Source organism: Lepidochelys olivacea, assembly GCF_965140295.1.
Source record: "Lepidochelys olivacea isolate rLepOli2 genome assembly, chromosome: 1".
Taxonomy (NCBI): domain Eukaryota; kingdom Metazoa; phylum Chordata; order Testudines; family Cheloniidae; genus Lepidochelys; species Lepidochelys olivacea.
The window spans coordinates 131,738,846-132,315,561 of NC_140411.1; the positions used below are offsets into that span (position 1 = coordinate 131,738,846).

At 42.1% G+C, this 576,716-nt stretch overlaps 2 protein-coding genes across 6 annotated transcripts; one reads left to right on the top strand and one right to left on the bottom strand.

The window, feature by feature from the left end:
• Nucleotides 1-79,029: 79,029 nt before the first annotated feature.
• On the bottom strand, nucleotides 79,030-228,565 carry PUDP (pseudouridine 5'-phosphatase). Its single transcript, XM_084648974.1, has 4 exons — nucleotides 228,387-228,565; nucleotides 188,353-188,571; nucleotides 146,308-146,537; nucleotides 79,030-80,643 (listed from the first exon to the last, which is right to left on the bottom strand). The coding sequence occupies exons 1-4, from the start codon at nucleotides 228,466-228,468 to the stop codon at nucleotides 80,467-80,469; spliced, it is 708 nt and encodes a 235-aa protein (XP_084505100.1). The 5' UTR covers nucleotides 228,469-228,565; the 3' UTR covers nucleotides 79,030-80,466.
• Nucleotides 227,945-406,145, top strand: STS (steroid sulfatase). Of its 5 annotated transcripts, none has more exons than XM_084648910.1 (11): nucleotides 227,946-228,417; nucleotides 248,105-248,202; nucleotides 269,203-269,355; nucleotides 271,157-271,278; nucleotides 274,192-274,314; nucleotides 279,927-280,350; nucleotides 292,870-293,006; nucleotides 333,563-333,700; nucleotides 348,197-348,356; nucleotides 355,793-355,914; nucleotides 403,538-406,145. In XM_084648910.1, the coding sequence occupies exons 3-11, from the start codon at nucleotides 269,210-269,212 to the stop codon at nucleotides 403,915-403,917; spliced, it is 1,752 nt and encodes a 583-aa protein (XP_084505036.1). In that variant the 5' UTR covers nucleotides 227,946-228,417; nucleotides 248,105-248,202; nucleotides 269,203-269,209; the 3' UTR covers nucleotides 403,918-406,145. The 5 variants fall into 5 exon arrangements, with proteins under 5 accessions (XP_084505038.1, XP_084505036.1, XP_084505034.1 ...); XM_084648909.1 differs by lacking the exon at nucleotides 227,946-228,417 and adding an exon at nucleotides 228,754-228,891; XM_084648912.1 differs by lacking the exons at nucleotides 248,105-248,202; nucleotides 403,538-406,145 and adding an exon at nucleotides 356,463-357,602 and having other exon boundaries at nucleotides 227,945-228,417.
• The last annotated feature ends 170,571 nt before the right edge of the window (nucleotides 406,146-576,716 follow it).

Genomic DNA, 576,716 nt, shown 5'->3' on the forward strand with positions numbered 1-576,716 from the left:
GAATACAATCCTGTCCTGATAGTGCCTATCACCTCCAGAGAAAGGGAAGTGCCTAGAAAATGTAAAAGGAAACTTAGTTTGATAGCATCCTGTCTGGCAAGAACTCACTTATCAATACTGGGATGTGAAATCCTCACTTCTGTATTGTTTTGTCATTATAGTTCCCACTTTGCTATTGTTTGTCTGTATAATCTCTGTCTGGTTCTGTGATTGTTCCTGTCTGCTGTATAATTAATTTTGCTGGGTGTAAACTAATGAAGGTGGTGGGATATAATTGGTTACATAATCATGTTACAATATGTTAGGATTGGTTAGTTAAATTTCAGGAAAATGATTGGTTAAGGTATAGCTAAGCCGAACTCAAATTTCACTATATAGTCTGCAGTCAATCAGGAAGTGAGGGGGTGGGTGTGTGGGTGGGAGAGATGGGAACAGGGAATAGGGGTGGAGAAATTGGAATCATGTTTTGCTAAAGAGGGGAGATGGGAACAGGGAATAGGGGTAAGGAAATTGGAACCATGTTTGGCTAAGGGCAGGAATGGGAACAGGGACACAGGTGTAAGGCTCTGTGGTGTCAGAGCTGGGAAGGAGGATACTAAGGAAGGAAACTGGAATCATGCTTGCTGGAAGTTCACCCCAATAAACATCCAATTGTTTGCACCTTTGGACTTGGTATTGTTGCTCTCTGTTCATGCGAGAAGGACCAGGGAAGTAAGTGGGTGAAGGAATAAGCCCCCTAACAGTGTGCACTGCCCAGGCACCTCTGCTCATGCAGCCCCAGGAGGAGAGGGGGGTAGGGGGCAGGCACAAAGGACAGAGAAACTGGATTTCTAGTAGAAATAGTGACCCAGCCTTAACTATAAGATCGTTGGCAATTGTGTGTATATAAAAGGGGAGGGGGAGAAAGAGAGAGGGCAGGGAGAAAAAGAGAGACAGAGAGAGAAATTACATGTCTTTTCAGAGTACTGTGTCATGGAATATATCTTTTACATGCATCATTGCATGTCTGCCTACATCAGGTTGTATCCTATCATCTGATGCACAAGTGTCAACATACCCTGATGCAGTGAGACACGAGTGTCACATTGTGTGCCAGGCTTAAGGAAACCCTTAGTATTGAAGAAAGTGCCAAGATCAGGATAATAATTGAACTGACTGTGAAACTGTGAGTTGGCCTATCTGAAGACAACCTAAAGTACTTGTATGCATGGCAAGTCAAGATCTTGTAACAGAATTCCAGTGAATTAAAGTATTGTTTCTGGTATAATGGAGGGAATGATCTTCATTGATAGTAAACAATAGTTTATCTTTGTTTTCTGCTCTCCACTTAACTGCCTGAATAAAAATGAAATAAATTACAAAGTACATTTCCTTTGTATTAATCTTAATGTAAATTCTCTCCCAGCTGGGATCACTGAGATGCAAATTCATATTTGTTTTTTGTTTTTAATAAGTAACACTTTGAAAAAGTTTTACATACTAAACAAACCGAAATGGTTTGACAATACAAATATTATTTATGTCCAAATAAACAGCTATGTGCAACAGGACACCATCATAGTGAAATGTTATTCTCCCGCAAAATAAAGTCACTACAATCAGAGAATCACTTGAACAGAAGGAGCCTACCTGTAAAATACCCTCCCTTGTTCACCTGGGGAATGGCAACAAGGCCAGCAGAAGGAGGCACTAGCTGCTATGGAAGGGACTATAAAAATCCCTATTCTGATCTCAGAGGAGAGCAGCAAAAGCAAGATTCACCTGGCTTATCTTCATTATCTATGGGAAGCAAATCCAGCAAGGTTGGGGGCAGGAAATGGTGACAATTTCTCTCCTTTTCCTCTCCTCAGCTTCGCCAGAGAGGAGGAGTGCAAATGTGACGATCCCCTTGGAATGCAGCATTGGGCACCTGTCAGGTAGATGATAACAGCTCCAATCTTAAAAAAGATGAACAAAGCAGAACTAAGTTATACTGCAGTAAAAAATTCACTATCTCCTCCTTTCCCTGCTATATTATTTTTATTAATGTTTTGACATGGTGTGTGTGTGTGTGTGTGTGTACGTGACAAGACATAAAATGACCTGGCAAGACATAATAGTCAAAACATTTCAACTAGCTAATTATAAAATACAATACAATACATTCCATCAATTAAGTCAAAACCAAATCTTTCAACTTTATCAAAATGAAATATTTACTTTAAGAACTATGGCTATGATTTTTGAAATACTTAGTATATAACAATGTAAGACACAGCATTTCCATCTTTTGCTTCTGGTAATTAAACTACAGAACACCTCTAAACAATTATATTGGTGGCAACAGTACTGTACGGCAAAGACAAATCTTTTCACAGATGTGTTCCTTTCTGCAGAATGACAGGTTTCAAAGTAGCAGCTGTGTTAGTCTGTATCCGCAAAAAGAAAAGGAGTACTTGTGGCACCTTAGAGACTAACAAATTTATTAGAGCATAAGCTTTCATGAGCTACAGCTCACTTCATTGGATATGCTCTAATAAATTTGTTAGTCTCTAAGGTGCCACAAGTACTCCTTTTCTTTCTGCAGAATGTAAACTTTCATGTAAAAATGAATCTCTAACCCTGTGGTTGTGGAGATAGCCTTCACTCCCACAATCAATAGATTTCTGTCTTTTTCACTCTGCGGCTAGACAGACTAGAACAATCTAACACCTGGAGAGGTGTGAATTTATTTCACCTGAATAGGGTTTTAACTTCAAAAGTTTATTTTTGACCATTTAAATACTTAGGACTCAAGTTTTAGTCTCTTACAAGCCCTGAGTAGGTGCTGCTCCAAGAGCAGACCAGGACCAAGCCTCTGACTGAGGGTATGTCCACACTGCAATTAAAAACCCACCGTTGGCCTGTGCCAACTGATTCAGACTTGCGGGACTCAGACTAAAGGACGGTTTAATTGCAGTGTAGACAATTGGGCTCAGGCAGGAGCCCCGGTTCTTGGATGTTGCGAGGTTGGAGGGTTCCAGAGCTCAGCCCAACCCTTGCAATTAAACAGCTCCTTAGCACAAGTCAGTGCACATGGGACAGCCATGGGTGTCTAACTGCAGTGTAGACATACCCTCTGTCATACTCGAATTCCGATTGCCCGCATTCCAGAAGGAATAAGCTGTGCCAGCCCTACACACGACAAATATTACTTCCCTCTATGTAGACTCAGCTGTGTTGGCCAGATTATTGATGAACACAAAGCCAAGGCTACAACCACTCTCTGTTCACTTCCCATATCCCTCGGCGGAAAAAAGAGTAGCAGCCCCAGGGAAGCTTTTCTCCACCCACTGCTACCTATGACCTGGATAGCTTATACAGGAGGGAAATGTGCTCCCTACACCATCTTACTCCACTGTGCAGGTGCATTGGGGAAAATACAATCTCCTCCTAAAACACTGATGGCAAGTTTGCAAAGGGGCCTCAGATGGGCCTGCTGTGAACATGCCATGTTGTGTGTGAAATCAAAAGCATGGATAAAGTTTTGTGCACTCTCCCTTGTGACTTCAAATGACACAATTTTTGTACCCAATTTGCAAATGCAAGTAGGTTTGGTGCATGTACATACTATGAATGGTAGTACACCAAAAACAGGCTGAACACGCAAAACCATGTAAGGACAAACAAAGGCAACATTGTCAAAATGTATCCCTTAAATCTAAGAGATTGGAACATCATTATGAAACATTTTATGGTGTTAAAGACTCCCTGACATTTCAAGGAAAATTTTGACAACAGTTCATGGGAAATATTAAGAAATAATCCACATCCCTCTCATGAAATATAACAACAGTCTCAAATGATCCCTCATGGAAAAAAATTGATGAAGATCAACAAACAATGCTGCTTATATTTCACATTTTAAAAAAAAATTGATATAGATTTTCTTGTAAGAGAACTAAGAACAAAGTCACAAATGCATAAATATCAAATATATCTGAGGAGTTTTTTTCAAAAGCCAAGCGTATTCTGCAAGGGTGGCCAACCTGCGGCTCCGGAGCTGCATGAGGCTCTTCAGAAGTTAATATGCGGCTCCTTGCATAGGAACTGACTCTGGGGCTAGAGCTATAGATGCTAACTTTCCAATGTGCCGGGGCGTGCTCACTGTTCAATCCCTGGCTTTGCCACTCCACTCCATCCCTTCCCCCAAGCCTGCCATGCCCTCATTCTCCCCCCCGCAGAGCCTCCTGTGTACCACGTAACAGCTGATCGCGGTGGGTGGGAGGCATGGGGAGGGAGGGAAAAAGGGAGGGGGAGCTGCTGACTGGCGGGGCTGCCAGTGGGTGGGAGGCACTGGGACCTGGGTGGGGGAGCTGACAGGGGGCTTCTGATATATTACTGTGGCTCTTTGGCAATGTACGTTGGTAAATTCTGGCTCCTTCTCAGGCTCACGTTGGCCACCCCTAGTATTATGTGTTCAAGTATTTTCAATGTAAAATCATTTCTGAAAAAAATTTAAACTTCAGTAGCAAGATTTTAAGACAACCATCTGAAGAACATTGCAAAATAAAAAAAAGTCATGGAACTGCTAATAGAACTGAAAGACAAACCAAATAACACCCTCCTGCTGCAAAAAAGCCATGTGTCTCTCTCTGACTGTGATTTGTTCAATATGGTGGAAAATACAATTCCTATAATTAAGGATACTTGAACAGAACCTGTGCCACAATGGGCCGAGCTAAGGCTGGTTAAAATCTTACATGAGAAATGCTTTTCAATGAAAAATAGGTTTTTCTATTAAATAAAGTTTCCACAGAAGGTGTCTGCTTTCATTAAAAATTTCAACTTTTTGCCAAAAAACTGAAAACCCTAAAACATTTTGTTTTTTGATGAACATTCAAAATTAAATATATGAGAAAAAGAGAGAGAGAGAGGAAGAGGGAGGAGAGCTCAGACAAAAGATCTTCTTAGGATGAATTATGACTGAGAAATAATTTTATGCTGCACTTCTAATTTGGTTGACGAGAGAAAGGTTTATTTCAAAATAGTGTTGTGGGTCTTTCCTTCTTACTGAAGATTGATATTCTCTGAATCTGTATGGCCAAATTTTTCAAACTTGGTTACCTAAAATTATGTCAGGTGTATGCTAGAAGGAGTTAGCCTTCATAGCTATAGTGACAAACCCTCCTAGTGTAGAAACAGTTATACTGGCAAAAGATTGCTTTTGTTGGTATAGCTTATACCAGTTCCCACAAACAAAATACACGATACCAGCAAAAGCAATGTATGATGGCACAACGACATCTACCCAGTATAGAAATATCATAAAAAACCCACAACCCTAACCAACATTCTTATACCAACAAGTTGCTAGTTGTAAACCTGGCCTTAGCCATGTAATATCTAATTCGCACTTGGATAAATTATCTGAATTTCAGAGCTGCTCTGCACCACAGCTTCCAATATGGGAGTTATAGATGCTCAGCAATTCTGAAAAATCAAGCTGCAGTTATTTATGTGTCTAAACATGGATTTAGGTGGATTTAGGCGCACAAGTTTGATCATTTGGCCATAGATGCCATTAGATCATTAGCCAGCCAGCTTTCATTTATGAAAAACCTGTACCAGATTTGAAAGAGGTGAAAAACTCTTAATTCTATTGCCAATCCACTCAACCATCCAGTCTCCTTGTGGATGCATGCTTAAGAAACAAGGATCTAGCTATCATGCAAACACAGTTAGTATTAATGAAATACTAAGGCCTCAGCCACACATTCCATGTCATTTTATTCCACATGTAAGCAGAACTTTCTCTTAAATGAAGATTTTTGCAGAACATGTGAGTTTCGAAAGTTTGTGGCCATGTCTACACTTACAGGGGATCAATGCTGCTATGATGGATGCAGTGGGGATCAATTTAGCGGGTCTAGTTAAGACCCACTAAATCGACCTCAGAGCGCTATCCAGACTCCAATACTTCACCAGAACAAGAAGATTAAGGTAAGTCGACAGGAGAGGATAGGACAAGAAGCAGTGGGCTTAAACTGCAGCAAGGCAGCTCAGGTTGGACATTAGGAAAAACTTCCTAACTGTCACGGTGATTAAGCACTGGAATAAATTGCCTAGGGAGGTTGTAGAATCTTCATCCTTGGAGATTTTTAAGAGCAGGTTAGATGAACACCTATTGGGGATGGTCTAGATCAGTGGTTCTCAAAGCCGGTCTGCCGCCTGTTCAGAGAAAGCCCCTGGCGGGACGGACCAGTTTGTTTTCCTGCTGCGTCCGCAGGTTCAGCCAATCATGGCTCCCATAGGCCGTGGCTCCCATTGGCTGCGGGAAGGGCAGCCAGCACAGCCCTTGGCCCACGCCGCTTCCCACAGCCCCTATTTGCCTGGAGCGGTGAACCGTGGCCACTGGGAGCCACAGTCGGCCTAACCTGTGGACGTGGCAGGTAAACAAACTGGTCTGGCCCGCCAGGGGCTTTCCCTGAATAAACGGCAGACCAGCTTTTAGAACCACTGATCTAGATAATACTTAGTTTTGCCATGAGTGGAGGGGACTGGACTAGGAGGCCTCTTGAGGTCCCTTCCAGTCCTACAATTCTATGATTCTATATCCTTAGCCTGGGAATACCAAGACACAGGCTTATTTTAAGTCTGTCATCTCCCTTTAACATTAACAAAGAGAAGAAAACAATAAGGTAATTTTTCTCCTTTTTAAAAATGGGGATAGAGTTCAGTGCCATAAGGACTTTGTTGCCCTGACACAGCAAATTGTCTTTTTTTCCCTACCCATTTACAGAGTATAATCAGGCACACTTTCACTTGCAGCAGTAATTCTTGCAGATCTAATAACTTCCCAATTTACTGGGAGAGCAAAATCTCACTGATTCCTCTTCAATCACCCTTGATGATTCTTGAGGTTCAAAGGTTTTGTTCGGCTCTTTTATTAGAGTGTATTCAGTATCCTCTGATTTCACAATGTCAGGCAGTCCAACCATTCCATGATTTTTAACCTACAATTTATTTTCTACTTCAGGGTTTTAATTTCTTTAATAACCTGTATCAGATTGTGGTACTAAATAGCACACTGAATAACTTTCAATTTAATGTCAGATACTCTAGCTGAGTGCTTCTCAAGATTTTTGCTCCACTGAAGTTATCATTTCATGTAGAACCTGTTCTCCCATTTATCGTCTCTTTGGTTTGAGTCATCCTATCAAGTATTTATTTCCAATGAACAATCATTAAAGAATTTAACTTGGTGCTTAACGATGACTGTGTGTCTTGAGAGAGCTACATGTCCTTAGGTCCTGTCAGATTCAAGAGAGACTGCCACTGTTTCAAAGTCACTGGCTTGTTCTGTCCACATGATTCAGTCCAGAGGAAGGCACTCACACGGACAATTATTTATAAAAGCATGTTTGGGGGAAGAACTCAATGAGAAAGAAATAACAAATTCAAACACCTCAGTTTCCAAGTGTCACACTCAATGATTTTTTTTTTTTTAGTGACTGAAGAAAGATTTAATCCTACGTCATAATAGAGCAGACTCCACTGATGCCTTTTTCTGCCAGTTACAGGTAAGTACCAATGATCTGCTTCTGAACTTGGACCTGGTCCTATTTATGTTTGCTCATTTTAAAAGAGCACAAAATTGATTAATTTACAAGTAGATATCTTTTCGTTGCCAAGATTTAATAGCTGATTATGTATTTATGCAGCATCAACAACTGAGCTCTGATTGATCAGTGCTGTCACTTTTCCCCTTCGTCTTATGTTCTCTCTTTTTAAAATTTATAGTATATATGTCTAGAGTTGTGGCAAACTGTTTTACAATCTGTGATTACCAATGTACATAAAAAAGGTGTTTTGTTTTGTTTTGTTTTTAAAGTGAATTCTCTGTTCAAATTAACTGGGTTATATTGAAAATGGCAGTGGTGTTACCCATAGAATACGTGCAGTAGGATGAAAACCAAGGTTATGAGTGTGAGAGAAAGAGAGTGTACAAGTCTGGTGGGACATAAAACTGAGAGCCTCATACTCAAGTAATATATCCAATTTCAAGTATTTTGTGAAATTTCAAATGTCCCTGGGATTTTTCAAAACGTCTGTTGTTAACTCAGGATTTCAGGTATTTTGGTGTTAGAAAACACCTGCTTAGAGTGCACCATTTTTGCTGACCTGGCTCTCTTGTGGAAACGTCTATTCTTATTGTTCTTATTATTCTTACGTTATTCTTCTATATGCTTTAATTGCAATGCAGCACATCCTCAACAAAGGACTTCCTTTTACAACATTCTCAAATTCAGTATAAACTGGCCAGAGAAACCTGAGGTCCAGAAAGCAGAGTTTTATAGTATGTGCGTGACGCTAAAGGAAAAAACTCAGTGACTGGCAAACCTCTGCCCCATATGGATCCCTCACTGTGGCTGTCTGGATCAGTAGCTGGAAGGGCATAGAAGGGAAGTATGTGATTATAACCTCTTTCAAAGGACAAATGTTTGCTTTAAAAAAGCAGACAAACAAACCCCTATAACTGCAGATCTGTCAAGAAAGAAGGTTCATTGCTCTTTTTATTGTCTGTAAAATGCCAAGAGAGTTTCAAAGAAATAGCAATAAATGTGAAAAAGGACCATTCTGTTCCCTTTACCTTACCACAGTGGCACATTAGCTTGCTGTGTGGTTTGGCATCAATTTTTTTTTAATTATTATTTTTTGTATTTGAGTAGGTCAAGAAAGTCTCTTTGTACTAAAGGAATGCTGACACTTTTAAAAAAATAGACTTTTTAAATGTTCTTCATATAGCAGCTACTCCTGCTGTCAGTAAGACTAAAATTTAATACCAATGGAAAGTGCAGAGAGTCAAATGTATTTCTGCAAAATATCATGGAGCCCATTTAATCAAAGATATGTCAATGCATCAGGTAAAATGAGACATTTCCGATCCTCAGAACCAAAGTACGGAAATCCATTGCAGCTCATTGAATTAAATACCTGATAAAAGAATAAAATTGATGAAGATAACGACATCAGGTCTCATTTTGCTAACCCAGAGTATTCTTAATAGTCTTATTGATGTCAATGAGATTATCCATGGAGGACCTGATTCTGTCACTCTTAAACATATCCTTACTCCCATTAAATAGTACCTTCCTCCATGAATATACTCATTGATTTCAATGTCATCTAGGGATGGAGTATTACACAACAAGAGTAAGGATGGCAGATTTCATCCTAAATGAACAAACACACCTTTTAGAAGAACAAATTAATTCTTTTTTTATAGCACCTTTAGTGCAATCAGGGGTCAGTGGGTCAGGATGATCAAACAAAATCATTTGAAGATAGTGTATTGCTAAATGCCACATACATAAGTAAGAGTTGACAAGGGAGTAAATTTCTGAAATAATGGCCAAAATTTCTAGACCTGACTGCTAGCCCTAAGTGGCTGATTTTCAGAGGTGTGGAGCACTCTGCAACCCCACTTGAAGCTAATGGGGTTAGCAGAGTACTTAGAATCAGGCCACTTCTATTGGCTTTATGATGTAAATATATACTATGTACTCTTTGTACCAGTCGAGTTCTATGAAATAGTCGAGTTCTGTGAATCTCACTCTGTAATGTTTTATCATTATGGAAGATTTATTGCCCTCTAATAATAAACTTACCTTTTATTCATAAGTTCCTTACCACTTTTGCCATGCTGTGTTGGTTAGAAACAATTGTAGAATACTGAGTAGACCTCAGAAGGGTATTTAACTATCATTTTATGATCCTTTTAATTAAGGATGGGGAAGCATCTGCATATCTCCTTTGAAAATGGGAAAGTAAAGATGCAGGCCTTGTCTTCACTACCACAGTAAGTCAACCTACGTTACACTACTCCAGCTACATGAATAATGTCCGATGTTTGTTTATGAGAAGGTCATGCAAGACAGTATAAAAAGTCTTACTAAAGTCAAGATATACCACATCTACCACTTTCCCCCATCCAAAAGATTTGCTACCCTGTCAAAGAAAGCTATTAGGTTGGTTTGACATGATTTGTTCTTGACAAACCCATTACTGATCACCTTATTATCTTATAGGTGTCTGCAAACTGATTATTTGTTCCATTATCTTTCCTGGTACTGCAGTTAAGGAGACTGGCTGTAATTCACTGAGTTGTCCTTATTTTCCCTTTTATAGATTGGCACTATATTTTCCCTTTTCCAGTCCTCTGGAATCTCTCCCATTTTCCATGATTTTCAAAGATAGTCACTAATGGCTCAGATATCTCCTCAGTCAGCCTCTTGAGTATTTTAGGAAGTATTTAGGCGCTGGTGACTTGAAGACATCTAACATATCTAAATAATGTTTAACTTATTCTTTCCCTATTTTAGCCTCTGATCCTACCTCATTTTCACTGGCATTCATTAAATTACAAGTCCAATTGCCGCTAAATATTTTGGTGAAAATTGAAACAAAAAAATCATTTAGCACTTACGCCATTTCCACATTTTCTGTTATTGTTTTCCCCACTCATTGAGTAACAGGCCAACCCAGATCCTTGGTTTTCCTTTTGCTTCTAGTTTATTTATAGAATGTTTTCTTGTTAACCTTTCTGTCTCTAGCTAGTTTAATCTTGTTTTGGGTCTTGGCCTTTCTAATTTTGTCCCTACATACTGTGTTATTTGTTTATATTCATCTATGTAATTTGACCTAGTTTCTATTTTTTCTAGGACTCTATTTTGCATTTCCGATCATTGAAGATCTCCCGGATAAGCCAGGGTGGTCTTCTGTGTTGGAATTTTGTGGTTCCCAATAATAAGCAAATGAGTCAGATGGCATGCAGAATCAAGAGTCTTGATTCAATTCAATTCAATTCAATTTAACAAGACTTTATTCAATGTGCACAAAGGGAGAGTCCCTGATACAAAAATCATCCAGAGTCCCTCCAGCAAGGAGCCCTTCCCAGTGCTATTTTACAGCACATGGCAATTGCATAACAAGTTACATAACACAAACCTCTAACCAATCATATTTAACCTTTCTATATATGGATTTGTTCATCACATGCTTATACTTCTCCACTCCACATGTTGAGCTCCCCCACAACCCTTTGGCCTTTTCTAGAATGTTCTAAGGTGGTGAGCCACAGCATGCTTCTTTATGCATAAGTACCTTTTAAATCACATTTTGTTTAACATGAACACAAGCGTACCCTTCATCTGCTATACTGCCTAGCTTTTCTATGCACTTGGATAGTTTGCTCTTGTGCCCTTAATAATGTCTCTTTGAAAAACTGACAACTCTTTTGAACTGTTTTTCCACTTTGCTTCCCATGGGTTCTTACCTACCACTGTCTGAGTTTGCTAAAGTCTATGTTGTTGAAATCCATCATCTTTATTGTGCTGTATTCCCTCCTACCATTCCTTAGAATCATGAACACTACCATTTCATGATCACTTTCACCGAAGCTGCCTTCCACTTCCAAATTCTCAACCAGTTCCTCCCTATATATCAAAATCAAATCTAGAATAGCCTCTCCTCTAGTAGCTTTCTCCACCTTCTGAAATAAAAAAAATTGTCTCCAATACAGTCCAAGAACTGGTTGGATAATCTGTGCCCTGCTCTGTTATTTTCCCAACAGATGTCTGGGTAGTTGAAGTCCCCCATCACCACCAAGTCCTGTGCTTTGGATGATTTTGTTAGTTGTTTAAAAAAAGTCTCATCCACCTCTTCTTTCTGGTTAGGAGGTCTACAGTAGACCCCTACCATGACATCACCCTTGTTTGTTACCCCTTTTATCCTTACTCAGAAACTTTAAACAAGTCTGCTCCTATTTCCATCTCAACCTCAGTCCAAGTGTATACATTTTTGATATATAGGGCAACAGCTCCTCCCTTTTTTCCTTGCCTGTCCTTCCTGAGCAAGTTGTACCCTTCTATACCAATATTCCAGTCATGTGTATTATCCCACCAAGTCTCTGTGATGTCATGTAATAGTTGTGTTTATTAACTAGCATTTCTAGTTTTTCCTGCTTATTCCCCATACTTCTTGCATTAGTATACAAACATCTAAGATACTGATTTGATTTTCCCCTAGGTTTTCTCTTGTGTCTCCCTTATCCCTTCTATAACAGCTCTTGTCCTTGCTATATATTAGAGAACAAATTCATGCATTTGTACTCTGGAGAAGGTGGTTATTTTTGTGCACCATTGAACCAGTGAGGTTGAGACGGAAGCAGAGGACCTGGATGTTAACTCTCATGGTAGTCAGGAACAAGTGGTTTTAAATGGGAGATTGTTAGACTTTGCTGATACTAGCTGATGTGTGTATCAGCTGTACAAATTGCTGTAACAGTTCTCTCTTTCCTGTGTGCCCTTGACATCCAGGGCCTTTCCCATAGCAGGTTATTCCCACTGCCTGGAGAGGTGGAGTACTGGGTTGGTATAAGTGGGACTCATGGGCTGTGTCTCCTCTACCCTATCTGAGGCTGATACAAAGATTAGCAGGAGGGGAGCCTGGTAGAGCTGATGCAGGGTTGCATTTAATAACTGAGCCACTGGGGTCATTGCAGTGCTCCACAGCATGGTCCTGCTTGCGCCATCCATCTCCCTCACACACACCCATCTTTTTTGGGTGGGGTTGTTCCCCATCTCAATTCCTAGGGCTTCTCCAGATTCCAATGGTGGCAGAGTCACCAGTGCTTCTCCCTAAACCTCCTTCCCACTCTTTCCTATTCTGGGAACTATTTCTCCCTGGACTTACAAACTGCTCCTGATTTCTGAGATGAGAGGGGGAGGTCACAAGTGCTCCTACCACATTCCCTATTCTGCTCTCATTTTGGGTGCACGGGGAGGGGTGGGGTTAAGAGGAGTTACTCCCCTAAGGAATACTAGATGCTTCTCCTCTCCCCACTCCCAGGAGTAGAGGTGGGAGCAGGGAAAAGGCAAACCTACCTCCAGATATCTTAGGGCTGCTGCAGCCTCTGCAAGAATTCTCCACTGCCCCACCTGGCCCCTTACATAGCTCAGTGATATAGGCATCTATCTGGGCAGAGCTTTGACCTGCAATCCAGAATAAAAGGAAAAGGCAATCATTCTGCGCTCCTAAATATATAAAATAAAATAAAAAATGGCCATTTACTCATCCTGACCCTCATTTTTTACAGAATACATATATAGATATATAGATCGATAGATAGATTGATAGATATACATGACTGAAGACAAGTAAAAAAAAATAGACAAAAAGGTAAAAAACTACAAAAGCGCCTAACTGACTTAGAACCCCAAGTCCCTTTTTCAAAAGGGGCCTAAACCTCACTGAAAGCCATTGGGATCTGGGCTTCTAAATCACATAGGAGCTTTTGAAAATGTTACCAAAAGCACTAATGTCATTCAAATAAAGTTTTCTTTCTGGTCCTCAATCCCAGGAGGAAATGTTACATGCTTGGTTGGGTTTTGAAAAAGTGTTTATGTTTTAAGTAAAATTGATATGCTTTGTGCTGTCATGTGGTAAAACAAGGTCAAAGAAGTGAGTTTTGCGTTTGGCCTGGAAGACGATGAGATTTGTTTGTGGTCATTTCAGTTCCCGCAGGAGTGAATTTCACAGTCTTATACCAGCCACCTTGAAAGCTCTATCTCCTGCACACTAGCTTCATCCTTGAGACAGACAGTTCCTGAGGAGCAGGGCTATTAAGGTTCTGGAGGGTTAGATGGTATCTAAAATAATCTATGCCCTATCCTTTCAGAACCTCAATAAGGAATAAAATCTAAAATTTGACTCAATGTCCTACAGTGAGCTAACAGACTGAGCAGAGTATAGGGTTTACTTGCTCTTGGTAACTCATATTGTTGCTTTGTAGCTTTTTTAGGGATAATTCTTTCAAGCCTAAGGTAAATTGAATTACAATAACCTTTTCATGAGGTAATGGACATGTGTATGATTGGGATCAGCTCATTACTAGGAAGAAGGGGATGAAGTCTTCACTTCCTAAATTGTTTCTTATGGAAGCTGCTATTTGTAAGACCAGACCCAGTCTAGAAATCTAGAAAGATGTGTAAGCTGAAGACTAGCTTGAAGATTTGTATATGTATATACTCAGCTGAAGAAGAGAGCAGCATGAGGGCAATCTCCTTGAAGGGTTTTTCTCTGCCTACAAGCATAACCTCTGACTTGCTTGGGTTTAGCTTCAGTTAACTCCTCCTAATCAACCTGCTGATCTCAGCCAGGCAGCAGGACAGCAAGCTGATAGTATAGCTTGTGAACAGTTGCGTATAAGCTTCATATGATTAGCTACTGAGCCCATGAAATGTCACCCTTTCACTTGTATTTAGTAGCTAAATGTAGCAGTCTGATTCAGTATCACACTGCACTTTGTATAGTCATTTACACTAGTTTACAATGGGTGTGAAAGGCTACTGTTCTGATTTGATAGCATCTTACATCCTTTTTGCACTCACTTTGCACTGCGATAAGTGACTACATAAAGTGCAGGGCAGCAGCAAATGGGTCCTAGGCATTTTGTTAAGAGATTTATTTATTTAGGTCTAGATTATATTTTACCTTCCTATAGGTCTGCTAAGTAATATCCAGATCAACAAAAATAAAGTGAAAGAAAAATGAAGTCAATAGTCTCTTTGAGACACATATCCACATCAGAAAGTGCCACACTATCAAATATAGCTGGCAGTCTTTGTGCTAGAATCTGGAATAGCAAAAAGCACAGTACTGACAGTTCGGATTGAGGAGCATTGTGATGAAGTTTTGTATATTGCCTGCATATACAAAACTTCAGCAAATACATCCAGAGCTATTGGTTTTTCACATACATGAGCACTGCATTCATGTTTCTGAACTTAGGGTCAGATTCTAAACCGCTTACTCACAGTAAGGTATGTCTGTAATGAAGCTGGTAGCATGCTTCCAAGAGAGGGTAGACATATGTGATAGCTCTGCTCACACCAAAAATACTGCAGTGTAGCCAGAGGCAGTTGCTTGGGTAAGCAAGGATGTACCCAGGGGATCCGGGCAGGTTTGCACTCAACTAAGGCTAGCTGCTACCTGGGCTACCCCCAGCTACACTGCTATTTTTAGCACATAGCTCAAGCAGAGCTAATGTGTGTCTCTCTAGCTGTGCTGGGACACACACTTCCAACTGCAGTACAGTTATACCCGAGGTTACTCCTTGAGTGATCCAGTTGGCAGTGGGATTACTCATGCACTAAGGTACCATTTGACATGAGAAAAAGTATTAGAATTTAGCCTTTTAACATATACAATTATTTTATTGTTCATATATTTGGAGTGTTTACTAGAATCATGTGAATAATGATTCTTTTTGGTTCATTGTGAGTTCAAAAAATTAGGTTACAGAAATCATTTTGGGTCAAGTTGAATATGAATTTTTTCAAAATTTTTAGCAAATCAAAAAGTACTAAAAATTAATTTTAGATCACCCTTGACCCAAAATGAAATGTTCCATTTCAGTTTTGAGCATTCAATCTTTTTTGAATTGTTTTTCATAATATGAACGAAATTTCAAAACAAAAAGTCATTTGAATTGAAAAAGCAAAAATATTTCACTTAAAATGGTGAAACAAAATGTTTTAGTTTTTCTGTATTTTTGTTTGTCTGAAACAATTTTTGAAAACATCACAAATTCATGAAATAACACAGTGTTGATGAATCTGCATGTGTTCCTGACAAAAACTGTGTCCAAAAGAATTTCACTTAGTCTTTATTTTATTAACAATTCATTTAAAACTATTTAATGGTGCGTGAAATCCTTCCTGCACACATATTTAATGTTAATTTATTTTCTTTTTTTTGTTAGTAAACGATAAATGCATACATGCTTAAAGTAAACTCCATGGTAACACAACTTTCCTATCCACCCTTCCTTATGAGGGTTTGAAGAGATCATAGCTTTAACTTGCTTTAAACTTGCTACTCCTCTAACATGAACTAAATATAAAGGAAAAGAAAAATAAAGCTTCCATAGTTATACACACCTGACCATTTGCCACCGTGTTTTCCATTGCTTATTCACTGAGTTGAATAGGAAACACCAGCAGATTGTAGTGTCTCAAATTATCACAAATGGGTTTGACACAGGTGACTCTGTAATTTAGATACAGCTATAAAAACGTTTACTCAGAAGTAGTTATGGCTTAGAATGCACTTGAAAGTTACATGCAAGCTGACCTGAAACGCTCTCCAAATGTTGCGTTGGGCTATTGCCTGACATTAAAGCACATTTTATCTGCTTTTCCAAAGACAAACTTTTACTTTACTTTTCATATAATTGCTTGGGTGTCATGAACTAAAACAAAAGATACAGCTTGGGTGAAAGCTAATCTAAGAAGACTTCAGAATCTAGTGCTGGAACCTGGTGATGGCTCATTGAAAAACAAATTGAAAAGATGAGATTAAAAAAAAGAGACCCAGTGACCCAACCCTGACCCAAATGCTGAGTGGACTTGGAACACTAGTGAAATCCTCATGGAAGGATGAGGAGGGAACAACAGCCCCCTGAGCAGTCACCTCAGAGCACATTTGCAGCCACCCCAACATCATCCTTGCCACGAGAGAGAAAATCTCTGCTCCACTCACAAACATTGCAACTGGGAGATGATTGGGCAGTGTCTTCCTTGACATATGGAGAGTGGGTTCTCCCCATCTGAGTAACATCAGAGAAAACTGAGGGACTGAGTGTTCCCCTCTTCCCTGGAGCGCAATACAGTAGAGCAGTTCAGGTGGCAACATGAGCCCATCAGTCAGAGGATACAATTTCCCTGGGAAGGTCTATTGGAAAATGAGAACAGAAGAGACTTCCATCTCTCCTTCACCCACAAGCACCTGTTTTTAGTAAACAGAGATCCCCCCAATCTGCATATCACTCTCCCTCCAGCTATCAGGAGGCTTTGTGACAGTTAGTATCAACTCAGGATTGCAGTAGCCCCATAGGCCCTGTGCAGGAGATGCAGAGTAGGATGTATGGAGAACCAGTTATAAGGCACTCCTCAGTGCTGGTAGGGAAGCTCCAAAAGAAAGGCTTAAAAGAAATTTCCACAGCCAACTCCAAACATGAAAAAGAAGCTATTGCAGAGCCAGGAGTCAAACCAGCACAGAATAAACAACTTCTTGGACAAGCTGCGCAAGAACGACAGAGAAAGCCACAGTGAGATGAAGACGGTTGAGAAGAGTCAGGTTCTGTGACCATACACAAAGAGTAAGTCCATGTCAGCTTGACCAATCTTGAAGAACATGGAGCAACAGAAGGGGTGGGCTCTTTATATTTTAATGTGTTGGAAGACCTTCACTTATCCTCGGAATAATTATGTAAATATAGGGGCTTTTTGGAATCATATTCCTGAGGACAGTATTGAGTCTCAGTTGTTAAAACATATGTCCAGATCACTGAGTCATTCTGGGAGCAATTATACTTACTGCCAGTCCCTCTCAGCACTATTACCTGTCAGTGCCACAGCAGTACTGATTCTTGAGCAAAAAGCATTAAACACGTCTGGGAGGCTACTATGTGGATCTGCTGGTAGAGACCACTGAGAAACTGAAAGACACCAACTAAAATACTTAAAATATGACATTCAAAATCTAGGGAAAGATGAATACTGGAAATAGAGGCAGCAGTTGCAACAAGTGAAATTACAGTAAGGGAGATGTAATACAAACATAAAAAGGCAAAAAAAAGGGGGTCAAACATCCTGGTCTTAAAAGCAACAGAGTTAGGGGCTGAATTAAGGGCAGAAATAGCAAAGTAACCACCATCGACAAAACAGAACTTTTTTTATCCAGAAGGAAGGATTTCAGTCTTGAAGCAATGCCTAGTAAGTTATGTTGTTGCCAGAACCTGAGAGAGCCAATGAAAGCAGACAGAATGATCAGAGAATGAGCTGAGGAAGCATGTCACTCTCAGGGGATTGGTGATCTAGGCTTAAGCAAACAATGAGACATTCTAGAGGGAGAAGACAGATGGAGAGAAGGAGATAGAATTCAGCCTTGTGGCAATTACCTGATGAAAGGTCCGAAAGAAATTTCTACAGCCGATTCCAGAAATGAAAAAGAAGAATCAGCAGAGAAGAAATGACTTCTTGGACAAGATGCTCAAGAAGGACAGATAGAGCCACAATGAGATGAAGACGGTTGAGAAGGATCTGTGATCATACGCAAAAACTAAGTCATATCTGGCTGTAAATCTTGAAGACACTTCAATATATTAATAGAGTGCTACACTTGGTTCAGTGACATTGTTCTGTAAGTCAAGTGACGTAATTGCATATGTAAGTGGTACACTTGGTCACACAGTAGGATGATTCATCTGGTTCTTCATAATAGCCCAAAAGGAATACACCTACTTCATTTCAGAAACCTTTACTGTTGTCTTTAGAGACAACTGTTGTCTTATCTGTATGGGATCAGATAAGGAGAATCACTTGACTTCAGTATTTCCACTGAGTACCCCCAAAATATTTTCTACAAAGGTTTCAGTGTTGCTCTAATCAGACCTCAATATGTTTGTCATACAAGAATCATGAAAAGAACATAGTCTGTGGAACTAATCCATACCTCATACCTACAGTGTTTTACTGCAGGAAAGATATAGTACATGCTACGGTTGGGTAGAAGCCAGCTGGATAAGGCAGTAGATGGAAAACAGTGTGGAAAATGGAAAAAATGGAAAGTGAAATTACTGTGTGCTCAAGGGAAGAAACAAGAGAAGTATAGTGAGATCTGAATAACGAAACGTTAGAAAGAGATTCCCACAGTGGAAAGTATTGGCATCTCACAGCACTTTGTTTACTTTCTACCTCAGTGGCCTGAAATAAGGAATGTGCACTCAAGTCATGGCGAAGGAGGTCTAGTCAACGCAATGGAAGAGGGAAACAAAATTCAGAGCTAGTCATAGGCAGATTACATAACTAAGTAGGCATTTTATGGAATTCAGTAAAAAGAAAAGAAGTACTTGTGGCACCCTAGAGACTAACAAATTTATTTGAGCATAAGCTTTCGTGAGTTACAGCTCACTTCATCGGATGCATTCAGTGGAAAATACAGTGGGGAGATTTATATACATAGAGAACATGAAACAATGGGTGTTACCATACACACTGTAACCAGAGTGATCGCTTAAGGTGAGCTATTACCAGCAGGAGAGTGGGGGAGGGAAAAACCTTTTGTAGTGATAATCAAGGTGGGCCATTTCCAGCAGTTGACAAGAACGTCTGAGGAACAGTGGGGGGGGGGGAATATAAACATGGGGAAATAGTTTTACTTTGTGTAATGACCCATCCACTCCCAGCCTCTATTCAAGCCTAAGTTAATTGTATCCAGTTTGCAAATTAATTCCAATTCAGCAGCCTCTCGTTGGAGTCCATTTTTGAAGTTGTTTTGTTGAAGAATTGCCACTTTTAGGTCTGTAAGCAAGTGATCAAAGAGATTGAAGTGTTCTCCGACTGTTTTTTGAATGTTATAGTTCTTGACATCTGATTTGTGTCCATTTATTCTTTTACGTAGAGACTGTCCAGTTTGACCAATGTACATGGCAGAGGGGCATTGCTGGCACATGATGGCATATATCACATTGGTAGATGTGCAGGTGAATGAGCCTCTGATGGTGTGGCTGATGTGATTAGGCCCTATGATGGTGTCCCCTGAATAGATATGTGGACACAGTTGGCAACAGGTTTTGTTGCAAGGATAGGTTCCTGGGTTAGTGGTTCTGTTGTGTGGTGTGTGGTTGCTGGTGAGTATTTGCTTCAGGTTGGGGGGCTGTATGTAAGCAAGGACTGGCCTGTCTCCCAAGATCTGTGAGAGTGATGGGTCATCCTTCAGGATAGATTGTAGATCCTTGATAATGCATTGGAGAGGTTTTAGTTGGGGGCTGAAGGTGATGGCTAGTGGTGTTCTGTTATTTTCTTTGTTGGGCCTGTCCGGTAGTAGGTGACTTCTGGGTACTCTTCTGGCTCTGTCAATCTGTTTCTTCACTTCAGCAGGTGGGTATTGTAGTTGTAAGAATGCTTTATAGAGATCTTGTAGGTGTTTGTCTCTGTCTGAGGGGTTGGAGCAAATGCAGTTGTATCGTAGAGCTTGGCTGTAGACAATGGATCGTGTGGTGTGGTCTGGATGAAAGCTGGAGACATGTAGGTAGGAATAGCGGTCAGTAGGTTTCCGGTATAGGGTGGTGTTTATGTGACCATTGCTTATTAGCACCGTAGTGTCCAGGAAGTGGATCTCTTGTGTGGACTGGTCCAGGCTGAGGTTGATGGTGGGATGGAAACTGTTGAAATCATGGTGGAATTCCTCAAGGGCTTCTTTTCCATGGGTCCAGATGATGAAGATGTCATCAATATAGCGCAAGTAGAGTAGGGGCATTAGGGGACGAGAGCTGAGGAAGTGTTGTTCTAAGTCAGCCATAAAAATGTTGGCATACTGTGGGGCCATGCAGGTACCCATAGCAGTGCCGCTGATTTGGAGGTATACATTGTCCCCAAATGTGAAATAGTTATGTGTGAGGACAAAGTCACAAAGTTCAGCCACCAGGTTAGCCGTGACATTATCGGGGATAGTGTTCTTGACGGCTTGTAGTCCATCTTTGTGTGGAATGTTGGTGTAGAGGGCTTCAACATCCAGAGTGGCCAGGATGGTGTTTTCAGGAAGATCACTGATGGATTGTAGTTTCCTCAGGAAGTCAGTGGTGTCTCGAAGATAGCTGGGATTGCTGGTAGTGTAGGGCCTGAAGAGGGAGTCTACATAGCCAGACTCCTGAGGAGGGAGTCTACATAGCCAGACAAGCCAGCCAATGCCTGAGATGATGGGGCGTCCAGGATTTCCAGGTTTATGGATCTTGGGTAGCAGATAGAATACCCCAGGTTGAGGTTCCAGGGGTGTGTCTGTGCGGATTTGTTCTTGTGCTTTTTCAGGGAGTTTCTTGAGCAAATGCTGTAGTTTCTTTTGGTAACCCTCAATGGGATCAGAGGGTAATGGCTTGTAGAAAGTGGGGTTGGAGAGCTGCCAAGCAGCCTCTTGTTCATATTCCGACCTATTCATGATGATGACAGCACCGCCTTTGTCAGCCTTTTTGACTATGATGTCAGAGTTTTTTCTGAGGCTGTAGCTGGCATTGTGTTCTGCACGGCTGAGGTTATGGGGCAAGTATGCTGCTTTTCCACAATTTCAGCCCGTGCACGTCGGCGGAAGCACTCTATGTAGAAGTCCAGTCTGATGTTTCGACCTTCAGGAAGAGTCTACCCAGAATCCTTCTTTTTGTAGTCTTGGTAGGAAGGTCTCTGTGGGTTAGTATGTTGTTCAGAGGTATGTTGGAAATATTCTTTGAGTCAGAGGCGTCGAAAATAGGATTCTAGGTCACCACAGAACTGTATCATGTTGTGGGGGTGGAGGGGCAGAAGGAGAGGCCCCGAGATAGGACAGATTCTTCTGCTGGGCTAAGAGTATAGTTGGATAGATTAACAATATTGCTGGGTGGGTTAAAGGAACCACTGTTGTGGCCCCTTGTGGCATATAGTAGTTTAGATAGTTTAGTGTCCTTTTTCTTTTGTAGAGAAGCAAAGTGTGTGTTGTAAATGGCTTGTCTAGTTTTTGTAAAGTCCAGCCACGAGGAAGCTTGTGTGGAAGGTTGGTTTTTTATGACAGTATCCAGTTTTGAGAGCTCATTCTTAATCTTTCCCTGTTTGCTGTAGAGAACGTTGATCAGGTGGTTCCGCAGTTTCTCAGTGGAATTCAGTGTTTTTATAATTAGGGACTAAAAACATGCCAAGGGAATAAGTGTACTCTCAGAGGTGATATGCTACATAGAGTATCACAAATCCGGGGAAGAATATGAATACATTTTGTGACTATGAGAAATATACTATTTCCCACACAATATCCAAAAATAACCAGTGATTTTGGATGCCCAATTTGAGATGCCTTATGAGAGCCTGACTTTCACAGGACAAGTGCTCAGTACTTTCTGAAAGCCAGACCACATTAAGGTGTCTCCAGCTGAGCACCCCAAAACCCTTTATCTTCAGCTGGTGTAAACTGACCAAGCTCTTGACTTCAGTGGAACTACATCATTGTATACCAGGTGAGGATTCAGCCCAATCATTTAAAACACATTAAAACACTTATGGACCAACAAAGAAACTGGCTGTTCTCTGTTTCTGAGTCCAAGACTGCTGTCATATACAAATCTGCATTTTTCTATTTACTATTTGTTATGCAGTAGGGCTAATTCACTTCTGTTGCCCATTGAGATCCATAGAATTACACTGGTGTCAAGTGAAATATGAATGACAGCCTGTCATAAACATACAGCTAAGGGTAGCATAAAATCCCTCCTTTACCTGTATGGGGTTAATCACTTCCATTAACCTAGTTGGCACCTGACCAGAAGGACTAATGCAGAAAGAAGATACTTTCAAATATGGGAGGCAGAAGGGGGAAGGTTTTGTTTGTGCTCTTTGTTTTAGTTCTCTCTTGGGACAGAGAGGGGCCAGGGCAGGAAAAAAAAAAATCTCCTAAAACCCTGCCTGAAATAAGCATCTAAAATTACAAAAATTGTAAGTAAAGCCAGGAAAGGCGTTAGATTATCTTTTGTTTTGGTTTGTGAATTTTTCCTATGCTATGAGGAAGGTTTATTCCTGTTTTTTGTAACTTTGAAGTTTTGCCTAGAGGGGAATCCTCTGTGTTTTATATCTTATTACCCTGTAAAATTACCTTCCATCCTGATTTTGAAGAGGTGCTTCTTTTACTTTTTCTTTATAATAAAGTTCTGCTTTTAAGAACCTGATTAGTTTTTAGTGTCCTAAAAACCGAAGGGTCTGGTCTGTGCTCACCTTGTTTACCTATTTGGTTGGTATATTATTCTCAAGCCTCCCCAAGAAAGGGGATGAAAGGGCTTGGAGGGATATTTTGGGGAAAAAGGAACTCCAAGTGGTCCTTTTCCTGAATCTTTGTGTAACTCACTTGGTGGTGGCAGCAGTACCATCCCAGGACAAGGAAGGATTTGTGCCTTGGGGAAGTTTTTAACCTTAGCTGGTAGAAATAAGCTAAGGGGGTCTTTCCTGCAGGTCCCCACATCTGTACCCCAGAGTTCAGAGTGGGGAGGGAACCCTGACACAGCCTTTCTATATTCTTGATATTTTCATTTTATCACTTAATATGACCAAAATATAAGCAGTAAATGAAAGGTCCCAGCCACAAGGGAAAAAAGGAATCCAAACAATGATAGAGTTAACACTTCAGGAAAGGGGACAGCAAGGTGTACTTCACACTTCTATAGTGCGTTGCATCACGTTCAAAGTGCTGTACAACTGTTCATTAATAAAATGCCTCCTTTCATCCTCCCATACTAATTAGTAGGAAAATGGGAAGATGTTAGCGGTGTTAATGTGCACACATATGGTACATCATAATACCGTTGCCATTTATTAATTGGTGTGACAGGAGAGAGATATTTTTATTGGAAATGATTCAAGGAAAGGGGAAGCAACACTGTTACCTGCTCAATTTAAGGTACCCCATCTATACCCTACTGAGGGCTTAAGGCATGACCCGATCAATTTAGGAACCCCCACCCTTTCCCTTCTGAGGGCTCAAGGAGTAAGGCACCTGTTCTTACCCATGGGGCTCAGGAATAAACCCGGTCAATTTAAGTACCTGCCCTTTCCCTCAAGGCTCAGGGCTCTATGGGTCTGCGGAACCTTTTCCCAGCAAAAGAGCCTTACACAGTTGTGCTCTAAACATATATTTATTAGCAACGCACACAGAATACATATACCAGGCAAATCTTTTATGCTCACCACTCCCAATATACAGACAAATTTCACCTGATGGCCAGTCAGGATTCATTAATTGGGGCTTCCTGGCGAAGCCTGTGCACATCATGGTCGTGCAGAGGGGTCAGAGTTCTAGCAGCTTGATGTTTCACTGCAGTTTGGAAATAGTTCACAAAGAGCATTGTTTTTCATTTATATTATACAGGTAAAACTAGCTCTCTCCTTCAAATTTACTAAACCTATCACATTATCCCACATTCCTAAATAACAAAAAATTTAACCAATTACACACTGGCACCTATGCGTCCTCCTTCTTGCCCAAGTTTTTTACATTTTATCTTTCATGCCCAAATTGTAACTTAATTGGGACCTTCTCTGTTTGTCCAGATGGTCAGCATAAAACGCTGGTCAGAGCTTATCCTACCATTTGATGAGTCTCTTTCTGTATCCTCTCTAATTTTCCCAGTGTCTTTACAACCTTGGTGGTTATAACTCTCGTTAGGGACATTCCTGAGGTGGGGGTGCTCTGTCAGCAGCAGAACATTCCTTTTTTTCAATTTTAGTGGTGAACTCCCTGAGTTTCGCCCAAGGCTGGTTTAATATGGGGGCGGGGTGAGATGGACGTTGATCAGGTCTCAGGTCTCAGGCCTACAACATGAGAGGGGAAAATGGTACCAAGAGACTGCAGGGTAAGGAGAGAGAGATATGAAAGGGAAAGATGATAAATAAAACTGAAGGACATAGCTATTTGGGGATAGGTACCTATTACTATTTTAGCAAAAAGGGGAGTAGAATGGAAATAACCTCCTTTCTGCCCATCCACAAAGTGATGATGAAGAATTTCTGCTGGCTGAATCAAGAGTAATACCATCTATAAGTCACATCCATTATAGCCCAGTCTGGGCATGTGTCTATATTACCTATAGTAGCCTCACAAAGCCTACATACTAAAGGTGCCATACTAAACAAAACATGAGGAGTGTGACTCCTGCACAAACTCCTGGATTCTTCCCTTCTCTCCTGCAACACCTAGCAGCGGAACTACATCAGTAAAGCCCCTCAAAGAAAAGAACACACCTGTTGTATGAAACATAACAGTTCTGGGTTAACTAAACCTCTGACTGCTTCGTGGCCTCTTGAGAGCACTGTGTCTCAGGCCTCTAATGGTCATGTCTGTCTGGGCAGGAATCGACATTCCTCTCCCTCCAGACCAAAGTTTTAGGGTTGCAGTTCCCTTTGTAATTCACTCTGTTTATCTCAGTAGCCCTGACTTTAGCCCAGCATCTGCAGTTCTGCTGTCTCCCAGGGGCATTGATAGAGTTTCACAAAACACAGTACGTTTATTTGGGACAAAAGCATTACAGAGAAAACATATCAAAACAGTGTACATACATGCTAAACTTAGAAGGTGTTACCCATAATCCACATGGGATCCTGGTAGGTCTGCACTCAAGTTTGCAGTGTTGTAGCTGTGCTGGTCCCAGGATATTAGTGACGCAAGCTGAGTGAGGAAATGTCTTTTATTGGACCAACTTCTGTTGGTGCAAGAGCCAAGCTTTCAAGCTACAAAAGGTTTTCTTCAGGTGAAAGCTTGTATCTTTCACCAACAGAAGTTAAGATATTACCTCACCGACCTTGTACACAGGTTTGTCAGTTATTGCTTCTAGAGGGTATCACTTCCTGAGTCAGCTCAGGTTGGCTCATTATACAGTTTGGGGACTTTGTTGCTGGACCTCTTGAATCCAGTCAAAACCAGTATATGCAATTCCTCCCAGGGGATGGTACTTCTACAGACATGTTCAACTGTCTAGAGATTTCCATTAATTACTCCTTAGTGATTCCAGATTTCCGCAGAAAACCCACCAAGCGAGTCAGGAACACAAAGATGCGCATACTGTTCTCTGATGTAATAGTCTTTGAAGTTTCCATGCTTCCAAGATTTCACATCTGTTACAATGTTTATTACTTGTTTTATGAATTAGTTATTATTTACATAGTAGCATAGATGTGCAGGATGATTTACAGAGAGATAAAAGGTGTGATCCCTCAGTTTCTGAAAGCTTTTCAGAATGCTAGAGTAGAAAATGAATTTGTGATCTCAGGGCAGCAGATAGGTTACAGTTAGGGCTGTCAATTAATCACAGTTAAAGAGATTGCATGACAGTACCTGTATAAGGTGAATTGAAAAATATTATTTCTTTTATCTTTTTTACAGTGCAAATATTTGTAATTAAAATAATAATATAAAGTGAGCACTGTATATTTTATATTCTGTGTTGTAATAGAAATCAATATATTTGAAAATGTAGAAAACATCCAAAATATTTAAATAAATGGTATTCTATTATCATTTAACAGTGCAATTAAATATTGTTTTTAATTTTAATATTGAGTGAGGTCCCACTGTTCTGGTTCAAGTTCTGTTCAATAACGATTTAGATAATGGCATAGAGAGTACACTTATAAAGTTTGCAGGCAATACCAAGCTGGGAGGGTTTGCAAGTGCTTTGGAGGATAGGATTAAAATTCAAAATGATCTGGACAAATGGGAGAAATGGTCTGAATGACATTCAAGAAGGACAAATGCAAAGTATTCCACTTAGGAAGGAACAATCAGTTGCACACATACAAAATGGGAAAGACTGCCTAGCAAGGAGTACTGTACAATGGGATCTAGGGGTCATAGTGGATCATAAGCTAAATATGAGTCAACAGTCTAACACTTGCAAAAAAGCAAACATCATTCTGGGATTTATTAGTAGGAGTGTTGTAAGCAGGACACGAGAAGTAATTCTTCCACTCTACTCCGCACTGATTAGGCCTCAACTGGAGTATTGTGTCCAATTCTGGGCACCACATTTCAGGAAAGATGTGGAGAAATTGGAAAAAAGTCCAGCGAAGAGCAACAAAAATGATTAAATGTCTAGAAAACATGACCTATGAGGGAAGATTGAAAAAAATGGGTTTGTTTAGTCAGGAGAAGAGAAGACTGAGAGGGGACATGTCATAAATATAAAGGGAAGGGTAAACCCCTTTGAAATCCCTCCTGGCCAGGGGAAAGCTCCTCTCACCTGTAAAGGGTTAAGAAGCTAAAGGTAACCTCGCTGGCACCTGACCAAAATGATCAATGAGGAGACAAGATACTTTCAAAAGCTGGGAGGAGGGAGAGAAACAAAGGGTCTGTGTGTCTGTGTATATGCTGGTTTCTGCCGGGGATAGACCAGGAATGGAGTCTTAGAACTTTTAGTAAGTAATCTAGCTAGGTATGTGTTAGATTATGATTTCTTTAAATGGCTGAGAAAAGAATTGTGCTGAATAGAATAACTATTTCTGTCTGTGTATCTTTTTTGTAACTTAAGGTTTTGCCTAGAGGGGTTCTCTATGTTTTTGAATCTAATTACCCTGTAAGATATCTACCATCCTGATTTTACAGGGGGGGATTTCTTTATTTCTATTTACTTCTATTTTTATTAAAAGTCTTCTTGTAAGAAAACTGAATGCTTTTTCATTGTTCTCAGATCCAAGGGTTTGGGTCTGTGGTCACCTATGCAAATTGGTGAGGCTTTTTATCCAACATTTCCCAGGAAAGGGGTGGTGCAAGTGTTGGGAGGATTGTTCATTGTTCTTAAGATCCAAGGGTCTGGGTCTGTAGTCACCTAGGCAAATTGGTGAGGCTTTTTACCAAACCTTGTCCAGGAAGTGGGGTGCAAGGTTTTGGGAAGTATTTTGGGGGGAAGGACGCGTCCAAACAGCTCTTCCCCAGTAACCAGTATTAGTTTGGTGGTGGTAGCGGCCAATCCAAGGACAACGGGTGGAATATTTTGTACCTTGGGGAAGTTTTGACCTAAGCTGGTAAAGATAAGCTTAGGAGGTTTTTCATGCAGGTCCCCACATCTGTACCCTAGAGTTCAGAGTGGGGGAGGAACCTTGACAGGACATGATAAGAGTTTTCAAGTACATAAAAGGTTGTTACAAGGTGGAGGGAGAAAAATTATTCTCCTTAACATCTGAGGATAGGACAAGAAACAATGGCCTTAAATTAGGTTGGACATTAGGAAAAACTTCCTAACTGTCAGGGTGGTTAAGCGCTGGAATAAATTGCTCAGGGAGGTTGTGGAATCTCCATCATTAGAGATTTTTAAAAGCAGGTTAGACAAACACCTTTCAGAGATGGTCTAGATCAGGGATCCCCAACTTGGTGCCTGCGGGTGCCATGACGCTCACCGGGGCACTTTTGGGTGCCCACAGGACACCCCGCTGCCGAAATGCCACCGAGAAGCATTGCCGTTTCTCGGCAGCATTTCAGTGGCAACGCTTCTTCCCACTGCCGCTTTTCGGCGGCGGCATTTTGGTGGCGGGGTGTCTGGCGCCCGCCACGGTCTTCTGGGAATAACAATATGCTATTCCCACAAGAAAGGTTGGGGACCACTGGTCTAGATAATACTTAGTCCTGCCATGATAGCAGGGAACTGGACTAGATGACCGATATATGATTCTATGATTTCATGATTAATAGTGATTAATTTCTTTAATCATTTGCTAGCCCTAATTACTATACACATACTCCGCCTCAGAACTGGCACTAAGTAGCAAACTCAACAGAGAGGCCAAGACCTGAACTAGAGTGGGGTTTGAATTACCTGTTAGAGGTAGAGATTGGCAGGTCAATAAGGAGGACATTGTACTTCTGCTGCCTGTGATGTACTGGTTCTCTGGATAAAAAAGGACTTGTTTGTACTGCAAAAAGTATACATTTGCAGTTCTTGCTGTGAATATGCTCTAGAAGATTGTTAGAAGGTTTTGTTAAGGCATTCTATTCTTTAAAAATATTATCATTTATTAATCAGATAGATGAGTACTGATTTCTTTAGTCAGATGCACTCCTGCTGCAAGCAGCTCTAACCCTTTTCTGAGAAATTTTTTGACATTTTACTGAGACCATGTCTACACTTACCAGGAATTGAGGCTGCTGCGATCGATGCAGCGGTGGTCGACGGTGGGTCTAGTGAAGACCTGCTAAATCAAACACAGAGCACTTTCTGGTCGACTCCGGTACTCCAGTGGAACGAGAAGATTAAGGTAAGTCAATGTCTCCTGTCAACACAGTGCGGTGTAGACACTGCAGTAAATCAACCTAAGCTACATCAATTCCAGCTACATTATTCAAGTAGCCGGAGTAGTGTAAATTAGGTCAACTTACCCCAGTAGTATAGACAAGGCCTAAAATGAGGAGAAAGTCAGATGCCAGAACTGAATCAAAATTTCCTAAATCTCTCATGCATTGTAGATCCCAAGCCTCCAAAAAAATAAATATTCCTGCTGGATTGGGCATACTTTTATGGCCAAATTCTGCTTCTAACCTGTGGCTTTGGAGGCGGGGGTGAAGAAGGTAAGAGCTGGCTGGAAAATATTTTCGTTGAAAAGACAACAATGAAATTTTTCAGGCAAAATTTTCAGCTTCATCAAGTTCTCATTTGTTGTTGAAATTTTTAAACTCTTTTGAAATTTTAGAAATATTTTAATTTGGTTTGTGGGGAAAATCCCCATTTCCTCACTTTTTAAAAAAAAAATTATTTGGAAAGGGTGAAAAATGTTTATTTTTTAAGATACAGGATTTTTTCCTACAGTGTCTCACTTTTTAAATTTCCTTCCTCTTTTCCATTGAAATAAAGAGTCTTGTATGAGTATGTGTGCAAAATGAGAAATTCTGAGAAAAAGTTGTTTTGAAAATTTTTGATTACAATGAAAATTATTGTGAAAAATAGTGAAATTTAAAAAAAATCCTTTTTTTCCCAGTAAAACACTGTTACTAAAATGGTAATAACTCTCAAATCACTACCTGAATGGCATTCAGAAACAGTGATTTTAAAATGAAGGATTCTGTGTCCTATAACCAATTGCCAGTGCCATCCAATCTCTCCAAGGTAGTTTTCCTGTTCTTGTGCCAATGACCTCCTTTCCCTATTTTGTCAGTGAGCGGATTAAGCTGCACAACAATATAATGAATTTATAAATTTAATTTTCAGTTTTCCATTACACAAAATTCACACATATTTTGTCTTTGCTAAGTAAATAACAAACAAACAAACCACTGTTCATATTTGTATATTTGCATGTTTGTAGCTTTGCAGGAAGCAAAAACTAATTCCATTCATATCCTGAAGAAAAACTGCAGTACCACAAAGGCAAATTTTCACCAGTTTGAGAATCAAACCCTTCCTTCAAATCTGAAGAATAAAATAACCACCTAAACTGTGTGTTTTCATGATTTCTGCAATTTTCTACCTGTGGATTTGTAAATCATAGAATCATAGAATCATAGAATATTAGGGTTGGAAGGGACCCCAGAAGGTCATCTAGTCCAACCCCCTGCTCAAAGCAGGACCAATTCCCAGTTAAATAATCCCAGCCAGGGCTTTGTCAAGCCTGACCTTAAAAACCTCTAAGGAAGGAGATTCTACCACCTCCCTAGGTAACGCATTCCAGTGTTTCACCACCCTCTTAGTGAAAAAGTTTTTCCTAATATCCAATCTAAACCTCCCCCACTGCAACTTGAATGTAAATGGCAAATTGCATGTGATGACTTATTATTATCGGGATGTCTAGTTTTGAATACAAGCACCATCACTTATTTACAGCTTCTCAGTCACTTCATAAGCAGCTAGCTTAATTCAGAGATGGAAGATAGCAAACAAATAAATTACAAATATTTGTAGGACATAATTTTCTGTTTTGTTAAATGCATCATAATGTAAGTGGTTTCTGCCCTATGTCTTTTCTATGTAATCAGTCTGACAAACTCTCAATCATTTTCTTCTCTGAAAAAGGCATTTAAAATGAATAAATCACAAACTTGGTGAAACGTTAAAACGTCCTTCTAGTTCATCATGTATAAAGGTACAAAGAGAAGAACATACTTCATTGTGCAGTATATTATTGCTTCTTGTTTTGATAAAAAACTGCTTTTATTTAAGGAAAGACTTTGTTTCAAATACTTATGAGGAAAATGAATAAAATAGGCAATGGACACATTTCTCTCTGTGACATTTTAGGAGCCATTTATTTAAAATAAACCTACAATGGGAAAGTTAAAAGGATGTGGAAGCCACTTTTAAAATAAAATTGACAAACACATTTAGGACTTCATGTTACCATCAGATCTGCAATGTAAAGCTGCAAGAGTCGACTTTCTTTACATTTTTAAGGAGCTCTCAGAAATTCCTTTGGTTAACTCAGGGTATGTTGGTTTTCTTTCATCCTGCAGAAAGGGTAACCTCTTAAATGGTGCACATCTTCCTTATCTGATATGAAAACCCCATTCAAAAGGCATAGTTTGATCAAAATTTAGTAGACTTAGCAGAAAAAATTGTGACCAGGTTTCTGGGATGGACCACACTGAGAATACCACACTCATGGCAGACTGCAAGAAACAGGACAGACAATCCCTAAAAACTGGTGGTTTATTCTGTAATTAGATTCACCAAACCAATAACAAAAGAGCTTCTGTAGCACCACACTGGTTAAACAGAAGCCAAACACTACTCCAGCCCTTAGCTCCCATCCAGACAAACAGGTCTAATATAGTGAGAGGTTACTGGAAACCCAATTCACCATATGTGAAGTTTTAGTAATCCCAAAGGATCAGGCATTTACCCCCAGGCCAATATATATCTCAAATCTTTACCAAATATCATGCTGTCAGCCAGTCCTTAGTAAATTAACTAAAGAATTTATTAATAAAAAGGAAAGAAGAGAGTTATTGAATGGTTAAAGAATCATATACATACAAATTATTTTCAGTGATCATAGCTCAGGATCATAGCCGTGATGGAATAGACTGCTGGCTTGCAGAAGTCTGTCCAGTGACTTCCAAAAGATCGGAAGGTCCTCAGTCCATAGTTCAAAAAAAATCCTTTTAGTTGTAAATCCACAGTCCAGAGAATTGGAGAAGGAATGAGGCAAAACAGTGATGTCACAGCTTGTAATTTATAGCTCAGTCCAGGTGGAGGGAAAGTTACTGGTCCAATATGGAGTTCAGGGTCACTTGAGCATGGAAAGTCACTGGTAAAAGATGGAGTCTTAGGTCACATGTCCTCATCTTATGTCCTTGCATGGTTTCCTGAATCACAGGGGCGGGCCATTGGCCCCACACTGTCTGAGTCATCCACAGGAAAGGCCTACTGGGTGGGATGAGTTTCTTCAATGGCCCATTGTGAGCTAAGTGTCCTTAATAGGCCATCAACACATAGCTCTCTAGCCCTGATGTAAATCTACCCAGTCATACAACACATGATTGAGATACAGATACATAGCCAATATTCATAACTTCAGATATAAAAATGATACATGCATATAAACAGGATTATCATACTTAATATATTGTAACTTTTCCACTGACACCTTATATGATACACTTTGTACAAGATTAGTCACAACTGTGCAACAGTGGTAGCAACAATGATATATATGGTAGCTTCAATCAGACAGCATCACACAAATATATAAGATGATCACCTGTAACAGGCAATTAGTCAGAGGATTGCCGGGGCAGATCTTCATTAGGAGCATGACCTTTGAGTCACAAAATCTTCTTGAGTCACATCACAAAGTCATTGAGAAAGCAGTGACCACTGAGGCTGTACATATGCCTTCATACAAATCTAAAGTTTTGGAATAAAGCTGACATATGAAACCATAGCCCCAGCCACCACCCAGGTCTTTCTTACAGTCATTGGTGGTGAATCAGAGACCCACTGCTTCCCTTCTGCATTGTGCATTGCAGCAGTTTCTTGGGTTTTAGACCAAAGTGATAATTTGCATAGGCAACCTCAACTTCTGAGTGTTTCTCATTGTAATCTAAAGTGTGGTTTCCTCCTAAAAAGTGAAGTTGTATAAGGAGCAGTATGGAATTTCCTGTTAACATCTGTCAATCGCTTCCAATTCAAACATGCACAGTTTACAAGAAAAATTTAAAAAAGAATAAAAACCTTCTTTTAGGCAGTCCTGTAAACTCACCATTGAATCTGCAATTCAAGCTGAGTTGTTTCCAGTTCAGGCATCGTCACCCATTGTCTACAGTTCAGGTGCTGAAACCTGTGTAACTGTCCTGAGAGCTCATGATTTGCTCAGATTGAGTACCTAACACTAGAGGTAGCTTACCTAGTCAATGATCCAGATCTTTAGCTTTACCTTCACTGATTTCAAATGAGTTACACTGATTTATATCCACTGAACTGAACATGACTCACTGAGATTAAGTCTTCATAAGAAGCCTTTTCTTCTCTCCATATGTTCTGCTCCCTCTTCAAAAGCCTGGCCCTTCCAAAAACCAGGAAAATCCTCCTTCACCCTAACTCAGACAGACTCATCAGAGCCACCTCTAGTGAAATAAAGCAAGGCTATCATTATCCTTAAAGCCCTGGTCTGCACTCCATTACTCTGTTATTTGTTTTGAGATCTCCTGTCACAGAAGCTAGGGCAGGTGTCAAGGTTCCTTCCCCACTCTGAACTCTAGGGTGGAATTCTTGATCCAGTCCTTCCTGCATTAAAACTGCTCCCACACCATGCTTGGACGCATCTGTGGTTACTAGGAATGGTTTGTCAAAGTCTGGGGCCCTTAGCACAGGGCCAGACATGAGTGTCGCTTTAAGCTGGTTAAAGGCCTTTTGACACTCTTCGGTCCACTGAACGGCATTTGGCTGTTTCTTTTTGGCTAGGTCTGTCAGTGGGGCGGCAATTTGGCTGTATTGCGGTACAAATCACCTGTAATATCCGGCCAAGCATAAGAAGGATTGGACCTGTTTCTTTGACTTTGGGGTAGGCCACTTTTGGATAGCATCCACTTTGGCCTGTAGGGGGTTGATAGTTCCTTGACCCACCTGGTGTCCCAGGTAAATCACTCTGTTTAGGCCTATTTGACACTTCTTAGCCTTAACAGTTAGTCCTGCCTCCCTTATGCGCTCGAAGACTTTTTGTAGATGTTCCAGATGTTCTGCCCAGGAATCCAAAAATATGGCCACATCGTCAAGGTAGGTGACTGCATATTCTCCTAATCCCGCTAGAAGACCATCTACAAGTCTTTGGAAGGTGGTGGGTGCATTCCGCAGCCCAAAAGGGAGTACATTAAATTCATACAGCCCGACATGGGTGGTGAAGGCTGACCTTTCCTTGGCGGATTCATCGAGCGGTACCTGCCAGTACCCCTTGGTTAAGTCCAAGGTAGAGATGAACTGGGCCGGTCCCAGTTTTTCTAATAGTTCATCTGTGCATGGCATTGGATAGTTGTCTGGGCGAGTTACAGCATTTAGCTTATGGTAGTCCACTCAAAAACGTATCTCCCCATCTCGTTTGGGAACTAGAACCACTGGAGATGCCCATGCACTGCCAGAGGGGTGGTTTACCCCCATCTGTAGCATATCCTGGATCTCCCGTTCGATAGCAGTTTTAGCTTGAGGAGACACCCGGTAAGGTTGGATTTTAATTGGGTGAGCATTACCTGTGTCAATGGAGTGGTATGCCCGTTCAGTCAGTCCTGGGGTGGCTGAGAATGTCGGTGCGTAGCTAGTGCACAGCTTCTGGATCTGCTGTCACTGCATACGCCCAAGCAGTCAGTAAAAGGTTCACCTCTTCGACACAACCAACACTTTTCCCTTCAGAGTAGACACCTTCAGACCACTCAGCGTCATCTTCTCCCTGGGCTGTAAACTGACAAACCTTTAATTCTCTGAATAAAAGGGCTTTACAGAATTAATATGGTACACCTTTGGATTTCGGTTGGAGGTGGGGAAGGCTATGAGATAATTAACAGCTCCCAGGTACTCCTGGACCATGAATGGCCCTTCCCACGACGCTTCCATTTTATGGGCCTGGAGTGCCTTTAAGAGCATGACCTGGTCCCCTACTTTGAAGGAAAGCTTTCTGGCATGTTTATCATACCAGGCTTTTTGCTCTTTTTGAGCATCCTTTAGGTTTTCTTTAGCAAGGGCTAAAGAGGTTCGGAGGGTGTTTTGTAGGTTGGTTACAAAGTCCAGAATTTTAGTTCCTGGAGAAGGTGTAAACCCCCCCCCCATTGCTACTTCACCAACTGTAATGGCCCCCTAACCTCGCAGTCATATACAAGTTCAAATGGTGAAAACCCTAAGCTGGGTTGTGGTACAGCTCTGTAGGCAAAGAGCAACTGCTGCAACACTAGGTCCCAATCATTGGAGTGCTCATTTACGAATTTATGTATCATGACCCCCAAAGTTCCATTAAACTTCTCCTCCAGGCCATTTGTTTGATGGTGGTAAGGGGTGGCAACCAAGTGGTTCACCCCATGAGCTTCCCACAGGCTTTTCACGGTCCCTGTCAGGAAATTAGTTTCTGAATCTGTAAGGATGTTGGAGGGCCAACCTACCCTGGCAAAAACGTCTGTTAATGCCTGGCACACACTTTTAGCCCTGGTGTTGCTTAGAGCTACTGCTTCCAGCCATCGGGTGGCAAAATCCACAAAAGTCAGTATGTACTGATTTCCTCTGGGTGTCTTTTTCAGAGAAGGACCCAGAATATCCACAGCTACTCACTGAAAGGGAACCTCAATGATGGGGAGTGGCTGGAGAGGGGCTTTGATCTAGTCTTGGGGTTTTCCCACTCTTTGGCATACTTCACAAGACCGGACATAGGTAGAAACATCCTTGCCCATTCCCTCCCAGTGGAATGACCCCCCCAAACGGTCTTTGGTCCTGTTCACCCCAGCATGGCCACTAGGGTGATCATGGACTCAGCTCAAGAGCTTTACCCGGTACTTAATTGGAACTACCAACTGCCTCTGAGGATGCCAGTCTTCCTGGTGTCCACCAGAAAGAGTTTCCTTGTATAAAAGTATTCTTTCTACAACAAACCTGGATCAATTAGAAGAGCTGAGAGGTGGTAGGTTGCTCTGTGCCACCGTCCAAGCTCTCTGGAGGCCATTCATCTGCTTCCTCTTCGGTCTGGAACTGTTCCATCAGTTCCTCATTGGATTGTGGACCGAGGCTTGGTCCCTCTGGAAGCGATGTAGGGGATGGGGCTGTTTCCATTGACTGTGAACTGCTCTCTGCTGGTGCACTATGTTGGGGTTCAGGCTCCGACTGAGCCTCTTGTGTAGGGTTATTGGCTGCTGCCGGTTCAGATTCGGTGGGGCCTTCTGGTGTTGGGGTTGCAAGTACTGGATTCAGTGCTGACACTGGGTCTGGTGTTGGTTGTTCCACCAGTTCCAGTTCTGGGACTGGCTCTGTCTGGGTCTCTGGGACTGGATCCACTACTGCTGTTACAGACGCTGGCATGGGGTCCAGTTCCATCACCTCTGACCAGGTCCTGGTAGAAGTTTCCGGAACAGAGCTAGGCATGACGGCTTGCTTAGCCTGGCTGCGGGTGACCATTCCCACCCTCTTGGCTAGGTTCACATGATTGGCCAAGGCTTCCCCCAACAGCATGGGGATGGGATAATCATCATAGACTGCAAAAGTCCACGTTCCTGACCAGCCCTTGTACTGGACAGGCAACTTGGCTGTAGGCAAATTGAAAGAGTTGGACTTGAAGGGTTGAATTGTCTCTTGGATCTCTGGGTCAATTAAATTGGGGTCCACTAAGGAAGCATGGATAGCTGACACTTGTGCTCCGGTGTCCCTCCATGCGGTGACCTTCTTCTCACCCACACTCACAGTTTTCCTCCGCTCCGAGGGTATCCAGGAAGTATCTGGGCCTGAGGACCTCTGTTGTGATTCCGGTGCAATGAACTGTACTCAGTTGGGGTTCTTGGGGCAGCTGGCCTTTACATGCCCTGGCTCGTTACATTTAAAACATCGTCCAGCTGACAGGTCACTGGGGCGAGGTAGGTTGCTGGAGAATGGTGTGGCAGGATGATAAGGTGTTTGGAGTATTCTTTGGTGTGTAGCTGGGGCCTTGGGCTGCCTCCGGTAGTAGGGTGTGGTCTGAGGGTGTCCCGTCTGGTATCTGCTCCAACTGCGACCAGGGTTGTTCTTCTCTCCTCCCTCCATCCGTTTTGTTCCAGCTTGCCCCACCTCTCTGGCAGTCTGGGACTGCTCGTATCAATCAGCATAAGAAGCAAGACTTTCTGCTGAGTCCATTTCCTTATCCCATAAACACTGTTTTATTTCCTCCTTGGACATAGTCAGGAATTGCTCCTGAGCTATTAAATCACACATTCCATCAAAGCTAGTGACACCCCTTCCTTGGACCCACTTATCTAACAGATCCTCCATCTGGTTTAGATAAGACACATTCCTTAGTCCAGGCCCTCTCTTAAGGGTTCGAAATTTTACTCTGTACTTTTCAGATGTAATTTGAAATTGCTTTAATACCAAATCCTTGAATTTATTATAGTCAGAAGCCTCATTAATAGGCATCTTATTGAATATGTCCAGAGCTCTTCCAATCAATTTTGCGACCAATGTGGTCATCTTGTGAGCTTCAGGAATTTTATGGAGAGTGCACAGTCTCTCAAAGATGAGAAAATATTCAGCAATATCACTGGATTCATCATACTGTGGACATAGTTGCTCCCATTTGTGGATTGTTGGGGAAGGATTGTTAGGGTTATCCAGTAGATTCCGCTCAGCCCTTACCTTCTCCATCTCCATCTCCAGTGTATGTTTCCTCTCTTTTTCCTTCTCCTCCAGTTCTTTTTCCCTTGCCTCCATAGCTCTCCTGTGGGCAGCCTTTAGGGCTTTTTCTGCCTCTTTCACTGCCTCCATTTCTTTGTCCTTTACCTCCATTTCTTTTTCCCTTGCCTCCATAGCTCTCCTGTGGGCAGCCTCTATGGCTTTTCTGCCTCTTTTGCTTCCTCCAGTCTGGTTAACTCCAATTTGTGTTGTGCCTTGGTTTCTGTCATGTTAGCCTCTCTGTTTTTAACTAACTTTACACCCGAGAATTGGAAATAAAACAATCAAACAAAAAAAACTTGGCTTGTCAAAAAAAAATATATATATATATATAGGTTGTGCTGTAACTGGATACTATGTTCTCTGATAGTGAGTGTCAGCCTACAGAAAAATCCTTAAAAAAAAAACAAAACAAAACTAACACCTTTGTCTCTAGGCAAATAGACAGAAAACCCCTCTAGTTGCTCTTAGCTAAAATATACCTCTTCAGGTGTGTGAAGACTTGTGAATTTCCCTGCAGGAGGTTAACTATCCTGCCTTTATGTAGAGAAAACTCCAGCTTACAAAAGACAATTCCCTTTTGTCTTTGTTCTGGCCCCCAAGCAGAGACAAAAAAAACCCCCTCAAACTGCTTTCAGCTTAAAACCTGCTTTCCAGCAGCCCAAAGGGGGGGGGGTGTCCTTTTTTAAAATCTGTGCTTCTGGTTCAAAAAATCTCAAATTGATCTCAAAATGATTTCAAGTTAATCCCACCGCTCTGCCACCATGTCAAGGTTCCTTCCCCACTCTGAACTCTAGGGTACAGATGTGAGGACCTGCATGAAAAACCCCCTAAGCTTATTTTTACCAGCTTAGGTTAAAACTTCCCCAAGGTACAAACTATTTTACCTTTTATCCCTGGACTTTATTGCTGCCACCACCAAGCGTCTAACAAATATAACTGGGAAAGAGCCCGCTTGGAAACGTCTTTCCCCCAAAAATCCCCCCAAGCCCTACACCCCATTTCCTGGGGAAGGCTTGATAAAAATCCTCACCAATTTGCATAGGTGAACACAGACCCAAACACTTGAATCTTAAGAACAATGAAAAAGCATTCAGGTTCTTAAAAGATGAATTTTAATTAAAGAAAAAATAAAAGAATCACCTCTGTAAAATCAGGATGGTAAATACCTTACAGGGTAATCATAGAATCATAGAATATCAGGGTTGGAAGGGAGCTCAGGAGGTCATCTAGTCCAACCCCCTGCTCAAAGCAGGACCAATCCCCAATTTTTGCCCCAGATCCCAAATGGCCCCCTCAAGGATTGAACTCACAACCCTGGGTTTAGCAGGCCAATGCTCAGATTCAAAACATAGAGAATCCCTCTAGGCAAAACCTTAAGTTACAAAAAGACACAAAAACCGGAATATATATTCCATTCAGCACAACTTATTCTATCAGCCATTTAAACAAAACAGAATCTAACGCATATCTAACTAGATTGCTTATTAACCCTTTACAGGAGTTCTGACCTGCATTCCTGCTCTGGTCCCGGCAAAAGCAACACACAGACAGAGAGAACCCTTTGTATCCCCCCCCCCCACTCCAGCTTTGAAAGTATCTTGTCTCCTCATTGGTCATTTTGGTCAGGTGCCAGCGAGATTATCTTGCATCCGTTTCTGCTGCCCACATCTACACTAAGGATATATATGCTCACAAGTGGAGTTGGTTTCTCTTGTAGCCAAATGATATAATCCCTTTATTTTGCTCAATCTCTATTTGGTTTGTCTGGACAAGTCTGGATTAAACATTACATATGGATTGGAACATGGACCTGGGTCTCTCACAGTTTGGGTGAGTTCCCTAATCACAGGGCCAGGGGATCTTTCTGACTCTCTCTCTGGCACAAATAATATTGAAATATATTATATAAAGTGGAATAGCTTCAACAGGAGAGACCCGCCCTGGACTAGCCCACAGCACGATGGTTAGGGTGCTCACATAGTGGGGTCAGCACCCCTGAGTTCAAATTCCTTCTAGGTTCATTCTACCTCATGCTTCAGAAATATCTCTGAAGTCTGGTAAGCCAAGGTTCTCAATATTCCTTATAATGTTCACTCCTTCCTACTTATGATCACATGAACTACCCCATTCCAGTTTGCATAACATCCCTATGGCAACTACAGAAATTGCTTGTATAGAGAGGTAACATTAGTAAATTATTTAACATTTTTAGCTGCCTTTTAATGTGATTATGCAGCTGGAAATCTCAGAGGAAAGACAGCATTATAAGACTATCCTGTTCAACATCAGCAAATATTGTTTGGATTCACAGTTCAAAAATTGGTGTGTTAAGAGTCCATGTGGAGCTAATTAACATTTTGTGACAGCACTGCTCTCTAGTATTAGGAACCAAACCAAAGGCTTATTTTGCAATATCACTTTCAAAAATGCATTTGAATGAAATATTCCTCAGCCCTACAAGTTGTCACTGCCATTAATGCTCTAAAATGAGGGAATCTTCATGAGGCAATTCTCAAAGGAGAACAAAATGTTACTTAAGTGTAAGTAGAGTTGTGTTAATATATTGTCTCTGCTGATCCATATTTATTCACCAACCTGCCTTAGATTCTCAGAGCTATTAGCTGGTATTTTAAAAGTGCTGTACAGGGACTAAGAGCAGCTAAGATCCCTCAGATAACCTTAATCTAAGCATTCTATTCACTATTTTTGGATGATTTCAAGATATTAGGATCCACATGATGATCTGGAGAAACAATGGACTAGATTCTCAGCTTATGATTTCAATGGAGCTACACTGATTTACACCAGTTCAGAATCTGGCCCATTATATTACTGAAAACTCCAGTTATAAGTACAAAAACATTGTTTCTGAGGTGGATAAATTTATGTTTTTTCATATCTATGTATGATTTATTAATTACTTTTATTTTCATTATTTTAACATATAAGTTAGGTAGATAAAAACTCAAGTGTAAAATCTAGTATTTGAAAACATTTTGTGAATTTGTTTCGCTCCCTAGAGGACTTTGGGTATTTTAAAATAATTAATGATTTATGAGGATACTGTTATGGGCAGCAGGTAAAATAGGCCAGGGAAGGCTCTGTCTTCTCTGGCTGCATCCACTGCAGAGCTGGGACTGCTCTGGCCCCAGGCTGACCTGCATGGCTGAGACTGCTCAGGCCGGGGCTCAGATCAGTCGGCCGGCTGGGGGTGGGGAGAGTGTGTTTGTGCAGCTTGGCGTTCCGGCCAGCCAGGGGTTTCTCCAACCATGAGAGGATGGTGCATGGGGTTTTAGGGCTCCAGACACAGGTGAGGGGCCTCATGTAGAAGGGTCAGGGCCAAAGGGCTGGCCTCCCTGAAGGGCCCTGCCACCCATGGATACGGTATCATATCTGGGACTATTTCTCCACCCCCCCCCACACACACACACATAGAAATGATCCTTGTGGCCACCCTAAGAACTGAAGAACGTTGTAGTCCACCACTTTGGTGTAAACCACGGACGGGAATATTGAGGATCTCCTCCATAGATGGTCACAAAACAATTCTAATAAATAGATTCAAACACAATACTTGCCTTCAATCTTATTTGATTTTTTCAGTGCATATTTAAAATATTCTACGTTAGACAGCTTTTTGTTAATTGCAAGGTATCTTATGCTGTGCAGAACATAAAAGCCAGATCCTTGGTTTTTGTACACAGATACAGTTCCATTGAAGTCAGTTGCACTACAATGGTTCAGAGCAGCTGAGGATCTGGCACAAAAATAGGAGGTGACGAACAGCTGTGATGGGCAGCACTGTTGTCTGCCAGTGTTGAGGATTACATTTTGGTATTGATAGGAAAAATAGTTTAAAAGGCAATTTATGCATATGTGAGATTATTAGGCTTTCAATTACTGCTTCTGCCCCTCCCCTTTGGATCTAATTGAAATCTCAGGTGGGTGTATCCATCCTTTCTTCTTGTTTCCTTCACTGATTTTTTCCCCTAATTTGTTTTCTCTCCTATTCCCTTTTCACCCATTTTGTTTGTTTGCCACAGTATTTTTAGGGTGGGAATGGGTTTTGTTTGCTAGATGTGTCGTCTCCACTCTCTCTCACACAGACACGCTAACACACAAGAAGACACTGAAATGTCATTTATTTCTTCCAAGCAAGAAGCCAGTCTCCTGTTAGCAAGTAATTTGTTTTGTCTAACAGACAGGCCAATTCCCACTCCCATTTTATGGCTTGAGCCAAGACACGGTCCTTGAAGGAGCATATCAATTCCAGCTCCCGCAAGGCCTCTGCTTTTTTGTGCCTGTAGTAAGTTCCTCTGTTGAAGGGCTTCGGTGCCGATCCTCTCAGATGCAGTAGCCCTTTCTTCTAACTCTTTTCATTAGCGGAGGAGTTTGCTGGGCAACTGTAAAGGGTATCCCATTATTACAGCTTCTCTGATGCTCTTCTAGCCATACTATCCTGGCCTCCAAGGCAGCAGCAGAAGACCTATACTTGAATGCCATCATTTTTTCCATTTCTGCAACTTGGCCTTCAAGTTCATATTTACCTGGCTGACCTGCCAATTTATTTCATAGTCAAGGACAGACACCTCTTTGCATCCCCATCACTTCTTAACTGGAGGGGGTTTTCAGGATCCTGCAGCCTATGCCACGTGTAATGGCATGAGCCATCCCCATGCATCTCCTTGAGGCCCAGTATGACACTGCAGGTGTGCCCCACCTTATTTCCACCCTCCCATTTGTATGTATGTGTGGCGAGGGAAGTCTCAGATATAATACTTGAAAATAGCATGTCCCCTTTTCAAATAAGGTTTCAGGACTGGAAGATTTACAGTACACTCTTCATAAAGGCCTCACCTCAGAACCTTGGTTCAAAGATCCCAAACTTAAAGCCCACAAATCAAAGTCTCAAAGTTTGGTTAGACTCGTCTTTTGCAGTCTGAGAGAAAAACTACCATCCACTGCAGCTGGCATAGCTACTACTTACCTCTCTTCCTAATTCTGTTTTAATACTCCAGCCCAAGGCGGGACTGGGCCTCCTTGATTACACCCAGCCTGTAGGCTTGGGTAGTGCACTCCTTACGCATGTATATCACCCACACAATTTGTGTTTGGTGAATGGTATGTAAGTATGTAAGGAAGTACAAATTAGGAACACAAAATTTAAAAATAAATTAATGAGAGACAGAAAGAATTTTTAACATCCGGCTGAGTCAGCAGAGCATTTTTGCTTTATTTCTGGCTTATGGAGATATTTTTTCCATACTGTTTTAAATTGTACATATTGAACTGGAATAACAGGTAGTTTTTTTAGTTGTAATAAATTGTCTAAGCACTCTAAATGATACTTATATGATTTCTGGTGAAAACATAATTCCTGATCTTCTCTGCAACTTACAAAATGCATACGATAACCTTTTTGTTCTATTTGCAACTCCCACATATCACTTGATTTTTCTTGTTAAATGGGATAAGAATCTGTTGAGTGGTAGCAATTACGTTAATTCTTTACATCCTTTGTTAAAGAATGCAACAGACTGGAAAATGCTATTTTCATGTATATCTACACCTTGTTTTGAACTCTGCCAGTGACTTTCCTGAAAAACTTTGGGGCAGAAAGGAAAGTTTACTTTATCTTTCATTTTCCTTTTACAATATTTGGGCTTCAGAATCATAGAACCAAAATATTTTTTTTCCTAAATTGGTGTAATTTACACATTCTTCTGTCTTCTTCAGTTGGTGTGTAACCACACCTTAGGGTATGTCTACACTACGAAATTAGGTCGAATTTATAGAAGTCGGTTTTTTTGAAATCGGTTTTATATATTCGAGTGTGTGTGTCCCCACAGAAAATGCTCTAAGTGCATTAACTCGGCGGAGCGCTTCCACAGTACCGAGGCAAGCGTCGACTTCCGGAGCGTTGCACTGTGGGTAGCTATCCCACAGTTCCCGCAGTCTCCGCTGCCCATTGGAATTCTGGGTTGATATCCCAATGCCTGATGGGGCTAAAACATTGTCGCGGGTGGTTCTGGGTACATATCGTCAGGACCCCGTTCCCACCCTCCCTCCCCCCGTGAAAGCAAGGGCAGACAATCATTTTGCGCCTTTTTTCCTGAGTTACCTGTGCAGATGCCATACCACGGCAAGCATGGAGCCCGCTCAGGTAACCGTCACCCTATGTCTCCTGGGTGCTGGCAGACGCGGTACGGCTTTGCTGCACAGTAGCAGCAACCCATTGCCTTCTGGCAGCAGACGGTGCAATATGACTGGTAGTCGTCCTCGTCGTGTCCGAGGTGCTCCTGGCCACGTCGGCTGGGAGCGCCTGGGCAGACATGGGCGCAGGGACTAAATTTGGAGTGACTTGACCAGGTCATTCTCTTTAGTCCTGCAGTCCTATTGAACCGTCTTATGGTGAGCGGGCAGGCAATACGGACTGCTAGCAGTCGTACTGTACCATCTTCTGCCAGGCAGGCAAGAGATGAGGATTGCTAGCAGTCGTATTGTACCATCTTATGCCAGGCAGGCAAGAGATGAAGATGGCTAGCAGTCGTACTGTACCATCTTCTGCCAAGCAGCCATGAGATGTGGATGGCATGCAGTCCTTCTGCACCGTCTGCTGCCAGCCAAAGATGTAAAGGATAGATGGAGTGGGTCAGAACAAGAAATAGACCAGATTTGTTTTGTACTCATTTTCCTCCTCCCCTGTCTAGATCACACTGCAGTCAGTCACAGAGAAGGCGCAGCGAGGTTAATCTAGCCATGAATCAATCAGAGGCCAGGCTAACCTCCTTGTTCCAATAACAACGATAACTTTGGTGCACCATTTCTTATTGGAACCCTCCGTGCAGTCCTGCCTGAAATACTCCTTGATGTACAGGCACACCCTTTGTTGATTTTAGCTCCCTGAAGCCAACCCTGTAAGCCGTGTCGTCAGTCGCCCCTCCCTCCGTCAGAGCAACGGCAGACAATCGTTCCGCGCCTTTTTTCTGTGCGGACGCCATACCAAGGCAAGCATGGAGGCCGCTGAGCTCATTTTGGCAATTAGGAGCACATCAACCACCACACGCATTATCCAGCAGTATATGCAGCACCAGAACATGGCAACGCGATACCGGGCGAGGAGGCGACGTCAGCGCGGTCCCGTGAGTGATCAGGACATGGACACAGATTTCTCTGAAAGCATGGGCCCTGCCAATGCATGCATCATGGTGCTAATGGGGCAGGTTCATGCTGTGGAATGCCGATTCTGGGCTCGGGAAACAAGCACAGACTGGTGGGACCGCATAGTGTTGCAGGTCTGGGACGATTCCCAGTGGCTGCGAAACTTTCGCATGCGTAAGGGCACTTTCATGGAACTTTGTGACTTGCTTTCCCCTGCCCTGAAGCGCATGAATACCAGGATGAGAGCAGCCCTCACAGTTGAGAAGCGAGTGGCGATAGCCCTGTGGAAGCTTGCAACGCCGGACAGCTACCGGTCAGTTGGGAATCAATTTGGAGTGGGCAAATCTACTGTGGGGGCTGCTGTGATGCAAGTAGCTCACGCAATCAAAGATCTGCTGATATCAAGGGTAGTGACCCTGGGAAATGTGCAGGTCATAGTGGATGGCTTTGCTGCAATGGGATTCCCTAACTGTGGTGGGGCTATAGACGGAACCCATATCCCTATCTTGGCACCAGAGCACCAAGCCGGCGAGTACATAAACCGCAAGGGGTACTTTTCGATAGTGCTGCAAGCTCTGGTGGATCACAAGGGACGTTTCACCAACATCAACGTGGGATGGCCGGGAAAGGTGCATGATGCTCGCATCTTCAGGAACTCTGGTCTGTTTCAAAAGCTGCAAGAAGGGACTTTCTTCCCAGACCAGAAAATAACTGTTGGGGATGTTGAAATGCCTATATGTATCCTTGGGGACCCAGCCTACCCCTTCATGCCCTGGCTCATGAAGCCGTACACAGGCAGCCTGGACAGTGGTCAGGAGCTGTTCAACTACAAGCTGAGCAAGTGCAGAATGGTGGTAGAATGTGCATTTGGACGTTTAAAGGCGCGCTGGCGCAGTTTACTGACTCGCTTAGACCTCAGCGAAACCAATATTCCCACTGTTATTACTGCTTGCTGTGTGCTCCACAATATCTGTGAGAGTAAGGGGGAGACGTTTATGGTGGGGTGGGAGGCTGAGGCAAATCGCCTAGCTGCTGGTTACGCGCAGCCAGACACCAGGGCGGTTAGAAGAGCACAGGAGGGCGCGGTACGCATCAGAGAAGCTTTGAAAACCAGTTTCATGACTGGCCAGGCTACAGTGTGAAAGTTCTGTTTGTTTCTCCTTGATGAAACCCCCCGCCCCTTGGTTCACTCTACTTCCCTGTAAGCTAACCACCCTCCCCTCCTCCTTTTAATCACCGCTTGCAGAGGCAATAAAGTCATTGCTGCTTCACAGTCATGCATTCGTTATTCATTCATCACACAAATAGGGAGATGACTACCAAGGTATCCCAGGAGGGGTGGTGGAGGAGGGAAGGAAAATGCCACACAGCACTTTAGGCACAGCACTTTAAAAGTTTACAACTTTAAAATTTATTGAAAGACAGCCTTCTTTTTTTTGGGCAATCCTCTGTGGTGGAGTGGCTGGTTGGCCGGAGGCCCCCCCACCGCGTTCTTGGGCGTCTGGGTGTGGAGGCTATGGAACTTGGGGAGGAGGGCGGTTGGTTACAGAGGGGCAGCAGTGGCAGTCTGTGCTCCAGCTGCCTTTGCTGCAGCTCAACCATACACTGGAGCATTCTGGTTTGGGCCTGCAGCAGCCTCAGCATTGAATCCTGCCTCCTCTCATCACGCTGCCGCCACATTTGAGCTTCAGCCCTGTCTTCAGCCCGCCACTTACTCTCTTCAGCCCGCCACTTACTCTCTTCAGCCCTCCACCTCTCCTCCCGGTCATTTTGTGCTTTCCTGCACTCTGACATTATTTGCCTCCACGCATTCGTCTGTGCTCTGTCAGTGTGGGAGGACAGCATGAGTTCGGAGAACATTTCATCGCGAGTGCGTTTTTTTTTCTTTCTAAGCTTCACTAGCCTCTGGGAAGGAGAAGATCCTGTGATCATTGAAACACATGCAGCTGGTGGAGAAAAAAAAAGGGACAGCGGTATTTAAAAAGACACATTTTATAAAACAGTCGCTACACTCTTTCAGGGTAAACCTTGCTGTTAACATTACATACATAGCACATGTGCTTTCGTTACAAGGTCGCATTTTGCCTCCTCCCACCGCGTGACTACCCCCTCAACCTTCCCCCCTCCCTGTGGCTAACAGCGGCGAACATTTCTGTTCAGCCACAGGCAAACAGCCCAGCAGGAATGGGCTATACTGAGTGTCCCTGAAGAAAAGCACTCTATTTCAACCAGGTGACCATGAATTATATCTCACTCTCCTGAGGATAACACAGAGAGATAAAGAACGGATTTTGGTTGAATGCCAGCAAACATACACGGCAATGCTTTGTTCTACAGTGATTCCCGAGTATGTGTTACTGGCCTGGAGTGATAAAGTGTCCTACCATGAAGGACGAAATAAGGCTGTCCTCCCCAGAAACCTTTTGCAAAGGCTTTAGGACTACATCTAGGAGAACCGCAAATGCCAGGGCAAAGTAATCCTTTCACATGCTTGCTTTTAAACCATGTATAGTATTTTAAAAGGTACACTCACCGGAGGTCCCTTCTCCGCCTGCCGGGTCCAGGAGGCAGCCTTGGGTGGGTTCGGGGGGTAGTGGCTCCAGGTCCAGGGTGAGAAACAGTTCCTGGCTGTCGGGAAAACCGGTTTCTCCGCTTGCTTGCTGTGAGCTATCTACAACCTCCTCCTCATCATCATCTTCTTCGTCCCCAAAACCTGCTTCCATATTGCCTCCATCTCCATTGAAGGAGTCAAACAACACGGCTGGGGTAGTGGTGGCTGAACCCCCTAAAATGGCATGCAGCTCATCATAGAAGCGGCATGTTTGGGGCTCTGACCCAGAGCGGCTGTTCGCCTCTCTGGTTTTCTGGTAGGCTTGCCTCAGCTCCTTCAGTTTCACGCGGCACTGCTTCGGGTCCCTGTTATGGCCTCTGTCCTTCATGCCCTGGGAGATTTTCACAAAGGTTTTGGCATTTCGAAAACTGGAACGGAGTTCTGATAGCACGGATTCCTCTCCCCAAACAGCGATCAGATCCCGTACCTCCCATTCGGTCCATGCTGGAGCTCTTTTGCGATTCTGGGACTCCATCATGGTCACCTGTGCTGATGACCTCTGCATGGTCACCTGCAGCTTGCCACGCTGGCCAAACAGGAAATGAGATTCAAAAGTTTGCGGTTCTTTTCCTGTCTACCTGGCCAGTGCATCTGAGTTGAGAGTGCTGTCCAGAGCGGTCAGAATGGAGCACTCTGGGATAGCTCCCGGAGGCCAATACCATCGAATTGTGTCCACAGTACCCCAAATTCGAGCTGGGAACGTCGATTTAAGTGCTAATCCACTTGTCAGGGGTGGAGTAAGGAAATCGATTTTAAGAGCCCTTTAAGTCGAAATAAAGGGCTTCACTGTGTGGACGGGTGCAGGTTTAAATCGATTTAACGTTGCTAAATTCGACCTAACGTCCTAGTGTAGACCAGGGCTTAGACTCCCTTAGGTTAATTAGAGCTAGATTCTCAACTGATGTAAATCGATGTAGCTCTATAGTGAAGCTATGATTATTTAAATCAGGTGAGGATCTGACTCTCAAAATCAGACACATACTGACATGTCACTTAAAGCCCCTTTAGAATATCACATTTTAATTTGCCCCACTGAGTCTAATTGAATTTAAGGGAAACTAAACTTGTATAACTTACATGTAAAGGGTCCAGAGAAGAGAGATGTTGAAACAAATGTATCAAGCATATGCATCAGTCCAATGAACAAAAGTCATCTGATTCATATTTTATAAGTGTGCATTGGATGAGGCAGGACTTCTCTGCCTTGAGTCCCCTCATTGCATATTGTTCAAATATTAATTCTAAGATGTGCATTTTGTATGGTGCACATTGAATGGATCAATGCTCCTGAATTTCTTGTCTCATTCACTGTACATTTCATAACGTCCACGGGAGTATTTGCTTCATCTTGCAGAGTAAAATCAGCACAGTTCCTAAGGTACACACAAGAGCATTTTGCTTCTATGGTCCTCTTACACTATGTGTACACAGGGATAAAAAACCCATGGCTGGCTGAAAAATCACCATGTAGATGTTCAGGCTTGGATTGGAGCCTGAGCTCTGGAACCATGTGAGGGTGGAAGATTCTAGAGCTCAGGCTCCATTTGGAGCCCAAACATCTACACAGCAATTTTTAGCCCTGCAGCCCGAGCTCCATGAGCCTGAGTCAGCTGACACGAGCCAGCTGCAGGGCTTTTATCCCTGGTAGACATACCCTGAAAGTGCTTTGGATATGACATTCTGGTGTTGTCCTACCTTCTTTGGTTTTCTAAACCATTACCACCAGCAGCCCCTGAAAAAGCAACAAACACAAGAAAATTTCATTTTTAAAAAATGTTATAGTTGTGCTGTTAAACACTGAAGTCTTGAAATCTCAAAGTGAAAGTTGCAGGCCAGATCCTCAGTTGGTGTATATCAGCATATTGCCACTGGCTTTAATGGAGCTATGCCAATGGATCTAGGTCAGTTTATACCAGCTGAGTATTTGGGCTTTCACTTTTGTCTTCTTCAGTCACTGCTGTCTCATAACATAGGTAGACAACTGATTCCAGAACGGAGTAAATTTACATATAAAATCCAATGAGAAATCCTCATAGTCAGAAACACTTGACTTTGTACTTGGATAGAGGCACACTGTATAGCAGGGGTGTCAGAATGGGGGGGGGGGGCTGGGGTTATGACCCTCGCACTTTTTACCGGCCCATAAGGGCAAGCTACAGAGTGGGAAGGAGAGAGGTTTGAGTGGGAGGGCGGCGGGGTCTTGCGGAGAAGAGGCAGTTTGCGGATGGGGGTTTTGGGGAAGGGGTGGTTAAAGGACAGGGGCTTGGGGAGAAGAGGCAGTGTGAGGGCAGGGCCTCTGCGGTAATGGGTGGTATGAGAGCAAGGAATTGGGAAGCAGGGGTGGTGCAGGGGTGGGGCCGTGGGTGGAGCAGCGTGGCATGGGAGGCAGGGCCAGGGTTCAGGAGCCTATGGCTCCCCCACTTCAAGGGCACTTCTGCCACTCCTGCTGTACAGAAAACCTCTTACAACTGTTCTGAACGTCAGAATGGCCATACTGGATCAGACCAAAGGTCCTTCTAGCCCAGAATCCTGTCTTCCAACAGTGGCCAATTCCAGGTGCGCCAGAGGGAATGAACAGAACAGGCAATCATCAAATGATCCATCCCCTGTTGCTCACTCTCAGCTTCTGGCAAACAGAGGCTAGGGACACCATTCCTGGCTAATAGCCATTAATGGACCTATCCTCCATGAGATTATCTAGTTCTTCTTTGAACCTTGTTATAGTTGTAAGCAGTGTCAGGATGAGCTCCACCCTGACATCTGGTGGTGAGGTGTGGCAAGTTGTGGAAAAGAACTTCAGGGGCTGATCTCATTTGCATAGGCACACCCACCCCACCTAGAATGAGGCCATAGCTGCCCAAATGGTCACTTTGGCTGCTGTGGGATCCCAGTGTCTCTGTTATTGGGGCAGGAAGAATAAATTGTTATTACGCTGATTATGGGAACTGTGCTTGGAACTGTACTTGGCCTTTTGTTATGATGGAGGGACTTACCATCAACTAAGTAGCACTCACTAGGCAAGGGTCATGGGTTTTAAAACTCTGTGAATGGAGAGAGGCTAGGGACAAGTATTAATACTTGGTGGTATGGGCCCCTTGGTGAGGGCCTTACATGCTAATTGCACTTTCTCCTCTCTCCACTGTGGAATATCAGAGCTAATTTTGATTCCATTAGGAGTCTAGTTACAGGCTGCTGAGCTCACTTTGGGCTAATAGTGCACCAGCACTGAGGCTCCCCTACTACAAGCTGAATTTACCAAAGAGCTGAACTGACTAAGAGCTGAAATCACTGAGCGTTGTGTTAAGTAGTGGGGGAGCCTGAAGATATATTGTGGAGCAGTTTGTGGGACGGCTGGAGTGCCTTGTGGACAGGCTGGTGGAGCAGTGCGTAGGACGGCGGGAGCTGCCAGTGGGACGCGGAGCAGTTTGTGGACCGGCTGGTGGAGCAGTTCGTGGGATGGCGGGAGCTGCTTGTGGGCCGTGGAGCTCAGCGAAGGAGTTCGTGGGGTGGCTGGCAGAGCGCAGTGTAGTGGAGCGGAGGCCTATGGAGCTGTGGGGCGGTCAGCTTCAGATCACGTAAGGTGCCTCTTACCCTCGTCCCATCTCCACCCAGGTTGGGAGGTAAAGCTCCACAGATAAACTTTCAAACTCTGGGGCTGCCCTGACCAGGGACAGAGACTTTTGGGTCATTGGACTTTTGGGACTTTGGGTGATTTGGGGTTGCCGGACTCAAGAACCAAAGGGAAAGGGGCATGCCCCAATTTGCTTGGGGTGGGTTTTTTGCTCATGGGTTGTGTTATGAATCCTGTTGGTGGTGTTTCCCTAACATAATGCCACATTGTTTCTCTCTGTTATTAAAAGGCTTTTTGCTACACTCAGACTATGTGCTTGCGATAGGGGAAGTATTGCCTCTTGGAGGCGCCCAGCGGGGGTGGTATATATTTGTCCCAGGTCACTGGGTGGGGGCTCGAGCCGGTTTGCATTGTGTTATTGGAATGGATCCCCTAGATATTGAACCCGGCCCTTGTTGCTGCCAACTCTGACGGGCAGAAGGGTTACATAGTCTTGGCCTTCACAACATCCTCTGGCAAGGAATTACAGAAGTTGACTGTGTGTTGTGGGAAGAAATACTTCCTTGTGTTTGTTTTAAACCTGCTGCCTATTAATTTCATTTAATTTCATTTCAGATCTTGTGTCATGAGAAGGAGTAAATAACACTTCCTTATTTGCGCTCTCCACACCAGTCTTGATTTTATGGACCTCTATCATATCCCCACTTAGTCATCTATTTTTCAGTCTGAAAAGTGCCAGTCTTATTAATCTCTCCTCATACGGCAGCCATTCCATATCTCTAATAATTTTTGTTGCCCTTTTCTGAACCTTTTCCAATTCCAATATATCTTTTTTGAGATGGAGCGACCACATCTGCACATAGTATTCAAGATCTGAGTGTACCATGGAGTTATATAGAGGCGATTTGATATTTTCTGTCTTCTTATCTATCCCTTTCTTAATGATTCCCAACATTCTGTTCACTTTTTTGACTGCCGCTGCACATTGGGTGGATGTTTTCAGAGAACTATCCACAATGACTACAAAATCTCTTTCTTGAGTGGTAACAGCTAATTTAGACCCCATCATTGTATATGTATAGTTGGGATTATGTTTTCCAATGTGAATTACTTTGCATTTATCAACATTGAATTTCATCTGCCATTTTGTTGCTCAATCACCCAGTTTTGTGAGATACCTTTGTAGCTCTTCACAGCCCGCTTGGGTCTTAACTATCTTGAGTAGTTTTGTATCTGCTGTGTGAAATTTCACCACCATAATGGTGAAGATAAAGTAACCTTTATCTTTGCTACACGGTGATGGCATAAGACTTCACAAATGTTGCAGTTGGTCAGACTTAGAATCATAGAATCATAGAATATCAGGGTTGGAAGGGACCCCAGAAGGTCATCTAGTCCAACCCCCTGCTCAAAGCAGGACCAATTCCCAGTTAAATCATCCCAGCCAGGGCTTTGTCAAGCCTGACCTTAAAAACCTCCAAGGAAGGAGATTCTACCACCTCCCTAGGTAACGCATTCCAGTGTTTCACCACCCTCTTAGTGAAAAAGTTTTTCCTAATATCCAATCTAAACCTCCCCCACTGCAACTTGAGACCATTACTCCTCGTTCTGTCATCTGCTACCATTGAGAACAGTCTAGAGCCATCCTCTTTGGAACCCCCTTTCAGGTAGTTGAAAGCAGCTATCAAATCCCCCCTCATTCTTCTCTTCTGCAGGCTAAACAATCCCAGCTCCCTCAGCCTCTCCTCATAACTCATGTGTTCCAGTCCCCTAATCATTTTTGTTGCCCTTCGCTGGACTCTCTCCAATTTATCCACATCCTTCTTGAAGTGTGGGGCCCAAAACTGGACACAGTACTCCAGATGAGGCCTCACCAATGTCGAATAGAGGGGAACGATCACATCCCTCGATCTGCTCGCTATGCCCCTACTTATACATCCCAAAATGCCATTGGCATAGGACGTCCATCATTGGCACTGTAGCCAACTCCCAATCATTTATCTTTCACAGGCTATCCATAAGCATCATGGTGATCTCTGAGGATGAAGCTGGGTGGGGAAGACATTAAGGTTTTGTCTACACTGCACTTTCATCGTTAAATCATTTGTCGCTCAAGGGTGTGAAAAAAACATACCCCTGATCGACAAAAGTTTTAATGACGAAAAGCACCGGCGTGGACAGCACTTCAAATGGCAGGAGATGCTCGCCCATCAACAAAGCTACTGCCCTTCATTGGGGGTGGTTTTATTTTGTCAGTCGGAGAGCTCTCTCCCGATGACAAACAATGGCTACACTGCTTACCTTACAACTGCGTGGCTGCAGCCTCACCATTATAAGGTGCGCAATATATACATAGCCTTAGACTTTGCCTATCACAAAAGTGATACCATTTTAACTATACTGTTAATAGTTATAATAGTTAACTATACTGGAATAGTTAAAGCAGTACAATCTCCTTAGTGTGGGCACAGTTATACCAGCATAGGAGAGCTTATTCCTGTATGAGAAGGAGAATAAGCTATACCAGTATAAGGCACCTTTATAGTGGTATAACCATGTCCAAACTAGGGGTTGTACTAGTATAACTACATTTCAGTTAAAAAAAAGAGTCACACCCCTTATTAATATAGTTATACCAGTTGAAAATCTGTGGGTAGATAAGGACCCTTAGTGAAGGATAAGGGTCTGGATCCTTAGTCAAGGCTAAAAGATTGTCAAGTCCTACCAAACCATAGACCAGGGGTCTCAAACTCAATTTAGCTTCAGGCTAGTGCCAGTCCTCAAATCCTCCCGACGGGCCAATAATGTCACTGAAGATGGTGTTCAGAAAAGAAAACGTTTATATTGTATTTTTTATTTTGAATTTCTTAGAAATAATAAAACTGTCCTACAACTTTCTACAATTCTTTGCCTGTCAGAGAGTTTTTAGTGTTTGCCAGACACCTGGGAATGCTTCAGTTCTGTCAGTTTGTGGATGTTTGGCCTCAGTCACTGAGCAGTTGAAACCTTCAGGATTGCAGCACGGTGCGCATCAGATAGTTGTATTTGGTATTTTGACTTGTTTATATTCATTGTGGAAAAAAGGGACACTGCCTCCATGGCTGACTCTGTCCAACAACTAATGATGCTGCCTCCATGGCTGACAGCCCGTCAACTAGTTATGGTATCTCTGTCCCTCTCCCCCAGCCAATAGGAGCTGGGAGGGGCGGTGCCTGCAGCAGACAGAGCCAGCAGAGTGGCTGCATGCATCTCTCCTCTGCGGGCCACAGTGGGGAGATTCTCAGGCACCAGATGGCCCGTGGGCCATAACCAGAGTTGTCCATTAGCTGAATAGTATACACTCTTAGAGCCACCTGGAAACACATTGGTTCTATGAACCTGTGAAGGTAGATCATCAAAATAGGTCTCTTGCTTCAATGGGAAAGACGCATCCCCAAACTAAAGGAAGCAATGGTCAGTCAGTGACAAGAATGTAACCCCACTTCCAACTCCTGACCTCCAATCACATCTCAGAAACAAAATGCAGCTATATAGAGACAGAAAATGCCTAGGAGAGACAGACACAAAATCCTCTACAGCCAGGAAATCTTTCACTGACATGGAATAATCATCATCAATTGCATGAAATTGGAAGTTAGCAAGAATGGCCTAACTATTTAAAAGGAGATGTATGGCTCCTAAAATGACCGGTGGTGTATTGGATACAGTCCTCACACATGTAGAAAATTCTTTGGAATGCATAAAGCCAAGAAAATTAATTATTATGAGCCATTAAATAGTATGAGCCTTGCACACATTTACATAAAGCCTGATTTTGGCCCTGAACATGAAAACAGAGATAAAAGTAGCAGGATAAGTAAAGACTGAGTATGGTCAAAAAAAAATCCTGATCTATGTTAACAATAAATCATTGCAACTGAAAGCATTTTAAATAAACCTTGGAAAACAGGAACAATTTTTCATAAATACTTGCACAAAAAGAATTGTCTGTTTTTTGGATGAAAAGTTTTCAAATGTGATTCCTCTCCCCCCTCTCCTCCACGCTCTAGTTTTAAAATCACATATACTTTGTACTGGTTATGCTGTGCATTTACTTTTTATTTTCCCCTCAACTTGGACATAATGAAAATAAACGAGTCCATTTCACTTTAGTTTCTAGTCAATTTGATTGTTGAGTTTTTGTGCCTTAGAACAATTCTGCTAACAAACAAACAAATAATACTATAAACCTATTTTTTTTTTGTTTTCTGTCATTAATGGAAGCATATTTATTGGTCTCAGTTTTTGTAAAATACTGATCTTTCCATTTGCAACCAAATTTGACTAAATAGTGTCTTACTTCTGGAAACATTAAAAGACAATATGTAATGGCCAGAGAACTGTGAAGGGCTTGAGAGCTCAAACTAGCATGATTAAGATGGCGTGGTTTTCAAACATAAATCTTCATTGTTTGTTTCTTTCATAAGGCACTTGGGTAATTGCTCAGCAAAAACCATTGTGAAAATTCAGATGGGGATACTAACAAAAATGAATTATTTAAAGCATATAGCATTTACAATAGGTTATATCAATATCAAATTAATCAACACTGAGAATCAACAGGCCTAGAAAAGTGAGAGAGTATGAAGAAATGAAAAAATAATCAACACAAAAATTGAAAATCAATGTTAAAATTAGAAAAGAACAGTCAATATGAAAGTAAGCGAAATATGAATAACAGAGATTTGAAATGCTTTAATGTTAGGAACCAGATGAGCATTGCTTTGTCCATAGGGTAATTAAACTAATTGAACCTTATGTATTTTATTTGACAGAACAACAAGCAATGGTTTCAAGTTGCAGTGGAGGAGGTCTAGGTTGGATATTAGGAAACACTATTTCACTAGGAGGGTGGTGAAAGAATGGGTTACCTGGAATGGAGGTGAAATCTCCAGCCTTAGAGGTTTTTAAGGCTTGGGTTGACAAATCCCTGGCTAGGATGATTTAGTTGGTGTTGGTCCTGCTTTGATCAGGGGGTTGGACTAGATGACTTCCTGAGGTCTCTTCCAACCCTAATCTTCTATGATTCTATAAATATTGATATTTTGGGGCCTTTCTTCATTGTGATTTACTATAAAAAAGTGACACCAGACAGGGTGGAACTATGGGTGTTTAAGAAAGCCCAAAGGAGGCCCTGATAATGCAGTTATACTATTGCACCCATGTCACACCATTATGATGTCAGTGAGGCTCTGTGTAAATCCAGCAATTTGCCCAGGGGGCTCTGATTATGGGATTGGGCTCTACATTTGTGTGATGATTTGGGGGATCTATCTGTACAATGTATGAATCCTGGTTGACATTATAAAGTTATAAGTCATTGCTATGAAAATTGCTGTATCATGAATGCCCCTCTGCATGTGCATTCCCCACGAGCCGGCAGGGTTATGTCAGGTCTCTGCCAGACCAGAGACAACAGCTGGTTGTTAAAGGACTGTCAGTTCCTGAAAGGTCTTACTTGGGGAGAACAAAAGAATAACTTCACAATAGGGAAAACCAGTTGTTTCACCATTCCCTCTGCAGGGGGCTGGTGTTGGGAGAATGGAAAATTCCCAAACAAGACGGAGCCAAATGTGACAAAGCAGGGGGTTGAAAGGGACTCACAGGTGGAAGACTGGGAGAGACACACAGGAAGTCTGGATAGCAGGAAGGAAGGAGAAAGACAGGCCAAGGTCTGAGAAGAAGTGCTGGGAGAGAGAAATCTTCATGTGTTAGAACACAAGCTATACAATGGGTCAGAAGAGCTTAGCACAGGCCCCAAAATTCTGATTCCTGCCCAAAGAATGCTCTGGAGTGGTGAGGAAAATGAAGCAAGGAAATGCCTGTAAGATTTATTATTTTTGCATAGATCTATATATGTCACATGTGATTAAGCAAAGAGCAATAATATGTTAATTTTATGGAAAGTATCTCTGTGTTGTATGCTACACCTACAACATGGCCCCTTGAAGAGGTGGACCTCTGGGTGGAGATCTGGGAAAGAGTTTGTTTAATCTCCAGGCCCTGAGGTGTCAGCACTGGTTCCAGGGACCAGATAGAGGGTGCTAGCTCTTGAACCCCAAGAGTAAGGACCCCAAGACAGAGGCAGTGACTGGACTTTGTTCAGATTCTTGTGACTTAAAGCACCTGGGGATTCAACATCTGAATCTCTTCACAGCAATCAGAGGGAGCCAGACCAGATCTATCACAGTTTGTCCATGGGGAGCATGAGCCTGACTACAAAACCACAGGCAAACGTGTAGAGCTCTAGACTGGCTGGTAACTCAATACTGCCACTGTAGGTATTTACAGATAGTACATGGATAACATGATATAGCAATTCAGAGATATTTTCTATTGATCTAAATTTGCCATTTTGGATATTGAGATAAACCCAAAACAATTTTACGCCAATGGACCCCTATGCCTGTGCAGAGGGCTTGGACTACACTACCACTTACTCTGGTATAACTTATGTTGCTCAGGGGTGTGAAGAAGCCACCCCCGAGTGACATGAGTTGCGCTATGTCGGCAGAAGAGCTGCCTCCTTGTGTGGAGGTGGATTTATTATGCCGAGGGGAGAGCTCTCTCCCGTCGGCATATGCATCTGCACCAGAAACGCCACAGAGGCCCAGCTGCATCGGTGTGCCGCTGTAGCACTTCTAGTTACACACAGGATACATATAGACTAAGACCTCAGCTCTGCATCTGAACCCTGACTAAGGTTCCAGTGGCAATGGCATTGCTGAAGAGCCAGAAAATTAGTGTAGGTGCATAACTTCTGAAAATATGTCCCTTTGTATTTGTGGATTTTGGGACATCCATACATGGAAGCCAAGCTCCCTGCTTCTTCTGTAGAGATGGGGAACCCTATCTCATTTCCTATTAGAAGAATGAGGAAGAACCTGCCTGAGTGAAAATTTGTGTAATCCATAAAAGGGGGAAAGAGTATTCCAAAACATTTGCATGATATATAGACTAAATCTCACACGAGGAAATTAAAAGTGTAAAGAATGCAGCATATTTGAGATTCACAGAGTAAGAAAGAAATGTGATGTTGCAGAAAAAAGGAGAAAGTGGGGTGAACTCTCATAAAGTTTCTTATGTTTCTTATATAGAAATCTGAACTGTTCAAAACTAATGGTATATTACCTGGATTTTGCCGACAAGGTGAACACTATCTAGTTCAAAACAAGCAGTCCAGTCTTCACATTTTAAAACACTATTAAACAAATGCTAGACAAAAGATTTTTCCCTTGCCTGTTGCCTCTGGTATATAAACCAATGGTCATAATGTTTAATCCTCTAAGGCAACTTTCTAAATTGTCTATATAGTCAAGTAAATTTAAAATAAATAAATAAAGGTCTTTACCTGACTCAGAATTTGTTTCTTCCAGTAACAGCTTCTTTTGCTTCAAGGTCATTTACTCTTTTCTCAACTCTGCTCTGTTTTATTAAAGGCAATTAAATCAGCATAAATATTAGTCATGGACAAGTTTTTCACCTCACCGATTGCATGGAAGACTTCTGTTGGTGACCCTTTGATTTCAGTTCAGATTTCTTTTTTCAAAACTGCAAAAATGTTTGGAGCAGCATTTTCCTTGTCATATTGCTGTCACAAGACTGTGAATCTTTGTGAGCAGAGAAATTTCTGGAACTGAAAAATCCTTTTGGCAAATCTTTCAGGAGGCAAACTCTTAAGATATTCCTATTTTCTACTTCTTATTCTCAAAGTGTTTATTTTTATAGCTGAGGTTAATTTCCGTTGCTGAAAATTATGATATTAAAGGAGACTTGTTCAGAGTAGAGGGAAAATACATCTCACACTCATGCAAACCCACTGGCTATCTATCTAGTTGGTTACACTGTCCCATTAGATGGTAGGTAAAATTTCCAACAACTTCTACATGGCTCCTGTGTCTCATTTTCACAGATTCATAAATTTTAAGACCAGAAGGGGTGACTGTGATTGCCAAGTCTGGTCTCCTGTATAACACAGGCCATAAGACTTCCCTTAAACAATTCCTGTTTGAACAAGAGCATATCTTTTAGAAAAACATCCAATCTTGATTTAAACATTTCCAGGGATGGAGAATCCACCAGAACTCTTGGTATGGTGTACCAGTGGTTAATTATCCTCACAGTTTAAAATGTATGCCTTATTTATTTAGTTTCAACTTCTAGCCATTGGATCTTGATGTACCTTTGCCTGCTAGATGGATGAGCCCCCTATTGTCAAATTTCTGTTTCCCATGTAGGTACTTAGAGACTGTGATCAAGTCACCCCTTAACTTTTTCTTTGTTAAACTAAATAGATTGAGCTCCTTGAGCCTATCACTATAAGGCATATTTTCTAATCTTTTAATCATTCTCACGGCTGTTCTCTGAACCCTCTCACATTTATCAACTTTCTTCTTAAATTGTGGACACCAGAACTGGACACAGTATTCCAGTAGCAGTCGTACAAGTGCCAAATACAGAACTAATATAACCTCTCTACTTCTACTTAATATTCCTGATATTCCTGAAAAACACACCTACCAGATCAGACCTCTCAGACAACAAAATGCCCAGTTTGAGGATCCCATCAAAATTTAGGACTGAATCAGCTTTGTGCATGACCACCAGGGTAAACTTAGGTGTCTACATGAATGGGCAACAGCTGTGAAGGGCTTTTGAAAAGGGAGGGATAGCTCAGTGGATTGAGCATTGGCTTGCTAAACCCAGGGGTGTGAGTTCAATCTTTGAGGGGGCCATTTAGAGATCGGGGGGCAAAAATTGGGGACTGGGCCTGCTTTGAGCAGGGGGTTGGACTAGATGACCTCCTGAGGTCCCTTCCAGCCCTGTTATTCTATGAAAATCTATATTTTGGGTTTAAGTGCCTTAATCCCGTTGTGGAACTAGCTCTAAATGATTTAACCAAGACCACCCAGGAAGTATATGGCCAAGCAGGGAGCTGAGTCCAGGTCTCTCGAGTCCCGGGCTAACCCCTAACCACTGGCCCATCCTTCTATTTATTTCTGTATTTCTTTTGCCTTATGTAAATATTTGCCTTTGTGAATGTTACTCTTTAATCTTCTACAATTTGATTCACATGATTCAATAAAGGATTGGCTGCTTACATCCCAGACAAATAAGGTATGTAATAACCAAGGGAGAAATTCATCCATATACCAAAACTCCAGCACAAGGCCCTTCACTTAACCCCTCGGTAGAGCTATATGGTGGGGGCCATGCAAGTTTTCTCTGTGCCAGTCCCACGTAGGCCAGTACAGAGAGTGGCATTGTGAGTGGGAGGGGAGGCTTACTGCAGGATCCCCCACCATGAATATGCCATGGCCCTAACACTCCATGGATGTGTATGGACAGTGGACATTATTCCAGACCATAGCTTGGAGTAGTAGATGCATTTAATGCCTCCTCTGCACCTTGTAATTTGTCTGCATTAATCCCAGTTATTCTGGCTTTATGTGGGTGAAGTGATTTTTCACTCTGAGATGCTAGCTGCCTGCTGTTGCTAAACAGGGCATGTGAACTGGGGACAATTCTGCATACAACATGGCTCTGCATACAACATAGGTTTTGGAAAAGGTGGACAGGGATTTACATGTGTCAGATATTTAGAATCAAATTTCAGTTTGACATCTCTTGATAAATTCTGTTTCCACACGTGTGGGCATCTGACATATTCCAATATTTTTAGAGGTTACATATTTCAATATATTCTTTTATTAGTTTTGTTTTTAAACAAAAGTTTAAGCTTCATCAAATTTACAGGCAAGAATTGAAGAATGAAAAGAGTCAGTGAATTTTGAATGTGGGTGAAACAACTAATCTGACATTTTGCTTTCAAGAGTCAAGAAATAGAGCAATTATAGTTGTAGTAGTCTAGACAGCAATGTCTCACAATAAACTGTCTTGCTAATTGCAGAATGTTTACAGAGAAGGTTATAACAGGCATGAAGTAAGATTGACTGGAATGAACTTGCTCTCTTTACATCCTTTTAAAAATAGATCCCACATTTTCCTCAATATTTCAAATCCTTGGATAAATATTGAGATGCGGGTTTTCAGTTGTAACCTCTTTTTTATGATGGCAAAATTATGCCCCCTGAGGCTCCGTCCTTGCCCCTCCTCTTCTCCCCAAGACCCTGTTCCCGAGGCTTTTTCCCTTTCTTCCAAGGGCCCATTCCTGCTCTTCCCCCGGAGGCCCCACCCCCAGCCAAGCCAGAGTGGGGAGCAAATGCCAAACATGCATTCATGCCCAGGTGGAACTCACTGTATTGGTTTTAAACTTTAAATCCTCAAATGATTTGGGTCTGTTAGAGGGCTTATTCCTTCACCTGCTCACTTCCATGGGTCTTCTCATATGAACAGAGAGCAACAATACCCGAAGTCTAAAGGCGCAAACAATTCGATGTTTATTGGGGTGAACTTCCAGCAAGCAATGATTCCAATTTCCTTCCTTAGTGTCCCCCTTCCCAGCTCTGACACCACAGAACCTTGCCTGTGTCCATGGGCATGCGCAGAGGGTGTGCTGGGTGTGCCCAGGCTCACCCTAATGTCTCAAAAAAAAAGTGGCTTTGCATTTTAATTTAATCACGATACGCTCTTTTAGTTTTAGAATATGGATTGTTGTATCATGCAATAAGCGCCGAACTGCGTAATATAGATGTTGTAGAAATGTATAGAAAGCCCACGTTCGCTCGCAGCATGCGTCCCCACTACTGCGGCGCCACATTACCATTAGTCCTCCCCTCCTGCTCCGACTACTATTCCAGAAAATTCTTTGACCTATATAAGCGGCCGCATCAGACATCTACAGTGCAGTGTCTACAGTGTTTGTAATCTTTGTCGCGTGTACTCTACTGAAATAGCATAACAAGCCCGTGGCTTCACGTTTTAATTCAATCATATGATACCCCTTTTAATTTTAAAATATGGATCGGTTGGTTGTTAAGATAAGAAAAGGAGCAGACAAACTGAATGATTATGAATGTGCTGATAGTAGTGCAAATACCTTGGACTCCTCGGTTAAGAACTTACCTGAAGATAATGCCACAACCACTTCCAGTTCATGCAATAAACTGAGTAATGACCAACAGAAACAGACTTTGTCTCTTAGTTCAGGTCAGTGTAGTTCCTATTCAAAGCCATCAAACATTCCATCTGATGGCCCAGTTTGTGATATTCCAAGAAATTGATTAGAACGCCGATTGATTATCTAGAACTCCTTATCAGCCTAGATTGAGCATGTTTCCTAGAAGTAAAATAGGGAATAAACAAAGAAGTTTTCAGTCTGATTGGTATGAAAAGTATAAGGTGGTTAGAATATAGCCCATCAAAGGACGCAGCATTTTGCTTTTACTGCCGTTTCTTCTCCTCTAATGATGCAGCAAACAAAGGTCACACTGATCCAGCATTTATTGATAAGGGATTCAGAAACTGGCATAGGGCTAATGAACATTTTAAAAACCACCAGCTGTCAAAATCTCATATGTTGAGCTGTTCTTCATGGTCAAATTTTAATGAAGGGAAACCTATTGATGTATTGTTGTATGAGGGCAAGCAGGTTTATCTGTCTAAACAAGAAGAAGAATGGTGCCATAACCAAAGTGTAATGGAGTGACTGATTGACATTGGTCTGTGTTTGGCGAAAGGTGGGACACTGTAGGATTCATACAAGGTTCATGCACTTGGCAACATTCAGGGCATACCCGGAGTGTTGTGTAGGAGCAGTGCACACACAGCTCCTCTCAAGGGCATGAACTTTGGAATCTCGCCCAGATGACATGAACCGTGGGAAGCCTCCCAGGACTGGGCTCAAGGCCCGAGAGCAAGGAATGCGGTAGATAGAAATTGGTAAATGAGAATGTTAAACAAAGCCAGTGTATTCCTTTTATCTGTTGGAGAATGTAATGCGTGGGGGGAGAGAAAGAATAAAGGAAAGGGTGGAAAGCTGACAGGACCAGTCCGTTGGCAGACCAGCCTGTTTGCTTGCTTAAAGCTTTGTGCTGTCTTGTATTTGAACCACAACAGGGAGACCATTCAGGGGTCACAATGAAAAAGCTGACAGTTTTGAGAAAGGTTTATTTCTAAATCTTGTCAATATGCTCCAAAAATATGATCCCATAATGGCAAAGCACGTGCAGCAATCTCCTCGAAATGCTACCTATCAGAGTAATCACATCCAAAATGATTTAATTGTGGCCTTGCACAACGTTGTGCAACAAAAGAATGTGTCTTCACTAAATGGAAAAATGGTCTCAATAATTGCCGACGACATTACTGACTGTGAAAATACTGCACCACAATGGACATCTGTTCATGGTGTCCATAATGAAAAACATAGTCCAGCTGAACATTTTGTGTCTGTTCAGAGACTATTAACAATTGATGCTCAGTCTATTTTTGACCAGTTAAATGACATCCTCGGCATTCTTAAAATTGACTGGACATCAGTGATGTCTGTCAGTTTTGATGGCGCATCTACTGTGTCTGGATGTACAGTGGGAGTTATGAAACGTAAAGAAAGAAACAGTGAAATACTCTACACTGCTATGTGCATTGTCTGAACCTCATCCTAGTAGATGCATTCACTTCAGGTAAACAAAACAGAACTGTCTTTGATTTTTTTGGTGTTGTTCAGACTCTTTATGCCTTCATGGAGGGGAGTCCTGTGTGACATGCAGTAATGGAGAAGATTTCACAAGAAGTAGGATCCCAGCTGAAGACTTTGAAGTCACTATCAAACACAAGATGGGCATGCAGAGCAGAAGCAGTGGCTGCTGTAAAACAAAACTACTCCATCATTTTACAAGCTTTACAAGAGATTATTGAAACAACTCGCCTTGCTGACACTAAAATAAAAGCCAGGGGCCTTATCCCAGAGTGATGTAGTGGTGAGAGTCTGCTATAGACCACCGGACCAGGGGGATGAGGTAGATGAGGCTTTCTTCTGGCAGCTCACAGAAGCTACTAGATCGCATGCCCTGATTCTCATGGGTGACTTTAATTTTCCTGATATCTGCTGGGAGAGCAATACAGCGGTGCATAGACAATCCAGGAAGTTTTTGGAAAGCGTAGGGGACAATTTCCTGGCGCAAGTGCTGGAGGAGCCAACTAGGGGGGGCGCTTTTCTTGACCTGCTGCTCACAAACCGTGTAGAATTAGTGGGGGAAGCAAAAGTGGATGGGAATCTGGGAGGCAGTGACCATGAGTTGGTTGAGTTCAGGATCCTGACGCAGGGAAGAAAGGTAAGCAGCAGGATACGGACCCTGGACTTCAGGAAAGCAGACTTCGACTCCCTCAGGGAACGGATGGCCAGGATCCCCTGGGGGACTAACTTGAAGGGGAAAGGAGTCCAGGAGAGCTGGCTGTATTTCAAGGAATCCCTGTTGAGGTTACAGGGACAAACCATCCCAATGAGTCAAAAGAATAGTAAATATGGCAGGCGACCAGCTTGGCTTAATGGTGAAATCCTAGCGGATCTTAAACATAAAAAAGAAGCTTACAAGAAGTGGAAGATTGGACATATGACCAGGGAAGAGTATAAAAATATTGCTCGGGCATGTAGGAATGATATCAGGAGGGCCAAATCGCGCCTGGAGCTGCAGCTAGCCAGAGATGTCAAGAGTAACAAGAAGGGTTTCTTCAGGTATGTTGGCAACAAGAAGAAAGCCAAGGAATGTGTGGGCCCCTTACTGAATGAGGGAGGCAACCTAGTGACAGAGGATGTGGAAAAAGCTAATGTACTCAATGCTTTTTTTGCCTCTGTTTTCACTAACAAGGTCAGCTCCCAGACTGCTGCGCTGGGCATCACAAAATGGGGAAGAGATGGCCAGCCCTCTGTGGAGATAGACGTGGTTAGGGACTATTTAGAAAAGCTGGACGTGCACAAGTCCATGGGGCCGGACGAGTTGCATCCGAGAGTGCTGAAGGAATTGGCGGCTGTGATTGCAGAGCCATTGGCCATTATCTTTGAAAACTCGTGGCGAACCGGGGAAGTCCCGGATGACTGGAAAAAGGCTAATGTAGTGCCAATCTTTAAAAAAGGGAAGAAGGAGGATCCTGGGAACTACAGGCCAGTCAGCCTCACTTCAGTCCCTGGAAAAATCATGGAGCAGGTCCTCAAAGAATCAATCCTGAAGCACTTGCATGAGAGGAAAGTGATCAGGAACAGCCAGCATGGATTCACCAAGGGAAGGTCATGCCTGACTAATCTAATCGCCTTTTATGATGAGATTACTGGTTCTGTGGATGAAGGGAAAGCAGTGGATGTATTGTTTCTTGACTTTAGCAAAGCTTTTGACACGGTCTCCCACAGTATTCTTGTCAGCAAGTTAAGGAAGTATGGGCTAGATGAATGCACTACAAGGTGGGTAGAAAGCTGGCTAGATTGTCAGGCTCAACGGGTAGTGATCAATGGCTCCATATCTAGTTGGCAGCCGGTATCAAGTGGAGTACCCCAAGGGTCGGTCCTGGGGCCGGTTTTTGTTCAATATCTTCATAAATGATCTGGAGGATGGTGTGGATTGCACTCTCAGCAAATTTGCGGATGATACTAAACTGGGAGGAGTGGTAGATACGCTGGAGGGGAGGGATAGGATACAGAAAGACCTAGACAAATTGGAGGATTGGGCCAAAAGAAATCTGATGAGATTCAACAAGGATAAGTGCAGGGTCCTGCACTTAGGACAGAAGAACCCAATGCACAGCTACAGACTAGGGACCGAATGGCTAGGCAGCAGTTCTGCGGAAAAGGACCTAGGGGTGACAGTGGGCGAGAAGCTGGATATGAGTCAGCAGTGTGCCCTTGTTGCCAAGAAGGCCAATGGCATTTTGGGATGTATAAGTAGGGGCATAGCGAGCAGATCGAGGGACGTGATCGTTCCCCTCTATTCGACATTGGTGAGGTCTCATCTGGAGTACTGTGTCCAGTTTTGGGCCCCACACTACAAGAAGGATGTGGATAAATTGGAGAGAGTCCAGTGAAGGGCAACAAAATTGATTAGGGGTCTAGAACACATGACTTATGAGGAGAGGCTGAGGGAGCTGGGATTGTTTAGCCTGCAGAAGAGAAGAATGAGGGGGGATTTGATAGCTGCTTTCAACTACCTGAAAGGGGGTTCCAAAGAGGATGGCTCTAGACTGTTCTCAATGGTAGCAGATGACAGAATGAGGAGTAATGGTCTCAAGTTGCAGTGGGGGAGGTTTAGATTGGATATTAGGAAAAACTTTTTCACTAAGAGGGTGGTGAAACACTGGAATGCGTTACCTAGGGAGGTGGTAGAATCTCCTTCTTGAGAGGTTTTTAAGGTCAGGCTTGACAAAGCCTTGGCTGGGATGATTTAATTGGGAATTGGTCCTGCTTTGAGCAGGGGGTTGGACTAGATGACCTTCTGGAGTCCCTTCCAACCCTGATATTCTATGATTCTATGATCCATGAACTAAATTCATTCAAGTTCATCTTTGCCCTTCACATGATGCACCCTATTCTCCAGATGGTGGTAAATGTGAGTAAGGCTCTTCAAGCTCCAGGTCTCAACTTATTGCAATGACAGGGGTGAAAAGCTTGTGTAACTCTTTGGCTGCGATGAGAAATGGCCCAGAATATTTTCAATCTATTTTCAATGACAGCGTGAAAATGTGTGTAGAGAATGATATATCGATTCCCCCAGTTAAGAAGAGAAAAATGTCCTCTCGTGTTGATGACGCATTTGAGTCCCAGCATCACTTTGATACAAAAGAGGAGCAGGAGAGAATAACTTCATTTTACCCGCTCCTAGACTCAATGATTACCAGCATTGACCAGCGTTTTGAACAGGAGACTTGTAAAATTGTGACTGCAATGGGAAAACTGCTGAGCTTAGACATTGGCAGGGACGATATGAGAATCATTGCCAACAAATTTAAAGTGTCCTTGGATGAGTTGGAAGCTGAAGTCTGATTGCTTCGGTGTTATGACGGATCTGTTCCTAAAGGTAGCACTACGAACATCACCAGAGTGGCTTGATTGGCTAAAGAAATCCGATTGGTCTTCCATGTTCCAGGCCTTTTACAAATCTATTCAAAGCTTTGCAGCCGTACCTGTTACAAGCTGTTCATGTGAAAGAGCCTTTTTGAAACTAGCACATGTAAAAAACAAACTAAGAAGTACAATGTCCCAACAGCGCTTTGACTCATTCATGATTTTGTACATTGAACAAGAATTTGCTTTGTCAGTTAATTACAATGATGTGATTGAGGAATTTAGGTCCATAACACCTGGTGAGTGACATCTCATTCTCTAGGACAGGAAGATGAAGAAACCTTAATCTGTTTTGGTCAGTTCGGGTTAGCTCATTATCTGGTTAAAAATAAAGATCATGAAAATTGACTGTATCTTTGTATATGCCTGGTTATCACTACAGCAAAAATTTGGTATTTTGTGTCTCATTTTTTAAGTAAAGTTTAGTTGTTAATTAAAAAAAATTAAGTTTAGTTAAGTTTTAGTTTCTTTAGTTTGTTTGATGAATAAAAATAATGTCCTTTATGATTGAGTATTCAATAAATGTTTGCCTTTCAAAATAATTAAAAATAAAATTCCCCAGGTGTACACCCTAATGAAATATAGTGTGCACACCTATACCTGTGTGCTTGTTCCCATTCCCCCCTTTAGCAAAACATGATTCTAATTCCGCCACCCCCATTCCCTGTTCCCATTTCCCCCTTTCTTCCTGATTGACTGCAGACTATATAGTAAAACTTGAGTTCTGCTTAGCTATACCTTAACCAATCATTTTCCTGAAATTTAACTAACCAATCCTAACATATTGTAACATGATTATGTAACCAGTTATATCCCATCACCTTAATTAGTTTACACCCAGAAAAATTAATTATACAGCAGACAGAAACAATCACAGAACCAGACAGAGATTATACAGAGAAACAATAGGGAAATGGGGACCACAGTGATAGAAAAACAAAGAAATGAGAATTTCACATCTCAGCTATTGATACTTGAGTTCTTGCCAGACAGGATGCTATCAAACTAAGTTTCCTTTTACATCTTCTAAGCACTTCCCTTTCTCTGGAGGCGATAGGAATACAATCCTGTCCTGATAATGCCTAACAGCCCAATAGCACCTTATTTCAATGTGACTAGTTTGGAATGTGAGGATGTGTCCGGTCACTTCCCAGCTTATGGCTTCCTCTGCTGCTTAGCCAAAGGTCTTAGCCTAAGCACAGGGCCTCAGACTGTCACACTAAGAGAAGGCCCTTACACCGGCAGACAGTGATTTTGATTCTTTCTTTTATACCTCTCTAACTAGCTAAATGATAAACATATACCTAAATTTTTAAAGTATAGGCCTTTGCAGACAGGACTGAATATCTATATCCTAATGGAGTCCAGATTACCTGAGAGACCAGCTCACCTTTTGGGGCCATTCTAATACATGATCAGCAGAGAAATATGAGCTCATGCTCCCTAAGTACAAAAGAGGGAACATTCCTGTCATTATTCAGAAAGGCCCTTTGACTTGGGACATGCTTAATTGCTACTAAAGTTCAAGTTTGTTAACCAGGCAGGATGCAAACCTCATCTATTTTTTTCTTAAATGTTGAAGATGAAAGAGCAGAGGGGCTACTTATGGGGAAATTTTTGCATCCGGATTTGTTGATAATTGCAAGGGCATTATGCAAGGGATAGAAGCAGATTACTGCGAATTTTAAATGTTGTCAAGGGGAGGGCCACAACTCTGAGATAGGTACTTTTTTGTCTATTGTATATATAAAATTAAATAAAACTGTACAAATAAAGTAGGGCCAACTGTATGGATTTAAATTTTTATATCTCACAAACTACCAAATATTTGAAATCACCAACTCTGACAGGAAAACAATCACAGAATCCTAGAAGATTAGGGTTGGAAGAGACCTAGTCATCTAGTCCAGCCCCTTGCTCAAAGCTGGACCAAGACCAATCTCAAATATCACTAAAAAAGTGTGAAAATAGACCACATAATCTTTTATTTATTTAGATTTATACGCATACACAAGAAAAAGGTGCCTCTCATATGCTCTATGTGGTGTCAACAAAACGAAGTTACCCCATATTTAAAATAACACTCCAACTGTAAAGCCTCTCAGGGGTCCAGAAGAGAAGATGGCATGTAAGTAGGCATAAGAGTCAAAGTATATTGTTTCTTACTTGAATTACATTCTTATTGGCTATTTTTCTCAAGCAGGTAAAAAATATTGATCTGAACTTAGAAATTTAAAGCTTACATTTTAAACCTAACATTTGACTTTTACCTTTACAACAAACACACACACAAAAACCCAAGAAAGGGAAATTACCTGCATATATTTGCTTGTTTAGCATGGAATTTTATGGATTTCAATTACCTATAACTCTTATGAGAGACATTTGTCTTTCATTTTAACTGCCACTGTCATATAAGAAATGTGTGAACTTTTTATTCTTATTACTTCCCTGGAGTCAGGCAGAAAGAGAGCATCCTAATTTTCTCAAGAATCATCACAGCCATTATACATTTTGTATAAAATTCCAAAAACAAATTAGTTAAAATGCATTTAGGGCCAGTGGATGCCCTGAGAGAATGAAATTGTACATTTAGCTACGAAAGAGGTATAACACAAGCAAAGTCAATACGCAGCCCTTCCAATGTGACTCAACTGAAGAGGACGGGACCCCCTCTTGGGATCAGAAGTTTAGTCTTCACTCCTATTCACTTTCATATAACCTGTGCAGGGCTCAGAAACAGTCCGTGAGAGTCCGAAACTGTATTGGCACTTCTCTGATGTGACCATCTTCTTCTCTAGACTCTCAGCTTTCACTAAAAGCAGTAAGTTGTTAGCTGTTTATAATGTGAAGAAAGAAAACCTCAAAAATGTGACTCAAAGGTAACCAACATGGGGTGTTTGTATGAATCCGCAGAATGCCTAGAACAATAGCTCTGAGACATATGAACTGCCTTTCCATCTCAGTAGGGTGTTAACTCAGATGCCCAGTGCTAAGAATCATATTGACATTTACATTAACTATTTAAATCTTCATTTAAGAAAAGAAAGGGAGGATCACGGAGCTGCACAATTTACCATTATACCCTGTATTTTTTTCTCCCAATCAAAAAGGCAAGCCCAAGGAAAAAAACCAAGCTCATGGACATATTCCACTGAAGAGGGAGTGGGGAGCTAAGCAGAGCTTAGAGAGCACATAATTGCATTTTGAATTTCTGCACAGTCTACAGTGAGTGGTCTCTCATTTTGGGATTTCTTATCTGAATTGCATTTATTTGTGGGTGGAGCTGGGAAGAGTACCACTACCCTTTCCCCTCTAATCTCATATCTGAGTCTATGGAGCTTTTAAGGTTCCTTTTTCACCTTCATATTATATTTAAGTACAGAACAAAATGTTGATAAAAGAAAGTCCAGAATAATTTATGTTTTCTCTTTTCAGGATCCCAGGGGACAACTGACCTGGTAAAATCATTAAACTGCTAGAACCTTGCTTACGCTGGGGATTCTAATAGTGTTGTAATTGGTGAAGCTAAATGGATGGTTTGAACAATAGGGTTTGTTTGTTTGTTTGTTTGTTTTTGCTGAAATTCCCAGCCTTGGAAGGTTTTGAAAATAAGGTGGTAGTCAGGTCCCACTCAGCTAAGGGATTTGTAGGTTAGGGGCAGGACTTTGAAATCTGCTCTGAAATAAGTGAGGATGCATTTGCACTTTAATGCACAGGCGACATGTTCATGTCATCATTTGCTGGTATCAGGCATGCCGTTGAGTGCTGCATCAATCCTCTTTTATGAAGTTATGTTCAGTAATGGGTAGAGCAAGACACAGTACTCTAACATGAAGATGAAAAACAGTATTGATCACAACGGCTAGAAGCAAGGAAGAACAAAGTTTCGTGGCCATTTTATTCATCATAAGGCATTCCTCATCATTGCAGCAATGTGTGTCCAGGATCATGATGGGTCCAGCATAAATCTGAGACTCTGGACCACTTTGAGGAACTTCCCTTGATTTTAGTGACTGAGGGCATCAGACCACAGATTATCAGTGTGCTTCACCCTTTTTACTAACATCGTTTTCAATTTTTCCTTGCACAAGTTGAGCCAAAGCTTTTCATCAGTCTGCTCATTTTTTCCAGGTGTCGGGACATATTAGTGATGCTGGAGGTCTGCAAACTGTGGGGAGTGTGTGTGACAAAGTGAAATAATAATTGCGGGGGCTGGTTTCACTCCTTCAGGGAGGAGGAGCGAGAAGGGAGAGTCCTTAAACTTCAACAGGAAGTCCTGCATGTTGCAATCATGTCTACTCAGGAGTGATCCTGAGCTGAAGATCCCCAGTTGAGTAGATGTTTCTACCAAAAAGGTCCAGCTTTTTGGAGTCTTTCACCTTGGGAGTCTCCCCTTGTGACCCCTGCTGGTTTTGTTCATTGGCCACAGCAACCAACAGGGATCATGGGGAGGAAGGATGTATATACAAGAACTCATACCCATGAGCTGAGACACAGTACTTCTTTTTGGTTCTCTTGGCTGTGGGGAGCAGGGAAGTGGGGGTTTGCCACAGGCTTTTATTGAGTCCATGATGGCCTTATTGAGAGGTAACACTACTCTTGATAGGCCCTTTGTGGTCAGGTTGTTGACCAAAGTATGGGAGGACTCCTTTACCAACTCCACTTCTATGCCCAAATTTTGGGCTACTCTTTTCAACAGCTACTGATGCGCCTTAAAGTCATCCTGGGAATGTGATGCGCCCATCCTGAACTTGGCTTCATTGGGGGAGGAGGAGATTGGCACCGGCTGAGGGCATTCCTCCTAATTTTTGCAACGGATGGGTCACACAGTATCGGCCCCTGGTACTCAGCACTCACCTGAGTACCGGAGTTTGGATTGGGGACTGCCTGAAGAGGTGCTGGAGCCCTTTCTTCTGAGGTCATCAAGAAGGTGCACCTCGATCAGGGTCCCTACATTGGAGAAACCCACAAGTTCCAAAACAGCCATTGAATAGACACAAGCCAGTGACCAGGGGCCAAGTACCTGAAGGCATTGCCTGGTTCGGGTCCACCGCCATGCAGGGCCGAGAGGAGGAGTGTCAGGGTCACCTCCTGGCATGTCTTCAGGTCCCATCACTTAAACACAGCTCTCAGTGATTTCAGCTCTCAGTGATTTCAGTTAGTGGGGGAACCTCACTGCTGGTGCAAACTGGGCAGTCCCTTGCATCAGAGACACTGTCCCAAAGCAGGTCTAATGCTTAGATCCAGGTATCAGTGATTTCAGTTCTGCAGTGTATAACAAGACTCTCAATTGCATTTCTTTGTTGCTTCCTGTTCTGAAGCCCAATGACAAGGGAATCCAGGATGTTGACAAAAAACAGGTGCTTCCTTGGCCTCTGCCAAGTTTATCAATAAGCATGTCAATTTTGTGCCAAATGGAGTTATGGATTTAAGAGGTACATACTTGTCCACTGGCACCTGAACTGAGCCCACCAACTCATTTCACATAGGCCACAAGCTTTCATTGACTCCTAACCTAGGCTGAATGTTTACCAGCATACCATAGGTGAAGGACTTTAGTGTCTCAATCCATTCAACAAGGCACCTCCACCCATCCCTGTTCACAAAAAAAAATCTATTAATATTTTGGTAGCACCCACTATGTGTTTGATACTATCCAGGCACATAATAGAGTTCCTGTCAGGAACTTCAAAGTTATAACATTCATAAAACAATTAGGAACCAAAATTATACTTCACAGGATAAAGCAATTTGACAGGGTGAAACAATGTCTATATTAATCTGATTATTAGAATCAATTATTGACCTACTGCAGGGAAAAAAAATCAACAACAGCAACACATTAATCCCCTTACCCGCATTTTGTGTTTTACTTAAAACCCCCCAAGTTATTTGCATAACATATATTTTGGTCTGAAGCAAATGAACGCTAAGGGTTTTGGAATGTTCAGGATACGGTCATCAATAAGAACAACGTTAAGGGCCATAATCAATAAGTTTACAAGGCTGCACTCATAGGCCACAATGAAATCTATTTTGACTTAATCAGGTTTCCTATTTTTTCTGGTAAATATATGGCAATTTTGGACTATAGCCAAGCTCTGTCTACTGAGGACAATTATAAACCACTGCAGAACAACTTGCATGATCCACACAGCTCCCAAGTCAAAGTAGCATATTAGCAAACACATTCTATAAGGTTGACAGATTTCATTTGTTTTCTTTTTTCCACCTTTTATTTCAGCCTATGACCAATTATTTACATTTCCTTTTCTTCTTATTATCCCTTTTTTGGGTTTTTTTTTTTTGGCACTAGAATGAAAACTCCGTAGCCGTGCTTGAAATTCAGATGAACGATTTCATAAGCTTATCACATATACTGTAGATAGATGCTGCAGTCAGATCAAAAATATGAAACATTCCCTCAACATAAAGGTACATTTTGCTGAAGCCCCCTTGGAAAGTCTATGGTTTAAGGACATTGCTCATGTTACCACACAATTCTGAACTCAATGAGCTTAAATACTTTTTGAAAGATGAATGGCTTTTCTGAAGCTCTCTTTTTTTTCCCCATAGGAGCACTCAACATTTACATTCTTCAAGGATTTCAGGTGACCAAGTTAGAATACTAGGGCCCAGTACTGAACACCTAGCATTCAGTTCCTCACAGGATAGGGTTGTCAAGGAGCATGAGCAGTAATTCTAATGCAGAAACAGGAGGTAAACGGGGCAGACACTTGCAGACTCTTACCTTACACATTTTACTAGGTGTGTCAAACAGGCCGTTGTGAAACATCAGGTAGGTGTTTCCTGGCTACAGATAGCATAGAATTGCCTGTGTTAGAAATATGCTGAATGTGAAACTCAGTTCTACTTATCATCCGTTCATTTCCCCTCAAAACTTTAAATACCATATTTAATAGACATAGCTGTATGGATAATAACAGGCAAAAGTTCTTCTCATCATGCAGCCTGAATTACTAGGACTGGGATCCTTGCTCTGGAGAATCAACTCCCAGTTTAATCGACTGAGTACCTCTCCTACACATAGCCCCAGAGGCTCTCCCCTCCTTCTGCCTATGGAGTCAAAGGACTGGAGGTTTAGCATGGTGGTTCTTGCCCAGCCCTTCCTGCAGTCCACTATCCCTGCCCACCCCATGGGCACAATCATTAAAGGAGTGAACCCACCCTGTGCAGCTTCCCTTAATTATGCTCTCTGTTACCTATCAGCTCTGTGTTCTTGGGGAACCAGGGCACAGTACCCAGCCTGTCTGACTCACGAAAGTTCTCTCCACCCCCAGCCTCTGCTTGAACTAAAGCCGGTCAGAAGAAAGACTTACAAAAAGCAACGAAAAGGCAGTGGAAGACACACCTAAATCCCTCCGGACAAGGGTGACAGGATTAAGGAAACTCCCCTAACCTCATTTGCATCAAAGATGGCACAGGGAGGCAGCTCCATTAGCATACAGAATGGAGAACAGAGATTCCAAGGCAAGAACCGCACTGAACTCTGGGATCAGAAAAGCAGGAAAGCACTGCATCATGGGGGATCTCTGCTCCAGATGTGAATGAACGCATTAGCTCAGTAGTTATCAGACCAATTCTAGTAATGAATCCTTTATTGGTATCCAAAATACTGAAGCTGCCTAATTGCATTGTGAGCTCCCTCCAAGGAACACCACCCATAGCCAGGAATGTTCAGTTCCTATGTGTTCTTCCTTGAACCATTGTTCTTTCCCTTCAAAAACTCCTACCTATGCTCAAGTGCTCTGATGCCTGGATCCAAAATCTGCATCAGTACCATTGGGACAACATCTTCTCCTGACTGATCATGCTGGGGGCTCTGCCTGTCTAACCAGCACGCCGGACCCTCAGCTATCACCACCACCTGGGAACCCCGATCAATTCAAGCTTCATGGAGTGGTGAGAACCCATCTCTCTCTCTCTCTAGGCATAGCCTTCTGACCCTGACTTGTGTGATCAGTTATAGTTTTCTAAATCTGACTTTTATAATCAAATTTAAGTTAGATTTAATATTATAACCGTTTTGTTTGTTTGGCTCCCCTTGTATGGTTATTACCTGGCAATAAATAACTTTCATGGTTAAGCTGATTGCTTCTCTCTCTCCCCCTCATGGGTATTTTTTGGTTTTCCCATTCGCTCTGCAGCAATGCTCCTCATACCTAAGTTAAAGATCCCTGCAGTGCCCAAAAATCCTGTGGGGTTTGTTCATCAACTGGGTTACTACCAGAACAATTGTAACGTGAAAGTGGGGATAGGGACATGCTGAACCTGCGGCACAGGAGGGTGGCAGCTTGGAAGTGCTGCTCAACTCAGCCTGCTCAGGCATACTCTATTCTGGTGCGGTGTCCATGGCATATGAGGGTGACAGCTCGGAGGTGCTGTTTGACCAAACCTGCTGAGTCCAAGGGCATATGAGGGTGACAGCTTGGAAGTGCTGCTTGACCTGGCCTACTGAGACAAGGGACATATAAATGGGTCAGCTTGAGAGTGCCGATTGATCTGGTCCTCTCAGACGTGCTCCATTAATGTGTGTGTGTTCGTCTGATTCTAGGGCTGGAAGAACCCAGCCCTGGGGAACCTAGGTCCTGCAGGATAGCTTCATTGAGAAAGAACTTGCAGAAGGGAGAAGGAGAGCTCCATATGAGATCACAAGTGACTCATCAATGTACTGCTTGTACATTGTGTATAGAATTACAGAACCCCCCCAGAAGAGTAACTCTAATAAATGAGCATACCCCAAAGTAATGGAGTATTTGCTACACCTTTGTCAGAGGAGGCAGTATGTGCCTCTTAGCATACACAGACAAAATTCATCACTTAGCAACACATTTTATTATTTTCAGCTCTCCAATTATCATGTCACACAATTACGATAAAAGGAAAAGGAGTACTTGCGGCACCTTAGAGACTAACCAATTTATTTGAGCATGAGCTTTTGTGAGCTACAGCTCACTTCATCGGATGCATACTGTGGAAACTGCAGCAGACTTTATATACACACAGAGAATATGAAACAATTACGATGAAAACCACACCACCTAAGTTAGCCTGAAGATTAAAGACCAATAATACCTATTCAAATGTAACATTCTTAATTTTTTGACTCCCTCACCTGTGTTTCCCCTACCAGTGTTCCCTTTGTGTTCTGGTTTGTACCTTATGCATGCTATTCTCTGTACACCTTGTTTGCTCTCTAAGTTGAGATATTTGTAAAAAAAAAATTTTCAAGATGGCCAGATAATATGGTGATGTTCACTGCATTAAATCAGGCAGAAGTTTCCAAACTGTGTTTTCAAACATATTAAGTGGCAAGACAAAATCAGCAATAAGTCTATTAATAGCCAAACCTAGTAAGTGCCTCCATCAGCCGTTTCAGCAGCTTTATTGGTACTGACATATTAGGATTAGTAGCAGGGAAGACAAACCGATTGCAAAGTGTGTTTACTGAGGAATGCCACTACACAGTTGCTGATCACATGGTTGCCAAATGCTTTGGTGGCATGATAAAATTGCCAATGAAGGACACATACCAATCATCCAGCTAGATATCTTAAGGACCTAGCCAGAGATTGATCTGGGTGACACTTGACCTGGAAAGAGGCTACATCTCTTTGGGATTTGCCTTGATGATTAGTAAGTAGGAAGCGAGGCATCCTTTGTCTAGCTCAGTTTGAAGGATTACAGTTAGGGGAAATTGTCTCATTTGATAGGAGCCTGATATGGCACAAAAGGTGCTAATAAAATTTGCGGGTGACAAAAGTTGGGAGGTATTGCCAATATAAAGGAGGACCAGAATAGCATACGAGAAGATCTGGATGACCTTGAAAAGTGGAGTAATAGAAATGGGATGAAATTTTATAGTGGAAAGTGCAAGGTCATGCACCCAGGGACTAACAAAAAGAATTTTTGCTATAAGCTGGGGACTTATCAGTTGGAAGTGACACAGGAGGAGAAAGACCTGGGTGTACTGGTTGATCACAGGATGACTATGAGCAGTCAATATGATGCGTCCATGGAAAAGGTTAATGCAATCCTAGCTAATGCATCAGGCGAGGTACTTCCAGCCGAGACGGAAGTGTTACCACGATTATACAAGGCTCAATCTGGAATACTGTGTGCAATTCTGGTCTCCCATGTTTAAGAAAGATGAATTCAAACTGGAACAGAGAAGGACTACTAGGGTCAGAAGAATGGAAAAACCTACCTTATGAGGCTGTGGGGAGATACGATTGTTCTCTATAAATACATCAGAGGGATAAATACCAAGGAAGGGGAGGAGTTATTTAAGGTAAGCACCAATGTGGACACAAGAACAAATGGATATAAACTGGCCACCAACAAGTTTAGGCTTGAAATTAGACAAAGGTTTGTAAGCATCAGAGAGTGAAGTTCTGGAACAGCCCTTTCAAAGGGAGCAGTGGGGACAAAAAAGCTAACTGGCTTCAAGACTGAGCTTGATAAGTCTATGGAGGTATGATGAGACTGCCTACAATGGTACGTAGCTGATGTGCGACTGCTAGCAGCAAATATCTCCAATGGCTGCTGATGGGGCACTAGATGGGGAGGACTCAGACTTACTACAGAAAATTCTTTACCAGGTGTCTGGCTAGTGGGTCTTGTCTACATGTTCAGAGTCTAACTGATCACCATATTTAGGGTTGGGAAGGAATTTTCCCCCAGTCAGATTGGCAGAGACCCTGAGGTTTTTTTGCCTTCCTCTGCAGCATGGGGGATGGGTCACTTGCAGGTTTAAACTAGAGTAAATGGTGGATTCTCTGTAACTTGAAGTCTTTAAATCATTATTTGAGGGCTTCAGTAACTCAGCAGAGGTTAGGAGTATATTACAGGAGTGGGTGGGTACGGTTCTGTGGCCTGCGATGTGCAGGAGGTCAGACTAGGTGATCATAATGGTTCCTTCTGGCCTTAAAATCTATGAGTCTATGAGATTAAGGGTAATAAAAGATGGCAGTATTGAATGGGATTTACTGCTGGATTAAGGGGAGTTTTCTATGTTAATTTTCTCAGTAAAAGAGGAAACCGTTAACTATACCAGAATTGAAGGGAACAGAATGTATATTCATTCATAAGAACATTAAAAGGCCGGACTTCGTCAGACCAATGGTTTTTCTAGCCCAGTGTCCTGTCTTATGATGCCAATGCCAGATGCTTCAGAGGGAATGAACAGAACAAGACAATCATGAAGTGATCCATCCCCTGTTGTCCAGTCCGAGCACCTGGCAGTTTGAGGCTTAGGGACACCCAGAGCATGGGGTTGCATCCCTGACCACCTTGGATAATAGAATGGGGTTGCATCCTTGATTGATCCTTCATTATCCCATGGTGGCACTGCCAATGCACTTCTGTTTTGCCATAAATATCTAATATTTATCTAAGTGTGTATGTCTTAAGAAAGTATTTGTAATGCTTTGGTGAGAGGCCCTTTGGAACAACTTTGTAAATGTGACATGTGCCTTGATTTTTTTTTTAAACTCCAAGTTCAATTAAATGTATACAGCACTTTGAAAAAGTTACTAATTACAACTTATTAGAGTTTGTTCTACCAAATAAGTTCCCAGTTGGAATTCAGCAATTATGAACTAAAGGGATCCCCAAAGGCACCTGTTTTACACTTGAAAGCTCAGAATTATTGCTGTATGGTAACACTTTCTGATATGCAACATTAGCCATGAAGGAACTGTGCAATACCATTTCTGTTATCTTGAATGGCAACAGAAGAGGAAGAATTTACATTACTTTAGTTGGATATAAATATTCACTAGAACTGCAACACAAGGTTATACAAAATTATATGCAAAATAGTATTACAGTAAGCAATATTCACCCACCTGCATTTTCAGATCCTTGGATGAAAGGCATTGCAGAAGAAAAACTATTACTATATTGTGCTTGACAATATTTTTCTGATACCATCCAATTAATAATTTACTGATAGTTTGGAATAGGATATTCTTATTTTTTAAAGATATTTAAATAGTGTACTCAGAGATACAGACTGTTTTAAATTTGCTTTAAAAAAACCCATGTAATATTTTTAAGAATTTTAGTGAGTCTTCCAATGTTCATTTTTTGCTTTTTATTAAAAACAAAAAGTGAGCTGCAGAAATGCTAGAAAAAATATTTGATCTTTGAGTTCTTGTTTAAGTTACGTTCTCTTATCTCAACAGTCCACTTATTAAAAAAAAAAAAATGAACAGCACTCTAATCATTCAACCATTTAATTTTTTTTTCACATGCATAATAGAAGGAAACTTCTGATATTATTCACTGAAATAAAATACTGAAGTACCTATTTCTTATCTTCAGCATTTTTTACGTTCACTATCTTCATCAAAGACGTTTTACTGTGATTACGAGAGTAGTTTAAGGCTTCCCACAGCTAAAAGGTTATTTTTTTTTCAAATTTATAATGCAATCATTATCTCCATACAAGAGGTAAGATCCTTTAAACTAGTGTTTCCCAGTCCAGGGGCTGGGGCAAAGTAGTACAGAAAGGTCAAGACACAGAGGAGAACAGCAGTAGGGAAAAAGAATCTTCACAACCCTGGATATGTTCCACCATACAAATTATACTTATTTGTTTGTTTATGGTAGCACTCACAATGTACTTTATACTTTCCACAAAGAAAATACAGTCACTTTCCTGAAGAGCTCACAATCTAAAGACAGACAGAAATGGACCCGGATTAGCAGGAATGAGTATAACATATAGGGTGGCAAAGATGGTGCTTGGTAAAACAAGGTTAAGCTACAAAACAAACAAAAATATTACTTTCGGTATTAAATCAGCAGAATTCTCTGTAGTAAAAATAATGTAAAGAGTCTTCAGAAGGACTTAACTGTGGAGAAGATAGGGGGCCTTGTGCATAAGCTCATGAAGGATAAAGGGGGGCAACATGAAAGAATGGAAAAAACAGAAAGGTTTATGTGAGAAGCTGAAAATGGAAATACAAGGCTGTCATCATTGGGGGAGCAAAATGGATGGGGAAGAGGCTATGTGAAATGAGACGGGGGATAAGTAGGGAGTAGCAGAGTTACAGAGGCTTACACAGCGCTTAGTTGAGCTGCAAGAGCATATGGTCGTAGGAAGCTGACAGTGGGTTCCCCCTCCACCCCATTCCAGAAAGGGGAAGTCACAAAACAAGAGAACAAAAAAGAACACACAAAAACAAAAAATCCAACCAGAAGATAAGAACAGGAAAGACAAAGGGATAGACAAGGAATAGGTAGTGGTAACTGTGCCACACAATGGTATAAGGGGACAACAGCCTATCCATAACAAGGAAAATGTTGAGCACCATTGTTCTAAGCAGTCTGTTATTCCAGCAAACCAGAGCAAAACCCTCCACATGTTTGAAGCAGATGGTCTTTGCAGTTTTGCAAATGCACTGAATGTACATGACATTATGCAGATGACAAGACTAGTATAGCTGAAGAACAGGCAAGAAGAAACATTCCTTCCACTTAGCACTGAAGAAGACAAACCAAGAGTAACCAGGGAAATTTAAAAGTAAATCATGAAAGACTTCATTGTCTTATTTTGGAAAGAAAAATCAAAAATAGATAATTTTTTACTCTACATTTTCATTCCCTACCCCCCAATCTCCAACTAAGAACATGTTGAAATATATTAGTTCTTATTCATATGGTGGTAAACCAAACAGTTCTGGTTCAAAGTCCTCCATAGATTTCAGCACTAGATTTGCTTCCTTTGTAAGATCTTGATTCAAATTTTCATCTGGAATCATAATCACTTGCATCCCAGCTGCCAGTGCTGCTTGAACCCCAAGTGGAGAATCTTCAAACACAAGACACTGAAAAATGAGAAAATAAAGACAAAGGTTAAAATGTTGTAATTACTTGTATTATCACAAGAAAGGATGGCACATTATATATCGGAACACATGCAAAGTCACTTTCTCGAGCTGAGTAAATGAAGTATCTATAGGGCCTGATTGTGCATGACCGAAGTCAGTGAACGTTTTCTAATTGATATCAATGAATGCCGATTGATCCCATAATGCTGAAGAACAGTGGGTCATAATGTAAATGGTTTTCAGTGCAGTTTAGTAATGTATTCTCGTGAACTGGTGGGAAACTTAACATTTTCTACTCCACAAAGCATCTGCTGCAACTGACATGCATATTTTCAATACAATAAATACAGGAGAACCTCAGAGTTAGGAATACCAGAATTATGAACTAACCAGTCAGTCAACCACACATCTTATTTGGAACTGGAAGTACACAATCAGGAAGCAGCAACAAAAAAAACAAATCAATCAAACAAACAAAAGCAAACACAGTACAGTACTGAGTTAAATGTAAACTACTAAAAAAATAAAGGGAAAGCTTTAAAAAACAGTTTTGACAAGGTAAGGAAACTGTTTCTGTGCTTGTTTCATTTAAATTAAGATGGTTAAAAGCAGCCTTTTTCTTCCGCATAGTTAAGTTTCAAAGCTGTATTAAATCAATGTTCATTTGTAAAAACTTTTGAAAGAACAACCATAACATTTTGTTCAGAGTTACAAACATTTTAGAGTTACGAACAACTTCCGTTCCCAAGCTGTTCGTAACTGAGGTTCTACTGTAGCTATATTCTCTCAAACAACACCACACACCACAAAATGTTGGACCAGATCCTCAGCTGAAGAGAGTGGAACTCTGATAAGAAAATCTGTCCCACTGCCTTTAAGCATCATGAAGAAGTCCAATAAATTATGTTCTTGTTAAGAAGTAGTTAAATTCTTTTACTTGGAAAGAAGGGATTGCTGCCTCTTGCAAAACATGTAAGCACAAGTGGGTTGTGAGCACATTCAGCATGCTTAGATGAAGATTTGTGAGAAAAAAAACTGTCAGCACAGCTTGTCTAGATACCTGTGAGCTCTCTTAGGTTCAAGAACTGTTGCAGTTTTTGGCCCATATTATTGCTTATAACAAATTGTAAACAAGTGATATTCAAAATGCATGAGCCACTTCATATCTTTTCAGATGTGTTTTGTACTTAAAATAAGAGTTTTTTCATGGTTTTCAGTTTTTGGATAGCTGGGCTCCATTCAGAATATAGCAAACAAACAAAAAATGAGTGTGTGTCTCAGGAACGTAAATGCTGCGTCTTCTGCTTAACAGATATCTCAATTAGAGACACAATGAAATTAAAAACATTAAATGGGGCCTGATACATAGAGCCACACCACATTAAATAATCTGTATCAATGAATGTCCATATCTGTGGTTTCAAAAGAATTCTGTTAGTTTGTTCTATATTTAAACCTGAAGTCAATGGTAAAACGCTCATGGATTTCAGTGAAGCCAGGATTTCATCATATATTTGTAGCAATAATTTATCTGAATAAGCAGTGTCAGTAAACAATACAGTTAAGAATATTTGAAAGCTTTAGAAATATTAGGAGCAGATAATATATGTGCACATCTTGTGCATCTAGAAAGGTTATTTGCATATATCTGTTTATTGCTCAGCAGAGATGTTCTAAAATTGATATTATAATCTCTATTTTAATGCAGAAAGGGTTTAGAGAGGAGGAGAGGTCACTCAACTGGTGCAGTAGCTGTAGTTCTTCGAGATGTGTCCCCCTATAAGTGCTCCACTTCAAGTACGCATGCAGCTCTTGACCCTTTGATCAGAGATTTTCTGTTAGCAGTGTCTGTCTGGCAAGCATATGCATCCTATGACTCTTCGTGCTGGATAACAAGACTATATAGGATTGCACAGGTGAACCACTCTCAGGTCCTTCTCTACCCAAACATCCCCCAAGAAGCAATCTGAAGCAGAGAGGAAGAAGGGTAGGTAGTGGAGCATCCATAGGACAGACATTTTGAAGAACTGCAGTTATGGCAGAAGGTGAATAGCCACTTCTTCTTTGACTAGTATTCCTATGGGTGCTCTACTTCACGTGACTTTCGAGTAATATCCCCAGATGTAGGATGGAACAGAATTCAAAACTGCAGAACCAAGAGCCGCATCAGACTTTACAGCATGGATCAGGGCATAATGTTTCAAAAAAAGAGTTACCTGTTCCGTAACTGGTGTTCTTTGAGATACGTTGCTCATGTCCACTCCATATTAGGTGTGTGTGCTCCCCATATGCACCGGTGATGGACGTTTTTCCCTCAGTGGTATCCATAGGGGACCAGCTCTGGCACCCCCTGGAGTGGCACGTGCATGCCATGGTATAAGCGGTGCTGCTGGCAACCTTCACCTTCAGTTCCTTCTTGCCAGAAACTCCAGTAGTGGGGAAGGAGGGCGGGTCGTAGAATGGACATGAGCAAACACATCTTGAAGAACACAGTTATTGAAAAGGTAACTGTCTTTTCTTCTTTGACTGCTTGCTCCTGTCTATTCCATATTAGGTGACTCCCAAGCAGTACCAATGGAGGCGGGTAGAAGTTCATGGGCATGTAGATTGCAGCACAGCTCTGCCGAACCCATCATCATCTCTGGCTTGCTGAGTGATTGCGTAATGTTCCGTGAACACGTGAACCGAAGACCACGTCGTGGCTCTGCAAACATCCTGGATGGGAATGTATGCCACGAAGGCTGCCGAGAATGCCTGAGCTCTGGTCGAATGGGCCCTCACGATCGGTAGTGGTGGGACCTGTGTCAACTGGTAACAGGTCCGGATGCAGGAGGTGATCCAGTTGGAAATCCTCTACGAGGACACTGGAAGGCCCATCAACTTATCTGCTGTAGAGATGAAAAGCTGAGTCAACCTGTGGAAGGGCTTGGTATGCTCCAGGTAAAATGCCAGGGCACGTCTGATGTCCAGCACGTGCAGCCTCCTTTCCTCACTAGTGGCATGTGGCTTGGGGCAAAACACTGGGAGGAAGATGTCCTGATTGACATGAAGGAGAACACCACCTTTGGCAGAAAGGTCAGATGGGGTTGCAGTTGAACTTTGTCCTTGCAGAACACAGTGTATGGCGGCTCCGATGTGAGGGCTTTGATTTCTGACACTCGTCTCACTGATGTTATCACCACAAGGAAAACGATTTTCCGTGACAGGTGGGAAAGGGAGCAGGAGCCCATAGGTTCGAAGGGTGGGCCCATGAGCCTAGAGAGAACCAAGTTAAGGTCCCACTGTGGGACAGGAGCCTGAACCAGCGGAAAGAGAGTCTCTCAAGGCCTCTCAGGAATCTGACCGACATGTCATGGAGAACACAGTCTGAGTCTGGAACAGCGGGCAAAATGCGGAAATAGCCATCAGGTGCACCTGGATGGAAGAGAGGACCAGTCCCTGGTTCTTAAGATGGAGCAGGTACTCCAGGATGGATTATAAAGGAGGAGTGCAACAGAGAGAGGACACGCTCAGATGCCCAGTGGGAGAACCTCGTCCACTTGGCCAGGTACGTTGCTCTATTGGATGGGTTCCTGCTTTCCAAGGGGACTTGTTGGACCTCATTAGAGCAGGCCCGTTCCTCTGCGTTCAACCACACAGCATCCACAACGTGAGGTGGAGGAAGGTAAGGTTGGGGTGCAGGAGGCAGCTGTGGCCTTGTGAGAGCAGATCCAGCCGGTCGGGAAAGGGCTGGAGGCGGTCGTTGCCAGGTCCATTAGTGTGGCGAACCAATGCCAGTGAGGCCACACCGTGGCAGTCATGATGAATTTGGCCTTGTCCCTCTTGATCTTTGACAGGACTCTGCTGATGATCAGGTTTGATGGGAACTCATACATCAGAGCCGCCGACTATGAGAGAAGGAAGGCATCAGGGAGAGAATCCTTGCCCAGCCCCTGCAGGGAACAGAACTTACGACATTTCCTGTTCTGTCTGGTGGCGAACAGGTCCACCTGTGGAGTTCCCCACCTCTGGAAGAGCATGTGGGCTACCTCTGGATGGAGCGACCACTCATGGTGAGAGGAAAAGGACGTGCTGAGGCGATTTGCCAGCATATTTCTGACAGCAGGAAGATGACAGGCCTCCAGATGGATTGTGTGCTTGATGCAGAAATCCCACAGACGGAGTGCCTCTTGACAGAGAGCCAATGAATGCGCTCCCCCTTGCCTGTTGATGTAGAACATAGAGGCCGCATTGTCTGTCAACACGCTCATCACTTTGCCTGAGAGATGTGGCAGGAAGAATCTTCAGGCCAGGCGGACTGCTCTGAGCTCTCTGACATTTATGTGCAATGTCAGTTCCTACGGGGACCACATACCTTGGGTCTGCAATGCACCTTGATGTGTGCCCCAGACAAAGTCCGAGGTATCTGACCTCAGTTTGATCGAGGAGCGTGGACTGTTGAATGGGACTCTGTCTAGGACTGCCTTGGAGTCGGTCCACCATTGCAGAGAGGTAAGTATCTCTGGCGGGATGGTGATGACTTTGTCCAGATGATCTCTGGACTGGGAATAGACCATTGACAGCCACTGTTGGAGAGGTTGCATCCTGAGTCTTGCATGGCAGACAACATATGTACAGGCTGCCATGTGTCCGAGCAACTGCAGGCATACCCGGGCCATGGTCAGAGGGAATGTGGAGACCGTTGCAATGAGATCTACCATCATCCGGAACTGGTCTTGAGGCAGGAAAGCTCTTGCTCAGGTAGAGTTGAGCACTATTCCGATGAACTCTATCCTTTGCACCGGAACTAATGTTGACTTCTTGTCATTCACCAATAGGCCCAGGGACCGGCATGTGACCTGTAGTACCGTGACATCCCGTTGGACTTGAGACCTGCAGCGGCCTTTGACCAGCCAGTCATTGAGATACAGGTATATTTGAATATCCTGACACCTGAATAAGCTGCTACCACCTATATGCACTTGGGAAACACCCTTGGTGCTGTCACTAAGCCGAAAGGGAGGACTGCAAACTGGCAGTGGTTTGATCCCACCGTGAAGCCTAGGAAGCATCTGTGTCCTTGGAAGATTGCTATATGAAAGTACGCATCCTTCAAGTCAAGGGCAGCATACCAGTCTCCTGGATCCAGGGAAAGGATGATGGAGGCAAGGGAGACCATGTGGAACTTCTTTAGGTATTTGTTGAGGTCTCGCAGGTCCAGGATGGGGTTTAGACCGCCTTTGGGATTAGAAAGTACTGGGAATAGAACCCTTTGTTCCTGTACTCGCGAGGAATTTCCGCCACCGTTCCCAGCTGCAGCAGGCCCTTCACCTCCTGTGCGAGGAGTCTTTCATGAGAAGGGTCCCTGAAGAGGGACAGGGAAGGGGGGAGGGTAGAAAGAAACTGAAGGGTATAACCCTCCGCCACTGTGTTGAAGACTCAGCGTTCTGACGTTATAGTGGTCCATGTAGGGAGAAATAAAGAAAGGCGGTTGGAAAAGTATAGGGAAGAAGGATCCAGGGTACAGGCTGGTAGGTTGCCCAAAATGCATGCTGCCTGTTGCAGGCGGAGCTTAACTGGGCGGAGGGCTGAGGTTGGTGGCCTTGACGCCGCTTGTAGTCTTAGCGGCTGTTCCTTGGGGTCCAGTTGAACCAGAGGGGTTCCCTCTCCCAGAATGACTGCCTCCGGATGGGGGGGGCGAGACACCATGGCTAATGGTTTGTCCAAGGCCCCTGCCACAGATTTGGGCACTTGCCCAGGCTGGGTAAAACCCCAGAGGTTCCAAGGGTACCAAGCGGCAGGCCACTGGCCCTGGGGCCACAGAGCAGTAGGAGGTACTTCTGATGAGGCGATTACTGATGGTGCCAGGACTTGACCCACTGACAAAGACTCCTGTCCGGTGCTGGAGTCCGAAGTGGGAGGGTGGGGGAAGGGTGGGGTTTGCTCTTGGGCCACCACGAGCAGGTAGATGGGCAGCTTCACTCACTACAGTGCCAAGTACTGTGGCACGACTGGGATATCTCCCATTGTGGTGAATCCCTATCCTGGAGGCTGATAGTGTTCAGCGGATCGGCCACGACGCTCTGGCGATCTACGTCTCCCGCTGCCTGATCAGTACCGAGACCTGGAATGGAGCCGCCCATCTTGGCTCACCTCCTGCCCTCTCCTTGCCCTTGCGGGACATTTTCTTCTATCGCTTGGCAGGTGCTGGGGAGGGCAATTGTTGCCGGTCCGTCGATGGCACTGGGGGTGAGGGCACTTCACACTGATGCTGTGGTGCTGGGAGCAGAGTCAGCCCTTACTTGCTCCGGTTCCAGGGTTACCACCAACTCCATTAGGAGCACTCGGAGACAGATGTCTCAATCCTTCTCCATCTGAGGTTTGAAGGCCTTACAAATTTGACACTTGTTGGTTAGTGAGACTCCCCCAGGCACCTCAGACCAAGTGCTATACGGGTCACTGATGGGCATAGGTTTTCTGAAGGAATTGCAGGGTTTACAGCCTGGGGACTGGGGCATGCTAACTTTATCTAACACTAAGGGTTTTCTAAAACTATTCACAACTTTTTTTTCCCCAGGAAAAGTTTAACTACTTAGCAAGCAAGAAAGCTAGCCTAAGCAGCAGATGTACCAGCACTGTAACTGGCGGCAAGAAGGAACTGAGGGTGGAGGGGGCTGGCAGTGTCTTTTGTACTGCATCATGCACTCGCCACTCCAGGGGGCACTAGAGCTGGTACCCTACGGATTCCACTGAAGGAAATACTTCTGGCACCGGTACATGTGGCGAGCACACACAACTAATACGGAATGCACATGAGCAAGCACTCGAAGAACATCATATGTATTGAAGCCCATGTAGCGGTCTACATATTTCAGATATTGGTACATTCTTCAGTAATGCTGTACAAGTTGCCTGCGATTTGATTCAATGTGCTTTTACCCTTTGTGGGGGATGAATGCCCAGAGTCTCATAACAAGTGATAATATATCCAGAAAAACTATCTCAGCAGTCTCTGATTAGAGATCGAGGACCCCATGGATCTATCTACAAAGGAAATGAAGAACCCAGGTGACTTCCTAAATTGCTTGATTCTATCTAAGTAGAAAGACATTGCCCTTTTAACATCCAAGGTATGTAAGCAGGATTCTTGTAGAGACCTACATAGTTTTGGGAAAAAACATTGCAGATGAATGGACTGATTAAGGTGGAAACTTAGGTAAGAATTTAGGGTGTGGACATAAAAAGTTCTTGTCCTTAAAGAGCACCAAAAAGGGGTGGGGAACATACCATCAAGGCTCCAATCTTCCCAACCTTACAGGTCGACATGATGGCTACTAAAAGACTGTCATCATCAATAAATGAAACAAAGAACAGGTTGTCATCGGTTCAAAACAGAGGTTGCATAAGGAAACAAAGTATCAGGTTGAGGTCCCAGGTAAAGGCAGGGTCTCTACTTTGCACATAGAGATTACCCAAACCCTTAATAAACCTAAATGATACAGAGTGAGCAAATATGGAAAATCCTTCTACCAGAGGATGAAAGGCTGATATTGCAGCCAAATGGACCTTAATCTAACTAACGGATAACCCCGATTTCTTTAGATCCAAGAGGTAATCCAGGATGACTATTAGTGGCAATGAATCAGGCAGGATGCAGTGATAACACCAATGGAAGAATCTCTTCCATTTCTGCAGGTAAGTAGCACACATTGATCTTTCTACTATTTAGTAATACCTGTTGTACTTTCATAATACAGGAGGATTCTAACCCTGTGAAGCATTGAGGAGCTATGCCTTGAGGCAGAGGACTGCTAGGTTGGGATGAAACACGCAACCTGAATCTTGTGACAGGAGATGAGGGATGTTTGGGAGCTTCAATGATGGTTGGACACACAGGTGAAGCAAGAAAGAGTATCAAGCTGGTCTCGGCCAGGATGGCACTATAAGGATAATTCTGTCTCTGTTCTGTCTCATCTTGTTCATCAAATATCAGCAGTGTTAAATGAAACACATAGTACAAACCTTTCTTCCAAGATAAAAGAAAGGCACCTCCCAAAGAGTGGTGGCCCAGACCTTCTCTTGAGCAGAAAAGAGGACTATTACTATTCCTGGAGATGGTGAAGAGATCCACCTCTGGCAGTCCCCATTTTAGGACTATAATGTGGAGAATTTGGGTGTCTAATTTCCATTCATAATCCTTTGAGAAGTATCTGCTGAGGACATTGGCTGTGGTGTTCTGAATACCTGGGAGGTAGACCGCTAACATTTGGATCTGATGAGCTATGCACCAATTCCATACTTTTACAGCTTCAATGCACAGGGAGAGGGTTCTTGCTCCTCCCTTCTTGTTGATGTAGAACATACAGGTTGTGTTGTCCATCATGACCGTAATTAATTTGCCCCGATAAGGGCTAGGAAATGAAAGCAAGCATTCCTGACAGCCCTGAACGCCAACGGACTAATGTGAAGGCTGGACTCTTGAGTTCTCCATCTGCCCTCAGTCATGAGCGGATTGTGGTGAGCTCCCCATCCCATCAGTGATGCATCTGCTGTCAGAGTTACTGATGGGGCTGGGTGACAGAAAGGGATGTCTGCACAGATGTTGAGTTGATTCTTCCACCAGTCTAAGAAGCTCCTCACCTGTAGAGGAACCACCACCTGTCTGTCCAATGTTTATCTAACTAGAGAACAGATCATTCTGAGCCAACCCTGATAGCAGGGGAGATGCACCTTCGTGAGCAATCATGCAAGGCTACAAGCCAGACATGCCAAACTTGTGGGGAGAAAATGCAGAAATTGGGCTTGTTTTTGGCTTAATTGGCTTGTGAGTTGCTTGTTGGCTAGTTTTCGGCTTGTAGCATGTTGCTTGTCTGGCTTGTAGCTTGTTGTTTCTTTTTTTTTTTTTTTTTGATGGCTCCTGGCAAGCTGGGGCAAGGGGAGGAAGAGAGTCAGGGGTGCACAGCAGGCCCACCATAGTCCCAGACTGCACGCCAGGGGCTCTAGTCATATAGAGTGTTGGGGTTCTTAAGGATTGGCTTGTTTTGGCCTTGTTTTGAAATGGGATTAGCTTGAATTTGTGCTTATTTACCACATGAAAGTTGGCAACTGTGGTGCAAGCTGCCATGTGTCCCAAGAGTTGAAGACAGTTTCTTATTGAGGTTTGAGGGCTTCCCTGAATTGCCTATACCAGACCTGGCAAGGTTATGAATCTGTCTGAGGAAAAGTAGGGTCTGGCTCTCAATGAGTCCAAATATGCCCCCATGAACTCTATTCTCTGTACAGGGGTTAATGTGACTTTTTTACATTCAGCTGCAGAACCAACTCCTGGAACAGAGCAAGGGCCATCTGGGTGGAAGACAGCACTTCTTCATAGGAGCGGCCCTTCAGTAGACAGTTGTTGAGGTATGGGAAAATTAGGATTGATTTTTGTGAAAAGTCAGCAGCCACTACTCCCAGAACCTTTGAGAACACACGTGGTGCCAACGAAAAGCCGAAGGGAAGCACTCGGTATCAGACATGGTCATGGCCTATAGTGAAACATAGGTATTTCCTGTCCAATGAGAGTATCATTATATGGAAATAAGCATCTTGTAGATCGAGGGCCAAAACTTCACTTTCTCTAGTGAAGGCATTATAGCTGCCAGTGTCACCATTCTGAACTTCTGAGACTTCATGAACTTGTTTAGAAGTCTTTGATCTAAGATCAGTCTCCACTCTCTGTACCTCTTTGGCATGGAGGAAATACTTCAAGTAAAATCCCTTGCCCTTGTGAGGAGGAGGAACCAACTCTATTGCTTCTAATTAAAGGCGAGCATTCAGGTCTCAAAAGAAGCTTATGAGAGGGATCTCTGAAGAGAGACGTAGGACATATGGAAGGGAAGGAATGATGTAAAATGGATGGTGTAGTCCAATGTTATGACCTCTATGATTCATTTGTCTGTAGTGATCCACCTCGAAGCATGTTGGATGTAGGCTAGTAGGTCTCCAAAGCGGGGAAAGTGGACTAATGAACATCTGTTGTTAAACCTAAGTATGGGGAGATTTGAATCGTCAACCAATCTAACAAAACTGTTGCTTTAAAGATGGCTGGGTGGTAGTGGAGGGTGGTTGGGCGCCCCTCTTTTTCTGAAATCTGTCTGGCATGGTCGGTGGATCTATGGAGCCCAGAAAACAGAGCAGGATGTGTTGTCTGGGCAGACTGTGACCTACTAAACCTTCTCTTAGTTGCAGGTGTATACATGCCCATGGATTGTAAAGTAAGGCCTAGAGGCCTAGAGTCCTTTAGAGTGTGCAAGGACGCATCTGTGGGTTCTGAGAACAGTTTACAATTGTTGAAGGTTCCCCACAGTGTTCTGTATTTCTCTCAGAATCCCTAAGAGATGGAGCCATGATGCCTTGTGTATAGAGATGGATCTGCAAGTTGTGCCTGCAGCATCTAAGGACTCTTGAAGAGCAGTTCTGGCCACCGATTGTCCCTCTGAGATGATGGACTCTATATTCCTGTGGCAGATAGTCAATAAAAGCCATGAACCTTTTGCATTTGTAAATTTATATTTGCCCATGACCTCCTGATAGTTCACAATCCTGAATTGCAGGGTTGCTGACACGTAGGCCTTTCACCCAAAGAGATCCAGCCCCTTCCGGCTCTTATCATATAGGGTAGACTTAGCAAAGTGCTGCCTGCCCCTATCATTTACTGCATTTACCACCAGGCAGTTAGGTGAAGGATGGGAGAACAAAAAGTCATTTGAAGGAGTATTCTTAGTGGGAACATAATACTTTTTATTTGCCTGTTCACACACACGTGGAATAGTGGCAGGTGTCCGCCACAGCATTTTAGCCAGGTCTAGAAGCAGTTCAATGATGGGTAACACCACCCTGGAGGGTGTTGCTGACTGGAAGATATCCAACAGTTTGTGTTGTGAATCCTTGACATGTTTGAGAATAATTGAAGAGTGTCATCTACCCTCTTTATGAGGTCTCGAAACTGCCAAAAATCAGCAGCCATAGATGGTGACGGACGAATAACTGCCTTGTCCAGAGACAAAGGATGAAATAGGTGTTTGAGGGTTGGCCTCTTTATCCACCCTAGAGTCCTGCTTCTCAAACGCTTCCTCCTGTGGAGGGGGGTGGTTGGGGAAGAAAGGGCTGTACAACTCTAGCCTCCCTGTAAGATGGTATTAGTGGTCTGGCAAATTGTTATTGATCGGCAGCACAGGGGTCCCAGTATGGCTATTGTGGGGATTCATAAGGAAGTGGGGTGGCATGCAGGGTTGGTTCCACCACATCTGATAATGTGCCTGATCCTCTCTATGATCTTCAGAGAATGGGTTCATGAAGGGATATACTGGAGAACCTTGAAGAGGGATGGAAACTTCCAGTCAGTCTCTTTCATCCTCCTCCATCTCATCCAAAAGAGAAGCACCCTCAGAAAACAGCAGAGAGTCCTGCAGTACCAGAGGATGGGAATCCAGAGATCAGGGTCTTGGAACCCATGGAGACCTGGGACTCCGGTGCATCTGTTATCGAGAGGTCCTTAGTCCATCCGGACTCCCACGGTATTCAATCAGGGATTGGTAGAGACATAGTAGTCAAGGCCATGGCCACTGAAGCTGCCTGCTGATGGTGTATGTACTGAAGTTGATGCTGGTGTTTGGCATTGTTGCTTGCTGGGTGCTGCTAGCATGGGTACAAACAGCTGGGCTGAATGCATAGGTACTGAGAGTTAGGCTGAACTTGATGATGCCGGTCCCAAGTGTCTATGCTTGCCCTCCTTGCTGGTATAGCATACTGAGGACTTATCAGAGCCATGTCTCTCCTTTGTGCTACGGGCCTTTACAACCCCGCTGGTATCAAAGGAGTTCTCCAACTCAGTGGTACTGAGTCGAGAGGTCATGGCTTCAAAGATGGTAGATCTCACTGGAGACTGGATCTTTTTTGGAGCTGGCTCCTTAAGGTTAGAGTCCATGCTCCTGTTTTTGGAAGACTTCTCTGAAGCTGCCAAAGTCTCCCTTTTCTTAGGGGAAGCCACTCCCAAAGAGCTAGATCTGTCCAGAGACAGATGTACAGGGAGGTCGGACTCAGAAGATGGCCAAAGGGAGCATTCCATCATTAGCAGTCTGAATTTCATCTCTTTTTGCTTGCCTTGGTCTTGAAGGCCAGGCAGAAGCTGAACTTCTGGGAGATGTGGGACTCCCCCATGCAACAGACACACTTAGGCCTGGCCTACATTATAGATTTAGGTTGACATAAGGCAGCCTTTTTCCCGCCAATGCAAGTGGCCTACTACACCGACATAATAATTGTACCTCCACGAGAAGGGTAGAGCTTATGTTAGTGTAGTTAGGGCAAGGTAGTGAGTAATGCAGTGTCTGCATAGACACATCAGCTGTTGGCTGTCATTCTTGTCAAATTGACAAGAAAGCCGGGCTATCACTGGGGCGGATGGGGGGCTCTACTAGAGCATACTGCCCCCGTGCTCCCATCGGGGCTGCCCTCACCCCGCTTGGAGCTCAGCTGCTTTGAAGTCCCAACTGCCTGCTCCCCGTGGGGAGCCTTGCTGTTGCCCAGAAGCTCCCAGATCCGCACCTCGGAGCCCAGGAGCCATCTGGACTCCAGGCATGGGAGGGGAGGTGGCAGTCACACTCTTGGTGGCAGGGAGAAAGGAGCCAGGGGGCATCCAGGGTCCCAGTGGTGGGGAGGCAAGAGCCCAGAGGGGCAGCTGGGCTCTGAGAAGTGGGGAGCCAAGAGCCCTGTGGCAGACAGGCTCCTGGAGGTGGGAAGGCGAGAGCCCAGAGGGGCAGCCGGGCTTCCTATGCCAGGAACAGGGAGCCGAGAGCCGGGGTTGCAGCTAGGCTCGTGTTGGCAGGGACCCGAGAGCCTGGAGGGGCAGCCAGTCTCCCCGTAGGCAGGGAGTGGAAAGCCGACAGCCCAGAGGCAGGCGAGCTCTTGGCAGGGGCTATGTGAGGAGCTGAGAGCCCAGGCTCTCACCCCCCGGCACTGCCCCTCTTAAGTTGGTGGAAGCGCTCCTGGTGAAGATGTGCATCACCGACAGAAGGAGTGTAGTGTGGACTTCAACCACTGCAGTAATTACATAGGTCAACTGAAGTTTCTAGTGTAGACATTCCCTGACTGTGGCCATCGCTCACAGGAATAGCCTTATGGCAGGAGAGGCAACATTTGAAACCTGGTGAGGCAGAAATGCACTGTCAGAAACAAAATTAGTTTCCCTGAGGGGAAAGAGAGGAGATAGATAAATAGTGAGGGGAATGTTTTAACTAATTCTAATGATAAAACTATCTTAATATTATAAAAATATTAGAAAGTCAAGGCATGCTCAAGATGGAAATGCTAGGGCTTCATTTCAGCCTGAGGCAGTTGAGAAAGAACTGAGGGCATTTCGCCTGTCCACCCCTATATAGTCTCAGTATCCAGCATGAGGAGGAACAGGATGCATGCATGGGCCAAACAGACACTGCTAACTGAAAGTCTCCAATCAAGGGCTTGAGAGATGCATGCATACCTGAAGTGGAGCACCCATATGGACACTACTTAAGTAGTATATTGTGGATAGTCTGCAAAATGTTTGTGCTTTTTCCAAAGCCTAACTTATGAGAAAAACAAAAACCACTTCAAGGATGAAGGAATTGGCCACATATACAGGAACTAGCCATGTAAAGATATTATATGTACTGGTTGTCAGAACCAAGCTAGAATCAAGATGTTTTCCTTACAGACTTAAAATCGTTTCCTTGATGACTAAGAATCAAGACATTTTTTCTTGCAAACTTTAAATTATCTCCTTAATGACTTATTATCTACCTGCTAAACTCTTGGAGAAGGGAAGAGTGCAGACTATCAACGTACTGAATACAAACCCACAGTATGCACTACATACAATTCTCGGAGGGGTGGAGGAGGGGAGGTGAATTAAAGTTCTGAATTATACCAGAATATAGACAAATCTGTTTATTTACAATCTACAATGAAGAAGTCTTTCTTTGTTTGTTAAACTTTTCCATATGGTCTAAATGATAATACAGTAAGTTTTGACATTTGAAAAGACTTGCATAGCTATTTGGAAAACAAAACAAACATGCATACATTCTTACACTGCTAGCATTATCTAAGGTTTACAGGTTAGTGTGCAATTTAAGTTCAGGTAAACCTATTTACACACACACACACACACACTTGAAGGAAACAACTGCAGGACTAGTCAAGTAATCATTAATTGTAACATGTATAATAGAACGTATTACTGAAATAAAGTCTCTGGCATCAATAAAATGATTATTTTATATAAAAGGAACCACTAGATAAGATAGGATGGGATTCTAACAAATACTCAGGAATGGCCTAATTCTGCTTCCCATTCAAGTTAGAGAGAATTTTACCACTGATTCCAACAAGGAGCAGAAATAAGCCAATGGCAGAGTGCTTTTGAAAATCTCACCCATAAAATATTAAAACAGGGTCATTTGCTGGTTTTAACTAGAGAAAATGGTGGGTTTTCTGTAACTTGAAGTCTTTAAATCATGATTTGAAGGCGTCAGTAACTCAGCCAGAGGTTATGGGTCTGTTACAGGAGTGGGTGGGTGAGCTTCTGTGACCTATGATGAGCAGGAGGTCAGACTAAATGATCACAATGGTCCCTTTTGGCCTAAAAGCCTGTGGGCTGGTCTACACTACGGAGGTGGGGTGGGGTGGGGGAAATCAATCTAAATTACGCAACTTCAGCTACGTGAATAGCTGAAGTCGATGCACTTAGATCTACTTACTGAGGTGTGTTCACTGCAGTGTGTCGACGGGAGATGCTCTCCCTTTGATTCCCCTTGCACTTCATTGAGGTGGAGTACCAGAGTCGATGCTAGAACGATCAGCGGTTGATTTATCGTGTCTATACTAGACACGATAAATCAACCCCCGCTGGATTGATCGCTGCCCATTGATCCGGCCGGTAGCGTAGACAAGACCTATGAGTCTATTCCTCTGCAGGAAGAGTACCAACTTATTTATGGCAAGGATATTTTGAAAGGATTTGCCCTTTTACAGCATTAGGTAAAATTTTATTATTCCCACGTTATAGATAATATTTCAAAGTCAAAACTATATGTCGTTTAACTAAAATTAAAGTCAATATCAGATTTGTGTTATTTTCCAAGCACATTTAAAATTATACCAAACAGAAAATGATGAAAATCTAAACACCCAGGTAAGAAGAATCCAGAAATTTTGACCTATTTATCTACGGTACTAATATGGCCTGCGCCAGTGTAGTATATGAACACCTCACAATCTTTAATGTATTTGTCCTCAATACTCCTCTGAAGTAGAACGTTCCATTTAACATCATTTTATGGATGGGAAAATGAAGCACAAAGAGGCTAGGTGATTTTTCCAAGGTAACAGAGGGAGTCAGTAGCAGAGCAGGGAACTGAACCCAACTTTCTTAAGTCACAGGCTAGCACTCTAATCACTGGATCATTCTTCCTCTCCAAATCTTTGTGGCTAGGGTACATTTCAACAAAATGAGCTTTTTGCTAAACCTTAAATGGGTGTAAGGTGTACAATGGTTAAAACAATGAAAAAATGTTAAATGTAAGGCAAAAAGTAGTTCAGTACAGTATATTTTTAAAGAGAGGCAACATATATGAATAGTCTTTGAAAGCATTAAGATGTAAGAAGTAGACATGAACTTGCCAGTTTGTACTTTGAATTTTCCGATAACTTTACAATGATTTTTTGTTATTTTTATTAATACATAACCAGAACTGTTGACCGTACATCCTTACTTTTTTCTTATATAAGCCAAAAGAAGGAGGGCATCAGATATAAGGTAAAAAAAGAGAAGAGATTTGAGGCAGTATAAATAGTGGGTCAGAGTAAGTGTACAAAGTAGCCAACATGTTTAAAAGTAGGCACATAACACAGGTACCTAAGGAACTTAAATGTCTAGGGTGAGTTTCAGAAATGTTGAGCAACAGCAGCTACCATAAAATACAATGACATTTCGGGATTCTGAGCACTAGATAGTTTGGTTCCTTCGAAGTTCTGAAAAAATAGAAAGTTCTGTTTCAGGTTCAGTGAAACATTTTGTTCAACCTGAAAAGTCTTGTTTCCCGGTCTTTTACAAGGACTAGATTCACAAAGAAAGAGATGGTGGTTCCTAAATAGCCATCAGGCTGGGGGTGAAAGGGAAAGGGGAGACGAGAGTGTGGTGGGTAGGGTACCCACCTCGCACGTGGGAGATCCAAGTCCTCATTCCAATGAATATTTAATTATTTACATAAAGCAGAAAGGATTTCAACAGCAGAGATTGAGAGGGGACACTCTCTCCGTCCCACATGAGAATAGGCAATAGCCTGGTGTTAGGATTCTCACCCGGGAACAGGAAGACTTGGTTTCAAGTCTCCTGCTCCAGAGCAGTGATTCAAATCTGGTTTCCCACATTCCAGGTGAGAGTGTCCTCACCACCAGGCTGAAGCAGTAAGGGGGGGGGAGGGAGAGGAGGAGTACTCCTCCCCATTTTGTGAATGGTGCCCAAGTCCCCTGTAAATCAAATCTAACTTGAAAAAAAAAAACCTGTAGACAAAACTTTTCAGTGAATTTGTGTGAAATTAATGAATACCTTCAGGTTAACCAAACTACATTTTTCAATGCATAAACTATACACGTAAAAAATTTTACACAGCTCTACTGAGCACTTCTAACATTCAGGTTGCATTTTTCTGTGTATTCTTACAAACAACATCAATAATTCTAGAGCTCATGAAGTGGAGGGATGGACTGCAATGGCAGTGCTAATACAAGAATTCCCACTTAGCTCTGCCAGTGCAGCTCAACTCTCACCTACAATACCTCTGTTTCTTAAAGGCCCTTCATAGTAGTCACTAGCAACTGTCTCAAATTTCCTCCCTGTGTACCCTAGGTAGATTTTTTTTTAATCACACCATCCATTTCCTGGCAACACTGGAGACTGCAACTACTAAAACTAAGCAACTAATGACAATGAGATGGGAACATTAAATTTACTTTCGACCTAACCCATACAGTATTGAAAAAAATGGATTGATTTATTGCACCATTCAGTCCCCTCTCACTGTTTCTTCAGGGAAGTCTAGCCAGGGGTGATGCAGAAGTTAACTTCTCTGACTGCTGTCTCACAAAAAAAGCTCTGTAATATGTCAAAACATTATTTTATTCAATGAGAATTTTCCAAAAACATGGTTAGTTGTATTCTATATGTACATAGAGAGAAAAAAAAAGTATAGAACTGCAAGGTGGAACACAGGGTGTATACAAATAGAGGATTTAAAAAATAGGATTTTTAAAATTTAAATTCAATACAGGTTTGCTGCCAAGTTTTCAAGAAAGTCAATGTCCTGAACTGGTGGAAGTCACTGGCTGAGCAACTGGAAGCAGGGTTTACTGAGTGCTAAAACAGTTTGTGACAGCAATAGCCTCTTTTGCAGGTGTAAAGATAATATTTTCCTCATTTCAGTTTATTCAATAGTTCAGACAATTATTAGTTTATTCAAAGTTAAGAAACCAATTGGGAAATGATAAAACAGAAAAGCTTGCTTTCCTCTTTCAATCTATGAATAAAACTAAAGTGTGAGAGGATGAGGACATGATGACCAGAAACAATCAATACAGTAACTACAGAGAACATTTCTTTTGTTTAATAAATCAGTTAGATTTAAATACATAAGAAAAAAATTATCAAAACATATTTTGTATCCAGCACATTTAAGGTAGTTTAATGAAAAATAAAATAAAATGCTACTTTTGTGCATTTTAATTGAATTTGACTTCATCCAAGTAGTATTTGACATAAATCGCAAATAAAAAATTGTCATCTAATAAAGAAGAAATGCACCATTCATTATTTTCCTAAAATCATAAAAATATATAAAAATCTGAATAAAAGTAAATTAAGCTATATAATTGCTTAAATAAATGTGTATACGTATAGTGAATCTTTCAGGTTACCAAAGGGAACCATCAAATAGGCAATACGGCTATATTCAGGTGCCAATAATAGAATTGTAGGTCTGGAAGAGAGAGGTCTTCTAATACAGGCTCCTCCACTCAAGGCAGGACTACATATTATCTAGACCTGACAGGTGTTTGTCTAACCTGCTCTTAAAAATCTCCAGTGATGGAGATTCCACAACCTCCCTATGCAATTTATTCCTGTGCTTAACTACCCTGATAGTTAGGACATTTTTCCTAATGTCCAACCTAAACCGCCTTTGCTGCGGTTTAAGCCCATTGATTCTTGTCCTATCCTCAGAGGTTAAACAAGAACAATTTTTCTCCCTCCTCCTTGTAAAAACCTTTTATGTACTTGAAAACTGTTATCATATCCCCCTTCAGTCTTCTCTTCTTCAGACTAAACAAACAATTTTTTCAGTTTTCTAAACCTTTAATCATTTTTGTTGCTCTTCTCTGGACTCTCCAATTCGCCCACATCTTTCCTGAAATGTGGCACCCAGAACTGGACACAATACTCCAGTTGAGGCCTAATCAGCACAGAGTAGAGCGGAAGAATTACTTCTCCTGTCTTGCTTACAATACTCCTGCTAATACATCTGTAATGTTGCACTCTATATGTTTATGAAAATATGCTTATAAGTGTAAATGTAACATAACTGGAATATGCTTTATGCTAGATATGCCATACATAACCTTTGCAAAGGTTATAATCTACTGAATATATTCATCCCATATGTATGCATGTATCATTTTCATATCTGAAGTTATGAGCGTTGGCTCTAAGCTTGTAGTTGAAGTGTTTGCTGCAGGAAACACATAAAGAAGTTTTGGCCAACATATTATGAGGGAACTATTCAAGTAATTGGGAGTACTTAACTAACAATGGACTTTGGGACAAGCCAATCCACATCTGAGCGTTCCTGGGAATGTTCAAACATGTAAACAACTTGTAAACAATGGCGTTGGCCTGCAAAAAGCTGAATCATTCATGGACATGTGACTTGCCCAGGTGGCTACAAACTCCATCTTGTTGTTGTGATTTTGCACAGAAGAACAAAGGGGTTTCCGCTCATAAGAGAGAATATAAAAGGCCCAAGAAGCCTCTCCATTTTGTCTTCAGCTGACTCAAGAGATGACCTCTCCACCCCAAAGAGATGGCTGAAAGAAACTGGAACAAAGGACTGTAACTATGGGGAGCGTGAGTGATTGCTGGACCCAGGCCATAACTACAACGTTGGTCTGAAAAGGATTGTACCCGAGATAACATCGAGGGTGAGAAGTTAGTATTTGTAACTAGATCTTTAGTGTATTGTTAGCGTTGCGTGTTTTGTTTTATTTTGCTTGGTAACTTATTTTGTTCTGTCTGTAATTACTTGAAAGCACTGAAATCCTACTCTTTATACTTAATAAAATCACTTTTTTTATTAACCCCAAGTAATTAATACCTGGGGGAGCAAACAGCTGTGCATCTCTATCAGTGTTACAGAAGGCAGACAATTTATGAGTTTACCCTGTATAAGCTTTATACAGAGTAAAACAGATTTATTTGGGGTTTGGGTCCCATGGGGAGCTGGGTGTCTGGGAGCTGCATACAGGAGCACTTCTTAAGCTATTTTCAGTTAAGTCTGCAGCTTTGGGGGCGTGGTTCAGACCCTGGGTCTGTGTTGCAGCAGGCTTACATGTCTTCCTCAACAAGGAAGAATTTTGAAGGCCCAAACTGGCAGAGAAAATGGGCTCACAGGTAGTCTCAGCACATCAGGTGACAGTCCCAACGGGGTCTCTGTGATCGAATCTGACACAACATCCCAGAATTACGTTTGCTCTTTTGCAACATATTTTAATGGTTACTGCAAAGAGGGTTACACTGTCCCTTTAAGAGTAGAGGGAGCCAGAAGATGCTGTTCCAGGGAGTTGGAATGAACAAAGGCCCAAGAAATAGCCTGGTAATGGAAGAGAGGAAGTGGTCCTGGGTAATCAGGAGTTGGATGGGGGAAAATCTCCACAACATTGTTCCAGCTTCAGCAGCCTTGTAGTGTAGGGTGGGTCAGGGATTGCCTCTCTTCTAGCCAACTGGGAGGAGCTCTCTGGAGGAGGGCCATATATGGACTGCCTTATCCCTCAGAACAGGGGAGACACTGGCAAGAGAAGGAAGCCAGAGCCAGAAGATTGAACTCCAGAGAGAGACAGCTCTGAGAAATGAAGAGAAGACTGTGGCAGGGGAAGAGCTGTACGTGGATGGCAGAAGAACTAGAGATAAGTATGCACGTTTGTCCTGCAGTGATGCACTTTATTGGTTGGACTGTTTGTGGGCACTAAACCAGCCCCACATGGAGGCCCTGAAGGAGGCAGCTGTTGCAAAGAAAACTCTGGCCATGAGGGACTGCTCAGCCCTGTTAAAGTTATCAACCACTGAGATTCAACCTTTCTTTAAGAAAATAATCATGTTTTGCATTTGTACTTTTTAGTTAAAACTGATTATTTAAATAAAAGTTTCCTGCTTTCTGATTTAAATAATGATTAAAATTGGAGATTTAAATCACTGTGAGGTAAATCAATTCACTCAGGTCAAACAAAACCCTTTTGTCCCGCTTTCTTTTTAAAATACTAACCCTATGTCCATCAATATGTCGGCAACCATTTAGAATCAGCCAAGGGAAAGTAAAAGATAGTTTCTGTCTCAGAGGTTTGATGAAGCGTGACTTAATTAATGACTTCCAGTGGGCAATGGAAGCACTCTCTAACTTCTTATGCTAGTCTCCTTCATATGTTCACTAAATTTTCTTAATTTGTTTTTCATTGCAGTTTGAGGGCTAATATTTTCAATCTGTTGATCGTTATCATTATGTATAAAGCAACGTCTGGCTAATGTTGTGAGGAATGGAGCAACTGCTGTCAAAACATGGAGCACAGTCCTGCCTGTGTGTTTGGTTGTTAACAGTATACTTGGTTTGTGGCATACATCCATGTCTCTAAGCTCTCCGTGCATTCTGAAAGCAGAAAAAGCACAACTTTGACACACTCTGCCTTTTTAAAGAGTAAGCTTAAATGTAGAACAAAACAAACATTTTTTTAATCCACACTATACATAGAAACATACTTCACTAGTCTGGCTTGCCTTATTGGTTTCCGTGATGTCACTAAGCTTGTTGTATGAGAGAAGCAGATGATTATGGAAGGCAATATGCATAATGGAAAAGCTTAACTAATTCCCTGGAACTAGAGGCAATTAAAACTCTTAATTAGCAAAGAAGCCAGGCAAATGACCCATAATTATGATGGCTTTAATGTTATAGGAAATAAATGCACCAGGTCTTCCTTCTGCCTTACTTGCTACTGACATCTATTGTCAGCAGCATGGCAACATTTTTACTGAATGATGAAAAGTTTACGGAGGTTACATACAGAATGGGATTAACAACTGTGCTGCATAGCGATGGCATAAACAATTCGCTGCCTAGGCCCACCCATGCAGGGGACTGGACTAGAAGACCTCTCGAGGTCTCTTCCAGTCCTATGATTCTATGTGCTAAATGTACAGATATAAAAGTAGCCAAGTTATTCAGTGTTTTGCATGAATATTGCACTGTCAATATCCCTCCAACAAAGAGATGTGATAATACAGCTTTTGGTTGGAAGTTTCTACATTCTTTCCCTCCCCCCACCTCCAACCCCATCTTGTTCTGAATGCAGTGTTCAATACAGCTGCTATGGCATGTCTCAGAGAGGAATATTGTTGACAGTGTTGCCTTAAGACAGTTTTGACTTTGGCAGTAAACCAGATGGCTAGAAGAAAATAAAGAAACAAAACACTACATTTCATTCTTTGACTCCACACATGCAGTTAATAATTTCAACTAGGAAACAACCAACCAGCAACAAAAAACAAACCACGAAACAAGAGGCCCTAATGCACACACATTTTATCTGAGAAAGTGAGGTTAACACCCTAGTAAGGCTTTCAGTTAGGACCCTAAGTTAATACAAACATGAGTAATGTATAGCAGGGGCACTCCAATATCTATACAATAAACACCTGTCCGTTATATTTTTGCACCCACCATAAATGGCTTAAATCTTAACAAGATTAAAAAAGGGATTGGATAGTTATATAGATATCAAGAATATCCAAAAGTTCTTATAATTAATAACACAAATTTTGGTAGGGATATTAAACCTTGTGCTTCAGGGCTTAAGCCAATCTCTATTAGAGATCACATCTGAGGCACAGGCATAAGAATAAAAAAAATCCTTTCACTATAGATATACATGGCCAATTATGACACTGCTATATCAACAATGTGACAATGGGGAAAAATTAAACTTGGGGATTTTGCAATTTACATACATACTTGTCCGCTAATTAAGAAATTTCTCATTCTGATAAATTTTGGAGGAAGAAAGGTGAGGAAGTTCCATCCTTTTTGGAAAAAAAACAAAAACTATAAACTTTAGAACATTTCTTACATGCTATGATACGGATTGTACTTTTTGATCATCATATAAAAAATAGTCAGCCCTGAATCTGCAAAGCACTTGAATGCATGCTTAAATCCACTGAGGCCAATGGGCCTAAAGCACATATTAGAGTGCTTTTTTTGAACTGAGATCTTACTAATGTAGTATCAAATAATTCACTCTTTTTTGAAAAAGCTAGAAGAACAAGAATTGGATATCTGGTGTTTCCTCATTTTTTTCTGTTACCTATTTTATATTATTTGCTGCATTTCCTAGATTTTGTAACAGGCAATAAAGAGACTGAAGAGAAAAGCCTCTAATTTCTGTCTGCATTTGTTGTTACTGCTCTTACCTTTAGCCTACCTCTTGGCCTGCTCAAAGCAGATTCTGACTTGGTTAAATCTTTCTCACTGGAGAAGGCATCCCCTATGGATACTGCCATCATATTAAGGCTTAGATAGAATTACATTAGTATTAACCTCTCTAGTGGGGAAACTAGTGGCAGAATGCCAGCTTCCTTTCCCAGCACACATAAAAATCTATTTCAAAACCTTTGGGGATATATGAGAAAACCATGTCCTCCTTAAAAGAAATGCCAAATGAAGTCATATTCAAGAGGAGAAGGATTAGCAGCTTTTTCCACCAAGAGAAGCTTTTTCTGAGGTAGAGGAGGCCGCTTCTGTGCATCGGACCGCACTGCTTTGGATTGTTATCGAGCAGAACCCATCATCAGCATGGACGCATGTCCTCTGGACTCGTAATTGAAGCGCTAAAGATTCATATGTCCCTTCATGCATCTGGCATGTCAATATCTTGTGATGCCGGCTACAACAGTGCCATGAGAATGCCTGTTCTCACTTTCAGGTGATATTGTGAACAAGAAGTAGGCAACATTATCTCCTGCAAACTTGTTTGTCTGAGTGATTGGCTGAACAAGAAATAGGACTGAGTGAACTTGTAGGCTTTAAGATTTTACATTGTTTTATTTTTTAATGCAAGTTGTTTTTACATAATTCTACATTTGTAAGTTCAACTTTCATGATAAAGAGTACTTGTATTATGTGAACTGAAAAATACTATTTCTTTGTTTTTTACTGTACAAATCTTTATATTTTATGACAAAGTGAGCACTGTACACTTTGTATTCTGTTATAATTGAAATCAATATACTTGAAAATGTAGAAAACATGCAAACATATTTAAATAAATGGTATTCTACTATGGTTTAACAGTGTGATTAATTGTGCGATTAACTGCAATTAAAAATATTAATCGCACAATTAATCACAATTTTTTAAATCACTTGACAGCCCTACATATTATACTCACACTCCAGAGAGTGAACTGACATGGATTTTCCTTGATGGACCAAATTGATGAGATTCAAAAACTTACAAATATCATATGTAAATTCCTAATCCGGAACTGTGGTTAGATACCATCAGAATACCTCTCGCACCTGACACCACCAGCTCTCTGCACACAATTGGAGAGCGATACTTTAGGAGCAGAACACCAGCTCTGGTAAGACTTAGGAAGCCAAGCGCCTTCAAGGGCTTGGAGCTACTCGGGTGTGCTGCACCAGAGCAAGAGTCCCTCTAGTACATTTTAGGATGGCTGCAGGAGGAAGCCCCATTCCTGACACCTTAGGCACTCTAGAGCTAGGGAAGGGATTCTGATTGCTGGAGTTCCTAAGCATCTCTGGAACACATCCCCTGCTCTACTGGAGGTCAGGGACAACAACAACTAGATGTTTCCTCCATTTGAGAAGCTCCAACTTGAGAAGCTGACTTTACAAGGTCCCACAGAAGACCCTTTGCAAACACCTGTGCTAACCTCACATGTCTATTGAAGCCTTTTCCTTAGGGCAGGTCTACACTTAAAATGCTGCATCGGTGCAGCTGCACTGATGCAGTTGCACTGCTGTAGTGCTTTAATAAAGACACTCTATGCCAATGGGAGATCGCCGGTGTAGACAGCTCTATGTTGACTCTTAGGTCGGTGTAACTATGACGGGTGGGGGTTCACACCCCTGAGTGACTTAGTTATACTGAAGTAATTCTGTAGAGTACACCTGCCTATAGTCCTTTACAAGGACCACTGGTCAATCTGTCTCTATAGTGTATAAAAATAGAGACGTCTCTCACCCCTTTCACACCTCACATGGTCTGCAAAACCCTTTTTCTTACCCTAGTTCTCTCTACAATTCACACACAGATTAGTCAGTTCACTGTGAAGGGCTTGCTGCAACAGTTAACTCCAGTTACACCATTTGAGCAAGCCGAGCTGGAGTGAGACCAGAGTGAATGTACTGCAAAACAATACCCGAGTTACACAGAACTAGTGGCTGAACTAGGAGTTGTAACTCGAACTGATGCATCCGAACTGCATTACTAGCTCAGAGTCAGCAACACTTGAACTCCAACTCACCCCCTTCGACAGGCCAGCTAGCTCAGGCTTAAAGCATCTTAAGCTAGAGATTTGTGTGTGTAGATGGGAGTCTGGTTCGAGGAAAAACATAAATTACTTAAGTAAAAGTATGCAGTTAAGATAAGTGCTCAGTTACACTACGTATGTATGTACAATGCATCCTCCTTTATGTGTGCATTTACGGCCTGGTCCAAAGCCTACTATGTCAATGGAGAGACTCCCATTGACTTCTATGGGTTTTGGATTAGACACTTAGGGTATGTCTACATAGCAATTAAATAACCATGGCTAGCCAGGGTCAGATCACTTGGGATTGCAGGGCTTTGACCATGAGCTATAAAAATGCAGTGTTGCTGGAGCCCAAACATCTACACAGCAATTTTTAGCTCTGCATCCCAAGCCCCACAAGCCCAAGTCAGCTGGTATGGGCCAGCTGTGGCCATGCTGTGGGTATTTTTTTCCAGTGTAGATTTACGTTTAGTGAGCTCAGAGAATAAATCAATTGAGCATGCCTGGCACATGAATTTAAAACACTCAATTTTGTCAAATCAAAGACAATTTTCTTCAAAACCTAGTCAAGCACTTCTGATCACTGGAAATCTAATTAAAGGCCATATTTCAATTCTTCATCAGCAGATTTCCAGTTTTTAATAAATATATATATTCTTAAAAAGTGATTCTCTCATTAGGGTGGCAATTGTATATTTTCACTTTCTTCATCTTCAAAAATGGACACACATTTTTGCTCAAACTTATAAACAAAATTCAAATTTAAATAGAGACCAAGGAAGAAAATGTCAGCCTGGAAGATGAAAGTTTCATAAGGTTAAGTGTGGCTGATTAAAGGGGGTGAGAATAAAAACAGTCATGCAGAAAAAAATTATAGTACTATCGATACGGCTGAATGATGAACAGTTGCTACTAATATGACTGTTTACATGGACTGCTGGTATATGGGAATTTTCATGAGTCATTATACACAAAGGCAGACACATGTACCTTACATATAAAATGGTGGGCTGCTATTTAGCACTTACGTAGTGATGGGAAAAATAAATTAGAAAAGGAACAACAACTTCTTTACTAATATGTCACAATGTCTGGTGGGTTACTGTTTAGGTAATTTGCATTTTCTTTTTTCCTACTCTTTGATGTACATAATATCTAGGAACAAGGAATAATGTCTTTAAGTGACCCATTTACCAGTAGAATGATTGAAATACTGAATAAATACATTTTAAACAGCAATAGTATTTGCAAATTTGGTGTCCTACTGTTTTAACCGTCTGCAGGCTTTTTTTTTTTTTTTTTTTTTTTTTTTTTATTAAAATACCACATGGTTTCTCTCTCCTTTTTTGATATTTAATTCAGTTTCTCGGAAGTGTCTGCAAACGTTAATCATAGCTGGTTTTACTATGAGGGCATATGCCAATTCAAATAAACAGGGAATGAGAATCTTACGAAGTATTAAGTAGGCTGTCTGGGGAAATTATATTTCCCCTTGTTCTCTTAGTTCCATTCGGGAAAATGAGTACTAGGCTATCATGTTTCTAACTACTCCCCAAATAAACAACTCAGCAACTTTTTCAGCCACTATTGTCTAGAATTTTAAGGTTCATATTAGACACAATTAGGAGAAGCGTATGAACCTAATTTTTTTTCTTAATTCATATTTATATTAATTTACTATTATGACAGATGGAGCAGCTCAGTACAAGAATAAGATCAGTTGCAGCACAGGTGCAAGGTTAAAGCAAACATCACTTGCAGTAAACAGAAATCAGTAAAACAGGAAGGGAAACTTACATTTGCATATCTTAAATGCCCTTTAGTGAGATGGTAATTAGAACACTCTGCATTCCTAGCTGTTGCATAAATAACATTTTTACTTTGAGGCCAAAATCAGCAGCTATTTTTCATAAAATTATTCAAAAAAGGTTATTTTCAGGAGGTGGAAGGGAGTGGGAGAGTTGGGAAGGGGATATAAAGGAGAAATTTAAAATTTCTTCCTTCTATTCAGGATTCAATCAAGTGAAAGAATGTGCTTCTGTGACTGACAGTTGGACATAGACACTGTGACTCTATGAAGTAATGAGAAGGTCACATTTACATGTGAGGTTACTCTGATCATTCCGGATGGCTGGAGCATTCTTTTTATAGAGGACTGTGTGTTTAGAGGACAACACACTAAGAACTTTGTAAGCCAACTTGTGTCACAGGCCTCAAGAAATTCCCAGGCATTTCTGAAACAGTGTTCGATTATACGAACAGCAGAAATCTAACTCAATCAACAGTTGCTTGGAATAGCAATAGAGAAGTATTGTTCTTTTATGGAGAATACACGGAAAACACTCAAGATGCTCACTGTTGATGATGACCACTGCCACTGGGTACTATATTTTCTGGAATCTGCCATTTACTGAACTCCAAATCTAGCCTGAAGGAGGAATTCTGTGCAGTGAAAAGACTATCAGTGACATCTTCCCTTCCACATGAAATTAATATTAATACGTTTACCCAAACCACTGAGATTTCCTCATAAAAAATCATGCAAAACTCACATTTGTCATTGAATCCAGACTGTGACCCTTGTGCTGGACTAGAGCCCGGATGACTTACATGGTCAACGTAAGATGCAAAAGCAGCAGGCCACAAATAGGAATAAAACAGGGTCAGAGGCAGAGACTGGTGATATCTTAAGGTATGTAGGGAAAACTGATATATAAAAGGTCAGTTCCTTTTTCAGCACTGAATGAAGATAATACCATGAACAGGAGCTTGTGGGCAAGGCCTTCTGCAGAACATTGTCTAACCTGAATCTTGATGAAAATCCCGCAGTACATAAAGTAATCTAGAAGCTCTTATGATTTTAGACATAAGAAAACTTCAGCTCAGTGTGCAGCAGTGGTCAAACAGGTTCAGAACCATTAGGAAAGGGACAAAAAATAAGACAGAAAATGTCATAATGCCCCTATATAAATCCGTGGTACACTATGTGCAGTTCTGGTCACCCCATCTCAAAAAGGATATAATGGAACTGGAAAAGATTCAGAGAAGGGAAACAAAGATGATGAAGGTATGGAATGGCTTCCATACAAGGAGCAAAAAGAAAGATTAGGGTTGTTCATCTTAGAAATAAAGAAAACGAAGGGGGGTATGATAGAGTTATATAAGAACATGAATCGTGTGAAGAAAGTGAATTTAGAAACTTTATTTCCCCATTCACATAACACAAGAAGCAGGGGTCACCCAATGAAATTAATAGGCAGCTGGTTTAATAGAAATACAACAAAGCACTTTTTCCACACAGTGCACAATTAATTTATGGCAGTGGCACCGATTTTCTAATCTGCTGGGGAGTTCTTAAGCCCCATCTCTGCCGCAGGCCCCACCCCCACTCCACCTCTTCCCCAACCGCCCATTCCTGCCTCGTCTCTTCTTGCCCCCATCCTGCCCCCACTTGCCCCTGGCCCCCCTCTTCCTGCCCCTTCCCCTGAGTGCGCCCAGCCCTTGCTCCTCCCCCTCCCCTACAGCGCCTCCTGCACGCCACTGAACAGCTGACTGCAGAGGGTGTGCGGCGCTGGGAGTGAGGGGCAGGCACTGATCAGCGGGGCCGCCAGCTGCCAGGAGACGCTGGGGCGGGGAACAGAGGGGAGCTGGCTGATGGTGGGTGCTAAAAACCCACTAATTTTTTCCCTGTGGGTACTCCAGCCCTGGAGCACCCACAGAGTCAGCGCCTATGACCTGTGGAATTTATTATCGTGGAATGTTCTGATGGCTAAAAGGTATAACTGGGATCAAAAAAGAATTAGATAAGTTCATGGAGGATAGATCCATCAATGGCAATTGGCCAAGATGGTCAGAGATGCAACCCCATGCTTAGGGCAACCCTAAACCTTTGACTGACAGAAGCTGGGAGGGGAACACAGGGATGGATCGTTCTAAATGCCAATTTCTGTAAACTCCCCTGAAGCTCTGGTAATAGCCACTGTTGGAGACAAAATACTGGGATACATGGGCCATTGGTCTGGACCAGTATGTTTTTCCTTATGTTCTAATTAGTACTTTCAAAACTCATCCTCAAAAGAGTGGCTGCAGTTTTAGACACATAAATTTGATAATCAGACATCTATTTCAGAACCTGGTTTATGGCTAGCTTAAAGTCTGGCCCTAAGTGTGATACCCTGGTGAGAGTCCAAATCAGTTTAACTCCAGAAGAGTTCTTCTAACATCGAGTTCAGTAAACTGTTTATTGTAACATAAAAAAAAGATATAAAAAATCAGTCCATATGTCTAGATACCTCTTGAATCAGAGTGTCCCAGAAACACTAAAGAAATTATATGCACATTATTGGCATTGTTAGCTAGTTTACCTGGACTCCATTAAAACAGGTTTAATCCTAACTCTCTTTTAGCCATGTGTTGGAGAATACATGTATTCATTATGGACTGGCTTTCAGAAAGACCTGCTCGTAGCCTCCTTCTGCGTGAGTGCAAACACCATTGTACATAGCTTTTCAAGTATTTACAATTGTACGCACAGGTATTAGAATCAATTACACAAATACGCAGGTGTCAGTGCTTGAAAAAGCACATAACATTGCACACATATAGAAAGAGGCCAAACAGTGAAACACCCTGTAACATTTTATCTTACAACCCTTTGAACAGATGTCCCAGATCTTCTTGCTTTTGCTAGGTGAAGTTAAACTTCCATCTTTCCCTTCCTTTGTGAGGAGAGCCTCAAAGAACCCACATCCTGGGTCTGAAGCTGAACCCTCTCTTGAACAAACCAGATAGTGTCTTCTACAGAATTCTTTTGATTGGGACTTTGTTTCTCTCTGAATCACTTTCAGTCCCAAGTTCCTGAGAAATACATAAATGTATTGGCTTTAGAGGATATAGTACAGAGTTATGTTCTATATTTGAAATCTATAGTTTTATTATTGCAAAGTCTATTTATTGACCTTTTCTGTTTGTCTTTAAAAAGAATTGCTCCCCTGCAGGGGATATTAAATTCTTATTCTGTTTTATAGGGTGCTTTAGTTTTATTTCTTCTTTACATCCAGTTCAAAGACAGTGAGACATTGATGTAAAACTATTTGTGGGTACAAGGTGAAAATCTAACATTGTTTGCTAAGGGACAAATAAACACACAAATGTAAAATTATTATTATTATTTCCCTCAAATAAAGTAATTTATCTGCCTCTTAAAATTAATGGGAGCACACTTATGAAAAAATGCTTTTTTGCATTTGTAAGAATCTTGTAGCTTTAGGGACAGAAATGTGAAGGTAGAAAAGGAATCAGACCAGGGGAAAGCAAAAAATCATGCCTAGAATTAAGGCACAAGTAAAATATGTCACTGACATAATTACTTACAAAACTGGGTATAGCAATAATCTTCCTCCCATAACTCATTATCTTCTCTTGAGTAGAGTTGTCCTGACAGGAATATATGTATTCATAGTGAAATGTACATGACTAAACTGATTTAAATATCTATGGTACTGTCTAGTTGTTGTATAACCTTTGTTAGAGGCTTTAAACATTACCTACCTTTCTGTGCCATATATGTCTCAGGACACAGACCCACTTCTTGATTTGTTCAGGATGGGAAAAAAGTGCAAGGAGCCACTTTCACCTTCAAAAACAGCCTCTCATTGGGTTAGAAAACGGGCATGAGTAAAGTGGGACTTCTATCAATCAGAATATAGTCAGAATATAGAATATATCCACACAATGGGCATTGGCACCAGTCAAAAACTGAATGAGGAAGACAGGTATGTACACATGCTACATTTGAATTCTTCACACTCCAGAGGCAAAACTGCTTTCCTTCATTTTTTCCAGGAAAAAAAAAATGCTTTGGGCTGAGACTCAAAAATGAAGAATTTCAGTAAGAAAAGTTAAAAATTATATGCAACTGAAAGATCTTTTAGAATGGAAATGTCAATGAAATATTAACTATTAGCTCTCTATGCACTTCAGCTATAATAAACATTTCCTAATGATCTTTAAATTACAATAAGTTGTCTAATGGCAGAATGTAGATTTCAATGTAGGACAAAAATTAAAAAAATTAAACAAACTGAAGCAAAAATGACTAATAATAATGGTAAGAAAAATCTTCATGGAAACAAATGTGGAATTCGGATACTATTCCCCTTAACTAAAAATAGAAGGATCCTCAGCTGGAAATTGGTGGCTGCAACTCTTCAAATCACAAGAGAAGCCATTTTCTAACACTAGCACTTTGGAGATTATTTAAAAAAAAATCAAATATCAAGGTTGTTGGGTTTACACCAAGCTGCTGAAACAAACCATGATTGAAAAATTAATATGAGCTGCCTTTATTAAAAACAAACAAACAAACAAACCAACCCCTGTGATGTTGTCAAAGAAATGTCCAGCAAAGGGTTACAGAAATAAAATGTGGAGGATGGTCTGAGAAAGAAAAAAAGTTTAACACTAGGCATATTATGATGCCAAGATGAAGAGCACAAGGAGAAGAGACAGACCCCAAAATGTGGTAATAAGAGAATTAAAATAAAAGCTACAACAACAAACAAATATGTTTCTATAAGGTCTCAGAATTTTAAATAAAAAGAGATTATGGCTAAATCTAGGTCATTTTTCAGAGGTTTTTCTACAATGACATTACAGTTCATTTATATTCAAAATTTCTAATGCCACTGTAATGTTAACTACCAAAAGGGAAAACTGGCTGTAAAAGAACCTATTTGCATCTGTTTAGAAAAAACAAAGGAATATAGAGAAAAGACTTCAACGTAATCAGTTTTATGTGTGATGAGAAAAAACTCCATATTAGAGGTGATTAAGAGACAACAAAATATTCCCTCTAGAATAAAGCATTCCCTATAGATTAATAATAAAATATATTTAATTAACTGGTCCTGTGACTTCAAAAGGGCAAGTCCATAATTCTGAACCTCTCAGACTGCAAGACCATTTTGAGTGTAAAAGGCAGGCAAATCTCTGAACATTTTTAACACTGAAGTTAGGGAGAAAGGCAACATATTTACCCTCCCTACCATTAATACAAAATGGTCTAGTGGATAAAACACAATAACTGACCAAAGAATGTGGGCTCTCTTCCCTGCTCTGCCACACAATTCCTCTATATAGTTGCACTTTACCTCTCTGGACCCCAGTTTCTTTGTCTGTAAACTTGGACTAATAAACATTTACCTCACAAAGATGTTGTGAAGGTCATGTTTATGAAGTACTTTGTTGTCCACAGACAGAACATTCTGTGTAAGTAGTAAGTATTAATACTTACTACATTCAGCACTAAGTAGCAGGGGCCTTCCCTCTCCCCCATATATAAAAGAAGATTCTGTTCTCATACAGATAATGTAAGGGAGTACACAGAACACACATACTGGAACAACAGTGAATGAATGTCATGCAGATCATTCCCTGGCATTGACTCTACAGTAGGAGTTAAGCTGAATTGTACCATAAGGTCAACTGGTTCTTTGTAACACTCATAACAACAAGAGTAAAGAAAGTTAAATATATATTTATTTCTACATTACTATTACTTTCTACCTTAATTGAGATGCAATATCTTGTATATTATATGCTGCTGTGTTTTATCAGCTTTATCTTGAGTACCCTGATGTTAGAACTGGCTGTATACTGTTACTTCAAGCAAAAATTATCAAGTACATTTAGGCAATAAGAAAATCAAGGATGCAAAGAGATTGATATGTATCAGTCATATGAGAAAGAGATTAAGAAGGTTATTTCTCCCAAGTATTTCCTTTCAACTGTGTTCCAAATTTCATTTCTTACATGAATATTAAAATTCATATGCTCTGCTCTGAAAATGAATTTACATTTTAAAAGATACTCATATCTTAATCTTCTATTTTAATGTTTTTGAAAACACAATTTTATCAAAAATTTGGCTAGTAATATCATCTTTTTACACAAGAATTTATAAGTGCATAGGCACTTGCATATACGCATATATTGCTCATTTTCAGCTATTAAGATGCATTTAATTTTCCATTAAACCAATGTTTTAATATGAAAAAACATCACTAAACTACTGTTATGGTATCACAAGTCATCAGTTTTCCTCCTAATATGGGCACATATACAAACAAAATAAAAGGAGAATTTCTGTGAAGGGATGAAGGAGACAGACAGAGTAAATCTCCCCAAGTAAAAGTAGAATACAGACTTGGGACAACAAAATAGGCGAAGACCTTATTAAAGTAGGGACATAAGGCTCAGTTACAGACCTAACTGTGATGTTAATATAGCATATACATAAGCTTTGGAATCACAAGGACTGTGGTAGTAACCACTTTAAATTAATGGCTGTTATAGAACTTCCACTGTAATAAACCTCTTTCAATTACTCAAAACTTTCCCAAACAAATACCTTTGGAGACAGTTGGCCTGTACCTAGCCTTTTTTTAAGTTTGACTTTTAAGAAAGTGGAAATTACTGACCTGTAACTAGAGGTTCTTTGAAATGTGTGGTCCCTGTGATGGGACAAAGCCAGATAGCTATGAAAAAGTAGTGGGAGATAGATATATTAGCTCCAGGCTAAACAAATCCCTGGTACCATGATAAGTGAAATGGCAGCTGCTCCAGGTCAATTAAGAAACCTGGGGCCAATTAAGAACTTTCCAGAAGGCAGGGAGAAGGCTAGGTTGATTGGGACACGTGAAGCCAATCAGGGGCTGGCTGAAACTAGTTAAAAGCCTCCCAGTTAGTCAGGTGGGGGTGTGCATATCAGGAGCTGTGGGAGGAAGCTGTGTTGTTGGAGAGGCTGAATAGTACACACTATATCAAGCACAAGGAATGAGGCTCTGAGGTAAGGGTGAAGTGGAGCTTGAGGAAGTGAGGGCTGCTGTAGGGGAAATAGCCCAGGGAATTGTACATGTTATGTTTCTAAAAGGTCAGCTACCATAGCTGATACTATTAGGGTCCCTGGGCTGGAGCCTGGAGTAGAGGGTGGGTCTGGGCTCCCCCCCCCACCTTTGCCCCCTGATTAATCACTGAGACTAGGAGACAACAGAGACTGTGCAAGGAAGGATAACTTCTCCTCACCTCCCTCACTGGCTTATGATGAAAATGGCTCAATAGACTGTCTCCCTTGTCTCTAGGGAGAAAAGGGTTATGTGGAGGGTCACAGTGAGCCTCTGAGGCTAGCAAAATCCACCAGGAAATGTGGGACCCATGGAGGCAAGGATAGAGTTTTGTCACTATATATATATATAGGAGCAATTCCTCATTTTGAATTCCACTTCTGAATTGCAGCCCCACATTGAGTCCAGAGGGAGAGCAAATACCCTGCACTCTCACATTCCACCCGTTTCCTCCAATCTTAGGATTTCTGAGTTGAGCCCATCATTACATTAGGTGGGGCCACCTTCCTGCCCAAAACCACTATTTTCCAAGGCTCTGAGATTAGGGTTGCCAACTTTCTGATTGCAGAAAATTGAACACCTTGCCCTGCCTATGCTCCACCCCTTCCCTGAGGCCCTCCCCCTGCTCACTCCAGCCCACCTCCCTCTGTTGCTTGCTCTCCCCCACCCTTGCTCACTTTCACCAGGCTGGGGCAGGGGTTTGGGGTGTGGGAGGGGCTGAAGGCTCCGGCTGGGGAGTGTGGGCTCCAGGGATAAGGGGTTTTGGGTGGGAGGGGGCTCCAGGTTGGGGCTGGGGGTTGGGGAGTGGGAAGGGGTGTGGGCTCCAGGTTGGGGCCAGAAATGAAGGATTCAGGGTGTGGGAGGGGGCTCCAGGTTGGGGCAGAGGGTTAGTATGCGGGGAGTGTGTGTGAGGGCTCTGGTTGGGGGTGGGGACTCTGGGGTGGGGCCAGAGATGAGGGGTTTGGAGTGTAGGAGGGGGCTTTGGGCTGGGGCTGAGGGGTTCAGAGTGCGGGAGGACGCTCTGGGCCGTGGTGCTGGCTCTGAGAGGGAGTTTGGGTGTGGGAGGGGGCTCAAGGCTGGGGAAGGGAGGTTGGGGTGTGGGCTCCAGGTGGCACTTACCTCAGGCAGCTTCCAGAAGCGGCTGGCATGTCCCACCAGCTCCTAGGGACAGGGTAGGCCAGGAGGGCTCTGCATGCTGCCCCTGCCTGTGGTGCAGGAATAGCCCAGAGTGCTGTATCTGCAGGTCCCATTGGCTGGGAACACAGCCAATGAGAGCTGCAGAGGTGATGCATGCGGACGGGGGCAGCATGCCGAGAACCTTGGCTGCCCCTGAACCTAGGACCCAGTGGGACATACCAGCTGCTTCCAAGAGCCGCACAGAGCCAGCCACTGCAGCCAACCAGATTTTTAGTGGCTGTGTTGACCGGAGCTGCCAAGGTCCCTTTTCAACTGGGTGTTCCTGTAAAAAAAAACGGATAACCTCAACCCCCAAAGGGATTTTCCCTCTTCCTCAAGCCCCAAATTCGTACTTCATTGGTTAGGCAGAAACTCTCATAACCAGGGAAGTTGACTGGTCTCTGATCCTAACCATTGCTCATTGGGATAAGGCGTTCAAGAGTTCAATCCTTGAGGGGGCCATTTAGGGATCTGGGGCAAAAATTGGGGATTGGTCCTGCTTTGAGCAAGGGGTTGGACTAGATGACCTCCTGAGGTCCCTTCGAACCCTGATATTCTATGATTCTAAGTCAGAGTAGGTGGCGTTTCTCTTAATATAATGCTCACTTCCCTCATGTCTTTTGGTTATGAAATATTTACTTACTGGCAGACAATCTGTCACGTAAGCATTAGTGATAACAATGACCCCACTGACCGGCAGTTTAGAATTTCAATTATATTTATATATAGAGTTCAAAAGTAATTTGCTTTAAGTAGAGATACATTTTTTTTATATTAAAGTTTGATAGCAATAAGACAGTTCAGTAGGTAGAGATTAAAACCCAACATAAAATGGAAAGGAGAGGGAAAAAACAGGACGTCTGCCTTACTATTCCTATTAATACTGAACCAATGTCTCAGCACAGTTGATTCTAAGGGCATACTCTTACGAATGAGATATAAAAGATGTAGAGGGGTAGGCTATGACCTCTAAGATTACCTTTTTTTTTTTTTTTTTTTTTAGTGTTAGGGCCTAATTAAGGTGTGGTAATTCCAATTCAGATTACTATATTATCTTTATTAACTATTCTCATAATTAGTAAGTATTTTGATTGCCCAACAATGCATGAAGTACTTCAAACACGGGCAATGACACTGCCCACTTCTACACACTTGTGTAATAATGCTGATTCATACTGGTTGTCATATTTCCACCCTGGCTACATTTCTGTATTGGATAGTCTGGCATATTACTGATATTTGCATTCTGCTGCACATTTATTTCTTGAAGTCCTTCCATTCTAAAGGCATTCACTGTACCTAGAGATTATACAACTAAAACGAGAAGTGTTTTTGCTTTTGTTTTTGTTCTTCCCAGTCCTTCTGTATATCCTGTTAAAAATCATTTTCTAAGCAATGTGTTATAGAACTGCTGGAATTACTTTGACACAAACTGATGCACCATGTCCCCCACCCACCGGAAAAAAAAGAAAAGGAAAAAAGTCTATTTTTCTGTTCCACTTGAAATGTATGGGAGTTCTCTTTCACACAGATGTGTAAGGAAATGACAAACATCTTTTAGACCAGATAACGTCAAGGTCTGAAACCCTGATAGATTTTAAATTCCCCAGAGTTCACAATGTAATTGTTCCTGGACAGAGTTTATGAAGTTGACAGAAGTTGGCATCTGTGTTCCCTCTAAGGTGTGCGCCCGCATAGCAGGCCATCAACAGACTAGGGACCAAATGGCTAGGCAGCAGTTCTGCAGAAAAGGACCTAGTTACAGAGGAGGAGAAACTGAATGAGTCAACAGTGGGCCCTTGTTGCCAAGAAGGCCAATGGCATTTTGGGATGTATAAGTAGGGGCATTGCCAGCAGATCGAGGGACGTGATCATTCCCCTCTATTCGACATTGGTGAGGCCTCATCTGGAGTACTATGTCCAGTTTTGGGCCCCACACTACAAGAAGGATGTGGAAAAATTGGAAAATGTCCAGCGGAGGGCATCAAAAATGATTAGGGGACTGGAACACGTGACTTATGAGGAGAGGCTGAGGGAACTAGGATTATTTAGTCTGCAAAAGAGAAGAATGAGGGAGGGACTTGATAGCTGCTTTCAACTACCTGAAAGGGGGTTCCAAAGAGGATGGAACTAGTCTGTTCTCAGTGGTAGCAGATGACAGAACGAGGAGTAATGATCTCAAGTTGCAGGGGGGGAGGTTTAGGTTGGATATTAGGAAAAACTTTTTCACTAGGAGGGCGGTGAAACACTGGAATGAGTTACCTAGGGAGGTGATGGAATCTCCTTCCTTAGAAGTTTTTAAGGTCAGGCTTGACAAAGCCCTGACTGGGATGATTTAGTTGGGGATTGGTCCTGCTTTGAGGAGGGGGTTGGACTAGATGATGTCCTGAGGTCCCTTCCAACCCTGATATTCTATGATTCGAAGGGCCGCACACCTAATTACTATAGCCATGCAGGCATGCAAACAAGGGCATAGCCACAGGTGAGCGTAGGGTGAGGTGGGGAATAGGGAGTGGGTGGGGGGGAGGACGGTGATGTGGGAGCTGGGGATGTGCAGATCTACGGAAGGGAGAAAACTCCCCTCAGCCCTGAGGCTGTGGCCTGGAGAGATGCTTCTTCCCGAGCCCCAGTCCCAGGACTGTGGCAGGGATGGGAGAGAGGCCTCTCCCCCGGCCCCAGCTCTGGGGCTGCGGTGGGGAGAGATGCTTCTCCCCGAGCTCCAGAGAGGAAGTGGGAGAGGACGGGAGAGATCCGCTCCGGGGCTGCGTCAGGGAGAGTTAGAGCTTTAAAAAGTTAAGCTTTCTAAGTAACATTCTCTTACTACTTTATTTCTTTTACATGGCTCTTGTTTTTAGTGTATACAATTTTGTCTAAAAGTTTAAAAGTCAAGTGATGCCAAACTTCTAAAGTATTTATCAAATCTTGCTGTTTTAGAGTCTAGTGCAGGGTTTCTCAAACTTCATTGCACCATGACCCCCTTCTGACAACAATAATTAACTACACAACCCCAGGAGTGGGGTCTGAAGCTTGAGCCTACCCGAGCCCTGCTGCCCTGGGTAGGCAGGCCAAAGACCAAGTCCTGCCACTCAGAGTAGTGGGGGGCAAAGCCAAAGTTTGAGAACTTCAGCCCCAGGCCAGGGGCCTGTAACCTGAGTCTCACCACACAGGGTTGAAGCCCTCAGTCTTTGGCTTCATCCCTGGCCCTGGACAGTGGGACTGGGGCTTTGGTCCCAGGCCTCAGGAAGTCTAACACCAGCCCTAGTGACCCCATTAAAATGGGGTCTCGACCCACAGTTTGAGAACTACTGATCTAGTGAATGGTATTGGCCTGTGGGAAGGTGGGAAGAGAGGAGGAAGGTTGCTAAAATATTTTAATGATGAGAAATGGCTGGCACTAGCTGCCGATCTGAATGTTGAAAATATGTAGAACTCAGTAATCAAAATGTAAAAATGTCTTTATTTTTTATGTTGCTGTTATCAGTAAAATTACAAACTGTAAATGAACTATTTTTGTAACTGTCGGTATAAAGCACCCTTTCCCTTCACTTTTAGTCCTAGTATTTGAGGATGTACCATAATTAGTACTTGTGGCACGTTAGAGACTAACTAATTTATTTGAGCATAAGCTTTCATGAGCTACAGCTCACTTCATGCATCCGAGCTCACGAAAACTTATGCTCAAATAAATTTGTTAGTCTCTAGGGTGCTACAAGTACTCCTTTTCTTTTTGCGGATACAGACTAACACGGCTGCTGCTATGAAACCTGTCATAATTAGAATGTATTTTGAGAATCCAGACACCTCAGAGCAGCATTCCTAAAAAAACACATTTTTGCATTTATGCGGGCAGGAGTTAGGGTTCATACAAATACACACCTTAAGCAATGCACCTTGTGCTGATTAGACACTATATGTCTTCTGACTTTTAAAACAAACTTTGTGTTTGTGGATAATCTAAGCACTATACCCAGATGTACAGATCCACTTTTTTTAACCTGTGTAATATGTAATATTTTTAACATTAGCGTTAATAAAATTTTTAATTCTTTCATACCTATGGTAACTTTTAAAAAATATATATTATGTAGGTTTTTTGTTTCTACTGGTGGCACACATCCACACAGTGACTTGATACTGGTGCTGCACATAACAAAATTCATTCTACACATGGATGGAAAAAATATTTTTAACTTTTGCCAAATCAGATAATTTCTGGTTGTGCTTTCCACTAAAAAACCTGTAAACTGTGCAAAAGATCTGCAAATAAAGGCATTTGCAAATAACATGAGCCATTGTCAAGCTACCACAAATACTGAGCCCTTTTGCTGTATTTATAAAAAAAAAAAAATAATAAAAGGGGCTGAGAACTGTTTTGTCTGTCAGGCAGTGCAAGCTTTTAATATCTCTAGCACTGACTTTCAAGTAAGATTTATTTACTTGTCAAACAAAAGTAATTTTACAACATGTACAATTGCAGTTCATTTTAGCATATTTATTGCTCTATAAACAGAAAATCCAGATTTCCCTTAAAACACTGTCTCTTTTCTCCTTGCAACAAAAGGTGTCCCTAATAAGAGAAGACAGGGAGAACAGAATATTCATGAACCTATAAAAGTCTCAATATATAAAAGTATAAAGTTTAAAATTAAACAGAATTATAGGACTGTTCCCATTAAAAAAAAAATCACTGTTGCCTGTGTTTCCTATGCCAACTCATTGGGAGTTGGAACATAAAAGGTTCTAAAATACTTCTTGGATAACAGGATATCCACCTACCTGACTACTACTTGTGCTAGCTAGTTCCATCCCCTAACTGGTAGGCCAATGCTACATTCTCCAAATCTTAAAAAAGCTCCAAAATATTCTAAATAATTGATATACTCTTGGAAGATATTTTATAACAATATGTGTATTGAATTAAAATTCAATATTAAAACTTTGTAAACATGCAAGCATATATGACTACAGAATAACTATTATTATTTACAGAAGCATCCGCTATATGCTAGGCACATTCCAAACACTCAAGAAGGATAGTCACTCTTCAGAAGAGCTCGCAGTGTATAATTATATCATATTACATGAAAACCCAAGAGTAAAAGAACATTCTTTAGAACTCTTTACTGATCATGGGAATCCAGTATAGAACAGATGCCTCTCCACCAACCAAACAAGTAAATAAGACTAATTTGCAATCATATTGCCTAGGGAGGTTGTGGAATCTCCATCACTGGGGATTTTTAAGCTCAGGTTGGACAAACACCTGTCGGGGATGATCTAGATAATACTTTGTCCTGCCTTGAGTGCAGGGGACTGGACTAGATGTCCTCTCGAGGTCCCTTCCAGTTCTATGATTCTATATGGACCCATCTATTGGATATCAAAGGAAAATGATACCAAAAAGCAGATCTGGTGGTCAACCAATCCAAGAGAGGAATTGCCCTTCTCCAACACTCCCCCTTTTCTTGGCCACAAATACAGAAGAAAGCCAACACAGATTTTTGAATTCCTGGAGAATTTTCGTACCATAATCATATTAGAAAAGGAGATGCTATTATCAAAATTAATTTTAGAGCTATAATTCAATGTTTTGGTCCTTCAGAATCTAGAGTGTTCCCTACTTTCTCAAAACAACTGCAAAACAGATATAAATTTCCAGTTATCCAGAAATGTTTCAGGTGTTGAGCAACCTGGCAAACAAGGCTATTTAGACTCTAGAGCAAAAATTAAGTGTTGCAGGCTATCAGGCCTTTCAAAATATCTTGCCAGGAAATTCATTCCGTTTTGGACCAAGTGATTCTTTGTGAAAAGAGAAGTATGTCTTGAGAGCGGCTAAACACAAAGACATCTTGGGCTTTGTCTATTCTATGAGCTTTGTACTCGGCATGGCTGAGCCATGCCTTTGCTGCTACTATCAGTGCTACTGTGGCTATATTGCTATTTACACTCACTGTAGATCAATGAGAACTAGTAGAGTTTGTGTACACGAGCAGGGGAATCACACATCTCACTCAGTGTAGACAACCTTGGAATATATTTTAGCTTTAGCGGATGGGGTAGCTGCTGCAGAGACTTAGCTCTGTAACCTTTGAATTAGCTCCTTTTTTCTGTTCGCTGGTGAAAGAGGCAGAGAAATTTAGAGGCTACAGTTGAAGATGACTGCCAGTGCCTCTTTGAGGACAGATATCTTCTTCATTTACAGCAGACAGATTTAGGGCTTTGCATCAACTCACCTGTTTTTAGTAAAGAAGAGGCAGCTTCAGCAACATCAGGATTTCTCAGGTCTCCCTAACACCTGTCAAATTGGATTGAAGCCTATATATTGTACAGTGACTAAAATAGTTGTACTGGTTGATCTAAAGGCAGATTCTTCTAGAGCTCTTGGCAGAACTGGTGCCTTATATAGTATGTTAGAAACTATACTAAATATAGAAATCAACAGGAAAAAAAAGATGAGGCTCAATTTAGACAGCCTGCTTTTTCACTCTTTTCCATGATGCTATTATTCCAATGTTTGGTTTGATCCTAACACATGTCACAAGCATTATGATGTCTTCATACTGAACAGTAACTGAAATCCTTTTATTAAAATACAACATTCTAAGATGAATTTAGTCATCCTTGGAGTGACACTGAGCCTGAAGCCCTTACTATTAATCACTACACGAAGCCAGATCACACACTCAACTCAGACAGTGAATCTGTGGACTCAGTACACAGATTTTTTTTTAAAGTTATATGCAAGGTGATGGGTTTGAACTGGTTCTTTAAAAATGAAATGGATGTGTCACAGTTCCTCCCCCACTCTGAACTCTAGGGTACAGATGTGGGGACCTGCATGAAAAACCTCCTAAGCTTATCTTTACCAGCTTAGGTCAAAACTTCCCCAAGGTACAAAATATTACACCTTGGACTGGCCGCTACCACCACCAAACTAATACTGGTTACTGGGGAAGAGCTGTTTGGACACATCCTTCCCCCCAAAATACTTCCCAAAACCTTGCACCCCACTTCCTGGACAAGGTTTGGTAAAAAGCCTCACCAATTTGCCTAGGTGACTACAGACCCAGACCCTTGGATCTTAAGAATAATGAACAATCCTCCCAACACTTGCACCCCCCCTTTCCTGGGAAATGTTGGATAAAAAGCCTCACCAATTTGCATAGGTGACCACAGACCCAAACCCTTGGATCTGAGAACAATGAAAAAGCATTCAGTGTTTTACAAGAAGACTTTTAATAAAAAATAGAAGTAAATAGAAATAAAGAAATCCCCCCTGTAAAATCAGGATGGTAGATATCTTACAGGGTAATTAGATTCAAAAACATAGAGAACCCCTCTAGGCAAAACCTTAAGTTACAAAAAAGATACACAGACAGAAGTAGTTATTCTATTCAGCACAATTCTTTTCTCAGCCATTTAAAGAAATCATGATCTAACACATACCTAGCTAGATTACTTACTAAAAGTTCTAAGACTCCATTCCTGGTCTATCCCCGGCCAAGACTACTACAGACAGACCCAGACCCTTTGTTTCTCTCCCTCCTCCCAGCTTTTGAAAGTATCTTGTCTCCTCATTGGTCATTTTGGTCAGGTGCCAGCGAGGTTACCTTTAGCTTCTTAACCCTTTAAAGGTGAGAGGAGCTTTCCCCTGGCCAGGAGGGATTTCAAAGGGGTTTACCCTTCCCTTTATATTTGACCGGATGTATTTCAGAATTTTCTGAGAAACTTTATTTTGGATGTTCAGGACTATTTATGAATAACCAACTTACCCCTACTTAAGGACTACTTAACTTTTTGCAGTACACTCCTCTTTCTCTTTTCACTCCCCACCCCCATCCCTATCCCCTCATACTCCCTACAGGAACTCAGTTTGGAAAAGAAAAACAAAAATAAATTCATTTCTTTTGTGATGGATAGAAAAGCAGTCCCAGATTTTTATTTTAAAAATAAAATGGCAGTCTATGTAGTGAATATTAATCATCCTTAGCTAAGGAACTGTACAAGTTATTGCTAGGTGCTCCAACTGTAGGTGTCACTAATTTTAAAGTAAATTTACAGACAAATTAATTTAAAATAATCCCTGTATTAATAAAACAGCCGCACTAATGCACTCCCATCTGACAATTCAAAATCGAATGTCAACTTTGGAACATACTGGCTGCTTTTTGCTTTTTAGCTGAATGTAAGATGAGATAATGGTCAAAAGAGAAGAGGACAGGAACAAAGTGTCCAAACAACTGAGAATCCCTATTTAATACAAGAGGGAATGGAGAATGACATGAAAGTGCAAACCCCCAACATCAGTGTCTAGATGGGGTGGGATCTGAGTTACCCAGGAAAGAACTTTTTGTAGTATCTGGCTGGTGAATCTTGCCCATATGCTTAGGGTTTAGCTGATTGCCATATTTGGGGTCGAGAAGGAATTTTCCTCCAGGGCAGATTGGAAGAGGCCCCGGAGGTTTTTCGCCTTCCTCTGTAGCATGGGGCACAAGTCACCTGCTGGAGGATTCTCTGTTCCTTGAAGTCTTTAAACCACAATTTGAGGACTTCAATAGCTCAGACATAGGTGAGAGGTTTTTCACAGGAGTGGGTGGGTAAAATTCTGTGGCCTGCATTGTGCAGGAGGTTGGACTAGACTATCATAATGGTCCCTTCTGACCTTAATATCTATGTATCTTTCACAGAGTGTCGCAAAACATCTCTGTACCTCAGAGTGGCACCCTGCAATCCCCATATTCACCACTGTCATATAATTATGTTTTGTACAAAACATGACCTAGGTATCATTTTAAAAGTCTTGATCTGTTGAACATTAATATCCTGTTGGATGGTATTTGCTATTATTATAGGTGAGGTTATGAAGTATGCTGTATGTTACTGAAACATTCTGTGAGGTTGAGAACACCCACAACAGTCTTTCAGGTAAAACAATGGAGTAGCCAGATGTGCTGATGGCCCCTTAAAGGGAATCCACTCTCCCAGTGGCCATCTCTGAAACTTTTCAGAAAGAGCACATAGACAATGGCGAATGCTTAACCAATGAGGGTGGATCCTCACATCAAAAGCTTAGATCTTTCCAGCAAGCTAAAGAAACTATAAAAGAGGGGAACTGACATCACTTTCCCTCTCCCTGTCCCCCTTCCCAACTCAACACCTGGAGGAACATCTGGAAGACAAAGATTTTGAGTGGGGGAGGATGATCCCAGGCTGGAAAAGAGTCCCAGCCTGTGTACTGAGGATCTGTGACCTGTTTGTACCATCTGTCAGGGTAAGACACTGCTTGATTCAAATCCTGTTTAGTTTGTAGAACTCAGACTGCAAATTTATTTTTATTTCTTAGGTAACCAACTGCGATCTCTATGCTCACTACTTTATAATCACTTTAAATTGATCTTTCTGTAGTTAATGAATCTATTTTATAGTTTACCTAAAACAGTGTTTTGATTGAAGCATTTCGGAAATCTCAGCTCAGTTTACAAAGCTGATGTGTGTCTCTCCATACCAAGGGAGGAGCAGTCTGGGTAATGATCTTACACTGGTCAGGCTTCTGGAGTAGCCTCTCTATTGTTGGTTCATGTAAGGCTACAAAAGCATTAATGTAACTCAGTTGAGTGTGTCCCTGCCTGTGGATTTCTGTGTAAGTGCATTACCTGCCCGAGGTTTGTGGCTTGATACACCATGTGACATTATCTGCTTAAAATATGACCATGCAAAATCATGGTTGCTACCACTGTTATATAATTGCAACAAATCTTATATCAAGTGTGACACATAGCCAGAAAGGGTTAAGGAGCTTGCAGGATAAATGGCCCAAAGTCAACCATTAGAGACAAGTTAAAGTATGTGAAAGGTCATTAGGGCCACTCCATGCTAGCTAGGCTAGAACTCTGAAATGCAAATTTGTATTGTTAGAGAACTGGAGGTGATACTAATTGTATGTGTGTACTTATATCTTGTAGGATGTGAGCTATGTAAACAGTTTCTGTCTGTCACGATAGCTGTTGATTCAGAGATGAAAAAAACATTAACAGTTAGATAACTGTAAACATAGTAACATCACTGTATTCATCTCTTTGAAATGTATACCAAATCATCTGCAAATGGTAGGAAAATGGGGAATTGCCTTATGTTAATCTGTGTATCTAATTACCAGCAATGCTTACAAAATAGGTCTATTTCAAAATCCCCATGATTGCCTATTGTTTGCTGAAGACCTCTGACATGTCAAAGAAGGCCTGAATCCGTATAAAGATGCCTTGAGTCCCAATCCTTTTTATCTCAGCTCTGCTTGATGCTTCATGCAGGGGAAGCTTAAGCCCAAAACTGAGATCTCCAGTCCTAATCTGGAATCACCCTGAATATGAACATTGAACAATAACCTATGACTATTCCTGAAAGAACTCTTTGCAACTACAAAGCTCACCATCTCTGCTATGAATTTGATCTCAAGAACTGTACTCAGATCTCTATATATTGATCTTTTAGCCAATACTCTTTTCTTTTTAAATAAATTTTAGTTTAGTTCATAATTGGCTATAAGAGTGCATTTGGGTAAAATCTGGAATATTGATTTACCTGGGAGGTAATGTGTTCGATCCACTGGGATTGGTAGAACTTTCTTATATGATGAATAAGATTTTCAGTAATCCTCATCCTATTTGCCTTGGGTGTCTGTGTGGAGGCCTAAGGCTAGGTTGCTTTATAGGAATGTTGTTGGCTTCTGGGTAACCAGTAAGGTATTATAGAAGCTGTTTTGTGCTGGCTTGGTAAATCTAAGTATTGGAATATCTACCATTTTGGGGATTGTCTGCCCCATTCTTTGCAGTTCACCCTAATTGAGTATCTCCAGTGTGGCTCCCTGGGATACCAGTCACACAGCATCACTGAGTGAGAGGAATATCTAAACAACAAACTAAAAGAAGCAGTTGGAGGTAAAAATGCAGCCTTTAAAAAGTGGAAGTTAAATCTTATTGAGGAAAATAGAAAGGAGCATAAACTCTGGCAAGTCACGTGTAAAAATATAATTAGGAAGGCCAAAAAAGAATTTGAAAAACAGCTAGCCAAAGACTCAAAGAAAGAACACATTTTTTTAAGTAAGCACATCAGAAGCATTTTTTTCCTGTAATTAAAAAATAAAAATAAAATAAAAAAACCTGCCTGAGGCAGAGCATGCATTGAAAATTTCATCCTGAATAGTTAGTTTTGCAAAATTATAAACAACTGAAAAGACCCTGTTAAAGAAATGTTACCTGTAGTTTTAAGATTACTGTTATGTTCCACCAAAAACACATGATGCTGTTTTGTGGAATAAAAGTTTGGAGGCTTGAGTTTGGGATGACCACGTTATTGATTGGAGGGAGCCTGCACGGGAGGAGGAGGAGCAATTAAGCAGCTTATTCCATACTAGTGTTAAGTCTTCAATTTTGCACCATTATGTATTTTGCTGATTTTTTTCTTTTTTTTTGAATTGGTACTGTTCTGACTCTCTAATTCAGTGGTGGGCAAACTTTGGCCCGTGGGACGCATGCGACCCATCAGGGTAATCTGCTGGTGGGCTGTGAGACAGTTTATTTCCATTGACCAACCATAGGCATAGCCTCCCGCAGCTCCCAGTGGCCGCAGTTTGCCGTTCCCGGTGGGAAGCAGCATGGGCCACAGGGACATAGTACTGGTTGTAGAGCCCTCTAGTGTGCTGCGTTCATGCCGCAGTATCAGACGCTGCCAGCCCATGCCCTCTCTGTTCCTTCTTGCCGACAACCCCAACAGAGGGGCAGGAGGGCGGGTAATGGAATGGACATGAGCAACACCTCTTGAACAACAGGTACAAAAAGATAGGAAACCGTTTTTTCTTCGAGTGCTTGCTTATGTCGATTCCATTCTAGATGACTCTCAAGCAGTGTCAATGGAGGTGGGCTCAGAGTTCACCATCATGCAGTTTGCAGCACAGCTCTGCCAAAGCCAGCATCATCTCGCGCCTGCTGGGTCAGTATATAGTGCAACGCGAACGTATGGACGGATGACCAGGTGATAGCCCGACAGGTTTCTTGGATTGGCACCTGTGCCAGGAAGGCCACCGAAGGTGCCTGCACTCTAGTGGAATGAACCATCGCAATCGCTGGCAGGGGAACTTTTGCCAGCTTGTAGCAATGATGGATGCATGCCATGATCCAATAAGAAATTCTCTGGGCTGACACCGGGCAGCCCTTCATCCTGTCCACAACAGCAACAAACAACTGTGACTTATAGAACAGCTGCGTTCTATTGATGTAGAAGGCCAGAGCCTGCTTGACATCCAGCTTATGCAACCTGCGTTCCTCATCTGATGCATGAGGCTTCAGACAGAGGACTGGTAAGTAGATGTCCTGTCATGTGTGGAACTGGGAAACAACCTTGGGCAGAAAAGCTGGATGCAGGTGCAGCTGGACCATGTCCTTGTAGAAGACTGTATAGGGCAGCTCCAATGTGAGCGCCCTGATCTTGGACAACTGCTGTGCCGACGTTATGGTGACCAAGACAGACAAGGAACAGGAGGAGGGAGCAGGAAGCTAGGGGTTCAAACAGAGGGCCCATGAGCTTCGAAGCACCAGATTCAAGTCCCATGGGGGAACTGGATCTCAGATGTGTGGGTCCAGGTGCTCTAGACCTTTCAGGAACCATGCCATCATGGGATGGGTGAAGACAGATCTGCCCTGAAGCAGAGGGTAGAACGCAGAAATGGCAGCCAGGTGCACCTTGGCCGAAGACAGTGAGAAGCCCTGGAGCTTTACATACAGCAAATAGTCCATGATGACCTGCAACGAGGCCTCCTCAGGACAAATGCACTTGTCTGAGGTCCTACATGCAAAGTGTGTCCACTTGTCCACATGGGTATCCCTGGTGAGGGTTTTCTGCTGCCCAGAAGGACCTGATGAACTGCCATGGAGCAATCGCACTCATCCGTGCTTAGCCATGGAGCAGCCACACTGTCGGGTGCAGCAACACCAGGTTTGGGTGCAGCAGACTGACGTATTTCTGGGACAGCAGATCCAGAGAGAGAGGTAACTACAGCGGGTTGGCGACTGAAAGGCTCAGCAGCATGCTGAAGCAGTGCTGGCGAGGCCATGCCAGGGCAATGAGAATGACCCATGCTCTGTCTTGCTTCACCTTTAGCAGAACTCTGTAGATAAGTGGCACTGGCAGAAAGGCATACATCAGTGCTCCCGACTATGAGATCAGGAAGGTGTCTGACAGGGAACCCTGGTCCCTGCCGTATAGGAAGCAGAACACTTGTCACTTCCTGTTCTGCCTGGATGCAAACAGGTCCACCTGGGGAGTCCCCCAGCGTCAGAAGATCAGGGTGACTACCTCCAGATGGAGGAATCACTAATGGCAAGAGGAGAAGGACCTGCTGAGGTGATCTGCCAGGATGTTCCTGGTTCCAGGTAAGTGACCAGCCACCAGGTGGATGGCGTACTGCACACCAAGGTCCCAGAGGCTGAGTGCCTCTTCACACAGGGCTGAGGACCTAGTACCATCCTGCCTGTTGTAATACATTGCGGCTGTGTTGGCTGTAGGACCTGCACCACCTTGCCTTTCAGGTGGAGTAAAAATGCCTGGCAGGCCAGGCACACTGCCTTGAGCTCCCTGACATTGATATGAAGAGCAAGTCGTGCTGCATCCAGCAAACTTGGGTGCTGAGCTTACCCAGTCCCGATCTGACACATCTGAGACCAGGGTGAGCGATGGTGAAGGGGACACAAGGGAACTCTCCGCAGCACTAATTTGGGGTCTAGCCACCAGTTCAAGGACAAGGGGACAGTCTGGCACCGTGACCACTCGGTCTAAGGGGTGCCTGCTGGGAATGTGGACCATTGCTAGCCATGTTTGCAGGGTTGCAGATGAAGCCGGGTGTGCCTGACCACATACGTACATGCTGCCATGTGGCCCATCAGCCATAGTCAAGTCCATGGTGATCAGATGTCTCCTCTCGTGGGCAATGAGATCCACCATGGCTTGAAAGTGTGTGCTTCTGGGAGGAAGGCCCTGGCTCATGTGGAATTGAGAACTGCTCTGATAAACTCTATGCGCTGGACCAGCATTAACATGGACTTTTCTATATTTATTAACAAGCCCAGGCCACTGCAGGTGGAGCATACCAGATCAAGGCTTCTCTGCACCTGTTCCGGAGACCTGCCCTTGATGAGCCAGTCATCTAGGTACAGAAGATCTGGACTCCTCCCCCCCCCCCCGACATCTGAGGTAAGCCACTACCAATGCCACGCATTTCCTGAACACCCTGGGGGCAGAGGACAGGCCAAAGGGTAGCACCATGAACTGAAAGCGGCATCCTGCCACTATAAAACACAGGAACCGTCTGATCCATGGGAATATGGAGACATGGAACTAAGCGTCCTTTAAGTTTGGAGTGGCATACCAGTGCCCTGGATCCAGGGAGGGGATAATGGAGGCCAGGGATACCATGTTGAACTTCAACTTCTTGAGAGACTTGTTGAGGCCACACAGGTCCAGGAGGGATCTGACTCCCCCCTTGGCCTTCGGAATTAGGAAATATCGGGAGTAGAATCCTCTTCCTTCCATGTCCCAAGGAACTGCCTCCACAGCCCCCAACTGCGAGAGCTTGTAGACCTCTCGAACCAGGAGTTGCTTGTGAGAGGGTCCCTGAAGAGGGATGGGGAAGCAGCGGGCGGAAAGGAGGGATATCCACAAACTACAGGGAGTAGCCCTGAGCTACTATGTCCAGGACCCAGTGGTCCGAGGTAACCCATGACCAGACCATGCCCCACAAGCGAAGGGTAGCCTTAGTGTCCTTCAACCCATGTAGCCTGGCATCCATTTGATTGGAGAAGAGCCCAACTCCATCAAAGGGGAGGTCCTGAATAGAGACCTGCATCTCCTGGGAAAGGCCTGCCATTTGGACCCAGGAGCTGAGTTGTATAACCACAGCCGATGCAACCACCCTCGCTGCTGAGTCCCATGCCATTTTCAGGGAGCATCTGGCTGCTGCAGTCCTTTCCTCTACCAGGGTACCAGACTCCTGAGCCTGACCCTGAGGAAGAGAATCCTGGAACTTCTGGAGGCTCTCCCAGAGGTTAAAACTGTATTGGCCCACCAAGGCCTGACGGTTCGCCACCTGAAATTGTAGGCTTACTGTTGAATAAATTTTCCTGCCAACAAATTGAGGTTTTTTGGCTTCTTTATTCTTGGGAGTAGAGACTATGGTGAGCTGCTTGTCCTTTTCATTGCTCACAGACACAAACAGTGAGCCTGGGGGTGGGTAAGTATAAAGGTACTTGAAACCCTTGGCCAGGACAAAGTATTTTTTCAGCCCATTTCAAGGTGGGTGGGATAGAGGATGGGATCTGCCACAGTGACTTGGTGATCTTAAGGACTTTGTCGTGAATGGACAGGGAAACCTGGGTGGGCATGGAGGCCAGGAGGACATTGATCAGGGTGTCCTACTGCTTGGCCACCTCCTGCACTTCCAGACCCAAGTTCTCTGCCACCCGTCTGAGAAGGGCTTGGTGTTCTTTAAAGTCATCTGTGGGGGCTGACCCTGGAAGGCCCTGTGACTGCCTCCTCCAGGGAAGAGGTCGCCAGTGGAGGTGCTGAGGGCTCAGCAGCTGCTGTAGAGGGAGGTTTGAGGATGGGCACTGGGTCTTCAACCTCTGAGTGAGCTTCTGGTACCAGGCCTGGTGGGGCCGTCGATCTCCGCTCCGACGTGGCCACTGATGTGCACTGCAAAGGGGGCACTGTCATCACCAGACCGCCCCATGATCCCCAATACAGCTGTGGACAGCAGGGCAGTTTCCAGTGCCCAATCCCAACATGGGGACCGGGGTGATGGGCTGAACTGGGCCTCCACGCCAGAGGAACCATTAGGGATGCGATTAGGGAGGAGCCATCGATGCCTGGGTCTGCTTGCTGGTCATGGCTACTGGTGAGTGCTAACCAGGCATAAGTGACCTGTAGCTATACCGGGGAGATTGGTAAGACAAAGGGGAGTGGTCCCCCCAGTGCCATCGACCGGGACAGACTTCTAGATGCAGATCAGTGATAGGGTGAATGGCGTCTGTTTATAATACAGGGAGCGTAGACCCCACACTGGGGAATAACTTCTTGAGGTCAGGAGGGAGAGTTTGTGCGACCAGCAGCATGGTTGCAACTTGCCATGGGATTGCTTGTCCGGTGATCTGCGGTGCTCCTCTGCCCTCAAAGGCATCTTAACAGCTGGCCTGTCCTCTCAGGAAGCCTAGTTTGGTCCTGAAGCACTGGAGACATCACAGGAGTAGGTGAAGAACTGTGCTCTCTGTGCCTGGGTTTGGGATGACAACAGTGCAGGCAGGATGGTGGGTCACAAACCACTCACCAGAATCCGTGACCGAACTTTAAGTGGGCTAAGAGCCACAGGCGTGGAGGCACACTCATGCTGCTCTGGAGAAGGCTGGTGGACAAGCCCAGTTCCTCTACCGGATGACCCTTGGACCTTCTTGCTCAGGGCCAGCAAGCGCTTTTTCACCTTCTTCTTTGGCACTGGCAACAGCAAACGGTGCCGAGAGGAGCCAGGTGCCAGCAGCACACTGCACACTGAGGCTAAAGTACTCAGTGCGCCCTGTATAGAGGGTGCAGAAGCCCAGCAAAGAGTGGATTCCATCAGGAGAGCTCTGAGGCAAATATGCCTCTCCTTCTGGGTGTGAGGTCGAAAGTTCTTAGAGATCTGACAACACTCCTTAATGTGTGATTCCCCCAAGCACTTAAGGCAGCTGTCCAGGAGGTCACCCACAGGCATAGGCCTGCCACAGACCAGGAGCTCAGGGCATGCCCTACTTGCGGCAAAGTCCCAGCTTGGACCTTAACTATCAGCTAACTACGCTACTTAACACTAATTACAATTAAAGGCCCAAAGGCAGGAAGTCCAATAGAAGAAAACCACTAGCTCTTGACAAGCAAGAGAGGTGCTCCAACTGACCACCATTGGAGGTAAGAAGGAACTGAGAAGGCATTGGCCAGGAGTGCCTGATATATCACTGCATGAGCACAGCACACTAGAGGTCACTACAGCCAGCCCTACAGGTACTGCTAAGGCAAAAATCTCTGATGGCCATGCACGTGGGTGTGCACACACCCACCATGGAATCGACTTGAGCAAGCACTTGAAGAAACAGCATTTCAGTGACTCTGCCCTGCTTTTCTCGTAACCTCAGTGGTCCTGTACAGTGGTGGTTTGGACCTCCAGCCAGGTCATACTATAGTTCCACCCATTCCAGGGTATCTCTGTCACAAACAGTGTGACAAAATAGTAGTAATCAATGCAATGTCTTCCACCTCTTGAGGGCTCCTCTTCAGCCTCACTCTTCCAGAAAAGCAGCTAGCAGGACTTCCTACTGGAATCCCTCAGTAAACCTCAAAAGCCAGACAAAAATACAAACTAAGCAACTTCTATCAGCTCACAGCTCAAGCTTTTATTCCACCTGAAGTTCTCCCTACACATAGTTTCTGTCAGGCTCTTCCCATGAAAAAGAAACTCCAGACCACCTCTCCCCTAGGTCTCTCCCTCCCAACTACAGTGAACTCCTTCCTTTTAACTCTTCCTTGCACCTAACACACCCCTGAACAAAGTGGGGCTAATTAGAGCTCTCAGGCAGTTCGTGGGGTGTTTACCAGGTACGGATATAAGGCTATGTAATAATGTGTATAAATTGTTTGAAACTATAATTAAAAATAGAACCAAAAAACACCTGGAAGTTCATGATGACCTTGTTTAACAAGCACAGTTTCTGCAAAATATTGTTATGGCTCAAAAATTGGCTAGGAGGAAGAAAACAAAATAAATTAAATAGTCAAATTACATGGTTAATTTTCATCATGGCAAAAGGTTAATGGCAAGGTGCCTCAAAGTTTTGTACTCTCTCCTGTATTTATTAGTGATCCAGAAAGAGAGCAAGTAGTGAAATAGTAAAATTTGCTTATGACTAAAAGTTAGGACCAGAGGGAACTGTGAGAAACTTCACAGGGATCTAAACAAACTAGGTGAATGGGTAATACAATGACAAATTAAATCCAATGGTTGACAAATACAAAGTAATGAACATTGGAGAGAAATAATTAAACTACTTGTACACCTTCCCAGGTTCTATATAAACTGTATCAACTCATGAAAAGGGCCTGGACATCACTGTAGACTGCTCAAGAAAGACCTCTGCTCAATGTACATGTTCAGTCAAAAAAGTAAACAAGATGTTAGGTTGCTAAACGAATGGGATGGTAAATAATATGGAGACTGTTATACCTTTGTATACATGAATTATGCAGCCTCCTCCGAGTACTGTGTCATCCCATCTCATATAGCAGGAATTCTCAAACTGGGGGTTTGGACCCCTCAGGGCAGCGTGAGGTTATTACATGGGAGGGTCGCAAGCTATCAACCTCCACCCCAAACCCCACTTGCCTCCAGCATTTATAATGGTGTTAAATATATTTTAAAATGTTTAGTTTATTAGGGGGGTCACACAGAGGCTTGCTGTGTGAAAGGGGTCACCAGTAAAAAAGTTTGAGACCCACTGTCATGTAGGATATTGCAGAGCTAGCAGGGGTTCAGAGAACAGCTATGAAAATGATCAAGGGCCTGGGAAAAAGTCATATGTACTGAGATTGAAAAGACTGGGATTGTTTACCTTACGAAAATGAATAAGAAGAGACATGATAAACTTACACACAAAATATGTAATTAAAGCTATGGACTCATTGCCACAGGATGTCATTGATGCCCTGAACTTCACAAGGTTCAAAAAGGGACTCAGCATGTATATAGATAAGAATACCCAGAGTTATAATTCATAACACATTTTGTGGAAAATATATTAAGCCTCACACTTGAGGGCTTAATCAATCTCTAACTATCAGAGAGCCGGATGAGATGTGATGGAAAGAGTAGATTACTCCACATCTACCTGCTGTGGGGTTCTTACACCTGCCTCTCACATATATGGTGCAGGTCCCTGTCAGAGTCAAGTAACTAGACTAGATGATCCAGTATGACAATTCCTATATTCTGCATTATTTTGATAGAAAGGGAAAGGTATCTTTGATGGAAGGTAAGGACAGCATCTCTACTATTACTTGGAAGCGTTTCAAATCCACAAACACTTCAGCCTTGCCCAGGCTTAGTTTGAACCATCTGTCTCATGTCTTTGAATAAATACTCACTATTATTGTAACACAGACATTCTGGAATCACACTTTAACAGATAAACCTGTCCTTTTCCCAGCTCTTCTCTGTGCTACTACAAGGTCTTTTATATTTAGAATATTAATCTATCACAATAAAAATATTTTGTTTCCAAACACACTTCTTTATAGGATACATTTTGTAATCTTCTTATAAGTGCACTCATTTCATAATGTAGTAATCAGCGTACTACCATTGCATAAAATCCTTTGCCCTGTTTAGCCAATAAATAATCGGTCAGTGCTAACTGATCATCCTGTACATAGCTTTTCTGAAATGATGGTAAAAACCCACAAAGAATATTAAAAATTCATCCTCACCCCACACAACTGAATAAACTCTTGCACAGGCGCGGGGGAGAGGGGAGCATCATATCTCTGAAAATTATCTGCAGTTTCACATTTCATGAACAGCAACAATGTTTTTAAAAAAAATAAAAAGAGGGCATACAGGGATAAAGTGACACACAGTGGGCCTTCCGAAGATTTCTGCAGGACTTTCTAAATTAATAAATTACAAAGAAGCAACAAAAATATCCTTAACAATTCAGTTGCTTGTTTTAGTCTTTATTCTTTGTTCTAAAACTCTGAAGCAGCATTTTTATGACAGGCACTGGCATGATTGCAAAGGTAATTTCAGCTATACAGAGGATCAGTGCACTAGATCTTTTTGAAAGAGGATTTATTCATTGCTTGCTCTAACCCAGAAGACATTAGAAACATTTTAGTGAAGATTCTTGTTAATTAAAATCCAATTATTCAATGATTACTCTGTTTGGCATCTCCAAAAAAATGCTCAAGGACTTGAGAGAAAAAAAGATAACTCAATGAACAGTTTATCAGAAAAGTAGTATTTCCCCCCTTTCTTTTCTACTTACCATGCATAATTAATATGTGATAATACCCATAATGAGTTCTCTAAAACAATTAGTAACTCATCTCCAGTGACCTGCTAATCTGAATATAATGCTTTTTGAATTTGTAGGTGCACCAGTCTCTTTGCGTTTATGCACCCATATCACGTAGAAGGAAAGAAGGCTGCAGAACATAATTTATTATTTTGCATCAGATTTCATCAAGTCCCTTAGCAACTACTTGATACATTATCAAGACAAATGCAAGGAATTTTTTTTCTAAAATAGCGGTGCCCCAAAGAATAAGAGCCAATTACAATTCTCCTTTCCTACTATAATCAGACATCAAGTGAAAGAAAACCTTGACCAGAGTATTTTGTATGAAATTTGAATGCCTTTTTCCCATCTCCATAAGGCAAATAAATCCATAAACAAACACGCAGTGCAGTGTCTAGAACACTTAAGAGCTAAATTACTTTCAAACCATGCAACACTTCATTTTTCTTCTACCCATGTATAACACAGCTAGTGAGGAGAGGAGGGGAACAAATCCTGGAGAAAAAGTATTAGGATTGAAAGAAACTTTATAAATATCTCTTTTCTTTAGCTGCTTTGTAAATAAAAAAAAAACAACAACAATTCCTTTACAAGGGACAACATTTATACCATGTCCTTAAAAGTCCTACATTCCTAAATGTGGTCCTAAAAGTTGTTTTCTTTTTTCCATCTCTATTTTTGATGGCTTCCCAAACTGTAAAAGAGGATTAAAGATTCACCCCATTAGTCTGGAGTCTGTTGATATTTCTTCACCCCTCCACATTGCTGCAACAAACACAGAAAGTAAGTTTTGCAATCCCAGAAGTCACCTTCCAGCCTGGAAGGCACAAATTAGGGTAAACACACTGAGACAATTTAGAAGCAGAAGGTGGTGCAGGATGCAGCCACTTGCTTATTAAGTAGTACATCACACAGAGAGCACATTACACCAGTCCTCTGTAATCTTCACACACTAATTAGAAGCTTCTGGGTGGTATTCAAGGTGTTGGTTTTAATCTATAAAGCCCTAAATGGTTTGAGACCTGGTTACCTCAGATCACTTCTCTCCATGTGGGATACTGACAACAAATGCAATCAGTAGGGCCAGTCAAGCTAGACTCTCCCCGACTTTTAAAAAAGAGGTCCTATGATGGTGTCACTTGAATAAATATGTGGACAGAGTTGGCATTGGGCTTTGTTGCAAGGATAAGTTCCTGGGTTAGTGTTTTTGTTGTGTGGTGTGTGGGAGCTGGAGAGCATTTGCTTCAGGTTGGGGGGCTGTCTGCAAGCGAGGACTGGTCTGTCTCCAAAGATCTGTCACAACAAAAACCCTAACCCAGGAACCTATCCGTGCAACAACTCTATCCACATATTTATTCAAGTAACACCATCATAGAACCAATCACATTAGCTATGCCATCAGGGGCTTGTTCACCTGCACATCTACCAATGTGATATATGTCATCATGTGACAGCAATACCCCTCTGTCATGTACATTGGCCAAACCGGACAGTCTCTACGCAAAAGAATAAATGGACACAAATCTGACATCAGGAAACATAACATTTAACATTCAAAAACTGGTAGGAGAACACTTCAACCTCTCTGGCCACTCAGTAAAAGATTTAAGGGTGGCAATTTTGCAACAGAAAATCTTCAAAAACAGACTCCAATGAGAAACTGCTGAGCTTGAATTAATATGCAAACTAGGTACCATTAACTTTGGTTTGAGTAGAGACTGGGAGTGGCTGGGTCATTCCACATATTGAATCTATTTCCCTATGTTAAGTATCCTCACACCTTCTTGTCAACTGTCTAAATGGGCTATCTTGATTATCACTACAAAAGTTTTTTTCTCCTGCTGATACTAGCTCATCTTAATTAATTAAAAAGAAAAGGAGTACTTGTGGCACCTTAGAGACTAACCAATTTATTTGAGCATAAGCTTTCGTGAGCTACAGCTCACTTCATCAGATGCGTATCGTGGAAACTGCAGCAGACTTTATATATACACAGAGAATATGAAACAATACCTCCTCCCACCCCACTGTCCTGCTGGTAATAGGACAGTGGGGTGGGAGGAGGTATTGTTTCATATTCTCTGTGTATATATAAAGTCTGCTGCAGTTTCCACGATACGCATCTGATGAAGTGAGCTGTAGCTCACGAAAGCTTATGCTCAAATAAATTGGTTAGTCTCTAAGGTGCCACAAGTACTCCTTTTCTTTTTGCGAATACAGACTAACACGGCTGTTACTCTGAAACCTTAATTAATTAGCCTCTTACAGTTTGTATGGCAACTTCCACCTTCTCTGTATGTATGTATATATATCTTCTTCCTATATGTTCCATTCTATGCATCCAATGAAGTGGGCTGTAGCTCACGAAAGCTTATGCTCAAATAAATTTTAGTCTCTAAGGTGCCACAAGTACTCCTGTTCTTTTTGCGGATACAGGCTAACATGGCTGCTACTCTGAAACCTCTCTTAAGAAAGCATATTTTGCCTGTACATCATAGCATTCACTGGCTTCTAGTTCATTTCTTGTAACAATTTGGATCTTGGCTACCTCCCTCTCTATGTCTTACCAGAGGGTGGAAAGCAGGTTTTATTTATTTAGCGTGTGCATAGTTGTCTACCCAAATGATGGCATCTTCAGTGGCGTGATGCAGTTCTTCAAGGCCACCACTGAACCTAGCCAGCGGGCATTCAGCGACAATGTGCATCATCGTCTGTGTTGTGCCACAGCCAGGGCCGGCTCTAGTTTCTGCCGCCCCAAGCAGTGGAAAAAAAAACGCAGCTGCGGACGGCAAAAGAGAGAAACTGCTGCCGATTTGCTGATGCCTGGAGCCGGCCCTGGCTGCAGCTGCATGAAGGGCACAAAGGGCTGTCACGAGGCCCCAGCGATACTGGTTGGCTGCACAGAGACCTTGCCCAGTCCAGATCCTGTTCAACAGGGACCACTGGCGACGGGGCAGGTCAAACCCAGGTGGGCAGATTGTGAGTTTGGTGACGAGGGACTGGTTGGGGATTATAACAGATATCCATTCCTTTCACCAGAGTGTTTCCGCCCCAACATCCTGGCATGGTGGATAAGACCATAATGGGCGATGTGATGGCAAACGTGCAGCTGGCAGTTTAAAAAGATCACTGTGCAGTGACAGGCTTGGGTTGGCACATACTTTCACCAGTAACCTGCCAGTGGCAACCTCTCGTCTGATATGAGGAGGAGCAATATTTCTCAGAACTGGAAGCCATGGGAGTGAAGTCAGATGCAGGGTGCCAGAGATGATGCATATGGCGGCATATAACTGCGTATCTACCAGTTTGGTGTGTGACGATCGACTCCAAACTCGTGCGCAGTACTCTGCCACCGAATAAATGGTAGGTGACTGGAGACTGGGCATTTTTAGTGCAGTGTCCTTTGTTCTTCTGCAGCTCACTCCACAAAGCTCCAACCTGCTGAGTTTGGAGACATATTGGAAATCACATCTGTTTTATCAACCACTCTGAGAGGATGGTTTTAGTGGGATGTATAGGGGATGGGTAGGTTGTATGGTTTTGATGTGTTAATAGTGTTACCTGATTTTTTAATAGTATTATATTGTCTAACAATGAATTGCAGGTGGCCCTAGAGCATGAGATGAGTAAAAATAACAAGGTTCCATCAGGAATCTTCCCTCAGCCTCATTTTGGGGAAAGCTGACAACTATGAGGAAGGTGCCATTCACACATTGTTCCCACCAATTGAGCTTTTCTAGTTAACACCTACTAGGTCTCCTGAAAGGCTCTCTTACTGATAGGCACCTAGTAGGGTCAGCTCACCATACTAAACTTGGATTTAAACTTTGAGAGTGGTCAGTTTGGATGAGCTATTGCCAGCAGGAAAGTGAGTTTGTGTGTGTATGGAGGTGGGGGAGGTGAGAAGGCCTGGATTTGTGCTGGGGGTGGCCCACCTTGATTATCATGCGCATTGTGGGGAGAGTGGTCACTTTGGATGAGCTATTGCCACCGGGATAGTGAGTTTGTGTGTGGTTTTTGGGAGGGGGTGGGGGGGTGAGAGAACCTGGATTTGTGCAGGAAATGGCCCAACTTGATTGTCATGCACATTGTGTGGAGAGTTGTCACTTTGGATGGGCTATCACCAGCAGGAGAGTGAATTTGTGTGGGGGGGGGTGGAGGGCGAGAAAACCTGGATTTGTGCTGGAAATGGCCCAACTTGATGATCACTTTAGATAAGCTATTACCAGCAGGACAGTGGGGTGGGAGGAGGTATTGTTTCATATTCTCTGTGTGTATATAAAGTCTGCTGCAGTTTCCACGGTATGCAGCCGATGAAGTGAGCTGTAGCTCACGAAAGCTCATGCTCAAATAAATTGGTTAGTCTCTAAGGTGCCACAAGTACTCCTTTTCTTTTTGCGAATACAGACTAACACGGCTGTTACTCTGAAACCATACTAACTTGAGTAACTATTAGCTGAACCATTTTCAATCAGAACAGAGGGTCATCACTCTCTATGCTAGCTTATTGAGAGACCAGTGAAGAAAGAGAATAACTGCTAATGCATTAAGCAGTTCCAAAGTTCTGAGCACTTCTAGTTCCACCTTCAGTGAACCCCAAATTTCCCAAAGTAAGCCTATTCTCAAAACATCTGTGGTCTATAATCATTTGTTTTCCACATTTGTGCAAGCAATTACTGTGATTACGTGCACATAAACGGAAAGAATGTACACGAACAGCAAGTAATTTATTTCTTTAGATTTCTCCAGCATATATCCAAGGCACTAGCTTCATTTTTTTAGGTCAGTTAGACAAATACTATACTATTTACTTAGTGGGATTATCCCATAACAGTAGCAAAGCAAGAGAAATAATAATAATAATAAAAAAACCCACACCAAATAACCAGAACCCAACTCCTTTTCAAATGTCCACAACAAGAGTTGGGGCTCTGCAGTGTGCTTAGAAGAACAACAAATTCATGCTCTGACTGATTGGGAAGGAAAAAAAGTTCCCCAGTCAAGGACCCTGCAGGGAAAACCCTTGAATCAGGAATTTCCTCCCTTTCAAACTGAAGTAACCCCATCTTCAATGCAATTACATCAGTACTGAATGGAAAATGAGGTTGTTCCCCAGATAACCAGGCCACATACAGTCAGGGCTTTGTAAGTCAATGACAGTACCTTGAATTTCACCTGGAAATTTACTGGAAACTAGTGAATATTGTGGAACACTGTTGTACACTCTCCACATAAAATCCACATAGTAAGTAGGCAGCCACATTCTGCACTTGCTTTAGTTTATGGATACTCTCCATACACAACCCCATATAGAACATATTACAGCAGGTCCACACTCAACCAATTGTCCATTTATACATGCAAGTCTCTTTTGTGTGTGTGCAAATGAATGCATGAATGCAACCCACACATACAGATATTTTGAAAATCAGGCTCAATAGCTCTGTTAGCCAGGGTTTATAATTGGAAATGTTTATATCCAGCAGTATGATGATAAAACATTTGATAATAAAATAATAATTAAAAAAATCTACCCACATGAATTTGTATGCCATGTATACAGCATAATGGTTTACATTATGCATTCCTGTTTATAGCCATGCTTCAGCTAAGGCAAAAATCACAACTAACTGAGATCTACTCAAGAAAAAGGAACAGAGGAATTTTGAAAAGAATGTTATTGGCACAGCTTTTTATTCTATGGTGAAAATTTCTGTGTCTTTTTGCATGTACTGTTTTTGTTACTGTTATAATAAATAAAGTGTCTAATTTGTGAATTGGAAACATTCAGGAAAGAGTGAAGCCCATTTATGTACAAACAGAAAAAGTACAGATTAACAGTGATTGAATCTAAAATACATAACTTAAACAGCAGGGGTTCCAACTTGCAGCTACAGTATATAACTTAATGACAGATTATTCATGCCTTTGTAACTCCCTTACCTTATTTAAAGTATGGAAAACAAATTCAAAGGCTCAGTATGTACATTAGGCACAAGAGACAGAAAAACCAAATGACACATACAAATCTTAATGTAACCTGACCAATCTGAAGAACTGCATTGAACATTCATCGGAGTCAGCACAGACTACTATTCATGATTTTGGGTTTTATTAAGCAAAAAACTACTACTAAAAAGGGTGGGGGGGACGCGCAAACCAGAGTAGAATTATTTAAAGTAATTGACTTAAAACAGGCTGAGGCTTTGTATAACATTTGAAAAATATGTTTTGCAATTTTAGATTAAGAACAACAGCATTTATAATTTAGTTCACTATAAAGGTAAATAGCACTACTTGTTAGGGATGTATCGGTTGAAAAAATTAACAGGTTAAACGGTTAAAATGATATGGTTTAACTGGTTAACCATTAACTGAGGTCGCTCGGGCGGGCTGGCGCCAGGGGCTGAGGTCCTGCTGGCCCGGCCAGGACTGGAGTCCTGCCGGGGCTGCAGCCCTGGGGTCCCGATGGCCCGCAGTGGCCGGGGCTGGGGCTGCTCCTGCCTGCCCAGCCTTCTGAGGCCGGGGTCCTGCCTGCCCGCCGTGGCCGGGATCGCTCCAGCCCGACCGCCACGGCTGGGACTGGGGTCCTGCTGGCCCAGCTGAGGCTAGAGTCCCTTTGGCCCGCTGGCCTAGTGTGGCCGGGCGGCTGCCAGGGTAAACAGTTAAGGTCCGGTTAATGGTAAGCCTAATGTTAACTGGTTAATTGTTTAACCTTTTACATCCCTACTACTTGTAGGGTCTTATATTGTTTAAATTTCATAGAACAACTATAGGAAGGAAAGTAGGTAGGTAGGTAGATAGGCAGGCAGGCAGACAGACATAAAGAAAGAAATTATGGCTCTCATCCTGCAAACACTTAAGCAAGCACATAACTATATTCACAAGCATTGTCCTATTGACCTCAGTGAGATTACTCATGTACTTAAAGTATGTGCATAAATTTTTGCATGTGCAAAGTGTTTTCAGCATCAGAAGCTGAAATATTTTTATTAAACACTTTGTCATAAAATGTTTGTCATTTCAAAACATAATTGCTTTAGTGCTAATAATGATGTTATTTAGAGGGAAGGTGGTGTGCTTTATTTTTTTGTCCTTTATTAATGTTAGGTGGTATCCTGAGTGAATGGGTTGCACATTTCAGCAAACTATGGGGTTGACAGAGTATGTTAGCAAGCTGTATTAGGGAACTCCTGAAAGAGGGGAGTTAAGTTTCCACAGAGAACCCTAACTGTGCATTTGGCGGCTTTCAAAAGTTTGAGTTTTGCTCTATGTTTTGCGAGGGAATGACATACCACCAAGCAACCAACTTTAACTCTCAATTAATTAAGTTGCCACTGAATATAATAATAATGTTGGTCAAATCCTGAAGTCTCCAGTCTGTATTGAAGAAAATTTCCCATCCATTTCAACAGTATTTCTGCCTAAGTGGGTGTGAGTGTCTGCCCAGCCAGACACAGTGCAGAACTGGCAACACAGTGAGTACCTCAAGATTTCAACAAAATCTTTTTTTGTTTTTGTTAAAAGTCAACAACCCATGTAAAATTATAACATCAGCTTTAACACAGGAAACACAGAATCTTGAAATCAGGTCCTTTTCTGTGACTATGAAAATCTCATGTGTTTGCTATTAATTTTAGATCTACAAACACAAAAGAAACACTGAATGCATCTGATGAAGTGAGCTGTAGCTCACGAAAGCTTATGCTCAAAGAAATGTGTTAGTCTCTAAGGTGCCACAAGTCCTCCTTTTCTTTTTGTGAATACAGACTAACACGGCTGCTACTCTGAAACACAAAAAAGTCAACTCATCCTTAAAGTGAAATTCAGTATGGCCATGGAAAGAAAATTCTAAACATTCCGAAGCAATGTTAAGAACAATGGAAACTGACTTCCAGAAGCTGGACGGTAAAAGTCAGAAGACATTATGCCAAATCTGCATGTGAAAAAAAATGGTTTACTGAAAATAATTTTTATTTTGAGATCTGTTCTTTTCGAAAAAAAAATGTAAATTGGCCTTCCCTTGCCTCTGCTGCTTCACTAGCCCCTCCTTTAGGTTCACACAATGCTCGCTTTGTGATTATTATGCAATTTTGTTATGTACATTTTGGAAATCATGGATTCCAGGGATTTTTCTTTTTTTTTTTAATGCTCTCAACATTTCGTGATTTTAGTGGATGTCCAGATGTGATGGAAAAATCTGTTGCATCATTTGCACTAAGAACCTTGAGTTCTGTCAAATAAAAACCTGAGGCTGCATGCAAGGCTAAGAAAGAGCAGGAGCCCACAAACAGCACTGTGGTGACATAAAAACAGACCAATGAACTCTTAGGGTATGTATATACTGCGAGGAAACACTCATGGCTGGCTTGTGTCAGCTGACTCAAGCTCTCAGAGTTTGGGCTGTGGCGCTAAAAAATTGCAGTATAGACATTTGGGGTCTGGCACCTGGCAGGAAAGGTGGGTCTCGGAGTCCAAGCTCCAGCTCAAGCCCGAGCACCTACAAGACTATTTTTAGCCCCTTAGTGTGAGCCTGAGTCAGTTGACACAGGCTCTGAGAGTCATTTTCACATTTTGGGTTGCTTTTTTTTTGCCATGTAGATGTACCCTTAGTGACAGATTTCACTACTCCCTTCACTAATAGGTTAAAGAACAGACTATTTCAAAATACCGTGGAGAGTTAAAGTTTGAAACAAAACAAAAACATGGCTATAATTTAGACGATCCTGTGTTCAAATATGTTAACCGTTACCAAAGCAAAAGCCCAGTTCTAGTTGTTTGCAGTGAAATGGGAAAATAGTTTATTTGAGGTGCAACATCTGGAACACAAAAACAATACCTGTGATATCTAACTCTTTTTTATGATGAATTTTTATTATTTCTGAGCTTTTCATGATCCTCTCACAACTTTTATTCCACAGCGGATAAATAAAAACAATGATCAATTATTGTTTCAGAATGGTTAGGGGTCATGACCCCCTTGATCCTACTGTTAAACCTCCACAAAGATTGTTTCTATCACAGAAGCTCATGTTTGCTCTCCCCCACGCCCGCCCCCTGGCCATTACTAGACAACCTCCTAGATATTCTTATTCCCTTTGCCTCAAATAAATTCCTCCAGTACTTCCTTTCTGGTACTTTCATAACTGCACAACACAACTTTTAGCCACATTTATCTTAAAAACAAAACAAAACAAAAAAAACCCCACCACACTGAACATTTCAGTTATTAAAGTAGTCAGAGAATATATTGCACATATATTTTGTATATCAATACACCACATTACAAATTTTAAATCTCTGTTTATCTAATAAATAGTTACCTGGAAAGATTACTTTCACATGATGCCACTTCAAATTCTGAGTTAAGGATAAGCAAAAGCAAAAAAAAGAAAAAAAAGGCACTATGATATACAAACAGTAAAACATTTGTCTTTTTCCTTTCTAATAAAGAACCTTTAAAAATGAAATATCAGGACTATCAGCTCCTCACTTTTTGTTCTAAATGGAGGTTACAGCCTTGTGTGACATCGCTATTGAGATTGTTCAAAGCTTAGACCCACTCCTGCACACACTCAGTCATACAAGTAGTTCTTATGCAGGCAACAACTGTCCAATGTGTACTACTCACACAAGAGCTACTTGCATGAACAAGATATTTGGGGACAGGTTGGGGACTCCTTGTCAGTTGTTTATCAAAGAGAGAGAAATAAGGTCTGGTATTCACATTCTCCCACGTGTATAAAAGAAACATGAGATTGATTTTATTATACACACACACACAGAGACCTTCAGTCATCAGCTTCAGTCATCATAAAAACAAACCATATTACTGTTCCTTTTGCTTCACAGTTCACCTTGAAAGTTCAAGGTCCAAATGTCTTTCCAGTCTATACATTAGCTAACAATAAGTTAAATAAATTGCAATATGAACAATTATGATTTACTAACACAATTCACATATGTGCTAACCAAAGATATGACCAGACTTATTTCAGTTTAGATTCCTCACTATATCTGAATACAATTTAGATTTAAAGTCAGAACTCTGAAATACATAAAAATTGTAAGAGAATTACAGTAAAATAGTATCACAAGTGGATTACACAAAGAAGTTTCAAGCAATATAATAAATTTAGCACAAGGAACACAAAAGTGATCCCAGTGGACTGTAAAGTAAAAAATTAATTCTTACTTCTTTTTATTCTCATGTTTAATTGTAAATTATATTTCTAAATTTGTGTCTCTTTTTCATTTTTGCTCCAGCAAAGTCCCAAACAGGCACATCAAAAGAGTCATTATGGAGCTAATTTGCCAAAAAAAAGTGTCCGAGCTCAGTTGGCATTCTGCTCAATGGAGCACATTCCTAAAATGGTGAAATGACTGTTGAGTACCTAACTCTCTAGGCACTACAATGATGAATCATCATTATTCACTTATTGATCCACTCCTGCCCATGTAAATAAGGGGCTTCAATCTCAGAACTTGTCATATTAAACAACAAATTAAAACAAAATCAAAATGTAGTCTGAATTGTTTATTGCTGACTTTTCAGCTAATTCAATCCCTACCTTTTCTGGAGGAGGAGGAGGGTGAAATCTCTTTGCACAAACTAAAAACACATCAGGCTGTGGCTTGCTGTTCTTCACATCTGGGTCATCTCCCAACACAATATGATGAAATAGATTAAAGAAGTCTTTGTGTTTGCTTGTTTTCATCTGAAATGTCACTCCAGCTGAGCTAGTGGCAATAGCTATAGGTACATTGTGTTGGTGTAGATGGCGGATCAGCTTTTCAACCCCTGAAAGACAAATTAACATGTATTTTAATATTCATGTCCTATTTATGGTACTACAGGCTGTATCATAATGAAGTTGTTTTACTGAATATAATAAGGATTCATTTGTCCTCAGTCATTCTTGAAAGGAATTTTTATTAAGGTTGTCTCCACTGCAACCAGAGGTGTAATTACAGCACATGTAGACATACCTGAGCTATCTTTGATCTAGCTAATTTGAATAACAATAGCAGCAAAGCCACAGCAGTATGGGCAGCACCATGGGCTGAGGAAGATTGCCAGGGACCCTGTGAACTTACTTTTGCGGCTAGCCCTTGCTGTCGAGGCTTTACTGCTATTGTTATTTGAGCTAGCCATGGTTTGTCTGCACACGCTGAAGTCACACCTCACATGGCAAAACAAACTCTAAGCATGAAATATTTTTACTCAACAGAAAAATCAAAGTGTGTTTACCAAGGTAACAGCAGATAATTATTCTTGAATCAAATGCCGATTTTTTCCAAAGCTACCAGACTCAATTCCCCTTGTCTTAGCTACACAAGTTAGAACGGAGGGAGGTATTTCAGCCATCAATGAGCTGGATACAGTTCCTTGATTCTGCATAATTGATTAGCATGAATTAGAGAAGCCTGGAAGGCTGCTCTAACTTATACTGGCAGTGTAAAATCCCTGAAGGACCTCACATCAGTGGAAAATCAGGGTAGCAGAGCTGCAACATATCTTCTATAGTGGGTATAAGCATGAACAAAAGGCCAGAGTAATGGTCTGATATCCTCAAAGAAGAAGAATTACAAGGCAAGTAGTTTCTAGTTTCTTCACTTTTATAGACGGAAGGAAAAGTAACATGACAAAATGTGTTGTTGTGCTGACATCATTAAACCATGTTCCATTTTAACTGTTAGACCTATCGTGATTTACTCAACTAATAAAAGACAGAATAATGTGGTTTGCCAAGTCTTCCCAACCAACAAAGATGCAAAACAAGGCTACAATGCGCTTAACAGATTCAAATTAAGTAATAAAATAATATTTACATTTACATTTACAATATTTATTTACATTTACAATATTTACATTTTCTAAATTGCTGCACAAAATTGATTGATGCAAGTCCTACCTGTTCAAATAGCTAAATCCGAGACTTATTAAGATTTTGATTACAATACTGCAATTTGATACATATTCATATAGCCCCTACTAAATTATCCTAAGAAGCTATACAAATTGTAGGATGTTAGTCACCAAGGTTTAAACGCAGATCAGAGAAAAATTAGATTTCTAGCATAAATGGTTGCAGTTTCATCAGTTTCAATGGAGATTTTTCCCATTCACTCCAGAAGAAAATTTGGCCAACGTAGTATTAAGAGTCAGTCAGCATGGATTCACCAAGGGTAAGTCATGCCTGACTAACCTAACTGCCTTCTATGATGAGATAACTGGCTCTGTGGATGAGGGGAAAGCAGTGGACGTGTTATTCCTTGACTTTAGCAAAGCTTTAGATATGGTCTCCCACAGTATTCTTGCCAGCAAGTAAAAGAAGTATGGGCTGGATGAATCGACTATAAGGTGGATAGAAAGCTGGTTAGATCATTGGGTTTAGAGAGTAGTGATCAATGGCTCCATGTCTAGTTGGCAGCCGGTATCAAGCAGAGTGCCCAAGGGTAGGTCCTGGGGCCAGTTTTGTTCAATATCTTCATTAATGATCTGGAGGATGGCGTGGATGACACGAAACTGGGAGGGGTGGTAGATACGCTGGAAGGTAGGGATAGGATACAGAGGGCCCTAGACAAATTAGAGGATTGGGCCAAAAGAAATCTGATGAGGTTCAACAGAGGTTCAACAAGGTTCAACAGAGTTCTGCACTTAAAAGGACGGAAGAATCCCATGCACCGCTACAGACTAGGGACCGAATGGCTAGGCAGCAGTTCTGCAGAAAAGGACCTAGGGGTTACAGTGGACGAGAAGCTGGATATGAGTCAACAGTGTGCCCTTGTTGCCAAGAAGGCTAATGGCATTATGGGCTGTATAAGTAGGGGCACTGCCAGCAGATCAAGGGACATGATCATTCCCCTCTATTTGGCATTAGTGAAGCCTCATCTGGAGAACTGTGTTCAGTTTTGGGCCCCACACTACCAGAAGGATGTGGAAAAACTGGAAAGACTCCAGCGAAGGGCAACAAAAATGATTAGGGAGCTGGAGCACATGACTTGTGAGGCGACACTGAGGGAACTGGGATTATTTAGTCTGCAGAAGAGAAGAATGAGGGGGGATTTAATAGCTGCTTTCAACTACCTGAAATGGGGTTCCAAAGAGGATGGATCTAGACTGTTCTCAGTGGTAGCAGATGACAGAATGAGGAGTAATGGTCTCAAGTTTCAGTGGGGGAGATTTAGGTTGGACATTAGGAAAAACTTTTTCACTCAGAGTGTGGTGAAGCACTGGAATGGGTTACCTAGGGAAGTGGTGGAATCTCCTTCCTTAGAGGTTTTTAAGCCCTGGCTGGGATGATTTCATTGGGGATTCATTGCTTTGAGCAGGAGGTTGGACTAGCTCACCTCCTGAGGTCCCTTCCAACCCTCAATGATAGTCTATGATTCTATCATTCTAAGAAATGTACTCCAAAATGATAAATGAAACACAGGGGAATTGTTTATACTATGCACTACTGAACAGAGGAGGAAAAAATGAGTTCTCTAGACACACTTTTCTGATGACTCCCAGACTTCGACTCCCTCAGGGAACTGATGGGTAGGATCCCCTGGGGGAATAACATGAGGGGGAAAGGAATCCAGGAGAGCTGGCTGTATTTCAAGGAATCCCTATTGAGGTTACAGGGACAAACCATCCCGATGTGTCGAAAGAATAGTAAATATGGCAGGCGACCACCTTAGCTTAACAGTGAAATCCTTGCGGATCTTAAACATAAAAAAGAAGCTTACAAGAAGTGGAAGATTGGACAAATGACCAGGGAAGAGTATAAAAATATTGCTCGGGCATGTAGGAATGAAATCAGGAGGGCCAAATCACACCTGGAGCTGCAGCTAGCAAGAGATGTTAAGAGTAACAAGAAGGTATGTTGGCAACAAGAAGAAAGTCAAGGAAAGTGTGGGCCCCTTACTGAATGAGGGAGGCAACCTAGTGACAGAGGATGTGGAAAAAGCTAATGTACTCAATGCTTTTTTTGCCTCTGTCTTCACGAACAAGGTCAGCTCCCAGACTGCTGCGCTGGGCAACGCAGCATGGGCAGTAGGTGGCCAGCCCTCTGTGGAGAAAGAGGTGGTTAGGGACTATTTAGAAAAGCTGGACGTGCACAAGTCCATGGGGCCGGATGCGTTGCATCCGAGAGTGCTAAAGGAATTGGCGGCTGTGATTGCAGAGCCATTGGCCATTATCTTTGAAAACTCGTGGCGAACGGGGGAAGTCCCGGACAACTGGAAAAAGGCTAATGTAGTGCCAATCTTTAAAAAAGGGAAGAAGGAGGATCCTGGGAACTACAGACCAGTCAGCCTCACCTCAGTCCCCGGAAAAATCATGGAGCAGGTCCTCAAGGAATCTATCCTGAAGCACTTACATGAGAGGAAAGTGATCAGGAACAGTCAGCATGGATTCACTAAGGGAAGGTCATGCCTGACTAATCTAATTGCCTTCTGTGATGAGATTACTGGTTCTGTGGATGAAGGGAAAGCAGTGGATGTATTGTTTCTTGACTTTAGCAAAGGTTTTGACACGGTCTTCCACAGTATTCTTGTCAGCCAGTTAAAGAAGTATGGGCTGGATGAATGCACTATAAGATGGGTAGAAAGTTGGCTAGATTGTCGGGCTCAACGGGTAGTGGTCAATGGCTCCATGTCTAGTTGGCAGCCGGTATCAAGTGGAGTGCCCCAAGGGTCAGTCCTGGGGCCGGTTTTGTTCAATATCTTCATAAATGATCTGGAGGATGGTGTGGATTGCACCCTCAGCAAATTTGCGGATGATACTAAACGAGGAGGAGTGATAGATACGGTGGCAGGTAGGGATAGGATACAGAGGGACCTAGACAAATTGGAGGATTGGGCCAAAAGAAATCTGATGAGGTTCAACAAGGATAAGTGCAGGGTCCTGCACTTAGTACGGAAGAATCCAATGCACCGCTACAGACTAGGGACCGAATGGCTAGGCAGCAGTTCTGCGGAAAAAGACCTAGGGGTTACAGTGGACGAGAAGCTGGATATGAGTCAACAGTGTGCCCTTGTTGCCAAGAAGGCCAATGGCATTTTGGGATGTATAAGTAGGGGCATAGGCAGCAGATCGAGGGACGTGATCATTCCCCTCTATTTGACATTGGTGAGGCCTCATCTGGAGTACTGTGTCCAGTTTTGGGCCCCACACTACGAGAAGGATGTTTATAAATTGGAGAGAGTCCAGCGAAGGGCAACAAAAATGATTAGGGGTCTGGAACACATGACTTATGAGGAGAGGCTGAGGGAACTGGGATTGTTTAGTCTGCAGAAGAGAAGAATGAGGGGGGATTTGATAGCTGCTTTCAACTACCTGAGAGGTGGTTCCAAAGAGGATGGTTCTAGACTATTCTCAGTGGTAGAAGATGACAGGACAAGGAGTAATGGTCTCAAGTTGCAGTGGGGGAGATTTAGGTTGGACATTAGGAAAAACTTTTTCACTCAGAGTGTGGTGAAGCACTGGAATGCATTACCTAGGGAGGTGGTGGAATCTCCTTCCTTAGAAGTTTTTAAGGTCAGGCTTGACAAAGCCCTGGCTGGGATGATTTAATTGGGGATTGGTCCTGCTTTGAGCAGGGGGTTGGACTAGATGACCTCCTGAGGTCCCTTCCAACCCTGATATTCTATGATTCTATGTCATGTATTCACTGTCACAAAATCTAGACAATTCAGCAAAACCCATTCAGCAATATTATGGGGAATTAACATTAATAGAATGTATGCAAGTGTATATACGGTAAAAGATGTGCTATCCAGCCGTTTGCCAACCAGAAAGCTCTATAAACTGGCATTTCTAATCTTCATAGAAAGTCCAGTTTATTGTCCGGTTGGTGCAGGGCCAGCAGGCTCCCTACCTGGCTCTGCATGGCTCCTTGGAAGCGGAAACACATCCCTGCTGCTCCTAGGCAGAGGAATGGCCACAAAGGGTTTGGAGTGCAGGGGGAGGAGGGGTGCAGGCTCTTGGAGGGAGTTTGGGTGCAGGAGGGGCCTCAGGATGAGTTTTGGGGTGGCAGATACGGGGGGGGGGCGCTCACCTCGGGCAACTCCCCGCAAGCGGTGACCTGTCCCGGTTACTCCTAGGCAGACCTGTGGCAGGCTGCTCTGCACACTGCCCCTGCCCCGAGCACTGCCCCTGCAGCTCCCATTGGCTGCGGTTCTCATCCTCACACCCCCTACCACACCCAAACTCTTTCCCTCTTAGCTAACCAACATTTTTCACTTACTCGCATCCCCCCATTCCTCCAATATGCCAGATAAAAAAAGCTTTTACTGTATGTATATAAACAATACATGGCTAAACGATACATGTATAACGTTTATGTACACACGTGGAAGTGATGTCCATATAATAACTTGCTCAACAATAGAATTAATCATTCAATTCTAATAGACTCATTTGCCCTCTCCCCACTAATCCAACTCTAACAGAACTTATTCTACATTTCAAAACTATTAGCATCTTCAAATAATCACTATTTTTAAAAAGAGAGAGAGACAAAGAAGAAAATAAAATAAACCCATTAGAATCTCCATGTCCAGTCTCTCCTCCCCGCAGAAAACAAACAAACAAAAACGCCTAGAAGTCCAGGATGAACAAGATTCAATCGAAGGCCAATCACAGCTTTTCTGTATATAAAATTGCTATTTTCAATAATTTTTAGATTATGTCTCCATTCGAATTCTGTACAATTGAGCATGTGGTAAGCAAGGTGAAGGGATTATGAAAAAAATATTTCCAATTACAAAAAGTACACTATTAAGGTTCTTATCAACACAGGATCTGAGTACTTTCTAGTAGTTTAATTAAGCGCTGTGACTAACATCGGTCACGTTTGTTTTCCCATCCTCTCCCTAAAGAGAATTCTTGAGGTGGCCCACTGTAAAAGTTCTGTCTCCTGCACAGACAATCTTTATACAAATTGTGGTGGGCCTAGTATATTAGCTCCAATTAGATGAGCCTGATGTTGTCCTTTGAGTAGATTCTCTGAGCTTGGCCAGGAACAGAAAGTTCAACTCTGGGCAGCAGTTGGCTGATGTATACAGGGTGTTTTTTTTTCTGTGTCGGTCAGATTATTGTGTGCTGAAGGAGAAAGGGGTGACTCCTTCTCTGAATGAGGTGTTCACTACATTGGACAGGAGTGGCACCACTTGCTCATGGCTCTCTTTCACAAGCCAGGAACGCCATGGTTTGGATTCACACATCTTGGCTTGAGACTCCTTTCAGATGTCAAACCTCCTGATGAGCAACGTACTGAACTCCAGGAATGCAGAGAGGTTATTGGTTGATGGGTGAAGGCAGGGTGGTTTCAGGTTGTTTGGGAACCCTTCCCAAATGTGTAAAAAAAAATTCTGTGTAATACATAATATAAACAGTATATACAACTGTTTGGTATAAAGTTTTTATTGGCAGGAGTTTGGGATGGCTGCATTAATCCTAACTGGCAAAGCCATGAGAGTGTTAAACAGATAATCTCAAAAGCATGCCAATAAAATGCTTATACCACATTATCATATAGCCTGTATTTGCTAAATATTTCACAGAGGGAAAAATGAATATTTTAGTTTACAACAAAAGTATTGGTACAGTTTTAAATTAATCTTGATCCATAAAGGCAGATTATTTAATACCATGAATTCAACTACACCACATGCTCATAATAAGAAAAATAATATTAAAACACTTGGGGAAAATGCCTAATATAGCTTTACTATGCATAACAATGAGATTTTTAAGGTCCAATATCTTGGGAGCTTCCATGGGTAGAAAAAAGTGCTGTGTATTCAACTGTTCAGCCAGAAACCTTCCCCCTTCTGGTCACTTCTCTCTCCCACTCTTGCCCTCCCATGTCATGTTATGTTTCCTTTCCTTCCTATGTAATGTTTCTTCACTGCAACACTCTACAAGGGGTGAGGAAAAGTGAATTAAAGAGGTAAGTCGGCAGAATGGGAAACCTAAGAGCAAATACCTGGGAAAGATGGAAAGAGAGAGAAAAAAGAAAATGGTTGTGACACAGAGGGGAATGGAGAGAATCCAAAATTTACATTAAACTGACAATCCCATTCCAATCCCCCAAGATGCCTCGCCACCCAACTTTCTTTCTTCCCTATGACTGGAGGGATCTTCATAGGCACTTTCATGTTGAATGATCCCTTGAAAAATCCCTTTTGCTAAACAATCCCTTCTTCCTTGAATTTAGCTATGATACTCTGAGTAAGCTTCCCAGACCTGAAGAAGAGCTCTCTGTAAACTTGAAAGCTTGTCTATTTTACCGACAGAATATAATCCAGTAAAAGCTAATACCTCACCCATCTTGTCTCTCTAACAATCCCAATTCTGTTTCCTAACCTGAGGTAAGTGACAGACACAGAGAGATGCTGAGAGAGAGAGGGAGGGAGTAAAAGATAAACTGAGGGACAGAGTAGGAAAATGGAAGGGATGACAGGCAGAGGAAATTGAAAAGTTAATGGTAGGAAAAATCCTGAAAAATTTTGCAAGAGTGAGTTCCTGGGTGGTGATATTCATGTGATAAGTTGCATTTATAATAAAACTCTGACCATCTATACTTTGTCTACTAATTCTTCTTCACCAGGAATAACCAGGCCCTGAGCAGCTTTAAAACAGACTTTTTTTTTGTTAAAATAAACTTGCCAGCAGTACATTTCCTCCACTTCTCCAAAAAAAGTGGAATATCTTCTCCAAATGTATACTTACCTGAGGCCCATGTTGGTACACACATAGGCCAAATACCCATTTAAATTCAGATATCTTGTGACCTACCTAGGCTAGAAATGGGTCTTCATAGTGTTGGAAAGATACATACAGTCCTTGTATTTTTCTAGCTTCATTCTGCAAATACCAATACACTAAACTAACCTTTCAGTCACTGTGTCTTAAAATTACAAAAAAGAAAGCAAAAAACGTGACAGTTTTGCCATCAACTCCCATTTATTCCCACCTTGGCATTTTAGATAATGGATAATTACAGGGCTGAGGGCATGACAACTCAATTTTGATTGTAGAGGAGCAATGGAAGCTTTTTCTCACTTCAGCTGCTATGTGCATACTCAATCAGGTAGACAATATTTGCTGTTTGTGCCTATATTATTCCCCCACCATACAAACACTCACAACCATTTATGATGCAATATTAAGAGATCTGACATTTTGTTTGTAGCATTTTGTTACAACATGCCATTTACAGCCATCTATAAAAACAACAGTCCTGCCTGCAATACATCCCCTCCTGCCCTCATGCCCCACAAGTAGCCACATGCCCAGAAATTTTGAGGAACTGGAATTCCTCTTACTGTTAGTAAAGTGTCTATATTAGCAAACAGTCAATCAACTAATCCATCCATCTGGAAACTCAGTTAATCTGTAGATGTGCCTCTCCACAGATTTTTTTCTGTGTTCTCCAGAATCCAGCCAGTCAGTTAATAGCTTCATTGTTTTTGAAGACAGCCTTTACTATGCAAATGAATTGACCTTTCTCTTGTTACATTTCTAAACAGAAATAAAAGCATGAACAGAAGTGTAAACTTCCTCCTTTAAAATCAATGAAGAATTAATGTAAAAGCCTAGTTGTGTTCGTTTAAATGCCTACATTAACAAAAAAAAAGTAGCACCCTTCCTCTGAAAAATGTCATATTGTTTTCTCACTGAAATGCAATTATAAATACAAATTAACTTTTGATTCTGAAAACGGATGTGAAGTCCAAGCCACCACTACACTAATGTGAGAAAACAGATATTTAAACTGCTTCTTATGTTATAACCAGAAGTTTTACTTCAAATGAGATTTAATGTAAATAACCTATAGCATTTTACAAGTAGAAGCATTTTTCTTGTAAAGAAATACGTCCAATGACTTTGCAGTTTTTAGGTCTGCCCCTATCCCATATGTCCTACCTATCAAAGGCCTAATTTTCCCCAATTTGTGACCTCTTCAAGTGGCTTATTTTCTTCAATCCCATGGCATCTGTTTCAGCTCAGCAGTCAGAGGCTATGTGTACTCAGTTTTCAATAGAGTCAGTTGGCTAAGGAAAAGCACTGTTGTGGAAAGGTTTCAGAGTAGCAGCATGTTAGTCTGTATCAGTAAAAACAACAAGAAGTCCTTTTGGCACCTTAGAGACTAACTAATAAATTTTAGTCTCTAAGGTGCCATGAGGACTCTTCATTGTATTTGTTGTGGAAAGGTTACCTCTTCAGGGTTCTCTCCCAAATTCCCCTAGGGTAGATGTTATGGTATGATTCCACCCCCCACCTTGCATTTTGACTTTACTAGTTCTAAGGGAGCCTGATACTGCTAGATCAGAGGTTCTCAAACTGTGGTCCGTTGACCACCAGTGGTCCCCAAGCTCCATTCAGGTGGTCCGCGAGTAGTTTCCTCTAAGGTGCGTGCCTGGGCGGCTGCACATGAGATAATGAAGGGCCACCCACCTCATTAGTGGAGCCGTGCAGGTGTGGCTCCACTAATTAGGTGCCTGGACCCTGGAGAAGACGCACATGTAAGGTGAGGTGGTGGCCTTGTGAGGAATAGGGGGTAGGTGCGAGGGGGCAGTGGGGTGAGAAGAGGGGGTGGGGGGAATTTGGGATGTGCAAGGCTGCGGCAGCCAGAGAAACAAGCAACTTTCCCCAACTCCAGAGCTAGTTACTGGGGAGATACGGCTCTCCTTCCCAGCCCCAGCTCAGGGGTTTCTGTGACGGGGTGGAGCAGAGAGGGAGAGACCCCATTCCTTTCCAGCCCTGCTTGGTGGCTGTTGCGGCAGGGGAGACACCCCTCATTCCCAGCCCCAGATCAGGGGTTGCCATGACGGGGGAGAGAGGGAGAGACTCCCTTCCTTTCCCAGCCCAGCTCGGTGGCTGCCACAGTGGGAGAGACCCCCCTCCTTCCCAGCCCCAGCTCGGGGGCTGCTACGGCAGGGGAGAGAGGTCACATCCATCGCATTAGAAAGATAAGACTACTGATATTAAAATGTGAATTGTGTTCTTTTATTTGTAGAACAAAACAAGTTAATTATTATTAAGTTTTTTTTATACAGCACTTTTATCCAAAGTGCCTTACAATATTTAGCTAACAGTACAAACAACGTTTGGAAAGATCATTAAGTGGTCCGCGAAAAAAAAAGTTTGAAAACCACTGTGCTAGATCATAGCTATCTATGTATAGCTACCTTATTTGTATAGGTTACTTTATTTGTTTTTTAATAACTGGTTAGCATACTAGACTCCACACCCAAGAATCCAGGTAGGGTCCAAAAAGAATACATTAGGAAAAAACAGCTACACTTTTTTTTTTAAAAAGTGTGCTGTGTATCCAAGTGCAGCTGTAAATAAGTTTGTGCTCCTGACACTGTAACAGTGGAAAAAATTATGCTAACAGAAATTTTTACCACTCTTATTTTTCCTTCAGGATGTTTTACAAAAGATCCAGATCAACAAAATCCATTTTTATATGAATCAGTTAACACTGGGTGATTATTTACAATGTACTACCATATTCAAGTAACAGTGCAAGTATTACATTGATTCAGCCATAGAATACTTTACTGGGAAGATACAACTTTTTGGTATCTTTCTTGTATTATTATCTTGTAGAAAAAGTTAAAACAAGTGCCAAATGGGAAATTAAATTATATTAAAACTATAAGAAGCCTCCCACCAAACTATGCATAATTGACATTATGTTCCCATTTACGCTGATCTTCAAATCAAACCTGGAAATTTCTTATTAACAAATTACAGTAATGCCAAAAACAAATAAACTAATCAGAAACCCTACTACCACCACCAGATCACATGCTGAAAATTCATGTGAACTCATGATCTTTAATCTCTAATTTAGGGGCTCAGCATCTGCTCTCCTCCCGCTAAATTCTTTCTATTTCCTCCATGTCCTAAGTGACACAGCCAGATGCTTGAAGCACCTTCAGGAGATGGCCTTTGCGTGCATCCAGGTTCATCCGAACCCCAGGTCTGGTCATCCTTCAGAGACTGGCTTATGTATTCATCCTGATGTAACAGCCAGTTAAAAAAATATCGTCAGTAAAACCAGGTTTATTTAACCAAGACGACAGTGAGAGAAATAAATGAAAGTTAAGCAGAACATCTTCCAACAGACCTTTTGCCCATCTTTAGCCAATCCACTCTACACAAATAGGTTTCAGAATTCAGATCTAGGCTATTATATTATTTATTTACCACACAAGTGAGAAAGAAAGCAAAATGTCTGAAAGCAGGTATTACAATTTCATTTGTAATCAACAATTTCAAACATTTCTACAGATGCAGCTGTACTAAACAAAACCTTGTTAGATGGACAGTAAGTGGCTATGAGAGGCAAAGTTAAGCTTGCTTTTAGAACCTTCTATGATGATATTTTACTAATTTACGTTTGTTTAAAAGAGCATGAACTACTACTGTATTTGAATATTTATCAAGCTTCCCATTACTAATCATTTTCACATTTTATTTTAAAATATTTTATTTTGAAAATAAAACTAACATTCCTTGGTATACATACACAGTAGCAATCTTACGTTAAATATTTTGTCCAGTTTTTTATATATTAGTATTCTAAAATACAACCAAATAATCAAGTATTGTAGGTAGAATTTTGGGATGCTTATTATGCTTTCTCCATCTCTTCCTCTTATGGAATGTCCTGCCTTCATTATTTAGCCAGGGATTTAAATTGAATCCCCTTTAGACACAATTTTGAAGTGACAATATTTAATAATTCCAATTTGCATCAGAAGACCAGGGATCAGATCATCATAAGTTAACAGTTAGCAGGCTAAATGAAGGAAATACATTAAGACCATTCAATGCAATCCAGTTGTGCTCCTTCAAATTAACGTCCTCTATTAATCAACCATGGTGGTAGATAAGAGTACCATGTATTTTACTGTGTGGTATGGCACGGCACACAAACCATAATAGCAGGATGCAATATATCACAAAAGAGGAAACATTATCTGAAGGACATGTCCCAATTTACTGTTATTTGTATCTATGAATGTACCATGTTTTCCAAATAACTGGAAAGTTTTATTGTTAATTTTTCTTGCTTCATTTTTCTCCACCCCTTTTTTTAAAATAGAAAATAACATTGTGTGTAATGGTCATGCATTGTTGACCATTGGATAGAAGTTGAAGAGCAAAATAAATAAATAAAAAAATAAAATTGTAAACTGATTTTAGTTAAGTCAGCTGAAATGGACAAGGATCAACTTCAGATGTCAGCATCTTTAAATCTTGATTAATCACAGATGTCAATGAAATTAACAACTCTGAAATAAACAACCAACAAAAAAGACCAAACTGACAGGATGCAGGTATTGGGAGAACAGAGACTTCCTACAAGGATAGCTCAGCATTTTCATTTTGAAAGTTTAGGAAAAATATAAAATAAAACACAAAAAAGCACAGATTAAAGCAGTCTTCCCCCTTTATTCCCCTGATGCTTCTCTTCAGTCTCATTGGGTTCAGCTGAAACCTTGGTGACAATAATTAGTTCAATCAGTTGACGACCTAGGGATAGTTTGTACTGAACAAGATACTGCTACTGTGTCCTCTTTTACTTTCATTGATCACTGATGTCGTACACTGAAGAAGTTCCAGAAAAAAAAGAAAACTGTTATCGCTTGGCTGAAACAGCATGTCCCTCCCTGATTGTTCTAGGGCTCCTATGCCATTATTTTGTATGGGGCCTTTTACATGTAGTCAGTTGTCATGCTTTAAAGCCATGTGATGTCATCTACTCATTCTGCTGTAAAAACTAAGCCAAAAATTCCTGGCTCCATTTAAATCAATGGCAAACTCCCATTGCTTATCCAAAAATTGACAAGGTGGAAAGTAATTTATTCCATATTTTCTCTTTGGTCACTGCTATCTTTGCTAACTGGACACATTCAGAATGTGACACTAAAGACAGTACCAAAATTGCCAGAGATAAGAAAAAAACAATTTCCACTTTTATTTTAATGTAAATTGAAGAAGTGTTTGGAGGAACAAGTGGTTTTGTAACTGCTAAGTACAAATGACCTTCTGAGGAAACAGATATTCTTATCTTCTGATGTTTTTCAAAGGTTTTTTCTTGGGCCTACTCATCCAATTCTCTAATCTTTTCTAAATGTACATCAATCAGATGCTTTCTGAGCAACAATCTGCTAAGAATAATATGAACTTTCCTGCAGTAGAATTCCTTAAAAATTAATGCAAATTCCAGGGACCTTTTTGAAGCTTAAGCTAAGAGACATCGGGGGAAAACTGAGAAGGTACTATTCCCTACATTAAACTTCAAAACTGAGGACAACTACTTTCTAGGTCAGAAGACCCAAATTAAACAAACAGTTGTATTCTTTGGATGGCAAAACACTGTATGAATACCACAGCACACTATAACTCTGCACCACCTGTTCACTCCTTTGATGGGAGCCAACAGGACATTGAAATATGCAATCATATTGCTCTTTGAGCATTTCGCGATTACGAAGAAACCCAGTACTGTAGGTCTGCTGTTGGATCTCCAGTAGAAAAGCTGGATACTTGTTGAGGTCAGTGTTGCAACTGTGATATTTGGGAGTGAACATTTTCTGGAACCAGGAAGGACAATTAGAAGAAAAAAATAATCTCTCAAGGTGGGTTCAATTTTGGGCCTGTCATTCTTGACAAGTAACCCTTTAGGGCATCCAGCTGACAATCCTTTAGGACAGTGAACCCAATTCTGAGATAGTTTCAGGCAATCTGGAACATCTGGTCACACTTACAAGTACATTAACTTCCCTGTACATTTCTAAACAAGTTTTGTTATAGACAGAAAAAATTACAGTGATAAAGAGACTCAAGTTATAATATGGTCTTTCAGGTTTTTTTTTTTTGTTTATTTGTTTGTTTTTTTACTTTGTCAGGACAACAAATACTGTAGCATCTACCCAACTTAACCCCCCTCCACTATCACTTAAAATAACCATTTTAAAATATTACTGCTCTTCAATTTAAAATATAAAGCACCAACTGTAGTCAATTAAAGCAAACCATTCACTAGGGAATTTTCACAGATTAAGCCAGAAATATTTTCAGATTCAGGTGAAAGGTGAAACTGAGCAACTACATGAAGCCTCAGGCTATATGCATGAAAAATGCTGAAGGCTTCTGTCATAAATATAAAGGGAAGGGTAAACCCCTTTGAAATCCCTCCTGGCCAGGGGAAAGCTCCTCTCACCTGTAAAGGTGAGATGTGGAAAATATTGTTAGTCTTTATGTACTTGGTAGTATATTTAGAGATGCATGTGTCTTATTAACTCTGTTTTCCTAGAGCTCCAGGAAGAAATCCCAGCCAGTGTTTCACCCTAGCTGAGATTTGGGGGGCGTGTCATAAATATAAAGGGAAGGGTAAACCCCTTTGAAATCCCTCCTGGCCAGGGGAAAGCTCCTCTCACCTGTAAAGGGTTAAGAAGCTAAAGGTAACCTCGCTGGCACCTGACCAATGAGGAGACAAGATACTTTCAAAAGCTGGGGGGAGGGAGAGAAACAAAGGGTTTGTGTGTCTGTCTGTAGTCGTCTTGGCCGGGGACAGAACAGGAATGGAGTCTTAGAACTTTTAGTAAGTAATCTAGCTAGGTATGTGTTAGATTATGATTTCTTTAAATGGCTGAGAAAAGAATTGTGCTGAATAGAATAACTATTTCTGTCTGTGTATCTTTTTTGTAACTTAAGGTTTTGCCTAGAGGGGTTCTCTATGTTTTTGAATCTAATTACCCTGTAAGATATATACCATCCTGATTTTACAGGGGGGATTTCTTTATTTCTATTTACTTCTATTTTTTATTAAAAGTCTTCTTGTAAAACACTGAATGCTTTTTCATTGTTCTCAGATCCAAGGGTTTGGGTTTGTGGTCACCTATGCAAATTGGTGAGGCTTTTTATCCAACATTTCCCAGGAAAGGGGGGGTGCAAGTGTTGGGAGGATTGTTCATTGATCTTAAGATCCAAGGGTCTGGGTCTGTAGTCACCTAGGCAAATTGGTGAGGCTTTTTACCAAACCTTGTCCAGGAAGTGGGGTGCAAGGTTTTGGGAAGTATTTTGGGGGGAAGGACGCGTCCAAACAGCTCTTCCCCAGTAACCAGTATTAGTTTGGTGGTGGTAGCGGCCATTCCAAGGATAACGGGGGTAATATTTGTTACCTTGGGGAAGTTTTGACCTAAGCTGGTAAAGATAAGCTTAGGAGGTTTTTCATGCAGGTCCCCACATCTGTACCCTAGAGTTCAGAGTGGGGGAGGAACCTTGACATGGTGGCACAGTGGTGGGATTAACCTGAAATCATTTTGAGATCCAGTTGAGATTTTTTGAACTAGAAATACAGATTTTAAAAAGGAATTTTTAGGAAGTCCAGAAGGCAGCTTTGAAACTGAAAGCAGCTTGGTTTCTCTCTGCTTTGTGGCCAAGCAGAGACAAAAGGGGATTATCTTGTGAATTGCAGGTTTTCTTGCCTGGAGGCAGGGTACTTAACTCCTGCAGGGAAATTCACAGTCTTCCAACCCAGAGGTTTTTTTTTTTTTCTTTTCTTCCTAAAAGTAAATAGGGGGTGTGTGCTCTACCCATTTGCCTGGAGACAAAAGTGGCAGGGTTTTTTTTTAGGATTTTGATTTTTTTTTTTTGTTTTACAAGGAGCACAGGTTTGAAAAGAAATTTTTTTTTTCTTTGGGCTGGGTAAGCAGTTTTCCAAGTAGTTGGAGGTTTTTTGCTTTAATTTGGGCCCAGAGCAGAGACAAGGGAATTGTCTTTTTCTGTAGGCTGACAATCACTATCAGAGAATAGGTACTCTATTCCAGCACAGCAAAAGTTTACAGCCAAGTTTTGTTTGTTTATTTCTAAACCTCGGGTGTAAAGTTAGTTAAAAACAGAGAGGTTAGAATGGCCAAATCCTCAGCTCGACTACAGCTGGAATTAGCCAAATTTCAGGCTGAGGAAAAACAAAGGGAACATGAAAGACAGATAGAACTCATGCGGCTGAAGGAGGAGGAGAAGGAAAAAGAGAGGAAGCATGTGGAGGAGATGGAGAGGATAAAGGCCCAGCAGAATATACCAACAAACCCTAGCAATCCTTCTCCAGGTACCACTTCCCATCCCAGAAAGTTCCCCACCTACAAGGCAGGTGATGATACTGAGGCCTTCTTAGAAAACTTCGAAAGGGCCTGCCTTGGGTACAACATCTCTACTGACCAATACATGGTAGAGCTGAGGCCGCAGCTCAGTGGACCCTTAGCTGAGGTGGCAGCTGAAATGCCTAAAGAACACATGAACAAGTATGAACTGTTTAAATCCAAGGCGAGAGTCAGAATGGGGATAACACCCGAGCAGTCTCGTCGGAGGTTCAGAGCCCTAAGGTGGAAACCAGACATGTCATTTACCCGACATGCCTACCACATTGTAAAACATTGGGATGCCTGGATATCAGGAGCAAGTGTTGAATCTCCAGTAAATTTGCCCTTCCTAATGCAAATGGAACAATTCTTAGAGGGTGTTCCTGAGGAAATAGAAAGATACATCCTAGATGGGAAACCCAAAACTGTAATTGAGGCAGGAGAGATTGGAGCCAGATGGGTGGAGGTGGCAGAGAAGAAGAAAACTGGTCGCAGTTGGAGCGGAGACCAGAAGGGACCACCCCAGACCACACCCTATTACCGGGGGCCGCCCAAAGCCCCACCTACCTCCCAAAGAACCCTCCAGACCCCTTATCGTCCCACCACCCCGTTCTCCAGCAACCCTCCTCGCCCCAGTGACCCGTCAGCTGGACGATGTTTTAAGTGTAACGAGCTGGGGCATGTAAAGGCCAACTGCCCCAAGAACCCCAACAGATTACAGTTCATTGCACCGGAATCACACCAGAGGTCCACAGGCCCAGATACCTCCCAGATACCCTTGGAGCGGAGGGAAACTGTGAGTGTGGGTGGGAAGAAGGTCACCGCGTGGAGGGACACCGGAGCACAAGTGTCAGCTATCCATGCTTCCTTAGTGGACCCCAATTTAATCAACCCAGAGATCCAAGTGACGATTCAACCCTTCAAGTCCAACTCTTTCAATTTGCCTACAGCCAAGTTGCCTGTCCAGTACAAGGGCTGGTCAGGAGTGTGGACTTTTGCAGTCTATGATGATTATCCCATCCCCATGCTGTTGGGGGAAGACTTGGCCAATCATGTGAAGCAGGCCAAGAGGGTGGGAATGGTCACCCGCAACCAGGCTAAACAAGCCGTGAGGCCTAGCTCTGTTCCGGAAACTTCTATCAGGACCCAGTCAGAGGTGATGGACCTGGACCCCAGGCCAATGTCTGCAACAGCAGTAGTGGATCCAGTCCCAGAGACCCAGACGGAACCAGTCCCAGAACCGGAACCAGCCGAACAACCAACACCAGACCCCGTGTCAGCACTGAATCCAGTACTTGCAACCTCAACACCAGAGGGCCCCACCGAAACTGAACTGGCAGCAGCCGATAACCCTACACAAGAGGCTCAGCCGGAGCCTGAATCCCAACATAGTGCACCAGCGGAGAGCGGTTCACAGTCAACAGAAACAGCTCCATCCCCTATATCGCTTCCAGAGGGACCAAGCCTAGGTCCACAATCCCATGAGGAACTGATGTCTCCAGCATCAAGGGAACAGTTCCAGACCGAACAGGAAACAGATGAAAGCCTCCAGAGAGCTTGGACGGCGGCACGGAGCAACCCACCGCCTCTCAGCTCTTCTAATCGATCCAGGTTTGTTGTAGAAAGAGGACTTTTATACAAGGAAACTCTTTCTGGGGGACACCAGGAAGACTGGCATCCTCAGAGACAGTTGGTAGTTCCAACTAAATACCGGGCCAAGCTCTTGAGCTTAGCCCATGATCACCCTAGTGGCCATGCTGGGGTGAACAGGACCAAAGACCGTTTGGGGGGGTCATTCCACTGGGAGGGAATGGGCAAGGATGTTTCTACCTATGTCCAGTCTTGTGAGGTGTGCCAAAGAGTGGGAAAACCCCAAGACCAGGTCAAAGCTCCTCTCCAGCCACTCCCCATCATTGAAGTTCCATTTCAGCGAGTAGCTGTGGATATTCTGGGTCCTTTTCCGAAAAAGACACCCAGAGGAAAGCAGTACATACTGACTTTCATGGATTTTGCCACCCGATGGCCGGAAGCAGTAGCTCTAAGCAACACCAGGGCTAAAAGTGTGTGCCAGGCACTAGCAGACATTTTTGCCAGGGTAGGTTGGCCCTCCGACATCCTCACAGATGCAGGGACTAATTTCCTGGCAGGAACTATGAAAAACCTTTGGGAAGCTCATGGGGTAAATCACTTGGTTGCCACTCCTTACCATCATCAAACAAATGGCATGGTGGAGAAGTTTAATGGAACTTTGGGGGCCATGATACGTAAATTCGTAAATGAGCACTCCAATGATTGGGACCTAGTATTGCAGCAGTTGCTCTTTGCCTACAGAGCTGTACCACATCCCAGTTTAGGGTTTTCCCCATTTGAACTTGTATATGGCCGTGAGGTTAAGGGGCCATTGCAGTTGGTGAAGCAGCAATGGGAGGGATTTACACCTTCTCCAGGAACTAACATTCTGGACTTTGTAACCAACCTACAAAACACCCTCCGAACCTCTTTAGCCCTTGCTAGAGAAAACTTACAGGATGCTCAAAAAGAGCAAAAAGCCTGGTATGATAAACATGCCAGAGAGCGTTCCTTCAAAGTAGGAGACCAGGTCATGGTCTTAAAGGCGCTCCAGGCCCATAAAATGGAAGCATCGTGGGAAGGGCCATTCATGGTCCAGGAGCGCCTGGGAGCTGTTAATTATCTCATAGCATTCCCCACCTCCAACCGAAAGCCTAAGGTGTATCATATTAATTCTCTAAAGCCCTTTTATTCCAGAGAATTAAAGGTTTGTCAGTTTACAGCCCAGGGAGGAGACGACGCTGAGTGGCCTGAAGGTGTCTATTACGAAGGGAAATGTGCTGGTGGTGTGGAAGAGGTGAACCTCTCCATGACCCTTGGGCGTATGCAGCGACAGCAGATCCAGGAGCTGTGCACTAGCTACGCGCCAACGTTCTCAGCCACCCCAGGACTGACTGAACGGGCATACCACTCCATTGACACAGGTAATGCTCACCCAATTAGGGTCCAACCTTACCGGGTGTCTCCTCAAGCTAAAACTGCTATAGAACGGGAGATCCAGGATATGTTACAGATGGGTGTAATCCGCCCCTCTGAAAGTGCATGGGCATCTCCAGTGGTTCTAGTTCCCAAACCAGATGGGGAAATACGTTTTTGCGTGGACTACCGTAAGCTAAATGCTGTAACTCGCCCAGACAACTATCCCATGCCACGCACAGATGAACTATTAGAGAAACTGGGAAGGGCCCAGTTCATCTCTACCTTGGACTTAACCAAGGGGTACTGGCAGGTACCGCTAGATGAATCTGCCAAGGAAAGGTCAGCCTTCATCACACATCTCGGGCTGTATGAATTTAATGTACTCCCTTTCGGGCTGCGAAATGCACCCGCCACTTTCCAAAGACTTGTAGATGGTCTCCTAGCGGGATTAGGAGAATATGCAGTTGCCTACCTTGACGATGTGGCCATATTTTCAGATTCCTGGGCAGACCACCTGGAACATCTACAAAAAGTCCTTGAGCGCATAAGGGAGGCAGGACTAACTGTTAAGGCTAAGAAGTGTCAAATAGGCCTAAACAGAGTGACTTACCTTGGACACCAGGTGGGTCAAGGAACTATCAGCCCCCTACAGGCCAAAGTGGATGCTATCCAAAAGTGGCCTGTCCCAAAGTCAAAGAAACAGGTTCAATCCTTCTTAGGCTTGGCCGGTTATTACAGACGATTTGTACCGCACTACAGCCAAATCGCTGCCCCACTGACAGACCTAACCAAAAAGAAACAGCCAAATGCTGTTCAGTGGACCGGAAAGTGTCAGAAGGCCTTTAACAAGCTTAAAGCGACACTCATGTCTGACCCTGTACTAAGGGCCCCAGACTTTGACAAACCGTTCCTAGTAACCACAGATGCATCCGAGCGTGGTGTGGGAGCAGTTTTAATGCAGAAAGGACCTGATCAAGAATTCCACCCTGTAGTGTTTCTCAGCAAAAAACTGTCTGAGAGGGAAAGCAACTGGTCAGTCACTGAAAAAGAATGTTATGCCATTGTCTACGCTCTGGAAAAGCTACGCCCATATGTTTGGGGACGGCGTTTCCACCTGCAAACCGACCATGCTGCACTAAAGTGGCTTCACACCGTCAAAGAAACTAACAGAAAACTTCTTCGGTGGAGTTTAGCTCTCCAAGATTTTGATTTCGACATCCAACACATCTCAGGAGCTTCTAACAAAGTGGCTGATGCACTCTCCCGTGAAAGTTTCCCAGAATCAACTGGTTAAAATCGTCCTTGAGATGTGGAAAATATTGTTAGTCTTTATGTACTTGGTAGTATATTTAGAGATGCATGTGTCTTATTAACTCTGTTTTCCTAGAGCTCCAGGAAGAAATCCCAGCCAGTGTTTCACCCTAGCTGAGATTTGGGGGGCGTGTCATAAATATAAAGGGAAGGGTAAACCCCTTTGAAATCCCTCCTGGCCAGGGGAAAGCTCCTCTCACCTGTAAAGGGTTAAGAAGCTAAAGGTAACCTCGCTGGCACCTGACCAATGAGGAGACAAGATACTTTCAAAAGCTGGGGGGAGGGAGAGAAACAAAGGGTTTGTGTGTCTGTCTGTAGTCGTCTTGGCCGGGGACAGAACAGGAATGGAGTCTTAGAACTTTTAGTAAGTAATCTAGCTAGGTATGTGTTAGATTATGATTTCTTTAAATGGCTGAGAAAAGAATTGTGCTGAATAGAATAACTATTTCTGTCTGTGTATCTTTTTTGTAACTTAAGGTTTTGCCTAGAGGGGTTCTCTATGTTTTTGAATCTAATTACCCTGTAAGATATATACCATCCTGATTTTACAGGGGGGATTTCTTTATTTCTATTTACTTCTATTTTTTATTAAAAGTCTTCTTGTAAAACACTGAATGCTTTTTCATTGTTCTCAGATCCAAGGGTTTGGGTTTGTGGTCACCTATGCAAATTGGTGAGGCTTTTTATCCAACATTTCCCAGGAAAGGGGGGGTGCAAGTGTTGGGAGGATTGTTCATTGATCTTAAGATCCAAGGGTCTGGGTCTGTAGTCACCTAGGCAAATTGGTGAGGCTTTTTACCAAACCTTGTCCAGGAAGTGGGGTGCAAGGTTTTGGGAAGTATTTTGGGGGGAAGGACGCGTCCAAACAGCTCTTCCCCAGTAACCAGTATTAGTTTGGTGGTGGTAGCGGCCATTCCAAGGATAACGGGGGTAATATTTGTTACCTTGGGGAAGTTTTGACCTAAGCTGGTAAAGATAAGCTTAGGAGGTTTTTCATGCAGGTCCCCACATCTGTACCCTAGAGTTCAGAGTGGGGGAGGAACCTTGACAGCTTCACATTACCTTCAACTTGTCTGAATGTTTTATTTTCTGTCCTTGATTTCTTCTTTTTTAAAAAAAGCAAACAAAAAAGCAAACCCTTCTTTAAAACAAACAAAAATAGATAACTTAAAATATATATAATATATACTTTGAGATGTTTATGGAATGTGGAGATGTAATTTAGTAAAGAATATTCTATTTTACACCTTACCTATTAAATCTTTGGTTCTCCTTCCTCCTGCAATGCCTTCTGATTTTTAAAGCAATTGGAATAGTTATACAACAATCACACGACAAAAGAAGACAACTATAGCATGTGCTATTTTTCTCATATTGATGCAGTTGGGCAATATGGTATGACAGCCTGGGATTTACAACTAATAACAGTAGCTATCACAAGAGTTAAGGTAGCTTCAGTTTCCATTATAACTCAGTGTTTATACATGCAAAGTTTCCAAAATATTCAACTTTTGGACTCATATGTTTTTTGCTAAATATATATTGTTTGAAGAGGGCTACACCAAAAATGGCCAAAGTTTAAAAGGTGAACTGTAGCACATGTGTAGTTCTTAATAGAGAGTCTGTACTCTGCTAGCGAGTATGGAGTACCGGAAAGACTTGGAGCTAGCCCCCACCCCTCTGGAGGGGGTGGGTGGAGCTGCGGTCTGCTCCTTAAAGGAGCAGAACATGGCTAGGGAGGGCATTCATTCTTTATATGGCTTTAACAGAACAATACATATGCTAACAAACTTAAACAAAGGCTTTGTTTAAGAGCCTAACTTTCCAGTTTTGTGGGTGAGAGAACTATAAGTAAAGACTATAATGCTAATGGCCTTAAACCAGCTGCCTCAGGAATCTGCCAAGAATTTTGCTGAAAATATGTTCCTCATCTTAGCAACGGAGCTAAGCCTTATCACACAGCTGCCCAGCTTTATTCGAATGAAAGTTCTTCTGACAGCTCAGGCATTGTCACTTTTGTCCAGAACAATTTACAAACTTGGAACCTAATCCTGTAAACCCCAATGATCAATCCCATTGAAGACAGTGGGACTATTTGCATGACTATGGACCATTTTTGTGGACTGGTAAGAATTTCAGGAGTATGTTTCCATAAAGGAAGTGGAATCCCCCATTGAAATGCAATGTTTGGGTACAATACCATAAACCAGTTAGGATACAGTACTACTTAAAATTTGTCTTTTAATAAGTCTTACATATGCTGAAATGTCTCCTCACCAAACTCCCATATTCCATATAAACAGACTGAATACTACATATTTTGGGGGAAAGTGAGTAGTTAAGCATGTTGATGTTTATATATACAAAGAGGGGCGTTGGAGGGGACGGGGAGAGCATGTGGGCCCCAGGCTCAGGCAGGGAAGAGTCACATGGAGGGTCACGTGGGGAGGTCACGTGCCCCCCCTGCCTTGTGTCCTTCCCATGAGTGCAGTACCGGCAAGAAATGATTTCTACTTGCACCACTGGTTGTTCCCATGCTGTGTCCTTCATCCCCCAACCCCTTTCCAGTGACTGTATTGGGCCCTCTTGCTTCTAAGTGTGCCAGCAGCTGAGTGAAGTGGACTAGGCTCCTGATTCCTGAAGTCTCTTCAGCGGTTGTAACCCTAGTCCATTTCACTCTGATCCGAGGACACCCAAAACAAAACAAGCAGCCTATGAACACAGTGGAAGTTCTGGAGGGAAGCAGAGATTGCTGAGAAACAACAACAGAGATCGCAAATACACACTGTACTGTTTAGGATACTTAACCAAGTGTGTATAACCCATATCTTACATGAGTCATATCCAATTGTGCATGAATGGGAAACTTGAAGATTATAACCTCTTTGTGCAAAGGCTGCCTATCTCTATTTCCAAATCATTTGTAACTCCTACACTGAATCTGATGTCAGACCAAACTAAAGCTCTTCAAGATTTCATCACCCTGTTTAATCAAAGAAAAACTAACATTACCATTCAGACCTCTGGCAACTTGATTGGATTTCTAGTTGATTTGATCATAATCCTTTAAGACTATGAAAGCAATTCTTCCATAGAAACCTTTGTAGCTTTTGAGCACAAAAATGCGCCCAAGGAAAATAAAATACTCATTCCACACAAAGAGGGTGAAGCAGACTGTGCCAAAACTCAAATGGTTTTTAAAAATGGTTTTGGTGTAACTTGATGCTCTACAGACCTGAGAATCACAAATCATTATCTGCACATGGCCTCTATCCTCAAGTGAAACTGGTATTGTTACTGTGATGACGGGAAAGTAATAAGGGTAGAGTCATCCACCATTTGCTGTAATTGCTATAGATCCAGTGTTCTGTAGACCTTAGAAATATCTCCTATGTTCAACTGTTTCATTTTTATTATGAAATATTCTTTAGGAGTATAATCAGCAACGTGACATTACTAGATATGAGTCAATAATGCAGAAAAAAAAGTGAGCATCATTCTGGGATGTATTAGCAGGAGTGTTGTAATAGAGGTTACTTACCTGCTACTGGAGGTTCTTCGAGGTATGTGGTCCCAATTTGCATTTCTCATTTGGGATACATTTGCATACTATGCGCTTGAGTCCGGAATATTTTGTAAGCAGAGTCCACTGGCCCGCAGCTGAAGTAAGCCCACATCCCCTCTGGAATGGGAATATAAAGTAGTTTGTAACAAAGGGTAATACAACCTGAGATCCATTTTGAAAGTGTCTGTGTCAATACAATTTGACCTCTCGAGCATTCTGCTTTGTAAACAAGCAGTTTAGGTGTCTTTCTAAGATCCTTTGTTCTTTGCACATAAAAGGCCAAAGCCCTTCGAACATCCAGAGAATGCAGCCATCTCTCTTCATAAGAGGCATGGGGTTGTGGAAAAAAAAACCTAGTAGGTGACTTATCTGAGTTAATATGAAACTCTGAAACTACTTTAGGAATTAATCTAGGGTGGGGTGTAATGAGACTTTTTTTTACAGATGGTAATATACAGTGGGTCTGCCATGAGCATTCCCAGCTTGCTTACTCTTCTGGCTGACATTATGGCTACTAGAAAGGCCAACTTCATGGAAAGACAGGCCATAGAGCATATACCTAGAGACTCAAAGGGGAGTTTAGTGAGTGACGATAAAACAAAACTGAGGTCCCACTGAGATGCAAACTTCACCAATGGTAAAAAGGATTTGACAATCCCATTTAGAAATCTAGTTGTGACATGATGATTGAATATGGTATGAAGAAAAGGAGTACTTGTGGCACCTTAGAGACTAACCAATTTATTTGAGCATGAGCTTTTGTGAGCTACAGCTCACTTCATCGGATGCATACCGTGGAAACTGCAGCAGACTTTATATACACACAGAGATCATGAAACAATACCTCCTCCCACCCCACTCTCCTGCTGGTAATAGCTTATCTAAAGTGATCATCAAGTTGGGCCATTTCCAGCACAAATCCAGGTTTTCTCATTCCCCCACCCCCATACACACATCAACTCACTCTCCTGCTAGTAATAGCTCATCCAAAGTGACCACTCTCCCTACAATGTGCATGGTAATCAAGGTGGGCCATGTCCAGCACAAATCCAGGCTCTCTCACCCCCCCCCCCCCTTTTGCCAGGGACACACACACACAAACTCACTCTCCTGCTGGCAATAGCTCATCCAAACTGACCACTTTGCAAATGAATTCCAATTCAGCAGTTTCTCGCTGGAGTCTGGGTTTGAAGTTTTTTTGTTTTAAGATAGCGACCTTCATGTCTGTAATCGCGTGACCAGAGAGATTGAAGTGTTCTCCGACTGGTTTATGAATGTTGCAATTCTTGACATCTGATTTGTGTCCATTTATTCTTTTACGTAGAGACTGTCCAGTTTGACCAATGTAAATGGCAGAGGGGCATTGCTGGCACATGATGGCATATATCGTTCACCTGCACATCCACCAATGTGATATATGCCATCATGTGCCAGCAATGCCCCTCTGCCATTTACATTGGTCAAACTGGACAGTCTCTACGTAAAAGAATAAATGGACACAAATCAGATGTCAAGAATTGCAACATTCATAAACCAGTCGGAGAACACTTCAATCTCTCTGGTCACGCGATTACAGACATGAAGGTCGCTATCTTAAAACAAAAAAACTTCAAACCCAGACTCCAGCGAGAAACTGCTGAATTGGAATTCATTTGCAAATTGGATACTATTAATTTAGGCTTAAATAGAGACTGGGAGTGGCTAAGTCATTATGCAAGGTAGCCTATTTCCCCTTGTTTCCCCGCCGCCCCCAGACGTTCTGGTTAAACTTGGATTTAAACTTGGAGAGTGGTCAGTTTGGATGAGCTATTGCCAGCAGGAGAGTGAGTTTGTGTGTGTGTGTGTGTGTGTGTGTCCGTCCCCGGGAAAAGGGGGGGGGGTGAGAAAGCCTGAATTTGTGCTGGACATGGCCCACCTTGATTACCATGCACATTGTAGGGAGAGTGGTCACTTTGGATGAGCTATTACCAGCAGGAGAGTGAGTTTGTGTGTGTGTTTTTTGGAGGGGGGTGAGAGAACCTGGATTTGTGCAGGAAATGGCCCAGCTTGATTATCATGCACACTGTGTAGAGAGTTGTCACTTTGGATGGGCTATTACCAGCAGGAGAGTGAGTTTGTGTGTGGGGGGGTGGAGGGTGAGAAAACCTGGATTTGTGCTGGAAATGGCCCAACTTGATGATCACTTTAGATAAGCTATTACCAGCAGGAGAGTGGGGTGGGAGGAGGTATTGTTTCATGATCTCTGTGTGTATATAAAGTCTGCTGCAGTTTCCACGGTATGCATCCGACGAAGAGAGCTGTAGCTCACAAAAGCTCATGCTCAAATAAATTGGTTAGTCTCTAAGGTGCCACAAGTACTCCTTTTCCTTTTGCGAATACAGACTAACACGGCTGTTACTCTGAAACCTGAATATGGTATGGCTATTCACCAGAGGATGGAAAGTTGCTGATTGCTTCTGGGTGCACTCGCAGATAACTGAGCGTAAGACTTAAGCATAAATTGGTACTCTAAGATAGCAGGGATCCCAGCTGATTCTGGAGGCAAATTGAGAAATGCCTCCATTTTGTTGTCTAACAGCTTCTCATAGAGTCTTTTCTGCTTTAGTTAAGGATGGACTACACCCTTTTAGAACACAAGTACTCTGTTTCTGACAGCCATCCAAATGCCACACTCTGAGTTGCAACAGTCCTGGACTTGGGTGCTTGAACCTACCCCATAGCTGTGCTAGAAGGTCTGGCAACATGGGGAAATTCATGGGTGCGTGAACTGAGTGCTTCAGCAGATCTGTGAAGAAGAACTGTCTCAGCCAGCTGGGTACAATCAGGATGATTCAAGCTCTGTCTTGGTGGATCTTCCATAGAACTTGTAGTATCAATGGGATGGGAGGAAAAGCATACCCAAGTCGACTCCTCTGACACACCAGCAGGGCATCTCTCATCAATCTCTTGCTCATAGCTGCTTTGGATATTTACCAAGGAATATTCCTGTTCTCCTGCAAGGTAAAAAGGTTCCCAGCCAGCATTCCCCACTGGGTGACGATATCATTGAAAATTGAATTGTGGATCTCACATTCATGATTTCCAGAAAAATGTCTGCCCCAGGCAGTTCGCTAGGGTGGTGGTTTTCAAACGTTTTTTCTGGAGACACAGTTGAAGAAAATTGTTGGTGCCCGTGATCCAACAGAGCTCGGGATGAGAGGTCGGGGCTGTGGGAGGGAGCTCTGGGCTGAGACTGGGGGTTAGGGTGTGTGAGGGGGTCAGGACTCTCGGCTGGGGGTGCAGGCTCTGGGGTGGGGCTGGGGATGAGGGGTTTGGGGTGCAGGAAGGGGCTCTGGGTTGCGCGGAGGGGGGCTCAGGGCTGGGGCAGAGGATTGGGGCACGGGGTTGGGGCATGGGCTTACCTCAGGCGGCTCCTGGTCAGTGGCGCAGCGGGAATGCTAAGGCAGGCTTCCTGCCGGTCCTGGCACCGTGGACCATGCTGGGCCCTGGCTCCTAGGCGGAGGTGTGCAAACAGCTCCTGACCACGGGCCCTCCCACCCCCCCGCCAGCTCCCGGCTAGTGGGAGTGCAGAGCTGGTGCTCAGGGTGGGGGCAGCGCACAGAGCCCCAGGGCCTCCCCCCGCTTAGGAGCCAGACCTGCTGCTGGCCACTCCTGGGGTGCAGCACAGTGTCAGAACAGGTAGCCTGCCTTAGCCGGGCAGCACCACCAATGGGACTTTGAATGGCCTGGTTGGCGGTGCTGACCAGAGCCTCCATGACCCAGTGTCTTACATTCCACGACCCACAGTTTGAAAACCACTGCACCAGGGAGTTTAGCACTCTTGGTAAATATAATGCTGATAGAGTTACGTAATGGCTGATGCACCAATTCCAGAAGGTGACTGCCTGTATGCATAAATGGAGAGATCTTGCTCCCTCCTGCTTGTTTATACTGAATAGCGTGGCTTATTGTCAGATATTATTTGGACATATCTGGGTCAGATGAGTGGTAGGAAGGCATCACAAGCTTGATAAATCGCTGTGAATTCTAGCAAATTGATATCCATTCTGGACTCCCGTGGGGTCCAGTCGCCCATGTGAGAGCCCCAACCCAAGAGGGAGACATTAGTAAATATTGTTGCCTCGGGAGTTACTGTGATGAAAGACTGTAAATCACTCTCTTCTCACCCATGCTGCCACTACTGAAAAAACCTTCACAGAGACCCTGGGTGCTGTAGCTAGACCGAGGGAAAGAGCTCTGAATTGGTAATGCTCCTGATCAAAGAGAAACCTCCTGTGGGCTGAGCGGATGTGAAAGTTAAATTATACATCTTTCATGTTGACAGACACAAACCACGTGCCCGCCTCTAAAGAGGGAATTATTGAAGCCAGGGATATCATACGGAATTTTAGTTTTTGAATAAACCTGTTCAGCTGTCAGATCGAAAATTGGCCTCCATCCCTCATTCTTTTGGGGGACCAAGAAGTAAGGGGAATAGAACCCCTTCCCTTGATGTAGAGGTGAAACTCTTTTTATGGCTCCCCCGAGGAGAAGAAAGTTCACCTGTTGTCATAGAATCTCCTCATGAGAGTGGTCCCTGAAAAGGAACCCAGAAGGGGGTTTGTGGATAGAAGTTACCAGAAACTATCAGAGAGTTGTCATGAATAAATCTCTAATACTCATTTGTCTGCAGTTAGGGCCTTCCAGTTTTTGGCAAATTGGGTAAGGCAGCCTCCAAATATCAGAGGAAAGGAATGAGGCAGCATCAGTAAAGGGACCCGGGTCTTGACACTCCCTTCAAAAGAAACTCTTTGCTTGGGGTTAGAGTACAGTGTGGTGGGGAATGTTGCAGAGACTGGATTTCTAGATCCATAAACTCACTCTGGGGGTCATGGATCAGCATTCATATCACGCTCCCTGTCAGTACCTGGCCCAGGCTTGGGAAGCAAATGATCCAACCAGTGTACTAAATGATCATAATGGTCCCTTCTGACCTTAGTATCTATGAAACTATGAATCCTGGTCACGTGCCACCTGAGGCACACTGCACACCCACTGTCTCTTGCCTGGTGGCTTCTAAGGACATTGGTAGTAAAACAGCTGAGGAGGTGGTCTTGCCCTATACTCATTTATAGTGTTCTCTCATAGGGGCAGGGGTATAAATGCCGAGTGAGCAAAGTGCTGTCCTCAAGTTTTTAAGGGAGTGGAGAGACTCATCTGTCTTCTCATGGAATAGGTTGATAATATCGAAAGGCAGATCTGGTATGGTACTCTGCACCTCTCTAGGAAAACCTAAGGATTGCAACCCCGAGTGTCTCCTCGTAACAGTGACCGTAGCCATTCCCCTAGATGCATTATCTGCCACATCCACCACAGCTTGGAGGGAAGTTTTGACCACCAATCTGCTCTCATCCACAAAGGCCTTCAAGTGGGTCCTATCCTCCTCAGGGAGCTTGTCCTTAAATTTGAAAAATCTGGTTATAATTAATAAAATAATATTTGGCCAAGAGGACCTGAATAATTTGAGATCCTGAATTGGAGGGAGGTGGAAGAGAAAGCCTTTCTCCCTAGAAGGTCGAGTTGCTTGTGTCTATTATCAGAGGGAGTAGCCTGCGATGTTGTTGCTTGGATCATGCTGTAGCCATCTGCACCACTAAAGAGTTAGGCAGTGGTTGAGAGAACAAAAACTCATACCCGCCCTCCTGTCGCCAAATGGGACAAAGTAGTGCATCTTGGCTCTCTTATGGTGGGAGCACAAGAAGCAGGAGTATGCCAAACCATCCTTACAAGATCCATGATATCCTCATTGATGGAGAGGGCCACTTGATTGGGAGACTGGGACCAGAAAGCTGCAGAATGTCTACTAAATTGTGCTGAGGTTCCTGGTCTTTCTCAAGTTGAATCTCTAGCTTTGCAGGCACCCTGTGCATAAGCTCTTGATATTTTTAAAGTCATCCAACGGAGACGGAGAAGATGGAGTAACCACCTTATCCCCTGAAGATGACAAGATCGCTCCCAGAATAGCTCACCTTCCCCTTCTGAATATTCCAGTGGGGACGATTGTGGGTGTCCACAGGATGGCAAATAGGTCTCCTGTACCAATCCTGGGTGTCTACGGTAGGGTTCCCATGGTCCCCAATATTGCCAACTGGCTGAGGAGGACCACCTGTCTCTTGGCCAATTATATCTGGTCAGAGACTGGAACCCTAATCTTCTGGGGCTCCTGTCTAGTGCCACCTCCATCCAATGCCGCAGCAGCTCCTGTGGGGCCTCAGACTCATCAACTGAGAAAGCTGGATCCCTTACCTCTGGTACCAATGATTGTGCCCCAAGGATGGCAGGTGGGATAGAAGAATGACTCTGCCTTGCTAGGATAGCATCTTCCTCTTGTGTATCCACATCTCAGAACAGACAGTCCCAATAAGAGGGGTGAATGTGCATAGTGAAGAGCAAATATCCCCCAGGGAGACGTAGGAGAATCCATTGGTGGAGCCATCAGAACCGGAGCTTCCTTGGTTACTATGGTGGTTGGCTCCCTCCAGGGCTGTGTCACTACTGGTACACATTGGCTTTAAAAGTGGATGGGAGTACTAGGAGCTGTTTAACCCAAGCCTTCACCATTGGAGCCATACCCTTGTGTGCTTCCCTAGGGACTGAGTGGCTATATTTACTTAGGCCTAAAACCTTAGTCCCCATATGCGCCAACTTTGATGGGGTCAGGGAGTGATCCTCTCTCTTTGGAGCAGTCTTAGATTAAGATGGCTTGTCCTTGTATCTATGAAAGTGCCATTTGCTCTCATGTGAAGCCTTTTTTTAGGCTTAACAGTCTTAGCCTCTGCTTGGTGAGACTGATGTATGGGGCAGGCCAGGAGGGAAGGGGAGGTCCCTCAGACCAGATCTCATTGGAGCTTCATAGTCTTCTCCAGGAGATATTTTCTGAGTGTTAGTTCCCAACCCTCATGAGTTCTGGGGGGAAAAGATGCTGCACTTAATAGAAATATGAGACTCACCTAGGCAGCAGAGGATGTACTGATGTTTGTTGCTCACCGAAAAGGAGCAATGGAAGGAAACAATTTTTTAAGCTGGTGACACAGGGCATAATCCAAGACTACTCAGGGTGACAATGTCCCTGGGTGGGAAAGAAGTGGGAGAAAGAACTATCTAACTATACTTTGTAGAGTATACTACAGAGACTACTAAAACTATCTCTGTATAATACCTTACTGCAATGATGCAGTAAAAAGGGAGCTGATGACATCAAAGATTTCAACTCACATAGAATCATAGAATATCAGGATTGGAAGGGACCTCAGGAGGTCATCTAATCCAACCCCCTGCTCAAAGCAGGACCAATCCCCAATTAAATCATCCCAGCCAGAACTTTGTCAATCCTGACCTTAAAAACTTCTAAGGAAGGAGATTCTACCACCTCCCTAGGTAACGCATTCCAGTGTTTCACCACCCTCCCAGTTTAAAAGTTTTTCCTAATATCCAACCTAAACCTCCCCCACTGCAACTTGAGACCATTACTCCTTGTCCTGTCATCTTCTACCACTGAGAATAGTCTAGAACCATCCTCTTTGGAACCACCTCTCAGCAGCTATCAAATCAGCTATCAAAGCAGCTATCAAATCCCCCCTCATTCTTCTCTTCTGCAGACTAAACAATCCCCGTTCCCTCAGCCTCTCCTCATAAGTCATGTATTCCAGACCCCTAATCATTTTTGTTGCCCTTCGCTGGACTCTCTCCAATTTATTCACATCCTTCTTGTAGTGCGGGGCCCAAAACTGGACACAGTACTCCAGATGAGGCCTCACCAATGTCGAATAGAGGGGAACGATCACGTCACTCGATCTGCTGCCTATGCCCCTACTTATACATCCCAAAATGCCATTGGCCTTCTTGGCAACAAGGGCACACTGTTGACTCATATCCAACTTCTCGTCCACTGTCACCCCTAGGTCTTTCTCCGCAGAACTGCTGCCTAGCCATTCGGTCCCTAGTCTGTAGCGGTGCATTGGATTCTTCCGTACTAAGTGCAGGACCCTGCACTTATCCTTGTTGAACCTCATCAGATTTCTTTTGGCCCAATCCTCCAATTTGTCTAGGTCCCTCTGTATCCTATCCCTACCTGCCACCGTATCTACCACTCCTCCTAGTTTAGTATCATCTGCAAATTTGCTGAGGGTGCAATCCACACCATCCTCCAGATCATTTATGAAGATATTGAACAAAACCGGCCCCAGGACCGACCCTTGGGGCACTCCACTTGATACCGGCTGCCAACTAGACATGGAGCCATTGATCACTACCCGTTGAGCCCGACAATCTAGCCAACTTTCTACCCACCTTATAGTGCATTCATCCAGCCCATACTTCTTTAACTTGCTGACAAGAATACTGTGGGAGACCGTGTCAAAAGCTTTGCTAAAGTCAAGAAACAATACATCCACTGCTTTCCCTTCATCCACAGAACCAGTAATCTCATCACAGAAGGCCTTTAGATTAGTCAGGCATGACCTTCTCTTGGTGAATCCATGCTGACTGTTCCTGATCACTTTCCTCTCGTGTAAGTGCTTCAGGATAGATTCCTTGAGGACCTGCTCCATGATTTTTCCGGGGACTGAGGTGAGGCTGACTGGTCTGTAGTTCCCAGGATCCTCCTTCTTCCCTTTTTTAAAGATTGGCACTACCTTAGCCTTTTTCCAGTTGTCCGGGACTTCCCCCGTTCGCCACAAGTTTTCAAAGATAATGGCCAATGGCTCTGCAATCACAGCCGCCAATTCCTTTAGCACTCTCGGATGCAACGCATCCGGCCCCATGGACTTGTGCACGTCCAGCTTTTCTAAATAGTCCCTAACCACCTCTTTCTCCACAGAGGGCTGGCCACCTACTCCCCATGCTGTGTTGCCCAGTGCAGCAGTCTGGGAGCTGACCTTGTTCATGAAGACAGAGGCAAAAAAAGCATTGAGTACATTAGCTTTTTCCACATCCTCTGTCACTAGGTTGCCTCCCTCATTCAGTAAGGGGCCCACACTTTCTTTGGCTTTCTTCTTGTTGCCAACATACCTTCTTGTTACTCTTAACATCTCTTGCTAGCTGCAGCTCCAGGTGTGATTTGGCCCTCTTGATTTCATTCCTACATGCCTGAGCAATATTTTTACACTCTTCCCTGGTCATCTGTCCAATCTTCCACTTCTTGTAAGCTTCTTTTTTATGTTTAAGATCTGCAAGGATTTCACCGTTAAGCCAAGCTGGTCTCCTGCCATATTTACTATTCGTTCGACACATCGGGATGGTTTGTCCCTGTAACCTCAATAGGGATTCCTTGAAATATATCCAGCTCTCCTAGACTCCTTTCCCCCTCATGTTATTCCCCCAGGGGATCCTACCCATCAGTTCCCTGAGGGAGTTGAAGTTTGCTTTCCTGAAGTCCAGGGTCTGTATTCTGCTACTTACCTTTCCTGAGGGGGTAAGAAGAAACTGGAGAGGCGTGTGCCTGCACCACCTTTTATGGCCTTTTATGGCCACGGGTCGGAGCACAAGGAGAGCTATGGTGTGCATGCAGGCCAAAGGACACTGCTTACAAAAAATTCCTGATTCAGGTGCATAGTGTGCATGCGTATCCCACATGTGGAACACACATAGGGACCATCATACAGAGAAATAATTCTTAAACTCTGCTCAGCACTGATAAGGCCTCAACTTGGAGTACTGTTTCCAGTTCTGGGTACCATACTTCAGAAAAGATGTGGATGAATTGGAGAAAGTCCAGAGGAGAGCAACAAAAATGATTAAAGATCTAGTAAACATGACCTACAAAGAAAGATTGGAAAAAACTGGGTTTAGTCCAGGAAAGAGAAGACTGAGGAGGGATAACAGTCTTTCAGTAGGTAAAAGGTTGTTATAAAGAAGAGGCTGATAAATTGTTCTTCTTAACCACTGAGGACAGGATAAGAAGTAATGGGCTTAAATTGAAGCAAGAGAGATTTACGTTAGACATTAGGAAAAACATTGTAACTGTAAGGGTAGCTAAACTTTATAACAAATTAGCTAGGGAGGATATGGAATCTCCACCACTGAAATATTTTCAGAACAGGTTAGACAAACACCTGTCAGGGATGGTTGTGAGGGATGGTCTAGATACTACTGAATCCTACCTAAATGCAGGGGATGGGCTAAATGACCTATCAAAGTCTCTTCCAGTCCTATATTTCTACGACTATTCCTATTCTCAGATATATATATATATATATATATATAATAGAGCTGGAAATTAATCTATTTCCAAGCCAAGGAAGTAACTAGCTGCTAGTAACTAATGCATCTTTCTCACTTTCCTGCACTTTAAACAATAGCAAAGATTCTTCTCAGAGTGCAGTTGAGTCCATGTTCCAAGTAGGATTCTTCCCCTTTCCAACACCCCTTCAAGAATTACCCCATTCATCCCATAAATTAACTTACATAACTGCAATCACTGCTAATTACACCTGTAACAAGTCAGAAATATAAAAAAGAAAAAGTGTCATTGGTACATCTTGACAGCTCTGTCAAGCTGATATTTCCTAGGCCTAAACCAAGCCTAGATTAGCAGGAGACAATTTGAGGTTTAATAAACTGCTAAAATAACAAGTTCCATCCTGCACAATGTGCCACACTATGTGATAATATGTATGTAAAGGGCAATGCAAGAATGTTCCTTGCACTCACTCACGGGCCCCATGAAGTTAAGTACAATTTATAGTGACAATATGTTCCCTCACACAGAGAATATAAATTATGTAAGAAATAAACTATACCCAACTTTAGGGCTTTGGGATCAGAAGAATGACTTTGTACAGTCAAGGGAGCACTGTTGCAAGTTCATGTTTCTACCAATCTAAAAGCAGGTGGAAAAGGGACCTTGGCAGCATGTTAAATTGGCTATACATTTTGTTTTATTGATGTGAACATTTCCAGAGGTCTAGTTAAGAGATCTAATTTTTTAAATTATATAAATATAACAAGGTTTTAGTTTTTCCTATGGACTCTCCTAATTTTTTTTTAAAGAGATTCTATGGCTGTGTTCACAATTTGATCTCACTATGATTGGTCAATAACGTTTTTGACTGTCCAAGTTGCCAGAGCTCCAAGAGGTAATTCCGGCTTTAATTAAAAAAGTTGGTGAAATCCTGAAAAGTTTTAACTTGACATTGATCCCAAGCAAAAGTAATGGAGCAGCTGATATGGGACTTGATTAATAAAGATTTAAGAAAGGCAATATAATTAATGCCAATCAACATGGTTTTATGGAAAATAGATCTTGTCAGACTAACTTGATATCTTTTTTGATGAGATTACAAGTTTGATTGCTAAAGGCAATTGTGTTAATGTAACCAGACTTAGACTTCTGTAAGACATTTGACTTACTACTACACAACATTTTGATTAAGAAATTATAACGAGACAAAATTAACATGGAATATATTATATGCATTAAAAATTAGCTAACTGACACGTTTCAAAATGTAATTGTAAATTGAGGAGTCATCATTGAAAGGGTGCGTTTTAGTGGGGTTCCAATGAGATCAGTTCTCAGGATTATGCAATTTAATATTTTCACCAATTAGACCTGGAAGAAAACATAAAATCTTCACTGAAAGTTTGGGCAAGTGGTAAATAATGAAGAGGACAGGTTACTGATACAGAGTGATCCAGATTATTTTATAAACTGGGCAAAAGCAAACACAGTTTTCCTACAGCCAAATGTAAAGTCACAGAACTAGAAACAACGAATGTAGGCCAAGCAGGATGGGGGACTATATCCTGGGAAGGAGTGACTCTGAAAAAGATTTGGGAGTCACAGCGTATAATCAGCTGAATGTGAGCTCCCGGTACACTGTTGTGGCCACAGGACTAATGAAATAATTGGATATATAAACAGAGAACTCACGAGTAGAAATAAAGAAGTTATATTACTTCTGTATTTGGCAGTGCTGCAATTACAATTGGAATACTGTGTTCAATTCTGTGTCCACAATTCATAAAAAAGTTGAAAAATTTGAAAGGTTTCACAGAAGAGCCACTATACTGATTACAAGATTGGAAAATATGCCTTAAACTGAAAGATTCAAGAAACTCAGTCTGTTTAGCATAACACGAGGAAAAGAAATTTGATAATAGAAGGCTCTTAAACTAACAAAGATATAAACTATCCAAAGATATAAGTTCCAATGGTTGGAAGTCAAAGCAGGACAAATTCAGACTAGAAATAAGGCAGTTTTTCAAAAACAATAATTAATCATTGCAAGAATTAATCAAGTGTTGTGGTGGATTCTCCATCACTGGAAAAATTTAAATCAAGAATGGATTTAAAAAAAAATGCTTTTGTTCAAATAGGAATTTAATTGACGGTGGTATTGTAGCCTGTTTTACACAGGAGGTTTAGCTAGATGACCACAATGATTCATTCTGTCTTTACAGACTATGAATCTATGAAGTTTTGCTATTTTGGACTACCACTGTGAATAGCCTTATATTGTAGCTACCCATAATTAATGAAGATATGTTCTCGCTGAAACGAGCCACCCAAGCTCATGGAAAAGTTATAGCTTGATGAACATCAAAGAAGTTTAAGGAGTTTTACCATATTTGCATTAATATAGACTTATTGTATATGAACACTTACCAAGCACTTATTACATACAAATAATACATTACCTATTGTATTACAATACTCCTTGATTGGTCATGTTAGTTTTTAAGGTAAGTATGCAAATGAAGAAAGGAGGTGGTAAGGATATAACAATTTTTTGTTGTTGCTGTTGTTTGGAGTTATATAAAAATGAATTATTAAAAAAAGAAAATTTTAGAAAATATTTAGTTTTCAAAGAAGCAATTTTTCAACAAAAATATATTTTGTTAGAAACAATTTGACCGTTTTGCTCACTTGTGGGATCAGAAAAAAAATCACCATAGATTCTACATCTTACAAGGAGTTTCACCCATGAGTTAGTTTTCCTGTGCCTTGCCATGGCATTTCAAGAATGGGTAAAGTAACTTTTCTTCTCTTTCTTCAGATCTGCCATTTTGTTAATAACCCAGTTAGCAGTTCCCAAGGAACTCAGTGCTGCTTGGAGAAGAGAGCAGAACGATGACTGAGATAAAGAAGACTTAAGAAAAATAGAAATGGGAGCACACACACACAAAATCAGTAATTTTTAAAAATAAATATGTCATTTGCTGAAGGGAGTCAAAAAGCTCACAGCTACCTTTGCTGCCTGGTTGGCAGCAAAATGGCAATGGGCTTGTTGACTCCCTTCATGGCAGTAACCGTAATTCAACCCACTTGTGAAGGTCAGCAGAAACTAACCTAAGACAGAATCTGAAAGCAGACCAATGGATTAACATTTTCAACAGCAAACGGGATTTAGGACCTTAAATTCCATGGATTAGATTCCTAAGCATCTAAGTGACTTCTGAAATTTTCATTTGTAGTCTATTAAATATACTTTACTTTTATAATTAGCTTTAAAATATAGCACAGAAGAACTGTCTTACACTTTACTATGTGTCTTGCCTTTCAGCTTCATGCTATTTTTTGTAGATTGTTGTGTTCTTTTCAAGGAATATAGTTTTTCTGAGGTAGACCTCCATGTCCCTGATGGGACAACTGAGAATCTCCTCCGTATTTTACTCCTTCACTTATAATACCATCCTTCAGAGCCTCCTTGTCATGGGGTTGCTACTCAAAGGGGCTGCTCCTAGACACCTCAGAGAGTAGGAAAGAAATTCTAATAATTGAACATATTGTCCCATATGTTTCTGACATACTGAGAAGCTGCCTATTAGCTTGATATTTAAATCTGTGCAGAACATTTTCACAAGTCCACTAGATGAGAACCTTTTCTATCATTTTTTGACAACATGGATCCTCATCCACGTGTTAAATCAGACATTTTCTTTCTGCCTACATAAAAGTTTGACAAGAATGAAAGACAAATTATTTCATTAAATTAGTTCAGCCTTCAGCTCTGACCCCAAATTGTCTAAATGCAAATGAGATTTACAATTTTAAAGAGATGTAAGGGATGTAGAGATATTTCAGATTCCTCTACATTTATTTGGCAAACAGTTCCCTTTTTAAAGAACTCTCTTATTCCACAATCCAGAACACTACTGACCTTCTTATTACTTGTACAAAACAGCTGACAAGCCAGTTTTGGTCATTCTCCAGTTAACAAGACCCAGGAGATCAAAGCTATCATTCCCTTCAAGAAGGAAAACTAAGCCAACACCAATTTGATGAGTCCAAGTAAAAAACAAATAGCCAAAAAATAAAGGAGAAGATAAAAAAATGAATCCTGTTTGGGCTGGTGGGGTAAGAAAGCTTTTCTTTTAAAAAAATATTTATTTGCTTAATTGACTTTTATGTTATTCTATGTTCTCCAACTTTGAAAGTTGCTATGAGAAAACACGGCTACTTACCTTTCGTAACTGTTGTTCTTCAAGATGTGTTGTTCATATCCATTCCAATAGGTGGTGTGCACGCATGCTGCATGCACGATCATCGGAAATTTTTACCCTAGGGGACCCGATGGGTCAGCTGAGGAGCCCCCTGGAGTGGTGCCTTTGTGGTGGTGTATATAGGTCCCTGCTGACCTGCCACCTGCTCAGTTCCTTCTTGACAGAATATTCCCACAGAGGGGAAGCAGAAGGGATTTGGAATGGACATTAGCAACACATCTTGAAGAAAAACAGTTACAAAAGGTAAGTAACCGTCTTTTCTTCTTCGAGTGATTGCTCATGTCCATTCCAATAGGTGACTCCCAAGCAGTTTCGAAAGAGGAGGGGGTCAGAGTTCACCGAGTTGCTGATTGCAGTACTGCCCTGCTGAAGGCCACATTTTCCCTTGCCTGTTGAATCATGGCATAGTGTGAATGAAGGAGTGGATGGAAGACCACGTTGCTGCCATGCATATGTCCTGAATGGGGACCTGTGCGAGGAATGCAGCGGAAGAGGCCTGGGCCCTTGTGGAGTACGCCGTCAACACTGGGGCTGGGATCTTAGCCAGGTCAAAGCGCGTTCTGATGCAGGAAATGATCCATGAAGAGATGTGCTGGGACAAGATGGGAAGCCCTTTCATCCTCTCGGTGATTGCAATAAAAACCTCTGGTGACTTACAAAATGGCTTTGTGCGTTCAATGTAGAAGACTAGGGTATGCCTGACATCCAGGGAATGGAGTGCCCACTCATTGTCGCTGGCATGAGGTTTAGGAAAGAATACCGGTAGAAATATGTCCTGGTTAACATGTAATTACGATACTACCTTGGGTAGGAACGCTGGGTGAGGGCATAGCTGCACCTTGTCCTTGTAAAAGACCACGTAGGGGGTCTCAGAAATTAGTGCTCTGAGCTCGGAGACCCTTCTGGCCGAGGTTATGGCCACCAGAAAGGCCACCTTCCAGGAAAGGTAGGATAAGGGGCAGGTCGCAAGGGGCTTGAAAGGGGACCCATGAGTCCGGAAAGGAACAGGTTAAGATTCCACTGGGGAACGGGCTGCCTTACCTGGGGCTAAAGCCTATCCAAGCCCTTAATAAAGTGGCCCACCATGGGATTGCTTAAGACTGACCTGCCCGCCACACCCGGATGGAAGGCCAAGATGGCCACCAGGTATACCTTAATAGATGGTATGGCAAACCCCTGTTGCTTCAGGTACAAGAGGTAGTCTAGCACAAGGGGAATAGAGGCTTGCTACGGGGAGGTATCTTTCTGTATGGACCAAATGGAGAAACACTTCCATTTTGTCAGGTATGTTGTGTGAGTGGAGGGCTTCCTGCTCCCCAACAGAACTTCCCTAACAGAGTCCGAGCTGGTTCGAGCTGGTTCAAGCTGGTTCAGCCATGGAGTTTCCACGCCATGAGGTGGAGGGACTCCAGGTTGGGGCGTTGTAGTTGGCCGTGATCCTGTGTGATGAGGTCCGGGAACATAGGAAGGGCCACTGGCCTGTCCACTGATAGGTTCAGCAGTCGGGGCCATGCTGGTGCTATGAGGATCACTGAATCCTTGTCCTGTCAGATCTTGAGGAGTACCTGCTCTATGAGGGGGAAGGGTGGGAACGCATATAGCAGGTGACTCGTCCACGGTAGGTGAAAGGTGTCTGCTATGGAGCCTTGGCTGTGGTTCTGAAAGGAGCGGAACAGCTGACTCTTTCTGTTGCTCCCTGTTGCACAGGTCCATGAGAGGATAGCCCCAACTCTGGAAGATCAAAAGGGCAATGTCCGCTCTGAGTGACCACTCGTGAGTGTTGAATGAGCGGCTGAGGTGATCCGCTAGTTCGTTCTGTGCTACCGGCAGATATGAGGCCTGTAGCTGGATGCAGTGTGTGACACAGAAGTCCCACAGTCAGAGAGCTTCCTGGCACAGGGGAGAAGAGTGAGCACCACCTTGTTTGTTTATATAGAACATCACTGTGGTGTTGTCTGTCAGTACTGCGACACATTTGCCCTGAAGATGGGCCTGGAATTGCTCTCAGCTCCCTGACATTGATATGCAGCGATAGTTCTGGTTGTGACCACATGCCTTGAATTCTGATACTGCCCAGGTGCACTTCCCAGCCCGTCTGGGATGCATCTGTGAGCAGCAACAGTGAGGGCTGAGGGCCAGCTGAGTGTTAGTTGAATATACAAATTATATCCAGATTTTCTGTTTCTGGTTTTTTAAACTTGCTCCCCTCTCCAGCTCCACCCCCACCACACTCGTTTTACCCCCAGCCCTTTTAAACTATTAAGAAATTAGATATAAATACAGCCACCCCTCAAAAAAAAAATCTAGACTATTGGTAGTGCACCATAAAGGCTGAAAGGCCAAACATTCAAAATCCAGAAAGTTCCAAAAGTTATATTTGTTATGTTTACGTTAATTAGGCTACTTTGCACATACCTGGAATTTGCTATTCTGCCCTCTCTCATTATATTTTGCCATAAAATACTGCTGTTTGCTCCAGAAACATTAACTTTACATTCTATGTTGGTAACAAACTTAGTTTAGAGTTTTCTTCTTTTGCATGCCTGAACTTGTTACCTAGGGTTTTTTCCCCTCCCCCATTACATACTACAAACTTAAATGAAAGAAAATGTTACTAATGGAACCAAGATTACAAGTTCAAGAACTCAGAATATGCAACATATATACATGGACAGACACACAAGTCTGTCCTTTGTGTAAAGGCATGCATATTGATTATTTTACACAATACACTAGAGTGTATACACATACACACCTTAAAAAAAACTTGTTGAATTACACAGCTACTCTCAAATATTATAAAGCAAAGACTAGATCATGAAACTTATAAACTTTGTGCATATTTATCCTGTCCATGTGTTTTTCTGTTCTTTAAAACATGTATTAAGAGCAGCTGTTCCACAAGTGTATATGAAAAAGCTCTCAGCATCCTCAGTACCTTTCTACCAAGTAAACAGGAAATTTTTAGCAAAACCTGTCAAGGAAAGAGTGAAGAAATCAGGTCTGTGAGAGAAAGTGCTTTGTGAAAGGAGGTTTTAGAACTATACAATAGTCACAGTGTTTAAATAATTTCATATGCAGTTATTTAAATATTGAAGAGAAACACCTGGCATCAACGCAGCATTAGGAAATATTTTTTCCTGCTTCATTTTACTTTCATGCAGTAGCTCCTCTTTGGTCATTGGAAGCTCAAGTACATCTCGAATAATCTGTGCTCCCTCCAATGCTTTTTTACCCATGACTAATGATTTCAAATCCCAGGTATATGCCTTTCCAAAGCGTTCACAGATTTCTTGAAAAACCGTAGTATAAAGATGCTCAGTATCTGCAAAAAAGAGAAAGAAAAGGCATTTGTAATACGCAAGGCTGGAATCAGAACCAAGCTCTTATGTTAACAACACCCAAACTTTGCCTAATTGGAGGGTTACACTGGCAATTTGTTAGGTGCCACAAGAGTATATCCCTAAATGGAACTCACAACAGCTGCCCTTGTATTTAATACAGAAGTGCAGCCAGACTGCCGAGATCCACATAGTACACCAAGTATCAGGTATTCTTACTCTTCAAAGGCAACACTTCCATGTTATAGGAAAGTGCTGTGGGTCACGATAAAGAACTATATTGACCTGCAGTTTCACTGTCTCTATCCTGCCTGGGCTACTACACAGTACATGTAAGAAAAGAAATCTTAATTAAGAGATCATATTTATTCTTCAACTGAGGGCTTATCTACACTATCGCCTAAGTCAATGTAAGTTACATTGCTCAAGGGTGTGAAAAAGCCACCCCCCTGAGTGATCTAAGTTACATCAACTTAAAGCAGTGTCCACACCACTCTATGTCAGCAGGAGATGCTCTCCCGCTGACCTAGCTTCTGCCTTTCGTTGAGGTGGAGTATTATGCTGATAGGAGAGGGTTCTCCCATTGGCATGGCATATCTTCACCAGACGTGCTACAACAGTGCAGCTGTGCGGTAGTGTAGACTATCCCTGAGAAAGAAAAACAGAGAAGGAAATCTGGTACTTGAAGGATGTCATTACATCTTCAATTTAAATTACAACAAATAATTTATTTTAAAAGTTATTTTAATGTCTTTAAACATCAGCTGCAGAGTTCCTTCAAAAGATACCATAGTCATTATCACAGTGCCACTGGCATCACTACATTTATATCTGACTGTGTTTCCACTATAGCCCTGCCCTCCCATCTCTTTCTGTTTCCAGGGGTTAATGGTAAGAGGTCACTTCAGGCAGTATCTTGGTATATAAAAACTCAGCCTTGGGACAAAGCTTTTCTTTTTAAATATGATTAGTTTTAAAAACAAAAACAAATACCCGCCCTCTCCTGCCAAGAACAGAACTTTTCCGAGGTTTAGAAAAGTGAAGGTTGATAACATTAGATCTAGTCAGAGAGAATGTGGCTAGTAATATCTCTATTATATTAGTTCCCACCTCTTAAGCAGAGATTATAAACTGTACCTTTAAAAGTAGAGTCTCTTAAACACTATAGGTTGCTTTCCCAAAATGTTCTCATTTTTCTCCCTCATACATTCCCTTGCCTAGAAACTTTTCACCTTCTTTTAACTTAGTCAAAGGTAATAGTTAAATGAACAATTTCTCAATATGTTTTTCAAACGTTTCAGTACTTTCTATGTGAACAGACTACAGCCAACATCTGGGGAAAAGTTGTAGACATCTTTCAAATGCACTGAAAGAAATTATAGAGAATGTTTCTTCTTTATGGGGCAGTTGGCATGTACTTAACAGAGACTCTTTGACAGTTTTCCACTTTTCTAAGATCTTGATTAAAATAAATAATTTAACATATAAGAGAGAGGCTAGAAAGGTCTTTACACAGTACAATACGCGCTTCAGCGCCAACTCAAGCCTGCCTCACTTTGAGTGTGTGTTTCTCACCTACAGTTTATTTAAAAGTTTCAGGATCTGTAGTTTGAGCTTGAACTTTCAGAACAACAAATCTACCATACTAACATGCTGGAAGATTCTCTCTACATGATTTCTAGATTGGATCCTAATGAAAAAAAGTTCCTATTCAAGGTTACACTTATAAACTTGTTCCTTTTATTTTGGGAAATTATTTTTAAGAAAAATAAAATGTACAAGTTGTGAATGAGAATGTGTTCCACTCACTGTCCTGCTAAGTATCATGGAGAAAAAAAGAATATTTCAGAAACTTTCAATTCTAAGCTTTGCCATCGCGATAGCTTAGCGAACAGACTAAAGAGGTGGTAGCAAATGTGAGCAATACAGTCCCTGCCCTCTGCAGCAGCCTGACACATAACATACTCCTTTGCTGCTCACCTCCACTAGTTTGCTTTTCTTGAGACCAGCAGATGGTTCTAATTTGAGATCAATGAGAAACATATGGGATATTTCCTATCATCTCAGTAGGAAAAAGTGAATACACGGCACAAACAAAGGATTTTTCTGACACTTTGGTTTCAGCATTCTGTGTCAGTAAATAGAAGAGAACCTGAAGTTCAAAGGGGTTCAGTAAAGGTCCATCGTAGTTTAAGGAGTCTAGAAGTCTAGCAGACAGGTCAGGAAGTAACCCTCAGCCTACAAAAATCTGTAACATTTGCTGCAGATGCTGCTTAAGCAATTCAAATGTAGAGGGGGCAAAGAGTTAAGTGCATGACTAATTTAATCTTGGGTAGCCCCCAAGCAGACAGGTTACATATCACAATACTGCTCCAGATCAGCACAAATTCAAGTGAGTTGGCCATGAATGGTGTCCAGATTGATAGCTTGAGAAAGGAGAAAAACTGTTCACTTGGCACTACCAGTTGGTGCTCTCAGCAAGTTGAGGTTAAGATGAATTGACAAGATAATGCTTAAGATGTCACAGCTCTGTTTTTCCTTTGTTTCTGATCTGTTGAGAATTAAAATAAATAAATAAATAAATAAAATTGAGATCAACTAGAAAAAAAAAGAAACCTAAACCTTGATAAAACCTGGGCATTGGACAAATGGCTGCAATGGATTAATTCTAAGAATCCCTAGTTTCTTATATCATGACTTCAGGTAAAATTATGAATTTATGAATTCTTAAAAAACAAAAAGATTTTCCATCTGATATTTTCATGATTTAAGAAGACAGAACCCTTGTGGTCCTCCTGTGCCCATAGCTGCAATTTGGAAGGGTCTTACACAGGTGTGGAAGCTTTACTCCAATGGGCAAACCTGTAGTCCTATAGCACAATTAATAAAGTAACTGAAATAACTCAGACTTAATCTTCAGTCAGAATCTGGGACAACATCTAAATAAAAAATAAATAAAATAAGACTCCCAGTGCCTGTAATTTGTATATTTTTTTTGTTAAAAAAAAACACAACAGAGCCAACCATGAGTGTGTGTGTGTGGTGTCACAAACACACACACGATTAGTTCCCTGTTTTTTTTAAATACAAAAACATGTGTGAACTTCCCCTGGGAACTCTGCAACATCAGCTAGCTATCCAACAGTAACAGTACTCTTAGCTTTGTTATCCATGCTGACATGGGAGTATCTCAAAAAAAGCGCTGAACATACTACAGCCAGGTTAGCTTTTGTTCCATTACAAGCAGGGGCTGGGGCTGGGGCTGGGGGGGGGGGGGGCGAAATGCATAGCCAGCTAAATGGCAAGACAGTATGAGTGTGGAAAGTAATTGTATTTTACCATATGCAAACTATGGAAAGTAAAATATTCTATATAAAACTAAGGTGTGAGTGTCAAAGGCACGAAGGGGAAGCTCAACTCCTCTTGCCTTTCAATGGGAGTTATGTGCCTAGCTCCCCTTTATACCTTTGAAAATCCTCCCTGTGTTAATTGTGTCCTTCTAAACTTCATCCCATCTCATATCTTTTACCTAGATGTAGTCAATATGATGTATTGCCCACCAACTTCATTTCACTGGGGAAGAGTGATTTTATTCCCTAGCCACAAAGTCATTCCATAGTCATTTTTATATAGTGACCCTTCTTGTACAGAAGAAGGAAAGGCTACTCCATAGTTGTTTCTTACATTGTGCAAAAGCCAGCCACAATAAATACAGATAAAGTGACAAGAATTATAGAGGTGTTGGATTGCTCTATTTGTGATCCAGCAGAAAAATATGCTGAAGCATACCTGGAGAGCCTGGAGGTGACTTGTGTCACAGTATACTGTAAAACATGATTGTTTATAATCTGTTGAAATCACCAAAGAGAATCTGAATTAAAAGACCAGATCTAGCCAGGTTAGGGTTGTGTATTGGTTGACATCATTGTAGTATCTAAGCAACTCCTCTTTATTAATTGCCTGTGATCCAGGAAGATACTTGAAAATGGCAAAATGTAACTTATTAATGAATAAAGCCTGGATCTAAGTTTTTTTTGCCTGTTTTATTAATTTATTACAACACATTTTAACTTAATCTACAGTTTATCAAGAAGATAAGGTTAATAGGCATGCCAGCTTCCTTCAGCTATAGATATGGCTATGATTTAGTCATGGGTATTTTTAGTAAGTCATGGACAGGTCACAGGCAATACACAAAAATTCACAGCCCGTGACTAATACTATATATACCCCTGACTAAATCTTAAATGGGTCACCGCTGGGGGGCGCAGGGACCGCTGCGGGTGGGGGGGACGTGTCTGGAGGGGCCGCTGCTAGGGGGGAAACTGGGGGGCTGTGGCTGGGGGTGGTTGCTCCAGGGGCCTGATGTTGGGGGGAAGGCAGCTGCTTGGACGGCCTTGGGGGTCAGTCACACTGGCCCCTGAAGAAGTCACAGAGATTGCGGAAAGTCACGGAATCCGTGGCTTCCATGACCTTCATGACAAACACGGAGCCCTAGCTATAGGTTTTGCTTTATTGTTTGCTTGTATGACCTGGTTCATCTGTACTGTTGTCTTGATTGAATAAACATGTCCATGGCTTGTTCTTTTTCACTGAATCTGGTTTATCACTTGAATTCTAACTAAATTTAATATTTTAACTGTGCACTTTATAAAAAATGGGCCCAAACTGGATCCGAGAATCTAAACTCCACCAGGTTTTAGGTGTTTTGGGGGGAGAGACCAGGAGGGGGGAATGAAGGAAGAGAGATGGCATGCAGAAGGGAGAATTTTGTGTTCAAATCAAAGGTTTCAAGTACCTCTACAATTTTCATAGAAAATATGATCCAAAAGAGGAAAGGGCCTACTTTCTGGCTTCCATCTAGCCAAAGACCTGGTAGTAATGGGGGGACTTTAACCAACCAGACATATGTTGGAAAAGTAAAATGGCAAAACACAAAATTTCCAATAAGTTCTTGGAATGTATCGGGGACAACTTTTTGTTTCAGAAAACAGAGGGGAGTAACCAGGGGCAAGCCATTTTAGATTTGATTCAGACCAACAGGGAGGAATTGGTAGCGAATCTGAAGATGAAAGACAATTTGGGTAAAAGAGATCACAAAATGATAGATTTCATGATTCTAAGGAAAGGAAGGATTGAGAGGACAATGATTTCACATAAGTAGACTTTAACAAACTCAGAGGACTGGTAGGTGAGGTCCCATGGGAAGAAAATCTAAGGGAAAAAAGGTTCAGGAGAGCTGGTAGTTTCTCAGAGAGACTATATTAATTGCAGTCTATCCTGATGCAAAGGAAAGTCAGGAAGTAGGAAGCCAATATGGCTCCATCAGGAACTCTTTAATGACCTGAAAATCAGAAAAGAATCCTACAAAAGGTGGAAATATGAATAAATTTAACTATCAAATCATAAAAATATAACCAAGAAACAGCATCGGTGTCGAGTGTGTTTTCCCCAACACTCAACGTAGAAAGAGATATTACTAGAACTAGATTATTCTTGCAGAGCTTCCTAAAGTTCAGGATGAGAACGCCTTTCTGTCTAAAGGACAACTTTACGTGCTCTAAAACCTGCACATTTATTTAGATTTCTTGAAATTTGCTGTGCCATGTGGGGATGCAAAATAGGATTAGCATTCCAAATTTGGAGTCATTTGAGCAAGGTAAGGTACAAACCTGGCCACAGAGAGAGAAGGGGGCTGGGTTGGGAGACGTCAGTCAGACTGGGTGGGCCAGGGCCATGGCAGGAGCAGAGGGCCCGAGTGGGGAAGACAGAGCTTGGCTCGGTATACAGGTTGGGCTACATAACCTACTCCTGGGGGAATGCTGCGCCACTGCACATGTGCAGAATTTATGTCCCTGGCACATTTCTTTACTTCCCTGCAGAAAATTATTTTCTGATGGGGAAGCAAAGGGAAGCCGCAAGAGCAGTCATGAGATAAGAGGGAAGATCCTCTCATGGATCAGTAACTGGTTTAAAGATAGCAAACAAAGGGTAGGAATAAATTATCAGTTTTCAAAGCAGAGAGAGGTAAGTAATGATGTCCCCCAAGGATCTGTACTAGAACCTATGCTGCTCAAAATATTCATAAATTATCTGTAAAAATGTGTAAACAGTGAGGTGGCAAAGTTTACAGATAACACAAAATTACTCAAGATAGGTAAGTCTAAATCTGACTGCAAAGAGTCACAAAAAGATCTCACAAAATTGGGAGACTGGGAAACAAATTGGCAGATGAAATTCATTGTTCATAAATACAAAGTAATGCACACTGGAAAACATAATCCCAACTATACATACACAGTGATGGGGTCTAAATGAGCTGTTATCACTCAAGAAAGTATCTTGGAGTCATTGTGGATAGTTCTTTGAAAACATCTACTCAATTTGCAGCAGAAGTAAAAAAAGCTAACAGAATGTTAGGAACCATCACGAAATGGATAGATAATACAGAAAATAGCATACCACCACTATATAAATCCATTATATGTGCATACCTTGAACACTGCATGCAGTTCTGGTTTCCCCATCTCAAATACACACACACACACACATGAAAAAGTACTGACAACAGCAACAACAATTAGGGGTATGGAACAGCTTCCATTTGAGGAGAGAATAAAAAGACAGGGACTGTACAACTCAGAAAAGAGACAACTGAGGGATGTTATGATAGAGGGCTATAAAATCATGTGTGAATAAGGAAGTGTTAATTACCCCTTCACATAAAACGAGAACCAGGGGTAACCCAATGAAATGAATAGGCAGCAGGTTTAGAACATACATAAGGAAGTACTTCTCCACAAAATGTACAGTCAACCTGTGGGACTCATTCTCGGGGGACATTGTGAAGGCCAAAAGTATAACTGGGTTCCAAAAAGAATAAGATGCATTCATGGAGGATATGTCCATCAATAGCTATTAGCGAAGATGGTCAGGGACACAATCCCATGCTCTCGGTGTCCTTAAACCTCTGACAGCTGATACTAGACAGGAGAGGATGGATAACTCAATAAATTGCCCTGTTCTGTTTTATCCTCTCTGAAGCATCTGGCACCAGACACTGTCAGAAAACAGGATAGTATTCAAGATGGACTATTGGAAAGCTCCAGACATTGCTAAGGAATAACTTCTCATTTCACTCATAACATTTTCTCTGAAAATTCCCCTACTAGCATCTGTACCAGCCTTTTTGGGGAAAGCTCTTGTTTCTTTATTGGTTGTGCAACTCGACTTGGGATAGAAATGGCAGAAGTGTTAGTGCAGACAGCACCAGTGTTTTCCTGTTACATCTTCAAACCTAAGAACGGTGCTAGAAGACGCAGGAGTTTAAAAAAAAAAAACACACCAGTGAACTGCACAGACAGCAATGAAATTGTGTGAAAACCACTGAACATGCAGCCAAGGACTCTAACAAGGAGCAGCAACCCTAGAAGAGGACAGAGGAGAGTTTAGTTAAGGAAAGTCAAAATGTTGCCCTTCCAAAAAGGATACGTATTCAGCTCCAATACTGAGAAGGTAGGGTTAAGTTAATCACACACACACACCTGGCAGGCTTCCAAATCACCATATTATGGAAGCAACTCACTGAAGCGGCCACAAGTGTTTTGCAGATAGACCACTGTACATACACATTCTCTATTCTTTTCTGTCCTCTCTTTTCCCGTGTGGATTTGTCATGTCTGTCCTAAAAGCAGATGCCACACAGCCCCGAGGCATTCTGGCACTTGAACCTCCTACTTGGTCACCACATGACTGATTATAAATCCATTTAGAGTTGGCCCTAACATGACTGAATACTAATCAACTTATACAATCTATGAACAGAGATCGCTTTTCCCTTGGACTTCTTCCCAAATACTATGAACAATCCAGATGACTTTCTAAAGTAGGCTCTAGGTATTAAACAACAGTGTTTTTCATATACAGATTTTGAAGGCTGGCCTCACGAGATATATCATGTTGATGAAGGAAGAAGACCAAAAGGGTAATTGTCTTGACTGATTTGCAATTCTGACACTATGTTGGGGGTAGAACTTGAACTGAGATTAGGAGATGCATGGGGGACTGGGTAATTCACCGAGACATTTGGGAACTTACACTACCTGGTATGGCTAATCGATTTTTAGTCAGTGCTCCCAGAATAACATAGCTCAGTGGTTTGAGCATTGGCCTGCTAAACACAGGGTTGTGAGTTCAATCCTTGAGGGGGGCATTTAGGGATCTGGGGCAAATATTGGGGATTGGTCCTGCTTTGAGCAGGGGGTTGGACTAGATGACCTCCTGGGGTCCCCTCCAACCTTGATATTCTATGATTCTATAACACCCAACATTTGGATAGCGAGAGGGAGTCAATGGATATTCTGGCCATGAGAACCCCCACAGCTTCAGTGTGTATGCAAACTGAAGCCAGGGGAAGTTGTCACTGTTCATGACAACGTTTGTTGAGAGGGTATGGGACAAGGAACTACCCTGACAGGACACCTACTCTTCCAAGCTAATGATAGCTGTGTGCATATTGAGGCCACCATATTACAAGATATTCATTTTAATCTCACCACTGCTGCAGGCCTGTGGATAGAATTTTTCAATCAGCCCTTAGGTTTCAGATACCCTTTAACTGGACCACCCTAATACCTGATCGATTCCAAAATTTACTTTCACTCCTACCAGAGATTCAGAAAATTTCTGAGTTACAAGGGCAACTTCATATGATTCAAAATATATATCAAGTTGAAAAGTATGCCTTTCGCACCGCTTATAGACATATAAACTTATGTACATAGTATGATGTATTGTGTTTTGTGACTAAAACTGTGCAACAACCCCATTATAGTATTATTGTGGGCATGTTATTGCTTGTACTGTTGTTATTTGGTTTAGGGTTATGTTATTGTTGTTGTAAGGGACGTAATAATAATAATACTCTTTATGTCCATACTAACCATGCATTGTCATTGTATCCAATTAAAACCCCTAAGGTTGAAGCATCTGATGCAGAGTTTGAAATACAAAATTTAATGAAAATGGAAGTTTAAAATTGATAGTTGTGCTGGAAGCACAAAAGGGGTGAGTGTGGAAGTAGATAAAGAGAATTTGGATGCAGGCCTCTATATTGAGCATGAGTCAGACTTACTCTAGCTTTAATAACACAAGATTTGTAGCAGTGGGGATAGTGCGAAGAGAGTGGAAAACAACTGTGAAAGAGGCTGTTGTGACCTTGTATTAGATAAGAATAGAATGCAGACCATAAGAGAAATGGTAAGAAAAATAAGGTATCATGAAGGAATATGTATAAACAATATGCAGTTGTTGCTTATTATTGTCTGTAATAAAGGTATAAATACTTGTTTATCTAATTGTTTATCTTTGAGAGACCTGCGTAGGTGGGGAAACCCTGCGTCCTCGTGCACTCTCTCCCTCTGTGCAATTGCTTGGGGTAATAAACTGTATCTGACTTGCTGCACCCAACCTGAGAGTGAGAACTGTGTTTTTCTCTGACATACCATCAATGCAAAAATGGATACAGATGATGGAATATCATTTTGATATTATGAAAAAGACTGTAAATGCTGGATAGTCCATGTGCTACAGCGATCAGAACAATATAAGAATTTAAAGAGAATAAGAAAGGGCATTCTGTGCAAAGTATGGTCTAATTTCCACAACAGCAAGGGATTTTAAGAAGCAAGTCCATTTCCCTACTGTATCAGTGTTAAGCAGTCATTACCAGCTCTCACAATTTTACAAATCTTGGGATATTTTCAACTTTTTAAATAAAGCTCCTGATGCTGGAATCAAGAGTTTGCATGAAAATTTCAACTTTTAGTAAAAAAAGTTTCTACTGCTCATGGTTGTAGAGAAATGCTTGAAAACATGAAGAAGCGCATCCTAAAGGCTCAAAAACGATAAAAATACATCTATTATTTTAAAACTCTTGTGATTTTTGAACTCCTGGGGTAGGCAATGGTGCCGTCTCCCACTAGGCAACTTGCCTGTACTAGTTATTAGGGCATATAATAAAAACCCGAGATTGTTTTACCAAGAGGGGTCTGTTAAAAAGCCATCTATATAGTTTTCATGCAGATGCAAAGAGGTTGTCCCAGCATGCAAATTAGCAGAATTTCATTCATAAAAATTGACGCTTCTGTTGGTGTCATACCACATTTGTCAGCTATACAGAAATAACAGCAAAATGCACACAGTTTGACAAGGAAAAGCAGACAATCAAAAGTGTAGGGTGTTTTGGAGTACAGAATGTGGTAGAGGCTGTTTGTCCAATTAAAAGATAATACAGACATCAGTGCACCTGACTGAGGACAGGCAGTCCACCAGACATGGCTCTTGGCAGACACCTTGCAACGAGAGCAGCTGATCAAGTTGCCATCTCAGCAATCCAACAAAACAAACAAAAAACAGAGTAAAACCCTCAAGAACTTACCAAACAACTAATAAGAGCTGTCAATACAAGACATTTGTAACTGTAAAGACAGGGTGCAATGTTGGGTCGCCCTCAAAGTTATATAAGTATGATAGAATTATAATTATGTAGTAGTAGAAATAAAGACAGACAAAAGAGGATGTAGGTATTGTAAAAAGGTATGAACATCAGTTCCATGCTGTTGAATTTCACCCTGTAACAAATGAAAGGCCAAAGTGCTAATTATTTCAGGCCGGTACAGGACAAAGAGTCTGTGCTGGAAAGTGATAAGAACTTTGAGGAAACAATGCTGTTCTTTAAAACAACACCCTGATGCGCTTCCCCTGCGCGGGCCCCTTGTCATGCCTATGTAAATCTTGGTATCAAAAGAGGGAAAAAATAGATAGTGGGATAAAACTTGTTAAATGAATCAAGAGTCATAGATTGTGTTGTTAAGTAAAAGAATGAATGATGAGTGCATGGAATTGAATGTCTGAAGCAGGGAAATAGTTGGTTAGTAAATGGTGCCAGCCTAATCCTAAGAATTTCAACCTTGGTATCGATGGGCCAAAGAATATTCAAAGTGGAGATAACGAGATGACCCCCAGAGGGCGAACCAGAATCCACCCAAAACGCATCAAGGAAGAACAAGAAGATAACATCTAGCCATCATGGAGCCATCATGGATGTACCACCTGCTGATTGAGCTGATTGATGGTCATCTCAATTGTAAATTCAACATGATGAAGCAACTTCCATAGACTTGTATTGAACCAGAGACCTATAAAGATTGGACCCCAGAACTGTGTTCTTTGAGTCTGGTTCTACGACCACTCTCCAGGAGCATTGGATGCACATCTGACAAAAACTCGGCTCCACTCTCGTGTCCAGGCCACCTGGCCAGTGACTTGGCACGAGCAACATCTAGGCTGGTAACTATAACAACCTTTTTGCAGAACCTGTGTGTGAATGGATCTATATAGAAATTGCATATAGGAATATTTTGTTTTATTTACAATAAACGTGGCAATTTGCCTTGTTCCTCTTACAAGATGCTGTTGGTATAATTTTTATTAGTGTAACAGCAATACATCCAGAAGCATGGAAAAAACTGTGTAAATGATGGTTCCACAACTCAGCAAGCAGGACACAAGGGAAGCACAGAGGGAGTTTGAGTGTGGGCTTTTTATATCCTTTACTTGAAATGGACATTTAGAACCTTAAACAACTAACCTCCGGTTCTGGGTGAGTTTTTTTTTTTTTCCAAACCAGTTAATCCAATCCTTGACTGTGAAAGGAAACAGAGCACTAATGTAAAAACGTATGACACGAGTAATGTGATGGTTGAGAAGAGAACAGGGTCAACTGTTTAGTGGTTGACTTTTTGAATTGCTTACAGCAGAGTAGCAAGAGAAAAAGGGGGAACAACTGAAAGTGCAAAAATACATGTTCTCAAAAAAAGATTCCCATAGAGTATAACCATTAATGTGACATTATTCAGCCCTGCACCAGGACATGCCACCAACACTAACTGGACATTTCTCTTGTGAGACTAATGCTGCAATTTCCCAATATTGAATAGACAAAGAAAAAAAAAAACAATTGAAGGGTCTCTGTGTATATAATGTCTTCTGCAGTTTCCACGGTATGCATCCGATGAAGTGAGCTGTAGCTCACGAAAGCTCATGCTCAAATAAATTGGTTAGTCTCTAAGGTGCCACAAGTCCTCCTTTTCTTTTTAATTGAAGGGGAGTGGCTAAAGCACCACTTTTCCTGCTATTCGAGAACAGGTAAGGTTTTAGGGCTTGTCTACACTGGCAACGCTAAAGTGCTGCCGCAGCAGCGCCCTAATGTGGCTTGTGTAGTCACACCACAGCGGTGGGAGAGAGCTCCCCCAGAGCGGGAGCTCTAAAAAACCCACCTCCACGAGGGGCGTAGCTCCCAGCATTGGGAGCATGCTCCCAGCGCTACTGCACTGTCTATACTGGCACGTTACAGAGCTGAAACTTGCAGTGCTCAGGGGGGTGTTTTTTCACACCCCGAGGGAGAAAGCTGCAGCGCTGTAAAGTGCCAGAGTAGACAAGCCCTTTGTGGGAAGAGATGTAAATGAACAGTCCCACAAAAGCAGTCAGTTGAGACCCTAAAACTCCATATAGGATGTGTTTTGTATCTTGAATTGTTGGGCTGTTCAGTTTACAGGGTCTGTAACAATGAGCTCACTTTGTAAAACTTATGCTTACCTTTTAATTTAAAAACTGAACCAAAATAATTAACAGCCACTGAATAATGACTCATACTACAGTAATAGTTGTTTTAAAATTAGAAGCTAGTTATACAGGTCTTACAGCAAAGTATTCAATAAATCACCTCACGTGGCTGTTAAACTATAGCTTCTGAAAGCTAAAGGAAAAATAATGAATATGATTGCTGAGAATTAAAATTACTGCTGCTAATTTAATTGAGTGATGATTTGCAAATTAATTTTTTTGATTAGCACTTAGCATAATTCACTAAAATTATTAATTATTCATTGTAATAGGGAACGGGTAAGTAATCTGTTTTAGATTACATTTTTTGCAAATCTAAGTTACTCTAGACTCTTTTTTTCCTCGCAATATTATGTTAACATAAATTTATGCTATCCAAAGATACATGAGTATACTATACATTAATTACTGCAACAAGTCTAGAGAATCACTATTGTTGGCCACACAAAGTTCTGCAGGACTTCTCATTCTTCCTGTGTGGTACACTCTGCTGGGAATTCAAGTTACTGCTAAGAGGCTCACGATGAAAATACCTTTATAGTGTCCAAAATAATAAATGCACAGAACTAATCTCAAGGGACATTGAGATTTGCCTCTTGGGGCTTGCATCATTTGGAGGATTTTTCTGTGGAAGGAACAGCTCAAGCTGACTTTGTTTGTTTTACATGCAAAGAAATATTCTGTGTCCACAGGCCAAAAGAAGTCTGTTGACAAATATGAAGGGCCTCCTAATTTACATTTAAAGACACCCTATTTTCACCTCTATATTTTTTTAAAAGAAGAATATTCCTACTGCAGTCTAGTATGCACATGTCTTAACCCTATCTATAATGTCACACATAGAAGAAAAGGAGTACTTGTGGCACCATAGAGACTAACAAATTTATTTGAGCATAAGCTACGTGAAGTGAGCTGTAACTCACGAAAGAAGTAACCCCCAAATACATAACACCAATCAAACACGCATCATTCTGATGCTGAGTTGTAAGTATGCCACCAATCTGTAAACTCTATACCAAAAGGAAGGAGGAGCTATATTTTGCTTCCTGAAAAAAAGCTCTCTTTGGAAAGTCAAATGAGACAGGTGCCTATTTAGGAAAGCACGCAAGTATCCACGGAAGTCACACAGCTTAACTCCCCAACTAAAACAGGCAGTAAAAGAAACACCTTCTTTGAAAGGGTGGGCAGCGAGAATACTCATAAGCACACCACAACACTCTTCAAAAGAGAGTGCTTAATCAGGAAGCCCCTGCATGCTGAAAGAGACAATGGATTGGATTTTCAAAAGCACTTACGTGATTTAGGAACATAAGTCCCACTAAAAGTCAGTGACTTATGCTCTAAGTCATTTAGGCACTTTTGAAAATCCTGCCTGGAATGCCCATTACATTTTACGTTTTTGGTAATATTTTAAAGGCTACCTGGCATCTAGTAGAAAATGAAAGTCTCTTTTCCTTCACAGCACTGGATAAGTTCCAAACTTAACTGCAGAGTACATCAGATAAACACCACTACAAGGAAGAATTGAGACCTAGAGGCTAACAAAGATAGTCTTTTGTTTCTCTTTCAGAAAAAAAAATGGTTGAACATTTGTTTGCTTAGTAAACATGCTGACAACCCACATTTCTATATGATGTTAATGCTAAGACATATAGCTTCTTGCTTGGGTATGCATTTCATTTGATTCTTCAAGAGATAGACTATTTCATATTGGCTGACTGCCAATGTTCAAAAGGAGAAGTTTCAAAGCTACTACAAGGAGATCCCATGATATTATTTAAATAGACTTATAGCAGGAACACCTGGCCCAAGCCAAAGCACCAGAAGGAAATCAGGCCTTTGGGATTTGTGTGGTGAGGATGATGGAGCAAGAAGAGAGGTGTGTTATATGAACTGTATCAGCCTTCCTTTGAAAAGCAAAAGTCAAACAATAAAATGTCCACACTGCAAAATGACCTTAACACCCTGGGGTCCAATTCTTTCCCCACAGGGTAGTGGTAATTAGGTAATTGCCACCAACTTCAATGGGAGGGAAGGTTTTGTTTTAATGTGTTTTAAACTAAAGAATTAACTAGCCTATAAATATTTCAAGTACCATGTGTGACAAATAGGACAATCTCCTGGATAAACCTTATTGAATTAAAGTATAATGCCTTTGGGGCCCAATGTATTAAAATGCAATTGTTTATTGTTATTGTGGGATTGTACATAACTTCTCTAGGACATGTGACTAATGCTAACCTTTGGAAATGTTAGGAACTTCAAAGGACTTTCTGAAACAATGTGAATGTTTAAAATTAAATGTATTTCCCAGGAAGTCTCGAAGAGAACATAACCCCTCCGATTATGAAAGAACTCAGCCATTTAAAGTTTAGCTCGGGGGAGGGGACCCACTGTATGGCTGATTACCTATTTGCAGTCTATTCAAAGACCCCAAACTGAATAAAGGATTCACTCACAAAATAATGGGGGTTCTTGTTTTGAGCAATGGGTATTATGAATTTGAAATCACAAAAAAAAACCCTGGTTAGGTAGGGTCTGAAGAACTGCTCAACTGTCAGAGCCTATTTTGCAGTTAGGGTGATCTCCAGTAAGTTTATTAGCCTGTGTGCAGGTTGTTTTTAATATGTTTTCTCTGTATTGCTTTTATCTTAAGTATAAAATGTGCTTGCTTAGAAAGAGCTGTGTGGTATATTAACTGTGGTAATTACACTGTTAACTGTCTCTGAAGAGAAGGCAAAAAAAGCCAGTTTCGGCAGTCTGTCTTCTGCTGGGGATATCACAGTACAGCAGAACCCTGTTTATCTGATCTAATTGGGACTGGGGCCAGATTTGATAATCAAAAATCCTGATAGAGAATTGGAAAGTACCACGCTGCAGCGCCATCTAGTGGCCACAGGAGAAATCAGCCCCTTAGACACCTGTGTGTGTTGGTTGTCCAGTTAACACAGAGAGCCAGATAATGGAGGGTCGGATAAACAGTATATTTAGGGAACTGCTCAGTGTGGAAATACCCTGGTCAGAAGGGTGAGAGACATGGGCTTCCAGGAAAGAGAGGCAACAGCTGGGGACCTAGAAGCCTAATGTGGGTTCCCTTGCTGGAGCACAGAGGGAGAATACATATGCATTTCCCCGTTATTGTGGTACCATGTTATACATATCCATTAAGGAACAAATATTACTCCCTGCCCAGGGCCTGAGTAACAGGGGTTATGTGCTTGGGAAGTTCATGGGGGTAGGCGGGAAGGAATTCTTCTTACCCTCAGGTAATAAAGCTGCTCCACACCTGTTCGTCAGCAGCCACTGTACCAATACCCTGTAAGATCTGGTATAGTCACATTTATTCTATAAAAAAATTCCAAGTACACTTCTACCCACGAAGCTCAGCACACAGTGCAAACATCATCTTTATAAAACCATCTCCAGTGCACAAAGGAATCACACTTCTACTTCCAGGATACAGGGAGACAAATGAAACAACTGCAATGAGTTTACATTAAAAAATGCTCCTTTGACTTCTATTAAATACAATCATCCCTGCACTCCATCCAAAACTGGCATACTGGTTGAAAGCCTGCAGAAGTCTGTGAAAATTTCTTTCACAATCTACTATTTTGAAAACTATGTAACCTACCCATAAAGATACAATCCTAGATGAAAACTTATCCAACTTAAACAAGGAATAACTTGTTTCAAATACTGTTCAAATAAAAGGAATATACTTATCAAATAAATAAAAAAAATATTCAAAACCACCCTGATAATAGAAGTCTGAAAATATGAAACAGAATACTGGATTCAATTTTTCCATCTCCCGGATTTTTTTTTTAAAAGGGATAATTGATCTATCCTGTTTCTAGCCTCTATTAGCTGGAAAATCTTCACACCACCATTTTAAACTAAGCCATTGTTTAGAAATACAAACACAGATATGGAAACTGATGCAGAGAGTAATTACATCAGCTGTGCAAAGGACTCATAACAGACAACCACTCTTCATTCGGTTATACTGTGGGAGACAGAGTCTGACCAGGAAGCCCAGCCAGCAGAGGAGAATTGGGGCATAAGGTACCATGGTGGCATTTCAGAGTCCAAGTGTTTTTGTTCAAAACTCAGAATATTTAGGCTTTGGGACAAAATATTTCAGTTTTTCACCAAAGAATCAAAATTTCCATGGAAATTTGACAAAAAAAAGGGGGGGGAGGGGGAGGAAATCTTTTTTTTTCTGTTTTAATTTAATTTTTCCGGCTAGCTGTACTCTTAAATCTTGTGCTCAGACCATGCCTCTCTCCAGCTTTACTTAGGGATGCTCTGGAGTTAAGCCAGAAATTCATTTAGCCCCAAACCTAGAGTTTCTTGTTTAAAATATTGTAAAGAAAACAAAGTTAGAGAAGCCAAAAGACAAACATCTTTCCCACTATCCCCCCCAACAATAAATACAGTAAATTACAAAAGGTTTAGATGGAGAACTCAGTTAGTGAGCCAAGAGCAGATATATGCTGGTGAGCCAAATTCATGTGAAGCAGAATTACAGTGCTGGAAGAATAGTTTGTGACTACTGCTATCAGGGCTATATTTTCAACTATCTCAGAGGAGAGAGACTGTGTCTTGTATCACTAGAGAACTGTTCTGGACATAACTGAAATGTTTTGATTGTGTTTTGAATGTAATGGCTTAGAGTTACAAGAAGCACTGCTGTGTATCCCATTAAATGAAATGAAAAACACTTGTACAAAAACTGAAAGGGTAGAAGAAACTTTATTTTATCATTTCATTCTTCTGTGTGATCAATAGTGTTGAAAATAAAGGAACAGATATTACAAATTGGCTTAAGTGTCATTCCATTATTGTTTGATCATTCCTCCTTCCTATCTCAGTGTTGCAAACAAGGTCAAAATTTATATCTTGAGAGACAAGTGGCTTTGCTCCCCTGTAGTTTAGTTTTAAGAAGCCTGACATTAGAGTTACTTTGGTGTGGAACACTCAGTACCACTGGGAGCTGCGGGTGGCCGGGCAAATGTAAACAAACAGTCTGGCGGCCTGCCAGCGGATTACCCTGACGGGCCACATGTGGCCCGTGGGCCGCAGGTTGCCCACCACTGCCCGAGTCACTGAACATGCAAACAGTACAAGGTAATTCTCAGTTGTGAGGAACTTACAATATAAATAGTAGAGCTAATCAAAATTTCAATGGGGAGAAAAACTTTTTTGAAGCAAACTGTAATGGAAATATTTTGAGGGTTTTTAACCAGCTATTGAGCTGGTGAAAATTCTTTAACTATAGAAAAAAAAATTGAGAAGACTTTTCAAAATTGTCAACCAGCAACTTTTTAATTCCCACAATATTTTTTCTTTTTCAATTTCTAGAGTTTTCTTGAATAGACAAGACAGACAGTAGAGCAGGAATAGAGTTCCATTGGCTTCAATCAAGATTCAGTAGAATAATTCTGCTCAATTTGTCAATCTGGCACACCTAAGTTTTGCAGGAGGGACACAAGCGGGGAAGAGAGATATATCCTTTTTTTGCCCGGGGGAGGGGAGGGAAGGGAGAGGTCTTTTTTTTTTTTAAATGGCAAAACATATTTACTAAAAAAAAAAATGAGAGAGAGCAGTCATGAATAGTAATTATTATTTTATTGTCTACAGTTGACCTGGTGTGCACTATCCAGGGCTGTACTAGGTCAGAATTCAGTCTCCGGGTAAATGCACTAGACCTAAAGTATAAACTAACTTTGAAAAATAACTTCTGTGGCACATGCTGCTCATGTAATTAGCATCTTTCCAGACTCCATGCTGGTACACTCCTTTCCATCATTTAAATCAAGCCTGCAATCATCAAAATAAAGATAGCCATTTTATGTATTAAATATCCTGAGCTGAGGTTATGTAACTTATCTTACAGTTCAGAAAGAGGTCGGAAGGACCAATACTACAACTTTTACTCCACCATTCACCACCATATACTAAAACTGCTAGAGAAAAGTACAAGAGCAGATCAGACATATTTTTCGAGTTGTACATCTAGTCAAACAGGGTCACCTTTGGTACTTACCCTTTGCTTAAGGTAAAGAGAGAAGAATTAAAAGATATGCAAGTTACTAAGGAAAGAGACACTTGCAACCAAAGGATTTTTTGTTCTGTAAAAAAGCATGCTTGGTTTCTACTAGGCCTACATTGGAGGTAGTTGTCCCCTAGGCTATTTCCACTAATTAGACTTCTCAATAGTGACTTTTAAAGAGATGGGAAATTCAAGCACAGAATAGCAAATCTATCATAATATTCCATTAAGAAGCTGTTTTAGTGCTGTGAGTTCTTCCATGTGAATGGCAAACCTAGCTGCTGACACAGTGTACAGGATTAAATTCTATGACACATTGCCCTCACAGAGAAAGTACATCTGACTCTTGTAAAATACTGTTGTGTAAGTCCCCCCCACTGTGATATAAAGGATAATTTTAAACACCAATTTTGTTGCAAGCTCGTAGGAGATTTTTTTTCTTTCTTACAGTAACACAGTTCGTGCTGCTATTGTTAAGGTGTGTGAGCACCCTTATAAGCCCTTATTGTATTTTAAGAGCTTTATAACTCGGCCATAAAAAACAAAATTAAAAGCTACAAGAGAGAGTAAGAGTAAATGCAGTTTCTTCATTTAGAGAAGTGATTCCTTTTGCAAACATCTTACTTCTTACTAAAAAATTTAGCATCTGTCTATCGATAGACACAATCAAACTCTCATTGACTGCAATGGGAATCACTTCTCTAAATGAATCAGAACAGGTCCTAGAGTGTGCCTGGGCAGCAGTTAGATTGTCATTATAAACCAAACTCATCACAGTGTAACTACGGCTATGGCTACACAGGCACTTTACAGCGCCACAACTTTCTCGCTCGTGAAAAAAACACACCCCTGAGCGCAGCAAGTTACAACAATGTAAAGCACCAGTGTAAACAGTGCCCCAGCATTCTAAACTAATCCCCTCATGGAGGTGGAGTACCAGGAGCAGCGCTGTGAAGTTTCAAGTGTAGCCGTGCCCTGCGGTCACTGGAATACAAACTGAAGTTTAATGAATAGACTGTAATAGACTCAAAGGCTTCATTACAGTCACTGTGGGTTAATAATACATTTTTCAAACTTGGATCCCCCATTAAATCTGATATCTGTATTATTTTTTTAAAAAAATTATTTGCCTTACAATGGATTTACTCTCCTGAACCTATGCTCCTGGTGCAAGCTCTGAAAGTTCTGAAGTTGTATGCTGTTGGCTTTAGGCAGGAGGCAGTATGGCCTGCCACTTAAGTTGACAGTTGAACCCTAGTGGTCATGGGGCCTCCACCTGTCCGTTCCTCTACTTCTAGTTGACAGCATAAGAGATCTCAATGTGTGCTACCCTCCTACTCCTATAACACTGTTTCACAACCTACTTATTCCACACCTCATGAACTCTTTGGGGGAGAAAAAACCATCTTTTTTGCCTCAAATATTCTTTGACAAGTGCTTAACTCTTTTACAAAATTTAAGGCAAGGGACAACAATATTTTAAGGATGAAAGTATGACTGACAATGCCAGAAGCAACAGAGAAGTTAAGAAGGAAGAGGATAAAATTCAAGCCATAACCTTTGACCAGGAAAAGGCCATTAGAAACCTTAGTGAGTTTTGGTAGGGCTAGAGCAGGGGTTCTCAAACTGTGGGTCGGGACCCCAAAGTGGGTCATGATTAATGGGGTCATGAAGGCTGGTGTTAGACTTGCTGGGGCCCAGGGTCAAAGCCGAAGCCCGAGCTCCACTGCCTGGGGTTGAAGCCGAAGCCTGTGGGCTTCAGCCCTAGGTGGGGGTGGGTGGGATAAGATTACATGCCCCCCACCCAGGGCAGAAGCCCTTGGGCAGCTTTGCCCCCCCCCCCGGGGACAGCAGGGCTTGAGCAGGCTCAGGCTTCGGTCCCCCCTCCCTGGGTCATATAGTAATTTTTGTTGTCAGAAGGGGGTCACGGTGCAATGAAGTTTGAGAACCACTGGGCTAGAGGAAGGTAAGCAAAGGCACAAAACGTCACTTAAGACTACACCCTTTCCAAGTTAGAAGTTTCAAAACAAACATAAGTTGGAACACACAAGAAGAGCATTTAAAATGGAACTGAGTAGGGGAGGTAGAGAGAAAGGGGGCTAGGTCTGGAAAGAAATAGTAGAAGGAAAGGAATTAGAAAGGGTAATAATTTTTTCCCCTTTAAACTGCCTTGAGATTTATCTGTGAATAAGGCTAAGGCATCAATGAAAAAAAAAAAACTCCTCCCACATGCTATCATAATACATAAGGCAGGAGATACTCTGAAACTCATAATTTTAGTATGGAAATTAGTATTGTTCCTTGAACATGTATCCATTTAAAGATGAGCTACAGAAGTTCACTGGAAATTCAGAAAACAACACAAAAACATAAGGTTTCAAAAGAAAAATAGTGAACAACTGCTTTAATACCCTCTGTCAGGTTAGAAAGGAAAAGAGAGAGAAAAGAGAATGTGCAGCAATCTCATATTCACATGTCATGCAATAAAAGAGTATAGGTAGTGAGGGAAAGGACTTCATTAAAATTTGCTAAAAATGTGCTTTTACTGGACCATGTTCAGAAGCTTTTCTTTTTTCTACTCCCATTACTTGTAACAGTTTCCCCTCTCACTCTCAAAACATAGACTATCAGCTATTCCTTACGTAGTAGTCAGCTGAAAGAAATTCACTCCGGGGTTCCATTTCAGATTTTGGTGCGTTTGTCACCATGATTCCAGAGGCTACTTAGGCACCTAAAAACTCCAGTGTTTTTTTTTTTTTTTTTTTTCAAATAATAATTTAGAAATTAGCTGACAGGAGCACTGTATCTAATTCCTACATAAAGAAACCTAAATAAATACTAGTTCAGCTCTGATACTACTAACATGTTCTGAGATCTTGTGTCAAGTCACTTAAGGGACAGTTAGGTTTACAATTTTAATGTATATTCTTACTTTATTACTAACTCTTGAATACAACAATTAAAATAACTGTAAAAACATCTAGATTACTTTCTATCAATTAGGCTACTTACTTTTTGCAGTTCACCAAGCTCGGACTAGATCATTTAACTTTTGGAAACATTCTACTAGGGCTAGGCCCCATTAGTTTATACTGCACCTACCAGGAGTTCTAGGGGTGTTACCTCACTACAAATAATAGACTAGAAAGTGACCCTAAACAGTACTGAAATTGACATTTTCATGTCACTTTCACAATATTGCCAATCCCAAATGTTCAAAACTCAGGAGTCAGGCTCACCAAAAAAATCATGAGACTATAAACAGTAGATTTGGTGTTCTTTTCATTTGCTTTCTGCTTTTTGACCATTTAGGTTGCACAGGCAGCAAATTTCGAAGCTTCTTCCACAGCCACGAGGGCTAGAAACTTCATTTTTCTTTACGAATGAAGGCTGAAATCATCCCATATTCACTTGACTCCAGGAACTGGGGCTTTAAGGAAAACAATAATTATCATAAGACTCATGACATTTTCTGTTTAAAAGCTAGTTATTTTCCTCGAAGGCTCTTAAACACAACAGTTCTCACATGAGAATATTTAAAACCAAACACCAAGAAAATGTCACATTTTAAAGTTGAGAAAAAATTGTATTTTCTGAGATCTATCAGGGCCACTGCAGGCAGGAAAGGAAAATAAACAGGCACAGGAGCTCTGGGCAGCTCTTACTTTTGTAAAATTTGGAGGGTCAAATCTTCCAGTCCTTAATCAAGTAAAACTTCTACTGCAGTCAGCCCCTCCCCACATACATATTAACATATACTCAATAACTATACACGTCATACTTAAATATTTGAGCCTTAAAGGCTACACATTTTATATGCACTGGCACATGGACTACATTTTCTGCATATTCTGAATAGTGCTTAGCGCACAGATGGTTCCCAGTGAATAATACAAATCATGACAATAATAATCAACTTTATGGACTCTGTGGATGTAATTTCTGTGTTCTGGAATTGGCCTGGATACCACTGAAACCCTAAGAATTTGAGACATAAACACATCTGATATTCAGACAACACTTTTTCATTCCTTCCTGTTCCAGACTTGGAACAAAAAGTTACAAAACAAAATGGTTTTCAGTTAAAATGTAAAATTTTACAACAGCCATTGCTTTACAACCCAGTCTGGGGCAGAACCTGCCACCCCTTGGGGTTAAGTGATCTCCTCTCATCCGCTCTCTTTCTTCATCCTTCCTGATTTCTGTGCTGCTTTTTATGCTGTCAATCATGATATCTTTCCCAATTGCGTGAGACCATTTGCTGGAGTCTCAGGGAACTGGCCTTCTTGGTTTTGCTCCCATCACATTCCTTGTTTTCGCTGCCAGCAAAGAGATAGGCTGGTGCAGTGGGTAGGCAGCTAGCCCTGAGAGACCTGAGTTCTACTTCTCCCATAGACTTCTTGTATGACCTCAGGCCAGTGACTTTGGGAGGGAATTTCAAAGGTTTTCAGACTACCAAAGATGCAGCTAGGCATCTAGTGGGGTTTATAAAGCATGTAATCATCTAGGCGGTTTTAAAAATCTCACTAGGTGGGCAAATACCCTTGAAAATCTGGTCCTATGTTTCTCTGTGCCTCAGTGCCCCATCTGTACAATGGGGATAACAGCATTGCTCTCCCCTACAGAGGGGCTGTGAGGAGACATTGGTTAGACACTGTGAGGCGCTCAGACACTGCGGTGATGGGGCCACATAAGTACCACAGGTAGAGTAGGAACTTCTCTACACCAGTGGTTCTCAACCAGGGGTACGTTTACCCCTGGGCTACACAGAAGTCTTTCAGGGGGTACATCAACTCATCTAGATATTTGCCTAGTTTTACAACAGGCTACATAAACAGCACTAGTGAAGTCAGTACAAACTAAAATTTCATACAATGACTTGTTTATACTGCTCTATATACTATACTCAGAAATGTAAGTACAATATCTATATTCCAATTGATTTATTTTACAATTATATGGTAAAAATGAGAAAGTAACCAATTTTTCAGTAATAGTGTGCTGTGACACTTTTGTATCTTTATAACTGATTTTGTCAGCAAGTAGTTTTTAAGTGAACTTGGGGGTACACAAGACAAATCAGACTCCTGAAAGTGGTACAGCAGCCTGGAAAGGTTAGGAGCCACTGCTCTATACCACTGCTATCCCTTCCCTTGGTTTTGTCTGCTTCATTGCGGCATCTATCCTCCTCATATATCCCTCTTTTCTGAATGTAATCTCAACTGTAGTTCTTCTGAGTCCCCTGTGTTCTGTCTTCAACCCCCTTCCCCCCCACAAGGGATTCCTTTTTACAGGCTCATCTAATGACTTCCAGATCCTCAATTTAATTGCCAACCCTTTGTTATCTTGATCACCCAGCCTCTGTTTATAAACATAGGGACTCCCTACCCCAAGGGCACAAGCTGGGAGCAGTACTTCTCTGCAGAACTCACACTCCACACCCAGGCTGTGCTGCTGCAGTTAAAAGCTCTGCCTGGGGCTAGGATGTGCACCAGGAGCAGACCTCTTGGAAGAAACTCTGGGGAGGGAGGATGACCCCCTCCTTACCCCCGCCCTGCCTAAGTGGAGTCCCTGAATTAACCTCTGTTCCACATTGCACTGGAAGTTAGCTGAGATTTTGATCATATCCAGTAGGCGCAGCTAAAACTTTTTTATTAGTAGGAGAGAACAATTTGAGGAGATGCTATTCTCTCTTTTTCTAAAAAGCAACACTGTTGAGACTGGTAATACTGTACTTAGTGGTTAAAAGAGCAACTTTTTTAGCTACCCCACTGGCTCTGAAGCATCTCAAATTTTATTTTTTCTCCATATATATTTCCAGTGACACTTTCTCAATTTCATCCTTGGAAACAATTGGCGTGGGATGTTAGGGGAAAAAGTCCATTCTAATTTTCACCTTTAAAAACCACAGCCATAATAAACTGCAAAATACATAATACTGTAAGGTCATTGACAAGTTAAATATTCTAACAAATTAAATGTTACAATTTTATAAGAGTCACATAAAAACTAAAAATTATAGGAAAGAAAAAAGTAAATGTACTAGAACAATCGTGGTACTTCCCATTGCTCCTCATTTCCTCACTCGTGGAAAATTAAATAGTTTAAATGAAACAAGGAAAAACAGAATATATGATCTATGACAATAACAATGTAAGTTATACAATGAAACCATGATTAGATATTTTACAAAACCTTAGTGAACCAAAATATTTTAATTTTCCTGAGATATGTTTGTCATAAAATGTTGTTTTTAATTTTTAAAGAGTTTAAATTTAGCATGCTGTGATCTGCTCTTTACTGCTGCCTCTCCCCTGAGCTCCAAGACCTAAAGCAAAGAATGTTCTCTTAGCCACAGGAAAAAAAAAAATATAATGATGTAGAATAGATGATCATGCTCAGCATAAAAAGATCCACTATTTTTCTAATGTTACTATTCCTTGTAACAACGGGCCTTTAGTGGAAAGTCAGTGATGCATCATCTTAGATAGTTGTCTATTTGTGCAGACAGGGGTCTAATCTCTTGCCTGGAGGCATATCCATAATGTCAAATGTACATATTCCACAGCAAAATAATTCCAAAGTCAACTAAATATCATTTTACTTGCCATAATCAAAGATCTTTACCACCACCTCAAACTATTTACATGTAGGAGATCGCTTACACATGATCAGACTGATGCTCCATGCTTAACACCGACTTCCTTCATTTCTATCTATCTGTCTGATACACTGTAGGCATCTTTCCCCCAAACAGACTCTCCCTTTGGCTCCATTCTCTTCCAACTATTACTGAAGTCTTCTCTCCATGAGAAACACTCCTGAATCAGCATTACTACTTCTATACTCAACCCAAACCCTTCAAGAGACTTCTCTTAAAGATCAGTCAGTAATGGAACAAAAGTCAAGCAATGCAAAATGAAAAGAGTTTATCTCAATGTGAGTTAAGTGCTAAATGGATTCACTCTTGTGCAGCAAGTAACAAAAATGGGAAATACAATTTGAAATAGAAAACATCCAGAAAGCATTGCCTAGCAGTAAGGGCAGCTGCAGAGCTGAGTACCTAGGGTAACAGAAGGATCTGTCATTCACAGGTTTTAATCAGTGATCAGACATTTTGAAGAAAAACTAACAGCTGCTATAAAGAATGGCACAATGAAGGATGCAAGGGAGGCAGTCAAGTATGGAACAGGCACAATGTCCTCATTTATAAATGAAGATCATAAAAAAATAACTATATTAAATAAACAATTATTTCAGTTCTTAGGGGAAAATATGGAGGGAGGGCTTAGACAGCAGTTGAAAATCATTGAAACAAACAAAGGAAGCTGAACTCAATCATACATCCAACTTCACAGGAACCTTACCCCAAGAATATAGTAAGTTTAAACAACAGATGGGGGATAAGTAGAATATTAAGGAAGATGAATTTTTACTGGTGCCCATGGAGAAACTTTCAAGAGTTGCAATTAGACCTCTCTCAATGGAAGGCCCTAGAAAGACTTCCTACCAGATCACCTTTTCACAGAGATCTCCTGCCCTAGCAAAAACTGGGGCAGACAAGGGAAGAAGGAAATCAGAGAAATAAATTATATTTAGAAGTTGAACCAAGCTTTCACAAGAGCAGGGTTCACTTAGATGTAACTTTTTGCAAGTCTTAGTACCAAGATACTCTGGTAAGGAGTACTCTGTAAATAGGACCCTATCAAATTCACAGTTAACTTTGGTCAATTTCATGGACACAGGATTTTCAAAATAATAAATTTCATGATTTCAGTTATTTAAATCTGAAATTTCAAGGTGTTGTAATTGTAGGGGTCCTGACCCAAAAGGGAGTTGTGGGTGGAGGGGGGGGGTTGGAATCCTATTGTAGGGGGCTTACAGTATTGCCACCCTTATTTCCGCACTACTGCTGCTGGAGGCGCTACCTTCAGAGCTGGGTGGCCGGAGAGCGGTGGCTGCTGGCCAGGAGCCCAGCTCTGAAAGCAGCACTGCCACAAGCAGTAGCACAGAAGTACGGATGGCATGGTATGGTATTGCCACCCTTACTTCTGTTCTGTTGCCTTCCGAGCTGGGCCCTTGGCCAGGAGCCACCATTCTCTGGCCATCCAGCTCTGAAGGCAGCAGCACAGAAGTCAGAGGGGCATGGTATGGTATCGCCACCCTTACTTCTGCACTGCTGCTGGTGGGGTCCTGTCTTCACAGGTGAGCCTGGCTAGCAGATGCCGTCGTCTGGCCACCCAGCTCTGAAGGCAGTGCAGAAGTAAGGTGGCAATACCGCAACAACCCCCCACCCTACCCACCCTCTTTTGAGTCAGGACCCCCGGTTTGAGAAACGCTGGTCTCCCCCAGGAAATCTGTATAGTATAGTACACAAAAGACCAGATTTCCTGGGGGAGACCGGATTTCATGGTCCGTGACGTGTTTTTCATGGCTGTGAATTTGGTAGGGCCCAATATATAAATATCAGACACTGAAAGAATACTAGAAGCTGTAGAATAGAAGGGAAATGTGTGCAGACTGAGTTAATCTTGATATCCACAAGTATGCTGCCCTCAGTAAATCAGAGGTAGAAAGGAATAAAAGAGAAGCCCAGAGAGGGTCAGCAGTATTACTGCTAACCGTTGTTCAACTATTGAAAGGGAGTCACCTGAAATGAAGATTCCATATTCCAGACTAACAACTCCATAATGAGGAAATTAGATTAAGATCTGTTTCATAAACAAAACAGGATCCTATGTTACTTTCCCAGGTGCCAGGACAAATGATGGCAATAGCAGGATACAGAATCCTAAAGAATGTTGAATAATTCCTAGAGATTTTAGTCCAAATTAAAAACAAACAAAAAAATAAGCTCAAGAGTCTCTTTGGAGATGTGGTAAAAGAAATGAAGACAACAATGATGTAGAAGATGTTAATCTTCTCCTTTCTACTCTATTGGAGATCAATTGATGGATGCATCACAGGCGTAGATAGAAGCAGCACAAAATGTTTGGAGACAACTGATCTTGCTGGAGAAAAAAAAAAGAATTGATGAAGTGGTAGTTGTCTTTGGGTTTTAATAAAATATGTCACACAGTGTTACACAAAATTTCACTAAACAAGAATCCAAATCTGTTTAAAGATGAACATGGACATATGCACTCAAGATTGATTGAAAGACTGTAAACAACGAGTTACAATATATGGGAAAGTATCAAGTTTGGAGAGAGAGTACGTTGCCTAGTGCCTATTTAATGTCTTCAATAATGAACTAAGGGAGAGCATAAACAGCATTTTAATAAATTCACTAAACTGGGAGGAGCTGCAAACACTGGTGGGGCAGAGTAATAATACATAAAGGGACTTAAGTAGCAAACAGCAAATCAGATAGAAATTTGCAATGAGAAAGGGCAGCAAAGGAGACCAGGACAACTTTGGGCTGTATATCAATATATGTGATATTGACAAACTGGAGGAAATTCAAGGAAGATCAACAAAGACAGGGAAAGAGAAACACTTACATGGAAAGAGTAAATAAATTAAATATGTATAGCTTGGCTGAGGAAGAAGTAAATGTGGTAATCTGAGCATGGGAGAAGAAGCACTGACAGAAGGCAACAACCAAGGAAGGAATGGATTTATTTATTACAACAGAAGAGGGCATACCTCCAAGTACAATTAGCTTCTGGTTAAATTTTGCAAGGAAAATGGTTTGGACTACTCAGAAGTATTATTCAGGCCTAATTTGATGGTGTCAAGTTTGCAAACTAATTCCAGTTCTGCAGTTTCTCATTGAAGTCTGTTTTTGAAGTTTTTTTGTTGAGCCTGGTCACTACAAAAAGTAATTTTCCCTCTGTTGATACTCACACCTTCTTGTCAACTGTTGGGAATCGGCCACATCCACCCAGATTGAATTGGCCTCGTTAGCACTGACCCCCCCACTTGGTAAGGCAACTCCCATCTTTTCATGTGCTATTTATTTATACCTGCCTACTGTATTTTTCACTCCATGCATCTGATGAAGTGGGTTATAGCCCACAAAAGCTTATGCCCAAATAAATGTGCTAGTCTCTCAGGTGCCACAAAGACTCCTCGCTGTTTTTGCTGATACAGAATAACACAGCTACCCCTCTGAAATTGTATTTTGTTTTCTATAAGGATTTAACTGTAAGGGAAACCTAAATAACTTAACCGAGGTTAAAAAATCCATTGCTAACAAGCAAGCATCTCCGCTGAGACTGGAAAAGCACCCATGTGAATTAGAAACAAAAGTTCCATTATTCCGGAATAAAAGTTTCCACACAGAGAGTTATATTCGTAAAACTATAGCAGTATAATTATACTGGTAAATTTCCTCCTGTAGACAAGTCCTTAGGTACCTTCAAAACCCCAGCCTGACAGTCTGATTACAGAGCCTTTACCCAAAAATGGGACTACCTGCATGAGTAACTGCTACACAATATAGGGATGGCAGAACTGGGCCCTAGGGATAAAATCCTGGGCCTGCTAAAGTCAGTGACAGAACTTCCATTGACTTCATGGGGCCAGGATTTCACCCAAGTGCTTTATCACAAGCCACTCTGCCGTAAATGACTAGCGTACGAGGGTGTCTCACTGTGATTGTTTCAGTAATTGTAAGCATTTGTAATTGCCTATCCGTTGCCAGTACACACAACAATAAATTCAAATGTTGCTAATCAGTGTATTGCATCATTTTTTATGAAAAGTAAATAGAAAATTAGAGTAGGAGGGGGCGCATTATAATGCAAAATTCCACATTTTTTTCTCTCTTAATGAGATTCTAATCTACCCATGACCTTTTTGCTTACTGCATCTTCTGATTATTTACATCCAAAGCAAAATAATTTGAAAATTATATATACACACACACACCATGTGCAGTTGTAAACACAGACCAACATTTTCAAAGCTCTTTGCCTACAGCGGGGTTCCCAAAATCCATACTTAGACATGAATAAATGAGGCCTGATTTTTTAAAGTGTTGAGCACCCACATATGAAATCAACAGGAGCTGTACGTGTTCAGCAACATTGAACAATGAAAAGTTTTAGAAGATTGCTAGATTGTAGCCTCAGAAGATTAATTCATGAGTCCAAGCCATAATAGAGAACAATTTACAGAGGACTGATTTTTATTTGAACTGGTGCTATATGCTATACTACAGGAGAAACAGGAAAGTCTTTTAATGTCTCATTAACACTATAAAACAAAAGTGGCACACATAAGCGAGTTCCACTACAGAACTCCCATCAAAGTCCTTTTTTACAACAACCTCTCAGGCTATTTGTGCATGAAGTAACAGATACAGAAAAGGTAAACATTAACTCTTTATCTTGTATTAGTTTTGATAAAGCTGGCAAGAAAGCATATATGAAAAATTCACATAAATCGAATAATAATGCCAATTGCATGAATCATTTAATTTCTTCTGTGCTCCGGAAACAACAATAATTCCTTCCTTCCAGCTGTTCCTCCACAGATCTGCAAGTTTACACTGACTCAGCTTGTACAGACAAATCATCTATCACACATTCTCCTTTCTTAAAAAGGGACACAGTCAGGTACAGAAGTTTAGGACAAAAGTGCATGCTTCATTATCTTTAAAAGGGAAAATCCCCCCCCTCCATTCATCCCCCCCAAAATCTACTATTGTATATCAGTATTTTCCTTACGCTTTACTTTACATTAAAATAGATTTTGTTCAGATTTAAGTATAATGCTAAGAAACGTCTTGCCTGGATTGGTTGGTTAAATTGCTTTCTGAGTGAAGGAACGGTGTCATACCCTCAGTTTTTACGAAACATAATCTTCCATTTAAAGTCTTTTAGCCCTCTAAGTCATGGTGATAGGCACTACATAAATCTAAATAGCTACAAATGGCTTGTCTACATAGTTCACTGGTGTGCAACAAAAAGTGTAAATTATAGAATGCAATAGCATGTTGCACACTAACTGGCCCATGTGGACCCTCCTAGATGCACTAAGAGTTCCCTAATGCATGTTGCCATAGTCCTGTTTCAAACAGTATTACACTAAGATGCACTAGGGAACTTTAGGTGCACACCAGCAGGGTCTGTATGGGCCAGTTAGTCAGAGCATACTAGAATTTACACCCCTCCGGTGCACACTAATGTACCATATGGACAAACCCAAAGACTTCCAAATGTAAGTAACTGCAGTAATTAGGCTCATTGCATATTGATACATTAACGAGCAAATTACAGGAGCACAGATTTTATAAAATATGTAAATACATAGATGTAGTTTATAATATATTAGGCCCCAATCCTACAAACACATACTTAAAGTTAAATCCATAAGTAATTCTTTGCAGGGTTGAGTGCTTACGCTGTGGATCTGGAAAAATACCAAACCTTATTAAAAATGTATACAATAAAGTTTCACATTTGGCTCTAGTGTAGTTTTCTCTGTGTGTATGTATGCAAACATGCACACACACATTTCACATTTATAGTAAACGTACCAATAACAGGTCAGATCCTCCCGCAGCGTGTGTGGGTCCACTTGCAGGACATGGCCTTAAAGCATTACGGAACAATATAGCACTTTTAGAAGAAATAATGCAGAGGATTCAGGAAAAAGTGGTGCTGCTTTTGGATAGGGGATTGTGGACAGGATGGGAGGAGAAGCCTGTTTGAGGGGCACCAGGACTGAGGCTGCACAGGGGAAAGTTTGATAAGCATTGAGCTAGTACATGGGAATTTGCTATAACCAGAAGTGAAACTGACTAGATTATTCTCAAGTAAACAAACAATTATGATTTTTAACTTGACAAAATCTCTAGGTAGAAACATATAACAGCTGGTACACAACAGCAAGGACAGGACTAATTTCCACTTCAAACTGAATCAGCAACATGCTGCTAATGAGGGGATCCCTGCTCAATGCCCTTGCCCAGCTCAGTGATTTCATCAGGACTTTGCAGAGGATCTGCTTGTGCACAAGACATTGCAGGATCAAGACCTAACACACTTATTTGAATGCTCTTCCCTAGATAATTTATTTAAAACATTGCTGTTATTATTGTGAATTATTTGGCATTGTTTAAAAATTATTCCTCAGCTCTTGAGCTGGGCTGATAAATAAATCCATGTAAAATTTAATTGACAAATTCCACAATATTCTTGAATAAATTATTTTAGTTGCTTGTGGTTTATCTTCAAATATTAGCTCGATTTACCCATTATTACACTACACAGGCTGCAGAATTCATATCATATTTATTTAAGAAGATCTAATAAGAACAGGATAAGAGTAAAAAGGGCAAAATTAAATCTTCTGTCTAGAGGTGCATAGCTTATTCACTGTGATGGACTTGGAGCTGCCTATATTAATTTATGAATACTAGAAGTTGTAGGTGTTTGACAGATTGCTGTGAGGAGGGTTACTATCTCTTGACCTTGCACATACTGAGTTAATTCAATAAGGATCTCAATACATGCAAACAGCTGGACAATAACCCAGGATTATTGACTTTAATTTTGCTATCCCTGACTTCTGCTGAACTGAACAAGTTAACCAGTCTGAGAAAACCAAACCAAGGAGGAGAACAACACAACTTGCACCTGAATTTTAAGTAATGCACAGAGAAAGAAAGTGAAGGTGAACCCAGACTCTAGAGGCTGGGGTAAGAGGCCTACATCGGATGCTATGCAAGCTAGATAAGCATATAGACCTTCTGCTGGTTTTTAAATCCTTTTTTCTCATGCTATACTTAACAATAGGAGCAAAGCAAAGAATACTTTGGTTTAAGAAGGCTGTTATGGGCCAGTGTATTCATCAAGGGAAGCCCCCAAGGGAAGAACCACAGGTGACAAACTCAGTCAGATCTACTGGGTAAATGCAGTTGAGGCAGGAGGTGGCTTAGCCCCGCATTCTGTTTAAGAGTGGGGGAATCACAGGATTCCATCCCAAACACAAGTAAGGGCATGAGGCCAATACTTGAGGGGGTGCTCATGAAGAAATGGGGTACCAGGCCTAGACCAGTACCCAGTGGAGGGTCCCAGGTTGCATGTAAGGCTGGCAGATGCCCCAGGGGACAAAGGGAATCAGGAACAAGGCCAATGGGAGTGTATGCAGTCACCAGTACAGCAGCCAGACTCCATCCAGACTGCGTTAATCAATTCTGCAGAAACCAGAGAGGAGGATGATCAGCTGAAGTTTGAGGCCGTGTGACTTGCTGATTGGAAACAGGAGAAGTAACACTGGCATGAGGAGACAACGCAAGACCAACCAGACGGAACAAGAGTGTCGGTGACTCTATGGCCTGGAACTGTAAAGGACATGCTACAGATTTGATAAGGAAGTCAGACACCATACCATATCCTCAGGGCCACATGATTCAATTCAAAACTCATCTCAAAAGCATTGAAAAATATACTCATGTCATCCCCATCCCTATAGCGAGGTAACAATTTAGAACAGTGGTGGGCAATATGTGGCTCACGTGCCGCCCACGGCCCGTCAGGGTAATCTGCTGGTGGGCCAAGAGACAGTGTTTACATTGACTGTCTGCAGCACAGCTGCCCGCAGCTCCCAGGGGCCGCGGTTCACCATTCCCTGTGAGCCCAGTTCTCTTCTCACTAATGCCAGTGTAAACCAGGAGAAAATTTTATGAAGTTACACTGGCATTAAGCCAGCATGAGAGGGACTCAAGCCCCATAACTGCAGATGCAATCCTTTTAAACAGGGCTCTCCTGGGTGCAGCCATAATCCTTTCTATATGTACATAACGAAACAAAATAGTATTCTTGGTTAAAGACTGCTGCATTCCTAGAAACTCTTCTCACCCAACCGCATTCAAAACACCTGTTTTGGGTAATGCTGGGCAAGTCACTTAAATGGTTCTAATGATGTCTCCTGAAAGGATTTTCTAACTGTTCTTTGGTCATTAGATGCAGCCAGATGTTGGTTAGGGCTTGTCTACACTGGCACTTTACAGCGCTGCAACTTTCTCGCTCAGAGGTGTGAAAAAAACATCCCCGTGAGCGCTGCAAGTGCTGGTAGCTATTCCCCTCAAGGAAGTGGTTTTTTTAGAGCACTGGGACGGGAGAGTTCTCAACCAGAGCTATGCCGCGACTACACAAACCACAATAAAGTGCTGCCGCAGCGCTTTAACATTGCCAGTAAAGATGTGTCCTTACTTTCCAGGTCATTCTTTTCGTCTGCACATTAAAAGGCCAATTAACATTATTCTATTAATTTACAAAATAACTATTCCATTTTAGCTACTGAGGATAAATACTCCATCATGCCAGATGGTAAGAAGACTAATGCGGGGAAAAAAAAAAAAATCGACACACACCGTCTCCTCTCCTCTAACATAAACTAAGCACTCAATTGTGATAAATCCCAGTTGAATCTTTATGGTTTGGAGCCACTGGATGATAATGAACACTTGACATTGAAAAAGCTATTATCTAGTATTATAAAACTATCACGCTTGTCATTGACTTGAAAGTCAACATATGTAAGTTCAGAAGATATATCATATATACATATATAATATAGATATCCTTCAGGACATGTTATGCTAGCTGTTGTATATTTTATGCTAATTCAGTAGACTTTTTTCTTGCTTCCATATCTTCAATGTCAGTCTCATGTGCAGAAATGTCAGGATCAAACAAAAGAGACACCATGCCCTAAAAATAATAAATGGATCAATGATGTATAGGGGTCTGAAAGCCCTTCTGTTCTTTGGATTTTATTTTAGCCAGATAACCCACACAGTAAGTGACGAACAAACATGTATGTAGTTAGAGATTTAATTCCATTAGATTTTAGCAATGGTAAAAAGTAGGTCTCTATAGGCAAAGACTGAAGGGTCCTAAAAATAACCTAGTATATAAGAGCTGAGCATTTATTATTAAGAATCAAATATTCTCCTTTGCTTTAGGAAAGCATGTGGTGATTCTGTACTATAAAAATACTGTTTAAAAAAAAAAAAAAACCTCTTCAGCAGTACATCAAAAATTAAAATTTATTTATTCCTACTCCCTGGGGATTGTACTACACAGTGAAGTCTGCACCACTTTTAAACTACTTTACTAAATCTTGCTGCATATGTAAAATAAAAAAAGAGGCTTTAAACAAATGTTACTACTGTATATTAGAGCAGTGACTGATCATTTCACTACAATTAATGAACTGTGAGAGTTTCCAATAAAAATGCTATTTATTTTATTCATTTAATTAGCGAGATTCTGAGGTAATGTGCACATGATAAATTGTCTTTAAAAAAAGGGGAAAGGAGGGCATAAGCTAAAATTTCATCCAGTAGCCCAAGGGCAAAGAGAAGACAATCCAAAAGGAAAGAACTGCAGAAGAAGAGAACCAAAACTATTAAAAATGCATTGTGCTGAAGGGGGAAAAAACTGTTTTGCACAGTGATTTGACTAGAGCAACAGAAGGACTCAGACAAATGGGGATGGATTTCCATAGATGGTTAAAGGGAATGGAGAAGTTGCTGCCCATAGCCCAGTACAGATGACATCTCAAGATGGAAATAAAGGACAACTTATCAAACTGAGCTATGTTAAATGAACTTGCGGGAGAGACAGGCACTAACTTGATACATTTCACAACTGTTGCTGCTCCTTGATCAGTTGCAAAGCAAGTTCAATTTTCAATATTGCAGAAATTACAACTCAACTGTTAAAATTTCCTCACTACATCTAGGAGGCCTTAGACCAAGACTTTCAAAATTAGCTGCTTAAAAGTCTGCTAATAGTTTAAGCATCAACATAGGTGCCTAGAATTTTCAAAAATGAGGAGCACTCAGTAGTTCCAATTAAATTTAACGGGAGAGGCTGAGTGCTCAACAATTTTGAAAAATCAAGCCACTTCTTTAGGTGCCTAACAAAGGATATAAAGGTATAATTCAGTGGTTCCCAAACTTGTTCCGCCACTTGTGCAGGGAAAGCCCCTGGCGGGCCGGGCCAGTTTGTTTACCTGCCGTGTCCACAGTTTCGGCCGATCGTGGCTCCCAGTGGCCATGGTTCGCTGCTCCAGGCCAATGGGAGCTGGTGGAAGCGACGCGGACCGAGGGATCCCATATAATTAATTTCCCAGTATATGTACAGCTCACATTCTAGGAAAATCTTAACGCTGCTTCACTGTACGAACCCCATCGGTCTGGGGGATTAAACAAGACACAGAAGACTAATTAATTTCATTTTGTGGTACCTAATGAAGACAGAATCTCAAGTATTATAGGAGTATTATTTTTAACTAGACAGTATGGCCTTTCACAAAAATGTCTTTGGACACTGTCTGTAACTTAAAGCACCAATCTTGAAAACACTTATACAAGAGAAGTACAGTTAAAAAAACAATGAGACTCCCCATCAGTATAAAGTTATTCATGTATATAAGTATTTGCAAGCGCAGGACCTACATACTCTACTCCTGGAGGAATTCTGCACCCCTGCGTACGTGCAGAATTTATGTCCCCTGCAGAAAAATTACTGTCTACAAGGAAGCAAAGGGAAGCCACAAGAGCAGTCAAGAGACCGCCCCAGCAGTATATTTCGGGGGCTGAGGACAGCTAGCAGAGAGGCAAATCACTGTGGGGAGGAGAGACTGGGGAAGACCCGGCTGGTGGCTCCTACCCTGTGCCGGGCTCAGCTACTAGTCCCGGCTGGGCTGGGGAGGATGGGACTTCCTCTTCACAGCAGCCAGGGACAGGTCAGACCCATCCCCAGACTAGCTGCAGGAAGCTCTGCAAACTCTCCCCTCAGCTTCCTGCACCCAAGGAAAGCAGTGGACGTGTTGTTCCTTGACTTTAGCAAAGCTTTTGACTCTGTCTCCCACAGTATACTTGCCAGCAAGTTAAAGAAGTATGGACTGGATGAATGGACTATAAGATGGATAGAAAGCTGGCTAGATTGTCGGGCTCAACGGGTAGTGATCAATGGCTCCATGTCTAGTTGGCAGCCGGTATCAAGTGGAGTGCCCCAAGGGTCAGTCCTGGGGCCGGTTTTGTTCAATATCTTCATAAATGATCTGGAGGATGGTGTGGATTGCACCCTCAGCAAGTTTGCAGATGACACTAAACTGGGAGGAGAGGTAGATACGCTGGAGGGTAGGGATAGGATACAGAGGGACCTAGACAAATTGGAGGATTGGGCCAAAAGAAATCTGATGAGGTTCAACAAGGACAAGTGCAGAGTCCTGCACTTAGGATGGAAGAATCCAATGCACCGCTACAGACTAGGGACTGAATGGCTAGGCAGTAGTTCTGCAGAAAAGGACCTACGGGTTACAGTGGACGAGAAGCTGGATATGAGTCAACAGTGTGACCTTGTTGCCAAGAAGGCCAATAGCATTTTGGGATGTATAAGTAGGGGCATTGCCAGCAGATCGAGGGACTTGATCGTTCCCCTCTATTCGACACTGGTGAGGCCTCCTCTGGAATACTGTGTCCAGTTTTGGGCCCCACACTACAAGAAGGATGTGGAAAAATTGGAAAGAGTCCAGCGGAGAGCAACAAAAATGATTAGGGGACTGGAACACATAACTTACGAGGAGAGGCTGAGGGAACTGGGATTATTTAGTCTGCAAAAGAGAAGAATGAGGGAGGGACTTGATAAGTTCTTTCAACTACCTGAAAGGGGGTTCCAAAGAGGATGGATCTAGACTGTTCTCGGTGGTAGCAGATGACAGAAAAAGGAGTAATGGTCTCAAGTTGCAGTGGGGAAGATTTAGGTTGGATATTAGGAAAAACTTTTTACACTAAGAGGGTGGTGAAACACTGGAATGAGTTACCTAGGGAGGTGGTGGAATCTCCTTCCTTAGAAGTTTTTAAGGTTAGGTTTGACAAAGCCCTGGTTGGGATGATTTAATTGGGGATCGGTCCTGCTTTGAGCAGGGGGTTGGACTAGATGACCTCCTGAGGTCCCTTCCAACCCTGATATTCTATGATTCTATGATCACTCCTCAGCTGCAGGAGGAGCGATTCCTGTACAGGATCCTCCCCCATCCGCCCAACCCTTGTGCATCCAGGTCCCCTCATATCCAGACACTCCCACCAAGCCTCAACCCTCCTCCCTTGCACTCAGAAGCCCCGCAATGAGCCCCAATCCCCTGCACCTGGATCACCCTGATGAGCCAGTCACACCCGGATCCCCACCCAGCTGCATCTGGACCCCCCCCACACACTGAGCCCAAACCCATGTCCCGTTGCTAAGCTCTATCCTCCCCATACCCAGACCCTCCTCCCCCCTCCGCCAGCTGAGCCCCAATCACCTTCACCTGGACCCCCCTGCAGAGTCCCATTACCGTTGCACCCAGAACCCCCCCACAAGCCTCTGTGCATCCAGATCCCACACTAAGCCACCCGCACCCAGATTGACCCACCCAGAGCCCTCTCAACCCACACCTGGATCCCCCCCACTAAGCTCCTCTACACTTGTATCCTGTCTTGCTGAGCCTGCCTGCCCACACCTGGTGCAACTGGCACAGAGGGGCAGGGACTGGGGTGTTTCTGGGGCAGGCCTGGTCCTTGTGGTGTGTCAGGGTGGGTTCAGCCTGACCACTGAGTCTGTGTCTCAGGGGGAGTTCCACAGTGATCTTCCACCTCTGTGCAGCCAATGCCATGCTGGAGCCTCCACATTGATTTAACAAACAAAATGTGCAGAGTTTTAAAATATTGTGTGCAGAATTCCCTCGGGAGTAAATTTTTACTCATGTTGGTAAATTAGACTATTTTACTTAGAGGAGCATCTGGGCTGCTAGACGTTAGTATTTTTAATTTAAATAGAAGTTTTACAAACAACTACAAAGAAAAAATCCTAAAGACCAATAGAAATATTTTCTTAAAAAAAAAAATCTATGAGAACAGTGGGTTTTAGACAAATTAATTTCCCTCTGCAGTGCATTTAGAAGCTGAAAGTGAAATTGAATATAAACAAGTGATACTGACTTCACTGATTGGCACTGTCCCTGATGAGAGAATTGCAAAAACTGAAGAAAATGCCTAAATAGTAACAGGTTAATAAGCCTTTAAATATTCTCTCTTTTCTTATATAATGTATAAGAAATTGTATAATGTATGGTACACAGGTAAATAAACTTGTTTGCACAATATTTTTAAATTGATGTCCCTTTAAATTAAATGGAGACAATAAACATGGAAGGGTAAAAATAAATATTTTCCAGAAGGGAAACAGAACAAATAATTTATATGGTGGACTAAACCGAAAGGACCACTCTTTTCCTCCTTCTCTTCAGGGAAAAGCATACATGCTCAAACCACGCTTTCCCAGAATTCTTCCAGGTGAAAAGTTTGGTTTCCTACACTATGACACGGCAAATACTTATCAGAACCAAAATCCAAACACACAGATTACAGTAATCTACAGTAGTGGTGCAAAATAAAGCTCTCATCCCGCAGGTATTTGTGTATGTGCTGACATACATACACACTACTGTAGAGCTGTAGTTTTGTTCAAGGTAGCACTGTGGAACAGTATGTTTTATTTACTTATTACAGGAAGCAACAAACCCAGGTGAAACAAACCTACACACCAACTTTTCTACTAAGAATGTGTTTCTCCAAACATCTGCCCCAGTCCCGCCTACTGCCCTGAAGCTGTAACTCGTGCCACTGCTTCCACCTCACACCAGAGGCTTGGCTTGCAGGCCGGTAGCTTGTGCGCCAAGGAGGCCGGAGGACTCTCTCAGGCTGGGGCCGGCAAACCCTTTTCATCCCCACAGCAGCAGGCTCGTCTTGCACAGCTACCCCAGCACACCCCGTTTCAGTGAGGAGGGCACAGAGCTGCAGCAGCCCAGGGACCCAGCCCGAGCTTGCCGCCGCAGAGGGAGGGCTAGCAGCGGAGGGCGCCCCGGGGAAGGCGCCCCTCAACCACCACCCCCGGGACAGGGACGCAGGCGGCTGCGCCCGTCCCCTCTCCCGGCGCGGCAGCAGGAAGGGGCCGAACCGCCCTGCCCCGCTCGGCCGCAGCCTGGCGTGAGAGCACCCCGGGCCGGGGCCGGGGCCGGCCGGGAGCAGCGGAGCCGCGGGCTACGCACCCAGCAGGAGGCCGTCCATGTCAAAGATCAGGTGGGTGGCGGGCCGCGGCGGAGCGGGGCGGCAGGAGGAGGCGGCGGCCATGGCGGGGCAGCGGCGGGAGCAGAAGCGGAGGAGGAGCCGGGCGGCGCAAGCGCTGTCAGCCGCCGGCGGAGGGGAAGCGGGAGCCGGCTGCGGCAGCGCCGCTGTTTGGTCGTGGGGGAGGCCGGAGCCGGGCTCCCCCTCAGCCCTCCCGGCCCCGAGGTGCTCTGCGCTGCTGCCCGGCTTCCCCCACAGGCGCCCCAAGGGAGAAGGGAGGGGGTGCTGCACTTTTCTGTCTCATCGAGGGAGAGAAACGTAACCACGTCCCGGGAGTGTCTGGGCCACAGCCGCAAGGGCACGTCTACACTTACCGGGCTACAGCGGTACCGGCGCAGCTGAGCCACTGCAGCTCTGTGGCGAAGAGGCTCTGGGGAGACAGCTCTCCCGTCCGCATAAAAACCCGCCAGCGCGAGCGGCGTAAGCCAGGTAGGCAAGAGAAGCTCTTCCACCGACATGGCGCACGCGCTTATGTCAGTGTAACTTATGTCGCTCAGGATGGGGGAATAGTCACTCCCCTGAGTGACGTAAATTTTATCGAAGTTGGCGGTAGTGCAGGCACAGTCTTATGCGGTGTCGACGCTGCACCTTTGTCAGTAAAACTTTTGTCAGTCAGGGGTGTGAAAAAAACCATCCCCTTAGGGCCAAAAGTTTACCGACAAAAAGTGCCAGTGTGGACAGCGCTTTGTCGGCAGGAGACGCTCTCCCACTGACAAAGCTACCGCGCCTCATTCGGGGTGGTTTTATTTTGTCGGAAGGAGAGCTCTCCCCTATTGACAAAGAGTGGCTACACTGCCTACCTTAGCGGCACACGTGTGCCACTGTAAGCAGTGGCGGATTAGCCACTGGGCCAAGGAGGTGGGGTGGCAAGGTGAAGGAAGCTGGGGGCGGCAAGTTGTATGGGCCCGGGGTGTCCGTGCTCCACCAATATGAGAGCACAGAGGCCCAGCTCCACCAGAGTTCGGGGACAGATCTCTCTTGCGGCCCCACCTACCGCCCCCGCGTGCTTTCCCCGGAGCATCCCTCCTGGCCATGCATGCCGACCACAGGCTATTTAGAAGGACACGGGGGCCCCTGTCATCACCACCAGTGTTACGCTAATAAAATAATACCAATAGGATCTTATGAGAGGGATAAGGCAAAAGAAACATCACATTTATTGTAAATACAACCAAACATTACTATATGCAATTCCTCTATAGATCCATTCACGCACACAGACATTCACACAGGTTCTGCAAAGAGGTTGTTATAGTTACCAGCCTAGATGTTGCTTGTGCCAAGTCACTGGCCAGGTGGCCTGGACACAAGTGGAGCCAAGTCGTTGTCAGATGCGCATCCAATGCTCCCAGAGGGTGGTCACAGAACCAGACTCAAAGAACGCAGTCCCGGGGTCCAATCTTTATAGGTCTCTGGTTCAATACAAATCTATGGAAGTTGCTTCATCATGTTGAATTTATAATTGAGATGACCATCAATCAGCTCAATCAGCAGGTGGTACATTCATGATGGCTCCATGACGGCTGGGTGTTATCTTCTTGTTCTTCCTTGATGCGTTTTGGGTGGATTCCGGTTTGCCCTCCGGGGGTCATCCAATTATCTCCACTCTGCATATTCTTCGGCTCATCGATACCAAGGTTGTAATTCTTAGGATTAGGCTGGCACCATTTACTAACCAATTATTTACCTGCTTCAGACATTCAATTCCATGCACTCATTATTCATTCTTGTACTCAAAAACACAGTCTAATGACTTTTTTGGGTTTAACAAGTTTTATCCCACTGTTTTTCCCTCTTTGGTTACAAAGATTTATATAGGCATGATAAGGGGCCCCCGCGGGGGAGGAAGAGCGTCAGGGTGTTGCTTCAAAGAACAGCATTGTTTTCTCAAAGTTCTTATCACTCTTCAGCACAGACTCTTTGTCCCGTAGGGGCCATTCTTGTCATCTCCTTGCATAGCCTATTAACTCAGTCCTTGTACCACTCTGAGATAATTTGCACTTTGGCCTTGCATTTGTTACAGAGTGAAATTCAAAATAATAGTACAGCATGGAACTGATATTCATAATCTTTTACAATACCTATATAACTCTTATATCTATCTTTATTTCTACTACTACTTGATTATAATTTTACCATACTTATATAACTGCGAGGGTGACCCAACACCGGCAGTGCAATGGGGCTAAAGCGGCTTCCTGCCTGCCCACCCGCTACGCTTCTGCAAGCAGCCGGCACATCCCTGCGGCCCCTGTGGGGGAGGAGTGTCTCCGCGCGCTGCCCCCACTCCGAGCGCGGACTCTGCCAACTGCAGCCAATGGGAGCTGTGGGGGCTCTGCCTGCGGGCAGCAGCGCATGGTGACCCCTCCGCCCCGCCCCCGCCTAGGACCTGCTGCCAGAGGAGGGTGTGGGTCGCTTTCGGTAGCCGCCCGAGGTAAACGTTGCACCCCTCACGCTCTCCTGTACCCCAACTCCCTATCCCAGCCAAGACCCCTCACCCAAACTCCTTCACAGATCCAGCACCCTCTCCTACACTCCAATCTCCTGCCCCAGTCCAGACCAAGCACCCAAATTCCCTCCTACTTTGGTCTGGTGTACACTGTAGATAGGGTTGCCAATTTGCTAATCTCACAAAACCGAACACCTTAGCCTCGCCCTCACCCTACCCCTTTCCTAAAGCCTCACCCCTTCTCCAAGGCCCTACCCCCCACTCACTCCATCCCCGCCCCCCCCCCGTCACTCGCTCTCTCCCACCCTGACTCACTTTCACCGGAGTGGGGCAGCAGGTTGGGGTGTGGGAAAGGGTGAGGGCTCCAGCTGGGGTTTTGTGCTCCAGCTGGGGGTATGGGCTCCGGGGTGGGGCCACAGATGAGGGGTTAAGAGTGCGGGAGAGGTGAGGTCTTCGGTTGAGGGGTATGTGCTCTGGGGTGGGGTAGGGGATGAGGGATTTGGGGTGAAGGAGGGGGCTCCGGACTGGAGCCAAGATGTTCGGAGTGCAGGAGGGGGCTCAGGACCAAGGTAGGTGGTTGGGGTGCGGGAGGGGATGTGGGATTTGGCGGGGGGTGTAGGCTCTGGGATGGGGCTGGGGATGAGGTGTTTCGGGTGCAGGAGGGGGTGTGGGTTCTGGAAGGGAATTTGGGTGTGGGAGGGAGCTCAGGGATGGGATAGGGAGTTGGGGGGCAGGAGGGAGTGTGAAGCTCCATGAGGGAGTTTGGGTACGGGAGGGGGCTAAGGGCTGGGTTGGGGTGCAGGAAGGGATTCGGGGTGTGGGCTCTAGCTGGGCGGCACTTACCTGAGTCGGCTCCCAGAAGTGGCTGGCATGTACAGATGGCTCCTAGGCACAGGGGCCAGGGAGCTCTGCCCCCGCCCGCAGGCACTGCCCCCGTCTCTCATTGGCCACAGTTCCTGGCTGATGGGAGCTGCAAAGCCGGCGCTCAGGGCTGGGGCAGCACGTGGAGCCCCCTGGCCCCGCTGCCTAGGAGCCAGACATGCCGTCCGCTTCTGGGAGCCGTGCAGAGCCATGGAGCCTGCCTTAGCCCCGCTGTGCTGCCGTCTGAACTTTTAGCTACCCGGTCACCACCATGAGAGACGTAGAGTCAAAATCGATGTAGTTTGGTCAACACAGCATTAGTGTAGACACTGAATTGCTTACGTCAACTGTTACAGCTTTCAGGAGCCATCCCACAATGCCCCACACTGACAGTACAATCAATACAAGTGCTGCTGGTGAGGATGCGCACCGCCAACACAAGGAGAAAAGTATAGACATGCACAGGCTATGTAATTACAGTGGCAGCCAGGGCTGTCCCTAGGGGGGTGGGCGCCCAGATTTGCCGTACCCTAGGGACGGCTCTGGCGGCAGTTGTATGCTAACATAAGTTAGGTCAACTTAATTTTGTAGTGTAAACATGGCCCTTGTCTCAGATACCAAGTATGTCACTTTTCCTAATAATTTTGTCAACTGGGAATCGGATTGTGATCTTTAAAAAACAAACACACACACACAATGCATGGACAAAAGAAAAAATGTGAATCTGTTATGTGGCAAATTCCTTTATAATTGACACAGTGCTTAGAATACCAGCATATCAGTTGCTCCAGAAGCTGCTGTAAGAGTGTAGGCAGTTTATCAGGGGTTTCTAGCAAGGATTTGTTTATCAAGTGTGTCTAACAAATACCAGGGTAGTCAGTGATTAAAAGCGTAGTTGTATATATAATTTAATATATTTTCCCTAATATAATATTCTAATTAATTAAGCTTTGTCACCTACATTAGTTGATAATGTGACATCAGTACTCACTGACTGCAAGAAATTACATCACAATGAGCCATGTAACATGAAACACAGTGATTTTCATATGCAAAAAAGGTTTCTGTGCAAATTTTTTTTTAAAAAAAGAGATTCCTTCTAACATTTTGAAAATATAACCAAACTATCTTTACCAAAAAATTTGTCTGTCTCATGGAGAGCTTTTGAATATGTTAAAAATCGGTGAATCTCAGACAGACCCCATTCTATAAATCAATCAATCAGTCGTATTCTAAGGAAGATTCATCTTCTTACAGCTGGATGCTCTGCATTACAAAATTGTATTGTGTTTAAACATGATTGTGATCAAGTTAGCTGACCGAATGATGACTGCAATTTGTCCTGCTCTACATTGGCTGGGTCAACTGTGATCAGTATTATGTCAGCTAATTCTTCACAGTTACATTCCAATACAAGAAAATCCTCCAATATAAATAGACAATCCCCCTTAGCTTTATTCAGTATAATTACATCCACTTAATAGACAAATGAAGGCGGGGGGGGGGGGGAGTCCAAGAAGACACAATAAGGTCATAGTATGGTATCCTCACAAACAACTAAAATAGCTAATTCCAGTTTTATTGGATGCCATTACATAATTTGACTCATAAATATCACAACAATAGTGTTTTCTTGAAACAGGGGAAGAAAAAATAGGAGGGTATGAAGGGAAATGGTATAATTGTCTTTATTATTTTAATGACTTTATTTTTAATTTTAAACTTTTCCATGCGATGTGATGAGTCATGACCCATTTAAATCATTTGTGCAGTTGTGATTTGTGAGAACATGCAGTGGGGTGGAGATACAATGATACGCAGAAGGCTAATAAGGAGCCATGGTCTGCTTGGTGAGAAGGATGGAAATGGGGTATAGGGATACAATCATGCTGTTAGGCCCTCAACCTGCAAAGATTAAGCAAATGCTTAACTTTACATACGGTCAATAGTCTCAATGACTCTCAGTGCATATAGCTAAGCATGTGCATAAATCTTTACAGCAGTGGTTCTCAATCAGGAGTACGTATACCCCATGGGACTACACTGAGGTCTTCCGGTGGTACATCCACTCATTTAGATATTTGCCTAATTTTACAACAGGCTACAGAAAAAGCACTAGCAAAGTTAGTACAGACTAAAATGTCATACAGACAATGACTTGTTTTTACTGCTCTATATACTATACACTGAAATGTAAGTACAATATTTATATTCCAATTGATTTATAATTACATGGTAAAATAAGAAAGTAAGCAATTTTTCAGTAATAGTGTACTGTGACACTTTTGTGTTTTTATGTCTGATTTTGTAAGCAAGTAATTTTTAATTGAGGTTAAACTTGGGGGTACACAAGACAGATCAGACTCCTGAAAGGGGTACAGTAATGTGGAAAGATTGAGAGCCACTGCTTTTTTACAGGATCAGGGCCTTACTTGGTATGGTCACATGTGGAAGGTCAATTATATTGTGTTGGTTTCTAATAAATATAAATTAACACCCTGTGGACAATACTGGAAAAGGATGTTTTTAAAAATACCTCACTCCCCCAAAAAAACAACTTTCTTAGGTTTTGCACAGGCAAAGAGAATTTCATCTATAAGTAACATCTGTTGGAAATGTTCAGGTGCAAGTGAGTGCAATTGAATGCCCAGTTAGGGGCGAGATAGCGAGTATGCAGTTCATGTACAATTATTTTGTGTTGTAATGTTACCTCAGTATCATTTCCTAACTCAGGGCCTGGGCCCTGATTCAGGAAAGAATTTAAGCAAATACATAACTTTAATTCAATGAAACTTAAGAACATGCTTAAGAACTTTTTCTGTGTTGCATTGGACTTAAGTATTGCTTTCAGAAAGAACATATTTGTCTTAAATTATCGTATTCTGAAATGCATGGATGAGACCTGAGACATTTCAGAAACATGATCCCAATAACAGCAGTCTTTACAGAGGTGATAGAAATATGCTGTACCGTATATACCACTCTGAAATTAGTTTTGTTTTTCTTGTTGTCCTGCAGGCAGCTGTGGCAAAGAGGATAAACTGATCTAAATCTATTTTGCTTTTAATTTTAAAAGGAGTCTAAAGACAAAAATAACCCAGTAACTTAGAAGCCTTCACAATGACTTAAATAAAAGCTTATAAACCCATTATTAGTAATAAATTACCTGGAGTGGTTTATAATTAAATGAAATGAACAAATTGAGATTCAAGACAGTTGCAATACTTGAGTCTTCTAAGCCCTAATAAAAGAAACACATCCCAATTGTAAGGGACTGGGACATAGGCAGTGTTGCATAGAAGTCACAGGCTAATGTCCACAAGTCAGCAGTCAGAGAGCAGGGAGTAGAGTAATCACTAGAGTCGGGATCAATAAGCAAGAGTCAGCCTGGGATCAGACTCCAGACATAGTTGTTAGGCTGGAATCAGAAGGCAAGAGTCAGGCTGGGGTCAGAGACTAGAGAGACTGAAAGCAAAGTGAGATCTGGCATCATAACAGGCCAGAAGCCCCTGTGGTGTCCAGACAATTCCCTGGGGCACCCTCCAGGGTTAAATAGTGAGCATGAGCCAATCAGAGGGCTGCACGGTGTTATTATTCTGGATCATTTTGGAAGTACTTCCTGCAGTACTTAATCTCCACAGTGCTTCTTGGATACAGCTCTGCATGGCCCCTAGTGGTGAAGTGGGTATGTCAGCTACTTCCTGTTCTGCAGGCCTGGGTTCTAGTCCCATAGATCTTTCACAGCTGCTACTCTGAAACCTATATGAATAGAGAGTGTTGTAGCAAAAATCTTTCACCTTAAGAACATGAAGCAAGTTAATGTCATTGTTTCTGCCTGTGTTCTTACAATTAAAAGAGAATATGAGCCCCTCAAGGCTGACTGGCAAAGGGCCTTTCATACTGTAGCTCACATCAGGCCTGATACACTTTTTGCCCCACCACGCTGTTTCAGTACCTTGATGAATCAGGTTGTAACATGTATCAAAGGCACAGTTAATTCAGTTAGTTTTCCAAATAACATGCAATATTCCAAGCAGAGGAATGTACAGTAAAAGTTTAATTTACTTTCACAAATAGCAACAATATTTGTAAAACAGGAAACTCACCCAGAAAAAACACATACCCAAGAAGCTACCTTTACTTTAATACTAAGTAACTAGAGGGCAAAGTCTTAACCTCAGTGGTCCCACACAATCAAATATGTGTGCCTGACTTTGATAGCCTGGTAATTCCTGCTGTTACTTGATTCTCAGACATTCCCTCTAGATTTTTCTAAAGTGAACGATATCTCACTGTGATGCTGCAGAATTTAAAGACTCCTAGATTTCCACTTCATCATCCATAGAATCTCACAACCATGCTAAAGGCATAATCCTAATTTCCACTAGCCATGAGTAATGCAGTCATACTAGTCTTATGCCAATAGAACATTCATATCACATCACACCATTGTGTATTCTGTGCCAAATCCTAAAGCACCCCAATGCCTCCTGATCTGTTCTGGCTTGACTGATCTTCAGGTTGTCATGATGGTACAGTAAGGGGTGCAGAGTACAGGAGGTCTTGAGTAGTCCGGAAGTCCTAGATCTACCAAGGTATTTAGGCTCCTAGCTTCCAGTGAAATCAATATATTTGTGTATATGGGCCAAAGTGCTCTGGACATTTCACTGACTGCGGATCCCTGACACTCATTTCTCCCGTGCAGAATCCATAGAGGCCACTACTATCCTGGGGCATCAGAAGCCCCAGCAGAGTCACTTGTGTGTGGTAAAGAAAGAGAAGTATTTAGGAATCAAGGTTCTTACTGTGAACCCTCCAAAAACTTGATAGAAAAGATATTAGGAATTTTAGGTATCGGGAAACATCAGGGGCTCTCTCTCCTTCTCCCTGAGAATGGGGTGTTTGGGGGCCAATCAGATTACCAGTTGAATGCTCTGTGTATATTGTTAAATATATATGGTACCACCAAAAAGAAAAAAAAAAGAAAAGGAGATGCAACATGACCAAGTTAAAATATAATACTTATAATAAATACATTGTTAATCAACCAGCAAATAAGTACATTATAAACCATGCATATCATTGGTGTTCAAGCAGAACTCCCTGTTGAAATCAGTGAGGAGTTGTGCCTAAAAATCAATGGTATTATGGTCTTGTGGACTGTATTTTACTTCAGACAGAATTTGGAATTCTAATTAACTTATTTTATCATTTGGTTGAAATATTTTCCTGATCTGTCAATTTATTTTGTCTGAAGTAATACACTATAGCATTTTTCCTGAATTGCTGTTTGTGTCCTATGCCTAGATCAGAAGTAATTCCAAAATGGTCAGTTAATAGACCTATAGCAGAGAAGACCTGCTCAGCAATAAGTGCACCAGCAATAAATTCCTCCAAAGCTTTAAATCTAAACAAAAAATCATACATATTTTAATGTTTTTTTTCTGCAAAGTAGAATAGCAGTGCACAATAGATAAGTGTTCCTATTTTCTCTTTAACTGGCAAGTAATTGAACCAATAACAATGATGAGATTTTTGTGCTCCTTTCTCACTGACTTGTCCTCTCCTGCAGCTTTTTTTCTCTCCACAGCAATAAAATAAAATAAACCCCCTCTATGGCTGATATAGGGCCTGAATCTGCACCATTTAAGTCAAAGGGAGCTTTTTCATTGATTTCAGGAGGTGCAGGATCAGGTCTATAATGATTAGAAAACACTAATCACTCAATTAAAATTAGCTAAATATGCAGAAGTATAGAGGTCCCCAAATTTACCTACTTTCACCGTAAGAAAATGGAATGTTCCAAAAGGAGCATAAGTTTGTCTGGAAGATTGACAGTAGCCATTCAGGTATCTGAATAAGTAACTAACTAGACGTGGGACTTTTATCTCACCCCTATAAACATAATTCTAAAATTTGGGGAAACTTTGCAGACTGCAACAGTTTTTCGCATCAGTGACTGATATCAGTGGGACTACTCATGGAGTAAGGTGCTGTTCAACATAAAGAAGAGTATCAGAATCTGGCCCGCTAATATCAAGGTGATAAGCTTTCTGCTTCAAAGTTTGATTCAGATCTCACTTGCAGTATTTAAAATGTCGTGTCAAAAGCTACTGTGTGTGTTCTGATGCCACTCATCTAATTAAAAAATTAAACCCATATCTTTATGGGCAACCATTGCCCATATATTTCATAATTGAAATTATAAATTTAAATATTACTCTTAATTTAAAGAGGTCTAGGGATAAATATCTAACCCATGAAGAGCAAGTACTTAATACAAATTGAAAGGGATCCGTGCAGGCTCCAAGTATGAGAAATGAATTCATCATAAATCTGATGATGTAGCTATCTACAAAAGAGGTTACAGAACGATTTGTTATGTAATTATTTCATAAATATTAGACATGTCATTTAGACCAGTTGGTACCACAATCTATAACAGATTAGTGTTGTGTTAACTAAATTTGACAGCCTTACTCCATAATCTACTGTAATAGTTTTAACTGAATTTTTTAGCCTAACAACTGTGCCCTCATCTGAAACAGCAAAACTAGGTTAATGCAATTTCCTAAAAGCTAATAACAAGATTTTCAATATTAATAGTGATATATATTCTAATTAAGTAGAAGGTGCCATCTTAAAATCAGCCACCTCATGCTGGGATCCTGTCTGATCTTGCAAACTGCACAGGATCAAATTGAGTCAGTTCTTGGATGGGAGAACTCTCAGGAAAACCTAGCTGCAGGAAACATTGGATTTGATTCAGTAGGTGGCACTCTTGTCTCTTGAATCTGTAACAGACCAAACTTCTTGCATCATGTTGGAGGACCTCTGCAGTTAGAGCTGGGATTGATTTGCAGTTATTAAAGATCTCATGTTGCTTTATTGTGTAAGAGTAGATGTGTCAATTCTGGTAACCTAGCCAAATTTCAACTAGGCCAAATTAGTATTTTGGTATTTCAACGCAAATATAGATTCAGGTGCGTATCTTAAAACATCATTTTGGCATTTAGATATCAAGGTGTTACTCTTCGGGTTTTTCAGGATACACAGATTGCTGAAGTGTTGAGAAATTCCTTTTTTCAGCTTATCCAGTTATGAAGCCTTATACACTCTTCTCACATAGACCCAGTCAACATTATCCACTTTCATCATTTCCATGTTCTACTCATAACTCACTCTATCTAGGATTTGACACAACCACTACAAAAATATCAAATCTGGTAAGACATATCTCTAAGTTCCTCGTTAACAATATGAGTGTCACCACAGAAAATCACAGATTCCACTGGCTCCAAGTGTGGTTCAAATAGTAATCTAAGTCTTTGTCCTATTATACAAAGTATTCCTGGAGTTACCGAATACTCCAGAAATTATACTTCCACAGTACCCATTGGTGAATATGTTCCACAGAGTGATGCAGCCAAATAGACCCAGCTTCTGACTGTTTGGCAGTGAGAAAAAAAATATTCTTGGTTTTGGAATCCCTATTGCAGAACTTTTTTCTAGAGATATCAGACTAAGGCCATGACAAGCAGTGAACTGATCAAGGTGCAAAACCCACCTTTTTATTGAAGTTTTTCTACAGTATAGAGTCATCTTTTTGTTTCTTCATTTGTTTGTTTTAAATCATAGCCACGCAAAGTCCAGAGGAACAGAATAAGAAAAAACTGTCTTTTTGTTGTTGTTTTGGGATTCTATAATTGTATACAGTATGTCCTGAAAATACCCCTTAGATTTCAGCATGATAGAAGGTTTTAAAGGTGCAGAAATATAGAAAGTTAAACTAAAAGAAGTCTCTCTCCATATTTAACTTTTTTAATGGTGTGTACCCTTTGCACCCCTATTCAAGACCAGAGAAGCATTTGTAGATATATTTTGAGATATTGTAAACGCTTTGACTAGACAGATTGGATTAGAGTGCAGGAACATTCAACCTTTTGTATTAAAGGTGAATTTGTCAACCATGGTTGTGTCAAAGGTTTATGTACTGCCCAGTCCAGCAAAGCATTTAAGCACTGAGTTAACTTTAAGCATATGAGTGGTCTTGTTTAAGTCAACAGGACTACTCAACTACTTAAAGGACATGCTCAGGTTCTTGGTTGAACTGGGATCCAAAGTTCAACTTTCCTGACATTCTTCGTGGTCACTGGGTTTTCCATGTGCTCCTTTCTGACAGCAGCCCACATCTGCACTGAACATTTAGCGAGTGGGCAACCTTCTAGCTTACCCATTTGATCCAATGCTCCATAACTTTGTGCCCTCTTTCTCTTTCTGAACAGAATTTAGAAGCAAAGCTAGTTTTCCTCATCTCTGAGAATGGTCCATAGGTATTATCCCCATACCAACCTAAACACAGATATTTTTTTAAAAAACAACACTATTACAAATCTGAGAAAAAATCAAAGCAAATAAAAGTGAAGTGCTATAAAATCTTATATATTTTTTCTTCTAAAGTCTGGTCAGAAACACCACTGGTAGTAAGTCAAGTAATAATATGTGTGTGTCCTTCAGGCTTACAGTTTCCCTTACTAGGCTCATCTCCAATAGGAAAATTACCTGTTGCTTACAGCAGATGCTGCAAATAGTTTAAGTGCTAGTGTTGTCAGACAAAACTGTTTTCATCACCAAGAGAAAACATGATTGAGACCATGTTTCACCATAAGTCAAATGGAACCTTTCACTCTTATTAGCATCCCAGTCCCAGTTCCCTGCCCGCTGTGTCAGTGAAGTCATTCAGTTATAATATTAAGTCACTTTAGTCCTTAGGTGTAAAGATCCATTAAAATTAATTGATTTCTAATCAAACACAGGTTATACAATAAGCATTAAGATCAATACCATTCCATTTTATGTTCCAGTTTTTCCAATACTCAATTAGTAGACAGCTTATTTTTCCTCTTCTGTCACTTAGCATGTAGCACTTCAACAGCACCCTCTAAATCTTTTGCATACCATTTTGGTCAAAATAAAGTCTTTGTTGTTGTAATTCCAGATTGAACCATTATGAATTTTCAGACTAGGCTTGCCAACCCTCCCAGTTTCACTGGGAGTCTCCTGGAATCAGGCTTTATCTCCTGGAGGCTACTGCAGCCAAACCAGGAGATTTTAGGTGTTAAAAGTCCAGCGGTTCAGCAGAACTAAAGCAGGCTCCCTGCCTACCCTGGCCCCGCACCGCTCCCGGAAGAAGCCAGCATGTCCCTGTGGCCCTTGGGGAGGTGGGGGCAGGGGGTCTCTGCGTGCTGTCCCCGCCCCCAGTGCTGACTCTGCAGCTCCCATTGGCCAGGACCTGTGACCAGTGGGAGCGGTGCCCATGGGCAGGGGCAGCGTTTGGAGACCTCCCCACCAGCCCCACCAACTATGAGCCGCTGCCAGAGGGATGTGCCCATCGCTTTCGCAAGCCTCCTAAGGTAAGCGCCATCTCCCTCACCCCCTCCTGCATCCCAACCCCCTACCCCAGGCTCAGCCTGGAGCCTCCTCCTACACTCCGATCCCCTCAGCCCCAACCCAAAGCCCACAGCCCCTTCCACACCTCAACCACCTGCTCCAGCCCAGTGAAAGTGAGTGAGGGTGGGGGAGAGCAAGCGACGGAGAGGGGGGGCTGGATTGAGTGGGGGCGGGGACTTGGGGAAAGGGCAGGGCAGAGGGCGAGGCAAGGTTGTTTGGGTTTCTGTGATTAGACAGTTGGCAACCCTATTTCAGATTAATTTAGCAATCTTGTCATTTCAATTAGGTCAGGTCTATATTGTAATTTTAGTCAGACTATTGTATACCCAGACAATCTCAGATCCCTTTACTACTGTTTGTATCAGAGAACAGTGTGTGCACTTCAGAAAGGTAGGAAAATATCAAATCACCTGTTTTCTCTCCTTATGAAAGCTTCTGCTGCACCCAGTGTACGGCTTGTTATAGCTGTACAAAGCAACATCTCTCAGTGGCTGCCAGAAGGCATTACTTCTAAGAATTTTCACTTATGGTGAGAAGAGGTGGATGAAAAATTTTGAGATATATGTATAAATAAAAAATATGGATGATATTTTTCACAAAATATTTTTTTTAAAATGTGAAGACTTGGTTGATGTTTTTCAACAAGTTGTAAGACAGTGGAAAGGGATATAGTTTTACAAATCTGAAGAGTTCACTCCAGAGCTAGTGAACCAGAAGCTAGTATTTAAAAATTTAAAAATAAACACAGTAAAACATGAAGGTTGGCAATTGCAATCTCAGTTGTTTGGTAGGTGTGATGCTACAAGTGTGATGCTACAAGTATGCTATGATGGGTTGGACCCCCTCCCCCTGCCAGCCAGGATGCCACCTGATGTTCTGGGGTTCCACGGAGCCCACCTGTTCCACCTTGGGTGACCAGATGTCCCGATTTTATAGTGACAATCCCAATATTTGGGGCTTTTTCTTATATAGGCTCCTATTACACCCCACCTGCTGTCCCAATTTTTCACATTTGCTATCTGGTCACCCTAGTTTTACCAGCCTGTGTTTCCTCACCCTGTCCTTGCTGTGCCAGGCCCTCAAGCCTTCTCTAGCACACACACAGGTAATGCCACACCCAGCTGCAGACACAGACTGAAATCAGCTCTGTATGGGGAGATTCAGCTCAGGACCTTACCCAGCACTCACGTGCACACCTTCTTTGGGGTGTAAACCCAAAATTATATTGTCTTGCACTGTATAGAGAGATCTGTACAGCATAAGCTCATAAAAAATTGCCCTCTTCCTCAACGTGGAGAGAGATATGCACAGCTTTTTGCCCTCCTTCCCCAGATATGAATTGCACAAACTGAGTTTTGAAATAAACAAGAAATAAGTTTATTAACTACAAAAGGTAAATTTTAAGTGAATATAAGGGATTGCAAACAGAACAAAGCAGATTACTGAGCAAATAAAACAAAACTTTCAACCTAAGTTTAATCACTAAAGAAAGAGGTTACAAAATATAATTTCTCACCCTAAATACTGTTTTTGGCAGCTCACAGAGTTTCTGCAGCTTAGTGTTCCAGTCATTTCTCTTTACAGACTAGACCCCGTCTCAGCCTGCATTCAGCCCTTGCCTTCCCCAGCTTAGTTCCTTTGTCTCTTCAGATGCTTTCAGCAATCTTCCTTCTTGGGCGGGAAGGCAATGAAGAAGAGCCCTGATTGACTCACTTCCCAGCCTTGAGTAGGATTTACATAAGGTGGGAATCCTTTGTTACCAGTAGAAAAATACCAACAGTGTCCAAGATGGTACTCTGTACCTGGTGACATCATAAGATGACCCTGCAGTGTCAAAGCAATATCCCAGGAAGCTCCACAGGAACGTGGGAGGTTACTGTTGTGATGGGTTGGATCACAAAAACCCCCTTGGGGCTGCCAACTGATGTGCCAAGACTACTTCTGCCCCTGCTTTCCCTGCCAGGTTTGGACTTCAGCACCTTGTCTTAAATATAAAAAAGAAGCTTACAAGAAGTGGAAGATTGGACAAATGACCAGGGAAGAGTATAAAAATGTTGCTCGGGCATGTAGGAATGAAATCAGGAGGGCCACCTGGAGCTGCAGCTAGCAAGAGATGTTAAGAGTAACAAGAAGGGTTTCTTCAGGTATGTTGGCAACAAGAAGAAAGCCAAGGAAAGTGTGGGCCCTTTACTGAATGAGGGAGGCAACCTAGTGACAGAGGATGTGGAAAAAGCTAATGTACTCAATGCTTTTTTTGCCTCTGTCTTCACGAACAAGGTCAGCTCCCAGACTGCTGCGCTGGGCAACACAGCATGGGGAGTAGGTGGCCAGCCCTCTGTGGAGAAAGAAGTGGTTCGGGACTATTTAGAAAAGCTGGACGTGCACAAGTCCATGGGGCCGGACGAGTTGCATCCGAGAGTGCTAAAGGAGTTGGCGGATGTGATTGCAGAGCCATTGGCCATTATCTTTGAAAACTCATGGCGATCGGGGGAAGTCCCGGACGACTGGAAAAAGGCTAATGTAGTGCCCATCTTTAAAAAAGGGGAAAAGGAGGATCCTGGGAACTACAGGCCAGTCAGCCTCACCTCAGGAAAAATCATAGAGCAGGTCCTCAAGGAATCTATCCTGAAGCACTTACATGAGAGGAAAGTGATCAGGAACAGCCAGCATGGATTCACCAAGGGAAGGTCATGCCTGACTAATCTAATCGCTTTTTATGATGAGATTACTGGTTCTGTGGATGAAGGGAAAGCAGTGGATGTATTGTTTCTTGTCTTCAGCAAAGCTTTTGACACGGTCTCCCACAGTATTCATGTCAGCAAGTTAAAAAAGTATGGGCTGGATGAATGCACTATAAGGTGGGTAGAAAGTTGGCTAGATTGTCGGGCTCAACGGGTAGTGATCAATGGCTCCATGTCTAGATGGCAGCCGGTATCAAGTGGAGTACCCCAAGGGTCGGTCCTGGGGCCGGTTTTGTTCAATATCTTCATAAATGATCTGGAGGATGGTGTGGATTACACTCTCAGCAAATTTGCGGATGATACTAAACTAGGAGGAGTGGTAGATACGGTGGCAGGTAGGGATCAGATACAGAGGGCCCTAGACAAATTGGAGGATTGGGCGAAAAGAAATCTGATGAGGTTCAACAAGGATAAGTGCAGGGTCCTGCACTTGGGACGGAAGAATCCAATGCACCGCTACAGACTAGGGACCGAATGGCTAGGCAGCAGTTCTGCGGAAAAGGACCTAGGGGTGATAGTGGACGAGAAGCTGGATATGAGTCAACAGTGTGCCCTTGTTGCCAAGAAGGCCAATGGCATTTTGGGATGTATAAGTAGGGGCATAGGCAGCAGATTGAGGGATGTGATCATTCCCCTCTGTTCGACATTGGTGAGGCCTCATCTGGAGTACTGTGTCCAGTTTTGGGCCCCGCACTACAAGAAGGATGTGGAAAAATTGGAAAGAGTCCAGCGGAGGGCAACAAAAATGATTAGGGGTCTAGAACACATAACTTATGAGGAGAGGCTGAGGGAACTGGGATTGTTTAGTCTGCAGAAGAGAAGAATGAGGGGGGATTTGATAGCTGCTTTCAACTACCTGAGAGGTGGTTCCAAAGAGGATGGTTCTAGACTATTCTCAGTGGTAGAAGATGACAGGACAAGGAGTAATGGTCTCAAGTTACAGTGGGGAAGATTTAGGTTGGATATTAGGAAAAACTTTTTCACTAGGAGGGTGTTGAAACACTGGAATGCGTTACCTAGGGAAGTGGTGGAATCTCCTTCCTTAGAAGTTTTTAAGGTCAGGCTTGACAAAGCCCTGGCTGGGTTGATTTAATTGGGGATTGGTCCTGCTTTGAGCAGGGGTTTGGACTCGATGACCTCCTGAGGTCCCTTCCAACCCTGATATTCCATGATTCTAAGTCAGACACGCCAGTCTGCTCCAACACAGACCCAGGGTCTAAACCACATGCCCCAAAGCTGCGGACTTGATTGAAAGCAAATTAAGAAGTGTTCCTGTCTTTAACACTCAGATGCCCAACTCTAAACCCCAAATAAAACTATTTTACCCTGTATAAAGCGTATACAAGGTAAATTCATAAATTGTTCGCCCTCTATAACACTGATAGAGAGATATGCACAGCTGTTTGCCCCTCCCCTCCCCAGGTATTAATACATACTCTGGGTTAATTAATAAGTAAAAAGTGATTTTATAAAATACAGAAAGTAGGATTTAAGTGGTTTCAGGTAGTAACAGACAGAACAAAGTGAATTACCAAACAAAATAAAATAGAACACGCAAATTTGTCTAAGAAAACTGAATACAGATAAAAACCTCACCCAGTAAGCTTCCTTTTACAGACTAGTCTCCTTCTAGTCTGGGTCCAGCAATCACTCACACCCCTTGTAGTTACTGCCCTTTGTTCCAGTTTCTTTCAGGTATCCTTGGGGGTGGAGAGGCTATCTTTTGAGCAATCTGAAGACAAAATGGAGGGGTCTCCCAGGGGTTTAAATAGACTTTCTTTTGTGGGTGGACACCCTTCACTCCCCCTGTGTAGAATCCAGCTACAAAATGGAGTTTTGGGGTCGCATGGGCACATGTTCATGCATGACTCAGAACTTACAGGTAGCATCCATGGGTCACCTTATGGGGGGCACCGTCACAACTATCTTCGAAGTTCTGTTGGCCTTCTTAAATGACTCATCCAGGCTGATTGCCTGCTGTCTGGTGGGCGTTCCCCCAAGTACACACACGGTTGTAATTGTTACATAGTCAATATTCCTAACTTCAAATACAGAAATAATACATGTATACAAATTGGATAATCACATTCAGCAAATCATAACTTTTCCAATAGTACCTTATATGACCCATCTTGCATAAAATATATCTTAGTTGTGCCATATTCATATCCTAACAATATTTCTGTGAAGAATATGGGGCGTAGCGTCACATATGCTATCAAGCAGAGAAAAACTCACAATAAATGAAGTTCTAAAAAAATGCCAATGTAATAGCATTCTGTTAACTTTATGAATCTCATCAATAATATAACTTAGGCTTTGCATTTAGTAAGTGGTTCAAGAACACTGTACTGTGTTTTTTCTTTGTTCTTGCAGTTTACTTAAGCCTCTTCATTTTCAGTTTAAACCTATTTTTACCAAAAAAAATCCCGGGTTTTACAAAAAGTATTACTCTCCCTTCCCCCCCCCCAATTTTCACCCTACTTTTATGTCATTCAACTATATAAAAATAACTTGTTTTATTAGGAAAATACAATACATTGCATGAAATATATGTATTATGGTAATACATTAGTTTGTGTGTAACAAAGCTTCCTGTTAAAGTAAGGCTACGATTAGTCTAGAAGATACACACAATAAGCAAACAACTCTGACGTGTGTGCATATCTGAACATACTGATGAATCTCACACCCACCACATACACATTTCAAGCTGTTAGCAGGTAACGGTTTAAAGATTTGACACACTAAAATGGAAGAAAATGAACTCTATCAGAATATGTTTCAGAACACAAGGAAGTGTTCACAAGTTTTATTTGTGGATTAGAGATTGTTTTCTTAAACTCAAAGGTGGCATTGTGTTTTGAGTTCTGTTTTAGTACTGCAGCAAACCACACTGAATTCCGTTCATCAAAGCATTAATCTACTAAATCCTCCCCCTCCCTTCATCCTTCCATCCACCAAAATAAACCCCAATATTTATCAGGAAAAAATATTAGAAGTTTTTTTCACCGATTTTTAGCTGTTTGTCTTGTTGCAGTAATAAACACCGATAAATTCCCAGGAACAAATAAATAAAATAAATACCAAAACATTTACTCCATTATTGTTAAGGCTATGATTTAGTCATTGATATTTTTAGTAAAAGTCATGGACAGGTCACAGGCAATAAGCAAAAATTCACGGCCGATGACCTGTCCATGATTTGTACTATAAATACCCCATACTAAATCTTTGGTTATCTGGGGGTCCCGTGGTGCTGCTGCTGGGGGGCTCCAGGGGTACTGCTCTGGGGGAAGAGGGGATGGCCCAGGGCACTGCTGCTCTGGATGGGGACGGCCTCGGGTGCCGCTGCTGCTCAAGGACCGCTGTTCCAGGGCAGCACCCAGGACCGCTGCTGCTCCAGCGGTGCCTGGGGCTGCCCAAGCAGCAGCTGGCCTCAGGACTTCCCCAGCTACTTGGCCAGCCCTGGGGTCAGCCGCACTGGCCGCTGCAAAAGTCATGGAAGTGCCAGAAAGTCACGGAATCCTAAATTATTGTCCCTGGAGAAAGGGTGTGGTTTTGTAGCCAGAGCGCAGGAATGGGAGCTATTCACTCTGGCACCAGCTCGCTGACATGTCTTTCAACTTGTCTCTCTGTCTTACTTAGTTTCCTTATATACAATATGAGAAGAGTAATATGTACCTCACAAGCATCTTGTGAAGCTAAATTAATACTTGCAAAGGGCTTTAATATCTCTTGTTAGAAGTTACTATCAGTAACAACTCAGTAGGAGTATTTTACCATACTCACAATAGGATGAACATTAAATTGCATCTTGGATTCTCTCCTTCCCTGTTTCCTACAGTGTGTTTCTAATTAATTAGAATTGAAAGGCCTACAGTAGTTGATCCAGTGCAACTGGAAGGTTTAAACTAAATTGTTTCTCTTAAGCTTATCTTTGCATACATATGAATTATGATAATTTGTTTGCCTTTATTTCTTTATGTATAATATTATGTATGTGTATATATAGAGAGAAAGAGAGTGATTTTGAAGAAAGATATTGTGTAGTCTTTTTTACACTGTTTTATCTGTAGGGTCTGTATGCCAAGGACATACCCGCCTCTGTCATTCCTTACCCCCTCTGTCATTCCTACAGTTAATGGGAGTGGACTTTCCACCCATATAGTGGTGCTAAGTGCATGCAGCCAGCTTGTTTGAAATCTGGAGGCAGAAAGTGAAACAGCCTGCCGTGAGGTAAAGTATCTTCTTCTAATGTCTCTCCTATGTACTTATACTGTAAGATCTTTGGAACAAGGGACTGCTATATTTTTCAATCTCATGCAGCCATAAACACATTTTTGGCACTCAATAAATTAATAATAATAATGTGCCAAAATGTCTTATTTTCCTGAGAAAAGTGAAGCAGTTTATGTTTTATAACAAAAAAAGAAAGTTGGTTGGTGAAAGACTCTGATAAGCCAAATCTACAAAAGATAATCTAGCAACCATAATGACAAACTAAGATTGTAACATAAGAATACGCTGTGTTAGTCAAGTACTGTAATATGCTATGAAATTTCCTGCCTAGAATGGGTTAAAAAGAACATAAAACATTGTCTGGCTTCTGAAAGCAGTAGGAACCAGTCAGAAAGTGGTGAGACCCTGAGTTACACCATTTCCCTGCTGTGCTGCAGTGTGATTTTTTTCCCCTCACCACTCAAACCCTTGTGTGTTCAAAAAAGTGACATTAAAAGAATGTGTGATTTTGATTAGAAATTCTGTTTAAAGACTCAAAAGCTGCTGAGCTGCTAAAGAGTTGTAAAATAAGCTTTTTAAGAAACTTGTGGTTTTAAAGTAGCTTTGCGGACTCTGAGTGAGTGGGTTATGTTGTGTAATGAGAGCTAATGCAAGCCCATTGGTTCAGTGGAGGAAATACATGAGACTGAGAAATTTAATTATTTAAATTACAGGCATACATACATACAGTTACATAAGATAGTAAAGTTAGACTCTTTCTTCCATAAGCCCAGATGCCCTCAGGTTTACTGAGGCTAATGAAAGTTAAGACCATGTATTGTGGGGAATATCCATTAATGGAAATAATTGAGACAGAGAACTGGCGTGGGTGTGATAGAGGATCAGCAATGGAAAGTATGCCCTTCAGTACCCTTGTACTCACCCCTTACACACTATTGCAATAATATTTGTACAAAATATGCCTTGTGAGATCTCACATGGAAGCCAATAACACACTGATTACTAATATGATTATAAAATGCATGTGTTAATGATTATATGTGAAGTTATGAATTCCCTCTGTATGATGTTACTAAAACAGGCCAGACAGCCTAGCCCAGGTAAAGGTGATAAACAGGTCTGTCCTAGACAAACAAATGTGGGTTTATCTTAATTTACATATTAACAGTAAATAAGCCCATCAAGCTAAACTTGTAGGGGTTATCTAATCCTGAATTCAAAAGACAGAGAATTAACATGTCTCCTGCACCCCAGGGAGACACAGGAGCCTGAATCCTGGAGCCAGGAGATATTCCTGACTTGTAAGACAAAGACTTTCCCCTTGGGGATATAAGGAACGGAGAGACATTCCATCTTTACCTTTCACCTTAGGGGACAAAGAAATCAAGTGATTTAATCTCTGAAAGGGGTTGTGGCCAGACCAGTTAGTAAAGAACTTGAAAGGAGAGTGGGGATAAAAAAAAAAATATCTTGAGCAAAGACTATTCTAGCTAGATTAAATTTTAGTCTTTTAGATACTTGTTTTCACTTTTATTTGCTTGTAACCAGCTCTACCTTTATCTCTTTTACTTGGTATCATTTAATCCATGTTGTTTTGTTAATAAACTTGTTTTACTTTTATTATAAACCAATTCAGTGTTGTGTTTGAAGGGAAGGGTGTATTTATCCTGGTTAAATTAACGGAGCAGCAAATTTAATATCTTCTTTGAAGGTACAGTGGTAGGGGCTGGGCAGTCCAGAGAAACACCTCTGTGGAGCTTGAGGGCTAGAGTTTACTGATTGTTATCTGCTAGGCAAGGTTTGGGCTGGGAGAGCCTTAAGGAGGTTGCTGGTAAGGAATACAGACTGGTTTGGTAGGCTTTGGCTACACTTGCACATTCTACTGCAATAAAGCCTCCCAGAGCACTCTACCTTACTCCCCGTCCACACTGGCAAGGCATGAAGAGCGCTCTGACTCCCTGACTGGAGCGCTTCTGGTACTCCACCTCCCCGAGAGGATTAACAGCTGTTGCGCATTGGCTGAGACGGTCCAGTGTAAACGGGGAGTAACGTTATTACGCACTGATTGACCTCCAGAAACTCCCCATAATCCTTTTAACTAAAGCGTCCTCTCTTGTTTTGTTGTGAACTCCGGATGTGGAAGTGCCGTTTCAGGGTCTGCTTATCAAAAAAAACTAACACAGCTATTGTTTGCTTTGAATGAGTGAGAGGCAGGCAGGGGGGCTCCGTTTGGAGGGCCGACAGCTAATATTTGCTTGAAGAGAGAGGCAGCATGGGGGCAGGGGAGGGGAGGGGAGGCGAGGAGCGTTGGGGTCCGTTTCGGCGAGCGGCTGCTTATCTCTTCTATGAGAAAAAAAGAAACAGCTGTCATTTGCTTTCAGTGAGTGAGAGAGAGGCGGGGGAGGAAGGGGGGGTCTGTACTTAGAAGACAGCATGCTGACACACTCTCAGCACCCCAGAACCCCACTCTCTCTCCCCCCACGCTCACTGTCACACTCCATCTCCCCCACCCATTTGAAAAGCATGTTGCAGCCACTTCAATGCTGGGATAGCTGCCCATAATGCACCGCTCCCAATGCCACTGCAAATGTGGCCGCGACAGTGCGCTGGCAGCTGTCAGTGTGGACAGACTGCAGTGCTTTTCCTACTCAGCTGTACGAAAGTGGGTTTAACTCACAGCGCTGTACATCTGTAAGTGTAACCAAGGCCACAGTCTAATCACCAGCAAAACTCACTCTCGTTGACGCAGAGAGGTAACTAGTGGCTCACACCTCTGGGTATCCCCAGCAGCATGATACAGAAAGGAGCAGAGCTTTTACACATTAGTTATTTGGTTTTGTTATTTTAATTTGGATTTTTTTTTAACAGGAAACCTCCCCAACAAACTGTCCTTAACTACAATAACCAAGGTGGGGAAAGTCCTTTAAATCTTTTTTATAGCAAATTCTTATGATGCATTGTCTTCAGACAAAACTTAAACTAAGACAGATCTTCAGTTTATGTATATGTGTGCATATATAATTACACAGGCACGTGTGATTTTTCACCTCTTTTTACTAATCTTTCTTATGTATTGATTATCTTTGTAAAAATAGTGATAGCAGCAGTAAAATGTACAGCTGTTAATACTTGTGCTTCAGCCAAAAGGAGAAAAAAAACTCTCATGACTTTATCATGAGTCTCTTGGTATTTGATGTTTTACTTATTAGCCCAGCTCTTGAAGTCATTTGAATATATGAGACACTCATCTCAGCTTTCTTTCTTTCTTTCTTTCTTTCTTTCTTTCTTTCTTTCTTTCTTTCTTTCTTTCTTTCTTTCTTTCTTTCTTTCTTTCTTTCTTTCTTTCTTTCTTTCTTTCTTTCAAGACTCTAGCACAAATGGTTGCAGAGAAAGGCTGGAAAAACATGAACTCTAAAGGTTCAAATCCTAGAAGACAATTAAAAAGACACCAAAAATACTATTTTTAAAAATCTTGTGATTTTGGGGGCCTGACTCATGATTTTTGAGTGATTGGGGCTGGCAATACAAAAGATTTGAAATCATAATTTAGTTATAGAAATTACAGCCAACTGTCTCTTCTATTAAATTAAGCTTTCCTGTTCCCTTCCTCAAATTTTATACATTTAGGGCTATATTTTCAACAGCTTTATATATCTAAATTGGAAGTTTGTGCCCCTGAAATCAGGCACAAAGTGCTTTTAGAGCATTTTCAAAGAGTGCAGGGAAATAGCTAGTGAATTGCATCCAGCAAAAATTGGCTCTGCCTAGATGAGTGTACCCAGAAATATGTGCCCACCATGGAATTTTCACAGGGTTGCACCAAGAGGCATCATTTCTGAAAAAATTGGGAGGGAGGGCAAACTTTTGTCAGCATATAAAACATTCTGTGGCCCAAAGAGCATCATAAATGAGAAAAACTAGGCAGTTAATGCTCTCCTAATGACCATGTCCAAAGTCAGAGGAGAAGGGGGAAAGATGTAAGGCAGACAGTGGAAGACATAATAGATCATTTAGACTTATGAAAAGATGAGTGAGGGGAACCATAGTCGAGGGAGAAGGCCAGTATCCATCCATAGCATCTGGATACACCTGGACTTAATTGTAAAGGCTCAAATATGCTATTCCTCAGATTACATCCATGACAACTGCCACCAACCCAAAGAAAGCTCCCCTGCATTACCTATTTGGTCCGGCTATTTAACATGCACAAACCAGACAGAACAGCCCATCACTTGGAAATGGGGCATGGTCACTGGGCACATACTCATAGCACATATTTGGGCCAAGTCAAACTGAGACAAGAGAACGAAAGAAATTTGTGGGGTCATTTTGACCACATAGAATGACATGTGAAGCTGTATAATGATTCATTAAGGAGAATCAGAGGCCCATCTCATAAACATTATTGAAGAATCAGTAAAAATAGTGGTCTAACCAGGTTAAAAGTTTATGAGATTTTCAAAATTATGGCATAAACAAAAAAAAAAATACTGTCTTAAAAATACGTTCTGTCCAGCTCTATTATTGGCAGAGTGTTAGCAGGATGCAAGTTGCACGGTAGACGCAAACTGCCTGAATGCTTTTAAAGATATTAGCAAAACTCCATTAACTAAGCTAGTCAAACCACTATTGCTGCAGTAATCCCCCCCATCCCCCAACACACACACACACACAATCTAAAAAAGTACATATCATGACCAGTAGAAACTACCTAATGAATCTCCACTATTAAGGAATTCTGTTTAATTAAAAGTGGGAGAAAGTCAGTAAAATGGAAAGGTTTTTCTTCCTCTTACGGCTCCGGTGTATGCTTATAAAATTTGCAGATTACATCAAGGTGGGAGGGGTTGAAAGCACTTTGGAGGACAGGATTAGAATTCAAAATAACCTTGACAAATTGGAGAATTGATCTCAAGTCAACAAGATGAAATTCAATAAAGACAAGTGCAAGGTGCTTCACTTTGGAAAGAAAAATCAAATGCACAGCTACCAAATGCGGAATAGATGGTTAGGTGGTAGTACTATTGAAAAGGATCTGGGGGTTATAGTGGATCATAAATTGAATATGAGTCAACACTTTGATACAGTTGCGAAAGAGACTAATCATTCTGGGATGTATTAACAGGCGTGTTGTATGTAAGACACAGAACGTGATTGCCCTGCTCTACTCAGCACAGGAGAGGCCTCAGCTAGAGCAGTGGTTCTCAACCAGGGGTACGTGTACCCACCGGGTTATGCAGAGGTCTTCCAAGGGGAACATCGATTCACCCAGATATTTGCCTAGTTTTACAGCAGGCTACAGAAAAAGTACCAGCAAAGTCAGTAGAAACTAAAATTTCATACAGACAATGACTTGTTTATTCTGCTCTATATACTATAAACTGAAATGTAAGTACAATATATATATATATTCCAATTGATTTATTTTGTAATTATATGGTAAAATGAGAAAATAAGCCATTTTTCACTAATAGTGTGCTGTGACGCTTTTGTATTTTTATGTCTGATTTTGTATCTCAGTAATTTTTAAGTGAGGTATAACTTGGGGGTATGCAAGACAAATCAGACTCCTGAAAGGGGTACAGTAATCTGGAACGGTTGAGAACCACTGAGCTAGAGGACTGTATTCAGTTCTGAGAGCCACACTTTAGGGAAAATGTGGACAAATTGGAGAGAATCAAGTGGAAAGCAACAAAATGCTGAAAGGTTTGAAAACCTCATCTATGAGGAAAGGTTTAAAAAACTGGGGATGTTTAGTCTTGAGAAAAGAATACTGAGTGGGGATCAGATAACAGTCTTCAAATATGTTATTGGCTGCTATAAAGAGAACAGGGGATCACTTTTTCTCCTTGTCCATTGAAGGCTGGAGAAGAATAGGCTTAATCTACAGCACAGAGATTTATATTAGATATTAGGAAAAAACTTTCTAACAATAAGGTTATTTAAGGTCTGGAATAGAGTTACAAGAGAGATTGTGGAATCCCATTCATTGGAGGTTTTTAAGAACAGGTTGAACAAACACCTGTCTGTGCTGATCTAGGTTTATTGGTCCTACCTTAGCTTGGAGGGCTGGACTTGATGACCTCTTGAGGTCTCTTCCAATCCTACATTTCAATGATTCTATGATCACCCCTGCACTTGCTAGCAGCCAAATGGAGACAGAGGACTTGTCTTGACTGCTAAAAAAGGTTTATATTTTACCCTGGAATAACTAATACATCTGAGCTATACTGAAATGAAAACACAGTTAATATTAGGTATTTTAGTTTTACTGCAGGGTAAACTTGCCAACATCAACCCAGAGGGGTTATAGGTAGGGCCCTACCAAATTCACGGCCATGAAAAACGCGTCACGGACCATGAAATCTGGTCTTTTGTGTGCTTTTACCCTATAATATAAAGATTTCATGGGGGAGACCAGTGTTTCTCAAGTTGGGGGTCCTGACCCAAAAGGGAGTTGTAGTGGGGTCACAAGATTATTTTAGGGGGCTCTGAAGGCAGCTCCGCCACCAGCAGCAGTGCAGAAGTAACTATAGCAGTATCGCAACTTCCACTACAATAACCTTGTGACCCCCACCACAACTCCTTTTTGGGTTAGGACCCCTACAATTACAACACCATGAAATTTCAGTTTTAAATAGCTAAAATCATGAAATGTACTATTTTTTAAAATCCTATTACCGTGAAATTGACCAAAATGGACCATGAATTCGGTAGGGTTCTAATTATATGGCAGTTTACCTCATGGTTTACCTCATGGTGAAACTAGGTGCCTAGTCTTCTCTGTATTTTTACCTCAAGATAGTTACTCCCAGGTTTAAAAAAAAAACCACCTTTTTTAGCAGTGGGGACCAGGGCAGATACAGAAGTATTGGTTAAGGAGATTAAAGGCCATCATACAATAGGAGTTACATAAAAGTGGCACACAGCTACATAAGAAGAGCCCCATCCACAATTAATGCTATGTGTTTTAGAAAAGATAAAAAGATGTCTGAAGCTGAACAGCATGGGAGTAATAGTTCTGGAAATTGTAAGTGGGACCTGTACAGGGATGTGGACTTTCTCCTTAATAAATCTGAAGACTTAGAAAATAGGAGTACTCTCATGAACATAGCTGGTGTCCCTGAGGACACAGAAAGAAGGTGAAAATATAATTTCCTTTGTCCAAAATTCATTTAAGGATATTTTGAAAAAGGATACAAATTCCCTGTTTGTTGAATTCAAACACACCCACAGAGTGCTTCACTCCAGATAATGAGTCCCCAAGAGCAGTTATTGAGAAACTGCTCAGCTCCCAGAAAAAAAAAAAATACTCAGGGAAAGCAAGACAATGGAAAAGGTGTCTTTTCAGAACAGTCAGCTTTTTTCCTTTTTTCTATGCCTAGGCTTTGGTGTAGAAACATTCAGAAGGAAAGGAAGGGAAATAAATATAATGATAATCTAATGAAAAACGAGGCTCGTCGTGCTGTGTGGGACCGTATCAAGTTAACCTTTATATGTTAAGGGAGGACACAGTTTCCTAACACTCTTCAGGATTTTAAAGATTTCCTACGTTCTCCACCTAACTTCCTAAAAGAAAAGACGGACACAAGCAGCTGGATTTCTACCTATAAGTCCCACAAAAAAACACCTGACACATCATGGCTTGGATTTCAGTTTTTCTGTATTGTTCTAACTAAAGAGCCTTGTGTCTACATTGTTTATTCAAGACTTATTTCTATCAGGTTCTGTAGAACATACTTGGTCTCCTCGTGTATCTTCAGCAGATTTATTTTTTTTTAACTTGCAGAATGCATTACTATTTCAGAGATCATTCTTTTTAATACTTGGTTGTTGTCTAATCCTATTATGTTTCAGTTGTGTCCTCAAATGTTTTGCCTGGTTAAACATATTCATAATTCATTCTTTTCCTTGACGTTAAAGGGAGTAACTTGATGGTTCCTACTGTGCATTTACTGAAACTTATTTTTCTCTAAAATATGATTATGCTATTAGATGTTGACAAAACTCAGTTAATATCCGAGCATTCCAGTTTTTGTTTTTTTTAATGGTTTTGCCCCTCTCCTGGCATACCTTCAGGATATTTTTCTCCTTTACTATGATACATTTTACAAGCAACCTTTTCCATATAAGCACTGTGTAGTTCTTCAGTCTTTTTTCCTGTGTGCATATGTTTTTTTTTTAAAGGCATGTAAAAAACTATATTTCCTTCCTGTTTGGATGTTCTCCATAATGTAAGGCCATGACCATCCGTTTCCAAAAATAGTTTCCATTACTCATGTCTGACTTTCAAGATTCTTCACGGTTTTATGTGTTATTTATGGGCCCAGTCCTGATGCAACACGAGTAACTTTACACGTGTGCATAATGGTTTGCAGGATGGTTTCCATAGTTCTTTAAATGTTAATAGCATGAATTAACCTATTTTTAAAAAATACAAGAATATAATATCAGGAGACCTACAACTGTGGTCTTCACAGACCCCAAAGACTACCTAGGAGCTGTTGTGACCAAGGATCATGAAAACCTATGAGCTTTGTTTTGACAGAGTTTCAGCCCTTGCCATTGACTTGCATTTTGAAGACTTTCTCTGCAATGAAAAAGGCTAGAAACTTTTTTTTAAATGAATGTTGGGATTAGCCTTGGGAGGGAGGGGCTCATTGGCCATGGGGTCTTCGGACCACCAAAGCCAGCTCCGTATTTTAGCCCTCTACCTTCCATTCTGCCCTAAGTGGCTGTTCTGTTATGGAATTGGTAGAATTTAGAATACAATAAACTTTATTATCTAAAATTAGACATTTTTCCTTAAGAGTTTTCTAAACATCTCACTATGTTCGTTTTTGCTGATGTGGATGCTGGAATGGAGGCTGCTTCATTTTTCCCTCAGCTCTGTTCCATCAACATTTAAGGATGGGTTATTATTTTAATAAACAAAAAATTGTGCTGAGATGCACCTTCTTGGAACCCCCATAAAGCATTTAACAGAGATGGGCACAACCCAAGACCGTGGATCTACACCCTCAAGATTTCTTTTCTGTCATAATGTATGTGTTTTGAGGAACTTGACATGACCTAGCCATTTTAGAGTGACATCATGATCATTTTTTGAGAATTTGGATCTTCTGGAAGCATCAGGTCTTTGAACATATTTGATTAAATTGCAGTTTGGTGCTTCTGGTGGAACAAGCAGCGTGTTTTTGCATCATGTTACATGAGACTTCTGTGTCGCAATGGGGGAAAGCCTCTTGACTCTAATTCTTAATGACTTAGGACCAGATGTTCAAAGGTATTTGAACACCTACAGATGCATATAGGTGCTCAGTGAGATTTTCAGGATAGGCACCCAACTACCATTGAAATTAATTTTACAGAGGCCCCCAGAACATAATTACCCCACCCTAAACAGAACTAATTAATTCCCCTGCTAGGAGCCACGTAATGGCTGTGGGGCAATGCTTAGCTAATAGGGACAGGAAAGGAGGCTTCATTCATTCAGACATGTCCCTTCCTTCTATTCATCCTGCCTCCTCAAGTATGCTCTATGGTTGTAGGAGGGGGTACCACCCTGCATCTGTCCACCCCTCCCAAACCAGTTGGAAAAAAGCTATGAGGAAGGTGAGGGGAGAAAAAGGAGAAACACACGTTACCAGCTTTGCCCATTACTTTTCGGTGCACTCATTTATTAGGTTTCAGAGTAGCAACCGTGTTAGTCTGTATTCGCAAAAAGAAAAGGAGTACTTGTGGCACCTTAGAGACTAATTTGTTCACAAGTACTCCTTTTCATTTATTAGGGTTACTTTTCTGGGATGGGGGGGGGTTCTATACTTCTATCAATGTACTGCTTGTGTCACTTGTGTGCTCATATGGACCTCTACTTTTCCCTGCTGCAAGTTCCCTCCCAATGAAGCTATCCTGCAGAACCTAGGTTCCCCACGGCTCAGTTCTTCAGCCCCAGAATCAGATGAACACACACACACTCTAACAGAGCACATCTGAGAGGACCGGGTCAATCAGCACTCCTAAGCTGACCTCTTATATGTCCCTGGACTCAGTAGGCTGGATCAAACAGCACCTCCAAGCTGTCACCCTCATATGCCTTGGGCACCGCACCACAATAGAGTACACCTTAGCACGCTGGGTTGAGCAGCACTTTCAATCTGCCATCCTCATATGTCCCAGGTTCAGCATGTCTTTATCCCCACTTTCACATTACAATTATTCTGGTAGTAACCCACTTGATGAGCAAACCCCACAGGATTTTTGGGTGCTGCAGGGATCTTTAGCTTAGGTACGAGGAACGTTGCTGCAGAGTGAAAGAGGAAACCAAAAAAAACACCCATGGGGGCGGGGGAGAGAGTGAGAGAAGCAACCAGCTTAATCATTAAAGTTATTTATTGCCAAGTAATAACCATAGGAAAGCCAAACAAACAAAACAGTTATAATATTAAATCTAACTTAAATTTTATTATAAAAGTCAGGTTTAGAAAACTATAACTGATCACACAAGTCAGGGTCAGAAGGCTATGCCTAGAGAGAGAGAGAGAGCTGGGTTCTCACCACTCCATGAAGCTTGAATCGATCAGGGGTCCCAGGTGATGGTGGTAGCTCAGGGTCCTGAGTGCTGGAGACAAGCAGAGCCCTCAGCATGATCAGTCAGAAGAAGAAGTCCCAGTGGAACTGATGCAGATTTTGAATCCAGGCAGCAGAACACTTACTTGAGCATAGGTAGTCGTTTTTTGTAGAGAAACAACAATGGTTGGAATTTTGTTTTTGCAGAATCGTCTGGATTAAGTGTGTTTTGCTAACAGTGACATCTTTTTTGTGGCTGTTAGAACTTCATATTGAAATACTAGCCAGTTAAAATCACGTTTGGCATAGTATTCATGTATATCACAGAATATTTTTGAAGTGAGTATCTTTAAATGTTGTTTGTTTTAGCAAACCTCCCAGTAGAAAGCATGTGAAACATTTTATCAGAGGATTCTGCAGATTTCTATATAAAAGGAATAGTTTAGAGATAAATCACTTAAACTGAATAAAACTGTAGGGAGATTGTGTGTGTGAAGGGTTTTTTGTAGCAATTGTAGCGACAGCTGCTGCATGTTCCTATAATAATCCAGTTGATGACAAGGAGCTAATTGGTGAGAAAACTGGGCACATTTCTAATTTTGTTAAGAGAAACAGGACAAATCTTTAGCTTCTGCATGAGGTGTCAAAATATATTGTGCAGAAGACAGAACATTTGTAATGAAAAGAAATGTTTGGTAGATCCATGTGAAGTAAAAACAGCTATACATATGCATTTCTATACATTAGAGTTTATTAGAAAAAAGGATTTCTGTGTGTGAAATGAAATCTATCATTCTGAAAGCAGCAACATGAATTATGAGGGAAGGTAACATTAAGATGGGTACTGTTTTTAAAAAAAATGTAAAAATTATATTTGGATGAAATATTTTATTAACTATTTGAAATTCTTATATTTCCATTAAATGGTATTTAATCTGATTATATAAACATTACAGTTTCAAATAAATAGAAATCCAGTGTTTGATACTATCTGTCTTAGGTTCTTATATAGCTCCCATTGCTGATAAACACCCTGTGAGGTAGACAATTCCTATTATCCCCATTTTATAGATGAGGAACTGAGGCACAGAGAGGCTAAGTGACTTGCCCAGAGTCACACAGGAACTGTGTGGCAGAGCATGGACGTGAAACAAGGCATCTCATGTCCAAGAGCAGTATCCTACTTGCTGGCCAGCCTTCCTCACCCTTTAATTTATCCAGTTAAATTACCTGTTCTCAGATACTACAAATTATCTGTATTCTTACTGGGTCTTATCTTTATGTCTTTCTCACGCTGTAATGTTCTGTGGTCTTCTGTAAATGAACCATCCACCTTAATATTTTACCTTTTTAAAATATGGGATTACAGCAGCCCAGACTGTCTTTCTAAGGGAGACTAACATGGGTGAAATCCTAATCGCGTTGACTTCAGTGGGGCCAGGATTTTACTCCAAGTGTTTATTGCTAAGCTGAAGCAGGTGTTATCTTTTGGTTATGTGAGTTTCTATTGAAGTCTCAAACTTAACAGGCACCACTTTTGTTCCAACACACAAAGAACCCCTTTCCCATACTAGAATTGATCAGCTTTAAATTCATTTATAGGCATTGCCATGGTGTGTATCGCTGTAGTATTTGAATGTCTAGATATTACAGGCATACTTGCCAATATCTGAGAAGCGTTACAAAGGGCAGTTCTCCTTATAAATCAGGAATGTGTGAGAGACTAGTTGCAGCATCCACTGGACTGTTGTCTATGAATTCTAGTGGATTTTGAGGCCTGATTCTCCACTGGTGTGTCCACTTACACTTGTGCAAAAGTGGGCTTAAAGTAAAACACCATTGACTCAGAATAGTAGTGTGTTACATCCATTTTGCACAGGTGTAAATGAATATACAAGGTAATGCAGGATCAGATCCTAGATATTTTTTCTTGGAAAAATATAAACAAAACCTTTCAATGTTTCCCCTTTTGAATTCGTGCCTTATTTGGAAAAATTGCATTTGCATTCTTACCCCACCAAAGCTATCTCATACTTCCTCCTTCTCCTTCAAGGCTCCCCTTTCTCCCCTGACTCCCAAGTCCTTCCCTTCTATTCTCATTGCTTCCCAGTGGCTTTTTACCCTTTTTTCTTCAGCAGCTGCCAGTGGCTTCCTCGTCTTCTTAATCATAATGTATTTCTTCCTTTCTGCACATATCTGTCTCTTTTTCCTGCTCCTTTTCCGAAGAGAGGTGGAGATTGCTATTACTGGGACTGGTTGAATGAGTGTTATGTTCATTTGCTTTCACTGCAAGGACCACAGATATTGTCAGGAGCAGAAAGGAAGCCCTGGTCAGGAGAGTATCTGAGGAGTGTATTCAGACAGCTGTCCCTGCAGTGATGGGACATAGACATTGAAGCACCATGGTGGTTTGATATCTGAACAATCAGAGAACCAAGATAATAGCTGAGGCTGTCCTCACCAGGGATCTACAGGCTGGTACCAGCCAAATTGGGACTTCTAGCAAATGCACAAAGGAAGATGCTCTAGAAATATTTCTAAGGGAACAGCTATCACCAGCTCTTTCTTATAGACGATATTTCAAAAATAAGGGTATGAAGAGGATACGTGATACTCCTAGTAGAAGATGTTAGAGTTTCGTGTTGAAAGTTACAATCTTATCAGTTTCAAATATTAGAAATTGTTTTATTGTATTATGTGGTTTACAGTTTTATGTTTCTGTCCAGACTCAAGATCTTACTGAAATAAAGATATGAAAGATAGCGATCAGCCTGCTTCTAAGTTACGGCCTCCATTTATTGTACTACTTTGATACTGGAAACCAAAATACTGTCGATATTTTGATTTTCATTAACAACACCTTTGTCCTGTTCACTGTTGGCTAAATGCCTCACCAGAGGTTCAAAAAGACTTTCTTGTTCTGGATCATATACTCCAACTAAAATACAGGCTTGTCTTTTTTCAATTAGCTTAAACCTTTGAAATTTAGTGTTTGTGAAAGTTGTCAAAACATATCCTGATATGCTTGATTTCATATAAAACGATGTTTCTGTTAGTGCTGCAAGTACACGTCTGGATTTTAATATCATAAGAGTGGTTACACAAGAGTGGGAAATCAAACAGGATAAATAATGTTTAGCTGATTGCTACAGCTTGAATGATTTGCAGAGTTTTTATGATTACTTTGTTCCTTCAACTTACATTTCTGAACATGTCACAGTAGTTTCACCTGCAGAGCAACACATTCAAGCGTCAAGCCGAACAGAGCAGTCCAGAATTAGACTGTGCCCCCTAAATTGTTAAAGCGATGCTGAGTTGTCTTTCAACAGGGTTCCTTGTGATGTTAGAGAGTGCCTAGTAAATTTTACAGCTTACATGAAAAATTATGGTAATTCCCAGAGGGGGTGACTTAGTGGACTAATATTCAAACTTTGCAATATCTGCACTCCCTAGAACCATATGTTCCAATGCTAGCAAGATTCTATCATGCTTTGGAGGTTAAAAATATGGTCTTACCTACTGTTTGCTGTTTAGGGGGAAGAATAGCATGTGACCTTGTGATTAGACTGTATCATACGCATATGAACAAGAGTAGCAAATTAAGGTTGCACAGGGAAGCTTAATTCTGGTGTCTGCTAACTTTTAAATGCTTGATTTTGCAACCTTAATAATGTTCTTGTAACATACTTTTTTGTGTGTAATTTCTGAGATGCTTTTTAAAAAACAAACTGAAAAAAATCATATTTACACCCACGTGGGCCATCCGGAGGAACTTTTAGTTCCACTATGCAGACCTCTGCCACTCAAGTTAATAGAGTAATTGATAGAGATATTAGGTTTTCACCCTATATGTGGACAAGCACTAGAGGGGAATGAGACATATACTTGTCAGTTGGTTTCACAGATACTTGCTGACAGCAGAGAAATGGTGAGACTCGGGAATCTTGGGTTCCATTACAAACTCCGGAGGGAAGTCTATCTAGTGGGCACAGACTTTTCTGCAGCATCCCCTCCAACCTGTCCATGGTCCAGTCCTGTCTCTCCCCCCTGGCTTCTCATCCCAGACCCATTCTCCTCATCTAATTATTCCCAGTCTCCTCTCCTCAGGATTCTTATCTTATTCTCCTTGCCCAGACAATCCCAGTCACCTCCTCCTGGAACCTTGTTCCACCCGCAACTTTCTGTAACCGCTCCTCTTCCCCACATGTTCCCCATCCACTACTTCTTCCCCAGTATGTTTGCACAGCCAGTTCTAGTTCTTTTCTTGTTCCTTATTAGATTGTTCTCCTTTCCCCCAGCCACACAGATTCCCAGTCCCTGTCTTTGCCTAGCCAGTCACAGTCTCCCCGATGGTTCCTTGTTCAACCTCTCTCTCCATCATCCTCTGACTCCCCATCTTCCATCCAATTTCCATCCCTGGCTCCCAGTCCCAGTCTCCTTGACCAGCTGGTCTCAGAGTCCCTTGTCCACCAACCCCCTTCCCAGCCTCTAGTTCCAGTTTGTCCTTCCTCCTCAAGTTACTTGTCCCAATCTATCCTCTCCCACCATGTCTAGCCCTTGTCCCTCCTTCATTTGAGATATGACAAGTCCCTCCTCTTTGCAGAATGGACCCAGCAAGGTGACAATTGTGAGCACAGCAAAGACAGGTCCCTGTTCTCAGTTACAGTGCCCAGACCTGGTGTCAAGGTTCCTTCCCCACTCTGAACTCTAGGGTACAGATGTGGGGACCTGCATGAAAAACCCCCAAGCTTATTTTTACCAGCTTAGGTTAAAACTTCCCCAAGGTACAAACTATTTTACCATTTGCCCCTGGACTTTTTTGCTGCCACCACCAAGCGTCTAACAAATATATAACAGTGAAAGAGCCCGCTTGAAAACATCTTTCCCCCCAAAATCCTCCCAAATCCTACACCCCCTTTCCTGGGGAAGGCTTGATAAAAATCCTCACCAATTTGCATAGGTGAACACAGACCCAAACCCTTGGATCTTAAGAACAATGAAAAAAGCAATCAGGTTCTTAAAAGAAGAATTTTAATTGCAGAAAAAGTAAAAAAATCACCTCTGTAAAATCAGGATGGTAAATACCTTACAGGGTAATCAGATTCAAAACATATAGAGAATCCCTCTATGCAAAACCTTAAGTTACAAAAAGATACAAAAACAGGAATATACATTCCATTCAGCACAACTTATTTTATCAGCCATTTAAACAAAACAGAATCTAACGCATATCTAACTAGATTGCTTATTAGCCTGCATTCCTGCTCTGGTCCTGGCAAAAGCAACACACAGACAGAGAGAGCCTTTATTTCTCCCCCCATCTCCAGCTTTGAAAGTATCTTGTCTCCTCACTGGTCCTTTTGGTCAGGTGCCAGCGAGGTTATCCTAGCTTCTTAACCCTTTACAGGTAAAAGGGTTTTTCCTCTGACCAGGAGGGATTTAAAGGTGTTTACCCTTCCCTTTATATTTATGACACCTGGCATGGCCTACAGCAGCCCAGAGTGGCAACTGCACGAAAAGTCCTGCTCAGCCCTGGTCTGGAACAAGTTCAGTGCATTGGTAGTGCGTGAGATTTTTTGAGGGAGAGGCTACACCCAGGAGCACCTGAAGCTCCCTAGAAGTGGGGAGGCCACCGGTGCCTGGGGTGTGGCCCTGCCCCCACTCTGCCCCTACCCCCAGGCCCTGCCTGCATTCCGCCCCTTCCCCCAAGGCTCCCCCTACTCTGCCTCTCTCACTGAGGCCCTGCCCTCTTTCCACCTCTTCCTGCTCCCGCTTTGTCTCTTCCCCAAAAGCCTCACCCTTGTTCCATCTCTTCTCATCCCCACTCTGCCTCTTCCTCCTAGGCTCTGTCCCCCGCTTGCTCCTCTCTGCCTCCTCTCTCCCCATTGCTCACCGTTAAGGCAGAAAAAATGTGGAAGGGCATAGCCGTCCCACTTTTAAAAGTGATGTGGCCATGGCCCTCTTGCTCCCCTTGTTACAGTGCCCCTGTGTCTCCCCTGACACAAAGGTCACCCCCTGCCAAATATCATCCTCTTGTTCCAGAGCATGGCTGCAGTAGAACTTCTCACAGAAAAGGCTGCCAGAATTTTTTAACATGTCCAAAACAATATATTTTTCACTAGCCTCATTCTGTGAAATGGCACAACCATTTTAGCTGCAGCTTTCCCAAAATATTCAGCCTGAGGCAGACATGCAGCATGGAAAATTTCAGACTGAATAGTTAGTTTGGCCTAGATATAAGAAACTGAGAACAAGGTCTTATAATGAGAAGTGATGGGTGACTTAATAGATGTTGTTACCAACTATGCCTATAATACTGTATGGTCCATTGTGGTGTATTTTGTGGACTTAGAGGGAGAGATGGGATAGAATCTTTGTTTCCAACAGAGGATCCAGAGCCCATGAAAATCACTTCTAACTCTTAGCTCTGTGCTTTAAATTGGGATTGTGTCTCTGTTAAGGAAACAACAGAGGTAGAACTCAGTGAGATGAAGGATGTAAATCACTTATCTGATTCAGCTGGGCTTATGGGGAAAAGATAGTGCCCTTTTTATGTGAGGCCCCTGTAGAAATAGGAACTGGATATTTTATATATTATCTTAAAAACCTGTAAAAAAAATTTCCACAGGCAGGATTTCTTATCTGACTACAAGCTGGGGCAACCAGGTCAACTATTAACAAAGGTCAATGCTGCTAACTAGAAGAATCGCTCAACAGTCTTTCTGTTTGCTAACAAGACAGAAATGTTTGGAGAAGTATTGAGACGCACTGTAGTTTGATTCCAGCTCTGAAGAATCCACACTACATATAGTGACACACGCTACAGATTAGAAAGCATTATAGACGGATAAATCATCAGAGGTGAAAGGATAGTTATGTATTAGAGGTAGTTGGGGTATGTATTTGTTCTCCTAAAAAACGTTGATGAAAGCAACAAAATGTTCATTTTCATTAAAGTTTTTCTTCAAGTTTTCATTGAAAACCCAACCCCCGGTATGGCCCGAATACTGAAATGTTTGGGCGTGGGATGGTCAAGAAAAAAAATATTCAGGTTTTGTCTGAGATTTTTTCAGTTTTTGGTTTCTGAAAAGTATGTGTGTGGGGGAAATTCTCAACAGACCCCCTTGTCTTCTCCCTCCTCAAAAAAATTATTTGTAAACAGACATGCTAAATATGAGTCAACACTGTTGCAAAAAAAAAAAAGACCATCATTCTGGGATGTATAAGCAAGACATGTGAAGTAATTCTTCTACTGCATACTGATAAGGCCTCAACTAGAGTATCGTGTCCAGTTCTGGGCAGCACATTTCAGGAAAGATGCGGACCACTCAGAGAAAGTCCAAAGAAGAGAAACAAAAATGATTAAAGGTTTAGAAAACGTGACCTATGATGAAAGATTGGGAAAAAAATGGATTTGTTTAGTTTGGAGAAGAGAAGACTGTGGGGAGAACATGACACCAATCTTCAAGTACATAAAAGGCTGTTACAAAGAGGAGGGTGAAAACCTCTAAGGATAGGGCAAGAAGCAATGGGCTTAAATTGCAGCAAGGGCAATTTAGGCTGGATAATAGGAAAATCTTCCTAACTTCAAGGTGGTTAAGCACTGGAATAAATTGCCTTTGGAGGTTGTGGAATATCCGTCTTTGGAGGTTTTTAAGAACAGGTTAGACAAACACATGTCAGGAATGGTCTAGTTATTATGTATCTGCTTTGAGTGCAGTTATCTGCTTTGAGTGCAGAAGATTGGGCAAGATGATCTATTGAGGTCCCTTCCAGTTCTACACTTCTGTGATTTTATGATTGTAATAGCAATAGAAAGCATTTGTGAAAGTCTGTGCAGGAAGAACACAGTGATAGATTTACTACCTAATAGCTCTTGTTTAAAAGTAATTTAAGAATATTTTAAATACTATTTAAATGTTTCTTTTTTTGTACTATATGTACAGCTATATATACACTAAACAATTGAGTAGTACTCTGTCTTTAAATGAGACTGAGAGCTCAAGGTGAGGGTTTTGAGTATCATAGCCCCGGGTTTGATTCTGTGTAATGTTCACTGAAAGGTCCTGGAAAAGATAGAACTTTGGTCTGTGCCTCAATAAAGAGTTAAATGGAGGTTTCAAAAAGGAAATATAATAGGAGCTGTACATAACTTGCCCCCATCGTGCCTTACCTAGTCCTACTCGGGTCTCTCTCTTTTGACTCAAAGAGTATAAGCTTCCTTTAAAACAGATTGTAATTTTAGCTGCTTAGTGCTGGAGTATCGCAAACCCTTAAGGTACCTATAGCGTGCCAGGTATACCACAACTCGGAGGCAAGTACTGATGGTGTTTCAGCTGCTAGGCCTGGTGTGCCCGCTTGTAGGTGCTAGCCCTGGCTTGACCCAGTAATCACTCAGACACATGGCTAAGTGAAAATGATATCTTGCTAGGACTGGCAGGAAAAGGAAAGGTTGCAAATGCGGTACATGGAGAGGCCTAAACAGTTACAGTTCGAAATGAGCAATAGGGGGTTTTTGTTTGGGTCACTGGGGTCAATCCAATGGAGAGTAGAGCTCTTAGTGCCTTGGGTGGCCTCTCTATTAAAAGGCTCTAGGAGAAGTAAATAGGAGCTTTCAGGTCTCCAGGCCAGGTTCAGTTAGTGGTGTATCTCTCATTGGGGCCTCTTTACCCTGGCTCCCTGCCCAGTCACTGCTGCTCCCCGATGAGTCCCACAGACCTGCACCCACCTGTGATGCCTGGAATGCAGTTACTCAGGTTTCTTCTCTTCAACTTCTGACTAGCCATGCCACTGCCTCCCAAAATTGCCCAGTAACTTCCTGGTTCAGCGTCCTTCCTCCTACCTGGTCAGGAAGAAGAGGATGCGCAGTGGGAAGAGGTTGATGGGAAATTGTAGTTCATGATAATATTTATAGGAGTACTTGTGGCACCTTAGAGACTAAAAATTTATTTGAGCATAAGCTTTTGTGGGCTACAGCCCACTTCATCAGATGCATAGAATGGAACATATAGTAAGAAGATATATATACATACAGAGAACATGAAAAGGTGGAAGACAGACCAGTCCTCTCTTACAGACAGCTCCCCAACCTGAAGGAAATACTCACCAGCGATCACACACCACACAACAAAAACACTAACCCAGGAACCTATCCTTGCAACAAAGCCCGATGCCAACTCTGTCCACATATCTATTCAAGGGACACCATCATAGGACCTAATCACATCAGCCACGCCATCAGGGGCTCATTCACCTGCACATCTACCAATGTGATATATGCCATCATGTGCCAGCAATGCCCCTCTGCCACATACATTGGCCAAACCAGACAGTTTCTACGCAAAAGAATAAATGGACACAAATCTAACATCAGGAATCATAACATTCAAAAAACAGTAGGAGAACACTTCAACCTCTCTGGTCACTCAGTAAAAGATTTAAGGGTGGCAATTTTGCAACAGAAAAGCTTCAAAAACAGACTCCAATGAGAAACTGCTGAACTGGAATTAATTTGCAAACTAGATACCATTAACTTGGGCTTGAATAGAGACTGGGAGTGGTTGGGTCATTACACAAATTGAATATATTTCCCCATGTTAAGTATCCTCACACCTTCTTGTCAACTGTCTGAAATAGGCCATCTTGATTATCACTACAAAAGTTTTTTTTTCTCCTGCTGATAATAGCTCATCTTAATTAATTAGCCTCTTAGAGTTGGTGTGGCAACTTCCAACTTTTCATGTTCTCTGTATGTATATATATCTTCTTACTATATGTTCCATTCTATGCAGCTGATGAAGTGGGCTGTAGCCTATGAAAGCTTATGCTCAAATAAATTTGTTCGTCTCTAAGGTGCCACAAGTACTCCTGTTCTTTTTGCAGACACAGACTAACACGGCTGCTACTCTGAAACCTGGTAATATTTATCTTCTTGTCTGGATTTGTAAGCAGTTAAAGATAGGTTTGGGACTCCGTTGTGAATATTCCTTGTTGGACTTTAACTCGACTGACTAACTCATGTGAAGACTTCAAACTGTCTTGTCTTCAACAGGATTGTAATTCATATTAATGAACTCAAGTTACGATATTTATGTATTTATTTATTTTGCTGTGGACACAAGGTCTTTGTACCTTCTTCTAGAAGCAGTGTCTCAGTCTGCTTCCTAACAAAACACTATCCCGCATATTTGTGTTAGAGAAGGAGGGGCCAACACCTGACACACACAATAAAGTATGTACTTAAGAAAAAGGTCAAATTTTCTACCTTGATAGTATGAGTCAACTTAAAAGGCATAATAATTGCTCTTTCTTCACCTTTTGTTCTTACTATAATAAGTGGGGATATGATGGCGCTGAATTAGAGTAACCATTGTGAAGACAAACACTGGTCTTTATCCTTAATATTTCTTTCTTGTTCACCACCACTAGGAAGAAGATGAGGATCCTCGTACTTCTACTATTTTATCACTGTGCCACAAAGAATGCCAAAAGTTACCAAACTTCAAATCCCAACTTTATTTTAATCATGGTTGATGACCTTGGCATTGGAGATCTGGGATGTTATGGAAACAAAACTTTAAGGTTTGATAAAACAGTTGGAGGAGGGGGAGAGTGTACCATATCTGTGTATAGAGAATAGTGCATGCTTACAGATTTTAAACTTTTAAATACAGTTAGAGCTTCAGCACGGTTTCTTTTGTACAGAAAGATCAATCCTGTTTCTACAGTATGGACTGCTTATATTTGGCTTTCTTTGTGTCTTTACTGTTATAGGAAGAAATTTAGGTAAATATACATAGTCCTCCAAAAAGCTGCATCACAAACAGAAAAAATCAATAAAAGATTGTGGTCCAAGCAAGAAAAATTAATGATAATTTTCTTTTAACATAATTTCAGAAGTATACATATTTTGAAGTAGTCTCAAAATTTTAACTTTGTGGAGAGTTTGTCATTACGCATTTGATTTACTGCAGTTCATCTTTAACTATGGCATGCTAATTAAATCCATTAAAGCAAATGTTAATATAGCTGACTAATTCAGAAATGTCTTCTCAACATGATTGTTGTTACCGGTTAGGTAAGATGTTGTGGTACTGGTGCCAAAAGCAAATAGGCGAAGCCTCCACATTTACATGAGTTTTTTCATGTGTGCGAATCAAAACTGTGATTGAGTAGAGTAAAATATAATTTAAAGGCCCTTTCCTGTTAAATGAGTGATTATATATATATATGTAAACACTGTACATTTATATTGAAATACAGTATTACAAAATTGGAGCTTTTTAATAATATGAAAAATAACAGAAATATGTTAAATTCCTACAACTCATAATTATAGCTATATGTTTTTAATTATATACAAGACACTATGTAACATATACATATAATTTGGGTACACCATATTGTCAATGTTTTAATAAGGTTTGTGAAACGTGAACAGAATACTACTCCAAGATCAAATGTCTGGTTGTGCATTTAGTGTATTGTAAAAGTTGCAATAGACCAGAGGTGGGCAAACTACGGCCCGCGGGCCACATCTGGCCTGTGGGACCGTCTTCCCGGCTGCTGAGCTCCCAGCCCGCTGTCCCTCCTCCCTCACGCCAGCACACCTCAAAGGCTTTCCAATAAGCCTATCCTGCCGCTCTGAGTGGCATGGTAAGGGGGAGGGAGGGTTGGCTAAGGGGCAGGAGGTCCCGGGAGGTAGTCAGGGGGCGGTTGGATAGGGTGGAGGTTCAGGAGGCGGGGCGGACAGGAGACAGGGAGCGGGGGGGGTTGGATAGGGGGTGGGGTCCTGGGGGGACAGTTAGGGACGCGGGTTCTGGGGGGGGCGGTCAGGGGACAAGGAGTGGGCGGGTGTTGGATGTCTTGGGGGGCCTATCGGGGCGGGGTGTGGTTGGGACAGTCAGGGGACAGGGAGCAGGGTGGGTTGGATAGGAGGTGGGGTCCGGGGGGGGGATGGATAGGGGCGGGGGTCCCGGGAGGAGGCAGTCAGGGGACAAGGAGTGGGGGGTTGGATGGGTCAGGAGTTCTGAGGGGGGCAGTCAGGGGATGGGAAGTGAGAGGGAGCGGATAGGGGGTGGGGGCAGGCTGTTTCCGGAGGCACAGCCTTCGCTACCCGGCCCTCCATACCGTTTCGCAACCCTGATGTGGCCCTCCGGCCAAAAATTTTGCCCACCCCTGCACTAGACCCATATGTTGACCTTGGTCATCATTTTCAAAAATGCCTAAGTGACTTGGGAGCCTAAATTTCTTTGAAAGTTAGTGCAAATCAGATTCTTAAGACACTGAGGCACTTTTGAAAATTTTATCCCATGAGCTTTAATTTGACCATTTCCAGATAATCAATATGAAATTATTATATATGTTTATATTTTTTCCCTAGAACCCCCAATATTGACAAGCTAGCTAAAGGAGGAGTGAAATTTACCCAACACATAGCAGCATCTCCACTGTGTACCCCAAGCAGAGCAGCTTTTCTGACAGGCCGATACCCTGTCAGATCAGGTAAAATTCATTAATATTTCATTACCATTTATGTGGAATGGTTTTGCCTCTGACAGGAACTATTTTGCATTTTTTTGTCTTCTGCCCTGGTACTGGCTGCATGTGTCTTTATAATCACTGGATCAGATACTCAGTCAAGTGCCCAGCCAGGCTGTGTGCTTGGGAAAAGAGAGTGAAAAATCTTCACCACCAAGCATATCCATGCCAAGTCCTCCTCTCCTCCTTCATTTTAAGAATCATGCAAGTGCATACAACTTTAACTTTCGCAGTTCTTGCTTGGCTAAGACTGTGGGTGCTTCACCATGACACCTTAACATTCCCGAATGTGTTTTTTAGCAAGGATTGTTATATTAATCAGATTGCTTGTTCATTAGTGATAACACATTTCCCGTTCTTGCTTCTGAGAATGAAAGCAAAGCATGTCTCAGGGTCCTGCTTAATACTTGTATGTTCATTCCAATCAAGTAACAAGCTGCAACTGCAGCAGTCAGTGTAACCTGCTGGATTGATTCATAGTTTATTTTGTAAAGGAAGCTAATATGTATTTGTTACCAATAGCACCTGCTATATTTAAAATTGCAAACAGCTTTCCACTGTGACCCTTGTTTTCATGTATTTCTGACTTTCTGAAAAATTCATTGTTTTTAGCTGAAAGTTTCACTGATTGCCCTGCCCTAAGTCATCTTTAATATCTTCATGTATCAATGAAAGAGTAAACATTCTTTTCTGTCTAATTTATAAAAGCTGTTCAATGGGGACTAATTGCAAATACTAGTGGAGACAGAGAACTAGTACCAAAGGACCCTGAGATATCAGAAGCATGTTCAGAAAATAACAAAGTGAGTTTCAACTTGCAATAATTCAGGCTAAAACATCTGAAGGACAGTAATCCAAAACCCAGATATTTAATGGGAGGGAGAAACCTGAAGAAAAGTAATAGCATAATAACAACAACAACAACTAATAATAATTAATATTAATTAATTAATAATCCCCAGCTGGTGTAAAATAGTGTGGCCCCAATAACCTTAATGGAGCTACATTGATTTATACCCTAACTGAGGACCTGACCTGAGATATCTAAATATGTCTTCAAATAAAATAAATAAAGTATTTTTGTAGAGAACACAACTACCTATCTTTTGAGCATGTTGATTGTGGGTGCGAAACTGAGGGCTAAGTTGAAAGTAAGGTTGAGATCTCTTTGAAGATTTGGTCCAATAGGTCTTTTCCATTTCTTGCTGCTACAATTACATATATATGGTGGGATCCATGAAGCAACAATGAGCATGTTTATGTGCCTAGAATATCACAGGAACAAGACTGTGATCCACCAAGCTGAGCTAGGTGCCTAGGATCCCTATATAATGAATGGGGAGCTCCTAAGAACGTGGTCCACAGAAGCCAGCACACTAGGTGGGGACCCACCTAAACTAGCCAATGGGAGATGCTGACCAGATGGGTGTGTTCTCAGAGATAGGTGCCTAGGTTCAGGCTGCAGAAAGACACCTTGCTCTGCTTAGCAGTCCCCAAGTGGGAACCCGCCCCCTGGAGTCAGATGGTTTAGGCATCTAAGTAGGATGACCAGATAGCAACTGTGAAAAAACAGGACGGGATGGGGAGTAATAGGCATCTATATCAGAAAAAGTCCCCAAAAATGGGACTGTCCCTTTAAAAACAGGACCTCTCGTCACCCTACATCTAAGGCATTAGTGAGGGAATGAGTTAGGTGCCTGCTTTTTTCCCACACAAAACACGGATTGCGGGGGAGATGGAGGCAGGGAAGTGGTGGCAGAAAAGTGCTCTAACCACGGAGCCAGTGCTTAATTCATGCCACGGCTTGCCAGGGCTCAGCCCTGGCACCTCTGGGCTTGCTATGTCAGTTATAAATGTAAAAAAAATTGCCTGAGCCCTGGCACCTCTTTCAATGACAAATTAATTACTGCACTGAGCTATGGGATACTCTGATGTAGGGGGAATTGAACCTGGGTCTCCTGTATCCCACGTGAGTGTGCTAACCACTGGGCTGAAAGTTATAAGGTGGGCAGCAACTCTTGCTCTTCCTCAAGGACTTTGAATGGGACCCAATCCAGTATATGCACTCTGAGCACACCTACTGGATTGTGCCAAGCACAAAATTTGTGCAGTTGAATGCCTGTCTTTCCCCAGTTTGTGAATCGCTCTGGGGCTTAGGCAGGAGATAGTCATCTGGACACCTAAAGTGAGGCAGCAGTGCACATGCCCAGAGGCAGAAAAGTAAATGCTTGGGGAACTCCTACGCTGCAAAACATAGGTGATGAGCAAGTTTGGGCATCTACAGAGTTCGGCAAGAGTTTTGTGGATCGCAGTGGAGCCAAAACTGGGACTTAGTACTTTTGTGTATCCCACCCTTAGTGCCTTGCTCTGAGGATTTCAAAAATACACTTCAGAAATGTCAATTAACCAAGCCTAACAACATAACCGAGAGGTAGATGGTATTAATAGTTTTACAGGTGAGTAAAATGAGGCAAAGAGATGTTGAGTGAGTTGCCCAAATTCATACAGAGAGTCAGATCTGGAAATAGAACCTCGGAGTGTTGACTGTTGGTCCCCTGGTCTAACCACTACCCTGTGGTCCCTGACTCTTAAGGAAAGAAGAAATATTAAATCGTGCAATCCCAAATTCTGCTCTCAGAAGTACAAATATGTCATAGTAATGACCACAGACATTTTCTGTCTGTTTGGCAGGGCCCACAGTAATTTGAGATTTTTCTCCATCTCTACTTCTCAGCTTTGCATAAAAGTGGAAAAATGACATGATTCAGCGGAAACAGACAATTCCCTGCCATTTGGTGCTATAGCTGCTGGTGGGAAAATGTCATTCTAGTGACACCACTTTTTAAAAAAAGTCTCTCTTTTTTTTTTTTTATTTAGGAATGGCTGCATTGTCAAACATTGGTGTCTTCTTGTTTTCTGCCTCTTCTGGTGGACTTCCCCCTGAAGAAATAACTTTTGTGAAGCTTTTGAAGCAGAAAGGTTATTCTACAGCTCTTATAGGTACGACTGTTGATATATGTACAGCAACAACTATGTTATATAATAGCATATGTTTTATTATTCATTTAAATAAAAAGTGCACTTTCTACAGTGCAAGAAGTATTATATCAGTCACACAAAGTTGTTTTCTTCCACAATGCAATGAGTTTACTCCTGTAATACTTTTAGCTCACAAGAACTACAACACATTCAGAGAAAATTTGTGCATATGTGAAGCACTAATAATTTAGATATGTCTTCTTATTGATCTGTATTGACATAATGCATAAGGTCTCAAACATGGGTCAGGGCCCCGTTGTGCAATGCAGTGTACAGACACAGAACAAAAGAAGGCCCCAAAGAACTTACAATCTAAGTTTAAAATGTGACAAGCAGTTGCAATAAACAGACAGTAACACAAAGTAACAGTAGTCACTGCACACCAGCTACTTAACCAATGCTATTATGGCGATTACATAACCAGTACTAATATGTTTGGACAAATAGAGACCGTTTAGGGTTCTAGTAATATTTTATTGTATTTAAGTGTATTGCATTTAAATACTGTCACGTGCTTTCCTAATTTGGGCAGTGAGACACTTCATATTGCTTGTGTTGGGAGGTTTCTGTGAGCTGATCACAAATGAAGTTCTATTGTGATTTAAGTATTTGTTATCTACAGGCCAGTCATTAACAGCATCATTTTCAAAGGTGTCTACTAATCTGGATACCTCCCTTTTTAGGTTCCCAAGTAGACATCTAGGGCCTGATTTTTAGAGGTTACTTGACATCATTTTGAGTTGTGGGTTCTTAGTACCTCTAAAAATCAGGCTTAAATGTATTCCAGCTTTTAAAGGAATAAAATAATAAATCCTTGTCAAACTCTTCAAAACAAGGTGGTATGTTCTGACAAATTCAGAACAGGAAAATGTCAGCAGTGTTGTTTAATACAAGCTACACTGCAAATAATAAGCTACACTGCAAATAATATACATTAATATAATTCACAGAGTCACCATAAAAGTTTAACACAGTTTGATTCCCTGCAGTCTGTATACAATTTAAGGCTGCAAACAATTCATTTTTCTGTTTGTAATAAGCAGCCACATTTACTGTAGCTTATTTTCTGGAGGCTGACTTACATAATGCTTACTCTTCTTCACTACTTTCACTGTAACATGACAGCCTTCCATGTAGATCACCAGAAGATCAACATGATGTTATAATGAGGAATTTCCTCCAAGTGTCTAAATGATAAGTTCCGAAACCATAAGATGCAATATTACCATACATTTAAAGCATAATGAAGCCTTCAGAAAATCAAGAAGAGTCTTCAAACTAAGGAAAGAGCATATGTAAATGAAAAAGGGAAATACTGTAGATTTAAATTGCAGAAGACAGATTTCACTGCCCAACATGCCCTTCTCTGCCTGCTGATATTCTCATCATGTCATCTTGGCAGGTCAGGGAGACTTTGCTTGGGTCAGTCTAACTCAGTGGTTCCCAAACATTTATTGTCACAACCTCCACAAGTGACAGATTAATATCTCCATGTTTCCTTGCACCAAGAAGTTGTACTGCCACTGTGTTTTAGTCCATTGTGTCTCATTCCTTTTCTCTCTGCTTTTCCTACTCTCTTGTATTTTTCTTTTCCATCTCTTTCTTTTTTCTTTTATCTTTGATGCACACATTTTCTTGCTTTTTTTAATCTATAAATATATTTTATATGTACAGTTTTATACCTCCTTGCTACCCCCCTCCCCCATCACCTCCAGAAGGCAACATATACACTTAAGTGGCAAATATCCTTTGGTCACTCCATAGATCGGAGTTGTATGTGGTCCCATTGAATGCAGCTCAGCTGTGGAATGATCAAAGAATCTTGAGCTGGCAAGCTGGCATCTGAGCCTATAACCCAGAGGTGGGCAAACTATGGCCCATGGGCCATATCTGTGCAGAGGCACAGCCTTCCCTACCTGGCTCTCCATACCGTTTCACAACCCAGATGTGGCCCTCAGGCCAAAATATTTGCCCACCGCTGCTCTACTAGCTAGAAGTGAAATGCAGAGCTTCACAATTTCAATCTTAGGCCCATATGCCACTGTGACAATATCGAGAAATTCAATACATTGGGCCATAGTGTGGTTTTTGTAACTTGTCCTGTTAAAGTACATGTATTGGTCCACAGCAGTAGTGACCAAAGACATTCTGTCTATAGAGAACTGTGTGCCTTTGAGGGTTGAGGGGACTATCCTGATAGCAAGGGAAATCACTTGTGACATATTGAGTGTGGGAGCCATAAATGCCTCCAGTTCACTGGGGCAAGCACTGTGAGCAATGCCTGTAATTGTCAGGCCCTATGGGTCTCAAACCCAGGTGCCTGGAGTTATCACACTCTGGTCCTCTACTTGGCGGCTCACAGACTGCAGCTGAGACCAGGGTCCATGAAGCCCAAGTGGGGCATAAGCTCTGACCTACACTCTGATTGGGAGCGGTGCAAGGCTCCTGACTGGGCTGCAGCCTTTATTTAAGCCAGAGGAAGAAACAGGAAGTTGTCTGTACAACTGAGCTTTACCCTGCCTAGGACTGCTGGTCTGGTGTTTATCTGTTCCCGCCTTCTGATTCTTACCTCTTGGTAACTGACTCTTTATCTCTGCCTTCCAGTTTGTCTCTCATTTTTGATCTCCTGGTGTTCGAGCCTGGCCTGATTCCTGATAGTTGGCTCCTGGCCCTTTGACTCATGCCAGACACTAATCACGAGGCCAGACTTCCCACACCCCGACCCTGATGGTAATTTCTCCTATGAGTTGCAGCACATGCTCCTCCTAGCGCTGGCCTAAGACTACCAGTTGGTGTGCAAAGAAAACTAAACCCTAGTCTTGTGCTTACCTCATCCTGTTTCGGATGTTTGATGGTGCTATACTCTTTGGAGGGTATATAATAGAGCTGGTTGGAACATTTTTGGCAAAATTTTGTAATTTTGTCAAAAAATGCTGTTTCTCTGAAACATTTCACAGAGACATTGATTCTGATGAAGTTTTCATCTAGAAGGTTTCTGAGATCCAAGATTATCTCATCACTTCTGACCAGAGAGAGATAAGGACCAGAACAGAAAAATAGCTGTTTTGACACAATTTCATTTTGTGAAAACATTCAGAAGGTTTATTGCATGTTGGACGGAAAACAAATATCAAAACCACAAAAGTTGTCATGAAATGGAATTTCTGTCTTCTGGTCAGGTCTAATCTTTAGTGCTGTTGGGAATGGGAAAAACAGGATGGACATGCACCTATATCTTAGGCTCATGAATTATCAACATCAGGGACAGTTTTACTTCGTGCAAATTCAGAAGTTGTGTGATGTGGAAGGAGGAGAGAAGTTCCACCTATCTTCTGTTCTCTCATATGTGCTTGTATGGAGACAGTGCTGGAATCCTGCCTAGGACAATGATTTGCAATCCACCCTAGATCTTTTCTCAGGCACCTATCATAGTCTAGGACTTTCCCTCAACAGTGTGAAGACTAAGGTGCTCCATCAGCCTGCCCCAGCACAAATTGCCCACCTTTTCCCACAAATTGTCATCAGTGGTGAACCCCTGGAAAATGCTGAGCATTTCCCTTACCTTGATAGCCACCTCTTTCAGACAGCCAATCTTGATGTGGAGATTGAACATAGGATCCGTTGTGCCAGTGCATTCTTCAGAAAGTTGCTCCATTGTGTCTTTATTGACAGAGATCTGCTAATGGAAACTAAGATCCTAGCCTACAATGCAGTAGTCATCTCCACTCTTTTTTATGGGTGTGAGACATGGGTGACAGACTGAAGCTATCTTAAGCATCTGGAGTGGTACCAAGCATGCTAGCTCAGGTAGATTCTCCATATCAGATAGGAAGACCATCACACCACTGCCAGTGTTTTCTCTGCAGGTAGCATCACCAGTGTTGAGGCGAAGATTATGTAACATCAAATTCGCTGGGCTGGTCATTGTGTATGGATGGCTGACGCTCATCTTCTGAAGCAAGTCCTCTTTTCTCAACTTAGTCATGGTAAGAAGACCCCTGGGGAACAGAGGAAATGCTACACGGACTCCCTGAAAGTATATCTTAAGAAGGTATGCATTGATTTCATGAACTGGGAAGAGCTGGCTGGCAATAGACTGCAATGGCATTGCATCATACATCAAGCCTTAGCCTGTTTTGAAGAGAATCACCTTGCTCAAGAGTCTGAGGATGAAGGAAAGTGTACAGCATCCCGGCTAACAATTGTGCTCTCTCCAAGCAACCACCTGTCACATGTGGAAAAACCTGTAGAGCAGGGATTGGACTCCTCAGCCATCTTAAGTCTGATCAATGACTTTTCCTTCTGGCAGACATCATCTTCATATTGAGGGACAGCCAACGATGCTTGTATGGAGAGAATGCTGGAATCCTGTCTAGAACAATTTTTTTTAAAGATCACAACTTACACTGCTGTGAATTTACAGATCATTTTATGATATTTGACTTAAACTGCCATGTACTGGATCACTGGAATACACTACTTAAAATTGTGTTGTTCTTGTTCCTGACAACTATTAGATGCAAATCATTAAAGTTACAGGAATAAAAGCATACATTAAATCAAAGCATACATTACAGGGTTAAAGCATACATTAGCCCTGTCTAATGATTGGTTAAGATTCTGTTCAGCTATATCAATGTAAGTCTGCAGGCGATGCTGTTGTTTATGACCCATTATTGTATTACATAACACCTCGTGGCCCCAACCAAGAATGGAGGTAAATTGTGCTAGACACTGTATAGACACAAAGCAAGGAATAGTACTTGTCCTGAAGAGTTATCTTTATAAATAAAGGTTCTAATTTGGCATGAATGGAATTTACACATAAAGCAGAGCATTGTATCTTAGAACAGAATCTGGTCCACTCTATTCCTATCTTGACCAGCGCTCAGGCTTATGGGAAAAAATCATTCTGTATCACTTAAATGCAAAGAAAATGAACTTAAGGGATGTGTATGTATGAATTTTGTTATTTGTTTATTTATTTACTTTTTAAAAAAAGATCAGGAGAAGGAATCTTTCATGCAAATATAGTGAGTGACTGGCATTTTAAAGACCCGTATGATCCCTTGTATAAATAAATACTTAGTATATTTTAAATATCTACCTGTCTGGAACAGCTCCAGTTACTGTGTTTTAGAAATAAATTCAATGGAAATTATTTACCTGATAGATCACAATGATTAACAGTTGCAACAAATCCACAAAGAGACTTTTTGGAAAACTGGTAGAGACTATTTCACCAGGAGCTAATATAAATAAGTATTTGTTTAAGGGGCCTTAGCTACGCATGAACAGAGTGTACATTTTCAAAGCTAACTAACTGTTATTGGTCTGTTGCTCTGCAGTAGTCTCTCAAGCCCACCTAATGGTCACCTAAGGAGCTTCAGACATGATGCAAAGTCTTTGAGGATGAAGGTATAAACAAGGGGTGGGAGAGCGATAAGCATCCACATAATAAATGAGGGAGAAATGCCAGTCCTAAGGTGGCAGTTTCCCTTATGCAGAGGGGCATATACTACAAATGGGGCTATTAAACTGCATAAATGTTGTATGTGCTTGTTTCCTTATAGGAAAGTGGCATCTTGGGATGAACTGTAACAGCAGGGATGACTTCTGTCATCACCCCCTCAATCATGGATTTGATTACTTCTATGGGCTCACCGTGACCAGTCTTAGGGACTGCAAACCAGGGGAAGGCAGCGTGTTTGTGGCAGGGATTCGAGCATATCTTGCCACTCCACTTCAGCTCATCGGCATCACCCTAATCTCTTTGGAGGTGCTGCATTATATTGACCTCCTCAGAATACCCCGTGGAGCACTGCGCTACTTTTTTTTAATATCCACAGTTTTATTTGGACTTTTGCTCATTTTCTTTTATACTTTTCCATATCTAAACTGCTTTTTGATGAGGAACCACCAGATTATCCAGCAGCCACTGTCCTATAAGAACCTTACTCAAAGATTGACGGAAGAAGCTGTACAGTTTATAGGAAGGTAGGTTGGTTTAGTCATGTTATGACTTCATGCCAGCATTTTACTGCCATAGTACGGCTTAAATATATATATATAGAGAGAGAGAGAGAGAGAGAGAGAGAGACTGTTGAAAGAAGGAAACAGGGTCATTATGGTAATACTATCATTTTTCTCTAGATTTAACAGGTCACCAGGAATCTTATCTTTAATGAAAGTGAACCATTTAACAATTGGATACATATGACAGGCTAAGAAATGTAGGTGCACATCTGGGAGACTCATCTCACTGTCCTCCATAATCTCTTCAGTATTTTGTGTTAGAGGCATAATTGTTTTTCCCAGGCAAAATACAAAGACCCAGATTTTAAAAGGTATTTATGTGTTGCTCTTTTCAGCATTGTAATACCTTAACTGATTAAGGAACCTAAATCTCATTTTTAGACGTGACTGACTTTCAGTGAGCTTTTGGCTCCAAAGTGCCAACGGCCCAGATCCTCAAAGGTATTTAGGTGCCTAACTCTCACTGATATCAGTTATATTGTTTATATTTTCATGTTTAAAAATAACAAGATACCTTCATAGGTAACATTCCACTAAGCAGTAAATATAAGGTTGGGTCCTGTATTCTTCTTTATAAGTTCAGTGTGACTTAATAAATATAGGACATTGTTGCTGAAACTCAACATCTTTTGAAATGTGATTCAAAGTGTTCTCAGTATTCGAAAATGCAATGTTAGATAAGTTAGCACAGTTCTAGATATGTGATCTCTGAGCATGCTGGCCTGGAAAAGTGTTGGTTGTATGTGGCATTTTGGGTACATCCATTAAATTAGACTTCTGTGGTCTAAACTTTTAAGAGAAAATAATGATTTGGGGTGCCTTAATTTTGGGGAGACACCATTCATAAATGTAAATGAAGTTGTATTGCATTATATTTCATACTAGTGTTTAGAACTGCCAGAGAAGAGAAATCCAGATCATAAGTTGGTCTAACTTGGCATAGCTTTGTTGATTTCGTTGGAGCTAAACTGATAAATTAAGGATCTGGTCTGATATTCTCAATATAAATCCCAGACAAAAAGATGTTAAGTTGGAATTAATAGCACATTATTTAGAGTATTTAGGGTAAATTATGTTCTGGCCTTAAACCCTATGACTCTAGGTGCAATTAGATAGTGTTAGAACCAGTGTATGAAAACAAATACTAATTTTGTTGCTGATGCCAATTATATAGAGGCAGGTCAGTTCACTTCATATTATATTAATTCTAATTATCATTTTCCCCAAGAGCAGGTTTATATACATACGGTATAAACCTATCAAAATATACATGAGGCATTATGTTATATTTGGAAGTATAATAGTAATGGATTCTAATTATTTCATGTTAAGTTCAATGCAGTGTTGTAGCCATGTTGATCCCAGGATAATAGAGAGGTAAGGTGGGTGAGGTAATATCTTTTATTGAACCAATTTCCGTTGGCGAGAGAGACAAGCTTTTGAGCCACACAGAGCTCTTCTTCAGGTCTGGGAAATGTATCCACAGTGTCACAGCTAAATGCAAAGTGGAACAGAAACCCATGCAAGGAATCATTAAACAATTAAAACCCATACTCATTGGGGACCACATCCCGAAAGAAATCTTTCATGACCCCCCACTTCTGGCCTTCACATCACCCCTCAACCTCTCCAACCTCACCATCAGAAGCAAGCGCCCCTCAGACCAGGGCACACCAACTCAAAGTGACACCAGATCCTGCCAGAATAACAGATGCAAAACCTGTAGACATAGCCCCACTATTTCTAGATCAACACCCCCCGACAATACACCTTTCAAGATCCATGGGTCCTACACATGCCTATCACAACATGTGGTGTACCTCATATGGTGCACTAAATGCCCCAATAGCAACTATGTGGGTGAAACCAGATAATCACTATGCTCTAGAATGAACTCACACAGGAAAATGATAAAAGCCCAAAACAAAAAAATATCTCTCCTGTGGGTAAACACTTTTCACAAAGTGATCACTCTATATCTGACCTCTCAGTCCTCATCTCAGTGGAAACCTGCACAACTCTCAAAAGTCAGGTCTGGGAGCTTAAATTCATAACTTTGCTACATACTAAAAATCATGCACTGAGTAGACACTGAATTTATGGCTTATTAGAACAGGATATCACCCATTAACACCCCCTCCGCTCCCCCCCCCAAAATCCCCCCTGTGACTGGAGAGGTGTTAATTGGCTACTTCACCTTGAATGGTCCCTTGAAATACGTTTAACTACTTATGCTAAACCAGTAGTTCTCAAAGCCGGTCCGCTGCTTGTTCAGGGAAAGCCCCTGGCAGGCCGGGCCGGTTTGTTTACTTGCCACATCTGCAGGTTCGGCCGATCGCAGCTCCCACTGGCCGCAGTTCACCATTCCAGGCCAATGGGGCTGCGGGAAGCAGCACGGGCCGAGGGATGTGCTGGCCGTCCTTCTTGCAGCCCCCATTGGCCTGGAGCGGCGAACTGCGGCCAGTGGGAGCCGTGATTGGCCGAATCTGCGGACGCGGCAGGTAAACAAACCGACCCGGCCTTCCAGGGGCTTTCCCTGAACAAGCAGCGGACAGGCTTTGAGAACCACTGTGCTAAACAATCTGCTCCACCTTTGTATTTAGCTGTGACGCTTTGAGTACATTTTCCAGATCTTAAGAACTCTGTGTAAGCTCAAAAGCTTATCTTTCTCACCAACAGAAGTTGATTCAATAAACAATATTACCTCAGCCACCTTGTCTCTGCAATGCTAAGTTCAGTGCAGTTATCACTTATGCCTAAGGATACGATTCTGTCACAGAGGTCACTGATTCTGTGATTTTCCAGGACCTCCATGACTTCTTCTGGGGCAGAGCTGGAGCACCAGCCCCAGGGCTGAAGCAGCAGTTGGGGTTGGGTCAGTCCAATGGGGCTGGAGCAGCAGCTGTCAGTCACTGCTGCAGGAGCAGCAGCAGAGCTGGAGCAGTGGCCAGCAGTCAGTGCTGGGGCCGCTGGAGCAGTGGTCCGTGGGGCTGCCAGAGCAGTGGTCCCCGGGTTGCCAGAGAAGCAGTTCCAGGGGCTGGTGGTCAGGAGCGGTGGTCTCCGGCCTGCCGGAACAAGTGCTGGAGTTCATCCCCAAGGCTGCTGGAGCAGCTGGGCAGTGGACTAACTGTCGGAGAAGCGGTCCCCGGTGCCGTCGGAGCAGCAGCCAGTGATCAGCCCCAGGGCAGCTGGAGCAGTGGTCTCTGGGGCTGGCAGAACAGCAGCCAGCAGCTGTCAACTGGGTTGCCAGGGCAGCAGCCAGAATTCAGTCCTGGGCCCGCTGGAGCAGCTGGGCAGTAGTCCCTGGACGTTTGGAGCAGCGACCCCCCCTGGAGCTGGAGTGCCCCTGGAGCTGAAGTTGGGTCAGCACCCCTAGAGCTGGAGCAGCAGGGGCCTGGAGCAGATTGAGTTTCAAAGCCCGTCTGCTGAAATCACAGGCTTCTATGAATTTTTGTTTATTGCCCCTGACCTGTTCCAGACCTTTAGTAAGAAAGAATCTCAACCTTCCTTATGCCTCATCAGCACGTCGTTTAGTAAATGCTCTGGTGCAATCCAAAATTTCAAAATGTCCGAGGCATATTTTAAACTTCTTTGGAATTGGCAGAGTAAAAGCACCTCCATGTTTTTTCAGTATACCTCTCTCTACTAAACTCACATGGCTGACTACCATCATGGAAAAAACAAGTGAAATCAGACTTTTGGAAAAATTATATTTGCATAGTTAAAATTGGCTCATAACTGAGAGTTATGGTAATAATGCTACTTAAGCATTTTTCATGCAGATACAGATGAAACCTCTGCTCTAACGTCATGGATTGTATAACCATAATTCTCTGAAGTCTGTGGTGACAGCTAATAAACATATCATTAAAAGAAATTACCTTTTATCCTATTCTATTCCAGTCACAATTTGCGTAGTCAAAGCCCTGAAACACATTTATAGCATACACCAGTTTAGCTCTCATCCTATTTAGTACAGCTGTGAGTTAAAGCTTTTTGATGTTTCACCAAGGCTTAAAAGCAGGCACCAGGCATACTGTACAGGTCTCATTTTCTACAAAAAATTACTATGTTCTTAATTCTAGAATTTAAAGAACTCTGAAATCAGATGCTTTTCATGACTCCCAAAGAAACTAACTAGCTGATTAAGGCAAGACACTCATGTACTTGGATATAGTTTAAAATTTGTATACATATGAATGTATCTGTACAGTTTAAAAAAACCTGACGAATTAATATCTGATTGAGCACCAGTTGAGCACTTTACTTGTATGTTTGCCCCTTCCATCTACCCTCTTCTGTTTTGTTGTTTCAGAGTGTAAGTTATTTAAGGAAGGAACCATGCACTCTTGTGTCTGTACAGCTTCTTACACTCTGTGGGTGAACCTGTTAATAATAATAATAATAATAATCATTAATAATAATTAATAATAATTTAGGAATCATTTTGTCAGCAAGCTAGATCTGTGACACAGTTTGCTAGTGACAGATTGCATTATAAATGGAGCAGTTGTAACAAGCATTGGATCTGTATTTCTGTATTGGGTTCCATGCATGTTTGGTTTTTCAGTTACAAAAAAACTGTGGGTGGATAAGGAATCTTAAATGTTCTTTTTGCCAGAAAGAATCATTCAAATTTTTTTTTTTTTTGGTGGGGGAAAAGTCTGCATATATGCCCATAAACTGCAAGGAAAGTATAACTGTGTGTATGAATACTGTGTATCGTAAGCATTTAAAACTGACATGGGTATTAAATTGTAGATATCAAAAACATATTGGCAATGTGACTGCTTGGAAAAATCATTTAACATAGGCAGAGATAACAAAGACACATCCTAGTTTAAAATATCTTCCTAGTCACAGCCAAGTTTCCCATTTACTCACTCACACCACTGTTTTTTTATAAGCCCCCCCAAAATGGTTCACACTTCCTTTTTCTGGTCAAAATATTGCAAGTGTGAGATGTTTAGCTTATTTTAGATCATATCTTTTAAAAATCAGAAAGATTTTGAAGAAAACAGCCAGGTTTTTAAGCACAATGAAAGTGTACAAGAAAAATGAATTTCTGACACAAAGACCCAATCTAAGGAGCTTATCCTGCTTCCATGAAGTCAATGCAAATTTTGCCATTTACTGCTAAAGGAGCAAGATTGAGACCTAAATGAAATTTGTACAATCGGTACAGCCAAAGAGTGATAGTCCGATCTTGAAGTGGGTGCAGGTAGCCGTAGCGAATAAGCATGGAAATAATTCACTGATGAGATTAATTTTAAAGAGGTTTAAATGGGGAGAAGAATGTTTTGTGAAAAAAGGAGAGAGGGAGTTCCAAGCAGAGAATTAGTTACCACAAAATACCAGTTAGATTTGCATCCATAGGTACAGATATACTGTTAACTGTTTATGCCCAGAATATCTTGAAATTCCTGCCTACCAGATTGCTTCTCAGTCACTTATGTTTGATGCCATATGTCAATGTTCCTTCCTCACTCTGAACTCTAGGGTACAGATGTGAGGACCTGCATGAAAAAAACCCTAAGCTTATTTTTACCAGCTTAGGTTAAAACTTCCCCAAGGTACAAACTATTTTACCTTTTGCCCCTGGACTTTATTGCTGCCACCACCAAGCGTCTAACAAATATATAAAAAGAGCCCGCTTGGAAATGTCTTTCCCCACCAAAATCCCCCCAAGTCCTACACCCCCTTTCCTGGGGAAGGCTTGATAAAAATCCTCACCAATTTGTACAGGTGAACACAGACCCAAACCCTTGGATCTTAAGAACAATGAAAAAGCAATCAGATTCTTAAAAGAAGAATTTTAATTAAAGAAAAAGTAAAAGAATCACCTCTGTAAAATCAGGATGGTAAATACCTTACAGGGTAATCAGATTCAAAACATAGAGAATCCCTCTAGGCAAAACCTTAAGTTACAAAAAGACACAATAATAGGAATATACATTCCATTCAGCACAACTTATTTTATCAGCCATTTAAACAAAACAGAATCTAATGCATATCTAACTAGATTGCTTATTAACCTTTTACAGGAGTTCTGGCCTGCATTCCTGCTCTGGTCCCGGCAAAAGACAACACACAGACAGCGAACCCTTTGTTTCCCGCCCCCCTCCAGCTTTGAAATTATCTTGTCTCCTCATTGGTCCTTTTGGTCAGGTGCCAGCGAGGTTGTCTTAGCTTCTTAACCCTTTACAGGTGAAAGGGTTTTTTTCTCTGGCCAGGAGGGATTTAAAGGTGTTTACCCTTCCCTTTATATTTATGACACCATAGGTATACATTTGGTCAGATTTTCAGCTGGCGTAAATCATGTTGCTCTATCAAAATCAATGGAATTATACTGATGTACACAAACTGAGGATCTGGTCCAATGATTTTGAATATGTGTAACTGTGTGGCAAAATTTGGACAGCAATATTTTTAATATGCTGCATCAGCTGGAAAGTTTGTAGCTTGTCTTTCAGATTGCAAGTTGATTTGGAAGTCATAGTGAGGAAATAAAAATGGAGCCCTGTGATGTCCTATTTATATTAATTTGCCAGTTTTGAATCACACTCACACTTACAAAGTGTGAGCCCCACTTGCTGTTCTACTACAGTGGCATTACTACTGGGCATATTTGTGGTGACAATCAATGATACTGATGCACAAAAAGAAGTAAAGAAAAGACACGTAGATTGCTTTCTGTGGCATTCACAAGGCAATAAATGGCGGGGGGGAGGAATTATGGAGCTGAATCTCATTTTTTACTAAGGTAAAAGTAGGCTATAAAGTAGGGGTACAACTTAGACCCACATGAAGAACTAGAGCAGACTAAAGAGACCTTAGTGTCAATAAGAATCAGGCCCTACAACAGAGAGAATAAAATAAATATGTAGATAATATCACGAATAGTTAAGTATATATTTAAGAATGTCTAATGACATATTTACATGACTTTTCTTTACTGAATTGGAATGATTGCATGTTTCATGTCAACATAAACATTTCTTGCTGTACTTTCAGCAAAAGAAACTTAGATATGTTGAAACTGAAAGCTCTCTCTTAGTGTGCATACAGGATAGCGGCAATACATTTTCAAAGGAGATTTAACGGAAGTGCTCCAGTTAATAAAAAAGGAGTTAAATTGTTATTGTCAAATCTCCCTCCCACCTACTAGCTGAGATGCCATTCCATTTTCAAGGTTGCAGTAGAAGCAGTCAGTATTCTCCTCAAAGAGGCTTGGCATGAGATAAATGACTGTCTTTAAAAGATCAAAGGATATTAATAGGCAAGACTCCTCTCCACCTGACAGACAGCTGTCAGTCAGAGCTTGTCAATTTGAGCTGCAAACTGTAAAGAGGAAATTTTGTTAACCCTGTAACATACCTAAACCACTGCCCACAGCTGGAATACCAAATGTTATGCTTATTGCTGAAAGCAGCTAGAAGAGCCTTTCTGAAACCTTAGTGCAATTAACAGACCAGGATGGGGGGGGATCAAGGGGTGAGAGTGAGTGACCACAAGGAGCAAACATGACCCTGTGCCCTCCTGACTTGACCTTTTTCTGAAGCATGTGGTTTTGCAAGATGGAAAGTCTGGCAATAGTTAACTATTGCTGAGTGAAATAAAGCTGGTTACCTGGTGGAAAGCAACACACTACAGACTGGAAAACTGCATACTTAATTTAGCTTCTGCTCAGCCATTTTTTTTGTTGATAAACAAGCTATGTAATACTAACAAATTGGATATAAAAAGAGAAGAAATCTGATCTCAATGGACACTTGGACACCTGTCAAGTTTCCCTGCAGACACAAGGCTGGCCACCGGACGTCTACAGTTATCCATGTGAGACATCCTCAAGACCCTGGGTGAATATGAATCTGGGGGTAATTTGAGGTACTCTACTAACCTGTTGCAGATGTGTGTAAGTGTTGGAGACTAACTAAAGTAAAGCACTTTTGTTTGCCTGTTTGTATCAACTATCTATCAGCCGGATGGCTGTGTCCCCATTGATTTATTTCCTGCCACCGCCTTGCAAAGAGTAAAGTTACCAAGAGCTTTGGGTTCAGCAAAACCCTGGGTAACAAAACCAGTGAATGATTTTGAGTGTACCTCTTCATGAAAGTTAGATCTTTGTCACAGTGGCTTTTTTTAATATTATTCTTTTACAACTGTCATCCCATGAAAATAAGCCTTTGTTATGGATGTGGTGATGGTCACCTTTAATGGTACTGGTGTAAATCTAGCACTGCTGTGTTGTTAGAAACTGACAGTTTGTATGCAATTTAAGGTTCGCGCATGGCCCCACAGTATGCCAACATTTTTATGGCTGACTTAGAACAACGCTTCCTCAGCTCTCGTCCCCTAACGCCCCTACTCTACTTGCTCTATATTGATGACATCTTCATCATCTGGACCCATGGAAAAGAAGCTCTTGAGGAATTCCACCATGATTTCAACAATGTCCATCCCACCATCAACCTCAGCCTGGTCCAGTCCACACAAGAGATCCACTTCCCGGACACTACAGTGCTAATAAACCACGGTCACATAAACGCCACCCTATACCAGAAACCTACTGACCGCTATTCCTACCTACATGCCTCCAGCTTTCACCCTGACCACACCACACGATCCATTGTCTACAGCCAAGCTCTGCGATACAACCGCATTTGCTCCAACCCCTCGACAGAGACAAACACCTACAAGATCTCTATCAAGCATTCTTAGAACTACAGTACCCACCTGCGGAAGTGAAGAAACAGATTGATAGAGCCAGAAGAGTTCCCAGAAGTAACCTACTACAGGACAGGCCTAACAAAGAAAATAACAGAACGCCATTAGCCGTCACCTTCAGCCCCCAACTAAAACCCCTCCAACTCATTATTAAGGATCTACAACCTATCCTGAGGGATGACCCAACACTCTCACAAATCTTGGGAGACAGGCCAGTCCTTGCCTACAGACAGCCCCCCAACCTGAAGTGAATACTCACCAGCAACCACATACCACACAACAGAACCACTAACCCAGGAACCTATCCTTGCAACAAAGCCCGTTGCCAACTGTGCCCACATATCTATTCAGGGGACACCATCACAGGGCCTAATAACATCAGCCACACTATCAGAGGCTCGTTCACCTGCACATCTACCAATGTGATATATGCCATCATGTGCCATCTATGCCCCTCTGCCATGTACATTGGTCAAACTGGACAGTCTCTATGTAAAAGAATAAATGGACAAATATCAGATGTCAAGTATTATAACATTCATAAACCAGTCGGAGAACACTTCAATCTCTCTGGTCACGCGATTACAGACATGAAAGTTGCGATATTACAACAGAAAAACTTCAAATCCAGACTCCAGCGAGAGACTGCTGAATTGGAATTCATTTGCAAATTGGATACAATTACCTTAGGCTTGAATAGAGACTGGGAGTGGCTAAGTCATTATGCAAGGTAACCTATTTCCCCTTGTTTTCCTAACCTCTCCCTCCCCCCCCCCCCCCGCGGTTCCTCAGACGTTCTTGTTAAACCCTGGTTTGTGCTGGAAATGGCCCACCTTGATTATCATACACATTGTAAGGAGAGTGATCACTTTACATAAGCTATTACCAGCAGGAGAGTGGGGTGTGGGGAGAGAAAACCTTTTGTAGTGATAAACACCCATTTTTTCATGATTTGTGTGTATAAAAACATCTTCTGTATTTTCCACAGTATGCATCCGATGAAGTAAGCTGTAGCTCATGAAAGCTTATGCTCAAATAAATTGGTTAGTCTCTAAGATGCCACAAGTACTCCTTTTCTTTATGCAATTTAAGTTATCTCTGATACTAACAGCTGAAAATCTATTTTTTAAGTAATGGGAAGAATATATGAGAAATTGTGTTATTCCCAGTTTATGGTAACAGTCTTTATTTTGTGAATTCTTCTTTCCCAAATAATCTCCCAGGTCCAGATCCTCAAACACCTACTGAAATAATGTGAGTGAGGCACCTAAATACCTTTGAGTATCTGGACTTAATTAGAGCTGAACAGATAAAAATCCAATAAAAAACAAATCATCTGCCTAGTAGAAGTATTTAACTAAAGGACAAACAATATTGTATTAGAAATGTTGGGGAAACTTTTAAAACATCACTTAATATTGGGGCTTGCCTACTATAGATAGCCCTTAATGATTTGCCAGTACAGAGCATAGGTGAGACAGTATTATAAACCTAAACAACAAATAACTGACCTTGAAATTCAAGTTGAAATGGGTTTGTTTTCTCTTGAACTTTAAATGTTGACATGCTCTAAAATTTTTTAATTTGACTTAAAAGAGTCTCCTAAATAATTTGTAGCTACAGTAATTAAAGATTCTGTTAACAGGAGACTTGGCTTATATTCTAGCAAAGTCCAACAAGTCATAAGGATAAGAGTGATATTCTATACCTTGCAATAAATTGATCGCTTATAAAAAACATTTTTCTTTAGGGATTTTTTTGCTCATAAAGTTTATCCAGCATTTTACAGAATTAGTAAAAAAAAAAATAATAAATAAGCCAATATAAACATGGGCAGACAGAGATAAGAGAGAGAAAATGAGAACCAAGGACCCAGATTGTCCCCTCCCACAAGAACCTATAAGACAAATGGGAAGTGTAGTCCATCTAGAGAACCTGGCCTATTGAGTAGAATCTGAATTACATGACGCATTTGAGTTATCACTCCCAAGGCATCGTGGCATATTTCCAAAGCATTGATGTATAATTTTTTTCAGCTGAAATGTGTTCAGTTTTTCAACAAAACATCAACATTTTCTGCAGGAAGCAGACATTTTTATGAGGAAAAATTCTCCTAGTCCATAAATCAATTTTCCAAAAATTCACCTAGTCCATAAATCAAAAATAGTTTTGATTGAAAACTTTTGATGAGCTTTAGCCAATGTATGCTCATAAAATTAAGACAGGATGCTTTTTTTTTTTTCTAAAATATATGCTCTGGGAGTTATTTTGGGTAAGCTCTATTGCCTGTGATATACAGGAGGACAGACCAAAAGATCACAGTGGTCCATTCTGGCCTTGGAATCTATGAATTCTTGGCCTGCAGAAGGGAGACGTTTTACTACAGATCTCTCATGGAAACAGCCACGGCCAATGGGAAGGGAGTGAAGTGAACAGATACATAAATACACCAGAATAATTTGTTTGTTTTTCTTTAGAATGATGTATGGGAATTTTAGCAATTTCTTTCATCAGGGGGCTTTTGACAGGTTTTACAGGCCCTTTAGAGCTGAAAAAGAGATCCTTCTTAGTTTAAAGGTTAAAAGTTTATTGCATTGTTTTCCTTACCTCATGTCAAAGTATGGCTTTCTGGCTCAGCACGTTAATATTGTATTTTGTTGTGGTGGTGGTGGTGTTTTTTGTTGTTGTTTTTTTAGAGGGGCGGGGGTTGTTTTTTTGTTTTTAACCACCTGAAGTTCAATAAGTACAAACAGTATGGGATGGGAAATGTACAACAGAAAAAAACTGCTCTGACCTGTGTGTTGCAAGGTGCCAATCTAGACACACTGTACCATAGCTGCTCTTATGGTTCAGCTGAAATTTACAGTGTTGTAGTATTATAACAATAAGCACAACTAGTCATTGTTAATACTCTTGAGTAATGTCCCTCACACTAGGATTGTAATGCAAAAATCCATACTTATCTAAGATTTCCCTTCAGTTCCCTTCCCTCAATTCCCTTTAAGCCTTCTGGATTAAGACATATATATTGTCAGATCCTATGAAGAGCAAAATTGAAACTTTGTTGTTGTTGTGGGGTTTTATTTTTTCCTTTTTTTATTAGAGAATAATCCAATGAGAAAATGGCTTGAAATGAATGGAGAGTGGATATTGTTACAAGAGAAAAATATTTTTTTCTACCTCTCTCTATATTAGGCATAACTTTTGCGATGCTCTTATGTTCGGTTCCAGGTGATAGCTAGATATTTTTGGCCCCTATTTTTGCTTATGCTAAACCTGGTAGTTGTTAAATGTCCATATGCTGAGCTTGCCAAGAAGAAAGTTGGCTAAGCATCTTGTTTGGTTCGGGGATTGTATATCTTTTAAACTATGCATTGTTCTAGTGCTTCCTGGCAAGGTCAGAGAGAGAAAAAAAAAAAAGGCAAGTGGCTAGGTCCATTTAGTGCCTCACTCTGTACAATGATTGTGCCAGTGTTTTTTGAACAGGTATAACAACTAATCTGACAGAAGGGTTAATTGGCTGTATTTCTTATCTTCAATACAGTATGAATTAAGAGTGGCATTTCTAACATGAGATTTCAGAATTGCTCTATAAATATTTTGTTAGTCCTTTCCCTATATAATATTTCTTCTGTTCTGTAGAGCATGCATGTAGAAAGACTTCATTGTTAGAAATGTTGCTAACATTTTATTGCTGTCCAAGTGATTTACTTCTGGATTTTTTATTTTATTTATTTTTTTTATTTATTTCAGGAATGCTGATGCACCATTTCTTCTTTTCCTGTCCTACCTTCAAGTCCACACTGCTCTATATGCATCAAAGGATTTCAAAGGAAAGAGCAAACATGGCTTATATGGGGATGCTGTAGAGGAAATAGACTGGAGTGTAGGTATGTTGCACATTTATCTTAAATGAGTTTAAAAATTTTCACAGATGTTTCTTTAACCTTTATTAGAAATTTGTGACAATTCCACTGCATGCAAAATCTGCTCTGGTAAGGAGAAAACGAAACAATTACTATGTAGTAATACTGATTGCTTAGATGCTGTGTCATGCTCAGGTGCTAGTGATACTGTGTCTCTTGATATCATATGAATTCGGTATAAATTCTGCAAGCTGCAAGTCATCAGACGGAAAGCTGAATTCAGGAGACTTCATAGGGCTGTCATCAAAAGAACTAACGATAAAATAACAGCAAAGTCTTAATATGTACTGTTAGTGCTAATTCTTAGTAAGCACAATATATAATGAGTAATTCTTTCATATTGGTGAAATCAGTCAAGTGGGTCCACTTCTCTGGGCACAATACAGCCAAAAGGCAAATAAGTCACCTCTCAAGGCACGGACTCCCTGATGTCACAGAGAGCAGTAAGTTATCAAATCGTTCAATGGGCCTACTTTATTTCTGGGCATATTGGAATGACTCTCCATTTCTAGAGGTAATCACCTGTGAAAACAACTCACAGTTCATACTTGAAACAATCAGGTGAAAGTAGAACAGTACTAAAAGATAATGATCATCTTGCATTCCTCCTCCCTACCTACCCCAAGCCAATTCTGGTTTTAGTAAAGCCAAGTAAAAAATTACTTTCTTCAAATAAGCAATATTTACTAAATTACTAGAAACAGTCGTTCAATATATCGTCTCAATATAAGATGCATGCTTAATAGTACGCTTTCAAACAATGTATTTTGATTGCAAGCATGTAGAGTTCGACTCCATATACATTTCTATTCATATCAGCATCAAGAAATTCAGACTACAAATGGCAAGGGATGAACGGGCTGCAGTGATTGTTTAGAAAAGTACATAAAGGGATTTGTAATATACATAGGGCAATATTTGAATAGATAGGTAAAAAACATGGAAGTAGTGAAGCATTTTAAATGGGATGAGTATCCTTCTTGTAGGCAACTGGACCTCAAAAACTGTTCTATATATGAAATTTATTCAAGTGAGGGAGACTTGCACTCAATCTTCCTTACTCCCTCAACTTTCACCACTCCTCGTGGTGCTATGGTAAACACTATGACTAAGTTGGTTGTTTGCTACAGTCTTAGCGTTAGACTGTCATATGTTCGGTGAACATCCATGTTGTCATGCTCTCCAAGCCATTAGTATGTCTGTGACATCATGTCTTTTCCTCTACCTCTGCTTCCAGTTTGATGTCTTCATACACAGTAGTAAGAATTAGGCAAATCTAATTCACTACTTGCTACTGCCATTCATTACCTCAGCTTAACTTTGTTCACCTGTTGAGACAGTTTACAGTTGTGGCCACTGAATACAAGCAACTAGTTGGAGACAAAAACAACAGACTAGCTGATCCTGAAGCACTAGTATTGTAGAGTTGTTTACAGATTGAGTGTCACTATCCAACGGTACCACTGGACTCTCAGGGAATACTTTAAACACACCAAGCAGCAAGTTGCAACGTCAAAAAGATATAGTTAAAACAATTTGGGACCTACCAGATAGCCAGGATCTGGCTTTATTCTCCTTGATGTTTTGAATCATATGTAGTCCGTTGTAAACAGAGACAGTTCCAGATATGATATAGTGAATAACCTCTGGTCTTCCTCAGACTCCATTGCTCTTTTCTTTTCTTTTCTTTTCTTTTCTTTTCTTTTCTTTTCTTTTTCATTACAATATGTCATAAAAGGATGAGTAGCAGCAGAACTAAACACCCAGGGCCAGATCCTCAACTAGTGGAGTTCTGTCAGTTTATCCTAGCTGAGGATCTGGTCCCACAGTCTGGCTGATTTTTGGTAAGAGTGATTTGTTCTCAGGTTGCCTATTAGCTTCAAATGAAAGGAAAATTTTAAGTTCTTATGGATACATTCTTTCCATAATTACAACTATAAAGAAAAGAACTGTTGCTGGGATGTTCAAAGGAGCCTGAGGTAGTTGGGTACCCACCTCCCATGGAAATAGGCACCTAACTTCCCTAGGCTCTTTTAAAAATCAAAGTTTAAATGCCTGAGAGTAAGCATAGGTCTGACAAACTAGACATTTAATGTATTGCTCACATCAGTGGTCAGCATGCCGACTTTGATTTCTACGCTGGTACTTCAGCATCTGTGCTAGGAAATACAAGCAATATTAGTTGAAACAGCTGGCCTAAAAAAGTGAAAAACTGCAAACTTCTCTTAAAGGGAAGTTTGATCCTATGTTGACAAAGCACAAGTAACTAGCTACGCACAGAAAAATATAAATGTGGGGGGACCACAGAAATGTCAACTTGACATGAAGGGTTGATTCACAAAAGGACTTAGGCATCTAACCGCCAATTTAAGTACCTAAATAACAGAATCAGCCCCCGCTTAGGTGCTGCCAAACACTGTAGGCTTCTAAACTCAATCGATGCCAACATTTTTGCTGTACAATTTCCCTAAGTGCCTGTGTTTCTTCTGTTCATGCACACTGCAGTCCCATGCCAGTTATCCGGATGCCTAACTCCCAGTGTGACGCATGAATCGGGGAAAGATAGGTGTTCCTCCACCTAACTTTCCAGCAAGGCCCCATTTGGTAAGCATGCTCTGAGCTTGCCTACTCAATCAGGCCCCTGTAGATGACATGCTTACACAAAACAGCCAGGGTGGAGGTAGACCTCCTGTATAACTTTTAATCCAGTGGTTAGGGTACTAATCTGGGATGTGAAAGACTCATGGTTCAAGTCCCCACTTTGCTGGAGGGGAGAAGGGATCTGAACTGGGTTGTGTGACCTCTCAGGTGAGTGTCTGAACTGGGGCTATGAGATATTTTTAAGTGGGACTCTCTCAGTCTCTTCTGTTGAAGCTGCTCCACTGTGGAGCAGAAAAACTTAAGAAAAACTGAAGCAGGGGAACTGGACCCTGGGTTTCCTTTCTCCCCAGGGAGTTCTCAATCTACCATGCTACAGAGTCATTCTCATGCTTGCTGCCCCCTCTCTGATCCAATGATTCCTTCATTATTTGTCCACAGTGGAACAGCTTCAACTGGAAAAATTGAGGGAGCACCCCTTCCTCCCCCATCAGAATATCTTATAGCCTAGTGGCTAGGGTATTCATCTGAGAGGTGGCATGTCCCAGTCCATATCCCTCTCTCTCTTCAGGGCTTGAGGGCTTGTCTATACTGGCAAGTTTTGTCACCAAAAACTGGCTTTTGGCGACAAAACAGTGATAGTGTACACACTGCAATGTCACTTTTTTTGAAAAAAAAATGCCTAGGTTTGGCGACAAAAAACTTCCACCCCTGCGAGAGACTTTTGTCTTTTCCCTTCCCTTTATTGTCGACAAACAGCCAATGTAGACACCACAGTGTTGGGTTTTTTTTCGATTTTATTGGCCTCCAGAAAGTATCCCACAATTCCCATGCTGCCACTCTGGTCAGTGGTTTGAATTCTGCTGCCCTGCAGCCAACCCGCCCCTCCCCCTTGCAAGCTCCTGGAATTTTAAATCTCATTTCCTGCTTGCTGGCTTCCCAGAGGAGCTTCCCAGGTGGCTTCCCAGGTGAGCATGGCTAGCTATTGCACCAAACACGCTCCTGCTTGGACCACCGCTGAGTTGTTGGATCTGATCAGTATATGGGGAGAGGAGTCTGTTCAGTAGCAGCTGTGAGTGAGCCATAGGAATCATGACACATATGGGCAAATTTCTCTAGAATGCTGCTTTTGCTAGGCAAGCAACAGAGCGGATGATAAAAGTTATGGAGGATCAGACGGAGATGCTCAAGTCTTTGTTACAGCTGCAGACTGAACAGATCCAAGGTCGAGCGCCACTGCAACAGATGCATAATTCTTTGCCAACCCCACCCCCCTCTATGCCCACATATTCCTTTTTACTTCACAGCACTCCTGAGTTTCTCCATCGCTCCACCCCCTCTGTCAGCTTGTACAGTGATAGCTGGAGCTACACACAATTGTTAGGTTTTACCCTTTTTAACAATGAATAAAGGCTAAGGTATTTCTACAAAAGCATATAGCAATCAATTCACTCTCGGGAACAAGCTTCTAAAGCATTGTGTTGCGTGGATCTTGGGACCCAAAATTGCACAGGGATGCAACAGGAAAGCATCTCCAAAGCAGACATGTGTTACTGCCCCTCACTGTCAAAGTGATTCCTCAAAGCCTCTCTGATGTTAATAGCAGCCCTCTGGGCTCCTCAGACAGCCCTAGCATCTGGCTGTTCAAACTGTGCAGCCAAGCACTCTGCCTCAGTGCTCCACACCTGAGCAAACATTTCACCCTTAGATTCACACAGATTATGCAAAGTGCAGCATGCAGCTATGACCACGGGAATATTATCCTCGGTAAAGTCTAGCCTGCAATTTAAACACCTCCAGCCAGCTTTCAAACAGCCAAAGGCACATTTTACTACCATGCGGCACCTGCTCAGCCTGTTATTAAAATGCTCCTTGCTGCTGTCCAGGTGTCCTATGTAAGGTTTCATGAGCCAGGTTGTAAGGGTAAGCTGGGTCTTCCAGGATTACTATGGGCATTTCCACATCTCCCACTGTGAACTTGTGGTCTGGAAAGAAAGTCCCCACCTATAGGTTTCTGAACAGGCAACTGTTCCTGAAGATGCATGCGTCATGCATCTTTCTAGACCAGCCTGCATTGATGTCCATGAAATGCCCCCCAGTGATCCACAAGCGCCTGAAACACCATGGAGAAGTATCCCTCCCTATTGATGTGTTCCGAGGCAAGGTGGTCTGTGCTAAAATTGGAATGTGTGTGCCATCAATCGCCCCGCCACAGTTAGGGAAACCCATCTCTGCAAAGCCATCTACTATTTCATCCACTTTTCCCAGAGTCACGGTCCTATGCAGCAGGATGCAATTTATTTCCCTGCATACTTGGAGTAATACAGCCCCAACAGTGGACTTTCCTACTCCAAATTGATTTGCAACAGACTGGTAGCAATCTGGATTTTGCCAGCTTCCACACAGCAATTGCAACACACTTCTCTACCGAAAGGGCAACTCTCATTCTGGTGTCCTTGCACCACAGGTCGGGGGACAGCTCAGCACATAGCTCCATGAAGGCTGCTTTATGCATCCTAAAGTTCTGTGCCCACTGGTCATCATCCCACACCTGCATGACAATGCGATCCCACCAATCAGTGCTAGCCCAAAAGCGACTACCATATACAGCTGCTCTGTGAATGCGCAAAGCGCTGATAAGTTGCTGCCATCCATATCACACTCGGGTGCCTGTGATTCATCATCTGCTAACTTTGCAAGTAACTCGGCGAGTAACTATGCTGCTATGTGCAATGTCCTCAGACAGCTAACAGCGCATAGGAGAGAAGTGCGGGATCCATCCTCTCTCACTGCAGATGCTGGCGCACACTACAAAAGAATGACAGTTGGAAAAACAGCACGAAAGGAAGCCAGAGACCTTTGGAGGGGTGGGACACAAAGCGGTGCACAGTGGTACATTTTGCACATCCCAGGATGTGCCGCACTCCATTTCAGCATTCCCACAACACCTAGCGACAGACGGTGTCACCAGGCACTGTGGGATACATACCCACAGACCATTGCTCTCGCTGTTGACAAAAGTGCCCCGAATGTGGACACGATCTGTTGACAGAGGGAGCAAATGTAGACATGCTTTGGCGACTTTGTTTTTGTTAATTTTTGCTTGGCGACATTAATTTCATTGAAAAAATTTGCCGGTGTAGACAAGCCCTGAGTATCCTAGCCACTGGGCTAAAAGTTGTCTCCCTCCCCATCATGTGCCTAACTTTCTTTGTGAATATAGCTCAAAATCCTTAAATTAAACAGAACCTAATTATAGCCAGGCAAATAGAAAGTATAGAAAACCACATTAGAAAACCACATTGAAACTGGACACACCACCCCTCAGCTGAGTACTTGAGCAACATTTTGCTTCTAGTCTTAAACACGGTCATCCATGAGCTGCTCAATGTAGGGAAATGTCACAGAAAATCTTTGTTGGTGGGTAATGAGAAAGTGCGAACAGCTGTAATGCAGTTGTGACTGTCATATTCCAGAGATTAAGAACTTGTGTCAAAAGCAGAAGCATGAAGGTGAATGAAAATTGTTCCCTGATTTTTGAGCCCAGTAACGCAGGTCAAAAAGAAGGATTTTGCTGTCATAAAGTACTTAAAGTAAGGAGGAGGCTTCTTAGTCTTTTCCCTCCAGAGTGAGAATCTTCAGTCAAGGAAAACTCTCCATTTTTTCAGGTTTCAGAGTAACAGCCGTGTTAGTCTGTATTCGCAAAAAGAAAAGGAGTACTTGTGGCACCTTAGAGACTAACCAATTTATTTGAGCATGAGCTTTCGTGAGCTACAGCTCACTTCATCGGATGCATACCGTGGAAACTGCAGCAGACTTTATATATACACAGAGAATATGAAACAATACCTCCTCCCACCCCACTGTCCTGTTGGTAATAGCTTATCTAAAGTGATCATCAGGTTGGGCCATTTCCAGCACAAATCCAGGTTTTCTCACCCTCCACCCCCCCACACAAATTCACTCTCCTGCTGGTGATAGCCCATCCAAAGTGACAACTCTTTACACAATGTGCATGATAATCAAGTTGGGCTATTTCCTGCACAAATCCAGGTTTTCTCACATCCCCCCCCACCCCCATACACACACAAACTCACTCTCCTGCTGGTAATAGCTCATCCAAACTGACCACTCTCCAAGTTTAAATCCAAGTTAAACCAGAACATCGGGGGGGGGGGGGGGGTAGGAAAAAACAAGAGGAAACAGGCTACCTTGCATAATGACTTAGCCACTCCCAGTCTCTATTTAAGCCTAAATTAATAGTATCCAATTTGCAAATGAATTCCAATTCAGCAGTTTCTCGCTGGAGTCTGGATTTGAAGTTTTTTTGTTTTAAGATAGCGACCTTCATGTCTGTGATTGCGTGACCAGAGAGATTGAAGTGTTCTCTGACTGGTTTATGAATGTTATAATTCTTGACATCTGATTTGTGTCCATTTATTCTTTTACGTAGAGACTGTCCAGTTTGACCAATGTACATGGCAGAGGGGCATTGCTGGCACATGATGGCATATATCACATTGGTGGATGTGCAGGTGAACGAGCCTCTGATAGTGTGGCTGATGTTATTAGGCCCTGTGATGGTGTCCCCTGAATAGATATGTGGGCACAATTGGCAACGGGCTTTGTTGCAAGGATAAGTTCCTGGGTTAGTGGTTCTGTTGTGTGGTATGTGGTTGTTGGTGAGTATTTGCTTCAGGTTGCGGGGCTGTCTGTAGGCAAGGACTGGCCTGTCTCCCAAGATTTGTGAGAGTGTTGGGTCATCCTTTAGGATAGGTTGTAGATCCTTAATAATGCGTTGGAGGGGTTTTAGTTGGGGGCTGAAGGTGACGGCTAGTGGCGTTCTGTTATTTTCTTTGTTAGGCCTGTCCTGTAGTAGGTAACTTCCACGGTATGCATCCGATGAAGTGAGCTGTAGCTCACGAAAGCTCATGCTCAAATAAATTGGTTAGTCTCTAAGGTGCCACAAGTACTCCTTCTCCATTTTTTGAGACTTAATCACCTAACCAACTATTAAAATAAATAGAGAGTTTTCCTTCTTAATTTTAGCAGGGGAGTTGACACAAAGGCAGGTGGATGAAATGCTTTTTAAAAAAAAATTATGTTTGAGTCATGTTAAATTGATACTTGATGATTATGATTACAATCCAGGTTCCAAATACTAAGTATAAGCTCACAGGATAAGCTTTGGGATCCTGTATTTCTACTGCTCATGCATGTTTCATGTGTATATAACAGAATTCAGTGCTTAAAGAGTTCATAGTTTTAATGCTGCTTCATATGACATGCCTTGGAGGGTTATTCTCTGACTAGTTAACATTTTAAATTTGTTTCAGTGTAGGCTAAGTACCTTATTATTTATATTAATGTTAGTTTATAGTTGTAGCAGGTGAAATAACCTCCCACTGTAAAAATGAACAGACTATAATCCCTTTTTCTTGCTGTATTTTTTTTAAATAACATAGTAGTGGATTTAATGTGGAAGTCTGAATGGATATGTGCTGAAATTATTTATGATAAAATTAAACCACGCTTATATAATCACTACAAAGAGTTCTGGAGCCTCCCCACCGTAGCCTTATGTTACAGCTCTGTGAAGACATACCTCTTCAGAGACTCAGAAGCAGAGCTCTCTCTTCTGTTCTCCTTACAGTTGGGGGCGGAGGGGAGGGTTTCCTAACAGGGAGCCTTTTATTCCCCTGTAGAACAATCAGTGCTACATAGTTCACACATAAGGAAGAGCTAAGAAATGCTAGCTATACTCTGGGACAAACCAAACACCAGTAAGGTGTGGCCATTACATTGTGTGTCTTTATTATTATAAAGAGAATTCCATGAACTTCCAAATAAAATTAAAAACAGAATCTCCCCTCCCTCACCATATTCCTAAGCAGATGTCAACAAGGTGTACTTATGATGCTCATTAAGAAAAGGTGGAGGAAACAAACCATTTTGGATATGAAGTTTCTGTTTGGGAATCTCCTTAATAGTGTGGATAGTTAGTGTAGAAGAGAAAATAGGTGGGTCCTACCTAAAGTCAGTTCACATTTAGAAATGAAGATTCTGTAGAAAAACCTGAGTGTCTCTGGATTAAGTTTAGAAGTGCGTGCAACAAGAGTGATGTAGTGGTGGGAGTCTGCTATAGACCACCGGACCAGGGGGATGAGGTAGATGAGGCTTTCTTCCGGCAGCTCACGGAAGCTACTAGATCGCATGCCCTGATTCTCATGGGTGACTTTAATTTTCCTGATATCTGCTGGGAGAGCAATACAGCGGTGCATAGACAATCCAGGAAGTTTTTGGAAAGCGTAGGGGACAATTTCCTGGCGCAAGTGCTAGAGGAGCCAACTAGGGGGGGGCGCTTTTCTTGACCTGCTGCTCAGAATCCGGGTAGAATTGGTGGGGGAAGCAAAAGTGGATGGGAATCTGGGAGGCAGTGACCATGAGTTGGTTGAGTTCAGGATCCTGACGCAGGGAAGAAAGGTAAGCAGCAGGATACGGACCCTGGACTTCAGGAAAGCAGACTTCGACTCCCTCAGGGAACGGATGGCCAGGATCCCCTGGGGGACTAACTTGAAGGGGAAAGGAGTCCAGGAGAGCTGGCTGTATTTCAAGGAATCACTGTTGAGGTTACAGGGACAAACCATCCCAATGAGTCGAAAGAATAGTAAATATGGCAGGCGACCAGCTTGGCTTAATGGTGAAATCCTAGCAGATCTTAAACATAAAAAAGAAACTTACAAGAAGTGTAAGGTTGGACATATGACCAGGGAAGAGTATAAAAATATTGCTCGGGCATGTAGGAATGATATCAGGAGGGCCAAATCGCACCTGGAGCTCCAGCTAGCGAGAGATGTCAAGAGTAACAAGAAGGGTTTCTTCAGGTATGTTGGCAACAAGAAGAAAGCCAAGGAAAGTGTGGGCCCCTTACTGAATGAGGGAGGCAACCTAGTGACAGAGGATGTGGAAAAAGCTAATGTACTCAATGCTTTTTTTGCCTCTGTCTTCACTAACAAGGTCAGCTCCCAGACTGCTGCGCTGGGCATCACAAAATGGGGAAGAGATGGCCAGCCCTCTGTGGAGATAGAGGTGGTTAGGGACTATTTAGAAAAGCTGGACGTGCACAAGTCCATGGGGCCGGACGAGTTGCATCCGAGAGTGCTGAAGGAATTGGCGGCTGTGATTGCAGAGCCATTGGCCATTATCTTTGAAAACTCGTGGCGAACCGGGGAAGTCCCGGATGACTGGAAAAAGGCACTTGCATGAGAGGAAAGTGATCAGGAACAGCCAGCATGGATTCACCAAGGGAAGGTCATGCCTGACTAATCTAATCGCTTTTTATGATGAGATTACTGGTTCTGTGGATGAAGGGAAAGCAGTGGATGTATTGTTTCTTGACTTTAGCAAAGCTTTTGACACGGTCTCCCACAGTATTCTTGTCAGCAAGTTAAGGAAGTATGGGCTGGATGAATGCACTATAAGGTGAGTAGAAAGCTGGCTACATTGTCGGGCTCAACGGGTAGTGATCAATGGCTCCATGTCTAGTTGGCAGCCGGTGTCAAGTGGAGTGCCCCAAGGGTCGGTCCTGGGGCCGGTTTTGTTCAATATCTTCATAAATGATCTGGAGGATGGTGTGGATTGCACTCTCAGCAAATTTGCGGATGATACTAAACTGGGAGGAGTGGTAGATACGCTGGAGGGGAGGGATAGGATACAGAGGGACCTAGACAAATTGGAGGATTGGGCCAAAAGAAATCTGATGAGGTTCAATAAGGATAAGTGCAGGGTCCTGCACTTAGGATGGAAGAATCCAATGCACCGCTACAGACTAGGGACCGAATGGCTAGGCAGCAGTTCTGCGGAAAAGGACCTAGGGGTGACAGTGGACGAGAAGCTGGATATGAGTCAGCAGTGTGCCCTTGTTGCCAAGAAGGCCAATGGCATTTTGGGATGTATAAGTAGGGGCATAGCGAGCAGATCGAGGGACGTGATCGTTCCCCTCTATTCGACATTGGTGAGGCCTCATCTGGAGTACTGTGTCCAGTTTTGTGCCCCACACTACAAGAAGGATGTGGATAAATTGGAGAGAGTCCAGCGAAGGGCAACAAAAATGATTAGGGGTTTGGAACACATGACTTATGAGGAGAGGCTGAGGGAGCTGGGATTGTTTAGCCTGCAGAAGAGAAGAATGAGGGGGGATTTGATAGCTGCTTTCAACTACCTGAAAAGGGGTTCCAAAGAGGATGGCTCTAGACTGTTCTCAATGGGTAGCAGATGACAGAACGAGGAGTAATGGTCTCAAGTTGCAGTGGGGGAGGTTTAGATTGGATATTAGGAAAAACTTTTTCACTAAGAGGGTGGTGAAACACTGGAATGTGTTACCTAGGGAGGTGGTAGAATCTCCTTCCTTAGAGGTTTTTAAGGTCAGGCTTGACAAAGCCCTGGCTGGGATGATTTAACTGGGAATTGGTCCTGCTTCGAGCAAGGAGTTGGACAAGATGACCTTCAGGGGTCCCTTCCAACCCTGATATTCTATGATTCTATGATTCTATGATTTCTTGATGTGATAGGATTCAAATTTGGAAAAGCCCTTGGCTGACTACAAGTACATATAAGCAAGATACTTATATTACCCTATGACGGTGACAAACTTTGGACATGATTTTACTGTCTTGGATGGTACTGCCCTATTGAGCGATGTTGGTATTTTCTTGGTGTATGCTGAGTAAATGGTGGTATGTCAGAATTATGGGCAAAAATTGATAAAGGGGCATGTAGGAGAATCAAGGGACAAGATTTGCAAAAGTGTTTAATTATTTTGGGTGCCCAGCTTGAGAAATCAATATTTTCATTCATGACTTGGAATGGGGAGTTTGCTTATATAATCTGTGGATGACACCAAGGTGGGAGGGATTTCTAGCACTTTGGATGCCAGGATTAAAATTCAAAACAGACTTAAGAAATTAGAAAATTGGTCTGAAATGAATAAGATGAAATTCAGTAAACAAAAGTGCTTCACACAGGAAGGACAACTCAAATGCACAACTACAAGATGGGGAATAACTGGCTAGCTTGTAGTGCTGCTGAAAAGGATATGGAAGTTATAGCGGATCACAGATTGAATATGATGTAATGTGATGCAGTTGTGAAAAAGACCAATATAATTCTGGGATGTATTAACAAGAGTGTCATATGTAAGACATGGCAGGTAATTGTCCTGTTCTACTAGGCACTGGTGAGGCCTCAGCTGGACTACTTTGTCCAGTTCTGGGCACCTCACTTTAGGAAAGATGTGGACTGTAGTGAGGCAGAGTGGCCTCCCTCTGAGCCTGAGAGCGAGGGACCACTACACTTGCCCTAGTAGGAAGAGCCAAACCGCCCTGCCCCCTGCACCGGAAGCAGAAAGGTGTGGCAGGAAGTATGAGTGTTGGGCCCTGCAGCTCAGTTGGGCAGAAGCCAGGGAAGGTGGCAGATGCCCCTAGCAGAACTCTGGACCCAAAACTGCACTGTGCAATGCCCTGCTCCCAGCCATGGACAGGAGTTACCAGGACTGCCGTCAGCCATGTACCCTGAAGAGACTGAGGACCCTTGGACCACAAAGCCCTGCACCAAGACTGTGGTAGGATGTAACCCAGGGAAACCAGACTTTAGTCCAGTTGTGTCGCTGGAAAGCGAGTCAGCATGTTTTGGTGAGATCCCTGCTGACCCAGTGGCAGAACCATTCACCATTGTTAGTACCCTGGGCTGAGACCCAGTAGAGTAGGATGGGCCTGGATCCCCCTACCCGCCTGCCATCAACCACACCCCTGATTTGGCAGCCTGCTTCCCCAGAAGGCTGTGAGGCCCCAACTGTGTTTGCTGGCTGCCTTAGTCAGGAGATCTAGGCTAAAGCCTGCTCCTTGCTGGGCCCCACCCAGAGGGTCAGAGCCTCAGACTGTTTGCTGGCTGCCAGGAGGCTCAGGCTAAAGACTGCTCATAGCTCTGCCTCATCCAGAGGGTCAGAATCTCAGACTGTGATCTCCATGCACCCTAGCCTGGAGGCTTGGGCTAGAGACTGCTTACTGCTCTTCCCCACCCAGAAGCCAGAGCTATAGACTGCTAATTGTTGTTGTTGCCTGATGCAGCGAGTCAGATTGGCCTCCCTCTGAGCCTGAGACTGAGGCACTGCTACACGGACAAATTGGAGAGAGTGCAGAGGAGAGCAACAAAAATGGCAATAGGTTTAGAAAACCTGACCTACAAGGAAAAGATAAACTAACTAGGCATGTTTAGTCTTGAGAAAAAAAGACTGGGGGGGGGGTACCTGATAAGTCTCCAAATATGCTAAGGCGTGTTATAAGAAAGATTGTTATCAATTGCTCTCTCTGGGTATATCTACACTACAATTAGAAACCCATGGCTGGCTCACACCAACTGACTTGGACGTGGGCTGTGGGACTGTTTAATTGCAGTATAGACTTCTGGGCTCTCAGATCTTCCCACATTACAGGGTCTTAGAGCCCCGGGCCCAGCATGACCCCGGGAATCTACACTGAAATTCAATAGCACTGCAGTCTGAGCTGAAATCACCAGGCACAGGCCAGCCACAGGTGTCTAATTGCCTAACTTTCCTGAAAGATTGGGCTTAATCTTTAGCAAGGGAGATTTAGATTAGATGTTAGAAAGTTTTCCCCTAACTATAAGGATAGTTAAGCACTGCAGTAGCATTCCAAGGGAGGTTGTGGAATCCCCGCCATTGGAAGTTTATAAGAACAGGTTCAACAAACCTGTCAGGGATGGTCTAGATATACTTGGTCCTGCCTCAGTGCAGGGAGCAGGACTGGATGACCTGTTGAAGTCCCTTCCAGTTCTACGTTTCTGTGATCCTAAGGGCCTGATCCAAAACCCATTAAAGTTAATGGGAATCATATCCATTGACCCCAGTGGCTTTGGATCAGACCCAACTGTTTAATACTGCACAGCAAATAATTACATCTTTGGAGAAGAAGAGAAGATTTTTGAAATTAGGATTGTTTGAGAAATTTGGGTAGGCAGAATGCAATTAATGAAACTGGAATTTGTCCAGGACACCAATACTAGGGCAATCAGCGACATTCCTACTCTTATGAAAATTATCATGGAGTCTAAATGATCACAAATAGTCAGGAGGGCAGAAGAGGGCCACTTCTTCAGATGCTGAAATATGTACTACACTCTCTCTAACTCATCTGTTAGTGTCTTCCATATGTAGGGCAGCATATATGGTGCATCTATGTTTTATTAATAGAAACCCTTTTTGTATTCTAGAAATCTCATGCCGAAGTTATAAACGCTCAGATTTTTAAACATGAGAGACTATCTCTAATGAGAAAGTCATCAAAGGAAAACGTCATTTTTTATTTTTTATTTTTAAACTACTCGGCACTGAAACTGCATTCCTAGGAAATATTTTTTTTTAAATTTGCTGTCCTATTTCTAGTAATAACTTTTTTTTTATTCTTCTGGGAAATGGTATGACATTCAGCTAAACCTATTAAAGCTGGCCCTTCATTTAGTCATAATATGTGAGCTGCTATTAGTGTGGCTCTCACGGCCATATTTTACTATGCAGGATTTGTATGCAATCAGCGTTTATTTAGAATCCCACTCTATTAATTCTAATACATGAAGGACTCATAAATCAGCAGTAAACTAGTGAACTCTGGATTATATGAAAAAGAACTAAAGATAGAGAGTAATAATATGAGAAGCAAAAACAACACTCACTTATGCCACAGAAAAAATGAATGAGACACTCTTAATTTGTTGCTCTCAATTGCTTCCCTGTACAAGACTCCAGCATAGGGCTGTATGATAGGGGACTACATTTTCATTGGTTTGCATCTTCCACAGTCATTTACACCTATGCAAAGTAGATGTAAAATGCTATTTAATCAGAATGGTAGCACAAAGTGAAAGGCAGCACACAGTCAGGCCCTGGATTATTAAATTCAGGCAGCTAATCAAGACTGAAGCACAAACAAAGCAGATTCAGGAAACTTAAAAGTGAGACTGACAGACCTTAAGAGGATGACATATGTGACATACGATACAGTTAACTTTGCATTTCTTGACATTCTGTTGAGGTGTGTCACAATCCTAACATTTTAGAACAGATTTGGGCAACATGAGGGCCACAGAACCCACTAAAATCCTTTGGTGGGCCGGGGATATGACATAAGGGAGTATGACATTGGGTCCTATCCCCAGAGGATGTGATGCAGGGTGGGTCATTCCTGCATTTGGTGGGGGATTGAACAGTGAGTCTGCCATGCACTCACCCAGCAGTGATGGCTTCTGTCCCACGGGGCTGGGCCCAGCTTCCTGCTTTGGCCCGCTGGCTACACCACAGCATCACATGTTACACACATCTGCATGCAGAGGGGAGGCTCTCCCCCTGCATCACCTTGTCCCTTCCTGGCCCTGGTGCCACTGGATTGCCTGCCCTGAACTGGGCTGTGATGGGCCAAATGAACTGATCTTGTGGGCCAGATATGCCCCCCGGGCCACAGTTGGTCATCCCTGTAGAAAATTAATTCAATTGTCATGAAAGGTGGTTGATTAGCATCTCTGGGAAATGGAATTTTTGTCAGTCCACAAGAATGGATATGTTTTCGATAGTAAAGCACTTCCCCACACTGTTCTTCCAGTCTGCTTTTAACTTTAACATTGGAGGACTATTTCTAGGGCTGAGAAGGTAGTTAAGACTCCAGGCCTATTTAGTCTTTGGCATTTCTGGTGAAATTCTCAAGGATATGACTTAGACATTGAGGTTGGTGTCTTTTGAAGGGTGGATGCCTTCCAAACAGATCTGGGCTAAGACCCAAAGTCATTTCATATGTCATCAAACAGTAATGACTTTTAGTCACTACTGACTGGGGCTGGATTTAAGAGGTGACTTTGTAATGAAAGACTCCACATCCCATTTCCAGTGTGATAAACCTCCTGAGTCATCTAATTCCCACTTACATGCAGGTTTTTATAGGTAACATCTTTGTACAAAATAAAACTCCACTGAAAACATTATTTAGAAGATTATAAAGCACATAAGTAGCCACTTCTATAGTATTTTTTTAATCAGTCAAGTTTAATGATGTTGATTAATATCCAGGTAGAGTACTATATAGTGGAAATCTCCTTTGTAATGCAACAGATGCTTGCATTTGAAATTACACAATGGAAGAAATTTGCTGACAGACGTTGTAGAGGCTTCATCAGCAGCAATAGAGAAGGGGTTAATCTATGGGAGCACAAAAAGTTTTTGTGACTAGTGTATTTTATTTTGCAAACATAATATGTATCACTTCCAAAATTATATTTCACTCAAAGTTCTGAAGCCCTGAAAATTGGGCCTTGTAAAAGAAACACTGAGAGAACATACTGTGTAGACTTGTGAACGGAAATGCTGTAATCAGCTAGAAAATTAACATTACTCTTGAGAAGATCTGAAGTTTCCGTAACAAGAAAAAAAGCAAATGCTTGTATTAGGCCACCTAGGGATAAAAGAAACCCAATAACTCCACAAATGCCTCTCCAAACAATAAGTATGCAAAGTTCTGCAATCAACAACTTTCTACCACCCACACACTTTCACAGAGAAGTTAGTTTTCCTCCTTACATTTAATCAATCATTGACTTGAAATGGTAGGATATTGATGCTTGCTTAAAGTGAACGGGAAAACTAATTACGAATGGCAATCAAGATAACAAAGACAATCTTGGCCTAAATTTACCACAGGATCTTTGCTGGCTTCTGCATATACCTTGATGGAGGCTGCTAGTGGCACAAGTTCTATTTGGGGGAAGGTTCTAAACAGAGAGTTTTGAGAGGGACAGTACTACCCAAAGGGTGTGTGGTACTGTCTAGGAAGAATATATAACCAGAGCAACAGGGCATGTGACGATCCAGTGCCTCACCTCAACAACCTCTTTAGCAGGGATTGTTTGAAACTGTTGTCAGGAATTAAAGATGCTCTGTCTCAGCAGAAACCTTGCAGCAAAGCATTAAGGATGAGTCCCCTACCCAGTGCAAGGAGCCAGGCTGGCACAGAGGGAGGTGATTTATGCCTCACTATGCCAGCTTTTGTGAATGTACCTCTTGTGAAGATGAAACCCCTCAGCATTGACTATGAACATGATTTTATGATCCTTTTTCAACGCCTGGAGATAAAGCCAGTGGTGAGCTGGAGCCGGTTCCCACCGGTTTGCTAGAACCGGTTGTTAAATTTTAGAACCGGTTGTTCCACGACGGACATCCGGTTCTAAAAGGGCGTCTAAATTTAACTGGCCAAAAGTGGCGCCTTAGGCACCGACTCCACATCCGGGAGATGGGCTGGTGAACTCCACTAGTCGTCACCTACAGCCCCCAACTAAAACCTCTCCAGCGCATCATCAAGGATCTACAACCTATCCTGAAGGACAATTCTTCACTCTCATAGACCTTAGGAGACAGGCCAGTCCTCGCTTACAAGCAGCCCCCAATCTGAAGCAAATACTCATCAGCAATTACACACCACACAACAAAAACACTAACACAGGAACCAAACCCTGCAACAAACCCCATTGCCAACTCTGTCCGCAAATCCATTCAAGGGACACCATCATAGGACCTAACCACATCAGTCACACCATCAGGGGCTCGTTCACCTGCACATCTACCAATGTGATATATGCCATAATATGCCAGCAATGCCCCTCTGCCATGTACATTGGACAGTCTCTATGCAAACGAATAAATGGACAGAAATCTGACATCAAGAATTATGACATTCAAAAAGCAGTAGGGGAACACTTCAGTCTCCCTGGACACTCAATAACAGACTTAAAAGTGGCAATTCTTCAATAAAAAAAAACTTCAAAAACAGACTCCAATGAGAAACGGCAGAACTGGAATTAATTTGCAAACTGGACACCATCAAATTAGGCCTGAAAAAAGACTGGGAGTGGATGGGTCACTACAAAAACTAATTTCCCCCTGCTGATACTCACACCTTCTTGTCACCTGTTTGAAATGGGCCACCTTGTTTACATTGGTCTCATTAGCACTACAAAAGTGATTTCCACCCCTTCTTGTCAACTGTTGAGAATAGCTCACTTCCACCTTAATTGAATTGCCTCGTTAGCACTGACCTCCCACTTGGTAAGGCAACTCCCATCTTTTCATATGCTGTGTATTTATACCTCCCTACTGTATGTTCCACTCCATGCATCTGATGAAGTGGGTTTTAGCCCATGAAAGCTTATGCCCAAATAAATGTGTTAGTCTCTAAGGTGCCACAAGGATGCCTCGTTGTTTTTGCTGATACAGACTACCACGGCTACCACAGTGTTTACTTATGTTATCAAATACTATTTTGTCCACAGGACCCACCTAATCCAGTGCTCAGGATGGACTATGCTCACTGAATGAGCAGCTATTCAATATTTTGTTTTCTCCTCATTGTTCAGCATGTGGTCTTATTTACTGCACAATAGTTATAATCTGTTCTGAATACAGAATTGTCAATTTCTTCGTGGACTTTTCTGTGGCTCACATCATTATAGCGTCCGAGTGTTTCACAAACATAAATTAATTTTTCCAACACTCCTATGGGATGAGGGGATATTGCTACTCCCATTCTACTGATGGGGAGCTCAAACACATTAAGGTAACAAGCATCCATTAAGTTTGTGTGTCTAGTTTGAGACACCTAAAACTTGATATGCACAGTGGAAATTTAACTGGTCCACCATGTGGATTCTATCTCTCCAGTGGGGATGAACCAGAGAATGCATATCATGCATTACTCTGTACTAGCTTCTGATCCAGTTCAATGTGCTGTTCCTGATCTTCAACGCTCTTAACGGGGAGGGAACAATCTGTCTTAATAGAAGTCTTTTTTTTACTGTGCCCCACTAAGGTAATTGCAATAAATTAGAATACTGTAGTAGACAGGCCCCAGAGTGATACATGCAATGAGGGTGTAGGCTCAGAACCTTCTGAGGCTATGTCTATACTAGGCACCAGTGGCGGTGGTTTGAGTTGTAAGTGTAGCTATTTTATGCAGTGAGAAGCACTGTGGTGTGTAGCTACATGTGTCAATGAAAGGCTCTGGCAGTGGGGAGGCACCAGGGAAAAGTTTTGTAGCTCCCAGCTGACAGAGCCTTTCACTATGGCAAGGAAAGGCTCTGCCAGGGGAGAGGCAGCAGGAAAGGCTCAGTCTGTCAGAGTCTTTCCCTGTAATGGAGAAGGGCTCCAGCAGTGGGGAGCTGCCGGAGCCTTTCTCCACTGCCTCCCTCCTGCCAGAGACTTTCCCCATGTTGGATTCTTTTCGTGTGGAGAGGAAAGGCTCAAGCAGTGGGGAGGTGGTGAGGCACTACACTGCTCAAAATTGCAGTATAGACAGGAAGGCACAGCTTGGGCGAGTAGAGAACATGTATGCTACGTTCTGGCATACATATCCACAGCCTTCAGTGTGTCTTTATTCTACTTGCATAAGCCATGCCTCACCAGCTACACTGCTTTTTATGCCTGTGTGTGTGGGGGGGGGGGGGGTACTACATGAGTATGTACTCCAGATGTTCCTGAAAGATGCATGCAGTGTAGCAGTGCGCAGTTTTGCCACTTTGAGGACTTAATAGAAGAGACCTATCTCTATGTGCAAGGCTTTCCATCAAGAACAGAGCTGTAACAGAGCCAGCCATGCCCTCTGGGAACACAACCTCCAAGTACTGATGGAAAATAATTAGGGTAGGACTGGTGAGTTTGGGTCTTTTGGGGATGAATCAGTGTGAATCTCATGTTTGTACATGGGATCTAGACACTATGGCGAAAGGTGCATTATAGATGCATACAGACTGGAGCCATCTGAAGTGTGGTGATATCCCAGCATGACAAACACCTTGTCAAGTCTTCATACTTGATTCCCCCACACACACATATGCATCCTTTTTCTTCTCCCTCAGAATAACCTTCACTTTATTTTACATTAAGATTGTTATTTGGAGAAGGAGGATGGTCCAGTGGTTAGGTCACAAGCCAGGGATTTGAGAAACCTGAGTTCAATTCCTAGACTTCATTTATGGCTTTGAGTAAGTCTTTCTGTGCCTCAGTTCCCCATCTATAAAAATGGAACTAATGCCCTATGGGGTTGTTATGAGGCTAAATATGAGTCATGCTTAGCTTCTATGGTTATGGGTGCCATATAAGTATCTTAGATAGATTTTTTTTTTAGTTGACTTTTTTTTTAATTTCTAAAGCAGACTGGAATTTAAAAACAAAGTAGGACAGCATCAATCTGAGGAATAATATAAAACTTAAAAGTGCTTTAAGCTGAAAGATAATTAAAGGATGGCATGCTCATTAAATATAAACTTCTGTTTTTCTGCAAACCCACGCATAACTTGATCCTGACGGTTTAAAAAAAATTACACAGGATGTCTCGGCATTTGTAGCAAAACTATACAAAATACCAGTTTTGACTGGTTAAGATAGCTAGTTTGACATATACTGGTCTGCTTGTTATCCAGAGTGGAATATATTTTTGACATCATAAAGCTGTAGAAATGTTAAACAAGTTATCAGTCAATAAGGTTTCACATGCTGTTTTCTTATTTACAATATAATATGAACAGATGTAATTTGTCCCTGTCTACAAAATCATCAGCACATGCAGAGGCTTTCAAAATCATTTAATAATGAGTAATGAATCAAAGAATATAAAGAAGATATGATGAATGGTTAGGAACCATTGGTACTATATTTTCAGGTGACAAATAAGAAAACAGACTTTTAAAAGTCTGTGATGTCTTGGTTCTGAACTTTGTAAATTTGAAGTTAGATTTTCCCCAACAGCTAGCTAGATCTACAGAGTAGTTTCTTGATGACAAGTTGCATCAGTAATGAGCCCCTAACGAATGCATTTATACATTTGCTTTGGGGAGTTGGATAGTAAATAGCATTTTTTTAGGAACAGGAAGAGGGGATCAAAGGAAAATAAGCTACTCTGACACTACGAGAAGCTTTGAAAACTGGCTTTTGAAAACAAAACTGTTTTGGTTATGAAACTTGATGCATGCATAATTTGGTGTTTGAACTATTTTGTAAATAAGAGGGGTAGGGAGGAAGTAAATCTACACCATATGGATTTTAACAGAGATGAATCCTAACTTTATCCAAAAATTGAGATTTTTTTTTTTTTGGAGGTTGTTCTGTTTTCTGTTGATGCTAAGAGCAGTTTTGGTCCATCAGTCCAAACCTTTATTCATATGAGGCATCCCATTAAAGACAATAAGACCACTTTTAGGCCATAGCTCCATATCTAGTAACGGGGACAAATTTTGTCCTCATTCAAGTACATTGCTGCCTTCAGTGACTTCAGTGGGAGATGTGCACTCTCATCCAAGGGCAGAATCTGGCTCGTGTTCTGTTTATGCTGTTCTGCTTTGCTCTTGTTCTACCTACTATGCCATGAACAGATCATCTATCTCTTCCTTTGTCTGTATTTCTTCTTTGCAAAACCCTCCCAGTGGATTTCCATGGCTCCTTTTCTCAAACTGCTTTGGACATTCACTCCTACAATTTTTTCACCAGGTCCCACTTATATTGGCATATTAGAGTGCTTCTGTGTAAGCAGTGCTGCAGAAACCAGAATAATGTAAACATGAAGAGACAATATAATAAAATTCTAATATGAAAAACATACAGGTCCTTTCTGAAGGTTTCTCTTTCTAAGGGTATGTCTACACTACGAAATTAGGTCGATATTGTAGAAGTCGATATTTAGAAATCGATTGTATACAGTTGATTGCGTATGTCCACACTAAGCGCATTAAGTCAGCGGAGTGCGTCCTCATTACCGTGGCTAGCATCAACTTACAGAGTGGTGCACTGTGGGTAGCTATCCCACAGTTCTCGCAGTCTCCGGCGCCCATTGGAATTCTGGGTTAAGCTCCCAATGCCTGATGGGGCAAAAACATTATTGCGGGTGGTTTTGTGTACATGTCATCAGTCGCCCCTCCCTCCATGACAGCAACAGCAGACAATCGTTTCGCGCCTTTTTTCCGCGCAGACACCATACCATGGCAAGCGTGCAGCCCACTCAGCTCAGCTCACCGACACTGATGCTGTTGTGTCCTGGGTGCTGCTGGCAGCAGACGGTGCAGTAGGTCTGCTAACCATCATCATCCTCCACTTCTGCTGCAACTCTGCTCTCCTGCAGCTCAGGGGATCCGTTCCGGTCCTCCTGGGTGCTGCTAACCATTTTCATACACCGCTTCCGCTGCAACTCTGCTCTGCTGCTATTGTCTCAATAGCGAATTTCTCCATGTTGTCTGTCATGGGCTCCCGGGTACGTGTGTTCTTCCTCGGGAAATGTGTGAGGTGCTAACCGTCGTCCTCCACCTCTTCTGCTGCAACTCTGCTCTCCTGTTCTCAAGAATCCACCTCGCAGGTCCTCTCATCGTTCTCTATAAATATCTATTCTCATGGCATCCGTCTTTAGCCACCACTTCCGCGGCAACTCTGCTCTCCTGCAGATGCCATACCACAGCAAGCATGGAGCCTGCTGAGATCACCGCAGCAGTTATGAGCATTGTAAACACTTCATGCATTATCCGGCAGTATGTCACTACCAGAACCTGCAAAAGCAGGCGAGGAGGTAAGTGGCAGCGTGGTGACGAGAGTGATGAGGACATGGACACAGACTTCTCTCATAGCACGGGCCCTGGCAATTTGGACATCCTGGTGGCAATGGGGCAAGCTCATGCCGTGGAATGCCAATTCTGGGCCCGGGAAACAAGCACAGACTGGTGGGACTGCACAGTGTTGCAGGTCTGGGATGATTCCCAGCTGCTGCAAAACTTTTGCATGCATAAGGGCACTTTCATGGAACTTTGTGAATTGCTTTCCCCTGCCCTGAAGCGCAAAAATACCAAGATGAGAGCAGTCCTCACAGTTCACAAGCGAGTGGCGATAGCCCTCTGGAAGCTTGCAACACCAGACAGCTACCGGTCAGCTGGGAATCAATTTGGAATGGGCAAATCTACTAACTGTGGTGGGGTGACAGACAGAACGCATATCCCTATCGGGACTGGACCACCTTGGCAGCCAGTAGAAAAACCACAAGGGGTACTTTTCCATGGTGCTGCAAGCACTGGTGGATCACAAGGGACGTTTCACTGACATCAACGTGGGATGGCCGGGAAAGGTACATGCTGTTCACATCTTCAGGAACTCTGGTCTTTTTGAACAGCTGCAGAAAGGGACTTACTTCCCAGACTAGAAAATAACTGTTGGGGATGTTGAAATGCCTATAGTTATCCTTGGGGACCCAGCCTACCCCTTAATGCCATGGCTCATGAAGCCATACACAGGCACCCTGGACAGTAGTCAGGAGCTGTTCAACTATAGGCTGAACAAGTGCAGAATGGTGGTAGAATGTGCATTTGGACGTTTAAAAGCACGCTGGCGCAGTTTACTGACTCGGTTAGATTGCAGCAAAACCAATATTCCCATTGTTATTACTGCTTGCTGTGTGCTCCACAATATCTGTGAGAGTAAGGGGAGATGTTTATGGTGGGGTGGGAGATTGAGACAAATCGCCTGGCCACTGATTACGCGCACCAGACACCAGGGCGATTAGAAGAGCACAGCAGGGTGTGCTGCGCATCAGAGAAGCGTTGAAAACAAGTTTCATGACTGGCCAGGCTACAGTGTGACAGTTCTGTTTGTTTCCCCTTGATGAAAACCCACCTCCTTGGTTCACTCTCCTTCCCTGTAAGCCAACCGTCCTCCCCTCTTCAATCACCACTTGCAGAGGCAATAAAGTCATTGTTGTTTCAAAATCATGCATTCTTTATTAATTCATCACACAAATAGGGGGATAACTGCCAAGGTAGCCTGGGAGGGGTGGGAGAGGAGGGAAGCACTGGGTGGGGTGGTGGATGAGGGGAGGAAGGAAGGACAAGGCCACACTGCACTTCAAAACTTATTGAATGCCAGCCTTCTGTTGCTTGGGTAGTCCTCTGGGGTGGAGTGTTTGGGTGCCCGAAGATGCCCCCTCTGCCCCACGTTCTTGGGCATCTGGGTGAGGAGGCTATGGAACTTGGGGAGGAGGGCGGGTGGTTACACAGGAGCTGCAGCAGCAGTCTGTGCTCCTGCTGCCTTTCCTGCAGCTCCACCAGATGCAGGAGCATATCAGTTTGATCCCCCAGTAGCCTCAGCATTGCATCCTGCCTCCTCTCATCGCGCTGCCGCCACCTGTCATCTCGCTCATCCCTTCTGTCCTCATGTTCATTTTCTGCTTTCCTGGACTCTGACATTGCTTGCCTCCATGCATTCTGCTGAGCTCTTTCAGTGCGGGAGACCTGCAGAAACTCAGAGAACATTTCACAGCGAGTGCATTTTTTTTACCGTCTTATCTGTGCTAGCCTCTGGGATGGAGATGATAGGGGGAGCATTGAAACATTTGCAGCTGTGGGAGAAAAAAATGGGAGAGTAGTATTTAAAAAGACATATTTTAGAGAACAATGGATAGACTCTTTCACAGTGAACCAAGTTGTTAACGTTACATAGCACATGTGCTTTCGGTACAAGGTTGCATTTTTCCTCTTATATTGAGGACCTGCCGGATTGGTGTGAGAGATCACACACACAGAGCTGGGCAACAGAATTTGGCTTGCAGGCAGCCATGGTAAGCCACAGTCTTTCGGCTTCTTCAACCATCATAACATGGGGGAATGGTTTCAAACAGCAGCGCCCTCCTTTCCCATACCAACCACCCGTTGGGTTGGCCATTTAAAAGGAGGGGCTGTACTGGCCACGAATGTATCCCAAGTCGTCAGGGCAAATTAATCATTAAACACACTTGCTTTTAAACCATGTATTATATTTACAAAGGTACACTCACCAGAGGTGCCTTCTCCAGCTTCATGGTCTGGGAGCCAGCCTTGGGAGGTTTGGGAGGGTATTGGCTCCAGGGTGATAAACAGTTCCTGGCTGTCGGGGAGAATGGTTTCTCTGCTTGCCTGCTGTATGCTATCTTCCTCATCCTCCTCGTCCCCAAAATCCTCATGCCTTTTTCATGAGACTCCCCCCTTGCAGGTGTCCACGGATGAGGTGGGGTAGTAGTAGGGGCGCTCCCTAGAATTGCATGCAGCTCATCATAGAAGCGGCATGTCTGGGGCTCTGACCCAGAGCAGCCATTTGCCTCTTTGGTTTTTTGGTAGGCTTGCCTGAGCACCTTAATTTTCACGCGGCACTGCTGCGGGTCCCTGTAGCCTCTGTCCATCATGCCTTTGGAGATTTTGGCAAATATATTGGCATTTATATGACAGAGTCATCTCGCTCATCCCTTCTGTCCTCATGTTCATTTTCTGCTTTCCTGGACTCTGACATTGCTTGCCTCCATGCATTCTGCTGAGCTCTTTCAGTGCGGGAGACCTGCAGAAACTCAGAGAACATTTCACAGCGAGTGCATTTTTTTTACCGTCTTATCTGTGCTAGCCTCTGGGATGGAGATGATAGGGGGAGCATTGAAACATTTGCAGCTGTGGGAGAAAAAAATGGGAGAGTAGTATTTAAAAAGACATATTTTAGAGAACAATGGATAGACTCTTTCACAGTGAACCAAGTTGTTAACGTTACATAGCACATGTGCTTTCGGTACAAGGTTGCATTTTTCCTCTTATATTGAGGACCTGCCGGATTGGTGTGAGAGATCACACACACAGAGCTGGGCAACAGAATTTGGCTTGCAGGCAGCCATGGTAAGCCACAGTCTTTCGGCTTCTTCAACCATCATAACATGGGGGAATGGTTTCAAACAGCAGCGCCCTCCTTTCCCATACCAACCACCCGTTGGGTTGGCCATTTAAAAGGAGGGGCTGTACTGGCCACGAATGTATCCCAAGTCGTCAGGGCAAATTAATCATTAAACACACTTGCTTTTAAACCATGTATTATATTTACAAAGGTACACTCACCAGAGGTGCCTTCTCCAGCTTCATGGTCTGGGAGCCAGCCTTGGGAGGTTTGGGAGGGTATTGGCTCCAGGGTGATAAACAGTTCCTGGCTGTCGGGGAGAATGGTTTCTCTGCTTGCCTGCTGTATGCTATCTTCCTCATCCTCCTCGTCCCCAAAATCCTCATGCCTTTTTCATGAGACTCCCCCCTTGCAGGTGTCCACGGATGAGGTGGGGTAGTAGTAGGGGCGCTCCCTAGAATTGCATGCAGCTCATCATAGAAGCGGCATGTCTGGGGCTCTGACCCAGAGCAGCCATTTGCCTCTTTGGTTTTTTGGTAGGCTTGCCTGAGCACCTTAATTTTCACGCGGCACTGCTGCGGGTCCCTGTAGCCTCTGTCCATCATGCCTTTGGAGATTTTGGCAAATATATTGGCATTTTGTCTTTTGGAACAGAGTTCTGATAGCACAGATTTGTCTCCCCATACAGCGATCAGATCAGACCTCCCATTTGGTCCATGCTGGAGCTCTTTTGCCATTCTGGGACTGTATGGTCACCTGTGCTGATGAGCTCGCCACGCTGGCCAAACAGGAAATGAAATTCAAAAGTTCCCCGGGGCTTTTCCTGTGTACCTGGCTAGTGCATCTGAGTTGAAAGTGCTGTCCAGAGCGGTCACAATGGAGCACTCTGGGATAGCTCCTGGAGTCCAATACCATCTAATTGCATCCACACTACCCCCAAATTCGTCCCAGCGATGTCGATTTCAGTACTAATCCCCTCATCGGGATTAAAGTGAAGTTTCTTTGATACATATAAGCATTGTCCAGGTCCAGGATGCTCAGTTATTCATTGTTCTTCCCCTTAGAATAGAAGAAGGCATCCTGATAAATCCATGTGGAAAGAGATTATTGCAGGACGTATTTTACTTCAGAGCTTTAGTATATCCATAGAAAGTCCCTCTATTTGGCAAATATTGAAATCTTACTGAGTATTTATAAAAGATTTTTATAGGGCCTTTAAAAACATAAAGATACCTAATTAAACTATAGGATTCTCCAGGGGAAAATCCATGAGTCATTCATTTTAAACAGTCTGTGCTAGATCTTCAGCTATTGTAAATATAGTTGATATAATTCCACTGAGGTCAATGGAACTATGCTGATTTACATCAGCTGAGGATCTGGTCCTTTTTTTTAAAAAAGCAAATTTTATTTTATTGTTTTAAGAAAAGATTGTAAAGTCCATTGTAAAGAACCAAAGAGTGTTTGGTTTCAAGATCTGTGGTGTAGCAGCCAAACAGTACATCCTCCTAACATATGCAAGGTTTGTGTATGTCAAATATTGGCAAGGAAGAAAAGAAAACACAGGAGTTTCCTGCCAGCAGCTGGCTGGCAAGGAGAAACACACATAGTGCTATCAGCAAGAAGTTAGAGGAGTGTTGTTTGCAAAGGAGAGAGAGAAGAAAAGCAAATGTACAGTATGATGCTTGTGCAGCGGGAATCAGGGAGAGATTTACTCTTGTTTCTATTTATGTCTTGATTTGGGACCAAAGCCTTTAACCCCATGATAAGGCATTGGTCTAGTGCTGCATCAGGGGTAGAAGTGACACCTCCACCATTCCCTACAGCTCCTCTGGGTCAGTAGTGAGCTAGTGTAGTGTCCTAGTCTGATGTTAAGGGCATTGTGCTGCTGCAGGTGGCTTTGTTCCTACTTGAATAAGAGAGAAAACTTTAAGAAGTCACTACCTATTTTTCACAAGAATTAGGTGTTACACTTGGTGTACGGGCCAAGATCCAATTGGGGTAGTTACGTCTCCTCTCCCTAAATTTCTGGTATAGTCACTTCCTGCTCTGAGCTGTTGCATTGCTATGTTCTGTCAAACAGTGGCTGCAATTTGCTCTTCCGTGGTTTCATGTCAAAGGTGGATGAGTGATTCCCGTAGACATCAGTTAAGAAGAACTTTGGGGGTCCATCTAGATTAAAAGCGCTAGAAGTGTAAGATCGGTAACACTATCTCAGAATTTGAGCTGACTGTGATTGACATTTAATTACTACTTCCCGTGTTCTCCATTAACCTTAGGTATCTGGAGAAGGAGTACAGAAAGGGAAGATACTTTAAACAGCTACTACTGATAGTTTAAATATACCATAACCAGAAATATCTGTACAAAAACCCTAGATACTGAAGTTTATGCATATTCATCACTGTTTAGCTGAATGATTACAGTCAACTTCTGGGTGTAGAGCAATTGTGTTTTCTGTAGGCTGTAAGAATAAAAAGCCATTTGACTCTGTGTACTTAAACTGCTCTCCATGTGATATTGAAACTGCAATGCGTTGTGGACATGTTTGTGTGTGTTACTGGGAAGAATGGAGATTTCACAGCTCACTTGCTTGTCATCCATATGTACACAACTCCCACACATTTAAATTAGTGTTACATGCACAAAAGGAAAGAAAAAACAAGTTCCTGAAAAGAAAATTTATATGTGGGGCAAATCCTGTACCCTCCTCCACATCCCTAGAGACATGTCTGACAGCAGGAGCAGGGCAGTTCCACTGTGTAAGGAAAGGGGCAAGATACTGAGGGGCTTTGCTCAGTGTGCTTCTCTTCTGTGCAGTGCAAGGGCCCCAATCACATATGTTACAGTTACCAGGCTAACTGCACCTTTGACCCCTCCTGGTCTGTTTGAATGCAACTTGTTAAGGTCGCAGGCCTAAAACCCTCTTCTCTAGTTCAATCACACAATTCTCTCACTTTCGGGTCTTGTCTTCACTGCAATCATTAGCTCAAGTTAGTACATTTGGGTTACTCCAACTGAGCTATCCCATGTCAAGTGTACAAGCTAGCCTAGCTCGAGTGAGAGCACAGGGAGAGTGACCACTCTGAAACAACACTTGACCTACACAGTGTTTGGATTAGCAGCTGATGAGTTGTTGTAACTCGAGCTGCTGCATCTCTACTGCATTGCTAGTTCAAATGGCAGAAGCCCTCAAGCTCTGAGCCATGCCTCTGAATGGATAGCTAGCTGGAGCTTACAACCACACTTAGCCTGAGCTGGAGATTTTTGTATGTGGACAGGCGCCAGGTTAGAGGCAAAACTCAAGTTATAACGTAAGCTAACAACGTAGTGAGGACAAGCCCTCAGACTGGATCTTAACTGCTGTCTGTGATTATCTTATGAGGCAGCCCCAGCAGTTCAGTTCTCTCTAGAAGTAATGACAGTGGTAACCAGACAGCTTCCCTAAAGCAAAGTGTTATTTATTTAGAACAAAAGTATTTAAGAGAAAACAGATCTTAAAGCAATTAAACTGACTATTGGCATGTCTAGTTTACAAGGTATCTAACCATATTGCACATGGGGATCCTAGTACATCTAAGCTACCTATAGATCCTCCCATCCCTGGAGACCTCTAGGTCTTGCAGGCATAGTATGTGAGTTAAGACACTGCACTATTTATCTTCTATGCATCAGGGAGGGTCCCATTCCAAAGCTGTTCAGTCCTTTTGATCTCCAGGTTTCCTGGCTGGCAAAACAAGCTTGTATATTCCTTGGAGACAGGACGTAAGGTCCTTGAAGCTGATCGTTTTGCCCACTGTCTTTCAAGTGTGTGCTGGGGTATCTGTATCTGGGGCCTTTGCCGCCTTCTTGTTTGTTCTTCCCATAGCCCCCTACTAAACAAGATCAGTACCTTCCTACAGGAAAGTCTTATAACCCTATATGCACCAACTTCCCTTCACTGACCAGTGTTCACAGAATTATTACATCTTAGATTATCACACCAATTCCACGTCTATCACAGCCCCATACCCATCAATATACAGGAATGGGGTAGAGGCTTAGGCAAACTATCAGAAGGGTGAGGACTGTCCCAAATGATCCAGTGTTATGCTGTACTCCCACCTTGCCGTTCTTTGGCACTGTGAAGGCTACTGCAGCATCAGAGCAGCAGTAGAGGCCATGAAGCAGTTCTACATACACTCCATAGTCTAGGAAGCGACAGACATATTTCTCCATCCCCACTCCACAAAGCAGAAAAGATTTTTTTTTCTGTTTGATATCTTCTCTGCAACTGAATGTATGAAAAGCACTTTCAGAATATGGCTGGGTAAAATTTTCAAAAGCACCCAGGTCTCATTTTCAAAACTAACACGAGCATTTAGGAGTTTAACTCTCATCGAAACTCATTGGGACTTAGGCTTCTAAGCTCCATAGCCTCCAAGGTATTTAGGCACCTAACTCCTATAGCTTCCCTAAATGACTTTCACTAACTGCATATGTGCATTTCAGAGCAGGAACCATATGTCAGTGACAATGTTTATTCAGAAAGTCTTCTATGATTTACTGATATGACCTACAAAATAATTTCTTTCCTTTTTTCAAAAGTTTCCTTCCGAGTTTAATTTGTGTGTGTGTAGAATGCTGATACAGTCAATTTCAGAAGCAAAAACAGTAAGAGGGGGGAAATAAACTGTAGATTGTTGAACAATAGAGAGCTGTACAGACTTAAATTTTTCTCCCATTTTTCTACTTAAATCCAAAATGTCATCCAGAGAGACAACAGAGTTTACCTCTGTTCTGTTAAGCTCAGTTTTCTTATTGGCATTAACAACTTCTCTGTGAAGAGACTCATTCACGGCTTGCCTTGTCTGCAGATGACAAGTGCATAGTAGGCTTCAAATGTCTAACATCATTAGAAGATACAAAGCCAGTGACCTATTGCGCCGGGAAGTAAAGATGCAGATGCAGCAAGAAACATGCAAACTGAATGTCACATTTAGAGAAAAACAAAAGGAATCTCCTGGTCTTTGGGACAGTGTATTGTATATTGTGTACATTTGGTTGTATGTGTAAAATGGCCTTTTACTCTCATATGTTAGCAGAATGATGCTGTGAATTTCCCAAAAGAAATTATCTCAGCTGGAATATACAAAATACCCTTTTATATTGCATGACAATGTCTCATATTTAGTATCTTAAGCAGTCTAAAAGTTAAGAAATACAGAGCATTATGATGAAGAAATGTAAGGTCTAAAAGTGAATTTTAAGCAACATATTCATTAACTAATGTACACACTAACCAGGTAGCTATAAAGCAGCCATACTGTTGACCTCTACCTATCCCAACAATGTTATCTCTTCAATCCTATAGTAGCTATACAGTTACTGATGCCCTGCAATCTGATTTTGCCTATAATGCAGCCATACTTAAAGGTCCTATAACTCTCATTAACTATGTCTCAGAGGGGTAACCGTGTTAGTCCGTATCCACAAAAACCATGAGGAGTCCCACTCCATGCATCTGAAGAAGTGGGGTTTTTACCCATGAAAGCTTATGCCCAAATAAATCTATTAGTCTTTAAGGTGCCACCGGACTCCTTGTTGTTTTTATTAACCATGTCCTAACTCCATGCTTTATTATACGCCAAAGATTGAATAGCACTTTTTGTACAGATGTAAAACACATCATTCCAACAGTTAAATTTACTAGGTAATTTGAACCCCATATTAAAAGAAAAGATTTAGTGATCAATCTGTAGAAAACACTTTACCCTTATCTTATGCATAATTGTACATCAAAGTTTGGGTGATTTATTCATAGCAGCTAAACACTGCATGTCTAATCGGCTGTTCACTATGGTGAAAATTTACCTTGAGGGTCTGAAAGGCAAGTTATCCTTTTAAGACTGTATAAACAGCCACAAGCCAATTTCAATTTTAAGTTACAGCGCAACACAAATCTGAACACATAGCAAATTGATACTAATACCTTAACTGACCACAGCAATTTTAGCTTAGTTTTTATAGAAAGAAGGCAAGTCCCAAACCCATACAGCAAAATTCTGCTTTTGCTTTCCACAACTGAGGTCCAGTGTAACACCACTGAGGAAATATACCTTGGCTTTGAAGACCATTTCTTACAAATTAGAATTGGAGAGGTAATATGGGAAATCTATCAAGACAACCTAAGCTGACCTTCATTGTTTCTGATCACCCTCACTCCCTACCCTGTAACAAAAATGTACATGAGAGATAATAATACAGGTCAGTACAAGGAAACTGAAGTTAATTTACATACTCACAAAACATGAGAAAGATTATTGTAGTCAAATAAGCACATGATGAATGTTCACCATGGATAAGTAGGGGAATTATCAACAGAGCTAGAGAAAAGGGAGAGGAGAGAACTTCTGAAGTTTGCTAGGCTCTATTGTGTCTCAGCTGTTGCATTTATGGTGAAAAAAATCTGCTGGAAATAACCCATCTGCCTGGATAATTTGCAGATACCATCAAAACACTGGGTGAGAAGCAATACAGTACTTAAAAATGTTTGGGTTATGTCCCACACCCAAACACAGTCCTAGAGAAATGATTATATTATGTTTTATCATAATTTATGTATTATTTATACATTCCCCAGATTGTATTAGGTACTTGGGGCCGATCCTCAGGTACTGTAAATTAGCATAGCTCCACTGACTTCAGTGTTGCAATTGAGATATCTATCTACCTCCCTCTTATTACCATAGTTTCTAAGCACCCCAAGGAGCTTATAGATCCTGTAATTTGATGTGCTTTGGCAGACACTGCACATGCACAGAGCTCCACTGAAATTAAATTATAAACATATCTCCAGGTTGTTTCAAATACAGGTCAAATCCTCACCTTATTTCTATGCATTCCTTCAGCAACCATTATGAATGCATCTTATTGTGCATGAGAGCCAAGCAAGCAAACCTCTCCTGATACAAAAGTTAATAGTCATCCCTGAAGGCCTTGTTTTCAGAAGCACCTGCAGCTCCCATTGATGTCATTTGGAGTGGTGAGGGCTCAGCACCTCGGAAAATCCAGCCCTGAGTGTCTTAAGTACTTTTTGGAAGATTTCAGGGCACAGGGTGCTATCATAATATAACTATTAAATAATAACAGTAACAAATTAGAACTGATACAGGGCTTCCCCACCACCATTACATTCGTCTTCACGTTGCATTATTCTGTGGATTAAAATGTCTCCATTTTCAAAATTGATATAATAAAATATGGAAGTATGATTTTTAACCTATCCATGCTCTTGACTTTCTAGGGGAATTTTATATACATTTTCTAGACAGGCATTTGGATCATTTTTTTCCTGATTGTCACCTTACAGAGTCATGTGCATGTTTTGCCTGTATGCAGAATCACCTGTCTTCCTTGGGTTCTATTGATTGATGTCATGGCACATTTTCTATCCAATCTATTGCCTCTTTCCAAAATCTCAACATTCCATTTGCCATATTTCAGCTCTGAATGCTAAACAAGTGTATGCAAGTATACATGCTGTTCACTGTATGTGCTGCAACTTCTTGTCTTGGTGTCAGTGGTTTTATTATTTTTCATCTTCACCTCTCAAGTGTTGCGCTCAATGACTAGGTCTGAAAGTGATAATTACTTCCCCATTGCAGAGACAGACTGATTTACATACTTATCAAGGGGAAACTTGATGACTCTGAGCTTATCACAGAAATTTGAATATTTATAACCTGAAATCTACAAAAGCTAAAATTAAGACATGGCTGTCTAAGTCTTAAGTTACTGTACTTGGGCATGTTTTTACACAACACCCAGATTGTACTAGGTACTTGGGGCAGATCCTCAGATAGTGTAAATTTGCACAGCTAAATCAGTGGGTTTTATATCCGATCAACACATTAAACTCTTTTCATAATACTCATCTCAAAACTAGCATAGGAAGATTAAATTCTGCTAAATTGATTTTTAGCCTGTGGATGTTGGAATGCAGAGGTTGCAACATATATTTTTCATAAGGAAAAAATATTACCCTTCTGAACACCAAGGAGGGGTTCAGCTATGGAATTACCTTATAATTCAAAACCTGTGGCAATGAGGTAGCTGTCCCCTCAGGGACTACTACATACTGTCTACACAGCAGTCTGGCATCATCACCTTCTCAGGGACGAGTCCTGGATTCCAGCCCCCCATAGCATTTGGGGATGTTTTGCAGGACCCTTTGCACATGTTCAGAATCTCACCATTTCCCCAGACCTGGAGACAGGTCCCCACAGCTGACTGTCAGTCCCCAGTTGAGATGTTTAGAGAAGCTATTCAGCCACAGGGAGTGGTGCCAGGAGTTGGCTCTGAAACAGAGCTGTTAACCAAATAAATGATCTGTCTCCTCTAGGTATATGGAAGATGGGGTGGTTCATGCTCCCAAATCACTCTTTTCCTCCTCCCCCACCCGATGTCCCTTGGAGCATCACTACAGAGTGGTTCATGCTCCCAAATCACTCTTTTCCTCCTCCCCCACCCGATGTCCCTTGGAGCATCACTACAGAGCCAGGGATGCAGTAGCTCCATCAGAAGAAAGTGGAAGTATGGGGCAAGATATATGAATGTTGCCTTGAGTGGGGCAGTGGTATCTCATTTGCTTGAATTACCTGTATCCACCATTAGGGCTCTGTGTTTGTCACAGAGGTTACGGCAGTCATGGATTCCGTGACATCCTGCAGCCTCTGTGACTTCTGCAGCAGCCAGTGTGGTTGAGTGTGGCTGCTCAGGTGACCCTGGGGACAGCCACACTGGCCGCTGCTGGAGTGGCTCTGCAGATGTGGCTGGCCCCGGGGACCACCTGAGTAGTGGTCCTGGGACAGCTGGAGCAGCTGCTGGCCTTGGAGCAGCCGCTGCCCCCCCGGGACTCCCCTCATGGCACTGGCTGAAGCAGCCACTGTTACCCCAGGTCTTCCTCTGCCTGCCCCGGCAGTTGGTACCGCAGGCCCCCCAGGACTCCCCCTTCCGGTAGCTGGTGCCACAAGCTCCCCCCGCCCCACAATTCAATTAGGTGTATTTATGGTATAAGTCATGGACAGGTCATGGGCCATGATTTTTTATTTCCAGCCCGTGACCTGTCCCTGACTTTTACTAAAAATATCCATGATTAAATCGTAGCCTTCCCCATCATCTGTCCTCTACAGTAGAACTTCAGCTGGTGCTGTTCCACACCCCTTCTGCAGCATTCTGACCATCGTGTGGATTGGTCACACTGGTGCAGAACTGCCTTATGTGGGAGTAAGGAGGCTGCATAACCTTTAGTGTTGTGACAGATGGGTCAGGATTGGGTCCTTTAGTGGTTTTAGCAGGCATCTGTGTTATTTCAAACAGATGAACAAGATTCACATTTTAAATTGTATGGAAAACATTCCTGGATTATTAATTTTAAATGAAAGTGAGTGAATGTAGTAACAAAAACATGTATATCACACACACATCTTGAATTAGATTTCTCTTTGAAAAAAATTCAGAATTGAGTGCAGTGGGAGATTTGCATGATTCAGGACTGCAGCACTGGGCAATGTTAATGGAATATTAAAGTTGAGTTTCAGTGTGAGCTGAACTTAGTTAACCAGAATAAGACTGTAGAGATGAAATCTTACATTCTCAAAGTCATCCCAAAGGATAAGAGTCAAGCTCCAATCAGCTATACTCCATCACTCCATATAAATTGACATCACATTTTAAAAACCTTTCTAGGAGACAGCACCTGCAGATCTGACATCTTATACTATTCCTTAAAGCAAAAGTGGAGCAGGATGTAAAGATGATTCTGCTAGGATATTTGCATGTGGGCATTTCAAGGGGAGGTTTAGCTGGACTTTAAAGCATTAATTCTATTAATTAATGTCAAATTTTATTTTTAATGCCTTCATTAATTTGTCTCTAATTAAAAATGTAAAAGTGAGATGTGTACCTAATGATCTAGTGACTTTATGTGCTACATTGGAAATGATCTAGGTTTAGGACCAAAGCTGATCAAACTCCTGGGATGACGGTGCTGGGAAAACTGAGTCTTATATTCTAACTGCTCAGCAATCTTTCAGAAACTACGTGGTTCTTTCAGCATCACATTGGCTCCATGGTCTTGGGCTCCATTGGCCAAACCACATTCTGGTCAATCAATAGCCCTGCAATAAAATGACATGTGCCCCGGAAGTGTCTGCATCCTTAGGGATTAACACAACTCTTAACTTTTCCAGAACACAATTTTCAAGTGGATCTCCTCAACTGACAGTTCTGTCATTTGGGAGTAGTTGTAGAGAGCCACAAGTGTATGCAATGGATAATGTCTGTGCCCTGAACAAAGAGGATTTGCAACAAATTTACTATTGATTCAGTAGGGCTATTTTTTTTTTTTTTTGCTTGCTTGTTTCTCAGGATCTCACAAACTTGGTACATTGCTTCGTTGAATGCCGCCGCAATGCCAGACTAAGTTCCTGTTCCTTTCTACAGTCATTGATAAGATTGATTTCTAACTCTATTTGCCCTTCTGGCACATGGTATGTAAATTACAATTCCCTGCGCAATTGAACCTATAGTCATCAGACTTAGCTTAATTTTTAAGCTTCAGTTAAATCTACAAAACAAACAAGTCTTAAAAATTTAGATCCAAAAAGAATGTATTGAAAAAGTACTGAACAATTGAAAAAGAAGGGTTGTAATGGAATTTGTGTTTCAACCCTATGTGTGGTTGCTCCCAATATAGATATGTGTGTGTACATGTAAAATATACACACAGTTACACTCAATGTAATATATGTATTTTTTTTTTGTTTTTCTTACCATTTTTAACACAATTGAGATACAGTATGGATAGAGCTGGGCAGGTACTGGATTTTCCATTTTGCAGGAAATTACACAAATTCATTTTTCTCCCCTGTTCTGGAATGGAACAAAAACAAAGAAAGAAAAAAATTCCAAGCAACAGAATTTAAAAAAAACAACAAAAAAAAACAAAAAAACATTTAGGGGTATCAAAATGTTTTGTTTTGATTACATTTCATTCCAATTTTGATCTTTTTAAACTTATAAAAAAATCTAAAAAAACCTAAATTTTGATATGTTGCAGTCCAAAAAATGTCAAGTGGGACATTCCAACACTATTAAATTTATTTTTTTAAAAAACATAATTTCATCAAAATCTACTTCTTTATTTATATTCTGCTTTCAATGAATCTGGCATTTTTCATCAAAAAAATATTTTGATGAAAAATTTCAAATCAGAACTATGTATGGCTTGTATTAATACTTACCGCATTGTTCAAATACCCTTCAGTGTGCCTTATCCTACAGTAAAATACATCTTATTACTTATTTATACAGTGCTCATTCCAAAAGGTGTCAGTGTTCAAGGAGAAAATAGAAATGCAAGTTCTGTTTTATTTTTTTGTGATACTTAATCTCCAACCACAGCAAAGTGTGTTATTTGGAATACTAAAAACTTACATTGTTAGAAATAAATTGTCATTTTAGTATTTATTAACCCTGCTGTAATATATTCAACTAAATGATGACTTTGTTATTACCTTATTATGACCCTGATCAAAAAAGCCCATTGACACCAATGGGCATGTTTTCATTCACATCAATGGGCTTTGGATCAGGCTCTATATGCAATTTGTTGCCTTTCTGGAATAGATACAATTTGCATGGCCTTTGCATGAGTCTAAACTCAGTAATGATGTTCAGACTAGGTCAAATTTTATCCAATCTACTTGCCAATAAATAAATACTTTTTTTTATTATTATTATTATTTTATTTTAAATGGAGTGCATTGGAAAGCGGAGTTTCAGATGAATATTTCCTGTTCTGTCCCAGTTCAGGTAGAAAAATTAATATTGATTGATCGTGAATGGGAAAAGGAAGCCTAGATCTCATGCTCCATTTGGTGTGCTTTTAATTATTTCTGTTAATATGATTTATTACATGGTATTAATTATACTTTTTTCTTTCACATGCACATGGTGTCATACTCTGCGGTTCTTGAACTATGGGGCGAGCCTCCCAAGAGAGGTGTGGGAATGTTTCAAGGGTGGCATGAGCTGTGTGTCCTGCTTTTTTTGAAAAAGAGCTCTGGCTATCAGCCGTGGGTCACTGGAGCTCATGCAGAAGGACTGTGCACATCCGGCAGACAGAGATAAAGGGGAGAGCCGGAGGCCTGCCACTCGGGCTTGAGTTCTCATCCCTTCCCCCATCCTCCCATTTCCTCCTGGGGTCAACCCTGGGGTGGCAGCAGCAGTGCAGAAGTAAGGGTGGCAATGGGGCACTAGGTCTCTGTTGTCATAAATATAAAGGGAAAGGTAACAACCTTCCTGTATACAGTGCTATAAAATCCCTCCAGGCCAGAGGCACAAAATCCCTTTACCTGTAAAGGGTTAAGAAGCTCAGGTAACCTGGCTGGCACCTGACCAAAAGGACCGATAAGGGAACAAGATACTTTCAGATCTGAGGCAGGCGGGAGGGGGTTGGTCTGTCTGTTCTGTGTGCAGATCAAGGAAGGAGGCAATACAACTCCATTAGAATTAGTAAGTACTAGCAAGGGAATGTGTTAGCTTATTTTTGTTTTGGCTTGTGATTTTCTCTGTGCTGAGAAGAAGGTGTATTCCTGATTTTCTTTTTGTAATTTTGAAGTTTGGCCCAGAGGGAAATCCTCTGTGTTTTTGAATCTGATTACCCTGTAAGATTATCTTCCATTCTAATTTACAGAGGTGCTTCTTTTACCTTTTTTTCTTTCTAATAAAGTTCTGTTTCTTTTAGAATCTGATTGGGGTTTTTTGTGTGTCCTAAAATAACCCCAAGGTTGGTCTTCGCTCATCTTGTTTATTCTCAAGCCTCCCCAGGAAAGGGGGTGCGGGGGCATGGAGGGATATTAAGGGGGAGTAGGAACTCCAAGTGGTCCTTTCCCTGAGTTTGTCTAAATCACTTGGTGGTGGCAGCATTATCTAACCCAAAGTACAAGGGAGAATTTGTGCCTTGGGGAGTTTTTAACCTAAGCTGGTAGAAATAAGCTTAGGGAGTCTTTCATGCGGGTCCCCATGTCTGTACCCTAAAGTTCAGAGCGGGCAGAGAACCCTGACAACTGTGAAAAGTGATATTGATGAGTATCACTTTTTACATTGCCACGCTTACTTCCATGTTGCTGCTGCCACAGCACTGCCTTCAGATCTGGGTGCCCAGCCAGCAGCAGCTGCTCTCTGCCTTGCCTTCACATCTGGCTGGCAGTATAAGTAGTTGGGGAGGGGGCGCAAATGATTACAGACACAAAGAAGGGGGCCCGATCAAATAAGTTTGAGACCCACTGGTCTAGAAGGATTACATAATCCTAGTTCATTAAGAAAAATAGTTTGCAGATTTTAAATAGAAAAGTGTATTAGAGTTGGTCGTCTTGTCCTTCACTTTTTAAAATCATATGTATCCACACAATGTCCAACCTAACTTCCTGACTGCATCACCACCACTTTATCAGCAGACACCACAGTGTTTAGCAAGCACAACCAATGGAAAATTGCCTTTTTCTTTCTTTGGCACTTAGCCTACCTGCTACAACAAGCAAAAAGACTTGTCAGATGGAGCTGCATGAGCTGTTAACCAAATCCCCCCACAACCCACCAGCTTTAAAATGTCAGCCTTTGTAACAGATTTTCCACAGCTCTGTTGGGAAATTTCAACTCCCACCAAGTTTCAAAATTTATGTAAACAAATTCTCCTATTCTTATATAGCTACTTTTCTACTATTTTACAAACCGGAACAATAGACACTGATTATTTAACTGGTTGTATCCCTTTAATTAGAACCCAGTCATTAAAGCCAGTAGGAAATGAAGGCACTCAGCACCTTCCAGGAGGTGCTCAGTACATTACAGAACTGTGATTTTACAGAATTGCAACTTGCAAGGGGATTGGTAAGCAAAAGGATAAGGTAACTGCTTCTAAGCCAGAACAGGTTGATAATGGCAGAAAGCCATTATAATCTGAAAAATGTTTAAGTGGCCTCACTCCTGATGAAATGGATTCTGTATTTCTGGGTTCTTGCATCATGCTACTTAACATGGTAGCTCAATGCTTCAGCTGGGGAACCAGTTTTTAGTGGACAGATGAACAAATCAAATTAGCCACCCATATTGTCACCTTTCTTGACTGGTTAAGTAGAGAGGACGAGGAGAATGGTCATGGAGACTGAATTATCTTTATACTGTATGGATTTTCTGAAGAACTAAATTAAGGCTCATTGGCAGGGCAGTGCTGAGAAGGGTATACTTGTGTTATTTGTGCTGTATCTTTTTGTTGGTCTGTTTCCAGTGACAATAATCCTGCATTTCTTTCAGTACAAAAATGTACTTTAGCATTAGGCGCTAATTCTCATTTACACTAAATCCCGTTTACAAAACTTGAGCAGTGTAAAGGAGTTTTAAAATTGGTTTAAATGTAATTTACGCGCATTGCAAGGCCCGTTTACAGTGTCAGAGTAGTGTAAAGAGCCCTCTGTATAAATGAAAATTAGGTCCAAAATATTTTGAAGTCTCACAACATATCCAAGTGGCCCAACTCTTCTTAAATACGTAAATTTATATTTTGAAACTTTTTTTCGAGTTTACTAAGGGTCTAGTCTGATATGCGCGAGAGCATTTTTCCAGCTGTGATTGATTGGCAGAGTTAGATAATGAAATTGTGTAGCTTAAGAGGCATTTCTTCTCTGTACTATTGCTCTTGTAAGAGTGCCTTATTGCAGCACATACACTAGGTGAGCCATGCTTCTTCTGAAGGCTTCCATGTGGCAAAGCTCTAGTATGTTGTGAACTGTACTTTGCATACTGTGACTCTTTCAGTTGTGATCAACTTTTTCAAACTCCTTGTTATGGGGTCGCTGCTTCTCTGAGGAGCAGCCCTTTCCTCTGATGTGCACAAATCTTTTTTGTTTTATACATCAGGAGGCCCTGCAGCAATCAAGCCACAATCTCGATAGCAGCAACCTCTGTGTGGTAACCACCTAGTGTGTTCTGAATGGTGCCAGTTGCTATACATAATAATGTTTTTTTTAAGAAAAAAATCTGCAAAATTAATAAGAGCAAAAATGTTTATTACTTTCAGGTTACAAGTAAAAGTTTAAATCTTTCTGTTTTATTTTTTCAGGAAAGATTCTGGATGTGCTAGAGAAATGGAGTCTGAATGATAAGACACTTGTATACTTCACATCTGACCAGGGGGCACATGTTGAAGAAGTCTCTAGCACTGGAGAAGTCCATGGGGGGTATAATGGAATTTATAAAGGTGAGCTTCTTATAATGATTTTTAGAAACGTATGTCAAAAATTAGCTGCTTCCTCTGCACGGGGTGCAATCTGCTGTAAGCCCCAAATGTTCCTATCATTAAACTTCTAATGTTCATAATCCTAAATCCATATTTAGACACAAAAACATCAGTGGCCTGGTTGTCAAAAGTGATGAGCATCTGCAGCTCCAGTGACTTCAGTGGGATTTGTAGGTGTTTATCGCTTCTGAAAATGCTTTTAAATAGAATAGTGATGTCAGTGCGACAGGCTGAGATACCTGATTGGACAGTAGAGGGGTGAAGAGGTAGCTGTGTGTCATCAGAGATAGTAGCCAAGTGAGTGGGTGAAGTCACACAGAGAAAGGGTGTAGAGAGATAGAGGAGGAGGGAGCCCAGGACAGAGTCTGAGACACCCATGGAAAGCAACAGAGGAGGAAGACCCAATGAAAGAGACACTGAAAAATACCAAAGAGATAGGAGGAGAACCAGGACAGGACGGAGTTATGAAAGCCAAAGGAGCACAAGATTTCAAGAGAAGGGTATGATCAGTGGTGTCACAGGCACGCAGATTGATTGCTTTTCTCACACTACAGCTATTGAGACAATCAATGCGTACTTCAAATTCAAATAATTCTGTAGAGGCTTGAGACCATCAGTAAATTTACCTTATTGTAATAAGACCTTCTGTCCATGGGATCATGCTGCTGTAGAGGAGAATAGTGTTTTTAGCAAGATAAGATGCATGTCAGAATAGGAAAAAATCTAGCTGAATAGGTTATCTTTTCTTTTTGTCTGTTCATGTGTTCCTGACTTGATGTCACTTGCTGACCCATTTCACTTCAAGCAATAGCAGTATAAAATATGCTGATGAATTTGGTAACTCATTCAGACAAAGGGGTCATGATATTCACATGATTATAGATGACAAGGTGATTCTGGAGAAGGGGAGAGTGAGAAGAGGAAGAAAAGAAAGAGAGAGAGGGAAGAAGAGGATGACTTCCCTTTGATATCACAATCCCACTCACCAATAAGTAGCTGATGGAGAAGATGGGGGAATATTAGGTGAGGGGAGAAGGTAAAGAAGAGGGACAGGGAGAGAACTGTTATAGTTCCACTGCACTGTGAAGTTTTCATTGGTACCAGTTGCTAAAACAGGGCCTGATTTTCAGCATGGAAGTGGTGGGTGCATAGCATCTCTGAAATGCAGGCCTGTGATGATGAAAGGGAGTTTAACTTCCATCAAAATAGGAGAGAGATGCCTGGTGCTTGTATGGACAGGTTTAGATAGTCTCACTCTTCCCAGAGAAATTTTTATGCAAATGGTTCATTAATTTTCTTTTTCCTTCCTGTTTGGGTGATGGAGGGAGAGAATTGGAAAATCAGTTCCTAAACTTACTATCTGTAATTTTATAGAGGAGGTAGAACATTGCTTTTGAGTATGATTTCAGAGAAGAATTAGAGGTAGGGAAAAGAGGGTCACAGGAAGCAATAAAAGTATAGTAGGGCCACCATGTGAGAAAGCTATATAACTTTTATCTGTTTATAAAGTGTGTGAGAAATAATCTCAGATATTAGTAGGGCAAAAATTGCAGCAACCACAGCTGTGAGGTTACAGAATATACAATGGATCCTATTGTACCATAGAGATTGACAGCTGAGAGAAATCTATCATTAACCTGAATTAGAACTATATTAATACGTAGCCCTTATATAGCACTTGCCATATTCAAAGCACCATAGACTTACACTTCCATAGCTATAGGCATGCCACATTTTGGAAGCTCTAAAAATGTTAGCGCTTTAGAATGTCAGACATAAAATGGGGGATACAATCTGAGAAAGAAAATGAATGAGACAATATTCATAAATAAGTGAATAAATTTGGGGAATGTACTTTCGTTTGGAACTTTCATTTAAACTAGAGTATGTGACAGGGTCAGGCCAGATGGCTATAGGAGAGTAATTTTTTTTTTTGAAGCAAAAAAGGTACTTTTTTGTTTGCATAACACACTTACAAAACAAAACAACAGCATATGCAATGTGTAACACAGCAACCAATCACAATTGTTTTCTCATTAGCTTCAGGGGAGGGAAGTGTTCAAGCTTGCCTGGGCCCAGAGCGGGGGACTTCCTCGACTCTCGTGGTCTTCCACCCTTCCGAGTTACCTGGTGGCCCAGAGCGAGGGGGCTTCATCGACTCTCAAGGTCTGCCACCCCCTCGAGTTACCTGGCGCCACGCCCGAGTGTCACCAACAATTCCCTCCTCTGAAAGCACCCAACAAAAGGGGCAGGCTGTGGGGTGGGCAACCCGAGGGTGGGGGGGCACATACACTCATGTGTGAAAGGACCCCTCTAAGGTGGTGGTATCCACAGCAGCAATGGCTGGGGCAGGGGTCCCTTACTCTCTCCCCCAATCAAAGGGTCAAAACAAAGGGAGCCAGACGGGGACACCGAGCAGAGAGCCTCGAACAGCGCCCACCACTCCTCAAAAGCATCAAGGGAGTCGGTGGACGCCGCCCAGAGGAACTCTGCCTGGATACGTGAATGGACCGAGGATCGGAAAACGGCCCCACAGTCACAGGAAACTCCATCGGCCAACCTCCTCTCTCTGGTTTTATGGATGGCTGTTTTAGCCAGGGCCAGGAGGAGGTTAACTAGGAGATACCGCGACTTTGTGAGGCCACGGATGGGGAGTGCATAAATAAAAAGGTGAGGGGAAAAATGCAACCAAAACATAATAAAAGATTTGTAAGAAGCCGGAACAGGGGCTGCAGGCTGGCGCACTCCAAATATACGTGCACCAGGGTTTCCCTCACACCGCAAAAGGGACAAGTATCTGGGATGGAGTTGAACAGCGCCAAGTATGTGCACATGCTCACAGCTCCGTAAAGGAGCCACCAACTGATGTCCCCGACGGGCCTCGGAACCAAGATGGAATATAGGCTGGCCCACCGGGGCTGCTCACCCTCCAAAGGTGGCAGAAGGTCTCGCCACTTTGTGTTGGGGCGGGACACTAGGGTGAGGGCGTGAAGGGTGTGGAGCACGAGCGTGTATAGATGTTTCCTTGGTGCAGTTTGGAAGCATAGCGGCTGCAGTTCATGCAGCTGGCTCTCCGTAAAGGGCTGAGGGGGTCGATTGGGTCTACGGGGCAGGGGTCCAATTAAAAGGTCCAGCGGGCCTGGGGTAGAAGGTGGGCGGGGCATGCCCTCGAGCAGGACCCGATCGAGGTAAGCTCTAGTAGCGGGCGGCAAAGCGGTCTTCACCTCCTAAAGTACGCGCCGGGGGGTACGAGGTCTGGAGAGCCCCATGCGCCGGGCGAGCATCAGGGGATCCAGCCAGTCTCCCCGGTCGTAGTCCAGGAGGTCTCCGACTCTCGTGACTTCTGCCAGGATCAAGCTCTGGCGCACCGAGCGGGACTCCACCACCTGCACACGGAGCTGGAGATTGTGTAGCAGGGGCTCCGCGAGGAGATCTGCCCCCTTGGTGGCCGCCACGGACCTGGTCATTAAAAACCATTTCCAAGTCTGGAGGAGGTCCTGGTAGAAGACCGACAGCCCAGAGAGGTCTCGTGGAAGACCTCCTGAACAGAGATAAAAGAGCTGCCGGTCATATCAGAGCCCTCGGATGCGGCGCAGGATGGCATGCGCCAGTATGCTCCACGCCGAACTGCCTGGATTATAAAGGAGCCTCTGTAGGGCCTGGAGGCGGAAGACGCAGACCTGAGTGTGCAGACACTTCAGGCCCTGTCCTCCTTCCTTCAGGGGTAGATGAAGAACCCCTACAGGGGCCCAGTACATTCCTGACCAAAAGAACCCCAGAATCGATGTCTGAAGGTTGGTCAGGAAATCCGGGGCCGGGACCAGGGTGTTGAACCAGTACCAGAGCTTGGACAGGACTAGTTGATTAAGCACCAGCGCTCTCCCACGAAGGGAGAGACATCAGAATAGTCCCGTCCATTTCCGGAGCCGCTCTATCACCCCGCCCAGTTCTCCGGCGGAGAGGGATGCGTGGCAGAAAGGTAAACGCCGAGGTAGAGCAGCGGACCCGCATTTTACTGGATGGTCTGAAGCGTGGGTGGGAGGGAGCTCGCCTGCCGCCAGTCTCCTACCGCCAAGCCAGAGCTCTTGACCCAGTTGACTCGGGCAGAGGAGGCTGCCGAATAGATGGCCTGGCAAGCCTCCACCCGCGCCAAGTCGCCCGGGTCCTGGACCACGAGGAGCACGTCATTGGCGTACGCTGACAGGACCAGCTGCAGCTCCCGCAGCACCAACCCTGTCAACCTCCTGCAGAGGAGGCAGAGGAAGGGCTCGATCGCCAGAGCATACAGCTGGCCCGAGAGGGGCACCCCTGCCATACTCCTCGCCCGAAGCTGACCGGTTCGGTCAGGGTCCAGTTGAGCTTAACCAGACACTCTGCGGAGGCATACAGCACCTGGAGAAAACCCACAAACTGGGGTCCAAAGCCAAACGCTCGCAGAGTGTTCAGGAGGTACCCGTGGTCCACCCTATTGAACGCCTTCTCCTGATCTAGGGACAGGAGGGCAAACCACAGACTGTCTCTACGCCCGAGTTCCAAAAGGTCCCGAACCAGAAATAGGTTATCAAAGATACTGCGGTCTGAGATGGTGTAGGTCTGGTCTGGGTGGATCACGTCCGCCAGCACAGATCCTAGCCGCAGCGAGATTGCTTTTGCTACGATTTTGTAGTCCATGCTGAGGAGCGAGACGGGACGTCAATTTCGTAAATCGCAGAGATCCCCCTTTTTCGGCAGTAAGGCAAGCACAGCTCGCCTGCACGAAAGAGGGAGGACCCCGCTCTGCAGAGACTCGGCCCAGACGGTGACTAGGTCTGGGCCGAGGATGTCCCAAAACACGCGGTAGAACTCCACGGTCAGCCCATCCATGCCTGGAGACTTATTAGTGGGCATACGACGGAGAGCTTCTGAGAACTCGGCCAGAGTGAGAGGCAACTATAGCCGGTCTCGGTTGCTCACGCTGACCGTAGGGAGCTCCTCCCAGAGCACTCTGCAAGCACCAAGGTCGGTCGGATCCGGGGAGAAAAGACTTGCGTAGAAGGCTCAGTCCCTCCAGCACATCTCCACCGGTTCTGTGAAGGGGGTGCCGTCTTTTGCCAGGAGGCAGGTGATGTGTTTCTTGGCCCCCCCTCGTTTTCTCCAGGGCACAGAAGAAGCGGGAGTCGCAATCCATCTCCCGAAGGAGGCGGATGCGGGATCGAACAAAGGCGCTCCGGGCCCGATGCTCCTCGAGGGTCCGGAGCTCCTCCCACTTCTCCCGGCACACTCTGCAGAGGAACGAGTCCTCGGGGCTGGCAGCCAGACACCTCTCCAGGTCTCAGACCTCACGTTCCAACTGCTCTATCGTCGCATTTCTCCTTCGGCTGGTGCCCTTGGTGTAGTTGCAGCAGAAAAGCCTGGTGCGCATCTTCCCCAGGTCCCACCATCGCCGCGCCGAGGGAAAGGCACACCACTGCCCTCATCAGGCCAGCCAGAATTCCCGGAAGGACATCACGAAGCTCTCATCCTCCAACAGGCTGTTGTTAAAATGCCAGTAGGCCAGCCCCGGCCTCTCCACACAGAGGGAGGCTGTCACGGTCGCTAGGTGATGGTCAGAAAATGGGGCCAGCCGAATGCTGGAGGAGTAGGCTTGTGAGAGATGGAAGCATGATAAATAAATGCAGTCCAACCGGGAGTGGCTCGACCGATGGGCTTCCACACGGACAAAGATGAACGTGGAAGTGTCATCCGGGTGGTGGTCGCACCAGATGTCCACTAGGGAGTGGTGTTCGACTATCTCCCGGAGGGTGTCCACAGCGGCCGGGCTCTGCTCGGTCCCCGAGCGGTCCTGTTCCTTGAGGGTGGTATTAAAGTCCCCTCCCAGGACCAGGCACTCGTGAGAATCTAAGGTGCCGAGGAAAGCGGACGCCCGCTGGTAGAATTGTAGCCGCTCCGGGCCCGATGTCGGGGCATAGATGTTAACAAGGTTAACCACGAGCCCCTCTATACGGACCCGGAGATGCAGCAGGCTACCCGGCACGGCCTCAGCGACCCTTAGCACCTCGGGCCGTAGGTTGGGGGAGAACAGGGTCGCCACTCCAGCCTGTCGAACCGTGGCATGGCTAAAGTAGACCCTGTCCCCCCACTCCAGCTGTCAACTGTCTTCGGTGGTCTGGTCCGTATGGGTCTTCTGCAGGAAAACCACAGAGTACCCTCCCTCCCGAAGGAAGGAGAGCACCTGGGACCTGCAGAGAGCCATCCTACAACCTCGGGTGTTCAACGTTGCGATGGTGAGAGGTGTCATGGGGAGGGTCGGGGGGGTTCTCACTGGCAGGGACGCTCGCATCTCCCAGCAGGCCGCGCAGCAGTCCGTGACCCATCCCGTAGGTGAGTAATTGTTCACGGAAGACGCGGACTCGCTAGTAGGCCGCGGCATCCTGCTTCCCCGTCCCTTTACCTTCTCCCTTGTGGCCAGGAAGATTTGAGAAAAGTCCCCCCATCGCTGGAGAGCAAGTTGTACCTTGTTGTGGGAGCCACGGACATCTTCTAAAAACTAACGCAGCTCTCCTCACAGCTCATGGTGGGGTGGGGTTACGGTTTCCCGGTTGTTCCCCGGCAGGGCCCTTGGTGCAGCCCTGTGGTCCACTAAAACGGACAAGCAGGGTGCAGACCCCCGACGGGGTGCCTGATGGGCTGGAGCTTCTAGGTCTGCCTCAAGCTCTGGGGCGATAGGGGGCGGTGGAGGGAAAATAGCAGCTCCTAATGGGTTGGGGCAGGAGAACACAAAGACCGCTCCCTGGGGGTCATCAGTTGGGAAAGGGAAGGAGACAGCCCTGGGGGTGGCAATGACATTGCAGGAGATAAATTGGATAGGGGTAGGGGCAGGGGTAGGGGCAGAGGCGAGGTTCTGGGTTTCGGGAGGCAAGCAGCTGGATGGTGCCGCCTCCCGATCAGGCTCAAGGGTTAAGGGGGTGGGGAGGGAGCTCTCAATGACACTGGGTGTGCGCTCTGTGATGGATTTAGCGGCCACAGCATCAGGAGGTGGATTATCTTCTGTAGGGCCCCCGCCTGGGAAGGAAGTCAATTGCTCCGCACCAACGGGGTTGCCCCTGGCGACTCGTGCCCCGGCTGCGTGGCACCGGCTGTCACCTGAGCAGGCTCGGTGATCGTCAGCGGGGTGCCAACAGTGGCTGGGTCGGTGGAGGAGTCCAGGGGCTCCTCGGAGGTGGGAGCGGAAGCAGCAGTTAAGGGGAGGGAGCATGGGGAAAAGAGGGGTGGAGTGAGGTCGCCCAGATCGAGATTTGCTGGCAAAAGGTCGTCCTCCCCCTGGGCGACCAGGGTCAGATCTAAGGCCTTGATCTCCTCGAACATGGAGGAGAGGACACTTTCCATCGCCCTGGGGTTCTCCCCGCCGGCACTCACCACAATAGTTGCCTCTGGGTTCACGGGGGCTTCGGGTAGCGTCAGGATAGAAAGGGCTTCTTTGAGTGTCTCAGAGGGGAGGGTCTCCCTTGAGCTTTCCCGGCAGACACCGGTGGATGGGACACACTCATGGGCAAAGCGGAAGGTTCGGCATCTGTGCCCCCCTTCCTGGTCTTCCGGGGGGCCTCCGCCTTGGGTAGATGAGGCGGAGCTCAAGCCTTCCACTTGCCTCACTTCCCCTGGACTAGGGCCCAGCCCTCCATGGCATCATCTGGGGGCTGGTTAGCAGGGGTCGTGTCAGGGGGTAAAGGCAATGGCTCAGGGCCTTGCGGGGGGAACGGTGGGGCAGCATAAGGGAGGGAGGATTCTCCCTGGGGCAGGCTCTCTCCCATGCCTGGTGGTATCTCTGCCACACCCTCCTCCATAGGCCCCGCGAGATTGTCAGCAGCGAGGGCGGGGCTCTCCCACTCATCTGGGCATTGGGCCTGAGCGGGAGTAGCAGTGGTCCGAAGGGCGGGGGCAGGTTCGGGTACCGGGCGGCCGGTCTCCGGACATGCCCCGACGCCTGGCAGAGGTAGCACCGGGCTTCCCCCATGGAAAAGTACACCCGGTAACGGGCCCCCTGGTGGGGGACTAGGAAGGACCCTTCGAGCGCCACTCCGTCGCACGCCGCCGACAGCAGTAAAAGTTGCACTTGCCAGCGGAATGAAAAAATGTGACGGAGGGTGGGGTCCTTGCAGCCCAGCGGGAGAGGGCTGATAACAAAAACAGGTTTCCCCAGGGTGGAAAGGGCGGGTAGCAGGGCAACACTGGGGAGAAAAGGAGGGACAGAGGTCAGGACCAGGTGGACGCCCAGGTCCTCTCGCGGCTCTAGGGGGACAAACACCCTCCCCACCGCCAGGCCCCTCTCTACCTCTTCCTGGGCGGCAGCCTCCGAAGCTAAGGAGAAAACGACCTTCCCGTACATTTTGGAGGCCACCACAATGGCCGAGGGCCCCACCACCCTCGCCAACGCCCACACGTAGGTCTCCACATGGGGCAAGGCGGGCACCAGGAGGCATCAGACACCGTGCTTCCTTGTCATGGTGGGAAAGGGGCCCCGGCCGCTATTGATGGTAGCGGAGGCGGTGGATGGGAGAGATGATGAGGCGGCAGACGGGAGGGCTGCCGCCACCCAGGCATACATCCTGGGGGCTGAGGGAGGGACATCTGCAGAGCTGGTGAAGGGGGCAGCGGGGGAGGACGCCATGGTCGGTGGCAGGGCTGCAGCAGTGGGGGTGGCCCCTGCCATGGAGGGCCCGGTGGTTTTAGCAGGGCCCTTCCCCTTCTTCTTACCCTGGCCTTTCCCGCCGGCTGAGGGGGCTCCCCTAAAGTCTGAAGAGGCGATGGGCATGGCAGCGGCGGAGGTCACCCCGGTGCCCTCCATTGCCAATGTCCCAGCAGGGGCGGTGGCAGGTGATTTACAGGAGTTGGTCAGGTAGAAAGGGACAAGCGGTGGGGTGGACAATTCGGGGAGGGAGGGCACATGAACCACCGTACGCTTGTCCAGAGAGTCCTGTTTGGTTGGCTGGTGCTTCTGTCCCACGTGGTGGAATCAGGGCGAGCAGCTGAGTCCAGAGTCAGATGTTAGACAGCCAGCAAAGATGGTGGAGTGGGGGGGTGAAGATCGTAGTGTGGGGGTTGGGAGGACACAGATGGATCGGGGGGCAGCTCCGTGCCACACCCGCTGCGTCCCTACAAACACAGTTAAGACACAGTCAAGGCCTCCCCCCACACGAGAGCACAGTTCGAAAGTTACTCAGTCTTAGGCCCCCTCCACGGCGATTTGTAGATTCCCCAGGCGGTGTTCCTCCGGTGGACGGCTTTTTCTCTGTCTGTTCCGGGTTTTCTTTTTTGCATTCCAGAAATGCCGGAGCAAGTGATAAGAGTCCTCTCGACCGGAGACGGGTCCACAGACATACAGCAAGCGGCTGGGTCTGGGGGCTGGGTCCTTCCACTCCCCCACTCCGGGGAAGTGGGCCGGCAGCCCCCCCCTCGGGGGGGGGGTTCAGCTGGAGCGGCAGCAGCGTCCGAGGGCGGGCCGGGGGGGGTGGGCTAACAGCCGGCCAGCACTCTAGCAACAGCAGAGAAAGAAAGAGGGGAGAGCATCTGGCCCAGTCGGGGGGGAAGCCAAGAGCAGGGGCAAAAAGCAAAGAAAGCCCAGACCAGAGGGTGGTAGCAGTAGGAGAGCAGGCTAAGTAGGTCCCTTTTCCCTGGGTAAGGTAACAGGGAAGGTTTTTTTTTTTTTTTTTTTGAAACAGAAAAGAAGTTTATTTGTAACACTTACAAAGAATTACCAAAGGAAACAAAACAAACTATGCAACAAAACAACGCAAACAGAAGGTATAACACAGCAGCTTTCAGAAGGGAGAAGTGTTCAGGTTAGCCTGGGCCCAGAGCGGAGGGGCTTCCTCGACACTCGTGGTCTTCCATCCTCCTGAGTTACCTGGTGGCCTAGAGCGGGGGGGCTTCCTCGACACTCGTGGTCTTCCACCCCCTCGAGTTACCTAGTGCCGCACCCAGTGTCACCGATTATCCCTCTCCTGAGAGTGCCCGGCAAGATTGGCACGGCTGCGGGGGGGGGGGGTAGACACTCAGATATTATAGGACCCCTCCTAGATGACAGTAATGATGGTATCCACAGCGGCAATGGCTGGGGCTGGAATCTCTTGCTCTTCCCCTCAATCAAAGGGTCAGACGGAGGGAACCAGACAGGGTCACCGAGCAGAGAACCCCGGACAGCGCCCACCGCTCCTCGAAGGCGTCAAGGGAGTCGGTGGACGCCGCCCAGAGGAACTCTGCCCGGATACGTGAATGTACTGAGGATCGGAAAAAGGCCCTACAATCGCAGGATGCTTCATGGGCCAACCTCCGCTCTCTGGTTTTATAAATGACTGTTTTAGCCAAGGCTAGGAGGAGGTTAACCAGGAGGTCTCGCGATTTTGTGGGGCCACGGATGGGGAGTGTATAGATGAAAAGGTGAGGGGAGAAATGAAGCCAAAAGCACAACAGAATATTTGTGAGGAGCCGGAAAAGGGGCTGCAATCTGGCACACTCTAAATATACGTGCACCAGGGTTTCCCTCACATTACAAAAAGGGCAAGTATCCGGGATGGGGGTAAACCGTGTCAGAAACACGCCTGTGCTCACAGCTCCGTGAAGGAGCCGCCAACTGATGTCCCCAATGGGCCTCGGGACCAAGGTGGAATACAGGCTGGCCCACCGAGGTTGCTCACCCTCCAAGGGTGGCAGGAGGTCCCGCCACTTTGTATTGGGGCAGGACACCAGGGTGTGGGCGTGAAGGGTGTGAAGCGTGAGTGTGTATAAATAATTCCGTGGTGCAATTTGAAAACTGACCGGCTGCAGTTCATGCAGCCAGCTTGCAGTGAAAGGGTGAGGGGTTTGTTGGGATCGGCAGGGTAGGGGCCCAATGGAAAGGTCCGGCGGGCCTGGGGTAGAGGATGGGCGGGGTGCGCCCTCGCGCAAGGCTCGGTTGACATAAGCCCGAGCAGCGGGGGTCAAGGCGGCCTTCACCTCCTGAAGTACGCGCCAGGGGGTACGAGGGCTGGAGAGTCCCATGCGCTGAGCGAGCGTCAGGGGATCCAGCCAGTCTCTCCGGTCGTAGTCCAGGAGGTCTCTGACCCTCGTGACTTCCGCCAGGACCAACCTCTGGTGCACCGAACGGGACTCCACCACCTGCACACGGAGTTGGGGATTGTGTAGCAGGGGCTCCATGAGGAGATCTGCTCCCACAGTGGCCGCCACGGACCTGGTCGTTAGAAACAGTTTCCAGGTCCAGAGGAGGTCCTGGTAGAAGACCGGCAGCCCGGAGAGGTCTCGCGGAAAGCCTCTCGGACAAAGATAAAAGAGCTGCTGGTCGTATTGGAGCCCTTGGAAGCGGCGCAGGAAGGCGTGCGCCAGTATGCTCCACGCCGAACTACTTGCACTATGAAAGAGCCTCTGCAGGGCCTGGAAGCTGAAAACGCGGACCTGAGTGTACAGACACTTCAGGCCCTGCCCTCCTTCCTTCAGGGGTAAATGAAGAACTCCAACAGGGGCCCAGTGCATTCCTGACCGAAAGAACTCTAGAATCAATCTCCGGAGGTGGGTCAGGAAACCCGGGGCCGGGGCCAGGGTGTTGAGCCGGTACCAGAGCGTGGACAGAACTAGTTGGTTAAGCACCAGTGCTCTCCCTCGGAGGGAGAGACATCGGAGTAGCCTCGTCCATTTCCGGAGCCGCTCTATCACCCCGCCCTCTAAATTTTGCCAGTTCTCCGGCGGAGAAGGGTGCGTGGCCGAAAGTCTTGGACCAGCCCCCAGAGAAAGTTCTGTCTCCTGTACAGATGAGCTTTACTGTTATTGTTGAGAGTTCCATTGTGCCAGAGGTATATAGTTGTCAACCAGAGTTTTTGTCCCAGAGCTTTAGATGGTCTTGTTATCCTTGGCACTGGCCATGAAGTGCATCGAAGATAAGAACTGAGACCTTGAACATGATTGGATATTCTATGGAAAGCCAGTATCGAGAATGGTGGACAGGTCTGATGTGGCTTATGGAAGCCTGTGCTGTTGAGGAGACGAGCTTCTGAGTTCTGAATTAGTCAGAGTTTACTATGTGCTAAAGGTTTCATGCCAACGTATGTTGTGTTGCTGTAATCCAGCCAAGAAGTGACAAAGGCATGAATAACGAGGCCAGGTCTAATTGTGGCTATGTATTGTCAACCAATGGAGACTGCACTGTGGCTGCAAACTAATCAAAATACTTTCCTTTGCCCACAAATATCATCTCTGGTTTGCTCAAGTTCAGCTTAATCCAGCTGTTCTTCATCCAAGAGCTAATCTCATCCAAGCACTAGGCCATCTTGGTGGTAGAGTTCATATGCATGTTAAAGGCACTTGCGAACATGTTATTTGATCAGTTCACCAGTGGTAGTGTATAGATGTTGGAAAGGACTGTGGAAAGAGTTGATCCTTGTGGAACTCTACAAGCCTCAGGCAGCAATTTTGCCCCATTTGCTTCTTGGGCTTCTTTACATATACTGAGAGGCAAAGTGCCCCTTCCCTGGGTGGGTGAATGGCAGATTTCTCAGCAGCTTTTCAACTCAGTATTTCACCAGAAAAGAGAAAGAAAATGTATCTTCTACTTCCTACTTTTCCCCAGCTCTCTTCAGGTTGCAACTTCCCAAGAAGTATTTCTTTTCAGTGGGTCTATTCCTTTTCTTCTTCTGCCACACTTGCCTCATTGCTTCTTCTGGCCACTCTGATTCTACACATTGCTTCTGCATGGGTCAATCGGTCTCCTGTGGAAGAAGGAGAGTAGAGTTCCAGGTCCTCCTTCCATCCTTTACAATTTTTCATTGATATTTATCTTTTAGAGCAAGACAGGATGCCACCAGTCTCAGACCAATGATTCTCATCATGATATCTGAAGTTGTGGGAATAATCCCCTGAGAAATAAGTACACAAACCCCAGCAAGGCAATTTGCCTTGGAGAATGTTGAAGCTATGAGGCCATAAAGCTGTCAATAGTGTTCACAGAACAGCAGATGGTATCCAGGAACTGATTGTGAATCTAGATGAAAAAACAGAAGGTGCTTCCCTTTCATTAAAATAATCATGATATTCTGACTAATTGCCCTCTAAGCCTATGCAGGTTTCAGAGTAACAGCCGTGTTAGTCTGTATTCGCAAAAAGAAAAGGAGTACTTGTGGCACCTTAGAGACTAACCAATTTATTTGAGCATAAGCTTTCGTGAGCTACAGTTCACTTCATTGGATGCATACTGTTGAAAGTACAGAAGATCTTTTTATACACACAAACCATGAAAAAATGGGTGTTTGCCACTACAAAAGGTTTTCTCTCCCCCCACCCCACTCTCCTGCTGGTAATAGCTTATCTAAAGTGATCACTCTCCTTACAATGTGTATGATAATCAAGTTGGGCCATTTTCAGCACAAATCCAGGTTTTCTCCCCTCCCCCCCCCCACAAACCCACTCTCCTGTTGGTAATAGCTTATGTAAAGGCCCTGTAGGATTCCCAAACCGTTATGAGATCTGGAGACCCCTTCTCATGAGTGAGCCCATGGTTACCTTGGTCTGAAATTCTACTGTCCTTGTGGATGTTGGTGCATCTCAGGAAGATGAGGGCAATAGAAATCTGGAGGCCAAACTTTAGAAAACATCAGTTTATCATAATAGACAATTCTAGTGGTGAGTGTATCTAAGCCCTGACCAGGGGCTATGCCATTCACATCAATTAATATATTCAAAATATTAATTTTGTTTATAAACTTAGCTGCACTGGATTTCAGTAAACACACTATTCTGAGGACATGGGTTGATCTGTCTGCTCTCAATCAACACCCACCAAATCACTCCTGAAAACCCACATGTCATTTGAGAGCTTTGCCACAGTCTTCAATGAGAGCAGGACTGAAACTCTTTTGGTCAGGAACTTTTTCCAAGTTCATATATTCATTTATAAAACACTTTGGAGCACTGTGCCTATCCATGGTACTATGTAAGCAATTAATTACAATATTTGATACCTTTTCCATATGGATTTGTGTCAATCACATCTCATTAATTCCCTCCCAGCTGATCCTAATTGATTTCTGGTAACCGTCTTCTCAGGTGAACCTGATTGACCTGTAGTCACCCCTCCTCAGTTGATAGGGAGGAGAGCTATCTGGGCTTCTGGGACTGTTTTCTATCCCCTCCTTGTAGCTGTCTGTCCTGAGTTTATAATTCTAACTATATAACTATATAAATATATATTTGTGTATATATATATATATATATATATATATATAAAGCAGTGTCTGATTTATTTTAGCCAGTATTATTATGTTAGTGTCAGTGAACCTAAGGGAAAAAATCAGCTGAGTAAAGGAATAGTACATTTAGTGCAAATAAAATAACCAGTTTGTGAGGGTGGCATGTAAAGAGGAAACAAAATGATGGTGTTTAAATGGCATTTCTGAAGGAGAAATTGCTTTCTGCTAAAAGCCATGTTAACTCTTTCAGGTGGAAAGGCTACAAACTGGGAAGGAGGTATTCGTGTGCCTGGTCTTCTTCACTGGCCAGGAGTGGTACAGGCGGGTGTCCATATTGATGAGCCCACAAGTAACATGGATATATTCCCTACAGTGGTTAAACTTGCAGGGATACCATTACCCAAAGACAGGTATGGTATACAGTTTCTTGTATTCTACACAGTATTTTTCATGGATATTTTCTTCTCTTTGCTATCTTTTAGGTCTGTATTTAGTGGGAGAGAAGCATGGATTTGAAATTTCATTATTTTATCATTGTCTACAATAGTAAAATGTCTTTTTCATAGCACTCTTGTGGTACATTTTATAGCCATGTTGTACATGAAGACAACAAAATCTTTTGGAGTGCCTTTTCTGAACTAGTTCATGTAATTAATTTCCATCTCCTCTTGGGTGATCCTTTGGAGAGTCCTAGTTCCAGGCTCTCCACAACCCTATAGACTAATCCTGCACCACTGATATCAATGGGTGCTTTGTCCTTGGAGGTAGTGTGACCTCCTTTGTAAAGTGCTTTGAGATCTATGGATGGAAAGTTCTGTAAAAGAACTAGGTGTTATTCAATAGGTGCAGGATCAGGTTCCATATTCTAGATCATCCTCCTACTCTTTGCCTTTAAACCGTCACCTCCCTTATCCTTTACAAAACATTTTGAAAAATCATACAAAATAATGAGTAGCTCTGTAAGAAAGTTCCTCTTCCTGCAGTTTTATAGTGTGAGACCAATGGGGCATTCAAAGAAATTAAGTGGATCAGCAGAAATTTTAGAACAGATAAAAGGAAATAGCCCTCATGCAGAGTATTGCAAATACATGAAGGTCACTGCTATGGAGCATATTCTGATCTGAGTTAAGTCACTGTAAAGCATTGACTTTTATGGAGTTATTCTGTTTTTACACCAGTAATCTTCCTCTAAGAAAAATCACTGAGGCAAGCAATTTAGTGGGGTTTAAACAGTGGTTAAAGTAGATAAAAATGTGAGGGGAGCTTACCTGTTTTGGTAGCTGTATGTCATCACTGGTGTGCAGGCAAACATTTAGAGGGTTAATGTTGCGGGTCTCATTACATCCAGGAGTAGCGTGGACTCTTATTTCATTTCAGCATTGTCTGAATAAAGCACCTATTCCTCTTGTAACTACACAGGTCTCTCTGATCCTTGTTCCCTATATTGACATCAAGTAGTGAAGTGACATTACATCATCTTCTATGATGCAACATGGCATATGGAAGACAATAGGAACAAGGGAATAAGTGTATCTAAAAGGCATCCATGTCCCCAGATAGGCCCGTAGCCAGCAAACAAGTGGGTATGTAGGTTTTTGCATGTGGGCATACAGAGCTCAAGGCCCTGTAGGAGGCTAATCTTGAGCTCCCAATTTATCTCCCCAGTAGGGAGTGCCCAGAGGGACAATGGAACAGACAGAACCTTTCTGCTTTTTTCCAGAATCTGCAAAGGGATGTCATCAGTTGGTGGCAGGGTCCTTCTTTTCTCGTGGTCAGGATGGAGAGTTGGAGGCTCTTCTTGTTCCCTCCTCTGAAGTATAAGGAGAAGCAGCAGTGGACAGCTAGGACCATTCTATTTTTCTTATCAGATTCCAGTGCTGTTCACCTAATGGCAAGAAGGCTTTTAGAGTCCCACAAACTCCCCAACCAGGCATCAGCTCCTGCTGCTGCTCCCGCTTCGGATTCCCTGGTCTCATGTGTCATTATTTTACTAGCCAGCGACTATGCAGGAGGAACAGGAGCTCATCTTCCCCAAGTCCAGGAGAGGGAATGGAGGAGAACTTTCCTCCTGCTTTTACCAGAAGAAGGACAACTGCTCTTCCACATGCTCTCCATTACTTTAACACCTAGGTTTACACAGGGACTGGACATACAGTACATAGGAGGATACATCATATAAACTTTTACATAAAAGCTCTGATTCTTCAAACATTTACACACATGCTAAGCCTTAAACCAATTACATGCTCCATTGAGTTTCAGGAGGGAGTTACCAGATGGGTTTTCCATTCTCTTGTAATCTCTTTTTCAGGTCACTGTTCCAAATACTCATCTATGTGTGACAAGGAGATGTGTATGCAATAAAGGTCTGTTGCATCTGAGCTAAATCCTGCTTCCATTGAAGTCAGTGTCAAAACTCCTTCTCCTCCAAAGACAGAAGAATTGGGTTCTTGTATCTTTTACTCTTACTTGACCAGTGGAAGTTACAATCCTCTCTTTATCCATGTGCTCCTTCCATACTTCAGCCTGGCGTTATGGTTCAGTCAGACTTCCCCTTATACCTCAGGAACTGCACTTGTGTAAATACAGTGCCCCTTCATTTGGAGATGTAAAGATAGTCCTGAATGCACATATTATTTTGTGTTGCTAACTCTTAGAGACAAAAACTTACTTCGCTAACTTTGATGTCCTGGACTTTGCTGAATATAGGACTTGAGTCATTCTGTGTCTGATAACTATTGCTTTATTTATAGATATTGAAGTCTTGGAAAAAGTTTACCACATATAGCAAAAAACAGTACAAAGGTTTTTACAGCCTTGCTTAAAATACTATAGGGTCAGAGGGTGCTTTAGCTATAGGCAAACTAGGCTGCTGCCCAGATTGGAGATATCTGGGCAGCTGTGTAGGGCAGCAGATTTGGGCTGGCTCCCCCTCTATCATGATGGAAGGGCAAATGGGCCAAATCTGAGTGCGCTGTGACCTAATGAGCCAGGTTACAACTACTCTCATTCAAATTTGGCCCTCGGTCTATGAGGGGGAGGCACACTGAAGTTTTGCCTAGAATAGCAGATTGTCTTGAGTAGCTTCTGCTTAGGGTCATTAACTTACAAGGCTGGAGTGATGTGGAGAACTGGGAAATATCTGTATTATTTTTATTAATATGGTGTATGACTCTGTGTGTTTGTTTATGCTGGGTCACTTGCTATCAAGTTAGATCAAAATGGATTGTTAAAGGAACCAAGCAAGAAAGCTACAACAATGAGAGAGACAAGAGTCATGTAGCAAACAATGGAAAAGCTGTTTATTGGAGAATACCCCTTCCCTGTCTCCACCCAGGCTAAGAATGGTTTACTTTTCCAAGGATAAGCTGAGGATCAAAGGGAGATGCTAAACTTTACAGGAACCCAGGCCTTGAAAAGGGAGGGGGGTTGGGTGAGCTAAAGGGGGCTGCCCAGAAAGTGTCAATGAGAACTGACAGGCATGCAAGGAGACACACAGAGATGAAGAAAGCATGTCGTGAGCAGGACAATCTGCATCTCCCAGCCAGAGATAGGGGTTAGGTGGGATGAAGAGAATTTACAGAAAGAAAGAAAGATTAAGGGTTGGTAAAGGGGGAAAAATATAGAGAGACCGACCTTCACTATTTTTACCCTTTGCTCAGTGTGCTATGTACCTTTGGGTGAAAGAATAAATAATACTTTGTTTTGAAGAAGCTGTTTTCAAGTCATTAATCAGCCACTGTCTCAGGCTCCCGCTGGAAAAGGCTTACGGGTGCCAAACTCAGTTGGGCCTGTCTGGTTAACACCGTTGGAAGACAGGGAGGCTGTGGGCCACAGATCTAGTCTAAGGGTTATTGGACTATGTGGTTCCACCCAGAGTGAGGTGCAGGAAGCAAAGCCTCTCACTTGAGAGAGATAAAAAGGGGCCCTAAGTCTTATCTCGCCCAATAACTGTGACACAAGGTATTGTGAAAGATATGATAACAGAAATTTAAATATCTTACATGAAAATCTCCCACCATCCTGTAACTTCTTTGTGATCCAGTGGCCACTAATGCTGTCCTGGGTCAAGGTGTGAAAGAACATATACCCTGGCTGTCACTTCTAGGGCACATTAGACTTCAAGGCTGCCAAATATTTTGCTCATCCAACTTCTCTGTAACGTTGAAAATAGTATGTTCTAATTTCCCTTCTTGGTTACAAGAGGTAGATTTAATTAGTTTGTGTTCCTGCCTTTCTTTTGATCAGTTCATAGGTGCTAATATACAGTTCCAAAGCTGTTGTGTCCTTTCCTAAATACACTCAGTAAATCATTACAGTGAAGAGGCTCTTCTTGAAGTTCTGGAGAAATACCGGTCTGTCTTCTGGTGCTCATTTTGGTAAAATGAGAAATGTGCACCTGCTTAACTAAACGCAATGCAGCTTTCCTTCTGTACCTCCTTGGAGGTCCTAGGCAAGATAATAAATACACATAATAAAATAAATCAAAATAAGACAAAGTAATTCAGAGTTAATACACCAAGCAGAACTTATGATTATTTATTATAGGCCAAATGGGACGCTTATAAGAATAAGGTACTATTCAGAATGGATAAGGGTGGCAGAATATGGATCCAAATATATAAATTGCTTTAAACTGCAGGAAATCCTATCCCTTTTGAAATCAATGGGAGTTTTGCCTGTGATTCCAAAGGGGCCAGGGTTTGACCCCACATTTTCTTCTCGGACTCTTAAAATGAACCTTTGCTTATTGAAATCACACATAATAAATTGATAGCCATTTCTCAGATCATTCATTGCCATGAACCTAATCAATGCAAATATCCTGCTGCAGAATTCCAGAGCAAAATGAGGAAACGTTTTTGGGAAACTGCAAAATTTGGTTTCCAAGATCAAGTGTGAATGTCTGCTGTACTAAAGTTCTGGGCTAGATTGTGTCACGAGGGCATGGCCTTTTCTAAGGAGAAGCACATTGTCTCAAGACAATCCCAGAGAAGGAAATGTAGTTCTGGGAGTCACAATTCCTCCCTGCTCTCCCTTTGCTCCTCAGGGAAAGTAATTTGCTGCTGGCCTATATCACAAATAAATTAATACTCTGACAACATGCCAAATGAGCTCTGTTATGAGTTCTGTTGGCTGGTGTGTTGAGGGGGCAGATTAAAATCTCTGTTTATTCCCCACCTGTCCCCAGTTATTCTCCCCTACCTGCCCCGGCTGGTTGACTTGTAGCACCTCAACCCCTGTGCATCTAAACTCAAGGCCAAGCTGGCTTTCTGAAGGGGCATATTTCCCTGTATGCACCTGAACAGTCATGCAGCCCAAAACATTTTAGCCATCTGAGATTGTTTGGAGTGTATTAGTATTAATTTAAACAGTTTATCTGACACTCTCAGTGAAATGATGTTCAAAATTAATTATGACTTTCAAAGGAAAAATAGGAAGGAACATCACAAGTGGCATCCAGAACTACTTTATGAAGTGACTATTTTTAACTGCCATTAAAACTCAAATTAGATAGCTGCAGAATTGGTTCATCATATGTTGTTAGAATATTCAAGCTACTCTGAGTTCAATAAAGCAGGGTCACTTTTTAATTTTGCATGGCAAAAATGAGCACCAGCTGATACGCCAGACTGGTATTTCTTCACAGCTGAAGTGAAGAGACACTCTGCTGATGATGATTTATTGAGTGCTTGTAGGAACAGACAAGACAGGTATAGGATATGAAAAATTACAGGCTTGCCCTGGGACATCCATTACAAACAATCACTCTGTCAGATCCTTTGTGGTCTTGATGTGTGCAAATTTTATGAACATTAATCTCATGCTCTCTGAGTGGACACTAAGCCCCTAGGAATGTTGTTTTGTTTTGTTTTTCCTCTTTTCATGTGATGCCCCCACACCAGTTTCTCTGCTTTAACCTCTGCCATCAAATTGCTTTGTTGCCACCACAATCCTTTCAGGTGAGGAGGAGTGGAAAGAACTATATGCCATAATTCCTGCTCCACAATAGCTCAGAACAGGTTATTGTGACTAGCATGAAGCACCCCAGGGGCTGGATCACTCACCAGCAGCCCTCTGAATTCTCTCCAGCAAAAAAAGCCAACAAATAGGTTTCGATCTGGGGGAGGCTACTCGTCAGAGAGGAAGACCCAAAAAATGAGGTTCTAGGAGGGGAAAGATAGCAGAGAGCACCCCCTTCTGACTGTAGGCAGCAGGTCCTGGGGGATTAAGTAGAAAAGGGATTAAGTAGAAAAGAAACACACATCCTTATCAAAGAGGCTGGAAGGGGAGGGTAGCAGAGGCACCTTCTTCTCCTATCCTCATCCTTGCAGCAGCCAATAAATAGAAAAGGAATCGAATAAGGAGATTTTCACCCATGTGCAATGAGTTACCTCTGAGTCTGCCTACATTTGATGAGTCATCCCTGGGTTCCCTCTGAGGCCATGTCTACACTAGCATTTATGTTGGCAAAACTTCTGTCGCACAGGGGTATGAAAAGGTCCTGCAGCCTATGTCTGTCTCTGTGATAGTCAGCCCCTGTTCCAGCCTACCTCTGCTCCTATCTCAAACAGCTATTGTGTGATTCTGATTCCATGAATCAGACTGGAGGATCCTAGGGGGTAGGAAAGGAGTTTCTAATTTTATCGGACACTTCCTAGCAAGGGAGTGATATCAAAATGGAACCGCAAGTGGAGGCGAGGGACAACATTGTGGTAGGAGTCCCAGTATCTTCTCCCTGCTCATTAGCTGGGGGTGAGTACTGAGCTCACCATGGTGGTGGTCTATGATTTCCAAACTTTTCTAATCAGTTTCAAGCCAGTAGCTTTAATTTCCCAACTAGTAATTACCTGGCAGTTTTTTCAAGCATTGGTTGTAATAACAGGGAATTACATAATAATTAAAATTTACATAGAAGCTTAAAAGTTCAACTGTTTTAAAAAACTGTTTTTACAGGATGTCTTTCAAAAAGCTGAAAGAATAATAGCCTTGCTGATCTATGTAAGTGCGTGAATTAATCTCTTCTAAAAACTGTTGTAAAACTTGTAATTCACACCATGCCAAAACCATGGATTGTGATTATTTTTTTCCTGTAAGTTCATTCTAGCTACTTGATAGCTTAATGAACGGAAACAGTCATGTTTTGCTGATTATATAACTCCTTTTCCATCTAAATGGATGGATTCCTTCAAAGCATGATCAAATATGTCCAGCAGCTGTTAGAGGACTTTTTTTATTTGGTGACCATGCAGTTCATCCCTTAACACGTATTCTGAAAATAATTCATTTCAACTTTGAAATCATTGCATTCATGTTTAGTTCACCATATAGAATACATTCAAGTAGTGTCCCTGAGGTTACTTTAATGAATGTCCCTAGCCATGAAAGCTAGGGAAGAGCCAATGGTATACGATGAAGATTTCACTTACCTGTCCCACAGCTACCACAGCAAAGCTACTCTTTTAAGCAGCATTAATGGTGATACGTGTTTGTGTATCTAGAGGCCCAAGTTCCAGAAATTTACTCACAGACTGTTTGACTGTCCCCAGACCAAAAATAGAGAGAATGGGATGGGGGAAGCCAACTATCCGCAAAATGCAAAATTAATGTTCCTGTGAATAATGTAGAACTCAAGGAGAAAAAATGCCGGCAGGTTTTGCTCCAAATTCACCAATTTGTTGTGTCCCTTCAAGTCATGAAAAGAAGGCGAGCACTAACACTCCAGCCTTCATTGTGGAATGGCATTAGCACTGTCTATTAAGAAATGGAAATGCATAGTTAGTTTTTTCTCAGCCAGGAAAGGCTTGGGTTTTTCTCCCTGACTTTGAAATGCTTTCTTATTCAGAATTATTGATGGACATGATCTGATGCCCTTGCTTCAAGGGAAAACTCTCCGATCCGAGCATGAATTTCTCTTCCATTACTGTAATGCATATTTAAATGCAGTGCGCTGGCATCCAGGAAACAGTAAGTAAACTTGCCTATTCACATTTTAAATATTTCATGCAATTTTTATTGCAACTTGAAAAGAATCAGAAAAAAGCCTGAGGCTATGGTTACAAATAAATTGCTTAAAGTACTGGGTTTTTGTCTTTATCTTTTTTATACCTTTCTCCTTTTTATCCAGAAAACACACCTATCTACACAGCCAGTTTATTATTTGACATTAATTTGATGCTGCACAACAAAGTTTTATATCAACACAGTGCTGAGACCTACAGTGACTGAATATATTTTCTAAATTTGTATTTGTTTAGAGCAGAGTTTCTGTTACATGATGTTACATTTGAGTCAGGGCCAGATATTACTTTTTAAATAAAATGTACAGCTAATAGGAATGTTTGCTGGACAGTTTAGTGGGTATTATGCCAGCTGGACAATTTTTACCATTGAAAGCAGCAAAGTCACAAATCCCAAGTGAATTATTAGACTTTTCATGCTTTTATGAACACTATAATTGTGCTTTGAAGGCCAAGGAACTAAACATTGCTCACTGATCTATTTCTTTTTATCAGCTCAGTTTTCATGGTGGCAGCTGCCGTACTAATGTCAACATGTTGCCCTTCCTATAAAAAATCCCTGTGCTGAAGGAGTCACTCACTCGTTTGGGTGACAATATGCAGTACTTGTCCCAGGTCAGTTGACACTCATGGTGACAAATTATAAAAAGGCTTCAGAATGTTGATATGACACAAACCTTTTGCAGTGGGCATCACCATGCATGCTGTCAATTTCAGTGCTTTTCAGCAGGTTTGTTAGCCTGTCAGAAGAGGTGGATTTAAGACTCTGATTTGTAAACCTCAAATAATTTGGAGGTTTGGTATGAATAATCATCTATACATCTTACCCAAAACTTTCCATAATCACCTTGGATTACATATGGGGATGCAAATCCTGCAAGATGACAGGATTGATGCAATTAAAAACAGATAGCAAGATGCTACACACGTAAGTAAGGCTTTAGGAAAGAAATGCATGAAGTGTTGTATTTGAGAACTAGTACATGATCATGGAACTAAAGGGTATTGTAATGCACAATCATGCAACATGAAGATGTGATTATACCATTTAGGTACAGCACTGCGTCCAGGGGAGGGTATAACTGCACCACCCCACAAGGAACAGGGGACGCAGTGTGTTTCTCAGAATTCCCAGGTCTGTAGAGGTGGTTTGCTCACTACCATGTGTGACACTGTATGGAATATGTGGGACACTTTATGATATTGCTGATACCAATATTATAAAATTGCAATGAATCGTGCCAGATATCCCATGTGAGGTATCTGCAGAAGTGTTATAATTTGCGAAGTCTGATAATCTTTTTTATATGTTTGTATCACCTTTGTATTACGAGTTGTCATAAATATAAAGAGAAGGGTAAAACCCTTTGAAATCCCTCCTGGCCAGGGGAAAGCTCCTCTCACCTGTAAAGGGTTAAGAAGCTAAAGGTAACCTTGCTGGCACCTGACCAAAATGACCAATGAGGAGACAAGATACTTTCAAAAGCTGGGAGGAGGGAGAGAAACAAAGGGTCTGTGTCTGTCTGTATGCTGCGCTGGCCGGGGACAGAACAGGAATGGAGTCTTAGAACTTTTAGTAAGTAATCTAGCTAGGTATGTGTTAGATTATGATTTCTTTAAATGGCTGAGAAAAGAATTGTGCTGAATAGAATAACTATTTCTGTCTGTGTATCTTTTTTGTAACTTAAGGTTTTGCCTAGAGGGGTTCTCTATGTTTTTGAATCTAATTACCCTGTAAGATATCTACCATCCTGATTTTACAGGGGGGATTTCTTTATTTCTATTTACTTCTATTTTTTATTAAAAGTCTTCTTGTAAAACACTGAATGCTTTTTCATTGTTCTCAGATCCAAGGGTTTGGGTTTGTGGTCACCTCTGCAAATTGGTGAGGCTTTTTATCCAACATTTCCCAGGAAAGGGGGGGTGCAAGTGTTGGGAGGATTGTTCATTGTTCTTAAGATCCAAGGGTCTGGGTCTGTAGTCACCTAGGCAAATTGGTGAGGCTTTTTACCAAACCTTGTCCAGGAAGTGGGGTGCAAGGTTTTGGGAAGTATTTTGGGGGGAAGGACGCGTCCAAACAGCTCTTCCCCAGTAACCAGTATTAGTTTGGTGGTGGTAGCGGCCTGTCCAAGGTGTAATATTTTGTACCTTGGGGAAGTTTTGACCTAAGCTGGTAAGGATAAGCTTAGGAGGTTTTTCATGCAGGTCCCCACATCTGTACCCTAGAGTTCAGAGTGGGGGAGGAACCTTGACACGAGTTATAGATATATAGGGTATATCTGTATTTCCAAACTTGTGCTGTGCATCTGGGTGACACCCTCAGACAGACTGGTGTCAGCACTGCCCAGCCTGCTTTATGGCCCATCAAGGGAAATAAACTATACAGTGTACTCATTGAAAGGGTCAGGGGCTACACCTTATGACTCCTGTTCATAGGCATGCCCCTGCATGCCTTGCTAACTCTAAGGCTTCCATAGGGTTGCCAACTTTCTAATCGCACAAAACCGAACACCCTTGCCCCACCCCTTCCCCACTACTTCTCCAAGGCCCTGCCTCTGCCCCACCCCTTCTCTGAGCCTTGCCCCCACTCACTCCATCCCCCTTCCCTCTGTCGCTTGCTCTCCCACACCCTCACTCGCTCATTTTCACCGGCTGGGGCTGGGGCAGGAAGTTGAGGTGCAGGAGGGGGTGAGGACTCTAGCGGGCTCCAGGATGGGGCCAGAAATGAGGCGTTCAGAGTGTGGGAGGGGGCTCAGGGATGGGGCAGGGGATTGGGGAGGGGAGGTGAGAGCTCCAACTGGAGATGAGGGCTCTGGGGTGGGGCTTGTGCCAAGGGGTTCGGAATGCGCGAGGGAGTTCCAAGCTGGGGCAGGGGTTGGGGTGCAGGAGTGGGTGAGGGCTCTGGCTGGGGGTGCAGGCTCTGGGATGGGGCCAAGAATGTGCGGTTTGGGGTATAGGAGGGGGCTCTGGGCTAGGGCCAATGGGTTTGGAGTGTGGGAGGGGGCTCCGAGCTGGGGCAGGGGGTTGGGGAATGTGGGGGGGTGCAAGCTCCAGGAGGGAGTTTGGGTGTAGAAGGGGACTCGGGGCTGAGACAGGGGGTTGGGTGCAGGAGCAGGTGTGGGATGCGGGCTCTGGGTGGGAGTTTGGGTGTGAGAGGGGGCTCAGGGTTGGGGCAGGGGGTTGGGGTGTGGGTGGGGGTGCGGGCTGCGGGTGGTGCTTACCTCAGGCAGCTCCCAGAAGTGGCTGGTATGTCCCTTGGCTCTTAGGCGGCCAATGGGAGCTGCAGAACTGGCTCTCAGGGCGGGGGCAGTGCCTAGGAGCCACAGGGATGTGTCACTGCTTCTGGGGAGCAACACGGAGCCAGGTAGGGAGCCTGCCAGCCCCGCACCAACCGGACTTTTAACGGCGCAGTCAGCGGTGCTGACTGGGGCCACCGGGATCCCTTTTTGAGTGGGTGTTCCAGTCGAAAACCAGACACCTGGCAACTCTAGGCTTCCAGGCCATGTGCTGGGTAGCTTGTATTTGGAACAAAGAAAATACATGATGCATGGCAAAAGACTATAAAAGGCAGCTGTATCTTCTCCATTTTGTCTTCAGTCCTACTTCTTGTCTTCAGTTCTGCTTCTTACCTCTGGAGGAACTTTGCTACAAACTGAAGGTCTGTACAAAGGACTGAATGACCCATCCAAGTGGATGTACGCCAGAGGGACTTTCAAGCCAGCAAACTCACCAATACTGCCAAGAACCTGGTATATGGACTATGAAGTTTTTGTATTAATGTGATTGCGTTGCCATTTAACAACTCTCTTCTTGTTCTTTCTTTTTTCTTTATAATAAATCTTTAGTTTTAGACACTAAAGGATTGTCTGGCAGCATGGTATTTTGGATAAGATCCAACCTAATATTGACCTGGCAAGGTGGCTGGCCCTTTGGGGTTAGAAAAACATTTTGTATGGTGAACAGAGTTTTAAAATAACTTTTCACTGTACTGGACCTAAGTGCTGATTGGGAGCCAGAGAACTGGAATGCAATAAAGAGGGCTGTGTTATTTCTTTTTTCTTTTTCTCTTCTTTTCTTGATGACCAGTGTGGGGATCAGAAGCACAGTTTGTGACTGGTTGGGAAGTTTAACTTCAGTGTTACCCAGCAGTCTTGTGCGTATCTTCTCTCCCTTTTGCAGCCTTCCCTGACCTTAGCATGTCCAGTGAGGGCTGCCCTAGGCACCACCGGGTCACACCAAACATCTTTGTGGGGTGGAGTTCTCTCTCCTTCCCCTGAGCAGCTAGTCAGCTTTGTTATCTCTTGGGGCAGAGGGGTGAGTGGAGGGGGTTGGAGCAATGGACCCTAATCTTCCCAACCTCTATAGTGACTAGAATAGAGCAGTCCCTCTTATTCCCCAGAATTCATGGACTGCAATTTTTCCTAGTACTAAGATGTGCCATACAAGGGTGGAAAGAAGTCTGCTTGCATCCTCCCTCCATGCTGCATAGCAAAACAGGGCCAGGCAGAATCTGACCATAACGTTTTCTTGATGTCACTTTCGTATGGAAGTCTAGTAGCAGCCTGACAGTCATGCAGAGTATCATTCTCGGAGCACAAGCATGTGGTAGGTAAACATTCTTCTTCTTCCCCTTTTGTGTCAGTTTCTCTGGAGAGTGTTCAGTTGTCACTGCTACCACTCTTTTCCAATCCCAGCTCTTCATAAATGCCTTTTCTGTGGAGACAATAGAACAGCATCCATAAAGATATGCTCAAGCCAGTGAAAGATCCTTCACATTGCTTATCTCACTCCAGCATGTTACTGTTGTATAGAAAGAGACTCCATGTACTCCTCTAGCTTGTTGCTCTAGTACACAGCTGATGTAATCAGCATTGCTGTGGTCACTCACCTGGCATAATATAGTATTTTCCTCACTTCTGATTTCTCGGTAGCTCTCTGTGGCAGTTCTCTGATATTGTAAGAAGCACCTGATATGTTCAAAATACAGTATATTACTAATTCATTAATTATTGCCCTTTAACTGCTCCCAACTGCTCTTATTGGCATTTTGACCAGTAGTTTCCTGTGCGATTCTGAATTTTACTATTACCATTTGCGACAATCAGGGTCCAGACACCCCAAGAGGAAAAGGGGGGATCTGAACCCCAAAAATAAGCAGTTGAATCAGCTGATTGCATACACCATTATTGTACTATAAGTAAAGTATCATTTAAAAACTGATGTGCTGATCATGAATATCATTGTGTGATGTATGTACAGGTGGTGTGTAAAGAGTTATGCATTTAGGAAAAATGTTCCTAAAATATGTTGTGGGGGCAGACTTGATAAACAAAGAAATGTTGTTTTGCCTGTGTCTCCAGTGTAAATGGAACAAGGTGATTCTAGAGACAATGGAAGTTACATAGAAGTCACCAGGGGAATGGGAAGTCAACAGCTGGTGAGAAGAACTTTAGCTGGGGATACACTTGAAAAGAATACATTTAAAATGTTTACAGTCCAGTAAAACAAGAAGGGGAGAATTAGTTCATGGGTATCCTTAAAAAAGGCCTAGAAAACTATAAAATGCTATCCTACCATACTTACTTAAGCTTACCCTTCTTGCATTGTGGTTTGCATGTGGGCACAAACCCAAACCCGCGTAACAAAAATGAAATGTATGCAAGTATCAAAGTATTCATTTCTTTCTTGTCTTTGTATTTTATGTACTCTTTAGAAAATATGCTTCAGCCTTGTAAACTCTGCAGTGTCTGTAATGGCTGCTCCTGCTAGGGATGGCATTTGTCCAAAAGGAAGAGCTTCCAGCATCATGTGTCCAAGAGTGAAAGTTTTGTAAGGATTGACCACTGAAGCTTCAGAATGCTAGAATGCAAAATATCCTGTGTATGCACTCACATCTGTAGCTAGTTTAAATTTAGTTAAAGCGTTGCAAGTCCCATATTACTGTATAGTGCTTGTACACCAGAATTCAGAGTAGCAGCCGTGTTAATCTGTATTCGCAAAAAGAAAAGGAGTACTTGTGGCACCTTAGAGACTAACCAATTTATTTGAGCATAAGCTTTCATGAGCTAAAGCTCACTTCATTGGATGCAAGTGAGCTGTAGCTCACGAAAGCTTATGCTCAAATAAATTGGTTAGTCTCTAAGGTGCCACTAGTACTCCTTTTCTTTTTGTACACCAGAATGAAGCTGGTCAAGTTTTATTTGAAAAGAATTTCCAAGAAAAGGATAACAACCAGATCTTTTCAGATCTCGTACATATAGATCTCATACATACAGAGATGCTGAGAGAATTAATGCTAATACAAAAGAGCCCTGTATGAATCTCCACCACCTTCCCACCAGCGAGCTGCAGGTGTGGAAGATGCTTGAATTACTGCAGATCTAGGTTTTACCAGAAGGAGGGAGACATGTAGTACCTGTCTGGACAACAGGAAAATAAAGATAAATCATTTGATTTTTTTTCTTAAATAGACTAAATACACTGCAACAAAAGACTGAGTCCTTAGTACAGTAGCCTTTTTCAGACTGATATCCAAATGGATATTTAGGTTATATGTATCCTTAACACCCAGATGGTTAATTGGATTGATTTCCAAATCATACAGAGTAGAGTCAGAGAGCCTGTGAATGAGTTGCATACTTTGATGGCTGATCTTCCCTTCACTGTATTCAATGTAAGGGGAATGTCTGTTCCACTCAGTGCATGTCAAGGTGGATCAGGTTATGCTGTAACTGAAAATCTGACCATTTCTTTGCTAGGGTTCTGGCAGAATCAATGGCCTGCCTCTATTATGTTTCCATCTTAGAAAGCTGCAGGGCTGCTACCATTTCTGCTCACACGTTTACACAGCACCTTTCTCAACATGGCATCTAGGCCTGATGCTCACTTTAGGAGGGCAGTACAGCAATCTTTGTTTAATTAGAACTCCTCAGCCTACCTTCTTGGGGTTTGTAATAGTAACTAGACTCTGACAAATGGGAATATGCAGAGATCATCTTTAAGAAGAAAGGCTGAGTTGCAGTAACTGTGGTTCGTTGAGAGTGTTGGCTGTCAGCATATTCACACTAACTGCTGACCATCCCCATTGCTCTCTAGGACTCTGAGGTTTAATAGAAGGAACTGAGGTAGCTGAGGGTTCGGGAATGCCTGGCCCATTGTAAACTTGGCTCTGAATATTCAGTACTACAAAGGGCTTTTGTAGAAGCTCCTGAAGCTCAGTGATGCTGGAGGGCTCTGCCCACAAATATTAATATTCTGAAGCTACACATTTGAAAAATTCTAATTCCTGGTATTTAACCTGTCTTTTTGCCTAATTAGATGTCATCTTAAGTGCTCAGGATCCTAAATCATTAAACATTTACACTTTAAAAGATCATAATCAATGACAATGTAGTTTCTACGTTTAAAGACTAAGCCATCTAAGTTTTTGTATAATGTTCTGGTCACTGTATATGTCAGAATATGCTTTGGCCTAATTTAACTCGATCAAATGCTATAGTTCTGCTGATGCTAACAGACTGGTACTTCTGTACCGTGGATTGCTTTTCTTTGTTAAAGTTATAATTTACATAAAGGAATACTGTAAAAAATGTCAAGAGCTGCTGCTCTGGAACTTTGGCATAAGAATTAGTGCTATTAAAAATGCATCACTATGACAACGTAATTATAAGGAGAGCATTCATCAAATAAAGAGTGTATTTTTGGTTGCATGGTACTGTTGCATGTTGCAAACTCAGAGGCCTATTCTCCTCTCATTGTGACCATCATCCCATTAATATAAGTGGGAATTACACTTCACGCTGTGCAGTAAATTCCTGCAATCCTTGTAAACATTCTGGAATACAACACAGCACAGTATATATTACAAAGAAATAACAATCCTAATGGTATTTTAGCACGATAAGTAAAAATCTATTGATAAATGTCAGGATGATTGCACTAGCAACAGTTCAGCTTCCCTTTTACAAACCAGGGTTTTAGTAGTAGAAAGAAAAGCAGTACTTGTGGCACCTTAGAGACGAACCAATTTATTTGAGTATAAGCTTCCGTGAGCTACAGCTCACTTCATCTGATGCATAAAAGTGGAAAATGCAGTGAGGATGTTTTTATACACACAGACCATGAAAAAATGGGCGTTTATCACTTCAAAAGGTTTAGGAAACTGCTACTTTTAGACAAAGAAGAGGAAGGAGGGAAAACATAAGCTTCATTTTTGTGTTTAGTAGAAATGTTTACTGACTTATCTAGGATGAACTAGATCAACTTCTTAGTTTTTACTAGACAATAAATTAAACCAGCACTTTTACTGCTTCCTTGCCCTCTCCCCTACCCCATAGTAATTTGTTTCCAGTACCAAAACTGTGAGTGTCAGTATGAATATTTTTAAGGGCCTTGCCATGGCAAATTAAATTGAAATGCCAATAAAATCAAAACAGTGCATCATGAAACATAAATGATTGATAGAAAGGGGAATACAATTCAATGAGATATACTAATCTGCATAGACAGAGGGGAAGAATCTACTAATCTCAGTACTGCATTGCCTCTAGTACTGAGACACTGGGTAAAGGGAGAATAATACCCAAGTTATCAGCTTTGAAAATATAAATGAAATTATTAGCAGCTCTCGTTACAAGAAAAACCACACATCAAAACCAATGGATTGATCCTTCTTGTGAAAAATACTGATTCTGAACCTAGTTCTTTTAACTTAGTGATGTAATTTAGAAATGCCTTTGAGAATTCTCACCCATCAGTTCACTTGGGACACCCCCAATCTGAATGGGAGAGGCTGAGATTGTCTGGCACGGAGTGCCCCATGCTGCTTCATACATTATGGGCCATATTACTATCAAAGGCCACACTATTACTGTCCCTTCAAAGGCCATCTGGTTGGTCAGATGATATTACAGGTTCAGAGCAATGGTCAAGGAGCATCCTTGTCAAACTTGCTAGTCAGTCTTTGCCTACTCATCCAACCTGAATCAGTCAGCTAATTTTGTTCTTTGGTAGACCAAGCTTTGTAAAGAATTTCAATTCATAGAATTATATTCATATTGTGTGAGTCAATAATGTAATATTGTTGGGAAAAAAACTGAACATTATTCTGGGATGTATTAGCCATAGTGTAAGCAAGACACGAGACGCAATTCTTCCATCCACTTAGCACTGATAAGGCCTCTAGTGGAGTACTGCGTCCAGTTCTGGGCACAACACTGGAGAATGTCGAGAGGAGAGCAATACAAAGGTCTAGAAACATGACCTACAAGGAAAGACTGAAAAAAACCTGGGTTGTTTAGCCTGGAAAAGACTAAATACATTTTCAAATATGTAAGTTCAGGCCTTCAAGTTTATAGAGAGGAGGTTGATAAATTGATCTCCTTATCCATGGAGGAGAGGAAAAGAAGTAATGGTCTTAAATTGCAGCAAGGGAGATTTAGGTTAGACATTATGCAATACTTCCTAACTATAAGTTAGTTAAGCACTGGAACAAATTACCTAGGAAGGCTGTGGAATCTCTGTCATTCGAAGTTTTTTAAAACAAGTTCGGGCTTGTCTAGACTGGCAAGCTTCTGCGCAGTAAAGCAGCTTTTTGTGCTCAAACTGCAGACGTGTACACACTGCCAAGCCACTTTGCGCTCAGAAGTGCCTCAGTTGCAGCGCTGCAAAAAACCCACCTCTCCAAGAGTCGTAAGGCTATTTGCGCAGAGGCTCCAGCGCGTTATTGCTAGTGTAGACCCTTGATTGCATTCTGCACTGTAACTGGCCTCCGGAGCTGTCAAATGATGCCTCAAGTGACCGCTCTGCTCATTGTTTTGAACATGGCTGCCCTGGAAACATGTGCCCCTCCCCTTTCAAAGCACCATTTTGACAGCCCTTGTGTGCTGTGCTGATCTGGTCCAGGACACAAAGCAAACTATTAATGTGGAATGCGCGTGCTGTTGAACACAGAGGCAGGTGTGGGTGGGTGTGAGAGAGAGAGATTGCTGTGCAGAGGGCCCAGGGAGGGAGGCAGGGGCTAATGTTGGGATTTCCCACTCCTCCTGCATCAGGACAGGTTGCTTCTTGCTGCTGTCTGAACTTACTAGACAGCATGCCGACACACTCTCTGTCCCCCAAAACACACTGTCTCTCTCCCCCCATCCATACACACACACTCTCCCTGTCACACACTCTTCCCCCCACACACTTCAGTTGGAAAGCAGCTGGCAATGTAGTAGGATGCCCATCAACAATGCGATTGGGAAACCTGCATCATGTGATGCTGTGCCTGCCACATGCGGCATCGGCAAACCCTTCCCAAAGCACCCTGTGGCCAGTTGCCCAGTGGGATAATGCACTGCTCTCTTTGCTGTTGCAAGAGCTACTAATGTGGATGCGCTCAGCCTCACAAAGAGCACAGTGTGGACACACAACAGCGGTTTAATTCCGGTGTTTTAATAAAAGTGGTATAACTTGTGGTGCAGAAACTTGCCAGTGTAGACATACCCTTAGACAAATACCTGTCAGGGATAGTCTAGATAATACTTAGGCCTACCTTTGTGCAGAAGACTAAACTAGGTGACCCCTTGAGATCCCATCCAATCCTACATTTCTGTGAGTTACAAAAATAAAAATGAGTAAAGAATCTATTTTAAAGAAAAAATTCAAGATTGTAAAGATTTGACTGTCTGGTTTAACACCCCTTAAAGGGGCTTGATCTTCCAAGGGAGGATGTTCAGTACTTTCTGAAAATCAGGCCCCTTTATGGTGTGTCTTGCTAAGAAAACTAAAATTGAGGCATCCAAAATTACTAGTCACTCTTAGAACCTTGGACAATGATTCATATTGAAATATTTTTTTTTAAGATGGGAGAATATCAGACTTTTTTAAATTGTTGCAACCACATTGTGCACTCTGTTGCCTGCTTTAAAAATTTGTAACCCTAGGCTACCAGAGATGGTTATACAGTGCTATTCAGTATGTAGCACGTTCACTTTAAAAGCCACAGGACAAGCGGTGGAAATGAGCCAGAAGTAATCAGACTGCTGTTCTGGAAATGAAAATATCTATTCTACTCTGTTGCTGGCTAAAAGGTTTGCCTTGTGAATATAACTGGTTGAGGAATAGAATCAAAAATGTCCATCCATCCCTTTTTTTTAAATTTCAATATTTGAAAAAATTAAATGAGTCCTAGTGAATTTCTGCATCTTGGCATATACTGCAGTAATAAAAATGAATTCCATCAATGTCACCCACTGGGAGTCAGATCTTTAAATGTTCATACAGTAGTCAATGCCAACAACTGTGGTCCACAGTATCCCACTTTGTATGATATTCCATGAGAGATGTTTAGCCCTCCTAAAGGAGAGGAGTCTTCCTAGTCATTGTTTATTTCAATTTTTTGCTCAGGGACACACTATTTTCCTCTATGCATTTAGTATATCTTTACTCAGGGTGCAGGATTATTTCAGCTAATGACAGTGGATTTATTTATTTATGTATTTATTTATTTATTTTTGGTTGAGGCCTGAGGTTTAAAAATACAGAAGATTTTGCAGTTGACAGGTGTAAGACCAATCAATTTAGAAAGAAAGAAAGAAAGAAAGAAAGAAAGAAAGAAAGAAAGAAAGAAAGAGAAAGAAAAACTTGTTTAGATTTTACTGCACTATTTTTCTTTAAGCCATAAAAAGAATTTAAGTCAAAATCTGTTCTCAGTTACCCAGGTGTAATTTAAAATCAGTGGAGAGAAGAACAGCCATAATGGGTCAGACCTATGGTCCATCTAGCCCAGTATCCTGTTTGCTGACAGTGCCCAATGCCAGGTGCTTCAGAGGGAATGTACAGAACAGGTAATCATCACGTGATCCATCCCATCACTCATTCCCAGCTTCTGGCAAACAGAGGCTAAAGACACCATCTCTGCCCATCCTGGCTAATAGCCATTGATGGACCTATCCTCCATGAGCTTATCGAATTCTTTTTTGAGATGTATGGTTAGGGAAGAATTTTACCTCTTGTGTAAACTAGAAGAGAAATCAGACTTGTTTCTGAAGATGAAAATATGCATAAAAGAGGCACAATCTGCAATTTCCCCATTTTCCCAAGACTGATATGAAATTGTACATTCTAACTCTTATTTTAATTAACAGCGTTGAAAATTATTCATAGTATTGTGGTTTAGTTTAAATATTAGCCATATCAATTTGTGACTCAAGATTTAAATAAAATAAATAAAATTAAAGAATGCCAAACTTGTGGACAAAATTGTCCTGAGAGCAGTTAAGCATGTGAGTAAGTGCTGGTAGATATTGAAAACTGGGAAATGGCTATGTAATACTGTAGAATCAATCTGAAATTGTTCTTCCTGTTATAAATGTATGTTTGGGAGGGTGGCTGAGGCAACAGCAGTTGTAGAAACAATAGTTTCTGTATGAGGAGATGTTTTCAAACTAAAGTAGTTGGCAACACATCTTCCTCTCTAATTCAGCTCTCCTAAAATATTTTTGGTTTAATTTTAAAAACATAGTATCCTCCTACATCCACAGAACAAATGAACAAGTATTTTCTTTAAAATGAAGGGGGGTGGAGAATATCTTGTGAGATCTTCCAGATAGGTTTTCCCATGTCCCCTTGTGGAAGAAATAATACTGATAAGAAGATTTGGTCATTGTGCTTCTTCCTTTATGGTGAATGAATGCTACTGCAGCTTCATATGTGAAATGTCAAATGTGTTACTATGCATCACATTAGACCTATAAGCTTTGCCTCGGCTTTGTTTTTGTCTTTCTCTTACTTGCTTTGCTGAAGACTTTCATATCAATATTGTGTACCTTTTCTTAATGGGAGACTGTTAATGGTAAATCAAGACTCCTATTTGCTACTGAGAACCTCAGCACCTACTTACAAATACAAAAGAGGGTAAAATAATCTATTTAGCTGTCTTGGTCCAGGAAGTTAACATCTCCTTTAACACAACACACTTCAAAAGAAGTGACTATCATACAGTATGATATTTTGTCTACACCACGCAGCTTTTAGTGACAAGACTGTGTCGACACAGCCTTGTCGCCAGAAGTCAGTGTGTGTAAACACTCTTTGTCGGTACTTTGTCGGCACTTTTGCTGACAAAATACTTCTAGCCCCACGAACGACGTTAGCTTTGTCGGCAGGAGAGCGCTCATGCCGACAAAGCTGCGTTCACACTGCCACTTGCATGGGCAAAACTTTCGTCTTTCACGGGGGGGCTTTTTTAAGTACCCGTGAAAGACAAAAGCTTTGTCGACAACTTTGCAGTGCAGACATACCCTAACTTTTGCCAGGTAAACCTTTTGTTTTCATACCATGAAAACAGATCTCTTTAAATTCATCCTCCTAAGACACCAACCTCATATCCTCCTTCAGTAAAGGAAGTAAAACAGGTGGCATTGTGTGTGTGAGAGAGAGAGAGAGAGCACAAGCGCAAAGCAAGGAAAAACAATCAAAGCAACAAATTTCTCCATTTCTTTTGAAAGCTTTGCTTTCTGGTTAGAACAAGAATAGTAAAACTGATTTAAGAACCTACCAGTGAAAGAGCATGGTGGATGTCCCTTGACACTGATATTCTATTCCCAGATTCTCCTTGTGATCATATTACAGTATTTTTCCCTCACACAAAAATTGCAGCCATAACTGATCAGTCTCTTGAATCCAAGACATCCTGACCTAAATTAGTAATGTTCTTAGTGAATAGAAAAAAGTTGACAGGTTTGAATGAGTATATAAAAGCAAAGACATTTTAAAGAGTCTAATTTAGTACCATTTAAATGTCAATGTGAATGGGTTGCTGTCAGGAACAGTACCATATATTTGTGGTAGTAAAACAGTCTTGAGGGTTCTGACCTGTAGAATTTACCTGTAGAAGACAGAAAAAAGATATAAACTAGGGCAGCTTTCTGCTTTTAAATACACGATCCATTTGGAAGGTTGGCAGCAGACACAATGAAAGTAAATAATAATAAATATATAAAACAAGATAAAAATTATGTTCTAACCTTCAAAAGTGAATGTCTGCTCACAAAATCACTTAAAAAAAAAAAAAGAAAAAAGGGGGGGGGCTTTAAAAAAATCTCCAGAGCAGTGCAATTCCAAAGATAGCTTCAGGTCAGTGCTAGATTTGAGCCTGCAGCATCCTGCATATTCAGAACACAGCACTGATTCATTCTACTTTTAAAATTGGATTCAAATGACATACGCTATCTTAGGCAATGTGCTTCAAAGAAAGGAGTTACTTCATATTCATCCTGCCTAGTGTATAAAGTGTGCCAGACCACTTGGTTCATCTCTCTCCCATGAAGTGCTTGTTTCTCAGAAAAAGAAAAAAAAAAAAACACTGAAAACATGATTGTCTGAAGTTGGCTAATGTATCATTACCTCATTAAGAATACTGTCCTGGAGGAGAGAGTACCATAAAAGCATCAGAATGAAAAAAGAAATATGTGGAAAATAAGGTTTCTAATCAGTGCTATGGACTCAGATTCAGAATGATTCAGTGAGTTGCAGACCAGGATACTCTGCTTACACATACTGGTCACAACAGACGTAGCACATATCTAGTGCAGGAAATAACCACCCTTTTCCTCCTGCCCACAGCAGGCAGATAGTGTTCCTCACCCTCCAGTTCTTCTCCTAGCACAGACAGCTATTTTTCTTCCTCTGCTTCTGCCAGTGCAGAAAGGCACCCTCCCCACCCCTTCTTACATCTTGGTCTAGGTGATGTATGAGGCCATCACAACATAATTTATTACCTTTTCCTCCAATATCTTGGTTAATTATGTAAGACTTCAATACTTAAAAAGCTTTTTGAAAGTTTCTATTTATTCTAAGTCCTTTGACTTTTTCTCCTTACTGAAAAAGTATGAAAATCTGCATGCAAACAGAAAAGAGGGGCTAAATTTAGCAAACAAATTGTTTGCTGAAGATATTTCTTTCAACTCTTAACTAGAAATACAAAGTCCATGAGATCAGATGAAGCAACAGATGATTGTGACTTTTTACAAATATATTCTTTATTCAAAACTTTCAGTTTAAAAAATAATAATAATTCTTGGGCTGCAGATCAGTCCTGAGTCTGTTCCTTGATTCTATGAGCAGAACTTAGATTTGGGGTTCCAGTGCAAATACATATTTGCACTTTATTCTCCAGGACTACATTGCTGTTTCTTTTACGCCACCAGAATGGCATTCGGGGTCCAGGATACGATGGCAGTGTTGCAGAGGAAAGCTGCACCAACTTGCACCCTAAAGGTTCGAAAACCAACAGATAAATAAAAGGAGTCTTATATTTATGGGTTTAAGAAAAATTCTCAGGAATTTAAAACAGGTCTCATGACTTTTTGAGAATATTTCTGCCCTTTATAGCTGGTTTAGAGTTAACTCTTTATTTTGTGAGCTGAGATGTTTCTGCTGTTACACATACTTGGTACACTCTGAAGTCATTGAGGTAGAATTCCAGTTGATTCCAGTGGCAGCTTTGCCTGTATGAGGGCTTTAAGATCAGGATAATTTTGTGTTCCAGAATCTCCTCATTGTCTTCATCTCCACTGACCATTGAGACTTCCCCAGACACCTACACATTTCACTTCCTTATATAATTGTCATTCTTACGAGAGTTGGGATGATTCTCGGACATTTCCCTTTATTCCCTTCTTTATCCTCTTAGCTCGTTAGCCAGGGAAAAATGACTTACTTTTCATAGAGGTACCAGAGAGTGTCAATTAATCTTTTGCTAAAGCTACTAAAACACTATCATGTACAAACACAAAGTAAAAACATACAGCAAGAAAAATAGAAAATGAACCAAAGTTAGATGTAATCACTTCATACACAAGAGTATTTTGAGCCTAGATCTGCAAAATTAAATGAGATGGAAATTCCAGGAAAATAATTGTATGCAAAGAAATTTAACTGAATGCAGAAATCATGGCACATTTCTCCTGAGAAAATGTCTTACCACTGCTAGCTTCTTAAGTGGATTCATTGCCTGTCTCTGATCTATCATTCATGTTTATTTTGCCCATCTAAATTACCCTGCAGTTTCTTTTGGGTAAGATTCTTCATTTCTAGCATGCAGAGTGGCACCTTAAAATACATATTAATTAATGTTTTGAGACCATGTTAACTTAAAATTCCAGAATCCTTTAATCCAGCCAGGGCCCTCACACAGCAATACCAGTTTCGCTAGAGCTGGTCACAGGCCCTGAAAACCACTTTCTTCCACTTCCTGCCTCACCTCTCTCAAACCACACCTATCTGTAACCCAGCTAAAGAAGGAGAGGACACTCATGTTGTCACATCGTGCAGGTTTTAAACAGTTGATGATGTTCACCCTAGATATAGCTGCATTTTCAGTGGTGGAATGAGTGATCCTTGTCTACAGTATGTAGATGTTAGACGTTTATAAAGTAATCCAGGACCCTTAAGGATGAAAGGCACTGTATAAAAGTATTATGTATTATTTACTTCTTTTGTTTATATCATGCACCTGCCTAGCTAGTTAAACTGAATGTCATACAGTTTAAGCTCCTCCCATTTGTAGTCTGGGGACATTGTACAGTATATGAGACCATACATTTTGTCTGTTTTCCTTTTATCAAAACTAAATAATTTCCATTCCAAAGTCTCAGATGCAGGTTTAGAGTTATGAGCTTCAATTATAGAAACTCATGCTGGAAGTTCTGTAATAAAATTTCTAGTAATGTGCTTGTATTGTTTATAGCTGGCAGCGATTCAGGGCCTGTACTGTGGACTAGATTCTGAAAACGCTACATGTGAGCAATTTCCATTGAAGTTGCTTACATACAGCTGCTGTTGCAGCCTGGGGCTCTGGATGCGTATACCTTTAAGAAGCAGAAACTTCTATAGTCAATGTGTTTGAGTCAGTGGTTCAATGGAAGGTATAGAGATATAGGGAAGCAACACAAAGTTAAACAAAAGACTAGAGTTTGTTCAACGGTCAAAGTCAGCTTCATTAGTAAGGGCCAGTTTTACTTATAAGAATGCAAGTACCCACACAAAGATGATGCAGGTTTGAACCAAGTGCCCTGACAGTGATGTTTTGCAGTAACTACTTTGAATTTGCTACAAAGCCTTGAAAAAAAATAAAAAAAGCTTTGAAAGAATTCTGTGTCTAACAAGTCCTAAGCTAGAAGCAGCCAAGTGAAAGAATATAGAAAATGCAGTAAGTAGCAGCTGTGTTCTGCTGAAAATTTGATCTGTGTAAAATTGGACTTGGTAGTTTCTGTAAAAGTAACCATAGAAAGCATACAAAAAACTCCTCTGTTTGGAATTTTGTTTGTATTGATTAGTTTTACTCTGTTGAAAAGCATTTTGAGACTTTATACAGAGTTATGTTGGTCTAAAAAACACTGCCTCTTTTCCTTTAGTTTGGATAGATGTCAGTAATCTACCACACATTTCAACAGCAGAAAAGATATGAAACCTCACAAGATATGAAAATGTGCTAGTTGAACTAAATGTAATAACAGCTAAGCAGAAATAGCATTGCTTTGGCATTTTGTAGGTCCACCTGTAAAGTGCATTGAAATACTTATTTTGGTGCAAAAATAAATACAGAACAAGAATGTCACAAATTTGGGACAGGTTAACAAGAAACTTGAGCAGTTAATGAATGAATTTGCAACTAAAATGATAAAATTAGCATGCCCAGGTAACTTTTCTGATACTGGGAATTGAAACAAAATGTATGTTGCTTGTATTTTTGCCTCATTCACTAGAAAAAAGCTGGCCCTAACTGAATGGCTAGAATGTGCCAGAAGTTATAGAACTCTCAGCACTAATGGGCAGAGAAAGAGAGCAAGGGACAAGTACATCTCAAAATCTGTAAAAATACTTAGCAAAGAAATAAAAATATTTTCAAAATTGATGCAATAGTCTGAAAGCCTGATTTAACGTCTATTGAAATCCATGGAAAGTCTCTAGATAGAGAGGTAATTTCCTTCATAAAGGCCAGTGTGTGTGTATATAGCAAATATGCCATGAGGTGGCAAAATGAATCATTTCTACACAGTGAGCTAACAGTTTTAAGTGTCACTGTCTTTGCCTACCAAAGTTGCGAAATGATATTAAAAAACATTGTAAGTTACTGTGCTCTAGCTAACACATTTTAAAATACAACCTATTTCCTTAGTCTAGACCATGTCCCACTGAGGGCAACACCCAAAGTCTATAAGCACTTTCTTTACCTTTAATTACATGGAATTTGCATTTTACTCAAGTAGGAGAATGATTGTAGGAGTAATAATTACTTTTATTATTTATTATTTATATTATCCCCGTGCCTAGAAGCCCAAGTCATGGACTAAGACTCCACTGCGCCAGGCGCTATATAAATACAGAATAAAAGGATCGTCCCTACCTCAGAGAGCTTCCATCTAAGTATAAGACAAGAGACAGCAGATGAATACACTAAGCGAGATGGAAGAGGACCAAGAAACAATAAAACAATATTAGGCAACCTGATAGATAGTGGTCTCCGAATGCTAGCAGCCTGTAAACTGTAACTTTAATCTGCAGTTCAGATACTGGGCAAAACTTGCTCTCCAATATGCATGCATTCTTCACTGGATCTGAGGGCAGAATTTGACTCATTGCTGTTAACTTTAGCTTTCAAAAGTATTGTTGTCAAAGTTTGCGTGACTGGGAGCAGAGGAAAACAATGGGAGTTTCTGGGGGCTGAACAATTCAGAAAATCCAGTCCTGTATTGCTTCACTGCTGCCTCAAGCACCAGGTCTGGTATGGTGGACATGACAAACTTGAAGTGCCACTTGATGTTTCAGGTACAGCATGACATTCCACTGGGATTTCAGAACATCAGGAGAGTACTGCAACAACACAGTGTCTGGACTAGAAGATTATTTCCTTGTTCAAATGGATCCTGTATTCTTACTCTCCTGTAGGATTTGGATAAAGAAGATTGTGAAATTTGATGCTAGGTCTTGGTATTTGACATGTTTTCCAGCTCATATAGCACTTAGATATTATAAAAAGACTTCATCCTTTGAAGTCTTGAGACATTTCAGGAGACTAAAAAAAAATTGTTTGGCAAATAGTTTAATCTGTGCCAATGTGTTTATTTATAGTGATGACACATTAGGTTTTGGCAAACAACTGAATAGGGCAAAACTCTAAGAAATGTATTTGAATATTTAGATGTTAGTAATCTGAAAAGGATCTCTCAAAACTGGGTGATTGGGCAACAAAATAGCAGATGAAATTTAATGTTGATAAATGCAAAGTAATGCACACTGGAAAGCATAATCCCAACTATACATATAAAATGATGGGGTCTAAATTAGCTGTTACCACTCAAGAAAGAGATTTTGGAGTCATTGTGGATAGGTCTCTGAAAACATCCACTCAATGTGCAGCGGCAGTCAAAAAGCGAATAATTAAGAAAGGGACAGATAATAGGACAGAAAATATCATATCGCCTCAATATAAATCCATGGTACGCCCATATCTTGAATACTGTGTGCAGTTGTGGTCACCCCATCTCAAAAAAGATATATTGGAACTGGAAAAGATTCAGAAAAGGGCAGCAAAAATTATTAGGGGTATGGAAAAGCATCTGTATGAGGAGAGATTAATATGACTGGGACTTTTCAGCTTGGAAAAGAGACGGCTAAGGGGAGATATGATTGAGGTCGATAAAAGCATGACTGGTATAGAGAAAGTAGATAAGGAAGTGTTGTTTACTACTGCTCATACCACAAGAAGTAGATAAGGAAGTGTTGTTTACTACTGCTCATAACACAAGAACTAGAACACCAGATGAAACCAAACACAAGAACATAACACAAGAACACCAAATGAAATTAATAGGCAGCAGGTTTAAAAGAAATAAAAGGAAGTATTTCTTCACACAACACACAGTCAACCTGTGGAACTCCTTGCCAGAGGATGTTGTGAAGGCCAAGACCGTAACAGGGTTCAAAAAAGAACTAGACAAATTAATGAAGGATAGGGTCATCAATGGCTATTAGCCAGGATGGGCAGGAATGGTGTCCCTAGTCTCTGTTTGCCAGAAGCTGGGAATGAGCAACAGGTGATGGATCACGTGATGATTACCTGTTCTGTTCATTCCCTCTGAGGCACCTGGCACTGGCTACTGTTGGAAGACAGGATACTGGGCTAGACGGACCCTTGGTCTGACCCAGTAGGACCATTCTTATGTTCTTATGGGTTTAGAAATCATAATAGCCCAATGTCGTTCTAATGAAAAAGTAAATATCAGAAATTTAGGGGAAAATATTCTCAACAGATTAGTAGATAATTTGGAGGGTTGGGAGGAAACTGTTCTGTGATAGGGCTAACTGACATGCTATTTGTGTGTGGGAACGTCCTTTAGTGGAAAAATAGTTATTGAAAAATGGGATGATTTGAAATACTGTACAGATGCATTTTGAGATTTTTCTCAAGGCTTGCTCTTAAATTTGAGCTGTGGCAAGGGATCCCAAACAAACAAATAAATAAATAAATAACATCTAGAAAAGGAAGCCTGAGCACTGAGCAGCATGGGAAGATGGGCTTTAGATGAATGTTTCTTTTTGGTTTTTGCTACCCTTTCTCTTGTCACAGATCATCAAGCTCTAGAGACTATTTTTGGCAAAGCAACCTGCTACGATTGAAAGATGGGGATTGTGCATGCAAAGCGACAATTTAAAAATGGAACATAAGCCTGGTTTAAATAAATAAAACAACCCGAACCCAGCTGTCTGTATTTCAGGACATCCTTTGAGTGCTATCATCACTGATAACTACAGTAGAGAGATGTATATAAAATTCATATATTATCATGCAATGCCAAAAGCACTTTCAGTACTTTGGAGAAGGTACAACATGCAACTCTAAATGACTTCCATCTTCAAGCTGTTATTTATTTTATTTATGTATATTTCTTATTTAAATGATTGATTAAGGCCCTGATCCCTGCAATCTGACCAGTGTATAGAGTGATCAGAAACTTTCCAACAATACTGTTTCATTGGAAAATGCCAGCTCATTGAACCTGGAATTTCTTGCAAAAACAAGTTCAGTATGACAAACTTCCACCGAGTCAAAGGCAGGGTCTTGGCAGAACCCTGCTGCTGGGCAGTTCAGCTAAGCAGACTACCTGGGTGCTGAGGGTCCATAGCTCTGCGGCAGCCCCACCACTTGCTCCCCAAGAACAAATCTGGTTTCAGAAACACCATGAGTTGATTTGTTTCTGAAACAACTTTTTTTTTTTAAAATGTTCTAGCTCATGAGAAACTTCTGAAAACTTGGTTTTGTTCTGAGTTGGAATGAAACCAAACTTCAAGATTCTGAAATTTCTCACAAAATGTAAATCCTGAGTTTTGACTGGCTCTATCTATGTGGGCAGACTGCACTAATATACAGTCTCGCGACATCAGGCTGAAGGCAGGCAGGGTGATGATATTTGTCAGCCCATCCGGACTACAGTATCAAAAGTTGATAATGGACACTATTAAATAGTTACGCATTTAATAATCTCCACAGTAACTAGGAGTTGAGTTACACTAAAAGGTTATTTGATATTTGAGAGGAAGGAATGACTGGTGAGGACACTAGCCTCAGTCATGGGTGGTGTGAAGAAAGTGAATAAGGAAGTGTTATTTCCCCTTTCATATAACAAAAGAATCAGGGATCACTCCATGAAATTATAGGTAATAGATTTAAAACAAACATAAGGAAATACTTCTTCCCACAACGACAGTCTACCTGTGGAACTCATTGCCACTGGATGTTGTGAAGGCCAAAAGTATAACTGGGTTAATAAAAGAATTAGATAAGTTCATGGGGGATAGGTCTATAATGGCTACTAGCCAAGATGGTCAGGGACATAACCCCATGCTCCAGGTGTCTCTAAATCTCTGTCAGAATCTGGCATTGGGCGACAGGGGATGAATCAACTGATAACTACACTATTCTGTTCATTCCCTCTGAAGCAATACCATCTGGCTCTGGCCATTGTCAGAAGACAGGATAGTGGGCTAGATGGACCATTGGTCTGACCCAGCATACCCATTTTCATGTGCTTCATTAAATATAAATTAGCCAATGGACAAGTCAGAATGACTATAGCCTAGTGGCTATGGTACTTAGCTGAGAGGTGGCAAATCCCTCTTCAAATTTCTTCTCCCACACCTGAAACAGGGGCTCTCACATGCTGTATGAGTATCCTATCCACTAGGCTAAATGTTATAAGTGAGGTCTTACTTGCTCTCTTTCAGCTGTTCTGTTTCAGGTCCTACATGCTTATCTTCCTTCAGTTCTTGCATCACTAACAGAACTAGGTGACTCCTTGCAACCTAGACCTAGATGCCTATCTTCATGAGAGGGGAGGGACCCCCCCACCATTAGCATCTTCCATTGGCTAGCTCCAGGCAGCTCCCCTGCCTAGTGCCCTGGCTTTTGTGGATTGCATACCATACCACCTATCAGTCCCCATTCATTGTTTAGGGAGCCTCTGCACCTAACTCAGGCTTTGTGGATCTCAGTGCTGTTCCTATGATTTTCTAGGTACCTAAAAATTTTGTACTGCGGTGCTCAGCATATGTCCCTTCATTGATCTGGACCTTTGTGTATTTGGGCCAAATTTGTAAAGATATTTTGGGGCCTAATTCCCACGGAAATCAATTTAAACCCTTTTAAAATCTGGGGTTTTGTGCCTCAGTTTCTCATCTGTAAAATGGGGGCAAATAACACTTCCCTACCTCAATAAGGTGTTGTGAGGATAAATATATTAAAGACTTTGCGGTGCTCAGATAGGACACTAATGGGGTTATACAATTGGATAGATTATTGGTAACAACCTATCGAATCAGTTGAAGACTCTGAGGGCATTGAGCAAACGTGCAAAAATTGCATATAAACAATAAAAACCTCCAAAATGAGTTTTATTTCAGTACCCAGGAAGATATAGAGCAATACAGCATTATTAAGGTACTTCTGATTTCAAATACACAATTATGAATACAACTGTCAGAAATGGGGGAAGTTAGTAGAGATGATTAATTACTGCACTGCAGGCTGGGGTTTAATGAGGAGTCAGGTGCACATTGGGGCCCCAGTTCAACAAGGTGCTTAAATATGAGGGTAACTTAACGCTTGTGGGTAGTACTTGACTGCTTAAAGTGACATGTGCATAAGTATCTTGTTGAATTGCAGTCAAATAAAACAAAGGGGTGAAATCCTAGCCCCACTGAAATCAGTGGCAGGGTTTGAAAATGGGGCTTAACGTAGGCAAGAGAAAAGGGTAAATGAAGAACGCAATAAACCAAATAAACTAAACTCTGAAACAATTCACCTGCACTGCAGTCTTTGCAGCAGAAACTCATGAAAAGGAGGAAATTTATTCCAAGCATTTGCCGGATACAAATTAAATGCCAATAAAATGTGAGCACGTTTGTCTTCCTCAATAAAGGAAGTGAATGATGGTAGCACAAAAGCCACAATAGAAGACACCATTTATCAAGGCACAGCATTAGAAAATACATTGCAAGGAACAATCATGCACTGGCAGGGGGATGAACTAGATGAATGTTTTTTTCCCTTTCTCATTCTACGGTCATTTTTTCTTAATTGCTACAACATTATACAAAGGATATTGAGTCTATTCATAACAAAAAGAGATGGACATTACATAACCAGAAGTGCACCAGGTGTATGTAACTTAGGGCAGAATGGGTTTTCATTTTCTGACCATCTCAAATATATAGGGCTTATAAGCATTTGATAAGAGCAGCTATTTGACCCACTGTCTGTGGGATCATTCACAAAAGTGCTGTGTAAATACACTTTTAATAATATTTGTTTCAAATTTCCCACCGAGTTCAGTGAAAGACAGAGAAGAGGCTACGGAAATGGCAGAGAATTTGATGACACACCTATGCTGGAACGGAGTGTTCCAGACATGATTCAGTTCATAGACACACAAGAAAGATTGCTAGTTCACCAGAAAGACTGATTTTGTGTGGTGACTTTTCTGTGGTGTCCTGTGAATCCCTGCAGACTTCTTGCTCAGCTGTTGTTTATGTGGCATATAAACGCCTCAAAAAATGCAGTCTGAGACTAAAGGTTTTCAATGTGTGGGCAACATAGGTTTTGCTAAAAACATAACCAAATACATTGGAGACATAACAGGGCAGTGGTCAGCTACTTATCTGAAAAGAAATGGAATATCCGAGTACTATTAGTTTTGTGAGAATTGAGATGTGACAATTTTCAGGGAAGTTTACCGTGGAAGAGGTGGTATGTAGTGGTAGCATAGTCAGGGATGTCAATAGTATGTGTACTGCTAATGTCACACTGGTCACCTCACATATCCAGCATCAATCACTGTCTGTCAGGTCACCTGTTAAGAAGCATGCTGGTAACCAGTACATTGTATGGAGTGCCTTGATGCTATTTGGCACCTGTTGTCAAGATGTGATGAGCTTGCAATGTTTTGTTATATTGTTTGTCAGGCATAGTGATAAGAAAGGCTCATTCCTTTTTTAAGATTGAGGTTTCTCGTTGGTGATGTAAGGGTCCATTCTAAGATGAACTGGTGTCATGACTAGATAGGTGTTTTTTGAAAGGAGAGGGTTGGAAGGCTGCAAACCCAATATTGGTCACGTAGGGCTTGATTCACAAAGTGATTTAGGCACTGCAATGCTCAGTTTTGCCAGGCCTAACTTTTAGGCCCCATGCAACCCAGTGGAATCCACAAACCACAAGTTAGGTGCCTACGCTCCATATACAGTGCATGGAGAGAAATAGGCCTTTGAGAGTAGGATCCACAAAAGCCAGCAAGCTGAGTAGGGAGCTTCCTAAGGTAACCAAGAAGAAGGCTTGGTCTTAAGCCTCACCTCTTTGAGGGAGTTCAGAACCTAAGTCCAAGCCAAAGGGAAATGTTTGTCTCCCTTTGAGGTTCACAGCCATGAATCCTCTCATGGATTAAGGCAGCTAAGCTGTTTCTTGCAAGATAGGCACATGCCTAAATTGCAATAGGAAGAAAGGCCCTCTTATAACATTTAGCCCAGTGACTGGAGAACTCCTGTGGGAGATCCTGGCTCAATTCCCCACCCTCTGCCTGATGTGGAGAGGAGATTTGAACATGGGACTCCCATCTGTCCATTGAGTGCCCTAACCACAGGATTGTGGAGTCATTCTCACGTTCTTTTTGACCCAATGGATATTTAAATTATTTCAGTATTTCATACACACTGGAATAGCCACAAGAGGAGATATTGAGAAAGCCCCATACCAGAAAATCCCATTGTCCAATGGTTAGGGTATTAGTGGAGGTAGGTGTGCTCTGCGCATGCCTACTATATTGAGTCTCACAGATAAGTGGGGCTTAGGTGTAAGAATGACACTGGAAGGGGTCAGGACTGAGGCAGCTGTGCACATGGTTATTCAAGATAGGGTAAGTCTGCCTTATGTACAGTTACCATATGTCCGGATTTTCCTGGACATTGCCTCTTTTTTGGTTTTGTGCACCCTCTCCGGGTGGATTTTTCAAATAACAGGAAATGCCCCAGGTTTTTTGCAGAGCGGTCATTGCAGCTGCTGGATCTCTCCCACCCAGACCCTGACTCCCAGCCCTGGGGAGGAGGGTCCCACGGGGAGGCACTAATAGCTCGGGTTGCACTCTGGTCTTGCACCAGTTGCCCTGCCACTGTGACAGGGAGCGACACCACCCTCCACCTCCAGTGAGTACCCCCATTGTAGCTACCTCCAAATACTTCTCCCAGTACACACACCCTCTCCTGCACCCTCCAGGTACCCTTTCCAGTACACACCACCCCTGCAGCACCCCAATACTCCTTTCAGCACCCCCAACTGTACCCCGATCCAGCTTCCCCTCCCCCTCTCTCTGGCAGTGTCCTCTTTTTGGGAACCTGAAATATGGTAACGCTAGCCTTGTGGCTTTTTACACAACTTTGGGAAACGGCCCACAGCTGCTCAGTGTGTGCTGCGTTGTGTGTCAGTTTGTGTTCACCTCAGACCAGGCCCGCTCAGACAAACCACCAGGAACAAGGCTTTATTCTTTAAAGAAACATAGAACAGGATTACAGTCCAGCAGACTCTTCTCTGCTTCCCTGCTACGTGCTCCCAGCTTCAGTAAGTGCTGAAACTTACTGCTGGGAGGGCAGAGGGGCCTTCCTGCCAGGAATCAAGAAGCTGTCCCAACATGCTGCAGTTCGTAGTCCACAATTTGTAGTTCCCAAGGCTGCTGCTGCTGAAGCACAGTGGACCTTGGATAGGGTTGCCAAGTGTCCGGTTTTCGACCGGAACACCTGGTCAAAAAGGGACCCTGGGGGCTCCGGTCAGTACCGCTAACCAGGCCATTAAAAGTCTGTTTGGTGGTGCAGCGGGTCTAAGGCAGGCTCCCTGCCTGCTGTGGCTCCACGCGGCTCCTGGAAGCAGTGGCATGTCCCCCCTCCAGCTCCTACCCGTAGGGGCAGCCAGGGGGCTTCACATGCTGCCCCCACCCCAAGTGCCAGCTCTGCAGATCCCAGGAACCATGGCCAATGGGAGCTGCAGTGGCAATGCCTGCAGATGGGACAGTGCACATAGCTGCCTGCCCGTGCCTCCACACAGGAGCCAGAGAAGGAACATGCTGCTGCTTCCGGGAGCTGCTTGAGGTAAGTGCCGCCTGGAGCCTGCAGCCCAATACACCTCCTTCACCCCAACTCCCTGCCCCAGACTTGACCCCCCCCCGCACTGCAAACCCCTCATTCCCAGCCTGGATCACCCTCCTGCACTCCAAACCTCTCATCCCTAGTCCCACCCCAGAGGCTGCACCCCCTCCTGCACTCCAACCCCCTGAGCCAGCCCGGTGAAAATGAATGAGCGAGTGAGGGTGTGGAGAGTGAGTGACAGGGTGGGAGGGAATGGAGTGAGTGGGGATGTGGCCTCAGAGAAAGGGTGGGGCAGAGGTGGGGCCTCGGAGGAGGAGCGGGGCATGGAGCAGGGCAAAGGGGTTCGGTTTTGTGTGAATGGAAAGTTGGCAACCCTAACCTTGGAGTACAACTTGTTCTCTCTGAAGTCCATTATGACCTGCAACAATATCCTCCTCCAGTTTTACTCTTGATTACAGTAACTCCTCACTTAAAGTCGTCCCAGTTAACATTGTTTTGTTGTTACGTCGCTGATCAATTAGGGAACGTGCTCATTTAAAGTTGCACAATGCTCCCTTATAACGTCGTTTGGCACCTGCCTGCTTTGTCCACTGCTTGCAGGAAGAGCAGCCTATTGCAGCTAGCTGGCTGGGGCTTGGAACGAGGGTGGACCGGAAGCCACCCATCAGCTCCCCATTCCCCTAAGTTCCCTGTGCAGCAGTGGCCCAGCAGGCTATCAATTGCCGGCAGTTCAGCTGTCCCTCCCCCCACTGCCATGTGCTGCTCCTGCCCTCTGCCTCCCTCTGATTGCTGTGCGGCGGGGAGGGGCGCGAAGAGGGAGGCTAATGTCAGGGTGTCCCCCTCCCCTCTGCTCCTGCCCCCTGCTTACCCCTTCTCCATATAGAGCAGGGTGGGGACACGACGGGGCTCAGGACAGAGGAAGCTTGCTGGCTGCAGCTGCTCTTTCAACTTAATATCTATGAATCTATGAAACTTCCTGATCTACTTAAAAAGGCAACGTGCTTAGAGTGGGGTCAGCGTACTTAAAGGGGCAATGCGCATCTCTCTCTCTCACACACACAGGGTGTGCATCTCTGTCTCTGGCTGCCATGCTGTCTCCCCTCCCTCCATTCGTGCTGCCTTGTAGAGTGTGAGGCTACATTAACAACAGTGTGTTAACCCTCGAGGGCTCAGCCGAATGCTAGTTCATCATTTAGCAGGAAGGCATTCCCTGGGCAATATCCCACCCTCTGACTTCACCGCCTCAACCAAGCTTCACAATCATCATTGGTGTGTACCAGGATTAAACTGTTTGTTTAAAACTTATACTGTGTATATATATATATATAATATAGTCTTTTGTCTAATATAATAATATATATGTGTATATATATATATATATATATATATATATATATAATATAGTCTTTTGTCTGGTGAAAAAAATTTCCCGGGAACCTAACCCAGTGGCGTAGCTCCGTGGAGCAAACCGGGGTGCCGGACATAAAAAAAGGTGCCACCTGCTTGTACTCACCGGGCGGCACTCCGGGTCCTCGGCGGCACTGAAGGCCTCCGGCGCCGAAGTGCCGCCAAGGAGCCGGAGCGCGTCAAGGCCCCCGCCGCCAAAGACCCAGGGCGCTGCCAGGTGAGTAAAAATTAAAAAAGGCGCCTATAAATTAAAAAGGTGCCGCTTGTGCTCAGAGGGGGAGCGGCCGCTCCCCCCGCTCCTCCCCTGGCTACACTGCTGACCTGACCCCTCCCACCCGTTACATTAATTCTTATGGGGAAATTGGATTTGCTTAACATCGTTTCACTTAAAGTCGCATTTTTCAGGAACATAACGACAATGTTACTGTATTGGGGTTATTCTCCTCTGCCTCCCCAGTTTGTTTGCACACAGATGGGGGCATCATTTTTACTCCTCTTCTGTCCTTGTTCTTTTCTCTGGCCCCAACAGGCCATTTTCCTTCCTGTCCCTTTCCCCTTCCTCCTCCCCCCATTAATGTACAGGCCACAAAAAGGACAACGCTGTGAAAGTCCCAAATTTTCTCTTCTAAATTTCAGTTGTGCAAGTCAGTCACAACAGCTGGAGGAAGCAGAGCAGATACCAGTGCAATTTGGCTAAGCTGTCTCATTATGCATTTTAATTTGCTATTTTGATCATCATGGCAAAGCAGCTGCAGCTGAATTTGTGACACACATTTTGGGCATTTTATTTGCTAAGTGTGAAATTACGTAACTGCCAAAGGAGAGGAACCCATGGCTAGGTTATGCAGAGACTGTAAAAGTGTTAATATCAAACTCAAGAAAAAATTGACCTAATCAACTGATACACACTTCTGCTAACAATACTTTATGTGGAAATGTGTTTCCCTGACAAGCATGACAAACAGTCTTTCTGTATTTTATTAGCGCTGTTCTGTGATAGTAGAGACACTAGCTATAGTAATGTTTTCACCTAGAGCTATTTATTCCCTTTGGCGCTAAGGGCTCCATTCTCTGCTAGTATTCTCCCATCTACTCCAGGAAAAATTTTGAAAAAAAATTAAATCAAATTAAATTATATACTATTTCTTACCTTGCTCTTAGTCACATTAAAGAACAGCTTCCAGGTTATTTGGGCTCAGCTGGAATGAAATGTACAGCTCTCTAGTAAAAAAGGTCTGCCTCTTGGAACAGGTCTTTATATAGGGGGACTTTGGTTTTATGGGAATCAGGAGATCTAGCTTATGTTCCTGGCTGTGCCATGAGCTTCCGATGTGGCCTTTGGCAAGTCACTTAACATCTTTGTGCTTCTGTCACTCCCCCTCTGTAAAATGATGACAATAGCCAAGATTTTTTTTAAAAAAAAATAAGAGCCTGTACTTTTATGTCCATATTTAGGCACCTGAATAAAAGACTCGATTTTCAACAGTGCTGAGCACCCAGAAGCTCTCATTGGCTCAGTGTTTCTACCTCTCTGGAACATTGTGAAGCTTATTTATTTAATATCTGTAAAACATTTTTAGCTCCTTGCATGGTAAATGGAGTAAAAAGGCCTGAAAGTATAACATGAATGCTCAAAAGCCAGTAGACAAAGAAAAAGAACCTCCCCCTCCCAGTTTTTTTTCAAGTGTTTTTTTACAGCTTGCCTCACACTTTCGAATGCTTGCTTGGGGTTGGCAAAGCTGAATATTAGGGAAATACATCATATAATCCAAAATATTTCAGATACACAGATGTGTTCATGATAAAAACAGGTATATTTTAAAAAAGGAATTCGTCATTTAAATCGTAAAGCTATAAAACCTAAACTTGTTTCTTTGCACTCCTCTGTCTGTGGTTGTCATAAAAATAAAGGGAAGGGTAACCACCTTTCTGTGTACAGTGCTATAAAATCCCTCCTGTCCAGAGGCAGAACCCTGTCATCTGTAAAGGGTTAAGAAGCTAAGATAACCTTGCTGGCACCTGACCAAAATGACCAATGAGGAGACAAGATACTTTCAAAGCTGGAGGTGGGGGGGAACAAAGGGTCTGTCTGTCTGTCTGTCTGTCTGTGTGATGCTTTTGCTGGGAACAGATCAGGAATGCAGACTCAGAAATTCTGTAAAGTTAGTAAGTAATCTAGCTAGAAATGCATTAGATTTCCTTTTGTTTAATGGCTGGTAAAATACACTGTGCTGAATGGAATGTATATTCCTGTTTTTGTGTCTTTTTGTAAGTTAAGGTTTTGCCTAGAGGGATTATCTATGTTTTGAATCTGATTACGCTGTAAGGTATTTACCATTCTGATTTTACAGAGGTGATTCTTTTACCTTTTCTTTAATTAAAATTCTTCTTTTAAGAACCTGATTGATTTTTCATTGTTCTTAAGATCCAAGGGTTTGGGTCTGTGTTCACCTGTACAAATTGGTGAGGATTTTTATCAAGCCTTCCCCAAGAAAGGGGGTGTAGGACTTGGGGGGATATTTGGGGGGAAGACGTCTCCAAGTGGGCTCTTTCCCTGTTCTTTGTTTAACATGCTTGGTGGTGGCAGCATAGAGTTCAAGGACAAGGCAAAGTCTGTACCTTGGGAAGTTTTTAACCTAAGCCGGTAAGAAAAAGCTTAGGCGGTCTTTCATGCAGGTCCCCACATCTGTACCCTAGAGTTCAGAGTGGGGAAGGAAACTTGACAGTGTTACTTACCTGTCTTTCATCTTTTACTTAGATTATAAGCTTTTTGGAGCCGGGATAGTCTACTTTTCTTTGTGTTTGCACAGTGCCTAGCACAATGTGACCCTTATCCATGACTGGGGCCCTAAGGCACTGCTGCTGCAGCACAAATAATAAATAATTATGGTAAGTTGGCCCCTGCCCTAACAAGAGTTCAAAGATCAACAATCTCCAACAGAGGGCCAGAAACTGGATTTAAACTGGAGACACTGAGCCAAAGGTTCATTATCCTCCAACCTGCTGTACACAACTGGAGCTGGGTGAATAGCTGATTTTTAAAAAAATTGTGACTCCACATCAGGCAGTGGGAGGAATTGAAGCCTGGTCTCCCACATCCCAGATAAGTCCCCAAACCACCTCCTCTGCCCCCCAGTTTTTGAGCCAAAACTATATGACCAATTTGTGTCAAATTCAGGAATCATTCTGGGTCAACAAAAACTACATTTTTCATGCAAACCAACTGTTTGTCCAAAAACATTTGCCCAGCTCTATACACAGCTCAAGTGTACCACACTTCACAAATACATCTGCAAATAGCAAATCTTTGGACCTATACATAGGTTATGAAATATCTGCATATCAGCCAGACATATTTGATCTGGAGCAACTTTCCCCCAAAAGGAAGTCAAACAAATAGCAGCGTATAACATGCACTGTTCAAGACAACAGAAAACTCTGTATCCATAATTTCACAGATGGATTTTGGTTTGGAGAGATTTTCACCAGGCATTATTACAAAAAAATTCTGCCTTGGCCAACAAAGAAAATGTGTCTTTTATAATGCTGGTGGTCATTGTAATTTGCCTCTTTGAGACCTAGCACTAGTGACAGCTGAAGAGCATTTTAAAAAGACAAAGTTTTTTCTAAGTAAGATACTGCTTCAGTTCACTAGAAACAACGATTTCTACTGTATGTATCCACATTGATCCCTCCACTTATCAGGGCCAGCTCTACCGTTTTTGCCGCCCCAGGCAGTGAAAAAAAATGGCGCCGCCGAATTACCGCCGCGGACGGCAGAAGAGAGAAGCTGCCGCCAAATTGCCGCCACCACGGAAACACTGCTGCCCCTTTCTGACCGCCGCCCCAAGCACCTGCTTGGAACGCTGGTGCCTGGAGCCGGCCCTGCCCCTTATTTATGGTCAGGTTCTTCTGTAAAAACATCCTTACCTGGCATAGTTAAAAAAAAATCTGCTGTAAGTAAATATTATTTCAGAAAATGTGCTTGCTGAACTAATGAAGTTGCTCTGTTGCTATATCTTCACTTGGAGCTGAGGATGTGATTCCTAGCTCAAGTAGAATCAAGTTTATAGCCTGGGTTTCATCAAGCAATGGCTGTACCCCTAAAGATTTAGGACATGTGTACACGTACACTGCTGCAGCAGCGCACTTGTATCGATGCAGCCGCGCTGTTGCAGTGCGTCTGGTGAAAATGCTCTATGCTGACTGGAGAGAGCTCTCCTGTTGACATAATGAAACCACCTCAGCGAATACCAGCAGCTAAGATGGAGGGAGAAGCTCTCCTGCCGACATAGCAGTCTGTGCGTGAGTGCTTATGTCGGTGTAACTCATGTCGCTCAGAGGCCTTAGTGTCAGTTCAGCCTTGATCCATCCTAGTTGCAGCCCCAAGAAGTAACCTGGATCACATTGCTGTCTATCTATATTTATTTGAGAATTTAGCAACAAAAATGTTCCTGTTGCTAAATTCATGAAGAATTGCATATATATCATAGATATATAATAATATGCCCCATAAACACGTTTCTAAAAATATAGCAGAAAAGAAACAATAACCACAACCCACAACAAAGGTGATTATTCTGATTACTGCTAGGTTCTGTGTAGAAATAGATTAGAGAATGGAATGAGTCAGAATGGGAGAGCTCACAAGAAATATAATGCACTTTCTAAACACATAGCAAATGAAATATCTTTGAGCAATTCAAATTAATACACTATATGCATATAATTTGGCATCTAGAAAGTCAAGGGCAGTCAAACAAATTCCCTCATTTACACAAAAAGGTGGTGAAGAGTGTTGAATTTCTCCTTCTATAGAAAGAAGTTCAAACACCTCAAATCCAGTAACAAAGGAAACAGCAGCATACTTATAAAGCTGCCCTCACAGAAATGACTCAGAATACTATAGAACAAAGTACAAAATCAAGGTTGAATTTTTACCTCAGTTACACAAATATAGCTTCCTTTCATTTCAATGCCTGTGTGTCTGAGAACAGGTAATACCAGGACAAAAATCACATACACATGTACAACCCTAACCTCATCTTCGGAAAGATGTATTTTACTGAGAAGCTCTTATTTCAAAAGCGTATATTCTGTTGTTACTACCTAGCCTTCAGAGTTAAGTTGGTCTCACATGAGTGTGAGAATACATGTATGGTGGCTGAATGCTGGAATGGAAAGGCAGTTTGTTGTAGTGATAAGCAATCTATGAGTAGATTTGAGTGTTATGGTGTTTTGGTGGTATGCTTGGGTTAATGCACTAAAAATTGCAATGCGGATGTTATGCCATGGGCAGCAGCTTCGGCTAGCTATCTGAGTACAAACCCAGGGGGCTAGGCGGGCTTGCACTTGGGTGGCTAGCCTATGCTGCTGCTTGTGCCACAATGCCCGTACTGCTGTTTTACCCAGGCTGTGAGGCCCTCTCCCAGCTGCTGTATAGTCATACCCTAAGTTAAAGACTTTTTTCTGTGTGAATTTAATTGGGCTTCTTCAAAGTGAGTGTAGAGGAGCAGTGTTATGCTGAGGTGCATATGGGCAGTTGTTGGGAAACTGATATCATTGTGTGGGTGAAGGCCTACTGGTGGTTTCAGGGAGAGCAGGTGCGACCTGAGGCTTCCCTGCCTTTTCCAGTGGAGGTGACACATATGTGGGAATGTCTGGTCATATTTTTATGAGCTGTATGTATGATTCTATACAAATCCACTTTGTAGTGTGCCAGATCCCTAGGGTCCCCCAGGCGGGAGGGAGCTGATTTTCTTCCTGGGACAAGGTAGATAAGGGCTAGGTGTTTGGAACATGTATGCTGCCTGGGTTGAGGCCAGATGCATTCTCAAGAGCTGGCTGGAACCAACCCATACGAATGAAGGGCCCAAGAGAGACAACGAAAGAGCCAACAACTGGGGCATTAACACTGAAATGACTGGGCAGGCTGGACACAGCATGGCTGAGTTTGGAGAAAAAAGGGATGAGGTGTGCCCAGACTGCTTCTGAGAACACTCAGGGGACAGAGAGAGACACAGGATCTCTGGCAGGGGCACACACAGAGAAAGGGCAGAGAGACTAAAAATGGACTCAGAGAATTATGGCATGGTAAAGCCATTGAGCTTCCAATATGGACAAGTCTTCAACTTGGCTTTTCCTTGCTGACCTAAGGACTTTCTCATGCTTTGTTCCAGTGAATTAATGAAGAATACCTTGCTTTGAAAGGCTGTTCTGCCTCACTGTAAATGCTTACTGGATTGCATTGTTCCCTAAGACAGTAAAGTGTCCCCAGTGGTCTGAACTAAAGTGCACTCGCTGTAGGAGCTCACAGTGGGAAACAGAGGCTCTTCTTTGAATAGATGCAGCCGTGTATGCCATGTGAGTGTGTGTGCGCCCCATGCACCAGAGCTGGAGAACTTTGCTTAGCAGTACCCGTAAGGATGGTGCTCATAACCCGCTGCCATAACCCCTCCTCTGGCCAGATAAGGGTGGCACCACCCTGACCCACCTCAGTTCCTTCTCACCTCCCACAGCTAGAATTGGAGCTCTCTGTGGTGTCTTCACCTCACAATTTTGCTCTCAGTTGTCTGAGAACTTTTTCTTGTGCACTGTAATAGCAGTACCTTAGCTTTAGTTTGTGTTAGTTTAGTGTTAGTAGAGTAGCTGGCTGCCCTGTGTGATGCCCTCACCAGACTTCAAGCACTGTCTGTCATATAGGGGGACCATCCCCAACAGCAACCACTTACACAAGGTGCTCGGTGAGTCTCAGTGAGAGACACATTAAAGAGAGGTACTCCATCTGTGAGTCATTCACAGAGAGAATTCAGGGGACAAGAGACTTGCGGTTGAAGCAGCACCTTTTGAAGCAGGCCAATGAGGCCCGCTTCGGCACCAAGGCCCTTGTCTCATTGGCGGTTGCCTTCAGATCCAGCAACTGATGCCACTCTGCACTTGGGCTCTGGCATCTCCCCTAAGAGGAAAAGGGGTGGTTCACCTTCCTCTGGTGTGGCAAGGAAGAGATCCCATAAAATGTGTCAGGACCATTCCAGGGCTTAGGAACACTCCTTTTCCTCTTCTAAGAGGAGTGCTGATCAGCACTGTAATTCTTCTGGCATGCAGGATGGAGCAGGTCCATTCAACTGCTCCCAATAGCATGCTGTGAGAGGTGAGGGTCCATGCTGTCAACTCCGGTTCCAGCCATTTGATGTACATTAAGTCCAGTACCAACAATGCAGGCACCAGCACTGACTGTCTCCATGCCAAAACCACCAGAATCAGAGACTTCCTGGACTACGACCAGGGGGACTGGGTGTATCCCTGGTGTTCGATCAGTGCATGGGGCTCTCCACCCTTCAGACTCCCCTGCGCGCACTCCAGGAAGTGGGGGCAGCCTTACCACTCATCCCTTACCCCTGACTCTCCGGACTTCTCCATCAGGCCCCTGCCCTGCAAGCCTCCCCGGCTCCTCCACAACCTGAGCTGACTGCGGCTATGCAACAACTCTACACACTCATGCTCCACACGTTTCACTTCCTCACCTTTGTGTCCCACCCAGATACCAAGAGGCGGGACCTCTTACCATCTGTGGGGGGGTTAGGCACCCTGGTGGGCCAGCCTGTACTTCACCTTGGTCCCACAGCCTGCCAGGGATAGCAGTTGGCAGCTTGTTTACAGAGCTGTAAGCCCGGGCATGTACCTGGCACGATTCTCCATCCCTGACACCTATCCATACTGCGGCATGAGGGAGACCTTGGCGCATGCGTATCTAGAATGTGCCAGGTTGCAGTCTCTTTCCTGGCTCCTCCAGAACCTCCGGTTGAAGTTCTGCCTGCACTTTTCCACGCACCTTTTCATATGCGCCAAGGGTCTTAAACACACGGCCCTTGGAGTTCTTTCGTGCGGCCCACCAAGCTCCCCACACCCCCCACCCCTCTGCCTACCTCCAAGCCAAGGGTGGGCAAACTACAGCCAGCGAGCCCCATGCTGCTCCCTGAAGTGGCCGGAACCATGTCCCTGCGGCTCCTTGGGGGTAGGAGGGGGCAGAAGGCTCCGTGTTGCTCTCACTTCCAGGCACCACCCCCCGCAGCTCCCATTGGCCTGGAACGGGGAACCAGCACACAGAGCCCTCTGCCCCCGCTCCCATGGTTCCGGCTGCTTCCTGGAGTGGAGCAGAGCGGGGCAGGGCCAGGGCAGGCAGGCAGGGAGCCTGCCCTGGCCCTGGTGCATGCCGCTGCCACCCCGGAGCCGCTCTAGGTAAATGGCACCGGGCCGGAGCCCGCACCCCGAACCCCTCCTGCACCCTGCACCCCAACTCCCTGCCCTGAGCCCCCTGTCACACTCTGCACCCTGACCCCCTGCCGCACTCCTCACCCCTCCTGCACCCCACACACCAACTCCCTGCCCTGAGCCCCCTGCCACACCCTGCACACCTCCTGCACCCCCTGGGGACAGAGAGGGGGCGGTGTTGGGTGGGGACTTCGGGGAAGGGGTTGGAATGGGGTCAGGGAAGGTGTGGGAAGAGGCGGGGCAGGGCCTCATGGAAGGGGTGGAGTGGGGGCGGGGCCAGGGGCAGTTGTGGGGGTGTCAGTGAATCGGCCCTCAGGCCAATGCACTAGTCCTCATGTGGCCCTCATGGTCATTTGAGTTTGAGACCCCTGTCCATGGCCTCATGAAGTCATGAGACCTCCTCATCAACCTCCTCCTAGCACTAGCCAAAGTAGCCATCTACAATATCAGGAGAAGGATGCTGGATGGGGAAGTGCTCTGTGACTGTAGGGCCTACTTCTGTTCCTCCCTTATCTGATGTGTCCAGGCAGAGTTCCTCTGGGCAGCATCCGCTGGTTCCCTAGACAGCTTTGAGGAGCAGTGGGCATTGTCCAGGTTTCTCTGCTCGGTTTCCCCCTCTGGATCCCTAGTTTTGAATCTATGACCCACACTCCCAACCCTGTTATTCCTTAGTTGTCCCCCATCATCAGTTGGCTCCTGGGTCCTGTGGCTCCTCCCCTACGGCTTGGGGAGCGGGGGCTTTAGATGCAGGCAGACTTGTACCTGCCCACCTCCTGGAATTCAATTGGGGGGTCTCCATGCCAACAGCTTTTAGGATAACCATATAGCAAGTGTGAAAAATCGGGACGGGGTGGGGGGGTAATAGGTGCCTATATAAGACAAAGCCCCAAATATCAAGACTGTCTCTATGAAATCGGGACATCTGGTCACCCTAATGGTATATCAGGCAGCATCAGACTTGGTTTGCCTCTCAATCCTGACTCTCCGTTCTTCGGTGCTATGGCTTCTACTGGCTCATTCCCCATTATGTGCCTGGCACCTTCCGGCCATGTCATAAAGCCATCAGGTCATCGCCACTGCAGCTCGCACCACTTGGGCCACAAACTATGGAGTCAAAGCCAGGCCTGGCACCAAAGGTCCCCTCAATGTTGATGCATCTTTCCGCATCCCATCATCAAGTCCAGTACTAGCCTCGGTATTGATGTTTCTCCAGGTACCAGGTAGGAGTGTATCCTATTCGGTGACACTGGTGCCGCTTCCCCATTTCTCTTCAGCAATTATACCACCTCCTTATTGGGCTTTAGTCTGACTGGTTGTTTGCCCCACTGGGGATGACTCCCCCATTGTCATCTCACAACCTCCAGGATTCCTCAAGAACCAGGTCAGCTAGTTGTCCTTGTTGGCTAGGCACCAGAGATCTCCCATGGATCACTGCCAGAACTGAGATCGGCATCTTCTTCTGTAGTCAGAACACGGGCTCTTGGACCAGTACCTACTGGTCACCAGTGCCTTATCCATATGCCCAGTGACCTCCTTGGAATCCCTGTGATGCTCCTAGGTCCCTGGGATCCTGCTCCTCAAACAACTCCCTACCAAGATCACCAGTTGTGACACTAACTCTCACTCCTATACTGTCTCAGCTGCAAGTGACAGCTTAGTCCATTCCCCCTGGGCCTTCTGACCTGATCCTGTGGTGCAAGAACAGAATCTGTCATTGGCACAGCAAACTGCCTCCTCATTCTCTCCAGATGACTCTTCCGTGCCAGAATCTCTCCCTCAGTGCTTATTTCCATGTAGCAATCCTCCTGAGCCACAGGAGGTTCCTCAAATTTGTCATGGCTGGCCATTACTACCAGAACATCGTGCTCTTTCTGCCTGTTATCTGCTCCCCGGGTCTTCAGCAAAGGCATGATTGTGTTAACAGCATACCTCGGAAGAGGGTAATTCATATCTTCCCATAACTGGACAATTGGTTACTGGGGGGAAAGTCCAGAGTGGAAGTCTAATGTTCACTTCACACTATACCTATTTGATTGCCTAGGTCAACACTGGTTCCAACTCAAGGAATCAAATTCATTGAGGTCCTGATGAATTCTCTATGAATTCAAGAGAGTTTCTACTGACTGAGAGATTCCACATGATCCACTACTTATGTCTGGAGCTGCAGTCTCAGCCCTCAACCACAGCCTGAGTTTTGTTAGGCACATGCGTACAGGTAATTCAATATCCATTCATCCTCTTTAGCTGTGGCTGAAGTCAGTCTATTATCTGAATTGCTATCCCTTGGAAATGCTTGACCAGCTTCCCCCATTGATTCAGGGCCTTATAGTGGTGGATAATTCAGGACAATGTGTGCCAGGGTGTTCCTTTTGCTCGGCCTTCACTGACCAGGATTATAGTCACTGATGCCTCATTAATAGGTTAGGGGGTGCATTATGAACTCACTGAAAGTTCAGGGCCTGTGGAACAAGAAATTTCTCTACATACCAATGTCCTGGAACTTTGTGCCATCTACAAGGACTGTCAGACCTTTCAGGATCACCTCCTGGGTTCAGCGATTCTCATACTCACTGACAATACCTCTGCAACGTATTATATCACCAGGCAGGAGGGAGCACACTTCAACGTGCTGTGTCAGGAGGCGATCAGGTTCTGGCAGGTTTGCAGCTGGGAAAACATTACCTTTGTGGCTGATCCCTTACCTGGGATACACAATCACTTGGCGTATCACCTCTGCAGAATTTTCTCCTTGACTCATAGGTAGTCTCTGAAGCCCAGTATCCGGCAGAGCATCTTTGCAGTTTGGGGCATCCTGATGATTGACCTGTTCACCACAAGAGAAAATAACAAATGCCCACTGTTCTGCTCCCCAGAAGTTCTCAGTCTGGGTTCCTGGACTGCTGCTTTTCACCTGAGCTCGGAATTGGTGCTCCTGTATGCCTGTCCTCCAATTCCGATCATCCTGCAGGTTATTCATAACCAGAAATTGGATTGTGCAAAACTCATTTGTATTGCTCTCGCATGACCAAGGCAATGTTTGTTCTCCAACCTCCTCACATTGTTGGTTTGGCCTCCCATATCCCTTCCTCTTCATCCTGACCTGATTCAACACCACAGCCAGATTTTGCATCAAGCAGTAATCTCCCTGCACTTCATGATGCTACATGGCTAGATGATGAGAAACGATGTTTGGAAGCAGTCCCACAGTCTTGCCTAGGGCTGAAGCCCTCCACCAGGATGGCCTATTCATCCAGATGGAAGTGATTCTCAGCATGGTCGTTATCCTGGCGAATTCAACCAATGCTGGCTTGAATCCAGGACACCTTAGAGTACTTGTTACACTTTCACTTTTCTGGTCTTGCACTTAGTTCATTGAGAGTCCACCTGATGGCTATTTTGGCACCTCTCTCATATGACAAGGGGAGGGGCTACAGATGCAGGGTGTGAGCATCACCCCCAGGGTACTGCAAGGTACTGCAAGGCAAAATTCTTCAGCTCTGGAGCATGGTGCGAGCACACCCCCACATGGAATACGTGTCTGTATCACATTTTGAGGAACCACAGTTACAAGTAAGTAACCATTTTTTGCTGGCACCCAAAGGGTCTGGCACACTAAAGGAGTTACTCCCAGGGGACTGGATTGTAAGCATCTTGGGGTAGGGACCATCTTTTTGTTCTATGTTTAGCACAATGCAATCCTGCTGTATGACTAGGGGTCCTAGTTGCTTCTGCAATACAAAATAATTAGCATTAACTAATAATAGTACAAGCCCTGTAAATCCATGCCAGGGTGGATCTAGTATGCTTAGCTGTGGGGGAATCCTGGTGCTGCAGCCATAGCCTTATTCTTTATTCTAGTTGCTGATTCCATAGAGGAAAGAGTATGTAGTAATCCCTACATCAAATGAGACTTTACTAGCCAGATGGTTTGTAGAACAAAGAGATTGTTAATTACTGGGAGATTAATTTGATCCTTGTGGCTAGCCCTCTGACAAAATGAGATTTTATACCAGCTGAGAGAGAGGCAGAAAGAGTACTCTTCCTTTTAATATCCAGCCTTATACAATGTATCAACTTTACAGATTACAAATGTGACAGCTCTTTATGTCTACCAGCGTATTATATCGGCTGTTCCACAGGCACGGAATCTGATATGTTTTACTTTTTTATAACGATCTGGAAATCAGTAGTTAGACTGCACTGCTGTCCTTCCAGCAATACAGTGATGTTCCAGAATCACACCGGAATGCCACTACAATGAAATGAAACATTGCTCAGCTCAGTGTTTTGCCCAACACACTCGCTACAATAAGAAACAGTGAAGTTGTTAAATTAAAATTATTATGAAGTGTTTAGAAAAGTAAGACTAACCAAAGCCATAACATTCAAATGTAATATAGTGTCTCCCATTCCATCCTTACTTATGCAATTGCAAGACAATGGTTGTAAGCTGTGGCTGGGGTTTCAGTTTTAACATTGAATGTCCTTAATTTTGCTTGTTTGTGTTACAAACAGGATACTGTTTACTTAGTTTCCATGTCTTTTCTTTTTTTGCAAACATATGTATTTACTTGAGCTACCCTAAATAAATGCTTTTATCATTCAGGACACTCTACTTAATATTTGTATGGCTAAATCCTTGAACTGGTATTGGGCTATGGTGCCCAACAATGATGGAATTGGCTGCAGATTTCTTTTCAATGTCATTCTGCACAAATGCTCCATCAAAGACATATGTGTGATCAGACAGCATGGCCTCCTCAGATTCCTCACATGCATATTTTTATTGGAATTCTTTCTCATTGCTATTTGATAGCTATGTACATTTTCATTTTTCTTGACCTCTGTTATCCAGTATCTTTACATCAAATGATTTGTATTACTATGGGCCAGAGCCTCAACTAGGGTAAATCAGCATAACTCCATTGTGTGATCCTGAACAACCTACAGTTCTCACAGTTCTGAAGATTCGGAGCAGGCTGCACATCGGGGACAGAAGGATGGTGAAGAAATTTGGCATCATGTGACCTCCAGAAGAAAAAAGGGGAACATCCATGTACCAGCAGGGCAGATACAGGTAAGTAACCGTTTTCATGTTCTCTCCACAGGTACTAATGCGGAGAGTGGACCAGATGATACGTCTGAGGGAAGGGAGCAGAAAGAGACTCCGCCGATTGGAAGGCATGAGATGCACTGTCCTAGGGTTGGGGGTTCCACAACCACCACTCCCAAGAGAAGGAGGCGGGTGGTGGTGGTCGGGGACTCTCTCCTCAGGGGGACTGAGTCATCTATCTGCCGCCCCGACCGGGAAAACCGAGAAGTCTGCTGCTTGCCAGGAGCTAAGATTCACAATGTGACGGAGAGACTGCCGAGACTTATCAAGCCCTCAGATCGCTACCCCTTCCTGCTTCTTCACGTGGGCACCAATGATACTGCCAAGAATGACCTTGAGCGGATCACTGCAGACTGCGTGGCTCTGGGAAGAAGGATAAAGGGGTTTGAGGTGCAAGTGGTGTTCTTATCCATCCTCCCCGTGGAAGGAAAAGGCCTGGGTAGAGACCGTTGAATCGTGGAAGTCAACGAATGGCTATGCAGGTGGTGTCGGAGAGAAGGCTTTGGATTCTTTGACCATGGGATGGTGTTCCAAGAAGGAGGAGTGCTGGGCAGAGACAGGCTCCACCTAACGAAGAAAGGGAAGAGCATCTTTGCAAGCAGGCTGGCTAACCTAGTGAGGAGGGCTTTAAACTAGGTGCACCGGGGGAAGGAAACCAAAGCCCTGAGGTAAGTGGTGAAGTGGGATACCGGCAGGAGGCACGAGCAGGAGCGTGTGAGAGGGGAGGGCTCCTGCCTCATACTGAGAAAGAGGGGCGATCAGCAGGTTACCTCAAGTGCCTATATACAAATGCATGAAGCCTGGGAAACAAGCAGGGAGACTGGAAGTCCTGGCACAGTCAAGGAATTATGATGTGATTGGAATAACAGAGACTTGGTGGGATAACTAACATGACTGGAGTACTGTCATGGATGGATACAAGCTGTTCAGGAAGAACAGGAAGGGCAGAAAAGGTGGGGGAGTTTCACTGTATGTAAGGGAGCAGTGTGACTGCTCAGAGCTCAAGTATGAAACTGCAGAAAAACCTGAGAGTTTCTGGATTAAGTTTAGAAGTGTGAGCAACAAGAGTGATGTCATGGTGGGAGTCTGCTATAGACCACCGGACCAGGGGGATGAGGTGGACGAGGCTTTCTTCCAGCAGCTTGCAGAAGTTACTAGATCGCAGGCCCTGGTTCTCATGGGAGACTTCAATCACCCTGATATCTGCTGGGAGAGCAATACAGCGGTGCACAGGCAATCCAGGAAGTTTTTGGAAAATGTAGGGGACAATTTCCTGGTGCAAGTGCTGGAGGAACCAACTAGGGGCAGAGCTCTTCTTGACCTGCTGCTCACAAACCGGGAAGAATTAGTAGGGGAAGCGAAAGTGGATGGGAACCTGGGAGGCAGTGACCATGAAATGGTCGAGTTCAGGATCCTAACACAAGGAAGAACGGAGAGCAGCAGAATATAGACCCTGGACTTCAGAAAAGCAGACTTTGACTCCCTCAGGGAACTGATGGGCAAGATCCCCTGGGAGAATAACATGAGGGGGAAAGGAGTCCAGGAGAGCTGGCTGTATTTTAAAGAATCCTTATTGAGGTTACAGGGACAAACCAACCCGATGTGTAGAAAGAATAGTAAATATGGCAGGCAAGCAGCTTGGCAAAACATTGAAATCTTTGCTGCTCTTAAATACAAAAAAGAAGCTTACAAGAAGTGGAAGATTGGACAAATGACCAGGGATGAGTATAAAAATATTGCTCGGGCTTGCAGGAGTGAAATCAGGAAGGCCAAATCACACCTGGAGCTGCAGCTAGCAAGAGATGTTAAGAGTAACAAGAAGGGTTTCTTCAGGTATGTTAACAACAAGAAGAAAGTCAAGGAAAGTGTGGGCCCCTTACTGAATGAGGGAGGCAACCTAGTGACAGAGGATGTGGAAAAAGCTAATGTACTCAATGCTTTTTTTGCCTCTGTCTTCACAAACAAGGTCAGCTCCCAGACTACTGCACTGGGCAGCACAGCATGGGGAGGAGGTGATCAGCCCTCTGTGGAGAAAGAAGTGGTTCAGGACTATTTAGAAAAGCTGGACGAGCACAAGTCCATGGGGCTGGACGCGCTGCATCCGAGAGTGCTAAAGGAGTTGGCGGATGTGATTGCAGAGCCATTGGCCATTATCTTTGAAAACTCATGGCGATCGGGGGAGGTCCCAGATGACTAGAAAAAGGTTAATGTAGTGCCCATATTTAAAAAAGGGAAGAAGGAGGATCCTGGGAACTACAGGCCAGTCAGCCTCACCTCAGTCCCTGGAAAAATCATGGAGCAGGTCCTCAAGGAATCAATTCTGAAGCACTTAGAGGAGAGGAAAGTGATCAGGAACAGTCAGCATGGATTCACCAAGGGCAAGTCATGCCTGACTAATCTAATTGCCTTCTATGACGAGATAACTGGCTCTGTGGATGAAGGGAAAGCAGTGGACGTGTTGTTCCTTGATTTTAGCAAAGCTTTTGACATGGTCTCCCACAGTATTCTTGCCAGCAAGTTAAAGAAGTATGGGCTGGATCAATGGACTATAAGGTGGATAGAAAGCTGGCTAGATTGTCGGGCTCAACGGGTAGTGATCAATGGCTCCATGTCTAGTTGACAGCCAGTATCAAGTGGAGTGCCCCAGGGGTCGGTCCTGGGGTCAGTTTTGCTCAATATCTTCATAAATGATCTGGAGGATGGTGTGGATTGCACCCTCAGCTAGTTTGCAGATGACACTAAACTGGGAGGAGTGGTAGATACATTGGAAGGTGGGGATAGGATACAGAGGGCCCTAGACAAATTGGAGGATTGGGCCAAAAGAAATCTGATGAGGTTCAACAAGGACAAGTGCAGAGTCCTGCACTTAGGATGGAAGAATCCAATGCACCGCTACAGACTAGGGACCAAATGGCTCGGCAGCAGTTCTGCAGAAAAGGACCTAGAGGTTACAGTGGACGAGAAGTTGGATATGAGTCAACAGTATGCCCTTGTTGCCAAGAAGGTCAATGGCATTTTGGGATGTATAAGTAGGGGCATTGCCAGCAGATCGAGGGACGTGATCGTTCCCCTCTATTCCACATTGGTGAGGCCTCATCTGGAGTACCGTGTCCAGTTTTGGGCCCCACACTACAGGAAGGATGTGGAAAAATTGGAAAGAGTCCAGCGGAGGGCAACAAAAATGATTAGGGGACTGGAACACATGACTTATGAGGAGAGGCTGAGGGAACTGGGGATGTTTAGTCTTCAGAAGAGAAGAATGAGGGGGGATTTGATAGCTGCTTTCAACTACCTGAAAGGGGGTTCCAAAGAGGATGGCTCTAGACTGTTCTCAGTGGTAGCAGATGACAGAACAAGGAGTAATGATCTCAAGTTGCAGTGGGGGAGATTTAGGTTGGATATTAGGAAAAACTTTTTCACTAAGAGAGTGGTGAAACACTGGAATGCGTTACCTAGGGAGGTGGTGGAATCTCCTTCCTTAGAGGTTTTCAAGGTCAGGCTTGACAAAGCCCTGGCTGGGATGATTTAGTCGGGGATTGGTCCTGCTTTGAGCAGGGGGTTGGACTAGATGATCTCCTGAGGTCCCTTCCAACCCTGATATTCTATGATTCTATGATATCACTGATTAATAGAATCCTTACCTTTTCTCTTCCTTATGCCTCCCCCAATCCATTTTGCTAGTTAAACGCTGAAGCAACACTCAGCACAGAACCATCTACCTTTCTCAGCATACTTAAATAAGTACCACAGTAAATAGAGGCATATCCCTGCTCAGAGCAATGGTCTGTGCAAAGACAAATATAGAAGAATTGTGATTTATTTATATCTGAGAGTATTTTATGGAGCAAAGCCAACAGTGTGCCTTTCAGAACAATGTTGGAAACACAGACAAAGGTGGTTGCATCCATTTTGCAACAACTTGACAGCTCTGTAAGTCTGTGGATATCTGCTGTAAGAGTCAGGGAGTTCTCTGAAGATTTTGAAGGTGGTGCTACTTATTGTCTGCACAAGCAAGTCAGTCTCAGGCTTGAAACATCCTCTCCCTTTGCTGAGTTCTAAGCAACATTCAGAGGTTCCCCCCTCCTAATATCCTTCACCCACCTCATCCTGATTATTGAGTGTTAGTGCCGTCTAAGTGAACTGGAAGCCTCCAGGCTCTGTCAGATTGTCACTGAATAAGTTCCTAAAGGTAATGTATCTTGTACTGTGAAGAATGATGTATGATAGGAGATGCTGGAAAGAATCTTAAGGTTACTGACTTTCTTTTAAATCCAGGCTGCATATTATAACTTCATTCTGTGTCTCTTTTTGCACTGGCATAGGTCTATCTGAAAGACTAATCTTATCTTTAAAAGCCAAGTGTAATGTAGTTAGCACATATAGAGTGATACACCAGCTATCACTCCCCTCATCCTATTTCCTAATGATTTCCGTTGGGGGGCTTAATGAACACCACATTATGTAGCCCTGCATATAAATCATGACAGCCAGTTACTGGATTAACAAAGCTTGCTTTGAGCTCAATGAAGCTCTTTTTACTGAGATTAACTTTACCTTCAAATGTGGAAAATACACACAAAAAAAAAAGTCTCCTTGACTGGCACTTAGAATCATAGAATATCAGGGTTGGAAGGGACCTCAGGCGGTCATCTAGTCCAACCCCCTGCTCAAAGCAGGACCAATCCCCAGTTTTTGCTTCAGATCCCTGAATAGCCCCCCTAAGGATTGAATTCCCAACCCTGGGTTTAGCAGGCTAATGCTTAAACGACTGAGCGATCCCTCCTACTTAAAGAGTGAGCTGTTTAAAAAATTGTTTCAGTGATGCAATGTTGTGAAATAAAAGCTAGCAGTTTGTGTGTTTTTTCCGGCAAGAACAGGAGACGAGTTTTGTTCTCTGGCCTGTCTCTGGGGCATGTCAGCTATGTGTTGCTAACTCTGGGCAGAATGAAAAGTTACAATCTTGTCTAAAGGCAAGATGGGTGAGGTAATCTACTGGACCAACTTCTGTTGGTGAGAGAGAGAAACTTTCAGGCTTACACAGACTCTTCAGGTTTTCTTCAGGACAGAAGAAGAGCTCTTGAAAGCTTGTCTCTCAAATACCCTGGGACCAACATGACTACAACAACACTGCAAAAAATCTGGTTCTGTGCTATTTGAGCAAAGTATTAGCCATTTCTTGGTGGACTTCTTTCCTGTTGAACATTCTGGGGTTCCCCAATACGTCTGCGCTTAAATTACATCTGCATTAGTTCACATTTGCTTTCTGTAAAAACAAAAAAAAAAAAAACAGTCAATACTTTAAGAAAAGAAAAATTAAACTGTGTTACATCAGTGCATATCACTCCCTAACTATGCACAACAAAATGAGACATTTAGCAACTTATTTAGAATTAAAGACATATTTGATTCTCATTTGCCAAGGCAGTGGGTCACCTAAAGATGACAGTGCCACATTTCCTAAACAATTGCAATTCAGTTTCATTGGTGTAATTATTAGTAGTACTATTACAGTAGCTCCTAAAGGCCTCAGTCAGGAAATGGGGGGCTTATTGTGCTGGTCACTCTACATCAATCTAATGGAAAGACAGTCCCTGCTTCAAACAGCTTGCAATCTATGTATGTGACTAGAGACAACAGGTAGCTACAACAAGCAGATGGAGAGGCTCAAAGTAAGAGTGAGATAATTATAATTCACATAATAAATGGTAGTCATGGAACATCAGCTGCCTGCCTATGGTCAGTGTTCTGTAGGCATCATGGCAGACGTGCATTGTAATGAGAGAGTTGAAGGTAATGCAATGACTTGTGGCTATTTATGGTGCACTCCTGTGCAGACTGGTGGCATGGGTATATGCAAAAAGGTGTTTTAAGATGTCTATGATTCATTTTAATAAAGAATATGAAGTGACTGCAATTGCTCCAAATAGGTTTGGAACATTGCAAGAAACTTTTTTGTGCTATTTCTGTATTTTGTGGTTTTCTGTACACTAATACTGTACACGTAAAGGTTGAGATTAATGACTAATTGTAAGTGGTTTGATTTTGATTTTCACAAGCCCTAGGGATTTTTTGTACTCTAATCATGAGCTGTTGTTTCTTTAAATTGCAGGTGAATCTATTTGGAAAGCTTTTTTCTTCACTCCAAACTTTGATCCAGAAGGCTCCAACGGTTGCTATAATTCCCACGTGTGCTATTGCTATGGAAGGCTTGTCACACACCATAACCCACCGCTACTCTTTGATCTCTCCAGAGACCCCGGAGAGAAGAATCCACTAACACCAGAGACTGAACATCGTTTCTATGAAATCCTTGATGTCATTCAACAAGCTGTAAACAACCATACAAAATCATTGCACATAGTCTCCAACCAGTTATCATGGGGGAATATCCTTTGGAAGCCCTGGCTTCAGTTATGTTGCTCGTCCTTCTTTCTGTCTTGTTACTGTGACCATGAGTCAGAAGAAAAAGCAAGCTTGCCTAAGGCATGACACCTCTGAAACACACACACTTGCTTTTGGGATAAACATATCTGCAATTTTACCTACAATCATTGGAACAAGCAGTATTGGTAGATTGTTTTGCTTGAACCACTACAATACCTTTACAATCCCACTGGGGCTCCTAGGACTCTATCATAGGTTTATAGTATCTGCTGGAATCCCAAATCCTACTATATAGGGTAAACCATCTTTTAAATACACCATTGCCAAATATTTTGGGGGGAGGGAAAACCAATCCTGGACCCTCCATTCCATAAACATGACTGTTTATGTTGACCTTCTGTTTGTTGACCGTTGGCCCCACACAGTTCCCAGTGGCCGCAGTTTGCTGTTCCCGCCAAAGGGGGATGCAGGAAGCCGCAGGGACGTGCTGACTGCTGCTTCCCGCAGCCCCCCTTGGCCGGGAATGGTGAACTGCAGCCACTGGGAACGGCAGTCAACATAAACAAAATGTCTGGCAGCCCGCCAGTGGATTACCCTGATGGGCCACGTGCCGAAGGTTGCCAACCCCTGCATTAAGTTAAGGGTTCTCAAATAGGGTTGTGAGCTGTAAGCCCTCAGGCGGTTGGGCTCCAGCTGTCAGCCCCATACCTGGCTGACTCTGAAGCCCATGCGTGCACCCAGCTCTGCAGACAGCACTACCATCAGCAGCAGCACAGAATTAAGGGTGGCAATGGGACACTAAGACGTCTGTGAAAAGTGATATTGACAAAGTTTCTTCACCCCACGCCCCCAGCACTAAATAGTAACTATGTAAAAAATAACTTCTCTGCTTATAACAATAATTAGATAAAAATGTATTTTAGTCTTAATGTAAAAGAGGTGAGAAAAGGCAAATTCATTTTAAACAATAGGGTTATAAATTTATCATTTAAAATGTATTTTTAATTTATAAGGGGGGGTCGCATTCAGAGACTTGCTGTGTGAAAGGGGTCACCAGCACAAAAAGTGCGAGAGCCACTGCATTAGGGGGTTTCTGGTGGTATTAGCAAGTCCCTAACACAATATGATCTTTGCTGATATTAACACTCAAAAACTACATTTAGCTAATATTAAAGTTGTGACACTGTTTTTTCGAGCTGCCTGTCATGGTAATATATGTTTTGATTTAGAGTCTAGCCCTCTGCCTATTATAACCTAGTGTTTTATTTGCCTTTTTAATGAAACTCATGCACTGAAGCTCAAGATTTCACAGATTTATCCATGGCATCCATACATTTTTCCTGGTAAGTATGGTGTCATATTTCCCATATTTCCTATTTTGGATGGTTCATTGCAGATTTATCATTGTGCAGTTTTTCTAAATGTTATGCCATGCATGCCATCTGTAGGTTGACAATAACATAGCAAGATCCTGTGTATTGTGACAAGTCAGGTCAAATAACTCCCTGATAACCAATGTGGGCTATTTATATTACAGCTGAAAAGTCATGAGATGGCCATTCAGCTTGGTTTCCTGTCTGCTTTATTAAATCACAGCACATACATGATAAATTTAGCAACAAAGAAATCTGTTTATGCTTGTTTTACTGCAAGTACTTTTCGACTGTCATCTATGGGAACTTTTCAAGCATGAATGTATGCAACATTATACGTTCCCATACATTTCTTGCTTACTATGCAGTGATGTATTCAGCTGAGTTATTTTACATTGTTGAACCCATCTTTGTCCTCAGAATTCCCTAGCTGTGACCTCAATAAGGCTCTCAATGGATACTCTTAAAAACGTCCATATCTTCTTCCTTTCCTCTGTCAGTTGCCCAGCTTGGTATCTTTTTTTCTGCATGATGCTGATGCAACTGTTCCTTTTTAGATGCAGATAGCAGTATATGTTCTCTAATTCAAGAGAGGTAATTACCAAGAGCGGTAATGACCAAGAGCAGTAATTCCTCCACCCACCTCTTTGATCTCTTTTCCCCAACTGAATTAGGACTGTCCAATACCCCCTTTTTCTTGGAATCATCCAAGTCTTTCCGATCTCCATGCCTAGGAGCTTTATACACCTCAAATTCTTCCTCGCCCCTTTCCATTTGTCTCCATATCTATTCCAATCACCACAGTAGAAAGAAATCTTTTTGAATAGATGCAATTTTCTGACCTCTACTACTTTAATCCTCTACGTATTAGTTAAGGTCTAATAAGAATGCTTAAGTTAACTGTATATTATAACATCAAAGATGTTTAAAAAACATGGACAGTTGAAGTTATTTCTTGTTTGTGCCACATTTCATATTTACAAAAATATGATTTAATTTTTTGACACTGAAAATAAAATCTGCAGTCTAATTTTATAATTGTTACTTCAATAAAATTGTATTAAGAATAACACTATATTTTTCAGCAGTTATACTGGATGCTATTTTGTTTAGTGCTTAATAAAATAATCCCCCCACATTACAAATGTATTGTACCTTTCAGTGGCATATCAGATCCTGATAATTAAAACAGTCTTGTATTTATGCAGAATAAAAAGTGAAGCACAATGTACCATCTTGTATAGTAGCATCATCTGCACTAAGGCAAAGTTTGTTTTTCACAATGGTTTGATGGTGGCTCATGCATAAATTCTATTATTTATTAATGAGAAATGTGTGAGAAAAGCTTGCTCCTGCACTGCGTTGAGATTGACTCTTCCACCCCTTTAGTTTAATTGTCCTAGCTGTACAAATGCTTTAACATGGTACAGGGTAGCAGCCTAGGTCAATTTGAATGTATGCTTGGCTTCAGAGGAAAGATGGTCTACTGGTTAGTGCACTATCTAACTTCCCCTGGACCTCAAATTTATGAGTAGTACCATTACTTAAAGTTTAGCATGTGTGAGATCAGGGTCTAAAAGAGAGATAACAGATGGCTAAAAAAGAAAGGCACTGGGAGACTCAGAGAAAGGTATTACTTAGATTTTTTAAAGTACATTTAGTCTTACTCTCTTCTTCTTTTTGTGGGCAAGGGGGAGCCAGTGGAGAGATTTGAATAATAGTTCCAAAGTTGAACATAGTAGCACAGGGAAAGAGAAATTAACAGGTAAAATGCACATTGATGAAATTATGCAGATAATTAATAATATAATTAATAATATTTAATTATGATTGAAAGTGCACAGATACATTGGACCTCTGCATAATTAAACAAAGGTGGCAATTTGAATATGAATCTTTTCAGCCTTGCAATAGTTTCCAAAGGAACCTTCCAGCACATGCATTTACACTGTAAATCAAAGCCCTTCATTTCGGAATACAATAACATTAATTATCCAAAGAAAAGGATTTGCAATGAAAATTTGGTTTTGCATTCAGAATTTTGATATTTTATTCGTTCCAGATTAACTAATTGTAAGGCAATTAAACATTTTCCTTGTTTGCTTTCAAAGCCATATTGAAAGACCTGCAGGGAGGGTGTGGAGGAAGAGACAGAGTATCAATCCCTCATAGCTTTTTAGTGCAGTAGTGAAGTCCCTCCTCCACCCAAAGGGGAGAAAGGATTTGAACAGGGCTCTTGTACCTCTAATGTGAGTGCCTTAACAACTGGGCTATAGAATAGTATGATGGTGGGGGTCCCCTCAGTTTCTCCTGTTGAAGCTGTCTCCTTTCCTCCCACCCCACTGCTGCTTCTTGCAAAAACATCATAGTGCCTATCACCAATAGAGGGATTGCAGCAGAGAATCCCAAGCAGAAGGAGGTGGCTCCCTGCAACCCAGATGTAGGTGCTGAACTCCCTGACAGGATGGGGCTTAGGACACACCCCTCACCTTGGTATCTCTCGTTGGTTAGCTTAGGTAGGGAGCTTCCTAGCATGCTGCCTTTTGTGAATCCCTTTCTGAGATGTCTGTCTCTCCCCATTCATTGTATAGGGTGCCTAGGCACCAGACTCAGGCTTTGTAAATCCCAGACTTTTTCCAGGTGCTTAAACGTTAGGCATCATGATGCTCAGTGTCCTCATGCCTAAGTACCTGTGTCAACCTGGGCCATATGGTTTTAGCGATCAAAGTTAACACACTCAATTATACCTGTAAGTGTTTAGCCTTCAGAAAACTAATATGATGCGCCACTCCTAAATAACTGGATGTCCTCATTTTGCACAAGCTAATGCTTCAAGTAGCTCACATTGCAGTAATATAAGCTGGAAAGTCAAAAGCATATAACAATATGGAGAACTCCATTTGTGAGAGGAATGGTCATGACCTCATGGACAAAGACAGATTGAGAAAGACACTTCTGGCCACTTTCACAAGCTGAAAATACAGGACCTTTTGGCCAGGGTGTGTGTGTGTGGCGGGAGGGGTGCGGGGGAGAGGTTTCCTGAATTTGGAAGCCTCTGACAAGTTGTCAGCATGAGAATTCTATAAACAGGGCAGACACCAGCTCCATCACACCTTTTGTATGGTTTCTCCTTTCCACTAGCACAATCTATATCTTATATGAAAAGAGCTTCATAACTTCTGTCTTGACCAAGCATCTGCAAGCAGAGAAACTGAATGGTCTGGACCTGGTCAGCATACTAATGCACTGCGGCTCAATCTGCCACACTAGCTAACCAGTCACACATGCTGAAGAAAAGAATGACAGAACAGAGTCCTGCATCATGGAGTACGAGAGAGGCCATACACCCCCTGGAACTATTCAGAATGGCAAGCAGCATGCCACTGAAGTGTGAGTCCATGTGCCCATGCTAGGATGAATTAGAGGGAAAGGAGTGACTTTGACTGCTTAAACAACTACGAGTCCTTGTGGCACGTTAGAGACTAACACATTATTTGGGCATAAGCTTTCATGGGCTATAACCCACTTTATCAGATGCATGGAGTGAAAAATACAGTAGGTAGGTATAAATATAGGGCAGATGAAAAGATGGGAGTTGCCTTATGAAGTGGGGGGTCAGTGTTAACAAGGCCAATTCAATCAGGGTGGATGTGGCCCATTCCCAACAGTTGACAAGAAGGTCCCTGGTTCCCGGACAGCCACCAGCCAGACTGCCTCAGAATCTGGGCCCTAGGAGCCATCAGATTCCCATGGCTTCCAGGCTTCCAGCTCCTCAGCACCTCGGAAACCCAGGCTCTCCAAGCTGCCCAGCATCCCAGGTGACAGGGTGTTGGGGCTCTGGGTAGCTCAGGGACCCTTCAAAATATTTAGAAAATATGAAACCAAATTTTATTTTCAATTTTTTAAAACAAAGTGTTGGGATTTGTGGTGCACAGGAAATCCTAAAATTTATTTTTTCATAGAATCATAGAATATCAGGGTTGAAAGGGACCTCAGGAGGTCATCTAGTCAAGCCCCCTGCTCAAAGCAGGACCAATCCCAAACTAAATCATCCCAGCCAGGGCTTTGTCAAGCCTGACCTTAGAAACCTCTAAGGAAGGAGATTTCACCACCTCCCTAAGTAACTCATTCCAGTGCTTCACCACCCTCCTAGTGAAAAAGTTTTTCCTAATATCCAACCTAAACCTCCCCCACTGCAACTTGAGACCATTACTCCTTGTTCTGTCATCTGCTACCACTGAGAACAGTCTAGAGCCATCCTCTTTTGAACCCCATTTCAGGTAGTTGAAAGCACTTATCAAGTCCCTCTCTCATTCTTCTCTTTTGCAGACTAAATAATCCCAGTTCCCTCAGCCTCTCCTCATAAGTCATGTGCTCCAGCCCCCTAATCATTTTTGTTGCCCTTTGCTGGAGTCTTTCCAATTTTTCCACACCCTTCTTGTGGTATGGGGCCCAAAACTGGACACAGTACTCCAGATGAGGCCTCACTAATACCTAATAGAGGGGAATGATCATGTCCCTTGATCTTCTGGCAATGTTCCTACTTATACAGCCCAAAATGCCATTAGCCTTCTTGGCAACAAGGGCACACTGTTGACTCATATCCAACTTCTCATCTACTGTAACCTCTAGGTCCTTTTCTGCAGAACTGCTACGTAGCCATTCGGTCCCTAGTCTGTAGGGGTGCATGGGATTCTTCCGTCCTATATGCAGGTCTCTGCACTTGTCCTTGTTGAACCTCATCAGATTTATTTCGGCCCAATCCTCTAATTGGATGCAATCCACACCATCCTCCAGATCTTTAATGAAGATATTGAACAAAACCGGCCCCAGGACCGACCCTTGGGTCACTCCACTTGATACCGGCTGCCAACTAGACATGGAGCCATTGATCACTATCTGTTGAGCCCGATGGATTCCTTCCATTTCCGAATTTTATTTTATTTTATTTTATTTTGGAATTGCTTGTGGAATGGAAATTCTAGTTCTGGCCAGCTCTTCTGTTACTTTTGAAAATCACTTAATCACTTAGGCCAAGATCGTCAAAGATATCTAGGTGCCTAACTTCCCATTGATTTGAAGTCCTTTGAGGATCTGGACCACAGGTCTTGCAACAGAGTGGCAAAACACCTAAATAAATTTAAAATTCTGCTCTTAATTCTTTTCAGTGCTAATCAGACTAGGTTCCCTGGCTAAGTTGCTGTCTCATATCACATGGAATAGTGCCTAAAGTATTTTTCTTTACGTTTAGAATTAAATTTAAAATAACAAATACAAAATATAGCTATGTTCTGCCAAACACATTTTTTTTTATTTTCCTTTGTGCTTTTGCTATTAAATAGAGAAACATTTTTTTTCTCTCGATAATATTGTATTATCCCTGGCTGGCATGAAAAACATTATGAAATGGTTGAAATTATTATGCACTGCTCTTTATTGTGACATTGATTGTGAGACAATTTGGTGCAAACTTGCTGTTTGTAGCAATATTTATGATAAAAGGATGGAGCAAGAAAATGTCAAGTGCTTAGCAGACTCGCATAGGGCTTGCAAGAGAATATTTTTTCTTAGTATGCCCTCATCACTGCTGAATTAAAATAAGTTATCAAGAAAAAAAATTAAAAATGAGTTTTCCAGTCTGATGGTGATAAAAAAGATTACTCTAAGCATATTCCATATGTAAGAACTTCTTTGATTTTTTCTCGTTTTTAATCTCTTGTGCAGTTCCCCTTTAAAAAAAGACAATATAACTGGAGTTAAGAAAACCAACCTGCCATCAGCAACTATGTGCTGATTGCCCTGTAATAGTCAATCTTATACTATCTTAGATAACACATTGGGAAGCATTTGATTAATGCCACTGTCCAGATAACTCTTTAAGCTCTAGGGAGATTGGTAGAGAGGAATTTCAGACCCTAACGTCTCTCTGTCTGGTACATATGAAAAGCGCAGTTATCCAGTGTCATCTCATCACTCACTAGGCTTTTAAAAAACATTACTTTGCAAAAGGATCATCTGGATGCCCTAGCCTTCGCTCTGATGCTTGCTAAAAATAAACAGAGATTCTCTCTGACACTAAGATTTATGCTGCTGAACGACACCCCTCTTTGATTATCTTTCAGTGAAATTCAGTCATGAGAGGCCACCCTTAGCAGCTAGATGGCATTCTGCCCTTTCTGGAAATTAATGACAATGACAAAAGTGGTTTGCCAGCACTCAGGCAGCTGCATTAATGTGAATGGTGTGAATGCTGCAGATACTTAGTTTTGCCTATCAATTTGAAACACTCAATAGCAGAATATATAAAAGGCACTTTCCTTCAAACTTTTAACTTAGGCTCAGTTCCATGTCTCTTGTATGAGTCTCTTTTTGCAAGAGGGGTTCAGACCCTCACAACCAGAATTCAATTTATGGCTTGAGAAACACAAGCTCTGTTAAACTGTTTGTTTGTGCTCCTCAGATATTTAAACGTGTTTTATGAATGCACAGATATCTCTGTGCAAGCATGGAGATTGCTGTACTGTAAGATTGTGTAATATTTCATGCTGGAAGACTTGTTAAACTCTTGTTAAGGGCCGGACACTGGCTTTAAGCCATGGTGCACATTGTGGGGAGAGCTGGAGGGGAAGCAGTACAGTAGGAACCCCGGAGGAATTCTTGCTGGTTCAGGCCAAAATTCCTCTTTGGGCTTCAGCTCAGCCACTCATTGAAAACACACAGGGTGCATTCCCCACTCTTTCAGCTCTCTCTGTTGCCTACTGCTGAGGGAGTTGTGGGGCCCTAACCTTCATGGCCAGTGACATTAGCATGAAGTGCAAGACTATAAATGTGGCTAGCCCTAGCACCTTGAAGATCTATGCATGTTACACCTCATAAATGTGTTCAGACACCTCAGATTCCCAGAAAGGGGCCCTTGTGGTCATACCCTGACATCTCAGATTCCCTAATGCAAAGAAGAGGGAGGCTTGGACCCAGAGTACTATCTTCAGGAGCGGAAGAGATGGTGGTAAGAGAACTGCACTTTCTATTTTAAAGCAGATGTATAGAGAGGGCATTCCCCTTGCAATAGGGTGACCAGATAGCAAGTGTAAAAAATAGGGACAAGGGGGTGGGGGGTAATAGGTGCCTATATAAGAAAAAGCCCCCAAAATCAGGACCATCCCTGTAAAATCGGGACATCTGGTCACCCTACCTTGCAAGGCAGCAGTGGCTGCTGCCGTTGCTGCTAGCAGAAAAAGTGGCCCTCCATTTCCTGAGGGATTGCTATGAATTCATGTTTGTGCATTTTGAAGTTTGTATTAAAAGCCTGGAGGAACGAAGAGCCTCTATGAAAGGCTTTGAATTTAATGGAAGTTAGGTGCCTAAACAGCTGTAAAAAGCTGGCCCTTTGTGTTGGTTCTCTGAATAAATTACCAGACTCCCTTGCCCAAAAGAGGTTTTTACCTTTTGTGCTTTAAAAGGGGGTCTCCTATTGTTCAGGGGAAGGACTTTAGCACCTGGAATTGCCATCCTTACGTATTCATGCAGAATCAGCTGTGATTTAACCCTAAGGATTTTAGCTCATGTAACCTTCAGCATCCACTGTAACTCAGTGGAGAAGTTATGACTGACAGAATTTTAAAGAATTGCCACCATTATATAGGTCAAGCAATTTATTTTTAAGGTCATACTAATCATTCTGTATGCCAACATTTTAATTATTGTACTAAGATGAGATATTTCAATTAGAATAGAATTCTGCCAGCAGTAAATTAAGCTGTTTTCCAATTTGCATTTTTTGCTAACATCAGTTATAAATGTGAGATGTATCAAATCACTTGGGTTTGAAGTACACTACTCAACTTCTGTAAAGTGCCCTTTACCACGTAAATGCCTGTGCCCATAATACATTTCCCCTCTTTCTATAGAAACAGAGATTCTCCCCAGGCTAGCAAATAGATAAACTGCAACACAAGTACTCATGACAGAGATATTTGTAGGGATCAGTCTTCTGAATGTTTTATTTTAGTCAGTTTCTTAGGGTAAGTAAAATTTGTTTAACATACTATAATACAGCATGAGGCAAGGTAAGTTCTTAAGTCACAGAGCCTTTCTAATAATTTTATTGTATCCGTTTCCTTTTTCCATTCAATACTGTTGCTTGATTGAGCTCATATATTTGTTAAAACATGGGCAGTAAGGCCCCGGCCGGGCAAAGCACTTAAGTACATACTTAACTTTAAATATGTGAGTCATCCTGTTGACATGCTCAAGTGCTTTGCAGGATCAGGGCATATATTTTCAACAGGAGAACTGACTGTTGTATTACTGACTGTGGGATTACTGAGACAAAGTGGGTGCAGTAGTATCTTTTATTGGACCAACTTCTGTAAAATATATTACCTTACCAACCTTGTCTCTCTAACAGCCTGAGACCAATAACACTACACACAACAATGGAAGATGTTGTATTGCTGTCACTTTACTTTCACTGGCCAATAGATTTAACTTATTCTAAAATAAAATAATAATAAACAGTTGTTTATGTTTTAATTTCCAAATCTCTCCCACTTCAGGGGGTACATGTCAGCCATTTGTTACTTTACCCCCAAATCTTCTCTTGGTAGAAATACAGAGGTAAACCAGAGTTTTCAAAATATCCCAACTCAATACACAATCATTTCTGTTACTAAGATACAGTTTACAGGAGAGATTGTAAAGCTGAATATATTGGTAAAAATAATTAGGCTTTCTGTAAAGGATAAGTCCAAATACAGCAGGCAGCAGCCAAAGTCAGCCACTATCCAGCTATAAAGTGTACCCTCATTAATGGGTCACAGAAAAGAACACTCAATCTGCTAAACCAGTCCCCAGAGGAAAAAAATTTAAATGAAATTTAAATGAGAAATGAAGGTAGCCTTTTATACATGCATAGCTAGGAACCTGCTAAACCCAGCATTTACCACTATCACAATGGCTTATTGCTCAGTGGAAATAAAACATACTTGACTGTACAATGAATAGATAAAAGATAGCATAAAATAGATAAAAGAATCAGCTATTAGAATCAGATAAATATCAAGAGAAGAATTTAAAAAAATACACTGCCAGCACCGTAGTCCTTCACGGAATGGAAAGAAAGAAACAAAGTAGGAAGGTCCAGACCAGAAATAAGAAAAAATTACAACTATTACTCTGTGTAACATCCCAGGAAGGAATCTTTATCATCTTATTCCACCAGCCAGGGGAGACACATGCCTGGTTTGACATTCATTATCTTTGCTACTACCTTCTGCATGACTGAGAATGGGGGAAACACCCAGGACCTGAAAAAGCCTCACACTCTGCTGCCTTTTTATATGGGAATATAGAACAAAGATTAGGGCTTTGTGACTGTGAGAGCTGTTGAAGAGATCCAGCTGTGGAGCCCCTTCACTGGTCCTACAGCTGCAAGAAAATCCCTGGAATGCTTTCTTCTACAGAACTTGACACCTAGACAGGGCATCAGCGGTTCTCAGATTGTCTGACCTGGGAAAGTGCTGAGCAGTCAGGCTGATTTTTTTTTTTGTTCTGATAAATGTCTGCATTTGTGTGGTCAGATTGGTGGTCATCTATTTTCCCCTGGCCCCATCAGCTTGGTCAGATATGCTGCCACCATGCCACCGTCTGATAGCAACTTTCTGTGGCTGTCCTAGGCAAGGTATAATCCACACAACTAAGACTACAAATAGCTTTTCCTTTTCTCATCTCTTTTTAGGATGCACTAATGTACACCTTGTGAAAAAAGACAGCCAGGAGGTTTAAGGTAAACAGCACCAAACAGTCCATGGATAGCTTTCCTCTCGTTATTGTGAAAATGTACCCTCCAAGGTCTGCATGAAGGCTACCATGTCCTCAGGGAGACCCAGAGCTGCAGCCACAGTGAACTTGTTGAACGTGGATGGAGCAATGCAGAAGGGAGGTACAGGAGAGGTAGAGACCTTCAGATGGGAGGTGGTAGGGCAGTAGAAGCAGAGGCACGCATACTATCTAAGCAAATCTTCTCAAGAGGGAAGCGAGCAGTTTAGAGTATCCATATTCTTATAGAGCCAGCAGAGTGTCTTTCATAACTAGCCCTTCCTCATTTCCTGAATGAAAAGAAATAATTATTTAATCAACATTTAACCAAACCACTCTGGTTGATTTTTAAATAGGGCTGATTAGACAACCAATAATGATAGGGCTAATTAAATCTCATGGTGTAAGATGTATGCTGACTGACTGTAGGGATCAGGAAGGAATTCATAACATAACCACCACTCTACCTATCTTCACAACATTTTATACTTGGATGGATGGCTTATTTTTGTTTGGTTTGTTCTTTAGTCTTGCTCTGAAGAGGAAGTTTTAGGCAGTGCCAAAGGCAGACTTGCTGGACTAATGCTATGATCCAGAATGGCAAATCTAATATGCCTATGTTTCTAAGAATAATATAGGAACAGAAATGAATTTTTTTCAGAGAAGTTCCAAGTACTTACAGCACTTCAGGCAAGAGCAAGTATTTGTCAGTGGATTAATAAGCATACCTTCTTTCAACAAAATTGCTATTTTCCTTTTAAATAGAATGAGGAAAAGGCTTTGTAAGAACCCTAAGGGTTTCAGTCATGGCTTTTCTCGGACTTGTTCAGTGTTTTCCTCACTATTCTCTACGGGCATTTCCTTCCATGCCTCTTACATCTTGAACTATATACCCTTTGACAAAAATTAAAATCTACATAAGCCTCCAAACATTCATTCTAGCATTAGTAGTCCATACACATTGCATCCAATGCAGCATACAAATTGCTGTGTCAGGCTATGTTTTTCAAGATACTCCTGAGGAAGAGCAACAGTAAGTTCACAGACTTTATGCAACCAAGCACAACAACAACCACAACCAAACCAGGGACCTGCTTTTCAGAAAGTGGATTCTTTCTGTGTATGTGCAAACATATGGATGTTCTGTTTTCAAGCACTAACAGCTGGAAATAGTTTCAAATTACATAATTTATGTATTTCTTTTAAAAACATAGGGAAATTCCATTAAAAACATCCTAAGTTTAGAGAGCATTAAGTTTCCACTGTTAAGCATTACAAGGTCTGGAATTGCTGGACTTAAGTTTGCACATGCACCCTTTGCTCTTCTCCTCTGTGTGAGTTCTAATTCAGCCTGTAATGACATGATCACATACCATCTCAAATGCTATCATACATCCTTATACAATTTTGACACTCTTATATAGTGTGCTCTATCAAGTGCTCAGTGATTGAGGCTAAGGCTCTGCAATAGGAAAGTGTATAGTGACTAAGCATGTTACACGATACACCTTACATTTTATTCCCATCATCATTCTACGTAGTAGAAAAAAACTGTTTCTAATTAGGTAATCATGTCCTAATCTTCAGATGGTGTAAATTGATGTAGCGTCAATTCTGTCCACTGAAGTGTAGTATCAGAGCGAAGTCAGTGAAGCTACACAATTTTACACAGCCAAGCATCTGGCCCACAACTGTAACATATCATTATGACCTTTTTACAAGGAATGTTCCCGTATATATTTTATGAACTATTAAAATTATTTTCATTATAGAGCATTGCTAATTTATCAGGATACAGTTGTGTTGTCATAAGACCGAAACATGACCCAGATTTATGTGGCTGTAAGGGACGGATAACCCTGGAAATGGACTCTGTTCCTGTCTGTCCAGGATGTTAAGGATGGATGAGCCTGGAGAACAAAAGGAGCACATAAAGAATATAGGGAGAAGACCACTGGAAAATCCATGTACATGTTTCTGAAACTTTCAGCCTGTGTATCTATCTAGACCACAAGTGAAAGCAAGGGATTTTAATGTTTGAGCAACAGAATCTCCAAGTCTTATGCATTATTAATTTATCTTAACAAAAATAGCATGGGGATGTCAAGGTTCATTAGACATTTTAATAGCATATTAATTTATTTAAGGACTGTCACACCATGAAGCCTACCCAATGTAACTGATTGTTTTGAAGAGATAATTTACTGTCTACATGTTCCACTAATCACCTCAAATGAAAATCATGTCTAATGATCACAGATTCAGTGCCTGGTTACTTTAACAATGTTTCAATATTCATTTACATTTGTTTTTCCTAATTAGAATTAATTGGAATAAATATGTGTCAAACAGTTAAAAAGTCAGTAACCTAATTTCGGGGGAAAGATACATTGCCTGGCTGAAGTGCCTGGCTGTGTTTTTCTTCTTCTGTTTTGCCCTGTGGACTTTGTTTAGATTATATGACAACCATCAACTGCCAGACGTGCCCTTGCCTTTTTGCTAAATCCAGTAGCAATCCTGGAATATGTTAACCCTAGAATTTAAACCCTTAAGGTTTATTTCATTTTAATGGTAAAATAAGAGAAATGACTAATATAACAGTCCCTTAAAATGTAAATGATTTATAATTAATCAGCTCATGTTATTGAGTGTATATTGTATGGTATAAATGTTCTGTTTTTCACAAGGATAGGACCAGTAGTAAAACCTAAGACAAAGCAAAGACTAGGCAAGTGTTCCTTTAGCCTATCCATACACCTCTGCCTATGCACTACTGTGCTGGCCTATAGAATACTTGGGTCTCTCTTAAGGAGAGGTTGCCAATTTATTAAAATGATGTGATATGGATAAATGTCCACCAAACTCATTTTCACCTGTGATCTAAGGTAGGATTTATTCCCAGGTCTTCAAAGGTGAAGAGATAATACATTCATTTATTGGAAGAAATGGCTGCAAGATTCATATTCTTAAAGAACCATGAAAAATGATGTTGATTGTCATGATTTTGCATGGCTGAAGTGAAGAATGGTTGCATCTGAAGAAGAGGGTTTTTTACCCACAAAATCTTATGCCCAAATAAATCTGTTAGTCTTTAAAGTGCCACCGGACACCTTGTTGTTTTTGTGGATACAGACTAACATGGCTACCCCTCTGATAAGTGATTGTTTTATGTTTGTTCATTTGTGTGCCCTTGTTGCCAAGAAGGCTAACAGCATTTTGGGATGTATAAGAAGGAGAATTGCCAGCAGATCGAGGGACATGATTATTCCCCTCTATTTGGCATTGGTGAGGCCTCATCTGGAATACTGTGTTCAGTTTTGGGCCCCACACTACAAGAAGGACATGGAAAAATTGGAAAGACTCCAGCTTAGAGCAACAAAAATGATTAGGGGGCTGGAGCACATGATTTATGAGGAGAGGCTGAGGGAACTGGGATTATTAAATCTACAGAAGAGAAGAAGGAGGGGGGATTTGATAGCTGCTTTCAACTACCTGAAAGGGGGTTCCAAAGAGGATGGCTCTAGACTGTTCTCAGTGGTAGCAGATGACAGAACAAGGAGTAATTGTCTCAAGTTGCAGTGGGGGAGGTTTAGGTTGGATATTAGGAAAAACTTTTTCACTAGGAGGGTGGTGAAGCACTAGAATGGGTTACCTAGGGAGGTGGTGGAATCTCCTTCCTTAGAGGTTTTTAAGGTCAGGCTTGACAAAGCCCTGGCTGGGATGATTTAATTGGGGATTGGTCCTGCTTTGAGCAGAGGGTTGGACTTGATGACTTCCTGAGGTCCCTTCCAACCCTGATATTCTATGATTCTATGATTGTCAATTTGATTGGGCAAAATGTTACAACAGTACAGACCATGAAAGGAGTTTTAGCTTTTAAAGAAAAGCCTGGAAGAAAGTCAGAGTGACATGACAGAAAAGTTTTCCATGTAAAAGGTATTCACCAATTTCCCCCCTTTTAAAGCCATAGTTTTTTTGCTCATTTTCACCAACAAAATGCATCTTCTTCCAAAGAAAAGAAAAACATATCTACCAACTTTGGAAAGCTATAAATCAGAGACATTTGGAATGGAAAACAGGAAATGGTAGGCATGGAATGTCAGATTAAGGCCTGGTCTCTGCTTCATCTACTGGGTAATAATATGGAAAGATGCCATGCATATAAAATTAAATTGACACTTTATTAAAAGAACTGATGGTCTATTGGCCTGAAAGTCTTCGAGAAATATTTACAGAGGTATTGCAAATTCAGCTAACATTCTAAGCCAGGTCATGCACACTGGCTTCCTGGTGCCTCTTCCAAATAACTTCCTTCCTGCAACTTGTATTCCTCTCTCCAAATTCCATGCAGGTTCTATATTAGAAAGTCTGTGCTGGTTCAATGTAATGGATTTGAAACTGATTTAACTATGCTCATGCAACCCCCTAATGTAGATGCCCTTAAACCAGTTTAAGTGCCAGCTAACCCAGTTTTGTAAGTGAGGCTTAAATCAGTTTTAAGTGCTTGTGTGTTTGCACCTGTGTATTTATACTGATTTTTAAATCCATTTTCAAACAACACAGCTTTTCAAATATAGACCAGGCCTAAGAGAAGGGAGTGGGCAGAGAGAAAGAGAGAGAGTATCTGTTAGTGTCTGTAGACTAGACCCCAGGCCTGCAGAACCTGGGACAGCTGACAGTCCCACACTACCACCAGGAGGTCATGTAGAACCACAGACAGTGAGTAGGTGCTGCAGGAAGTACCACTCAAGAGAGCCAGAGTGACAGTACAGGCAATCCTCAGACTTATGACACAATTGGTTCCTGCAAATCTCATCTTAAGTCGAAACATTGTTAGTTGGATCCAATTTTCGCATAGGAACCAATGTTATAACTAGGTGATTGGTTCCTGAACCAAGGCCTAATACACTATTTTCACCAAAATAACCCAAAAATTCATTGCATACTCAATGAATTATACACGAGTAATATAGCTATATGAATGTATTTATATTGTAAATAGCAATCATGTTGACATAAAAAAATCACAAAATGAGCTAGAAATACGTAAAGAAATATAATACAGGCAGTCCTCGGACTTAGGACACAACTGGTTCCTGGGCATTGCTGATCTTGTCATTTGATTTGTAGGTTAAGAAACCTACTGAAGGAATGAAGAAGGAGATGGGACACCTTCTTCTGCGCTCATGGGTAGGTCTAATTGGCTGGGGTTTTCAGGGGGTTTTGAGGTTATTTGGAAGGACTTAAAGAAAATGTCCAAGGAAGTTTGGACAGATGTTCTTCTCTTTCCTTTTAAATTTCTCTGTTGCAGCTGTACATGTTGGATATACTCCTATTCACAGATGCACTGTGGTCAATGTTGGGATCATGTTCCTCAAACAGGGACATGGAGGCTTCCAAATGTTGAAATGCCTCAGCGAACACTTTTGTTGTCAAGACCTTATGAGGAGGAGTCTCTTCAACAGTGGGCACATCTTCTTCTTCCTCTGCCACTTTTTGCTGTTCCAAATCAATGAGGTCCTCATTTGCTAATTCTTCAGAATGTGATGCCAGCAACTCATCAGCATCATCTGGTGCAACGTCTAAGTTGAGTGCTTTGCCCATTCCAACAACAGTGTTGGTCACCTCCTCAACAGTGTCAGTAAAGCCTTGGAAGTCAGACACAAAATCTGGACACAATTCAAACACCATTCAAATTTGATTGTTTGACTTCATTCCATGCCTCACCAATGTTCTTAACTGCATGGCAAATGTTGAAGCCCTTCCAGAATTCCTTCAGAGTTGGTCCACCTTCCTTCTCAGTTACCCTGATGGCCTGGGAAAATGTGCTCCTAAGATAGTAGGCCTTGAAGGATGCAATTACCCCTTGGTCCATGGGTTGCCGCAGTAAGGTGATGTTGGGGGGATGACCAGGAGCATTGTCGAGGATTAACAATGCTTTAAATGCAAGATTGCTTTTGCTGCAATAATACCTGACTCTTGGCATAAAATAATGATTAAACCAATCCTCGAAAATGTTCCGATTGACCCACGCCTTATGATTGGCTTTCCATATCACTGGGATAAATGCTTTGGAATATCCCTTGAAAGCCCTGGCGTTTTCCAAACAGTATACAAGCAAAGGTTTAAGTTTGAAGTTACCTGCAGCAAAAGCAAGCACCAAGCAAAAGAGGGAGCCTATTGTTAACAGCTTTGTACCCTGGCATGGATTTCTCCTCTTTTGCAATGTATGTTCTCGATGGCATTTTTTTCCAAAAGAGCCCAGTTTCATCAACATTAAAAACTTGCTGAGCACAATACCACCCTCTTCAATGATCTCAGCCAATGTCTCAAGAAAAAGATGAGCTGCCTCCTCAAAAGCACTGGCAGCTTCACCTGAGACCTTGATGTTATGCAAATTGGCCCTGGCTTTAAAATGCATAAACCGCCCCCTACTTGCATTAAAAGGCTCAGCATTAGAACTCTCCCCTGGTTATTTCTTTAGATCATCATAAAGACTCCTAGCCTTTTCCTGAATTATGCCTAAACTCACAGGAGCACGGCGTTAATTTTGATCTTCCAGCCAAACAATGAACAGTTTCTCAACCTGGGTGATAAGTCCAACACGCTGCTTAGTTATCACAGTTGCTTGCATAGGAGCTGAGCCCTTAATATGTTCCTGAATTCATACCTTGTCTTTCAGGATGGTCACAATAGTCATTGGGGGACATCCAAAGCTTTACCAATTTCAGTTGGCATCTCACTTTCTCAGATCTCTTAATTATTTCTGTTTTTGTTTCCATAGTAATTGTTCTACGTTTCTTAGAAGAAGAAACATCAGTTGCACCAGATTTTCACTTTTCTGCCATTATTATGGGCAAAGAAACACTTACTTTTTAGAAAAAGTTTGGAAGCACAAAGAATCACCACGTAAAAATGGCGTCAGAACAGCTACTGAGTGCCTTGAGTCCAGGAGATGGGAGGCACAGAATATCGATGCGCATATGAACTTGTTCCCTGGCATGGTGTTGCATCAGCTCAAGCATCGTAAAGTCAAAATCGGCATCATAAAGTCGAAACAGGGTGTCCATTTATAAATGGCATAAGTGCCATTCGTTGTAACTCAGACATTGTAGAGTTGAGGGCTGCCTGTACCCTGTGGCCCTCTGATTGACCAAACACCCTATTTAACTCAGGGGGTTGCCCAAGAGAGTTGTCTGGGAAGCCACAAAGACTATGGTCTGCTGTGACTCCAAACTTTGCCTTGTCCCAGCTCTCCGGTCTCCAATCCCAGCCTGATTTTGATTCTGACTCTCACTGGGTACTACCTCTGACCTCCAAGCTCTGACCGTGGCCCCAATGCTTGCTTACTGAACCTGGCTCTTGCAATTCCTTCAACTCCTGCTCAGCAACTACTATCCCTGATGTGCAGACCTCAGGCCAGCTGTGACCGATAGACCAGACTGCCTATGCCCCAGTCCCTTACAGTATGTATAGAAGTGAATAGGGAGAGAAGGAAACAGCAAAAAGAGCTGGGATGGTGATGTAAATTAGCTAAAGGGCTATAGTGGTAAGAGAGTGATGGGGTAAAGGTTGGAGCCAACCACCAAGGACAATAGAGCAAATGAGATTAAAAAAAATCCCTCAGAGTACAAGAAATAAATCTGAGTATCAATAGAAGAAATAGAGTACTTGTGGCACCTTAGAGACTAACAAATTTATTTGATGCATCTGATGAAGTGAGCTGTAGCTCACGAAAGCTTATGCTCAAATAAATTGGCTAGTCTCTAAGGTGCCACAAGTACTCCTTTTCTTTTTGCAGATATAGACTAACACAGCTGCCACTCTGAAACCGGTCAATAGAAGAAATGTATTCCTTCAAGCTGGAAGACAGAAAACATACTTCAGCTTTTAAAAGTATTGCATACTTTCATATTAGCCTTGTGAATGCCATCTATTGTACACAATCTGGGACCATGATGTTTCAGAAGCCTTGTGTCATTCAAAGCTATATAATGAAAATCCATAGCTCACACTACTGCTGCTGTATGGGAAGGGGGCAAGTGGGGATAGGGCCTGGTGTGAAGTGGGCGGTTGAGTACCCCTGGGGCCTGGAGGAAACCGGCGCCTGTGTTCCTTAAATTCTATTCAGTCTTCAGAGAGAGGGTCTAGAACTTCCCATGCTCCCTGGAGCAACCTGTGAAAGTAGTCGTTCAAGTTCTTGTAAGTTGTATAGGTTTATTTAATGTGAACAGCCTCCTTAGCACATGTGCTAAAGTCATTTTGAGAAGCAGTTCATTCAAATGCTTCCAGTCTGTTGTCACCTGCTTTTGTTTTTTTCTGTTTCCTCGTTTCATCAAGATAAAACAACACTGACAGTGCAAGGACGTTAAAACCTCGGTTTAACTTGTGTGGATATATCTGAGGATCCATGCCAGAGCTGAGTTTGTTTAAGATGTTGCATGACAACCTGATCCTTTGAACTGAATCTATATTTTATCTTGCACCTCTCGTTGCCATGACACCCATATGAAATGGTTCAGATATTTTTCCCTATGGGTGAACCAACAACTAATGTATTCTAAGGAGGTGTCTCTGGTTGTACTCTTCATTTCTGGAATGCTGATGTGCAAACTCTTTTCAGAAACATGTACATCATTATGTTCTCTTTGTAAACCTTCAGGAAATACTGCAAAAACAGTACAGACTTGAAGCTCTAAAAATCCTTTCAAATGATTCTTATAACCTTTACTCTCTTAACCTTTATGATCTCATTTTCCACAGCAGCTCTTAAATTGGTTCCACCAAAGCTCCCGAGAGACATGGGTAACCCTGACAATATGTACATTATTATCTACCTGCGGTGCCCATAATGGAAAATGATTCTAAGAAGTCCCTCATCAATAATTATGACGTTTTCTGAGGTGGCTAAAGTTCCCTTAGCCTTAACTGGGATGCTAAAACAATACTGCACATGCGTATTTCATCCTTGCCACATAGAATCAAACCATATAGCTCTTTGGAAGGCTATAAACACACCTCATAGTATTTGTTCGTTATCGAAACAGCAAAAATGGATTTTCAATAGAGACTTTACTTTGCTCTTTATAATAAACTGCACAATTTAAAGTGCTTAGGTCAAATATTGTAGAAGGGTGGAGCTGCAAGACACAATAAAGGATTTTGCAATGTCCTGGGAGACTTGGAAACTGATAACTGCTATTTTGGAGTGAAATCCTGCAATTGTTTTTGACATGTTAAAAACGTTAGGGTAGATTCAACTGTGGGATACATGCTGAGTATTCCCTTTGTTCTGAAGGGCCCATGTCCCCTTGAGCAGAATATCCATCCACATATTGGAAGGTTGGCTGTGTGCAAAATGTGACTATGGCCATAGGTGTTGACTTCCCCTCTGCCCGATGGGTGCTTTGCCCCTGGCCCCATCTCTGTCCCCGCCTCTTCCCGCCCCTGTACCGCCCTCACCCCCCCATTCCACCCCTTCCCCCAAGTCCCCACCCCTGCCCCGCCTCTTCTCACCTCCTCCCCTGAGCATGCTGTGTCCCTGCTCTTCCCCCTCCCTCCCAGAAAGTCCTAAGTGCTGCCAAACAACGGTTAGATGGCCGAGGGGCAGAAAGCGCTGGGAAGGAGGGGGAGGAGCGGGGACATGGCACACTCGGGGGTGGGGGGGACGAGGAAGCGAGGAGGGGGTGGAGGCAGGGGGAGCTGGGTTGCTGGTAGGTGCGGAGCACCCGCTAATTTTTCCCTGTGGGTGCTCCAGAACCTGAGCACTCACGGAGTCAGCACCTATGACTATGGCACCACAAGGATGTGATGAATCAGTGCATCCCATGCACCATATTCCCCATTAAGCTTTTCATGGAGTCTGAGATACTTTTGTAAGCTGCTTCTCCTTGTAGCACTCCAGTGAAATGTACTCAGGAGCTGAGCAGTCGAACAATGTTCATAGAAAAATGCTGTTATTGAAACCAAAATCTTTCAGTGGTTCTCAGAAACTTATGGGTGCAGGATGTAATTTCTGATGTTCAGAGGGAGGAGGAAGTATGAAAGAGTTTTATCCCAAAATAGCCAATAGTTTTGTGGCCAGGGCACACAACTGGCAATGAAGCAGACTAGAATTTGAACCTTGGTCTGTAATAGCCCATGTGAGTTCCCTGAGCCCTAGAAATGTGGGGAATTTTTTCACCAACTGTTTTTACTGAAAAAATGTATTTTGGGGCCTCAAAATTATTTCCTAAATTCAGATCACATTTCAGTTGCAATTTTCCCCTCCAAAGAGTTGAAATGTTTCTGACATGTAGCTGAATCAAAATAAAAAACTCAAAAAAAAAATGTTGTCTTGAGCAGATCAAAACATTTTGGTTCACTCAAAATGCGTTGAAAAAAACATTTTCATTTGGAATCAGGTAAAATAATTTCAGTTGATTTGAAACTTTTTTAAATTTAACTAATTTTTTTAATTGGTTTGGTTTGAATCAAATTGTATATTTTTCTGATTTTTGGTGTGGTTCAGCTCCAACCATCAGACTATTCACTGTTCCTGGAATGAGTATCTCTCTTGATCTTTTGCTGTTGTTTATTCTGGGTTTTTTGAAAAAAAAAATAAGAAAAGTCTTGGTTTCATTCCTTATTGGAACAAAAACAAAATTCAGAACCTCAACATTTTTTGCAAAATGGGATTGTTGTTTTCTTGCCAGCTCTACAAGGGAGTGAAGTGGTTGGGTTTTTGTTTTTCCTTCAAAATTGACAACTTTTTTGTTGTTCTTGTCAAACTTTTTTTTTTTTTCAGATTTTTACCAAGAAACTGAAAAAAAAAACCCACTAGTCCAATTTGACAAATATGGACATATTTGTTGAACATTTTAATTTTGCCAAGAAAGGCCATTTTCCTTCTAAAATTGTTTCAATGGAAAATTTTCAACCAGTTCTACTGTTGAATCTCCTTTGCATTGCAGGAAACTGCCAATGCATATGCTTAAAGATACTCTTTAAAGCAAAAATAAAGGACTAAAATCAATATTTTCAAACTTCTGGTGCCTAATACTAGGCATCTAAATCCACATCTAAACATTTCAATAGAAAGGGCCTGTTTTTCATAGGTACTGAATAACCACAGCTCTCAGGGACTTCAAAGGATGCTCCCAGTGCTTGGTACTTTGAAAAACAGGCTTCTGATTTAGATACCTCAATATAAAGATAGCTACCATATCTTTTGGCCTGCAGATTAGAAAAATTAATCTAGTTAGAGCTTTAAATTCAGCCTTAAGGCACTGCTTAAAAAGGCCTTGCCAACACAACTCTCACACAGATATTTTTTCTTGTCACTTTTTACTGTCCCCTGTGTATTTCATAACACCCACACCCATTCTGGATGAGTACCATAGAGCTTGCCCTTCTCTGGTGGTCATAAAATATATATTCAGTTATGTTATTGTCAAGCTGTCTGGAGTGGCTCATCTCAGGTGCCAACCTCAGGGCAAACTGTTACAAACCAGGGCACAAACTGGTTGTATGTTCTATAATTAGATTTCATCAACCAAGTATCAAGTGTGAATCCCTCACGCACTATAACAGCCTTAACATGGAGTCACAGATAATCCCTTTGGGCACTCCAGTCTATTTTACCATCCAGGCAAGCTGCCTTTGTGATAGATGGTCTCTTACACCAAAAATTGCAAAAATATTCAGGTTACTCCTACTCACAAAGAACCAGTCACTTACACCAGGTCAGTTGTACCTTAGATCTCTCACTGAAGACAATGCTTATAATCAATCCTATAGTAAACTAATTAAAGTTTTATTAACTAGGAAAAAGAAATTAGTTGTTTACAAGATTAAAGCAGGTAAACAGACACCAATAAGTTGCAGTCTTAGGTTTCAAAAAAAGAATAATAGCAGCTGCTGTAATGTGAAAGTTCTATGTGTTCTTTAGAGCTAACCCAAGCTAAGAAGCTTGCAGATCCCCTGCATATGCTTGCAAATATTGCCCTTGCTGCATTCTAAGCAGCACAGTGAAACAGATCTTTCTGGGCAGGAATTTTTTATTCCCTTCCCCAAAAGTTCAAACTGTGATGGGACAAGGATTTTATATTAGAGATGTTGATTAATTGCAGTTAACTCATGTGATTAACTCAAAAAATTAATTCTCCATTAATTGCAGTTTTAATCACACTATTAAGCAATAGAATACCAAGTGAAATTTATTAAATATTTTTGGATATTTTTCTACATTTTTCAAATATATTGATTTAAATTACAACACAGAATAAAGAGTGTACAGTACTCACTTTATATTATTATTTTTGATTACTAATATTGGCACTCTAAAAAAGATAAACAAAAGAAATATTATTTTTAAATTCACCTCATACGAGTACCGTAGAGCAGTCTCTTTATCGTGAAGGTGCAACTTACAAGCATAGATTCTTTTTGTTATATAACCGCACTCAAAAACAAAACAATGTAAAACTTTAGAGTCTAAAAGTCCACTCAGTCCTACTTCTTATTCAGTCAATTGCTAAGACAAACAATTTTGTTTACATTTACAGGGGATAATGCTGCCCACTTTTTATTTACCGTTTTACCTGAAAGTGAAAACAGACATTCACGTGGCAATTTTGTAGCTGGCATTGCAAGTATTTACATGCCAGATATGCTAAAATTTCGTATGCCCCTCCATACTTCAGTCACCATTCCAGAGGACATGCTTCTATGCTGATGATGCATGTTCAAAAAATAGTTAATTAAATTTGTGACTGAACTCCTAGGTGGGAGAATTGTATGTCCTCTGCTCTGTTTTACCCACATTCTGTCATATATTTCATGTTATAGCAGTCTCAGATGATGACCCAGCACATGTGGTTCATTTTAAGAACACCTTCACCGCAGATTTGACAAAAGGCAAAGAAGATACCAATGTGAGACTTCTAAAGATAGCTACAGCATTTGACCCAAGGTTTAGAATCTGAAGTGCCTTCCAAAATTTGAGAGGGATGAGGTGTGGAACATGCTTTTAGAAGTCTTAAAAGAGCAACACTCCGATGCGGAAAGTACAGAACCCAAACCACCAAAAAAGAAATCAACCTTCTGCTGGTGGCATCTGACTCAGATGATGAAAATGAACATGCGTCGGTCTGCACTGCTTTGAATCGTTATCGATCAGAACCCATCATCAGCATGGGCGCATGTCCTCTGGTATGGTGGTTGAAGCATGAAGGGACATGTAAATCTTTAGCACATCAGGCATGTAAATATCTTGTGATGCTGGTTATAACAGTGCCATATGAATGCCTGTTCTCACTTTCAGGTGACATAGTAAACAACAAGTGGGTAGCATTATCTCCTGCAAATGTAAACAAACTTGTTTGTCTCAGCACTTAGCTGAACAAGAAGTAGGACTCTAAAGTTTTACATTGTTTCATTTTTGAATGCAGGTCTTTTTTTACATAACTCTACATTTGTAAATTCAACTTTCATGATAAAGAGATTGCACTACAGTACTTGCAATGCAAGTACTTGCAATGAAAAATAATGTTTCCTTTGTTTTTACAGTGCAAATATTTGTGATAAAAATAAATATAAAGTGAGCACTGTACACTTTCTATTCTGTATTGTAATTGAAATTAGTATATTTGAAAATGTAGAAAACATCCAAAATATTTAAATAAATGGTATTCTATTATTGTTTAACAGTGCGATTAATCACGATTACTTTTTTTAATCAGGCAATTTATCACGATTAATATTTTTAATCGCTTGACAATCCTAGTTTATATATGTCTCCTCTTCATAGATGTGTGTGGGGCAACCAACAAAGTATTTTGTGCACTGATGTTCCACAGTGGTTCATCTGGTATCTATTGGCCTTCTTTTGTTGGGCAGGAGATGACACCTTTTGTGGAAAACTAGTATTTCAAACTTGGTAATGCTTCTTTTCTCATTGTGTGGGTTTGCAGTTTCATTGCAAACATTCTTATAATTACAAAGCAAACACTTAAGTATTACCTTATCACATGGGATACAGATATTATCATAGAATCATAGGACTGGAAAGGACCTCAAGAGGTCATCTATTCCAGTCCCCTGCACTCATGGCAGGACTAGGTATTATCCAGACCATCCTTGACAGGTGTTTCTCTAATCTGCTCTTAAAAATCTCCAATAATGGAGATTCCACAACATCCCTAGGCAATTTATTTCGGTGCTTAACCACCTTGACAGTTAGGAAGTTTTTCCTAATGTCCAATCTAAACCTCCCTTGCTGCAATTTAAGACCATTGCTTCTTGTCCTATCCTCAGAGGTTAAGAACAATTTTTCTCTGTCCTCCTTGTAACAACCTTTTATGTATTTGAAAATTTTATGATGTCCAGTGTTCCTCTAATTTTTTACATCCATGTGCAGAATGAATTTTGTTACGTGCATCAATATGGAGGTGATGTGTGAAACATCTTGGGTGGGGCCAGGGAGGAGGGGTGTGGAGTGCAGGCTGCCCCAGGGCTACGGCAGCTGAGGGGACTCCTCCCAGCCCTCTCTCTCTGGAGCAGTTCAAGGCTAGGGGATAGGAGCTTCTCCTCAGCCATGGCAGTGCTGATGGGGCTGCACTGGGCTGGGCCGAGGAAGAGGCTCCTCTCCCCCGGTCGCAGGAAGTCTGGGGCAGGTCCGTGCTGGGGCTGGCAGGGAGGGGCACTTCTCTTCCCTGCCACAGGTCCATGCTGGGGCCGGCGCGGAGGGGCACCTCTCCCTGCCACAGCCTTGAGCCCCTGCGTGGGGATTAATAGACAGCTGCACGGCTGCACAGCTACACAACTTAGAGGGAACTTAGATCATGTCCCCTCTCAATCTTCTCTTTTCCAAACTAAACAAACCCAATTTTTTCAATCTCCCCTCACAGGTCATGTTTTCTAGACTTTTAATCATTTTTGTTGTTCTTTCTCTGGACTTTCTCTAATTTGTCCACATCTTTCATGACATGTGGCACCCAGAACTGGACACAGTACTCCAGTTGAGACCTAATCAGTGTGGAGTGGAAGAATTACTTCTCGTGTCTTGCTTACAACACTCCTGCTAATATCCCAGAATGATGTTCGCTTTTTTTGCAATGGTATTACACTGTTGACTCATATTTAGCTTATGGTCCACTATAAGCCCCACATCCCTTTCTGCAGTACTCCTTCCTAGGCAGTCATTTACCATTTTGTATGTATGTAGCTCATTGTTCTTTCCTAAATGGAGTACTTTGCATTTGTCCTTATTGAATTTCATCCTATTTACTTCAGACCATTTCTCCAGTTCGTCCAGATCATTTTGAATTATAATCCCATCCTCCAAAGCACTTGCAACCCCTCCCAGCTTGATATTGTCCGCAAACTTTATAAGTGTACTCTCTATACCATTATCAAAATCATTGATGAAGATATTGAACAGAACCAGACCAAGAACTGATCCCTGTGGGACCCTATTCATTTTGCCCTTCCAGCATGACTGTGAACCTGGGAATGGTTTTCCAACCACCCTATAGTAGTTCCATCTAGGTTGCATTTCCCTATTTTGTTTATGAAATGGTCATGTGAGACAGTATCGAAAGCTTTATTAAAGTCAAGATATACCACGTCTACTGCTTTCCCTCCTATCCACAAGGTTGTTACCCCATCAGAGAAAGCTATCATGTTGGTTTGACACGATTTGTTCTTGACAAATCCATGCTCACTGTTACTTATCACCATATTATCTTTGAGATGTTTGCAAATTGATTGCTTAATTATTTGCTCCTTTATCTTTCCCGGTACAGAAGTTAAGCTGACTGGTCTCTAATTCCCTGGGTTGTCCTTATTTCCCTTTTTATAGATGGGCACTATATTTGCTCTTTTCCAGTCATCTGGAATCTCTCCTGGCTTCCATGACTTTTAAAAAATAATCGCTAATGGCTCACATATCTTCTCAGTCAGCTCCTTGAGTATTCTAGGATGCATTTCTTGAGGCCCTGGTGACTTGAAGACATCTAACTTGTCTACATAATTTTTAATTTGTTCTTTTTCCTCTTTTTGCCTCTGATCCTACCTCATTTTCACTGACCTTCACTATGTTAGATGTCCAATTGTCACCAAACTTCTTGGTGACAACTGAAACAAAAAAGTCATTAAGCACCTCTGCCATTTCCATATTTTCTGTTGTTATTCCCCCCCCCCACACCCCTTTGAGTAAAGGGCCTACCCTGTCCTTCGTTTTCCTCTTGCTTCTAATGTATTTATAGAATGTTTTCTTGTTACCCTTTTTGTCTCTAGCTAGTTTGAGCTCCTTTTGTACTTGGCCTTTCTAATTTTCTCTCTACATACTTATGTTATTTATTTATATTAATTGTTTGTAATTTGACCAGTTTTTGTAGGACTCTTTTATGATTGTTAGATCATCGAAGATCTCCTGGTTAAGCCAGGGTGGTCTCTTGCCATACTTCCTATCTTTCTTACTCAGTGGGATAGTTTGCTTTTATGCCCTTAATAATGAAAAACTGCCAACTGTCTTCAATTGTTTTTCCCCTTAGATTTGCTTCTCATGGGATCTTACCTATCAGCTCCCTGAGTTTGCTAAAGTCTGCCTTCTCGAAATCCATTGTCTCTATCTTGCTGTTCTCCCTCCTACCATTCCTTAGAACTCTACCATTTCATGATCACTTTCATCCAAGCTGCCTTCCACTTTCAAATTCTCAACCAGTTCCTCCCTATTTGTCAAAATCAAATCTAGAACAGCCTCTTCCCTAGTAGGTTTCTCGACCACCTGAAATAAAAAATGGTCTCCAATGCATTCCAAGAACTTGTTGGATAATCTGTTCCTTGCTGTGTTATTTTCCCAACAGAAGTCCCCCATCACCACCAAGACCTGTGCTTTGGGTGATTTTGTTAGTTGTTTAAATAATGCCTCATCCACCTCTTCTTCCAAGTTAGGTGGTCTGTAGTAGACCCCCTAATATGACATCATCTGTGTTTTTTACCTTTTTATCCTTACCCAGAGACTTTCAGCGGTCTGTCTCCTATTTCCATCTCAACCTCAGTCCAAGTGTATACATTTTTAATATATAAGGAAACACCTCCTCCCTTTTTTCCCTGCCCTTCCTTCCTGAGCAAGCTGTACACTCCTATACCAATATTCCAATCATGCATATTATCCCACCAAGTCTTTGTGATGTCAACTATGTCATAGATGTGTTTATTTGCTAGCATTTTGATTTCTTCCTGCTTATTTCCCATACTTCTCGCATTAGTATACAGACATCTAAGATACTGATTTGATTCCCTCCACCCCCCGAGTGCTGTCTTGTCTCTCCTTTATCCTTGCTATAACAGCCCATGCTCCCCACCAAATTCCGAACCTTCTCCCAGGTCTCCATGTTTTTGACTCACCTGTGGGCTTTGGTCATCTGCCCCCTTCAAATCTAGTTTAAAGGCTTCCTCACTAGGTTAGCCAATGTGTATCCAAATATGCTCTTTCCCTTCCTCAATAGGTAGACCTCATCTCTGCTTAGCAGTCCTTCTTTCTTTATTTAATGCATATAACAACTCTCAAGCAAGTCATAAAGTCCAAATACTAAACACAACTCTATAAATTCAACACCTATTTTAACAATACTAACACACAGGTAAGCCAGACTGGTTTCCAGCTAAATATTTGTCAGTGTTCACCGAGGCTTAGGGGCTATGGCATGAGCTGGCATCGGGTCTGCCAGAGTCACAGCTATCATTTCAATCAGCCTTCAGTCGTATATTTCACTACTGATGGATCACAGATTGGTCCCATTCAGCTCATCATTAGACAGCATTACAGCATCATATAAACAAAGGAAAACCATACAGATAGGAGATGAGTTATTTAATATACAGAGTAGTTTTAGGATGGCTGTATCTCAGACTTTACAAAACCTAACTGGTCACACCATAGCTTCCCACATAAACCATACAGGATACTGATCAATTATAGTCTTAATCTGGAGACATTAATCATATAGGATATCAAGTAATAATGGGCCTTTTTTGATCAGTTTTTCCTCAGGTTCCCCCTTTTCTTTCTGGGCATTTTAAGTCTCTTGGTTGTAGCATTAAAACCATAAAGGTTGAGTTCCTAATGTAATCTTAACCATTCTACATTACTCTGATGTATCCAATTGCATACAGAGCATCTAAAAGTCATGTATCTGTCATGTATTATGAGTTTCTTGCCACTGTTTCTTCCTATTTTAATCTTTTATTGTTGATACTATATAAAATAGTTTATGACATGTAATCTACTGCCTGTGCCAAAACTGAGACGTCCAAAGCTGTGCACTGTATGGCTGGGGAAAAGCCATCAGATGTTGGAGGAGCAGACACTCCGGGTTGAGACATCTCTCAGGGATACATTTGTTAAAATGTGAACTCTACATCATAGGAAAGAAGGTGCTAAAATACAGGTAGAAGCTAATAATGGAACCTAAAACAGTCAAATTTAAATATAACACTTGAAAGCAAGCAACTGAATATTGACAAAATGTACCAGAACTTATCCACAAATCCTAGATGGCTAAATACTAAGGTACTGGAGTGTCTGCCATTAAATGAGGATATTGATCTAATAGGCATCACAGAAACTTAGTGGGATGAGGAGAATCAGTCGCACATGGTAATACCGGGGTACACAATATATAGGAATGACTGACTAGGTTCCAGTAGTGGGAGAGTGGTACTATAGGTGAAAGAAAACATAGAGTCAAATATAGTAAAAATCTTAAATAAATCAAACTGTACCATAGACTCTCTATGGATAGAAATTCCATGCTTGAACAAGAAGAGTATAGCAGTAGAAATATACTACCAACCTCCTGACCAGGAAGATAACAGTTACTGTGACATGGTCAGGGAGATTAGAGAAACTATAAAAGCAGAAAATGAAATAATAAATGGGAGATTTCAACTATCCTCATATTATCTGAGTATATGTCACCTCAGGAAGGAATGCAGAGATAAAATTTCTAGACACAGAAAAATGACTGCTTCTTGGAGCAGCTAGTTCTGGAACCTACAAGGCGAGAGGCACTTCTTGATTTAGCCGGCCAAACAATCAGTGGGGCCACTGGATGATTGAAATGCTAAAAGAGTGCTCAAGACAAGGCTATTGCAGAGAAGCTTAATGAATTATTTGCATCATTCTTCACTGTAATCGATGTGAGGGACATCCCCACACTCAACCATTCTCTTTTGGTGACAAATCTGAGAAACTGTCCCAGTTTGGGAACAAACTGATAAATTAAAAAGTGAGAAGTCACAAGGACCAGATGGTTTTCACCCAAGAGTTCTGAAGGAGCTCACATATAAAATTGCGAACTGACAACAATGGTGTGTAACCTATTGTTTAAATCAGCCTCTGTACCAGATGACTGGAGGTTAGAAAATGTAATGCTCATTTAAAAAAAAAGCCTCCAGAGGCTAGCCTGGCAATTACAGGCCAGTAAACCTAACTTCAGTACCAGGCACATTGGTTGAAACGATAGTAAAGAACAAAACTAACAAACACATAGATAAATACAATATGTTGGGGAATAGTCAACATGGCTTTTTTAAAGGTAAATCATGCCTCACCGATCTATTAGAATTTTTGAGGGTGTCAAGTAGGACAAGGGTAGTCCAGTTTATACAGCGAACTTGGACTTTCAAGGTCCAACACAAAATGCTCATAAGCAATTTAAGTTGTCATGGGTAAAAAGGAAGGTTCTCTCATGGATCAGAAAATGGTTAAAAGATAGGAAACAAAAAGTAGGAATAAATGGTCAATTTTCACAATTGAGAGAGATAAATAATGAGGTCCCTCAGGGATCTGTACTGGGACCTGTACTATTCAACATATTCATAAATTATCTGCAAAAGGGGTAAACCTGAGGCAGCACAATTTGCACATGATCTAAATTGCTCAATATAGTTAAGTTCAAAGCTGACTGCAAAGAGTTACAGGGGGATCTCATAAAACTGGATGACAAAATGGCAGATGATATTCAGTGTTGACAAATGAAAAGTAATGCACTTGGAAAAAAACAATCCCAATTATACATACAAAATGATGGAGTCTGAATAAGCAGTTACCACTGAGGATAAAGATTTTGGAATCACTGTGGATAGTTCTCTGAAAACATCTGCTCAATGTGCAGCGGCTGTCATAAAAACTACCAGAATTTTAGGAACCACTGGGAAAGGGATAGATAACACAGAAAATATAATACCAGTATATAAACCCATGGTATATACACATGAGGGCTGTCAATTAATCACAGTTAACTCACATGATTAATCATAGTTTTAATCATACTGTTTAATAATAGAATACCAATTTAAATTTATTATAAGTATTTTTGATGTTTTTCTACATTTAAAATATATATTGAATTCAATTACAACACAGTGTACAGTACTCTCTTTATATTGTTATTTTTTATTACAAATATTTGGACCGTTAAAAAGATAAACAAAATGAACAGAATTTTTCAATTCCCCTCCTACAAGTACTGTAGTGCAATCTCTTTATTGTGAAGGTGCAATTTACAAATGTAGATTTTTTTTGTTAAAATAACTGCACTCAAAAACAAAACAATGTAAAACTTTAGAGCCTACAAAACCACTCAGTCTGACTTCTTGTTCAGCCAATCGCTAAGACAAACAAGTTAGTTTACATGTACGGGAGATAATGCTGCCCACTTATTATTTACAATATCACCTGAAAGGGAGAACAGGTGTTCACATGGCACTTTTGTAGCTGGCATTGTAAGATATTTACGTGCCAAATGTGCTAAACATATATGTATGCCTCTACATGCTTTGACCACCATGCCAGAAGACATGTTTCCATGATGATGATGCTCATTAAAAAATAATGCATTAATTAATTTGTAACTGAACACCTCAGGGGAGAGCTGTATGTCTCCTGTTCCATCATTTTACCCGCATCTGCCATATATTTTGTGTTATGTCAGTGTTGGATGATGACCCAGCTTATGTTGGTTGATTTAGGAACACTTTCATTGCAGATTTGACAAAAATGCAAAGAAGGTACCAATATGAGATTTCTAAAGATATCTATATCATTCGACCCAAGATTTAAGAATCTGAAGTAGTTTACGAGATATGAGAGGGACAAGGTGTGGAGCATCCTGTCAGAAGTCTTAAAAGATCAACACTCTGATTTGGAAAACTAAAAAACCCAAACCGCCAAAAAAGAAAATCAACCTTCTGACTCAGATGATGAAAATGAACATGTGTCGGTCCGCACTGATTTGGATAATTTTAGAGCAGAACCCATCCTCTGGAATGGTGGTTGAAGCATGAAGGGACATATGAATGTTTAGTGCATCTGGCACGTAAATATCTTGCGAAGCCTGCTATTAGAACACCGGTTCTCACTTTCAGGTGACATTGTAAACAAGATGCAGGCAGCATTATCTCCTGCAAACTGTAACCAAACTTGTTTGTTTGAGCAATTGGCTGAAGTAGGACTGAGTGGACTTGTAGGTTCTAAAGTTTTCCATTGTTTTATTTTTGAATACAGTTTTTTTTTACATAATTCTACATTTGAAAGTTCAACTTTCATGATAAAGAGATTTCACTACAGTACTTGTTTTAGGTGAATTGAAAAATACTATTTCTTTTCTGTTTTTTTACAGTGCAAGTATTTGTAATAAAATAACATAAAATGAGCACTTGTACACTTTGTATTCTGTATTGTAATTGAAATCAACATATATGAAAATGTAGAAAACATCCAAAACAATTTAAATAAATGGTCTTCTATTATTGTTTAACAGTGCCATTAAAACTGCTTTTAATCATGACTTGCGATTAATTTTTTAAATTGTTTGACAGCCGTAGTGCACACCTTGAATACTCTGCGCAGTTTTGGTCAGCTCATCTCAAAAATATATTAGAATTGGAAAAGTTACAGAGAAGAGCAACAAAAATAATTCAGGGGCTGAAACAGCTTCCACTTGGGGAGAGATTAAAAAGACTGGGACTGTTCAGCTTAGAAAAGGGAGGACTGAGGAAGGATATGATAGGGGGTCTATAAAATTGTGACTAGTGTGGAGAAAGTGAATAGGGCAGTGTTATCTACCCCTTTACAAAACACAAGAACCCGGGGTCACCCAATGAAATTAATAGGTAGCAATTTTAAAGCAAACAAAAGAAAGTACTCTTTCATGCAAAACACAGTCAATCTGTGGAATTTGTTGCCATGGGATGTAGTGAAGGCCAAAGCCATCACTGAGTTCAAAAAAGAATAAGTTTTTGGAGGATAGGTCCATGAATGGCTGTCAGCTAAGATTGTCAGGGATGCCACCCTATACTCTGGGTCTATTTAAATCTCCAGTTGCCGGTAGCTGGGACTGGACAACAGGGGATGGATCCGACAACAGGGGATGGATCACTTGAAATTGCCATATTCTGTTCATTCCCTCCGAAGCATTGGTCACTGTCAGAACACAGGATACTGGGCTAGACGGGCCATTGGTCTGACCCAGTATGACCGTTCTTATGTTCTTATGAACCATCCATGACTCTCTTGCCTATTTACATCAACTTCCTTCGCAATCAATCAAGAGATGACAGAATAGTTTTCCTGTAATTCAGGCCTGAAGCACAATATTCTCATTTTATAAGATGTTGTATTGTCAACCCCAGAAGTTCAAAATTCATGAGCCAGACCCAGAAAAAGATTATCCCCCAAATCATGAAGTTTCTTTATAAGTTGTTGCGGTTCAGTGATGAGACAGAACACAGCTTTTTGCAAGCAAGCAGGCTGGTCAGCGGAGATGGGCTGTTCTGCCCCCCCTGCCTTCCACCTTCTCCTTTTATTATATTTCTCCCCCTAAGCATTACACACTGCTACACAAAGGAATGTATGACGTTGATTCATATGCTTAGTTACCATCCTCTATCTACTACGATCCTGGTTCTCAGGCCTTGAGCCCAGGCTAAAGAAACCTCCCACAGTTGCTGTCCAAACAATCAAGTTCTCAGGGTTCATATCTAGCCCTTGTCCTTGGATAGAGCAATGTGTGCATTGCTCCTAGGAGACAGTCAGGGTGTGCCCCGCCTGCTTCCAGGTGGAATAGCTAGACATTAACCCTTCATCTCCCCTTTTTTGTTTATTGATAATTGGCCATCTCATGGTAGCCGCCAATTTGTTTTATCATGCTATTTAACTCCCAGACAGACAAGGACATAACCTGGGGAGCTTTCCAGGGCAAAAATTTTACAAAATCTTAACAAGGAAGGAATACATTGTACACAGCAACAACAAAAAATAAGCCCAATAATTACAAACACAAAATAACCAAAAGCTTAACATCTGCAATATAATCATCTAAAAGGGATACACTTCTTTTACTACAATTGTAACCAGCAAAAGGCAATATAAGTATCATTCTACTAAGACAGCAAAGGGTGCCATCACTTAAATTTGCAGGAATATAATTAAAGGTGCATGAACCACAAGTAAAAACCCATCCTGATGGTAGGATGATATGGCCATAATTATATGAAACATTAACAGCATGGGAACAATTTAAAAGGGATTGAGAAATTTTTTGACAGCCCAATGGCACCTTTGTACTAGTGCAGTTAACTACACGCGCACAGGTGACATTGTGAGCCCCGGCCGGGTACGGTGTGTGAAGGAATATAGCCGTGCGAGGCAGAGTATAGTTGGCCGGGCCCCAATTAGCCATGCTAGAGTACTGGGAGAAAAGATTAGCATAAGCAAAGAGCAGTATCTTATTCTCCTTCGGACTTGTAACGGGGGAGGCGCTTCCGAGCCAACCCCTACAGGAAATAGGCACAAAAGGCACACAATCATCACAGAATTAGCAGTGATTTGGGCGAGAATCGCCACAAACAAAGTCTTAGGAGTTTCTGGCTGCTGATCTGCTGCCAGTTTTCGTTGAGCCGTGGCGACCAATGCTTTTACTGCTCCCCCTGTCACGGGCTGGCTTGGGACGTTACGCCTCCTCCGTTTCTGTCCCGCCGTTGTCGACTCGGGGGGCAACGCGGTCTCCTCCAAGGTCAGCTGAAACTCTGGTATGGGATTCGACAGCCCCTGGTGCCATGCCATGTTGTTTAAGTGCTGGTCGCACGCACCGGGCTGGAACCCACAACGGTCCGGGATCCACGAAGTGGATGAGTGACGCGTCTGAAACCCTTGCCGGGCGAGGTGAGTGCTGAGGGCCCCACGTTTGGGCGCCAGTTGTTGCGGTTCAGTGATGAGACAGAACACAGCTTTTTGCAAGCAAGCAGGCTGGTCAGCGGAGATGGGCTGTTCTGCCCCCCCTGCCTTCCACCTTCTCCTTTTATTATATTTCTCCCCCTAAGCATTACACACTGCTACACAAAGGAATGTATGACGTTGATTCATATGCTTAGTTACCATCCTCTATCTACTATGATCCTGGTTCTCAGGCCTTGAGCCCAGGCTAAAGAAACCTCCCACAGTTGCTGTCCAAACAATCAAGTTCTCAGGGTTCATATCTAGCCCTTGTCCTTGGATAGAGCAATGTGTGCATTGCTCCTAGGAGACAGTCAGGGTGTGCCCCGCCTGCTTCCAGGTGGAATAGCTAGACATTAACCCTTCAATAAGTGTGTGTGTTTTGGTCAGCATTCTGATTTTTAACTCCCTGCCCATCCCCAGAGTATGTGTGTGACAATTAGCATCGCCAAATCTTGCAAACCTGTAAGTATTAATGTGAGGTTGCCTCAAACCACACATCAATTAATTATACCCCCTCCCAACTCAGACATCAATTCTGGGCAACCCCATCCAAGATGCAATCAACTTCCATCCAAAAACCTTGCCCCAGCACATCTCTGCTCCTCTTGTAGTTGTGGAGGTTCTTTGCCCTTTTGCCGGTCCCAGGGGGACAGATTCAGGGGATTGTTTTCCCCTGACCAAGCCTGGGGCAGAAGGGCAATTCCATCAGGGTCCTTTTTCTCCCTCCCCCGGCCTGGTGATGCAGAACAGAGAGGAAGAAAGAGAGGAAGGAGACGGGAGAACAACCTTGACCAGTTACTGGGCTTTCTGCTTCCTCTTGCCTACTGTGTGGAAAATTATATCAGCTGCTACCTCTCCCCATCTCCTGCATCCAAAATCTTCTGTTGCCTCTTGAGGGTTGTCATAAATATAAAGGGAAGGGTAATCACCTTTCTGTATACAGTGCTATAAGATCCCTCCTGGCCAGAGGCAACATCCTGTTACCTGTAAAGGGTTAAGAAGCTCAGCTAACCTGGCCGGCACCTGACTCAAAGGACCAATATGGGGACAAGATACTTTCAAATCTTGGGTTCGGGGAAGGTTTTTGTTTGTGCTCTTTGTTTATGTGGTTGTTCTCTCTTGGGACGGAGAGAGGCCAGACAGAAATCCATCTTCTCTAACCCATCCTAATCCAAGTCTCCAATATTGCAAGCAGTATAGGTAAGCCAGGCAAGGTGGATTAGTTTATCTTTTGTTTTATGTGAATTTTCCCTGTGTTAAGAGGGAGGTTTATTCCTGTTTTCTATAACTTTAAGGTTCTGCCCAGAGGGGGATCCTCTGTGTTTTGAATCTGAATATCCTGTAAAGTATTTTCCATCCTGATTTTACAGAGATGATTTTTACCTTTCTTTTTTTAAAATAAAATCCTTCTCTTAAGAACCTGACTGATTTTTCCATTGTTCCAAGATCCAGGGCTTTGGGCCTTTGATGATTTTGTAACCAATTGGTTAGGATATTAGTCTCAAGCCTTCCCAGGAAAGGGGGTGTGTAGGCCTTGGGTGGATATTTTGGGGGAAGACGTCTCCAAGTGGTCTCTTTCCCTGTTCTTTGTTTAAAACGCTTGGTGGTGGCAGCATACTGTTCAAGGTCAAGGCAAAGTTTGTATCTTGAGGAAGTTTTTAACTTAAGCTGGTAAGAATAAGCTTAGGGGGTCTTTCATGCGGGTCCCCACATCTGTACCCTAGAGTTCAGAGTGGGGAAGGAACCCTGACAGGGGTAAAGGAGAGCTTTGCCTGCCTCCCACAGGATGTCTGATTGTCTGCTCTTTCCTAGGAAGAGGGAAAGGTAGCCAATCAGGGAACTGGGGGCAGATAATAAGAGGCCTATAGACTAGTCAGGACTGGAGATAGAGGACTTGAAGAAGATGGAGAGAGAATTCTGCAGTATGTGCTGGGGGAGAAAGTGATGAGCCTTCCTCAGAAACAGAGCTCTAAAAAACCAGCCCAAAAATAAATGAAAAAAGCCACACAGTGAATCCAGACTTTAAGAGAAGTTTGCTTCATGCTAGTTGCAGTGTTTATATAGCAGGAAGTATTTGTATTTAACATATTTTTCAGAAAACAGTGTGGAATAGAAACTGGGAAAATGAGAACATTAGTTAGTAATTGACAGGTTTCAGAGTAGCAAACTTGGGTTTGAATAGAGACTGGGAGTGGTTGGGTCATTACACATATTTAATCTATTTCCCGGTGTTAAGTATTCTCACACCTTCTTGTCAACTGTCTAAATGGGCCATCTTGATTATCACTACAGAAGTTTTTTTCTCCTGTTGGTAATACTTCATCTTATTTAATTAGCCTCTTACTCCACCTTTTCATGTTCTCTGTATGTATGTATATATCTTCTTACTATATGATCCATTCTATGCATCTGATGAAGTGCGCTGTAGCCCACGAAAGCTTATGCTCAAATACATTTGTTAGTCTCTAAGGTGCCACAAGTACTCCTGTTCTTTCTGCAGTTAGTAATTATTTCTCAGTTCAGTGGAGTGCACTTAGCCCATTAAACTGGAGTGACTGTTTGTGTGGTGAGCTGGGGTATGCACTGAGATAATTGTACTGATGGTGAAAGCTGAGTGTGGGGGAAAGATCCATTTGATTTCCTGAGTGATAGACGTTGCCAGATAGAGAGAAATCAGTTCTCAAACTCTGAGAGAGGAGACAGCCACAGGATGAATGCATACTATAATGAAGTTTGATGTCAGTGAGAATTATGTACTGAGTGGCAAACCGAGGTGGTGACTAGCAGGGTTGAATTAATAAGGACAGATTATTCCAAGGCCTTACTTTAAATAAATTTAGGCTTGCAACTGCATATATTATTTGCATGACTAGTTACTGCAGTTGCACAAGCAAATCAGGCAATTGTCTGCACAGTTGACTAATGGTAATCTGTATGCCCGATTAACTATCTTGCATGAAAAATCATAGTAAATGTCTACACAAATTAAGATTTGTTTGAAAAGCAGGCTGTAAAAAATGTTAGCCTACCAGTGAATGGGAGACTGCAAATGGGAGGTTATGGGGTAACAGAATGCTTTGGTACTGTTGCTCTTTCTCATGCCAGTGTCCCATTTGGACACCAGTGTTGCATGTGCCCTGAGCACGTAGCAGATGTCCGGGGTTCTGCAGGTCAGCTTTCCAGTGAAGAAGAACCCAATGATGTAGAGTCTCGGTATATTCAAAGTGTAATTTGCTTTATTTACACATATACACCAGTCCTGAAATGAGATAGTCAAACAGTATGCAAAGGTCATCCCTTCTGCAAAGAACCTTCTGCCCAACACTGAAGTCCTGTGACTAAGGAGCAACTGTGCCTCAAGAATTGACTCTAGTCAGAGGTCAAGGCCCTGCTGTTTGCACAGTTCCCTGTCTCAAAAGCTGCTTCTACATACAAAAGCCTTGCCTAACCCCAAACTAACAACAATACAGCTTGCCTTCCCAAGGGTCAAAACTTGCACACTAAGAAAAAGAACATGGAAGACTATGTGTAACAGCACCATCTGGTGACGCCTATCATAAAAGTACTCACAGGTTCCCACTAGTAAGGACACATTCTGGAGTAAGGAAACAACAACTGCAATGAAGAAAAGCTACATAAGAGTGAAGGCAGCCCAATGTCTTGTTGAGATCACTATTGCTTTTAAAGCATGAATGGCAAAAGCCTGATTTTAATATTGCTCAGAATGAAATTTACCATATTTTTATATCCCTCAAAGAGATGTTCAGTTCCACATCTAGAATTTATTGACATTGTAATTACTTTCAGACAATGGAGCATAGATCTGCAAATACTATACTTTTTCCTAGCTGCTTGGACTTCACGTTTTTATTTCTACATTTCTGACAGAGCATGGACATCTATATTCAAATCAATCAAAGCTCCAAGTCTCCTCAGTTCACATGAAAATGTGATACAAAATCCTTTGCTGGATGTACCTCATTCTCCGACAACACTCCTACACAGGCTGCCTAGTAAGTGGAACCTGTTGGTGTAACTGTAACTGCTAAAAAGTTACTGAAATAATAATATCAATTAATAAATGCTTCACTCTAATATAGACTGTTCACGGGCTTATTCCTTTACCCGCTTACTTCCCTGGTCCTTCTCGCATGAACAGAGAGCAACAATACCCGAAGTCCAAAGGTGCAAACAATTAGATGTTTATTGGGGTGAACTTCCAGCAAGCATGATTCCAGTTTCCTACCTCAGTGTCCTCCTTCCCAGCTCTGACACCACAGAGCCTTACCTGTGTCCCTGTTCCCATTCCCCCCCTTAGCAAAACATGATTCCAATTTCCCTACCCCCATTCCCTGTTCCCATTCCCCCCGTCCCCAGCTTCCTGACTGACTGCAGACTATATAGTAAAACTTGAGTTCTGCTTAGCTATACCTTAACCAATCATTTTTCTGAAATTTAACTAACCAATCCTAACATATTGTAACATGATTATTTAACCAATTATATCCCACCACCTTAAATTAGTTTACACCCAGCAAAATTAATTATACAGCAGACAGAAACAATCACAGAACCAGACAGAGATTATACAGACAATGGGGAAATGGGGACTACAATGATAGAACAACACAGAAATGAGGATTTCACATCCCAGCTATTGATAAGTGAGTTCTTGCCAGACAGGATGTTATCAAACTAAGTTTCCTTTTACATCTTCTAGGCACTTCCCTTTCTCTGGAGGTGATAGGCTTTATCAGGACAGGATTGTATTCCTAAAAGCCCAATAGCACCTTATTTCAACTGACAAGTTTGGAATGTAAGGATGTGACCATTCACTTCCCAGCTTATGGCTGCCTCTGCTGTTTAGCCAAAGATCTTAGCCTAAGAACAGGGCCTCAGACTGTCACAGTAAGAGAAGGCCCTTACACCAGCCAACAGTGATTTTGATTCTTTCTTTTACACCTCTATAACTAGCTAAGTGATAAGACTACACCTAAATTCTTAGAGTAGAGGCCTTTACAGACAGGCCTGAATATCTATATCTTAACATAGACCTTGATCACAGACCTCAAAGCACTTTAAAAAGAAGGTCAGTGTCACTTTCTCCATTTTATAGATGGGGAAACCAAGGTACAGGGAGGTGAAGAGACTGTAGGTAAAACTCATTTGATGTCTAGTGTTTGAGACTAATAATTTTAAAATGAACACTTGTGCATAATACCGGCCATATTCTGCTCTTGCTCAACAAATAAAGCTCACGGGGAAGTCAATGAATGTCTGGCATTACTCAGTATACAAGCCATGTTTGTGTCTTTAAAGTATTTAAGTTTCATGGAAAGTATTCTCCCTGGATGTTGAATTGGATTTGCTACCTTTAAAGGAAAGCATAGATCCAAAACCAGGATCACTTTGTCCCTTTAATAGATTTTTTTTTTACATAATTAAAAAAAAGAGCTTTGATCTGGATGTTAAATAGATTTAATTTTTAAATACACTTGTTCTGAGGTGTTGTTCTTATTATGGTGACTTTTACAGAACTCAAGATCACCCATGAAGCTCAAGGGAGCAAAGCCATATAAAGGCAGTGGTTATAGTGATGGGTCTTTCATGTTTGACATCACTTTTCTGTGTCAAAGAAAAACAGACTCAACATATTTTTCCATATCTATTTGCAGTCACAGAGATTAACAAATGTAAGATACAGTTGGGCAAAACTCACTTGACTTGCAAAAAAAGACATTATGTTGTTGTGCTGTACTGAAGATGCTTATGTTAATTAAGCAGATTTCATTAAATCTTATGGTTCTGAATAATACGTATGCTGATTACTCTCAGATTTATGTTTATTTTGCAGCTTTCTTTTCACTATATGTAGCCAATGTCTTTAATTGGATATATTAAATTTTTTGTAGTGGTAAATATGGATAAAATTAAATTTTGGTTTTAGGCTCAGATGCTTCATTTTCCAGTACTGAGTGTAATATTTATTTCAGTTCTGCAGAAATGGAGAGGTACTATGGTTATTATTACTGGCCCCAGCTGAGATCAGGGTGCCATCTGCGAGCTTCTGTCCATATAGTGTCAACATATTATTTGCTTGTCTTATCAGTTAAATTGCCAGATAGTTTCTACTGTTTGCCTATGTATAAAATTATAATTACTTAACTGCAACTACTGCTACAATTCTGGTTCATGTCTCAGTCATTTTCTTGGCTTACAATTATCGTCTTTGTAGTCATCATGTTTCTTCATTTTCTAGCTGATCAAAACACTGCTCCTCAGTTAACGTATTGCTTGCCCTCACTGGTTTAATATTACCTCTTTTTAATATTACCCCTTGTAGTCAAGAGATAGCACTAGCAATCTATGAACTTGAGAATCAAATGTAAATTAGGCCTGCATGAAATTCTTGTTACAAAACTTCAAAATATGTGAAACTTAGAATTCTGGATAAGTTCACTGGAAGGCTTGGAAGGTTTTAAACCTCTTTGAATTCAGCTGTGATAATTCTGTAAATAATTAATATCTAAAATGCAGTAGAAATATAGGAAAGAGGAAATTATGGAGGGAGAGAGTATTCTGCAGCATTAAGGACAGACCTACCATGATGCTGGCTAGCACCTCTAGTTAGGACATTTGACATGTGAAAAGATGGCCTGGCCAGGGGGAGTGGTAATTGCTGAAATAGACAGAGAAAATATGTCTTGTGTGGACAGATCTTCAAAGGACCTTTTTATAAGATTGTCAAAAATGGAACAGAAAAAAATAAAAACTGAAGCTGTTTATTCCAAGTGTAAGCAGGGTCCGAATGAATGCATCCCTGACAGCTAGTTGGGAGGGGAAGAGACTATGGGTGTGTTTATGTAAATATAGTTTCCTCCTGCTCTGTTTACATATTTATCATTTACAGCTGTGTCAAAGGATCAACTTTGGCTTGTGTTGGTTGGGGCTCGAGACGGTTCAGTGTTGTATCAATGGAAGGGAACTTCTAGATATTGAACCTGGCCCTGGTTGCTGCTGGCTCCACCTGGCAGAAGGGTTAGACAAGCAATGAATACAATACTTGAATGGATCTGAGCCTCAGGCAATACGCATGGCAGGAGAGACTGTTGGGAACACCTCTGTGGGGGCATCTGGTATGATAATAAGCCAGTCACATCAAAGAAACTTGCGGGTCAAGTAAGGAGAAAAGGAGGCTTGAAATCAAAGGTTGGTTCTGTGATGGGCTGGCTGCCTCAAGGATCAGAGGGGAGCCAGGAGAATGTACTTTCTACAAAATGTAAGACTGTCTATACTGTAACTAAATCTTATGGTGCACCTACCTAGATAACCTTTGACAGGGCTTCAGACTAGAGATGTTATGTTTGATGTATTCCTTTCTTTAAATATGTTTTCTCTTAGGAGGAGGGATAGCTCAGTGGCTTAAGCATTGGCCTGCTAAACCCAGGGTTGTTGTGAGCTCAATCCTTGAGGGAGCCATTTAGTGATCTGGGGCAAAAATTGGGGATTGGTCCTGCTTTGAGCAGGGGGTTGGATTAGATGATATTCTATGATATTCCAATCCTGATATTCTTTATAGATTCTTGTTAAATCATGTTTTGCTCCAATTAGTTGGCTCTGCACTGAGAATTTCACTAAGAATATCCTGGAGATTTAGCCTTTCGGCCTCCAAGAGGAGGCAGTGCAGGAAGGGTGTCTGGAGCCTAATGGCTTGCCTACGTGGGGAAAAATATCCCGCAGTAGTTCGTGCACACTAGCTACTGTGTAGTAGCAACTCTGCACTTACTCTCCATAAGGACACTTACTACACACCCAGGGCTTGTCTATATGGCCCTGCAATTCGGACTATGGGGGTGTGAACTGCAGTGCACACTAGCATGCTGTGCTGTAACTCCCCTGTGCGGATGCTGTTAATACAAACCAGTTTCACATGAATGCAGTGCTCTTTCAAACAGGACTAAGTTAACTCAAACTAGGCACTTTTTAGTTCGTGACAGCAGTGTCTACACGGGGGAGTTACAGTGCAGCATGCCAGGATGTGCTGCAGTTCACACCCCCGTAGTCCAAACTGGGCCATGTAGACATAGCCTGAAAGTACCTTTCTGCACATAAACTTAATGAACTTTAGAACTGTATTAAGCTCAACTGCCTGAGGGCACTCTTAGTGTGCAGTAAGAGTGTCCGTACTGGGCATTAGTAGCACTTTAGATTCACGCTCTAGCTCAGTGCACACTAACCTCCCCTTGTAGACAAACCTTAAGATACACACCAATCTTGGTCAAAAGGAATGTGGACCAAGGAGCTCTCATAAGATGTGCGGCTTGCATGATGCAGTCCAAACAGCACACAGGAAAAGCCTAAAGACCGCGGAAGAGAACTGAGTTTAAGGGACCAGAGGTGACAAAGGCCCAGTTTACTCTTATGCAATGAAACTAGGTGAAGCTGAATGGTTTCAGCTGAATTTCACTTTGAGTTTTGGATTTAGCTGAGCTCAGAACTCAAAGCCCTAGGAGTTGTGGGTGGCTGTGTGAGAAGCCACAAGAAGCAAGACAGAAAAGAAAAAGGTTTATGTGAGCCCCTGCAAATCAAAATTGTAATATTTTGCACATCTCTAATATTAAACCAGTCTACATTTGTGGAATCTGGTTCTTGTTTCCATGTGCTCTCATAATTTATTGCCTGCTAATAACTAAATGTAGCTCTTTTTCCTGCATCTTTGCCATTTATCTATTTATGTAGGCATTTATACTGTATTCATCATAATGATACTTGGGTACCTCATCTTTCAATGCTCATTTTTCATTTGATTTTTATGAACTTCCCTCTCACTTGAAACATGCACAGCTGTTTTTCATATCTGATTTAAAGGTACATCTAATCATTTTTCCTAAGCATAATTTGTATTGTGTGTCAGGGATTGGCTGGTATTCTTCAATTTGTGGTTCTCAACCTTTCCAGACTACTGAACCCCGTTCAGGAGTTTGATTGATCTTGCATATCCTCAGGTTACACTTCACTTAAAAACTACTTGCTGACAAAATCAGATATAAAAATACAAAAGTGTCACAGTACACTATTACTGAAAAATTGCTTACTTTCTCATTTTTACCATATAATTACAAAATAAATCAATTGGAATATAAATACTGTACTTATATTTCAGTGTATAGTTAGTATATAGAGCAGTATAAACAAGTTATTGTCTGTATGCGATTTTAGTTTGTACTGACTTCACTAGTGCTTTTTATGTAGCCTGTGGTAAAACTAGGCAAATATCTAGATGAGTTGTATGATTCTGCATAAACCCCCTGGAAGACCTCTGCATAAACTCAGGGGAATGCACACCACTGTACTACACCTTATTTGTCCAACCTAGTCATTAATCAGGTTTGTTATTTAGTTTTCTATTTCTTCTCAAGCTCTTGGTCATATATTTGGAAGAAGATCAGTGTCACATCAATCAATAATATTAATTAATTAATTATTAATAATAATTAATAGAATTTGACTAGCCATTCCAATAATAATATATGATCGACACAGATGTGTTACTTATGAAACACTAATAGCTATTTTACTTCTTTGTTTAGTGTCTATAAATAAGCAAAATGGAAATAAAATAGATTATTCCTATAGCATACCACTTATTTCATAGATATTTCCCTGAACATAAGGATGCATTTAATAGCTGAATATATTTTACCCTTGGATACATTCAATTTGTATTCATTTTAGAGCTTACTCTGTTAATTAGAAAAGGTTATAGATTAATAACTAGTCTTTGCTAATGTATGCAATGGACCGTAAGTTTCAGTATACGATGTTTTCTCCCCAAAGAGGTATTAGTGATTAGTTCATACAAATCATAGCAAGCACTACAGGCTGCCTTCCAAAGCTGGTCTTCATCTCTACATTACATTTTAATCATAGAATCATAGAATATCAGAGTTGGAAGGGACCACATGAGGTCATCTAGTCCAACCCCTTGCTCAAAGCAGGACCAATCCCCAATTAAATCATCCCAGCCAGGGCTTTGTCAAGCCTGACCTTAAAAACGTCTAAGGAAGGAGATTCTACCACCTCCCTAGGTAACGCATTCCAGTGTTTCACCACCCTCCTAGTGAAAAAGTTTTTCCTAATATCCAACCTAAATCTCCCCCACTGCAACTTGAGACCATTACTCCTCGCTCTGTCATCTGCTGCCACTGAGAATAGTCTAGATCCATCCTCTTTGGAACCCCCTTTCAGGCAGTTGAAAGCAGCTATCAAATCCCCCCTCATTCTTCTCTTCTGCAGACTAAACATCCCCAGTTCCCACAGCCTCTCCTCATAAGTCATGTGTTCCAGTCCCCTAATCATTTTTGTTGTCCTCCGCTGGACGTTTTCCAATTTTTCCACATCCTTCTTGTAATGTGGGGCCCAAAACTGGACACAGTACTCCAGATGAGACCTCACCAATGTCGAATAGAGGGGAACGATCACGTCCCTCGATCCGCTGGCAATGCCCCTACTTATACATCCCAAAATGCCATTGGCCTTCTTGGCCTTCTTAATCTTTGAGTCTTTTCCAAACCAAAATAAAACAAAACAAAACAAACATTCCAATTCCAGATATTCCTCGTAGAATAAAGAACTGATTTTCAAGGAATTCTTTGTAGAGCCAAAATGAGGCAGCTTAGAAACACAGAGACTATAACAGATTGTGATAAAATCGTGTTTTAGAAGAAAATGCATTGTTAACTACATGGGAGCAACTGTCTATTACTCTGATTTGTACGATACTCATGGTCGGCCGGATCCTGGTATGGATCCCAGCTACAATTCTGCAGTTTGTCTGTGATCCTTGACCAAGGAGCATGGGTTGAATCCAGAAGGTCAAAGCCCCCTATGCAGTAGCTTCAGCCCTGGAGAAAGAGGGAAAATCCTAGATGGTGTCCTCTTCCCCACTGTTATACATGGCAGTGGAGTCACGGATGGGTGGTGTCAGGAAAGAGGGGAGGACAGCTGGAAGGGCTGAGTGCCATCTTCTCACTACAGCAACAGGACTGCCTATCATAGCTCAGACGGAAAGAGGGCCTATCGAGGCCAAAGAGCATCTGTGCATTTACACAGAGAAGCACAGGCCCCCCACTATCCTCTGAATGTCAAACAGCTTTTGCATGGGGGCACCCTGATTGAACACTACCCTCCTCTATCTCTCTGCCTGCTCCACTGTGGGCAATTGGAGGAAGGGAAGATGTTGGTAGCAGAATCCCCACAAACTCCTAGCAAGCCAACTAAGTTTTAGGGGTTTATGAGTCTGCCACCCCTCCTTAACCATGGTTCCTTCTTTTCTCTACCAAAATCTCTTCATGGGGGTTACTGTCACTTCAGGGTAGCACTAATGCCTTTAGCCTCCCCTCCCTTCCTTTGGCGATGGGGGAGAAGGGCACGTGAGAAATTAGGAGGCCCAAAAAGGAGCTCTTCTCAGGTCCCAATCATGGAGCAGCCACTCTGTACCCCTATTGTGTCATCCTGAGGATTGCTCAGGATGCCCTAGAGCGCCCTCCAAAAGGGACAAAAGGGATTTTGCAGGCCTAGAAAACTTGGCCTATTGTAGAGTGCAGGAAAAAATCAGACCATGGAAAGCATAGGTGCTGACGCACCCCCTGGCTTGAAGTGGTTTCCATTATATACAGGGTTTACAGTTTAGTTCAAAGGCCCTCAGAATCCCCACTAAATAAATTGTTCCAGAAACCCTGCTTGAAAGCAAATATCATCTGTATCTGACCTTCTGTACAGTATGTCAGCACCCCCCACAAACACACACACCAGGCCCTGTTGTGACTGCCTCCCTTTTTCATGATAGCTGAATGCTCAGGTTTGGCAACACTGTGACTAGCTCTTCCTATTTTCCTTCTTTGTGGGGGCTAGTCATATAGGCCATATACCCCAAATCCACCTATCAGTTTTCTGTGGGAGAGCTGGGTCTGCTTACTATCCTTCATCTGTTGGCACTTCTGGCCTCTTAAACATTCTGAAACCCAAAGCACACAGGGCTAAGGACATCTATGTCAGCAACAGCGGAGCTGAGCAAATCTTTATGAGGTGACTAGCATTAGTTAGATAATATTCTCTCACGTTTCCCAATACTTCTTTAAAATTATCTCAGGGAATACTTCAGATACCACAGTCACATTATTTACTCATCTAAGGCAAATAAAGTGGTAGGGAACCCAGTTTATCCATGCTAGCTATAATTTTTCTTTTAGATTCACCCACTCCTTTAGTTTATACACAAAAGTGTAGTTTATACACAATTCATTGTCAGTTTCTGAGTAGTAATGTTAAAAAAAAGGCATTTCTAGTGCTAGTCTACACAATTGCAATACAACACAGAAACGCATTTTCATGAATTCACGAGCTGGCACTCCATTTCTGTGTTCTACAGAATCTGTAAATGTTAACATTGTTAACTATTTCAGTGATCATCAAAGCATGTTACAAAGGAGAAGGAGGATCACAGTGTGAAGAGCTGCTCAGTGTACTGTGAGTGAGTTCGTTTTGGTGCCGTGAATTTATTGGCTTCGGAGAGCATTGTTACTTATTTGTTTTTCACCCAAAGAGCCCTGCAATGCATCTGAGCGCATTCAACAGGGAGCCAAGCCCAAGAGGTTCAATATGCCATCCAAATTCCACAAAGGGGAAGCTTGGCCCAAGTCGTTTCAGAACCCCCTTAGGGCAAGTCAAGCCCAAGGAACCTCGGGAACACACACAAACATATTTTGAACATTTGTACAGTCTACTATAAGTGGCCTCTTATGTGGGCAGAGTTTAGAGAATTACGACCACCCTTTTCTTTCCAGTTCAACCCCTGATGACAACTAATAACTTGTACCAATTTTCTTTTTTCCTTTTGGTCTTTATTTACCTTTTCTTCTGAATGAAAGCATTGCCCATCTCACAGCAAAAGGCTGTGTATTCTTATGTGTATTCTCAGTAACCACTTACAGAGTAAACAGGTCCACATAATAATCATATAGAATGTAGAGATTACAAATACCTATTCTGTCATTTTGTCTACAAATGTGTGATTGTGCCTTTTAGTACATATACCAGTAAATTGTCCTCTTTAAGTTTTAAATTGCTCAACTGTTGGGACATCTCTTTGGAGATTATACCTTAGCTTTCTAGATCTCACTGCCTGGAAGCTTTGATGCTGACCAACATTTGCCATTTACCATTTTTTCTCCATTTTCCCTAGTGCTTCTAGTTGTACAATAAAAAGAAAAGGAGGACTTGTGGCACCTTAGAGACTAGCAAATTTATTTGCGCATAAGCTTTCGTGAGCTACAGCTTACTTCATCGGATGCATTCAATGGAAAATACAGTGGGGAGATTTATATACACAGAGAACATGAAACAATGGGTGTTACCATACACAGTGTAACGAGAGTGATCAGGTAAGGTGAGCTATTATCAGCAGGAGAGCGGGGCGGGGGGGGAACTGTTGTAGTGATAATATAGGTGGGCCATTTCCAGCAGCTGACAAGAACGTCTCAGGAACAGTGTGTGTGTGTGGGGGAAATAACAAGGGAAAATAGTTTTACTTTCAGAGTAACAGCTGTGTTAGTCTGTATTCGCAAAAAGAAAAGGAGTACTTGTGCATCCGATGAAGTGAACTGTAGCTCACGAAAGTTTTACTCTGTGTAATGACACATCCATTCCCAGTCTTTATTCAAGCCTAAGTTAATTGTATCCAGTTTGCAAATTAATTCCAATTCAGCAGTCTCTCATTGGAGTCTGTTTTTGAAGTTTTTTTGTCGAAGAATTGCCACTTTTAGCTCTGTAATTGAGTGACCAAAGAGATTGAAGTGTTCTCCAACTGGTTTTTGAACGTTATAATTCTTGACATCTGATTTGTGTCCATTTATTCTTTTACGTAGAGACTGTCCAGCTTGGCCAATGTACATGGCAGAGGGGCATTGCTGGCTCATGATGTACAATGTGACACTACACCCCATATTCTTCATAGAGATATTGTTATGATATGAATATGGCATAGCTGATATGTTTTATGCAATATGGATCATGAGAGGTATCATTGCAAAGGTTATGTTGTACTGACTATGATTTTCCTATTTGTATACATGTATCATTTCTGCATCTGAAGTTGGGAAAATTAACTATGTAACAAGTACAACTGTGTTTACATCTGGGGAATGCTCACGAGACGGAATGCAATCAGTTTGGATGGGCTATTAGGGAGAACAATTGGTCTTTGAAGATGCTAATCTCCTACCTTCCTGAGAAGATTCTGGGTATGCTGCTTTGACACTGCAGGGTCATGTGATTGTGTCACCTAGTACTGGACCCCATCTTGGCCTATTAGTATTTTTCCACTAATAGGGGGTGGGGATCAAACTGGGAAATAAAGGACTATTACCATATGTAAATCCTATTTAAGGCAGGGAAGTGAGTTAATGATGGTCGGTTCCTCACTGAATCCCTGCCCAAGATGACTGTTGAAAACACCTAAGACTGATCTGGGAAAGAAAGAACTGGACCCAGGCTAGAAGGTGTCTGGCCTGTGAAAGGAATATCTGGAGTTCTAAGCTACGAGCAAGAGCTGTTTGTCTACAAGAAACTCTTCAACCTGCTTAAAACAACATTTAGTGTGAGAAATTACTACTTGTAGCCAGTTTCTTTAGTGTATTAAGCTTAGTTTGCATGTTTGCTTTATTTGCTCAGTAATCTGCTTTGATCTGTTTGCTATCCCTTATAATGACTTAAACTTTATCCTTTGTAGTTAATAAACTTGTTCTTGTTTTGTGCAATTCATAACTGCGGGGCAAAAAGCTGTGCATATCTTCCTCCACACTGAGGGACAGAGCGAATTTCATGAGCTTACATTGTACAGTTTTGTGTTTAGTGCAAGACAATACAATTTTTGGTTTACACTTCAGAGGTGGTGTGCATTTGAGTGCTGGGCAATTCCCAAGCTGAGTCTTCCCACACAGAGCTGATCTCAGTATCTGTGTCTTTCTGCAGCTGGCTGTGGCCCAACCTGTGCGTGTGCCGTAGGAGGTTTGACATCCTGGCTCAGCAGGGCAATATAAGGGAACCCAGACTGGTGGAACCAGTGGGCTCAGTGGTATCCCAGTATATCAGGTGACATCTCAGAAGGGTGGGGGCAACCATCACATACATCCCTTGCATATACCCCTGCCAAAGAATGAATGTACATGATTTAAACTAATTCCTCCATCTTGTGTTTCTTTCCTGCCCAGGGGCCAGAAGTGAATATGAAGAAACAGGTGGTACTAGCCAAAGCCCTAGAATTTGCTTTAATATTTTGTACATTTACAGCTTTCCTGTGTGACAGTCTCATTTACTCAGTGCTACAGGCAATCTCTGCTTGTGCCTAAAAATAACGTTAACAGCTATGCATAGGGAAAAATCATAGGGGAAAGTGCACAAAAGTAAAAGGCCAATTAGAAAGTGAATGGAGCCAGAAGTACTCAGGGTTGGGGTACCTTCATTAGCTAAAAGTGCATTCACTTTGGGGAGTGTGCTGTGGCAGCTTACACGGCTTCTAATTCTGTTGGTATTTTGTCCATTATTATTGTTTATTTACAACAGTCTCTCAAGAGGCTGCCACATTACCACAGGTTGCTAATTCTCGGGAAGCAGTTTTAGAAATAAAAATGTGCTCATTCTCTCAAAAAAAGAAAAAGAAAGCACAGAAGGTTGACCACCTCTTTACAAACACAAAGCAGTATCTATTATGTATGGTATAATATATTCTGGAGGTAAGGTGAGTTCGTATAAATTCACCAACAGAACCAAGAAACGGTGTGAAAGGAGTATTTTTTCTTACTTCAGAAATAAAAATCAAGCAACAAATCCCATCCATGGAGATGTTTAATTCTCTACTAGAACAAATAGATTATCTCTTATTCTTAGTGGTCTCTGGAACATGAAAATTCCATGCATTTTTAAAAGGCTTCTTCAATAGTTTTTATAGTACCTTTCCCAATGCACTAGTCTAGTAGAAGGTGCAGATTTGGATAGCAGCATACTAAAGAGCCTCAGAGGCTGCAGGGGAGGGAGGGCTTTGTCTGGGCCAGCAGGTAAAAGAAAACCATGGGCTCTTTTAAGGATTCCCCATCCCCACTTGTTTTCTCCCTTTTTTGTGGGCATTCACCCTCCTCCTGAGTGGATTAATTAGACAAAAGGGGCAGCAGAGGGCCCACTGGATCTTGCTGTATGCCTGAGGCACCATTCTGTGCCCTGAGAAAATTCTTCCTGCTTTCTTCCTTGGGATCCGGACCAGGTTTTAGGACTTTGCTGTGGGTACTATGATAATTGCCTTTGGCTGCTAGGAAGGATTTTTCCTCACTGCCAACTTGTCCTGGTCAGGGTGTTCATTTTAAATTATTTTTTAATAAATCTTTCCTCTCAGCAGCCCAGGGACCTGGTGAATAGGTTAATATGTAAAACTCATGCTATCATAATTTGGCAGGTGCTCAATACAGATAAATCATTCAGTAGGGGGTCCAGATCCCTGATAAACCAGAATTGGAAGTGGATGAGAAGATGCCTCCTAAAGAAAGTGGGGAAGGAAGTTGGGGCACCTAATGTCTGCTACAGAGAAGAGACTATCTCTTCTGCCCCCCTCCCTGCAACCCTTGTACAAGGGGAGGGCCCTGGGGTTCCAGCAATGGTGGAAGAACCAGGTTAAAGGTGTGGAGATAATAATGGAGCTGAGGGAAGCCTACCACCAGTTAGTACATTTTACAAAGGAAGGATGTACTGGACGAGTTATTGCTGGATGTTTCCTGGATGTGTAACTTAATAAGGTTGTGGCCTACTTGAACCACATTCCTGGTATCCTCTCTTTCTTCCTGTAGTTTCAGGGATAATGCATTCACTCAGAAGGCTTTTGCACTGTCCACTACTGCAGCTTATATGTACAAGTGACAAGGTCTCCTCCTAGCTGTAAGAAAGAAGAAATGGGAAAATGGGCAACTACTTCCCACTCACCTTGAAACGGTTTCCTTTTTTCAGGGCCCTTTTGGAAATTATCAGCCAAAGAAAAGCCTGCTTCCCAGGATCTCCTAAAAAGGCAATTTGCTCTGGGAAAAGTGGTAAGCCTCCGTTTTCCAAAAGAAACCCAAACGTTGAAACAAAACAATTACAGCTAAAGATAAATCCAACAGCAACTCCAATGCTTCACAGTCATTTTAAAAGCTAGGTTGAAGCACAAAGGACAAAATTCACCCTTGCGTAGAGGACCCACATAAGGACTATAGAGAAACTAAGCCTCTGCATAGTTTTATCTACAATATGCAGAATCGGTCTGTATGGTTTCATAAGAGCTGCTCAGACATCTGAGGATAAATGGAAATCTATACATGAAACAGAAAAGTAAGAGGCAACCAAACAAAGATGTTTGGAGTCAGTTCAGATATCCAAAAAAATGGTTAAGAACAGCAAAAAGTAAAAGAGATTAAGTTAATGGTAGCCAAAGGTCTTTATGAATACAGCAAGGCAAAATATAGTACTAAACAGAAAGTAGGTGCATTAATGAATGAGACATGGAATGGCAATACTTATGATTCACATAATAGCTGTGATAATGAACTCCTTTTAAAGAATCTAAGCTTTCTTTTTTTGAATAAAAGGGTAAAAGTTTTTCTAGCTGTTATGATTATGAAGAAAACCTTTCAAGCATGAACAGATATGTTTTCAGAGATTCAGGAGCTATTTAAATGCCTCTGAAATGAACGCCTAGCCCATTTGATTACCCTTGCTCATTTTACTGAGTAGCAGCACCCTGTGGATTCAAGAACACCAGAAGAGAACAGATGGATCTGAGATTTCAAGCAAGTGCGCCTATGAGTAAGGCATAAGGATCAGTGAGGGAAAGGATGGGTTTCTTTCAGAAGTTTCCATTTCTTGTTAAGGTAAATTTTAAATACACACAAAACCTATGTTAAAAGAATATTAAACTTGCAAAGTTAAGCACCTAAAATTGGGAAATTCCAGAATTAAGGTTTTTTGTGAAATCTTAATTAAGCCCTCTTGTTCATATACATTATAATTCAGTCTTTTAACTACATGATCACATGCTATTGTTTTCACAGGAGCCACTTTATTCAGTGCTCACTGACTGAGCTGTTATTAAATATTTTTGATTTATCCTCATTGACCCGTGTGTGGCCCCATGAAACTGAAAGCGGCTCTAGAGGCAGGAGAATGGCATAAAGATTCAGGGCATGAGTGGAGCATACAAAGACCTGAAGAAAGGGTCTTGGAAGGGGATAGAAAGGAGGAGAGAACCAAATGGGTGGGTACTCATTTGAGTGGACTATGGTTTATGTTTATTCATCTAGTGTGGGCCCAAGATATCAGAAAACTGATAGAAAAGTCTTTCAGACCTGGTAAGGCAGCCATGATCTCAAAGTTTATCTCTGTGTAAAACATTAGATGTTACACAATTCATGTTCTAATCATAAAGGTGCAGTAAATGTACATATTTGTTTATTTGTATGCTGCCCCCCCTTACCCACCCTCTCCTGCAAAATACCTCTCTTCTTGGAAGGCTCCTTGTAATAGTACATCAGCTCACAGCTAATCACAAGCAGAATCACCCATGATGCAACACCACGTTTTTGTGACATGTTGAAATATTTAATAACAAATAATAATTATTTATATTGTTAAGAGTCTTCACATGCATATAGTGAAGATAAGACATACAATGATACTATATTATTTAACTGGTAACAAATGTACATATAGTTTATTATATATTCTTATCTCTGAAGCTATATAATACACTCAGTAGGAAAGTTTATTCTCTAGGTAAGGACAAGACTCAGGCCAACTGTGGAAAAAAGTACTACGTTCCATTGGATCCCCTTGTGATGTAATATTTCTGCTTCAGTTTACTTTCCTCACACTTTCTGATTATTCTGTTCCTTTCTTTCTTTGAATATATTGGGGGAGAATATACAGTTAATGAAGATGATGTCTGAAGAAGGTGGAACACAATCGTTTGTCCCCAGTGATGGAGGATTTCCAAACAGCACAGCTGGTATATGTGTACATAGGCATTGCCATACTGGATCAGACCAATGACCCATCTAAACTAGTATTCTGTCTCCACTAACAGCCATACCAAATGCTTCAGAGGAGTATGCAAAAGAACCCAAAACCCACCATAATACCTAATTAAGGAATAATCTCCCCCCTGTCAATTGGCTTATGCCCTTAACCATGGGAGTTTATATCTCTTTTACAAGACTTTTTTTTTTAGTCCTGGAGGATGTATATGTTTGTTGATGCTCTCATTATCCATGTATCTGATGGATTCATTTTTGAATCCTACTAAGTTATTGGCCTTGTGACGATAAATTCCACAGGGTAATTATGTGATGTACCTTAATCATATCATACTATTACTTAGTGGCTTAACGTGAACCGATGCCCATGTATTAATAGGACTAAATCAAGAATAGCTTCTCCTCTTGTGCTTTGGAACATTTACAGTGTTGAAAAATTTGCTTCTCTAAACCTTAGAATCATAGAGTTTAATACTAGAAGGAACCACCAGATCATCTAGACTGACCTATATATCACAGGCCACCAACACCACCCAGCTCCCTCACACTACACCCAACCACCAAAATTAGAATAGAATATTACATCCAACAGTCTATTATGTGCCACAGGCAGAGTAGATGAGGGACTGAGGTACACCAATGCCCAAGGCACCTGCAATAGCAGGGAATTAAGTAACATATACCCAGATAATCCTGGCACATGGCCACCACTCATGCTGGCGAGGAAAGTGAAAAAAACCCAGGGTCACTGCCAGTGTTACCTGGGGGAATATTTCTTCACAACTCCATATATGGTGATCAGGCAGACAGCGCACATAAGAGCAAGAACCAGCCAGCTAAGCCCCTGAGATAGAGAATGCTTGGTGCCACCTTAAAGCCCTCTCTCACCACGTCCTATGTCCCATCTCTTCTTGTGGCTATCTCTGATGCTTCAGAGGAAGGAGATTTTAAAAAACACACACAAAACACCCAGAATATATCGGGAGGAGGGGAAGAGGAAAGAATCCCTTCCTGACCTATTCAAGTGAGAGCTGAGCCTTGGATCTCTCTTAAAACTAATTAAGTTGTTTGCCCCTACCATTCCTATTGGGATGCTGCTCCAGGACCTCATTCCTCTGATGGTTAGAGACCTTCCTCTAATTTCCAGACTGAATTTCTTCATGGTCAGTTTGTACCCATTTAATCTTGTGCTAACATTGTAATTTAGCTTAAATAACTTTTCATTGTCCTAGTTTATCCCTGATCTATTTATAGAAAGCGAGCATATCCCCTCTCAGCCCTCTGTTTCTAGACTAAACAAAGCAAACTCTTCCAGTCTTCTCTCATAAGACAGACCATCCATTCCCCTAATCATCTTACTAACTCTCCTCTGCAGCTGTTCCAGTTTGAATTCATCTTTCTTGAACATGGGTGTTTATAATTGTACACAGCATTACAGATGAAGCCTTACCAGTGCCCTGTACAGTGGTGTTAATATTATGATATTTGACCAGTTACTATGTAGGAAGTTGAAGTCTTCATTATTATTTTATTAAATTTGTTTCTTAGTTGATTTCCCTCAACACTGTGCACTCAATATCCATTTTCTGACTAGAAGATGATAGTCCTTTTTTAAACATGATCACATAGGGGGCTGATTTAACTTACACTAGCATATAGCATCAGTAATTGCAGTTAAGACAATGCAGTTGCACTGATTTAAAACTGGTCTGAGATAAGAATTAGCCCATCATTTTCTTAATTGTTAGTGTGTGGAGATAGACAGATTGATTTTTTGGCACATGACATGTAATGCCTGAAAGCAATCTGCCTAGGTTTTGAAGCCAGTCCCCTAAGCTCTTTCCTTCTTCCTTTCCTTGGGATGTGTTCTCATTAATTGTACAAGCATTCTTGAAAAGTAAGATGAAGAAGACTCTAAGAACAAATCTGTTGTAGATATGCTCAGATTACTTACAGCAGTGACAAGTTTGGTCTTCAGATTATAAGGGTGCAGTGATCACGATTCTATTAATATCCCTGGGAAGCCAGTTCAGGGAGCAACACAAGTGAAAATTACTGGAGGAGATTATGGCTTCTACCATCTTAATCTCCATCTTGATGAGAGGATTTCATATTTGTGACTAGCCAGAAGGAGAGAACGGAATTTAGGTAGAAGAAAATAGAAGAAAATGTAGGCATGGGTAACTGTCAGTATTTACATACCCAGTGGCCCTACCAAGAAAAGAAAATTCTTTAAAGCAGGTTTGTTTGAAATTCTCAGCTTGATTCATCCCCGGTATAACAAGTCATCGTTATTCCAGAATACACAAGTCACATAAGCCTAAACCATTTTTTAGTAAGCCAAGCCCGAAACACCTATTTTAGAAGCTTCTCCAGCATCTTATACAGCAAAAGATGTGATATTGAAAGAGAGCTGTTGACTTTATTTGGGCCAAAATTTAGATTTTTTAAAAAATAACGCTATTATAAGACCTAATGTTAGAAGAAATGTTTTCATGAACTCTTTTGAAGTATAAGGAAAACAGCTTTTTTGTGTGTTTGCATGGATTTCAACATACCCTTGCAGAGTTTGCAACAAAAATATTGTAGCTTTGTGCTAGTATATGAGAACCAGAAGTTTAAAAAAAATAGTACCTAAATATGAGAGCTGGTCAGAAAACCAAAATTTTCCCCTGAAAATTTTTGAGCAAAATATCATGCTTGAGGTTCAGTGGCAGTAGTGTGTGAAGAATCTTATATAACAATCATCTGAATTACACCTGACGCAAGTCCCTGTTATTTTCTTATTTTTAAGAGCACTAAATTCATGCAGCTTTGTAAAAGCGAGAACACTGTCCACTTGGATGATAATGTTATTACTCAATCAGTCACAAAGCAGCAGCTTTTGGGGACTCACAAGTAAGTCAAATTTCATTTCTTACATCTAGAGCGAAGTTACTTAATATGCAAAAAAAGACAGAAAAGAGGAAGAATATTATGCTAAATTCTTCACCATTGAATTGCTTCTGATTTCCTATTACTGGGTAACATTGCTGGGTTCTTGTCAAAGGAATCTTTAACAGTTGAAATCCTGGGACTGCTAATGCAGATGGTTATGGATCCTAGCAGTGAGAGGCTATTTTCAAGACTGAAGGGATGGGAGATTTGAAATTTATCAAAAATTATAGAACTAAACACTCGATTAACAAAAAATAAATACATCAATAACTTCTGAACTGAATATCAACAAAAGAACACTAGTTAGTTCTAAAAGGTCGAGTTTTGAATTAGCAATATTTGCAGAAGTTCTGATCAGCCATAAGAAATTTGCATTGCAGATAAGTGACACTTGGAAAGGGTTATATCACTTTGTGTGGGTTTCAACACTGCTGGGGTTTAATTTATGTATTGTCATTGCAAAGAGGGAAGTATAATGGATTTTTAATTATCAGAAACTACAAAGAGCAAAGGGAAGGTACTCCAGTTTCTAGACAAAGCAGGAAGAATATTAGGAGTTATGAAGAGCAAATTACACAGTCATGGCCTATTAAAGTCTTTCAGGACTTGTGGTGCTCCTGTATTTTAAAAGGTGTATATTAATTTCTGGAGTCAATTTCAGAGTATAATATTTAATTACTTAAAAATGGCTAAGAAGGTTGAATATAGCAAATTAACTGATTTATTTATTTTCATATAATTTCCCCCACCTCTCCTGCCCTAGCTTTTGGGGTAAAGGCAGTGGGTTTATATTCCATGCAAATGTAACAGAAATTTGCTATGAAACTTGTAATGTCATGGCTTTCCAGATACTGAGCTCAGGGGAGGGAAAAGCCCCCATAGGAAAGTGTTTTGGTCCCAGATAGTGTTATAAAATGCATCATTATTTGATGGGCTTTTGAAACACAATTACTTTTTTACAACTGCTAACATACAACTACACATCTTCCTGTCATTTCCTGTGCCAGCATGAAAGGGGCAAAGGGCTTCATTCTCCACTAAGTTGCAATAGTATAACCTTGTATAGTTCTTTACATTTGTACAAGGTAAATGAAATATAAAACACCTTCACTCAGTAACAAGTGTTTACAAGAAAGGGTCTGGCTCTTCTCGGTGTCTTCCTTTTCACTATTGACCTCATCCAGTGCTTGTTGTGTCAATGAGAGTTTTTCTATTCATTTCAACAGGCACTGAATTAGGCCCAGTAAAATACACTACAACACAAATCGAGTAGGAATTTTGATTTCCTTTGTTTTCTGTAACATTAAAATTTTCATTACACTCACCTCTTCACCATAACTCTTTCCTCCCTATTTCTCTTCATATTCCTTTTCTTCACTTTTCCTGCTGGTTGTCATTGAAAACACGTTTATCATGGATTTTCAATAGAGCTGGTTGAAGTGTTCAGAGTTTTAGGTTCAGTTCATATAAGCATTCTTATATGTTTTGATGAGTTGCCAAAGCTTATCTGAATTGCTTGAGCCTTCAAAACAAATCTGGAGATTTCATAATACGTTTTCTTGGGAAATTTCCAGCAATTCTGCTTTTGGTTCTGTTATACTGCAACAACGTCTCTGTGAGTATTAGAGCACTTCCAATTCCATCTGGAACCCAGAAAGATACACATGCATACATAAAAATAAAATGTTCCCCGAATACTTCAGTCTCAGTAAAGGTTTTATCTCTTTCCTGGTCTAAACAAAGATTAAAGTTAATGGGGATATCTAGACTTTTCCTACACTCTTTATCCCTAGTTTTCATCATCAAGATAATTGACTTCTCCAGGAAAAAGGAAATAATTAAAAACTCTATTGCTTCTTGGGAAAAAAATTAAGTAAGGGGAAATAATGGCTGAGGAAGTAAACAAAGTGTATTCAAATGATCATCAATGCCTTTGAGGGAGTTCAGGGAGGGAAATGTAAGGTTTTAAAAAGGAGAAGTTTGTACACTCTTAATTTCAATGCTTTCTTTGTTTTTGCCCTGCACTTTCCCTTGCATGACAGACTATATATTCCTAAACGGTTTCTCGATACAACGCACTAACTGCTATTTCTAGTGGCAACAACTTTTGAACTGTAAAGGCAAGAAAATGTGTTTTATTAATGTGTTACAAGAGTCTGAAGTGGATGGATTTTATTGTTTTTAAGGACATTATTGTATTTTATAGCCAAAAGATGTACTTTGGGACCTTTGGGAGTATTTTGGTGTCTGGGGAGCTGCTGTAGTCCGTGGGCTTGGGTAGAATTCAGAATTCAACCATATGTGATCACATGGAAGGAACCACACTACTTGTGTTATTTTGAATTATTAGAGCATTGGTTACTTTATTTTTCTTATATATGAATAATGTGTAAGGTAGTTGGTTTATTTCCTCCAACTCGAATTAACAACAGTTTGACTTACAAACTAACAACACATTAGATGTAACAACAACAGCTATTGCACCATCAGTGCACCATGCATCTCAGAGACTGTGGCCAAATCTGCTATCAATAACATAAAATAATATCTGAGACAACTCCGAGAACTGAGAGAGGAAACATCACCTATAGCAGTGCTTCTCAAGCTATCTGATGTGGGGGACCGGCATTTTTTTTCCAATGTGTGTGGAGATCAGCAGCCAATGCCTCGCGGACTGGCCCCGGTCTGCAGACCACCACTTTGAGTAGCACTGATCTATAGTATCAAGTTCCTTAGCTCAACATAATCTAAAATGGCATCAGAAAATCTTCCACTGTGAGTAATGGCTGACATGGAAATAAGTCTCGTTCGTAGTCTCAGATGTAACCTATTGCTTGTCCCAACTCCCTAGTAACTGATACTGTTCTTTGGAAACTGGAGCAACACTTGTTGTAGAACAGACTTGTTTGTTCCTGATGGCAGACTATTTGAGAGAGCAGCAGACGTAAAGGTAAATAAGGCAAGAACTGTCTACTTGGAAGATTTCCAGTTAGTACTACATCCAATGAACAGCAGCTCTGAGGAGATGATACAGGAGGGAAATTTGCTTCCTTGGGAAATAGTAATGGAAGCTTTATCTGCAAGGGAGCTTACAGCCTTCCTTTGTAGGATTTGGAGTGATATCAAAATAGTGTATGGACTGGAATAGAGCTATTTTTAAAATTTTCCATTGGAAGAAAGGAGGGTACGGAGAGAAGGAAAGAGTGAGAGAAAGGAAAAAAGAAAAGTGGTATTGAAATAAAAAATGAAAACCCAAACATTTTTCATAGGAAATTTTGAAAAAAAAAAGTGTTTTTTTTTTTAACAGCCCTAGTTTGGAATAATTGGAGGAGCATTTGCAGCCATATTATATTTCAGTCTACTGCAATCAGCCACACTATTGCTAAACCATGGCAAGCTGTATGAGGATCAGAGAGTGACAAAGACGAGTGCAGTCAGCATGGATAATTAAAAGTGCATTACACCACAACATATCACAGCTTATCTCAGCTAGGTGAGGATTGTGTCTGTTTATATAAATATTTGTTGCTATGGGAAGGAAACTGGGAGCGAGCTGTGAATTAGATGGCACGCACTCAGCAAAGATTTAAATCAAAGAACTGCTAAATAATAATCAAGTTCTTCTACATCTGCAAAGGAATGGGCTTAAAAAAGCAGGGAGAATATAAGAATTGCACATAGTACCCAATGAAAAGACAGCAGCTGAGCTACAGGAGACAGCTTAAAAATGTAGGTTCAGGTCTGCATTTTGAGGGCTTGCAGAAACACCTATTAAAGTCAATGTGAAATTCTGCTTGCATGACTAAACTATATTGGCCACTATAAGATTACGAAGGGTGTCTGCTATTGGACCAATGGTGGAACTTTGTTGTATTTCGATTCTGATTACAATTCTGTCCCAGCACTATGGCCCTTAGGGAGCCTACTTAATTTATTTTCAACATGATGAACTTTAATTGTATTTTTCCACATTTAAAATTGGCTTTTTCTACATTCCAAATTTAACAAGTTACTGTCTGACAACTCTGAGCATTCAGCACTTGGCTTCTTAACTGCAGTACCTCCCTTATGACTACTAGTGCTGATCCGGCTTTGGTAAAGAATAAAACTCCCCTCTTGCCCAATTGGTAGGTGGTCGGTAAGGAACTTAATCATCACTAGCAAATAAAGTCAATGAAGAAAATTTCCCTTTAACAAAGTTGAAGTAATAATTAATCTCCAAGAATTACATAAATAATGGGTGAAAACTTGGTCCCATTGAAATCAAGGAGAGTTTTGCTGCTTACTTCAATGGGACCAGGGTTTCACCCATTGTTTGTTTTTTAACTTAAACGTGGACATATAGAAATATCTAGAGATGGGTAAAGTCTATGAGGAAAGGAAAATTATCTCAACTTTCCCTTCATTTTTGGGGGTGGATTTTAACCAGGGGCTCCAGACAGGCCCCTCCAGTACTTCACTGACAAGGTCATTATCTCTCTGGTGCTCACTCTCAGATAAAACAACTGACTGTATTATGCTGGTTACTTTCAGGCATACTTTTCATTCTGATCGTAATGTGAAAATGGCATTTGCAAATGAGACCAGAGGGTTTGTTGACCAAAATCTACATTCCTGCTGCTTCAATTTTGATCAAAACAGACAAGGAGACACAACAAGGTGCCATCTCACCAAAGATATTTTCAAATGTGTTGGAGTCAATTCTGAAGGAGGGAGGATTAGGTTACTTGGGATCAGAAGTCTTTAGTATCAGTGGAGATGGATTGAGCCTAGAAGACCTAGCGAATATGACAAAAGAATTTGCAATGAAAATACATAAGAGATGATCTACAGATGAGCATAGCCACTGGTCAACTGGGCTTGCAAAATCAAAAGAGATTCTTACTGAATAAACCATACCAATAAAATTTTGAAATGGAATAAAAATGATCAAGGAAGATTGACAGGGAAAGCATCTTATAAAGGGTTGGAAACATTTTCAGAAGTAAGTCTTTAGTATGTAAGTATTCTGAGAATGAAAGTACATCCCCTAATATGTTCTTCTACTCATGATGTGTTCCTTGGGGACATAGACATTAACTAACTACACAAGGAGGAAGATGCAACAAACATAGAGAGCTGAGGGATGAAAGATGATCAAAATCATAAAGAGAGATTACAAAGCAAATTACTCAAGGGGAGAGTGAGACAAGAGGTGGAGATAATGTATGAGTAGTCACTGGAGAAGTGTGTTGATCATCTGTCCTGCAAATTTGACAGAGATGGACCGAAGTGAGTAAAGCCAAGTGAATTCTTTATATGAGGAAAAGATTATATGGAGGCCCTAAATGGATACAAACCCACATGGTATCTTTTTATTCTCACCAAAGACAGAAAAGGAAAAAGTGAAGTCAGGCTTGAGTAGCCATTTCACTATAAGGGCCAGATTCTCCATCCTGCTCAAGCTCCGTTTTGTGAAGGAATAGGGAGTGGGGAGTTGAGGGAAAGATGGCTTTAATCTATTCATATTACAGAGCCATTTGGGGGCTGATTCAGCTCCTGCCACAAACTAAAGCAGCCTCAGGGAAAGGGTATGGCAGAGGAGAGCATTAACAAAACACTCCTAGATGGGGTTTTGTTAGCCTAGTGCCTCTTTGCAGATCCCTTATATCTCTTCCTTATATAAGGAATTCAGTTGGGTTTATTCAGTTAAGTCCATCTGCCATTATATTTGCAAGTTGGATAACCAATACACTCCTGGTTCCACTAACTACATCTTAAGATTGCTGGAACAGCATAACAGGGCAGTCTACCCCTTTAATGGTACCAGGGGAGTGGAGGCAGGAAGCATCTGACCCTGCTCCAGGGAGAAGCTCAGCAGGCAGGTTCTGGGAAACAGCTGACACAGCTGAACAGTACCTATAAGGTGGATAGAAAGCTGGCTAGATTTTCGGGCTCAACGGGTAGTGATCAATGGCTCAATGTCTAACTGGCAGCTGGTATGAAGCAGAGTGCCCCAGGGGTCGGTCCTGGGGTCAGTTTTGTTCAACATCTTTATTAATGATTAATGTTTAGCCTAACCAAAAGAAGGTTGAGGGGAGATATGATTGCTCTCTATAAATTTATCAGAGGGGTAAATATCAGAGAGGGAGAGGAATTATTTAAGCTCAGTACCAATGTGGACAAAAGAACAAATGGATATAAACTGGCCATCGGGAAGTTTAGACTTGAAATTAGACGAAGGTTTCTAACCATCAGAGGAGTGAAGTTCTGGAATAGCCTTCCAGGGGAAGCAGTGGGGGCAAAAGACCTATCTGGCTTGAAGATTAAACTCAATAAGTTTATGGAGGAGAGGGTATGATGGAATAACATGATTTTGGCAATTAATTGATCTTTAAATATTCATGGTAAATAGGCCCAATGGCCTGTGATGGGATGTTAGATGGGGTGGGATCCGAGTTACTACAGAGAATTCTTTCCTGGGTATCTGGCTGGTGAATCTTGCCACATGCTCAGGGTTCAGCTGATCACCATATTTCGGGTCGGGAAAGAATTTTCCTCCATGGCAGATTGGAAGAGGCCCTGGGGGTTTTTCGCCTTCCTCTGTAGCATGGGGCATGGGTCACTTGCTGGAGGATTCTCTGCACCTTGAAGTCTTTAAACCATGATTTGAGGACTTCAATAGCTCAGATATAGGTGAGGGGTTTATTGCAGGAGTGGGTGGGTGAGATTCTGTGGCCTGCATTGTGCAGGAGGTCAGACTAGATGATCGTAATGGTCCATTCTGACCTTAACATCTATGAGTCTATGATAGGATTAATTGCACCCTCAGCAAGTTCGCAGATGACATTAAGCTGGGAGAGGTAGATACAATGGAGGGTAGGGATAGGGTCCAGAGTGACCTAGACAAATTGGAGGATTGGACCAAAAGAAATCTGATGAGGTTCAACAAGGAAAAGTGCAGAGTTCTGCACTTAGGAAGGAAGAATCCCATGCACCGCCACAGGCTGGGGACCGACTGGCTAAGCACCAGTTCTTCAGAAAAGGACCTGGGGATTACAGTGGACGAGAAGCTGGATATGAATTAGCAATGTGCCCTTGTTGCCAAAAAGGCCAATGGCATATTGGGTTGTATTAGTAGGAGCTTTGCCAGCAGATCAAGGGAAGTGATTATTCCCCTCTATTCAGCACTGGTGAGGCCACACCTGGAGTATTACGTCCAGTTTTGGTCCCCCCACTACAGAAGGGATGTGGACAAATTGGACAGAGTCCAGCGGAGGGCAACGAAAATGCTGGGGCACATGACTTACAAGGAGAGGCTGAAGAAACTGGGGTTATTTACTCTGCAGAAGAGAAGAGTGAGGGGGGATTTGATAGCAGCCATCAATTACCTGAAGGGGGTTCCAAAGGGGATGGAGCTAGGCTGTTCTCAGTGGTGGCAGATGACAGAACAAGAAGCAATGGTCTCAAGTTGCAGTGGGGGAGGTCTAGGTTGGATATTAGGAAACACTATTTCATTAGGAGGGTGGTGAAGCACTGGAATGGGTTACCTAGGGAGGTGGTGGAATCTCCATCGTTAGAGGCTTTTAAGGTCCGGCTTGACAAAGCCTTGGCTGGGATGATTTAGTTGGTGTTGATCCTGCTTTGAGCAGGGGATTGGGCTAGATGACCTCCTGAGGTCTCTTCCAACCCTAATATTCTATGATTCCATGATTCTACCTCATAGTTTGCCCACTCAGCTGGACAATAAAGGAGGTCCCAGCTCATTGGTGGGGGTCAGGTAGGGGGAGGAGGAAAAGAAGGAGAGAGTAGAGAGTATATTTTCCTGTCACCAGAGCAAGAGTCTGCAGGCAGTTGGGCTTTATGGATCTGCCTCCCACCAGGGTTGGGGAAGGCCCTGCCTGGTAGCTACTGGAGGCCAGACGGCCCCAATCTGAACCTTTAACCAGGTCGTTGTTTGTTATTTTTGCACAGTTTCTTTCCTTGTGATGATATTAAACAGAGCCCTGAAAGAAGGGACAGAGACTAAGATGGCCTTGGTGACACCTAATCCCTAGCTGGTAATTAGGGCCACTAGCTTACAGGGCCACAAAACAGATTCTAGCCCACAGTATTTTGCTGTTGTAATATTGCTCTAGAGCAGCGATTCCCAAACTTGTTCCGTTGCTTGTGCAGAGAAAGCCCCTGGTGGCCGGGCCAGTTTGATTACCTACCGCATCCACAGGTTCGGCCGATTGCGGCTCCCAGTGGCTGCGGTTCGCTGCTCCAGGCCAATGGGAGCTGCTGGAAGCGGCGGCCAGTACGTCCCTTGGCCTGCGGACGCGGCAGGTAAACAAACTGGCCTGGGCCGCCAGGGGCTTTCCCTGCACAAGTGGCGAACAAGTTTGGGAACCACTGCGCTAGTGGAATGGGAGTAAAGTAGCTCACATTCTAGTTTTCACAATAGAAATTGGGATGTGAAATTGGCCAAAGGGCCACAAAGTACTGATGATTTCATACTTGTGATTCAATGGAGGAGTCCTATGAAAACCACAACAAAGGGCCAACTAGCCAACAGAACATAGCTTAGTGCAATAAGTATCCAAAGCCATATGACAATAAGAAACGAACCTTTAGGTCCGCAGGTTTCTAAGAGGCTTGTTATAGAACAAACATATTTTCATTGTCTGACCGTAATCTGTCAATGTAATTCTTTGAACTGAAGAATGTAAGAATTTAAACTAAAGCTAGTACTTTACAGGTAGCTGTGATTTAATAGCTTTGTCTTTGACAAACACTTCTGACAGCTAATTATTATTTTGCCTAGAAGTTTTCTTTTTCATAATAAGGTCAACACAAGAAGTGGTGTGGAAATGAATAGAAAGAACTAGCTGTCACTTTACAGTGTCTTTGTTATAAATTTAACAATACAAATAGATCACATTATGGAATCTTTTTTTGAACTTCTTTATAACATTTTTTATGAAGTAGACACTTGGGTCCAGATCTTCTAAGGTATTCCATTATGGGAGTTAGGCCCCTAAATACCTTTGGGAATCTGGGCCTCAGATACTGTTGTGCCCCGACTGATGGACAGTTGCATAAATGAATGAATAATAATAATAATGAAATTAAATATAATAGTGAAGAATTCTACACTCTGCTTATTTACTGGGGATTCTCTCCTATCATATTATGCCACACCACATGGTTGAACATGTCAAAATTACCTCATGAGTCTGACATATAGATTTGTTATCTAAAGTTTTGCTGACCCCAAAGGTCTTGGTAACTTTACTCTTTGTAAGGCGGTGGCAGGAAATAAATCAATGGGGACACAGCCATCTGACTGATAGATAGTTGATGCAAGTGGGCAAACAAAAGTGCTTTCACTCAAAACTTCTGCTTTATTTATTGAGCCCTGCATGGACACAAAATTGATATCTGTGGATGGCGGATGTCCGTGGATATAAATCAGATATTAGGGGAGCTGCAGGGCTTCACCGGGAATTGCAACAGTGAAAGCAGCAGCATGTTGGGCCCGTACGGGCAGCTCCTCTGGCATGGTTGTATAGCCCCCAGCCCTGTCCTCATCCTCACCCATAGCTGTCCCTGGTTGCACTAGTGTGTGCAAGCAGCTTGCATGCCCCCAGACAGGAGATGCAGACTGCTGTGTGAAAGGGACTCCTGTCCCGGGGCATGCGGGACACTTGCACACACTAGCATGATCAGGGACAGCTGCTGGTGAAACTGGTACCTGCCCCAGTGGGCGGGACTGGGGGAGGTACAGCCATGCTGGAGGAGGGCCTGCATGGGGCACTGCCTCCTGTGAACGGCAGTCTAACATGCTGCTGCTTTTGCTGCTGCAGGTCTCAATAGAGCCCTGCAGCTCCTCAGATATCTGATTTATATCCGTGGATACCTGCATCCGTGGATATAAATTTTGTATCCACGCAGGGCTCTCTTTATTTAGTCTCTAACACTTATACTTGTCTGCAACAGGTTAGTAGAGCAGCCCAAATTACCCTCAGATTCATATTTACCGAGGGTTTTGAAGAGGTCTCGAGTGGATAACAGTAGACATCCCGTGGCCAGCCTTCTGTCTGCAGGGGAACTTGAGAGGTGTCCAAGTGTCCACCGAGCCAAGAGTCCTTCCTCTTTTTATTACCAATTTGTTAGTATTACATAGCTTGTTCATTAAGGAAAAAAAAGGGCTAAGCAGAGGCTAAGTTGAATGTGGAGTTTTCCATCAGTTAACATGCTGTATCTCACTCAGCAATAGTTAACTATTACCAGACTTTCCATCTTGCAAAACTGCGTGTTTCGGCACAAAGCTCACATCAGCAGGGCACAGGATGATGTTTACTCCTTGTGGTCACTCACTTCTCCCTCCCCTCCTGATCTGTTAGTTGTGCTAAGGCTGCTACAAAGGCCTCAGAGCTGCTTTCAGCGATAAGCATAACAATCGGTTTTCTAGCTGTGGGCTGTGGTTTAGGCACGTTTCTGGGTTAACAAAATTTCCTCCTTACAGTTCCCCAACTTGAAGATGACCTCTTTCTTAAAAAGAGGGCCTTCACATAGCTGCAGTCACACCCACAAAGGGTCCTGGCTGCACCAGAGATGTGGTCCAACAAGCTCAAGGCTCTTAGCCGAGACCAAGGAAATGATCTGGTTGGCATCCCAAACTCCGCAGACCCGATCAGCTGGGTGATGACTGCAGATTGGCAAGTTGCACATACTCCCCTTCTAAGGGTAAGGGTGATGGTGGCAAAAGCCATCTGGCTCATCTGTCGGGGGACTTGGAGTTGCCAAATTTAGCGCCAAGTACATCACGTCATAAGGCTGAAAAAAAAAAAGATTACCGCTACTCGGAACATTAAAATTATTACAATGGGATTCAGGGCCAAATTGAAGATCCCTGTGCCAGCGAGCAACCATTCCAATAATACCTCCCACCACTGGTGTTTTTTAGATTCTGGCCAATTCTTGCAAATATCCATTTAATTTCATTGATGTTATGATGTACAGTAACCATGAACTTGTGCGCCTCTTATTTGGCAGTGTGCAGGTGGCTCTGCAAATCAGGGAGTACAAGCGTTTGTAAAAGAGTTAAAGTCATTCCAAGGGATACAGATTTTACAGCAGAGTCAAAGGATATGTCTCTTTTAATTGATTATATTTAAGTTTAGGCATTTAAAATTCAAAATCACATCCCTGAATCACTATAACATGACAAAAACTTTTGTCCTCATGAGGATCATTATCTATTTTATGAAAGTAATTAACAAGAAGTGTAGAACACCAGCTTCTTAAACACACACAGTGATCACCTATATATATAAACATAGAGTTATTATTTGCAAATGGGTTAATAGCATAGTGGCATTTCCCTTCAGTCATCTCCCATTCTATAGTAGTTTTAGCTTGAGGAAACACCTGGTAAGGTTCGGCTTTAATTGGGTGACCATTACCTGTGTCAATGGAGTGGTATGCCTGTTCAGTCAGTCCTGGTGTGGCTGAGAATGTCGGCTCATGGCTAGTGCACAGCTCCTTGATCTGCTGTCACTGCATACGCCCAAGGGTCATGGAGAGGTTCACCTCTTCCATGCCACCATCACTTTTCCCTTCATAATAGACACCTTCAGGCCACTCAGCATCATCTCCTCCCTGGGCTGTAAACTGACAAACCCTTAATTCTCTGGAATAAAAGGGCTTTAGAGAATTAATATGGTACACCTTAGGCTTTCGGTTGGAGGTGGGGAAGGCTATGAGATAATTAACAGCTCCCAGGCACTCCTGGACCATGAATGGGCCTTCCCACAACACTTCCATTTTATGGGCCTGGAGCACCTTTAAGACCATGACCTGGTCCCCTACTTTGAAGGAACGCTCTCTGGCATGTTTATCATACAAGGCTTTTTGCTCTTTTTGAGCATCCTTCAGGTTTTCTTTAGCAAGGGCTAAAGAGGTTTGGAGGGTGTTTTGTAGGTTGGTTACAAAGTCCAGAATGTTAGTTCCTGGAGAAGGTATAAACCCTTCCCATTGCTGCTTCACCAACTGTAATGGCCCCTTAACCTCGCGGCCATATACAAGTTAAAATGGTGAAAACCCTAAGCTGGGATGTGGTACAGCTCTGTAGGCAAAGAGCAACTGCTGCAACAGAGGAGCATGTGTCTTATTAACTCTGTTTTCTCCTAGAGCTCCAGGAAGAAATCACTGCCAGCGTTTCACCCTATCTGTGATTTGGGGGGCGTGTCATACATATAAAGGGAAGGGTAAACACCTTTAAATCCCTCCTGGCCATAGAAAAAACACTTTCACCTGTAAAGGGTTAAGAAGCTAAGACAACCTCACTGGCACCTGACCAACATGACCAATGAGGAGACAAGATACTTTCAAAGCTGGAGGGGGGCGGGAAACAAAGGGTTCTCTCTGTCTGTGTGTTGCTTTTGCCAGGACCAGAGCAGGAATGCAGGTCAGAACTCCTGTAAAGGGTTAATAAGCAATCTAGTTAGATATGTGTTAGATTCATAGAATCATAGAATATCAGGGTTGGAAGGGACCCCAGAAAGTCATCTAGTCCAACCCCCTGCTCAAAGCAGGACCAATTCCCAGTTAAATCATCCCAGCCAGGGCTTTGTCAAGCCTGACCTTAAAAACCTCTAAGGAAGGAGATTCTACCACCTCCCTAGGTAACGCATTCCAGTGTTTCACCACCCTCTTAGTGAAAAAGTTTTTCCTAATATCCAATCTAAACCTCCCCCACTGCAACTTGAGACCATTACTCCTCGTTCTGTCATCTGCTACCATTGAGAACAGTCTAGAGCCATCCTCTTTGGAACCCCCTTTCTGTTTTGTTTAAATGGCTGATAAAATAAGTTGTGCTGAATGGGATGTATATTCCTGTTTTTGTGTCTTTTTGTAACTTAAGGTTTTGCCTAGAGGGATTCTCTCTGTTTTGAATCTGATTACCCGGTAAGGTATTTACCATCCTGATTTTACAGAGGTGATTCTTTTACTTTTTCTTCAGTTAAAATTCTTATTTTAAGAACCTGATTGCTTTTTCTTTGTTCTTAAGATCCAAGGGTTTGAGTCTGTGTTCACCTATGCAAATTGGTGAGGATTTTTATCAAGCCTTCCCCAGGAAAGGGGGTGTAGGGTTTGGGGGGGGGGGGAAGACGTTTCCAAGCGGGCTCTTTCCCTGTTATATATTTGTTAGACACTTGGTGATGGCAGCAATAAAGTCCGGGGCAAAAGGTAAAATAGTTTGTACCTTGGGGAAGTTTTAACCTAAGCTGGTAAAAATAAGCTTAGGGGGTTTTTCATGCAGGTCCCCACATCTGTGCCCTAGAGTTCAGAGTGGGGAAGGAACCTTGACATGGTGGCAGAGCAGTGGGATTAACTTGAAATCATTTTGAGATCAATTTGAGATTTTTTGAATCAGAAGCACAGATTTAAAAAAAAAGACATTTTTCCCCCCTTTGGGCTGCTGGAAATCAGGTTTTCAGCTGAAAGCAGTTAAAGTTTTTTTTGTCCCTCAGACCTTCTTGTCCAGTGTTTGGGGGTGAAAGGGATTGTTTCTGCCTAAAATGAATTGGTTCCCCACCCAGTGCTGTCCTCTGGGGAATGTCAGTCCACAAATGAACACATTTAGGCTTAGTACAATTAAATAATAGCTTGTCAGTTTCCACCCAGAGACAACTGTACCCACTTGGGTAGCTTTTAATTCTTCCCACAAATAGATCCTCTCTCCTACTAGCCCCTTGTGTATGCATGAAGATGGTGTGGCTGCCACATTAAGCGGGGGATTCTACAGTGGCCGGTATAGACCATTTGCAACCCAAATGACACAATGCCAGTTCTTGCTGATTCCCAAGCTAATATTTCCAAGGGGCCCAAAGAGTGATTTGTTCGTCTGTGATGTTAGGATCAGTAGTGATGTCAAAGGTATTGTTCACTTTACATTTCACTGTCATTCATAGATTGTCTCCCCATGCTGTAGACACAATGGATTCCTGATTCACATCACCAAAGGAGCTGGTCTTCAAGGTCTTCCAGCTTTCACATGGTTAATAATCTAAAACACACAGCAGAACAAACTTATCTCCCTCTATATAGGGAGGGGGAATCACTAAAACATTTAAGCTAAACTTATTAACTTTTACTCAGACCCATCTAGGCCTGAGTCCCTCTTTCCCCTCTACCCTTTTTCCCTGGGAGGGGACTCTTGAACTTTTAACTGTGCTTTGAGCTCGCACTGGGGGATCAGCAAATTAATCAGCACTGGTTTACTTAGGGCTTGCTGAGGCTGGACACATGATTGTTGTTAATTTTGCCAGTGAGTCCATGTTTTACTGGAGAGTGAGCAGTTTTCAGTTACATAAGGGACAATCCCACCAGATATTCCCAATGCTGCAAAGCGCAAACTAGTGCCAAAGCTTTCTTTTCACAGGGAGTAAATCTCCTCTCCACCTCACTGGAAGGTTAGGAGACATATGTCACAGGGCAGAGCACTGTTCCAGTGATTCTGACTCTGTAAAGCTCTCCTCACAAACGGTTCTCCCATTCAGGAACTTAAGCTAAGGCTTGTTTTAACTGGACCATGGATTCTTGTCAAGAGCCCCAGTTCCACTCTGCTCTCTTCTTTAACAGTTCATGAAGCGGAGTGGCCTTCTCTGAAAATCCCTCAGTGAAATCTCAGCTCCACTCTCTGTTGGTCAGGGGAATGCCCCTTTTGTCCCCAAATCACTCCAAAAATTTTACCTGTTGGGAGCACAGCTGGGCTTTCTTTGGGCTCACCTTAAACCAGTTTCCTGATTCTTTTGTAACACCCTGTCCAATACCTCCAGAGTCTCTTCCCTGGTCTTGAGTGTGAACCAGGATATCATCCACATAAACATATTACACTCTTTCCTTTGGGCATTCCTGCTTACATCTTGACTACCTAGGCATGACAAAGAATAGAGGTATGTTTCAGCACATGGGGACCCTGGCAAAACACAACTGCTTCCCTTGAAAGGTAAATGCAAATCTGTAATAGCCGTACTGATGTAAAGGGATAGCAAAGAAAGCCTTGGCCAAATCCAAAACTGAAACCCACTGGGCCCCTCCTACAGTGGAGGCCAGCCCCTCCTGACACTTAGTCACTGTGGAGCCATCAGCAGGGTCACCCAATTAAGGGGCAAAATATCCACCACAAACCTCCAAGTATTACCATAACCTTTAAGGACTGGCCACAGAGCGGCATTATTGGGGGTTTATTTGTTCTTGGCCCAAAAGCCTATCAAATGTTTCTTTCAGGCTGTCTTTTGCCTCCTTTGGCTACCTATACTGATCTGGCCTGAGGGATTCCAAGCCTGTAACTAGGATTTTCTGCATCAATTTTACCATATTCTATTTTATTTTTGCCCCACACTCCTGGTATTTCTCTGCAATTACTAGGACTTCTGGGGGCCACTTGGGCCACTCCAGTTCTTCAGATGCCTGAAGGGCTGCTCTCCGGCACTTTGCTCAAATCTCCACTGGCTCCCAGGGTGTGCCAGGAGGTGGTTCCCCCAGGACTCTGTTAGCAAAATCAACCAGCACTCTCAATGCTATTAAAACATCAATTCCCAGAATCCCTTCTCTTTCCTTTCTCCCTGTTAGCCCTCACCTTCCTTTAGAGTCTTATCTGGGAGGGCTATTGATTTACACATAGTTGCTTTATTCGGAGCAACAAATTCCCTATGGCTGTAAAATAAACAGCTTTGGGCCCAATCCTTCTTTTGTTAATTTACTACTTTTCTCAAAACTGCTTTTCAGGCAGTAATTAAAATCAGTAGCAAAATAAACTTTCCTGTTGCTTGGCAACCATATCTTCAAGGGCAGTAAAGCCACTTGTGGCTTTAACCCTTAACTTTCAAAACAAAAACACAAAAGAAAAAAAACAGCGTGTGTGTGTGTGGGGGGGGGGGAAGACCTGTGTGTGTGAAGAATGACTTAGGAAGGAAGGGAAACTTAAACAAAAAAAAATAAAGTGCAGACAACAACAGCAACAATTCTACAAGTTGGGCTTACCTTGGGCCAAAGACTGTGGGAATCTATACCCCTAGCCTGGCTCTGAGAGGAGAGTGGAAGCTGCCACAACATCCACCAGAGTGAGATCGGGGGGTGACAGCTGTCCTTGCCCGACATCCCAAGACTGTGTTCCCATTTAATGGGCCAACCAGTTTCCCTGGTACCCTAACCTGGTCAGGGGTGAAGGACCTGACCTCTACCCCTCCTTGGTTATCCCCCTCCTTGGTCATATTTCCCCTCCTTGGTTATCCCCTTGGGGATCAATCTTCCTCACTGCAGGGGCTATGGGCATGGGAGTCTGCAGCTCTTCCAGTGTTTCAAGCAAGGGACCATATGGGTACTGCCCAGAAAAGCCCAAAGGAAAGGGAAGTTCTTGGTGATCATCCCTCTCATCATCATAAGAAGGATGCAAGTTGGGGTCCTCCTCTGACCCATACCCACTTCCCAGACTACAACTTCCTCTAATTGAAGCCACTATTCCCTTCTGCTCTCCCCCATGGCTCTGAGAGCACAAATCTGTCTCTTACATTCCCCATGATCTTCCTGGATCTTAGAACGTTACTGAAGGATTCTCAGGCTAACAATTCCTTCACTCTCCATTGTCTGCCATTTCAGTCTAGACACCTCCTGTTCCAGCTTCTCACTCACGCTTTCACTGTCTCTATCACACACGCTTGCTTTTGCACTTCCACTATCTGAGCTTGGAGGATGTCTGACTCAGCCTTCAGCCTGGATATCTCTTTGTCTTTCTCAATTTTATATTTCTCTAGTTCTTCCCCTCTTGCCTTTAACTGACCTATCTCTCTATCTACTACTATCACTACTATCTGCTTACAGAGCTGTAGGATCACCACGGGGCCAGTCAAAGCTCTAGGTTTCAGAGGCATGTTACCCCTGTTCCTGTATAAAATCATAAAATCCCCATATAATTTTCAACTGTTCTTCCTTTCCAGATGTTTCCTTTCCTTTGGACATAATTCCTCACTTGATCAGGCCACCAGCCTGAGCTCTAAGTCCCACTAACAGAATTTATCCATAAACTGACTTGAGAGTTACAACATGAGAACTTCAGGTAGCTATCCCACCTCACTGGCCTCTACTTCCTATTGCAATAGACAACTACTGGTTTGCATCAACAATCCCCTTCCTCTCCATCATCCAACCTTGGGCCTCCAATTCTATTACCCCGGGTTTTGTTGAACCCAAAGCTTTTCGTAACTTTACTCTTTGCAAGGCGGTGGCAGAAAATGAATCAATGGGGACATGGCTGTCCTGCTGATAGATAGTTGATGCAAGCAAACAAAAGTGTTTTCACTCAAAACTTCTACTTTATTTAGCCTCCAGCACTTACACATGTTTGCAACAGGTTAGTAGAGCAGCCCAAATTACCCCCAGATTCATATTTACCCAGGGTCTTGAGGAGATCTTGAGTAGATAACCATAGACTCCAGTGGCCAGCCTTCCACCTGCAGGGGAACATGAGAGCTGTCCAAGTGTTCAAGTATCCACTGAGCCCAGAGTTCTTCCTCTTTTTATACCCAATTTGTTAGTATTACGTAGCTTTACCATAAAAAAAACAAAAAAAAAACCTGCTGAGTAGAAGCTAAGTAAAGTAAAGTTTCAGAGTAGCAGCCGTGTTAGTCTGTATCCGCAAAAAGAAAAGGAGGACTTGTGGCACCTTAGAGACTAATAAATTTATTTGAGCATAAGCTTTCATGTTATTCAGCCAGTCTCTATCTAACCCCATCTATACAATGGCATATATGGCGGGAAAAAACAGATTTGAGAGGACAGAGAAAAAAAAAAAGAGTAAACTCAGTATGATGTGTGACAGGAAAAGTTTTAGTGGATCTCTCATTCTTTCTGTCCCATCCAGCTCAAAAATCTCTCCCCCAAAGCTGTCAGCTAATGGTTACAGGTCAAATATAAAATAAAAATCTGTCCACCGCACCAGGATGCTAATGCTAATCCATCCAAAGTAGTGTACATCAGCCTTGTAAAATTCTGTTTTCATCTTGAGGAGAGTAATTTACTTTGATGAGTGATTAAAATCTCATTAGTCTTTTCTAGTATAGGCGAATAGATTCTGAGCCTTCGCTGTTCAAAGTTCATGTTGATTTTGCAACACTGCCATACTTGCCCATTGGCCTTGTTTAAGTTGTGCTGAGAACTGGATCCATGGGAACAAAGATATTTTTTTTTGGTCATAGTATCTTCTCTATAAAGTACTGATATGGTTTATGAGCTACTTAAATTCCAGGTATTACAAGCCAATTTGTGGCATTTAGCAATATGCCTAAGTAGGAGGTGAGTGGAGCTGTACCTCCCTACCTTAACCTAGAGGAGTCCCACGCCCTGCTGAAGCAACATGGTTTGTGAGGTCAATATACCTCCTTGTTTCAGATGGCCCACTCTATAGCCTCACCTACTTTCTGCTACTTTTCCTATTCCCTTTGGAGCAGGCCATGGGAACAGTTCCTGAGGTCCACTGAGTGCAGGGACTACACCTATGACTGGCCCTTGTGTGGGCTGTGCAAGTAGATGGAGGCAGGAGAAGGTTACTTGTATTGTCCCTTTGTACATCTGCATAGGAGCCTGTCACAATTTGGTTCTAACTCTCAATATGCAAGCCATTTTCTATGGGGTTACAAAAGATGTTCTCGCTATATGGTCTTATAGGTGGTGGGGAAACACTGAAGACCAAGTATGCTACAGACCATTACCCAATTTATGACAAAGAGCATGTTGTTAATTGTGGTTGTGTAGCTTTCCTTTATTATTATTTTCTTCTCTCTCCTCATACATACAATATAGATTGACATGTCTTGAGTGTTTAAAGATCTCAAACAATGGAACACCCATGTTATAGGAACTGCAATTGCTCCAGTAGGCCAAAAATTTCAAAAACAGGTGCCTAAAGTTAAACTCCAAAAATTAGGCCTAATTAAGGGTTCATTGGGTGAATGCAGACAAAGCTAATTGTCAGCAGGCATCTGATTCCTCTGATGGGACTACATAACCTTGCAGGGAGGAGAGTATGAAAGGAGACAAATGGGCCTAGGCCCTGGTTTGTAGGTTATTTTGAAGCCATTATTTTGAAAGGTTAAACATCCAGAAGGGCCCAGATCCTCAGAGGTATTAGGCATCTAACTCCCATTGATGTCAGTGGAAACTAGGAGCCTAAACAGCTTTAAGGACCTGGGCCAAGCAGTTTACATATTGGTTTTAACTTGACTGAAGGAATCAGTTCTTGTCTATTTGAAAACGGATAAACAGTGGTACCTCCTTCCTTCTTGTGGTGAATAGTAACAATCCCCTGTATTTTACTTTGACATCAAATGGAGCCTTCACATCTAAATTCCTTGATTTCCTAGGAAACCTGTTTTATCTCATAATTTGAGTGATTTCAAATCCCCATGCAAGACGTAGTTTACACACTTCATGTTTTTAAAGAATCTGGTGACCTTGAGGTAAATCTCCATTACTACGTATTATTGCACAGCAATTACAGGCAACTGTTAATCTATATGCTAAGGTAAAATCTCTTACAGTACATTTGCTATATTTGTACTTGCACAAATGGAGACAGACTTGTTTTTCACATATGATTTAATCTGTTATTTACCTACCAATGCAGTCAACGCCTGCAGCTATTTCAGCAGAACAAATAAAAAATTATAACTGAACAAACCAATGATGAGAAAAAAGTGTGCTTTTGATTGTAATTTTCTGTCTAGTGATATGTGTTCCTCAGTGACATGACAGTGCCATTATGTAATGTGAACAATACATGTAGCCCATTCCTATCAAATCCCATAAAAGCAAGTTTAAAGGAAAATTATTATTTACTATTTACAACAAAAAGTATTATCAATTGCTGACTATTGATCTATTAACAAGTACTTGATAATAACTTCTATTTATTTATTTTAATTTTTTAAATGTGTCTGTTGTGGTTTTCACCAAAGTCAAAGTTCTAATGGTCTAAGGCTCAAAAGCAAAGCAGTAAACATAACAAATGCACCTCATCACCACTCTCAGTAATGGTCTGAGTAAACAGATGAGGTTGACATTTAAATATTGCAAACCCATTCAAGAATCTTGAATCAGATTCCCCAAAAATGTGCAATCTAGATTAATTATAATATGTTTGTTTTGTTCTGTTTTTTAAACCTTTAGAACGAAGCTCCTCTTTCCACTAATTTGTGGGTGATTATTTCAGGTTACAAAAATCAACCCTAAGTGCGTGCTAAAAAACACAGACCTTTGCCTGATTGCTCAGATCCTGTCTACATGGAGTTATCTCTGGTTAGCTATCCCTGATTAAAAGCAGGTACGCACAATCTTATTACAGAATAAAAGTGACTTGTTCTGCTTTATCTTAATCCATTTATGGATTAAGCTAAACTCGAACAAGGCACCCAGGATTCAGGAATAATTCCATGTGTAGACAAGCCCTTAGAAGGGGAGTCCTATTATAGGACCTACAATGATCTCTACACACTATTTGTAGCTGTCATTTTGGATTTGCTCTTCTGAGGAGTATGGCTTGGATTTTCAAATGAGTCTAAGGTCTGTAGCTGCCCAAATCTCACTGAGTTTCAAGACAGCCTATATTCTATATTTTAAAGGTTTAGAAACTCTTTTTTTCTGATTGGAAATGTGGAGTTCAGCACAGGAAACATAATGTTAGCCCAGTCACAATGTCAATCCGTGAAAGATTATGGTATGTAGCATGGGTAACTTCCCAGGCAGAAGTGGCCAGAATGTTCTCTCAAAATGACACCCAAAACGATATCTTATAATCTCTGTGAAAATGATCCTCAGTCAGCAGAAGAAACAAAGTGAAAAGTTGCACCTAAAAGGTTTCATAGGGCTGGTCACTTTTCCTTTAGATCCACCTGGAGTGATTTATTTGGACAGAAATTATTCTGAACCATTTTAATTCCACAAGCAGCCACAGTGAACACAGAATGTTCATCTAATTCCTTTCCAACTGGCCAGTTTTTCAAACCGTTATTTCTCTTTAGCACACTGACAGAATGTCATCTTTTCAATACAGAATCTAAGTGCATATGCTAAAAATGTGCATTTAAAAAGCCGTTTAACGACTTAGTGTAAATGTTAAACATGGGGAAGATGAAGGCCACATAGCTGAACTCAGCACTTAATTGAGGCAGCAGTCAAGAAATGAATCACTTCACTTCTGAAGCTTTCCCTATTATTAGCATATTTAGAATTTGTGCAGACAATATTTTTCCATTTAGGATATATTTTCCATCCATGAATTTTACACACCCATTTGTTTCTTCTTACCTTTACCAGTATGGCTCTCTCCCTACTGGACAAAGGATGTGTTTCTCTGGCACTTTGAACAATGAGCTGCTACTCATTTTCTTATTTATGTTTTATGTAGATTAATTCAGTTTAGACTCCAAAAGAAGAGACATGTAAGACTTTTGTTGGACCAAATTCTGGACCACACCAAGTAGTCTGAATGGCTAAGCTGTACACTAAGGATCTGCATGGGGGATAGGAAGAGAAGAGTCCATCACCCAGGTTTGGTTCCTCTGCTCTCGCAAAACCAGAGTAAGGCACACACCCTGTAGACCCATGCCTTTCATTTAACAATAAGTAGCTGCTATGCTTTTGTAAACCAAGTTTATTTCACATACAGGGTCTATTTCCATTCCTACATGCCCCCTCAACAAGCTCTCCTGTGCCACCCCGCTCCCTCCTCTATCACAGGGACTCCTGCAACTCCCCAAATATCCCCTCTAGTATGAGTTCTGTGCACCCCCTATTCACTTCTCTTTCCATACCAAGGTTCTCTAGCCTACCACCATGAACGTCTCTCTGTGTGCATGTCCATTCTTACAGCTTCCAATGCCAGGCGCTCTGTGTGCTGCCCTCGCCACATGCCAGAATCCACCAATATCCCCCACTAGTTTTATATGTGCCCCCATTTCCCTCTATCCCCTGGGATCCCCATTCTTCACCTCATGGGAGGGACTCTGTGTGCTCCCTCCATGCCCCATTTTCCCCACCTGTGGGCTTTGTGTGCACCCCACTCCTTCATATTCCTATGCTAGGGTCCCCCATTCTCCACTCCATGCCCAAGCCCCCTGTCTGACCCCCGTTTCCTGCTTCCCTCCATACTAACATCTCTGTGTCTCCCTCCCCTCATATCCTCCCCCATTTCCCCACCACCAGGGATTCTAAGTGCCCCCCCATTCTCTTTTCCCCTATGACATGTGTGCATGCCCTCATTTCCCCCTTTCCCTCTACACCATTATTATGTGTTTGTTTTATTATTTATAAGTCATTCAGGGTGTTAACATGTTAAACTCTATTGGGAGGATGAACAGAGAGAGATGGAGATTGTTTTGCTGGAAGATGTTAATGGGTGCCATCAACAACTCTGATTTATAGACAATTGCAGAGATGCTTGAAGCTGTGGCCATACTAAACAGATATCAGAGACTGTATGTGTCCCCCATTTCCCCTTTCAATTGTCCAACTTCCCCCGCAAAAAATCAATAGGCTTCTGGCCCCTGATGCCTAGAACATTCCCTGAAATTTTGGAATTGATCAGATGCAGCATGCAGAAGTTATGATGTTACATACAAAGAAAAGGAGTACCTGTGGCACCTTAGAGACTAACAAATTTATTTGTTACATACAGACAGTCAGATGGTGGCACTTCTCTATTTGTCTAAGTTGAGTCTAAGGCCTTCACAAACTTGGCCCAAAAGAAACCAAAATATTCTATTTTATTTTAAAAAGCATGATTTTTAAACCAATTGCACGATCCCTTTGGCCTCACTGATGATTTCTGAATGCTTGGAGTTGGCAAGAGTGGACCCAGCATTTGACTTTAGACAGTGGTAAGAACTCTTTTTTTTAAGCTATTCAAAATATATATCAAATGATTCAGAAACCACTACCTATGTGTTTTTTTCCCCAATGTCAAAACTGCTAGGATTGAATCATCAGCTGCTCAGAATCATAATTTCTCCAAGAAGGTCAGCATATGAGAACGAGTATTTCTGTGACCCAAAATATAGGACAAGGTGAAGTAAAAAAATCTGAAGTGTAGTTAAATCACTTAAGGCTCTCCAGGGAGATGGCATAACATGCCATATTATTTTTGTACTAGTTCCTGATGTCAAGAACTAATTACTCCATAAATCCTCTTCTGTATTGATATCTGTATAAGAAGCATGGTGTGTGGCAGGCAAATATGCCTGATAATTGTGCATTTTAAAAAAATGCTTCCTCTTGCTGATGTCATCATTACTATGGGAAAGTCTTATCTTATTAAATGTTCTATTTTAACCTAGAAGTGACTGCAAAAGATAAGCAATAGATTATTTCTGCTAACAGGTAGAAAGACACTAGAGTAGACATCATGTGTGAAATCTTAGCCTAATAAAGTCAATGGCATAACTCCCATTGGCCAGGATTTCACACCACATTTCTCCCATCTCACATAGTTTGTAATGTTATGTGGTCATGAAATAGTGAAAAATTATGAGCCAGATTCTCAGCTGGTGTAACTCTTCATAGCACTGTTAATGTGGTTTACGTGAAATCACTATAAAATGGGTGTACAACTGGTTGAATAAAATGTACTCAAATAGTTATCAATGGTTTGCTGTCAGACTCGGAGGAAGAGCAGGGGCATGTCTAGTGGGATTCTTGCACTGTCTAGTAATAATCAATATTTTCATTAATGAATTGTATAGTGGAGTGGAGAATATGCTTATAACATTTTCAAATGGCACCATGCTGAAAGAGTTATAAGCACATTGGAGGACAGGGTTAGAATTCAAAATTACCTAGAAAATTGGTGAACTGGTCTGGAATCAACAAGATGAAATTCAATAAAGACAAGTGCAAAGTATTTGTTCCTAGAAAGGAAAAAAAATCAAATGTACAAATACAAAATAGGGAATAGCTTGCTATGTGCTAATACTGCTGAAAAGGATCTAGAGGTTATAGTGCATCACAAATTCAGCATTAGCCAACAATGTGATGCAGTTGCAAAAAGGGCTAATGGCTTTCTGGGGTGTATTAACAGAAGTGTCATAGTTTGGACATACAAGGTAATTGTTCTGCTCTACTCCACACTGGTGAGGCCTCAGTTGAAATACTGTGCACAAACTGGAGAGAGTCCAGAGGAGAGCAACAAAAATGATAACAGGTTTAGAATACCTGACTGTAGCAAGGTGGGGCTCACCAGCACAGCACCTCCTTCTGGTTATCCTGGGAATTAGCTCTTCTTCCAAGTCCAGAGTGCCCTCTTCCAACCAGTGTCTCACCTTTCACTGGCCCGTGTCCCTCTCAGACCCAGTACCCCTTTCTTTGGGGTGCTGCCCAAGCTATACCACCACACTCTTTGGGTGTCCCCTCCCCAGGGAACCTCAACCCTCTATCCCCACCTTGCCTCAGTCTATGGCCACTGCCAGTCATCAGCTAGCCTACCCTGGGCTGCACCTCTGCAACCCCAGAACCCTTTCCAGCCTTTAGCAAGTCAACCTGCAGGGTTTCCAGTCTGGAGCTCCCCCAGCTCCTCAAGCCTTCCCCCAGCCCTGCTCCACTCTAGGTACTCTGTTCAGCTCCCCCACAGCCAGGCCCTTCTCCCTCAACAAGAGAGACTCACTTAGCTCCTGCCTAGGAGCCCTTTTATAGGGCCAGCTGAGGCCTGATTGGGGCATGGACCCATGTGTGGCTACTTCCCCCAATCAGCCTATTCTTACTGGTTCCTTGCCACAGCCTGCTCTCAGAGCTGTTTTAAGCCCTTCAGGGAAGGAGCCGGGTGACTGCCCCACTACACTGACCTATGCAGAAAAGTTAAAAAATTGGGCATGTTTAGTCTTGAGAAAAGAAGACTGAGGAGGGAACTTGATATCATTTTCAAATAAGTTAAAGACTTTTAGAAAGAGGGTGGTGATGGTGACATTTTCTTGGGGTACCTGGAACTGAGAGTCACCATGTTAACCCCCTGCCTCAGAGAGAGAGAGACTTGCTGGTGCTAAACTGGGTGTCAGCTCCCTGCCACAACAGGCTGTTAGCCATCCAAACAATCTCCTCAGGGCTCTGCCCACCCCTACTTTACCTTGTACATTAATACTTGGTGTATTCCAATCCCCAAACTCCTCAGAAGCCTCTCCCTGTAGTGTCCAGCCCCTGTCACTGAACACTCACAGAAAGTACAAGGTAAGCGGACCCTGAAGGGAAAGTGAACACACAGCTTGATTGGTACAACTCAGGATCAGGTCTTTTATAAGAACACAGCACTTTAATCTATTTAGAGTGAAAACAAATAAAAGTTTATTACCAGAGGTTAAGATTTAAGAGATAGTGAACACACATAATAAGAACAACAGGTTACAAATAAAACAAAATGTCTAACACACCTCCTTATAGTCTAAACTTAATGTTAACAGGCTAAGCCCTTGTCTAAAGAAGGCTGTCTTATCCAAATGTCCTTTATAGTGCTTTCAACCAAACACTGACTGAGATCACATTTTCGTTAATGTAATCACATTGCCCAATTACTCTCTAGGTGCAGGGTAAAACAGGGGTCCTTTTGCCTTCCTCTTATATCCCAAAGTTCACTGTCTTTTGCATCCCAAAAACAAGACCATCCCCTGTGTTTTTTGTCTCCAGTGCCTTCCCATATTGACTTTACTTCCTCATGTTGACTTGGAATGCAAATATAGCTCCTATTGTGTTTTCCTTATAATGCTTAATTTACATCAGAGACAGGGATAGTGAATGTTTTGTCGGGCAGAAAACCTGTTTGTCAACTCTACCTGGTTACATAATTTAAAATCTATTTTTAGTACATACACACAACTCCTTAGATACCATCCATACATACCTCTCACAACAATATTAATGACCATCATGATGCTCACTTTCATTTAAGACCTCACTTGATGTTCTTTATAGATAAACACTATGACATCAATGTGTAAGGTATTGTGAGTATGCCGGGCCTGTTAGGAGCTGCTGACAGAGAGTAGTGAGCCCTTTTGCCAGCTGGCACCAAGAGGCCCATGTCACAGTGATCAATTCATCTCTATGTCCACTGAAGGCAGGACAAGAATTCATCAACTTAATCTGCACCAAGGGAGATTTAAGAAAGAGATTTCTAGCAATAAGGATAGTTAAGCACTGTAAGAGGTTGCCAACGGAGGCTGTAGAATTCCCATCACTGGAGATTTTAAAGAAAAGCTTAGACAAACACCTGTCAAGAATGTCGTATGTATACTTGGTCCTGCCTTAGTGTGGTGGGATGGACTAGGTGACCTCTTAAGGTTCCTTCCAGTCCTGCATGTCTATGGTTCTGTCATTAAAATCCATACAGGGATCTGATCCTATATCTCTATCTGACCCTCTCCTTTTTAATCTGATTAGACCCCTGGATCTCCTATAACATCAGCCTATCCAACTCCCATTGAAGCCAGTGTGAGTCTTTAATATCTATATCTATCTCGTATGTAGAAAGATACAAGTTGATTTTGCTAGAGGAAAGTCTCCAAGCAACCTTTCCAGGGCAGATACTGTCTACTACTCTGTGTTAGTATTTTGCCTAGCTCAGTGAGGCCACAATCTTGGTTGGGCCTTAGGCATTACATAATAAACATGATTATCAATAATAAATATCTACTTTATTTTTTATACAAAGTGTACATTATTGAGAAAATAATGCACATTTTGTGGAAATAATAAAAAATGTGATCATTGAATTTCAAAGTGGACCAAAATTCACAATTATTTTGCAAGGTGTTAGAAAAATCCTGGCTTTTCCTGTGAACATTTTGCAAAATGAAAGCAGTTGATATCGAGCAGCTCTAACAGAGTCCTAACTTTAAATGAAAACAAATGCATACTTTATTTTACGTTTCAAGATGCTCCTTGTCCACTTTATCATTTATTGCCCAGTCTCGTAACCATTCATGCATGTAATGCGACTAGTCATATTGCAGATAGTGGAACTACTCATATGAGCACAGTTACTCACACATGTATTTGCAAGGTCGGTACATTAGTTATTATCGACATGCATTCCCCTCCAAACAATACAATTGCCTCTGCAAAATGGCTTCTCTATTCTGCTCTTGCTGACCTTATCACCTGCTCCCAAATAATATCCCTTACCAACTCTCTCCACACAAACATGCACGCAGCCACTTCCTTCACTGACCCTGTTCCAATTACGTCTATCTGATACCACCTGCCCGGCATGTATCTCCACATTGACTCGTTTGGTCAAATTAATCTCTAATGTAACTTCATTGATTTTTAATTAATGAGATTTCCTTTTGGGATTAGCAGGGTTTTTTTGTAATAGTTGTTAAATATTTTTAGAAGCTATTTTAGTTTATAGCTACCCAGATTTAGTTATAAATGTGCCTGCCCCTTGGCTTCCATAGGAAGCAGATGGTAGACTGACAAGGTCTGTTTAAGATCTGGCTGCCTTGAAGGAAGTGAAAACAGTAAAGGCACGTCATTTAATACATGGCAAGGGTAAATCATTCCTTCATTAGCATAATTGTAAAACCAGACTTTTATCCTAGGAAGGAAATTTCTAACACAGGAATCTGTGCTCCAGATCCTAAAATACTGTGGTTATCTTTCAAAAGGCCACCAAATGCAGCCTTTCTCTCTCCAAAGAACCAGGTCTCTTGCTTAGTTTGTATGCGTCTAGATTTTACCCATCCCTAGGCTTTAAAACTTGGCAGTGTCTTCTGTGATTTTACACATTTGCATTCTACGTTTAGATGATGGATTATGACCAGGCTTTAACTTGGCTGATATGTGTCAGAGCAAAGAACAGGTGTAGATTCATTTTATTTAGAGCTAGTCATAAGTAACTGGTGTGTGGCGCAAAGAGAAAACATTTACAAAGTATTAAAAGAGGAATTTTTCTGCCAATGTTTACTTGTGTCTTTTTAGTGGAGAAAACAAGTGTATTGCATTCATATTTTTGATGCAGTTTCCATATGACAAACATTATTAAAAGACAGGAAAAATAATATTAGGAAATTGCTTACTAATATAATGCAACATTGTAATGCAATGTAATATTTTCTGACACTTTGTTTTTTCCCCCTGTAGTAAGCTCTCTGTTTGAATTTCATAGTGTTTATATTACAAGTGTTATCCCTGGAAAAGGCAAGGGCTGACTTTGTGCCCAGAACACATATATTGGGAAATGGACAAACACCAGAATCCTACTCTTACAGATGAGTAAATTGTTACTTTGTTTTCTGATAAAGCTATTCTTATTTTTATTACACCATTGATTAATAGCAAAGAAGTGTTCTTTGTGTTCAGTTTCCCATGTGAAATTTAACATAAGGGAAAGCTGTGTTAGTGTAAATCATGCTCTTTAAATAATTATTGTGTATAAGAAAACTGAAGAAAATACAGTTGGTCTTGAATGCATGTATCAAATATTGCCAAATATTGCTTTTTCTTATGCAAGTGCAATTCCCAAGAAAATCAGAAGATGTGCATGTGCAGTTTGAAGTCAATTCTGTGATGGCTGCCATCATGACTGACAACATGATGATCAAATCAGATGCCTCCAGAGCTAAAACCATGAGTCTTGACAGCTTAGCTTCAGACCCAGTCTCAGTGTATTCAACAGTCTCACATCTTCTGAGGATCAGGCACAGAGACATGTAACTTACGTTGACCAGTGGGTTATATACTTCCTGTGGTCAGAGGAAGCTCTGAAGCCAACTAATCACAATGTGCCTCTAAATATCCTATCTATAGACTCTTCATGTTCTTGAGGACATCCCTAAAGAAAATTGATTTGATTCGTAACACTATCTTAGAAAAAGAAAAAAAGAATAATTTACCTGAAGACAGTGCTGTTAGGCTTCGTCCAGTGAATACGTCTTACAATAGGAAAATCAGTAAAGAAAATTACACAATACATACTTGTGTCTGTGAGGAAAGATTAATCAGATTGGGACTTTTCAGCTTGGAAAAGAGACGACTAAGGGGGGATAAGATAGAGGTCTATAAAATCATGACTGGCATAGAGAAAGTAAATAAGAAAGTGTTACTTACTTCTTCTCATAACACAAGAACTTGGGGTCACCAAATGAAATTAATAGGCAGCAGGTTTAAAACAAACAAAAGTAGATATTTTTTTCACTCAATGCACAGTCAACATGTGGAACTCCTTGCCAGAGGATATTGTGAAGACCAAACTATAGCAAGTTTCAAAAAAGAACTAGATAAGTTCATGGAGGATAGATATATCAATTGCTATTAGCCAGGATGGGCAGGGATGGTGTCCTTAGCCTCTGTTTGCCAGAAGCTGGGAATGGGTGGCTGGGGATGGATCACTTGATGATTACCTGTTCTGTTCATTCCCTCTGAAGCACCTGGCATTGGCCACTGTCAGCAGACAGGACACTGGGCAAGATGGACCTTTGGTCTGACGCAGTATGTCCCTTCTTATGTTCTTATACTTAGCTTTTCCTACACCAGCCACAGAGTAGACATGCCTGTGTAGTTAATAGGTTTGTTACACACTAATGAAACTCCAGTGAAGTAAGGTCTTAATTAACTTCCAAACAGCCTGTGAATGGCTCTCAGCATGAAAAATCAAAAATCAATAAGGGTCAAATTCTGCTCCAAATTACACCTTCTCACCAGGGTTGAACAAATATGATTAAAGGCAAAATGTGGCCATAAGTTATCACTAAAGCTAAGAAGTGTGCAGATATAGTCAGCCTTTTACTAAGGCCCTAGTGCAAGTGAACTGGGACCACTCCATAACCTAGAGCCTGTCTCTCCTTTAAATTACGTTTTATTTCTTTTTGGTGCAGTTATTACATGTCAGACATTGTAAAGATCCAACAAACCATAATAGATTTAAGAATGCATTACAGAAAATTTCTTGAGTGGCACAATGCATTGCATACACTGGTCAAAGTGTTATTTAGCTAAATAAAACTTGACAGTCCAAGAAAATATATAGGGAGAGAGACAAAGTTCTTGAAACTAGAACAGAGCTAGTTTGCTTAATAAATGTTTTGTGATTATAAATGTGCTCAAATTATATGTCAAGATATTTTTGTTGAGAAATAACTCTTTTATTGGAAAGGCTCAGTAAACACTAATGCAAGTTTTTGTTTTAAAATGTGAATGTGGATTGCATTAAGGACAAAAAGGAGAAGAACAAGAATCGACATTTAGGTCCACTAACATCCCTAGCTACCAATTATATTTTTGTAAATTGTATGTGATTTTAATCCTAGATTGAAGGTCACCAAGCTGGATGACCATCGACTTAAAATACCTTAAGACATAATTTGTTATGTGTCTGTTATATATTTTCTTAACACTTAATAAAAGCCATATAATTTCCTTAGTCTGAACATAAATTTCCAAGTGGCTCCTAATGTAAGTTGCTTTCTTCTATATTCTTGTACCTGCTTTGTATATTTATGTCTTGATAAGACTGAGAACAAGGTTAACAATATGTTAATATGAATGACTTTGTGCAGGAACATGTTAGTCTGCTGTTCGGTATGCATAACAATGTTGGCCCTAAAATTAAACTTATAATAATGAAAGAAGGGTTTCAGAAGAAATCTCTGTACTTCAGTTCATCTGGTTGAATATCATAGGGTTAAGTTTCACAGTGAAAACCTGGCCCTTTTGAAGTCAATGACAAAACTTCCATGGATTTCACTGAGGCTAAGATTTTACCTTCAGTGTGTATAAATACTGTAGTGTATTATGACAGGATGGGAGTTTCAAATGAGCCCAAGGAAGTTAGGCACTCAGCTCCATTGACTTTCAGTGGGAATTGGGCACCTAACTCACCTAGGGCATGTTTGAAAATCTCACCCACAATCCTACAAACACTTATGTACTCATGTAGGTAAAACCCATGTGTAGTCCCTTTGAAATCAAATGCACTGGTCACAATCTTAAAGCTAAACATGGGCATAAGTGTCTGCAGGGTTTCGGATCTTAATGTATTGCAAAGCACGGAAGAATCTTCATGCTGATTCGAAGGCAAATTATCTGATTAATCACTAAAGTCCAGCTTCTCAGAGGTATTTAGGCATCCAACTCCCATTGATTTCCTAAATACGTTTGTGGTTTACCTTCTAAACTCCCTTGTGATTAGAGGTATGTACTACATGTTGTATGCATGCATTACTATTTGATTTATTCCATTTTAGTGTAGTTCTTTTAATAGCTATACAATATAGATGAAATGTTCAAGAAAATATGTTGAGAACATAATTGAAAAATCTATTGATTCTAAATAATATTTTGAATATAATAAATAACATTAATGGAGGTCACTTGATTAAATCTACATAGCTACTGTTGTTGGATTAATTTTAGTCTTGCATTTTACTAATATATTTCTATTGTGGAGGTGCCAGTCATATGTTCATAGTTGGGCTTGAGTTGATGGCTTTTTATACATATAATTTATGTCAGAGAGGCAAAGGTTTCATGCTCTGATCCTTCAAACGAGATTCCATTGACTTTAATGGGACTACTCAGTATCCATCTATCTTAGGTACTCATAGGGTCCCCATCACCATAGCATTTGAATGCACCTCACAATTTTCATGTATTCCTTCTCATAATATCCCTACAAAATAGAAAAGTGCTATCATCCCCATTTCACAGGGAATGGAAGCACAGAGAGGACCAAAATGACACAGGAAGTCAATGATGGAGCATAGAATTAAACCCAGGTCCCCAAGTCCTATGCTAGCACGTTAGCTACTATACCATATTTCTTCTCACATGCATGAAGTTCCACACTATGGGTGTGTCTACAATACCATCTTTCGATAACGTGTAGTGTACATATACACGTAGCCCCCCCCCCCCAGCACAGGTATAAATAAGCTGTGTAGACAGTGAGGCATGGTTTGGGTGAGTAAAGACACGCATGAAGGGAGTGGGTACATTCTTGAGTATACACCCTACACTGCTCTCTACTCACTCAAGCAGTGCCTCCTTATCTACCATGCTATTTTGAGCAGTGTAGTGTCCCACTGCTGGAACCCAGCACAGAAAAAGACTCCAGTAGCTCTCGGCTGGTGGAGCCCTTCTCCCACCTCAGGGAAAGACTCTGGCAGTGGGGAAAGACTGTGGCGGGGACAGGGAGCAGGGAAAGACCTCCCTCTGCCAGAACCTTTCACTGACATGTAGCTGCACATCACGGTGTGCATACAATGTGCTTTCCATTGCAGTTTGTAGCTACACATACACTACTTGTTGCTGCCACTGGTGTCGGTGTAGTCATAGTTGAGTGTATGCAGGATCAGACCCTCAGTTTGCAACGCTCTCACTTTTTAGTGGCTTGATTGAAAAGGGGACTGAAGAAGTACTGGTCTTATTTCTCCTTTAGCTCATGTAATTGCTATCTGTTCTAGTCATTATGGTGTACATCTACATCTAGTCAACAACTAAATTAATGTGTACGAGAGAAGAACTGATTGTCCTTTCTGGAAAAATGTCATTCTTTTCTGTGACCCAGGTGCAGGACTCATGTGCTTTTGAATTCAGACAGTCAGTTTCTGTGTATATTGCCCCACATCTTCACAACCTTACAGTAAAATCTGTGCTTCATGTTGCTATTGCTAATTTGTAGAATGAAATGCAGGAAATTAACACAACTAAAATTTCCACAGAACTTTATGCTCAAGTTCAATCACAAGTTATTACTCTTGAAGTTTGTTCACCGGTGTAGTAATGAACACCATTTGCCTGTGCTGCAGAAATTGTTGGGTGAAATTTTATAACCTGTGTTATGCAGGAGGTTAGATTATATGATTAGAATGGACTGTTCTGGCCTTAAAAATGTAAAAACGAAGACAGAGAAGGATATTATACAGCTAGTTTCTTATTTCAGTTTTCCTATGTTCTGTAGTTTGAGCACAATCAGCATCCACATGTCTTCCTGTCATTGCAGAACTCAACTGTGTTGTTTGTCTCTGTAGAAAAGGTCCCGCTAACTTAACCTGGGACAAACTGAAGCAGTATGTGAAGTCTCTATTAAGCCAAAATAAAAAAATACTGTGAAGGTAGCTAATATTCATGAGATAAAAAGAAAAGGAGTACTTGTGGCACTTTAGAGACTAACCAATTTATTTGAGCATAAGCTTTCATGAGCTACAGCTCACTTCATCGGATGCAAGTGAGCTGTAGCTCACGAAAGCTTATGCTCAAATAAATTGGTTAGTCTCTAAGGTGCCACAAGTCCTCCTTTTCTTTTTGCGAATATAGACTGACACGGCTGCAACTCTGAAACCATTCATGAGATAATCACTTTTCTCTGTGAATTATCTTTGTTTGGTATCAGCCACTGCGAGTGAACTACTTTATGAGTGATGTTTGAGAGTAGCTGTCATGTAGAGAGAGACACATATATGATTTTTATGGGCTCACACCATAGAGGGTTGTTCTTGGAGTTATATGCTTGACAAGTAAATGTTGCATAGGCAAACTCCTGATGGAGACTATTGTGTGAATGAACTTCGATAGCACCAACTACAGTGAGTGGAATCTCGTCAACAATTTTCACGGGCGCTAGCCCTCTGATGATGTATTTTATTACACTGTTTTCCTCTGATATGCTACAATATAATTCCTAATTTATGTCTCACATCACAATAACCAGCATTTCTCTTTAACTGACTCTCCTTTATGACTGTCCTTGATGTCCTACAATTCAAAATGTCTCAGTCAGACGATTTTTCATATGGGCTTTGAGGGACCACAGAATTTGGGTGGGGAGAGAGGGAAATCTAGGCCAACCAGATTAATGAACCAAAACTAAATATGAGGATGAGGAAATAAAGGTGATTGGTGAACAGAATTTAATGGCATGATTATTTTAAAACTAATGAATTCAAAAGAGAGTTTGAAATTTATGCCCCAAATCCTGGTTTATTAAAAAAATGCAGTTAATGATTTGTTGTTTTGTGTAATCACTATAGTATTTGACATCATAATCCACGCTTGTAAAGGATGTAAATGGACCCTAGTCTAGCTCACTTACTTGCTTAGTGCAAGGGTTCTAGTTATGGGTATTGGGGAATTTTTCATCCTGCTGTGTCAAGCAGCATCCAACTCCATATAAAACATACCATTTACAATGAGAATAGTTGAGTGCTTGAGCATAAAATTTACTTTTTGCTCAAATGTTTTGGGGGAAATGAACATAAAAATGAGGGTATGGAAATAGCGGAAGCAAATTTCTTTTTAAATTTGACCAAATATTAATGGAAAATATTGGATATTATTTACCCAGCTCTAGTACACATTTACAAATACTATATCTGTCTATATATTATTTAATCCTTCTTTTGAATCTTTTATACCTATTTCACAGATGTTTGCTGACAACAGAGAAAGATGAGAGTCAGGGATATTGGATTCCATTCCAGGTGCTGAGGGAAGTATGCTTTAATTAGCAAAAAGAAAAGGAGTACTTGTGGCACCTTAGAGACTAACAAATTTATTTGAGCATAAGCTTTTGTGAGCTAAGCTCACTTTATCGGATGCATATAGTAGAAAATACAGTGGGAGATTTTATATACACAGAGAACATGAAACAATGGGTGTTACCATACACACCGTAACAAAAGTGATCAGGTAAGGAGAGCAGGGGCGGGGGGGAGGTGCTTTTGTAGTGATAATCAAGGTGGACCATTTCCAGCAGTTGACAAGAACGTTTGAGGAACGGGCGGGGTGAGGGGAATAAACATGGGGAAATAGTTTTACTTTGTGTAATGACACATCCACTCCCAGTCTTTATTCAAGCCTAAGTTAATTGTATCCAGTTTGCAAATTAATTCCAATTCAGCAGTCTGTCATTGGAGTCTGTTTTTGAAGTTTTTTTGTTGAAGAATTGCCACTTTTAGGTCTGTAATCGAGTGACCAAAGAGATTGAAGTGTTCTCCAACTGGTTTTTGAATATTGTAATTCTTGACATCTGATTTGTGTCCATTTATTCTTTTACGTAGAGACTGTCCAGTTTGGCCAATGTACATGGCAGAGGGGCATTGCTGGCACATGATGCCTATATCACATTGGTGGATGTGCAGGTGAACAAGCCTCTGATAGTGTGGCTGATGTGATCAGGCCCTATGATGGTGTCCCCTGAATAGTTATGTGAACACAGTTGGCAACAGGCTTTGTTGCAAGGATAGGTTCCTGGTTTAGTGTTTTTGTTGTGTGGTAGCTGATTAATTAGCTCATTCTCCCCCAAGCTTGACCTCTGTTCCTCCAACGCCCCAAATTGTCCCTGCCCCAGTCCTGTATTTTCCCTGTCCCTGGCTCCTCCCCACTTTCCTATTCTCCTCACCTAGCAGGTCTCAAATACTCAGGGTTCTTGTCCCAGTCCCTCTCCTGGCCCAGCTAGTCCTAGTCTGCCCCTCAAGTCTCCATCTGCATCTCCAACTGCATCCCAGTCTCCCTCTGACTCTCCTACTCCTAGTTTTCTTGCCCAGCCAGTTGCAGACTCTTCCTTCCCCTCTCTGGCTCCTAGTTTCACTCTTCCCCCTTCCCACCTCCTGTCAGCTTCCAGTCCTGTTCTCCCTGCTTCTACTGGCTCCTCACCCCTACCTACTCCTTCTCTCTCCCCACCCCACTGCTCTGGCTCTTGTCCCCTTGGCATTTGAGTCAGGCACCTTCTTCTTCTATGCTGCCTGGACACGAGCAAGGTGGTCCCTGAGAGCCCAACAGAGATAATCTGTCTGTTCTCATATTAGGCCCACCCTCGCCTGCAGCATAGTTGCAAGGAAAGTCCTGTTTAGCCCTTGCAGTCCTGGGCTGGAGCATGCTCAATTGCTCTTGTCAGAATGGTGCATGCACGCAGCCCAGTCACACACACATAGGAACTGTGACAGGCCCAAAATATGCCAGTCTTCGAAGAATTTAGCTGCCAAATGCTAATGGGTTTCTACAAACAGAGAGTTTTCAAAGGCTTCTAATTGGGCCATATTTGGGCATATTTTCATGTGAACAGCAAAAGGCACATTCCCGGCACAAAGGCCATCCCCCTGTGAAAAGGCAAGTCTGAGCTCCAAAACACCAGGGTGCTTGAGCTTCTCAACAAAATGGGTTTAAGGAACATTTTCAACATAGACAAAACAATGCATTTTCCCTTAGCCTCATTCCCAGAAATGGCTGACCTATTTTGGCTGAAACTTAAAAAAAGAATTAGCCCAAAGCGGACATCTGTCTGGAAAATTTCAGTCCAAAGTTCGGCACAGTGATAAGTCAACTAAAAACGAGGTCTTATTATGCAAAGTGTCAATCGACTTTAATAATCAGTGGAGCTCCTGGCTCTGCCTATAAAATTAGAGCTGTGTGAATAATGTGGTTTTTGGTTTGCTGGTAATTCCAGAAAAAACAACAATTATTCAGATAAACCCAAAGATAAACATTTTCAAAATTTTCAACACATTGAAAAATTTAAAAAAATTGTTTCAGGTTGAAAATAAATGTTTAGTTTTACTTGAAATAAAACTTTTTGTTTCTACTTTGAACCTTTTAAAAGTGTTTAAAAAATCAATTAAATTAAAAGAAATGTCAGAATGAAGTCATTTTGAATTGAAGAATCAAAACAGTTCATTGAAAAAATACCAAAAATAAACCACTTCAATTTTTTTCAGAATTTTTTTATTTTGTTTTTTTCCTGACTGAAACAATTGGACAAAATCAACAAAGATTTGCAACATATTTCAGCATCACCCAAACTGAATTTGTCACCAAAAGAGTTTTGATGGACTATTTGGCCCAGACCTACCTATAATAAGGTTAGTTCTTTGAAAAATGGCCATCAGTTGAAATGAAAATCATATTTCGGAATATAAGTAGCTCTAATAAAGCCTTTTCCATGTGTTCCATTTACCATATGAGTTCAGTGACTTATGACACAAAATGAGGCAGCATTGCTACATTATTAATTGGTAACAGTCTCTTCAACAATATATTTGTCTAATAAACACTGTAGATAAGAACAAGAGTGTTCATAGGTTTATTTATTATTATCTTGTTTTTCAAAAGCAGATAAAACTACATTCCTGTCATAGAACTGATGAAATAGAGTGTCACTAAAATTGAGACATTTAACTTATACAGCATATTCAACCACATACCTGTCTCCTGCAGAGCCCACAGTAATGATATTTGCAAAAATCTTTTGCATGCTTATCCAAATAATAAAAAGAAAAGGAGTACTTGTGGCACCTTAGAGACTAACCAATTTATCTGAGCTCAAATAAATTGGTTAGTCTATAAGGTGCCAAAAGTACTACTTTTCTTTTTGAGAATACAGACTAACTGGCTGCTACTCTGAAACTTATCCAAATAATGTAAACTGTCTCAGAGCTTGATATCTCTGGGAGGAAATACAAAGGAGTGAAAGAAGAATAGAGCAGTCTGATTTACTCTATGAAGTGAGGGAAAAAAACCTGAACCAAATAAAATGGCAAGTAATGAGCCATTGGCAAAATCTTGGAAAATACACTGTAGAGAACAATCCTGCATTGGCACGCATATGAACAAAATGCCTATTTTAAGTCTTTGTTGTAAATCTACAAGATCCTACATTAATGTAGAGTTAGGTACGTTTTGCTTCAGGGCTCATTGCTTAAGGCACAGGGGCTGTTACATACCAGATCTCTGGCTGAGACTAGGCTAGGCTAAGACAAAGGCTCCTGACTCTGGAAATATAGGTAGACACTTATCACTGAAACAGAGTATAGTGCAATAGACATGATTCCTGGGAACATTGTCACCCCTTGCCTGCTCCCCCAAAAGTACTGTTAAGAGTAGAATATACTCAGTTCCTAAGTATAGTACATAAGAACATAAGAATGGCCCTACTGGGTCAGACCAAAGGTCCAACTAGCCCATTATCCTGTCTTCTGACAGTGGCCAGTGCCAGGTGCCCCAGAGGGAATGAACAGAACAGGTAATCATCACATGATCCATCCCCTGTCGCTCATTCCCAGCTTTTGGAAAACAGAGGCTAGGGACACCATTCCTGCCTACATATTGCCAGTCTTTTATTTCTATGAGTCTAATTTAAGTATGTAATTTAAGAAAGGCTATATATGCATTTATGCACTATATCCCCATTAAAAAAAACACATAGCTGATGTAATGGGACACCTCCCAGAATACAAGCACAAATCTCACCTGTCCTCATCCCCTCCTTTCTCTCCTTTCCTGTGCCACAATTAATCCAAGCTCCAAACAGGACCTCAGAACCTCTTGTCTTAGGCCCTGATCATGCAAACATTTCCACAGGTAGACCTCTTCACTCACATGCACTGCCATTAAAGTCAACAGGAGTCCATGAGGGTTCAGGGGTCTCTGTCCATGGAATAACTTGATGGATCAGGGCCAAAAGCAAACAAACAAAATCCTAAAGTAACAGAGACTTCTCATCCTAACAAAAAGCCATTCCACACACATTAGAAGAGAAAGCAAAGCAGTGGGCATAAGTGGATGGCAAAAAAGGATCCTTCAAACAACAACTAAAATGCTCAATGAACTGAAAAGAGAACAGGCATATTGCAATATTGAGTATAACTGGAATATAGAAAATGAATCACAAAATGAAAAATACACACATACAGGGATACACCAAACAGAAATAGAACTACTGATACAATACTTGTATTATGTATTCATGTATATTCTAGGAAAAACTGTAAAGAAACCATATTATTCCTTGAAACGTCTGTCATCACCTGGGCTACTACTGCTCCATTTTTTGAAAGGGGAAATGTTTGCTTCTCCCTATGTGCAAGCCCGATGCAGATGGGACATGGCCATTATTCTAACCTGCCCACTTAACATATAATGTATAAGGCTCCAATCCTGCAGATACTACTTTGGAAGTGTTTGCAGGATCATGGCCTTAGTCTGAGACACAGTTTTAGAAACAAACCCAAATAATATTATCAGTAAAGCTCTCCATGTTATGTGTTTGTTTGTCTGTCTGTTTTTCTCTTGATTTAATCAGTTAAATGACCGTGTGGAGATACATTGGAGCTGCTCAAAACAATGTTTTTTTAAAAAAAACTTGCAAATGTTTTACAAATGTTTTCACTATTTTTTTTTATTTCAAACATTTTTAGTTGTTCAGAAAACAACATAAAAAAAACTTCCAACATAAGTGTTCACCAAAGAAAATCAAAATCAGAAACATTAGACCAGCTCTAATTCACATGCTTTTACACACTTCAAAATACATCCTGCTCTTATGGGCCCAGGGCTTCTCTCCTGCTCCTAACCTGTCCCCACAATGTCTCCTCCAACTCTTAAGTAAATTGAACCTTGCAGAGAAAGTTCCCTGCGCTTAGGATCAAGCTGTGAAGAGCTAGCTGTCCCCTTCCATTAACACAGGATCATCTGTGCTTGTGAATGTGGAGGGAACATGGGTCACCAAGAATCTAGTACAGATTCTTTTATTCTTTTATTTTTTTAAATGAAACCTTTTTTTTTCATGAAAAAAGACTGCCTTTTATTTTTTTAAATGTTGAAACTTCTGCAATGCGGCATCTACAAGCTAAACTTCAAATGGGCAGAATTGTATCTGCCCATGCAGCTTTTGACAGGAGTATCATAAAAAAGTTACCCTCACCTTTAATGCATCAATCTGTGACAGTCATGCCAACTCTGAGGATTTTATTGTTAGTTTCACGATCTCTGGGTGTTTGTCTTAAAGCTCCAGTGGCTGGAGTTGTGAGACTCTTGACATTTATTTTAAAAACAAAGATAAGTGTATAGCCCTCAAGAAAAGGAGGACTTGTGGCACCTTAGAGACTAATCAATTTATTTGAGCATAAGCTTTCGTGAGCTACAGCTCACTTGCATCCGATGAGGTGAGCTGTAGCTCACGAAAGCTTATGCTCAAATAAATTGGTTAGTCTCTAAGGTGCCACAAGTCCTCCTTTTCTTTTTGCAAATACAGACTAACACGGCTGTTACTCTGAAACCTGTATAGCCCTCATGATTGTGGAGAAATGTTCAAACATTAGAATGCAACTAAAAAGACCCAACAAATAGTATTTTTATCATGATTTTTAAGCCAATCTTATGATTTTTGAACACTTGAGGATAGCAATACTGATAGTATAACACCCACTGAGCAAAACTGTTATGTAACACACACACATACAAGTACTGTAATTAGGACCAAGACATCCATGTCTTTTGTAAATTCTTGGTTCTAAATATGCAAATGGTTCAGTGATAAGCTCAGAGCCATCCAGTTTCCCCTTGATAAATATGAAAATCAGTCTGCCTCCGCAATGAGGAAATAATTATCACTTCAGGACCTAGTAATTGAGCACAACACTTGAGAGGTAAAGATGAACAGTAATAAAACCACTGAGAGTAAATAGCTGTTGCTCGTTGACTTTTCATTTGCCTCCACTTTGTTTTTTATTCAGTAATTCTTTACTAATTTTAGCTGTATTGAAGATAAACAATATTGTTGACATAATGCATTGTTTTCTTTCTCTCCCCTTAAATTCCCCCTTTTAACTTTATTTCAGGTGGGAAGAAGGAAACTTTATATTGGTACATTTTGTAATTTTCTTAATGTGTTTACCATAGGCTGGGTAGTGGTCAGCCCCTATGAGGGGGCAGGGAGCACATAAAGGGCTGTAGGTACCAGATCCTGAAAGGTATTTAGGCACCTAACTTTTAGTTTTATTTTTTAGTATTATTTAGTTAGGAACCAAAATACCTTTGAGAATCTCAGTGTAGGAGCCATTTCCTCCTTCTTCTGCCCCAGACTTGAGGCCAGCTATAATATGGGCGGGGAGTGCAAGCCCTAGAGACCCTAAGCTGTATGAAAAGGGGAAGTGGGGACCTTAAGGAAAAGCCCTGCTGTATTGAATAGAATATGATAACCTTTCTATAGACTTATGTCTCTGCCGAATTCTATAGGATGGTTAGAAGTACTACAGAAAGGATTTCATTCTCTATTAAACTCTCTAAGTTTTCAGAGTCATTTCAATTTTGCCCTATTTTATTTCTATAGAAGCTGTTGAATACTGCAGGAATTTATTCACAGGGGTGGGGTGAGACAAGCAGCAGAACTGGCTGTTCAAGTTGCCACTTTCTGGGAGCTGCAAGAAAGAGCTGGGAGAATTTTCAGGCCTTGTCTATGTTACTGCTTAAGTTGATGCAAGTTATGTTGTTCAGGGGTGTGAAAAACACCCCCCGCCCCGAACAACGTAACTTATGTCACCTTAACGCGCTGTCTACACTGTGCTATGTCGGTAGGAAACACTATCCCACCGACATAGCTTCCGCCTCTCATTGAGGTGGGTGAGCATGCTGCCTCTGACGTTGTGTGTCTTCAGCAGATGTGCTAAATTGACACTGCCGCATTGATCGCAGGGCACTGACTTAGTGGGTTAGTGAAGACAAGCCCTGAGTCAAGGCTGAGGTTCTACTGAGGACTCCAGCTTCAAAACAATTGCTCTCCACTGCAACACCCGAGGGGCAGAATCCAGTCCTATTAAGAAGATAAAAAAGAGGTGGTTTTCAAAATAGATACAAACACCTTGAGCTGATATTAATTAACAGGGAAGGAATTTGCATATTAATTAGGGCTGATCAAAAACTGTTTTTCTTTTTTACAGAAAATTGGGTTTGGGGGGAAACCTGTCTGCTTTCTGTGGAAAATTTAGTTTTTTCTCATCTATATCTCTTTATTTATTTTCAGAAAAAATTGCGATGGACCAGCTCTAAATTAAGGTCCCCATGGCAAAGGCACTATGGGAATAACTCATCCTTGCACTGAGGACTTGCACAAAGTCTTCTGCCTCACTAGTCTCACCTAAACCATGCATGAGGCTGGTGGATCAACATCTACATGGTAGTGGAAACTGCACACAGGGTGAGGGGGTTGGGCGAAGAGGGCACAGTGATTGCAGAGGCATGGGATTCATTGGCTATTTTAGAGCTTAAAGCTTGCAGGGTGGATTCTGTCCCCTTTGTAGAATGCCTGTGCAAAGCCTATATATTCAGGCTTTTCACATGGAGTGTGTGAACTGAAGCCTAAAAAATCATCTCTTTCAGACCTCATAGTGGGCACATTGTTACAACAGAGGTAATCAGAGCACAGTAAGGCATACATTTTTATGCACCAAATCAAAAATTATATTTCATTTTTTTAAATAATTTATCATTTGTATATAGCACCAGACTGTAGGTGTGCATGACATTTTACATAAACCAAGTATGGTCATTGGACTAGGACTCAGGAGACTTGGATTCTTGCAGTGTCACAGATATCCCATGTGACCTTGGCCAAGTCACTTAAACTCAGTTTCAGTGTCTCTCCTGTAAAATGGGGGACAACACTACTTTCCTACATTGCGGTGTTCTTGTGAAGGTAAATTCTTTAATGTTTGTATGGTTTTCAGATTCTAATTTGATGAAAGCCATATAAGTACCTAGATAGATAGAGCCAAAGAGCTTAATTCAAATGGCAGAAGGGATGGGCGGAAAGAGGAGGGAGAGAGGAAAGTTCTTACAAAACAAGGCTGTGAGATTTCCTGTTTTTGTTATGTTCGTTTCATTAAAAATAAATAATAATTCAGTTTATATTGGTATAGGTGTGTGGGTCATATCCTCTGTAAATTTGATGTATGTGCCACTTCCCTCATTCTCCATATCATTTTCAATGAGGTGAAAATATGTCGGGTAGAGAAATTACTGCCTGAAAATGCTAGACAATTTTATAATATATTCTTAATCACAACTTTGTGATTGGATTTCTGAGCTGTTTCTTTCCTAGTCATAGCAATTTACTTGAGCAAAATTTCATAAGGAACCATGAGAAATGTTTTGCTAATGATACACACTGAATTTCCTGTGTCCTTCTTTTGGATTGTTCAAAGAAACCTAGTGGGTTTGTTTGACATGATCTCTTGTGACCTGATAATAGCTCTAGACCTCTATTTCACATTAATGAATTATTTTCAAAGCCCATTTTAATTCCCTGATTATTGGCTCCATTATTTTCCCTTGTATAAAATACAGAAATGTTGGATGACAGTTTCCTGGGACTGCTTCTTGCTGCTTTGTAGAGACTAGAATTATAGCGTATTCACTTACTCTTTTGAGTTATCTAATCTCTTTGCCACTTCAGGGTCCAATTGTTTCCCCTCCATCTCTTCTCCCAGTACCCTGTGTTTTATTCTCTCTCGCTCGCTATTGCTCTCTCATATACACCTGCTAAAACTTCTTCATCTCTGACACTAAGACATCCATCACAGCTGCCTGTTATCCCATCTTTTTTTGGCAGCCAGCTTCTGTCCCTTCCAGCTATTACTGTAATAGCCTTTTTTATTTCTCTCCCAACTGCCAGGCACATTTCACAGCTATTAGCAAACTTACTCAGTAGAGGAAAAAACACTCTGGCCCAGATCATTTCCCTACAAAGAAAAATAACTTATAGGAGATAGAAATCTTTGCATGTTCCCCATACTGGAGTTTCCACCAGATTGTGCCAGGGTGTGGGGTGTGTCAGAAATTTCACTTGTCTAATATTAATAATTAATAATAATATGCTTATGGTGTTGCAAAATGTCCAAATCATATCAATAGGAGGATACTGTACCTATAAAGAGATGGGCATCCCTGGACAGACTTTCTGCATTTTTATAGGTAGAGTGGGCATCTACTCTGCTAATTTACTTACCAAAATTTGGTCATTGAATATTGAATCCCAAATCAAAACTCCCGTTTAAATGAATAGAAGAGAGGTTTTCATTCATTTAGTTATATGGAACAGAGAGAACACAAAGGAGCTTCTATTTTAGTAGCAAGAATCCTCATTCAAAGCTCAGAGGGGCCACTATCATTTGACGTTATGGCAGAGTTCAAAGGCTGTTATAGTTTAGAAGCCTGCTGGGCTTGTCAAAGGCTATTGTTTTGTACCATCATTTAATACGGTGCTTTTACCAAAAAGCTGACAATAGGCACATTTCAATTTACTTTACTTTTTTTTTTGGCTGTTACCCCCCACAAAATCATTGCCTTTAGCCACAAAGAACACTTTTTGCACAGTTCTCAAAGTATTTGGTACTTAAAGTCCCAAAAACTGGGCTCAGGAATTGAAATATGCATGTTATCATCTGCCAGAAAAATGCCACCTGCTGCTGCTGTATATAGTATAAAAAATTCTTCCTAGAAATGTCTAATTTTTAGGGAACTATCTTGTTTAGCAATGTCCATTCTGATGCATGTACAATTACAGGTTCCTAGAGGGTTCTGAAAACTTCAGAGAAAATGTCTAACACACCCAACAACTGCTGTTTCCCCAATACTGGTTCCAATTGTCCACATTTTACTCCTGGGGGAATTCTGCACCACTGCACAATGCAGAGTTTTGCAGAAATTAATGTTGTGCATGCAGAATTTCCTTTCCCCCACAGAAATGGACTGCAGTGCTTCTGGCTGCCACTAGGGGCTGCTGGACCCAGCAGAGCCCAGCTTGAATCACAGAATATTAGAGTTGGAAGGGACCTCAGGAGGTCATCTAGTCCAACCGCTTGCTCAAAGCAGGACCAATCCCCAATTTTTGCCCCATATCCCTAAATGGCCCCCTCAAGGATTGAACTCCAACCCTAGGTTTAGCAGGCCAAAGCTCAAACCACTGAGCTATCTCCCCCCCCCCCCGCCCGTTCTAGTCTACATGGAACTCATTGGTTAACTGCATATATCTGAACTCTTCATAAAGAGGCAGAAATAGGGAGAGGACAGTACTCAGCAGATGGTCACATCTGAAACTGCATCACTCACAAAATAATCTTCAATCCAGGTTTGGACTCTTCCAGGACTTTCAGTTCATCATCCACTTCAGAACTCAGGTAGATGTTGTACAGAACTAGTTGCTGTAGTTTGCAGTTTGGATGTTTCAAGGATTCACACAACTTCTTCACTCCTTCGTCCTCCAGTGAATTGTTACTCAGTTCTAGCTCTGTTAGGCACGGTTTGGAAGAAAGGATAGTGGCCAGACTCCCACAACAAGCAGCTGAGAGACTGCAATTACCCAACCATATAGACTGTAAGTTACAGTTGGGGTTCATCAGTCCTTCACGGATAGTTTCACCCCTTGCATCTCCTATCTTGTTTCCACCCATATTCAGATGTCAAGGTTCCTTCCCCACTCTGAACTCTGGGGTACAGATGTGGGGACCTGCATGAAAACCTCCTAAGCTTACTTTTACCAGCTTAGGTTAAAACTTCCCCAAGGTACAAACTATTTTACCTTTGGACTTCCACTGCCACCACAAAACTTTATCTGGGTTCCTGAAAAAAAACCATAGTTTGGAAACATCTTTCCCCCCAAAATCCTCCTAACCCTTGCACCCCACTTCCTGGGGAAAGTTTGGTAAAAATCCTCACCAATTTGCATAGGTGACCACAGACCCAAACCCTTGGATTTCAAAACAATAAAAAAGCATTCAGTTTCCTTACAAGAAGGCTTTTAATAGAAGTAAAAAAGAATCACCTCTGTAAAATCAGGATGGTAAATACCTTAGAGGGTAATTAGATTCAAAACATAGAGAATCCCTCTAGGCAAAACCTTAAGTTACAAAAAAGACACACAGACAGGAATATTCATTCTATTCAGCACAGCTATTTTCTCAGCCATTTAAAGAAATCATAATCTACCACATACCTAGCTAGATTGCTTACTAAATTCTAAGACTCCATTCCTGTTCTGTCTACAGCAAAAGCATCACACAGACAGACACAGACCCTTTGTTTTCCTCCCTCCTCTTAGCTTTTGAAAGTATCTTGTCTCCTCATTGGTCATTTTGGTCAGGTGCCAGCGAGGTTACCTTTAGCTTCTTAACCCTTTACAGGTAAGAGGATTTTTCCTCTGGCCAGGAGGGATTTTAAAGGGGTTTACCCTTCCCTTTATATTTATGACAGCAGATCTCTCAAGGTCTGGTTTGTGCCAAGAACAGAGCTAATGCTCTTACAGCAGGCAGTTGTGAGACCACATTCCCTTATCCATAGTGCCTGGAGTTTAGTTTAGTTTGCACATAGAAGACACTGCTGGGGGAAGGGGAAGGGACCTAGAGGTTTCCTGGTAGCTGCACTTCCCAGCATGCTCTGCGGGAAGGAGAGGGCAGCACACAGGAAACTCCAGGCAAGCCTGGGATCCAGCATCAGGCAGGCTGTTTCTCTCTCTGGATCCCTAGGCTCTGCGGGGGAAGGGGGCGGCTATCTGGGCAAGGAGGGGGCCTACAGCAGGGCTCTGGGGGGGGGGGGGAAGGGAGTGCAGGTATCTGGCCCGGGGCGGGGGCGGAGGGGCAGCTGGGCTCTGTGGGGAGAGGGGTTGTGGGTGTCTGGCCCACCATGTGGGCTCAGGGGAAGGTGCGGGGTGAGAAGGGGCCAAAGAAACAGGAACTGGATTGTCTTTACTCCTGGAGGAATTTTTGTGTGTGTCTGTATTGTTATAGACATATTTGCTGACAGGTATTTTGAAATAATACAACTTTCAATTCTAACCGCCTGTTTTCAGTTGTTCAGAATTTTCTCCAAACAATTCCATTTGTTCCTAATCATTCCTCTCAGGACAAAGGTAATTTTTATTTCTGGAAAGTCTGTTCAAAATCAGTTCAGTCATTTTTGAGTTATGTAAGCATAAAAGAAAAATGCACTTTCTGATTGAAAGTATGTGTTACACAACTAAAAACTGGCTGAAGCTAGAAACTTTATGCCTTATTTGTTTTGTAGCTGCCACTGAGGAAGAAAAAGGCTATAGAAGGCTGAAGACATCTGTTTATTATTTTTGAACTGATGAATACTTAAAACCTGGATGTTCTCATATCGGCTTTTCTGAGACAATTTTAAATGTGTTAGAACATTGAGTGTGCTATGTTGCTTTAGCTTTGGGGAAGCCTTATCTATCCTGTCAGTTAAGGCTGATAAATGGAAGGTGGGTCTTAAGTTCACAAAGATGCAGGGCAGCAGCACCCCGCTTTGCCTGAAATTGGATCTTGCCACTGCAATCCCGGTGTTTGGGGGTGTATTTCAAGTTTCCCTTTGAAACTACTTGCAAATTGCAGCTTTTTGCAACTGCAGAACATGGCGACACAACTTCTCAATGGCCTTTGCCAGCAAGAATCAGCATATGCTATGTTAAAAAAAAAAAAAGCCTGAAACTGGTTGTCAGTGAGTGCACTTAATGGTTTTACTTTTATCTTGTTGAATCCTGAGTAGGGGTAGAACTCCTGATCCAAAAATCCCCAATATCCCAATAGGGCAAAATCCCCATAGTCCTCAAGAGTAATAAAAATGGTCCCTGATATAGGACCAGTTTACTGATGGATTCTCTGTTGGTTTATGCCCTGTCACAGAATTGGAGTTTAGATCTGTTGACCATTCCATAATAATAAACTTCCACAAACAAAAACTATCCCCACCATGCAAACTGTAAATAACATGGATATATCTAATTATGGGATACATAATGTTAGTTGCACACGAATGCCTGCACACGTTTCCATGACAGTGACAGACTCCATGCAACATCACCCCAAGGAACTTCCTTCTGCTTCTCAATGATAAGGGAAAACTGTACACAACACATTAATCTTCCTCCCTTAATTACAAACGTATGCTCCCCCCTTAAACACATAACATATGATACACTTGTGCACATATGTCAAGACTTGAATAGTTACTAATGTTTCTGAGGTTCCACTTTAATGTGGCTTTAATATTACTGAGTAGCTTCAGTCACATTATAAATTATGGGACATGGCAGCCATGTTGATTTAAAGGAAATTATTAATATAATTGGAAAGGTGGGGGGAAATTAATTTTGCTAAATTACAACCTATTTTTTTCAAATGTAGCTTGAAGCTAATTGGCAATGAGCTTTACCTATATGGAAAGCGTGAATGATAGCAAAGTAGCCATTTGATAGCAAAAGAGTTACAATTAATTTGAGGCGCTGGTGAAGGTGTAAAGGTCTCATTTCTTAATTAATTTTAACTCAGAAACTAAGTAACCGACTTAGTTGAAAATCTCCTAAAATCAGATATTAGGTATTGTTTGGGGAAGATACAGTGCATCTGTCATAGAAAACAAAGAAGTTGCATTCCTGCTTTCAGTGAAAAACTGAACTAAGCCTTCCCATGATAGAGGCTCTACCCCCATCTCTTTAAAAATCTAAGTGATGGTGGGTAAAATCTTTCTTTTTATGGTCCTGAAACTTTAGAACATTTCTCCCTTAGACGTCACAATTTGCCATACTACATTCCTGACAATTTAAGGGTGGGAGTTAATTAGCTTGGTAAAACTTCTTCTGTTACATGCATGCAAGGTGGTGGTATTTGTTTGTTTGTTTCCTTTGATGGGGGACATCAGAGAGGTGTATTCTTTATATCTTACTTCTGATCTGGATTTCCTGGCTATTTACATTGGTGTGTTTCTTATTTGGTTAATTTTAGTAATGTCATTTAGTAATGCTGATCTACAAAGGGAGGGGAAATAAACAAAAATGTTGCCAATTTCTGTTCCCTTTTTTTTTCTCATCAAAACGGACTACAATTTTTGGTTGAAAAATCTCAATCAGCTTTATTATTTAATAATCATTCATAAGGTGACAAGGCCTTGACGCTGAGAAGAAAAAATAGTGTTAGTGATGATGATGATCACCTGAAGCTTTGTGTTCATTGGTGTGACTCCCTGTGCGGCTACGGGAGTAAAGATAGGACAGACATTGCCGTAATTCCACAAGGAAAAGGACTGGTGATGTTTGCTGTGTTTCGTATCTAAGATAAAACAGTATGAGCTAAAAGACTACTTTGTATTATTTTATCCCTGGCATCTTTTTTCTGCTATATTAAACTTTGTGGCCCTAAACAAGTTGGCAATATCCTCACAAGAAAATTGCCTATGGACTGAAGTTGTAGCTATTAGAATATATTCCACGGACCTTTCATTAATATTAAAGGCAAGCTGGGTTTTATGAACAGTAGTAGGCAACATTTGAAAGTAACCCCGGTGGAGTAGTAAAAATTAAAATTGTATGAAGCAGTCCTCTGGATACCACATATTTCTTGTACATGTACTAACATTATATCAAAGTTTCCTAGGTCCAATGAAAAGAAATCAATTATGATTCGTGAAACTAGTAAGCTAGTATTTGGAACACGGAGCACCATTTCTCTGACTTTGTTCTGCTGTGGGACAAAAATGCTGCTCCATGCACTACTACATCTTTGTAGTGAGCACATGCCTAGGACCAGTGAAGGTTCCTGAGGAAGCTCAGATAAGAGGCGTCAGAGAAGATGTTATCTAGGCAATTAAGGAAGACCTTCATTACACTACTACTGTATTTAAATATATGTTTGGGGTGTCCATGAAAATGATCACGGGTTTTCTTTGGTGTGCAGCACTCTACTTTGCCATAGAAATGATAAGGTGGTGTGCAACGTGTAGGGCACCATAATATGGGTCACTAATAGTTTTGTTTTTTATTTGATTTAGTATTGTGACAGATTCAGACCAGAAGGATATAAGAGAGTGCTGGAAGGCAGGTATATCAGCCTTCAGAATGAGCAGGCCCTTGTTCCCTGGATAGCCAAACAAAGGCTACTCCAGGTCAATTAAGACACCTGATGCCAATTAACCAGTTAAGGCCATTAGGCTAATGGAGACAGCTGGAACCAATCAAGGTCCCACTGATACTGTTTAAAAGCTCTCCTTTCCAGTGCCCTCTAGGAGGCTGAGATGAAAGGAGCTGGAGGTGAGGAAGCATTGCTGAATCCTGAGGTAAGGTTGAAGCAAGAAAAAGGGGACCATGGGGAAGTGGTCCAGGGAATCAAAGTGGTATCAGTGGTGAAGGGAAAGCCACCACTAGCTGCTACCATTAGGGTCCCTGGCTGGAACCCGGAGAAGAGGGTGGGCCTGGATCCCCCTCCCACCCGACCCCCATACTAGACAGAGATCCCCTGGAGAAGGGAAGCAGGACTTGGTCCAGGCAGGAGGCTGAGCTGCACTTTCTGAGCTCTATGGAGCAACAGAGACTGTGGGGTATTCCCCCTTCCCATCTCCCATACTGGCTGGTGATGAAAGTAACTCAATAGACTGAAGGAGTACTTGTGGCACCTTAGAGACTAACAAATTTATTTGAACATAAGCTTTTGTGAGCTACAGCTCACTCTGATGAAGTGAGCTGTAGCTCACGAAAGTTTATGCTCAAATAAATTGGTTAGTCTCTAAGGTGCCACAAGTACTCCTTTTCTTTTTGTGAATACAGACTAACATGGCTGCTACTCTGAAAACTGTCAATAGACTGAGAAAGGGAGGTCACATTGGGGCCTTATCAAGTTTCTGAGACCACTGAAACTGCCCAGAAGTGTGGGACCCATCAATACAGGCTTGGGACTTTCTCACAGTATCCATACAGATAGCATCATATTTAACAAAGGTGGGTCATTCACTTTTCCTTAAGACTAATATAAAAGAATTTTCCTCCTCACTGTTTCTCATATGTATTTGACATGACAAAATAATCATAGGATAATAGGATTGGAAGGGACCTCGAGAGGTCCTCTAATCCAGTCCCCTGCACTCATGGCAGGACTAAATATTATCTAGACCAGGGATCTGCAACCTTTGGCCCGTGGCCCGCCAGAGTAAGCCCCCTGGTGGGCCTGGCCGGTTTGTGTACCTGCCATGTCCGCAGGTTCGGCCGATCACAGCTCCCACTGGCCACGGTTTGCCAATTCAGGTCAATGGGGGCTGTGGGAAGCGGCGGCCAGCACATCCCTTGGCCCATGCCGCTTCCCGCAGCCCCCTTGGCCTGGAGTGGCGAACCGCAGTCAGTGGGAGCCGTGATTGGCCGAACCTGCGGATACAGCAGGTAAAAAAACTGGCCTGGCCCAGCAGGGGGCTTACCCTGGTGGACCATGGGCCAAAGGTTGCTGATCCTTGATCTAGACCATTCTTGACAGGTATTTGTCTAACATGCTCTTAAAAATCTCCAATGATGTGGATTCCACAACCTCCCTAGGCAATCTATTCCAGTGCTTAATCACCCTGACAGTTAGGAAGTTTTTCCTAATTTCCAATCTAAACCTCCCTTGTTGCAATTTAAGTCCATTGCTTCTTGTCCTATCCTCAGAGTTTAAGAAAAACAATTTTCTCCCTCCTCATTGTAACAACCTTTTATGTATTTGAAAACTCTTATCATGTCCCCTCTCAGTCTTCTCTTTTTCAGACTAAACAAACCCAGTTTTTAAAATCTTCCCTCATAGGTCATGTTTTCTAGACCTTTAATCATTTTTGTTGCTTTTCTCTGGACTTTCTCCAATTTGTCCACATCTTTCCTGAAATGTGGCACCCAGAACTGGACACAATACTCCAGTTTATGCCTAATCAGTGCAGAGTAGAGTGGAAGAATTACTTCTCCTGTCTTGCTTACAACATTCCTGCTAATACATCCCAGAATGATGTTCGCTTTTTTTGCAAGTGTTACACTGTTGACTCATATTTAGCTTGTGGTACACTATGATCCCCAGATACCTTTCCGCAGTACTCTTTCCTAAGCGGTCATTTCCCATTATGTATGTGTGCAACTGATTGTTCATTCCTAAGTGGAGTACTTTGCATTTGTCCTTATTGAATTTCATTCTATTTAGTTCAGACCATTTCTCCAGTTTGTCCAGATCATTTAGAAACTTGATAGAAAGTTGGCTAGATTGTCGGGCTCAACGGGTAGTGATCAATGGCTCCATGTCTAGTTGGCAGTCAGTATCAAGTGGAGTGCCCCAAGGGTTGGTCCTGGGGCCGGTTTTGTTCAATATCTTCATAAATGATCTGGAGGATGGTGTGGAACGCACCCTCGGCAAGTTTGCAGATGACACTAAACTGGAAGGAGAGGTAGATATGCTGGAGGGTAGGGATAGGATACAGAGGGACCTAGACAAATTAGAGGATTGGGCCAAAAGAAATCTGAGGTTCAACAAGGACAAGACAAGTGCAGAGTCCCATGCACCGCTACAGTCTAGGGACCGAATGGCTAGGCAGCAGTTCTGCAGAAAAGGACCTAAGGGTTACAGTGGATGAGAAGCTGGATATGAGTCAACAGTGTGCCCTTGTTGCCAAGAAGACCGATGGCATTTTGGGATGTATACGTAGGGGCATTGCCAGCAGATCGAGGGACGTGATCGTTCCCCTCTATTCCACATTGGTGAGGCCTCATCTGGAGTACTGTGTCCCGTTTTGGGCCCCACACCACAAGAAGGATGTGGAAAAATTGGAAAGAGTCCAGCGGAGGGCAACAAAAATGATTAGGGGACTGGAACACATGAGTTATGAGGAGAGGCTGAGGGAACTGGGATTGTTTAGTCTGCGGAAGAGAAGAATGAGGGGGGATTTGATAGTTGCTTTCAACTACCTGAAAGGGGGTTCCAAAGAGGATGGATCTAGACTGCTCTCAGTGGTAGCTGATGACAGAACAAGGAGTAATGGGTCTCAAGTTGCAGTGTGAGAGGTTTAGGTTGGATATTAGGAAAAAACTTTTTCACTAGGAGGGTGGCGAAACACTGGAATGTGCTACCTAGGGAGGTGGTGGAATCTCCTTCCTTAGATATTTTTAAGGCCAGGCTTGACAAAGCCCTGGCTGGGATGATTTAGTTGGGGATTGGTCCTGCTTTGAGCAGGGGATTGGACTAGATGACCTCCTGGGGTCCCTTCCAACCCTGATATTCTATGATTTTGAATTTTAATCCTATCCTCCAAAGTACTTGCAATCCCTCCCAGCTTGGTATTATCCACAAACTTTATAAGTGTACTCTCTATACCAATATCTAAATCATTGATGAAGATATTGAATAGAACCAGACCCAGAACTGATCCCTCCGGGACCCCACTCATTGTGCCCTTCCAGTGTGACACTGAACCACTGATAATTACTCTCTGGGAACAGTTTTCCAACCAGTTTTGCAGGCATCTTATCAATCTAGGTCGTATTTTCCTAGTTTGTTTATGAGAAGGTCATGTGAGACAGTATCAAAAGCTTTACTAAAGTCAAGATATACCATGTCTACCACTTTCCCCCTATCCACAAAACTTGTTATCCTGTCAAAGAAAGCTATCAGGTTGGTTTGACACGATTTGTTCTTGACAAATCCATGCTGACTGTTACTTATCAATTTATCTTAATCTATAGCTTTGTTATTTAAGTTTTTACTGCAGCAGCATAAAACTCCGTGTTATCAAATAGATGAAACTGTTTGATTATCTCAATCAAGCAATCTTAAAGTAATAACGAGAAGTTAAACCAGTTGCTCAAGGCCAAAAAAACCTGATATAAGTCTCTGGTATCGATAAATTAACATAATCACATGGTAATTTTCTCAGAGTTGTGATTGTACCATTTTTTTCATAGGGATCTAAATCTTTTGTATTTTCATTTTTGTTTTTATTCTTTGTTTTTAAAGCAAATTTTGTTACAGGTGATAGGTTGGTATACCTGGAATTTTATTATTATTTTTTTTAGGTCTAACAATTGCAATGAGACTGCAAAGTTCTCCAGTCTACAGCACCATGATGATTAATCCAGAGACCTCTGTAAGAATGAAAAGTAGTTCATTCTTGAGCCCCATTCAATGCCTTCTCTGCTGAGAATGTCAACAAGAGCGCCAACTACTACAAACAGTAATCATCTTTTTGTCATGTGAAAATTGGGCCACTGGGAACTAGACTGAAATCAATGCATGTCAACACAGCTTTCAGAAAGTAATGGATTTTAGTTAATGATTCGAACCCAGTGTTGGAAGACTCTTGCATACTGTTAGAAATCGTGCTTTCTTACCTCCGTAATCTGCCCTGGGCTTCCTGCATTTAAAAATTAAAAAAAAATTCTAAGCATAGCTCTGAAGAGTTCTAAGAAATGGCATAACACCGCACAACACATTTTGACATTGCTTCTATGTGTCTGAAAAATGGAACTTCAATTTAGATTCCACTGTTAAACTGATGATAATCTCACAGGATCATTGTTTCTGAAATAGACCTGCTTTTTTCACCCTTCTAATATCTGTTCCTGTCTGTTATTGAAAAATAACATGGTAGTGGAACACTGAAATACTGTCCTAAACATCCGGATAGTATGCTGCCCAATTAGATAACAGACAGTTGCTTTTATTGCCTCTTGAATGGCACAAAGATTTTACATACTTGTTCAAGTGATGGGATTTCATTTATTTAAATAAATGATCAGGAGCTGAGTCAGTATTCTGATCCAAGTTGATTTCTACTGAAACAAGCTATTATGAATATCTTCTTTATATAGGAAAGTGAGTTTATCATAGATTTCTACATCCGCTTCCCCAGAGACTGCAAGCTGACAAATGTGCAATATATACTTTTCCTCTGATAACAGAAATTAGATATTTTTGTTTGCAAGTGGAAAACATTCTGGGCACCTGGTTTCATATCCACTTTTACTTTGCAGCCTGAGAAATATTTTGTCATTTCAGAATTCACATCTATTTTTTACTGCTTTGTCTTGGAAGTGATAAAATACATGATTTGTACATGTTCCAGTAGCTTTATTTGAAAGGTGACACTCTTATTCTGAACACCATATATTGTATATTCACTTCCAAGTTTCTCAGGAGTGCAGTCTACAAACAGGAAGGATATATATGCAGCATGTTGGTTGCTAGAAATTATTTGTATTCACAGCCTACACTGCTACTTATTTTGGTGCCAGTTACAACCAGACTTTTCTGTCCCAATGCATTTTAATTATGTACGCTCTCCTAATGTTTAAATTAAGAATTGTACCTTTCAGTGCAAAATGATGTATTGGTGTGAATTTTCAATTTGTATGTTAAGTGTCCTCAGTTCTGAATAGCCACTGAAAGATATTAGAATACACTATGTGCCCAGAAGGCAACCTAACCCCAAGATAACAGAGCATGATATAGAACTAATAATAACACTGCCACACAAGTAGCACCTTTTACTACTAATTGTAAGCAAACAGCATTTGTATCGGTCAGTCATTTAGTATCTGGTGTGTATTTGCATGTGTAATGTTAACAGATCCTGGTCATTGGCAGGCAGGATTGAACCTGGGACCTCTGGAGCTTAGTGCATGAACCTCTTTTGCATGAGCTAAAAAGCCACATGCCTCTACGCTAAGGCTGTTGCAGCTTATTAATCTCTAGATGGTCTAGGTGCCACTAGACGAGGACAGAGCACCACACCAAGCAGGCACGGTTACACACGGTCCAAAGCCAGTCATACTGCACTCATTTGTAATGTGAAGCTTTCCCTCAAAGTGTCTGTTAAAAATGGCACCCTCTTACTCAGCAGATCTCTACTGAGTTATATCAGCTGATTTCAGCGATATCAGTCCAATTTGATGAATGTTAGCATTGTGGAATTAATATAGCCCTGGGAGCATAAGACAGATCCTTTTCTTTCTGGGCACCATGTAAGATTTAGTTTGCTCCTACGTAGTTGTAATCTGTAGGCAGCAGCTATACTTAAACAAGCATATTAGTCAAAGAAAGAAAGAGACACATGAGAGGTCTTACTGGTGTTACATTCAGCATCTGAATAAACTGCATCCCAGATGAGAATGAGAAGCAGTATTTCTTTCAAGACCCAACTCTTATCCATTCATAGCACCATCTTGTGACATCCAGTCATATAATTTACATGCACTACCAATAAAATTAACTAAATTCTAATTATGAACCACCTGTTCAATCCCATGGTCTTCAGATTCTTCTCTTGTTCACACTTGTGCAACCATACTGAAGAAAAGAGTTGCATAGGTACAATTCTAGGACTAGCTTGTAGAAAATAAGGCTCCACAAGTGTGATTTGAGGACAGAATCTGCACTGCAGAATCTTTATTACTTGGTCATTTATGACTTCAAAATGACTTTTTGGTAGAAACTTGGTGTTTTAATTTTATTTTATTTTTCCCTGACATTTATTCTTTTGTGTGACAAACTTTTTTTTGTTATTCTCCCACAAATAAAAAAAAAGCATAAAAATATTGGAAGTGTATTGTTTAAGGGGAAAATATAAAACCAAAGTTTTTTTTTATTTTTTAAAAAGTTTATTAAAATCTGATACACAATACATATAATGGAGGGAGAACAATAGAGGAGAGTACTTATTAACATTAAAAATACAATTATAGATAACATGAATGTATATTTATTTTTAAACTTGCAGTTAAAAAGTTTCCTAGACTTTTCAGTTTAGGAAATGATTACAGGGCTCCATATTACAAAACAATTTTAACCATAGTAAGATTGAAATTCTTTCAAATTTGAAACTCATAAACATGGAATTTATCCAAATGAACAAGTTATCATTGGTAGCAATCTTTCTAGTACCAGATAATTTTAATAACAGCTCTGATCCAGATGTTTGAGATTTTCTGTGCTTTTTATTAATCTTTTGAGCAATACTAGTTAGTTTAAATGTTGTTAAAGCTAAATTTAACATCCATCTCACCTGGTAACTGTTTGTATGTATTTATTTTTCAAATAAAATGTTATATTCTATGTAGTAGTCCAATGGCTGAAAGTTGCTGACATTAACAATACTTTTTACTTCTTGTATTTTTCTTAGTCTCAGAATTTACAAGTCTATAACATTCTGTTCATTTTTGTTTCAAAACATTAACCTGTATGAGGCAGACTTTTTCTCATTTGTTCTATTGACAGAAATGCACTACAGATGCCTTATATTTTAATGATGCTTAAATGATGGTTGAAATAGTTATCATTCAATGAATGTATATTCAAAACTGGTTGCCTCAGCAGTATAGTTAATAGGTGTACAAATACATTTGATGACAAGCCTTTCAAATTTACATATGAAGTTTCATTTGCAAATTTCAAAGCATTAGAACAAAAGTTATTGGGTTCTAGTAGTCATATATGGAACAGGACTGGCAAATTGCAACTGCCTTAAAATGCTGCCCTTATTTCTCTGTCTTGCATGTGAAAGACAAGGTGTGTGAGGTAATATCTTCCATTGGACCAACTTATGTTGGTGAAAGAACCAAGCTTTAGGAGCTACACAGAGCTCTTCTTTAGGTCAGGGAAAGTTGCTCACAGTGTCACAGCTAAATACAAGGTGGAACAGATTGTCTAACATAAGTAGTTAATACATATTGTAGGAGACCATTCAAGGTGAAGTGACCAATTAACACCTGCAGTCATAGGATAAAAAAAGGAGGGTTATAATAAGCCATAAACCAGTGTTTTTATTAATCCATCATTTTATGTGTCTCTGTGCCCCAAACCAGCCACTCCCCTATCCTTATATGTCCCTATACTCCTCCCCATGTGTCTCTGTGCCCCCACTCAGCCACCCTCTGTCCCTATGTAGCTTTGCACTCCTCCATCACCATATGGCCCTGCATCTCCTTGCCCCCTGTGGCCCTGTGCCTCCACTCTCATTCAGCCTGTGCCCCTCCTCCACTAGCCCTTATGAGCCCCTGTCTGACCCCGCAGAATCCCATGCTATCTGTCTCCCCATAGCCTCTGTCTCCTTACCTGGCCTGACAGGCATTGTGAGGAAGACAGGCTTTTTCTCTTCACTTGCTGGCCAGGAGCTTCTGCTGTGTTCTATCACCACAGTGCCCTCTGGTGGTTAAAAAGTGGAACTGCAGCAACATTTTGGCAGAATCTTTTTTCTGCACAAAAAATTAAAGATATGTGTGGCTCATTAGTTATGCATGCGTGCAGTAGCACAGAATTCCCCCAGGAGTATCTATCACTGGTTTTGTCTACATGACTACACTAAATGTCTACACTAGTTTAATAAAAGTGTGATTTTAAGCCAATTTATTTAAACAAGTGCAATCTCCCTTCCAATGGACATTCTTATTTTGGTTTCAACATAAGAAATCAGTGTACGCTAAAATGAAATCAGCCACTCTTAAACTGAAGTAAGAATGTCTAAAGAAAGGTTTGGGAGAACCAAGCTGGTACTGTTAAATAGCCTGACAGCACTAATCACAAAACAGTGGGATTAGCTAATGGTTACCTAACATTAGTAGATTTCCTCCTTCTGCAGATGAACCACTCAAGAACACTTCTAATATTTTAGGAGCAGCTATTCACCAACTCCAAAACACTGTCTTTGTAGATAGAAGAGTGGTAGACAGGAAAAGAATATATAATTTTCTCACACATGTCCCAGTTCCTTCTGTTTCTGCAGCTCCATAGGAGAACTATGGAAATGCACCTGTGATTACAGTCCCATCCTAAGTCCTTTAATCTCAGGGCAAACTTTGGAAGTCAACAGTAATGTCTGTAAACAAGTATAGAGAACAGTCAACCAATGCAAACTGGGTTGTGGTGCTCAGCAGCATAGCCTGGCCCACAGAGGCTTCAAACAAAGCAAGGAGTAACTGTCAGGGGCAGCTGGTCAGTAGGAGCTATGCTGTGGCATTGTGTAGTTTAGTGCATGGTGATATATCACTTTCCTAGGGTGGGGACTGAAGCTGTTCCAGGTCCTGAAGGCTGCAATACATCCAGCTGCCACACAAGTCTCTGGGTCCTGCAGCATGTAGGCTCCATGAGGCCGGAGGAGGCACACAGAGATTAGAGCCTTCTGTGGAGCAATGTCACATTAGTCTCACAGAGACAGACAATAGATCTCCCTGAACATGGTCCCAGCAGCTATAGACCTTTCATGTTCCCTCTACACCTTTCTCTTCAGATCCAGCACCAGACAAGGTTGAAGTAAGGTAATCTGGTGACCTAGGCACACTACAATTTGGGACTATCAGCACTACTGATAAACTTCCACAATCCTGTGTCCTTGAAGTTGCAGAGTCAAAGGGCCACCTTCTCTCAGAGAGTCATGGGCAGTGGTATGGGACCCACTCCTCCTAACTTGGAGTGGCAGCAAGGGCCCCATCCTCCTGGGACCATCAGTAGCCTATATTCCCCTAAAGAGGCAGAGGAGGTAGCAGAGATGTGCCACTGTATTACTGTAGCCACTGGGGTGTATCTCCTTGTGTGGAAGCTCCGGGTCCATTGCACTCCCCCCTTCCTGATGCACAAAGAATTCTCTGTTGGTGTGGTATTGGTAAGGCAGTGCAGAGCAGAGAGTCTTGGAATTAACACCTCATGGAAATGCCTGGGGCAGTTCATCCCTTTCCAAACGGTTGGTTCAGGTTGTCCAGAGACTTAAATAAATGTAATTTCTTTGGTTACACTTGCTTCATAATTTCACATTTTAATTCACAGCAATAATAACTAGATAGTTACTTTAAAAAAATGAAAGATGAGATTCTGATATAATCATGTGACTCCAGGAGCTGGGACCCTTAGCCATGGGTCTGTAGTGTCTATGCTTTAATCTGGGTCTGGCAAAAAGTAGGTGGGTTTCTGATCTGGTAAAGAAAGGGACTCTTCCCATCAAATGAATTTTGTTCTCTTTATTGCAAGTTTTGGAGGGACAGATATAGGTTATAGTACAATTATACATGAGATAGGTCACACAAGATGAAAAATCATATTTGCTTTAATTCATATGGTGTTACTATAATTCTTTAATATTTGTAACGTGGTAGTGTCCACTCAGTACTACAAAAGGCTTGCTCTTCAGTGTCCACACAACAACTAGTACATCTAGAGTTAAGGCTGCAGCAGTGGACGTTCCCACAGCCATACCATGAGTATTTGAAATTCCACTGAACTAATAGGTCATCAGGCTGACACCAGTAAGTCACAGCAGTTTCATAGCTCATGGTACACCAGGAAGTGATGTGACCAACATCGATCCGACAGCCTTTGACTGGCCTGGCTTGATGGACCAGGCACCCATTTCACAGCTGGATGAACTAGAGGTACCTTTTCAGTGTGAGATTAAGTGAGATTCAAATCCATGCTCTTCAGCAGTGTAGCCAAGTACCTTAACCATTCTGCCACCACACTACAAGTAGCCAAATGGTGGAATTTCTATTGCAAATGACTTTGAAGTTGGTGGCAGAGCTGAAAACCGTATCTGGCGCCTCAGCGGGATGCACTGGGAAAAACAGATAGGCTTCTAATGAACCAGAAAAAAATGAGGGAAATAACATATACCAAATGCTATGCCACCATCACTCCTGGCAAGGTGGCCCACTATAGATTTGAACTCAGCCCAAAATTGCTGGCACAATAATTGCCATCCTTCTGTAGGTCAGTTTGTCTCAACCTTGTTCTGTCTTGCCATCCTTCTTTGTATCCTGGTGATTTTGCTGTGCCTTTCTGAATGACCTGTATGAGAAAATCACTACTTTATGTATGTGTCAGGCGTGCCATGGTGATTCACCCACCATGGTATTCATGGTCTTGCTATGGTCTGGGGTAACTACTAACATTCATAAATATTGTAAATATTGTGATTTTTCTGAGTGCAGTTTACAGGGTTGCAAACTTTCTAATTGCACAAAACTGAACACTCCTTCCCTGCCACCTGCCCGAAGGCCCTGCCTCTGCCCACCCTTTCCCTGAGGCCCTGCCCCTGCTTGCTCCATCCCCACTCCATCCTTTGCTAGTTCTCCTCCACGCTCACTTACCTTCACCAGGCTGGGGCAGGAGTTTGGGGTGGAGGAGGGGGGTGAGGGCTCCAGCTGGGGGTGAGGCAGGGGTGGGGATGAGCTTACCATGGCTCCCAGGAATTAGATGCCTGGTCCCTGGCATCCCCTAGATGCATGGGCGGCCAGGGAGACTCCATGTGCTGCCCTTGCACCCGCAGGGGCCACCCTCACGCCCACAGACACTGCCCCCACAACTCCCATTGGTCGTGGTTCCTAACCAATGGGAGCTGCAGAGCCGGCTCTAGGGGCGGGGGCAGCGCGCAGAGCCTCCCTGGCCATCCATGTGCATAGGGCTGAAGGACCTGGCAGCCGCTCCTGGGAGCCGCACGGAGCTTGGGAAGGCAGGGAGCCTGCCTTAGCCTCAGGCCACCGATGCGCCACTGACCAGCCTTTTCTTGGCCTGGTTGGTGGTGCCAACCAGAGCCACCAGGGTCCCATTTCGACTGGGGGTTTGGTTGAAAATTGGATGCCTGGCATCCGCAGCAGTTTGGTATGCATTCCCCAGTTACATGCTCAAGGACCTTAAATGTGTACGTCTCACAAAAAGCCAAGACATTTGTTCTGATATACTTTAAGTATCTGAGTAGCCTTGTGATTAGAATATGTTACTAAGCAACAGTGGAGAGGCTGTGTGCATGGTTGTGATAGCCTCACATTAGGCCTAGTTCAGATACTTTGGTTTCTCAATGGTTATGGCTAGTATCCATCTTTAACTATGATATATAATGTGTTTGTGTTCATTCAGTAACATCGAGGTTCGTGTCCCCTAATTCATGATCAACAATACTCCTTGTCAATAGCTATCTGTGTTCTAATGTTGTGTTTTACATCTGAACTTTTATGTACTAGATGTATGAATAAATTATACTTGTGTTCCTGGGCAAATAACTCACTGAGGGAGCATGGGGAATCTGCCAGATATCATCCATTACAGATATTGATTGGGCAGCATAAATGCACATGGAAACCAACCTGAAAGTGCTTTTGGAAGGTTATTAAACTAATGACTAAAGAAACCACTTTCAATGAAGGGATGTGAAAAGAGGAGTTGACTTATGGCCCATACATTCTGGGGGATTCAGAGAGAAATATGAATCACCTACCATATGGCTTTGGTCTGGGATATTGCACTGTCCAAATATTAGTTTGACATTGAACTGGGAAACAATCCCATTAGAAATAGGAATGTTACCATGAGTTAATACAAGCAGCTCTGACAGCCTCTGGCAGAGAGACAGATGCTGTGGGGAAGATGGCAGCTTTGCTAAGCAAGTGGTCAGGGACAGATCTTTGCAGACGTTCTGAAAGTACCAGCATATACACTTAATGTTTGTAGCCCTTTTATCAATATTTGTAGTAATACTAGACTGTGGCACTTTTATATTTACTTACTTTATATTTTTATGGTATCATCCACAGTATATATTTTTCTCATATAAACCTAATTTTTAATTAGCATAAATTTAACTTTAATTTGGTGACTTAAATATGGAGTCAATTCCTGCTCAAAGTTTCTGAAGGAAGAAAACTCACTTCTTGCCTCAGAGTCTGAATGGTGTTAAAGATACCAAAGTGAGCAGCAGGCCAAAGACATGGGCGCTGAGGAACCCAGGCATAACGTGCTGCTATTGTAGTTGTGTGGGATAGAGGAGAAGCCTGCAGACCAAGAGGAGTGAAGGCATAGTTACTGTGATGGACTCACCATATCCTGAACAAACCCTATGGAAATAAGATAAACTTTATTGGATCACACTTTTTGAATTAGGTTTAATACCTCGGGGGTCCATTGTATTAAAAATGCTGTGTTATTGTATGTACCTTTTCTAGTAGGAAGGGGATGCTAATGTAATTTATATATTATCAGCTCTTTGAAGCCACTCCCCTGGAGAGGTAGTTCATATACTAGTTCAAACTGGATTTTTCAGGTACCAACAGACAAAGAAAGGATTTGGATAAATAGTCTTGTTTTAAACTGGCCCAGGCCCTTCTTCCTAATCCAGAAAACACATGGGACCTCTGGTCCACAAAGGATCCAATCCTCAGAGCAGGGTTGGAAGGACTTGGCCTACTGAGGCTGTTATGAACATGTGACCATAGAAGACAGCCCCTCTTTCTGGGGTTTTGAAAGACTACTCCTACCAGAGCCCATGTTGAAGTTGAAGTCATGTCTGGTAAGCTTATTAGCATGTGTGTAGGTTCTTTTATTGTTTTTAATTCATTTTCTCTGTAGTGCCTTTACCTTAAGAATAAAATAGACTTACATACAAAGAGCTGTCTGGTATATATAAGCCTGGACAGTCACACTGTTAACTGTCTCTGAAGAGAAAGCAAGCAGGTGTACTTGGGCAGCCTTTCTCTGATGGCAAAAACATAGGGTAGGCAGGGGAGTATGCAGCCTGGAAATGTCCTGGTCAGAAGGGAGTGAGACACAGGTCTCTGCTCAAGAAAGGCAATGGCTGGAGAGTTAGAAGCCTGAGAGTGGGTGCCTTTGCTGGACTACTGAGGCAAAATAGAGGTGCAGTGGCCATAACTGTGACAGTTATACAGTTGATTTAGATGGCACCACGTTGGCTTGCAACCAGTCCATGAGTAAACCACCATTTCAAGATACCAATACATAAAAAAAGGGCTCTTGCTATGTGCTCCCTGCCATTCTATGTGACAGGGATTCCGCTCTTGCACAGTGAACATGTGATTGTCAAGAAGCGATTTATAAACAGACCAGACAACAGAATTCTTTCGTCAGTGGTGTGAATTATCACATGATCAAATGCTCATTTATTTATGCAAAAGCAGTAATATCAATACCAACAGCACAAACATTAATCAACATGGCCTTGTTTAACAGGTATCCCTCTGACAAGTATTTTGCTACAGACTATAAACTCTGTCAGTCAATAGTGATGGTTTACAAGTCACTTCAAAAGGAGCATAGCTGTTACATGCTGTTCCATGACACATAAAATCACCAGAAGGCAATAATTAAGTTGGAGACATTTCAATCCAATAGTGCTAATGCAAAATTCCAGTCATCTGTACAGCACGCAATTACAGTAATACACAGCATGCACATGTTCTACCTCCAAGCAGATGAGGGCATAACTATGAGGAAATGGGATGACAGTAAGAAGGAGAAAATATATGCTAAATAACCGGATAAGTTTCCTGACACTTTGATCTGTTGGCTTGTGAAATATTTGCCTAAGGCAACTGGTGAAAGCTTTATTGGTACTGTCATTGGGTGTGTCATAAATGTAAAGGGAAGGGTAAACCCCTTTAAAATCCCTCCTGGCCAGAGGAAAAATCCTCTCACCTGTAAAGGGTTAAGAAGCTAAAGGTAACCTTGCTGGCACCTGACCAAAATGACCAATGAGGAGACAAGATACTTTCAAAAGCTGGGAGGAGGGAGAGAAACAAAGGGTCTGTGTCTGTTTGTATGCTGCTTTGCCGGGGATAGAACAGGAATGGAGTCTTAGAACTTTTAGTAAGTAATCTAGCTAGGTATGCGTTCGATTATGATTTCATTAAATGGCTGAGAAAAGAATTGTGCTGAATAGAATGACTATTTCTGTCTGTGTGTCTTTTTTGTAACTTAAGGTTTTGCCTAGAGGGATTCTCTATGTTTTGAATCTAATTACCCTGTAAGGTATTTACCATCCTGATTTTACAGAGGTGATTCCTTTACTCCTATTTACTTCTATTTCTATTAAGAGTCTTGTAAGAAAACTGAATGCTTTTTCATTGTTCTCAGATCCAAGGGTTTGGGTCTGTGGTCATCTATGCAAATTGGTGAGGATTTTTACCAAACCTTTCCCAGGAAGTGGGGTGCAAGGGTTGGGAGGATTTTGGGGGAAAGACGTGTCCAAACTATGTTTCCCAGTAAACCCAGTTAGAGTTTGGTGGTGGCAGTGGTTATTCCAAGGACAAAGGATAAAATTAATTTGTACCTTGGGGAAGTTTTAACCTAAGCTGGTAAAAGTAAGCTTAGGAGGTTTTCATGCAGGTCCCCACATCTGTACCCTAGAGTTCAGAGTGGGGGAGGAACCTTGACAGGGTGTATAGACCTCATGCTGGCCTGACAATCAAAGGAGTGATCGGTAGCCTCACAGCAGCTGGGAGAATAAAATTGCTGAGAAGCAGAGCGGTGGGGAGGCTTCCAGGGCATCAAGTAGGCTGGAGAGGGAAAGTTCTACCAGCAAGCTGGTGAGAAGGTGCCCAGAGACAACACAGCAGAGAAGGGATAACTGGATCTATAGTCTGGAGAAGCCTACAGAACTAGTGAGGTAGGAAGGAGCTCAGGGCACGCAGGCGGAGTTGTTGAGGCTTGATTCTGTCTGGTTTAAGAGCCCTGAATTGCAACTCAGTGGAATCAGTAGGCCTGGGTTCCCCTACTGATCCCTCAACAGAGACTTATGAACCAAAGAAGTTTCCAGACCCCCTGAGGACCAGGACCAGCTCACCCTGTGTGATGTTATATGATTAAAATATGACCATATATATCATTGTTCCTACCACTGTTCTACAATTGCAAGAAGTCTGATACAAAATATGTAATGTAAGGTGTCAATGGAAAAGTTATGATTTGCTGAATATGATTCTCCTGTTTGTATGTGCATATCATTTTTGTATCTGAAGTTATGAATACTGACTATGTACCAGCATTTCAAATGTGTTTGCTCCTGGGGTTATACCCACCAGGTAGTTTACATACAGTCTAGCCAGCACATTGTGAATGGACTGTTCAAGTTGATAGCCTATCAAAGAACACTTAGCTCCCACAATGGATCTAGAAGAAGTTCATCGCCGCCCGATGTGCCATCCTCTGGACGCCTTAGCCAGAATATGGGTAACAGCTCTGCTATGACTCATCAAAGCATGCAGACACATGACTTGCTCATGTGACCCTGAACTCCATCTTGTGACTCCTACACTTTTCCACAAACTGTGCATGAAGTTCCTTCCACATGGGAGAAAGAATAAAAGGCCCAGGAAGCATCTCCATGTTGCCTCTTTCCTGCTCTGATATCTGGACTATGAACTTAAAAGGTGCAATCCAACTAATGGACTGAGAACCTTCCAATCATTTGGAAGCTACCAGAGACTATACAAGCCAGCAGTTTATTCCATCATTGCTACAGACCTGATCCAATAATTTTGCAATGATTGTATTTGATTCCTTTGTCCATTTAACTCTCTCCTCTTTCTTTTTTCTTATAAATAGCCCTTTCGATATTAGATACTAAAGGATTGGCAAAGTGTAATTATTGGGTAAGATCGGAGCTGTATATTGACCTGGCTATGTAGCTGATCTCTTGGGATTAGAAGAACCCTTTGTTTGATGAAATTGGTTTTCAATAACCACTCATCTTTAAATCTAGTGTCTGAGTGGTGAAATAGGGGCTGGAATGCCTAAGGAGACTGCATTTCTGACTTCTTGTTAACCAGTGTGGTGAGACAGAAGTTTACTTTTGTTACTGGCTTGGTATATCTTATGGAAAAATAACCACCAGCCTGGGGATGAGTCTGCCCCATTTCACAGCAGTTTGTCCTGAATCTGGTATTCTCAGCTGTGACCCAGTGAGGCATGGTGACACCCTGCCATGTACAAGGAGAAAACCTGTATACCTCAGCAGGACTGAGATTAACACCTTTTATAGTTCAGAATGGGACTACCATAGGGAATCAGGCAAGAGAAGCTGACTGATCAAGTGGACTCTGTGCAATGCTCTGTCTGACCAAAGGTGGGGCGTGTGGTTGCATTAGCATACTGGTCCACAGTTACATTTAAAACTAGGCTGGACAAAACACAAGTTAATGTACAATAGGAAATAATTCTGCACAGGCCCGCCAACGTGGGGGAGGGAGGCAAAGGGGGCAATTGCTCAGGGGCTGGGCAATTTAAAAGGGCCCAGGAGCCCCAGGCCCTTTAAAATCATCCAGGTGGGCTGTAGCATGACTAGGTGTGTGCAACCGCTCTGGGCCCATGTTGTGGGGGGCCCCGCGGGCGGTCCCGGAAATGATTGATTCGTCCATGGATTCTGCCCTGGGCTCCGCCCCCACTAGGGATGGCCCTGGCTCTGGCCCTGGGGCCCAGAATTTCTGTTGGCAGGCCTGATCCAAAACTAGATGAAATAATAGCTCTTTCCTGTCTCTAACTTCTGTAGTGATTTACAGTCCAATTATTGCTCATTTGGTAAAGTTAATCAAATCTCTAAGGTTGTTTTTCCCAGTAAGTGAATGAAATCTTTTACATTCTCTCAGATCATCAACTCAAGAAGACTTTGAGAGTATAGTATCCCATTGCCCATTAGTAACTGGCAAATCATGTAAATTGTCCCATGGTTAATAAAGGAAATGAATGTTCAATACAATTCTCCCTCCTCCCCGCCCTCAGTTCAATTATACTTTATTGTCATAACACAGAGCAAGTGTAACCAGAGTGTCAGAGAGAAGCCCCCTCAAATACCTGTTGGCCATGGATTCAATCTGCCCATGACTTCTCCTTCTGAAGTTTGTCAGCTCCTGGAATGCGTCGCTGGACTAAGCCTCTAGGGGATCTGCCCTATGCACTACAACAACAATGGCTACACAGCCTTCAGACACTATTTCCCAGGCTGCTTAGAGTCTGGTCAGTGACAGAATAGACAGAAACTCCTGCAAAATCCAACAGACAGGCTTCTGATGGGGTGTTTTATAGAGACAATTTGTTGGGCCAGTGAGGAGCCAGTAATCAGGACTGTTCAGTTCCTCAGTGGTTGGGACAGCGTGACCCAGAGACAAAGGGGCTAGTTTAGTTTCAGTTTTGGAGCTTTTGTGGTATATGTGAGGTTGAAGCTGAGAGGAAAATCAGAATAGCTCAGGGAGTGTCTGATTAACTTCTACTCCCCACAAAGGGAGAATTTGAACTGCTGTGGGATCTAGTATGTGATCAGTCAGTTCAAGCCCTGTGGAGACCAGCATCCAGCAAGTAAGAGAACCAACCCAGTGCTGGCTACCAGGAGCCAGCCAAGACTTCTGCAGGACTTCAGACCAGGGAGCCCGGAAAAGACACTGCCCCACCCAGGGGTGAAAACACTGTAAAAGGGACCCTTTCATTTTCTTAAGTTGTTCAACATTCGCATCATACTACGCTCATCTCTGGATTCATCCTATGCATTCCATCTGCCTGGAAAGGTGCCAGGGACGGAGCTGGAGTTTGTAGTACACTTGTGAATTCTGGGAGGTGGGGGAATTTGTTGTATTATTAATAATTTAGCATTTATTAGTTAATCTTTCCTTCCCAAGAGCCTCTTTTTTTCCTGTCTCCAATAAAGTCCTCTTTGTTATATTGCCACAGGCACAGAGGGGAGTAAACCTTGGGTGCAGGCACCAGGCGTCACATCAAAGAAGCCAGGACCCAACCTATGTGAGGAGGGGGGGCATTAGCAAGCACCAGGGAGGAGGCTTGAGCCACACCTCAGAAGTGGGGCTATAAAAACATATTCAGGATGTTTATTTCCTGTGTGAGTCTGTCCTTACCTTCCATCCCTCAGCTGGCAACATTTTGCTACTCAGCACAATATCACCTGTGCCTTCACTCTCTTTCCATTCTAAATAGTTTGTTTGTGTTTTTGTTTTGTTTTGTTTTGTTCCTTTTCCCCTTTTCCTTAAAAGTCTCTGATCACTTCTGGTAATCAGAAAATATCTTCCTGCCACTCCCGTGGATTTTTGGATATTGGACTAGAAATTATCTATGTATCTGAATTTCTCCTTTACTATATTAATTGCACAGACACTCCTTTATGAGTTTACACTGTGCTCAAGTCTTGGAGTGTTTAACTCAGTATTTTATGAGAATCTGCCCTATCTTCAGGACTGCAAGTAGGGTGGCACTAGTACCGGCAAGAGATTTTTAGCGAATATGGGGTACCGGAAAGACTTGGGACTAGCCTTTGCTCTGCTCCTTAAAGGAGCAGAACGCGGCTAGAGAAGGAATTCATTCTTTAAATGGCTTTAACAGCACAATACGTATGCTAACAAACTTAAACAAAGACTTTGTTTAAATTTGTTAGCATATGTATTGTGCCATTATGTTGGTCAGGAGTCCTCAAAAGGGGAGGGGTGGGGGGACGGAAGGTGTTTAAACAGTGTTTTCGATTCTGTTTCTCCCCATTGTTCTGAATTATCCATGACATCCATACTGCATCACATCAAGTCCAAATCATTAGAGGAATGCCTCTGCTTGCACTGACCAGAGGATGTTTGGATTCTGATGTCAGCCCAGTTCTGCAGAATTACAGGAATCAGGTGTTGTCCCCAGTGTACATAGAATTCTTCTTTGCAGCCAAACTAGTCTAACATGCATTTTTGTTATCTGGAACTGGAGCACCAAAACAAAGAAAACAAATGCCTCATTTTCCAGCTTTGTGGGTGAGAGAACTATAAGTGAAGATTATAAGGCCGGACACTGATGGCCTTAAACCAGCTGCCTCAGGAATCTGCCAAGAACTTTGCTGAAAATATGTTCCTCATCTTAGCAACAGAGCTAAAAATTATCACACAGCTGCCCACCTTTATTCGAATGAAGCTCCTTCTGATCTGACAGTTTCATTGTCAGGCATTGTCAGTTTCATCCAGAACAATTTACAAACTTGGAACCTAATTCTGTAAACCCTTAATCATTTGATCAATCCCATCGAAGACAATGGGACTATTTCCATGACTATGGACCACTTCTGTGGACTGGTAAGCATTTCAGGAGTCTGTTCCTATAAAGGAAGTGGAATCGCCCGTTGAAATGCAATGTTTGGGTATAATACCATAAAGCAGTTTAGGATACAGTTCTACTTAAAATTTTTCTTTTAATAAGTCATACATATACTGAAATGGCTCCTCACCCAACTCCCATATTCCATATAAACATACTGAATACTACATAGGTAGAGGGAAAGTGAGTAATTAAGAGTGTTGATGTTTGTATATACAGAGGAGGGTATCAGAGGGGACAGGGAGAGCATGGGGCTCGTGGGCTGGGGGTGGGGTGGAGAGGAGGCACAGGGAGGGCCACTTGTGGAGGTCATGTGCCCCCCTTGTGTCCCTTCCATGAGTGCAGTACCAGAGAGAAATGATTTCTACTTGCACCACTGCTTATCTTTATGCCTTCCATTATAGTGAAGTAGTCTGTTAGCCCTGGTCTACACTACAAGTTTAGGTCAAATTTAGCAGTGTTAGATCAATTTAACCCTGCACCCATCCACATGATGAAGCCATTTACTTCGACTTAAAGGGCTCTTAAAATCGATTTCTGTACTCCTCCCCCGACGAGGGGATTAGCTCTAAATCGACCTTGCTGGGTCGAATTTGGGGTAGTGTGGTAGCAATTCGACGGTATTGGCCTCCGGGAGCTATCCCAGAGTGCTCCATTGTGACCGCTTTGGACAGCGCTCTCAACTCAGATGCACTGGCCAGGTAGACAGAAAAAGGCCCACAAATTTTGAATCTCATTTCCTGTTTGGCCAGCGTGGCAAGCTGCAGGTGAGTGCAGATCTCATCAGCAGAGGTGACCATGATGGAGTCCCAGAATTTCAAAAGAGCTCCAGCATGGACCAAACGGGAGGTATGGGATCTGATCTCTGTATGGGGAGACGAATCCGTGCTATCAGAACTCCGTTCCAAAAGACGAAATGCCCAAACATTTGAAAAAATCTCCAAGGCCATGAAGGACAGAGGCTATAACAGGGACCCGCAGCAGTGCCGCGTGAAACTTAAGGAGCTCAGGCAAGCCTACCAAAAAACCAGAGAGGCAAACAGGTGCTCAGGGTTAGAGCCCCAGACATGCCGCTTCTATGATGAGCTGCATGCCATTCTAGGGGGTGCAGCCACCACTACCCCACCTGTGTGCTTTGACTCCATCAATGAATTATCACGCAACAAGGATGCACATTTTAGGGATGAGGAAGATGATGATAGCGCACAGCAAGCAAGCAGAGAAACTGTTTTCCCTGAGAGCCAGGAACTGTTTCTCACCCTGGACCTGGAGCCAGTACCTCCCCGAACCTACCCAAGGAGGGTTCCTGGACCTGCCAGGCAGAGAAGGGACCTCTGGTGAGTGTATCTTTGTGTGTGTGTGATTTACATATAATACATGGTTTAAAAGCAAGCGTGTTTAATGTTTAATTTGAGGCCAGTACAGCTACTGGAAAAGTCTGTTAATGTGTCTGGGGATGGAGTGGAAATCCTCCAGGGACATCTCCATAAAGCTCTCCTGGATGTACTCCCAAAGCCTTTGCAAAAGGTTTCTAGGGAGGGCAACCTTATTCCGTCCTCCATGGTAGGACACTTTACCACGCCAGGCCAGTAGCATGTAGTCTGGAGTCATTGCATAAGAAAGCATGGCAGTGTATGGTCCCAGTGTTTGCTGGCATTTAAGCACCATCCTTTCTTTATCTCTCTGTGTTATTCTCAGGAGAATGATATCATTCATGGTCACCTGCTTGAAATAGGGTAATTTTATTAAGGAGACATTTAGAGGTGGACATTCCTGCTGGGTTGTTTGCCTGTGGCTGAACAGAAATCTTCCCTGCTGTTAGCCACGTGGTGGGGGGAGGGGTGAAGCAATCATCCCAGAGAATTCGGGGTGTGTGTGGAGGGGTTTAGTTGGGTTTGTGCTGCACGTTAACCCGAAAACCGCAGCCCCTCCTTTTAATTGCCAACCCATTTTAAATGGCCAACCCAATGGGTGCTTGGTATGGGAAATGAGGGCGTGGCTGTTTGAAACCATTCCCACATGTTATGATGGTTAAAGAAGCCAAAGACTGTGGCTTACCATGGCAGCCTGCATGCCAAATTCTGTTGCCTGCCAGCCCTGCGTGTGTGATCTCTCACAAGAAACTGGAAGACCCTCAATATAAGAGGCAAAAATGCGACCTTATACCAAATGCACATGTGCTATGTAATGTTAACAGCAAGGTTCACCCTGAAAGAGTCTACACATTGTTCTCTAAAATATGTCTTTTTAACTCCTACTCTCCCTTTTTTTCCTCCCACAGCTACAAATGTTTCAACACTCATACTATCATCTCCTTCCCAGAGGCTAGCGAAGATTAGAAGGCAAAAAAAAAGCACTCGCGATGAAATGTTCTCTGAGCTCATGCAGTGCTCCCACACTGAAAGAACCCAGCAGAATGGATGGATGCAGACAGTGTTAGAGCCCAGGAAGGCACAATATGAATGTGAGGACAAGTGGAAGGTTGAAGATGATAGGTGGCGTCAGCTTGCTGACAGAAGGCAGGATGCAATGCTGAGGCTACTGGAGGATCAAACTGATATGCTCCAGTGTATGGTTGAGGTGCAGGAAAAGCAGCTTGAGCACAGACCGCCGCTACAGCCCCTGTGTAACCAACCACCCTCCTCCCCAAGTTCCATAGCATCCTCACCCAGATGCTCAAGAACATGGTGGAGGGGCCTCCGGGCACCCAACCACTCCACCCCAGAGGACTGCCCAAGCAACAGAAAGCTGGCATTCAATAATTTTTAAAGTACAGTGTGGCCTTGTCCTTCCTTCCTCCCCCACCCCTCCTGGGCTACCTTGGCAGTTATCCCCCTATCTGTGTGATGAATTAATAAAGAATGCATGAATTTGAAGCAACAATGACTTTATTGCCTCTGCAAGCGGTGATTGAAGGGGGAGGGTGGTTAGCTTACAGGGAAGTAGAGTGAACCAAGGGGCAGGAGTTTTCATCAAGGAGAAAGAAATAACTTTCACACTGTAGCCTGGCCAGTCATGAAACTGGTTTTCAAAGCTTCTCTGATGCGCACCATGCTCTCCTGTACTCTTCTGGTGTCTGGCTGCGTGTAATCAGTGGCCAGGCAATTTGCCTCAACCTCCCACCCTGCCATAAACATCTCCCCCTTACTCTCACAGATATTGTGGAGCGCACAGCAAGCAGTAATGACAGTGGGAATATTGGTTTAGCTGAGGTCTGAGTCAGTAAACTGCACCAGCACACTTTTAAACATCCAAATGAACATTTTACCACCATTCTGCACTTGCTCAGCCTATAGTTGAACAGCTCCTGACTAGTGTCCAGGCTGTCTGTGTATGGCTTCATGAGCTTTTATAATTGCAATAATTGAGTTATTATAATTACAAAAAGCTTTATTCCATGTATTTAGTGTCTTTGATCCTGATCCCCTTGAAGAAAATGGCCAGAGTTATATGGATTCAATAGGATCAGGAGAAGGCCCAAAGCAACATCACCATGTTTGGTTTTTAGCAGGCTACAACACTGAGCTGGCTTCTCCTAGATGGTCCCTTAAATTATTTCCACCTACCAATGCGCAGACTTCGGGTGACCATATTTTCCCAAAGGGAAAATGGGACACAGCAGGAGGCCGGCCACCCTAGCCCACCCCCACCACCTCATGCCTCCCAAATCCCCTCTCCCGCATGCACCTCGGGGCCAGCCTGGCCTGAGCTGCTCTCCCTAGCTCTCCCAGCAGCACAAGGCTGGCATTGCCACTTCCCCCTACTGCTCCCCCGTAGTAGGAAAATCCTATTTTAATAAATATTTTGCTTTAGAATGTAGTATGTATTGATGTATTTTATAATTATGATTTAATATGTCCTGCTGTGATGTTATTGACATAATCTGGGACCATATAGATCATGGTTGCAACAAAGGTCCTGTAGTGACACCAAATCTTATATAAAGGGGGTCAAATGAGGTGTCAAAGACAAGGGTATGGTTTGTTGATTATGATTAAGCTGTCTATATGTGTGTATCATTTTTATAGTTGAAGTTATGAATATTGGTTCTATACTGTCTGTACTTCAAACTTGTACTATGCTTCTGGGTGACACCCCAAACAAGTTGGTGTCAGCTCTGCCTAGCCTGCTTGATGGCCCACTAAGGACCATCAGCTATACAACTGACCCATTGAGAGAAGGCCTAGGGAGGTGGTGGAATCTCCTTCCTTAGAAGTTTTTAAGGTCAGGCTTAACAAAGCCCTGGCTGGGATGATTTAATTGGGGATTGGTCCTGCTTTTGAGCAGGGGGTTGGACTAGATGACCTCCTGAGGTCCCTTCCAATCCTGATATTCTCTGAAGGCAGACATGCCTTGCGACTCAGCAAGATATGCAGGGACATGCCTATGGACAGAACTCTGAGATATTTCCAGGCCATGTGATGGATAGTTTGTCTTTGGAACAAAGAAAGAGAGACCACATGGCAAGAGAATATAAAAAGCTGCTGCAGCTCCTCCATCTGGTCTTCAATCCTGCTTCATACCTCTGGAGGAACTTTGCTACACTGAAGCTTTGAACGAAGGACTGATGACCCATCCCAGCTGTGGGTGTACTCCAGAGATTTGATTTGAACCTGCCGTTTATTCTATAACTGCTGCAAGCCTGAACCAAGAACTTTGCCATTACTGTATGCAATTGGTTCCATTTAACCAATTCTAGCTCTCATCTATATCCGTTTCCTTTTATGAATAAACCTTTAGATTTTAGATTCTAAAGGATTGGCAGCAGCATGATTTGTGGGAAAGATCTGATTTGTATATTGACCTGGGTCTGGGGCTTGGTCCTTTGGGATCGAGAGAACCTTTTTTCTTTTACTGGGGTATTGGTTCTCATAACCATTTGTCCCCATAACAAGTGGCACTGGTGGTGATACTGGGAAACTGGAGTGTCTAAGGGAATAGCTTGTGTGACTTGTGGTTAGCCAGTGGGGTAAAACCAAAGTCTTCTCTGTTTGGCTGGTTTGGTTTGCCTTGGTGTGCATGGAAACCCCAGCCTTGGGCTGTAATTGCCCTGCTTTAAGCAATTTGTCCTGAATTGGCACTCTCAGTTGGGTCCCGCCAGAACCAGCCTCGTTACACCTGCCAGCCACCCTTTTTGATTTCAAGGCAGGAATAGACCAGAATAGTCCTTATGGCTGATTATGGTCACCTTTTGTTTTAGGATAAGATTTCATTACAGTATTTGTTATAAGGTCTTGCTTCTTATATGCATTGCAAATGAAGTTGTTTCTTGTCTGCATTGCAAACTAAGTTGTGTAAGGTTCTTTTTTAACCTTTCTTCTTTAGTAACCATATAATCCTTCCCAAAATGTTATCCTGTCTGAAATTGTGTGAAATTTGTTTGGTGTGAGTGAGGAATGTGTGCATAGTTAAAAATAAGTGAAAAAGCCCATCACAAATGTCCAGATGGTCAAGAAAAAGTGAGAGACTTGAAAACACCAGGAGACCATCAGAAAACATCCATTCTATCCGAGGCTAAACATGTTAGCAGCATTGACAACCTCAGAGGTGAGGCAGACACCCCCAAAGGTAAGACAACAACTAGGAGATAACGATGGGAAGCCCTACAATAACCATCAAATGATAACAGCAGAAAACCTCAATATTAACACCACTTAAGGACTAATGATTACAGGATGACATTGCAAAATGCATGGACTCAAATGGGAATTGACAACTATAAAGATGGGGTGTTTGCCATGAAACTCTGTGTTCAGTGCTGCAAAGCTTCAGAGCATTAGATAACAATGGACAGAACCCAGCTCCTCACTCATGCCCCATCTGACTGGCGGCCATTAGATTGACTCGAGCTACGACAGATTGGTAACTATAAAGACCATCTTCAGGACCTGTGTGTGTGTGTGTGTGTCTGTCTGTGTGATTGAATGCATATGCTAACTGTTATATTTTCAATAAATATGGCGTATTGCCTATTCCCTTGAAAAGATCCCGTGTACTTTTTATAAGCAAAACATTTTTGGTGGAGAAGTGCGAAAGGGGGAAGGTATGCACTGTAGTTATTGATAAATGTTGCTAAAAATGTGTGATACATGATATAACTGATAACTGGTCTATGTATAAATTGATCGATCATTCAGGTGTGTGCACCCCCAGTTGTAGAAGCCCGGAGGAGGAGAATTAGATTTCTCGCTCCCCTGGTTGTAGAATTGCTGGCACAAAGTAAATAAGGAGGAGAATTAGATTTCACTGTCCCTCTCACTCCCTCACTCGGCAGGGGGAAAAGGAATTGTCTTAAAGGTATACACACCATCGGTCGTAGCAAGGTCAAATAAAGAGAGGGGTTTAGTATTCCACTCTTTGACCCAGTCGTTGGGGAATAATTTAAAGGTGGTATACCCTCGGTCGTAGTAGGGTTAAGCCCAAAAGACCGAAGCTTAGCGTCTCCGCTCTACCCTTGTGTAGAGTTCTAGGGGTACAAGACACATAAGAGTGAGGAGGATTATTGTTAAATCCCAACTGGAGATTGGGCATATTAAAAAAAATGTTTAAGCATAAGCAAGCTCTTAAAAAGGCTCCCGGAGAGGAGACTGAGAAATTGGCATTTGTGAAAGAAATTATTCCTTTTGAGAAAACTTTGCAGAAATTTGGACCCAGCCCTTGGTCTGACCAAGCAGGGGCAGTTGTCCACACAATTTCAGATTTGGAAGATGCATTGGCTCAATATTTGTTGATATATGGGCTGACAACCCCAGTGAAAAAGGAGGCAGCTGCAGTAGGGCTTTTATGGAAAACCTGTCCTGAGGTGTTCCTCAGCCTGGCTGCATGCAAAAATAAAAACATGAAACTGCACCAAGACTTATAAGCCTCCGCAGCAGAAGCAGAGAAATGGAAATTTATGTTCACCAGTACTCAAATACAAGTAGATTCCCTTAAGGATGGGTACAGAGAGCTAAAACTACAGTCCCAAATTTTACAGGAACAGGCAAAAGAGAGAGAAAAGATTGAAAAAGAAAACCAGGTTTTACAGGGAATGGTCAAGAAGCTAACTTTAGAGCAGGGGAGAGCCCCCGCTGACCATGATCGCTGTAAATCAATCATTAAACATTTAAAACAAAAACTGGGGTTTGTAACCAGGCAAGTGGCAGGGGAAACATAACTGAGATCCCCATGGGGGCAGACCCTTGGGACCCCCCTGAGAATTGGGAAGGGGCTACCTGGGCGGATTCCCCCTCCAATGCCCCCATGTTCCTCTGTGCCCCGCTAGGGGTCGCACCCCACTTTTTTTTTTGTGCAAAACTGCATTTGTCCTGTTTGCCAAAACAGTCAGGATGGGGCTTAAAAAAGGGACTGTCACAGCCAGAATGGGATGTATGGTCACTCTGCCCAGGCTGTTAACAAAACCTCTCAGAAATCTTTAGAAACAAAACATCCTTCTCCTCACAAGGCATCTCAGTTGGGTTGTAGTGTTCAAGTGCCTCCAATCGGAGGCAGTACCTTCCTATCATCTCTTTCACCTGTGACATAGGAACAGGCAGATTACATGCTCAGGAATTTGTCCTGATTTGCTGAGAGAGGTGACATCCCTACATTACCAGGCTTCTGGTCCCAGGCTGTAAAGAGAACAGTACCTGGGGTGTTTCCAGACACCAGCTGTTATCCTGTACGCACTTCCTTTCTCACAGCATCTGTCTAGGTTGGCTGTAGTTCTCCTAGAATTGGGTAGCCTGGGACCATGAAATTTCCATCCATGAGACTTTTCCTTTGGCATTAAAGGGCCAGCTCTCCATGTTCCAGTCTTAGCATCCTTTTGCTCCTAAAGTCTAGGAATAATGCATCAGGCTTCTCTGACAATACTTTCTTTAGCATTTCTTCTCACCTGAGGGACTCTGTATGTTGTTGCTTATCGTTTATTTTTATTTATTGATTTCTTTGTGCTTCGATTTTGTGATCTGTTGCTGATGATTTAGACTATATATGGATCATTTACACTTAAAACAACACATTAGCCTTTGTCCTGCACTCCTTCCACCCCTCTCTGGTGCACTTGGGAGATGCAGAGAGTGAAACAAATATGAGCTGTGTGATGTGATTACAGACAACATTTGTGCTTGAATCAGGGACAAGACTAAATTATACAGGTTTCTGTGAGAGTATTGAAATAGGAACAGAAGCAAATGGGAACTTGACCCCACCTCTTTGGGTTGCCTGTCAGGGGGTTGGGAGTGACTGCACTTGCTACTGGGGTTCACTGGAGGCTTTGGAGGCCGTAAGACTGTCTCTCCTTTCCTCTTGTAGAGTCCTGTTTGCTGTTACAGCTTTGGGCTGCCAGGGTGGGATGTGATAAGCTTACTTTGCATTTCTTATTAACACAACTGAAACTTTACGGAACCAACATGTAAAATCTTCAGTTCAGCCATCAACAGTGGCTTCTAATGATTTGCTAAAAATAAATTACTGCACATGTTGTAAAATAGGCATGCAGGAAACAGCCCTGTCTAGCCCTAACACTCTGTGGGCATATTTAACAGTTTTATATAGTAATCCTACTTGTAGAAGTTGAGAGAGAACCTGCCTTATGGGATCATAAAGTTCAGAGATTTATGATGATTGATAGAATGAAATAGGGCTGCTAACTCATGATGCGCAATGTGGCATAACTCCAAAAGAGCAGGCTGAGGGGCGGGAAGCAATACAGTGGCTGGGCAATACGCCAGCGCACAGCATCATTGTAATTGCAGATGAAATAATAATTATTTGCGATAGCTTGCTAATCAGTGAAACCATGGAAAAGGCTGCTGACAAGCGCTATCAAGGTAATTAAGGTGAAGCATTGAATTTGCATAAATTTACACTTTGATCATTGTTCACAAGATACTCTCTCTAGAAATAGACTTGGCTGGATTCAAGATGAGCACTAAATCAAAGCAAAGGAAAGCAATAGCTGCAAAACATCAATAATGCTTACAAAATACAGGTCCAGCTTACGTTGGCAAATATCTAAAGAATCTGTTGTCTTTAATCAAAGGATTGTGCTCAACTTTTTTTCAATTAGTTAATATTCTTAATTAATATACTTTCCTAGCTGTGTCTTTAATTAAAACACTTGAACGTACTTAAGCAGGGAAACTTGGAGAACATAACTCTTTATTATACACTGTGATGAAATATCCTTGCTGAATGATAGCCTGGTTAAATCAGAGATGTACCATGTATTAAGTTGAATGAGCTGTCATTGATCCTCAAGGTTAGCCGTCTTTGACGTGTCAGAAAGTTCTGCCCAAATTCCATCCAGCACCTCTCCAATCACCTACTCCACTGCATAACCATTTGGCCTTCAATGAGGAGCAGGAGCAGAACCAGATCACCATCTCATTGCTCCATTTCTTCCAGCCACTTTTTCAAAGAATAACAGTAAGAGGAGACATGATCATAAAATTATAGCACTGGAGGGGACCTTGAGAGATCACCTAGTCGGCTCCCCTGCACTCAAGGCAGGACTAAATATTAACTAGACCATCATCTAGCCATCAGCAAATGTGTGAAGGCATAGGACAGTATCAATGACATACAGTTAGGTAATTCGTAGTGTGTCTCCCTGTCCCCACAGAATCCTGGGATACTGCCATGTAATGGTAATGCTAACATCACATAACAGACACAGGTATATGTGCATACACAGCATTATGGCTGTGTCCAGCACAGCATAATGTAGTCACTTGGCATGGGTATAGGGCGCATGTGCAAGCATCTACGCAGTCCAGTATTCGAGTGCCCGCATCAGTGTAGACACAACCTATGGTGCATACTGTGTCACAGTTCTTGGGGAAACTGTATCTCTGACCCCTACTGGTGTCTCCAAGCACACTGCTCTGTACATCACAGGCCTAGGCCAGTCAATTCTCCCACTATCAGATTGGGCTCTGGGTTGTAGACCTTTGTGTACCAACTGTGGTTACCTCTGCTTTAAGGAGGCTGGTTGGTTCCTCTTACCACTGTCATTGCCCTGGAGAGACCAGAACTGTAGAGTCTGAGCCTAAGTCAAAATATCATATATTTAGCGCAAAAGCATTTCAGAGAAAGCATATTTAGAAAACCATAAAATGGACTATATGAATGTCTAGCTCTTCCCTAAGGCATACCATTCCCTGCATCTGGGAAGGCCCTACTGCTTAGACTGCCTCTGCCAAATTTCTCTTTCTGTTCATTTTTTGTCCCTAGACAGCTGCCAAAAGGTGACCCTCTTCTCTTCCAAAGAAAGGTTCTTCAACTCGTTAGAGTTCTTTTGATCTCTAGCCTCCCAGATTTGGCAAAATGAGGCTTGTAACCTATTCAAGAGTGTAGACAGGATTCTTGAAATTAACAGCTTGACCCATTCTTTCAAGTGTGTGAGGGTGTCTGTTTGTAGAGCTATTGTGTTGTTTGCCCTTTGCACCACCCCCTATTAAGTAAGATCAATATATTCATGCATGAAATTCTATTAACCTGATAAAGCATAACTTCCTCATCGACCAGATCACATACAGTGCTCATAAACGTACATCACAATATTCGTAGATAAGTACGTAGGAATTCCATGTCCATCACATACAGTAGCTGCAGATATTCAAAGGGGTACATGCTAGCTAAGGACTTGTCTACACCAGGAAGTTAGTGTGCAGTGTGCATTTAAAGTGCACTAGCTACTCTGCTGTAAATCCCTGTGCAGACTCTCTTACTACATATGAAGAGCGCTCTCAGGCATTTTAACTTAATGTACTTACAAAGTACATAGAGCTAATGCATACAAAGGTACGTGTAGTGCACAGTAAGAGCATCCACGCAGGGAGTTAGTGCGGTGTAGCTAGTGTGCACAAACTATTAAGGGCTATTTCCCTGTGTAGACAAACCCTGAGTTGGCAGTAGGATGCTATGCCTTTTAACTTACAATACTATGTTCCTACAAGGAAGGTCTCTCTGTCTCCCTGTATCCACTAATCCTCATCCTCAATACCCCCAGAGAATTACTAGATAAAGTTAAGGATCAAGGTTAATAACCCTTTTTTACCTGACATAATTCATTGTATACATTATTTCATTACATGGCTGTTATTGTTTCCTTAGAAAAGATGTAAGTTCTGCTGATAATATTTGATCTTTGTTTTTGTTTTTATTTTTTTATTATTTTGTACTAACTCATTAGGGTTTGCCCAGACGTAAAGCCCAGGGAGAAAGCAGGAAATGTATTTGTCTAATACGGCATGTGCCAGATACATCTTCATACTCCACTCATTTGGATGGATGACCTGTTAAAACGGTCACCGAGACACATGCATGCAGTATGTACAGTTTAGTTTTACAATACAGAAATAAACACACCCACTAATGACCCTGGGAGACATCAAACACTACCGCATACAGACCAAAGAAATCCTAGATTTCATGCATTTCCAACAATGTAATTTGATTCAGTCAATGACGCTACTGCATGTATACAGAAGGCATGTTTACATTTCTATTTAGTAATTCAAGTAATGCTGAACACTGCATTCTCTTTGGATTTTGTTAGCTGCCACTGCATTTTTCTTTTCTTCTTATTTTTAATAATATATACACTTAGGTTGCATCACAGAACATCATAGAGTGGTGGTAGCTATTGCATACTAAAAGCTGAGGCTAGCTTCCCATTGGCATACTGTCTAGAGTGGCTCACGACCATGAAAGCCTACCTCAGACCAGATTGTAAAAAGCAGAGCAGACACCCCAAACTGGTGGCATGTTCTGTAATTAGATTTCAACAACCCAGTACCAAATGTCAACTCCCAAAGTGCTACAATAGTCTTATAATGGAGTCACAGACAGTCCTTAGACATTCCAGTCTATTTTGCCACCCAGGCAAGCTGGACTATGTGAGAAATGGTCACATATATCAAAAATCACAAAACATCAGGTTACACCCAGTCCCAAGAGATTACACAGCATGATTTCCATCCTACATCTCACACGAAAGACAATGCTGGTAGCCAGTTCTATAGTAAACTAACGAAAGGTTTATTAGTTGAGAAAAAGGAATGAGAGTTACTGAGAGGTTGAAACAATTACAAATGTATGTACATGTGAGTCACAGTCTGTATTTCCAAATGGTGGCAGAGATGCAGAAATCTGCCAGTCTCCCAAATATCTCAGGTTTATGTAAAGTAACTCTGGGATCTCCGTCTTCTCGTTCAGTTATTCTGCCCAGCAGTCTAGAGATGAAGAATTTTTCCTTGTGTCCCTACTTACAGCTTTTTCTCACATGTGGGCTCTTTGATGACAGTGAGGGAGGAGTGCATTTAGAGTCTTTGATCTCTGATCATCACACACAATGACCACTTGCTTTGAAATGAGCACTTTCCTGTTAAAGTTCGTCATTTGCATTCCACAAGGCTTCTTTTTCATGACATGGGTTATTAAGTTACAGGGGTACATACAATATAAATGTTCACTATTACATTATAATAGTATACAGATAAGTGAAACCAATGCATGCAGCATGCAATTACTTATTATGAAGTTTAAACACCAAATACATTCTTATACATTTAACAATCAGTTTGATCTATACTAATACACAAGTGAATCAGCCTGTCTTCCAGCTATGCATTTGTAAACCTTCGGTGAGGTCTGGGGCTTTGGCATGAGCTGGCACCTCGTCTGCCAGTATCACACCCATCAGAGGCTTGATAATTCTCTCTCACACACACAACTCCCCCAAACTCCAATCTTCCTGAAATCCCATACACCACTTCTCATCTCAGGCTAAATTTTCTTCTGATAAATTCGGTAAAATTAGGACTCAAGTTAATGTTCTAGTGTGAAATCCTAGTACCATTAAAATCAATAGCAAAACTCCCATTGACTACAACAGAGGCAGGACTTCATCCACCCTGTCTCAAAGGTTGTACCTGAAATTCAATCTAGGATTTTTGTTTGTGTTTGTTTTCTTTTTTTCCCTTAGTTTATTATATCTCCCAAATGGCTTGGTTTTGTATTGATGGCCTCGTTGAAGTCACTTGTAGTGACTTTTGGGGAGATGGGGCAAAGGAGATGTTGAAAAGGAAGAAATTAAAAGACACCTACTAAGCATCTTGTGATACTTCACACTAAGGAAGTGAGGAAAGGGGTTAATTTACTAGGAACTGATTAAAACACGGTTAAAAAGGACCCAGTGGAATACTTAGAGGCACTGTGGGAAACATGAAGACCTTTCCCACCCATCCATGTCAACAAGAAGAGATTAGGAAATTTAAGAACTATATACTGCTTTAGAGATGCTTTGTAAATAACGGGTTGCTTTTCCCCTGTATACTGGACAATTGTCCAGGTATGGGACTGGTTATTAACCTTTAGTCCCAGACTGTTGGAAGAGGGAGGCTGTAAGGCATCTCTTTCTTTCTTTCTTTCTTTCTTTCTTTCTTTCTTTCTTTCTTTCTTTCTTTCTTTCTTTCTTTCTTTCTTATTGCTTAAAAAAAGGAATGTTATATGTTCAAGTCTAGGTTTGAATACAGCTAATTACTTCAGGTGATGCAGCATGGATAGCAGAAATATACCACCAGAATATGACTGTCTGGAACATTGATCCATGAGGTGTTCTGCAGTCTGAAATCTGTTTCCTCAGTCACAAATAGTATTGTGTCTCAGTCCCCATTTATGGAGAAGGTAGGCATATTTGCGATATGATGTGAGGATGCAATTCAAAGTGGACCATATTTTCTGTGGAAGTGAAAACCACTGGGACCTTCATTTGGGTCCTTGAATGAGGTATTTATTTGGGATAGTGGCGTCCTTCCACCTTACTTGCCATTGATTTTTGGGGAGTGGGGGCAAACCCCGAGTCTTTGAATGCTTGCACAAGTCAAACAGGTTTTCTAGATTGGAGTCAGAATCTCAGTATGGGATGCCCGAAGGATACTCACATCACAGCAAATGTGTGATGGATAAATGTGAGCCAGTACAGGAAGCCATGATTGTGGCACTGATTTTACAGTACCCATAATGATCCTCATAGCAATAATAAGTTGACAGTTGACAAGTGATGTGAAAGAGCTAGGTCTCTAGATAGGTGAGCAGTATTCTGTGGTAGAATAGACAAGGGCCAGTGAAGATGTCCATACGGTTTTTGCATCAGCTACCCAGGTCATTGATGCCAGTTTCTGGATGAGATTTACATTCATTTTTGTCATGAATATTTTTCAAGTTCTGACAGTATGTGAGGCTTTGGTCTAGTGTTACACCAAAATATGCAGGGTGGGATCATGTCTTATCGGCTGGCCACAGAAGTCCATGCACAGTTCCGCACTAGCTTTTATATTGTTTAGATGGAATGCTGACACAACAGTCTTGGTAGAGTTTGGTTTCAGCTGCCAATATAAGAAATATACTTGCATAGTTTTAATGTCCTTGATTAGGATTTGTTCTATGATAGGTAAATCCCATGCCTGTGTAGTCAGAGCAATGTCATCAGCACTGACAAATTTCTATGATTATGTTTGGGGAACGTAACTGGTGTAAATATTACACAGGATCAGTGCTAGGACTGACCCTTGTGAAAGACTATTGTCGATAGGGCATGGCCTTCTGACCTAATTAACAAGGAAAACACGAACTCTATTCATCAGAACTTCTCAGAAGAATTTTAACATTGCATTTCATGGGATAATTATGTTGGCTTTCAAGACAAGGCCATTCCCTCATATGGTATTGTAATTGGCAGGCAAATCTAGGAAACTGCTCCAGTCTTGAGTTTTTGCTGGAGTCTTGCCTCACTCTATGTTATTAAGGCTAATACTTGGCTGGTGCAGAAACCCACTAATTCATTCAGTAACACTTCTTCAAAGAGCCTGATCAAAGTCACCACCCTGCAAAAAACCCATATTAAGGATGACACTCAAGAATCATGTTGCCCGATTACCGGCTACAATCTTTTTGCTTTCCTCCACCAACCGAAATATGGTCTTGCTACATACATCAATCAGGGCATTAAGGATTATGACATGATTCTGGGAGCATCTTTACTATCTCAATAAGACTCAGCAAGATAGTGATAGATAACGTGTACAAACCACTGAATACATATTTGCCTTCTGCCGCATTACCCACAGCTTATCACCCTACTATATATGTCACTGACTTCAAAAGCCACCACACAATGTGGGGCTATAATAGCAATGATACATCAGGTAAGGCGCTTGCAGAATGGTCATCAGACAAAAATACACACCTTCTTTTCTATACAAAAGACAGAGGCACTTTTCATTCTGTCTGTTGGAACGAAGACTACACCCAGATCTGTCTCCTCACCAAAGACCAGTTTGGAATCCTTCAGAGCACCTCCAGAACTATTCTTGGCAACTTCCCACACAAACAGCATCACTCCATGATAACTGAACTCCCAGTAAGCATGTCATCACCCAAACACCAATGGAACTTTTGAAAGGCAAACTGGACAAGCTTCACTTTGACAATTGAGGCAACCATCAATGTGATTCCACCAAAGTCTGAAAATTTAGATAGTTTCACCTGGCTCATCTGAGCAGCTGCAAGGAAAGAACATCCCCTATTGAAAAGGATATACCCCATGCTGGAAACCAGAAACAGAAAGGCAATTACAGAAATACAAAGATACTGGTGACGTGAATGCTGTAACATCCCTACTAGAGTCACTGAATTTAGCTTAATGTCAAAAATGGATCGGGATGGTTGAAGGTTCTGAACTTTACTTCTTCAGCTGCAAAGTTTGGCTATTGTGTCAGCTTGGAGCTGCAAACCCAGTGTAACATTGAAACCCTGAAGTCTCAGCTGATATGATTGCAAGAACTCTCCTTATGGATTCAAAAGGATCAGAGGAAAAGTCTACTTACCTTAAAGTGGGCAGAGTGCTCTGACAAATCATCAGCTCACTACCCATCTTGTTCCTCCATCACTGCTTGGAGTTAAAGGAGGCTGTCTCACTCACGAAATCAGGGAAAGCAAAAGGATCTAATGGCATCTTTCCAGAATTTCTTAAAAACCTTGACGCCCAGGAATGGAAATGGCTGCCAACACTATTCTCTAATATTCAGTCCTCAGGGTTCATCCCCAGGATCTGGCACAAGGCTATGGTCCTTATCATTGACAAGCCCAGGTAGCCAACCAGTAATCCCTCCTTGTACTGGCCTATATCACTCTTCTGCATGCTGGACAAGCTTATGGCAAGAATATTACTGGCAAAGCATCCTCTGTAGAGTCTTCCCTCTGAGCTGCTTGACATTCCTGTGGCACTTGTTTAGCAGGCAGCCAGGCTGTCTTTCTGTTTTCCCTCTTGCTCCTCTCCTGCCTGGACATGATCCAGGAAGGAAGAGAGAAAAAATGCACAAGGGAAAGTGGTGGTACTAAGGCCTCTCATTCATGCTGTCTACTCTATCTCATTATCATGCTATTTTGCCTTGATGTTATCCTTCCTTTCCCTCACTTCCCTGACTGCTAATTTATCCTCTTCCTTTAATATATTAATTGCCTTGGTCAGTTCCTCAGCCAGGACTTGAGCCCTATTATTAGAAATGCTTAGAAAATGGTTTGGAAATGGAAAATTATGACAAACAAATTATGACTAAAACAAACAAACAAACAAACAAAAAAGTAATTGAAACAACAAAACCCCAAAGTTTTCAGCCAAAACAGCTTGGCTGGTGGTGTGAGTGTGTGTGTGTATGTGTGTGGGGGGGGGGGGTTGGATGAAACCTCAAAATAAGCAGATACTTTTTATGAAAAATCTTGTTTTGTCAAAACCCCTGGAAAAATAATTTCCAGATAAAATTTTCAACCAGCATACCTATTCCTTTTTCCCCACTGTCTTTTCTTCCCTGTTTCATAGATTCACACAACACAAACCACAGAATTTCACCAGTAACTCTTTCTCCAAGCCCAATAGCTTCCAGTTGAACTAGAGCATAGATGTTAGAAAAATAGTCTGGATTGAAAGACTTCTAATGATGGTGAATCCATCACTTCCTTTGGGAAGTTGTTATAATAGTTAGTTATTCTCATTGTTAAAAATGTCTTATTTCCAGTTCTGAATTTATCTAACTTCAGCTTCTAGCCCTTGGATCTTTTCATGACTTTGGGATTTCATGTTCAGTTGTTTATCAGTCATGACCACTGAACCCTTTTCAGAGTCATTGCTTTCCAGGATATATCCCCCATCCTGCAAGTGTGATCTGCACACTTTGTTCCTACATGTTTGACATTGCATTTGGCTATATGAAAACTTGAAATTAAAGAACTATATACTTGATGTTTTTGCTCTGCTTAATAAATGATCCACATCAGTCTACATTAATGATCTTCATTATTTACCACTCTGAGGTTTCCTTGGTGCATCCAGAACTGTAAGTCACGTTGTTACCATCTGCCTTAGGAAAGGAGAGATTTGCTGGTGCTAACCTGAGTGACAAATCCCTGCCACCCCTGTTTGTTAGCCAGCCAAACCTCTTAGAAGCCAGTCTGCCAGCTCCCACTTTGCTTTGCAGGTAACACGTTGCACATCAGTTCCCAAACTCTCCGGAAGAACGTTCCTCTCCAGTATCTGGACCCTGTCACTGGACACTCACAGAAAATACAAAGTCCACTGTCTCCAAAGAGACAGTATACTCACCAGCCTGTTTGCTCAGCTGAGGCTGCATGCATTACTATAATATATTACACTGAGATGAACTTAAAGTTAAACCAAGACTACGTTTATTAATAAAGAACAGAGAATCAAGTGATACTAAGCAATGATAACAGAAACAGAAAATGTTTACAAAATAAAACAAAAGTATGTTTTCTAGTGACGAAAACCAACAGACTATAATCTTTGTCTACAGTAGTTTTCTCACCTGAAGCATCCTCTCAGTATCACAAGTGCCCCTGGGGCCAGGATCCAGCTTTTATGGATGCAAAGAGCACTGATCTCTTTGTTCCCTCAGTGTCTTCCCCCTCCTTATAGTCCAGTAAACCTATGAAATGTGTCTTCTGAAGTGTACCCTCAGAAAAAGTTTCTCTCTCCCACTGATTGTTCTTCACGATGCAGATGCCATGCTGTCTATGTTGTGTTTTCATTCTTCTGTTCATTTGCTTTTTCTGGCTTTATAATTGTCATCCATACATACACCACACAATGATTATGATGACCATTATGATATACGTTTTAATTTTGATACCTTACACAATATTCTTCATAGGTAAATAACATGACAGCAATGTGTTAGGTGCAGTGAGTTTGTCAGACTGAGCAGAGTTGCTGTTACATTACTGTGAGCCCTTTTGTCAGTGGGCCATGAGGGGCTCTTAGGGTCACAGCCACTCCACAAATCTTTGTGTTATCAACAAACTTTACTGGCAATGATATCCCCCTCCAGATAATTGATAAAGATATTGAATAGCATTGGACAAAACACTGATCCTTGTGGGAACCCAATAGCAGCATGTCTCCATGCCATGAGGAGTCCCCCATTAACAATCACATTTTGATAGCTATCAGTAAGACGGTGTTTGATCTTTTTATTATTTTGACTATTGATTTTGTATAGTGCTAATTTTTTAACCAGAATGTTGTGTGGTACAAAGTCAAATGCTTTACAGCAGTCTATGACCAAGACCATGACCTCTATTGTCCAACTTGTCATCTCATCAAAAAATATGATATGTTCTGACTTTGTGGAACCCTAAACATATTCAGGTTTGGGCTGTGGTTCATGACAGTTATTTCTTTTATGCCGTACTTCACCAATCTGTAATTATTACATAAGAAGAACATCCTCATGCTGAAGTACATAATTTACTTACCAAAGATAATGAATCTTAAGAAATACTACAGACAGCAGCTCACTGCCTAGTGTAATGTTTAATACAACCCTAGAATCACTGTGTATGCCTGACTAAACATCAGGGGGATATGCTCAAGCATGAGACATATTAACATAAGATTAAAAATATATACTGTACAAAGTGTACTACACCACAAAAATAATGCCAGTTTGTGTTTCTTGCACCTTCTGTTATTCAATTTTACGAATAAAAATGAAAGTACTTGTCACACCAAGAACATTAAAGCGACCTTTTGCTGCTGTTCCTTCAAAGGACTCAATTGTTAAGTTAACATTCCAGCAGAATCCTGTGTTGGTGGCACATGTGTTTTGTGGGCTTGAAATCTTCTTGCAGCGGTGCCTCAGATCCAAAGAGCAATCACATTACGGAAAATAACCCCCCTTCTCACTCTCTCTCTCACACACCCCACCATTCTGCTAATTTATCCAGACATGACACAAATGCCGTGATTCATCAAGCTGACAAAATCTAAAGGACAGCTTGCTAAAAGCTGTTGCTGAAAGTTAAAAATGCATCACTTTTCATTTAAATCTCCTTAAATAAATGTAGCTTTAAAGCAGTATAAAATGGTGGGTTAGAAATGGGATTCAGCTTTCTCCATAAGATCACTGGTTCAACCTCAACACGTATCAGGGATGAACAAAAATCATTACCATTTGAGGGCTGTTTAGGGGCTCTATGAAATAAACTGGTGGTCTGTCATAAATATAAAGGGAAGGGTAACCACCTTTCTGTGTACAGTGCTATAAAATCCCTCCTGGCCAGAGGCAACATCCTGTTACCTATAAAGGGTTAAGAAGTTCAGCTAACCTGGCTGGTACCTGACCCAAAGGACCAATAAGGGGACAAGATACTTCAAATCTTGGGGGAGGGAAGGCTTTTGTTTGTGCTCTTTGTTTACATGATTGTTCTCTCTTGGGACTGAGAGAGGCCAGACAGAAATCCATCTTCTCCAACCCATCCTAATCCAAGTCTCCAATATTGCAACCAGTATAGGTAAGCCAGGCAAGGCGGATTAGTTTATCTTTTGTTTTATGTGAATTTTCCCTGTGTTAAGAGGGAGGTTTATTCCTGTTTACTGTAACTTTAAGGTTTTGCCCCGAGGGGGATCCTCTGTGTTTTGAATCTGAATATCCTGTAAAGTATTTTCCATCCTGATTTTACAGAGATGATTTTTACCTTTCTTTTTTTTAATAAAATCCTTCTTTTAAGAACCTGACTGATTTTTCCATTGTTCCAAGATCCAGGGGTTTGGGTCTATGATGATTTTGTAACCGATTGGTTAGGATATTATTCTCAAGCCTCCCCAGGAAAGGGGGTGTGTAGGGCTTGGGGGGATATTTTGGGGAGAGGTGTCTCCAAGTGGTCTCTTTCCCTGTTCTTTGTTTAAAACGCTTGGTGATGGCAGCATACTGTTCAAGGACAAGGCAAAGTTTGTACCTTGGGAAAGTTTTTAACCTAAGCTGGTAAGAATAAGTTTAGGGGGTCTTTCATGCGGGTCCCCATATCTGTACCCTAGAGTTCAGAGTGAGGAAAGAACCCTGACATGGTCTGACTTCAGTTTCTGTAGGAAAAATGTCTATCCAACAAAAATCACTACCACAATTAGCACTACCTGGCATTCTCAACAGTGAGAGCAAGGATTGGCTATGCATGGAGTCTTCAACTCAGCGTGCAATAAACCCCACCCAGCCACCCCCCACATAGACAAGCCCTGACTTTCTCTGAGCCCTAGGGCTGGACTTCAAAACCGTACTGAGGCACATTGCAGGACAATGTCCATGTATTATCTCTGATAGTACTCCTACACTGTTGATACACAACACGACATCATCACTAGAGCTGGTCAAAAAAATTGGAATGGAATGGCTGATTTGACAAAATTGAGACATTTCATGGAAACATTTTCAGTGACAGTGCTGGATGGGTTAAGTGAATCTATTGCAAATCACTTTCTTGCTAGAAATGGTTGTAAAGTTATTTGATATTTTACAACTGATGTAAATTGAACATGATTGGAAAACATCTATTTCTGGAAAGTTAATTCCTGTAAAGGTGAGTGTGATAAAAATGTAGGTAGATGGAATTTCTCATCTTCCCATAGACTTCTGTAGAAAATTATGATACTTTCTGTCAGTGCGAGAATCACTCATGGCCATTATACAGTTTGCTTAATCAGTATATTATCTTTAAATGCATATGCTCCAGAGGTATGTCTACACTTCAATGTAAGTCCAGGGTTAATAGAACTCAAGTTAGCAGACCTTGGGTTTGTTAACCTAGGGCTTGAGGATCTACATTAATTTGTAACCCTAGGTTAGAAATTGTTGAACCCTGTGCCCCAACCTGGGGCTCCAGCATCAACACTGCATTATGTGGGCCCAAGTTCAACCACCTATATCCCAGACTTCCTAGCACCCTCCTAAAATGCAGCCACTCTATCCCTTTGTTCATGGTGTAGTGTGGGAAAACTTGACTGTCCACCAAACTTTACTGTCCAAAGCACAAGAAAGTTGGCCCTTGAGATTGTGGAATACTTTTGGTGGACTCCCAGAGCATGAATCCAATAGGCCTGCATCTACACTACAAAGCAATAGGGCTTGAACTAACGCAAGCTTGGACCCTCCATCCCCATGGCAACCAGGGACCCTGCATCCGAGCTTTGGGGTGGTGCAATTTGTGTATAGATGGAAGGGAGTGACTGTTAAATGTATAAGTGTATATTTGGGTGTTTAAACTTCATGAAAGCTAGTGGGATGTTACTTGCATTGTTTTCACTTATCTGTATCCCGTTATAATGTAGTAGCAAACATTTACACTGTGTATATCCATGTAACTAAATAACCCATCAAATGAGAAAGAATCTTTGTGGAATGCAAATGAAGAACTTTAACAGAAAAGTGTTAATTTTAAAGTGAGTGGTCATTGTGTGCAATGATTGGAGGTCAAAGACTCAAAGTGCATTCCTCACTCCCTGTCATCATAAGAAAAACCCATGTGGGTGACACTGTCAGCTTGTTTTCTGTGGAAAAAAAAGCTATACGTATGGATTCAAGAAAAGATCCTGCATCTCTGGACTGTTTAGACTCGTACCAGAAAGTGTACCAGATGCAAAGTGGAGATCCCCAAAGACAATTTGGGCATCCTGAAAAGACTTTTGGGAAACTGGGAGTTTATTACACCATTGTCAGCATTTGGAATTACAAACTATCACTCACCTCTTCATATATTTTACATGCTTTAACCCCTCAGTAACTTTCATTTCCCTTTCCTAGCTAATAAACTTTTAATTAATTTACTATAGAATTGGCTTCCCGTGTTGTCTTTGGTGTAAGATCTAGGATAACTATTGATCTGGGGTAAGTGACTGGTCTCTTGGGACTGGGAACAACTTGATGTGGTGTGATTTTTGGTTTAAGTGACCTTTTATCACAAAGTCCAGTTTGTCCGGGTGGCAAGATTGACTATAAAGTCTTCAGGGGCTGTCTGTGACTCCATGGTAAGACTGGTGTAGTGATCCAGGAGTTCACATTTGTTATTGGCCAAGTGAATTTTAATTATAGAACATACTACCAGTTTGGGGCATCTGCTCTGTTTTCTGACAGTCTGCCCTAAAGTAGGCACACACGGTTGTGAGCAACTCCTGTCAGCATGACAGAACTATTCTTCAATTCCCCATCAGCCAGGTGGACAGAGTGGGTGGATCTAAGGCAGTGTTGGGCAACCTGCGGCCTGCAGCTCCCAGTGGCCACAGTTTGCCGTTCCCGGCCGATGGGAGCTGCAGGAAGTGGCGTGGGCTGCAGGGAATGGTAAACTGCCAGCACTGGGAGCTGCAGGCGGCTGTGCAAATATAAACAAACTGTCTGTTGGCCTGCCAGCGAATTACCCTGATGGGCTGTGTGCAGCCTGTGGGCAGCAGATTGCCCACCACTGGTCTAAGGTATACAGAATGTTAATTTCCAAGTGTTTAATTTTAGCATAAATGTTTTGTAGCTGTTGCACAAAAGGAACAATTAAAAAGCAATTAATGTCAACACAGTGTTTTGTTGATAGTAATAGGAGCGTTAGATGTAGAGCAGCGATTGGATAATTATCCTTGGTGTGATTATAAACTGCATAGATGGGAGGGTTTGAAAATAAAGACAAAGAACAAATTCTGTTATTGAATTTTAATTATATTGTGCCTCATTGAAGTTGCTATTTATGTTTAAAATAATGAGAAGCTTGTTTTCTGCATCTTTTGGTGGCTTTTGATTTGTTGACCTTTCTACATTTTTAAGTTTAAATCAAAAGTTTAAAATTAAAATTAAAATTAATTAAAATTAAAAATAAAATTAAAAGTTTAAGTTTAAGTTTACATCACAGTTTAAAGTGATGTAAATTTTCTCTCAACAATAAATACAAACACTTCATGTTACTCATCACAGGTGATTGGATAACTAAGCCTAACAAAAACCTAATCTTATACCTGTAAATCTTTCATTGATATGAATTTTGGGGACCACCAATATATTTTTGGATTGCTCCTGGGCTTTACTCCTAGTGAAGAAGTTTCATAAACTTCTCATTGTTATGGCTGTCTATTGGAATAATTAGAGACCCTAAATCAGGTCAGAATCCCATTATGTTAGGTGCTGTACAGAAGTGCATTCCCTACAGAGCTTACAATCTAAAAGGCCTAACTGATGAAAACACGCTTAACTGCATTGTCTTCTAAAGCCATTAATATGGGTCAAAGTCAAAGTGGGATTATGGATTAGCCTAACACAATCACAATCACACTTCAATGCTCATTCATGGAGCGTACCTCTGTGATATATTTGGAAAATGTAGGAATATGCAGCTTTAGAATTCTCTCATGTCTAATTGTTCCTACAGGTGAGCTTCAGAAAATGTTAATTGCAGAATGGTAAGACTGGAAGGGACCTCGAGAGATCACCTAGTCCAGTCCCCTGCACTCATGGCAGGACTAAATATTATCTAGACCATCCTTGACAGGTGCTTGTCTAACCTGCTCTTAAAAATCCCCAATGACAGAGATTCCACAACCTCCCTAGGCAATTTATTCCAGTGCTTAATCACCCTGATAGTTGGGAATTTTTTCCTAATGTTCAATTTAAACCTCCCTTGCTGCAATTTAAACCCATTGTTTCTTGTCCCATCCTCAGAGATTAAGGAGGTTATTTTTTCTCCCTCCTCCTTATAACAACCTATTATGTACTTGAAAACTGTTATCATTTCCCCCCTCAGTCTTCTCTTTTCCAGACTAAAGAAATCCAATTGTCTATGAAATATATGTGAAATGCATGGCCTGTGCTATTATCACTCACCCAGCAAAATTTATTTTGTCCTGATTTAAATTTATAGCAAAATAGAAATAGTAGCTAGCTAGCTAAAAACCTACTGTATATTTGTAGGAAGCGAAGGAATAGCCCATTAATCCTTTCTTGATTGGTCCTCTATTTTAACTTGTGCTGTCACAGTGTGTTAACGTTTCATGGATTCACTGAGCTAGCAAGAAAGAAGCAGAGTCTTCTGGGTACTACAGATATATCCAGAATAATCACGTGGTTAGGACACAGCATTCCTAGTGTCACCTGGAACAGGGAGCAAGAAAGATACCAAATTTGTTAACCACATAAGCTAGCCATTAATTCTTCCTAACAGGAAATAGAATAAAAGACTCAGGAGAGGCAACATCAGCGCTGTCCATGTTGCCCAACCAAAAAAGCATGACATATCATTTGCATAAAAGTTGCAATAATTTGCATAACTTTCCATAGTCTCACCTGATAGGAAAAGTACTACTTTTTTTTTTATTTGTACATTTGTCGATAGGGAAAGAGGCCTTTGCCTTACATAGCTCATCTGCACAGATTTGTGAAGGTTTCCTGCCTTTGTAATGGGTAGAACAGAATGCTTTACCTTTCTGAAATGGGGCAAATAGAAGGGGAATATCGAAAAAACATACATTTGCTTTTTGTACATAGTGCAGTTGCAAAGTAGCCTGGCTTTCTGGAAAGTAAAATAATTGTACTTAACATAGTACTCTAAACATACTAGTATGGACTCACCCTGGTTGAAACAAGAGATTGAGAATTAGGACTCATTGGATATGTCTACACTGCAATGTAAGCCCAGGCCTAGTAGAATTCAAGTTAGCAGATCCTGGGTTTGTTAACCTAGGGCTTGAGCATCGACCCTAATTTGTAGGCCCATTTTAGGAACTGTTGAATCCTGGGTCCCAACCTGGGGCTTGAGCATCTACACTGCATTATGCAGGATCAAGTCTAATAGCCTATATTCCAGACTTCCTAGTTGTCTCAGAAAATATGGCCACTCTAGCCCTTTGTTTATGATGTAGTGTGGGAAAACTTGATTGTCCATTAAACTTGACTGTTGAGAGGACAAAGAAAGTCGGTCTGGGGCATTGTGGGATACTTATGGCAGACTCCCAGAACATAAGCCCAGTGGGGCTGAGTCTAGACTGCAAAACAATAGAGCTTGAACCGTGGATCCCATCTTGACTCGGGCTCAGAATCTCCCCCACATGGGGTCCTAGGACTCTGGGACTGAGTCCTGGGTTAATATGATATGTGTATAGATGGAAATGGGATTAGTCTTGAGCCAGAGGCTTAGCAACTTAATCAGTATTACTTTGTCACTCAGGCATGACCTAACTCCTGGTGTAGACAGTGCTATGTTGATGACCTCTCCCATCGACTACTGCCTCTAGGGGAGATGGATTACTTACGTTGACAGGAGAAGCCCTCCTGTCAGCATAGGTAGTGTCTTCATTGAAGTGCTGCATTCACCCAATTGATGCAGCTGTATTGGTGCTGTTGCAATCTTTTAAGTGTAGACTAGGCCTGAATTTGAACCCTGGGCTTATACTGGGTAGACATACCCCTTGAGGTCAGATCCTCAGTTGGTGTCAAATTGTCATAGCTCCATTGACTTCAATTTGCTACTGTAAAGATGTGATCCAGCTGTAATTAGTTAGTTAAGCCTCACACCAGCACCACCATGATGTAGATGAGTTATTTTTTTAATATATTTACATTGATTCTGCACAGGGGTAAACAGAGATGGTGAGAAAATATGGCCAAACTTCACAGGAAAGGAGTGGGGAGAAGGGGCTTTTCATTGTTTGTTATTGGGTACAAACTGCCATTGCTTACTCGGCAAATCAAAAAACATAATCCTTGTCTCAAAGTGCTTACAAAGTATACTTGCAAAATACTATTGTAAACTATAGGTCCCCAAAGTGTAAATAGTTCCACCTTAAAATCAGCAACATTGCAACAAATACCTCTTATAATCAACGAAAACACAGCTCCCAATCCTTTATCTTTATTTAAGAGGCAAAAACGGTGATGGAAACATTAGAAATGCAGACAGATAGAGAGCTAATAGTTAGCCAGGTGGACTGCAATACAGAACAGTAACAGCCATTTACATGTAATCGATCCTATTGAGCCAGGAACAATATTTTAGCAAATACCTCCATTGTTCTGTGACAGAGGGTGTTAACTGGGTGAATGGGATCGATTAGTGATGAGATGAAATGTAAATTGCTGTTACTGCTCCACTACCGGCAGAGCAACTCAGAGCGAGAGCTGTGATGACATGGGCATAGCCACCCAGCTGAACCACATTCTGCTCCTGCCATTGTGAGGATTACGAATGCAGTCTCATTGATTCCCCAGGGGTAGAAAAGCAGCTGAAGAGATGTCTGTGGTGCTGAACATCCACCATCTGGAGAATGGGAAGCCTCTCAAGAGAATAGTAGGTGAACCTGGAGGGCATCTCTGATTCTCCATTTCGCATTATGTTATGGAAATAAGAAGAGTCACAAATCACCACTAACTTCAGCAAGTGGGAGGAGGGGGAGTACTCAGCTCACCAAGGTCAAGCTATTCAAATAAATGTTCAAGGTCAAGCTATTCAAATACAAACAAAATTAATAATGTCCCATGCGTATTTCATACAGGCACGATAGAAACCCTCACTACAGTTTAATGGTTAGTATATCAGATTAAACCTCCATCAAACCCTCTTCAAAATTCAAAGAGGGATTGGACATCTATATGGATAACAAGAATATCCAGAGTTAGAATAATAAATGCTAATAAAAAGAGCATTGGAAGGGGGATAAAATCTTATGTTTCAAGGTTTAAACTAATCTCTATTAGGGATTAGGGTGGGGTCTTCATGGGAGGCAGACAACCCCCCATCTACCTACCGTGGGGTTTTTACACTTTCCTCTGAACCATCTGTATTGGCCATTATTGAAGGCAGAATACTGGACTAGATGGACCAGGGATCCTATCCAGTATGGCAGTTCCTATGTTCCACTTCCGCCCCGAAATTTAAGGGTGTTCAGATCTAGAATTTGGTTTCTGGTCCACCTCTAGGCATAATGGTCAGTTTGAGAACATAACATCTGTGCACTATGCTCTGAACTGGGTGTTTATCTCCAGGTACAATCCGAAGTGTTAGTTACAATCTATAAAGTCCTATATGGCCTGGGAACTAAAATATTTGAGAGATTAACTTTCTTCCTTTACCCAGTCCTACAAGTTACTGTCCATTAGGTTGCTTTCACAGTCATTGCTCAGTTCAACTCTCTATGGCTGCAACAGGTTGTGCTCAGTAGACGAATCAGACCACAGGCCATCACAGACAAAATTTGGAAAGCTTGAACACAATGTATCTGAATAATTTTTTTGGTTATTTTTTTGGTTTGATGTATATTTTTCCTGGCTCTTACAGAGACACCTCACAATTCACAATTCTCTGGCTCCCAGACCCGGATCTAGGTGCAACACCCTTCAACCTAACCACTTATTATTTCCAGGTCCAACTGGACAGCTGCATTTCTTCTCCTTGGGAGCTTGTGACCAGTGACATAGTGACAAATGGCATTCTTAAAACAAGTAGGTTTCTTTAGCAAATGGAACAAAGTATCGTAGGTGCTGGAACAAGGAGTGCTGGGTGTGCTGCCACACCCCCTGGCTTGCAGTAGTTTCCATCATACAGAGGGTTTACTGTTTGGTTCAACAGCTCTCAGCACCCCGACTATAAAAATTGCTCTAGCACCCCTGCAAAGTATTACAGCAAATTGTTTCAGAACAACAGCCTACACACATATCTAGACCCATCTAATCTTACATTTCACTACAAGCTAAACTGAGTTACAAGAACAGAACACACCCTACTTACATTCTTCTAACTAGCCAAGGCGCTCTTGAGACCCAGTCTGGTTTCCCTTTTTTCTTGTGTATTCCCCACTTTCTCCCATCTGCTTCTTTCACCCCCTCAGGGATACCCCCTTTTCTCAAAGCACCACTCTCCCTGTGCAAGTCTCTGAGTCCAGTCACTATATTGTTCAATGTCTTTTGTGACAGGGCCTAGATTTTGAAGTTGTCCTTCTGCCTCAGCCTGATTTTTTTCCCCAGTTGGCCAGTCAGGCCACCTAAGACAGTGCTTCTCTGATGGTCACTCCCTTGTCTGACAGTTAGACAGACAAGGTGGGCAAGGTAATACCTTTTATTGGACCAACTTCTGTTGGCGAGAGAGACAAGCTCAGTATTGCCAAACCCAAATGTTCAAAAATCATGAGTCAGGCTCACCAAAAATCACGAGGTTATGTAAAAATAATAGATTTGGTGTTCTTTTAATTTGCCTTCTGCTTTTTGAGCCTTTAGGGTGCACTGGGGTCACATTTTGAAGCTTGCTCCACAGCCACGAGGGCTAGAAACTCACTTTTTTTTTTTTAAGAATGAAGGCTGAAATCATCCCATATCCATGTGACACCAGAAGTTAGGGTTTTAAGGAAAACAATAATTATCGTGAGACTCACGAAAAAATCATGAAAATCGGCCACACTTCAAATTTTTGAGCTTACATAGAGCTCTTCTTCAGGTCTCGGAAAGGTGCTCAGAGTGTTACAGCTCAATACAAAGTGGAACAGATTGTTTATCATAAGTAGTTGTCACATATTCTAAGGGACCATTCAAGGAAAAGTGGTCTGCTAACACCTTTGCCATCATGGAACAAAAAAGGGGGGATTAATGGGTTACAGATTGTTGTAATAAACCATAAATCCAGTGTCTGTATGTTTTTAATCTCTATCAAAGTTATGAATTTAAGCTCCCAGGCTCATCTTTTGAAAGTGTTGAAAGTTAAGAACAGGTTCTTGATCCTGGGAAATCTTAGTGAGGTTTGGAGGAACTGTAAGCCTAAACCCCTGGTGGGTGCCCTCAAAAAAGGCCAGGGGGTTGGTCAAAGGTGCAGTTAACCCTGAAACTGTAATGTCACAGGCTGGCCCCATTAAGGCAATCTGGGCTCAGCCTAACCCCTGATCTAGCAGTAACCCCTCAGCCTTGCCCATGATCTAGCCACACGGGCAATGAGTGGTGCCAGCTAGGAGCTCATTGTAGGTGGAAGGACTGTAGAGAAGGTGAGACTTTCCTTCAGGAAGGGGACCCCACACTGAGCACAGTTGTTGCCCATGCAAGAGTCCTGAGATAGGGTCTACAAAGATCAAGGAGATCCCTAAAGGGAAGCTGTCAGAATCTCTGGGGAAGGGAGACAGTAGGGGAATCCTGCTGGGGAAGAAGCAAGACAAGAGAAGCTCTGCAGGGACCAGGAGAATGGGCCAAGAGGTAGAGGACTTTCTTGGAGCCTGAGAGGGGAAGAAGCACTATTATTTTGGGCATTTAATTTGGACTTTCAGTTGGTCCTCTTGTTACCAAGGGGAAGGGGCCTGAACTTTATGTGACGTGGCTAGAGGGTTGGGCCATGGAATACCCAGTGAAAGGCATATGGCCTGCAAGAGGTGCTGGGGATGAGAACCCTTTGCAGCATTGCACTCTGACACAAATGGGAGGTATGTGTGGTGAGTACACTACTTTATATGTGACACATATGGTGGTATTATATGTGGGATCTATGAAGGTGGAAAATGCCAGTAAAGTGCAAACAGCAGTGAAAACAAGTACTGTAGAAGGAAAAAGTAGACAGAAAAGTATCTCATAGTATTTTAGGGGAAAGAATAGTGAAACAGGAGCAATAATTAAGTACCACTGAAGAAACATCGGCTGTTGAACTTGCATAACCAGCAAGACTTGCCTGTGGCTGACCTGAAGAAATATGAGGTTGTAATCCATGCTGTGCCCAAACAATATGAGGTGGGATAGGGTACCTCCTCCAAACAGGGGGGTCAGGAGAACACCCCTTTCCTCCTACAGGATATGTATGGAGACTGAGGAGACAGAGCCACAGACAGTCCAACAGATGTAGTGGCGATGGTGAGACCTCCAGAGACATGGAGCCTGGAGTGGAAAAGGGTGCTTGTGCAGAAGAGATGGATGGAGCTGGAAGCAGAGATGGAGGGGCAGAAGCTTGCTGACCAAGACACATGCTGCCAGCTTGAACAGGAGAAGAGGTACTCTAATGGTAGGAATATATGAGGTTGTGCCTTGCGATGTGTTGTTTTGGGATATGAAACTTGACTTCAAAACCAAATCCAGCTTTTTCTCCAGGAAGGGCTGAGCAGGTGAATCAAACTCCCACCATTGACTCCAGTCATATAGAGGGAGGTGTCCACCAGAATGCAAATGGAGTAGCTTACGGGGAAAAGCAGGGGTTGGATCTCCCCTGCAGGTAACAAAGAAACTGATAACTGAGATATCCAGAAAGGAGGGGAACATTTCCTCTGCAGTCTGACTGCCCAATGGTCTGTGAAAATGTAAAGTACTGTGAGCAACAGAGGTAAGAACTGCTGCTCACCTTGACTCAGTATGTGGGGAAGAAAAGGCCAATACAGTGGTGGTGGTTTCAGTACTCTTCCTCAGCCCCCCAGAGAAGCTGAGATTATGCCGGAGAGATCCCAAGGCCCCAACCTCCAAGGAGGGGACGATGGGGAAAGGAATTGTGCTATGGGGAAGAATATTTATTATGTGAATCGTTGTAGTTTGAAATAATAAAAGGCATTGGCTGAGATTAAACCTGTGGCTTTCCTACAATGTTTATCAAACTTCCTGTTTACACCAACTTCTTTAAGGGGGAGATGTGACAGATATGTCAACTTCATGCAATATCTCTGGGGATCATATTGTATTAATTTTATGTATCACTATGGGCCAACGGCATTTTGGGGTGTATAAGTAGGGGCATTGCCAGCAGATCGAGGGACGTGATCGTTCCCCTCTATTCGACATTGGTGAGGCCTCATCTGGAGTACTGGGTCCAGTTTTGGGCCCCATACTACGAGAAGGATGTGGAGAAATTGGAGATAGTCCAGCGAAGGGCAACAAAAATGATTAGGGGACTGGAACACATGATATATCAGGAGAGGCTGAGGGAACTGGGATTGTTTAGTTTACGGAAGAGAAGAATGAGCGGGGATTTGATAGCTGCTTTTAACTACCTGAAAGGTGGATCCAAAGAGGATGGATCTAGACTATTCTCAGTGATAGCAGATGACAGGATAAGGAGTAATGGTCTTAAGTTGCAGTGGGGGAGGTTTAGGTTGGATATTAGGAAAAACTTTTTCACTAGGAGGGTGGTGAAACACTGGAATGCGTTACCTAGGGAGGTGGTGGAATCCCCTTCCTTAGAAGTTTTTAAGGTCAGGCTTGACAAAGCCCTGGCTGGGATGATTTAGTTGGGATTGGTCCTGCTCTGGGCAGGGGGTTGGCCCTGAGGTGGCCTCCAGAGTTCCCTTCCAACTCTGTTATTCTATGATTCTATGATACTAACTCCAGGGAGGAAGGGGTACAACATCTCCTCCAGGAGCCAAAAACAGTGGGGGGCAATTAAGGTGAATCACTTGGGTTGTAAACACCTCCAGAGAGGTACCACCCCTGGGGAGGGTCAAACTGGGTTTTCCAGAGACCAGCAGACAAAGAAAGGGTCGGGTGTAAATTGACACAGGGCCTTCATTCTGATCCAGCAAACGGACAGGAACTTCTGTCCAAGGGGTGCCCCAGCCCTTGCAGAAGGACTGAAAAGACTTTGACATACTAGGGTCCCATAAGAGTGACTGGTGACCTCTGGTAAGCTTTTAACATGCAAATAGGATCTCTTACTATTTTTAATATGTTTTCTCTATAAAGCTTTTGCCTTAAGAACAAATCTGCTTTCTTAGAAAGAGCCATGTGGTAACTGATAACTGCTGTCAATACTGCTCATAGCCCTCTGTGAGAAAGCAATGCACAGGTGCTGGCCATTAGGCACACTGAGTTGCTGGGACACTGCACTCTTAAACTTCCCCGTTCAGAAGGGAGTGGGACAAGGGTTCTTGCTCAGAGACAGGTGATAGCTGGAGACCTGAGATCTGACTGGGAACTCCTGGAGTGGACCACGGGTAGGAAGAGGTGGGGAATACAGGTGCACTTATCTGAAACTGTGACCACTCTATGCTAATTGTCTGTGATGTTTTAGAGCATCAAAGCTGAGACCAGTAATTTATAATCCACATGAGTGAACAAAAATCAAAGTTCAATGGGAGATTTCTATTGACTCTGATGGGCTTTGCACCAGCATCCTGAAGGGAAACATATTAGTCAAAGAGGCTTAGTTACAAGTAGGCTTGGCAGAAATTTTATTTTTATTTTTTAAATAATTTTGTCAAATAATACTGATTATTTTAAGTGCATTTTTTATTTGTGTCAATTTAAATTTTCATGCTTGTGTGAAATTATGGGGATTCAGAAAATAAGGGTGTCAGACAAGAATTATTTAACGACAGTAGACTTGAGATTCAAAAAGTTAACTTTACAATCATTAAAACACAAATTGTCAACATCATATGGCAAAATATAAAGAATTAATATTAATTTTCTGGTGTTGGATCCTTAAACCAAACTCTAAGTTCTGAAGCAGCATTTTTCTTTCTTGACCTATCTGTATATTTCAATTATTATTGACAGACAATTTTTTGTCGGTTTGGGTGTGCACAATGAAATCCATGTGTACTGACTTTTACTGACTAAAATATGAATCCCTTCAAGCCTAGTGACAAATATTATGGAAGGAGAGGAAAAGCACTTCTCAGCTTCCAAACACTGAAAAATCCTGAGCACCATATTTAAATAAAAACTTCAGCTGAGTTCAGTTTAAGAAGGTTTTAATTTAAGCTGCTGTATGAGGAAAAATATTATCAGTCACTTGTTCACTGTGAAAAATCTTGAGTCTCAAAGGTAAACTGTGATAATTTAGAAACTTGAAGATGGTGACAGTGCTATAGATGTGTGCCTGCTTTCTCAACTGGAAAAGCGATGTGGCAAGGTGAACAGGTCATAGAGAATATGAATATCCTGACACTCTTCACTGAGTAAGGAGCACAATAGTCAAACTGATTAATGATTATATTGTTGTCTCACATTGGTTTAAACAACCTCTTTTCTTCAGCGCCTTCTCTGCCAGACTGCTTGACCAAACAACTTGAGGTTCAGTCCAGGCTGTCTCCCTAAACAGCAGGTTAAGATCTGTCTCCTTGGACTCCTGAGTCACTTCATTTGTAACTGTACACACAAAATCAGATCTTGAGGTCAGATTATGGGGATGTAACTGATGAGCTGGCAGGAATTCAAACTACACAGCAATTGTTTCACTTAATCAAATCCTTGTTCATTTTTTTAGGTCCCTTCAACCAGGTCACTAGCCAGAGAAGCTTGAGTTCAATCAACAAGAAAATAGTGAATAATATTAAGAATCAAAGAGTATTATTTTGGGGATGAATCATGCATTCTCTTCCACAGATGTAAAGGTCCCCTGCAATAGCAGACCTGGCATAGTCTCTTTGTGTATGGAGGGGGAAGATTTAGAAAGGCCACACATGAAGCATGTACACAAGGTGCAGAACTCAGCTCTATAAAGGCTCTTTGCATGCAGTACCAGCATGCAGGTAACCGGTGGGGGCAGGACAGAGATGGAAAATCTATTGCTACGAGGTTGCTCTTGTACATTTCCCCCCGTCACCTAGAGGAAGAGCATTAGGTTTGTGAAGACTTATGCAACGTCAGGACTATGGAAGTGGCTGCACATAGGTTTGATAGTTACCATGGAGACCAAGATAAAGGATTCCTTTCCCTTTCACCATTAGTCCAGTATTCTGTTTGTGACCTGGATTGGACAATTTGGGTCTTTAAAAAAAATTCTTTTAGCTTTTGCTAATTCAAAAGTGTGTGATGTGGATAAAGAATAAAGTCCAAAGGGGATTATTTGTGGGGAGCTTTCTTTTAAAAATAAATGAAGACAAAGATTTTCCTAAATAACTAGTGATTTTGATTGCCCTACCTTACACACCTAACAGGGGCATAATTATCAGAGGGCATCTGCTCTGCTCATAAATCAAAGGACAACCTTGACCTAGAGAGATCATCGTCAAAGGTGACAAGCAAAAGTAGGAAGAGGTGGAATCTAAATTAAGGTGACTTGAAGGGAAACCTTCTCCCATGGAGAGGGAAGAGAAAGCAAGAGAAATTGGACGATCCCTTTCCTGAGTATCCATTTCCTTGAAGGATGGTAAAGAGGAGACTCCACATACACAAGCCCATCATCCATCTCCAGAGTAAGGGAGGCTGGAGGTAAAGAAGTGTGGAGATTTCCCCTTCTCCTGTGAATCTCAGGAGGTACCTATGAGCCACTATTGAGGTGAATAACACTGGCCAAGTAACCATTAAATACTCATGACGGAATGGTTCCTGGCCTATCAGCAAACCTTTATACAGTTAAACATAGAGATTTGCCATACTGCCCTGGCTTATGCTCTGTCACCTTTGAAAGCTGGAATGGTGCTCTCTCATCTGCTACATTGGCTAGAGCTCCTGGCTCCATATGCTTTCCCCACCTTGTCCAAACCAGAAAAAGCATATGCACAACTGGAGAGAGGGGCACAGTTTTAGCGTTGAATGTGCTCACATTTCATGATTGTTGGCTGGTTTTTGTTGTTGGTTTTTGGGGGGGGTTGTGGGGGGGGAGAAAATATATTATCATGGATCATACATGGCTTATAAAGACTTTAAAAGTTTTTGGCGGGGCATTAACATTTCCCTTGTTGAGCTATAACTTGTACTCTAGCATCATTGTTTTTTGGAGACTATTTGTTCTCACTGTTACAGATTTTTTGGACCTGGATCTTGGGAACTCATGTGTGTCAGGCAAGGGAAATTACAGACCGAGGGCTCAGGGATAGGAGTCCTGGGCATTGTCTAGGCTTTGCTAGTTCCTGTCACCTTTTCAATGGGCTAGACAGAGATTCAATGGTTCTGTGCATCAGCTCTCACCACAATGTTCCCATAAGGTAGAGTTTGATTGTTCTTCTGGGTGACTGTTCTTTGGTTGATGATTATGTCTCCCCTTCCCATAGAGAAGTTAATGTATTGACACCAATTGTCTCTGATGCTCTGCTGATTCATTAGCATTATGCACCTGTCTACAAAAGAGCCTTTGTTTATTTTGGGTTTATGCGTTCTGGATAGTGCCCTCACATAGCTGCCCTTCCTGTTCCATGTAACCCTTTTATTATTATAAAAGAGATATAGCAGTTTGTTTGAGGAGGCAAACATAAATCATAAACCAATACAAGTCAGAGCTCTGTAGACAGAGTATACAGTGAATGACACTGACAGGTTGCTTCTATGTTCAAACATTTGGCTCACCAGATCCCCAAGCCACAAGTGACTTCTGAGGGTATTGAGATTACTGTTTGTTCCAAGTTCTGTCAAACTGGCTCTTTAAAAACAGCTTTGGGACAAATGGCCATTTATCTTGCATTTGTGGGGCAATCAAAGCATGATAAACTTGTTGGACTGCTTGCACTCTGTGTGTGGGGCTGTATGAGGGGGTGCTCACTCATGTGCATGTAGTCTGCTTGGTGATGCATGGTGCAGAGCAATGCTGTTTCCTATTGATTACAATCTATGATTCCCATAGTGGAAGGTGCTTAGCACCTCTTGGGAAGTACTCAGCATCGTTCAGGAGTGGACATTCTATTCTGTTTTATGGAGCCACTCAGAATAATAGGAATGTTCTAAGGAATCTACTCTGACATTTGTTAATATTGGAGGCAGCGTATTTTTCCCCTGTATCTACTTGGAAAGAAAAAATATGATCATTTGTGTCTTTGTAATTAAAGTTGCATCAGTGTTTCCATTAATAACTCCCTTTTTCAAGATTTTGTAACACAGGTTGTAGAAATGTGCTTCAGGCTACTTGAAGTGCAGAATCTGTAAAAACTGATTATTTTTGTAATCAATTAAAAAAATTATTTGACCAACTTCTGAGTCTTGTGAATTTCCAAAGGTAGAAGTAGTTGCAGTTTTAATTGCTTTTTTGGGGGCTTGTGCAATTTAAAAAACATATTCAATTTCAAAATAAATTTTGGTGGCTAGCTGTTAGTATGATCAAATTGCTTTAGGTATAGAGATATAAAATATATATCTATTTTAAATGCTGTGATATTAAAGTTTTAAATTAGGTCAGCTTAGGGACCCAGAAATAACAATGTGTTTCCAAGTAGGAGAACTAGGTTTGAATTGTAGATTTAATTTCTTGTTCCCAGGAGCAGAGTACACCTGGAATGATACATATTGCCATAATACCACTTGGATAGCTCTGTTAATAGGCATTTTCAAAACCTTTAAATGCTTATTTCTGTTTATTTGTTTGAGGGAGAGATTGGTGGCTGAGAAGAACTAACACACAATGTGAACAGATGTGCTTAACTCTGGGTTTTTTTTCAGTTAAAACTATATAATGATAATTTGTATTATAGTAGGTTTTAGAAGCCCCAACCAAGATGTAGGTGCTGTCCATAAGCATATAGTAAGAGACAACCATGCTCCTACCATCTTAATAAACAAAACAGACAAACAGAGGGAGGAAAAAAGGATTTTATTACCCCATTTTACAGATGCAGACCTGAGGCACATTCAGCATATTCTGTATATACCTAACTGTTTTGCTGAACTTTAAGGCCAGGTCTACACTAGAACCTTTTTCTGGTATCGTCATGTTGCTGAAGGGGTGTGATTTGCGTGTGTGTGTCTGTGTGTGAGAGAGAGAAAGAGAGAGAGAGAGAGACTTTCATACTAGCAAAAGCCCTACTGTAGACACTATTATACTAGCAAAATGGTGCTTTGGCCACTCTTGCTTATTTTGTTGAGGGAACTGGTAGAAGTTATACTGGAACTAGCATTTCTTTGTCAGCATAAACTGCATCTACACTCGGAAGATCTGCCAGAATAGCTATACTAGCAAATCTATTCTAATGTATATCTGGCCTTGGTGCATGCTTAAGTCAATCCCTATTCATCAAAGCACATAAATATGTGCTTAGGTCCCACTGAAATCAACGGGCCTTGAGCATACGCTTAAAGTTAATCGTGTGCCTAAATACATTGCTGAATCAAGGCCTAAATTACTTGCCCAAGTTCCCAGAGGAAATTTGTGGTACTAGCAGGAATTGAACCAGATAGCCTAAGTCCCAGTCTTGTGTATTAATGACTAGACTACCTTTCCCCACTAAATAAAACAAAGCCCTTTATATTTGGCACTTCTACCCATAATAGGCAAGCCTATCCGAAACATACAGAGTTGTAAAACAAAATTCACAGTTACCATCTAATATTGCTTGCAAAAAGCTACATAAATGTTATACTCTGAAGTGACAAAAAATGGCAGTGTGGGGTTCCATTTTTATTGGCTCTGTTTTCAATACAAAATATGTGCAGTATGCAAGTAAACTGCAGGTCTCTAGAGGTAAAGAAACACTGTCAACATGGGTAAGCACCAGATGCATCTTCCTTAAACTGAGATATAACTCAGGATGTAGCATATGTAGTAAATACATTCTAAAAAGTTGTTAATACAGATTATACACACACACAAAAACCCCCTATGGTAAAAGAACATTATTAAGGTTGCAAAATCAAGCAGCCAAAAGTTAGGAAATGCCAGAATTAAGGTTGCAAGGTGTGTATGCCTTAATTACATTATCACAGCGTAAATACTTAATTTATCATGTTTTTGTCCATGTGTAATTTCTGTGCCCCCCACCCCCTTGCTCCCTGTCTTCATTGGCTTCTGGTCCCAATTTCCCTGCCTGGGCTCCTCATCCAATCTTAGAGTCCTGCACTCCCAGCTTCTTGTCCCAGTCTCTTCGCCCAGCCAGCCACAGTTCTCCCCCCACCCCACCTCCTTATCAGATCTCAGTCTACCCCGCACCTACAGGTTCCCATTCCTCTCTTCCCTGTTTCCCTCCCTGGCTCTTAATCCCAGTTTTCTGGCCCAGCCAGTCACAATCTACTTCCTTATCCCAACTCCCAGTCCCAGTTCCCTTCTCACCACCAGTCTTCAGGCCCAGGCTATATCTCCCTCCCTCGACAGGTGCTTTGTCTCAATCTATTCCCCCGCACCCCCCCCCCCGACCCCTTACATCTGCATCAGGCAGTTTTCTCCTGCAGGCTGCCTGGGTCCACAACGGAATCATTGAGAGCACAAAAGAGACAGGTTCCAACTCTCAGTTTAGATGCCTGGTCCTGCTCTGGCACACAGTAACCCAGAGATATAATTGTAGGAAAAGTCCTGCTAAGCCCCAGACCAGTACATGCCCAGTACAGACAGAATCTTCAGGGAAATCAGCTGCTAATATAAGATGTGTCTATGAGCAAGTGTGAACTGCAATTTTTCAAAGGGTTAAAATGGGGCCAAATTTGGGCAGATTTTCACAGGGCTGGCAAAAGGCACATCCCTGATACACATGCCACCTCCCTGCCCAATTTCAACATCCTGGTACAAAGCATATGTATGCTACAGCTTTTCAAAGGGAAGGTTGACATATATTTTTAACATGGGCAAACAACACCTTCCCCCCTAGCCTTGTTCGTGGAAATGGCTGAACCATTTTGGCTGAAATTTTCCACATGTACTCAGCCTGAAGCAGACACTCAACATGAAAAATTTCAGGCCAAATGGTTAAGAACTGGCAAAGTTCTAAGCAACTGAAAATAAGGGATCTGGGCAACCTTAATAAAAGCACTATCTATAACGTTTGATAATTGGCCCAGGTCCCTCCCCCACACTGTAGAAATAACTGAAGGAAAGCAATCTGGGGAGGAAAATTTGTGAAGAGCCTCTCAAAGTTTTCCTGCAAGCATTCCATAGCGAGAAGATGAATTCTTCTCTATTCCACACCCTGACTGCTTGGCAGGATGGGCATTATTCGATGCCCAGAATCTAGATGGATTAGCAGGTTGCCAGGACCAGAGTCATGGAGGTTTATCAATGGCTTTAGACCCCCTGTCTTCCCTTCTACTGCCTCCCTGACAGTGTGGCCTACTGGAGCCATACAGCCAGGGAATCCCTATCCAGCAGTTGCTCTTGAGGACTCCCTTGAGCTGGGTTTTCCCATGGCAGAAGGGAGTGTGGAGAAGACTGTATTATCTTCTCGTGGGTCCGTATGTGCGGGTTGTGGGAGGAAGGAAAAGAGCCTAGCTTGCCATGGACAACTGACCTCAAGGAAGGAATACGTTGCTGAGAGGGGTTTTTTTTTGAGAGATTCATGTGGCAGGAAAGATCTGTGCTTCTTTGATTGTGCACAGAGTTTGGATCCTCAGAAATTCAATCTTTAAAACTACATACATTGAAACTGTCATCCTCTAACGATGCTACATTTAATTTACTTTCTTGTCAGGAGACAACAGTGGCTATTTAAACTAACTGCTTGATAGAATTTTAAACACCATATTTTAGAATTAAAACCTGTTAATACTTTGATACCTGGATTTGGGTTTATTTATGTGAAATATCTCCTGTCACCCTGTACTCCTTACTTGGGTTTAGGTGATGCGCTTAAGGGTCCATCTGCACTGCAAAGTCCTTTTGGTGGCATGTAAGGTACACACTCTGTGTGCACCCCCCACCCCACACACACCAGCATGGGTATAAATAGCAGTGTAAATGGTAAGGCACTGCTTACATTCATAGAGGAAAGACAAGCCTGAACCCTGTGGGAATTTACCCTACTTGCCCAAGCAGTGCCTCTCTTGTCCACACCACTATTTTTAACAGTGCAGTGTCCTGCTGCCTTACTGCTGCTGTAGTCTTTCCCCTGCCTCAGGGAAAGGCTCCAGCCACAAGGAGGAAAGTCTCCAGCAGAGCTCCTTGCCACCAGAGACTTTCCCCTTTGCAGAGAAATGCTCCTGCAGCGGGGAGCTGCTGGAGCCTTTCCCTGCTTCAGCGAAAGGCTCCAGCAGTGCCAGAGGGCTCTGGAAGCTCCTTGCTGCCAAACCACTCCCCACTGCCTCCCCCACTGACACACTGCAGTGTGGATGCAGCCTGCTTTTTTCACTGAAGTGTGTAGCTGCCACAAATGGTCTGCAATGTAGACAGCCTGAATGTATCAGATGAAACGCAGGATGCTTACTTTTCCATCCTGCAAGAGACAAACAAAAGTAAAAGATTTTTAGTACAGCTGGTAGACATGTTTTTAATCAAAACATTTTTTTCCCAATGAATAATAGCTTTTCAACAAAAATGTACATTTGCACAGAAACATTTAATTTTTGTCAAAAATTCTCTTCTTTTTCAGTGGAGAACTGAAAAACAAAACCTGAACATTTTTATTGAAAAATGAACTATTTTCAGTTTTTTGTTTCAGCTTTTCAATGAAAAACCCCAAAATTATCAAGGGAAATTAAAAAACACACAACTTTTTTCAAAATTTCCTGAAAGGAAAATTGCATTTTTGGATCAGTTCAAATTTTCAATCAGATATGAAACCTGTGCATTCAAATTTAAAATCTCTACATATGGTCAGCTAATGGCTTAGGATCTCATTTTAAAATGTAAGTTTTCCTGTTCACTTTTACAGTTGAACCTGAGCATCTTTATACCAAAACATCCTTTAAAAACACAGGGGTGAAAGTAAAGTTGAAGACTTACTGGTCCGGGGGCCAGCTCCAGCCCCCGGAAGGGGCGGGGCCATGGGTGGAAGGGGCGGGGCTGGGGTCAGCATCCCCCAGCCAGCCCATCCATACTGCCTGGCCCACGCCACCTGGGGCGCCAGTGGCGATTTAAAAGGGCCCGGGGCTCCGGCTTCTGCTGCAGTAACGGCAGCGGCGACTGGAGCCACGGTCCCTTTTAAATCACAAGCCCCGGGGCAGCTGACAGGGGGCGCAAAAGGGTCAGTGCTTTAAAGTCAGCTGGGTACGGGCTGGTACTGGCAGCCACTTTTTAACGGTATGCCGTACTTGCCCATACTGGCTTACTTTCACCCCCCGCAAAAACACCACCCCAGGAGGACATACATTCCCCTGCTCTGGCTGGCTTGTATCACAACATTAATACATTTATTCCTTTCATTTGATAATTTTCATCTTCAAATACTCCATGCAATTGTGTTCATTTTGAACACAGTACATGACCATTAGGCATTGTTTTTTCCTTAGGCCCATGTGCCTGTCTTTTGCTTGGTTCCATGCTAACAGCACTCTTGATGTAATGCTCTTTACTTCTAAGATCTGTTTTTGTCAGAGAAGACTTACGATCTGCTTCTAAAATATGGTAATGTGGAAAAGCTGGATAAAAGGCATCCATGGAGCTACAGCACCATCAAGTGACAATTACCTCTGTCATTTTAAGCTCTATTTTATGAGAATGGGTGCGTGTGTGTGTGTGTTAGACAGTCACATGAGCCCTCCCTTCCAAGTTTGCACACAATCATTACCATTTTAATGGTTGTTACTGACACAGTATATTGACCCTATTTTTTATTACAAGTGAAACTCTTATCTTTCACACAGTTCTCTTATGAACTATCATGTGTTTTTTTGCCTAATTGATGTAGTATGTGAGCATAGATTTACCTATACTAGCATATGGCACACAGCATTTAACCTCAATAGAGAAATATGCCATACACGTAAGATATTTTTCATACCTTTATAAAATTGGTGTATGCATACCTAGGCAGAGTCCTCTCAGGTAGAGCATTTCAGAGATGTGGTGTGTTCTAGTGGGCTGAGGAGAGGACTAGTAGACAGGAAACTGGTATTTTACTTCCACTGCCATTGCTCTATATTGTAACCCTGAGTAAATCGTTTAATACATATGTACTTCAGTTGTCCATCTGTAAAATGTGGAGGCTAATGTTTGTCTCTGTCTCTGAAAGATGCTATATAAAGTCAAAGAATGATTAGATATAAATCTTCCAACTCTAAGGAAATTAGCAGAGGTCCATTGTGAGCAGCACCTGTGTGGTCATGTGAGGGTGGATGGGTGAACAATGTGGTTTCCCAATGCACCTGTGTGGCCATGCAGGGGCTTCTCATAATAACCCCCATATTCTCTGTGCTCTGGGTAGCACATGAACTGTTCATGCCTACTGTATTAAGAGCAGGGCTCTGAAAAGGATAGTGAGAAAGAAAGAAAAGGAGCCCTGGTCCAACTCTTTCTGCATGCCACCTCATGGAGCAAAGAGTTTATTGAGGAACAATCTCTCAAATGTTCCACCTGAAGTGGAATGCCACTCTCTGTTCAACTGCATTTAGTTCAGTGAGAATTCATTGGCACAACTCAGGGGTTATAAATTACTATGTAGCAGAGTTGTATCCAGGGCAGGGTGAACAGGGGGCAGCCACCCAGGGCACAAAGGTATGGGGGCAGAAAAATGATGAAAACCCTGGTCGAGGGCACAAATATGCTTGCTCGTCTCGTGTGCTAAAATGCTTAATTATGGCTCTGCAATCTAGCTCAGACAGTCCAGTCATTTTTTCTTATGATGGTCACAAACTGAGCTGTTGAGGAACCGGAATTTCTATTTCAGGAGAAATTCAGTGATTTCAAAATTTGTTTTGATTCCACATCAGAGCAAAATTACAAATAGCAAAATTTCCCATGAAACAAAAATTTCAAAAAGAATTAATTTCAGGCAATCAAAATGTTTCATTTCAATAAAATCAAAATCTATTTTGTTTAGATTTTGAATTTGTGCCTTTTTAACTAAAATATAATAGAATGTAAAGTAAAATAAATTTTGAAACAAAAAGTTCTGTCGAAAGGAAAAATTAAAAATGTTCACTTCCAATAAAGCTGAAACAGAACATATCAACCTTATCAAAACACGTTTTGATTTTTTTTTCTAATTGATAATTTCATCAAAATCAACACATTCCTGCAGAATGTTTCAACTTTGACAAGCATAAAAACATTCCACTGGAAAGCTGTCGATCAGCTAGTCAGAAATAATTTACATTCTGTTCATGGTGACTGAAACAGGAGCTAGCTAATGAAATACATTACAATGACATTTGCTACTCTTCTATTTTGCTCAGGGGGTTTAGTGTTCTAGAGGCTGCCTCCTACAAAGAATTTTAGGCCAAATGCTTAGGTGTACTTGCATAATGAGGAGGAGCAGGGGAGCACAGAGGGTTTTCTGTCCACACCATTCCCCCAATCCTAGGAAATTTCAGGAGCCATCTTGTTCTGCAGTACAGGAACATCTTCCTCAAGGCTGTGCTAATTTGTATAATCTTGAATATTCCTTAATTGCCGTTGCACTGGCCAGTGCACTCTGTTTATGCCCTCTCCTAAACCTCACATGATCCCTGTGCAGGACAGGGGCAAGGAACAAGTGATATACTATATTTATGACACATGGGGGTTCTCCAATGCAAAGGGAATCCAACGGGTCTTTAAGGGCAATTCTTCATCCACTTTCCATCACAGGAGTGGCACAAAGGTGATAAAGTGGGGACCGAGGCTTAATTTATTTCAAAATGATGACTGTTTTTTTTAAACACTAGTTGAGTAGCGAGCTGGAGAATAATGACCTTCTTAGCACGTTCAGAGTTGCCAATTTGATCAAGTTGTGTTCAAACCTTTTTCTTTTCTTTTTCATGAATGTTGGTGTGACTGTCTTTTTTGTCTCTGCCACTATGTTTGTAGAGAAACTTTTATTTGTATAGATATGGGTATTCAGATATGAAGAAAGGTATCTATGTGCAAACTAGCATATTCTTCTATGAATTAGACAGTGGTTCTCAAACTTTTTGTATTGGCGACCCCTTTCACACAGCAAGGTGCTGAGTGCAACCTCATTTATAAATTAAAACTGGGTGGAGTTAATTTAATTGAAATGTAATATTAATGTAATGGGGCTCCCTCAGTCTGACAGCTCACAACCCTCACATAATCACCTCACGATATCCTGAGGGGTCGCGACCCCTAGTTTGAGAACCCCTGGATTAGTATATTCCCATCAGAAGAGCGTTATTCTATTTATATGTAGAATGTAATGTCTTAAATAAATATAAGAGGAAATATGTTTTGAAACACTGGCCAGGTCACTAATCTTTGGAGATGGTTCAGCTTTACCACATCAGTGATGATTCTTATTACGCAGAATAGCCTTTCTGAAGGAGATATTTTTTCTGTCAGTGACTCTTGCTGGATTTTTTTTAAAAAACAAACAAACATCCCACTGTGAAGTGGAGCAGGAAGCAATTATAACAAGAGCATTATGGGCAAGTCATTCTAGAGTGAAATTAACACCATGGATTATAAATTGAGGAAGCATATAAATGCAGTGGGATGTATTCATCTACAGTTCTGGAATTTGCATGATTTCAGAAGTCAGGCCTTGTCTACACTACCGAGGTAAGTCGACCTAAGTTACGCTACTCCAGCTACATGAATAATGTAGCTGGAGTTGATGTAGCTTAGGTCGACTAACTGCAGTGCCTGCACCACGCTGCATCGATGGGAGATGCTCTCCTGTTCACTCCTGTTACTCTTCTTGTTCCGGTGGAGTACTGGAGTCGACCGGAGAGCGCTCTGTGGTTGATTTAACGGGTTTTCATTAGACCCGCTAAATTGACCACCGTTGCATCAATCACAGTGGCGTTGATCCCCAGTAAATGTAGACATGGCCTCAGAGTGAGAAACAGTAATTCTGCTTAATGGCTGTGAGTTGTGCCATCAGCAAGTAAATAATAAGACATTTGTGTTTGATTCCTGAGGTCAAGCACTGCAATTCTATTTCCATTTCATACCACCTGGTTAAAGCAGTGGGATTGCACAGCGCGTAAATCAGAAGTAAATTTAGTCCCATGTCTCTCATTTTCCTTGAAAGCAAGGCCTTGAAACACCACATAGGCATGCCACTTGAGGTCTGGTTGCACAGGGTGAGGGTAGTGCCTTAGATTAATCAGCAACAGCTACTAAGGGGTAACATCGGCAGGCTTTGAAATGAATAATATCTGATCCATTTAAAATATAAGGGTTTAAAATGAGATCTTGAAAAGGGAGACACATATATTTAAAGGGGAAAGAGTGAATTTGTGAAAACATGAAAGACTCAAGCCCCTTTACCCCCTGGGGAGGAGCTAGTCAATGGGTGGTAAAATTCTAGAGTTCTAGTGAAATACTCTGACCATGTGTCAGCTGGAAGAAATCCATACCCTGATTCTCACAAACTCTCCATGTGTTTTCTCAGAAATACATGGTCCGTCCAGACTTACAATCTGCTCCTACATCTGCTCCCAAGCAATGATTTGTGATTTTAACATGCCTGGTGAGACATAAGCTAATAAGATTTTCTCTGCTGGAGCTAAAAACATTCAATGCAAAATATTAAATACCCTCTAACAATTGTAAGAAAAGGAGAGAGGGATAATTTTGTACACCAACTGCCCTGTGAAATCTAATGTGTTTTAATTCTGGTGTCCCAGAGGTTCCTTAATATTGCCTAATATTTTCAGACTTAAAGACTCTGTACCTCAGAGCAGAACTGAACATTGTTACAAGCATCCTGGTGTGTGAAATTTAAGCCTGTTTGTTGTTGCTTATATTTGAGGTGGTAACTTTCTGTGCTTCTGCAGTAAACCATTTTTAAAAACACAACCCATCTAAAAATGCCATGCAAGGTGTCCTGGGAGTTAAGTGATTATTGGTTTTTGTATGAGGCTGTTTAGTCTGCCTTTCTCACACACAACAATCATAAAGCATTGTATGTGCTATCTGATCAGAACAGTAAACTGCTACTTCAGCTGTATATGGGGGGGATTCTACTCTGTTTTGGAAGGTTTTACTGGAG

What these genes read in the sequence shown, in the direction of transcription:
- STS (XM_084648908.1), top strand. An exon ending in GCTGTACAGTTTATAGGAAG is followed by an intron (nt 280,351 to 292,869) that starts GTAGGTTGGTTT and finishes TATTTATTTCAG; the next exon opens with GAATGCTGATGCACCATTTC. An exon ending in GCGCTGGCATCCAGGAAACA is followed by an intron (nt 355,915 to 403,537) that starts GTAAGTAAACTT and finishes TTTAAATTGCAG; the next exon opens with GTGAATCTATTTGGAAAGCT.
- PUDP (XM_084648974.1), bottom strand. Translation starts at nt 228,468, where the DNA reads ATGGCCGCCGCCTCCTCCTGCCGCCCCGCTCCGCCGCGGCCCGCCACC. An exon ending in CATGGACGGCCTCCTGCTGG is followed by an intron (nt 188,572 to 228,386) that starts GTGCGTAGCCCG and finishes TCTTTTTTGCAG; the next exon opens with ATACTGAGCATCTTTATACT. An exon ending in CTCCTCCTCCTCCAGAAAAG is followed by an intron (nt 80,644 to 146,307) that starts GTAGGGATTGAA and finishes CTCATTTTTCAG; the next exon opens with TGTCTTGTGTTTGAAGATTC.